The 487,641-nt window shown below is 42.3% G+C and overlaps 10 protein-coding genes, 3 long non-coding RNA genes and 2 other non-coding genes across 21 annotated transcripts; 8 read left to right on the top strand and 7 right to left on the bottom strand.

Annotated features, from left to right (window-relative positions):
* Nucleotides 1-5,689: 5,689 nt before the first annotated feature.
* IMPDH2 (inosine monophosphate dehydrogenase 2) lies at nt 5,690-29,255 on the top strand. Of its 4 annotated transcripts, XR_004537347.1 has the most exons (16): nt 5,690-5,876; nt 9,265-9,313; nt 9,608-9,709; nt 10,902-10,976; nt 14,110-14,316; nt 15,151-15,238; nt 16,077-16,276; nt 16,472-16,562; nt 17,240-17,335; nt 21,463-21,534; nt 23,409-23,552; nt 25,043-25,187; nt 26,066-26,209; nt 27,541-27,624; nt 28,635-28,968; nt 29,031-29,249. XR_004537347.1 is itself a non-coding variant. In XM_033926094.1 (15 exons), the coding sequence occupies exons 1-15, from the start codon at nt 5,779-5,781 to the stop codon at nt 28,654-28,656; spliced, it is 1,617 nt and encodes a 538-aa protein (XP_033781985.1). In that variant the 5' UTR covers nt 5,690-5,778; the 3' UTR covers nt 28,657-29,255. The 4 variants fall into 4 exon arrangements, 3 of the variants coding, with proteins under 3 accessions (XP_033781985.1, XP_033781986.1, XP_033781987.1); XM_033926094.1 differs by having other exon boundaries at nt 28,635-29,255; XM_033926095.1 differs by having other exon boundaries at nt 27,541-27,640; nt 28,635-29,255.
* NDUFAF3 (NADH:ubiquinone oxidoreductase complex assembly factor 3) lies at nt 28,969-43,008 on the bottom strand. Its single transcript, XM_033926097.1, has 6 exons — nt 42,855-43,008; nt 39,970-40,061; nt 37,161-37,353; nt 32,788-32,854; nt 31,637-31,737; nt 28,969-29,908 (listed from the first exon to the last, which is right to left on the bottom strand). Exons 2-6 carry the CDS (start codon nt 40,050-40,052, stop codon nt 29,813-29,815), a joined length of 540 nt encoding a protein of 179 aa, XP_033781988.1. The 5' UTR covers nt 40,053-40,061; nt 42,855-43,008; the 3' UTR covers nt 28,969-29,812.
* Nucleotides 43,009-48,687: 5,679 nt separating this feature from the next.
* LOC117351328 lies at nt 48,688-73,906 on the top strand. Its single transcript, XR_004537386.1, has 4 exons — nt 48,688-48,744; nt 54,267-54,482; nt 65,385-65,440; nt 72,337-73,906. It is a non-coding gene; the product is annotated as an uncharacterized LOC117351328 (long non-coding RNA).
* A 3,960-nt stretch (nt 73,907-77,866) lies between these two features.
* On the top strand, nt 77,867-96,964 carry DALRD3 (DALR anticodon binding domain containing 3). Its single transcript, XM_033926087.1, has 13 exons — nt 77,867-78,174; nt 81,471-81,769; nt 88,778-89,070; nt 90,031-90,089; nt 90,455-90,571; nt 91,783-91,853; nt 92,282-92,340; nt 92,667-92,749; nt 93,102-93,225; nt 94,074-94,132; nt 94,609-94,722; nt 96,137-96,205; nt 96,615-96,964. The coding sequence occupies exons 1-13, from the start codon at nt 77,989-77,991 to the stop codon at nt 96,732-96,734; spliced, it is 1,653 nt and encodes a 550-aa protein (XP_033781978.1). The 5' UTR covers nt 77,867-77,988; the 3' UTR covers nt 96,735-96,964.
* Nucleotides 96,965-97,116: 152 nt separating this feature from the next.
* On the bottom strand, nt 97,117-108,684 carry WDR6 (WD repeat domain 6). The gene is made up of 8 exons (XM_033926086.1): nt 108,328-108,684; nt 105,893-106,006; nt 103,226-104,716; nt 102,283-103,141; nt 101,346-101,447; nt 101,090-101,206; nt 99,884-100,002; nt 97,117-98,848 (listed from the first exon to the last, which is right to left on the bottom strand). The coding sequence occupies exons 1-8, from the start codon at nt 108,404-108,406 to the stop codon at nt 98,379-98,381; spliced, it is 3,351 nt and encodes a 1,116-aa protein (XP_033781977.1). The 5' UTR covers nt 108,407-108,684; the 3' UTR covers nt 97,117-98,378.
* Nucleotides 108,685-114,172: 5,488 nt separating this feature from the next.
* Nucleotides 114,173-144,590, bottom strand: P4HTM (prolyl 4-hydroxylase, transmembrane). Its single transcript, XM_033926596.1, has 10 exons — nt 144,120-144,590; nt 143,101-143,182; nt 133,374-133,564; nt 131,635-131,731; nt 128,571-128,733; nt 124,106-124,291; nt 123,224-123,314; nt 122,640-122,763; nt 116,995-117,256; nt 114,173-115,927 (listed from the first exon to the last, which is right to left on the bottom strand). The coding sequence occupies exons 1-9, from the start codon at nt 144,519-144,521 to the stop codon at nt 117,039-117,041; spliced, it is 1,554 nt and encodes a 517-aa protein (XP_033782487.1). The 5' UTR covers nt 144,522-144,590; the 3' UTR covers nt 114,173-115,927; nt 116,995-117,038.
* A 3,599-nt stretch (nt 144,591-148,189) lies between these two features.
* ARIH2 (ariadne RBR E3 ubiquitin protein ligase 2) lies at nt 148,190-176,379 on the bottom strand. Its single transcript, XM_033925989.1, has 15 exons — nt 176,234-176,379; nt 172,219-172,560; nt 171,389-171,456; nt 167,530-167,596; nt 164,699-164,846; nt 162,327-162,448; nt 161,396-161,505; nt 160,115-160,232; nt 159,171-159,221; nt 159,067-159,088; nt 157,870-158,021; nt 155,154-155,297; nt 152,836-152,904; nt 152,055-152,138; nt 148,190-150,349 (listed from the first exon to the last, which is right to left on the bottom strand). The coding sequence occupies exons 2-15, from the start codon at nt 172,465-172,467 to the stop codon at nt 150,278-150,280; spliced, it is 1,476 nt and encodes a 491-aa protein (XP_033781880.1). The 5' UTR covers nt 172,468-172,560; nt 176,234-176,379; the 3' UTR covers nt 148,190-150,277.
* A 135-nt stretch (nt 176,380-176,514) lies between these two features.
* On the top strand, nt 176,515-194,625 carry SLC25A20 (solute carrier family 25 member 20). Its single transcript, XM_033925992.1, has 9 exons — nt 176,515-176,769; nt 179,550-179,642; nt 182,193-182,320; nt 184,767-184,857; nt 185,336-185,453; nt 186,118-186,190; nt 187,098-187,207; nt 191,911-192,035; nt 193,527-194,625. The coding sequence occupies exons 1-9, from the start codon at nt 176,665-176,667 to the stop codon at nt 193,587-193,589; spliced, it is 906 nt and encodes a 301-aa protein (XP_033781883.1). The 5' UTR covers nt 176,515-176,664; the 3' UTR covers nt 193,590-194,625.
* A 6,963-nt stretch (nt 194,626-201,588) lies between these two features.
* LOC117351141 lies at nt 201,589-229,540 on the bottom strand. The gene is made up of 2 exons (XR_004537341.1): nt 229,408-229,540; nt 201,589-201,898 (listed from the first exon to the last, which is right to left on the bottom strand). It is a non-coding gene; the product is annotated as an uncharacterized LOC117351141 (long non-coding RNA).
* Nucleotides 229,541-229,928: 388 nt separating this feature from the next.
* Nucleotides 229,929-294,454, top strand: PRKAR2A (protein kinase cAMP-dependent type II regulatory subunit alpha). Its single transcript, XM_033925991.1, has 11 exons — nt 229,929-230,237; nt 251,839-251,874; nt 255,738-255,790; nt 262,417-262,500; nt 275,972-276,078; nt 279,828-279,981; nt 280,456-280,557; nt 283,270-283,344; nt 284,302-284,367; nt 284,753-284,891; nt 286,239-294,454. The coding sequence occupies exons 1-11, from the start codon at nt 229,961-229,963 to the stop codon at nt 286,370-286,372; spliced, it is 1,227 nt and encodes a 408-aa protein (XP_033781882.1). The 5' UTR covers nt 229,929-229,960; the 3' UTR covers nt 286,373-294,454.
* A 10,555-nt stretch (nt 294,455-305,009) lies between these two features.
* LOC117351052 lies at nt 305,010-371,955 on the bottom strand. 2 transcript variants are annotated; one of them, XR_004537315.1, is made up of 5 exons: nt 371,899-371,955; nt 357,549-357,764; nt 317,830-317,936; nt 306,611-306,735; nt 305,010-305,306 (listed from the first exon to the last, which is right to left on the bottom strand). It is a non-coding gene; the product is annotated as an uncharacterized LOC117351052 (long non-coding RNA). The 2 variants fall into 2 exon arrangements; XR_004537316.1 differs by having other exon boundaries at nt 357,562-357,764.
* A 2,523-nt stretch (nt 371,956-374,478) lies between these two features.
* IP6K2 (inositol hexakisphosphate kinase 2) lies at nt 374,479-394,224 on the top strand. Of its 2 annotated transcripts, none has more exons than XM_033926231.1 (6): nt 374,479-374,610; nt 384,560-384,864; nt 386,864-387,086; nt 388,228-388,400; nt 391,086-391,261; nt 393,435-394,224. In XM_033926231.1, exons 2-6 carry the CDS (start codon nt 384,663-384,665, stop codon nt 393,930-393,932), a joined length of 1,272 nt encoding a protein of 423 aa, XP_033782122.1. In that variant the 5' UTR covers nt 374,479-374,610; nt 384,560-384,662; the 3' UTR covers nt 393,933-394,224. The 2 variants fall into 2 exon arrangements, with proteins under 2 accessions (XP_033782122.1, XP_033782123.1); XM_033926232.1 differs by lacking the exon at nt 374,479-374,610 and adding an exon at nt 379,474-379,605.
* Nucleotides 394,225-424,173: 29,949 nt separating this feature from the next.
* Nucleotides 424,174-424,246, bottom strand: TRNAF-GAA. Its single transcript has one exon. It is a non-coding gene; the product is annotated as a tRNA-Phe (tRNA).
* Nucleotides 424,247-424,601: 355 nt separating this feature from the next.
* TRNAN-GUU lies at nt 424,602-424,675 on the top strand. Its single transcript has one exon. It is a non-coding gene; the product is annotated as a tRNA-Asn (tRNA).
* Nucleotides 424,676-434,086: 9,411 nt separating this feature from the next.
* NCKIPSD (NCK interacting protein with SH3 domain) lies at nt 434,087-486,974 on the top strand. Of its 2 annotated transcripts, none has more exons than XM_033926408.1 (13): nt 434,087-434,455; nt 442,649-442,761; nt 445,191-445,386; nt 447,237-447,324; nt 448,994-449,592; nt 456,822-456,992; nt 458,613-458,699; nt 461,779-461,917; nt 469,719-469,799; nt 471,411-471,539; nt 473,981-474,073; nt 484,238-484,410; nt 485,460-486,974. In XM_033926408.1, exons 1-13 carry the CDS (start codon nt 434,285-434,287, stop codon nt 485,661-485,663), a joined length of 2,244 nt encoding a protein of 747 aa, XP_033782299.1. In that variant the 5' UTR covers nt 434,087-434,284; the 3' UTR covers nt 485,664-486,974. The 2 variants fall into 2 exon arrangements, with proteins under 2 accessions (XP_033782299.1, XP_033782300.1); XM_033926409.1 differs by having other exon boundaries at nt 434,436-434,455; nt 442,649-442,774.
* Nucleotides 486,975-487,641: the final 667 nt, after the last annotated feature.

Below are 487,641 nucleotides of genomic sequence, written 5' to 3'. Positions count from 1 at the left end.
TATGGGTCAAGGAACTGCTGTTCCTGTTTGGAGAGGAACAAACAGACTTTAGCCTGCTGAAGATTTGTGGCGCTCAGGATTCAGGGCCCTCAGCATTTGCTCGCTTCCTTGACTTGGTCAGGAGCTTGAGCATAGGCTGTTAGGCATCAATAGCGTCCTTTGGGGCACTCATGGTGCCAGTTAACGGTTTGGCCGTCACCTCCTTTCGGCGTTTGTTGCAGGCGGGGGGGGGAGGGGCTCAGTCTTTAAGGTCCGACTGGCAGTCTGAAGACCTTGATGTTAGCTGGCCAGCGGCTTGAGGCAGAAAATCCCTCCAGATCCAGCTACTCTTTCATGAAGCTGGAGCAAGCAGCAGCACTTTTTTTCCAGCACATGGGCTGTGACAGCCTATTTTAAAATATAGGGGGCAAGGTCTGAATAACTATGTTTTAACTGTTTCTGCAGCTAAGGCCTTGTTCCACCCCCCTTTTCTAAAATCATGTTTTTGGCCAACCTTGAAGTGTTTTTAAGCTGTTTGGGGGGAGGGGGGGTTAGCATTAGAATGCTGCCGTAGCAACCATCTTGATGTCCCAATTTTTTTTTCTAAGTTCTCAAAACACTTCGTTTATCTCAAAATTGGTAGGGATGGAGTCCTCAGGCCCTAAAACCCCTATTTAATGCTTTATTTGCACTGGATGGATGGCTGTAGAGAACCCTTGGCACCACATGGGATAGAGGGTTGGGAGCTTCGGAATTAGCCCTCCACAGGAGTCTACAGTTGGAGAAAGGTAGATGGTTCTGTTAGGCAGAATGAATCCTGGGACAACATCTCTGTGCACCTTAAGGACATAGATGCTTCACAGCCCAAGAAAAGGTGTTTGCTCCACCCTAATGACTCAAGCTAAATGGTCAGTTCCATAGCCAAGATTTTACTGACAATCAGACTGTTGCATTATGAAGAGTCTGTGTATATGATTAGAAGGAAGGAATGGTTGAGTTCCATAAATGTTCAGGCTATTTCTTCTTTAACTTTTATTTTTTTTACATTCATTCTTTCTCTCAGAAGCATGTTAATGTTTTCACTACATTACTGTTCAGTGATCATTTTTAAAATTAATCTGAGCAGATCAGACACTTGTGTCGGAAAATTCCCCATACCCTTCTTTCTCCTGTCTTCTTCGGTAGGGCTGTCACTGGCTTTGATATGAACTGAAGGAGGTAGCAGAGACTGGGGAGGAGGAGGAGGAGAAGACGTTGAAAAGCTGCAATTAACATCTGCAGAATGCTCATGCGCAGGCATGGACAACCCTACAGTTCAGCATACAATCCCTATCTACTGGAAAAGATATTATCAAGGTAAAAACCTAATCTCTTTATAATGCCAGTGATGGTCGGCTGAGCCTTTCTTTGCTTTAACAAGTTAAATGCTTTTGTGGCAAGGATCATATGTAGTTCATAACTGGAAAGTTATTTAAATGCTTACCTTATCTCCCTCATCATGGCTCCTTCAAGGCTGAAAAATTACTGGTCTCAATTATGTTTTTAAAGCATGTTGCAGTCTGAACTACTTGGGTCAAACCCATCTGTTGCACAGAAAATTCAGCAAGCACCAGACTTCTTTCTAATCTGCTGATTTGGACTAAAATATGGATAATGTAGTTTGTGTTTTATCTTCTTTTAAAGGAAAAGATGGGGTAATCTGTAAGAGCTTGCAAAATAAGAGCTAGGCTGTGGAAGCTGGATGCACCAGTGGTCTTAAGGTAGAAATCTGCTGGAAGTTCTCAACTTATGTCCAACTGGGGTTGTTTGTATAAAAGTTCCCCACCTTACTTTCTTATTTAATATTTACACGAATCCTTCCAAAAGGTCCATCTGCTGGATTGCAGCATAATCTTGATGCATTTTATCAATTAGCCTATCCTGCAGGGAGAAATACAGGCCAAGGAGAAGTACAGCCTAATATTACGATACCATAATCATTGATATAGTTGCTTACAATAATTTGAGGAAGTCATAGATTGGTAATCATGGTAAAAACATTCAAATACCCTGAAGTGTTACTGGTGTGATTTATTCAACAGCAAAGTAGTTATTTATGGTTGCCATGTTAAGATCCTCCTGAAAAGGTTTAAAGGTGAGGGCATGTCTGAAGTATAGAGAGGACTAAAAAGGAGCATTTCCATTAGAACACCAATGAAAAGGAAGAAATAGTTCAAGCAAGCAAGAGATGACCTTTCCAGCAGCATGACTTGTAGAAATTGCCAGAAGACATGGAACAAGTCAACTGTTGATCCCATTCTGTCTATAAAGAGTGTTGTCACGTGACTGGATTAGAAGAGTAGCTGCTCAGGGTGCAAAGCCCCTTGGGGCAGACAAATGAGTGAAATGCCAGTATGGGCAAGGCGGTGGTTGAAACGCTAAAAGCATCATACTACTATCATATTTTATTTATTTAAAAATGTATAGCCCACACTATCTAAAATACAGTCTGGAAAATTCACATTCAAATTGATACCATGAGATAGAATTAAATTTTCATTTGTGCTGCTAAAAACTTGGCATTGAATTAATTTTCTAATAACCAGGCCATACACGGTAAAGTTATCAGCAGGTTTCACTATTCAAGTCCTACTACCCTTATTTTTAAAATATATTTATTGAACTAAATAATTCTGACTAATAAGAGCTCGGTTCCCTTCATCAAGACAATGAAAACATCATTTTGCCTTAATATAAGGGAGCAAAGCCTCTTGAAGGTTAAATATATTTGTCACTATCTTTTAAAGTCACTACAGATATGTATAAGTTGGAACAGCAGGATTGCAGTACCCTCAGAAGCCTGGTTTTCTACTACCAGCACCATTTTAAGATCTTTAAAACTAAGGTGGTCTCCAAAAATGGACTTTGTGGCAAGAATGTCTCTGTACAGCTGCATTTAAAAACACTTTTTGATATAGCCTTCAATCCATAACCCTACTCCCCACTGGCCATTAAACTAGGCAGCAGATTAACTGTTCTACTTAACTGTATCCATGACATCCTGTTTGTCTTGTCTGCTTAGATTGTAAGTTCTTTTGAGCAGGGACTGTCATCTTTGTGACTCTGTGCAGTGCTGTGTATGCCTGGTAGCGCTAGTAATTAGTAATTATAATATTTCCATGTCTATAAATGCTTATTTCAGGTGCCATATACTAAAAAGGGACATGGGAATGGAGAGTGTGGCATAGTGATTAAAGCTACAGCCTCAGAACCCTGAGGTTGTGGGTTCATCCCACGCTGCTCTTTGTGACCTTGGGCAAGTCACTTAGTACCTGAATAAATTCATGTAAACTATTCTGAGCTCTCCTGAGAGAATGATATAGAAAATAGAATAAATAAATAAAGTTGTTCCTCCTGGTATATAGAGGACAACTGAAACCATTTTTTTTTTCTATTTTGGTTTGGGTATAACAGCCTTTGCCCAAATTTTGTCACTTGATTTCTATGGTAACTGTGCTTCTCCCCCCCCCCAACAAAAAAAATAAATAAAAGGAAAGAGGGTGGAATTTGATGCTACAATCAAAGCAGTTTACATATACTGTATATAGGTAGTTATTTTTGTGTGGTTCTGTTTCATTTTTTTCTTAAAAGGTCTATCTATTTTGCACATGTGATGTAGATTTCTGCTAGCATGTAGTTTCCATGTGGTATTCTGCTAGTGTGGAGGTTGGCAATGTATGTCACACATGCCACAAGAAGTTATTTGGCACTTATGGATGTTGTCTAAGCAAGCAAGGTCATTGGTAGTGTACTTCCAGCTTCCGACCCCCTGAGCATTCTTAATTCATGAGCTAAGGGCAAGAGTCTCAAAACTTTAACACCATCGCTAAACTGTTGTCCAGCAGTTTAGCATGTACGCATTTTGGCTGCGGATTATCAAAATGGATTATCTCTGTCTTTAGCAAGGTTTATAGCAGTCTCCGACAATGGCATGCAAATGTGCTCTCTAACATTAAAAGGAGCGCTCCGTTGGATTCTTAAAAAAGTACTGAGGCATTTTCGAAGCGTGGCATTGGCTTTTGGCGAGCGAGCACTTGTGTTTTGACTGTGACTAAAGAAAAAAAAAGTGTATCTAATGGAGGGGAGTAAAATCACACTTCTTTTGAGTTTTTGGGAGAGAAAGGCATGTTTTATGCGCACTTGTTAAAAGCCAACGTTTCTTCTTGAGCGCTTGTATGCTACTCTTGTGTGTTTCTGGCTGTGGATCTTGATAAATTTTACATTAAAAACAAATTACAAGATTTACCTGAATTATAGTAGTTTTTTGGAGAGAAAGGCATGTTTTATGCACGATTGATAAGTCTCTCCTGCTGCCAGGGGGGAAGTGTAGAGTTTTTTTTAATACGGAGGTTTCTCTGCGCATGCACCCATCAGCGATGGGCACATGCGAATGAATGTAGGAAATCTTTGCTGCTGTCCACCGATCTTAATTGCATGTGTGATTATTTATTTATTTTTTTAAGAATGTCTCGGGTTTCTAGATTCGGTATTAAAACGGCTGCATTAGCAGACTATCATTTTTTAATGTGGGTTTTTGAGAATCCTAGCTTAAGTGCAGGGAATGCTGGCATTAGCAGTTAGAAGACCTGCTGACTTCCCTGCTGCCAGGGCTTAGGCATCCTTCTCGCCAAGGTATTAGTTTTAAAGTGGCAGTGGGAGGTGATAGAGGAAATTGTGTGCTGCTATGTATTGCCACCATGTAGTTCAATCTGGAAAAAGTGGCATGCATGGTATAGGTATAATAGGTTGCTGACCTTTGTGCTAGTGTTTAGTTTTTGTGTTTGGGATTGTAGCACTCTTGACATATTTTGGGTTTTTTTGCAGGAAAGCATATTGGTATCCTAGGGTGCTTTCTTTGTTGCTTGACTTGGGCCAATGGAATATATACATTACACCCACAGGCCATGTTGCAGTGTGTCCTCCACCAGAATTTGAAATGTATGTGTACAATGTTGATAATACAAATTGATTTACAGAAATGGCCAAAATCATGAAGAGTAGTATTTGGAAAAAAAAAATCCGTAGTAAATCCTCTGCAATTTTATGCCTGTTGCCAAACTGGTCTGGTCCTTTTGGGTGAGAGGCATATGTTCCATTTTAATAAATTTTGCTTGCCTATAGTGGTAGTAATCTCTGCTCCCTTTTGGTTTATGTGCTGGTGCCCTGGACCTTCGTGTTGTTTTCTAAATAGGCCTGGAATGTGTTTGTCTTTTGTAGGGTTTGATTACGTTTGTGATATAATCAGGATTTACAGGTGCCAATTGTTTCTTCTACGAAATATGCTTATTGGCCTAAGGACGAAAAATGGCTAATTAATTTTTTTTTAATGTATAATTTTATAGCTAACCGGCTGCTTGCTTTCATTAATGTTTTGTTGTGCCATATTGCAAAAGAAAAAAAAAATCAGCCCCTTCCTGCTCTTATAAATAAAAATTCTCTATTTAGAAACAGCAAAATGACACATTCGCTCCACGCCCCGCCCTCTTTTCTACTTCCTCTTCCGAGGCGAGGACGTCAAGTCAAAGGAGGAGGAGGCGTGCCAATTGTGGGGAGGGGCGATGCCTCTGTCACACTACCGCTCCCCCCCCCATATGCTTGTGACTTGGTATCTCTCGTGACGTAGAGGGCGGGACGAACGAAGGCAGGCTTTAAATATCAGGAGCGCGCGGCGCTTCATTCTCTGGTCTTTTGGGCGGCACGTGGGGGGTGGGGGGAAGGGAGAGGCGTTCGCGGCCTCCCTCAGCGCTGCCCCGGGCGGCAATGGCGGACTACCTGATCAGCGGCGGGACCAGCTACACCCCCGACGACGGCCTGGCGGCCCAGCAGCTCTTCAACGGCGGCGACGGCCTGACCTATAAGTGAGTGAACGCGGCCTTTGGCGCCTCCTGCTTGGCCGGGCCGCTGACCTTGTCACGGGGAGGGGCTCGGTCCAAAGTGCAACCCACCTGCTAAGCACCAACATCTGCCTTATCATTCTCTCTCTAATTTCCCCACTTGAGCGTCTTATTGTCCAGTTTATAAGCTCTCTTGAGCAGGGACTCTGTCTCCTTTGTTTGGATTATACAGCACTAGCGCTATAGAAATGATTAGTAGTAGGAGCATGGAATCTTGGCTACTTCTTGCAGATTCCAAATAATATCAACATTCCGGAATCGCAAAGAACAGTAACATTCCGGAATCCTGACTCTCGCCACCTCAGGCTCCGCCTCGGGCGGTATTCAAATCCAGACCCAAAGCCCACTTCTTTGAAGCCGCTTTCAATTCCAAACGCCAACCCACCTGCTAAGCACCAATATCTGTCTTTATCATGCCCTCCGTACACGCCTCCCTCAATATTCGCGGGGGTTAGGGGCAGAGCCGGCCCGCGAATATTGAAAATTCACGGATAACTTTTGGGCCGCCTCTGACCCACCCCCGCCTTCCTCCCCGGCATCCCGGACCTTACTTGGTGGTCTAGCGGTCTTTCGGGGCAGGAGCAATCTTCCTACGCTCCTGCCCCGTGCAGATCGCTTATCCAAAATGGCTGCCATGATATCCCGTCGTCGTCTCGAAGATCGCTTCTGCCCCCAAAGACCACGAGGAGGGAGGTGGGGGTGATTTTGGTTTTAGGAAATCGCGAATAATCGAAATCGCGAGTCCTAAAACCGCGAATGGGGGGGGGGGAGTGTAATTCCTCCACTTGAGCACTGTGCATTGATGCACCTTCTTGTCAAGTTTGTCTGTCTTGACTAGATTATAAGCTCTTTTGAGCAGGGACGGTCTCTTCTGTGTTATGATGTACAGCACTGCATATGTCTAGTAGGGGAAGGGGTAAAACGCGGACCTGACGGATCTCGCGGATCTAAACCCGTACGGCCTTAAAAATCTGAGGTCCGTGTCCCTGCCGCTTGTACTTTCTGTCGCTGACAGATCTTGATTGAGATTTGAGCGCTGACGGATCCGTCTCAGCATAGGGAGGGAAAAGTGTTAGGATCCGTCAGCGCTAAAAATCTCTTCAAGGTCTGTCAGAGCCAGAGACTAGTGCTGGAGCGGCAGAGCAGAAGCCAAGAGAGTGGGGAAAAGAAGTCTCCAAACTCCAGCACTAGTCTCTATCTCTGACAGACCTCGAAGAGATTTTTAGCGCTGACGGATCCTAACAGTTTTCCCTCCCTATGCTGAGAAGGATCCGTCAGCGCTCAAATCTCAATCAATATCTGTCAGCGACAGAAAGTACAAGCGGCAGGGACACGGACCGACACGGACCTCAGATTTTTAAGGCCGTACGGGTTTAGATTCGCGAGGTCCGTCAGGTCCGTGAGGTCCGCGTTTTACCCCTTCCCGTCTAGTAGTGCTATAGAAATGATTAGTAGTAGCATTGTCTCATCCCCTATCACAATTAATATGGGGTGGTGGGGGGGCCTTTCCCTACTCTCACTCTCAGTCCCTATCACAGTATGCACTTTTGCATGGTCTGTAGGTCCCTGCTCACCATAGTCTCTATCACAATTTATACAGGATGGGGTTCTCTCCCACTTACCATCTTACACCATTTCAACCCCTATTACCACATGCACCATTTACACAGCGTGCACGTCTTTCTCTGCCCACTGTCTTGTGTTTGTATTTCTCGTGTCAGTTTCTCTCATGTGTCCAAGCCATTGCTGGACTTCTGTAGTGGTAGTAATAGTAATTGTTTTACGTGTGTCGATTTTAAGCAATATGCTGGTGACATTCAGTTTGCATTTAACATTTTGCCAACTCATGCTGAGATGTTCAGACTTCATGAATGTCTTTCTAGATAAGATCTGCAATTGGCTGTATGATGATCGTCTTAAACCATTTTGCTTTTGAGTCATGTTATTCATGATTTTCCAACTCTGGTTACATTTAAGGATGTGACGATTTCACTTGTAACAACACCTATGTGGCGTAAATGTGCATGAGGCAAGTCTTTCTTTTGAAAGGAAGCTCTGGAATGAGAGGGGATAGGATGAAGTTAAGAGGTGATAGGCTCAGGATTAATCTAAGGAAATACGTTTTTACAAAAAGGGTGATGCGTGGAACAGTCTCCCAGAAGAGGCAGTGGAGACAAAGACTGTGTCTGAATTCAAGAAAATGTGGGATCTTTTAAGAGAGGAAGTGATAATGGTTACTGCGAATGGGCAGACTGAATGGGCTATTTGGCCTTTATCTGCCATCATGGTTCTATTAATGATTACATGGGTAGTATGTGGTAGTTATCCAGAAGCTGAAGGACAGGATACAGCTTCTTTCCCAGGACAGCTGCTGTTGCCTAGTGAATTCTTGAGTCATGACAGAGGGGTTGCAGCATTTTCAGGAGAAAAGTGCTTCGAAGTTTCCTGTGTAAGTTGAGTTATTTTTAAAGCTGTCCTCTATCAAAACAAATGCATGTGACCTGAGGCATGGAGATATCATAGTGATCAAAATGTCACTCATAATATCTGAGCTAAAGGCATTATATGTAGAAGCAGATGGAGCCGTCTGTCACTTTCTATGCACAGAAGCATCCCAGTATAACCACAATATTGTAAGTCACTAGCAGTCTAAGATTTTACCAAAACTACTTAGTGATAGACTACTTTATTATTTTGATTCTGGACAGCCCGTTTTGGCTGAGAATAAATTTTAAATAAACAATATTATAGCTAATCAAGTTCCAAAATCATATTAGGAACAATAATTTATTTAAGTTTCAATAGTGTTTCACAGTTTAGTCTCTGCTATAAGGAAATGCTGAAACATTGAAGTCCTGATAAATGGTCTGATTTGAAATCCCTGAGGCAGTGGAGACTAAACCACGAAGCACTGGCCAATGTTGCTATTTTCTAAAGGTCTATCCCAAAGCTAAAAAAAATTAAATTCTAAGAATTACACATTAAATAAGATTAAACTATAAATAAAACTGAATTAGGACTGTAAAGTAGGCTTTTTATTGCCAATTGATTTGAATGAGAAATTAACAAAATAAATTGTGGTGTTTGTGGAAATTGAGGGTTTTTTTTCCTCCAGAAACCTTAAATGAAATTATTGCTACATATGATTTTGGAGGTTGATTATCCATAAGAGTATTAGACCTCCATTCCTGCTTGTTGTTGGTTGTAATTTTAAAATAAATACACCTTTAAACCATTTCCAGTATCTTTTAGCATTTAAATAATTTCTAGGTACATTGGGTGAGAGGCTCACACTGCCTTGCATGCTAGAGATTCTCCCAATTCAGTAGGGTTTTTTCCTCTCTCTTTCTAGTGACTTCCTAATTCTGCCAGGATACATTGATTTCACTGCAGATGAAGTGGTGAGTTCAGAAGGCTTTTTCATGTTTTCTTGAACAAGTACGTTAGGAAGCCCATTTTGCTTTTAATCCATAGTCAGCCAAGCTAAGGCTGTCCCTAGTTACTGCTGTTATATTCTGACTGCCCCTTCAGCTGAGCATAGAAGTGAATTTGTGGTATGGTGATTATAATGAAATTAAGGGTGGTTCTACCAGTCAACATGCTCTAAGTTTGATCTGTGCATAAGAGGCTTTTTTGTTTTGAGCTAAAATTATAGGTCTGATTCTTGATATATGCAAGCTTCTCTCTTCTTTAAGGACCTGACTTCAGCATTAACCAAGAAGATCACCTTGAAGACCCCATTGGTTTCTACCCCAATGGACACAGTTTCAGAAGCCAATATGGCCATTGCAATGGCGGTAGGTGTTCAAAGAAGGCTTCCTGTAGAGAGAACACAGAAGCTTTGTATAAAACATGTTTGGTATTAGAATTAGAGAGTTGCACAGGGACAGAAATTTCACTCATCCCCAAGGGAATCTAGCCCAACCCCACTCCTATATACTCTAAGATCCATTCCATCCCCAGCAATTGCCACAATTAATCTCCTCCATCTCACCTGTACCCTCAGGAATTATTTAATTGCTCACAGCTCTGTTTCCTCCCAACCCTTACAGTCTCCTGTGGTTTTTTGGATGGTATTTACTATTCAACCAATGAATGTTCCAAGTCTCAGTCTGGTGTTCCAGTTGCCTCTCTGTGCATACCAAGCCTCATTCTGGAGTTGCCAGAGATTTTGACTACATTCCCATGGGAATTCCATGGCAGCAACTTTCATCCCTGTGGGAATCCTGCAATTCCCTTTCCCGTGCTGCTCTCTAATTGGAATGCAGTGAACTGAAATATAAAACTAAATTGCTTTTCTTTCTTTTAAGTGGGAAAAACTAAGACACAGTGGCCTTAGATTGTGGCCATGCCTGTCCTTTCTCAAACTAGGGAAAATTACTAGCTTTAATTCTGTATCCCTCATTCTGTGAAGCTTATGCGCTTAGTTGCATGTCTTGGCCTGTATGAGCACCATGGGGAAGGATAATTTCACACACTTTAGCATAATAAAAGCCTTGTGGAGAGCTACACAGGAAGCTGGTGATGCGAGTGTTTTCCTGAAAAATAACCTTTGGAATATGGACAGTTTGGTGTTATGTCTCTAACATTGGAGCCCTTTTACTAAAGCTTAGCATGCTCCAATTGCTAAGAAGCCCATTTATACCTATGAGATTAGTGAGCACTAATTCTGTTAGCATGCACTAAGCATCAGTAAAAAGGCCCCATTGTTACTTCCAGTGATTGGCACTACAGCCTCAGCCCTGGGGTTGTGGGTTCAAACCCCGTGCTGCTCCTTGTGACCCTGGGCAAGTCACTCAGTCCTCCATAGCCCCAGGTATGTTAGATAGATTGTGAGCAGGGAAAATGCTTGAGTATCTGATTGTGAAACCACTTAGATAACCTTGATCGGCGGTCTATAAAACACCTAAAAATTTGAAACTTTGCAACTGAGACTGTAAAAGTCAAAAACTTAGGAAGCTCTAGTCATCTGTGCTCTTCTTTTGTTAGCTTACCGGAGGGATTGGATTCATTCATCATAACTGTACCCCAGAATTCCAAGCAAATGAAGTACGGAAAGTGAAGGTAAAACTGAACTGGAGATTGAAAATAGTTGGAGAAATGAAAAGGCAAATAATGCAGATAGAATTGCCGTAGCTTCTGGAAGCTGTTCTTCCAGGAAAGCCCTACGTATTGATTAGAAAATGAATTGCTGGCATTCGATGGTGACAGCAGACTGGCAAGCACAGCTAAAAGAAAATTTGTCCGTGCCAAATGTAGAAAACAGTGCACTTTTTGGGGATGGAAAATTTAACCTAGGGAATAAAGGGAGAAAAGCTATAATTGTTGGAACACGTGGATAGTTTAAAAGATATATTTCAATTTATGAGCAGCATACTTGCACAGGAAATTGGCGTATGGTTAATTTTGAAGCCAACAATCAGATAAATAAGATGAATTTGGTTTTAGGACTCCTTGATGGAAAAAGCAATTTTTACTTATTTAGAAACCTTATTTGCAACTTCCAGCACCACGGGCTTGCAGCTTGATACTTACTGCATAAACGCTGGCTTTTACAAAGCCACGGTAGAGGTTTCTACTGTGGGCTGGCGAGGTAAATGCTCCAGCACGCATAGAATTTGTATGCACATCCGAGCATTTACCTCGTCAGTCCATAGTAGAAATCTCTACCATGGCTTTGTAAAAAGGGGCCTATAGTTGTTGATTTTGTTTTATTTACTTTTATATCTGTTTATATAAATAGTATAATCTCTTTGGTCCTTAAAGGAGTAAGTGAAGGAAGGGAGGGTAGAGAGCTGGGATTTGGGGGGGGTATAAGAAAGTGGACTTTTTACTGGATTTTCAGCTCTGATTTTGTATTGTAGAAAGGGATGAGTTGGAGAAGGATGAGTGGGAGGGTGGAGAATTTATAATATTGTATAAAATTAGAGTGTTTTATGTAAGCATCCCCCAAATGTAACTTCCTAGAAAATCCCAGCTATCTTTTACTATTTCCCGCTTAGAACTGTAAACATCCCCTGAATTGTAACTTCCTGGATATGTCCAGCTGTCTTATACTGTAATCCGCTTAGAACTGCAAGGTAAAGGCGGAATATAAGTCACTAATGTAATGTGTTTTAGTTCAATTTATACTTTATTCTCGATAAAACTGTTTAAAATTTCATTTTTAGAAAAACCTCATTCTCTAATTTAAGATAACTCTTGCTAACGTTGCCTTGTTTTGTTGAGTAAAATAAGGGGGAAATCACCAAAAGACGGATTTCTGCTCATCTTTAGAGTCCTCTGGCTATTTCATAGCAAGTGTGGTTGCTATTTCAGGCTCCCATTAGGCAAACTCTAAATTGGCATGCAGAGGTAGCTTATAAATAGTTCTGTTTGATGGCATTTGACCTGCAAACTTTGCTCATGCTATCTCGGTTCTCCATGGTAGAGCCATTAACAGTGGTGACTTGGTAATATGACCTTGAGTCTGTGCAGTAAGGAGATACTGTATCAAGACCTAAGACAGCTTCTTGCTTTAAGGTGATAACTTGATATGCCTTAAAATTTCTGAAACAAAGCCTGTATCAGGAAATTATATTTTCCAGATAAAATTAGTATTTCTTTTTCAGTATTTCATCCTACAAAATAAACGATGCTCTAAATATTCAATCTAAAGCAGCCCAGTTTTCTAGATAGATATATTTATATATAGACTAGGAATAAAAATAATGGTTTCACCTATAACGTATAGACCTAGCCCCACATTTTAAAATTCAAAACTCAAAAAAATAGAACAAGAGAAATAAAACATAAGAATCAGCCATTACATCTAAAAGTTTCTCAATTCTCCCAACATTGGTGGATTTTCTTCTCCTAAATTACTCCCCACTTTTACAAAACCGCGAAAGCAGTTTTTAGCACTGGCTGGCGCGCTGAATGCTCTGTGCTGTTCCCGACACTCATAGAGTTCCAATAAGTGTCGAGAGCAGATCAGAGCATTCAGTGCGCAGTCCGTAGTTTTGTAAAGGGGGAGGGGGGGTTAGTTCATAAACTGACTTTTTATACATTGAAACTGAGAACATATTATTCACAAAATTTCATATATAATCTGTCATTTAATTTCAGAACCAGGAAAAGGTTTGACCCTAGGAGGTACAGGCCTGGAGTAACTCCCCCCCCCGCCCTCCACATACACACACACACTCACACCTAGTAATGTCAGTTGTAGAAGAGTGAATTCATTCATTGAAATCAAAGCTCAATTCCCAGAAAACTTACATTTTTCTATTGTTGCTGTTGGGACTTCTCCCACGTGGTCTTGGGTTTTTATTACTTCTTCTTTGCTGTCTTTCTTGGGAGGGGTGGGGGGGATTGTAGCTTTTGTTGTAATACCTGCTGTTGTCTGTGTTCAATAAAAAAATTGTTTTCAATTAAAAAATCTTAACCTATTTAGGAAGGTTTTTTTTGTTGGTTGTTTTTTTTTTTTTTTTTTGGGGGGGGTGATTATATTAAGTTGGTAAGACTGCTTTTTGTGAACTGTGCTTTATTGTAATTCGCTGTGTATGTACAGTTTTCTTTGTTACCTGCATCGATCTGCAGGGGTTTTGCAGGATAGAAATAAAATGTTATGTTATATTGAAGAATGGGGGCCCTTCAGGGTTACTTTTCATCCACCAATCCACTGTTTTTTGGCAGATTAGAAAATCACATAAGGAATATTAAAAACGGATTAAAATCTAAAGAATTTAGAATTGGGGGGGGGGGGGGGGAGATGGAGAGCATTATGTCTTCTGGCCCTTTACAGATTGCATGCTGGCCACCATAGGGCTACTGGGCACGATGGACCACTGGTCTGACCCAGCAGCAGCAATTCTAATGTTCTTATAGCATCTATCCCAAAAGAAAGCTGATGGAAATTTAGGCTGGGGGCAGGATGCTATAGCAGTGCAGTGATACCCAAAGCTCTGGTTATTCCTAAAGGGTCCAGACGGGACCAGATATAAACCAATTTATAATATGCTTTACTATCAAATATTTTGGTTTTCTTGCCCTTTTTAATGGAAGTTTTTGTTGCATTGTTTAAATGCCTTTTCTAATAAGATGTGACCCCTTCAGAATTTCTAAGTCATGAGACAAACTTACTTCAGCTTGGACATTTTATCTTTTAAGTGGCAATTTTATACTTTTCTGTTCATTTCTTTCTCTTGAACGTTAGAAATACGAACAAGGGTTTATTACAGACCCAGTGGTACTGAGTCCATTCGACCGGGTGCGAGATGTGTTTGAAGCCAAAGCTCGTCATGGATTCTGTGGCATTCCCATCACAGACAAAGGGAAAATGGGAAGCAAACTTGTGGGAATTATTTCATCCAGGGACATAGACTTCCTGAAACCAGAGGAGCATGACTGCCCCCTCGGTGAGGTTAGTTTCTACTAGTATTCATACTGAGGAAACTCATAACTAACTTGGGGAGGATTGGTGTGGGAGAGGAAAAAGGAGGTGATAGTGCATCCTTGTAAGTCTCCGAGATCTCATTTAGCTTACAATATATAATTCTGGAGACTACAACTTCAACGAGATATAAACAGGATGAAATCAGTCCAGAGGGCAGCTACTGAAATGGTCAGTGGTCCTCGTTATAAAGTGTATGGGAGAGACATAAAGATATCTATATGTAAACTTTGGTTGAAAAGCAAGAGAGTGGAGATATGATAAAGACATTTAAATACTTTTGTGGCATAAATGCACAGAAGATACGAGTCTTTCAATAGAAAGGAAGCGCTGGAATGAAGAGGCATAGGATGATGGTGAAAGGGGATAGAGTTAGGAAGGAAATGCTTCTTATGGAAATGGTAGTAGATAGCATGGAGCAGCCTCCTAGCAGAGGACTGTATCTTAATTCAAGAAAGTCAAAGTATAGGACAATTCAAAGGATTTCTAGGGAAGAGGAAGGATTATAGAACTTAGTAGTTGGTATGGATGGGCAAACTGGCTAAACCAGGGGTAGGTAATTCCAATCCTCAAGAGCCACAGGCAGGTCAGGGTTTCAGGATTTCCACAATAAATATGCATGAGATAGATTTGCATTTCAAGGAGGCAGTGCATGCAAATCCATCTCATACATATTCATTGTGGATATTCTGAAAGCCTGACCTGCCTGTGGCTCTCGAGGACCGGAATTGCCTACCCCCGGGCTAGACCATATGGTCGTTTTCTAGGTTTGTATGAAATTAATTCTTTGCTCACTTTTGTTAGATTATGACAAAACGAGAGGATCTGGTTGTCGCTCCAGCTGGAGTAACGTTGAAAGAGGCAAATGAAATTTTGCAAAGAAGCAAAAAAGGTTTGTGTGATGAACATTAAAAGATGATTCTTTTGCAAAGACATAGGATTCTGTACTGAAGCTATTGTCCTCTAGTCGTGAACTTTGCAGAAGGATGTCGCTCATATCTTTCAACTCTTCTCCTTCAGAGAAGAATGGCTCCCTCTTCAGTTTTCCCTTCTGCAAACAAATTGAGAAGGTGTGTTCTGCTTAAGAACATAAGAACATAAGCAGTGCCTCCGCTGGGTCAGACCACAGGTCCATCTTGCCCAGCAGTCTGCTCCCGCGGCGGCCCGAACAGGTCACGGCCTGTCTGAGACACCAGTAGGGGCCCCCTTGCCACCTTGGTTTCCCATTGAGTTTTATCTTCCCATTATTTTCAGGGATTTTTGTCCGTTGGTTTCTTTTTTTTTTTTCTATGTGGCTTTGGTGCCCAGAGGTCCCCTTTTGTGGGTTACTCTGCCAGGGAAAGGACACAGACCCTTGACAGCTGGCTGCTGCTCTCAGGCCAATTTCTTGCAGTACCTGTGGAACCTGCCTGTTTTGGGATCCATTGAAAGCTCTGGGTTTGTTTCCCTAGGTTCTTACCTGCCAATTTATCAGAGGCTTGAGCACAGGCTGAGGAGCCCCTATGTAACAACCGTTTGGGTATCAGGGAGCCGTATGCATATCATCTCCCCCTGATACACTGCATGGATTTTTGGGGAATGGAGCAGGACTGGAAATTCCTTTCCGTGCATTTATTATCACAAGGATCACCTGCATCCTTGGATGATTTAGGATCCCTATCCGGGGCTGGAGGTACCGACACTGTCTCGTGAATGGCTTCTTTGCTGATATTCTTTGTCTGGGTTTTCAGGCAAGCTTCCCATTGTGAATGAGGACGACGAGCTGGTAGCGATCATTGCTCGGACAGATCTCAAGAAGAACCGAGACTACCCGCTGGCATCCAAAGACCGTAAGAAGCAGCTGCTGTGTGGAGCTGCTATCGGAACCCATGAGGATGACAAATACCGCCTTGATCTGCTGGTCCAGGCAGGCGTCGATGCAGTTGTGCTTGTGAGTTTCTGTGGCTTTAATGAAAATTAGACTTAAACACCTGATAGTGTGCTCTTTCTTTAAAAAGAAAAAAGGTATTTTGCCTAATAGTCTTTCCATTTTCCAAGTACATATTCTCCATCAGATTTAGCTCAACCTAATTCTATAAATGAAACCTACAACTGTGTTTTTTGTTTCTTCAATGTTTTCTTCTAGGATTCATCTCAAGGGAATTCCATTTTCCAGATCAACATGATTAAATACATCAAGGAGAAATATCCTGACCTACAGGTCATTGGTGGCAATGGTAAAAACATTCAGGAAAAGGTCTCCCCTCCAGTTCCTCTGTCCTCTGAAACAGCAGCTTCTCTGGCCCTTCTAGCGCTTGATTCATTGTGTGCAAATAGCAGGAAGAAACTCTTGACGCTCGGGTCCATTAATACACAGTCTTTGGTGTCTAACTATAGTCACATGTTCCACAGAGGTCTCTTCTGTGGAGACCTAAATCTTGCAAATAAAGGCTTTATATGTGTTCAGGGTTAGTTTTAGGAGCTATAACATCCCAGGGAATTAAGACATGCAAGATTTCTTTTCACTGGACTCCACCTGATACTGTCTTTACACTGTTTTCAAAAGTTTAATCTGTGGTGGAAATGGTATCATTTGATGTTACTGTGCAAAATTAAATATTCCCCCCCTTCAGGATGTTTGTAGTTTAGAATCTCTGGGAGAAAGGGAGCGATCAGGACAGATACTGAACATCCAGTAGGCTTTAGTAAGATACTAAGGCAGAAGAGATTTTTCACAGAGGTAGACATCTGAGAGACACTTCTACCAAACCTGGTGGGAACCAACACTCATTCTTTAAAAGGGGCAGGAGGGGAGGTGTTTGGTTCTGGAAGGGAGATGGGCAGACTGGGTAGGCAAGTGTGTTTTCAGCTCTAGTTTTTCATGCAGCTGTTTTTGTTCCTTTTTGTATTGCAGTGGTAACAGCTGCTCAGGCAAAGAACCTGATTGATGCAGGTGTTGATGCCTTACGGGTTGGGATGGGCAGTGGCTCTATCTGTATCACACAAGAAGGTAAAAAGAATGTTTCAAAGCTTTCAGCCTTTTGACGTTCTGATTCAGGGAACTGCGGTTATGTTTCACAAATAACGGAGCACAGGGAATCTTTGTCAGAAGTCTGGCCCCTTAGGTTCTCAGGTCTGGAACTGGTTCATATCTGTTGGAGCTAAACTGTTTAATTTATTAACATTTGTATCCCATCCATCTAGCAAAAAGCTAAACAGTTACATATATAATACATAGATAGTAATTCAACATAATTGTATTATACTGTATAAAACAGGTTTACAAGCATAAATGAAATGTCATCTTGTATACCCTAAAATATGAAAGAAAACTGTCTGTTTTGCACTTAATATATTTGTATAATTTACAACTTGTTCACCTTTATTTCTGAATTTAGAAGTGTAGAGAAGTTTAAAATCTGAAACAGAAGAGATGAAAATTGTGCAAAATTCCTGCTCACGTATTCTTGGTTTATGTTTGGATTCAATAAGTGAAGAACCCAAGTTATTACTAAAGGTAGTGTTAGAATAAAGAAATTACATCTGAACCTAGTGTAAAGAGCCTCTGTTGCCTATATATCTCTGACACCTAATTCTTGGAATGAGTTCTACAATCCTCTTGAGTCTGGAAAGACTTGTCTTATCATCCTCAGTTAACTTTTTCTAATGAGGCTTTTGATCTGGCATCAGTTGCAGGCTATTACATGTTATAAACATGATGGCAGGTAAAGGCCAAATGGTCCATTCAGTCTGCCCATCTGCAGCATCCACTATCTCCTCCTCTCCCTAAGACATCCTATGTGCTTGTTCCTCGCTTTCTTGAATTCAGTCTGTCTCCACCACCTCTACTGGGAGATTATTCCACACATCTACCACCATTTCTATAAAAAATGTATTTCCTTATATTACTCCGGAGCCTATCATCTCTTAACTTCACCCTATGCCCTCTCATTCCAGAGCTTCCTTTCCAATGAGACTCCCCTTGTGTGCATTTATGCCATATAGGTATTTAAACCTCTATCATATTTCCCCTCTCCCACCTTTCCTCCAAAGTATACATATTGAGATCTTCAAGTCTGTTCCCATACACCGTATGACAAAGACCACTGACCATTTTAGTAGCCTTCCTCTGGACTGACTCCATCCTATTTATATCTTTTTCAAGGTGCAGTCTCCAGAATTGTACACAATATGCTAAATAAGGTCTCACCAAAGTCTTATATAGGGGCACCAATACCTCCTTTTTCCTACTGGCTATTCCTCTCCCTTTGCATCCTAGAATCCTAGCTTTCACTGTTGCCTTTTCAACCTGTTTGGCCACCTTAAGATCATCACATACAATCACACCCAAGTCCCGCTCCTCTTTCGTGCATAACACTTCGCCCCCTAAACTGTACAGTTCCCGCAGGGTTTTACAGCCCAAATGCATGACCTTGCATTTCTTAATATAAAATCTTAGCTGCCAAATTTCAGACCATTCTTCAAGCTTTGTTAGGTCCTTCCTCATGATAATCAGGGGTGTCTACTCTATTGCAGATTTTAGTATCGTCCACAAAGAGACAAATCTTAGCAATGTCGCTTACAAAAGTGTTAAAAAATAAAAAAAAAACCCAGGCCCAAGAACAGAACCTTGAGGCACACCACTGGTAACATCCTTTTCCTAAGAACGATCTCTGTTGACCACTACCTTCTGTCGCCTTCCACTCAACCAATTCCTGCCCCATCCCGAGAGCACTTAGTTTATTTATTAGACACATCTGTGGAACACTGTCAAAGGATTTGCTAAAATCTAAACACAGCACATCCCTCTATCCAATTCTCTGGTTACCCAGTCAAAGAAATTGATCAGTTATAAACCAGTCATCCCTTTACCATGAGAATAGATTGCTTTAGGGCCCCTTTTCACCATGCTTTTAACAGCTAAGTGCAAAGGCTGCGTAGTAACTGGTAGAGGTTTGTCCAGCATGTCATCTTCAGTGCGATAACTGCAAGGTTCTTTACCGCATGTGTTTGCAATTAGAATGAATGCACTTATTATCTGCTCTTGAGGAGGCAGTTCAGTACATTTGTGCTAGCTGCTTGTAACAGTGCATAATAGGTGTCCATGCCCATTTTCCACTCAACCCACCCAATTCTTGCTCCTTAACATGCATTGTCATGCCAGTGCAGGAAATTACCATGCATGTGCACTAAGAATTAACATGTGCAACGTACATTTGTAAAAGGGCTCCTTTTGCCACTTCAGAATCGTCATTAACTGTGCAAATGCAAGCCAGCTGTCAGATCTCTGTTGGCAGGATTAGACAAGGTTGGAGTCTATTTAATATATTTTTTTGATTTTGCAGAGGTGCCAAGTTGTCAGGTTCTAGGAGGGAGATTTTGGGCCAGCCCTGGACTTCTAAACAACTCTGTCCTGATGCATTGTGGGAACAGCAGCACTGATTTCAATGGGTAGAATCAGGGGCTACTAATAGCACACCACATTGGGATGTAAGTTCAATACCAAGACTGGTCTAAGTGTCTCCTTCCTGGAACTGAGGAACTTGGCAACTCTTGTGTTGGAAGGTTTTAAACGCTTTGACAGTGCTGTGTATAGTAGTTCTGAGCTTCAGTTCCTGGTTGTCAGAATGTCTATGGTGAGGTATGCTTGCAAACAAACAAAAAAACTCACGGGTATAAAAGCACACAAGAAACAGTGGGAACGGGCAAAGAACACTCCAGGTAGGATCACTGATGTAAAAGAGTCTTGTTTATTCCAATAAAGGGACATATATAACTGCTGACCCGACACAGCATAATTTTTAGTGCTCGACTTCTTGTTGGATTGACCCAGCCTTGTACTAACAAAGGACTTGTCAACTGTGGATTACAACATCATAGTGACCCCTGATGCAGGTGTTTTGATTCGCTGAAACAGTGCTGTGTCAGGTCAGCAGTTATATATGTCCTTTTATTGGCATAAACAAGACTCTTTTACATCAGTGATCCTACGTGGAGTGTTCTTTGTCCGTTCCCACTGTTTCTTGTGAGGTATGCTTGCATACATTTAGTACAAAAACCAAGATTATGTGCATGTTGTAGTTGCTCTGGAAACTTGAGAACTGGACTAGCGCGTTTCGCCTTCATATTCTAAACTGTGCCAGATTTATATCTGAAGCTCCTGTAAACAAGAGCGGGAAATCCCCCTTTCTCTTAGCTTTGATGTTGGGCAACAGTAGCAGCAAGTTGAAAGAGGAATTTATGTGCCTGAAGAATAGAGACAAGGATGACTTCAATACATGTAACCCGACATGGCCCATGTTTCGGCATGAAGCCTGCGTCATGGATCTATGAATTAAACTGTCCCTCCATGCTTCAGGGAGTTGGAAGGTAGCAAAGTCTCATAGAGTTGATTATACACTTTCAATTGATTGTCACAAAATCTCCCTCATCAAAAGCGACAGTTAAGTCAGACTCCTGACGCAGGTTTCACACCAAAACATGGGTCATGTCAGGTCACATGTATTAGCCATGCTAGTTCTTATTCTTCAGGCTGTTTTGGGGGGTTCTTTTGCATTGTTTTCGGCCTTCACACTCTTGACAGGCCTGAAGTGCACCAGGTGGGGTGACAAAGGTCTGTTGGAGCACAAAGACAGGCAGGTCCCATGCTCAGGTTTTACTTTCAACTTGGATGCTACTGCTGCTGGGGAAGCCATAGTAAGGTTAAGGCAAGGCCTGGATGGGAGGCATAGTGGCAATACTTAACCTGTACCTGAATCCAGGCCATATTACAAGGTATGCAGTAATTGGAGAGAATTAAACCTTTTTCTAGCCAGTGTGACTGGGAGGTCCTTTGACTTTTTTTTTTTTTTTTGCATGTGTAGATTATGTGGGGAAAAAATGCAAGCTCTTCATAAACAAATTTATGCCCTGCAGAAGTCCATATTTTCTAATATACCCTTAGTAAATATCATTGACAGAGCCACATGTAGTTTAATAATAGAATAAATTGTATACATGGCGGCAAATAACCTTACACTGGGATCTTTCCAGATGAGGACAAGAGATCCTTCAGGCTTGCACTGCCCCCTCTTGTAACTCCTGTGTTTACTCTTACTTTTTGTGTTCATTTTTTTTTTTTTTTTTTTTACTGTTTAGCTGCTCCACAGGTCCCTCCAGACCTAAAGTCCCACAGCCCCAAATGCCCTTCTGCAGTCACGGGCACTTATAGTAAGTCACTGGCCTTGTTCCCACCTATGCTCTGTGCCTGGGAGTCGCATCCTGATTGACTCATTGGCCCTTGTGCTTGATTTGATAATTCAGTAGTTGTAGATTGCAGTTGGGGTTTTGTGGCTTTGGATACTGGTTTGATGTGAATTTAAAAAAAATCATTTTTTTTCCCACGGCTTTTGTAAAATTTCAAAAGCAGGTTTCTGAATTGTGCAGATTAAAATTAAACTGAGTAAAATGCTCAGGAAACTAATTTTGTACTATGAAAGATACTTGTAAAATAGTATTGCCAATTTAAAAAAATAAATGTAATATTCTAAATATTTATTTTCTAAAACAAAATTCTGTTACGACAGGTAAACGGATGTCTTGAAATTTTCCCTTAATGTCCACCATCTCCATTCCAAAACAAAATAATATATATTTATAAGAAAAGATGTATTTTGAACCCTGCTTTTGGGCATGTGTATCAGTATTAATGCCTTTGCATCAATCACTGAGAGTATAACCAGACTGATGCATTAATAAGCAAATTCCCAGCCTACCTGATGCCAAGTTCCGCTCATAAAGGGCTGGTCTCCATCTTTACGAGCTGGTAGTGATGATCTAATCCATTTAGACCAAGTTAATAGTTTGCATTAAGTTCACTTACAGTGTTTTAAACAAATGTGCTTTATTTAGAATGTGAATCCCTGCTGTGAAGAGTAACTTGTGATATTGGTGGTCCTAACTATGTCAAAACTGTTCCTAAAAGTGAGACCATCTGTTTAATACCAAGGGGCACTCATGTCATTGTAATCCTCCTAGTCCTAACTAAACAGTTTAAAATCCCAAATATACCCCCCTCCCCTTTTATTAAGCTGTGCTAGAGGTTTATAGTACAGGTCGGTGAGCTGAGCGTCAGAGCATTTACCACGCCGGCCTACACTAAAAACCTCTAGTGCAGTTTTGATAAAAGGGGGGGTAGGGAGGGGGTTAATGAATATAAGCATTGTGGTTTCAGTCTGATATGGCATTTTGCAGAGGGCTAATGGAAATTGAATCTGGGTTGAACAGCTGTTAAGTCTTCAGGTCTTAGACTGGCCTCCAGTAGGACAGTTTTAGGAAGTATTGCAAAATTGTTTGGACCATCCTGCATTAAGTATGATTTTTGCATTTTCTTTTACTAATCCTGCATGTTTACACATCTAATGCCCATTGAATGGAAGGAGGGTGGGACACAAAAGACAAGTTACTTAAGGACTGAGTGCAGTTCTCAGAAAGAAAGTACACAGATAAAATCTGGGCCTGAAAATTGTCCTTCCACTCTGCAAGGAAAATTCCTTGGTGTCTAAAGTCCTAGTTATTGTACGTGCGCCACAAAGGGGCAGTGGGAGGAGGGGATCACATGTGTGTTACTATGTGGGCTTAGTTTGCAGGTACTGAGGTAGCCACAGCACAGGCCCAGCTGCTGGTTCCCTCTGAAAATGTGTTTGCAGGCCTGTGAATACCAAGTATTCATGGACCTGCCACCTCAACAGGCTCTTTGATTATTGCGTTCTAAAAATGACTCTTAAGTGCTGAGTTCAGGTACTCTTAACATCTGATCCCTTGAATAATTTTCTTTTTGGCTAATGAAAATATAATAAATGCATCTCACCTAATGGAATTGTGTACCCAAAAAGTTTTCAAAACCACACAAGATGGTGTTTTTCTATTCATGTTTATTCCAGCAAATGCACAGATTAGGATTTCTGTCTGAATGAAGAATCATTTGATCTCTGATCTTTTAAGGAAACATGAATTTGCTGCTTCCTTTGTAAGCAGCTGAAAGAAGAGCTTGTTCTAAGTGTTGTCACTGTTCCTCTTTTTTTTATTTTTTCCTGTGAATTTAGTGTTGGCATGTGGCAGACCCCAGGCCACAGCCGTGTACAAAGTCTCAGAATATGCCCGAAGGTTTGGTGTCCCTGTGATAGCAGATGGCGGGATTCAGTCCGTGGGACACATCGCAAAGGCTCTTGCCCTCGGTGCTTCAACAGGTGAGGAGGAAAGTGACTGACTGGAACAGCAATTCTCAAGCCAGTCTTCGTTTGAGTTTTAAGGAATATTTGCACTGAATGAGCATGAGATGTTTGCATACAAGGGATATGGTATATGCAAATATCTCATGCATATTCACTGTTAATATTCTAAAGGTCCGAAGTTGATACCGGGGACTAGATTTACTATCTACACCTGGTTCTACAGTTTTGGGGGATCTGGGCTACTCCCACTCGGATGGGGATATTTTGGCTATTAGATTTCCTTGGATGGTTACTTAGAAATAGAATAACGACTGTTACTTAGGAGTGGTTGTTTGTTTTTTTGGGGGGGTTCTTGGTTTCTTTGTTTTAGGGGGTTTCTGTTATTCTTCTGTCACGGGGTCATGGTGTATTTTTGAATACTACCTGTTACTTTTATATGGTTGGGTTGGGGCGGACCATGCTCTCCTTGTATCACTGTGTACCCTATTGATATTAAATAAACAGTTACGAAAAAAAAAAATTCTAAAGGCCCGACGGCAGGGTGCATTCAGGAGCCTGGGTTGAGAACCACTAGCCTAAACATCTGAGAAGCTTTGTTTGATAATGGTAAATCTTTGGCAGCTTATGTGACGCCAGTGTACAATTTGCCATAGAATATACAGAGTAGAGTAAAATATCTAGTGCAAAAATTCAATCACCAATTCAAAAAGCAAAGCTTACACTTTTATTTTACTTAATCCTGAAACCTTGTACCAGAGAAGCCATCGCCAGTGTTAAAAATTCAGGTCATAGGATCTCTTAGAACACACCGTTATTTCAAATCCCAATCCTGAGATTAAACTTCGAATCATGTGTCCTTTCTGTTCAATAATCCGTTTCAATGACCCTTCTACAAATGTATTGAAAAAGTTTTAACTATGAATCCCTTGGTGATAAATGTCGGTATTGTGTATAACTAAGCATAAGAAGCAACACTTACCTTCAACATCTCAATGAGATTCCAGTGCTGGTCAGATTTCTGAGGATCCCAACACTCACATAGTTGCATTTAAGGCGTTTCGATTGAAACGATCTTCTTTGGGGGAAACTCCAATGTAGTTGCTTTGCATGCTTTGATTTAATGCTTTAGGTTTTTAGTTTTATATTGTATAGATTATGAGATTTTTCTGTACACAGTTCCCAGATTGGCTAAAAGCAGGCTTTCCTTCCTGATGCAATCAAAAGGCCAACTATGGTAGCGAAGTCTTCACTTAAGACTTCACTATCTTAAGTGAAGCCTGACTGACTGAGGGAGAAGCTACTTCCCCGCCCCCCAAAGCATGGGAATGTCTGAGCAAGAAGGCGTAGCTCTGTCTACCACTGGCAGTCTGTTGCTTATTTAATACATGTCACAGTATACTAACTGGAAATTTTACTCTGTGTTCTGATCACTTTCCTCTGTCCAAGTAATTAACCGTTCTGCTGCAGTGCCTACCTATGTGATTTTGTGTTTTGCTGGTATCTAGTTATGATGGGATCCCTACTAGCTGCTACCAGCGAGGCTCCAGGGGAGTATTTCTTCTCTGATGGAATCCGGCTGAAGAAGTATCGAGGAATGGGATCCTTAGATGCCATGGATAAGAATTTGGGCAGTCAGAACAGATACTTCAGGTTGGCAATGATCTGCCTTTGATTACTTTTCCTTTCTCCTGTGTATAATTAAAAGAAAGTCCAGGGAAAATCTCATACTAGCCGTGATAGACATTTCAGTCCTGTTTATTTTGCTTCCGCGTGGGAAAAGTCAGACTGAACTCTCCCTTCGATCTGTCCCACACCCCTTTAAGGTTATTTCCATATAGTATCTGCCACTTTCTGGGTAAGTTACACCCGCATGCACCCCATATTCCATCCTCCTTTCAAGCAGGAATGGCCTCTTATTTGGCATTTCTACCTTTTAAGGTATTTGAATCTCTTGGGAATACAGCCTCCTCTTGTCTAACCAGAGAAGCAGCTTCAGGACAGGTGCCAAGATTTCTACTGAAGTCACCAGCTTTTACATGCGGTTTATAGAAAGTTATACCTGGTCTTGTACATAAAACACAAAAATGATGGCATTATAATGTTATCTACAATATACTTTATTAATATCCCACTTATAGCCTAAGTGGTGTACATTCAGGTACTCTATCTGTCCTGGTGGGCTCACAATCTGGGTCCATGAGGGATTGAGTGACTTGCTCAGGGTCACAAGGAGCAGCATGGGATTTGAACCCACAACCTCAGGGTGCTAAGGCTATGGTTCTAACCACTATGCCACACACTCCCCTCTATTGATATCAACGATGGACCTAATATACTTAAACTTTGTGGGGGACAACTGGAGAAGAAACATGTTCCCTTCTTGTTAACACAAATTTCATTAACTGTGTTTACGGCTCAGTTATGAATGTTTTAAAACCATTACGTAGGTTTCTGCTGAGAGAGGAATCATGACTAACCAACAGTAATTTGAATTTTTTTCTTTCCTGTCTAACCTCCTTCCTTCATAGTGAAACAGATAAGATCAAGGTGGCCCAGGGTGTGTCAGGTGCTGTGCAAGATAAAGGCTCTATCCACAAGTTTATTCCATACTTAATTGCTGGGATTCAGCATTCCTGCCAGGATATCGGTGCCAAGAGCCTCACACAGGTCAGGTAAGAAAATGTGTCGGCACTAATAATCATTGGCTTTGAGACCTGCTGGATCCAGAGTAAATCTACCATTTTGATGGTCTGTGGATTCCAAGCCAGCGTATGGGGCAGTGCCAGTCTAACAGTGATAAACTTTGTTGTATGAGGCATTCTATTTATAGTCCTTAAGTAAAACTACAGGATGGAGAATCTTGGTTATTTATTTATTTTAGTATTTATATACCACTTATAGCCTAAGCAGTTTAAATTCAGGTACTCAAACATTTTTTCCTATCTATCCTGGGGGGATTAACTGACTTGCTCAGGATCACAAGGAGCAGCGTGGGTTTGAATCCACAACCTCAGGGTGCTGAGGCTGTAGCTCTAACCACCATGCCACACACTCCTACATTTATGAAGGTATTTCAAATAGGGGGACAAATCATTTGGGAGAAAAGCAGGATATCATGTAGTAGGAGTGTCTCGACAAATGTCTGTTCTGTGATGCAAAGCTTTTTAATACATTGAACAAAAATAAGTGTATATCGGGCACATGATAACAAAAGGGGGAGAGTTATCCGCCTTCATGTGGAGTTTAACTTACCAACTCTTGGGCTCTGTGCACATGTATATGAAATAGCCATGTCTTGCTGGGCGCTGAAGTCTGAAAACTTTCTGCAAATGCAGATACAGAATGGTCAGTTCAAATTTATTCAAAATGAAAGAGAATATGCATGTATTAAAATTAATTGTCAGAGAAATCTGCAAAGCAAGGGACTAGCCCACTGACTCATGTAGGAAATGCGATGTTGCTTCCCTGGAGGAAAATCACTTGTTCTACTCCCGAGTCAGGTTTTCTGCCCCTGTGGCTAGCTGGATTGTTGCACAGACCCTGGGGGAGGGGGTATACATGTCAGGATCCTTGCTCAAGGGTCATACCTGCTGGTTACATTCAGAATTCCTGACGGCAGGGTTACAAAATGAGCCTGATAAGCCCACAACAAAAGACACTCGCTGCAGTGATTGGAATAAAGTTGGGGTGACGGGGGTGAATAAAAATCAACCATATCATTTTTGGACCAGGAAGTTTCCTCCTGCTTCTTTATTTTCAGCTCAGACAGAATCTGAGCAGGATCCTGGTGCTATGCTATCTAGAATTTTTTCCTTTTTTTTGGGGGGGGAGGGGGATATAGAGAGACAAAGTTTTGTGGTTATGGATTTATTAAGAACTGCTATCCTACTGTTGCTAACTAGCAGATCATAGCAGTGTACAGTATAATAATTTATAACAAAAGCAAGAAAAAGAACTAGTATTTGTTGAAAAACCCATTAACTGCTTTGTTTCTTGATCTCAGAGCCATGATGTACTCAGGAGAGCTAAAGTTTGAGAAGAGGACAATGTCTGCCCAGGTGGAAGGAGGCGTGCATGGACTCCACTCGTATGTTCTTCTGCCTGTAATCTTATTCTTATATACTATTAATAGAAACATCTGCTGTTTAATACAGTGGAAGAACATAGCTTCTTGTTTTAACGAGATTGCAATGATAGTATTGGATTATAGACAGTATGGACCAGTATGGGGTAGATTCTCAAAACTAAAATCTGCCTATAACCTGCTCGTTAAACCTGTTCCAGCCGATTTAGCATGCATGTATTTTAGCAGCAGATTATCAAAATGGCTTAGTGCGGTCTTTTCCGAGTTTTCTAGCAGTCTCTGCTACTACCATGCAAATGTAGTACAACGAAGTCATTAAAATGATTACTCCGAGCGATTATCTAACCTCGTTGTGCCACATTTGCATCCAGAATTTGAGCTATCGTCTTTCTAATCAGTGTCTGAGTGTTGATTGGCTCAGGCACTGACAGGAAAGTAAGGTTTGACAGCTCAGACCCCCCCCCCCCACGCAAATTAAAATAATAAAGAAACAGACCAAAAAAAACAAATTGAAGATTGGCAGGAGATGCCCCCGCTCTCCTGCCATGTCACACCTCCCCCCCCCACACAAATAAAACAACCCCAAATTGAAGTTTGGCAGGAGAGATGTCCACTCTCTCCTGCCACATTGCTGACATTAATAACCCCCCCCCCCCAGCAGTGGGAGAGATGCCCACTTTCTTCTGCTGCCATGTAAACCTTTGTGCCTCTGATGACCCCTGCGATGGGCACATGCAAATTTAGCGAATCTTTGCTACTCTCTGTCAACCTCAGTTTTTTAGAGAATGACTTTTTTTTTTTTTTTAAAATCGCTACTATAATGGCTGCAATAGTGGCCCATTAGTTTTTAATGCAAATTTTTGAGAATCTAGCCCTAAGTCCATATGTGCTATTGGTGTAAAGTAGATCAGATCCAATAATACTGTGTAGAAGGAGCATGAAAAATTATTTCCTTGAATTGTAATAATTTGGGGTATTTAATGAATGGGTTTTTTTTCCCCTTGCTCCTTTAGATTTGAAAAGAGACTGTTCTGAACAAAGGTGAAATGTGGACTACAGAACCCAGTTCCAGACCTGCTCTTGCCACCGGCACCAGTGCTTGGCGGCTTTATTTCAGCTGGCTCATATCTTGGAACCATTGTACTGTTTTCGTCATGAAATCACTAAGACTTCCACTGCAGTGGTGGTGAACAGAAATGGATATTATAAGCATATGTCCAAATAAAGATTTCCAAGAAACAAAGGAAGTTTGGTGTGGTGAAACAAGGAGCATTGTTTTAGTTAACCCTGGATCTGACAGAGCAAGGTGGAAATGACTGCCGGTGTCTGGGAGGACAGTTTCTTCGGGTCAAGAATCTATCGCTAGTAGCAGTTTTAACTGACTAATAGCAGAAATGACTTGGGGTTAGGTCAAGAATCTATCGCTAGTAGCAGTTTTAACTGACTAATAGCAGAAATGACTTGGGGTTAGATCAAGAAGGCACACCACTGCCTTGTTTTTCTGGGTTCCGACTGTTCTATCCCTGTCCTATTGGAAAGTGGAGTTCTTTTTACTTTCTGGTATGGAGTTGTAAACTAAGTTTTTCTTTTGATAGGCAATATAACAAGTATTTAAACAAAAGAATATACCACAAGGCTCGTTTCTGTCCTCCTGGTTAAAGCTTACTGTTCAGTAGCATTTTCTTCGGAAGAGCTGGAAATAGTGATGAATCCAGTTATCATTGGCTTCTCTCCACTCCTCTGGTGTGTCCCTACAGTGTAGCGAGAGCTGTTGTTAGTGTGTGTTTCTCAGTTGTTCCAATACTCCCCAAAGGGCGCAGGAACAGTGCAATCTGCTTAAATCATATCTTCTGTCATTTTGCTAAAAGATTTCTCTGAATGAGAGCTGATTGTAGCTTGGGCCTGTTACTCCAAAAGGAATAGCTAGAGAGTGGTGGTGTTTTTTTTTTAAACACTGAAAATATTTGGAGAATGGAGGAAGCTTTATTGGTGATACTAAAGTCAAACACCTTTTTTGTTTAACCACATGCATTCCTGCATACAGTTCATCAAATGTGCAAAAGGTTCTCTATAGTCCTCTGTTGCAGTTATGACAATTCAGGCTTAACTTCTGAATCGCAGCCTGCATTTCTTGCAGTCCGGCCTGCAAATGGTTCCAGGTTCCCTTTGGCAGGAATCTGTGCATTAATGATTAAACGATAGATTTTTCAACACCAGTCGGGATTAGGGCAGCTGCTGTGATCCGGTGCTCGCTGGTCAAGAAGTTGAAGGTTGCACAGGCATTGGGCTGTTAAACAAAAGGGTACACATGAACTATAAAGCTTAGATCAGTTACAATTTAAGCTTACCCCCCTACCCTTTCAGTCCCACATGGCAATCTAGAATGTATTATGTAGCTAAAGACTGGTTGCTGGGTTCAATGGATCTTTGGTCAGACCCATCATAACATATGTTAGGTGCCACCTTTATACAATCAGCAAGACTCCCCTGATGTGGATGGAAAGGAATTGTGAATGCTGCCTTTGTGCCAGCTCCAGACTAGAGAGTTGCACAGGGACAGAAATCAAATCCGTCCCCGCCTCTTCTATAAACTTCAGAAGTAGTTATTTCATTTAATTATGCTACTGAATTAAAGGCTCTGGTAGAGACCCATTTACAAATAAGCAAAGACACTTTATTACTTTGGAAATATTAATTGGGAAGAATACATACTTTGGAAATATTAATTGGGAAGAATACATACTTTGTAAACGGGTTTCTACCAGAGCCTCTAATGTAAATATAAAATATAAATGCTGTCAGCTGAGGACTTCCTTTGCAGTTGGCCAGGGGTCCCTTTTGCCAGGCAGCAGTAGCGTCCCTGAGTCACAGATGCTGGCACCTCAGTGGCTCACGGATGTTGCCAGCGCTTGGTGGAGGGGAGTTCTGGCTGTCTCTAGAGGAGGTCCTCTGCTGGTGGTGCTTGGGGATCCCCACCAGTCACAGCAAGGGTCAGCAAGTACTTCAACACTGAAGAAATAAAGCCAGAAATGCATTTCCTTTTCTTTTGAACACAATACAAAGCATCTGCTATACACATTTCCCAAAGCTAACATATTTTAGTCAATAAATTCCATTTATTACTTTTGTCATCTGGAGACTTATTTTTCCATAAAGTTGGTCCCAGTTTCTTTTTCCACTTTCCCGTCTTCTATTGCTGTCCATTGGTTCGGTCTCCATGGTCCAGCATTTCTCCTTCTATCACCCCACTCCAGCACCATGCCACATATCTCCCTCCACCACTATGTCCAACATTCCTCCCATCCCACTGTTCCCTTTCCACCACCACATTTCTCCCTCTCATCCTTCTCTTCCCTATCATCTGTACCTTATTCCATTCCTATGACCAAAAATTCACCCAGACTCATGAAGGGCATTTGTGTCCCTTCCTAGCCACTGTTCAGATTAATCTTAGGAAGATGTGCTCCCTTCCTTTCCTTAATCCTCTATTAAAAATAATCTATGATGAAACACAACCAAGCAAATTTCACTGCCCCTCTTCCAAGAATAGCAACCTTAGTCTCTTTCTTTTCCTGCCTGCAGCACGCCACACGACCCAGAAGGCTTTGCATCAGTCACGTGCAGGGTCGTGTGGCGTGCTGCAGGCAGGAAAAGAAGATGAATCTCTTGGCTTGAGCTGCCTCCAACACCGCAGGATCCCTGTGACCCAAGGGAGCGTCCCCTGTTCCCGTACAACTCTCTACTCCAGACTCAGCCACCACTAATGAGTAAGCCTGACTTGCACAGCAAAATACATTCTGTCCACGGAAATCGCTTTGGGGGAAAAAAAGTGCTGCGTCTTAAACTAGGTTTCCTGCATATGATCTTCCCATTCCATATTACTGCATACAATAGTCAGCCTGACTAGTTTCCCTATACATAAAGAGATCAGTCACAGATTCTGTATGAGTTGATATTAGAGAAGCTGCTTGATTCTGGAAGGTATTAAACAGTCTTGTGTTAATCTCAATCTTACCGTGTCCTGTACTTCCACTGCTATCCCCTTCTGTCTCATAAACATCAGCAGGTTAGGGTCAAGTCTTTGAACTTTCTCCCCTGTTCCCAGAACCAGGATTTCTACAGATAGAAAGAAAGAATTTATGTAAGTGATAAAACTGCTATAGTATAAAAACAGGTGCTGGTAGCTTTAAAAAGCAGCAGACATATTAGCTAGACATGAAAATAGCATATCATCCTAGCTAGGCTGAGCTGTGCTCTGCTGGTATCTGGCATTAATATTATGCATTGTCTGCAAGAAAATGCACTTTAATAAAATTGTTTGGGATTTTTTTCACTACAGCAGGGGTGTCAAATGTCGGTCCTTGAGGGCCGCAATCCAGTTGGGTTTTCAACATTTTCCCAATGGATATGCATGAGATCTATTAGAATACAATGAAAGCAGTGCATGCAAATAGATCTCATGCATATTCATTGGGGAAATCCTGAAACCCAACTGGATTGCGGCCCTCGAGGACCGACATTTGACACCCCTGCACTAAGAATAATATAACAAAGATCTTACATACTACTTATGGGGTTTGTGCGTTGTATATTTGCAAAATGACATAAGTCTGAGCTGTTTTAAGTTTGCTTAGCTTCTCCATGTTCTCATTCATTACACCGGCTCGGCAGAATCTTTGCAAATTATGCACAAGAACCCCTTAATCTTATTCCAAATGATTCTGGATTTTCTTTTCCAATAGAACCAGTCCTGGACTGCATTTCTGAAGATCCTAGATAAATACTTGAGTACCTGAATGTGAACCACTATAAGTGGTGTATAAATAGATATTACACTAATGGGTTTTATGTGACTCATACCAATAGTTCCTAGTGTTTCCCTGTTAACCTGAGACACTACAGCAAGCCTCTGGTGAGAGATTTTTTTTTTTTTTGGAGGGGGGGGTGTGGAGAAAGCCCACATCATCCCCCTTAACTTATTCATAAAGCAGGAAAACTTATTTTCTCAAACCCTTAGAATGGTCTTGCATTCGACTGGAAAAGGTCTCCATAGCTAAAACTCAAGACTGAAACTCAAATCTACATGGTCTAATTCCCAAGCATATCCTAGCCAAAGTGGGCCACAGGGAGTTCATCACAGGCTACTAGGAGTCTTTTTGTACACACCGATTTTAGGCTCTAGCATATAATACAATGCCAGACTTTCCTGAGTGATATCTTTGTAAGAGCCAACCTGTAAACAAAACAAAACTAAAATTAGTAAAGAGGTTAACAATGGCACAAATATTAAATCTCTTAAGACAGCATGGTGATAAGCCCTAAAAGTATAGAGAGGGATAATCCTCATGCCATATGCAAAACTTGCATTTTTGTTGCCAATTTTCCAAATCCTTAATATTGACATTTGCTCTTATATCGTGCTGGGTGTCTAAAGATGGGTCAATCTCATGTCTAAAGATGGGTATCAACCTCATGTCAGCCTGCAACTCCATTTGCCCAGATTTAGGAATTTAAGTTAAGGTACATATTTCTAAAAATTGGCACTAGGCACCTTCACACTTTTCTGCTCATACTTAGAAACCTCCATCAAGGGGCTTAGCATCCCTGGTCAAAGGCTTTGATTTAGGCACATAACTCTCTAAGGTAGGTACTTAGGCCTGGATTCTATACAGGATACCTACAGAAGGTGCTGCTAGGCATCATAATTATGGCTGCCTTAGTTTGGGATCTATGCAGAACTTTTTTTTTTATTGGCTTAATCAGTGTGGTAATTGATCATGCTGTTTTCAGCCAATCAAAAACCAAAACAAACAATGCTGAACTCTCAGGAAGCCTAGTGACACCTAAGTGAAGGCAACCTCCCACACCCAAGGACACCTATCTGAAAAAGTAGGCATGGTTAGGGGCAGAGATTAGGTGTGGTTGAGTTAGATGTCTTCAGGCATCCGATGTAAGTGATGGTAAATTATGCCAGTGAAACTCTAGCTTAATGGAATGGTGCCTACCTTAAGGAGACTTAGTGATGCCTAAGTCTGCTTAGGCACGATTCTATAAATGGGGCCTAGTGGTTAGATTGACAACCACACCGAGTGGCTTATAGAATTAGGCCCTTATTCCTTTTGAAAATTAACTCATCTGAATTTTTGATGGTAAGAGAGGCAGCAGGATGCAGTGAGAACGATGAGTCTTCAGAGAACATACAGTATTTGCCTTTCTTGTAAGGGATACAGTTCAAACTACAAGATTAAATTTAGTCTTGGTCTTGGGATAACTGCCAATGCTGACAAACTGGCTGGTAATTTAGTGATACAGGCTACCTATGGAGACTGAGCTGAAACCAGCTGGACTAAAATTAGGTTTCAGAATCAAAGCTATCCACAAATATATCATGTCAAACCACTCAAGGCTTTCCTCTAGTGAAGCTTGTAAGGTTACCTTCTGTTCTTGAAAGTTAGAACTGTAAATGCTATACCTGTCTGTCTTTAAATCCTAGAGCTTGGTAAATCTGGGGAGGGAAGGGAAGGAAACATCCTCCATCTTCCATACACCTTAAGCTGTTGAGGGTTTCTTGAGGGCCAGAATAGGGAAAATCAAAGACAAAATGTTTTTGGTTTGGTTACAATGATTAAGGGTTGTTGTTTTTTTTCTTTCTTGTCAGATAATATCTTAACAAAGTGAGAGAGCGCTCTCCCAAAGGGCTGATAGCTCATGCAAAGAAGAGACTTTCATGCCTATGAATTTTATTATTTTGACCCAGTCATTTCTTCCAGCTCAGTTGGAATTAGAAACATGATGGAAGATAAAGGCCAAATGGCCCATCCAGTCTGCCCATCCGCAGTAACCACTATCTCTCTCTCTCCAAGAGATCCCACACCTTCTTGCATTCAGACACAGTCTGTCGCCACCATGTCTTCCGGGAGACTGTTCCATGCATCTACCACCCTTTCTGTAAAAAGTATTTCCTTAGATTACTCCTGAGCCTCTCACCTCTTAACTTTATCCTATGCCCTCATTCCAGAGCTTCCTTTCACTTGAAAGAGACTCAACTCATTCGCATTTATGCCACGCATGTATTTAAACATCTCAAGAACAAATATGTAGTAACAATTTAATTCCAAAATATATCCAAAGAATGTTACTCACCAGCAGTGGGTTTGCACACTAAAGATCTACATTTAACAGAAAAGGGTGGAGAAAAAGTCTCAAGGTAAGTATTTCACACAGCAATTGTAATTGATTTTAAGCTGCCATTAATTTTCTTTTTGGCAAAAAAATTCCAACCCCCCAAAATGTATTGATCTAACAGGGATAATCATCCATCACTGTGCATACAATATAGGGAAAATTTTCACTTAGACGTATGGTAATGTTCCATCTGCACTGCTTTCACAGTCTTCTCTCTCTATCGGTGTACAATGCTGTTGCCGTTGCAAACACTACATTTTTAAAAAACCAAGTGAAAGTGCTACATCAAACTCCAACAAGGCCTTGTTTCACAGGTATTCGGCTTCTTCAGGGATTCTCACATGCTACTCATTCCCTTGTATCGCCATGCACTACAGACCAAAACACTCAGCTAGTTCAAAAAGGCATGTAACAATCCATTTCCGGTTCTTCAAGTCCAGCAGCTGAGGTCATCCTTTCAGCTGTCAATCAATAGAAAGCACACCATTCAATTCCACTGAATGGTGTGCTTTCCATTTGCAGTCCAAATGCATGACCTTGCATTTCTTAGCACTAAGTTTTAGCTGCCAAATTCCAGACCATTCTTCAAGCTTCGCTAGGTCTTTCTTCACATTATTCACACTATCCAGAGTGTCTACTCAGATTTTGGTATCATCCGCAAAGAGACAAATCTTACCCAACAGCCCTTCAGCAATATTACATAAGAACATAAGAAATGCCTCCGCTGGGTCAGACCCGAGGTCCATCGCGCCCAGCAGTCCGCTCACGCGGCGGCCCAACAGGTTCAGGACCTGTGCAGTAAATTTCTATCTATACCCCTCTATCCCCTTTTCCAGCAGGAATTTGTCCAAACCTTTCTTAAACCCCAGTACTGTACTCTGCCCTATAACTTCCTCTGGAATTGTATTCCAGATGTCCACCACCCGTTGTGTAAAGAAGAATTTCCTAGCATTAGTTTTGAATTTGCCTCCTTTCAACTTTTCCGAATGCCCTCTTGTTTTTGTTTTTTGTTTTTTTTTTTTATTGCTGATAAAAATGTTAAAAGAACAAGCTCAAAAACAGAACCTTGAGGCACCCTACTGGTAACATCCCTTTCCTCAGAGCAATCTCCATTAACCACTACCCTCTGCCGCCTTCCACTCAACCAGTTCCTGACCCAGCCCATCACTTTGGGACCCATCCTGAGGGCACTCAGTTTATTTATTAGACGTCTGTGTGGAACACTGTCAAAGGCTTTGCTAAAATCTAAATACACCACATCTAGCGCACATCCTCTATCCAATTCTCTGGTCACCCAGTCAAAGAAATTGATCAGATTTGTCTGACAAGACTTACCCCTAGTGAATCTATGTTGCCTCTGGTCCTGTAATTCACCAGATTCCAGAAACTTCACCATTCTCTATTTTAAAAGTGTTTCCATTAATTTGCTTACCACAGAAGTCAGACTTTTACTGGCCTGTAATTCCCTACTTCTTCCTTACTTCCACTTTTGTGTAGAGGGACTTCATCCATCCTCCAGTCCTACGGTACCACTCCCGCCTCTAGAGAAGCATTGGAAAAGTCAGTCAATGGAACCACCAGAACTTCCCTAAATTTCTTCAGCACCCTCGGATGTACACCATCTGGCCCCATCGCTTTGTCTACCTTTAATTTAGCTAGCTCCTCATGAACACAACCCTCTGAAAATCGATCAGGGTTTACCAGTCCACCATCCCTATTTGCATTTGTCTTCAGCGGTCCTGCTCCTGGATCTTCAGCCGTGAACACAGAGCAGAAATATTTGTTAAGCGATTCAGCCATTTCTTTATCAGATTCTATATATTCCTCCCCTTCACTTTTGAACTTCTTCCTATCACTGGGCTGAGAACTGGTGCTGCAGGCTTTCATTAACAACTACATGAGGTTCTTCCCTCAGTTTACTCTCCACTCCTAATTCACAGTCACTGCAGTGACTTTCTCACCATGTGAACGCCGCCTTGGCAGAATCATTAGGGACTGGTCCCTTGGCATGGCAGCACTTGCCAGTCCACTCAATTTCTTTTCATTCTAGACTTTTGCATTAATATAATTATGGGATTTTTTATAACCCAGTTGAGGGTTGGATTGTATTTTTTGAGTGCACATTATTAAATTGCAGACCACATATAATATGGATTTAGTTATTGTGTGGTCAAATATCTTGGACTCTGACACATGGGTTTGATGGGGTCTACAATATGTTAGTTAGCCTCCCTCCTAAGTAGGTTAACATGCAGTCTCTTGGGTAGGTTAACTCATGCCCAAGGATCAATAACATCCTCAATTTTTGTATATGAACACAAGTAACCACTTTTCTGCTCATTCTACCAACTCACATTCCACTGCAGGATGGTTCGTGGGATTATAGCACAGGGCCCAATAACTCTGTTCCCATTAATGGTGAAGCCCTGGTTAGTGTAGCCATCAATAAAGATCATGCCAGGCAAGTCCTTGTCCAACAGGTTGACTGTTGTCTTCTGGTATAACTCATCATCAGAAGGAGTGAGGCGATGACTCCGCTGCTGTTGCCTATGGAAGGAGAAAGATCTAAATCCCAGCAATTGTAAGGGGCATAACATGGTAATATATATTAAAATCAACTTAGCTACCTCAGCCAGCTTCCTTTTTTTTTGGTGTGATACCATTTTGGCTACATGATTAAGCATGGGAATTTATACACGCAAACACCAACTCCCCTCCTGCCCCCGGCTCTCCATGCGTGTCCCATATCTTCTCCGTTCTGATCTTCACTGCCTCCATGCGTCTACCACCCTTTCTGTAAATAAGTATTTTCTTACATTACTCCTGAGCCTAACACCTCTTAACTTCATCCTATGCTCTCTCCTTCCAGAGTTTTCCTTCATTTGAAAAAGATTCACCGCCTGTACATTTACACCACAGAGATATTTAAATGTCTATCATATCCCATTACATTATCATTTATATACCGCATAACCTAGTTTAGTTCCATGCGGTTCACAATTGAAGAATCTGAGACAATCTCAGGAACTACAAAAAAACAAATTAATGTCATAGTTATGTATTACAGAAAGAAATTTATCGAATAAGTAGGTTTTCAAAAGTTTCCTGAAATGTTTGTATGATATAGCATTAGCTATTAGCCGATTAAATTCCTTGTCTCTGATTGCAGCCTGGTACCAGACTAGTCTATTGAACATTTTTTTGTATCAACATTCCTTTACAGAAGGAAACGTAAAATAAGATAAAAAGTGTTGGGACCTTTTTGGTATTACCAATTCAAAATGATCCTTCAAGATTGGCTGGCCCGGAATCTTCTCTCTGAAGTCAGGTTTGACATTAGGGGGAAGGCTTGTGGGCCAGCTGCAGTTGCAGTGGTGGGGAATGGATGGATGGATGGAGCGTGTCGGGTGGCAGCAGGGGGAGGGGGCAGGGAGAGATCCCAGGTGGCTGCCAGCCCGCATTGCCCAGGTTGAGAAACACTGCTCCAGAGTATACATATTCATGTCTCTTAAATCTATCCACATACGATTTATGACAAAGACCACTTACCAATTTTGTAGCAGCCCTCTGGACCGGCTCCATCCTCTTTGTATCTTTTTGAGGGTGAGGTCTCCAAAATTGCACACAGTATTCCAAATGGGGCTTTGCCAGAGACTTATACAACAAATCACACTATAGATGTAATAATAGAATTAATACTTCTGGAACCCAAGTGCTGGAAGCCCCATTGGTTGGTTGAAGGTCATCTAGCCTCATCTTTAAGATTTTCAGTATTGAAGGCTCCTGCCCTCCCACGTGGAGGCAATCTTGGTGCACGATTACTGGTCAACGAACAAAGTTAGATTTTCAGATTAGGAACTCTATTTCCTGGAGGGTTGAACAGTGAAATTGAGTGGCGTGCCTTTCTGTAAATGCTGACCCAATCTTAGATTTTTTTTTTTCCTTTTTTTCATTCATTCATTTTTTCAATTATTATTTTTTTAATCTTGTGATTTACACTTTTTGATTTATTTCTGGTAAGGTGGGAAAGTTTGATAGCAGCAGTGTCAAGATGCTGGAAACTGGTTAGATGTCTTTTTTACAGCTCTACCAGTTTTTTAGGTTAAGGGAGCCCTCTAGTGGAAAACGGCCTGCATGTGAATAGCTGTTACATTCTGATATGCTTTTTTACGTGCTCCACACGTCCCTGACGCCCCTGCGTCCTGACACCAACTGTTCTGCTATCTTTAAAATCAGTAGCATTGCCGGTTTTTCGCCCTTGGAGAAATCAGTGGAGGAGGCTTGTATATATGAATGAAACTTGAATTTTTGGTGGGTACCCTCTGGTTTGCCGGGAATTAGTAATTAAGGAAATTTTTTTACACTGAATGACTGTTTTGAATAATAATTGAAGTATTTTATTTATGCTTTCAGAGACACCACCACTTTTTGAGAGTTTTGCTGAGTGCTCCATTTGGTTCCCTGATGCAGGATCAAAACGGGCCCCTTCGGAACCTTTGATCAAGCTAAGCGTTTGCTTGTGACAGTTCAAAGTATAAGAACTTTTTCTACGCTAGTTTGCAGCAATGAATGTTGTTTCTTACTGGAATCTACAATATGCAAGGATTGGGTGGTGAGGCAATTTTCTCTTGGGGCTGCGGCTCCATATTGCTGCCTTTGTGCCTCTGAGCATATTTTTGAATTCAAAGTGTGTGTTCCAGAAGTATTAATTCTATTATTACATCTGTTGAGTGATTTTTTTTTTTTTACTTCTGTATGTTTCCCTTCAATCACTCTTCTTAGTAGAGTACCAGTTTTTTGGTTTTCCCCATATATAGAGACTTAGATAACGGCATTATCACCTTCCTTTTCCCACTGGCCATTCTTCTCCTTATGCAACCAAGCATCCTCCTGGCTTTGACTGTCAACATTTCTACCTGTTTTGCCACCTTGAGATCATCGGACACAACTCATTAACCCCCTCTTCTATTAAACTGTGCTAGCAGTTTTTAGTGCAGAGAGCTGCACTGAATGGCCCGCGCTGCTCCCAATGCTCATAGGAACTCTATAAGTGCATTTTGACTATAGCGGTATAGAAAAATAAAGTTATTATTATTCTTATTAAAAATGCACAGCTGCCTGTTTTGCAAAGACAGGCGTTTGTCTTCAGTTTAAGGAGCTCACCAGTTCAGGATTCTAACAGCAGCTCCTCCTAACGTCCAGCGATGCGCAGTTCTCCCAAGTGAACGGAGCCACAGAACAGTCATACTGACCACCTGCTTACACATCAAAAGAAGTGCAAGGCATGAAATTCTAAGAACTTGCCTTACTAATGAAACAAGTACTTAATACAATTTATGTACTGCAGGGTTTCCTAACCCCTGGCCCCCACAGCCAGTCAGATTCAAATGCATTGATATTTTGAAAACCTATCTCCAATGCCTGTAGATTTCTCTCAGCCATACATATTGTAGGATTGTCAATACATATGGCCTCTCAGTCTGTTCTACTACTCATAGAACAGGCATTAGGACGGATGCAACCGAGGCAAATTCCTTGTCCCTTCCCCCCCCCCCAAGCCTGCCAACCACCAAAGTTGATGCACCTTTCCAGAACGCTTAGGGACCCCTTCCCAATTTCTGCCCTCAATCTAGCACATCAAACTTTGGCCCTAACTGCTTAACCCATGATATTAGCTTGTCTAGTGGGAAAAGGCTGAAAGGACTGAGGTGCATCAAAGGTCCATAAAAGGGTTTAATATAACAGCTTCTTGTGGAGCAACCAAAGTGGTTTACATATATTCAATGCAGGTATTTTCTCTGTCCCTAGTGGGCTCACAATCTAAGTCTTTTTTGTCCCCAAGGCAATGGAGGGTTAAGTGACTTGCCCAGGGTCACAAGTTGTATGGATGCCTAATCAGATTCAAAATATCTCAACTGAAGATGCCCCTCTAGGCATAATGTGCATTTTTAAAATTTGGTGCCTGTTTTATAGAATAGTTTACCTTTCCAGTTCCAGTTAAGAAGAGTCTATAATACATTTTAAAAGACATCTAAAGACCCATTATTTTCAGCTGGCTTTTTAAAATTGATAGGACTGGAATTCATAGTTTCAATTGATAATATACATTTGGATTATATAGATGTATTATAAAGTATGCATGAGTTATTTTATGTTATATAGATGTGTAAGTGATTTTCTTTTCTTCCTAATTTAATAGAGTTCTTTTCATTGGTTTATTATGTTAAGTTTAAACATTTTTATTTATGATATATAAAAGTATACAATATAAAATGCAGCCATCCATACAATATAAAAGCAACAACCCCCCCCCACCCCCGAGTTCTAACCGACAAATTAACTCTTAGGTCACAGCCATCCCCTAATCCCAACTACAAGTTAAGAGTGCGGTCACATCTTTATCAGGGCTCTGATGATCAGTAATGCAAAACCCTCCTTTATTCCCATCCCGTTGAACACCCCAAATGTAGAACAATCAGGGCAAGATGAAAGATAATCTCAAACAATACAATATTCTGTAGGCAGCCCAGAACACAGTGGCTTAGTACAGGTACATGCTCTTATGCCCTGGTCTGCTAGAACATGCTCTCCCACTCTGGCCTTCCAAAGCTTAGGGTGAACATGTCACAAAGAATCTGATGTGAACTCTGCTGGCAGAAAGGTGGCCATTGGTCTGGAATCTGTGAGGGCTAGGGTAAGTGCTGCAGTGCAAAAGGGGATGAGGCACCAGCCCCTCCCCCCCCCCCCAAACAGGAAAATGCCTAGAGCCAGGGAGAGCAAAGCAAGGAAATGATCCAAGCCTGTGATCAATGGGAAGTCAAAAGTTGAAGATAAGTTAAATCTACAAAGAAAAGGAAGTGTCACCTGTAGAGGAGAGTAAGTGGGAATCAATAAAGGGGTGGGTGAGTCAAACCTGGTTGGAATGGCAACTGGCTAGGGAAAAGTGCATTCGACCTTGCTTTGGAGCAGAGGGAAATAGAAGTCTGGGAAAAGCGAAAATAAAAACCAAAACAGGTTAAGAAGATTTAGGGAGTAGAGTAGGACAAGAGGAATTAAATTCCCTGCCCCCAAATATAAAGTAGCAAATTATGCTTATGCAGGAGGAGAAAAATTAAGAAGTACAGAGAAAATTTATTTTTAAAAATTGGGGAAATAGAGTGTGGGCTGAGGGAAAAGAGGTATAAATGGCTTGGATGGAGGAAGGAAGGAAGAGAGAGAATAAATGATGCTGACAGCTGAGAGGGGAAGGAGAATGGCTGGACACTAGCTTTTGATTTGTCCACATTCCCTGCCCTTGACATTTAGATACAGGCTGGTCATCACTATCATATGCTACCAGATGCACTTTGTTTTTCTTTCTTTGCTGGGTAAGGGGAAATTTGTTGTGAGAGTTATGAGTTGGTTCCTATGAGTGGGGCTGCCAAACACAATTTTTTTTTTTTTTTTATTACTCCTCTCTGGTCATAAAAGAAGGAATTTGCTCAATACTGGGGGTGCTCAGAGCTGGTTCATATATGGAGGTCAGATGCCTCCCAATCGCACGGTCTCATGGGGGAGAAGGAAGACAGCCAGGGCTGGCTCAATCTATGGACTAGGGTGCCAAAATTCCAGGCTGATATCTCTTCCTTCACTTCTGCGAGCGGGGAGGGAGAAATGGCAGATTAGAATTCAGGATTCTGGCACCCTTTATCATTAGCATTTTTTTTTTGGGGGGGGGGAAACAGAGGGATCCTGGGGGTGAGATGGTGGACAGCTTCTGGATCCTTGGGAGGGTGAGATTGGGGGAGCTATTGGATCCTGGGGGGGATGACAGGGGGGTGAGATGGAAGGAGCTACTGGATCCTGGGTGGAGGAGAGGCACAGATGCAAGTTTGTACCTGCTAAATTTAATGGCAAACTTTCAAAAATATATAGTGTAATGAGGTTAATCCAAGTTCATGTCAAAAATATATTGACCTCATTTCTATATTTAGAAAGTCAGAAAGCTTATATCCCCAAACTTATCTTTAAGCTTTCTGACTTTCTCACCCTCACTGTCTGTTACCCACCGTTTGTCCAGGGCAGAGGCTGCCGCTCAGGCACTGCAAAGGAGCATGGACGCGACAGCGCTTTGACTCGTATTATTGTTGCCGAATCCTCTCCCCTGCGCCCACTTACACGTGCCGCCGGCTCTTCCGCCTTCTCCTCCGAGAGACGACTAAGAGCGGCTCCTGCTGCAGCCCAGCAGTGCTCGGTCGGGCGCCTACCACCGCCCCCCGCCGGCCGGAGGTGCGAACTGCATCAGCCTGGACTCCTGGAGCCCTGGCTGGAAAGAGGGGGGGACGCCCAAGCTGACTCTCTTTTCTTGCTGGGCAGGAGCCAGCCACCCCCAATATCGAACAAGAGGTCATTGCACTTAGCACCCCCAAAGCTGGCTCCTCTTGGTCAAAACTCCATCAATTGATTGGCCCATAAGGTGCCAAACTGTCCACAGTAGATGGAAGCGGTGCCACAGTGCCTATGTTATTTTGTCCCACCTTTTCTTTAAGAATTTAATGGAAAAGTCACCTTTCTCGTAAGAGCCAGCTTTTCAAAATGATTGGGGGTGCTAAACCCAATGGAAATTACCTCTCCTGTAACAAAAACATTCATTTATTTGGGGGTTTTAAGCCCATCCTTCCAAGGGAACTTATATTAGGTTACAAAACAGGTACTCAAACATTTTCCCTATCTGTCCTGGCACTATCTAATGTACCTGCGGCAGTAGGTGACTAACCCAGGGTCACAAGGAGCAGTGTGGGGTTTGGATCCACAACCTCAGGGTGCTGAGGCTGTAACTCTAACCACTACACCACACTCTCTCCAGTAATTGCCAGTGTAGAATATTATTTATTTGGTTCCTTTTATATCCCATCCTCCCCAACAAGCTCAGATCTATCTCTTCCGCTCTTCCACAATGAATATGCATGAAAGAAATTTGCATATAATGGAGGAAATGTATGCAAATTAAGTTTATAAATGCAAAGCAGTGGGAGGTACCCTGGGACACATGTTTTGGTACTGTACCCCTGTTTTAGTCTTTTGGACTCAAGCCTTAGAATTTGGCCATCGACAGTGGAAGCAAAGAACTGAGACACACCCAACAGTACTGTTTGGATGCATCCTATTCCAAGATGCTTAACAGAATTTTTGGAAAGAGTCATTTTAATGGCAAAACAACAAATCAATACTACTTTTGTGGGTTAGTGATGAGTTGTCATCATTATCATTCTGGTGAACACAAATGATAACATTTATGTATTATGGAAAGACAAGGAATTCATGACATGATTTCAGAGAAAGGAGAGCGCTTCTGACAAATTTGGGGACCCTTCTGGACCACCCTCATGCCTACTACTCAAAGTAGGATTTTGAATTTTCCTTGGTTGTATTGTATGCTATTCTGTTGTCTAACATAGTACTCACATATGAAGGATGTAGGGGTTTGGAAAGGGGATGCTGGAGGGAGGGGTATGGGAAGGGATGGGGGTTGTTATTTTTTCCTTGTAGTTTTGGATCGCTTCTCTGGTCTCTGTTCGTTTTAACGCTCCTTAAGTGGAGATTTTATTCATGGAACATGTTTTAGTTTTATGACATGCTCTAGTGCAGGAAGCTTGTGATTTGGAAGTTATTGTTCATGTTGGTTTGAAATTTAATAAAAATTATTGAAACATAATTTGTATTCTGTTAGGAAATATTGTTTTAAAAAGCATGGTTTTAAGTAAATTTTAATGTGCCTACTGCACTGGAAATTTCCCTGATTAAATTTCATTGACAATTGAAACCATAAACCAACTTTGAGAGGCGCGTGGAATGATGCTGAATGAATTTCCAAGTGGCATCGATCAATGTAAGACCCAGAGAAGAGCTGTCATATTCTTACCAAAGGATCTCACCGGCTTTGCTCCACTGTTTGAGATGCACATTGTTTTCTAAAAATAATCTGATAAGGGGTTTCCTGGAGATTCTGCCAGCAAAACATCATTGAGAAGACATATTGCCGCTGTAATTAATCCCAGTGCTATGTCGCATTTCCATATAAAATAAATGGTCTGTGTGATTTATGGAAAGCACCAGATCACCTGGGAAATTTTGGGACTTTTTCCGTCTGTGAAAGACTTAAACTGTACCACTGCAGATAGTGACTTACATAGCTCTCTGCATTCTGTATCGTGTCCCTAGATTGTAATCTGGTTAAGGCAGTATTCTCCTTTTTCAGTGCAAAGGATGTTTCTTGGCCTATCTTCTATGCCAGCCTGTGAGTTAAGATTAAATATTCCAGGTAAACTATTTGTTCCTTTACCTGTTTATCATTGATGCGGCATCTCTAAATACCAGGAAGCACTGAATATATTTTGAACTATAATAAGTTGCAAAAAGCACACAAAAATGTGATTCTGGAACACCGTCCATTTGTCAGCTGGGAATGTAGAGGGGGAAAGATACTAGAGATCTGTGCAAATTTGGTGAAGAGGGATGGGGTTGAGCTGTGTCACAGTAACAGTAAGTACCAGTATAAACAGAATCTGGGAGGAGAGAGCATGCACAATAATATCATGGTCTGTCTCCTTCTGGAGATGCCCTAGGGAAGCAGCCAGGTTGCCATAATGCTAGTTGAGGAGGGGGCTCTACTCTTTCTTTGGTGTAAAGTGACCTGGAAGAAGGAGGAGAGGGTAAGTGGCAATAAGACCAGAACATTTGGATGAACACCTGTGGCCTCAAACAACGCTACTCAACAGAGCAAGACAGTCAGCGTTAATCCTCTCAGATTTCATGCCTTGGCTTCCCAGCCTTCTTTCTTGTACCCCAGGCCCAGCCCTAGTAACCAAACAGCAAATTATAGGGTAACTGAGATGTGACAAGATTTTTTTTCATTATTTCTGCCAGTTGGTGTAATTTAAGAGCAGTTAGGTGGTTGATTTTCCTTCAGACCTTGATAGGATCATTTATTTTCCAAAAGCCCTGGAGTGTAATTAAGAATTGTTTGAAAACCCCATTTCAGGTTTCCCCTAGGAGTTGCAGTCTAGAAGAGTCTCTCAAGCTAAGGTGAGGCTTAGCTGTAAATATATAAGGATGAATACCTGGCTGCCCAACCCCACTGGAGACACGAGTATGTAATGACCATGATCAAAGCCGAGGGGGGGGGAGATAAAATCCTCCTGTTAAAAGAATCCTTTATGTTTTGAATCTAGACTTTTCTCTACATAGAGAAGCCCAGAATAACATTAACACACGGCCATGTGTCTGCTTCACACTCCTTCACCTATGATATAGCTGTTGGGAGAGGTTGAATTGGGCCATGTTTTACTCTTCTTATGCAGTGATTTGAAGGCCTAATTACTTAACAGATTAGCAGGGTTTAAAGAAGGTTTGGAAACTTTCCTAAAAGAGAAGTCCATAGGCCATTATTGAGATGGCTTGGGGAAATCCACTGCTTATTCCTAGGATAAGCAGCATAGAATCTGTTTTACTACTTGGGATCTAGCTAGGTATTTGGGACCTGGGTTGGCCACAGGATACTGGGCTTGATGGACCTTTGGTCTGTCCCAGTATGGCAATTCTTATGCTCTTATGTCATGTGTCTAATCAGGAAAGGAGGAAACATTATATCCCCTTTTACAAAGCTGAGCTAGTGGCTGCCACGTGGCAATGACCCCGAAACCCTTTAAATCCCTATGGGCTTTGGGTTAGTTACTGCAGCAGCCAGCGCTAAATGGCTTCATAAAAGAGACTCTATGTTAGGGGTCAGATGGTCAGCAGGGAGCTCATGAGCTGAAAGAGAAGCAAACAAGATATGACCTCCTTGATGGGTTTTGTTAACATTAAATGAACTGCATAAATGACATTTTAAGGACAATTATGTGGCTGTAGATGTAGTTCAAATAAATATTACTTTATTTCTACATATTTCAACTGTGATTTGATATAGGTAAGATTCACTTGAATCAGTTTCTGATGACAGCTTTAGATTCAGCATGCAAAACTGAATTTGGTCACTAATAGTTTGTAACGTTTGAAAAAAATAAAAATTGTATTTATTGTTAGTATTTATAGTCTAAGTGGTGTACATTCAGGTACTCAAGCATTTTTTTTCTGTCTGTCCAGGTGGGCTCCCACTCTATCTAATGTACCTGGGGCAATGGGGGGGATTAAGTGAGTTGCCCAGGGATTTGAATCCACAACCTCAGGGTGCTAAGGCTGTAGCTCTCTAACCAATGTGCCACACAAGCCTGCATGAGAAGTCCCAGCATGCTAGGACCAGAAAGGAAGCAGCTGCACTGTTGTAGTTTCACTGGTGGGGCTCAGCATCTCTGCCAGCACACCTGCATGGGGGCAAGGAATGTGTTGCCTCCCCAGTCCACTCCTGCCCCCCCCCAAAAAAACTGTAGTGCTGGCTAGGCTACTGCCTGGCCCACCCCTATCCTAATTGGTGTTTCTCAACTTGGTCCTGGTTTTCAGGATATCCACATTGAATTTGCATACACTTGATTTGCATACCCTGCCTCCATCATATGCAAATTTATTTAATGCATATTCATTGTGGATATCTTGAAAACCTGACTGGCAAGGGGACTGCGTTGAGAAGAAACACTGGGTTAGGATATGCTGGTTAGCTGTGATATCCAGTGGCATTAATCAGTTACATGCAGCTAAATCATGTGCTGGGTCACTCAGCTGGGTTTACCGGGCAAGAGCCTCTCCTGCCCGGTTAAACCTTTTTGAATACCGGGTGGCATCATTTTAGTGTGCAATTAGCTTGGCACAGAAAGGCAAGGGGATTTGCACAGGGGGAGGCACATGGCAAGGCCTTGGCACACCCAACATTTACATATGGAAATCACTTGATACTGGAAAGAGCTGAAGTGCTGTATTTAGGCCTCCTTTTGGCATGGCGTAAGTGGGTCACCTGCGTGGCTGCAAATGCTGACCTAGGCAAGTATTCTCTTAACGGAATTTGGGTGTCCAGGTGCCATTATAAAATTAGTGCTTACTGCGCTGCATGTTGGTGCTTAACTTATGACGCCTTTTATGGAATTGCTCTTCTTATTTATTAAATCAATTTTCTAGCCCGTTCTCCCAAAAGAGCCCAGAACAGGTTACAATTTTACATACAAATTCACACATGGCAGATATACAGAAGGACTGAGCACGTGTAGGGGGATGAGAACAATAGCAAGGCGAAGATAAGGCAATATAACCTAACCTTAGAACCTAACGGATGTAGCGGTATATAAGAAATAAATTACATTACATTACATTACATATAAGTATTGCAGCTAGAGAGACAATACATTATTGTGTGCATGTGTGTTTCAGCCTCATTACATTTGAGAAGCATGACATAGGAGGAGGTGTGTGTGTCTGTCTCTATGAGCCTAACTGCATGCAGGATGAACTGTTTGAGAAGCAGAGCACAAGAAGTGTGTGTGTGCGTGTGTGGCTATGGGAGGAGAGGAGAGATGTTGCTCTTTGCCTAGGCTGATGTGGCACTCTCTGACTGCTGAACCCTGTCTTAGCACCTGGTACTGCTCAAAGAAATGGGAAGAGGGACCTAGAGGGGCAGAGCAGCCATCTGAACTGCCCTGTGTTCAACACAAGACGTTTTCTTAATGCAATAGCTCTACCTCAAGCCACCCAGAACCACTGCCCAGCTCGGGCACTGAGGAAAAGCTTAAACAAAAGATTGGAAGGTCCAGACTTGCACAGCTGGCATCATATCAAAAGTGAAAATGCCTGCAAATGCACAGAAAGAGGAAGTTGGTAAATGAGATGGGTTTGATCGGCCTCTGATTGGAAGGCTGGGTTTTTTTATGTTGGGAGGGGAGGAGAGGGAGGGAGGTATTTGTGTGCCTGTGTGTTGCAGGAGAAGAGAAGATTTTGGAGCTCCCAGGACAGGTAGAGCAGAGAAGAGGAATGTTGGTGAGTTACGACCCCCTTCGTCTCCTTTTGATTAAAGTGGGGCCATAGTAAGTGATGTCTCAAAAGGTCAGTTCAGCTGTGAGAGAGACCGAGGAGGCATTATGCCTGTGCATGAGTTGGGAACACTTTTAGATTAATAGCTGGACAAATCTAGATATCAAGGGCTATGGGAAGATCCTAGAATTGCATTTGGGGGAATAATTAAAGTAAGTCTTAGAGAACTTTTCAGGGCGTTGAAATTTTGAAACCTATAAGTTTGCAAACTTAAGTGTTAATGATTTTTGAAGAAAGTTTGGCTTGAGTGCAAAATTAATGCAGATTGTAATAGTCCTGGATTTAGGGAACATAGGGAAATGCTTGGGATATCAGATTTTGAAGACACCAAAGCAGAGCCTAATCCCACTTGATATATATAGTGCAATGTGAATGTGCCACTTCAAAGGGGCACCACGGCCTTCCTCTGTTCTTTGGAGTCTCCAACCCCTTTCCTGGATCTCCTCTGGGATCTGCTGTCTGCTCTCACTGTGGCTGCCAAAACCTTAAATCCAGCTCTAAACTACAGTAACTTTTAGACCTGGTGCCCAGTGGTGGAACTGGTAGCTGGTACCCAAGAGCTTCACGCTGAATTGCCCTAGGCACAGGAGGAAATCCTGCATCTACCAGGACACAGGATCTTCCATTTAGAGTCTTGGAACAAAAGCTTCTATAGGGTACACCTGTTACTGGCATATGAAAACAGAAAAAGAGAAGAGAGAAGCAGTATCTTCAGACAGATATTATATACCCAGACTGATTGAAAAGTAACGAGACTGGGTTTTTAAAAAATCCAGAATCAGATGACTCCACACGATCGGAACAGTTTTCTTTTTTCAAAGCAGCATCCTTCACATTCAATCCATTTTTTTTTTTTTTTTCCAGTATTACAAAAACTATTCAAAGACGTGCCGTAGACTCTTTGGCAACAGTGCTGGTCTTTGACCAGAGGGCCGCCGCGTGGGCAGACTGCTGGGCATGATGGACCACTGGTCTGACCCAGCAGCGGCAATTTTTATGTTCTTATGTTCTTATAATTTTTAGCGCAGCAGCAGTGATGGTTTTCACGTCATCCTCTGAAGCGAACTTTTTCCATGCAGTTCCGTATGCCTGCCTTAACATTTTCAAGAGTTTCATTGCCACTTTTTCCACGTTGAACACAAAATTCAATCACACACCTCTGGCGTACTCTCATAGACGCGTCTTCCTGCCATGACAAAATGTACTACTACAATTTATCATAAGCAATGCTGTACATTTAACATTCAATAGACGTACAAAGTTCTTCCTCTCACTGTGACCCAAAAATAAAGACTACGGCAGTACAACTGCAGGTTCAGAAACATCAATGTATGAGCTTCACAAGAACCGGCACAGTGTTGCCATGTCCACTTCTTGGAAAGAAAACCAGAGGCAGTCTTATTACATGTGTGTGTAGCAGATTCAGGAATGATGCATGGTCGGGCATGCTGTACCTTAGAGCAGTGGTTTCCAACCCTATCCTGGAGGACCACCAGCCAGTCAGGTTTTTGGGATAGCCCTAATGAATATGCATGAGAGAGATTTGCATATAATGGAGATGACAGGCATGCAAATCTTCCCAATGCATATTCATTGGGGCTATCCTGAAAATCTGACTGGCTGGTGGTCCTCCGGGACAGGGTTGGGAATCTCTGCCTTAGAGGGAACACTTTTAGGGACAGTTGGCCCTTCTGTCAGCTGGGAGCAGAGGTAAGCAGCAAGAATCTTAAAATCTACAAGTTCTGAGTTACATACAAATCCGACTTAAGAACAGCTTTAAAAACATATCTCGTTCTTAACCCAGGTACTGCCTGTATAGAAATAATCAAGCCATTGTGACATCACTGATGAGGTTGGCTCATAGGCATTGGTGGAATGAGGCATTATGACATCAGCTCTGGAATGTTGTTTCTCTTTGGGTTTCTGCCATGCTCTTGTGACCTGGGTTAGACACTGTTGGAAACAGGACACTGGACTTGAGGGACCTTCAGTCTGTCCCAGTATGGCAACTCTTATGTTCTTATGTGAGTCATGTACAGCCAGTCCTCGAGTTACAGACGCCTGACTTAAGTACAACTTGTACTTAAGAACGCAGTTGTGACTGCATTTGATTTCACTGAGCAGTATTTCCAGTGGCCTAGACTCCTACACTTCTCCTGTAGCAGATTCAGGAATGACGCTTGGCCACATTAAGAACAATGTGTGGTTGTGCATGTTGTACCTTAGAGGGAGCACACTGGTAGGGACAGTTGGCCCTTTTGTCAGCTGGGAGCAGAGGTAAGCAGCAAGAATCTTAAAATCTACAAGTTCTAAGTTACATACAAATCCAACTTAAGAACAGCTTTAAAAACGTAACTCATTCTTAACCCGGGGACTGCCTGTACATATATTGCAAGGCATTTTTCCAATTGGAACTGTGAGAAAACGAGACTGTTGGCGCATAAGTGATTGCATAACATCCATGGTACTCTATGTGGTTGCAGTGAGGAAGCATATGTGACTGGGAGTCCTGCGACCAGTTAGAGCAGGAAGACAGAGGGTGAACCTAGTGCAGGCTGTCTGTTAGGCAGAGAGAAGGGGGCTGAGGATCGTTATCTGATATGCACGTCGAGAAGAGGAAATGATAGGCCAGAGCTGGCAGCTGTGGGATTCGGTGCCCATAGATCAGTGTAGGGGGTGGTTGAAGCAGCACATATACTGTATTATACACAGCGTGGGTCTTGATGGGTGGTGAGGCAGGGATAATTAACCATACTGTTTTAGCTCAAAGACCGTGCTCCAACACGTTCTTTCTGTGTTTTTTCACTTGTTTGTCTGTCTTTGTAAGCTTCAAGAAGCAAGGACTGTCTAGTCTAGTGTCTGAAAGTGCTGTGTACACCTGGACATGCCCTAGAAATGATTGTGAAAATAAGAAATTAATGGCTCATGGGGAGAATGAAGAAAGTAGGAGCTCCTACAGATAGAGTTATCATATGGCCCAGAAAAAGGAAGATGGATTGAGATATCCGGCTTTTATTTCCATTGCTTTCAATACATGTCCTTACTGTCTTGAACTGAAAAGGTATGACGGAATAAAGCTATTATTATCTGTCCTCCTTGCTTCCATTGCTTTTAGTAGAAGTAAAGCCTGGATGTCTTAATCCGTCCTCCTTTTTCTGGAGCCATATGGTAACCCTATAATCCCACTTATTTTCATATTTCTCCTTTTTTTAGCTCTCTCTTTCCCTGTTGTTCTTCTTTGACCATCTACTAAAAGAAAAACTGCTCCAAATCTTATAAAGGCACCAAATCTCCATAGAAATGCATGAACCTCAACCCCCCCCCTCCTTTATTTATTTATTTATTCATTCATTCAATGTACTAGACCAGGGGTAGGGAACTCCGGTCCTCGAGAGCCGTATTCCAGTCGGGTTTTCAGGATTTCCCCAATGAATAGGCATTGAAAGCAGTGCATGCAAATAGATCTTATGCCTATTCATTGGGGAAATCCTTAAAACCCGACTGAAATTCGGCTCTTGAGGACCGAAGTTCCCTACCCCTGTACTATACTGTTCTCCCAGGAGAGCTCAGAACAGTTTACATGCATTTATTCAGATGCTCAAGCCACCTGCCGAGCAATGTGAGCTAAATGCCAAACCACCCGTAAGAATAGAATGGGCGGCTCGGCATTTAACTCACAGCTTGAGAAAAAGGGAGAAAGTAAGTCCAATAAGAAAGTATCACCTTATCTCCTTTATGTTATGTTTTGTTTAATTTCAATATATTACTTTTAAAAGTGAAGTAACATGGCTATCGCTCTCTATGTGGCCCTAATGTACGAACTCCAACTGATCCAAAACACTGCTATCAGGCTGATATTCGGCTTACAGAAACACGACCATGGGGTCCTTTTACTAAGGCACGCTAAACTATAATAGATGCGTTAGTGTGCGCTAAAAACAGCTAGGGTGCCTTGGTAAAAGGACCCCCATGTCTCTGGCTACCTATAAAGGCCTGAGGCTTAAGGGCTGTAGTGCGATTTTAAGTTGGATCTCTTAATTGGGTTTTTATTTAGTTAAATGAAGAGAGTATCATTGGGTAGAGAGTACTATTGGGTGGGGAAGGGTGGGTGTGGAGAGGGACGGTAAAGGTTCAAACACATATAGATAAAGTGGGGGTTTATTGAAATTGGAATTTGTCTTTTATTATGTATATTATATTATAAAAGTCGATGCATTATTGATGCGCTTTGATGTTCTATTTGTTGTATTCGATGATGTTTGCATCAATAAAAATTGTTTGAATCTAATCAGTCATGCATGGGACACCAACGCACCGGGGGACATACTCCATTTGCTCTCCTCTTTCTTCACCTCAAGCGGGATAAACAACACCCATTAAATGCTCATCCAGGGAGTGAAGTACAAGCAAACATTCAGTGCTCTCTTTCATCTCTATTGCCATGCAAACCTGGAACTCTGTTCCAACACCCATAAGACCTGAACTAAACTACTTCACCTTCAGAAGAAACCCCCCCCCTCCCCGAAAACCTACCTATTTGACAAAGTCCTTTCTAATTAAACACCATGTGCTCACTCCAACAATGATGCTATTCTCCCAGTGCATTTCATTCACTTCCTCCTACTGCAACGTAACCCTCCCTCTCTATCCATTGTATAACCTTCTTCATCTGTGTATTGTAAATTTTCTCCTAATCACAGAAAAATTGTCCCAAGGGCTAGAGCAGGAAAAATGATCAGAAAAACAAACAAACTCTCCTCTCCTCCAGAGACGTCAAAATCACTGTCACGAAACACATTTAAAAACAGTGGCAAAAAAAAGGCCTCAGTGAACATAGGGCTCTGCTTAATTCAAGCTAATGCCAAACAGTCAAGCGAACGCACACCAATCATGGGCCAAAAATACTGCACTCATCAATTATATGTAAACGGTGATTTCAATTAACTTCAGGAAAAACTGTATCAGTTGCATCAGAGTTTCCTAACAAATCCCATAGGTAGAAATATTTACACAAAAAAAGCAAAGACACTCAGGGTTCCTTTTACGAAGGTGTGCTGCGCGAAAACGGCTAAAAGAGGGGGTTAAACATGCAAATGAAATGAAACGCACAGTAAGAGTGTCCGCCACTGTTTTTGAACGTGTTTAGTGGCAGTGATTTTTTTATTTTATTTTTAATTATCAAGTTTCAAATACAATTCACACGAGAAAACCTTGTTACATGAAACACAGAAAAAGAAATCATTTTAAAGAAACAAATAAAATAGTGACAGTGATTCTGACGTTTCTGGAGGAGAGGAGACTATTTTTTTCTGATATTGTAAATTTTCCCCATGCTGTTTCATGGGCCTCATCCTGTAAATCGCCTTGAACCTGTGCTGGAAAAGAGCGATTAAGAAATTTTGATTAGATTTTACTAGAAATTATCAAGTTAATAATTTGGGGGTTTTGGGGTTTTGTTTTTTTTGCAGGTGCAGCAGTTTATTATTTACACACAGTGGCACCGAGGTAAAAAAAAAAAAAAAAGCTGATCCTTCTATATCAATAGGAGAAAAGAACAAGCTTCTGTTGTCTTAAGTAATTCATTCATCCTGGGGAAGGAGAGACATATGGTGTTTTTCCTACAGGCTGGCATGCATTCATTCTCCAGATGGGAAATTTGAGACACCTATGGGACAATAGCACAGGTAAGGAGCCTGACTTGCTAGAGCTTCTTGGACACAGGATATATATACACACACACACACACATATATATATATAAAATATATACATATATATATGTATATATTTTTTTGTTATAAAAATGGTAGAGATTTGTGTTCACCCACCTCCACCATATCAGATAGTGACTTTATGAACCTAAAGTTATATGGGGATCTTTCAGTCTGTTTCTGTCAATAATCCAGATGGTAGTAATTGAAAACGTTTGATCGACATCCTGTATTTTGCAAAATCTGAGGCAACATGCATGGCAAAAATATGAACATAACACAATAAGACAGGAGCGCATAAAACCCAGAAGAGCAAAATAGTAGAGATGACAGTCACAGGACCCTGTCTTCCCTTCCAACACCTGGGCTCCAGATGTTAGGCTTGTTTAATTTTGCTATTTTTATCCCTGTTTTTATTTTTAGGATTTTTCTTTGGGGGGGTTCTTTGATATTGAAGTTTTCCCTTCTGTTGTGTCTTTTACTAGAGTTACCAGATTTTCCGTTTGGAAAATCCAGACCCCCCAAGACCCACCCCAATCCCTGCCCCGTCACGCCCCAATAAGACAAAAAGTATCCACTGTGGATTGTGATCGGGGCAATATGGAGCGCAATTGTCGGGGCGCAATTGATGGGTCACCTGATGGGCCATTTGGCCTTTATCTGCCATCACGTGCTAGCACTTACTGCAGCTCAGTAAAACAGCCTCAGAATACCCTAAGGCACTATGACTCAGTGCACCGATGCAACCCTCAATGATCCACATGGAACCAGAAGAAAAATACACAGGCAGGAAAATGATTTGCAGGAATTGCCCTCCTATGAAAACTTTACTTTTTCAGTTTATAGTGAATAAACTGTAAGGACGTTTTAGTACACTTTAGCACAGACGATCAGCTTATTTTGGTTTTGCACACAAACACAATTCTGACCTACTGCTGATTTTTTTTTTTTTTTAACTAAGTCCTCAGTGCACCTCATCCCTTTGTTAACCTCCAGTGTTGAAGTAATGAGATGCACAGGGCAAGGCAGTACGCAGGCACTAACAGTTTAACACAGATTTTCAGTGTACTCTTGGGACATCAACCCGATGGGCAGATTTATTTAACAATTTGCTTGACCGCCATCAGAAACAAGAAGCCCATCACAGCAGCTTAGAATTCAAATTAAAAAGCACCATTGCTGAAGAAGTCACGGGTGTGCTTGAGGACATGCCCTGGAACCATTCATTCTCTGACTGTGCCCCCGGCTGTTTTCACATCTGAGGCAGAGAAACTGGTTTCCTGCTCCCACACACTCAAATGCACAGGATGAAATGACTTTTGGCATCTGCCTGCTTACCTTTCACAGAGCATTTTACTTCCAGATCTTGCTGATGTTCCTATAGTTAAAAAGAAGGTTGTATACACCTTGCCCTCCTATGGACATCATTATACTAAGCTGGACAGAGGAGAGGGGACTTGATATACCACCTTTCTGCAGTTAATGTCAAAGCAGTTTACAGCTGGTACTGGCCTCTCTTCCTCTCCTATTTCTCATCCCCTCTCTCTGCTGGCTTTTAAACATGCTTATCTTGTTTCCTCAAAATCCAACCCATTTTCATGAGAACATACAGTATACATCCATTTGCACTGATTAGGCTAAAACACAACCCCCCAAAAAGATTATTTCATTGGACTAACTTCATACATTTTATGACAAGCTATTGAAGGCGAGAACCTACTTCTTCGTCAGCAAAAAATGTCAGTATCCAAATATATAAGTAGAATCATGATGGCAGATTAGGCCAAATAGCCCATCCACTATGTCATCTCCCTAAGAGATCCCATGTGCTTGTCCCACACTTTCTTGAATTCAGACAGTCTTTGTCTCCGCCACTTCCACTAGGAGGCCATTCCATGCATCTACCACCCTTTCCGTAAAATGTATTGGCTTAGATTACTCCTGAACCTACAACCTTTTAACTTCATCCTATGTCCTCTCATTCCAGAGATTTCCTTCAATTGAAATAGACTCACCTCCTTTACATTAATGCCACGGAGGTATTTAAATGCCTCTTTTGTAGCCCATCCCTTTTGTTTTTCTTCCAGAGAACATGTATTGAGGTCTATAAGTTTGTCCCCATGTAATTTATAACGGAAGTCACTGACCAGTTTTGTAGCTGCCCTCTTGACCAACTCCATCCTGTTTATATCTTTATGAATTGCAACCTAGAAACAGTGGCGCAGTCAGAAGTGGGGGCAGGTGTGCCGGTGCCTCTCCGTCCCCTGCATTCCTCTTGAAACGTTCACCGGCACCAGCAGAGTCACAGTGAATCCTTCTATATTTTATTCCTTTCATGGATGAAAAGGATATCAAACGGTTAGTGTTGCGTTGTTCATCAAATCTGGGGAATCTATCGGGGGATTCTCCATGTAGGATCTTGAATGTTAACTGCATAAGGTGAACCACATAAAGATAGGACTGTGCCTTATGTGGTTACTTTTTGCAGTTATGTGCTGAAAAACTCACATAACCACATAAGTGCTGACTCCGCCCCCAGACCATCCACACAATAGCCTGTTTTGGCATATTCGGTGGCCCTGTCTCGTTAAGTGCCGCTTAATGAGCCCAGTTAGCCCGACACAATTGATTTAAACAGCCAGGAGCCTCTCCTTGTTTTATTTAATGTTTGCACTGGGGTGTTTTATTGGAGGTTATCAAATAAAACCATAATCACACTCCCCACTTAGGATCCAAGGGTGTGGATCATTGTGGCAAAGTGAGGGGGCAGGAGAATGACTTGTTCAAGTCAGGATTTTCAGAGGTTTTTATTTAATTGGCAAATAATTTAATATTTAATTTGTGCTGTTGTATTAATGAAAGCAGCTACTTGCCAAAAGGGAAGGTTCTTTCCAGCTGTGGCTTCATAGCACTTCTGCTGTGGTTTCCTTTTTCTTACAGAAAAGACATTCTGTTTAAAAGTAGAGCAATCTGATTTCGAAAAGAGCGTGATACGTAAAAATGGCTAAAACTGATCTCTTGCTGACAGCTAATGCCGACACTAAAAACCCACCAGTCCTAAATCTGTTAATTGCTGATCACTTTATATGCCCTTAAATATAAGCTGGAGTGCTGCTTTAATGAAATGTTTTTGTCCTACAGCACTTCATGTAGCTCAAGCCTCTTCTCTTGTGTTTCTGCATCTGCTTCTCTGCAGCCCAGGAATGAGCGCAGGGAGACCAGAAATGCTTCAAGCCACCTTATCTCCAATGCTCTTGGTTAAAACTACAGCCTCAGTATCCTGAGGTTGTGGGTTCAAACCTACGCTGCTCCTTGTAACCCTGGGCAAGTCACTTAATCCCCCCACTGCCCCAGGTACATTAGATAGATTGTGAGCCCATCAGGAAATGCTTGAGAACCTGAATAAATTAATGTAAACTGTTCTGAGAACTCTGGGGAGAACAGTATAGAAAATTGAACAAATAAATAAATGTGGGCCACAAAAACAGGATGTTTCATCTATTCCAACCATACTGGTCTCATCTTCAAATATATTTTAAAGAGCTCAGCCTTTTCTCTGCTTGATTTGTTTTAATACAATTAAGACTTCTAACTTGTAACTAATAAACACCAATAACAGATCCCCTATGTAAAAAAAACCCCCAAAAACCAATAATAATGATTCAAATAGGTGTTTATTGGATAAATACTGCAAAACCCCCAGTTCTCATCCTTCCTTGGTTTATCTTGCATCCTCCACTCAGGTTTTCTGCCCTTTCTGCACTGATGATTGTTAAGTGACTCAAAGATGCATATTTGATTCCACCAGACAAGACAAGTAAAATCTGGTACCCCTAATTTATACCATCTAATTTGGAGGCAGTTAGGCCCTGATTCTATAAATGACGCTTACAAGGAATGCGGCGCATAGTGGCTGTCAATCTTCAGTTAGACGCCATTTCTAGAACTGCGCCTAGTGGCGCTTAAATTGTACTTAGGTAGGTGTCAAAATCTTAGGCGTACCCTACTTATACCAGGGTTTTCTTGGCCTAAATACCGGCGCCTAAATCCTTAAGCGCCTGCATGGAAAACACGCCCAAGAGCTGCCCTGCCTAACTAGTAATTCATTTTAGTTTATGTTAATTATTGAGCCAATTAACCCCTCTTTTTATCAAGTCACGCTGTCAAGCAATGCAAAATAAATGCCAAGCTGCCCTTGCTAATCCTATGGGCAGCTCGTCATTTAGCTCATGGTGCTGGGAAGCACAGCTTGATAAAAGGAGGGAGGGGGGGGAGGTAAGCTTGTTATAAGCACCGATTAAGCTTTTAAATTAACACCACCCCCCTTTTTACAAAACCGTAAGAGCATCGGAAGCAGCGCAGAGCATTCAGCACGCCAGCCTGCGCTAAAAGACAGTTCAGCAATTTTGTAAAAGGAGGGGTATGTTAGGTACCTAAATCGATGTCTAACTTTAGGGGTCTTTTATAGGATCTGGGCCTAAGAGCTCCTGTGTTATCCATGTACTAGTCAATTAGCATGTGGCAATGTAGATACCATAGGCAGCGAAACACTGTTTGGTTTGGGGGTGGGCCCAGGAGCTCCGCCCCAACCCCAGCGGAATCCTGCGGAATGGCCCGTCACCAGCTCCCGACTCCACCTCCAACCTCCTCCCAGAATTGTACTTTATATCTTTGGGGCAGGCGCCACACAGCATCTATGAGCAGGCCTGTCCCCAGAAGTAGAATGAAGGGTTCCGGGGCAGGCCTGCTCGTTGATGCTGCCTCAAAGATATAAAGTACAACATTGGGAAACAGGTGAGGGGGTGGGGGAGTAGGCATTAACCGTTGACCGCCAATTTTTGGGGAGGCCAAGGCCCACGTGGCCTCCCCCGTGCCGACATCTATGGTAGATACACTAATTGGTTTCTGCAGGAATGTCCACTCTTTATACCTGATATGTTCCCTAAAAATTTCCATAAAGTATTTACTGCATGGACATTTTTAAATTAACATTTAAGGCTTTAGCACATCCCACATTAAGCAGTTTTTGTGCTGTGTAAAGCTTGCGTTAGTGCCTAATGCGCCTCCCAATTAGCTAGAAAATAAACACTTAAATGTAGAATTTATAAAGACGTAAGAACAGAAGGCCTTAGATATAATTCAGTGGCGTCACCATAATGAAAAGACAAAAGGGAAATGAAAAAGACCATCCCAAACCAATGCAGTGGGTCTAAGGCATAGATCATATTTAGAAAGAGAAAGCTCCACCCTTTGAATTATGCTGAGGTGGATGCACTTCTGTATTTCAGAGAGAGAACAGTGATCTCTTCTGTCCATGTTGAAAGCATTAGCATTCGTTCCACCTTCAAAGAGAAGTGCACTGGCCAGGAATTAAAAACCGTCAGGAGCTCTTATTTACAGTGCCATCATGTGTACAGAACACCCTGTTCCAAATAAGCAGGATCTAAAACCAGCTAGACCACACAGGCTAAAGGCCAAGGAGGTTCTGAGCTATGAGATGAGGATGGGCCCTTCCTGGCTGTTTGAAAATGAAGGCTGGTACAATAAGGGTGGGGGGGGAAGGGGGAGGGGAGTAACAACTAGCCACACATTACATCACAACTAGTGCCAAAACAGGAGAATTATACCTTCTATAAAAAAATAAATCCCATTTATGTTCGTTATTTGTTTGTTTATTATTTTATTTGGCGATAGTGTACACCTTTTTGAGTAATAACTCAAGGTGAAATTACATTCAAGTACACTAGGTATTTTTCTGATCCCAGAGGGCTTATAAATCTAAGGCAGTGGAGGGTTAAATGATATAAAGAGTGCTGGAGTGATTTAACACATGTACAAAGAGAGGAATCCAACACAGCTTCAGTAGACGTCAAAAAGAAAACCTAAGAAAAATACTGCAGAAGCGATGGACTAGATGCCAAGTCTTTATTTCAATCAATGAATGTTCAAGTTTATATCAAGTTTATTAGGATTTTTATATACCGCCTATCAAGGTTATCTAAGCGGTTTTTACAATCAGGTACTCAAGCATTTTCCCTATCTGTCCCGGTGGGCTCACAATCTATCTAACATACCTGGGGCTATGGAGGATTAAGTGACTTGCCCAGGGTCACAAGGAGCAGTGCGGGGTTTGAACCCACAACCCCAGGGTGCTGAGGCTGTAGATCCAACCACTGCGCCACACACTCCACACGCCACACACTCCACACGCCACACTGTTGTTTCAATGTGGGCCACCTTTGTGATAAAGGAACAAGGGCCCAACACGGTCCATGTTTTGATTAACACATCTTCCTCAGGGGTCTGAAGAAATCCTTTATGGGCCACAAAACGTTTTACTATGAGATTCGGATTTATAGTACATTATTTTGACCCATTAAGAATAGCCTTCCTGGGTCAGACCAATGATCCATCAAGCCCAGTAGCCCATTCTCATGGTGGCCAATCCAGGTCCCTAGTACCTGTCCAAAACCCAAAGAGTAGCAACATTCCAGAATCCCAAAGAATAACAAAAGATTCCGGAACCCCAAAGAGTAGCAACATTCCGTGCTAATGATCCAGGGCAAGCAGTGGCTTCTCCATGTCTTTCTCAATAACAAACTATGGATTTTTCCTCCAAGAAGTTGTCCAAACCTTTCTTAAAGCCAGCTACGCTATCCGCTCTTACTACAATCTCTGGCAATGTGTTTCAGAGCTTAACTATTCTCTGAGTAAAAAAAAATTTCCTCCTAAGGATTTTTTCAGACCCCTGAGGAAGATGTGTTAATCAAAACATGGACCATGTCAGGTCCTTGTTCCTTTATCACAAAGATGAACCACATAAAAACAACATTCATTGATTTAAATAAAGACTTGGTTTCTAGTATATCGCTTCTGGATCCTCTCTACAGATTGAGCTTTCTGCCAAGGTTCTGAGAGTCCTCCTCGACTCCTCTCTCTCTCTTTTAAGGATCAAATTAACTCTGTGGTCAAGAAATGTTTCTTTAACCTGCGTTTGTTGAGGAAGGTTAGACATTTCTTTCATCATCGACATTTTTCCATATTAATTCAGTCAATTATATTATCTCGCCTCGATTATTGTAATGTTATCTACCTCAGTACTACAAACACTTGTGATTCAAAATACTGCTGTAAAATTGATCTTTGGGAAACGTAAATTTGATCACATGACTCCGTTGCTCCAGAGTCTCCATTGGCTCCCAGTTTATTTTAGAGTTCAATTTAAATGTGCTTGCGTTGTCTTTAAAATCCTATATGATATCTTCACTCCTCTCCTTCTTTTATCTTGGAATGCTTACAGATTCTCCTTTGCAAGAGGTAATCAACAATTTAAATTATCTCTTCCTTCCAAGAAAGGGATTAAAGGAGTCAAGATCTTTAGTCAATCTTTGTTTTTCTCAACTTTGGAATGATCTTCCATTTCTTTTAAGGAATCCTGGCTCATTTCAATTTTTTTGTAAATCTTTAAAAACCACTTTATTTGCTAAACACTTTGAAAATTAATTTCCCGAAACTTAGTTTTATTCTTTATGTTTTTTATTTGTTAAGTTAATTATTGTAAACCGAGTCGAGCTTTCTTAGAATGATGACTTGGTATATAAAGCCAAGCCTTAGATTAGATTATTTTTTGGTGACTTAACACATATCATTCTAAGGACTCCTTTTACTAAGCTGCGGTAAGTTCCAAATGTGCACATGCAAAACACGTGCTAAATAATTTTTGTAAATTTTGGGGGGAAGGGCATGTCTGGGGGCAGAGAGTAGGCATGACAGTACAAATCACAGCTATATTTCCGCGCACTAACTGATTAGCTTGGGATTGGCATGTGCGTTCTTACCGCTTACAAAATAGATGATGGTAAGGGTTCATGCACTCACTTTTGGTATTGGCTATGTGCTAATGCTAACATTAGCACATGGCTTTTAATTTGGAAAATCAACCATTCTCTGGCAGGGTGTAAAAAGGGGGGCTGTGAAATATGCTTTGACCAGAAAGTCCTTTTTTTTTCGGTAGCAGACCCAATATTATGGAATGGAATTTCGGGAGTAATACGTTTATGTAAAAGTGTTTTACATTTTTCGGAAACTGCTCAAAACATACTTTTTTGTTCAGAAATTTAAGTAACATCAGTAATTTCTTTTTAGGATAAGAGTTTGTTTTGATTCAGTTCTGCAATAGAGTAATTGTGTGGGAAGATATAAGGGTTTCACCTTATCTGATGTTGATGTTTACCCATTCTTTTTATTAATGTTTTTATTGTAAGCCGCTTAGGATTTAAGCAGATTATAAATAGTATAAATAAATAAAATAAAAGATTGGGAAGCACTGTTCTAAAATATCCTATCTGTTTGACAAAAACTTTTCTTATGAGTTATTTTTCGCTTTTTTGTTTTCCCTGTAGAGGAAATAGATTTTTTTTGTTTAAATTCTTTATTCATTTTTAATCTTTCATCAAGTGTACAAATAATAAAACATTTGATATTAAATACATCACTTGAATTTCTTTCTAATATAACATCAAATATATACATTTATTCCCTTCCCACCCCCCCTTTCCTTTAACATTTAATCAAAAATATACAATATAAATATTCTTTTTCTTTTGATTAAACCCACAATAAACTATAAACCACCCTCCTCCCCCATTTGCAAATATACTTTCACTGGAAATGGTGTCTATTCATTACAATAAGTTGTCAATGGCCCCCAGATCTTTAATAGAGCTCTTGGTAGCCTTCGTCTGGCTTGCCTTCTTGTCTAGAACCTTTTGGGGGTGTAGTCCCCCCAAACCAGACCCAATATTCCAGATGAGATTTCTCCAACAACCTTTGCAATTACCTTCTTTTATTTATTGGGGTCTCTCCCTAGACATCCTTCAAATTCTCGTCATTGCTTTGGTGTGTTCATAAAGGAGAGATTTAAACTAACCAACGTAACCAAATCAAATACAGTACAAATAACCCTCTGTGTGTTCAATAGTTAAGGGGCTCATTTTCAAAAAAGAAAAACATCCCCCCAAAATGGCACAAAGTAGGAGATGAACATTTTCTTTCTCCAAAACATCCAAATTAAAATTTTCATAACCCATTTTTAAGATGGTTTTTATGCAGTTTGTCTGCAGTACATCTAAATCTCTAGGGGGTATGTTAGAAGTGTGTTTTGGTGGGACTTGGGTGGACTTATGATTTAGACATTTTTCTGCGGTAATAAAGCTTCAAGTTAGTCATGGTTTATGTCTGTCTCTTATATGTTCTTATATGCCCATTTCTATTAATGTAAATCTCTTAGAAATTTTTTATAAGTGTTTTAATCAAATTTTAAATAAAACTTGAAACTTGATTGTAGAAAGCGTTCAGGCCACAAAAGAGGATGTTTTAGGCTGGGCCTGTTTCAATAACAACTAAGTGTCAAAAAGGTGTCCAAACTGACCAGATGATTACTGGAGGGATAAAATCATTACCCTCCCCTCTTAATCCCCCAGTGGTGATAACCTCTGTCCCCCCTAAAAGGTGAAAGTGACAGTACAGCTGCAGATATACTGGCCATTCCTCTTAGAGCAACAAGCAGGTCCCCGGAGTAGCTTTCAATCCTTAAATCTACTCTTCTTCCCTCCAACCCAGCCCACTGATTAACCGTTCCCCTTAACTGTATCCATGACATCCTCTTTGTCTGTCTTGCCTGTTTAGATTGTAAGCTCTTTCGAGCAGGGACTATTTCTTCTCAGTGCTGTGTGCGTCTGGTAGCGTTATAGAAATAATTAAAAGTAGTAGTCTAGTGGTCAATGGAGTGGCCTGTAGAGAAGGTGAGCCAGGCCCATAACCCACTCTAACTGGTACACTTGTGGTAGAAAGCTTAAACTAAACTAAACCTTAAGTTTATATACCGCATCCTCTCCATAAAGACAGAGCTCGGCACGATTTACAGGAACTTTAATATAAGGAAGGAAAAACATAATACGAATTAGTGATTGTTAAGAGGGTAGCGAGATTTACAATTTTGAGAATAGCCAAGTTTTCAGATGCTTTCGGAATAATTGGAAGGAGCCCAGATTCCGCAGCAGGGCAAGAAGGTTATTCCAAAGTTCAGTGGTTTTGAAGAAAAGAGATTTCCCTAATTTTCCTGCATAGATGACGCCTTTTAACAAGGGGTAAGATAGTTTAAGTTTTTGGGTGGATCTGGTAGTGTCAGGTCTCAAAAACCATCAAATACCTACTGTATATACATATCGGTGACACCTGTAGGCATAAGGGCTATTGTTGTGGTGTCCAGTTTGTTTATTTATTCCTGCCTTATCCAGGGCGAGTTACACAATTACATACAAATTAAGGCATCACATTTAACGTACAAATCTCATTGACATGAACACACTATAAAACAAATTGTACACTTACATACCAAATATAAAATTACATGAAACATACAGGTTGCTTTGACGATGAACATCATTATAACCAAGAAAACTGGCCAACCCTAAAACACATCATCTCAGTTGCTTATATTTGTATGTTTTTTTTGTTCCTAGGACATTTTTTTTTATTCAAAAATAGTACCAAACGATAGATGCACTGAGCATAAAAATGTCCAGAAAACAGTGATTTTCTAAACCAAAAAAAAAAACCTTTCCCAGGTTCGAAATCACTATGTTCACCACTTGGTTTTTGGACGTTTTCAGCAAAAATTGGACTTAAGACGTCATATTGAAAATGCCCCTCCACATCTAATTGAGCCTAGCTTTCTCTTAAACGGAGAGATCTCTGGTGAATTAATTCCTCAGGTGAGGAGCGGGGCAGTGACTAATTTTGGATTAAATGTTTGTCTTTGTTCATCACCCCTCACCAGTGTTGAATTTCTTGGTTCTCTGGCTCTTTTGTCTAGTGTTTTAAAACCGCTCCATCAGTCCCTGCTGGAAAGTGCCCAGACTGAGCAGCAAGGTCTGTACAAAAGTTAAATTATCTGCTGTTTCTTTAAAAATGTACAGGTGATTGCTTTGTTCTCTAACTTTGTATTGTTCTGTGTGGGTTAAAATGGTTCATTCGTTCCTTGGCTCCAACAGGTGTTTCTACAGGTTTAACTGCACTGAATCCTGCTGGGAGATCTGCCAGACTGGCAAGCTTGTATGCTATTCTCTTATCCCTTCCCCCCTCTGGAAACGGCAGTATTCCAACTTCAGGTTTCAGAATACAGATTAGAGCAGAATTAGCCCAGGCTTCATCAATTCTCCCTATAGTCAGTCTAGTTGGGAGTGGCTGAGACATGGCCATCTGTGTGGGGCTTACCTTCCCCACTATTCCCCTTACAGAGAGGAGTGTCTGTTAAGATTCCCTTTAGACTACATCCTTGAACTATCCTTTGGCAGAAGCTCTGGCTTGTACTTTCTACAGCCGGGATGCATGCACCATCTAGCAGAAGACGTTGGATTTCATGCGGTTGGTGAAAATCTCTACAACCGGCACCAAGAGTGGTAAGCTTTATGCCTTTACGAAGAATGTATTCCGTACGCCATGAACAGTTTGCTTATGGCGCTTGAGAAGAAGATAGGATTTGATATATCACCTTTCTGGGGTTGCAGTAAAAACAGGTATCTCACCTGGGGCAACGGAGGGTTAAGGAGCTGCAGTGGGAATGTAACTTAGTTCCTCTGGTTCTAACCGGTGACCCGTCAAATGCGCACACGACAATTGCGTGCACGAGAAATGTGCACACTTAATGGATACTATTTTGTTTTTTTGAGGGTTACAAAATAACCCTCTTTTTGAGGGGGGGGGGGTGTAGGGACCCTCCCCACTACACTTAAAAGATTCACTTCATATCTAGTGTTGGGGGCCTAAGGAGTCTGAGCAAATCAGGGCTTTCCAGATATCCACTTATGGCAGATTAAGTCACAGGCCGCAATTGACGGGGCGTCATTGTCGTGTGCGCAATTGTCCAACGCAGATTTGTCAGTGTGCCGTTCTAACCATTAGGGTTACTCCTCCTCAGGAGCAGACATTTGAGGATATGATACCTCGCTGCCAACTCTGTTATGCATTGCGATACTCTTATGAGGGTAGTGTGAGGGGAAACTTAATGGTCAACGTGGATGTGCTTGTGCAGAACATGGAAGACGTTAGCTTTCAAAGCTGTCAATTCGGGACTTTCTGAATATTAGAATCCACTTGTGAATATAATATCTGCTTGTTTTGGTGAGCACATCTGACTTTCACTGTTAGTGATCAGTGAGCATGTGATACAAGAGCTGGAATCTAATTGCAGTATTTATCCTGAACAATTCACTTTCAGCAGTACAGACAAGTATTCCTCAAATCTACCCTACGTACTAGGAGTATGTTCTCTACGTACCTGTTTGGATAATTTGGGGATTTGTATGTTGATTTTTCCAAATCCTAGCTCAAGATGAGTTACATTTGGGATCAAAGGTTAAACTCTTTGCCTGAGTTAACTTATTTCAGCTGGATCTGAATCAGTAGAGAAGTAACTTGCCTAGAGTTACCATATGGATCCAGAAAAAAGAGGACATGTTGAGACATCTGGGTTTTACTTCCATTGAACCAATGGAAGTAACTCCCGGATGTTTCAATCTTTCCTCCTTTTTCTAGAGCTATATGGTAACCCTAGACTTGCCCACAGCCACAGAGCCCTGGTTTTGAACCCTGGCTCCCCAGTTCTTAGCCTATTGTTGTAAAAACTAAATTACTCAGCTGCTTGTAAGGGAAAGGAGCCAGAGGTAAGTTCAGAGGCTTTCCACAATTTCTTATCACCTCCTTTCTCAAATCTGGAAGAACTCGCGGCCTATATTTTATAGGGGCCTGTTTTTTCTCCCACCGTCCTCTATGCCTACCATTTGTATGTATGGAACAGCAGCACTGTTTTTGGTTGGGGATTCACAAGGAGCCTATATATTGTGGAATCAGGGCTAATTACTCCTTTTTTCCTTCAGCTCTTTTGTTAATTTGTCAGCGAAACAGCCTTCAGAATGCAGGATGCATTTCCAGGTGACGACTGTGGTGCAAATTCCAGGTCTCTCTTTAGGTCTGAATAACAGGTCCCAGCCTGCACAAAGCACCCACCACGACACAGAACAGCACAAGAGCAGACAACGGAATCCCAAAAGCAGCTGTTTTCAGAATATCACAGCTGCTGTTGGATTCTGTTACCTGTTCTCCTGCACAGACACCCACTTTCTCCGCTCCAGGTCAGGACAGGCTGCGAACGAGGTAAGGACTCGCGCCGATCGTTGAGAATACATAGCCAGGAATTATCATCCTCCACCCCTACCCCAACTCTGCTGCTGCAGACAAGACAATTCAGCCTTCACTTACAAAAAGGGATCCAACATTCAAGAGATGATCTGGATCCTTGTGGCTATACACCAAGACTATTAATTTATCTGCCTTATCAACTGCATTTCTGATATTATCCATTGTACTATAACATTAATTTGTTACCCCCCTGCTTAATTTTCTTGCTAAATTATCATGTCTCTTGGACAGGTGTTCTCAACCCAGTCTTCGGGACACACCTAGCCAGTCAAGTTTTCTAGTTACCTACAATGAATATGCATGAGATAGATTTGCATAGAATGGAGGTAATGCATACAGATGTGTCTTATGTTTACTAATTATGAATATCTTGAAAACCTGACTGGCTATTTGTGTCCCACAGACTGGGTCGAGAACCCCTTCTCTAGGACATATGTCACACCTGCATCCAAATCACTTTTCCCAGGGGTTACCTGAATCTCACCAGACCTCTGTAATTACACTAAAGCTCTTTTCTGCACTATAATCATATCATTCAGTAGCCTGTATCACACCTCAAATGCACTCCTTTCACCTGTGCCTAAATCTATTCACTCACCTGCTCTGGAATCGGATTTCTAAGCTATTCTGAATTTCACGTGAAATGTTTTCCAATAATCCAGCATTGGGTACAGAGAATTTGAAAAGCAAAAAAGGTTGTCAGATTTTAGAGTAATCATTATGCGTTGCTTTAAAGTATATGTGTATATATGTTTGAATATCTGAATGAATCTGTGTAAATCGTTCTGAGTTCCCCTGGGAAAACGGCATAGAAAACTGAATAAATATGTATGTGTGTGCGTGTGTGTATGTGTGCATATACAGTCATGTGAAAAAATTAGGACACCCCATGAAATATTCAGTTCTTTCTTAAGAGATGTTCACATATCGATGTTAAATCTTTTTTTTTTTTTTTTATTTATCTCTGGAAAAGAAAGTGATGTAATTGCAGGTAAACAACAACATTTTTCTTGATTTACTCATGAAACAAAAGATATAGATAAGAACTCGCATATTAGTAATGTTATAAAGTTTTCATTCTTCAGGCTTCGACAAATCCGCTCTGTATCACAGTTCCTTAATGCCAATTCTCTAAACATCCTCATTCATTCACTTGTCATTTCAAAGATAGATTACTGTAATGCCCTGTTCAAAGGTATAGCACAAAAGGAAATAAAACGCTTACAGATAATACAAAATACATCCATTAAACTTATCTATAAAGCAAAAAAATTTGATCACGTAACGCCGCTCCTTAAGGAAGCCCATTGGCTTCCGGTGGATCATCGAATAATATATAAACTCAGTTTGCTCACCTTTAAATCACTTCTTTATAAAACTCCAGCTTTCATTCACAAACTGCTAATCCCTTATACAGCTAATAGAACTTTAAGATCTGCCCAACAGCATCTTCTAACGATTCCATCGCTAAAAATAATAAATACGTGTCGTCAGTTTATTTTTTCAGTCACTGCACCCCAGACTTGGAATTCTCTACCGAGCTTTCTAAGGGAAGAAACTAATTTAGGAAAATTTAAATGTAATCTAAAAACATTCCTGTTTAATGACGCATTCATAAACTAATTATGCTCCTAAGTGTCTTTTTGATAATCATGAGAATCTCATAAAGTTATTCTTTCGAGTCTCATTTCCAATTTTTACTCTCCTATTAAATTTTATCTTTTATAATTATTATCATTATCCCTCCCTTATGTGCCTTCCCTTTATGTATATTCTACCTTATTTAAAATGTAACTTCATCCCCATATTTTCCTTTTGTCTCCAGTTTCGTTAAATTTGTTTTTTATCCTTGTTAGTACTATCTTCTATGATTTTGTTTTTACATTGTAATTTTATCATATTGTACATCGCTTCGAATTTAGATGAAGCGATTAATCAAAAACATATTAAACTTGAAACTTGAAAAAATGAATTCCCGCGGGGATGGGGAAAAATTTGTCCCAGTGTCATTCTCTAGCTCGGAGGGATTTCCAAAACCCAGTTTGTCTGGGTTTTGGAAGGCCCCGAGGTCAAGACCACATCTAGAGGACCTCTGCACATGCGTGGACCTTGGTGTGATGGCATCACATGCATGCACATATCATTGTGCCAATGTTCGCGCATGAGTGGAGGTCCTCCAGAGTTCAGGGAAGGAGACATGAGGTTCATGTGGAGGGGAGGCTGGGGGTGGAATGGGGCAGAGCCTGGTGTCCTCATTTTTTAAAGAGGAAATCTTGGAACTCTGCTCTCAAAAGATTTTATGCTTACACATGCTACTAATTTTGTAAACTGCCTTGAACTGCTTGCTCAGACTGGGTATTAAACATTAAAAATTAATACTATTATTGATTCAGCAACACTTCAAGGATAAATTTTAAAAGCTCACTTTATTTTGGATTGTCAAAAGTAGCAAATTCCATAAAAGACACCTGAGTAACACACTTAAGAGATTGTTTGCGGTTATTATATCAAGGGGGCAATTTGATATTCAACTTCAGGATCTGAAGAGCATTTCAGCTGTTTGAGGCTCGCAATGGAGGATCTCAGGGGCTGTATGTGGTCCTGGGGCCCCACGTTGGAGACCACTGCTCTAAGGCAATGGGATGAAGCTCAGTGTCACATGTGAAAGATTATGGTTTGGAAAGAGAAAAGGTAGCTCCGACGCTCATAGGAATTCTATGAGCGTCAAAACTTTTCAAATGCAGCCTGCGATAAAAAAACACCCTGACGCAGCTTGATAAAAAGGGGGGGGGGGAGGGAGGGAGGTTAAATGAAACAAAAGACGACCAGTTAGTGATAATTATCAAAAACACCGAACCAAGACAGACAGTGGATACACTCATGAAGACCACATAGGCAGAAAGGAAAAGAATAGTCTTGAGCTTTTTCTTGAAAGATCCAAAGCTGGACAATGTACGGAGAGTTGAAAGCATAGCGTTCCAAAGTTTAGGTCCCATGACAATGAAGAGAGATCTTCTATAAGTTTCTAGCTAGGGGGAAGCACCCTGGTAGGCTATTCCTATGGGCACCCGTTGATGAATTGTCCCTTACATTGCATTTTAGGATGTGAGGTAGGTCTCAGCAGAGTTCTGATTGGACAGTTGCATTTTGTAGTAAATCAGTGGAATGACATATTTATGAGAGGTGATCCATGGTGCAAAGAGGAGAACCTATGGTCAACAGGCTTAGGAGCTCTGTTGGAATTTGGTTGATAGGGTCTGGCTATGATACAAGAAGGAAAAGCGAGGTCTATTCCAAAAATTAATTGTGTTTCCTGCACTTATAGAGAACCATATAAAATAAAGTACTTACTCTAGGTTTGCTTTAAAGGGCTTTAGTTCAAGAAGCAAGGCAATGGGAGACATATTCTTGGACTTTCTCCCTCATTGGGGGGAGGGAAAATAAATTGGATGTGTTTGCAGTGAACCTTAGCTAGCGTTCTTATTTTGTAATGCTGAGATAAAGTGCCCCGCTCCTGTGTCTGATCGGGAGATTTGAAAACCTGCAGGATGCTTCTCTTTGTATCTTTTAGTCTCGTAATTCCTGTTGTACCTTGGATGTGTTCGCTTTCTGTGCTATGATTTAAAAGGACAGTGCCAATTTCTGCATTGCTGGCCAAGAAAGGAATGAAGCTTGTTGGAGAGAACCTGCCCTGGAATGACACGATCACTCCCGTTGAGCAGGAAGCAAGGACGCCATCGGGAATATCGTGTCTGTCCAAAGCTCTCTCGTCACCTCTCACAGGGGTACAGCCAGCAGAGACGCCAGATCTGGGCCGGTGACGCAAAGGAGGATGTGGACATAACAAGCAACAAGACCTTCTCACCACTTGTTTTCTTGTGACAGTTGTGTGAAAGATTAACCATTTTCCCCCATATGCCACTATGTTCTTTCCATTCCTGGATAAAAGTAAACACATGTCCAAATTCAGAACTCGTTTGAAGTGAAGCTAGTTATTTCTCAGTGATGACAACAGAACTGCCAAGCTACCCTGTTCCAGGCTGGAGACTTTTTTGGCCGGTCCTAGTTTGAACTTACATACCAAAGTAGTGTGATATTTGAAAGTAGAGAATGACACAGGGACAAATTTGTCCCCATCCCTGCAGGAACTCAATTTCACTGTCCTGTCCCATTCCTGTAAGCTCTGCCTTGAACACTTATGATTTTAAAAGTGTTTGAGGCTTGTGCAGATGAGGATGGAGCTTGCAGGAATGGGGCAGGGACAGGAAAATGAGTTCCCGCGGGGACGGAGAAAAAGTTGTCCCCGTGTCATTCTCTAATTGAAATGCCTGATTTTGCCAATGAAATAAGTCTCATAATGTGATTAGGATTGTCCCAAAAAGTTCAGCCTGGAACGGGGTAACTTGGCATCTCTGTGACAACCAAATAGGATTGTTTTCTATTGAGTAGAGGAAGAGGAAGGAGCTGCTTAGCTCAAGCAATTTCCAAAGTCAAAACCTCTTTCCAAGGGAGATTAATATTCTGTTTCTTTTTCCTCTCTCCATGCTTGTTCCTGGGCTGCCCTCAAGTTGGAAGATGGCCTAAGGGATACAGAGGACCCGCCTTCCACTGCAGACAGTCAGTAGTTGGTCTGGCGTGAGCATTCAATCTCAGATCACCTCTTGCCTGTGCGCAGTGTGCTGAGTGCTTCCTGACTGAATTTCCTAAGGGCAGTCGAGAGAAGCCAGCCCGCTGTTGTTGCAAACGGAGCACTTGATGGTAGCGATGACAGATATCAATTCTGAATGCAACTCCCAGTACAGAAATGCATTAAACGGAAATGTTTCAATTTTTATTTAAAATTTGATTCAATTGCTTATCAAGATTTCTAAGCGATGTACAGTATTAAAAAGGGGGACACAATAATATATATGAACAGACTTACATAATTAACAAAACTAGCCTAACAAAGATACTTAGGGAAAAGGGGGAGAACTACAGTGATTAAAGGACAGCAGAACATGTAAGGTGCAAACAAACAGGAGGGATACAAGTAAAGCCAAAAATAAGACTGAGAGTAGGAATTTATCAGATTACTGGAGTGGGAGAGTACAATGTTGCAATGGCCAAAACTCAGATTTCAAAAGCATCTTTATAGAGAACTTTTTAGGGAGCCTTTAAATCTATCTAGTACTGTTTCCTCCCTAATGTAGATAGGTAAGGAGTTCCAAAGTTGGGGGGGCTGCGCCTAAAAAAAAATATTGGTACGCCGTGTATTGAAAATCCTCAAAGATGGAATGGATAGAAGGTGTTGTTCCTTTGGAGGTGGACCAGGAAAGGTCCTCTCAGCTATGAAGACTCTATAGGGCCCTACTAAACCACACTAAGCACTTAGGCCCAAATTCTGTATCTGGCGCCTAATGCAGAAAAGAAGGGTCTGAATTTAGCGATATTATAGAGAATGAAACGACAAGTTTTGGCAGTCTGTTGGATATGTGAAGAGAAGGAGAGAGACAAGTCAAAGATTACCCCAAGGCTGCGAACCGACGAGACAGGGTGGATGAGGGCTTTGTTCACAGAAATAGAGAATGGGGAGAGAGATGGGTTTAGGTGGAAAGATAAGGAGCTCACTTAACCTGCAGCTTACCATGTTCTAACCACTACTCCAGAATCATGTATAGAGGATTTGGGATATTTTTACAATTAATGTAATAAACTATGCGTTAAGTGCTTTTTATATTAGGGGGGTGTCGGGCCAGCAATTGGCATGGAAGATGCTTTGTAATTAGTGCTCTAATTGGCACTTTTGCAGTTAATGTGGGACTTTTACCATCACTTAAATTGGAAGTGCTAAGTGCTTCTGTGCTAACTCCAAGCGCAGTACCGTGTGCTGTCTGCAAATTTATTACAGCTCCTATAAGGGCAAATGCCGGGAAAATGGTCTTTAAAATTTGCAACTATCGCACAGTAAAGTCTCGCATTAAGCAGCAGCAACTGCAAATTTTACCATGGCTTAATAAAAGGGCCTCTATATCTGATAGTAGCTGAGTGAGAAAGAGGACACCCCTTGCCCTTCTAAGTCATAAACGAAAAATGAACATTACTTACTTTGTTGATTCTACTGGAAAATGTGGCAAATGCAAGTTTAAATAAAATAAAATAAAAGACTATATCTGGTGTGTTCCCAGGATGCCTTACTTGAGTAAAAATGGTGGAAATAATCTCTAACATACCTTGGCATAGGAGTGAGATACATCTGTCATGCTATATACAAAATTATCTTATTTAGAGATATTACCTCAAGTAAAACAACACAAAGCAATCCACCTAGTGGGTTATGATGATGATGACAGAATTAGAGGAAGGGAGAAGAAATTGATTTCAATGAGCTTAGGTAAGTACTGGATAGGTTTGATTTGATGTAGTACTTTTATTACTATTTTTATATTAAATTAATTTGTTTTAAACTGTATGTACATCATCCTGTCTACATTCTACAATTTATATAGGTGGTCTGTAAATAATTAAATCAGAGTAACTTGCCCAATATCACTTGAAATATGACAGAATGGCATAAACTAGTGTTTCTCAACCTTTTCAAGCCAAGTACCCGCTAAGCCTAACAAATACCAACCGAGTACCCCCTGCCCAAGCTCCACCCCTTACCTGCCCAAACTCCGCCTCTGACTCCACCCCCATAATAATAATACTAATTGTAATGCAATTTCTTCCATCCATTTTTCATATACACACAATATAATCTTATTAATACACAATGGTAATCACAAAATTAAAAAAACACAAAGCACACTATACGCAGAGAAAATGTTAATTATTTATATTCGGGTGGTTTTCAAAGAAGTCAAGACAAATGACTTTAAAATATGCAATGCCACCTCAGTAACAACTATAGAAAAATAGACAAATATAATGCAAAATATAGACAGCAGATATAAATTCTCAAAACTGACACATTTTGATCACTAAATTGAAAATAAGATCATTTTTCCTACCTTTGTTGTCTGGTGATTTCATGAGTCTCTGGTTGCACTTTCTTCTGACTGTGCATCCTTTCTTTCTGCACTCAGGCCAGCTAATCGGACCTTCTCTCCATCGTCAGGATTGACATCGGGGGAAGGCTTGTGCGCCTGGCCCTTCCCTTCCTGTAGTTGCGGCACCAGCAGGGCTGTAATTAAATATAGCGGTCAGATGAGCGGCAAGCGGCCAACGGTCAGCCTGCGTACCCCCACGCGTTTAGAAACCCTGGCATAAACTGTCGAAGCAATCCCGGGGGGTGGGGGGGGGGGGAGACAAGCTGCACCACAATCCTTTCAAATGGATCTCCCATATTTTGGGGAACCTTTCCAAAATTATTATTTGGGAACTCTTAATTTGGAATGTATGCCACTGACCATAGATTTAAATTTAATCATAGAGAGAAAAATGAAGACAGATAAAGACCATATGGCCTATCCAGTTTGCCCATCTATGTTATCTACTCTTCCTTTCACTCCCTTAGAGTTCCAACGTACTTGTACCAAGCTTTCCTGAATTTAGATATACTTTTTGTCTCCACCACCTCCATAGGCATCGGAACAGAGGAGGCCATATGGGCCACGGCCTCCCCAAACATTGAAAGTCAGAAGAGTCAGTTATGGCTCTACTCCCCCACCCACCTCCTCCTGACCACTTCAGGTGGTCTCCATGCAACGTTGCCACATAATAATGACTTCTGTGCATCACATGGGATACAGAGGGAGGAGCCCAAGGCATCTGAGTCAATCAGGGCCTTAGGCCCCTCCCCATGCATCTCATGAGATACAGCAGGAGGTGCCCAAGGCGTCTGAGTCAATCAGGGCCTTAGGCCCCTCTCCATGCATCACATGGGACACAGAGGGAGTCTGAGCCAATCACATGATGCACCAAGGAGGTGCATGAAGGTGGAGGGATCATGCTTCTCACGTCCAACAGAAAAGGTATAGGGAGGCTTTCTGGGAGAGCATCCAGTGGCAGGAGGGAGGGGCATCCATGCAAGTGTATAATCTGCTACCGTTCAATTAAATATGTTTTCCTGCCATTTTTTCTTGCGCAGGGAGTGGGTAAGGTCAGCATGGCAGGAGGAAGTGGGCGGGGGGTGGGGGAGGGAGGGAGCGGCTCCAAGTGCTGGTTCATCGGGGAGGGCCATCATTGGCAGAGGGCGGGTGCTTTTTTTTCCTAATGGTACAGATATTGTGCATGTATAACATGCACAGCATCTGTGCCCATTAAAACAAAAGATTAAGACATGTAAGCAACTGGTCTTGACCAGTCGCTTTTTTGGATCGCTAAAAGCGATCGCTTTTTTTAGTGCATCGGCAAGCCATATTAGAGCATCAATCGCTCTACTAGTTTACATGGCATTTCAATATTAATGAGCTTATTTGCAAGGTCAGATCAAGGAATGAGCAATTGTGCAGAAAACCATGCAGTGAGCCATTTTCTGCATCGGTTTGGCAAATGCTGTTAAAACACGCTTAGTGACGCGCACTGGCTTTAGTGCATCTGGCACCAACTTCCTAAATTCTGAGCATTATTTTGCCACTGTAGCTGAAAAGAGTGTTATCTTATTTCGTTAACTGCCAATCTGCAGAAACAAAATTCTCTGTTCTGACATTGTTTCAGATCATCGATTGAACCACATCCACCACATTCTCTTCTTGTTTGGGCTGAGAACTTTTCAGCACCCCCCTCGTAAAAACCTACAATCAATGCCCAACTCAACACCCTCCCTAGGTTTCTCACCAATTATGCCAGAATTCTGCTTTGTTATCTCCTGGTATGGTAAATTATATCAAACAATACACCATAAGATACTACTTTATATACCGCCTAAATCTAAGTGGCTTAAAAAAAACCCATGCATATTATAAAACTTGCCCAACACTGCCTAAGGGCCATTTCTTATTGTCAAAGGACCCCTTAAGTGACAGGCCCAAAGGGCGGTGAGCAGGGGCTTGGGGAAAGTTTAAATTGAGGAAGTCCTACAATGAGACCTCACTACAGCAGCTCAGCCATCCTTAGGGTTTAGAACCGAACCTTTCAATCTAATCCACAGAGAGAGAGAGAGAGAGAAATCTTCGACAATGAATCTAACATAGAAAACAAGGTGCCCCGCTCAAATTCAGATGCAATTATACCCTACTTCTTTCACCAATCAAATCCCCGCCCACTTTAATAATGGCCCCCACACACTCAGCCCACTTTAAAAATGCCCCCCCCCACACACTCAGCCCACTTTAAAAAATGGCCTCCCACACACTCAGCCCACTTTAAAAATGCCCCCCCCACACACACACTCAGCCCACTTTAAAAATGGTCCCCCACACACTCAGCCCACTTTAAAAATGCCCCCCCACACACACACTCAGCCCCACTTTAAAAATGGCCCCCACACACTCAGCCCACTTTAAAAATGGCCCCCACATACTCAGCCCACTTTAAAAATGGCCTCCCATATACTCAGCCCACTTAAAAAATGCCCCCCCACACACACACACATTCAGCCCACTTTAAAAATGGCCCCCACACACTCAGCCCACTTTAAAAATGCCCCCCCCCCACACACACACACACACTCAGCCCACTTTAAAAATGGCCCCCACACACTCAGCCCACTTTAAAAATGCCCCCCCCACACACACACTCAGCCCACTTTAAAAATGGTCCCCCACACACTCAGCCCACTTTAAAAATGCCCCCCCACACACACACTCAGCCCCACTTTAAAAATGGCCCCCACACACTCAGCCCACTTTAAAAATGGCCCCCACATACTCAGCCCACTTTAAAAATGGCCTCCCATATACTCAGCCCACTTTAAAAATGCCCCCCCACACACATACTCAGCCCCACTTTAAAAATGGCCCCCACACACTCAGCCCACTTTAAAAATGGCCCCCACACACTCAGCCCACTTTAAAAATGCCCCCCCCCCCACACACACACTCAGCCCACTTTAAAAATGGCCCCCACACACTCAGCCCACTTTAAAAATGGCCCCCACACACTCAGCCCACTTTAAAAATGGCCACCGTAGTACCGAATCCACCCCCGCCCCCTCCCGCTTTAAAAATGGCCACCGCCTCGTACGTCGTATCCGCTTCCCGCCAACCTCGGAAGAGCAGCCGTTGCTGGCCCTGGGCGCGAGCGCCGCGCGGTTCCCGCTTCGTTCTCTCGCGCCCTGGTCGGGACTCGCGGCCTCCATGGAGACGGAAAGCGGCGCGGAAGGCCCCGCCGGTTGTTTCCGCTGGTCCGAGACCCTGCGGGTTCTCAACGCTCGGCTGCCCGCCGGCTCCGTCTGGTATAAGGAGAGCAGGAGCCGCAAACTGCGCAGCCGCGACTTCGTGGCCCCGCGCGACGCCTTGCAGGCTCTCTTCCCCCTGGGGCAGGTGCGCTCCGAACCTTTCGTTTCTTTGGCGGGGAAAGGGGCAGAATGGCAATGCATGCATGCTTAGGAGAGATAGGCCGATTTGCAAGAGCACCTGGGCCTAGGGGTTCTGCAATCCAGTCTGGTTTTTACCCAATGAATATGCATGAAATCTATTTGCATGCACTGCTTTCATTGTATGCTAATAGATCTCATGCATATTCATTGAAAACCCGACTGAATTGCGGCCCTCGAGGAGGGACTTTGTCACCCCTGTTTGGCTTCAGAGTCACTGAGCCTCAAGCCTGCTGGTGTAGAAGGCCTGAGGTTGAGAGAGGCACTAAAGGACAAGGGATGGTTTCCCTGAGCGGTGATGAATGTTGTCACTGTGTCATTGTGCACACTGCGGTGACGTTGCATTCAGGTGCGTAAGTGTTCGGTACCCAAATGGCTCCAACATTTATCAGCTAAGTTTCAGAAAAAGGACGCATTGAGATAGCCAGGTTTTACTTCCTGTTGCTTTCGATGAAAGGAAAACCCGCAGAGGGCATCATTTTGGAGATGCTGAAAACTGACTGGCAAGGGCCGACTTGGGAAATGCTGCCCTGAGGGACCAATTCTATAACTGGGTGCTTCCTTTTGGGCACCATGAGGGCAGGAGGTAGGATCTTATTCTGTAGCAAAACCTAGGTTTCGTCCTATAGTACTGGCATAACCAGCCAAACAGCTGGTGTAAGTGTGACGGGGTGCATGTAACTTAACAGTATTCTATAAGTTACACGTAAGTGGGAGCCCTGTGTGTATCGCCCATGTGCAGTGGTATAGTAAGGGTGGGGGGGGGGCAAGATGGACAGTCCGCCCCAGGTGCCATGTTGGGGGGCACCACAATCTCTCATACTCTCTGCTTCTTCCCATTTCTCTCCTCCATGTGCGCCTCCCTTCCATCTAGTTGAACGTGTTGTTTGCAGTGGTCAACAAAGTGCTTCTTACAACCCCATTGGCTCTGCTACTGGGGTGCCGCTCATAGAGGTGATGTCAGAGAGAGAGTCGACGGGGTTGTGAGGAGCACTTTGTTGACTGCCTTGAGCAACAACTTCAACAAGAGGGAAGGGGAGGGGTGTGTAGGGCATGTGGGATTGGGGAATTAGCGGGAAGGCGCGCAGTAGGTGGGATTGGGGAAGGGGTGGGGGGGGGGGAAGATGAGGACGGGAGAGGGGCGTCTCTCACCCTTGCTATGCCACTGCCCATGTGTACACATCTCCTTGCAAGTAAATGCTATGAAAGACGTGTCTACAGAATAACACTCAAGCAGTATACAAGTATCTGTGTGTCTAAATGCGCACTGCCACGCATATATGCTAAACATTTACTCATGTAATGGGCATTTAGTTGTTAGCACCCAGTTTACAGACTTGCCCTTATATGTCTAATCAGTAGTACCACAGATGCCAGAATAAATGGAAAAAAATCAGAAAGCTGTTACTAGACCAAAATCTCTTTCCAGGAACTCACCTAGCCTGGGTTAAAGGATTTTTTGGACAGGATTTGAGCTGCAAAGGCAACGTGTGCAGTGATTAGATTCTGGCGGATAAAGAAGCTGTCAGACCCTGACATATACTGGGTTGCCATTTTGACACATTATCTGTGCTCCAGTATTCAGAATCTGAATATTACGAGGAATATTTGTTCTCTGTTATGTAGGAGGGGGATTACTGGAGATTACAGTACTTTGGACTTTGCTTTTGGGAAAGGGCTCAGGGTGTTCATATGTAGAAATGTGTGAAGCAACACCTGGTGGAGACAGGATTAATTCATTTTAACAGAATTGTTTTTAAGCTGGTTATACGAGTATATGCAACAGAGCAGAGTTTAGGTTGCGGAGTCTAGTTAAGCTCTCCAAACTGGAGCAATTACTGTATAGCAGATTGTACAACTTGTGTTATAATTTGCTTATGATACCAGGATTATGATTCAAAAAGTGAGTCCTTTCATGTTTGCAGAATAGATTGTTTTGATTTAAAGTCCCACCTGGAAGCATTCTTATGGGCTTAGTTTCCAGGAATTAGAGAGCTGTAAAGTCTGTATTGGACAAATTTTGCATTTAAGTCTCCTATTATTTCCAAAACTAGAAAAAAAAATCAATTTATTCCTTCACCATTGGCTTTGTATCGTTAATGACATCCCTTTACTGTTTACATCAGAGCAAGGATTGTAGTAACTGCTTTCTGGTTACTGTGGATGGGCAGACTAGATGGGCCATTTGGCCTTTATCTGCCGTCATGTTTCTATGTTTCTACTTACCCTTCACATTTTTACTACGGCCCCAGCTTTCTAAATTGTTGGCGTCTCCAGTATGTTTAATGCTCAGGAGCTAATGCACGAGTTTCCAGCAAAATCAGTAGTCTCTGTCAACACAAGGACAATTTGTAATGAATACAGCTAGGTTCTAAAACTGCTGCAGAAGCTCAAGCAGTGGTGCTGGTAATTAATTGCACCAACTAGCCGCCTCCTTCTAGTGAAAAGACGAGAAAAATACAAATCGACCTATGAGGACCAGCACAAGTTGCAATGGGAGCTACACCAGCGAGAGGAGCAGTTAGCAACAGCTCTAGGTGACATGCAGGTTTACCTGTTTCAAGAGAAGGAACTTGTCCTATGCCTTTACTTTAAGAATGACAGGCTGGAACTTAGCTCGTAAATGTTGGAGCCATTTGAGTATCAAGAACTCAGAAAACTAGTACTTACGCACGTGAATGCAACAATAACTGCTGGAAATAATCCTGTGTCATTCTTTAGTGTCTTATCGCAACCTCAGTCATTCTTCAATGCAAGGCTTGAGAGTCAGTGGTTGTACCCATTCATACTCTGATTCTTCCCTCTCTCTTTAAAGAATGACGATGGGATGGTTTCCCACGGGAACAGTGACAAATTTTGCCACCTTGTCGTTCTCTACAATATGAGCAGACAAATCGCATAGCGTGTGATTGCCAGGGAGTATGCACAGGGGGAAGAGCATGGATAGGGCATAGGCATGTCAAACATGTGCATAGGTTACAGAATACTTGCATTTAGGCATGTAAATGGCATAAGTGGGCCTAAATATTAGTGCGTCAAAGCTGACTTAAGCTAGTTTACTCTGACAGATTCTGAGTGCCCAGATGCCATTATAGAATTCAATATCAGAATGCAGCATTTTGGGGGTCTAACGTTTAGCACCCTTTATAGAATTGTCCCCGTTACTGTTAGCCTGGTTTTAGAGTTTTATGGACCGGTTTACCTTAGTCTATAATTAACTCTTCCTGTCTTTTATTCCTTTAGGTTCCTGAAAACATAATAGATGGTGTGACTCACTTGCAAGCACCTGGTGTTCCTCCTATTCAAAGCTGCAAGCAGACAGAGACAGGCCTTATAGTTCAATTAGAAAGACCTGCAGTATTCCAGCAGGTCTTGACTCACATACCTTATTACATGAAATCTTCATCTTCATCCAGCGGGCAGAATGTCATTTTGAACTGCGTTCCTCTGCATGGCTGCAGAAGCCTAGAATCCCTACAGCTGAACCATCTGAGAACTGTGCTGGTAGCAGATCACCTGGCTGCCGTGCTTGGAGCAGAAGGGTCAGTGGTATGCTTATTAAAAGCTGCTTACAAAGTAGCATGAGTGCTTTACAGAAACATGTTTTTTCCAAGGCTAGTTTTCAGAGCTGGTTCAAGAGCTTGCGGCTTTCACACATGATCTTCTAGGGAAAGATGAGTGAAAATAGCTCATAGTAAACCTGTTTTTTTCTAAAGGATCAGAGGGAGTAGAAGCTGTTTCTTTTTCTTTTCCTCTTTTTCCTCATTCCTGATGTTAATAGACAAATGATCATTCACTTGCCATAATATCTGTGACATTTTCATGACAGAATGCTTCAGAGTTTTGCAACTGCCTTTTGCGCCCATAGTGCCTAGGTTTTCTCATCTATGTACTATCTCGGCCTGATCCTGCTTAGTTTCTGATAAGTTTGGCCTCTTCCAGGCCAGCGTTGCTTAATGGGAGCTTTAGTAAGAAGAGAAAAAAAAGAGATTAGATTCTTACCTTATATTTTCCAACAGATAGGGTTATTTGTTTGTGCTTGCGAATATACTGCAGAAGATGTCAACCACAGCTTTTCAACTACTACTCCTTCGCCACAGTCTCTGCTTCCTCCTTCAGTTCATACCAAAGCTGGAGATAGCCCTACAGAAGAAGACAGGAAAAGGAAAGATACGGGGAATTCCCCAAACCAGGTGCTAATCTGCTCAAATGAAGTTAAAACAATCAATAAAGAAATAGTAATATAGGTAAAATATTAACAAACATCTGAGAAGAACAATGAATTCAAGAAAATACAAGTTGAGCAGGAAATATAAACAGACTGAACATTTATGGAGCTCAGCTTCACCAGATCCTGATTCCATAGCCTGGAATGACAAGTGTGTGCCTTGAAGGAGGCCATGGCTGCAGCCTTAATCCCTAAGGCTAGAGCCTCAAACTGCCTCCTGAGGACCATATCCACTGTGCAGTCCTGTGCATCTTTTAAAACTACACCTCCTTTACTTGGTATTTGGTCACCTGGGCTACCAGGGAATATACCTTTGGCATAGCAAACATTTGTTGGAATTCCTGATCCATGGGTTACAGCTTAATCATGGTTTTAGCCACCTTCAGGGGTTTCCCAGGGCTCTGTGACTAGGATTTTTATGTTTGGATGCCATGGAAAAGACATAGGTTGAGCCCACACCCCGCTCAGAAGAGAACACTGGGAGGCTAGAGTTTGTGGAGGGTCTAACAGTTTTTGAAGGGACTCGATAATTATCTTGAACAATGCAGAGGACATAGAGTCAGCGAACGGAAGGATCATCTCCCTGGTCTCTGGCTGATATAGTCTCCTGGTCCTTGGTATGAGAGGCTGCTTCTCCCACCAAGGAAGCCTCACTTTGAGACAGTATAGAGATTATATCTGACCCCTCATCCCTGTCCAATGGACCATCAGAATCCAGTCTGGAGTAATCACCTTTCCTTGAGCTGTGAAGCATCTGCACCACTGTCCTGGGGCTCCAGGAGGTGTTTCTTCCCCCCCCTCCAATGGGACCCCTTGCCTTTCTCCAGCTCCAGAAGACTGCAGAGAGGCTAGGCTCGAAGCTCCTGCCCCTCCATCCCATGCCAGTGGCATGTGGCACAAGGATGCGTTTCAGGCACCCACCCAGCGCAAATAAGGGATGACACAGGTATTGGGGTCTAAGGACTCCATCCCTGTCAATTTTGAGGCAAAACAAGTTGGTTTGGAGAACGTAGAAAAGAAAATCCAAGATGGCTGCTATGACAGCATTTTGGCGCAAATGCTTTAGGGCTGACCAAAAAATTGAAAAAATAGGATTTTAGAGAAGAGGGACCAAGGAACTAACTGCAGAAACAGTCAAAAATCACTTTTCAAGACCCCATCCCCCCCCCCCCCGATTTTCCCCATGGGCTGTCCCAACCTGCACTTGCAGACCATGTACTGGGGAAATGGTGCTGCCATCTCCTTCAGCTTCTTTAAACTGTAGCTGAATCTGGAGTGGTTCTCTGCCTCACGCCGCTGTTCAGTTGAGATCTTCAGGCTACCAGTCGAGCTGATCCTCTTACCACCCCTTTCCCCCCCCCGAATGCAATTCATGACACAGAAAAGCGGGGGAGTCGAAGTTGCAGCAGCACCCTGAAGGACCGCTTTTGATGCCTAAAAGCCTGTGCTTAAGCTCCTGACCATGTCAAGGAAGCGAGCAAGTGCTGAGGGCCTAGAATCCTGAGCTCCACAAATCTTCAGCAGGCAGGCTGTACAAGTCCCCGAGAGATCTTCCAGACTTAAACATCTGCTCCTCTTCAAGCAGGCAAAGCAGTTCCTTTAAGCCACACAAACAAATCCGCGAACAAGCTGAAAAACACTGCAGACAATAAAGAAATAGAGCAGATCAGAGAGATGCCTTCATTCTCGCTTGCAAAAGGAAGAACTGAAGGGGGCCGGACTCCTCCCCCCAATCAGCCTGCTTGTTCTCTTTACCTCAGCCGCCGCAAAGCGGCGGCCCGCCGGACTCCTCCCCCCAATCAGCCTGCTTGTTCTCTTTACCTCAGCCGCCGCGAAGCGGCGGCCCGCCGGACTCCTCCCCCCAATCAGGTCAGCGCATGTCCTATTTAACAAGACCCTTTGCGGCGCACGCCTTGACTTTGCTCACTACTACCCACTTCACCTCCTGCCTGCACGAAGAACAACTTTAATTTTAATTGTATTTGGTTTACCTGTTTTATCTTTTTTAAGCTTTTACTTACTGTTTTAATTTGTTTTGTAGCCTGCTTGTTCTCTTTACCTCAGCCGCCGCAAAGCGGCGGCCCGCCGGACTCCTCCCCCCAATCAGGTCAGCGCATGTCCTATTTAACAAGACCCTTTGCGGCGCACGCCTTGACTTTGCTCACTACTACCCACTTCACCTCCTGCCTGCACGAAGAACAACTTTAATTTTAATTGTATTTGGTTTACCTGTTTTATCTTTTTTAAGCTTTTACTTACTGTTTTAATTTGTTTTGTAGCCTGCTTGTTCTCTTTACCTCAGCCGCCGCAAAGCGGCGGCCCGCCGGACTCCTCCCCCCAATCAGGTCAGCGCATGTCCTATTTAACAAGACCCTTTGCGGCGCACGCCTTGACTTTGCTCACTACTACCCACTTCACCTCCTGCCTGCACGAAGAACAACTTTAATTTTAATTGTATTTGGTTTACCTGTTTTATCTTTTTTAAGCTTTTACTTACTGTTTTAATTTGTTTTGTAGCCTGCTTGTTCTCTTTACCTCAGCCGCCGCGAAGCGGCGGCCCGCCGGACTCCTCCCCCCAATCAGGTCAGCGCATGTCCTATTTAACAAGACCCTTTGCGGCGCACGCCGAAGGAGCGCACAAAAGGAGCAGGACCTGCTCCTTTGTTCGCTCCTTCGGTCGCCTCCCGAGGGCGCCGCCAAAAATTTTCTTTCGAGTATCCCTTTCAGAAGGCCAACTTTCACTCTCACTCATATCACTCACATCGCTTTGATTTTTCTTTTCTTTTGTTTCTTATCTTCATTCGTTCTAAATTATCCCAGTTATAATAAAAAATTCTTAGATATGGATCCACAACAAATTCAAGTTCAACTAAATAATAGACCCATTCTCTATAAACCCCTCAGATCAATCCCTTCCTCACTCCTGCCTATTTCTACCTTCTCTCCTCGCTCTACTGACTTAACACCACAATCTACTCAATCGGCCCAATCATTCGCCCATACCAAGTCTCTTAACTTAAAATTAGGCTTAATTAATACAAGATCACTTAAAACTAAACATCACCTCATCAAAGATACCATTCTTCAACAAAATTTTCACATCCTTTGTATAACCGAAACATGGTTATCCGACGGAGACGAAGCCTATCTTTCCTTTTGCTGTCCCCCTAACTACGATTTTATTTGGAACCATCGCCATAAACGAAAAGGCGGTGGACTAGCCATTATCTTTCAAAAAAATCTAATTAAACTTCAGGACCAATCAATTATCAATTCCACTATCGAATACCTACATTTCAAAATAAATACAGTAAATAAAACTGACTTTCTTCTGCTATATATTCCCCCTCCAATGGATTACTCTAAATTATCATTGCTTCATAATCTACTCTTTGAATTTTGCTCAGCAGCTAACTGTCCAATTATACTGGGTGACTTTAATATTCATTTCGATAATCACAATAACCCACAAACCTTGGATACCATCAATTTATTCAAAGATTTAGACCTACAAACACTGATACACGAACCTACCCATCAAGCCAAACATACATTAGATATGATTTTAATCCCGGCTTCTCATTCTTTACCCCATTCTACTCCCAATATTCTTTCTATTCCTTGGTCTGATCACTGTTTAATCTCTTTAAACCTCTATCTCCCTCATCAAAAGATATTAAACCATTTCTCCCAAGCCAAAACAATCTCATACAGAGATTTCTCTCAATTAGAAAGTTCAGATATCTCACCTATATTTAGCCCTTCTATTATTATCCCTTCATTTGAATCTATCGACGACCAACTCCATTACTGGAACTCTCATCTAGAATCCATACTAAACACTAAAACACCTTTAATTACAAAAACAGTAGTCAACAGCACAAAAAAAAACCCGTGGTACTCTAAAAAGCTCTCTTTAATAAAAACTCAACTTCGTGCTGCAGAAAGAAAATGGCGCTCTGCTAAAACACCCATTAATTTACAAAAATTTAAGGACATTTCTCTTTATTATAAAAGTGAAATTTCACAAGCAAAAAAATTTTACTATAACAACAAAATCCAAAAGACCAAAAATTCTTCTGTTCTCTTTAATATTCTAAAATCAGTTAATCCGGAAAAAAAAAATAAAACCACATCAATGCAAAAATCGATACTAACATCACAAGAACTTGCAGACTATTTCTGCCAAAAGATATCAAAAATAAGACAAACTTTCTCGACCAACACATCTACCTCTTCTGTTTGTGAAAACTTAACCACAGATAACCTCATACCAACAGCCAAATGCTTAAATTTTTAGAACTCCAACTATAAACGACATCGAAAGACATCTTAAATCAATTAACTTAAAAAGCACTCCTACTGAACTTATTCCGCCGTTCTATTTAAAGAAATATTTTTCTTATTTTGGTCCATTTATTCTATCACTTATACAAAAAAGCCTTTCTTCTTCTACTGTTCCCACCACTTGGAAATCCTCTATTATTACACCAATCCTAAAAAACTTCAAATCCAGTCCAGATGACTCATCTAACTATCGCCCCATTTCAAACTTACCATTCCTAATGAAATTGACAGAAAAATTGGTTTTTGAACAGCTTTCGGAATTCATCGAATCCACTAATGCATTACACCCCAACCAAACAGGTTTCCGAAAATATCACAACACAGAATACTCTATGATTGGTCTAGTTACAAACATTCATTACTTTCTTGACCATCATAAATCCGTAGCACTTTTTTCTTTAGATCTATCCGCAGCCTTCGATACCATAGATCATGAAATTCTTCTTAATCGCCTGCAATCACTAGGGATTGATGGCCAAGTCTTACAGTGGTTAACATCCTTTCTTTCAAACCGAATCTCGAGAGTCAAATTTAATGAGTCCTATTCTGAAAACTTTTCTTTATCTTCCGGAGTTCCACAAGGATCAATATTATCCCCTCTACTATTTAACATTTTCTTATCCCCACTTATCACCATGTCACAGTCACTAGGATTCACAACATTTTCATACGCTGATGATATCCAACTATTGCACCCTCTCAATCCAGAAAACACCGAAGAAATAAAAACTATCTCTGATAAATTAGAAAAAATAAAAATCTGGTTAAATAATAACAAACTGGCTTTAAATACCCAAAAAACAAAAACTATGCTTTTCAACTGGAAAGGAGACATATTTCAAAAAACACCATTCATTCTTGATAACATTCCACTAGAATCAGTATCTAATTTGAAAATCCTCGGCGTAATAATAGATGTTGATTTATCTTTTCATGACCACATCAGCGCAATAGTTAAATCCTGTTTCTACAGATTACGTCTCTTACGCTCAATTTCTACTTTTCTGGAAGCTAAATCACTTAATATTTTAATTCACTCTCTTATTATTTCCAAACTGGACTATTGCAATGCTCTCTTTATTAACATAACTCAAAAAGAAAACAGACGTCTCCAAATCATCCAAAACACAGCAGTAAAATTAATATTCAATGCGAAGAAATTCGATCATGTCACCCCCTTACTCATTAAATCTCACTGGCTTCCTATAACCCACCGAATTACCTTTAAAATATTATTTTTGGTTTACAAAACATTATGCTTCAACGAACCCCAATTTATTGCAAAATTAATTATCCCATACAATTCTGCTCGTTCCTTAAGATCTTCTTCTTTAAATTTGCTTTCAGTCCCTTCATTAAGAATCATAGGCACCAGACGCAATGATATATTCTCTGTAAAAGCGCCCACACTGTGGAACTCCCTTCCAAATTTTATCAAAATCGAAAAAGACCTTGTTGCGTTTAAGAAAATTTTAAAAACATATTTATTTCAGGACGCATTTGATCTATAAAACATAGTCTTTTTAAGTTTTCCATTCTCTTCTATTCCATCTTAACCCATGTCTACCTAATGTGCTCTACCCTTGAATGTTTAAACCTTCATAAATAACAAAATTGTAACTTCTTCCCTTTTTTCCCACCCCTTCATGTTCGTCAATCTTTGTCGTTTTTTTTTAAGTGATTTTTATAAACTAAATGTATGTCTGTCTATTATTTGATTATTAGAAACTAAATGTATTACCACACCCTGATGGTTTTTAATTGTACATCGCTTAGGTACTGTGATAAGCGATTCATCAAATAAAGGTAAACTTGAAACTTGAAACTTGAACTTGAAACCGAGGAGGTGAAAAGGTGTGATTGACAACTTCTGCAGTATTCTTGTGAACACAGATGAATAACCCTGTGGTTATTGCACTGGAATAAAAGGATTAGCATTTTGTGTATTTGTAATGGAAAAAAATGTCTGTTTTAGAGCGAAAGTTCACCTTGTGCCTGCAGTACATGACGAAGAGATCAAGCACTTCCTGTGTCAGCTGAAGATTGATTGGCCAGCTCATGTCGCATCATCTATTACAGATACAGTTTTGTCACTTAAACAAGGCCTGTTGGAGTGCATTTATGCAGAGGACATTGAGGCAGAGATGGGACCCCAGCAGGACCAGAAGATGCTTAAGACAAATGCCTTTTGCAGAGTGCGGTTAAAAGAGTTTATGGAAAAACACCAGAACCTGGAGGGATATGATCCAAATCTGGATGCGTTTCCTGGTAAATATTCTCAGAATCCTGGACCAGATCAGCTGATGCTGGTGCCATTACAGGCAGGTTTGACTTGCACTAGTATTTAACTTTTAATAGTTTAGAAAGGATGGTGGATTTGTGGAACCGACTTCCAGAGTAGAGTGTTGTAGAAAAGCACAGGAGAAACACAGAGCCATTTCTAAGGAAGAGAAAGGGATTGTAGAGCTCATTTTCTGGTATGAATGATCATATAGTCTTTTTTTGCTGTCATTTTTTTTTCTGTTTCTAGTACTTGTATGCAGTCGTTACAAAGATGGTAATTTTTCAATTAAAAAACCCTGACATAATCTAAACATTACCTTTAACCAATAGAACAAAAGTAAAGAGTTTCTGTTTATTTTTCTGTGTAATGACTTATTTTCATTTAATCTACATGTACCACTGGGAGTGCCTGAAAGGAAGTAGTTTTGTGGAGTTGTTACCTGTTTCCGTTTGTTTGTTTTGATGCGGATCCGGATCTTGACCCTGGAAGCTTGCACGAAAACTACTTACATTGTGTCTGTCCTGAATATAACCTGTCTTCTCCCTGTACTCGTCACTTGGCAACTTGTGCAAGCTCTGGCTTTAATGATATATGAAAATACTTATACATATATATATATTTATTTAATCATTTAACTGAACATAACTCCTCTTTAAATAAATAAATAAAAAAAACAATAAGCCTATTATTGAAAAGCCTTGAATTAGGGAAGTGTCTGTTTTCAAATTCATATGGTGTCACAGAAAAAAAGTAGTTAATATTTCATATGCCAGTAGTTGGCAAACAGGATCTTTGGGGACCTGTTGGCCCACTGCCTCCCTTTTAAACATTGTTTTTCTGGTATGCAAAGTAGAGAGAATTTCTGAAGCCTGGGAAAGACACAGAATGTATTTACTTAAAGAGAGGGAACACAGAATGACAGTACTTCTGTTCTTTTTATAAAGTGCTCGAGGGAAACTTGAAGCATCTGGCAGAGTTACAGAGAGCAGTGGCAGAATGCACAGTAAGTACCCCAGTTATTTTAAGCAAAGGAAGGCAAAAAGTTGGATTCTTGTGGCAACATGGTTTTGTAAACAAGGGGAATGCCATCAACACAATTAAAGGAACTTTTGCAAGTCCAGTTAATAAGCAAAGCAATTTGTTGCATATTTAACTATCTTATTTTGCTGATAAAGTTGGTCCCAGTCACACTACTGGTCTGTTTTGAAAAAGTTACACTGGTCCTGTATCTTTTTTATTTAGTTCATGCCATTCCTGGGTGACTTACAAATCATGCTTCCCTGCAACACAGCCGGTTTTCAGCTCTGTAAGCAGCGGTTGAGGGGTAGGCAGACAGCTTTGACTAACCCTAACATTTAATATTTCCAGAGTGCCACAGAGAGTTGCAGAGTGATTCACGTGGTCACCTGTGAGGAAGAATTTCAGCAGCAGAAGATGGATCTGCTCTGGAGGATGGTAGATGGAGGATCACACACAGCATCACAGGTTCTGATAAACTAAATACAAAATTCCTATCTTGAACAAGTGATTCTGTAGAAAATACTGAAACAATAAGGCCCTACTTACGAAAGCTTAGTGTATGATAATGACATGGATCAGTGGTAATCAATGCCTCCAAATCATTGTAAATGCCTCCAGTACGTCCAAAGATGCCCCCAGTGTATTGTGAATGTACCCATGATGCTTTGCCCCTAATATATTGTGACTGCACCTCTATTTCCCTTACGTCACCCTTCAGTATAATGCGCAAGTACCCTGAATTCTGTGCCTCCAAAATATTGTGAATGTATTGCTGCAACCCGCTCTGGACTCCTGGGAAGGACAGGCCGTAAAGCTAATTCACTCAATTTGAATGTGCTTCTCAGGAGTTCTACATGCTTCCTTTATCTCTTGGGAGCTTTCAGTTCGTGTCATGTGTGACTTACACCTTTCTGTTTTATTATTTTTATCATTTCTATAGTGCTGCTAGACGTATGTAGTGCTTTACACATATCTTTACCACTCTTCATGGGCAACAAAACAATTAACAGGGAAAACGAAAAGAATGACAATAAGATCAGGAGGGATAGAAAAGATACGAAAGAGAAAAAAAGATGAAGCAGAGAAGAGGGTGGAAAAAGAAACGCTGTCAGGACAATAAGGGGATGGGATGGTCAGTGGATTATGCATCAAAGGTGACTAAAAGCAGGAATGTCTTCAGTTTAGAGAGAGTTCCAGAGGGATGGTGTTAAGATGAAACAATGCTGAAAGATCAGGTAGATTCAAGGTGAGTGAAAGATATAGGAGGAAAGTGAAGATGATGATCATCCAGTGACCGAAGAGTATGGGGGGTGGGATATGAGGTGAGAGAGGTAGAGGAGAGCCAGAGCAGAGTCATGAGCTAGGGAGAGGGAGAGGAGAAATGTGGTCAAAGTGACTTGTGTGACCGAACATCCTAACAACTATATTCTGAACAGATTGCAATCTTTGTAGAAGGAATTGAGAAAGGCCAACGTAGATATTGTTTAACGGCAGTGTAGTTGCGAGATTACTAGAGAGAGAGAGTACCAGTGTAGTTTGGGATGACTGATCCAGAAATGAACGAACTGTGGACAAAGAAGCAGGATTTCACTAAAGCATTCCCCTGAGGTTCAAATGTATTTCACAGCTAAGTTGTTCCCCTTTTATCCTCACTGTCTTTTGGCTTCTTATTTCAGAAGCACCTTGTCTGCGGGCCACTGAAGGTTCTGTCCGCTGCCTCCCCTGTCAGTGCTTCTCACTACTTCCAGTAAGTAAATAGACTGAGAAACAGCTCAGCCACCACTTTCCACAGTAAGCTTTGATACACAGTTTCCAAAGAACCTCAGGAGATCGTGACCTTTTCTTCTAATATTGTAAACCACTTTGATCTATGCACCAGCAGAGGTGGAATAGCAACACGTGGTTTGCATTTCCATGAAGGACTGGAGCAAAGACTTTTGATGGAAGAATTATAAAAGTTTGCTTCGCTTTATTTGTCAGATTCTTCTTATGATTCTGACAAGTCTTTGCATCAGTTTACTTCCTACTTGTGTTGCTAGAAAGATCTGAATGCTAAACACAGAATTTTTGCCTCATCTCTCCCGATTAGTATGTTAACCTGCTATGCAGTCCTGCATTCAGACCAAACAGACAACGTACACTGGATCAACTCGTATCTTTTTCTCTCTTTGGCAGGCTTCGCAGGACTCAGATGCGCAAAGCCTCTGTTATGAAATATGGAGACCTTGTTCAAGGTATATTTAAATTTCTTCTTTTTAAGTTCTTTCCTTTGTGCTCTTCTGTTCATTCTCGTGCTTCCAATGTTCTTTGGATCGCAGGGGGCAGCATCTGCTGATGAAACTCCTCCTAGAAGGCACATGGTTCCTGTGACTGCTTTTCCACTTACAGAGATACAATTGTTGTTACTCAGTTTTTAAACTGTTTATGGCATTCATCTGTGACACTTATGGTGAACAACTCATTGTAAAATAAATTTCAGCCTGAGTGAGTCTAATGGCCCTGCATAGATGGCCAATTCTTACATTTAGTAATATTGTATTATTGGTTCTTTTCCACACAGGCAGTTCTTGGGATGAGATCATTGGTATCTTAACAGCTGCTGCTATCAGGTTTGAGATGCTGGCCACAGCACACCGCAGTCGGGTGAGAATGTGCCATTTCTTTTCTGGTACTGTGTTTACAATAAGGGTATCCACTGTTTTCTCCTTCTAAATCCTCTCCTGGGGACACACCTAGCCAGGCATGGAAAAGCCATTTTATGCAAACATGTCATCCTGACAACCCAGCGGACTTGGGGGTGCTTCCAGGAGAGGGTTGAGAACCAACGATTCAGAAGATAGTATATGCACATCTCCAAAGTCCTGTATTGGATGGAAAGGATTTTCTGTAACTAGTAGGGCCGCCGTCCCTTTTGCATTGTTATACAGATGTCTGGTGCTCACTCCATGCAATCACTCTAACCTTTTAAAAGAACAATGCCTGTTTTTCAATTCAGATCATTATCAACATGGAGGATGCTACCATTTCCACTAAGGGCACGAAGGGCGGTGCCTTTATGATGTATAACTGTGCTCGTCTCGCCACACTGTTTGAAAGTTACCACAGTGCTGTCCACCAAGGTGAGACCTCGTCTTCCTCTAATAACTAGGGGCAAAGCAGTACCTGCAACAGTTGATATTGTTGGCTAGTTAACACTACAAGTAATTTAGGATTTAATGAACCATCACCTTTCTCCTGCTCTATTTGAACCTTTTTCTATTGAGGCTATGGTAGGGTGAACCTTTATTCACAATTACCTAGACATTTTCCATCATCTAGCACAGTTATCGTGGTGATGGCTCACTGGAACACAGCACAGATATGCCAGTCACTTTGCATGACAGCTGTGCTGCTTATCCCTCAGAGCTCCAAACGCATCCCCCATAGCATGCCCAGCCAGCCCAAAAGCTTTTAACAATTTGGTTTGGAAATAATAAACCTGAGCAGCTTTGTTGCTGGGTGTGCAGTATATAAGAAATAAATGAAATGAATCAACTCTTAGGGTTGTCGGCGACAAAGCTATCTAAGTAGTTTCAGTTTGACTCAAAACAGTTGGGTCGGCATTCAGCTGGCGATGGTGAGCCCAGTTAGCCATGTGGGTACAGGCAATGAATATTTCCGAGAACCGCTTCTAGGTCTTTTCCAGCACTGCTCACATTGTTCCAGGGAAGTCAGTGCTGATGGTCAGCTGCACAGCTTGATTAAGGGCCATTGAAAACTGGTAAATATCCAGCTGACCAGGCCTAATATATGACCATGGCTGTTTATATAAAACCAAAAGGTGAGCATAGACATGACTGGACGAATGCAAGAATGTACTAAATGCTTTAGCTGATTAAGTTCATACTGATCAATGCAACTTGCAGCCAAATTAAACATTTTGAAAATCCAAATCTACCCTCTATTAATGTTTGAATTTTAATTCTAGGTTTGTATCCAGCGTTTCCCCCTGTAAGTGAATTGAACTTCTCATCTTTACAAGAGGAGGTGAGAGTGTGGGAAGATTGGAGGTCACAAATAACATGATGAGACCTAAATATATCATCTTCTAAAGAGGGGCCTTCAAACTCAGTTCTTGAGTGTCTAAGATTTCCATGATGAATAGGCCTGAGATCTATTTGCATATACTGCTTCCATTGCTGCCCCCAAGGAACCCAGGGCTGTTCACTGGGTTCATAGAAACCAAGTCAGGTTGTCCTTGAAAGCTGGAGTAATAACTAAACTAAACAGCACAAGCCCAATCAACAAGAAGTTTTTTAACCAGTTCAGAGATCTGCTTTTAACAGTGTTATGGTTGGTCCTGGGATTTCCTATCTGATCTTTAAGGAGCCAAGAATCCCAGGCTTGGTGTTGTAAGGGTGGCAGGCTGATACAAATCACTGAAAGAAGACATGGGATGATATTAAAGGTTGTTGTCCGTAATGGGGTCAGAACTCTGTATGTTCTGTTTTTTCTCTTGGCAGGGCGAATGGCTTTTATTGTTCAACTACATCATTCCCTTCTCAGAGGTTCTTAGCCAATCAGCCCAGAGCGCAATGTCAGCTCCAGGGATTAGAGTTACAGTAAGCACCGAAGTGGTAAGAGCCTGTCGTCTTACTTTCATTATTTATTTATTTTAGTATTTATATACCATTGCTTTACATTCAGGTACTCAAACATTTTCCCTATCTGTCCCGGCAGGCTCACATTCTACCTAAGGTAATGGGGGGGGGATTAAGTGATTAGCCCAGGGTCACAAGGAGCAGCGTGGGTTTAAACCACTGCACCACACACATTTTAAAGATCACTTTTTTTCTTCCAGTCCCAAAGTTTGGTGACTGGTCTAATCAAAGCAGAAAAGAAGTACAATAATTTACAGAAAAGAGACAGTCATTTAAAGATAAAAACATTCATGAGGCAAGTCAAAGCAGTATACAAGCTAAAATCTGATTTATAATTTTTATTCGTTTTCAAATTTTACATAAAGTGTACAAAATATTAAAATACAATTGATAAATACACAATATCACTTTTATATCTAATACATCATATTTTAAATATATTTTTATCCCCTCTCCCTCCCCCCACCCTTCTAGTACTTTCCAATCATACATTACATATTGTATATCATATTATATAAAAATTATTTTCACTACTCTCCCCTTCATGTGTGTCACAAAGAAGATATTGAAAAGAAGAAGAGAAATCTTACTATTTATTCATTGCAATATTTTGTCATTGGCCCCCATATTTATATAAATTTAGTATATGTCCCTCTTTGTATTGCTAAATCAAGAAATGGAATGGAACAAGTGTGACGGGAAAGCTGCAAGCAACTAGAAGACACAGACAGACCAGAGCTTACATAACATAACACAAAAACTGTTGCTGAATGCTAGTGGTCACAATTAAATAATTCAAGTCTTTATCCCAGGACGCTGCCTGGTAAGGTAGTAAATGATATTTTTTGAATTTACATCCTTTAACGGATGGGAAGGAGAAAAAAGCATCTGAAGGTCTAGAACGTTTTACATTAACAAATGTAAATGAATCCACAAAACTTAAATTTCACACATGCCTCTGCCTCTACAGAAAAGGTTGAAACTTTTCAAACTGAAAATCAGTCAGATTGTGCATGCTTCGGAATGCGGCAATCTATAGAGATTTTTTGAGTACCAGCCACAGACAATATTGCAATAATCCAGTTGCTGAACCAGCAGACCCTTAGGCCAGTCGCCTAGATTCCCAGTGGTTCACTGAACACCATGCCAAAGTGAAGGCTTTATACAAAAGTGCATGCAAACTATTACAGAGGCAGAATGCCAGAAAGAAAAATGCATGAGATGGGCTAGGAAGAACTAATCTGTGATCACTGAGGGAACGTACAGGTACATAAGATATTATAAGGGACGAAAGGTAGCTGTCAAAATTGGGTCAATCACATTTAATAAGAGGAAAACTGCCAGCATGATAAAATGTTTGTAAGTAAGGACACAATCTCTTCTGTTTCAGATATGCAAATTCCTGGTCAATCTGAGCATGGATTTCAGCTCCTATTACAACCGAGTCCACATTCTTGGGGTAGGTCACAAGACGAGAGTCTACCATTCTCTTTCTCTATTAGACTATAACACGAAAGCATCGCATGATGAGATGTACATGGGAGTAATGGATGGAGAGAAATCAATCCCGGACATGGTTATATCACTAGAAATTAGAATTTTAGTTGGCTAGGTACTTGGGCCCTGGGTTGGCCACATTTGGAAACAGGATATTGGGCTTGATGGACCTTCAGTCTTTCCCAGTAAGGCAATTCTTATGTTCTTAGTAGCTCAGAAGCATCACTAGTTGATCATTTCTACCTATCCCCTGCCATCTTGCCTCATGTTTTCCTAGTGGTTTGAACTCCTTTCCCTATCCCTAATTATTGTAATAGATCTGATAACAGCTGTGTTCTCTCCGATTTGACTTATTTTCTTGCTTTGTACAGGAGTCCCTACCTCACCTGTTCAATCAGATGTTTGCTCGGCTACAGCTAATGAAGGCCTTGCAAGAGGTGTTTCATTGCGCGTTGGCTACACTCCATATCCCTCCAATCAACCAGATTTAAATCTTCCCAATATATGCTGCTATTCTCAGCTATTGCTCAAAGAAAATATCCGGAAATTCAAGAATATTCCATAAAACTTAAAAAAAATCTACAGTATGCCCAGCTGTCTTTCATACTATATCGCATGAGAACCTGTTCATAATGGCACATTGCCTGATTCATGTGTCTCTTCATTTTTAAATTTCATTCTAGTATGTGAGTTTTTGTTTATAAAAGATTCCGTTATCTTACAGCAGCTTCCGTGTTCTTACTTATCCAGAGTGCAATAAGAAATGCAGGTTGCTAAAGAAAAAGCCGCAGTAACCATCAGAAACGTTGTTGTCTACTGTAAACAAACAGAAGTGGCCCTGAGATTCAGGCTGTGGGAGGCAGCCTGGCTATGCCCCATGATGATCCTAGATATTCAGTGCCAGGGCTATATCTGGCCACCAGTATTGAATATCTGGGGCAAAGTTCACTGCCTCGCACTTAGCTGTCCAAGCCAAGATGGCAAAAGATAGGCCTGCTTGTTAGACAGGCCTATCTTGCCACAAGCCTTAGCCAGCCAACCCCTGAATATTGGTGTCAGGCTAGGTCACGCAACATAGCTTGGAGCTGGCTACTTTCTGCTGAATAGTGGCAGATAGCTTGTTAAGTGATACCTAGTCAGCTGGGAGCTATTCCCAGTTGGCTAAGTACTGCTGACTATCGGGGGGACATGTACAGGCAGTCTCTGTGATAAGAACATTCAACTTATACTTACAAACCAGGGTCCTGCTTCTCCTGTGCCAATGCACCCCCTCTTCCTCCCTTTCAAAACGTGACCCTCCCTCTGGTGTTTACCTCCTCTAGCTGGCTCCCTCCTCCCAGCTGCATTTCTCTTTGCAAAGCCACATCAGAGGGAAGCTTCTGGGTAAGCTGCAGGCCACGTGTAGGAACCACGGCTGGGAAGAGGGAGCCGGCCAGAGGAGGTAAACAAGGACAATGAGGGTTGCGTTGGACAGGAAGGGAGGAAGAGGGGGCACAAACTTCAAAGGATGGAAGAAAGGAGGGAGGAGAGCATGAACTTGGGACATAGGTTGGAACAATGGAGGGAGTGGGGGAAAGAGATGCTGAGATGGGGGAGGGAATAGAAAGGGAGAATTGTTGGGCACAGGGAGGAAGAGAGAAATATTGGACGTGGGAGAGGCATGAGGTACAAATGCATGGGGATGAGAGGGAGAAATGTTGGATGTGGAGACGGAACAGTGGGACGGATGAACAACAAAAAAGTGTAAATCTATTTCTACTTAAACGACAGTTTATTTTGAGGACTATGTCTTTAATGTTTTTATAGACTATACTTTACAGGATCCGAGTTACATTACAAATTCAACTTTATAACGATTTAAAAAAAAAAAAAAAAATGGAACTCATTCCTAACCCAGGGACCATCTAGTAAATGTCAAAATATAGAGCACTGCGTACATTAGTGATAAACAGTAGTAGTATTTAAGGGGACAGCATGAATTTCTGAGGTGAAGTGCTGGATTATTACTATTTATCTATTGTGGATAACAGCTTTCGGCACAGAGGCATTTTGTATTTCCTTTATTTGACCAAAATGTCCCTCTCTTCATCATGCTAATTTTGCTTGCACTTCTTTGGGCGACATTGAACCTTCAGTCACATTACACATTTGACAATCTGAAGCCCCTGACCACATATAACAGCATAATGAGCCAGCTCCCTATCCTCCCAGCAGTCTAATTCAGCTACATCGGCCACATGACAGAACTTGCTGCGCATGGAGTGAAGGCCACCATCACCCAGCTTCCACAGAGTCAGACGTTGGTCCACAGATGCCGATACCAGCAGTTCTGGGCGAAGAATCCGGAGTCCTGTGATGGGGGCTGCATGGGCAGACAACACGACAAATTTCTTGAGTAACCGGATACAAGAACCACAGTTCTGCCGATACTGCTCAGATGACGCAGGGTTGCCTGGTGTCATTTCGGTGGAGATGACACAGACATGAATGGAGTTGTCATCCCCTCCACTTGCCACGAGGTAATGGCCTTCTGACGTTTTTTCAACGTGGAGGCTGTTTATCCCAGACTGATGGGCCCGAACTATCAAAGCCGGGATGTCAAGATCTGTTCAAAATAATATCAAGTTCAGTTATTAGTTGAGGTGTTTTCTTCCTCGTGTTTCAGTGTCTTTAGTATTAAAAAGGGAGGGGGTGTTATTGAATGGGGGAAGTTAAAAGGTTATAAGAAAAAAACTCTTACAGATTTTGGGTTTTTTCACTTATTCTCGAGGGGAAAAAAGGATATTTATGGAATAGGGTAGGAGATGGAGAAAAAAAACCAACAACAACAAAAAAACCAAACCATACTCAGAAATTTGCTTTATGGGGGGAAACCCCCCAACCATGCTTCAGTAGCTCAGTGAGGCTTCAGAGTTTTAGAAGGCTGAGCCCACATGAAACTTGTAATGCCAAGCCAGCTTAGGCAGGCAATAGATGACCTTACTGAAATGACCAGGATGGAACTTAACTACAAACTGAAAACTCATATATTTGACATTTAATCACCTGTATCCTCTCCTTCCCCCTCCTCCCTCCTCCCCCCCCTCTTTAAGTTGCCGTGAGCCTACCTAGGTATAAGCGACACAGAAATAGAAGATTAGATTAGATTTTACACCACGCCAATCAGCAAGTGCTTCCCAGCCAGCTCCTCTAGACAGACACTTCTTATTGCATTTATTTCAGCCCCATCTAGGAACCAGTCTGTATTTTTTATTACAAATATTTAAAGATTTTGGGGCTATTTCTATATTTGTTACCTTTGACCCTTTAAATCAAACACAGAGACAGAAGCCAGCTTCCTCCTCACACACTCACATTCCACACATGATGTTGCTGCTGGTGCAAGAGAGAGCAGTGAGGTTTATGCAGTTTCTCTCTCCTGATGTCTCTCTCAATAACAGACTATGGCCTTTTCCTCCAGGAACTTGTCCAAACCTTTCTTAAAACCAGCTACGCTATCCGCTCTTACCACAACCTCTGGCAATGTGTTAAATAAATATAGAGCTACAGCTTGACATGGAACTTACAATTTTGTTAACAGCATAAGTAAAATGATCAAAATATAAACAGTGTCAGAAATATACAAAGATAGGTCTCTTACTTTGTGGTTGAACCTCTCCATCTAAGAGCTCCAAAGTGTTCTCAGCGAAGTCCACCGTGGGCGTGATATCCCAGAATGCAATGCTGCCATCCGTGGCTGCGCTACACAGAAACACTGTCCTAAAAACCAACATCAGAGCTTTACTTTCATTTCATACACCGATAGGGAAACAGGAATCACTGTTAATGCCCCCAAACTGTACATCCCTCAGTGCATCTGTAAATCCAAGGGTTAAATCAAGAATGCACCAGAAATCCCCTGAAATTCAAGTCAGTCACGTACGGGAGAACAGCCAGGGAGGAAAGGGGAGTGTTTAGGGGTAATTCTGTCAACTACACGCAACCGTGTATAAGCCAGTTACTAGCAAATGTTTATGGATATCACATATATATAAAGCTGGTTCTTTTTTGGGGGGGAGGGGGAGAAAGGGGAAGAAACCTGGGTGGAGTGTAATTGGGGAACACAATTAGATGCGTAATTTATAGAATACTTAAGTTACATTATCAGAACTCAAGTGCATTTGCACCAGCTCTGTGTCTGGTGTAAGTACTCACAGAAAGTACTCTGTTATGCTAATATCATATAAAGGAAAGTAGATGTCTACTTTCCTTCAGGGTGGATAAAAATCAATAAAAAATTGGATTTTTTAAAAAATAAAATGCTTTTTTGAGGAAAATCTATCTAAAGATAGCTTTTATTTAAGATACATTACAGTCCACATGTTATTCATCATGAAATAAGGATTTGTTTTTAATTATGTAGCAAGAGGCTGTATATTCATGCAATGTTTAACATTTTTGGTAAATGAATTCCATTAATGCATTCATAATGTCCCAGGCAATTTTTCTAGCTAGAAGCTATTACCACATTCGCTTGGTTTTGCATTTCTCAAAACAGTGAATTTGTGTCTGCAGAGATAACATGCTTCTTCTTCACAGCAAAAATGTTATTAAAAATATACAGAGTAGGGCTGAAGGAAGATTAAACATTTTAATCACATTGTGCAGTAGCAATTAATCGTGATTAATAGGTTAAATATTTTAAAATAAAATAAAACCTTAACACGGCTTGATAAAGGGGGGGGGGGGGTAATTTACACAAATGTATGTTTCCCAAGAAATGAGATATACTGCGCCTGTCACGTCAGAACAATACCTCTCTAATGTCTTACACTGAAGTTGACAGAAATTCTGTACAGAGTCTCACCTGCTCCCCGCAGCAGATCTATGCGTGAATGTTTCCACTTTTAGAACGCAGCGCTGGTGATGAAAAGACTCGGCAACGAGAAGCAGCTTTTGGGAGGGTTCCGACATTAGGAATAACCTGAAACATTGCAAACAGACTGCATGACATCATCCAAGTTCATTTTGATATGCGAGGAGCTAACGGATGACGCCTGGATATTTATCCAGACACAGCTCAGTAAAAGACCGTAATGTTGCCCTGTCTCTCCTATACCTACCTCACAAAGCCGTCACTGCAAGCTGCAGCCAGGAACAAGGAGGAAATGGGCCGTCTTGAATCCAGATCCAGTCTTTCATTCACCACCACAATGGACATGTACCTTGAAAAGCAGGTTTACAAAAGAATGTTTTAGATCTTTTTCCATCCTGTTCACCTTCCTCCACCTTTAAAGGTATCTACTTAGACCTTCTATCATAAACAAAGCCCAAATAATTCAAACTGCTACATTCAAACTGCTTTTCCACGCAAGGAGATTTAACCCGGTGTTGTCCCTTTCATATGTAGAATGGATCACGCAACACGCTCAGTGAGGAATCCACCCTGTGATGTTTCAAGGCAGAGGACAGGAGTGGTTTGCCATTGCCTTCTCCCGCCAAGTGTGTGGCTCCACTGTATTCCCATTCAAAATACAGGATTAAATTAACTTGTCTCTTCTTTGATATTTCTGGGCCATAGACTAAAGTCCACCTGGTATTGTCTAGGTTCCAACTTCTGAACTTGCCATCTAAGCTCACTCCAGACTATCCAACCATCCAGTTGTTTGCATTCTCTATACTGTTTAGGCATGAGCAATTAGGAAAATTACCCAGGAACAAAAATCATGTTACATAGTGGTTTCCCATGTTTTCTATTGTAAACTGCTTTGGTAATTACTGTTGAAAGGCAGATAAACAAATATTAATAAATTAAACTACATTTGCTGCCATGGACTGTCTTAAAGTTAATTGGTTTCTATCAGCCAGACAGAGGGCTGGCTAGTTTGTATTAACATTTTACTCCCCATTCCACTCATTTATTTTTCAAGAATGGCTTCCATTTCAGTGAAGTGTTATGATGTGCCTACGTCTAGATTTGGTTAAGAGAAGCCACATCCCAGTGGCACTTAACTGAAGCAACATAATTTCCATTATCTGCTCTTACATCTACAGCAATACCTGGTCTCCGGGTCCATCTTGATTATTTTGTGCTTGTTCTTCATATGATCCCAGTGTTCATCCAGCCTGTGAGAGGCCACATGGATCACCTGGCATCTGATACCATTGGTGTTGCACTCATGGCTGATCAGTAACCTGTAACACTCAATTTCTGCCCTGCCTCCAGCTGAAAAGAAAACCGTAGATATGGTCGCATTCTCCAGGTCGCTATTACAGAGTCTCAAAAATGCCAGGGCTCTTATGCTTGATATGTGATTACTAATGGTTGTTAGTGGGAACATTGTGTTTGACGATTCATTAAAAGCTACAATATTCACAGTTGTATCTTCACTTCCTGTAAGCAAAATATTTACAGGCTCATTAGTAGAAGTCTGTATTATCCCTACATGCCTTACAGAGGTGAGCTCTCGGCCATGCAGAGACTCTTTAAGGACAGATTGACTTTTGCAGGCAGAATTGTTTTGATAGATGAATATCTCTCCAGACTTGATGTAAGCAAAGACCTTGGTGGATAAAGAGTGGAGGTAGCTCCATGACCTGTGACCTCCGCCACAAGGAACACAGAGGAGCTTCTCATTCGTTCTTGTGCTCCAGAGCACAAAGTTTGTGGAATGGAAACCCATCACCAGCAAGTCATTATCGGATGTGAAGTAAAGTTTCTCAATCCAGTCCATCCCTTTGCAGGGTTTCTGCTTTCTCAGGATTTTCAGCTGACCGTCATCCACACTGATTTGGCAGTAGCAGCCATCTCTCCCAGTGCTGTATAACAGACCATCATGATGGCTCACTGATGTCACTCCTAGCTTTCCATGAATTCCAAACAGAACAGAGGTAGGACCTTCAGCTTGGAGCTTCTGCCCTGGAAAAGAAATATCTTAGACACATATGCTTGCAAATTCTAAATGGTGACACACAGAATTGTTTTCTGTAAAGGTTTCCCTACCTGGTGTCTGTATTGTAACACATGAATACAGCAGTAAGGATCCTCTGCGGTCACCAACCATAATCAGCTCTTTGGTGGGTAAAAACGCTACGCTGGTATGCCATCTCTGTTTGCACAGTGGTAAATAGTAGCGGCATTTTTGGGCAATACATTTGATCTGTCCCGAAGAGCAAAATATTTCCAACCAAACCATTAGTCCATCTGGGCCAGAAGAAAAGAGATTGCACAGATCCGAAGGCTGGTCCTCAGGCAACAACCAGCTCAGGTTATGTACTTTTCCCTCATGAAGTCTTAAGTCTTTGGCTTCTTCAGGGTGGCAAAGAGTAAATATTTTAATATATCCTTTTATATTGCCAATAGCACATATCACACAGTTATTATCTAATTTAAGCACTTTGAGCAAACTATAAGACTGGTAGTCTGTGTCCTCCAAAACAAATTTCAACTGTTTATGAGTCAAATCATAAGTATATAGGCCACCAATATCTGTCATGATTAGAAGACAACTTGTATTAACCAGCGTTACAGCTTTTGGTGTCCTTTGCCTACTGGCAGCATTGAAATCTAGCTGCAAAACACAAGATCCATCAGATCCATTGATCTTCCAGAGTCTGATACCAAAATCGGCCCCACCAGTGACCACCCAACCATTGGTCTCGTGCACAGCCATTGCTCTTACACTGCATCCTTTGTGACCTCTAAAATGATGCACAATATCGCCACTGTAGTTCCATACGATGCAGGCAGAATCTTCTCCAGTGCTAATGATACAGTCATTAAGCAACTTAACTGACCAAACTCGAGCCTGGTGACCATATAATACAAGAGAACATTGGACAGGATTTTCGGTCCCCTTCAGGTCACCAACACTCCACACACGAAGACTTCGGTCATCTGATGCAGATGCCAACATGCCTTTGCTTTCTAAATAGAAAATGCTAAAAATGACACCGCTGTGTCCACTGATCCGGCATCTGGGCCTTATCCTTCCCTCATCGCTGATCGGACCAACCATTTGCCAGATAACAAGTTGGTTAAAGACTGTCCCAGCAACCAAAGACAATTCATCCCAGTAGTCCCCAACAAAATGAGCAGAATACAAAATGCATTTTTCTTCACAGTGAACTTCTTTAAGTGTCCTTTGTGTCAAAAAGTCATAAAGTGCCACCGAGTTGTGGCCAAGAGCTAAAGCAATGTAAGAGGAAATCTCCAATCTATCCTTTAACCACTGTAGATCCCAAATCCAGTCATGCAGCTCTTGGAATGGGCACATTTCAATCAACTTCAATTTATCATCAAAGGTGATCAACTGCAGGATGACAAGGCCTTTACCTCCAAACACTGCCAAGACAGTCTCCTCATCTCCGGGACGGCGACAGCCACGCTGTTTAATGCCATGAATGTGATAATTTCTGAGTAGGTCCTGCGAGTGCCTCACTGTACACTTGCTTCCTTGTTTTAAAGTATGCACAGTAAGGTTTGGCCCTTCACCTAAAATGGGAAAAGTCAGTTACAACAAAACACTAAACAGAAATAGTGTACCACAATGAACTGCAAGGAAACTTTATAGTAGCACTAGTAGTTGAAAAGAACCATCAAAAAGGGTTTCCTGTGTATGCAAAGAAGCCTACTTGCCATTCCTCCCTTCTTTTGTCACTCCAGCTGTTTTCTGACCTGCATGGCCTGCTTTACAGTGGTTTTGTTTGTTCTTCAGTTCATATGAGCTATATTACCTCTAACTTCAAAAGTAGAAAATGACATGGAAATAAATTTGTCCCCGTCCCCACAGGAACTCAATTTCCCTATGCCGTTCCTGCGAGTTTTGTCGCTGTCCCTGCAAGCTCTGCCTTAACCACACAAGCCTCAAACACTTATGATTTTAAAGTGTTTGAGGCTTGCTCAGATGAGGACAGAGCTTAGGCATTGGTGGAATGAGGCATTATGACATCACAATCTGAGCTGTAGAATGTTGCTACTTAAGATTTGAAAGTGTTTGAGGCTTGTGCAGATGAGGACGGAGCTTAGGCATTGGTGGAATGAGGCATTATGACATCACAATCTCAGCTCTATAATGTTGCCACTTATGAATTTAAAGTGTTAAGAGACTTGGCCAAGTCTGGGTTATAAGAACACAAACCTGGACTCTGATTGTTTAACTTTTGTTATATCTGTTAGGTTTTGATGTTCTCCTTTTATTGGAAAATGTTATATCTGCTTGTATTGCTCTATGATTTGTTTCCTGAATAAACAGTTTTTAAAAAAAAAATGTTTGAGGCTTGTGCAGATGAGGACAAAGCTTGCAGGAATGGGGCAGGGACAAGAAAAGAACTTTCTGGGACGGAAAAATGAGTGCCCGTGGGGATGGGGAAAAATTTGTCCCTGTATCATTCTCTACTTCAAAGCACACTGGAGGGACATAATGCACAAGAAACTTTCTCTTGCTAGCTCATTTAAATGATGGACAGATGGTATACAGACACGGGGCCATTGAAATATGACATGAACAAACCAACAAATATACAAAACAACCAGCTAACAACACTGCAATCATTGTGTATTTACTCAAATTTGACATACTATTTTTCATGTAATACGAAAAATACAAAAACCTCATGTAACCCATATCAGATAAGATGAAGTAGCCTAGGCATGATTTTCCAGGTTTACCTGACAGAAGGTAGTCACCTACAAACTCTAAGGCGGTGATAGGTGCAAGTAAGAGCATCGAGTCCATTGACATGATTGTAAGAGTCTGTATCTCTCTCTTTCTTTTAAAGTCACCTAGTAAGAAAGAAATAAAAGCTGTAATCCAGGCTCTTTAGGCTTTTATTCTCCTAGTACTGTTAGCATTTCTAGAGCACTGAAAGGCATACACAGCATTGTTCAAGATGGTCCCTTCTCTGAAGAGCTTACAATCTAGTTTGGACAGACAGGACATATAGGGGTAGGAGCATTCCTTGCAAAGAGAAAGCTACAGTGTGATGCAGGTATGGAGATACAGAATGGTTCTCTCCTTTTTTTTTCCAACCTCTATGCAGAAGTAATCATGAGGAAGCTGGAATTAGATGATTCGAGTGTTGGGGTGAAAATAGGTAGAAGAACCATCAGTAATCTGAGATAGGCAGATGATACTATCCTGTTGGCAGAGAGTGAGAAGGACCTCAAGAAGTTGACCCTGAAGCTGAAAGAAGTGAGAAGATGCCGTCAATTTCTATGTTTCTATGGAACTTTACCTGAACATCAAGAAGACCAAAATCGTGACTATTGCCAACAAGAAAGTCCACATAAAGATCAACAATGAAGAAATAGAAGTGGTTGACAGCTTTGTTTTTCTTGGGTCCCTCATTGATCACAATGGTAGTTCGACAGCAGAGATCAAGTGTTGATTAGCACTAGGGCATGCAGCCATGATGAGCACAGACCAAATATGGAAGTGCAAGAATGTCTCAATCACCATCAGAGACTGCCATTGTGTTCTCAGTGGCGATATATGGCTGTGAGACATGGACACTCACGAAAGCAAATAGAAGAAAAATCAATGCCTTCAAGCTTTGGTTCTGGAGAAGACTTCTATGAATCCCATGGACAGCTAGGATCATCAACAAAGATGTTCTTGATCATATAAACTCAGAGTTGTCCCTGGAAGGTAAGACTACCAGACAGAAACGAACCTATTTTGGACACTAGAAAGGAGGTGCTACTTGGAATGGTCAGTGGTAAAAGGAAGCAGGGGAGACCAAAGGCCTGTTGGCTGGATACCATCAAGAATGACACAAGAATGAACATTAAGCAACTGAAAGAAGCTGTTGAAAACAGGGAAGCATGACAAAGACTGGCCAACAGAGTATCCAAGGGTTGGACATGGCTGAATGGATAGTAATAGTAGTAATTTTACAGTGTGTGGGAGTTAGGAGCCAAAAGTAGCCTCGAAAAAATGGGCTTTCAGCTTAGATTTGAAAACTTCTAGAGACAGAACCTGGCGTAATGACTCAGGCAGTCTGATCAAGGCATACGGTGCAGCAAGATAGAAGGAATGGAATCTGGAATTGGTAGTGGAGAGAGTACGGATAAGAGGGCCTTGCCGATGAACGAAATTCACTGGGAAAAGGGGGGGGGGGGCGGAGCGGAAGGAGCATAGGGGAAGATATTTAGGGGCTGCAGAGTGAATGCATTTGAAGATCAGTAAAAGGAGATTGAACTGTCGACGCTCCTACTCCCACTTCATACCGAGCCACTGGAATCGACTCCCCCCGCAGATTGAAGGAGTCCTGCAATAAAAACATACCTGTTCACACAATTTCCCCGCCCACGACCAGAAAATTGTAACCTGTTAACTGTATATTATTTTGGGGAGGACAGGAAATAAAAATAAATAAATAAATAAGGAAAGGGATGGGGAGCCAGTGAAGTGATTTGAGGAGAGGGGTGAGTATGGCAGCCCTCACAGACCATGTATCGTGCAGCAGAATTTGGCACGGCTTGGAAGGAAGATGCTGAACCCTTCAGCGCCTAATAGCAATAATTCTTGCTCAGGCTGTATCAATATTTTTTATCTGTCTCGATTATCTTGTTTGGAAGTTGTAATCTAGTTGACTCCTATTCACTTGCGTACTGCTCAAAAACCCAGAAACAGAACAGCTTCAATAGACAGCCTTTCTTAAGTGAACTACTTTATAGAAAAGTTAGCTATTCCCCCCCCCCCCCCCCATTTTACCATTTAAAGAAGCCGGTAGCTGTTTTATTTGCTTTAACTCTGTTGCTTCCGGGTCTTCAGAAGCAGCTCTGAAATGAGCCCGCGTTTTTGGTTTTTTTTTCGTACAGCTTGAGGTGCTGGACCACAGCAGCAAGAGGGTCGTTCAGTTTAGACTAATACATCAAATAACAAAAGAGAGAAGCCATCACGCCCACCTTCTTCCGGCCAGCTCGGAAGTAGCAGGAGGACGGGGTCCTGAACGGAAGGGAAATGCAACCCAAGCTGGTGCCTGAAGCCTTTGGCGTTTCTTTTGCGAAACGGAGTCACTTTGCTAACGAGGTTAAGGTTCATAAGCCATAGGAGTCAACATAGCTAGATTTAAAAAATAATAATAATAATAATAGCATACTTATAACTACATAAACGAGCTGGCATCGCGGGAGCCGACTTAGGGCTTTAGCGTGGAAGAGCAGCGCGCTGAGGCTCATTCATAATAGGGCAGAATTGTGCAAAGCGTGGAGGCTGATCTGATTCAGGGGCAGCATAAGCAGGAGGCAGTTTGTACTTTAGGTGGGTAGCATGTCCTCTCTTTCAGGTTACCACATCCAGGACGAAGACTGGCCACTCCTGGTTTTAAATTTACATCTCAGAGCAGTGTGCGAATTTGCACTCCTCGATTCCACTTATTGAAATCTGGGTTGCAGGTTCCATAATTCATTGATGAGCTTGTTAGAAATCCAGGCCTGGCTCCAAATCTCCCTTCTGGAACTGGGTAGCTTGCCAGGTGAGCTGACTGCGGCACTTTTCTGCTGCGGGTTCAGTGGTCTGCGGATGTCTTCCATTTATGGAGTTTGGGAATACTCCAAACTAACTTAGGATAGGGACACAAATAATCATCATTTACCTCAAAATGTGCCCTAACTAGAACATTCAAGGGTCTTATGGGACACTGCTAGGCCAAATGAAGCTTAACTGAGGCTTTTTCTGTGTCTTCATTTTTCAGACTGCTGGTATGTATATGTGTGATGTTTGGGTGCCTTTGCAGTGTCCCATAAGACCCTTGAGTGTTCTATTTAGGGTGCATTTTGAAGTTTGGGGATACTCCCCAGCTACACACTGCTGCTGGGTGGGCCTGCGGTGAAAGTGAATGGGTCTATGCCAGCCCGTGGCTACACCCTACTGAGTGACCTGGCAGAAAAAAATAGGGGGATCAGAGCCATCACTGCTCACAGGTCTATCTTCTCCCCATACCCAATACTTTGTTCTCCAGTGGACTTGTCAGCAAATACTACCCCCCCCCCCCCTTGGAGGGAAACTTGTGATTGGCATAAACACCCAGTTCTGTTTTAAATTCTTTGACTTTTGCTTTCCTAGCAATCATACTGCTAAGGAAAAGGAAGATCTTTGACTTGCCCAGAAATTGAATGCTGATCACTGCTGCCTGACTTAGAACCCCTTTCCTTTTTATGAAACATAGTGATTAACTGCTAATCTCATATAAAGAAAGGTTGGGATTTGATATACTCATATCATCTTTCAGTGTTTACATCAAAACAGTTTACATAATATTTAAAGATACAACTAGAGGTATGGGAGAAGGGAAGGGGGTGCACACACAGCAGGCAGTATCAGGGAAGGAGCCGGGGAAGGGGGGAGGCGTGCACAACAGGTGGGATCAGGGAAGAAACGGGAGGGGAACCACCACCACCCTAGGAACCTCTCACCCTTGCTATATCACTAAGTACCTGGAAGTATTCAAGATCAAGGGCCTTATCTATTTTTAATTAATTGCCATCAATACCTCTCCAGCTGTTATTGGTCCATCAATAAACCCCTACTCTTCTGTTAATATGGAGAGGGGATAATGCTGGTACTGATACCGAGTCTTTTTTTCCATTTCATTTTTTCATGCATATTTATTTTTATCGTTTTAGTCTTTATTAGGTGATGGTCTATTTTTCCATGTTCATCCAAGGTGAGGAATTTTGTTATGTAGATTCTCTCCACTTCAGAGGCAAGCCTTTCCAGAGGATATAGCTACCTACAGAATTCCACAAATTGTCTAATGCTGCCATCCCCACTTAATAATATCTCTTGTATTTTTAGCCCGTGGATTCGGTATTAATTTATAATCCCTCCCCTTTTCCTACCAGGAGGCTCCCTTCCTTAAAACAATTACTTTTTGTTACCATTGAAATTTAAAAAAAAGTCCTATATGTGGTATTTGGGGCATATATATTTGCCAAGGTGAGGTTCTGAGCATAGTCACTTTTAGGAAAATAACCAATCACCTCTACCTCTTTTAGAGCTTGATGCAGCATAAATCTAAAGTCCTTTGAAAGCTTCATCTCCCCTCTCTTCCTAATAATATGGAGGTCAAGAAAATGTTAGGAAAATCCTTGATCCTCTTTTTCAATGAGGTGTGCTCCTGGATAAAACAAGTATCTGTTTTCAATGTCTTTACCTCCGTAAATAACATGTTACGTAAGTCTTCTGTATCTAAAGAAAATTTTATTTGTATTAATGTACATTTTTGTAAACTTTGGTACCCTTACTTTAAATTGTACAGCGCTTAGAAGATTTTCTTCAACGTTTTTATCAAATTTTAAGTAAACTATTCTTTATGGGGAGGGAGCAAGCATCACAGAGCCTGACACTGCTACCCAGAATTTAAACATTCAGTATCAGGATCCAGTTAAATGCCACTGAATAACAATAGTTAGGCAAGGCGTTTTCCTGCCTCCTTAAACCATGTTGAATACTGAGACTTTGGAGTGACGAAGTAGCACAGTGGTTAGAATGTATATTTATTTACCTGTATGGATGGGGTTTGGTCTAACTCCACTGGTAACTAGAACCCAATTGACAAACACTGCTTTTAAAATCAGGTAGCCTCGTTTTAATTAATTTCTCTATAAATTTATCTGTAAAAAAATAAAAGATACGCATTCAACTCTTTTTGCATACCATTTCATATATTTTTGCTAGTTGAAAAATCAAGTTATATCATGGGGTAAGAAAACACTTTGAAACATACTAAATGAAATAAGAAATCAATTTTTTAAAGTTTTTATTGTTTGAACAAATGGTGTCATTTTTATCCATACTATAATAAATAAATAAATAAATATTAGAGTGCAAATGTTACAAAAAATGAAAAAGGTTGACATCTGTGAAGAACACATGCACCTACAATGTGAAACCATCTGTGAGGGTGACTCAGAAGCTTCTATAAGCTGGGTGCTCAGTTTTGCATGTAAAGGTTCACAATACCAACTTGTACACATATGTGTGAGCCTACAAGCGTAAATGCCAGCATGGCACCATTAAACTATTCTACAAATACCTGCTTCACTTACATAGTGCCTCATTTGCAAAGAGGGCCTACACAGGGATGGAGCATGGAGAAAAAATAGGGTGTGGGGGCTCCCGCTTATGTGCATAACTTAAAGAATACACTCCCCCCTCTATATTCGTGGGGGTTAGGGGAAAAGCCAGCCCGCAAATAACTTTAGGGCCGACTCTGACCCATCCCCACCGCCCGGACCTCTTCATACCTTACTTTTAAAGCCTGGTGGGTCCTACGCTCCTGCCCCATGCAGAGCTGCAATCAAAAATGGCTGCCGTGAGTTCTCTTGGTCTTGCAAGATTGCAGCAGGAACTCACGGCAGCCATTTTTTATCATGGCTTTGCAAAGGGAAGGAGTGTACGAAGATCGCTCCTGCCCCGCTTCACTGCTAAACCACCAGGCTTTAAAAGTAAAGTGTGGAGAGATACGAGAGGGAGGCAGGGTGGTTTAGAGACTCACGAATAACCAAAGTCACGAATCCTAAACCCACAAATATGGAGGGGAGAGTGTACTGTAAAGTACATGTGTCCCTACCTCACTTCAGTTGCTGGCTTCACAACTATTCTATAACGGAAAGGCCATGCCTACTTTCCTTTATAGATTAGGCTCCTCCCATAAGCCCTCTCTTCTCCTAGCTGGACACGCCCAGTTCTAGAACTGCCCCATTAATGCTCTTGTTGTTTGACAAAATAAATAGTGTGTTCTCTTATAAACAAAGTATTGCTGTGAATCTTAAAAACAAAACAAAACGTTATTACTATATATAGATGTTAAGGTCAAAAAAATGGAAGAAACTGATGCATTGAAGGGAAGGAGGTATGGAACATGGATTTCCATAAAAAAATATGATCTTACTTTTGCATATTTATGCAAACATGCAGTTAATTGAAATCTGTAATTGTATTCTGGTCTGCAAGCAGGGTAACATTTTTAATCTGAAAAACAGCATGGAATTTCTGTCATGCTCCCAAGAAGTCGATAATCAAAAAGGATTTGTCTGGGAGTTAAGTGGATACATTTTCACTTTAAAATTTCCTGTCCCAATGGCTGGTTATTCTTTGTCCAGGTAACTCCCTGTCTAGCTGTTAAAGATAACTGGTTAAAAGGAGATGGGATTGGAGGCAAGTCAGGACCACGGTTATCTTTTTACCAGACAGTGCTGTATGTTGATATCATCTGGTTAAAGATAGCCTACTAACTCTGCTCAGAACATCTGCTGTCCTAAAGTTAACTGGATAATATTTTAGTAAAAGCAGAATTAAACAGCTAATCTATAATAATAAAATGCTAAGCCATGTTCCCTGAGATCTGATCTGTCGGGATGTGGCCACAAGAGTGCGCATGCGCGCTTACCACGCATCGGGCTTGAACACTTGAAATTACCGGTCAAAATTCATTTTTAGCTCAAAGCCGCGGCGGGGATCGAGAGAGGAGCCGAGGCGTCGGCCTATCACCTCTTAACTTCATCCTATGCCCTCTCATTGCAGAGTTTCCTTTCAAATGAAAGAGACTTTGACTCATGCGCATTTACATTATGTAGGTATTTAAACATCTCTATCATATCTATGAGATCTTTAAGTCTGTCCCAATACACCTTATCACAAAGACCACACACCATTTTAGTAGCCATCCTCTGGCCAGACTCCATCCTGTTTATATCTTTTTGATATATGTTATATCTTATCTCCAGAATTGTACACAATATTCTAAATGAGGTCTCACCAGTCTTCTACAGGGGCATCAATACCTCCTTTTTCCTACTGGCCATACCTCTCCCTATGCAACCTAGCATCCTTCTAGCTTTTGCCGTCACCTTTTCAACCTGTTTGGCCACCTTAACATCATCACATACAATCGCACCCAAGTCCCGCTCTTCCGTTGTGCACATAAGTTCTTCACCCCTTTAATTGTACTGTTCCCTTGGGCTTTTGCAGCCAAAAATGTATGACCTTGCATTTCTTAGCACTAAATTTTAACTGCCAAATTTCAGACCATTCTTCAAGTTTCACTAGTCTTTCTTCATGTTATTCACAGGGGTGTCTACTCTATTGCAGATTTTGGTATCATCCTCAAAGAGGCAAATCTTACCCAACAGCCCTTCAGCAATATCACTTATAAAAATGTTAAAAAGAACAGGCCCATGAACCGAACCTCGAGGTACACTACTGGTAACATCCCTTTGCTCACAGCAATCTCCATTGATCACTACCCTCGGTTGCCTTCCACTCAACTAATTCCTGACCCAGCCTGTCACTTTGATGCCCATCTCAAGGACACTAATTTATTATTACATGCCTGTGTGGAACACTGTGAAAGGCTTTGCTAAAATCAAGCACATTCTCTCTATCCAATTCTCTGGTCACCCTGTCAAAGAAATTGATCAGATTTGTCTGACAAGACCTACCTCTCTAGTAAATCCATGTTGCCTCTGGTCCTGTAATCCTCTGGATTCCAAACACTTCACCATTTTCTATTTTAAAAGTGTTCCCATTACTTACCGGCCTGTAATTCCCTACTTCTTCCTTACTTCCACTTTTGTGGAGAGGGACCGCATCTGCCCTTCTCCAGTCCTCTGGTACCACGCCCGACTCTAGAGACTCATTCGAAAGGTCAGTTAGTGGAGCCACCAGAACTTCCCTAAGTTCCCTTCAGCATCCTCGGCCCCATTGCCCCATCTGGCCCCATCGCTTTACCTACCTTTAATTCAGCTAGCTTCTCACAAACTCTACCCTCTGAAAATTGATCAGAGTTTACCATTTCTCCATCCTTATTCACGTTTGTCTTTTGCAGTCTTGCTCCCAGCGCTTCAGCTGTGAACATAGAACAGAACTATTTGTTAAGCAATTCAGCCTTTATCAGCTTCTACATATTTCTCCCCTTCACCTTTGAGTCTCACAATGCCACTTTTGCACTTCTTCCTATCAGTGATATATCTAAAAAAAAATGTCTTGTCCTTTCATTTTACTGTGTCAGCAGTTTTTTCTTCCATTTGCATCTCTGCTTTCCTGACTACTCAACCAGCCTCTCTCAAAAAATATGAGAGAAGACAGGCCAGCTCCCCAGCAATATCAACTGCCCTCTCATTTGTGGATCACTGATTGATCTTATATTACATTACCAGACTCATAAATAAATTGAACAGAAGCTGATGAAAAATCATATGTCATTAGGAACAGGAGTTTTAAACTAATTATTGGACCAATTACTGGTCCAATCTTCACCAGTTTTAGTATTTTTGCATAGCATATGCTTCAGGATAAATGCAAAAAAAAGAAATGTCACAAATCACACCTAAATAAATACCACACAAATGACAAAGAAAAGGGAAAACGTTTAAACTCTGGTGTGACTTTTGTTTTCTCATCTACCTTGCATGGAGTTATATGTTTGTTCTGACTGACTCCTTATCAAGTTCAAACTCATTAATGGGGCACCGAGTAAGTTAAGAAAGAAGGCACCTGGATGTGCAGGGCCATGAAGCAAAGTAAAGGTCAGAGGAAATAGACCTATGTCTACAATGGCACAGAGCAAGAAGTCCTACAATCAGATCCCTTTTAATATGCAGTCTCTTATAGATCTTGTTAAAGGTCTGAATAGCAGAAAAAGACAATATGGCCTATCCAGTCTGCTATCACACCAAGGAAGTTATTTTGCAAGCATTACTCATGATTTCTACATGGAAATACCAGTAAGCACATGTGTATATTGCATACGTATCTAAAAATGATTTCAGAAAGCTGCTATTTATCAGCTCTGCTCTATGTCCAATTCAATTGCTTTATGCCTTTTTAAACTGAACTTAAAACCCCAATTGAAGTACCCCTTTGCTTGACTGATACCCAGTTCTCCAAATGGGCTAAGAGCTGCCTCATTAACGAGTCTAGATGCTCCACAGTCTGTTCGTCACCATCTGCTGCAGACTGAGCATTCTAAGGCTGCACAATTCCCTTAAGAGATGAATCGCACAGAAATTGTTTTACACCAAGCATGTGCGAGTTTGCCAATTACTGACATACTGTAAATCTGCTGTTTTCTTCAGACTTAGTGGGGAAAAGCCACAATGCTTTCTTAGCTGTGTACAGAAAAGCAGCATTTGGTTGTGCTATTGGTATCCACTGTTTATACAAATACAGTGGTCTTTGGCTTCACCCTTGTAAGAGTTTATAGAAGTAGAAAGAAGAAACACAAAAGCCATTCCGATTCATCGCAGGAAATGATGCAGATGTAGTAGACTGCCTACATTCAGCACACATCTTGGCAAATGCATGGAATAAGATCAGGAATGTGCAAAAAGTGTCTCTGATGGAAGATGTGCGAACACGGAGCACCTGTGAGATAGCGTGTCCAGTCTTCTGCAAAATCAATCGATCTGTATGAGCTATGGCTCTCTCATCAGACTCCCCTTAATGGTCTGGTAACAACCTCAAAGATGATCAGAGAACATAGTTTAAAAGCTCTTTTAACCATGAAATGTTTTTTTCCAGTGATTGCAATGCTTCCGTAATTTTAGCCAAAAATAAAAGACCAGTTGCAATATTTTTCTCTTCTAAGTTGTTTATCCCATCTTCACCTGCAGTTACTCCTGATTGTTTCCTCTTCTATTCAGACAATGCAGCATCCCTCTAGCAGAAGAAACTATGGGGAGGGAAACACTTCAGTGCTACGAGGAAGAAAAAAGAAATGCAATCAATTAAGGAAAACTGGTTTTTACTGAGTACTTTTAGTTAAATTCACCATTGCTGGTACACTGAGCTACCAACATCAAACCTCTCCTCCTAATGATGGAAAAAGAGCTGTTATGACTGGCCACTCGCAGTGGCAGTTTCATAATACCTAGCTTACAGGTTCATAGGGGTGGCCCTCATCACTGAATGTCCTTTCCCTGACACTTAGGCCCCACTACACAAAGCTCCAACATCATGATAAAAAAATACTGCGGCGGGAGTGATTTTTGTTTTCCAGGTGATGATCTGCATAAATAACGAAGTGGCGGTAAAAGGGGGAGGAACTGTGCCTGGCGCCTGCACAGAAAAGCACTCGCTAGGCACAGCTCCTCCCCACTCCATCCCTCCTGTCAAAAAGCAATTTTTCTTCTGCCACTGCTGCTTCTCCCTGCCGATTCAGCTGATTGTGGCAGGGAAATCCATGATCAGCTGAGCTGGCAGGATTCCTTTGTCACAATAAGATGAACTGGTAGGAAATGCAATCTCTTGGCTTAATGGCAGCTGTTGTATGGGAACAGGTTGTACTAACTACATGCTACTCCCATAATGCACTTGTGAAATCTTACAATAGGGGATAACATGATAGGTAAATATGTTTATGAAAACATTTCCTCAAAGTTAAAGTCCCTTACTATATATTTCCTACAATGGAAAAGATGAATAGAATGTCAACATTTGGATCCCTGATTTGTAGAAAAAAATGCTTACCTGTATTTGTATTAAATCTGTCTTTAGCATAACCCTATGACTTGGCAAAACCAAATAAACATACACAAGCCAGTTATGTCATGGTATTGTCCTTGATGTGTTTTTATCTATTAGTTGTAGCAAAGTGAGTGGCTGTGTCTCCAAATGTCAACTACTTACATCCTGGCCTGTCTGGTGAACTGACCACCTATATGAATGTGGATGTAAAAACCATAAGACAGCTTGAAAATAGAGATCATAGGAGGAGGAAAGGGCATTCCAGGAGCTTAAAGCTTAACAGTCTGAAGATACTCACGGTGTTGCTAACTCAATGCCTCCAAGAACAGCGGGTCTGTACTCCTATAAGTCCACATGCACTTCTTTGTATGATCTGTCTACAGTCCAGTCTGTCTGCGGCTCACTGTCATCTTCACCATAGCGAGCCATCACTTGCTGAAATTGGATCTGCCGCTGTTTAATGGGGTCTACATTGATCCAGTTGTTGGCGATCCATTTCACCCCTTTAGTGACCAGGCAGCCACCATGCAGCGAGTATTCATCAAGTTCTCCTACCCAACCTGCAACGGGAAAACAGCAAGGAGGCAATTTTATACATTTTCTGCTTGTAAAGCACGTCTCGCGTGTGGAAAATGTCTATTGCAAAACTGAGTAACATAGTAGATGACAGCAGATAAAGACCCGAAAGGTCCATCCAGTCTGCCCAACCTGATTCAATTTAAATTTTTTAATTTTTTTTCTTAGCTATTTCTGGGCAAGAATCCAAAGCTCTACCAAGTACTGTGCTTGGGTTCCAACTGCCGAAATCTCTATTAAAACCTACTCCAGCCCATCTACACCCTCCCAGCCATTGAAGCCCTCTCCAGCTTATTATTTTCACAACCCTCCCCTTCATGTGTGTCACAAAGAAGATATTGAAAAGAAGAAGAGAAATCCTATTATTTATTCATTGCAATATTTTGTCAATGGCCCCCATATTTTTATAAATTTAGTATATGTCCCTCTTTGTATTGCTATTGCTCTTTCCATTTTGAATATATGACATATTGTATTCCACCAAAATGTATAATTTAGGTTATTATAATTCTTCCAATTGTTGGTTATATGCTGAATGGCAACCCCTGTCATGACTAGTAAAAGCTTGTTATTTTCTGGTGAAATTTGACTTTTTTTTCTCATCATCATTCCAAATAACACTGTATCATATGATATTGCTACATGATTTTCCATCAATTTATTAATTTGTGGCCAAATTGCATTCCAAAAACTTTTAATGTAGGGACAATGATATAGTAAATGATCCAACGTCCCAGGTTCCAGATTACAGTGCCAGCATTTATTGGACTTAGAACTATCTAATTTTTGCAAACGTGTAGGGGTCCAAAAAGCTCTATGTAATAAAAAGAACCAAGTTTGTCTCATAGATGCTGACACTGTACATCTCATTCTCCAAGACCAAATTAGTGGCCATTGAGATGCAGTAATTTGATGCTTAATCTCAATGCTCCAAATGTCTCTTAGACCATTTTTTGGTTTTTTATTCAAATATCCAGATATTAATTTATACCACAATGCGGCTTGATGCCCTAGGAAGTCTGCTTGAAAACATAAGAACTCTAAACTATATTGATTATTCAATGTTTTCCATTCAGGGAACCCAACCTGAATGGCCTGCTTCAATTGCAACCATTTAAAACTTTGTGTTTTACTAAGACCAAATCTATGTTGCAATTGTGAAAATTCCAGCAGTTTACCTTCTGAAATAACATCATTTAGAGATCGAATGCCTGCAATAATCCAGTTCTTCCAAAGGATTTGAGCTCCGCCAATTTTGATCTTGGAGTTTATCCATAGAGACTGATTAGTTGACTTGTTTATTGGGATAGGTGTTAATTTACTAATAAACCTCAACGTTTTCCAAGTATCCATTAATATCTTATTTTCTCTGTATCTTCTAGGCATGTTAATACTTGGAAGATGAACTAAATTTAGGGGAAACATAAGGCGCCATTCCAAATACAACCAATCTGGTGCATTATCTATAAGTTCTGGGAGGATCCAATACATACCCTGACGTAGAATATAGGCTTGATGGTACCTATAAAAATTTGGAAAATTTACCCCTCCCTCCTTAATTGATTTTTGCAAAGTTACTAAAGCTATTCTAGGTATTTTACCAAGCCAAAGAAATTTCGTTAAAATGATATTAAGCTTTTTATAAAAGGACCCCTGAAAATAAATAGGTATCATACTCATTTGGTAACAAACTACAGGCAACATCATCATTTTAATAGTCTGAACTCTCCCCAACCAAGAAATATGTAAAGGGTTCCATTGCTCACACAACTCCGTAACTTTTTTTAATACAAATTTTTCATTCTCTTTTACGGTATCTTCAATTGTATTTTTAACTTGAATGCCAAGATATTTAAATCCTTCTTCCTTCCATATGAACGGAAAATCGTCAAATAGTCCTTTTACACAATGAACATTTAAAGGTATAATTTCCGACTTACTCCAGTTAATTTTATAACCTGAAAATTTACCAAACATATCAATTAATTCTAAAAGACATGATAAGGTAGACTCTGGATTTCTCAAATAAAGTAAAATATCATCCGCATATGCCGAAACTTTATATTCCATATCAGAGTATGGAATACCCTGTATCCCCCCTGCTTGCTGTATTGCTAATAATAAGGGTTCTAATACAACATCAAATAACAAAGGAGATAAAGGACAACCTTGTCTAACTCCCCTTTGCAATTTAAAACCTTCAGATATCATATTATTAATACTTAATCTTGCAATCGGGAAGCTATACAATGTTTTTACCATTTGTATAAATCCAGAACCTATACCAAACCATTCTAAAGCTTGATACATAAAATTCCATTCTATTCTATCAAACGCTTTTTCTGCATCCAATGAAACTGTAAAAGCCGGTTCATCCATTTTTTTTGATAAATTTAACATATGAAACAATAATCTAGAGTTATTAGAGGAGTGCCTTTTAGCAATAAAACCAGTCTGATGCGTGTCTATAATATGTGGGAGAGCTTTGGCTAATCTCAAAGCCAAAATTTTCACCAAAAGTTTGTTATCAACATTTATTAAAGATATAGGCCTGTAGTTTGAAACCAAAGTAGGATCTTTATTTGGCTTAGGCAAAACTATTACTACTGATTCAGCCATAGTACCTTTAATATCACCTTTTATAAGTTGTGTTTGATATAAATTTAGTAAATATGGGGAAAGGACATTTTGAAATGTTTTATAAAATTCTACTGTATAACCATCACCACCTGGAGCGGATCCAACTCTAAGAGATCTCAATGCTGTTTCTAATTCTTTTAATGATATAGGTTCATCTAAACTCCGTTTTATATGATCAGGAACCTTAGGTCCATTAATTAAATCTAAAAAAATTTTACCATCTTTTTGCCTCTCCAAATAAGGCTCGGAAGAATACAGGTCCTTATAAAATTTTAGAAATTGTTTTAAAATTATATCTGTTTGATTTGTTATTATACCATTATCATCTTTTATCCCATTAATATTAGTTTTTCTTTTTTTTGCTTTAAGATAATTCGCTAATAATCTTCCCGCCTTATTAGAATTTCCATAATACATTGTTTGCTTGGAAAACAAATCTCTTCTTATCATTTTTGAAGTTAATTCATTATATTTACCTTTTGCTTTCAAAAGAGCTTGCAAAACCTCATGTTCCCATTTACTTACCAATTTAGTTTCTAATATTTTAATTTCTTTTTCTAACTCTATATACTGTATTTTAATCTGTTTCCTAACAAAAGCTGAATATGATATAATATTACCTCTCATAGTTGCTTTAAATGCATCCCATACATTTTCAATAGATGTATCCTCCACTAAATTCATTTGGAAGAAATCATTAATTTGTGTTTTAAAATTTTCCAAAAATTTGTCATCCACAACCAATGCATTATCAAATCTCCAAAACCAACCAGGTCGTGCATGTGCAAGACCGGAGGGCTAGGACTTCGATAGGAAGGCAGGACTTAAATGGGAAACCAAGGTGGCAAGGGAGCCCCTTCTGATGATTCGGACAGGTCGTGACCTGTTTGGGCCGCCGCGGGAGCGGACTGCTGGGCAGGATGGACCTATGGTCTGACCCGGCAGAGGCACTGCTTATGTTCTTAGGTCTTCTATTCTCTAATTGATCTAATTGTAATTCTATCCATACTCCCGCATGATCCGAAATAATAATAGGATCTATGGAAGCTTTAATCACTTGTTGCACCTTATGTGATGAAATAAAAATATAATCTATTCTTGAAAATGATTTATGAACCTGTGAACAAAATGAAAATTCCTGATCATTAAAATGAAGAATACGCCTTATATCCTTCAAATCACATGATTGAGCCAAATTATCTAAACCTAAAGATTTTATGCTTTTACCTGGTTTCTTATCCAATAATGGATCCATTACAGCATTAAAATCTCCAGCCACCACTAAATTAGAAGCAGCCAGTGGTAACAACATACTCTGCAACTTTTTAAAAAATTCTGATTGATTCGAATTAGGGGCATATATATTAAACAACGTCAGGGTATTATTTCCCATACTTATATCAATATGTAATGTAATGTAATTTATTTCTTATATACCGCTACATCCGTTAGGTTCTAAGCGGTTTACAGAAAATATACATTAAGATTAAAAATAAGAAAGGTACTTAAAAAATTCCCTTACTGTCCCGAAGGCTCACAATCTAACTAAAATACCTGGAGGGTAATAAAGAAGTGAAAAGTAGAGATAGAAGAAAAAATAAAATAAACATTTTAACAAGACAGCATTGATCTAAATACTTTGGAAGGTAGAAGAGAGGAGAGAAAGGATATGTATCCATCTTCCATGTGGATCTGAATTTACTACCTTAAAATTGGCCATACACTTTTTATTTATAAGAACTGCTACCCCTGCTTTTTTACCTGCTGCTGGAGCAAAAAAAACATTCCTTCACCCACCCACCCTTTAATTTCTGTGATTCCTTTATATTCAGATGAGTCTCCTGCAAACAATAAACATCCGCGTTTTGCTTTTTTAAAAATGCTAATACCTTTTTACTTTTGATTACATGATTCAGGCCATTGACATTAATAGAAAATATCTTAAAAGACATTATATATTTTAAACTTCTCATCATAATCTTCTTCCTTCCTTCCTTCATATTTAAGATCTAAAAAATTTCTCTCAATGACACACATTTTTACCCCTGAAATATCCAACCCCTTATTGATCTTTTCCTTAATCATTCTAGTAATACCTTTAAAACCCATCTTTTTCCTACCCTTCCCCCCCAATATAATGACTGCTTAAGGACACACATTGGAACAGCAACCCCAACATCCCCCTCCCCCCAGGCAACCAATATTAATTAATATCCCCTTTATCATTTCTTAAGATAAACTCATTAATCTTCCACAATGTATCTTAGTATATCTCTCTTCTAAACATAAAATCTTTTTTTTTTTTTTTCAGTAGGCTTTTTAAAATCCATGATGGGTTTTGACTTTATTAGAATTTGGCATTATAGTTGTATTAGATATAGGTTTTGAAGAATTTGATCATTATTATTATTATTATTTCTTGTATGATTGTGTATTTTGGGGAAGTTTAAGATCAGGGTGTGTTTGTTCATCTGTGTTTGTGTGTTTTCTTTTGTTTCCTACATAGGTTTTTGTTTAAATAAATTAATGACCCTGGTGCTTTAGATAGATTGTGAGCCCACTGGGACAGATAGGAGAAATGCTTGAGTACCCGATGGTTAACCGCTTAGATAATTTTGATAGGCGGTATATAAATACCAAAAATAAAATTCAATAAATAAAGCTGCCTATTAGTACTAACTTTTTCTTTCCACACTAAAGTGGTAAGAACTCTGTAGGCAGAGATACCTTTTCCATTAGACAGGTAATTGTACCAGAAAACTGCTGTTCCAAGCCGTGGCTTCACTCTCAGATTGCCTTTATCACAGTGCTTCCGTGTGTCTCGCAGATCAACATCATTCTGGATCAGGGACTGAAAGGAACAAAGAAGAGCTCAAGAGACAAGGCTTTGAGATACCTCCTTCTCCTCTTTACTCCATCTTCCACTTTACCTGTTCAAAGGAATGGCTTCAGTCAAGGAGAGGGAAAAAAAAAGGTTTGAGGAGTTTCTTTTTATTTTTTTAATCATACCAAATCTAAAATCTGTCATAGATCATGGGTTTGTATAGCCCTTAGTCACTTGAGTTGCTGTATTTCAGAAGATCTAATGAGTAGAAAATATTCCATTAGGGCAGGTCATGCAAATAGCATTGTATTGACAGTCCCATCTTTTAAGTGGAAGCTGTTAACTCCTCCTTCAGTTGCTCTTTTAACTTCCTTTTTTGTCTTTTCTGCATAAATTGTCAGTTTAATTCCTTTCTCCACTGCACATCTTGGAGGTATTTACAGTTAAGCTAAACATTGTCTGAAACAAGGGCAGATTCACGCCTTACCATCTCATCATAGGTTCTGTTGTCAGCTATGGGAAAGGTCGTCTCTCCACCTCCAGTTACATTGTTTAGGTAAAACAGCACCGTTACATACCTACAAAACAACCAGGTACATACACTGAAAGCAGAACTATGGAAATTTCGCTACATGAAATTCAAAGTATAGCCAAAGCAAAGTAAAGTTCTTTGCTATGACCTTCTTGCTAGAGGCTGCAGTTGAGATTAAATAAAGGTGTGCAGAGTTTTCTGAAGGCCAGCCTGAAAAATGCCACCTCTCAAGGATATAGAAGCATACACCTCCAGCTCTAAGGGATAAAGTCTATAAGAGGCACCTACAATTAGGTGCCTATCTTCATTTTGAACAATTTTAGACTTTTCCCCCGAGTGCACCTGGTTTCAACTGTAAACTGCGGAGATTTTGCTTAATACCAGAAGAAAATAAGATAAGTGCTTGTTTTTTCTGTTGAAATATATTGACGATATGCTTTAATAGTGATTACGACTATTCTAAAGCTATACAACGGAGTTTTTTCTGTGAGACCAAGGATGTATTTCTCTGTGGCAACTAAGTACTTGCCATAGAAAGTTTCCCAGATATTTCTCTGAGAAACACTGAGGTCTTTTTCTCCATTATAAGAGGCAAGGCACATATAGTTTCTGTTATTAAGAAAATACAAGAATATCATCTTTGTGTGAATATAACTATTTAAGATATTCAGCTTGTATTGAAATATCTTTGTGATAAGTAATTTCCAACATTTTAACATATTATACTTTATTTCTAGTACTATATATTCAATATATAAATCCAACTAATACCAAAAGATATTTATGTTCAAATTCTAGTGTATTGAATTAATGTCTTCCACTTGAGCTATAACTCACCGACAAGATGTTTCAAAGGGAGCTGATTCATTGCTGATGAATTTGGTATGGCTGCAGGCGGTTTCAGGGAAGACTGGTCCACTGTCCGTGTGGGCATGATAGTGTCCTCCTTGGTCATATCTCACTACCTGCAGAGGTTCACTGTGTTCCACAATCTCAGGGGGCAAGCGAGTTAACCGAATCACCCTAACAAAAGTAAGGAACAAGTGGTGGACACTCTTAAAAACACCATCTGTGATAGCACAATGACAATAATTCTTTACAGAGATGTTGGCATTGTCATCTTGAGGTTGGAACTTTAGATCATTTATTGTTTTATTGTCCATTTATTAAAGCTTTTTGGCAGTCAATTTGGGATCAAATAAATTGTATGCTAGAAAATCATGTAGCATTGTCATATGACTCAATTTTATTTGGCATGTCTATGAGAGCTAAAAGTCAGTTATCCTCTAATAATAATAAACTTTTACATATTATCTAAAACATTATAAAAATATGAATATAAATATGATATATTGTACTTAAAGTATTCATGAAGGAAAATCAAGTGTGTGTTTATGAGATTGTATGTATTTTTCTGATACACTTGTGTAATATGAAAAAATGAATAAAGAAATTTAAACAAAAATAAACTTTTAATGATTTTAACAGGAGTTGCCATTCAACAAATAACATATAATTGGAAAGATTGTAAAAGATTAAATTATTGTTTTTGGTGGAACTCGGTGTGTCACATGTATAAAATGAAAAGAGCGCTAGCAGTTCAAAAAGGATATTTTAATAAATTTAAGGATGTGTGGGGGCCATTATTAAGTTATTATAATGATTAATCAGCATTTTTCCGTACTTACTATATATATTGTTTGAGGGTGGGGGTGGGTTTTTGAATTTCACAAATAAATTTTAGAACAAATGGTATATGTTATTATATTATATAGTATATATTGTGTGATTACAATTTTGGGGGTGGGTTGGGGTTAAATCATCTTCTTGAGAAATTGTAGAGTTTCAAGTGATGTTATATATTGATTGATGATTTTCTGTACACTTGTTGAAAAATCTAAAATGAATAAAGATTTATAAAAAAAAAAAATAATTCTTTCCAGTTTGTCTTTAGGGGATAACAAATAGATTCAGTTACACCCTCTATCATCACTTCCTGATGTACTTGGAAACAAAGAACTGGATACACTAATATTTGAATAGTTTTCATTTTTACCACTTTGAAGCCAGGGAAGGCATTATATAAATATACTTCAAGACAATGGAAAAGTCTGGACACAGACCTTATGAGATTTTAATTACATAGAAACATGATGGCAGATAAAGGCCAAATGGCCCACCCAGTCTGCCCATCTGCAGTAACTATTATCTCTTCCTCTCTCTCAGAGATCCACATGCCTATTCCACGCTTTCTTGAATTCAGACAGTCTCTGTCTCCACCACCTCTTCCAGGAGACTGTTCAATGCATTTACCACCATTTCTGTAAAAAAGTATTTCCTTACATTACTTCTGAGCCTATCACCTCTTAACTTCATCCTGTGCCCTCTCATTCCAGAGCTTCCTTTCACTTTAAAGAGACGCGACTCATGTGCATTTACGCCACGTAGGTATTTAAACGTCTCTAACTTAGTAAACACTAAAAGGTGCAGAAGCCCCAAATGAGAAAGGATGCCGCATTTGAGCTCCTCCACGAACCCTTGAGAAAGCCTTTTGGGCAAAACGGGTCCTGGATCTCTTCTATCAGAGAGCAGGGCGTTACATGCATTGAAAAATATGTCTCCCAATCACAATGGATGCTAATAGTTCTTGTGACTCCCTGGAAAGAGAACACTGCAAAGACAAGAAGTCTGATTACAAACTGACCAACATTTAGAATGAATAAAAATAAAGCTATGTTTCTTTGTTTATTTCCAGATCACAAGTAATCAAACCAGGGTGGTCCTTGTTAAAGACTTAAAACATTATTCAAACAATAAAGGAGTAAATTCTACAACAGCAATTAGTTGTAATTAATTAAAAATAAACACCAGGGAGGAAACTGTTTCCAGGTACCCAGCCTATTTTGTTTGTCAATAACTAAATTCACTTTAATTAATCTCTTATTACCCACTGTTCTCTCCAATTAGTCTCAATTGTGCAAAACAATTGTTTTCCAAAGCATCTTAATCCTTCTGGCAGTATACCCACAAATCTAAAGAGATGCGAGTGGTATCGTAGGTCTCTGTAAATACATTCCTTATAGCTCAAGCTGGCACTGATTTCAGATAGCTATTAAAGCCTGTCTTGAGTATTTTGTACCATATTCACATACAGTAACAGCTGAACCGTGCAAGAGCTCTCCCAAATCTGTGCATTTTTTTCACATATCTTGCTTTGATATTGGCATACAATTTAGGGTGAACAGATTCTTCTAGCATTCTTGAATACTTTGGGGTAGATGCTAAAGAAAACAATAAAATCTGAGGGTTGTAATGGAAAAAAATTGCCGTTACGCACATAACTTGACATACAGGTAGAGAAAAACACAGCAGTTACACATATAACCGACAGTATCCTAAATGGTTGCCATGCCCCTTACCTGCCCCTCCCACATCCTCCCACGTCTCTCGTATTTACGCACCACAGAACATAGGAACTAATATTAAAGAATAGCACCTAAAGTAAAATGACTTGCAGAACTCACTCCAATAATTGCTGAGTATTAATTTGTGCCTAAGTAAGCAATTAAGTTACACAACTGTCCACATTCTATAACCTGCATGCACAATTTTGTGGACTAAGGACCAAAATCTGTACATGTGCGTAGCCGATTTGCATGCACAACTTTTTTTTTCCAATTCTTTATTAAAACTTACAATAAGTGTCACAATAATTTTTTAACAAGTCAATCGGCACCGATAACTGGCAATTAACACCTATAATCGATGCTAATTGGCCCTAATTAGAAGTTAAGCGCACAACTTGGGCAGACTGGATGGACCATGCGAGTCTTTATCTGCCGTCATCTACTATGTTATTATGTAACTTTATAGGCACATTCTATAAAGCGGTGTGCCTCACTTGCAGTGCGTGAATCTCAAAAGGGGGCGCACAACTTAAGCACAGGTTTTTAGGCCTAGCTTTTCTTGGCCTAAAAGTTAGGCCGTGCATGGCTGCTCAGCATGGTTCTATATATAATGTGTGCCTTTCAAAGAATCGTGCCAAGCGCCATTCTGATTGGTGCCGATTAGGGAGTGTGTAGCGCAGTGGTCTGAGCTACACGCTGCTCCTTGTGACCCTGGGCAAGTCACTTAATCCCCCATTGCCCCAGGTGCATTAGGCAGAGTGTGAGTCCACCGGTACAGAGGGAAAACTGCTTGAGTAAACCACTTAGGCTATAAGTGGTATATAAATACTAAAAATAAATAATTATTTAGGCTCCATATAGAGAATTTGGGGACAAGTGCACAAATATGTTCACAAAATTACAGAATGAGGTGGTTAGTTCAAAAATGTGCTTTATGTGAAAAATAGCACAAAGTGTTTCCATGAAGCTTGCTCGGTGCAAAAGTTTATTTACCTTTTCCATTAATGAGCTACCGAGATACAAAAAAGCAAGCAAAGAAATGCATTAATGCCAAAAGCAGTGAAACTGAGAAGTCTTGCAGGCCTGTTTTCCCAAAAACGATCTTTCTGCACATCTGGAAGTGTAGTTGTTTTTCTCAGGAGCTGCTGAACGAAAAATCACTTTGCGTGATGGCTGCTACTTAAAGGACCCCCAATTCTGAGTAAGCTCCTTCACAGTAAGGGCACCCTCAATTATTTTAAAATGTTGGTGTCTATACATGGGAGTTGGGAGCGATCCCCACTTGCTCCTTCCCCAACAGTTCCCTCTTATCACAATTGTTGCTGCTATCTCCAAGCGGTTGTCTTCATGGGGTACAAACGAGGAGCGGGGCTTGGGTGTGATAGTATGTAATGATTTTAAGGTGGCCAAACTGATTGAAAAGATAATGGCAAAAGCTAGCTAGCTTTTATATCACCGGCCGTGGTGGTATTAGCTTCAATGCTGATAGAATTCCTATGAATGCTGGGAGTTAATACCGCCGTGGCCGGCAATAAAAACTTAACGTGGCTTCATTTTGCAAATATGGGTACTTAGCTGCAAACGTGAAGCCCATAGTTAACTGAATAAGCTTGTCTGGTTATCCCTGTCCAGTTATTCAGCCACACATATCTAGATAACAATGAGGCTGAGTGTTTAGATAAATCTGAGCAGAGAAAAATGTGCATATTGACTTGTCGGCTTAAATTTCGGTGGATCTTGCTTAACATGGCACAATCGGACTAAATGTCACACACTGCCTACCTGGCTCCTCTGCATGTTCATATAAACTTTGTCCACATAGAAATTCTGTGCAAAGTTACCTGGACAAAATATTTCTATGGTGCTGTCCCGCAGCTGGGGAAGGAACTAATTACCTTTGCCGTATGGATCTGAGCAGCTGATGTGCTCCCTCTCCTTGATAAAGCCATGTATGCTGGCTGTTGCGTACCAGGTCACTCATCTTCACATTTTCAGTCCCCATGTACTTGTGAAAGTTCCTGATGTTCAATCGCTTGAATTCTTCCAAACTCAAAACACCTATGAAAAGCCAGAAATAAGGAGGTTTTTGTTTTTTTTTAAAATAAATCTTTATTCATTTTTACATCTTACAACAAGTGTATCATTTAAACTTATACAATATCACTTGATTAACTTTCGTAAACAACTTAAATTATAATATTTAAACCCACCCTCCCATCCCTATTTCATATGTAATTTCATATATCATATAATATATTATATAATCTTTTTTATTAATCTAAACATGTAATATCAAATAAGAAATCCCTCCCCCCATCCCTCACTTTACAATTGTACCAATAAGGGAAAAATGACATAAGGAGTTTTGAGAAAAAACCCCAAAACATTTTGTTGGGGTTTTTTTTTTTAAATTCTTTATTCATTTTAAATCTTTCAACAAGTGTCCCAAAACATTTTGTAATAATAACTGAATTTTCTTTTTTTTTTAATCTTTATTGAATTTCCAAACTACAATTGTGCAAACAAGTAACATCTAGGAATAATATTACAAGAAAAGCACAATGAACTTACAAATAATAATATACAATTATTTTACCCCCCCCCTCCCAAATTACAAATATGCTAGACCAGTGGTAGGCAATTCCAGTCCTCGAAAGTCTGGTTTTCAGAATATCCACAGTGAATATTCATGAGATAGAATGGCATGCACATTCATTGTGGATATCCCGAAAACCTGACCTGCCTGTGGCTCTCGAGGGATCCGGAAGGTTCGCCCCCCACATTTCGCCCCCAGCAATTCGCCCCTCACATTTCGCCCCCCACATTTCGCCCCCAGACACATTTCGCCCCCACACATTTCGCCCCCGCACATTTCGCCCCCCGGATGTTTCGCCCCCACACATTTCGCCCCCGCACATTTCGCCCCTGAGTGTCAGACTATTCCTCTCGCAGGCGATTTCTTTGCCGACACGACGGCGCTCTCGATGAGGGAGAGGACGGTGGGGGCGGCCCGCCCGGAACTTGCGTGCGGGTCCGCCCGCCTTAGAGCGCTGCGCCTTCTTGCCGATCGGCTTTCTGCCCTCGGCGTTTTTTAAACTTGTTGCCGGCTCTCCCCGCGCGGAGCTGGTGCAGGAGGGGGGGTGCGGCTTGCAAGGAGTCGGGGCGTCGGCCGCGCCGGCTTTCAGGGCCGCCGACTCCCTCCTCCCTGGCCGCAGGTTGCTTTGCCGTTCGGGGTCGGCTAATCGTTGGGGGGGGCGGCACCTCTGCCCAGGCCGCGGGCCGCGTGTGAGCCAGCGGCTCGCGGCACCGAACAACTCTCTTCCTGGCAACTATATGAGCGGGGCGGGTCGCCCCACACGTGCGGGCTGGTCCGCCTGCCCGGGAGCGTCGGATCGGATTCCTGCCCTTAGCCGGTAGTCTTCCCTCCTCTCATACCGCGGGCCGCGTTGGAGCCAGCGGCCCGCGGCGCAAAAACGCACCGTACCGGCGCTCCCCTCCTCCCGGCCGGGCCGCTTGGGGGCTCCTTCTCCCCCTCCGGCACCAATGGCCGACCGCACCAGACCGGCGCTTCCTTCCTCCCAGGCCGCGAGCCGCGTTAGGGCCAGCAGCTCGCGGCGCAGAATGCGCGTGCCGGCGCTCCCCCTGTAGCGGCTGGCGGCGCCGACCGCAGCGGACCGGCGCTCCCCTACTGCCGGGCCGCGGGCCGCGTTGGGGTTGTCTGCTCGCGGTGGCGTTCGGGGTCGGCTGGTCGTTGGGGGGGGGCCGCGCCTCTGCGCGGGCCGCGTTTGGGCTGGCGGCTCGCGGCGCCGAGCGACTCTCTTCGCGCTGGGAGGCGGCGCCGGCGTTCGGGGGCGCATCAGCATACTCCCTGACTCCTTAAAAAAAAAAAACGCTACAAATTCAAAGTGCACAGCTGGCGGCCCTGCAGCTCCGGACTTCCCCACACCTGCTCTCTCCCCCCCCCCCCCCGATCACTATTATTTTAAATGTTATGGCAGCCACGGCGCTGTATCCATCGGAGGAGACTTCTAACCTCGGCCTGCCCCGGAACTCTTCCTGCAACAGCAACTTCATGGCCGAGGTTAGAAGTCTCCTCCGATGGATACAGCGCCGTGGCTGCCATAACATTTAAAATAATAGTGATCGGGGGGGGGGGGGGAGAGAGCAGGTGTGGGGAAGTCCGGAGCTGCAGGGCCGACATTAGAGGCAGTGAGAACAGCCAGCTGTGCACTTTGAATTTGTAGCCTGCCGTCGTGTCGGCAAAGAAATCGCCTGCGAGAGGAATAGTCTGACACTCAGGGGCGAAATGTGCGGGGGCGAAATGTGTGGGGGCGAAACATCCGGGGGGCGAAATGTGCGGGGGCGAAATGTGTGGGGGCGAAACATCCGGGGGGCGAAATGTGCGGGGGCGAAATGTGAGGGGCGAATTGCTGGGGGCGAAATGTGGGGGGCGAAACTTCCGTGAACCGGCTCTCGAGGACCGGAATTGCCTACTATGCAAATTCTGTGTTCAGCAATATCCTTCAATATTCATTACATCATCTTCAATCTATCCAGAATGTAGCCATTCGATTGATAACAGGAGCCCATTATACTGGTCAATTTACTCCTAATTTGTTTTCACATAAAGTTTAACATTTTGGAATTAGCACTCAAGGGTTTTTTTATGCAGACTTGTCACCTTTGGTCCCCTATATTCCCAACCTTTCCTTGCAATCTCAGGATCAAAATCATTTAAAAACACCACCTCTGTCTTGGGCAAGACCAGACTCTACAAGGCAATCAGCCTTTGTCATATTAGCTCCAATACTATGGAATGCGTTCTTTATTTATTTACAAGACGACGCTAATCTACTACAGTTCAAAAAGTGAATGAAGACATATTCCTTCCACATGGCCTTTCCAAACAATAGATGGGATTGAAGGATGCCACTGACTGACTTATTTTACATGTCTCACCATCTCCATCAGGGTCTGCCTTGACAGCAGCGTACATTTCCCTGATATTCTCTGGTGTCATCCATCTGCCATTTCCTAAGCGAGTATGTGTCAAAACCTGAAACAATCATCAAGATCTTGAAATCAGTGGCATTATACCTTGTTACTTTAGATACTCATTGCTTCCTCAGTATCATGATTAGTTACATGCATACCTATAATGGTGAATCATAGTAGGAAGACAAGACAATAAAGAACAGCTACTCCACAACATTTAGGGAGTAGGGAAACTGCCCATCCTGTATAAAGGTAAAAGTACACATGTTGCCTTATAATGTGCAAACTTTTATTGGTATTTCCACGAGTGATCCTGAAGTGAGGTTACACAGAGGGATCCAACCACATACACAGCTTTGCATTTTTAAAACTATGCTTATTGTTTTTGCCAAAAAAAGTAGCCACAGTAAAAAGCAGGTGTATAAATCTGCTGGTAAGTTTTCCTTATTTAAGTATTCAAGACAAAGTTAGACAAGCTCCTGCTGAACCAGAACGTACACAGGTAGGGCTAGTCTCAGTGAGGGCGCTGGTCTTTGACCAGAGGGCCGCCGTGTGAGCGGACTGCTGGGCACGATGGACCACTGGTCTGACCCAGCAGCGGCAATTCTTATGTTCTTATAAGTAAGCGTATACTTTCGTTTGGAGAATGAGTGAAAATCAAGGGTACCTGATAGGCAGATGCTAAGACTGATCCTGAGGACACTGAAGAAAAAAGCCCGAAAGGCCTAGATGACGAGAGCAGCAAGCCAAAACAGAGAGTCGCGAGGAAGAGGTGTCAGTCACTCAGCCGTGGACTTAGATTCAGGATACACTTTATTGATAGTAGCACTGTGTAGACTCGACACCGACAGTGTTTTGGCAATAATGATGTAAACCATAAAAATAAAACTATGAAAAATCACATAATACTATATACAATAAATCTTATCAAGAAAAAATAAAAAAGGAACATAAGAATTGCCGCTGCTGGATCAGCCCAGCAGTCAAAAATCAGTGGCATATTTGAGACTAGCCTTACTTGGGTATGTTCTGTTCCAGTAGGAACTTATCCAACCTTGTCTTGAATCCCTGGAGGGTGTTTTCCCCTATAACAGCCTCTGGAAGAACGTTCCAGATTTCTACCACTCTCTGGGTGAAGAACTTCCTTCTAACTTTAGCTAGTGTGGTTGGAATGCAAAAGTGTTAAAGTGAAGTTTGTGGCTCATTTGGACAGCTCCTCATTTGAATCATATTTTTCCGTTTCAATTGCAGTCAGTGTTCTTATCAGAAGTATTCCTTATCTTCCCACCAATAAGGTCAAATGACCCACAATGTCCCTTATTTAACACTTTTGCATTCCACCCACACATGCTTTTGGGACCTTTTGGTTTACCATCCACCACTCCTACAGTTTTTCCTTTTTTGATAAGATTTATTGTGTATATATATATCTTTCAGCCATTGATTTTATGTACATTTTCAAGTTTTATTCAGTATTATTATATTACGTGACTTTCCACGGCTTTATTTTTATGATTTAATAGACTTGATAAAGGCATTATTGGCGAAGCACTGTCAGTGTCGAGTCTACACAGTGCTACTGTCAATAAATTGTATCCTGAATCTAAGTCCACGGCTGAGCAATTGACATCTCTTCCTCAAGACTAATCCTGAGCCCTTTTTCAAGTATCTCTTTCACCTGATTGAATTCTTCAGCATCATACCTCCTTCAGCTGTAGCTGTCCATCTTGGTTATGATCCAGCAGATTAAAGATGTCCACCTGACTGATTTCAATTTTTTCCATGGCTTCCTCATATTCCTCAGTGGGAAGGATCTGGCTCTTCTGCAATCCTTTCAGCTGGGCCAGATGAATAAGTAGCTTACACTCCTCATCTGTCAAGAAATTGGGAATTTCTACAGACAAATAACACAAAAACAAAACATTAAAACAGTAAGAAAATGAAACTTTTTATAAATACAGCTTGGCAAAATCTGCATCATAGGTGGCTACCAGAAGTTATCCAATTCTTGGCAAATATTCAGTTTGGTGCCACATAACTGGCAAAAGCCTTTTTGCAGTTTTAACTTTATCTAGGACCTAACAGCAACATTAGCACATGGCCATTAATAGAAATGATTGAAAATCAGCCTTTTTCTTGCTGCAGGAAAAAGGGCCTAAGCATGCAGGAAAAATCCATTTAGGGGTGCACCAAGGCTATTACCACAGCTTAGTAAAAGGACTTCTTAATAACTAAGTCCAGCAATATGTATTTCAGGATTACTCAAAACCATAAATTCTATTGAAGGGGCAAAAAAAATAAAAATTGGCAGAACATTACCATAGTTGCACAATTCACATCTGCTATAACACTTCAACCTGGAGGTTGCAGGAGTTAAATGCTTCGGCTTATAGAACATATACCTTACACTACTGTAGTTAGTTACACATTTCCAAGGAAAGTCAAGCCACAGCAAAGCTAATCAAAACCTTTAGTAAGTCACATAAGATATTTCTTCCTTGGGTTGCTGATTTATTTATTGCATTTTAATTAAAACCAAAAAACATGTAAACCATTCAGGAGGTTCCTGAGCTGGAATTGTGCCCTGTGCAACACGCCCTCCCCCTCCACCCAGCCCACTGCACTGTGACCATAATAGGGGGGATAATGGACAGGGGGTCATTTCTGTGCCTCATTCTCTCTTGCATTTTAAAGTCACCTTCAGCAATCTTGATCGATGAGGATATATAAAATCGTAATGTATAAATCAATTGACCCCCTTTTATCAAATTGCGTAAGGTGTTTTTTTTTTTTTTTTTTTTATCGCTGGTCGCTGCTGTAAAAATTCTTATGAGCGTTGAAGCTTTTACTGCAGCAGCCAGCGATAAAAAAAACCCATAACGCAGTTTGATAAAAGGGAGCCACTATTTTTTGTTAAACCTTATTTTTGGACAACAGACACTAATTCATTTAAATAATTCAGCATATATAATATGAATGCAAAAATCCCTTTTAAAACCAGAAGAGCTACATTTCACAATAGAATCAAATTCTCTTGTTTATTAAGAATTAAAAATATGTTAAGAGGGTCTATATGTGTGGAAAATTAAAAGCTTGCAGATTAAGTTCTGCTACTCCAGTAAGGAAATGATATCCTTAAAACCTGCAAATGAAGTTTATTCTATTAGCAACTGCCTGGTAGGATGAGCCTATGAAGAGGTGATCCCTCCTCTGGACCTGTTCATGGGGTAACATGCTATCCAAATAGTCCTTAATTGAACTTGCTCAACTCAGGATTGCTTTTCACAGAAGGAAAAACGGGAGGAAAACATTTGAATTTATAAGATAATTACTAATCCCAGGGCAGGGAAGGGGACCGGACCCAAGGAATGGTATCCAACAGAGATCTAATCAAATGAAACAAAACCCAGCTAAGACGCTGTGGAGAAAGGAAACATTCAAACTATCCACCTCTGCTCTCATTATAACACCTGCTGGTCTTAGCCAGGCCCATTTGCAAACGCAAACTGTGGTATTGTTTTTACAGTTAAACAATCCAAAAGGGCAGTTTCTTAATGAGAAGAGATTTATGGACGTGCCTTCCACACTATAAAAATCATCTCAAAGCCAGAAAAACTCATTTCTGCTTTCAGCTGAGAAGGAACGTTAACTGCCATTTCAACAAAGTTCATATCTAAGGAATCCTGATACAAAATGATTTTGGTTTATTACAGACGATCCACCAGCCAGAGCCTGGTGTTTCTCTTGTTCTTCTGGCTGTTCTTTTTAGGCTCAAAGGGAATTTCGGTTGACTTCTCGATTAGCTCTTCCAGATGCATGCTCATCCCGAGAAGCATGGCTCTATGTTATGACATTGGATATTCAGAGATGAGAATTCCAAATCTGCTGGAGCATGAAACCATGGCCGAGGTGATCCAACAGTCCTCGAGCTGGCTTCCTCTCTTAGCCAGAGAGTGTCATCCTGATGCCAGAATCTTCCTCTGTTCACTTTTCACACCTATCTGTTTAGACAGGTACGTAACTTTTTTTAAAAAAAATTGCTGTTATTTTGGAAAGGAAGAATTTATTTTCCAGCATGCCAACTTTAATGCACAAGTCAACTGCATATCATTAATAGGACTTGCTAACATAAGACAATTACCCCATTATAGTACATCAGTCACCTTGATGATTTGAACCCTTGTGGTTCTTCTAGTAATAAAAGGGCATTTCCAAAACTTAAACCATAGACCTCATGTTAAGAAAGTCCCTTTTTCTTTGAAAGATGGGAGCTCTGGTAGCCTTCATTGCAAAATGAAAATAGAACTAGCAATCATGTTTACAACTCACTGGCATGAGTTTGAAACCTAAGACAGAATCTTCCCTGATGCACCAGGGCAATTAAGCAGCAGATACAAACTTAACCATGTACTAGATACAGACTTGAAAAAAAGTTACACACTATGGCCCCCTTTCATCAAGCGCGTAGAGTTTTTATTTTTGCCGGCCATTGCAGTAAAAGCTCCGATGCTCATAAAATTCCTATGAGCTTTTGTCGCAGCAGCTGGCGATAAAAACCCCTAATTTATTTATTTATTTTGATTTCTAGCCCGTTCTCCCAGAAGCTCAGAAAGAGTTACAAGTAGACATTCCCAATCGTTTGAAAACAGACTAGTCATGATAACAAATAGGTTACAGTAGACAATAACGGAGCTTATTCTAGAGACCAGACTGGTCATAACAAAGAGTACTTGGAGAAGTATATTGAGGAGGCAGTTTTTAATGGCCCGATTGGCAGAAGAGGAAGGTCTTTACTGCTCTGCGGAAGGTCATTAGTGAGTCTAGAATGTGAATTGATAAAAGGGGGCCTATGTTTGAAATGATTAAAATTCCACAGCACAGACCAAATACTTTAAGGAAATAATCTTTGTAGATTTTAGTGTTAATGGCTGGACATATAAAGTTGTTATCAGTTGGAGACTGGAAAGTCCCACAAATTTGTCCACCTTTTCCACATATCTGTCAAGTACTGTAGACATCCATTATTGATTCTGATCTACCAATGGCTTTAGCATTTGTATATTTCTAGATTTATGTCTGTTGTTCTATTTATTACTGGCAAGTTTCTACGATATAGTAGACGCCCAGTTATCCGGCACCTATGGGGATTGGTGGATGCCGGATGAGTGTAGTTTCTGGTTGCTTAAGAGTTATTTTTTAAAATAAGCATAATTATTGTTGCTGCTGTCCTCCCGCTCCAAACTCCCCCCCTCCCCGAGGCCACCATCGATGCTACCCAACACGCTAACCCACCCCCGAGGCCACCAGCGCTACTCTCCTAACTTCACGCTGCTGCCAACCTCCTCCCCCAACTGCCTGGTACTGTACTTACCACGTTCTGGCGCTGAAACAACCTGCTGCCAAAGTTCTAAGATGGGCCGTTGCTGGGCCTTGAGCATCTGTGCATGTTCAAGGCCTTCCACCTTCTCCAAGATTCTCAGAGAGGTTGGGAGCCAGAAGGCCTTGAGCATGTGCAGATGCTCAAGGCCCCTTAGCGGCCCAGCTTAGAACTTTAGCGGCAGGTTGTTTCAGTGGGGGGGGGGGGGAGGAGGTGGACAGCAGTGCAAAGGGAAGAAAACAGCATCGATGGCCTCAGGGGTAGGGGTGGGAGTGTTGGGTAGCAGCGCCAGTGGCCTCAGGAGAGGGGGTGAGTTTGGAGTGTTGGGTAGCAGTGACAGTGACCGGAGGGGTGGTGGAAAGATTATTTTTAAGGGTTGGTTGAGAGTGCTGGTTAGTTGAATGTCGGTTAACTGGGAGTCTACTGTGTAACTAAAGAGTTAAAATAGTGTGGGGATAGGAGAACCAATAACTCCACTCACTTATTCCAGCGGCTGCATTATAGCAATCCTTTTTTTGTGTGTGTCACTCATACATTCTCTCCTTTCAAGTTTTACTTTAAAAAAATGCTTTTCTTCCTGCTGGACATATTTATTTATAAATTAGTAGTCAAAAAGATGTTCTGGGGCAAATTCTGTCAAGACACATGGTACTTTTTCACCTGAGACTTTGTTCCAATTTTCAAAGCAAAAGTACTGTATATACTTGAATACATACACTTTTTGTACAACTCTCCCTGGCAGAAAAAATGAGCTCTGGTTTATATTTGAGCTAGAGCAAATTTTTTGCTTATCCTTCCCCTCCCATGGTGTCTAGCATTTCTCTCCTTACCTCCCTCTCCCAAGTTGGTTGAAACTGACACAAAAATCAACATGGCCGGCTGATACAGGGCCTTGAGCATCTGCGCATGCTCATGGCTCCCTTCCCCTCTGAAATTTCTTGCTCAGAGGGAGTGGACCACGATGTCATTGCTGTATCAGTTTAAATTATATGGAGAGTTGTTCTGTTCAGAAATCTGAATTAAATAGCCTCTCCTTACACTGCCTTTGCTGACACTTTCAGTAAGTCCTGTCTCTCCTGTTAGGTTTATCTACCCCTGCCGCAGTCTCTGCGAGGCAGTGAGAAACAGCTGTGCGCCAATAATGGCCTGCTATGGATACCCATGGCCAGAAATCCTGAACTGTAACAAATTCCCAGCTGATCACGGCATGTGCATCTCAGCCATCACAAACGAAACAAGCACAAGTCGCAGAAGTAAGCTATTTCTTTGACCTTGTATTGTGTGTTGGAGAAGGAAGAAGAGGCGTCCCATGTTTTTAATCCAAGTATCATTAAGAGGGTAATTCTATAAGGGAGCCACTTAAGACTTAGGCAGCAGAAACACATGTTAATATTCTAATACAGTACAGAAAAAGGGATCCAAATACACAAAACAGTAACACCCACAACAAAGTGTACACACCGACAGAACTGGGACAAATAATGCAAGTGGCAACTTAAATAGTGACCTCCTATAGAGTACCACAAAAATTACATACTATGATTCAATAAGGAATATTTTGCTGTAAGTTACACATGTTCTGGCTAATATCCTGGTGGAGGCATCCACAGCAGCTAGAGGGCTGGTATAAATTACTGCCCCTTGAATGTAAGCACATTTTCTGCCAGTTATGTTAGTCAGTGCCTACATTACTTTACAGAATTGGCTTGAAATAGACGCCTGCTCAATGTTGTAGATTTACCCTCTAAGTGGTAACTTCCCATGTAACAGCAACCTTGTAGAAAAGGCTCTTATGTCAACAAACCTATGGTTAGATGATTTTCCCATTAGGAGGTGAAAAGGCTATCTGGAATTAATAGGCAAAGCAAAGGTTTGCATTTAAAATTAATCTTTTGTGTAGGTAAATTTATCTCATTCATATTCATTGTAAATAGCCTGAAAATCTGCTTATTTTCAAGGGAAAAAGAGTAAGAAGTCATTCTGGCAGGGAAATCAATTCAGCATTAGCATCTGCAACATTCAGGGAGGCACAGCCTCCCCATACCTACTCCAAACTATGCCTTTGCTGCCACGGGGTCGCCTGGTTTACAATTACATAGAAATAGAGCAAAATGAAGGCAAGCTTTGATTCCATAAAGTCTTCCTAAAGTTAGGCTCTGAGATTGGCGCCTAAGTTAATCGATCAATAGGTTTAATCCAGTATGTCACAAACTTTTTAAGCTGCGACATACTAATCTCGGGGTTGTGGCTGGAGGCCATCCGGCAATGCCTGGATGTCAATGTGATGACATCACGCGCATGAGTGGATGTCCTCCAGCTGAGGCCCTGAGGGGGGGGGGAGGGGAGGGGGGGGGGATACACTAGTGTGCCATGGCAGTTTGTGATGCACTGGCTTAATCAGTGCCAATATTGGCACCCACCATTTCACAACTGGACTTAATTGAAAGTTAGGCGTCTAACTCAAAAAGCTGGATTCTATAAAAAGTAGGTGCCTAGCCCAAAGCGCCTCCACTAAAAGTGGACGTGGTTAGGGGGTGGATCATGGGCGTTAGGCGCTCTTTGTGAATTAGGTGCTGTTATGCTCCAATACTGGCGCCTCACTTTAGGCAAAGAAAACCCTGGCATAAATATGGTGCACTTAAATGTTAGGATGCTGAGTGTTGCCTAAACACACTTAGGTGACGCTAAGCACGATTCTATAATGGCCACCTAAATTCTATAGAATCGGTGCCAATATAGAATCAGGGCCATAAAGACTTTAAGACCTGCAACAATACATTTTAGTAGACCATTTAGAATGTAAAAAAAGCCTCAAATGACATAGCCTAGATAAGTAAAAATACCAACAGACAAATGATGCTAGTGAAACACTGTCTGTAGGCTTAGGAACAACCTGCCACGTTTAAAAATGTCTGATAAACATAGAACAAGATCAAACTGAAGACATGAAAAAGGAGGAACAGGATCATGACTAGTGATTTTAACTCTGCGTACCAGGTTTAATACAAAGATTTGCAGCAACGGCTGAATCATCACTATGCTGGTTTGAAGAAAGGTTTGGACAAGTTCCTGGAGGAAAAGTCCATAGTCTGTTATTGAGAATGACATGGGGGAAGCCACTGCTTGCCCTATATTGGTAGCATGGAATATTGCTACACTTTGGGTTTTGGCCAGGTACTAGTGACCTGGATTGGCCACTGTGAGAACAGGCTATTGGTCTTGATGGACCATTGGTCTGACCCAGAAGGCTATGTTTATGTTCTTATAATGCTGTTTGTTAGCGAGTGTGGGTGGTTTAAAGTTTGATCAAGTTACTTATGCTCATTTGGAGAAAGATCATGCAGATTCCAGGACAGTTTGCCGAAAACAACATGCAGGTGGGGTGCAAGCCTTTTGCCTGTACAATTATTATAACTGGGTTCTATGTTACAGCAGTACCCAGAGCAAGCTGCAGGGACTGTGAGTTAGAAGAAGCAAGTTCAACAAAGGAGATTCTGGACACCTTCTGCAATAATGATTTCAGTAAGTACAGGGCTACATGTCCACTAACACTAAATTTAAACTAAAGTGCAACATTTTCAAAAAGTTGATGATGTAATTATTGACTCTACAAATCTTTATCTAAGGCTAAAATGCTGAATTTCTTGTGAGCTGGATTTGGTAGCAATGCATGATACTAATAAACAAAAATATTTCTGATGGAGGGTACATGCCTCATTAAATAAGGTACAACTAAGTATGTAACATTTGCTTCTGGCAGCTGTGAAAATTAAGATCTCCAAGAAGAACATGAGCTCCAGCACAATCTTTGAATTTGACCTGGATTCTCAGGTGGAGGTGGTGAAGCACGGCCCCCTGCTCAAGGCTCAGATCCTCCCAAGGCTTCAGCAGTGGCTGGATCTGGATGCCACCTGTGTCCACAACATCATGCGAGGCACCCGTTCAGGATATTATGTCATTAGTGGGGCAGTACAGGCTGACAAGGTGGTGGCAAATAAAGCTTATGCCTGGCACAAGAAAAACAAGAACCTGCAGGTCGCTATTAGGAAATGGAAGCACCACAGGTGCCGAATATAAAGGTCTACAGAGTGAAGAATTGATTAAAATAAATCTCTCTCTCTAATATTCTACTAGCTGCATATTTCAAACTATTGATATCTTTTTTTCCTTAAGAAATTAAGGAATGCTTCATTACTCCTGCAGATCCATGTTTTTGCAATGTTCAGTATCAACTCTTATTGCTAGGCTGTAATACATGTACAAAAAAAAAAACTGCTGTCAAGTTTTGGACACAGGTATCATTTATTTTAAATGATGATTAATGGACTAATTTAAGTGATGGAAAATAGTGAAAAAACATGTTATCTATATATAAAAGCATAATTAGTTCAAAAGAACTTATTTATCTCAGCTTGCAAACAGGACTGACATAGCTACAGAGGAACAACAAGAAGTGTATTTTGCCCATGGGGTGTTTTTTCTTTGCATTGTTTGATACAGCGACACAGGAAACTGAGCAGCAGAACCTTATTGGTTTTCAGTTCTGTAAATGTACATTGTTTGTATAGTAAATGATCATTTGTTTTGTATGCTAGTCTCTGTGATTAATGCAAGTATTTTAGGACACCACCACAAAGGGGCCCTTTTACTAAATGCTCTGACCTTTACCATATCAGAAGAAGTTTCTGATTAGCTACAGCCCTGGAGAATGTAGAAATCCTCACGTCTCACAGCTCTGGCCACTGTCCAACTTTTAAATAGCTGTGCATAGACATACTAGTATATTAAACAAAAGTATTATTCTGAAATAATATTTTATTAATGGTAAAGTATTATCTCATATTTTCCTTTATAATGCACATTCTACCCTGAGCCTAACAAGAAGATAAAAAACTACAGTAGCTACTTAATGATATGAAATTTGAAACACTGATCCACCCCTGTTTGTTAGAACATGCAGTTAGGATAGCACTGATAAAGCACCAGTGCTACTACTGATAAAGCACCAGTGTTACTAGAGTGATACTTTGCAACTATGAAGCCAGGTTTTTGCTAGAATTATAGATAGTACTTAACCATGCAGAAGTTCTGTTTAGTCTGGCTATTGTTATGAGAAATGTCTTATCATGAATAATTATTTACAAGGCTGCAAGCATATTTTGGAGATGCTCATAGAGAGAGGAAGCAGAATGATATCATATTTACTAGAAGCTTCTCCTACTGCACAAACATACACATCCACTGTCGGTGACCATATTCTTCGATTAATATTTATACAAACATTCTGACATAAAATATTTTACTGAACTTATTCATAACAAAACTTTTGAACAAATACAATTTTTAGGTTCTCATTTCCTAGAACTGCTATAAGCAATTCCAAATGAACAATTGCCAAAAGTAATTTCTTATTTTTCTTATGAGCCACCACATTAGATTTAAACAGAAATACAGTTAATACCCAAAACTTAGAACTATGGCAATCATACAATTTTACCTCTTATTTTCTCCCCTTTGCCCTCTCCGATTCATGAACAGTTTTATTACTGTAAATACATTCTATCTTTAAACCAAACTAACAGAAAACTGGCTTGAAAGAGCCCAGCCGTTCAAAAGCAGCATTATTCACCATAGTGTTAAGCACCTTAAAGTTCAGCCTACAGGTCTTGTTTTGAGTAACGATTGGGATACATTCCATCTGATAATTCTGAATGCTACCATCACAGAATCCCCAGCTCTGACTAGTCCCAAGAAGCAGAAGCTAGGTCCATGAATTAAAATCTGTCAGTGTACAGTGCTGCCCTTAAGCCAGATTATGTCATTTTGGGTTGAGGATAAAAGTATCTATAACAATAAAAATGTGTATTACAGGAGGGAATCGCCAAACAACTCATATATAAGTAACAACTATATTGTCATTGCTCTCTAACCCAAAATAGAACAGAAAGCTTTCAATTTGAGCATTAATACATCAACAAGATCAGTGACATCCCTTTTTATTTGAAATGCTATAACTAGCTGTACTATTAACAGTGATGCCCTGGATCTCTTACCAAACAGGAGAGGTTTCAAGCTGAGAGTTTTCAAATAATGTATTTTGTTGGGAACAAGATCCACCTTCTGTTTGTGACCAACCTAGATGCATAAAGATGAAGACATTAATTACCACGATGTAGTATTTCATGAAACTTTACTCAATGCGTTAAAGAGCAGGAAAGGAGGCATAACATCACACCATTTAAACTGCTTTTTAAACAGGATCTCAACACAGGCAGGGAGCTTATTCCGCCTTGAACTGCGGTCACACAGTGCTATGTTTCCCGAAGTCATGCAGGTAGGGGAAGGGGGTAAAACACGGACCTCTAAAACCTCACATCCTTAAAAATCCAAGGTCCGTGCCACTTTTAGTCTCAACATAGGTTATGGCTCTGACAGACCTCTATGACAATTTAGGTCTGACGGATGCTAATGTATTTCCTCACTATGCTGAGACTAAAAGTGGCAAAACTTTTGCCCTGAGGTCTGTGCCACTTTTAGTCTCAGCATAGTGAGGGAATACATTAGCACCGGTCAGACCTAAATTGTCACAGAGGTCTGTCAGAGCTATGCTGAGACTAAAAGTGGCACAGACCTCGGATTTTTAAGGATGTGCAGTTCAGATCCATGAGGTCCGCGAGGTCAGGTGCACTACAGACATTTGCACACATTTTTTAAAAAAAAAAAACCCCCAAACCCCAGCTATTTGCCATCCAGTGTCATATAGCAGGGGCTCTCGGAATGGGCGCGGAGGGAGAGATCTGGAGAAAGGGACGATCGGGTTAATTAGCAAAAAGCCCACGGGCCCGAGATAAGCTGCAGTCATGAAATCTTGAAACCGGATCCGCCAGGTCCGTGTTTTACCCCTTCCCTGCAGGTAGCTTTTCATGTCCTGGAAGTGCTAAAGACTTACAGGGCTTGCACTGTAGCTGAGCAGGAGCGATCCATTGCGCATGCACCGGAGGCTGGATTTTTTTTTTTTTAAAGCTTATTCGAGATGAACGCTACTAATGACAAGAGGCGGCCCTGTCCTTGCCTTGATGCCTTCCAGGCGGCGCAGGTGCGCGAGGGGCGTCACCTCGACCAAGCGCGAGATCGGCTCCAGCGTCGAAGGTGCGGGGGTGGGCGAGCTCGGTGGGGGGGCGGCGACGTCCCCCGCGCGGGCGCCGCCGCCGCCGTCGCCGTGGTGATTGCTGTTGCTGTAGTAGACGTAAAGCAGCAGCGCGATGACATTGACGATGTACACGTGCACGAACACCATGACGACCACGAAGTAGGAGCGCGAGCAGACCGAGTTCTTGTGCAGGCCCAGGCGCTCCTTGGCGCCCATCACCAGCTCGGGCCCGTCCAGCGGCGAGTCCCCGCATCCCACACCCCGCCGCCGCTGCTCTTCAACTGCCTCATCCTCCGCCGCCGCCGCCTCCCGGGGGGTCCCCATGTCCCCGCCCGAAGGAAGAGCGCGGAGCCGCTGCCGCCGCCGTGTCCGACACGGCGAGGCAGGCGACGCAGAGGCGAGGCTGCGCCGTTGCCCTTGGAGACCGGCTGGAAGCGCGGCTCGCGAGAGTTGGGGGGCGTGGCCGGAGGACCAGGAGGCTGTTGCTAGGAAACGCTCAGGCAAGGCGCGCGCCTCCCGCTCCATCCTTCCGTGCGTGTCCGGTCCCTCCGTTCAGAGAGGGGTCTAGCTCCGTGAACCAGTTCTCTTTCCCTCCTCTCCTGGACCAGAAAGGAACATGCTTCACATTAACCTTTCCCTTCAAGGCTTGCCAGTTAGTCCTTCCCTAGTCTGAGACACTTTTAGCCCCTAACTGTATTCCCTTCCTGGCATCCTGTTTGGCTGGTAAGTTCTACAGAGCAGGGACTGTCTCCTTTGTGACTCTGAAAACAAAAACGCTGTGGAGAAGACGTGCAAGATGCAGGCTTTATTGAAGATACACTCATAAAAGCCACATCCTAAGATGGCTAGGACCCAACATGGTTCTTGTTTCGACGACCATGTCTTCCTAAGAGTCCTAAGTCAAAGAACGTGGAACAAAGGCTGAGAACAATCGCGCAGAGCTCTCGAACAGGATTCTTCTCAGCCTTTGATCCATGTTCTTTGACTTACGACTCTTAGGGACCCCTGAGGAAGACAGGGTCGTCGAAACACGGACCGTGTTGGGTCCATAGTTCCCATCTTATGCGTCCTAGACATTTTATTATGTGGATTTTATGACTGTGTCTTCAATAAAGCCTGCATCTTGGACATCTTTTCTACAGCATTCTTGTTTTTGGTTGCTCTTTGATTCTGGAGTATCAAGGGTCAATTTCTGCTTGTGGCCTTTGTGACTCTGTGCATCTGCTAGCACTCTCAAAATAATTAAAAGTGGGGGGCATAGTACCACTCTTTAGTAAAAGGCATTAGAGGTACACTTGAATAAATCTACGCCTAAATTTGCCTCTCTAAGTGGCAAAGTTGGTGCAGACAGATTTTGCCTGCATAAATTCAGCAAGGCTGGGGGGGGGGGGTGTAGAACAGGGGAAAATATTTTGGACTTTGAAGACAGCCTTTCCTCATAAGAACAGCAAGTAACATCATGAGCTATTTCGGGTGAGGAGGGAGAACGGAGACAGGAATGAAGCACAATTCTGAATAAAGCTATGACCAGAACACACATTGGATTTAGTTTTATTTCCAACTCTTCAGCTATATAAAAATTAAGATCAAGACTATTTTCTTGGATGAGTCAGACGATGGGGTTTATACAAAAAAAGACATTTCAGATTTTGTCTAGGACAGATTACCATAAAGTATGGACTACAGCTCATTACTTTGTTGCATTACTTCTTCCTAAACCTGTTCTAGGGATCCTAAAGCCAGTTATGGATTTCTGAAAACCTAAGAGACCCAGTACATGCAATCTTTAGGTCAGGCATACTCCATTGCGGCTGTGGAATCCCTTATGGGTTTAGATAGTCCTGTTATGACATGATATATCCAATAAGATTAATTTGAGCAATTTACTCATTTGCTCTCTTGATCTTATTCCTGGGTCTCCTCCTCTGCATCCTTTTTCTTATCCTATTCAAGTCAAGCTTCCCGTTAATAAATACTTTTCCTTTTTCACCAGTCTTCTCTCTTTAGTGGTTATGTTATATTTATATTTTGCAAACAAAGCATCTCATCTACATAGGATTCTAATGATTAGCAGATCAACACCACATTCCAAATAAGTTCAATTGTAACAGGTAAGAATAGCTTTGTAGGAAGAGTTTTCAATGACTTTAAATATTAGGTGTTCTTTGGAAATCAAAAGTTAGAAAGGGCTTAATTGATTTAATTAGTTTTAATGCTTTCTAACATGTCTTGCAGTATTGCAGCTTTATCCATAGTGCAGTAAGGCATGCCGAGGACCTAAATATTTTGTTTTTATGTGTTTATTTGGAATTAGCATACACCATTTCAGTAGTATTGCAAAGTAAGTTACATTCAGATACAGTAGGTATTTTCCTGTCCCTAGCGCGCTTACAGTCTAATTTTGTGCTTGAGGCAAAGGATGGGTTAAGTGACTTAGCCAAAGTCATAAAGAGCAGCAGTGGAATTTGAACCCTGGCTTTCCCTGTTCTCAGTCTGTTGCTCTAACCATTAAACTACTCTTTCACGAGTAGCTTTCCAAGCTGCCGTCTCAGTTGGAAACTGGGAATAATAGTATTTTAAAAGATACGTAAACTAAACTTAGTGGCTTATGATTATGCATCAACTTTTTTTAAGTCAATCATTCTGTAAACAAAGCAACCACTCAATAAAATAATCTATGTATCTATATAACTATTTTTAGCTCATTCTTTTCCAGTGATAGCTGAAGAAAAATTACTCGCAGGTGCAGCAGATATTTCTACTAGACAAGAAGTTTCTCATTTCCATAAGAACATAACACATACCATGGGTGGTCTTATCTAAAGATTCATTAAGCTAACATCCTATCCCTGACAGTGGGCAAGTACCCATTCCTTGCTGCACACACCCAGGGATCAGCTGTGGTTTTCCCCAAGTTTACCTGGCTTATAATTGTTTATGGACATTTCCATTATAAATCAACAAAATGAAAGATTACCATGCTTGCTTGGAAAAGAACTTAAGAGCTCTGAAAAAATGGAAGCCTCTTAATGTATACGATACAATTCAGATGGAGTGAAAACTCAACAGTGGCTCATCACCTTAATATGCCTCTTCCTTGCAAGATTATCTCAGTATAAAATTAAAACATATTCTATTATTAACACTCCATAATTTTAAGTAAATAGCTTTAAAAATGAATGACCAAAATTCTCAACTAGTATTCCCTTAATGTCAGTCAAACCTCTTAAAGTTCCTACTGAGGAAGAATAGGGAATAAGACCGTCATGAGAATGAAGGTGAAGACCCCTATGAGACCCCAAAAGTTATATTTTTAAGAGAGACATTGTGCTATCGAATTCTAGTTTCTGGACAATCATATCTCTCCCTGTCAGCAAGAAGCAATATGCTTATGTAAAAGGTTCATCTTTGCCCCAGTAACTGGCAAATATCTGCTGACAGTAGCAGCATTTCGGGACTTTCCAGAAGACAAACCAAAACAAAGTGCCATACCAAACGATATCAGAAATGCTGACAATCAACAATCAAGCTCAGGAAGGAAGGGAGGGGGGCCTACTCTCAGAAGTTATTGAACGTAGCATTAAGAATGCATTGTCAGGGAAAATAGAGAGGTGTGTCAGATTTTGACACTAGGTGACATCATGCTTCAATATGGCTCCGTGATAAGTATGTAGACCATACAATCAATAGAAATGATAAATGTGACAAACCAATAGAAAGGGAGTATGTAATCTGTAACTAGGTAGGGCTCTAGGCTACTGAACTAAATGTATATAAGTTGCATACCGGCTGACTTAACTTTAGGATGGATCCATAAACAGAAGCTGGCCACTCTGTTATCCATTGACTCAATGTGCTGTACTTTGTTGTTCCATGAAAGCTGTCTATTACTAATAAACCTATATTATATACAGCAATTGGGTTGTTGCGAGGTCAGTATTATGAAAAGGTTAGCAGCACCTTTTCAGTACTCCCCTGAAATTCATGGGGAGTACTGTATAATAATTATAAAAATATGGACCTATGAAGACTTTGGCAGCATGATTGAGCTTGAAAACTTGAAGCTCATGGTGGCCATCTGAAGATCCACAGTAGAAACTTTAAGAGGTTTGACTGACTTAGTAGAGAATTTTGGTCAGTCATTTTTTAAATCGTTTACTTAAAATTAACGGAGTATTAATAACTGAATATGGCACAGACAAGTTAATCATGAGATTTATAGCTTTTCAGAAGAACAGAAAAGCTGACGGGCTCAACACCCTGTTTTAATGGCACAATGTGGTGACAACAGTGAATTGAATCCATGGATTGAGATTATAAAATTAAAACATGGCACAAGAGAGAGATACACAAACCAAAATCTTCTTTCATGCTGAATATTTAAGTCAAAGTTTTACCAGAAAAAAAGTTCTCTAAAGCATACACAAATACTGTTCAGAAGTAAATATAGTGTTGGTCCAACAGAATAAAACAAAACAAAAGATGCTACTGTTGTATTTAAGCTTTTTATCTGTGCATTCAAGTGGGCAGCATACTTTACTGCAGATATTGTTGAAATTATTTATAGAAAACACTACACAGTCAAAATAACATCAATTAAATCATTTGCTTTTGTGATACATTTCCAGCACTGAAGGTAAAATTATACCACCTTTATTAATTGGTTACTATTATTCCAAGTTTTCTGCGGTGTTCAAGTTTAACATGGTTTGGCAATGGTATTCAGTAAAATAAAACAGGAGATCATATAAGGGGGAGGTAAAAAGAAGAAGCCTGGTTTGACAGATACACTACAATGTCAGCTGGTGAACAGAGTGGATCCTCGCTATTACAAACTAAAATCTAGTCCCCCAAATTAATTCTTACACATGGCATTATGCTACAATAAACCATTCCAGTATGCACCAATTTTGTTAACTCCCAGCACATCTGAAATTAGGTTTATACTCCAAGCAGAGAACAGGATTGTTTAGGGTTCCAACGTTACATTCAAATCTCAGGAAAAATGAATTATGAACAAAGATGAGATTAGCTTTAGCCTCAAAAGAGTGGTCTATCAGTTTGTTCTGCGCTCAGTTCAAGAAAACCTGGAAAAACCAAATGCCAGCTAAAGTATTACCAGTGCAATCTCCAGTACTGACCAGCGAGAAGAAGCATAGAACTGCTAAAGTCTCAGCACGGTTAAAAAATGCTCACATTTTTTGCATAAAATAATCTGCCATACCTGTCCTAGAGTTCAAGACACTGGGAATACCTCAGCAATACAGAGCCAGGTCAGTCAATCAATTGCATCAAATATGTAACCCAAAAATCAGCTACAATCACATTAGCTAACCAGGATGAAACAGGACAAGAAGGATATTCACAATGTCACCTTGAGTGTCCCTCCCCCTTCACATGTGCCAATGCTTCTGTTTCTGATGCAGAACATGAAGCTTTCATGCTAAAAGGAAAAGAGTTGCTGTACATATCAGGGATCAAAGAACAGGCCAAAACAGCAGTTGTTTACCTAGTGAAATCACAGATTACTGCTGCAAAGCACATTTATTCAAGACCCTGCATTAGGAGGATAAAAGGCATCACTTCAGCATATAAAAACTGCTTCAGAGATGAACAAGGTTTGACAACATGAATAAAAAAAAAAACACTCCAATGCCAATGTGTTGTTAAAAAGATTTTTCTTGTTATTCTAGTTTTGTTCTTTTTTTTCTTCTTTAATTGTACAATCTTTGAAAAGTACACAAGTTGTAATGATCTAATACGATTAACAGCCGTCTTTAAAGGAACAAAAAGCCCCAAGACTTACCTACCCACCCTCCCAACAGCAGCCATTAAAAACATAAAGGTGCCAATTAGAAACAGGGCTGCTACTATGGCAGAAAGAAAAGCTGAAAGATAAGAGAAAAACAGAAGTGGGCTAAATTGTTTCTGTGTCTTCTTTCTTGTGGCGACAAGGGGGGGTGAAAGTATGAGGAGAAGTGTCTTTTGCTTCCATTCTTCTACACCAAAGCGAGGTTTTTGCAGTACCAATGGGGTCTTGCCTTTTGCTCTTGCTCCAGAGATCTCCTCTCCTTTCCCCCTTATGTGTCATGAAAGTCCTTCAGCAGCGTTCGCCTCCGTTGCTCTGCAATGTGCATCTGATTTTCTAAGTCCTGGAAGAGGAAATGCTGTTAAGCCAATTATTTCAAGTTCCCTACCAAAAGGCTCTCCTTAGCCAAGGCCAAAAATTTAGCAGACTGCTTGCATGCCTATATACTACTCAAAGAATTGGCTTTCAACTCTTCAAGCAGTAGTGCGACCCATGCACATTCAAATGATGTCTGCTGCATCTTTCTGGGAGAAGTCTCTTCTTTAGAAACAAACAGTCTAATTCCTACATTTTCTCGTGCTTTCCATAAGTAGTTCATGAATTGAAAATGGAGGAACATTTATGGAAACTATCAACCCCCCCAAAATGGAGTCACGTCCACTTAAACTAATACAAACAGATAACACCATATCAGTGGAACCCAACCAACATAGGAACCAACCAAATCTAGTTCCTTTCAGATTATTAAGCGTTCAATTTCTTAATTATTTTTCAATTTATCCTATAAGGGGGAAAAAAGACCTCATACAAGGAAGCAGACTTGATGTATCTTCAATGGTACTTACTGCCTTACTATAATCACAGGTCAAAACCCTCCATTTCCATCCGTGTGAGTGAGCAAAATCAAACAAAAATCAATTATCTTTGTATGCAAAGAAGTAGCGCTTATCTTAAATCTTTATAAAGATTTAAGCAAAGATGATTGATTTTTGTTTGATTTTGCTCACTCACACAGATGGAAATGGGGGGTTTTGACCTGTGATTATAGTTAGGCAGTACCATTAAAGATACATCAGGTCTGCTTCCTTGTACGAGGTCTTTTTTTCCCCCCTTATAGGACAAATTGAAAAATAATTAAGGAATTGAACTTTTAATAATCTGAAAGGAACTAGATTGGTTGGGTTCCACTGATGTGGTGTTATCAGAACACTTATGGAAAAGGATATTTTAATAAATTTAAAGAAGTGTGGGAACCATTAATAAATTACTATAGTAAATAATAGTATTTATTCCCAATGAGTATATATATTTGTTGGGTGGGAGGGTGGGATTAATAATTTTTATGATAAATAAGAGGGATATGATTATATAAAATTGTGTTAGATAAATACAAATATATTTGAAGAGGGGTAATTCTTATTGTGAGTTGATTGTGGAAATTCAAGTGAAATTGTATTTTATGTTTTGACTTATTGTACACTTGTTTGGATAATTCAAAAAATGAATAAAGAAGTATTAAAAAAAAAAAAAGAACACTTATGGAAGACATGATGATAACCTCTGATGAAGAATACAAATATAAGATAAGGGGCAACAAAGGTGGTTTCTGTAATTGCTGGAATCACCTCACAAGTGCATATCAAGCATTCTTCAGAACATCATCTTTAGTACGATAAGTCTTATATGATATTGTCTTCTGTACTGAGAAATACCAAGAGTGAAGCTCTTCTTGTAAAGCATGTATAAACAGTTTGTATACCCAATCAATAACTACCCTACATGTACTTTTCTTCTCTGGTTCAGTATTTTGTATGCCGACGAGAGACAAAACTATTATGAAGGCCACTCATATAAACCAGAATGGGAGGAAACTGAACCTCGCAGCTAATGCAGGGGTTGTTGAAAGTGAAATGCGTCATGTTATCTGCAATGCTGTTAATAGTTTTCTCCACATTAGCTGTGGGGAAAGAAGCAAATGTCTCAACAGTTTACACAATGCTCGTTTCAAGACGTGTAGAACTGGAGAGTAAGTGGAGAGAATTGCTTACCCCTCGGTCATAGCTGTCTGCCCGCTCCACTTTCCATGAGAGGTTTTCGATTTCAGCTTCCAGCTGAGCTTGCTGGTACTCAAACTAGAAGTTATGAGTGGGGAAGAGGGAAAAACGAGAGAACACAAACATCATGCCACTGTGAAGTGCAGCATTTCGGGTCTAGAAGATCACAAGCTTTACAACTTCTGCACAGTTTGGCTTATCTATTCTCATCTTATTTCCGATGTACAACACAGAATACAGCTAATGAGATTATATTCATACATGGATAAAGAAAGTCAGAATCCCTTAAATACGTAACTTTGGATTTGTGTGACAATAGACTAAACATTTTCTTAAAAAATATGTTCAAACAAACATTAAATGACAATTTTATTTAAAATTCATTTTGTAAGTAATATTTTTCACGTTAATATTTGTTTCTCTGGAGACATGCAGGGGAAATGCAGGCACACTGACTGAGCCTGCATGCTGGTGCTCTCCCCTAGATATCATAGGTTTGTTGTTGCTTTTTTTTACTACTGAGCATGTGCGGGCACCATGCCTCTTGAGCTCCACCCCTTAGCTGTCAGTTATGGCACTAGCTTAGTTAACAATTTGTAATGAGGGAATGGAGGGTGGGCAAGTGTGGCTGCATTCCCCTGCTATCTACGGAGAACCCCTGTTACAGGGAAGCAACTTTGCTATCTGTGCTGTTAAGAGACAGCAACTCCCCTCTTTCGATCATTTTTTTTAGATACATCCTATGGAAGAAGAAAATAAGCCAAGCAAGTCTTACCAGCTTCTTCCTGGGACCAGACTCCATGTAGTATGCATAGGGATACGTGTACTGCAGAGTGTAACGACACTGCAATGAGAGAAGCAATCTAGAAAATAAGTTTTTCATGACCTCTGTGCTATATACATCACTGCTATGAACTCTTAATAGCCCAGCTGCCTAAGGGAAAGGCTAAGACCGAGACGGGCTTCAGGAAACGCTCACTGCTGCCTTTGTTAGTCAAAGAACTGAAGAATCAAAGCAGGCACTGGCCTCATAGTCAGTATGGATGACGTTCCCATTCCAACCCAGAGTAAACAGATAACAAAGCCAGAGGTGGCAGTCCCAGCTTGCTTACTTTCAGAACCCAGAGTGTAATGTTATTAGAGGGAAAGGCAGATGGACTTCACCTGTAAGTAATCGCATGCATACAGAAATCAGCAAAACATGTCTACATTTTATAAAATATTTAGAGGAACGCCAACACCATCCTTACTGTGTCCATTCTCTGCGCTTTCAACGTGCCTACCCGTAAAAACGTATACGAAGTAGCAATTTTATAAGCGCATATTGAGCGGGTAAAATATTTTTATGCCAGTAGCGTATCATATCTACTTTCAAAAAGTGAATTAGTTGGTTTCTCTCCTCTTATAGGTATTAAATTAAGCATACAGTATAAAGCGATGTCAATAGTTCATCAGGTTGGTGTATCATGTAGCCCCTGTATGTTTTCAAAACCTGTTAGAGGTGTGGAGGGGCATAATTGAAAGGGACGTCTAAGTCCGTTTACATCCATCTTGCAAGTCGTCCAAAGTTAAAAAGAGCCTAAGACACATTTTCAAAAGATACATCCAACTTTTTTTTACTTCGAAAATCGTCTAATTATACGTCCTGCCAACCTGATCGTCCAAGCCACTAAATCATCCATCTTTATACCACATTTCCGTCCAAGTCCAAAATGCCTAGAACAAGCCCTGTTGGACGTGGGAGGGGTCTGCAAAGTGAAGGACTGCACATCCAGACATGCCACCTAAATAGTGGAGTACCTAACAGGGCACTGCTGTGAACTTCACAAAAAGGGTGCCATGGCTTCTCTTCCCTACAGCTCCCTTATAGGTGACGGTGAGCCCCCAAACCACCTCCAGAATTCCTTAGGCCCACTTATCTACCACCCCAAAAGCCCTTATGGCTGCAGGAGCCACTTATATGCCAGTAAAAAAGGGTTTTGGGGTGTATAGGGGAGTGCAAATGTTTAAGTATCAATGCAGTGATTACAGGGGCTTATGGGCATGGGTCCCTAACCCACCCCCAAGACGACTTAAGCTGCCTCTGGACTGGACGACTAGGCTTTCCTATGCCAGGCGGCCAGGTGATGATGGTCTGGAGGCTGAAATTTAAAGTTGTGAATAAAATTTTTATGGGGATGGGGGTCTGTGTTATGTGTTTGCAGTGCTTATCTGGTGACTTTAGGTGGGTTTTTGTTTTACATGGTCTAAGTCACAACGTCCAAGGCACTGTTGTTAAACTTTCGGTTATACATGCTGTACGACTAAGTCTAAGCCGGCCCACGTCCCGCCCAACTCCCGCCCCCGACACGCCTCCCAAAACGCCCCATTTAGCTTTGGACGTTGAGCGGCAGTATGAAGGCCTAGGTCATTTAGAAATAAGTCCAAAACCCGTTTTTATTTTCGGCGCTTGGACATTTTTGAGAAATGTTCATCCAAGTGCCGACTTAGGCCAATTTTTGGACATTTTTCTCTTTCGATTATGAGCCCCATACTATCCAGGGAGGGCATTAAGATCTGACAGTGATATGAGGTTGTCAGTGGACAGAGACACAAATGTACTTCATGCTAAAATTAGAGACTCCGTGTTTTCAGGAGTGAAACTTTGGATCGCATTACCAGGTCAGTTATGCTTATGTGCAGGCCGGGTTAATTTTAAAAAAAAAAGTTTGAAGGCGCAGTTATTTGTTAGTGCATTTATGTGAGCAAGTGGGGAGCTGGACAGCAGTGCAAGTGTTAAGACTGTTTTTTATTGTATGTGTTTTGGAATGATTTTAATAATTTTATATGTTACTCTTCTCTTCTATATATAAGTTCATGTAAACCTTTTTTTTTTCTTCTCTTCCTATATTTTAAGTTCTTGTAAACCGTGCCGAGCTCCACATCTGTGGAGATGATGCGGTATATAAACTTAAGGTTTAGTTTAGTTTGTAAACCACCTAGGTTTTTAAGTGGTGTATAATTTTTAAAAATAAATATTATTAATAATAATAATAAATAAGTGTATGTAACTGATCAGGAAAGATCGAGACTACGTCTGTTGACTGTACGCACCTTAGCGAGCAGTTTTGCTGCATTTTGCAAGTATTGCCAGTCTATCCATGTCCCCAGGTTGTTCATCACCCTCTCCTGAATCTTTTCTTGAATTCGCTGATACGTCTGTGCTTCCAGCTGCAAACTTTTATTATGGTTCTCCCACTGCACGGAAAAACAAAAAAGCCCAGAGCAAACAGAAGTTAAGAAGCAAATGTTTGATGCTGTTTTTTTCCTACAATTTTTCTCCTCAAACAAATCTACACCAGTGAACATTCAGAGAAATAGTATCTGATCTTTCCTCTAAATATTGCTTAGGATTCCTTTAGGGTGAGAACTAGAGATCTTTCCTTGTTCATACATATACAACATCCATTTAGTGAGCTAGGGTGGGACAGAATAGACAGGCGAGAAACTGAAGGAGATCCTCCTCAAAACTATACACAGAGTTTCTTCAGATATCAGTATAAGAAAATTCTGACCCTACATGCTAAAGGTGTACAAAAAATCACCAATTGCTACAGGGTTAGCTTTATAATATTCTTTCTAGAGTTTTTTGGCACATTTACAGGGCTCTACAGTTTCCTAAATTAGGAAACAGATCCTATCTGAAAGTGGAGCCTATAAACTCACAGGCTGTATTCATTTTTTGGTCATTTATGCACTGGCCCAATCAAAAGGTATCACAGCCTTTAAAGTCTCCACATTTCTGTAAGAGCTCTGCACTGTATACAAGAGAGATGCAAATGCAAATAAGAAAAAAAGAAATTAAAAAAGATCTACAGACATCTATACAAAGGCTGAAACACTATTTAAGCTTATAAAGGAAACAAGTTTCCACACTGGATGGGTCCATTTTCTAATGCTTTCAATACACTTACTTCCTTACACAATGATAACACACAGGCTCTGGATCTAAGAAATATGGCATCAGAACAGCCTGCCTCTCCCTGACCTCTTTGAACTGTGTCTTTCTATATCACACAGCAGACTAACCAGACTCATCACAGGAAAGAAAGGCCCATTTCCAAAGCTAAAAGCCTACTTATATACCAAATGGCTGACCATATAATATATTTTACATAACAACATAAGAGTTGCTATACTGGGACAGACTGAAAGTCCATCAAGCCCAGTATCCAGTGGCCAACCCAGGTCGCAAGTACATGGCAAGATCCCAAAGAGTAAAACAGATTTTATATTGTTTATCCTAGGAATAAGCAATGGATTTCCCCAAGTCCATGGACTTTTCTTTTAGAAAGTTATCTAAATCTTTTTAAAACCCTGCTAAGCTGTTATACATCATGTTTAATCACATGCTGGGTGAAGAAATATTTTCTCTAGTTTGTTTTAATAGCTGCATTGCATGCCCCCTATTCCTAGTACTTTTGGAAAGAGAACAAGCGATTGACATCTACCTGTTCCGTTCCACTCAGTATCAGAGACTTCTATCATATCTCCCCCGAGCTGCCTCTTCTCCAGGCTGAAGAGCTCTAATCACTTTAGCCTTTCTGTATTGGGAAGTCGTCTCAACCCTTTCATCATTCTCGTCACCCTTTTCTGTATCTTTTCTAATTCTGCTATATCTTTTTTTTTTTTTTGAGATGAAGTGACCAGAATTCCACACAGTATTCGAGGTACTCTGTTATGAGCTTTTTTTTCACCTCGTTTAAAGGGATTTATCTTAAAGACCCCTTAGTGGCTTTGTTATAGCAGAAAGTCATGACAAACTCCTTTAGGTCTCTCTCGAAACCTCACTTCCTCTGAGTTTATTAAAGTGACAATCACAATAACACATCAGTGCAGCAAAAGAACACACTGTACTGTGTTAAAACAAACAAATTCACTGCCACTGCTGTTCCCAGCTTAGTAGTGGGTTGCATAAGAGCTTCTCCAGTTAATATCACAGATTGGTTTTAAATCCAGTCTGGCCGAGGCTACTCACTATTAAATTTCACTTGAAGACACAATCTAATCTTGGCCCTGGAAGGTAATGAGTCTAGATTAGACTCACTCAAACTTTTTCAGCTCCGGCACACTAAAAGGAGCAAATGTTTTTTGCAGCACATTATAATTGAAATGATAAAATTGCAAAATGAACAAAAAAATAATTTGAGAGTTTTTATTTAAAGTTCTTTAAGTTATGGATGGGCAATTGTAACAACGGTGAAACTAAAGCTGATAGAATAGAATTGCTAATCAATTTGATGGATGTGCTTGTTTTTTGAATGCAAAATAACAGAAAACGTGGCTTGATAGTCGACAAGCAAACAGTCATTTATTTCATCATCCACCATCTGAAGTCATTCTCCTTTTTTTTAATTTAATTTCTGTCAGAGCTGAAAATCCAAGTTCACAAAGATAAAAAGATCCAAACGTTAACAAAGCCTCGATTGCTTTGTTGCTCAAGTTAGGATAACTACTGCATAAAAAAATAAAACAAAAATTACTTGCCATTAGTTTTCAAGGACCAATCATGCCAAAGAATGATGCTTATCCGGGCGGTTGTATCCTTACACACACACACAGACGCTCATAACATTGACAGACTCTTGCATATGTGACGTGCAAGTCATCTATTCTAGTGTATACTTATGAAGGGAATTTTTAAAAATAAAGTCAAAGTCTGGAATCTCTCGTGGCAAAGCCGGATATCTTCGGGGCACAGTTTCAGAGACACTGGTCTAGATAATTTTCATAGCTAAGAGGGATGTAGCGACAAAACATTCTCTCCTACCCGCTCAAAGTAGAACAAATATTTCTTCAGAGCTTCCCTGGCTTGGGCCTGCTGACTCTGGTTTACAATGTCTGGATTCTCTTTGTATCGACTGCATTCGTAGTACTCGCTGCCGTGGGTCTTCCAGTCTCCCAGACACATCCAGCAGAAGTCTGTACAAAAACAGAGGGGAAGAGTAGAGTGAAGAGTGGCCATCAAAAGGAAAGATTTGGGCATTCAACACACATCTGCATTCTGATCAGGTAAGTTCAAATTTAATTAAAATTTCTTATACCGTCTAATCAAGCCTTCTAGGCGGTGTACAAAAATGCCAAGACTCTACACCAAATAATTTACAATATAAACAAGGACAAATCAGGGGAAATGACAAAGGAGGAAGAGCAGAGATGCAAATTAGGAAAGTCAGTCGATCGCATGTTTTGCTAAATTTAAGTGGCTCCTATTAATTCATAAAGTCAAACACATCACTTAGGTGTACAGAAGATCATAATACACCTTGCTAGTGACGTGCCTCTCTTTGGCCTTATTTTCCAATTCAGTTGAATGAAAAAGCTGTAATCTTGCATTATGCAAGTGGAGACATTGCAACCTTGATAGTATCTAACACTGGCAGAGTTGAAATATTCTCAGAGGATGCAGAATACTGAATTAGTGCTTCCTACCTGCAAAGGGACAAACCTATATATAAAATATTAAAGTCTCAGGCAGTGTGATAACAAGTGTTGTGCATGGCCGGGTGTTATGGCTCTGGTTTGATAACAAGTGTTGTGCATGGCCGGGTGTTATGGCTCTGGTTTGATTGCCGAGCCGGATGGCCTGTTTCTTAGTTCAGCAGTGTTTCCCAAGTCAATCCTTTTGCCTTTTTCAGGATATCTGCAAATAATATGCATGAAAGAGATTTGCATGCAACGAAGGCAATACATGCAAATCAATCTCATACATATTTATCGTTGAAATCCTGAAAAGCCGACTGGCAAGGGGGGTACGCCAGGACCGACTTGGGAAACACTGCTTCCAGCTTCCAGAGGGACGGGACTGGGAAAAATTTGTCCCTGTGTCATTCTCTAAAGATTCTGTGCTACAATCAAATGAATTCATTTTGGGAACGTACTACAAGAAGCCAAGAAAAACAGAACTAGATTCTGGCTCTGGAATATTTAAAAAAAAAAAAAAAAAAATCCCAGGTTATTGACTTACCGTGTTTGCATTTGGAGCATTGCTGTAAAAGAAAAATAGGAGAAATGAGTACTTTGAAAAGCTTAGGCCTACTGAAGAATTGAGCTATGCAGAAAGGCACTCACCATATGATTGCATCCTCCATTCTTCTCAATACAGATATTGCACTTGGGACACTAAGAAAAAAGGACCATTTATCAGTTACATCCACTTACTTACTATTTGCCTAATACCCATAAATCATGCAAAATTTTCTTATAAACATTCACCAAATGTATTTTAAATCAGTAGGTAGGAGGAGAAAAGTACAGTGGACAAATCAGTATGTGATCATTTAAGTAATGACACCAAAGAAAATGAGAAATTGGCACCCTGCTATGAAAAATGGCTGGCACACGGCACATTATACTACAGTGTTACTAGGGCTGCTTCAAAGCAGATCCGGGTCTAAGCCTACAGGGACAGGTCTAATTCACACCCCTAGAGGGCGCTCTGGGCAGGTTACAAATAATAAGGATGCCAAACTGGAGCATTATAAGCAGGGCTGAAACCCAGGGTGATAAGCAGCTACAGAGCCACTAGTATTCAAGTATCTGAGGTACTAAGGCTCGGATTCTCCAATGGGCGCTGATGTCGGTGGCTGCCGATTGCGTGCCAATCGGGGGATGGCACCATTTAGAGAATTGCACCTCTGGCAAAGATAGGTGCCAAAGCCTATCTTTGACGTGAATCACACATAACACCCCTTCTGGTGTTAGCCACACCTATAGTGGGGTTATGTGTCAGTCGGTATCTCTGGAGGTGCAATTTCGGCACAGTTTATTTAGATGCCAGTAGGTGCTTTGAATTTATACTTAAGTTATGTTTCAAATAGTGTTTCCTTCTTAACTCAGGTGCCGTTTATAGAATTTGCCCCTAACAGCATCCAGACCCTGGTCAGTAAGAATCCACTTCTGAATACTGCACTTCTTTTCAAATACTAAACTTAAAAGCAAAATGAAAACCCCCCTGTCCCAAACACACCCCAGATTCTCCCTTACATAAAAAAAGGAAACATGGAAGCGCTTACGTCTTTCGTGTGCGCACTGATATAGTTTGCAGTTTCCGAGTCATCTGCACACTTTGTGAGCCACTTCCGAATAGTGGCGCAGTCTGTTGGTGCATGGTACATCTGACGACATTTGAAACTTTATGGATACAACAAAGAGAATAACCATCATTCAGATGTCATTAAAACTGCAGCGTTTCTGACAATTAAAGGATCGAGTATAGCAGGTTCTGCAGCTCTGGGGTTAATTGGCACTAAAGCACTGTAAGCCTGAATTAATGCTTCGCCCTTTCACATTTACTTAATGCCTGCTAAAACCACTTTTAGAACATCTTAACTGCAAACCTCTCTCTAGTCCAAAGCCTTGCACGGAGGTGAAGGGGGGAATCAGTTTAGGTTCCTTAAAATTCCTCATTGCAAACATTTTAAACCCCAAAAAGGAAACTTAAAATCCTGAAATGTAATAACCAGACAAGACAATGGAGTTTTTATATTTGTTTTAAGATACTTCTAGCATCACCACCTTTTTAAAAAATAAAAGCAATCCTGCTTGGTTTTGAAATATATATCCAGGCATTAGGATTCTTGCAGGACTCCACCACCAGGAGATACCAATAGCACCCCACAGCCAAGCTAAAGAATTTAAAAATGATTAAATGAAGCAGAGTCCCAGGAACAAGCACCAGCTATCATCTCAAAGCATCCTAAAACCCTTCAGCTCTGTGTTTTATTCTCTTCTGTTTCTACTAGAGCCTGACCAAATTTTAGTCCTGTTTGGGCTGAAAATGTTGGCGTAGCTTTGGTTTATCTAAAGGTCGCAGCACTTATTTTGTCAGCAGAGACAGAAATGACTGGTGATCACTCCTGTCCCAACTATGCCACTAAGTAGGCCCTGGAGGAGGTGCAGCCAGGCCGTACTGCTTATTTGGGGTAACAGCAGACAATTTTGATTTTGGCTGAAGCCAAGTATTGAATTTTGGCCACTGATGCTGTTTCAGTCACTCTCTAGTCTCTGTCAGTATATAGTAACAGGTCTGGAATTGCATTTAGGTTTCAAATTATGCCAAGAGCAGTCTGGGAAGGACGCTAACAAGCACAAAATTATTTTAATAAAACAATTTAAAACTGCCAGAACATACCAACTATTTATACCAGTGCTAGGACAACATAAATGAGACAGGAGCTCGCTCCTTTCATGAGATGCATACTAGACAAGTATCCTGGAATCTGGCTGATGAGAAGGAAAAGAAGCCTTGGGTAGGTCCAGTACATCTGGCTACCTGATGCATTTCATATCCTTACCAGAACACTTCATTGCAGCGATTGCACTGAACTCGACGAGCTTTTGGCTCCTGTACCTGGATAACCATCGGACAGTCTGCACCAGGACACAGCTGGAGCTGATAGTGGCTCTGGGAACAGATGGGGGGTAGAAGGTCATTGGTGCAAGAGACAAGTGCAATAAGTTGTCATGTTTTGTTTTGGGGGTTTTTAAGGCAGAAAGCCAGCATTCCACAGAAATTTGTAATTAATTTTTGAAGCAATTTTCAAAACAAAATTTGTGGCTTTGCACCAGTTCTCAAAGGAAATGTCTGGGTGTACTTTACCCTTTGAAAGCTGTGTAGAGATAATGTAATTGCAAAGAGCAAATATTTGCTCTTCTCTTTTCTGCCGATAGGTTTTCCCTTTAAAAAAAGAGCCCATACAGTTTTGAAAATACAATACTATCTATAAGGCATCCCATGACCACCCGGCAGTAGAAAACATGCACAAGGTTTACCCTCATGTGTTCTTTTATCTGTGTACTGAATGGTCAATTTTCAGGCTATTTACCTGGATAAATGGCTTTTGAAAACTGCCCACCCTGTAAGGCACAGCTGAAGCCATATAACTATTTATCTGTTATTTCACCTTTCCCATAGGTTATTCACATTGTAGTACTTGTTAAAAGCAGACCGATGAAGGTTTAAAGGAACAAATATGGTCTGAAAATGTTTGCTTTTAAATTATATGGACTACTACTAATTGTGATTTACAATTTATTTATTTTTTACATCTCTGAAAAAGTAATTGAACTGATCAGAAACAGTTTAAGATTTTTAGTTTATTATAAAATTCACCGTGTTTCCAAGAACATAAAAGTAATTCTAGCACATGGTTAATGATAAAATCTGAATGCAGAAAGTATTAAAAATTACTACCATTCACAAAGAAAAATTGATAGTAAGAATACCTCAACATAGTCCCTGAAGAGGTAGCGCCTGTATTTGTCTTTCAGTTCCTCGCTAGGTAGCAAAGGGAAAACAAAATCCTCTGGTGTCCGAAGCAGGCAGTCCTGGGCCATGCAGGATACCCCTATACACACACACACACAGCAACACATGAAATCAGCATCAACAGAATGACCTTTGCCTGATCAGGTCACACATACCCATTTCTTTCTTCGACAAACATAGGGACTGATTTATCAGGTTTGTGTCTCGTAAGAAAAGAACAGAAGAAAATACATGCTAAATTCAGTCCGTCTCCAAACGCTTCAGGAGATGGCAATTGCCAATATCACTTTCTAAATGACCTTGTGGTCTATTTGGAAGAGAGTGGCTTTCTCTGTGCTTAATATCTCTCCTCACTTGTCTCCCCCCCCTCCCCCCCCGTGATCTCCACTCATCAGGCAAGCCCCTTTTATCTGTACCCTTCTCTTCCACTGCCAACTCTACTGAATGTCCGTGTCAATCTGTCCATTGTAACTTCCTGGGTAATTGACCCAACCTCTTGTAATGTAATCCAACCTTGAACTCAATAGGTTAAAGCGGAATAGAAAACCTGATTAACATAACATTGCCAGCTTCCTGTAGATTGTTCAGAATTTGGCTGCATAGCTTTGCTGGGTCTTTCTAAATATGACCACATTTATCCACACTTCATTAAATTACATTGGCTTCCAGTTGCTTTCTAGATTAAGTTTAAAGTCTTATTGGTTTATCTAAATCTGACTAATACCCCTTTATATACGATGTATAAGGGAGATGTCCTCTTCCTACAGAACACTCATATCTCTCTATTCTTATTTGTTATTAAATATTTCTTATAGGGGCTAGGTAACCTCAAGTGCTCACAGCCGTCTGTTTTTGGAACTTGTCCTATCAGAACAACCTCTTGTAAGCTATCATTAGTTACTTGTGCCCCTTATTTTTTTTAATTATTATATTTTTAAATTTTTAAACTTTAATTTTTATGAGTACGACGATATCATTTCTAGTAACATAGTAACATACATAGTAACATAGTAGATGACGGCAGATAAAGACCCGAATGGTCCATTCAGTCTGCCCAACCTGATTCAATTTAAATTTTTTTTAAAATTTTTTCTTCTTAGCTATTTCTGGGCAAGAATCCTAAGCTTTACCCCGTACTGTGCTTGGGTTCCAACTGCCGAAATCTCTGTTAAGACTTACTCCAGCCCATCTACACCCTCCCAGCCATTGAAGCCCTCCCCTGCCCAACCTCCACCAAACGGCCATACACAGACACAGACCGTGCAAGTCTGCACAGTAACTGGCCTAGTACTAATCACTATTAGAAGACACAAGTGGTTTTGGCACTTAGCTTTTTTTATCCAAACGCTATGTTGTGCTAAATCTGAACCATTTCTCTTTCACTTTACTTAGAAGGTATTTTACAACCCTATGCTCTTGTCAGATCATTAAGATTTGAAAGTTCAATAAGGGCTCTTTTTACAAAGCTGTGGTAGCTATTCTCCCATGGCAAATACACAAAACTCCATTTAATTCCTACAGGCTTTGATGAATTTGCCATAAGAGAATCGCTACCATGGCTTTGTAAAAAGGGGCCTTAAATATTGTTCCTGATTTTGTGGCAGTTTATATTTGAGGATACAAGGAAGAGCGCTTTTTTCATAGTGAATGGAGAGAGATACCAAAGCATGTGGGAGTGAGTGGAGAGAAAAGAGAAAAATGGAAGGGACAGAGAAAGAGGGCAGATGCTGGAAGGAATGGAGAGTGAAGAGAAGATGAGGAAAGCGGAAACCAGAAATGCCAAAAAGTAGAAAAAATAATTTTTTTTGTTGCTTTAAAATAAAGTAGTATTGTAGCTGTATTGCTAAACATTTATAAACAGAAAATGGAAATAAGGTAATCTTTTCATTGGACTAATTTTAATACATTTTTACTAACTTTTAGAGATCAAAATCTTCTTCCTCAGGCAGTGGCTTACCAAGTGGGGGAGTGTTATTAAAAATATTTTTTATATGGGGGTGTTAAAAAATGATTGACTCTGGGTATCACATACCCTAGGTACACCACTGCTTGTAGTTTCCTGCTCAGCAGATCTCTCCTACCCCAGATCCTAATGCATTTTCCAACTATTAACCTTGTAATCTCCCTTGGAATGCCCAGGCCAAGTCTTTTGTAAATCGCCTAGAACTGAAAGGTATTGGCGGGATAGAAGACACCAATGTAATGTAATGTACTAGTAAACACTAAGATGCCACAGAATACAGAATCAGAAGAATTGGCATGAAGGTCAGCCGCATTATACTGCCTGTGACTCGTTTCTTCATTACCCCACTGTCTGAACCAAACTCACCGACTCCAACTCCGTCCTTGACAAGTACTGTGCAATACTGCTCCCAGCAGCTACGGCAAAATTGGTGCTGACAAGCCAAAGACAGCAAATTGTCCTTTCTGACATACTGCATACAAACTGCGCAGTGATAGGAGGAATGTACCATTACCTGAGAGGGAAAAGGGGCACAAAAACTTGTTAGTCTCGAGACTGTCCCATTACTGGTTTCCATATCCAAATCCAAAATATCCTGTGCTACTTTTTATGCCGTCCCATTTAAAGTAGTTCTTTACACAGCAATTTTTTTTAAAAATTTATATTTATTGAAATTTTAATATAATTTCACAAGAGATCTCTTGTACAAGCAAATCAGAATTGAAACCAAGATACAAACTTAAAAATTTAAGCAAGAAAACAAATATTAAATCTTTCTCAGACCACATTATCACCTCAGAGGAAAAATATTAAGAGTGAGGAGCAACTCAATAAACAAATTGGCTTAACAGTATACGGTCCTCATATTTCCCAAATCATGACTATCACTTATTAAACTGTCCCGGTTGACATTTTCTTCAAATCCAGGAATCTAAGTTGTTCCAGGATAAAAAATGTATACTTGACACCTAAGAATTTAATTGAACACTTGCATGGGTATGCCAAAAGAAATGTTGCTCCAAGTGCTAAAGTTTCTGTCCTCATTGCTAAGAACAACTTTCTCCGTTCCTGTTACATCAGGGAAAATCCAAATTTTCTTTCCATGAAACAACATCTGGGAGTTACGAAAAAACAGTCTCATTACTGAGTTCAAATCTTGTTCAAAAACAAAGGAAACCAATAAAGTGGCTCTCTCTGTTTGCACGTCCACCGAGGATTCCAAAATCTCTGTAAGATTTAATGGCTCTATGGCTTCCAAGCCTTCACCTTCTATAGAGGCAATTGGTACTTTTTTTTTTGAGGTAAATAATATATATGATTAATTGGTGGTATATGCTCAGGAGAAAATTTTAACATCTATTAAATATTTCTTAAGCATTTCATGAGGAGAGACTCCAAGGGATTTTGGAAAATTCAAAAAGCGTAAATTTAACCTTCTATTGTAATTCTCTATTTGTTCAATTTTTCTATTTAAAAGAATTCTTTCTTTCAGAATCCCCCTGTTACATGCTGTAATTTGTCTGTTTTTCTTTAAGAATCTTAGTTTTTGTAGAAAACTCTTCTTTAGTATCTTTTAATGACTTCCCCAGATTGTCCACAGTACTTACAAGAGTTTTCAATTCCTGGGAAGATCCTTTAACCGTTAAGTTTAATCTCTCGAGAGCGTCCCATATGCTCTCAAGAGTCACCATGGCAGGTCTTCTAAGTCCAAGTTCAGCTGCATCAGCAACCCGGTCTCTCTGCTCTTGTTCCCTCTCAGCTACTGCCCCTTCAAACAGGGTCTCCCTTGACATTCCCTCCGTACAAGGGTCACTTGACAGTGCCGCAGGAGGAGCAGGATGCGGTGGTGGGACAGTCGCTGGAGGGGAGAGAGATATCTCCAACCCAAAATCACCGGTAGCTCTACCCGCTGACGAAAGCCCAGGACCTCCAGAACACGTCGGACCGCTGGCGGCTGCAGCATACGCCAGGATCGATCTTTGGTTCGGGGTGGAAGTCCTCGTTGGTAAGGGGTCCAAACTAGTTACACCTTTCCTCTTAGAATGAGGCATCTGGCAAAACGAGCCGAAAACTGCCCGAAGGAAAAACTGTAAGTCGTGGAGACGCGCTGTAAAGCAGCCAACTAAACCGCCGCCATCTTACTTCCCCAAGTTCAGCCTTTACACAGCAAATTTGAAAGATGACTTATACATTTCATGGAAGAGGAGAAAACACTGTATTTACACTATTTTATATCTATATCTACATGAGAGAGAGAGAAAGAAAAAGAAAGAGAGTTAAAGAAAGAGAGAGAGTTAGAGAAAGAAAGAGAGTTAGAGAAAGAAAAAGAAAAAGAAAGAAAGAAAGAAAGAAATAGTTAGAGACAGAAAGAGAAAGAAATAGAGAAAAAGAGAGAGTTAGAGAGAAAGAGAGAGTTAGAGAGAAAGAGAGAAAGAGTTAGAGAGAAAGAGAAAAGAAATAGAGAGTTAAAGAGAGAGAAAGAAATAGAGAAACAGAATGTTAGAGAAAGAAAGAGAGAGAAGGAGAGATAGACAGAAAGAGTAAGTGAGAGAGAAAGAGATTGAGTTGAATTTCTTTTTACTTTTCTTTAGGTATTGCCACTTTTTGCTGACCTCCTTCCCTGTACCTCGTTTTCTGCAATCCCAGCAGTGGCTCCCGCCCCAGAGGCAGATCCTATACAAACCCAAGATGTAGACATCCAGGCAACGTGGCACCAATGTTTTGACCCTCTACTTTATGCTAACTAAATAATGGAACATATGCAACACTGTTATAAAGACTGGTTCCTTTCTGTGAGTGTTCCCCTGTGAATGACTGAACTATACCTATGTGAATTAGGATTTTCTTCACTAACATTAAATGCAAAAAAAGGACTTCAATGCACTGAAGATGAACCGAGGGAATGCTTCTCTCATAAACATCCCAACATTGAAAAAGTTGCCAAAACACATCAAGCTCGTGTTTCATATAACCACACTTGATTAAAATGAGATCGTTAAAAACTTTCTGAAGTTTGTTCCTTTTATTCATAGCATAGTTCAGATTTTGTATTTTGAAGAATTCAGATGTGTTTTACAGTGTACCGCAAACCCAAAATGTTTGAGGCTTTGCAAGAGTCCACACCCTTATAATCACCACCAAAAGTAGTAGTAAACCTTTTTACGTTCTCACTAAGAAAGAGACAAAAGATTACTCACGTGTTTGGAGGAGGAGATCGGCTGGACTCTGGCTTCTACTAACAGCTGTGAAGAACTGGCCTTATGCCTAGAAGAAAAAGCATTCTTTACATTAAGGGGAAAGGGGTGGGGGAAGAGTTAGCAATGTGGGCTATAATTAACAGTTATTAGTAACTGCTGTAGCTCTCGCTGCCTAAAAATGCACAAGTCAGTAGTAAAATAACAAATCTTAACTGTAGCCCTTGTTGATAACTAAACCTCTACATTAGTATTTCATTTAAAAAAATAAAAAATGATTAAACGTGACTGTGCAATAATGTAAAAAGGGACCCAGGCAGTTACAGCGGTTCCTCCTTTGGAGGAAGATCACTTATACCTTAAGATTAAAAAAAATCCAAACCATAACAAAAAAAAAAAAATTCAGCTCATAATATCAAAATTAATTAGAAAAAGTAGCACTAAACAACCACGTCTTTGGTGCTTTGCAATAGCCTAAATAGCTTGTAAGACAGCTCTGGCCTGTAAGAACATAAGAAATACCTCTACTGGGTCAGACCTCAGGTCCATCGCGCCCAGCAGTCCGCTCACGCGGCGGCCCAACAGGTCCAGGACCTGTGCAGTAATCCTCTATCTCTACCCCTCTATCCCCTTTTCCAGCAGGAAATTGTCCAATCCTTTCTTGAACCCCAGTACCGTACTCTGCCCTATTACGCCCTCTGGAAGCGCATTCCAGGGGTCCACCACACGTTGGGTAAAGAAGAACTTCCTAGCATTCATTTTGAATCTGTCCCCTTTCAACTTTTCCGAATGTCCTCTTGTTCTTTCATTATTTGAAAGTTTGAAGAATCTGTCCCTCTCCACTCTCTCTATGCCCTTCATGATCTTGTAAGTCTTATCATATCCCCTCTAAGTCTTCTCTTCTCCAGGGAAAAGAGTCCCAGTTTTTCCAATCTCTCAGTGTATGAAAGGTTTTCCATCCCTTTTATCAGACGCGTCGCTCTCCTCTGAACCCTCTTGAGTATCGCCATATCCTTCTTAAGGTACAGCGACCAATACTGGACACAGAACTCCAGATGCGGACGCACCATCGCTTGATACACTTCTTTCGTTCTGGTTGTAATACCCTTTTTGATGATGTGGGGGGGGGAGTGTTATCAATCTGGGTTTATCTGGGTCTCCCAGACTCTAATCCTCGGGCAGCTGGCAGCAGCGAGGTGAGCCTGCTGCTGCCGGCCTGCCCCAGATGCCACCTCTCTGCAGCAACTTCCTGTTCCTGGAGAGGCGCAGCTTCCGGGGCAGGCCAGCAGCAGCAGGCTCACCTCGCTGCTGCCAGATGCCTGAAGACTAAACTACAGCGGTCAAGGAGTCAGGAACTAGAGAGATCATAAGGGTAAGCAACATCAGAGGTTGGAGGGAGGGTAGGCTGGAGAAACAGCATGGATGGAGGGAGGGAGAAAATATGGAGGGGAGAAGGAAGGAGGGCTGGAGAAGAGCATGGAGGGAGGGAGGGAGGGCAGACTGGAGTAAAGAGCATGGAGTCAGGGAGGGGAGAGAGAAACAGCAGGAGAGGAGGTTGGAAGGAGAAAGAGGAACACCCACAGAGAGAGAGAGAGAGAGAGAGAGAAAATGAAATACCCACAGGAGAGGGGGGTTGGAAGGAGAGACAGAGAGAGAGCGTGAGAGAAAAGCACCTTTGGGGGAGGAGGGTTGGAAGAAAGGAGAAAGAGACGCACTTAAAAGGGTACGGAGGATGGAAGGGGGGACAAGGAAATGAGTGGAGTGTGGTCGGGGTCATGCGTCCCTTTTTTCCCCCCTCTAATACAGTAGTAACCCTAACACTACCAAACTCCAAATAACCAGGCTTCCAACTACTATTTAAAAAAAAAATGAATTCTCAAATTCTATTTGGATTACCTTGTTAGGTTCAAACAATTTTTATTGATGCAAACAATAGTGCAAGCAAAACAATTGAACACAAAAGGTTCATAGTACAAACATTGATGCATCATATTCAACACAATATCAAGTATGTACAGGAGACAGCAACAAACTCTTCCCTAAAATCGACTCATGGCAAGCGAGGCCAGTCGGCAGAATGGCCCTCCGAGGCCCTGGACTCTGATGAGCCACGAAGAAGCCACTCCACCTCCCTCCCCCAACTCATCCCCAATACATAAATCTGTGACTAAGTGCTAGAACCATACGACCCCCCCTCCCATCCCCATGACCCCCCAACACCCCCATTGGTAATCTCCACCCCACCCCACCATAGCTCACCATTGCTCTCTCACCCCAGCAAGCTGAGCGCCCAGATCAGGACACCCATCGTAAAATCTCACTTCGTCCCTTTGGATGTAAAGACTGCAGATATGGCTCCCAGACATTCAAGAACACCATCTTCCGCTTCCTAGACCCTCAAGCATCCCTCGCCTCCCAGGTAGCCAACTGATGCAACTGGTTCCTCCAATGCCAAAACGCCAAAGGGTCCGGGACCGTTCAGTATTGAAGAATACATTTCTGGGCCAGCAAGCTCATCTTCCTACAGAGAGCCCAGTTCCCCCTATGCAAATGGCCATAAGCCTCTGGCAAATCCAATACAAAGTGGGCCGGGGTACTGCAATTGGTCCACCAGAGTATTCCACATTCTAACACCAGCAATACAGAAAGTCATCGCTCTAGTGTCTGCATAATTTTCCTGCACTATTGGAATGAATAGCTTTTGGTTTTCAGATCGTAAAGATCTATTAGGCTATTATAAAGTGTCGCAACCTGTCGAAAGTACCCTGGTGTTTGAAGGACCACTGAAACAACTGTATGTTGCACCCAAAATACAATTGGTAACCTATGTAATTGCTTCAGAATTGGCCTATTATGTGCCATCCTGTCAACTCCCATTACTAACCTAGCTGCGGCATTTTGTACCAATTGTAACGCTCTCCCTCTTGTTTTTGAAATTCCAAGGTAGGGAGCGTTACAATAGTCTAACCTAGACAGAACCATCCCCTGCACAACAGTCTGAAAATCAGAAGGCAAAAATCAACAATTTCAAACGATAAAGCATATGAAGCTGGTTAAAACATGCCTTAAATATGTTTTGACTGCTGCTTAGATTTGTAGGCAGGGAATAAGTTTCAAAATAAAATCTATTAGTCTGACCTACCACAGAAGCACAGTAAATGAGGGCAGATAAAAGACCTGCATGATCTATCAAGTCTGGCCAATAAAGGTAGTCAGAACCACACCTGCCACTCTGCATGGGTTATGACCGAACTCCGTCATGACCGAACATTGGCATCACAACCAAGACAGCTGGCAATTTATTATCATGCCTATCACATATAAGCAGTCCTATATGATTCTGCAATATCACATCACCATACAAATAGAGAAACATTAATACCCACAGTCATATCAGATTATATAAATTTCTTATAAAATATGCATACTTGAATCTGACCTGTCTTTTGCCATTTTTGGAACAGACTGTAGAAGTCTGGCCTGCAACAGTTTTACTTCCCAACTTTTGAAGTAGCTAAGAACCACTCCTGCATGTCAGAACACATCAACCATGGGATCATTTAAGATTTGTTTTGCACCAGGGCACTACATGTGGTTTTGAAAGAAAAAGCCACGAATCCTAGACAAGTCCATTGTGCCATCCTGTTCCAGCGTCAAAAGGACGAACAACAACAAAATATTTTCTGTACACCACTCAGTAAATTTTATCTCTAGGAAAGGCAAATGGCAAAACATTTCATAAATACAGTAGCAATAAGCACTAACCAAAGAGCTGTGTGCCGTTCACTTAGCCATATTACATAAAATCCATCAAATGTACAGGGAAGAGCACAGAAAAGGATAAAATAAACAGATTTCTTACCTTTCCAAAATGTCAGTCACTTGCCAGTGGAAGTGAACTAATACAAGCTTAGCTATAGAATGAGACACCTGAAATGACAAAGATCAAATAAAATGGATTTATCTGGCATTTATCTAAAGCCTTTTTCAGTTGTAGCTCAAGGCAAGTTATAGTCAGGTAGAGAAGGTAATTACCCTGTCCTTGGAGGGCTAACAATCTAAGCCTGTAGATAAGGCAATGAAGGGTTATCAGCTCCTTATACCTTGTTTAACTGTACAAAAAACTTGCTTTGAGTTTAGACATCCATCTGTTTATCCCAAAGGACTCTGTACCACCATCCTGTCCCCATCTAATATCTGCACCTGGCCCCTTGGCTATATGATAAAACTCTATTGAAGAAAAGAGTGTGGGAGTGTGTGGTATAGCAGTTAGAGCTACAGACTAGATAATGACATGATGGCTGTTACCCCCGCCAAAACGGTGGAGCGGTGAATGGCCTTGTCCCCGCAGTTAAGGGAGAGAACGCACGCGGTCACCTATCGCGCTCCTACCCTCCTTACTGCCACCGAGTCTAAACATCTCCCTACTTCCTCCCTGCCCCTTCTCTTCGTGGCCGTGATTTCTAAACTGCCTTCTTACAGCAGCTGCGTGTGGCTGCCATAAAGGTCATCTCTGATGCAACCGAAGTTGCATCAGAGACGACCTTTCCGGCAGCCATATGCAACTTCAATGCAAGGGAGAGGCAGAGTAACAGAGCAAATGGAAGACATTTAGCCAGCCGAGAGCAATAGTCTCACTCTAAAAGTGCTGTGGAATGATTAAATACACACAACTAGTCAGCCCTGGCTTACCTTTAACATGGAGGCCAAACTGGCCATGTGCTCATTCAATGCACTTTCCGACTCCTTGTAAGTTAAGCAAGTGAACTGATATTCCTCAGGATCAAAAGCATCGGCTCCTTGCTGCTCCACATCATTTGCAACTCCCACATAATAATCCTCTATGTCACCAGGATCCTCATCCTCTTCTTCCTCTTCACAATTAGGATCATAGTCCTCCTCATTGCTGTCTGAGCCCTGGCTGTTCATGTCCACAGACATTTTTTTGTCCCAATCAAACTGCAGACCAAAATTGTAAGAGACTTTCCAATGCAAAGTATTACTGTTTAGAGTTTAAGGGCCATTTCAGGTCATCTAAAAAAAAAAAAAAAAGAAAAGCAAATTTAAAAAGAAAAACACAGTTGTTAATATTTGTTTCATCCATAAAATTTCTATTTATCAATACACCCTCAATCAGTTGAGTCCTAATTTAGCATAAAGCTTGTTAGGGGGACGGGTTGTTTAGTAAATCAACTTCTCAGAAAAGAGCCTGATGCATCAGGATTGGAAATTATACTTGGGTTAACTCCTTAACAGTTAGAGCTTACCAAGTCAAAATGTACACTGCTTTATTTAAAATACACAGATACCAAGAACAGGAAGCAAGGGAAATATTCCAGTGACAAAGCTCTGAGCTAACAGACCTTTCCAACCAGTCTGGCTATAACACTTTGTATGTTAGTGTTCATTAAAAACACTATCTCTATGGAAATGCCAATATAAGAACTTGGTTCTACATTTATGAGTAGTAGAATTCTGAATGAACTTTTAAGTCATCTTAGTATGCTTAAAAAGTAAATACTTTAACTGAGGAGTTAAGTTCAATGAACCTATTTGGATGTCCCCCATTGAGAAACGTGTTTGTTGGAAGGATGCCCTTAGAAGACGTCGGTAGTGTACGGAGCCGTGATGGAGATCCAAGATCTTGACACCATGCTAAGCCCCAACTTTAGAGATTCTCCTCATAAGCCACAGAGTCTCAATCCATCAAAGCGGGTACAGGAAATCCCATATGTGGCTGAGATTCCTGTCCCGGAGGCTTCAGCATCAACACCAGTGGATGTGGACCCCCTTTGTGGTCAAGAAGATCCAGTGAAAACTCAGCAGATATTGTAATGTCCGAACAGGAGCAGAATCAGAATGGAGGTTTTCAGGAGAGAAAGCAAAGTAGTGAGCAACTTTCGAATGTGCATTTACAACCATTTTCTTTTTCTAAACCCTCTGAAGTAATTGATTCACTATGGAACTTAGTAGTAAATTTAGGCAAATCTTTAAGCCCTTAAATCCACTGTCTTGGAGGGAAGACTTATGGCTGCGCTAACGGCCCCGAAGCCCATAGAGATTTAAAGGGCTTCGGGGCTGTTGCCATGTGACTTTGTAAAAGAGGCCGTTAATAAACGAATAAACGAAGAATAATTGAAAGGTTTTAAAGTTGAGATAGGTTCCTCAAAGACTCAGACAGATGATAAAGAATTGAATGAGATTCATCAAATTCAAGAGGCTATTATTAAGGATAATATAAATTCTCGTAGAAAAATAGAAGTACAGTACTAGAAAAAAATTCTCGGAATAATAATTTACGATTTTTGAATTTCCCACAACTGTTTGCAGCGACACCTAGGAAAATGCTGAAAAGATACTTCTAGTAACATAGTAGATGACGGCAGATAAAGACCTGAATGGTCCATCCAGTCTGCCCAACCTGATTCAATTTAATTTTTTTTTTCCTTAGCTATTTCTGGGCAAGAATCCAAAGCTATGCCCGGTACTGTGCTTAGGTTCCAACTACTCCAGTTTTGTTGGTGCCAGAGGATTCAATTCCTCCTTTCAACAAGACCAGCAAATTCCTAACCAAAATCAAGAGGATGATCAGTTAGATGTTTCAACTATCTTGGAGACCTCTGATAAAGAGGCTACTAAAACCCTCTACTTTACTGGCGTCAATGATAAAATGTGGATAAAATGTGGATCTTGAAAAGGTTCTTTAAGAACAAGACGTAAGGAATTTTTAGGAGTTCAGGCAGCAGAAATGCTAAAGCAAAGTAGTTTACTGTATTAGAGATGGAAGAAATGGTCCCTTGAACAGCGTGGTTTGGTTCAAAACACGATTTCATATTGGAGGACTGTAGAAAAAATCATTAGGTATAAAATCTAAAAATGCCAGCTATAAACATGCTGAATAGCTTTAGAAAAGAAATAATTTATATCTGAAAGAAACTTTGGCAACTGACCACAACAGGTATTGCTAATTCAAATTCAACTTTACTCTTCTTATTGGTGAAAGAGGCACTCTTACTTGAATGTTTCCAACTCTGAATTAATTCAAACTTATATACAACTCTCCAGTCCTTAAGGTGAAGTGCCCAGTTGGACAGGAGAAAATCCCTTTTAGCGCCAAAAACTACCATAAACCCCTTGACCTGGGTCTCTGGCAGTTTTACTGGTGTCAGCAGGTCTGCATACTGTATGAACTTCCTTTGAACTCCCTATCTCCCCAGATGCAGCTAGTTCAAATCTTAAACCAACAGCTCTAGTTGCTAGGGCTGCTACAACCAAGGATGCAGAAAACCCCACAGCACTAATACTGAATTAAACTGACTAGGCATTGGAAATGCATGCACCATTAATTTAATACCTGTATTTCCATATGGCTACACATAAAAAGAATTAACAACTGCATTGTTTAAAATAAACTAAAACCCCCCACAACAGATCCAATATTGCTGAGCTGTTTAAAAGATGCACCACATTTTGTCTGATTGGTCCTTAAATTACATTATAGTCTATAAAAAAACAAGTTATTAAATAATTAGCCACCAAAGCAGCAGAGAAGATTAAGAGGGGACATGACTGAAACATTCACGGTACTGAAGGGAATAGACTCCAAGGTAGAGAAAATGAGAGGGCACTCTCTAAAGTTAAAAGGCGATAGATTCCGTACAAATGTAAGGAAGTTCTTCTTCACCCAGAGAGTGGTGGAAAACTGGAACGCTCTGCCGGAGTCTGTCATAGGGGAAAACACCCTCTAGGGATTCAAGACAAAGTTAAGACAAGTTCCTGCTGAGCCAGAACGTACGCAGGTAGGGCTAGTCTCAGTTAGGGCGCTGGTCTTTGACCAGAGGGCCACCACGTGAGCGGACTGCTGGGCACGATGGACCCCGGGTCTGACCCAGCAGCGGCAATTCTTATGTTCTTAAAACTAGACCGCCACCTCTCCAATCTGCTGTCTATGACGCCCAACTATAAAACATTCAAGAAAGAACGTAAAACTTTTCTACTCAAGAAATTTGTCAAATGATCTAACTAAACCCGATTGACCCTCCACAGACCCCGACGCATACCACACCATGTAATCTCCCTGGAAATGCCCAGGCCAACTCTTGTTGTAAACCACCTAGAACTGAAAGGTATTGGCGGGATAGAAGACACCAATGTCATGTAAATGTAAAAACTATTGGCCATTTATCTTTATCTGATAGAAAACAACAACAATTTTGCTAACAAAGTCTCTTTACTGGGATTATTAAAAAGGTATGGCCGTTGTTTTGCATTTTAAATGCACTTCACTGAAGACTGGGCACTATCTTCTGCACATCAGTACTCCAAATAAATAAAAAAGAAACGTGGGTAGTTCCAGTACAACGAAGACTAAAGAAGCTTTCAGTGAAAACAAAAATAGTCTTTGCAAAGGCAGCCTGGTTTCATCCACAGTAAAGAGTCACCGTAAGGCTCAAGCTCAACAACTTCTGGGTCAGACTAATCTAAGGCTCGAGATGAAGAATCGGGTTAAGGAGAAAACTCTGACCCTGGGGGGGGGGGGGGGGGAGGGGGAGAATTCCGCTTTCACTGCAGCCCAACGAGGCCCTCAGCTCAGCTCCTCCCACTCCGGGTCCAAAGCCCCGCAGGCTCAGGTCAGCAGAGAGGAGTAAACAAGGCCCCAGACCTCGGGCTCGCCCCGTGCCCTCACCCCCCCGCGCCCCCAACTCACTCGGCCCGGCCCCGCGCCCACACCGCGGCAGCTGCTCAGGGAGGAACAGGCGCGCTCGGAGCGAGAGCGGCAACAGGGGCGGCCCCGGGGCCGCCGGACTCCTTTCTCCAGAGAGCACGGCCCACACGCAGGGAGGCGTCACTTCCGGTACCCCCGCGCGCCGACGGGCGGCCGCCAATGGGCGACGCCGGCAGGGTCGCGCCGCGGAAGCAGGAAGCTCGGCGGGGCGGAAGTGAAGGGGGGGCGTCGGAAGTAGGTGAAAGGTCGGCGGAGGCAGAGGGGCGGAAGTAGGGGAAAGGTCGGCGGCGGGAAAGGGCTCGAGCCTGGCACGGTGCGCTGGCGGCGAGTAGGAAGGCAGGAAGGGGCAGCCTTGTGAGCAGAGCCGCGGGCGGCCGTTCCCCTCGAGTGCCTCGTCTGGACGAGCCGCGGACATGTCGGAGGAGTCGAAGCGCGTTAGCGTCACCAAGAACTTCTTCGCGGGCGGCGTCGGCGGCGTCTGCCTGGTCTTCGCCGGCCACCCCCTGGACACCATCAAGGTGAGGGAGGAGGGAGAGGTGGGAGCCCGCGGAAGACGAACTGGACCCTGAACACTGTTTAATTCTGTATCTCATCGATTATATTGCAGTTCTTTGATTGATTGCGTTTTATATTAGTCTAGAAAGCTGCTGTGATCCATTGCTGGGTACCTGGTATAACAAATCCTGGATGAAATAAAATGAATTGATAAAACAAGCCTATTGGTGTAATCGGTTTTAGTATGAATACACCATTAGCATAAATTAACCGAGATTTCGGCAGTTGGAACCCAAGCACAGTACCGGGTAAAGCTTTGGATTCTCGCCCAGAAATAGCTAAGAAGAAAAAAAAAAAAAAAATTAAATTGAATCAGGTTGGGCAGACTGGATGGACCATTCGGGTCTTTATCTGCCGTCATCTACTATGTTACTATGTTAAATTTTCATTTTGTTTAAAGAGATAATTCCAGATATTTCTTTATGGGGAGTGGTATCAATATGTGGGTTCCTGAGAGCCATATTTGGTCTCCCCCCCCCCCCCTCCCGGACAAAAGCATATCATTGACTTGTTAGGTACAGCTTGGAAGCTAAGATCAATAGATTGATAGGGGCCTAAGTGGTTTACATTCAGGTATTCGAGCATTTTCCCCCTCTGTCCTGGTAGGCTCACACTCTGTAATGTACCCAGGGCAATGAGAGATGAAATAACTTGCCCAGGTTCACAATTTGCAGCATGGGATTTGAACCCTGAATCTCAAGGTGCTGAGGTTGTGGTTCTTACCATTGTGGTACACATTATAGATATGTATTATTACTTTCTGAAACGCTGATGAAAGCAAAAGCTTCTGGCTTAATATGAAATTGATTAAATCATTGTGAACATAAAAATAGCCATGCTGGGTCAGACCAAAGGTTCATCTAGTCCAGTATCTTCTTTCCAACAGTGGCCAATCTAGGTCACATGAAATCCAAAGAGTACCAAGGTTCCATGCTACTAATCCCAGGGCAAGCAGTGGCTTCCCCCATATCTATCTCGGTAGCAGACTATGGACTTTCCTTCAGGAACTTGCCCAAACCTGTTTTTAAACTCATCTACGTTAACTGCTGCTACGAAATCCTCTGGCAATGAGTTACAGAGCTTAATAACTCTTCTTTAAGTGAAAACATATTTTCATGTACTGTAATTTCATTGAATGTCCCCCGGTCTTTATGCTTTTTGAAAGAGTGAAATTGATTGATATTTTCCTGTTCTTTGCTATTAAGGAATTTGTAGCTTTTCCTCATACGAGAGGAGTTCCATCCGCTTTATCATTTTGGTTGCTCTTCTTTGAACCTCTTCTAATTCTGCTATATCTTTTTTGAGATGCAACCAGAACAGAACAAGGTGAGATTGCATCATGGAGCGATACAGAGGCATTATAATCTTGGTCATATTTACTATCCCTTTCCTGTTTGCTTTTTTGGCCACCGCATATGGAGCGGAAAGTTTCATTTTATTATCTACGTTAACACTTAGATCTTTTTCTCAGGTGCTGACCCCTTCCTAGCGTGCCTCACTTTGCATTTGTCCACATTAAATTTTATCTGTCATTTGGATGCTCAGTTTTATAATTTCCTAAGCTCTTTCTGAATAGTTTTGTGCCATCTGCAAATTTAATCACCTAACTTGTCATTCCAATTTCCAGATTATTTATAAATGTTAGATAGCACTGGTCCCAGGAGGACAGATCCCTGAGGTACTCCACTAGTCACTATCTTCCATTGAGAAAAATGGCCGTTTAACCCTATCCTCTGTTTTCTGTCCAATAACCAATTCCTGATCCTGTCCTTTGAGTATTTAATTTTCTCATGGGGCCTAAACAGCCTCTTTCCAGAACCCTACAATCATAGGCCCTAAATCCAGACACTAGGGGCTCCTTTTACGAAGGTGCGCTAGCATTTTTAGCACACGCACTGGATTAGCGCACGCTAGCCAAAAAACTACCGCCTGCTCAAGAGGAGGCGGTGGTGGCTAGCGCACGCGGCATTTTAGCGCACACTATACCGTGTGTTAAGGCGCTAACGGGCCTTCTGAAAAGGAGCCCTAGGTATCTCAGTGGCTGTGAATGCTACACAGTATCCTAGGGAACTGGCAATCAAATCCATTATGGCACTTAACCACCTTGCTAGATGATTTAGGACATCATTTTAATACTGTCTGATACCTAGTGGTAGAAGGGACATGTGGGAAGACTAACATTACATATTTTCCCAACCTGTAAAATTTATACTGGAACATTGAATTATTTATGAGCACCTGCTGCAGGTTTGCTCTGGAAATAAAGATTACCAGATCTGTTAATGAATGGAAGTTCATTTGTTACCTTCAAAGCATTGATTTGATTTAATTAAGGCTGTCTGCAATGACATTCCCCAAAGGTCAGACATGAATGATATGATCTCCCATAGGCCTTTGCTGACATTGGTTAGGCTAACCGAAAATGCTGATTGCTAGCAATGCTAGGCTGACAGTATTGTATTCAGAGCTGCAACTCCTAATGAGCAAAATCTGGAAAATATTTAACTAGTGACAGACCCCTCATATTTGCAGGTCAGCTAGAGTTACAAAGGTGTACTATTGCTGTTAACTAGGTCCTATTACATAAAATGAGTGGTAAAATAGAGCATATTTAACATAAGTGGGTATCGCACAGTAATTCCAGTGCACACTATTTGCAAAAAGAATAGGCACAAACTGCCTTTTTATATATAATATACATCTTCTATCCTAACTGGTAATTTTTAAAACAAAATTCTTGCAGGTCCGAATCCAGACACAACCAAAGCCTTCTCCAGGAGAGCTTCCATTCTACTCAGGCACTTTTGACTGTTTCAAAAAGACACTTGCCAAAGAGGTACAGCTTTTAAGACTGATTTTTTTTTTTTAAGTTATTGTTTGTATGTATGAAAAATTGCAGTTAGACATTTCTCTTGCAGACATAAGGGCCCAGATTCTCTAAAAGTGCGTCCCGATTTTAGGCAGCTGTAGGCATCCCTACAGCTGTCTAATCAGCCAATCGGGATGCACGTTTTTAAAAAAAAAATGCTCCCCAGGCAGGCCGCCTATATTGAAGGCGAGGCCCGCAAGACACCTAGGCCCTGATTCTGTATAGGACGCCCGGGAGAGGCGTCCTATTCAGAATCGGCCTAAACTAAACCCCGATTCGGTAACCGGCGTCCATGTTACAGACGCGGGTTAGAGAATCGGGTTAGATTAGACACGGCCCGCTACACTTATCGCGGCAAGGGATCTCTCTGCCGCTATAAGTATAGCGGGCCGTGGCCCCTGACCGATCACTGGCAGGAGGGTGCCCAAACCCTCCTGCCCGAAGACGCACCCCCCCCCGACACTACCGACCGCCCCCCCCCCCCGACACTACCGACCGCCCCCCCCCCCCCGACAATATCGGTCGCTGGCAGGAGGGTGCCCAATCCCTCCTGCCCGAAGATGCACCCCCCCGGCGCTAACAACCCCCACTCCACCAAACCTGTTCTTACAGATGGGTCTTGCACGTCGAGCAAGCAGGCACGCCTCGTCGAAATGAGGCGGGCCCGCCCCTTCCCGGCCCATCCCACCGAAGCCTAAGGTCTGATTGGCCCAGGCTCTAGAAGCCTGGACCAATCAGGCCTTAGGAATAGCGGGTCCGCCCATCCCTACTAAGTCTAAGGTCCAGACCTTCGACGAGGCTTGCCTGCTTGCTCGATGTGCAAGACCCATCTGTAAGAACAGGTTTGGTGGAGTGGGAGTTGTTAGCGCCGGGGGGGGGGTGCGTCTTCGGGCAGGAGGGATTGGGCACCCTCCTGCCAGCGACCGATATTGTCGGGGGGGGGGGATCGGTAATGTCGGGGGGGGGGCGGTCGGTAGTGTCGAGGGGGGGGCGGTTGGTAGTGTCGGGGGGGGGGGTGCGTCTTCGGGCAGGAGGGATTGGGCACCCTCCTGCCAGCGACCGATATTGTCGGGGGGGGGGGGCGGTCGGTAGTGTCGGGGGGGCGGTCGGTAGTGTCGGGGGGGGGGGTGCGTCTTCGGGCAGGAGGGTTTGGGCACCCTCCTGCCAGTGATCGGTCAGGGGCCACGGCCCGCTATACTTATCGTGGCAGAGAGATCCCTTGCCGCGATAAGTATAGCGGCCGCGTTTACTTACAATGTAGACCAGCATTTTGCTGGCCTACATTTTTAAGCTTCTCATCTACTAGGGAGACGCGTAGGGCCGCCTAGGTTCAGCCTAAAGCCCGCCTAAGGCCCTTAGACGAGCTTAGGCATCTTGCGGGTCTCCCTAGGCTCCCGGAGGCGCCTTCAGGCCTGCCTGGGGAGCATTTTTTTAAAAAAAACGTGCATCCCGATTGGCTGATTAGACAGCTGTAGGACGCCTACAGCTGCTTAAAATCGGGACGCACTTTTAGAGAATCTGGGCCAAGTTGTCTTCGGTCTGTAATAGTGTTAAAATAGGTTTAAGATTTTAATCGGAGGTTTAAAACCAAAGCCACTGAAAAGAGGAGGTCTTCTGGACTTTAAATTAAAATAAGTTTCTTAAATGCGTTAAAAATAAACTTCTCTCTACTGCAAAAGACAAAGGGGGAAATTCTGTAAATGGTGCCCGTCATATGTCAATCACGCTTAGTTGCCTTTTTACAAAATCGCGCCTACTGGTGATAACGTAGGCCAGGGTTTGAAAGAACTGTTTAGACCGATTACAGTTTTAGAAAATGTTAAAAACTCTATGTGGAGGCCTTTCTTTAAGCTATGTCGTAGAGAGATACCTAATGAGAAATTTGAATTATGATCTTTGCTCTGTAATTACTGAAGATTGAGGATATGTAATTCTCTACATTATAATATCATTGTGATGTGTTGACAGTACCTTGAATGTTGCCTGTTGAACCATTGTGAATGTTTTATTCTGTTAACTGCTTAGTCATAGGCAGTCAAGAAATTTTACAAAGAAATAAATACTTACGTTGTAGGTACCTAAGTCCTTTAGAGAATTATGCCTAGCAGTGCCTAAATCCTTCTCTGCCCCTAAACATGCTTACTTTGGTGTTGGGCGCTGATAGGCATCTACCTACTTCTTGTAGAATCGCACCTAAGATAGGAGCCTATGGCCCAATTAATTTTTTTTTTCACTTATGAGCTATTATAGCTCATAATTGAATCCAATTTACTAATTAACCCTCCCTCCCCCTTTTAACAAAACCACAGCACAGTTTTTAGCACCAGCTGAGGCGGTAACAGTTTTAATGCTCATAAGAATCCTATGAGTGTTGCAGCTGTTACCAATGTGTCCAGCGCTAAAAACCGTGCTACAGTTTTGTAAAAGGGGAATTATAGAATTTGCCCCCAAATGTTTTTGAGAACATTTGTTTTTTCCAGTACATGGTAAATTAAGGAGTCTGCTTGTTTGTTTCAGGGCGTTAAAGGTTTGTACAAAGGCATGGCAGCACCTATCCTTGGAGTAACTCCCATGTATGCAATATGCTTCTTTGGATTTGGTTTAGGGGTAAAGCTTCAGCAGAAGACCCCCAATGAAAAATTGACGTAAGTTTGACTTCCTGCATTAGCCCTTGTAAGGATCATTTATTAACAGCATGCATTACCTGCTGTGCAGCTTGTAGAAATAAAATGAGCCCTTTGGTATTTAAGCGTATGACCCTCTTAGGGCTAGATTCTCAAAACTTTGTGTTAAAAAACAATGGGCCACTGTTGCAGCCAGTACTGTAGCAATTTCAAAAAAGTGAGTCATTCTCCAAAAACCGTGCATGCAAATGAGGTTGGTGGAGTGTAGCGAAGGTTTGCAAAATTTCCATGTACCCATCGCTGGTGATAACGATCAGCACATGTGCAGAATAAAACACACAACCCCCCCCCAAAAAAAAAAAAAAAAAATCATAGATGGGCAGGAGGGATGCCCACTCCCTCCTGCTGCCGATCTCAAGCAACCCCCCACCCGACACCTCCCCAACAACAGGAGAGATGCCCACTCCCTCCCACTGCCAAGCAATGCCCCCTCTGACACCCCCACTGGCAGCAGGAGAGATGCCCACTCCCGCCACCAATGTCAAGCAACCCCCCACCCAATATCCCCTCCGGCAGATGCTCCACAGTTGGGGCCTTAAACAGCCTGGGCCAATTGAAGCCTTATGCCCTTCCTAGCACATCCCAGCCTTAGGCCCCTTCCCAGCACATCCGTGCGATCTACTGGTCGATCGCGATCGACTTTTTCGGCACCCCTGGCTTATCCCATATTATCGGTGTATAATTTAGATTCTGCATGGAGAAATGTTTTCCAATATCATTGTGGTAAGGTTTTGCATCTAAGTTGGATAAGGTACAAAGTCTTTTCCATCTTAGTCTTTTCCACCAGCAAGATCCTAATCTGCTGTACTTTGGCAGGAAGTGAATTAACCTTCTCTTCTGTAAAAGGGTGAGAGCATGGCTATAGCAAGTGGCCTTTGCCATATGAAATTTGAGGATAGTTTACTGATCTTTTAGACTGGGGATATGATTATGATGTTGTGTTGGGTGGGGGTGGCCATATATTTTATCTGTTTTATATCGCCTCAGATATTTTTTTTGTAGAGGTGATTAATAAAATACAATGAATAATCCTAAAAAGATTAATAATAGTAGCTATTACCCCATGCCATCCAATTCCTTTTTAAATTTCTTCCCTCCTCCCCCTTTTCTTCAGCAACTGCTTGAATTCCTACAAGATGGGCATAAGTTAAGACCACCCATTATGTAGGTGGTAAGGGCTCGCATACTAATCCCACACTAATCAGCACATCCCCTTTACCTCATGCTAACTGATTAGAACAGAAATGCCCACTCTGCTCCCCCTGACATGCCCCTTTCCAGAAAAATTGCAAAATTTTTAGCACATGGTTTATGCATGCACATTCAGAACTTAGATGACCTATGGAAAGCCCTTTTAAGCTGTGGTAAGCATGGAAACGTCAATCGCTCCTCCTAAACTTACTTGCTCCACTTCATCACTGACGCTGAAACCGTGGATTGAAGACAAAGTTTTATTTTATTTTTCTTACCAGCTTATGATTTATCTTTAATCTTATCTATTGTTTTGCCTTTTGTCTTTGTTTTGTTCTATTTCTTTCATTTAAATTTCTCCAGAATTCTACTGTTCAACGGCTCCCCCTTCTGCTTCTATTCCTTTCTCTCCTCTCTTCTACCTTCCAAAGTATTTAGATCAATGCTGTCTTGTTAAAATGTTTATTTTATTTTTATTTTTCCTCTAACTCTACTTTTCACTTCTCTATTACCCTCCAGGTACTTTAGTTAGATTGTGAGCCTTCGGGACAGTAAGGGAATTTTTCAAGTACCTTTCTTATTTCTAATCTTAATGTATATTTTCTGTAAACCGCTTAGAACCTAACGGATGTAGCGGTATATAAGAAATAAATTACATTACATTACATTACATTACATGCGCTAGTGAAAGGGGATTCCTCTGTACGTTGTTTGATTCACTCCAAAATATTCCTAAAAAAATTGTAGTCATAATTTCCCTCTTTTACAAAGCTGTATTAGGCTTTTTTTCGCCGACTGTGGCGATATTAGCTCTGACGCTCATAGAATTCCTATCATTAAAAGTGGGAGTGTGTGGTGCAGTGGTTAGAGCTACAGCCTCGACACCCTGAGGTTGTGGGTTCGAATCCCACTGCTCCTTGTGACATTGGCAAGTCACTTAATCCCCATTGCCCCAGGTACATTAGATAGAGTGGGAGCCTGCCGGGACAGTTAGAGAAAAATGCTTGAGTGCCTGACTAATTTGTAATCCGCATAGAATTGTAGGATATTCGGAATAAAAATTACTTAAAGCTGTTTATGCTGTCCAGGCCACTGTAGAAAAATAATTTTCGATGTCACTCACAATATGATTCTGGAAAGTTTTCTAAGAGGGCTTGAAATGATTAGATGCTGTCAGTTCATCTAATCATTGGATTCCTCAAATATTTGTTTGCAGATATCCCCAGCTGTTTGCTGCAGGCATGTTATCGGGTGTTTGTACAACTGTGATCATGGCTCCAGGAGAGCGAATTAAGTGCCTTCTACAGGTGAAGTACCTTCCACTGCATATCTTTAAATGTTCAGTAAAACAGCATAAGTGGAAGTCTCTTTTTCCCCCTGTAAATTATAAGTCCTGAAAACCAATCCCAGTATTTGTGTGTTGGTAAAGAGACAGCTTAAGAGTCCAATTTTCCAACTTACGATGTTTTATCAAGATTTGTTATGCGGCGTGAATAAAGGATTAATGTATGTATGTATGCAAATAGTAAGTTATGAGAAGAGGCACAAGATACCAGCAGCAATGGATCCTACTGGACTTGTTATAGCTGATGGGCAGTAGCTGGAAGAGCATTCTAGTTTGTAACAGATCCCTGGACCTTGGCTGTGGAGAACAGCTCTGTGACACTTTGGGGAATAAATGTGCTCTTTCTATGACTACTGATCTGAAGGGAACCTCATGTGGGTGACAATTCATAGAGACATGGGAAAATGAAGGCAGAGATAAACCATCAACTCATTCTCCAGATCCAGGCTACCTCAGGCGAAACCAAATATTCTGGTCCAATTGACTGTGCAAAACAGTTGTATCGAGAGGCAGGCATTCGAGGCGTTTACAAAGGAACAGTGCTCACGCTCATGAGAGGTAATCACTGTCTAAGACTGAGAGTTAAGATAGCATTATGGGAACAGATTCTGTCCTGCTGTCCCCAGGTCTACCTTAAGTTTATAAACTTTTCTGCCAAGAATTTGTCCAAACCCTTTTTTTTGTTTTGTTTTAAACCCAGCTATACTATTGTTTTTTTTTTTTTTTTGGGGGGGGGGTTTACTCCATTCTCAGGAAATGAGCCCCAGAGATTAATTATGCACTGAGTGAAAAAAATATTCTTATTTGTTTGCTATTTACTGACTTTATAGCATGCACCCTAATTATTGTACTTTTTGAAAGATTTTAATTTAATAACTCCACTCGGGATTTTGTAGACATCTATCTGTCTCTAAGCTGAAGAGCCCCAGCCCCTTGAGCCTTTCCTCATATGAGAGCTGTTCCATCTCCTTACTCATTTATCTTTCCAATTCCACTATATCTTTGTGGTATGGTAGCTGGACTTGCACACAATATTGAAGGTGTCATGGAGCAATACATTTTATTTAATTCTCTATTCTTTTCCTAACATTCTGGGTTTTTTGTCTGCCACTGCCCAACTTACATTTCAAAATGAAGGCCATAGGAAAATGTATATTAGAGGGGAAAAGCCTCCTTTTTAAAGAAACTATTAATCTCAGATCTCAGTTGTTGTGGGTTTCAGATGTTCCAGCTACTGGGATGTACTTCATGACATATGATTGGCTGAAAACCACTCTCACGCCAGAAGGAAAGAGGTGACTAAGATTTGAGTATTACTGTGTATGTTGATAGGGTTTCACTAATGGACCTGTAGCTTGGTTAGAACTGGTGCTGTGTTCTGGCACTAAGGCCCAGTTTCTGTAGCCGGTGCCGTTGTTGCGGCCGCCTTAAAGCAGCTGCCAATCGCGTGACAATCATGCGCTGGCACTGGGTACAGAATCACGCCACTGGCAGGGGTTTTCCTAGCCTACATTTCCAGCTTCTACCTATGATGTGAAGCGTGCCTACAGAAGCACTTCAGGCTGCCTAATGCCATTTCTGGCGTTAGCCACACCCACAGTGGTGGTAGGCAGCCTAAAGTGCCTACAAAGGTGTGATTCTGGTGCTGATTTTTTAGGCACCAGTAAGTGCCTTAAAACTCAGTTAAAAATGTTGTTTCAATGGCATTTTTTTTTTTTACAGACTTTGGGCGCCTAAAAAAAAAAACAGTGCTATTTAGAGAATCCGGGCCACAATTATCTAGGTGTTTTCTTTCCATATTTTATATTTCCTCCTTTGCAGACATTGCAGGATTCCAGGTGGGCTGCAATGAGCCCTATATCTGGCTCCTATGGGATGCCAGCGATTGATGGCTGGGATTCCCTCCTCTTAAGGGTTGTCTTTTCAGTATTCCTAGCTCTAGAAGGCTTCTGTCTTCAGCAGAGCATTGTACAGCACTGCATGTGAGTCAGCAGATCAGCCCTTGTTTGGTTGATTTATTGATTTCTTTAGCCTGTCCTCCTGACAGCGCCCAGAACGAGTTACAGAATAACATTCATCAAAATTAAAATGCATAACAATAAATCAATACTTATTTATTGCCAGATTACCAATTTGTGTGTGGAGGCTGATTTGTTTTTCCTTTAGTACTGATCATGTATTTTCACATTTTTATCAACCCAGTCCCAGTGACCTTAGTGTTCCCCGAGTTCTCTTTGCTGGCGGTATGGCTGGAGTCTTTAACTGGGCTGTCGCAATTCCTCCTGATGTACTAAAATCCCGGTTTCAGACTGGTGAGTAGAGCAAAGATCGGCCATCATTTTTATATATACAAGTGGTGTTTCCACAAAGGCAAAAACATTGATTGAGAAGACTTCCAGCTTTTACCCCCTTACCAGAATAATGGGTACAGATACATACAAAAGGCAAATACTTAAGCTGTTTTATGGAAAAAAAAATGGTTAAAAAAAGGCTTTAGGGTAAATGAATGAAGAAAGTAGTTTTCTCTCATGGTACAGCGATTCTCCCACACTTCCTGTTTTTATCATTTTTGTAGTGCTACACAAAAGAGATGATCCCTGTTCTGTGGCCCTTACAATCTAGATAATACAATGAGACAAGACTCCAGAAAATTCAGTTCTAGAAAATGTGGTTAAAAGTTGTCAATTGTTGTCACTGGAGACCATTAGTACTAGGGTGGGGACCGGTTGGGGTAACCAGTTTGCTTATCAATTGACACATTATTGATCCACCTTAGATAGTTCCTCCATTACTCGGAGAGTGGGAATTAAACTTTGGGCCTTTTTTACATGCTGTGAAGAAGTGGAAGCCACAGTATCGGGGATTTATAACTCCTTATTTCAACTTCCCCCCCCCCAAGATATGTTACAAATTTGTATTTAAATTTAAAACATTGGAATTTTATTGACAGTATTTGATGTATTCCCGTGTTGATCAGTAGCTTACGGCTCCGAGAAAGCTATTATAGAATGCTGCAGTGGGCTTATTTTACTCCGAAACAGTTGTACGATAGTGGAGGTATGCATACAGCTATGTGCACTAAATGAGGGCAGGGAGATAATAATTTTGGGCGTGCTTTGTGGTTGTGTCCTATTCTGGACTCGGATAACAGACTATATTGCAGAGCTATTGAACGTAACTTTTAGGGATGCTGTGACTGAATTGGTGTTTGCCATACCGGGAGCATATGGGCCCTTGTCCAGAGGAGCCAAGACTCTTGTGTCATAAGAAGTGCTTAGTAGCAAAGAAATGTATCCTGCAGTATTGGGCTATGGAGGAGCCCCCTGACTTTTAGCACTGGCACAGTCAGTTGCACCAATTGGTTTGTTGGGAAGCAGAAAACAAAAGAATGCTTACCTGTTGGTTTGGCAACCTTATATACATCATTTATACCCCAAAGGTCGAACTTCACTGTTGAATGAGCTATTGTAGGATATCTGCATTTATAACACTAAATGTGTTGGGATATTGAGACAGTTCGGGGGATGGGGGGAATAGGTTTGGTATATTAGCTGGGCTGTTATTTTGTAACTGGAACAGCAGACACTGCAGTGGGGTTTTTTTTTGTTTTGTGTAATATTTGCCTAGTAGAATTGCTAAGAATGGCTATCCATGTATAGTAGGTATTTAGTAATAAGATGTGCATATTTATATCACTGCTGATAACTTGAGCTGTGTATTGGCATTTTTCTGCGTTTCATTTACAATAAAAATGGTTGGGGCCTATATATGAGAAATTATAATAAAGAGCATTTCATTTCATTTAGTCACTTTTCTATGTGCTCTGATCCCCCACTTTTTTTGTTTGCTTTTCGTGGGCTTTCTATATCATCTTTGCCTATTGAAACTAAAGTTGTCAATTGTCAGGAAAAGCAAAAGTGGCATTTTAAGCAGGGCTTGGGCATGGTACATCAGTTTAGGAAGGCTGTCTGAGGAATGTGGTGGAGAGTATGGAGTTTTAGAACTGGCAGTGGAGTAGAAGACTGAGCAGCTTGTCTGAATGAATGGTTATAAGGCAAGGGAGTTCAGGAGGACATGGGAAAGATAAGGAGAAGCGGACTATAGGTGAGCAGGAAGAAGATGAATAGTAGTATGGGGAGCCAAAGAAGTGACTTGAAGGGCTGAGGAAGAATAAGTTAAGCAGCTGAATCTTGAATAGACTGTCCCAATATATTTCATTATGCAATAAATAAACAGGTCCAGTTTAAAATATTAGGTAAAGTTCCTTAACACCTGAAAACATTGGATTTAATGCAATTCTCAGTGTACTGTGAGCATTGTGGTTGATTTTCCAGTCCTGCAGACTAAACTGAAAAATCGCTTCTCCCACTACAACAGAAGTGACATTAAACCACAGGTTTAATGGAGGAAATGTCTGCCATGAAAACTGATGTAGCTGCTTCAAAGGTGAATGCTTTCTTTGTTCCCAGTCAATCACTTCTGCGTCTCAAACTACCCTGCTGAGGTGGCTGTTCATTTCTCAGATGCCCATTTGATTTACATTTGATAGAAGTTCTTGTAAGTCGCATCTTCCCATAATGCCTTGAGTGAATGCTCCTGAGGTTCTAGGAATAGCAATAGGAAAAAAAAAAAAAAAATCAAGCCATAAAGAGAGCTGCACTTCAGTTTGATCAAGATTGGTTTTTTTGAAAGAATAAGTATGGATCATGTTTTTCTGTCCTTCATCCCCCCCCCCTATCCCGAACCTCAGGTATCATGAGAGTATTTAAGACTTTCACAGAACCATCAAGACATGGAGAGGGTATGGGCCTGTCAGGAATTGCTTTTACTTTCTAAGGATGTCAATGTTGGTGCAGAACCAAAGGAAACCAGGCATCTGAAAAATGGATAACCATTCCGGGCAGGAAAGCTTGGGGTTTGTCTCCCGCTTATGTGAAGAGAGGAAGTGGTGTGTTAGGTGTCACTGCCTTGTGTTTCAGTCCTAGTGACTTGATGAGTTACAGATCTAAAAAGAGATCAGTTTTGTACTAGTCTAGTAAGGTCCTCCAGTGTAATCCCAATGGTTGTTTTCAACATGTCCAGCCATCTGATTGCAGGCCGCCCTCTTCGCCTGGTTCCTTCGATCTTCCCAAACATAATGTCCTTCTCCAATGATCTTTTTCTTTTGATGGTGTGACAAAAATAAGACAATCATAACTTCATCATTTGGGCTTTGAGTGGCATAGTCGGTTTGATCTCTTCCAGAATTGATTTGCTAGTTCTCTGGCAGTCCACGGCACGCATAAAATCCTTCTCCAGCACCAAAGCTCAAATGAGTCAATCTTCTTTCTATCTTGTTTCCGTAGTGTCCAGCTTTTGCATCCATAATTGACCACTGGAATATGAGTATGTGGACAAGTCTGATGTTCGTTTGGAGTGTTATTTCCTTGCCTTTGAATACTTTGTCAAGAGCCTTCATTGAAGAGTGACTCAGTGCTATTCAGCGGAGTATTTCATCCCTACTAGTTTGGTTTGGAAGGAAGTGGTGTACATCAGAGTATTTTTCTTTAAGGGATTGCTAAACGACAAGCTCTGCATTTCTAAGTGGGTTGCTGCACAGAGAAACATAACATTTTATTTTTTTTTTATGGGTTTATTGTGTAAGGACAAAACAATATGTAAAATTCAGAAGTTGAATTGTTTTCCCTTTTTATGTTGCATAAAGAGTTGATGATGATTAAACAGTTAAGATTTCTATAAAGAATTAGTTGTCATCTAGCAGGAAGTGATAACACAGTATGGGAGAAAAGCTTTTATGCTTCTGTCCTGTTGCTGTTCTTTGTTGATGCCTGCTTTTACTGTGCATATTAATGTCACTGTTTCTAATGTCAGGCAACTAAAGTCTAACACACATCCCAAATGCTGGTCTTGAGGCCCCAAACCAGTTGGGTTTCAGGATAGCCATAATGCATATCATTTATTTATTTATTGGGATTTATTAACTGCCTTACAAAGAGATTCTCCCAAACTAATGTACAGCTTGACATAAAACTTAGTTTTATTAACTAGGGTTACCTGATTTGTACAAGATAAAAAGGACAGTGCCCCCCACCCCTACACAAAACTCATGTCTCTCCCCGAGTCTGGGCTGCATCTGGAAGGCCTCTTTTAGGAAATTATCATAACCTTTTTTAAACCCTGCTAAGCTAACTGATTTCACCACATTCTCTGGCAATGAATTCCAGAGTTTAATTACACGTTGTGTGAAGAAATATTTTCTCCAGTTTGTTTTAAATCTACTACTTAGTAGCCTCATCGCATGCCCCCTAGTCCTAGTAGTTTTGGAAGAAGTAAACAAGCAATTCACATCCACCTTCTCCACTCAGTATTTTATAGACCTCTATCATATCATCCCTGAGCCATCTCTTCTCCAAGCTGAAGAGCCCTAGCCGCTTCCTCATAGGGAAGTCATCCCATCCCTTTTATCATTTCTGTCACCCTTCTCTGTACCTTTTCTAATTCTGCTATATTTGTTTTTGGGATACAGCAACCAGAATTGCACACAGTATTCAAGGTGTGGCTGTACCATAGAGCAATACAAGGGCATTATAACATTTTCATCTTTGTTTTCCATTCCTTTTCTGATAATTCCCACTATTTATCCATCTCCATTGAGAATAGGACTAGTATATATGAAATTGAATTACAAGCCCACTGCCTAGTTCTCTACATGTTCATAAAGGATCTCCTGGAAACCTGACTGGTTTGTGGCCCTTAAGGACCAGAGTTGGAGACTTTTGATCTAACATAACAAATCAATTGCATGCCTCCCTATTCTAAGTCATTTGCATATTGCAGTTTATAACCAGAAGAAAAGTATATTCCAAACAGAGAATAATTTAGTAAGAAGTAAAATTGGATTGATAAAATAAACCTGTCTATGCATTTGCACATCTTAAGTTTCTTTTGTTTAGGCTGTGTGATTAAAATGCTTTGAAAGACCTTTCATGGCTGCCCCTTATATTCTTCCCATCAGCTCCTGCAGGAAAATATCCCAATGGGTTCAGAGATGTATTACGCGAATTAATTCGAGAGGAAGGAGTGGCATCCCTTTATAAGGGTTTCACCGCAGTTATGATCAGAGCTTTCCCAGCAAATGCAGTGAGTACAGTTGATGGTTCTTTTTTTGGTTTTTATTCAGGTTCAGGAGAGAGCTTAACCTTTGATACATCTATTTTGTTTTCAAAATCACTTTGAACTGCAGGCTTAGCCAGCTAGCCAGGCTGGTGCCTGTCCTGTTTTGGATACATGTGTAAGCTTACCTTTCTCCTAAATTCAGACTGCAGGTTCATGGTGTAGCATTTGAGATGATGTTGGAGTTACCGTCATATGGCAGTTCATAAAGTAAAATAAAACATGTTATCAGAGTTAATTTCATGTAGTGAGGGAGGAAAGAGTAAAGGCATAAAAAATTTAAAAAAATGAACTCCAAAGACTCGACAATTATAGACCCCAGCAACAACTGTGCTATTAAGGAGTACAGAGCACTATCATTGGTTCCTTCCTAAAAAAAAAAAAAATCAAACCCTGGCTTTTTCATCTTCCAGAGGACTGGTACAAGAAACTGGCCCGCTATCAATCTAACAGAGCTCTAAGATCATCTCAACATGACCGACTTGAAATCCCAGGCCTGGTATCAGGAAAAATAACTCCTCAAAAACTAACAAAACATACAGTTCTCCAAACCATTCTAAAAAACCCAAAAGTGAGAAAACTTAGCTGATGTGTCATGAAGAAGGAATTGCAAAAAAAAAAAATAATAATCAGTCCCCAGCGTATCCCCATTCTGAAGTTCTTCCGCTCTCATCACTATATCCTTGTATCTAAAATCTTCATCTCATAAGAGTTCTAAAAGAACCCACAAATCATTCCATACACACAAGGCTCATGACTCCCTAGCAAGACATTGAATTCTCACTGTTCCAGTCTTTCTCAACAAGGACCTCTTATTTCGTGGGAGATTATTCTCAGCTGAACCTGGCATCTAACCAGTTTTTTTGATTTCTTTTTTTTTTCTGTGTTGGTCTTCTTTTTTTTCTGGTTGAAGGAACCACTGATAAGTGTTCTGTACTCCTTAACAGCATAGTTGTTGCCAGTGTCTATACTTGCTGAGTCTTTGAGGTTCATTTATTAAATTTTTTTGGTGTATTTACTCTTTCCTCTCTCACTACATGAAATTAACTCTGATAGCACATGTTTTTTTGTATATATTAGTGTTTACTAAGAGAGTGTGTCCTTATAACAAGTCATTTCACAGTTATTACCTTTCACACAAGAGGTTGTTGACTTTGCATAGAAGTAAAATTCACCCTTCACATGACGAGAGAGAATAGCCTTGAAATAATAATTTTGATATGGGTGATGATTTCAATCCTTGAATGCCATAAAATTTAAATTTTCAGTATGTTCACTAAGAAAGTGTGTGTTTTGCATAGATGTAGTCCTAATAACTAAGTTCATTGACATAAATTTGGTTACCCTGAAAACCAGACCTCTTAAAGCCTTTAAGAACCATGGTTCAATAGCCCTATCGTTTGCATATTCCAGAAGCTTTTCTGCAGTTGTCTTTGAACATTGTATATCTGTTTTTAGGCCTGCTTCCTTGGTTATGAACTTGCCATGAAATTCCTTAACTGGCTTGCACCAAATCTATGAACTTCAAGAACCGGGTTTGAGGGTTTCGTGGATGGCAAAAAGTACCAAAATGAAGAAAAAAAAGAGGATGTTTATGACTAAAGGAGAAAAGCCCATGGGAATTCAGAGTGCTGTAATTAGTACTAACACAGTTTGCCTTATTGATGACTTTTGAATGGTAGTGAATAGGTACCATTCAGTCCTGAGCCATAGCTTAATGATTCTTAGCAATCTTATAAGTTTAAATAAAATCCAGGTTCTAAACAAAGTAAAATATATTTGACTGTTTTGGGTAACCTAGCAAAAATATTTATTTGGTGTCTTTTTAGTAAGTCAGTAAGAGAACCTTGACTTCATCTTTTGTATAACAGAGATCACTTAAGGAGTTTTATTTTCACCATACTTTACGTGTTACTAGATATCAAGCTGAATGTTCTGAGCTAGTTCTCAGGGTAATAACGAACATTAAAACTGTGGTAATTCATACCTCTTCATTCCAGGAGACTTCACAGCTCTTGGAACCCAAATTAATTGGGTAAATAGTATGCAGAAAAAGGTCATTTAATATAGTTACCTTTGCATGTAAATGGCCTCAAAGTACTGACCAGTATGAAAGTACACGCCGAGACCTGGTATGAACTTTGCTATAGAATCAAAGTTCACAGGTATGCATGTAAATAAAATATGCTAATCTATGCATGTACACGAATAATCTGGGTGTAGACATTTTACATCTCTTTGAGTACAGGTGTAAATGTCCATACCTGCAAGGTAGGTGTATTTTCTGTTGCTTACACTAGTCTTTTATAAAGACACAGTGGCGCCTTTTTAATAAAATTACCCTCTGTGGATTCTGTTTATACAGAGGATGTACAGAGCACTCAAATGCCTTGGAAGAGCCTGTTGACTGTGCTAGATAAAGATACATAGTTGGTTTGGAGAGGGGTTTTTATTTTAAAATTCATAAATCAGAATCTTTGAAAAATATGAGACAAGTCTGTGCTATTACGATTATCTTTTTCAGAATCTATTAAACTTTGCCTCTGTTTATTATGTGCATTTTGTGTTGTAGACATGGTTTATGCTGAAGATGCAAAGTTATTTCTTTTTTTACAGGGTTTCAAAGGTACACAACATGTATATTTGTGACTAAAAGTGTCCTATCAACAAGATTCAATTGAGAGGAATAAGCTCTAAATAGAGCTGTTTTAGATTATCTTTCTTTAGCCAATGACCGACTGATGAATTAGACAACAAAATTGATTTGTCCTTCCAGGAACTGAGATCATACAATTATTTAAATAGTTTACTTTTTCTTTCCTACAAGAAAATATTTTATACAATGATGAATTCCTACTGTGTCGAAATTGAAAAAAGAAAACCCACAAGGAACAGAGGAGAAACAAAAGAGAATTAAAATATCTGTGTAATGACAACTTTAGTAATGGTTGCTACGGAGGGGCTATCTGGTCTTTATCTATCGTGTTTCTATATATGTCAGTTTCCAAATTAAGGCCCCCTTTTTTTTCAAAGACACAGTAGCAATTCCCCTGCAGCAAATGCACCGAAGCCCATTCAGTTCCTATGGGCTTCCGTGCATTTGCTATGGGTGGATCGCTACTGCAGCTTTGAAAAATGAGCCCTAAATAACCAGTAGGTGGCGAAGAGACCTCTGATTAATTTCAGCTGATAATTTATGTAAAGTCATCAGCAAAAATTGCCATCATTGGTCTAAAAAACTTCACTGTACCAAAATTAGGAAAATATGAAAAGAATGATAACTTTCCAAGTGAAGATGCTTGTTAAACCGTGGGTTCACCAAGGTGACTGTGATGTGTTACCAAGATCTCCTAGTAGGAGATGTTAAGAGGAGCAACATGCCATAATCTGCTGTGTATAGATGCAGGTGTCTGTGACTGCATATGCATTATTGAAGTATGTGCATCAATTAAGATATTTTATCTGCATGAATACATTATGACTGTCTGGGGCTCTGACCCAATCATACTACTAGTAAAAGGACACTTGCATCCTATTGCATGTACTTTTAAACTTGGAACAATTTTCTAAACGGTCTATTGTTCATGTATTACCACATACATCCAAAAATGACTTTCTAAAATTATCCCCATAGCACTTCATGCATTGTTTCACAGTGTTTTATTAATGCTTTAAAGTAGGAATTTACTGATCTACACAATATATATTACATTGCCAACATTTGAGGACAGTTTCTTTTTGAGTGCTTCTATAAGAAACCTAATGTTCTTCACAACCTTTGTCATAGAACATGCCAAGAATGCATCACAGCTGGCTCAGTGTGCCAGCTGGGATTGGTTACAAGCGTGTTTGCACATATGGCAAACACAAAGGAAGGGCTCAGCTGTTCTCTTCCAACTGGGTGGGAATTAACTTCCTGCTTTTTTTTGCTGATACAATTGCAGCCGCTGTGGTCCACAGCCTAGTGTCTGGGTCCTCAGGGATATCCTTGGGAGCAGGGCCAGATGCACAGTCTGTAACTTCCTCCTGCGGTGGTAGCCATCTATTCTGTGGAGCAAGGACCGGCAGTGAGCTGTCTTTCTGGTACAAAGAGTTTGCTGAGACTCATCAAGCCTGATAACTACTATCCAATGCTGCTCATCCACATCGACACTAATGATACTGCCAGGTACCCTTGTGACCATATCAAAAATGACTTCATGGCTCTGGGAGAGAAGGTGAAGCAGTCAGGTGCTATCAAAGAAGGGAAGAAGTGTCTTTGGCAGCAGGCTAGCTAATCTATTGAAGAGGGCTTTGAATTAGAACCGATGGGGCAGGTGATCAAAGCCTCCAGAATTGTACACAATATTCTAAATGAGGTCTCACCAGAGTCTTATATAGAGGCATCAGTACCTCCCTCCATGCAACCTAGCATCCTTCTAGCTTTCGTCGTCACCTTTTCAACCTGTTTGGCCACTTTAAGATCATCACATACAATCACACCCAAGTCCCGCTCTTCCGTCATGCACATAAGTTCTTCTCCCCTTAAACTGTACTGTTCCCTCTAGATTTTGCAGCCCAAATGCATGACCTTGCATAGGGAAAGGTATGGCCAGTAGGAAAAAGGAGGTATTGATGCCCCTGTATAAGACTCTGGTGAGACCTCATTTAGAATATTGTGTACAATTCTGGAGGGCGCCTCTTCAAAAAGATATGAGTCGGTCCAGAGGAAGGCTACTAAAATGGTACATGGTCTTCGTCATAAGGCGTATGAGAACAGACTTAAAGATCTCAATGTGTATACTTTGGAGGAAAGGCGGGAGAGGTATGATAGAGATGTTTAAATACCTATATGGCGTAAATGTGCATGGGTTGAGTCTCTTTCAAGTGAAAGGAAGCTCTGGAATGAGAGGGCACAGGATGAAGTTAAGAGGTGATAAGCTCAGAAGTAATGTAAGGAAATACTTTTTTATAGAAATGGTGGTAAATGCATTGAACAGTCTCCCGGAAGAGGTGGTGGAGACAAAGACTGTCTGAATTCAAGAAAGCGTGGGATAGGCATGTGGGATCTCTTAGAGAGAAGAAGAGATAATAGTTACTGCAGATGGGCAGACTGGATGGGCCATTTGGGTTTTATCTGCCATCATGTTTCTAACGGAGGGAAACCAGGCCTCAAATCTCATTTCTGTTATTGCCATTCTTTTTCACTGTTGCCCACTGCCTCAGGTAACCACTTAGAATGTGTCTCTGTCCAGAAATATATCTGAATATTTAGCCAAAAGGATGCTTGGGTGCATAAGGAGTGGAATGGCCAGTAGGTAAAAGGAGGAGATAGTGCAATTGTATAAGTCTCGGGTAAAGTCTTGTTTAGAATACTTTGTGCAGAATTGGTCCAGAGGATGGTTACAAAACTGGTCAGTAGTCTGTCTTTGTGTAGTAGAGGGACACTCTTATAGACCTCAATATATATAATCTGGGAGAGAGGGGATATTTTAGAGACATTTAAATATATCCATGGCATTAAAGTACAGGTGAGCATAATATGAAGTTAAGAGGTTATAGGCTCAGGAGTAAACTAAGGAAATACTTTTTTACAGAAAGGGTGGTAGTGCAGTTAGATGAGACTGTCTGTTTAAATTCAAGACAGCATGGGCAGGCAGAGGAGATAGTAGATGCTGCAGATTGGCAAACAGGATGGATCATTTGGCCTTTATTTGCTGTCACATTTCTATATGTACATCGTTTTATTATAGAAATACGAGTTGTCCTGCTTTTGTTTTAGTGATTACTTGTACATTAGTTGTAGGGACTGGGGTGAAGGTTTGTTTCTGGTAAGACGGAGTTTTATTTTTGCTGAAGTTGTTCCAGTTCGCTAAGTGAGATTTTCATCTACTTTTTAAAATATATTTAAAGCACTCTTTCTCCACCCCTACCACTGCCAGAACTCTTGCTACTATTGGGAGAAAAATCACCTTCTTTGACGTCAGGGGTTATTGTCTATAGGGGGGAGGAGGTCCTAGCTTGTGACAGCAGAGGAAATGCCTGTAGTGGTGTCACAGTCCCTCCTCCCCTCCATACACATGGTTGGGAGGGGTAGCAGACAGGCTAAGATTGGCAGGGGATTTTGCTTGGCTTTACACTTCAGATCTGTGATATTCCAATATACTGTTAGGCTAATGAAAATCCCGTATAATTATTGCTATTAAAATACTGCTGCTTGCACTGGACTTCCTTGTGACCCTGAGCAAGTCACTTAATCCTCCGTTATCCCAGGTATAAAATAAGTAATACAAAAAGGCAGTATAAAGTCCCTTTCCCTCTAGTGCAGGGGTGTCCAAAGTCGGTCCTCGAGGGCCGCAATCCAGTCGGGTTTTCAGGATTTCCCCAATGAATATGCATGAGATCTATTAGCATACAATGAAAGCAGTGCATGCAAATAGACCTCATGTATATTCATTGGGGAAATCCTGAAAATCCGACTGGACTGCGGCCCTCGAGGACCGACATTGGACACCCCTGCTCTAGTGCTTTGAGATTGAAGGCTACAGCAACAGGTTTGTAGTCTCTATGGTTGTCTGTAGATGGCACTCTTAACTCAGTTGCATAAAATGTCTTCAGTTTCCTAAGTGGTATAAAAACTGCCAATGTGCCTTTGTTCAGCTTGGTGAATTTTAGAACTGAAATCCTTTATTCAGAAAGATGTACAATTTCTTTGGTTCTGATTTATTTTCCTTAGGTCAATCATAAGCCCAGATATTTATACTACATATTCAGATCAGCATTTCTCAGCTATGTACTGGAATGGGTTGGTTTTTCTAAACCAGTCACTGTCTTGCATGAAATAAGCATTTTTAAAATAAAATTATGTAGCTTTTGGTTTTTAAGGCAAATCTGACTCTGGCTTCATTACAGAAGCCAACTTTGGACTTCCTTTGCTGAGACTTGTAAAGATCTGCAACGTGACGTAATCAGGCTCGAGGAATGGGCATTGACAGGGACGATGAGGTTCAACGTGGATAAGTGTAAAGTGATGCATGTCGGTAACAAAAGTCTCATGCATGAATACAGGATGTCCGGGGCGGTACTTGGAGAGACCTCCCAGGAAAAGGACTTGGGAGTTCTGATTGATAAGTCAATGAAGCCATCTACATAATGTGTGGCGACGGTGAAAAGAATGCTAGGAATGATAAAGAATGTGAATAACAGAAGTCTTCTCACAATCTTGAGATCTAATAGCAACCTGTGTATAGCACCTTTTAATCTTAATTCTATGGCTTATCAAGTTCTAATTATTTTAGCTGGCACTTTGAAACAAGATAGCAGAGCTCTAAAACATTTTCTTATTGGGAGTTTGCACGACACAAAGCATATTACCACCTTTTCTCTTATCAAGAACACCCAGAAATGCTCCAAAGGAATCCATACTTATCTACCCTACATAGCAGATCTCGAGCCTAGTTCTGCTTTTACATCGGTGTTTCTCAAACTGTGTGCCATGGCACAGGGGTGTACCCCAAAGAGATTCTGGGTATGCCAAGAAAGATTCCAGAATTTTACTTTATTTTTAAAAATTCCCTTCATAAGTATACACAAGAAAAGATGACATGAATGTCATGTTCGTAAGAGTCTGTCAATGTTATGAGCATCTATGTGCATAAGGATACAACCGCCCAGACAAGCATCATTCTTTGATGTGATTAGTCCTTGTTTTTGTGCAGTGTTATCCTAACTTGAGCAACAAAGCAATCCAGGCTTTGTTACCGTTAGATCTTCAGCTCTGACCGACATTAAATCGAGAAAAAGAGAACGGCTGCAGATGGTGGATGATGAAATGACTGTTTGCTTGTTGACTATCGAGCTGCGTTTTGAGTTAATTTGCACTCAAAAACAAACACATCCATCGCATTGATTAGCAATTCTATTCTATCTACTTTAGTTTCACCATTGTTACAATTACTTTTCAAATTGTTCCTTTCTCTTTCTCTACGTCAAACAAATTGGCACTGCAAAGAATTCCATGAGCCGTGTTCCACATACTTTCACCACCTGTATTTAATAATAAAGTAAATTCCATGCAATCTTAACTTAAATTCCAGAGAATGTCACATATAAATTAACATTCTCTGAGCCACACTACCTTATAAGAGAGAATATTTATTTGAGACATTTGAAGGGCTAAGAAATAGTGTGACACCTCTTTGATACAGAGAGTCTATTTGAATTCCACCAATCTTAAACATCCTGTTCGAGGGAGAAGAAGCCCAGTTTCTCTAATCTTTCACTGTACAGCTGCTCCTCCAACCCCTTAACCATCTTAGTTGCTCTTTTCTGGGCCCTTTCGAGTAGTACCGTGTCTTTCTTCATGTATGGTGACCAGTGCTGGATGGAGTACCTCAGGTGAGGGTGCACCATGGCATGATAACCTTCTCCGATCTGTTCTTGATCCCCTTCTTTATCATCAAATTAACAGCTTTTTATGAAACCCATAATAAAAAGAATGCAATCATGGAAGAGGTGAGTTCCAAAATCTGTCAAGTATATTTTTGTCAAAAACAAGTTCGTATCACAAACAGAATACCTTTAAAGATAAACATAGGATATAGAAATTTACACTACAAAGGCACTTATTCATAAAGTATATGATAGTCAGTGAAAACAAATTCTTTATGTTGGCTAGAATTCCAGAAAATAAACCCTGGAGTGGAGGAGTAGCCTAGTGGTCAGAGCAGCTGCAGCTCCTTATGACTCTGGGCAAGACGCTTAACACAAAGATGAAAATGCTATAACGCCCTTGTATCACACTATGGTGTGGTCGCAGCTCAAATACTGTGTGCAATTCTGGACGCCATATCAAGAAAGATGTAGCGGAATTAGAAAAGGTATAGACAAAAATGAAAAAAGGGATGGGATAATTTCCCTATGAGGAAAGGCTAAAGCGGCTAGTGCTCTTCAGCTTGGAGAAGAGATGGCTCAAGGGTGATATGATAGAGGTCTATAAAATACTGAGTGGAGTGGAAAGGGGAGATGTGAATTGCTTGTTTACTCCTTCCCAAAATACTAGGACTAGGGGGTATGCAATGAAGTTACTAAGTAGTAGATTTAAAACAGACCAGAGAAAATATTTCTTCACACAATGTGTAATTATACTCTGGATTTTATTGCCAGAGAATGTGGTAAAATCAATTAGTTTAGCAGGGTTTAAAAAGGTTTGGATAATTTCCTAAAAGAGAAGTCCATAGGTCATTATTGAGATGGCTTGGGAAATCCACTACTTATTCCTAGGATTAGAAGCATAAAATCGGTTTTTACTACTTGAGATTTGATTAGGTACTTGGGACCTGGGTTGGCCACTGTTGGAAACAGGATGCTGGGCTTGATGGACCTTTGGTCTGGCCCAGTATGGCGATTCTTTTTTATTGCCCCAGGTACAAAATAAGTACCTGTCTAAAACCTGTAAATCACACAGAAAAAGCAGTCTATCAAATTCAAACTCCTTTACCTGCCCCCCCCCCCCCCCAGAGAACAGCTTTTCATACAAACAGGTTTTGGAATTCACATCTTTAGTTATGTGAGAGTGCCTGTGTAATTTATCTTAAATTGCATCATCAAAAAAGGCATCAAGCATTTAAAAAAAAAAAAAAAAAAAAAAAAGCCAATGAAATCTGATGCTTAATAGAATGAAATGTCAATAACTCCGGAACTTCATATCTTGTAATTTGCTCCCCTTACAGCTGGAACACAGCAGATTCCTCTATTTCATCAGCATTGTAAGACTTGACTGTTTCCAACTGATTTAGAATAATAATGTTTGTTCCCACATCACAGCTTTCAAGGGCAGGTGATATATAATTCTGAAAAACAAATAAAATATATATAAACAAATAAAAAATTATTATTGGATTAGTCAGAGTAATTGCCCTTAAACTTCTTCCCATCCACTATAAGAAAGACAAAACAAGCCTTATCTGGACTACGTTTATTATGAATACTTTATAAGAGATGCCCACGTCTGTCGGGCATAATAGAATTGACAGAGGCAGGTGGCACCTTATAGTCTAACCACAGATTGAGGAATGAGCTTTCAAGGACCAGAGTCCACTTCATCAGACAAAGCAGAGTTCAGGCCAGGGGTACATATTCAGAAAATACATGAGGGTGAAAGAGGGATACAAAGGAAGTATTGGAAAGCGCAGGGCAGAAAGGTAGAGAAGGCTACTGTGGTAGTTATCATTTTGCATATTCTTATAAGCTTAGAGACTAATCAGCATACTCTGTACTAAAGCTGAACTTGTACACTAATACCACTGAAATTATTTTAACAACCAATAGAATATAGAGCATTGGATTCTGCTCATGAACTTGTCCCATCTTTACTTACTGACATATTTTTTGATGGAAGGGGTAGATATGAATCACTTGTTAACTGAATCAAGCTCCTTTTAGTGGATGATCCAGTATACAAATCCAAGTTTTAGATTAGATTAGAATATTATCCCAGGACAAGCAGGCAGCATATTCTTTACGCATGGGTGACGTCACCGACGGAGCCCACGGTACGGACCTTTTTACTAGAAAGTTCTAGTTGGCCGCACCGCGCGTGCGCGAGTGCCTTCCCGCCCGACGGAGGAGTGCGTGGTCCCCAGTTTTTTCGTTTCCGCGGAGCGAAGAAGACGTGCATTTTCAACTCCGATTGAAATCCTCTTTTTGCCTTCCCGCTCGCGTTCTTTTTTCGTTTTATTTACCTTCGGGTTCTTTTTTATTTCATTTCCAAAAAAAAAAAAAAAAAAAAAAATATTTTCTTTTTGTTTCGTTTTTTGTCTTTGCCCCGGCGGGGCCTGTTGTCACGATCCAGGCCTCGGGGTTTGATTTTGCGGAGGCCGTGTTTCCATTCATGCCCCCGCAGCCCGGTTTTAAGAAGTGCCAGCGGTGTGCACGCCCGATCTCCCTCACTGACCCACACAGTGTTTACAGTGTTTGGGACCGGAGCATCGGGCGGACTCGTGCACCCGCTGTGCCACTCTTAAAAAGCGCACTTTGAAGAATCGCCAAATCCAGCAAAGTCTGCTGTTCGGCACCGGCCCGACTATGGACTCAACTTCTTCAACTGCGGCACCATCGAAGTCGGCACCGACCACCTCGACCCCGCCTGACATTACATCGGCGCCACCGGCGCCAGGTAAGCCGGCTAAGAAGCCTTCCACCCTTGAGCGCCCTCCCACCTCGGTGGCGACACCGGCTCTTTCGGCTCCACGCCGAACTAAAAAGCACTCCGCTCCGATATCGGTGAGTGCCTCGTCATCGGCCGCCTCATCGCCGGAGCGTAGAGCGGCACCCATGGAACCAAAGCAGAAAAAAGTGGTTCCGGTGCCACCCCTGGATGACCGCATTGCGGCCATCCTCCAGGATAAGTTGCAGGAACAACTCCAAAAGCAACTTAAACAGCTCTTGCCCTCTATCCTGGCACCGCTGCTTTCGGTACCAGACCGGCCCGAGCCCCACACCGTCCAACCGGTATCCACGCCATCGGTACCTATGGACCCCTCCATGCCCATTCTCTCGGCACCGCATATCCATGCCCATGCCGAGGCCGTCGCTCTGACGACATCCGATCCTCCTCGGGACCGAGCGGAACACCGGTCTTCCCGCGAACCTGACCGGCACCGTTCTTCCCGGGACCGAGACAGACACAGGTCTTCATCCCCCGGTACCGTCTCGGTACGCTCAGGCAAGTCTCGGTCTAAAGCTCATCATACCGAGCCTTCCACTCCAGTCTCTCGGCACGCACACACCGATGTCAGAGACCCGGACCTCTGGGAGGAATCTCCCCTCGGTACCGAGGAGGATGCGTCGTCGTCGGACGAAGAGCCCTCGGCCCCCGATACCACATCTAAACCTGAGCAATCTTCTTTTTCAAAATTCCTCAGGGAGTTATCGGGGGCCTTATCTTTGCCTCTGGAATCTGATTCCAAGAAGTCACAAGCTTTCTTGGAGGCATTGGATTTCGATCAACCTCCTAAGGAGTTCCTGAAGTTACCCGTGCATGACATCCTACGGGAAACTTTTTATAAAAATTGGGAAAATCCATTAACTGTCCCTGGGGCACCCCGTAAACTGGATAGCCTTTACAGGGTTATCCCAATCCCGGGATTTGATAAACCCCAGCTGCCCCATGAATCTCTCCTGGTTGAGTCCACTTTAAAAAAGACTCAAGGCTCCAGTGTATATGCCTCTACCCCTCCTGGCAGGGAGGGCAAAACTATGGACAAGTTTAGCAAGCGGCTCTACCAGAATGCCATGCTTGCCAACAGGGCAAACAATTACTCTTTCCACTTTTCATTCTACCTGAAACATCTGGTAATGCAACTCTCCGCCATGCAAAAGTACATGCCGGAGCACAAGGTTCCACTTTTCCAGCAGCACATCTCCAGCCTGCTTCAACTTAGAAAATTTATGGTGCGCTCCATCTATGACTCCTTTGAGCTCACCTCTCGTGCATCTGCCATCGCTGTGGCCATGCGCCGCCTGGCCTGGCTCAGGGTCTCTGATCTGGATGTCAACCATCAGGACCGACTAGCCAACGCCCCATGTATGGGAGACGAATTGTTCGGAGAGTCTCTGGATACCACCACACAAAAACTCTCCGCCCATGAGACCAGATGGGATACTCTCATTAAACCAAAGAAGAAGGCCCCTCCTGCTCGGCCTTACAAACCACAGTCTTCATACCAGCGCAGGTTCTCCGCTAGGCCACTTAACCCGCCTTCACAGCAACCTAGGCGGGCTCGCCAACAACACCACAACCAAGCTCGTGCACAGTCTAATCAACCTGCCAAGCCTCTTCCTCCTGCCAAACCTTCTCAGCCCTTTTGACTCCTCTCTCCAGGGCTTAGCCAGTCTTCCACCCTCATTGCCTCTCCCTCAACCAATCGGAGGCAGGCTCCACATTTTTCTCAGCCGTTGGGAGGTCATCACATCGGACCAGTGGGTCCTCAACATCATCCGCCACGGCTACTCTCTCAACTTCCAAACTCTTCCACCAGACAATCCTCCCGTAGAGTCTGCTTCTCTGTCAACTCAAACCCCCCTCCTTCTGAGGGAGGTCCAATCCCTCCTTCTCCTCAATGCCATCGAAGAAGTACCTCTGGAACAAAGGGGCCGGGGATTCTACTCCCGTTACTTTCTGGTTCCAAAAAAGACAGGAGACCTACGTCCCATTCTCGATCTCAGGGACCTCAACAAATGTCTTGTCAAGGAGAAGTTCAGAATGCTCTCCCTTGCCACGCTTTACCCTCATCTCTCTCAGAACGACTGGCTATGTTCCCTGGACCTCAAAGAGGCCTACACTCACATACCAATCAATCCAGCTTCACGTCGCTACCTAAGATTCCAGGTGCACCATCGCCATTATCAGTACAAAGTGCTACCTTTTGGCCTCGCTTCATCACCCAGGGTGTTCACCAAATGCCTCATTGTGGCGGCGGCCTTCCTCAGGTCTCACAACCTCCAGGTGTTTCCCTACTTGGACGATTGGTTGGTGAAAGCACCTACGTCTCCGCTTGTGCTACAAGCCACTCATCATACCATCTCTCTCCTCCACCTCCTGGGGTTCGAGATCAACTACCCCAAGTCGCATCTGCTTCCCACGCAGCGCCTTCAGTTCATTGGAGCAGTTCTCGACACCACACTGATGAGGGCGTTTCTCCCCTCCGACCGTCAGCGGAACCTGCTCCGCCTGTGTCGTCAGGTGCTCCTTCATCACTCCATTTCTGCCAGACAGATGATGGTCCTCCTGGGCCACATGGCCTCGATGGTGCATGTGCTTCCCCTGGCACGACTCCACCTCAGGACACCTCAATGGACTCTGGCCAACCAATGGTCGCAGACCTCGAATCTTCTTTCTCATCCCATCTCTGTGACATCGTCTCTTCAGCAATCTCTACAATGGTGGTTGAACTCCTCAAATCTTTCCAGGGGCCTTCTTTTTCATCTGCCCCCGCATTCCATGACCATCACCACGGATGCCTCCCCTTATGCATGGGGAGCTCACCTGGGAGACCTTCGCACCCAAGGTCTTTGGACCCCGCAGGAGCGTCTCCATCACATCAATTTCCTGGAACTACGAGCCATGTTCTATGCTCTCAAGGCCTTCCAGCACCTTCTTTGCCCTCAGGTTCTGCTTCTGTGCACGGACAACCAAGTTGCCATGTACTACATCAACAAACAAGGCGGCACCGGATCTCGCCTCCTTTGTCAGGAGGCTCTTCGCATTTGGACCTGGGCCACGGCCCGCAGTCTCTTCCTCAAGGCTGTCTACATCCAAGGCGAACAGAACTCCCTGGCCGACAATCTCAGCCGCATCCTTCAACCTCACGAGTGGACTTTGGATCCTCCCACGCTCCACTCCATCTTTGCTCGCTGGGGCACTCCGCAGATAGACCTATTTGCAGCTCCTCACAACCATCAGCTGCCCCAGTTCTGCTCCAGACTCTTCTCTCCTCATCGTCTGGCCCCGGATGCATTCCTTCTCGACTGGACGGATCGGTTCCTCTATGCCTTTCCTCCTCTGCCTCTGATGTTGCGGACTTTGTCCAAACTCCGCAGGGACGGAGCCACCATGATCCTCATAGCTCCACGGTGGCCTCGTCAACACTGGTTCTCCCTTCTACTTCAACTCAGCTCCAGGGAGCCCATTCCTCTACCTGTGTTTCCTACTCTACTTACACAGCAACATCAGTCTCTACTACATCCCAATCTGTCTTCCCTCCACCTGACAGCTTGGTTTCTCTCGGGCTGACCTCTTCAGGAAATCTGTCTCAGCCTGTCCGTCTCATTTTGGACGCCTCCAGGAAGCCGGCCACCCTCCAATGTTACCATCAGAAGTGGACCAGGTTTTCCTCTTGGTGCCTCCGTCATCACCACAATCCCACCTCCTTAGCGGTGGAAACTGTCCTGGACTACTTACTCTCCCTGTCCAACGCAGGCCTCAAGTCTACCTCAATCAGAGTCCATCTCAGTGCCATCACGGCATTCCATGAGCCTGTTCTAGGAAAACCTCTCACGGCTCACCCTCTGGTTTCCCGATTCATGAGGGGCCTCTTCAACGTCAAACCACCTCTGAAGCCTCCTCCGGTCGTCTGGGACCTGAATGTGGTTTTGTCTGCCCTCATGAAACCTCCCTTTGAGCCTCTTGCCACAACTTCGCTCAAATTTCTGACATGGAAGGTTCTTTTCCTCATTGCCATCACCTCTGCCAGGAGGGTTAGTGAGCTTCATGCACTGGTTGCCGATCCACCGTTCACTATTTTTCACCATGACAAGGTGGTTCTGCGCACCCATCCAAAGTTCCTTCCAAAGGTGGTCTCAGCCTTCCACCTCAACCAGTCCATTGTTTTGCCTGTGTTCTTCCCGAAGCCTCATTCACATCCCGGGGAACAGGCATTGCACACTCTTGACTGCAAGCGTGCCCTAGCTTACTATCTCGATCGTACAAGGGCTCACCGCTTGTCCCCTCAGCTCTTCCTGACCTTCGATCCGAATCGTTTGGGTCGACCGGTCTCTAAACGGACGCTATCCAACTGGCTTGCAGCTTGCATCGCGTTCTGTTACGCTCGGGCCGGTCTGTCACTAGACGGTGCTGTCACGGCCCACAGGGTAAGAGCTATGGCCGCTTCTGTTGCTTTCCTCCGTTCCACACCCATTGAGGAAATCTGCAAGGCGGCCACCTGGTCCTCAGTTCACACATTCACTACTCTCTACTGTCTGGATGCTTTCTCCAGACGGGATGGGCACTTCGGCCAATCTGTACTTCAGAATTTGTTTCCTAATGGCCAACCATCCCTCCTCCCTCTTTGTTAGCTTGGAGGTCACCCATGCGTAAAGAATATGCTGCCTGCTTGTCCTGGGATAAAGCACAGTTACTTACCGTAACAGGTGTTATCCAGGGACAGCAGGCAGATATTCTTACGACCCACCCACCTCCCCGGGTTGGCTTCTTAGCTGGCTTATACTAACTGGGGACCACGCACTCCTCCGTCGGGCGGGAAGGCACTCGCGCACGCGCGGTGCGGCCAACTAGAACTTTCTAGTAAAAAGGTCCGTACCGTGGGCTCCGTCGGTGACGTCACCCATGCGTAAAGAATATCTGCCTGCTGTCCCTGGATAACACCTGTTACGGTAAGTAACTGTGCTTTAGGACTAGGGGGCATGTGATTAAGCTACTAAGTAGTAGATTTAAAACAAACCTGATCAGCCATTTGCCCAATTAAGGGAAACCTGGAGAGTCATCTTTCGCAGGTAAGCTGCCACAACAACCATCACCTTGGTGAAGGTCTGGGGCGCTGTTGCCAGCCCAAATGGCAGAGCTGAGAATTGGTAATGCTGAAACCAAAAGAAATTGTGGTGGGCTAGAAAAATGGGAATGTGCAAATGCACCTCCATGAGATCCAGAGAAGCAAGTCTCCTGGGTCACTGCTGCAATGACTGAACACATGGCCTCCATTCAAAAGCGTGGAACCTTCAGCTGCAGATCCAGAAGAGGCCTTTAATCTTCTGAGCCTTTCTTTAGCACGAGAAAGTATATATAATATCTGCCTGAGCTCAAGTGCTTGGGCAGCACTGGCTCTATGGCTTGAATATCCAACAAGCACTGAATGGTGGCTTGAACCTTGAGCGCTTTGACCTGTAGGAGAGTCCATGAACCGATCTGGCAGAGGCCGGGCAAATTCCAGCTTGTAGCCAGACTGAATAATGTCTAAGACCCACTTGTTGGACATAATGCACATCCAGGCAAGAAGAAAGTTTGAGAGCCGGCCCCCAATCTGAAAAATGGCATTCCTCAGCCTGGTGTCATTGTATCTGTTTGGCAGAAGGCTTAAAATGGGAGGTGGAAGGCTGGGAACGCCTGTAGCCAATATACCTGTGAAAATATCTGCAACATGGCATTTGCATACGGTCAGGATTGCCATGAGCCACGAAAATTTGAATGACCAGAACCCCAGGAGGGTCTGAGTCTGCTATCAAGCAGAGTCTTAGGATGACGGTCCATCACAGAACCCATAAGGTCATCCAGACCTTTGCCAAATAATAACTGCCCCTGAAAAGCCTTGGAAGTGGAATCATCAGCCATAGAATCTGTCCCCGCCTCACTCTCCAGTGTGCGCAGTTGAGAGAGACAGGCGCATGAAAAAACCATCACCAAAGCAGCTTTAATGCTTAAAGCAGCTATGTCAAAGTTTCCTGAGGACCACATCCACATGGTGGTCCTGTATATCCTCTAACATTACACCACCCTCACTGGGGAAAGAAGTGCATTTAGTCACCTGTGCCACCAAAGAATCCACCCTGGACTGACACTCCTTTGCCAGGGGATACAAACGTGACATAGCTCTAGCAATTTTCAGAGCACCCTCCAGAGAGTCAAACTGCTCTAAGAGCAGAACGCTCATATCAGGGTGCCAGGGAAAGGTAGCAAACTGCAAGCACACATCACAAAGCCAGGAGGAAGAACTGGACGGAGTCAGCTAAGTGACCACATTGAACTCCTGCAAAGAGTCAGAAATTGTATATATACTAATGCAAGGAGCCTAAGAAACAAAATGGGGGAATTGGAATCCATGGCCAATGCAGAAGACATAGACATCATTGGAGTCTCTGAAACATGGTGGAATGAAGAAAATAAATGGGATACAGCACTGCCAGGGTACAAGCTCTATCGCCAGGACAGGTCAGGACAGAAAGGAGGTGGAATAGCCCTATACATAAAAGAAAGCATACAATCGACAAAAATGGACAAAGCAGAGACGACCAACAACCTGGAATCGCTATGGGTTAAAATACCTGGAAGGAAAGGGCCTGAAATAAAGATGGGTCTATACTATCGTCCACCCGGGCAAACCAGAGATATAGATGAAGAAATGGAAGACGAGATGAAGCGTGAATGCAAAAGTGGTAACACGGTTATTATGGGAGACTTCAACTATCCTGGGATAGATTGGAGTCTTGGAAGCTCAAAATGCGCTAGGGAGACAGAATTCCTAGAGGTTATACAGGATTGCTTCATGGAGCAGCTTGTAAGAGAACCGACGAGAGGAAATGCCACTCTGGATCTAATCCTAAATGGGTTAAAGGGACCTGCAAAGGAAGTGGAAATAGTAGGACCGTTGGGAAACAGCGATCATAATATGATCAAGTTCAAGGTCGAAGTAGGAATACCGAAAGGAAATAGAACCATTGTGAAAACTTTCAACTTCAAGAAAGGAAACTATGAAGCAATGAGGATAATGGTAAGGAAGAAACTTAGGAACACTTCCAAGAAATGGCAAACGGTAGAACATGCCTGGTCTTTTTTCAAAGACACAGTGAGCGAGGCGCAAAATCTGTATATCCCCAGATTCAGAAAGGGGTGCAAAAAGAGTCATACAAAAGACCCGGCATGGATAACTAAAATAGTTAAGGAAGCGATAGGCAATAAGAAATATTCATTCAGGAAATGGAAAAAGGACAAAACTGAGGACAACTGGAAAGAGCACAGGAAGTATCAAAAAGAATGTCACCGTGTGGTTCGAAAAGCCAAAAGAGAGTATGAAGAGAAGCTAGCCAGGGAAGCTCGAAATTTCAAACCTTTCTTTAGATATGTTAGAGGGAAGCAGCCAGCCAGGGAAGAGGTGGGACCGCTGGACGATGGAGACAGGAAGGGAGTGGTGAAGGAAGAGAAAGAAGTAGTAGAAAGACTTAACATGTTCTTTTCGTCTGTGTTTACAAATGAAGACACATCCAGCATACCGGAACCTGAGCAAATCTTCAAGGGAGATCAAGCAGAAAAATTAACATCCATGGAAGTGAGCCTGGAAGACGTACGCAGGCAGCTAGAAAAACTAAAAACTGACAAATCCCCGGGTCCGGACGGAATCCATCCAAGGGTTCTGAAGGAACTAAAGGAAGAGATAGCGGAACTACTGCAGCAAATTTGCAATCTATCCCTGAAAACAGGCGTGATCCCAGAGGACTGGAAGATAGCCACTGTTACGCCCATCTTTAAAAAGGGATCAAGAGGTGACCCGGGCAACTACAGACCGGAGTCTGACCTCAGTTCCAGGTAAAATGGTGGAAGCACTTATAAAAGACAACATTGATGAACATTTTGAAAGAAACAAACTTCTGACAACCAGTCAACATGGTTTCAGCAAGGGGAGATCGTGCCTAACTAACTTATTGCACTTCTTCGAAGGAATTAACAAACGGATGGACAGAGGTGACCCCATAGACATCATATATCTAGACTTCCAAAAAGCCTTTGACAAAGTACCCCACGAACGCCTACTTCGAAAACTGAAGAACCATGGGGTGGAAGGAGATGTACATAGATGGATCAGAAACTGGTTAGCGGGTAGGAAACAGAGGGTGGGAGTGAAGGGCCACTACTCGGACTGGAGGAGGGTCACGAGTGGTGTCCCGCAGGGCTCGGTGCTTGGGCCGTTGCTATTTAATATATTCATAAATGATCTGGAAACAGGGACGAGGTGTGAGATAATTAAATTTGCGGACGACACAAAACTATTTAGTGGAGCTCGGACTAAAGAGGACTGCGAAGAATTGCAAAGAGACTTGAACAAACTAGGGGAATGGGCGACGAGATGGCAGATGAAGTTCAACGTTGAGAAATGTAAAGTACTACATGTGGGTAACAGAAACCCAAGGTGCAGCTATACGATGGGAGGGATATTATTGAAGGAGACTACCCAAGAAAGGGACTTGGGGGTAATGGTGGACATGACAATGAAGCCGACGGCACAGTGCGCAGCGGCCGCTAAGAAGGCGAATAGAATGCTAGGCATAATCAAGAAGGGTATTACAACCAGAACAAAAGAAGTTATCCTGCCGTTGTATCGGGCGATGGTGCGTCCTCATCTGGAGTACTGCGTCCAATATTGGTCGCCGTACCTTAAGAAAGATATGGCGTTACTCGAGAGGGTTCAGAGAAGAGCGACACGTCTAATAAAAGGGATAGAAAACCTTTCATACGCTGAGAGATTAGAAAAACTGGGACTCTTTTCCCTGGAGAAGAGGAGACTTAGAGGGGATATGATAGAGACTTACAAGATCATGAAGGGCATAGAGAAAGTGGAGAGGGACAGATTCTTCAAACTTTCGAATAATAAAAGAACAAGAGGGCACTCGGAAAAGTTGAAAGGGGACAGATTCAAAACGAATGCTAGGAAGTTCTTCTTTACCCAACGTGTGGTGGACACCTGGAATGCGCTTCCAGAGGACGTAATAGGGCAGAGTACGGTACTGGGGTTCAAGAAAGGATTGGACAATTTCCTGTTGGAAAAGGGGATAGAGGGGTATAGATAGAGGATTACAGTTCAGGTCCTGGACCTGATGGGCCACCGCGTGTGCGGACTGCTGGGCACGATGGACCTCTGGTCTGACCCAGCGGAGGCACTGCTTATGTTCTTATGCTTATGTTCTTATGTTAAATAAGATCCGGCAAAAGCGCAGGACTGTGGGATAATTCCCAGGGTCCATTACCCCAGAGAGATCCAGGACACAGTCCCTGATCTCCTGCCCTAGGAAGCGCTGCACCTGCAAATAAGGGGTCAGCAAGCAAGTCATCTGCATCAGGATCCTCCTGATCAGCGTCAGGCAGCGCAGAATAGTAGCAGGTTGAATCGAGGACATGTGCAAAGGAGCAATGCCACTGAGAAATGCCGCAGAGGCGGATTGGGATTGAATGGGAGGGAGAACACTGATTCTGAGATTCAGACCACAAAAATGTCATAAATTGTCTCCTGAGTGTGTACCACAGTACTTCATTTTTAGATGTTTTAGGTACACATTGATGCCTAATGCACTTAGTAAAAGGACACCTTAAGGCCTTATTTATTAAGCATTTATCTATTGAGACTAAGCTTGTACTTGAACTATCAGTATATAAATAAATCAATCCTTTAGCAAACAGTCCCATTCTTGATTTAATAAAAGTTTGAAGGTTACAGGGCCATGATATGTTATACTGCTGTTGCTAACAGCTGTGATGCAAAAATATACAGTTTGAAGGCTGTTGAGCTGAATCCAGCTATGGTAGTACAGTACAAATGACTTCCAAATCAAAATGGAGACAAAAGAAGAAGGAATAGATCCTCACCGAATCTGCTGGGAAAAAGACCAGTGAAGATAAAATATCAAAATGGAAAAAAAGTCAAGAACAATGTATTATAAAAATTTATTGGTCAGAAAAAATTGCCTAGACTTTTTTTTTTTCATTTTTGGATATTTTTTCCTCACTGATTTGTTAACCAAAACAAAATATTAGATGGCTAAAGCACAGGTGGCAGCATCCTTTATTGGCCATTATATACTGTATTAAGAAAATTTTTAAAGGAATCTCCACATACAAAAATGAAACCCATTTCAGATTCTGTTAAGAATACTTTCAAATAATCTGGTCTATTGAAATCACATTAACTTAATAAAGGCCTGAAAGAAGCAATGCCTCCTACGCAATGCACCGTTGATATTTTCAGTGAGTAGGAGTGCATGTGGAGAATTGCAAAATAAGAGTGGGTACATGCCAACTGATTTCACTACTGAACACAGTAGCATATGTATGCGATACTATTGCAAATTGATATATGCTTGAATGGGAATATGTTGAGCAGAGAATGTTACACAACGTATTCTTGTTAAAAAAAAATATATATAGGCTTTTTATGTGGATTTTATGATTGGGTAAGGAAGAGAATCCAAAAGACCCTGCAATAGGGATACCCCAAACATCCAGCATGTTCAAATCACCTCTTAGTAAAACTTCCTCTTTTTTTAGATATATTCTGAATGTCTAATATTAAATCTCTGTCCGTGAAGGAAGCCTGTATATTACACCAATGTAGATATATTTACCAGTCCCTCTTTCCAAATTGATTCACAGTGCCTCTTCCTTGCCCTGCAGATCCAGCAATTGTGTGGCTTTAATATGATTTTTAACATATAATGCTGCTCCCCCCTCCTTTTCTTACTGTCAGTCCAGTTGTGGACTAGAGGAAAGTTTATTACCCTTTCTTTTCTGAACAGTTTATAGCCCAAATATAACTACATCCCAGTCATGATCGCCACTATATCCAACTCATCTTCTTCCATCACAGCTTCTAGATCCAGAATCTTGTTTCCCATACTTCGAGCATTAGTATATAGTGCTTTCCAGACATTGCCCCCTTTTCCCATCTGTGCAGAGGTATTCAGTGATTTACTTATGGGCTTTGATAACCCTGCCTCATCACGTCTAGTTTAAAGCCCCCTTCAGTAGATTAGCCAGCCTGCTAACAAAGACACTTCTGCCCTTCTTTGATAGATGCACACCATCCCTGCTCAGCAGCCCTTGGAAAATCATCCCATGGTTCAGGTAGCCAAAACGCTCTTGACATCATCCATGTAGACACACATTCATCTCCAGAATGCGAGCTTCTCTGCCCTGGCCTTTACCCTTGACAGAGAGGATGGACGAGAATACCCCCTGCGTACCCGTCTTCTTCACTTTCTCTCCCAGAGCCACAAAGTCGCTTTTGATACGTTCAAAGGGTATTTGTCAGTATCATTAGTGCCAATGTGGATGAGCATCGGATAATAGACATCAGGCTTGATGAGTCTCGGCAAGCTCTCCGTAACATCTTGGATTTTGGCACCAGGCAGACAGCATATCTCTCATATCATCATCTCTGGTATGCAGATGGATGCCTATAGTCTGCATATAAGTAAACATGTTCATCACACCTACACTTGCACATGCATATGTGTATTTACCTGCATTATTTTGTAATAGCCATTTTCCAAACGTAAAACATGTCCTACATGTGGAAAAGGTGATATGGTTTATGGTGATAAGGTTTTTCTATGCTGTTTTGTCTGGAGTGCAGGTCTGGGTGGTTTACAATCTAAGACTATATTAGAAAGAAACTCCATTATACTGATAGAAAAGACAACTATACATTCAGGAACACAGCAATCATTCCAAACTACAAAGAAATAAAATATCAAACGGTAGAGGCTGGGATTGGGGCCTGATCCACATCTGCAACCATAAAATTAAAGTCTTGACGACTTTGCATATCTCACTCAAACAGGGTGACTTTAAATCTGACAAGCTACTTTCTACAATCAATGGCATCAGCGTATTTGCAAACTAAACACTTCCAAGTCCCTGATTATATATGCAATTATTAAATAGAACAATGGAAGGCAAGATTAATGAAAACATGAATACAGAATGAATCACTATTGCAATTATGCATAAATTCATTTATATGCAAATAGATGCAAACTTGCTGTTGAAGGAATTACTTATTGCATACAGATGCAAAAGGAATGAATATATATTTTGGGCAATAGAACCACCTTTTGCAGCCTCTTCTCTAGAGCAGGGAGTGGGCAACCACAGCCTTTAAAGACCACAACCCAGTTGGGTTTTCAAGATTTCCAGAATGAATATGCGTAAGATCTATTTGCATACAATGGAAGCAGTAGATGCAAATCAATCTCATGTACTGTATATTCATTGTGGAAATCTTGAAAGCCCAACCAGATTGTGGCCCTTGAAGATTATGGTCGCCTAACCCTGCTATGGAGTATCATTGGAGAGCTTTCAGCATTAATTGAAGCTTCAAAGAATGTTTTGGCACTAGACAAACAAAAATAACACCAATAAAAATACATTTATAAAAAAAATCCCCATATTTGTAATCATTTTTGGACTTGAAAAACAGACTGGTCAGTTCCAGCCTCTCTTTCACTCCTTATGTTCCCTTTTGAAAGATGTCTGCTGTTCAAAAGCATCAGACTAGAAACTACAGACAAGAAAATTCATGGAAGGAGTCAAGCAGAGTAGAAAGAGCTACAGGCAGTTCTCACAGTATTTACAGATAAAGTTCTACATGACCCACTACCCAGGCAAGTGCAGCTGACAAAACCTTAAAAAAAAAAAAAAATCAAATCTATTTGCCCTCCTACTGGCTGCAGATGTAAAATTTCAGCAAGAAAAAAAGCACTGTTGCTGTAAATATCTGTTTAACCCAGGGCATACAGATTAGTAACAGCAAGTCTGAAACCCTTTTCTGCTTCAAACCACAATGGTCTCCTCTTCTAAAATAGGTACACTGATAACCAATCATTATGGCTTCATACATAGCTACTGTTCAGTTCTGCAACTTTCATATACATGCAAATTCAGTACATTCATAATTATCTAAAACTAATCTTTGCAAGTATGTCACATTTGGGCTGGGATTCTGTCTACAAACCAAGCAAGCTAAGTACACGATCTTGATAAATTAGAGTATATTTAGCAGTTTATTAATATGATGAATAAGGTATATATTTAACTAAGAAATCAAACTTACTAATTAAACATAAAAATTAAAAACAAAGGAAAAAAGAAATAAAGAAAAAATATTAGGCACTAGTAAGGATAAACAGAAAAATCAACGGGACTAATGAGTCCAGCCAGCTTGAATCTTACGACCCAGCCGGCCTTCTGAAGACCCTGAGGTGAAACACTAGCAATCTTCCATATCCCCTTTTATTGCACTTTGGTGATATTTATATTGTATGATTGTGGATTGAAAACAGTAACATCAATAGTAATTATTATTGTTTTTACCACACTCAAAAAGCACACCTGCTATACATATATTGCTCCCATTTACACTATGATCTTGTGACCACCAGGGCTGTGGAGTCGGTAGATAAATTTTCTGACTCCGACTCCTCAGTTTTTTGTACTTCAGACTCCGACACCAGGTACCCGAAATTTCCTCCGACTCCTCAACTCTGACTCAGACTCCACAGCACTGGTTAATTTTCAGATCGTTAAAATGGAATGTCAAGTTGAGAGAAATGAGCATTTTCGACACCACCTTCTTTTTGCTTTTAATCAAGGTTCTAAGGCCGCAGAAGCTGCTCGCAACATTTGTGCTGTGTATATAGTGGGTGCTATAGCTGAAAGAATCGTTCGTGATTGGTATGCCAAGTTCAAAAATGGAGTCGGTAGATAAATGTTCCGACTCCGACTCCTCAGTTTTTTGTACTTTTGACTCCGACTCCAGGTACCCAAAATTTCCTCCGACTCCTCGACTCCGACTCCACAGCCCTGGTGACCACTCTCTCAGGTTCAGAAAACTTCTCAAAGCATTTCTCTACCAAGAATCCAACCCTGAAATAACTGAAATGATAATGGTAATTGTAAAAGCCTATTTCTAAACTGTCTAAAGCAACTCCTGGGAAAAAGCAAAGAGCCAACAATGACCTATTTGTAACTATGACCTAACTGTATTAATAATTACTGATCTCCATTGAATGTCTGTATCAATCTGTCCATTATAACTTCCTGGGCAACTGACCCATTCTCTTGTAATCCAACCTTGAACTGAATAGGTAAAGATGGAATAGAAAACCTGGTTAATATAACACACAATTTAACCCTGAATTGGTGACTCTGCTCCATTATCTGAGGCAAACCACCTCAATAAATGAGCTAGCTTTCCAGTTTGAAAGCTGTAGCCTTATTTCTGTTGGTAGTGGTTTTATTGGCTATAGTTTTGATTGCTTTTTTACCACTAATAATTTTGTTATTGATAACATAACATGTTGCCATATAATTATTCCATTCCTTTCTGTGTGATCCCATTTTAACGTGCTCCTCTCCTAGTTTAGTCGTCATTTTCACTCCTTAGAAAAAACAACTGTGTTCTAAAGCTGACTTTTGAAAATAAGGGCAATGTCATACTCTTCACCACTACCTGTACTATATATGAAGTCCACGTCGGCCAGAATAAACCATGCATCTAATACAGAGGCCAGAATTACCCGCCTGCATTTTCTTTGCTACCTGCGCTGGGCCGTGATTCTGCCCTTTTTGCTCACGTCATTCTGTCGTTTGCCAATATCCGCCTCCTCACCCTTTCAGTCTTGAAACTGCTCTAATCCTTCCCCCGCTGCTCCACCAGAGGCATTCCTAACTCGCCTGCTGTCTGCTCATCTACGTCATCTTTGCTTCACAGCACCCTGTCGACCCTGCAACTTCCAGCCATTGTTCTGCAGGGGCTAAATAGAGCAGAGCAGAGGTGGTCAGCGCTTTCCATGGTTGTTCCTTTCAAAAGCAGCTGCTCCTATTTAATTTCGTCTGGAGCACCTGCATGTCCATGTGTCACCATGGTAACCCGACTCCGCGGGGAAGCTCAGTAATATGTTGCATAGCAACGTGATGCTGTAAAACTGGCGACTACTTTATTCTATGGAAATGAATGCGATTCAGAGAGTGAGGTTAAAAGCTCTTTCACAAACCGGTGAAATAGAGTCATTGATGGAGATGCTCGAAAATGTGAGGCACAGGATTACAGAAACAAGGGAGACAGCAAGGGATATTAATTAATATGATGTGTAGACATTTTATATGTCAGTATTCAAACAATATTTTTTCAGAAAAAAACTTAGAATAACCTATTATAGCAATTTATAGACCTCAGTGGTGTAACTGTGTGAAAATCAAATTTCGATACACACAAGTCGTCATCGGTCCAGAGGTTTTTTTTGCAAGTGCTTAAAGTGCAATCTTTATAAATATATTTAATGGATATAAGTACTCATCTTAATGTGCAAGAAACACGACTTGGGGTATATATTCCGACCTTAGTAAAGATTCCATTAGCCTACTTATTGCAGTATTCAAACAATACAAAACTTCACATTCATCTAACTCATATATGTTGCTTATATGGTATTTATTTTCTCCAATAAATCTTCTCATCAATTCTTTTGGAAATATTTAAAAAGCTTATTCCCAATTTATCATTTAGTTGGAGAATGACTTCAGTGGTTACTCTTGAACATATAATTGTTGGTTTCAAAACTATGTTGCTATTTTTTGGTGTGTTAAAAGTTTGTACTGCAGGTGAAAAATAACCATGCTGGGTCATTAGAGTGGGCAGACTTGTTGGGCCGTGGCCCTTTTCTGCCGTCATCTTCTATATTTCTATTTCATTCTAGTTCAGGTATTATGTAGCTAGCCTATCCTATACGTAGTATAGGCCTGACCTGCTACTGAAACTGACCACTCACTTTTGTCCAAAACTAAAAGTGCTGCCAAAACATAATCGCCTGGTTTCAACCAAAGCCGAAACAGAAAACTAAAGTTTGGTTGGTGAATCAATGAGGCACAGTGAAGATTGTCAGAGCTTGCAGTTGGCAACCCTCTGCTAAACCCACAGGAGATTATAAGCTTTCAGCCCAGGAAGTGCAAGCACAGCTGACAACTGGGAAAGCCATTTTAACAAGAATTTCTCAACTAGTCTGGCATATTTCGGTTCCCAAGTCAATGCAGATGTAATTAAATATCCTCCGAGATAGACATTTTGTGAGAAAGTGTGGAAACATTCACAATTACCAGTTTGCCTAAACTATGCACAAGTAAGAATACAAAATACCATTGAGATGTTTCTCATGTTGCATTTAGTTATAAAAGTGATTAAGGACAAGTATGATTATAATTAAATAGGGTAAAGGAGTCCATATATTAATCTTTAGTGCGGACATTATTACTAGCCTGATGCACAATCCAGAATTTAAAAAAGGCACATTGATGTTACTGAATGTGGGAACTATCCATATTGGCAGTGGCGTACCTAGGGGGGGCGGGCCGCCCCGGGTACCAGCCCTAAGGGGGTGTTCCCGGCCTTGCCGTTCAGTCCCCCGCCACCCCCGAAGGACCGCTCGCCCCACTGACCTTCCTGCACCACCTGTGAAGCAGCCCGCAGCAGGATCGCGAAGTCAGCGTCAGCATCCCTGCGCTGCTTCCTGCGCCGCGATCCCGCCCCTCCTCTGACGTCAGAGGAGGGGCGGGACCGTGGCGCAGGAAGCAGCGCAGGGATCGCTGACGCTGACTTCGCGATCCTGCTGCGGCTGCTTCATAGGTGGTGTGCGGGGAGGCCAGGGGGGCGAGCGGTCCTTCGGGGTGGGTCGGGGCATCAGGCCTTCAGGGTGGGGCGGGCGGGCAGGCAAGCAGGCTTTCAAGGGGGAGGGGGTGACAGGCAGGCCTTCAATGGGGGACAGGCCTTCGGGGGGGGGGGCAGACCTTCAAGGGGTGCAGGCCTTCAAGGGGGGCAGGCAGGCCTTCAGGGGGGTGCAGGCCTTCGGGGGGGGTGTAGGCCTTTGGGGGGGTGCAGACCTTCAAGGGGGTGCAGGCCTTCAAGGGGGGGGAACAGGCCTTCAAGGGGGGAAAGGCAGGCAGGCCTTCAAGGGGGGGACAGGCCTACAAGGGGGGGGGACAGGCCTACAAGGGGGGGGGACAGGCCTACAAGGGGGGGGACAGGCCTACAAGGGGGGGGGGACAGGCCTTCAAGGGGGGGACAGGCCTTCGGGGGGGTGCAGACCTTCAAGGGAGTGCAGGCCTTCGGGGGGGGGGGGGTGCAGTCCTTCAAGGGGGTGCAGGCCTTCAAGGGGGGGAAAGGCAGGCAGGCAGGCCTTCAAGGGGGGACAGGCCTACAAGGGGGGGAGAAGCTACAAGGGGGTGGTACAAGCCTTCAAGTGGGGGACAGGCCTTCGGGGGGGGTGCAGACCTTCAAGGGAGTGCAGGCCTTCGAGGGGGGTGGTGCAGGCCTTCAAGGGGGGACAGGCCTTCAAGGGGGGAAAGGCAGGCAGGCAGGCCTTCAAGGGGGGACAGGCCTACAAGGGGGGGGGAGAAGCTACAAGGGGGTGGTACAAGCCTTCAAGTGGGGGACAGGCCTTCGGGGGGGGGGTGCAGACCTTCAAGGGAGTGCAGGCCTTCGAGGGGGGTGGTGCAGGCCTTCAAGGGGGTGCAGGCCTTCAAGGGGGGACAGGCCTTCAAGGGGGGAAAGGCAGGCAGGCAGGCCTTCAAGGGGGGACAGGCCTACAAGGGGGGGGGGAGAAGCTACAAGGGGGTGGTACAAGCCTTCAAGTGGGGGACAGGCCTTCGGGGGGGGTGCAGACCTTCAAGGGAGGGCAGGCCTTCGAGGGGGGTGGTGCAGGCCTTCAAGGGGGTGCAGGCCTTCAAGGGGGGACAGGCCTTCAAGGGGGGAAAGGCAGGCAGGCAGGCCTTCAAGGGGGGACAGGCCTACAAGGGGGGGGGGGAGAGAAGCTACAAGGGGGTGGGACAGGCCTTCAAGTGGGGGACAGGCCTTCGGGGGGGTGCAGGCCTTCGGGGGGTGCAGACCTTCAAGGGGGGGACAGGCAGGCAGGCCTTCAAGGGGGGGACAGGCCTACAAGGGGAAGGGACAGGCCTTCAAGGGGGGTGCAGGCCTTCAAGGTGGGACAGGCAGACCTTTAAGGGGGGATAGGCCTTTGGGGGGGGACCATGATTTAGAAGTACACGGAGGGAAGGGGGTGTTCAAAGAGACATGCATATGCCAAACTTTGGGGGGGGGAAGAAATAATGGGTCTGAAAATAGAGGAGAGGGAGAGAGATGATGGACCATGGGATTTAGGGAGGGAAGGAACAGAAAGGGAGAGAAATTGGACACAAGGGATGGTGTGGAGGAGGGATAGAGATACTGGATAGGAGGGTAATTAGGAAAAGAAACGGAGAGATGGTGGACTCTGGGATGGTGGGGAAGGAGGGAGAGATGCCGGATGAAAGGGTATTTAAGAAAAGGTGGATCTGTGGAGGGAGATGAAAAAAAGGAAAGATACCAGACTTCCTGGGAAGGGAAGGGAAATGGAAAGGGAGGACAGAGTTGGCAGATGGATGGTTAGCATGCAGAAAGAAGGAGACCCTGGCAAGCAAGTTATCAGAAGAAAACCAGAGCCTTGGACCAACAAGATTTGAAATATAACCAGACAACAAAAGGTAGAAAAATTAATTTTATTTTCTGTTTTGTGATTATAACATGTCAGATTTGAAATGTGTATCCTGCCAGAGCTGGTGTTGGACTGCAAACGTGAGCTAGATTTAACAGAAAGAGGAAAAGTCCTTTTTGTTTCTTTATTTTATTTACACCACAGCGCCAGTGTGGTTAGGAGAAGCCAAAGGGGGTGAAAAAGCTATAAAACCCACCAGGAGTTTTGAAAAAAATCACCCAACTGGGCAGGAAAATCGAATTGAAAAACCAATTCAATAGGGCTGAATCGAATCAAAATTTTTTTTTCCTCTATCTGGCAGCATTAGTTTGCGCTACTGTCTTAGACTTTAGGACCTGGGATTGGGGAGAGATGGCATCCTCAGTACTTTATAATGCAAGTGAAACGAGGATTTGGTCAGACTTTTGAAGGGTCTGCAGAAAAAAAATATTGTATAGGCCGGGGACATGAGACAGCAGGAAATGGGAACTTTTCTTCCTTCTATTTTTGTGAATGGAAAGGCTGAGGATGTCAGAGAGGTCAGTTAAAATATGTGCTTTATAAGAAAATATAATAATGTGTTTTATAAAGTTTATAGCATAGCTGGCCTACCCAGTGAGGTGTTCCTAGTGGTGATGGTGGCAGCGTGTCAATGTGTTGAGAGGAAGAGGTGGTCTGGGAAATTCTGCTGAGCAAACTCCGGGCCCATTTCCACCCCCCAGTTAGTCCACTCCACTCAACTGATTCACACACTGAGTGGGTCTTTGGGTGTTGTTTTGGGATCTCTTCCAGTGGTTTATCTCCTTCTGGTCCAAGGAAGGAAACTTTGTTATCCTTAGCATTGACCTACAGAATATGTTTGTAACAGCGCTGCTTGTGTGGCATTAGGCTATGTAGTGATCGAAAGAAAAAAACAGACCTTTGCACATTTTTGCACTATATGGTGGGTGTATGAGGAGATTCACATTTCCTGCACAGCTAAGTCCATGTGAAGTTACCTTGTGCTGTATTTGACATCTAGCAAGGTCTCTGTTTGAAAGGAAAGATCTAAACTTAAAAATGAAGTGGCCAGAAGTTATGGTAAAAGCAGATAGTGTAGCTGGTTTTAAGAAAGATTTGGACAAATTCCTGGAGGAAAAGTCCATAATCTGTTATTAAGACATGGGGGAAGTGTCTGCTTGCCCTGGATCGGTAGCATGGAATGTTGCTACTCTTTGGGTTTTGACCAGGTATTAGTGTCCTGGATTGGCTACCATGAGAATGGGCTACTGGGCATGATGGACCATTGGTCTGACCCAGTTAGGCTATTCTTATGTTATGTTCTCATCTGTAGGGGCCTTTGTTTTCACTTCTTATTTTAATGTATTTTTTTTCTGGGAACTTATCAGTGTTTTTTATAATGGGAACAAAAATGGAAGAGAATTAATGTGTGTGGAATGGGGGGTAACTAATTTCTTCAGCTAAATAATTCAATCCACTTCAAACAGACATAGGAGAACTTGTGCACCATTCACACACCCTCCAACCAAAAACGTCAAAAGAAAAAAACTGTTCGACAACCTCCTAGCCATTCGAGCTGCAACACTCGACCCCCAACTCTACAACCAATTGATATCAACCACAGACTGCAAAACCTTCAAAAAGAAATAAAAACCCTTCTATTCAAAAAACACATAAAACCGAACTAACACAATCAGAACTGTCCCAAGCATCACCTGCAACTACTCCATATGTACTTCTAATGTCATGACAATTTAGACATAATTTATGTTATGTTATGTTTGGAATAATGGTTACATATATGAGGTTCAATAAAAGAAAATTTTCACTGCCTGTTTCTATTCTGACCATTTATTCCATTTCATGGTTATTGCAAAAAAAAAAAAAAAAAAAATTTTTTACATGGGGGGGGGGGGGTGTCAAAAAATGATGGGCCCCGGGTGCCACATACCCTAGGTACGCCACTGCATATTGGTATTTCCTTGAAGATTGTTTTTATGTTTATTTTATTATATGTTTATTTAACTATGTATTTGTTTTTACTATGTGTTCATTTTAAATGGTAGATAAATTTTTAAAATAAATATTCTCGGAATCTTTTCCAGAGAAAGGAAAATGATAAAACTAGAGGCCATGAATTGAGGTTGCAGGGTGGCAGACTTAGGAATAATGTTAGGAAATTCTTTTTCAAGGAGAGGGTGGTGGATGCCTGGAATGCCGGTGGTAAGAGATGAAAATGGTGACGGAATTCAAAAAAGCACGAGATGAACACAGAGGATCTCTAATTAGAAAATGAATGCTATAAACATACTGTAATGGGCGTGCTAGCATTTAGCACGCACTAAATCGGCTAGCGCACCTTAGTAAATGACCCCCAAAATGAATCGAATGCTGTAATAGTAACTGTAATTTCGCAATGAGAGGATGTGTACCAGCAGAACATTGGAGGTGACAGAAAGGACTTGAAGGTGTCTGTTTGTTTACACAGAAGTTAAAGATAAATTTGAAGACTCAGTACCATAAAAGAGAGAGAATAGCCAAATAAGATCTCACTGTTTCTATAAAAAATATGCCACAGTACCAAAACAAAATCATAGCGCAACCATATTAAAGATAAAAAGAGTGGTCTTATAATTACTTGCTTTTGGCGATTGTGAAAAACAGGATACATTAAAAGTTTGTGCATTTTATGAGATCCTTTTTTTTATTATAAAGATTTTACGCCATTGTAATCTGTATTTCCAGTCCACTCTGTTATGCTGCTATTATTACAACCAATTGCCAGTAACCACAGATGGAAGAAAACAAAAAATATTCACTAGCTCTCATCACCTATGAGCCATAAATGTGAAATGTCGCATTTTAATTTTCAAGTTATTTTCCAGGTCTAGAACTGCCACAGACAAGCACTATTCCTTAGGACTGAAAATCAAGACTATGACACTACAGAAGTAATATTGTAAATCACTCTTTTTTGCCTTTATTTAATCTTTTTAGTGAAGCAGGCATGATAGCACCCTAATGTCTGTGTAGGCTGTTGGAACTCATTCTGTGCAATATTGTGAACAAGCCATTAAGTGGAGACTGGGGCTTCAATTATAGGCAGCAAGGCCTGCCTCCACAATTGCACAGCAAAGAAAGTTAGGAATTACTGTAGGCTTCCAGCCTAGCTATTGTTTCCAACTGGAAATTTGCAGAAGTTTATAGCACTAATACAACATTATTGGTCTGACATTTAGTACCCTTTTGTCTAAGGCCCCCTTTTATTAAGCCATGTTAGGGTTTTTTATCGCAGGCCATAGCAGTAAAAGCTCTAATGCTCATAGAATTTCTATGTGTCTCAGAGCTTTTACCGCTGCGGCGGAGATTAAAAAAACTCTAACGCAGCTAAATAAAAGGGGGCCTAATCTTCAACTCTCTGCCTTCTCGCTCATCCATACCTTTGAAAGTCTCCATTTTTTAAATTTTGATTTGAGACATCCGACTCGGGCCGCCGCGGTTGACATCCAACTCGGGGGGAGGGGGGTGGAGGAAGAGAGAGAGCGGAGAGGCGGCGACGGCAAAGTTACTGTAAGGGAGACGCTGCGTCTTTCAACAGGGAGCAGGACAGAGCGTAAGCCGCGCATGCGCACTTTCTATGTGTCACTACAGCTCACGGAAAACCGGTGCACACATAGGAAGTGCGCATGCGCGGCCTTGCGTTTTATTATATTAGATATGGAAAACTGTATTAAAAACTGTACTCGGATGCACTGAGAGCTCAAATATGGAATGACCTACCAGCTGAAATTAGATCTACTGCACACATGATGCCTTATAATGTTGCTTTTAATTTCTAGTTTTTTTGTCCTTATTTATTCTTTGTAAAATTTTTGTAATTTTTTATAAACCGCTTTGAATTCAGTTGGAGATATAATGGTATATAAGGCGCCGTTAGCATTAGCATTTCTACCTAACCTAATCAAGTCCAGTGGATCAGTAAATTGGTTCATTATCCTTTACTTTTCTAACACACAAGATCATAACAATTTTTGATTTCTCATATTAGCAGTACTATCCCTCATCTTCTTGCTTTTGCCAAACTCAATACTATCTGCCAAAAATCATAGCACCATGAAAACAATTGAGGATTTCATGAGTTATTTTTATTTTGTACACACAAATGTTTATATGTAAACCCTGTGCTCAGATAAGCAGAAGCTAATTCGTACATTTCATTGCAGAAGCTGTATGCTGGAAGCTTGCCTTGCTTTTTTCAGGCTGAAAAAGAAACAGACATTGATTTAGGGCTGTTTGGATTATTGTAATGGGCTCAACTTGGTATCACCGGCATAGCCCTAAGACTCCTTTCAAATGGTATAAAATGTGCATTACATTTATTATTAAAGTACAAAATTCTGGGCTGTGGTTTGGTATGTTTATAATTGGTGTTAGTAAATCTGCCAGAATTTCGCCAATCTTGAAGTGTCAGCATTGGCTGCACATGCAATTGAATGAAGTTTAAAATTATCTTAAAGTACTGTATGAAAATTATTTATTTATTGGGATTTATTAATGACTTTTATGAAGAAAGTCATGGCACCTAAGGGGAAGTCATGTGAAAAGCTGAGCTTTAAAATCTGCAGGGTCTCATTAATTTAGCATTCCAGGCTGTGGGTTACTAGACTGGGGAGGAGGATGCTGTAAGTGTGTGACTGGGCCAAGATTATGGAATGCCTTCCTGGGGATTGTCTCTTACATGTTTAATGCATACATCTAGCAGCGCTATAGAAATGATTAGTAGTAGTAATGGAAATTCACATTTCAAAAACATTTGAAGACACACTTGTTTAGGAAAGCCTTTGGGGATGATGAAGGTGATTAGTGCGAAGGTTTGTATCAGTGGATAGGGAAGGGAAATTGGAAGCAATGAGGCAATTTATTTTTGAAATGTTACTCTTCCCGTCAGTGCTATGGGACAGGACAGGGGTGTTGTAAAAAGGAACAAGGATTTAAAAAGGTACTGGGGGTGTTTTTAAAAGGGCCAACTTGGAGAGGGTGTTAAAAATTTATATCTTCGCTATCGGACGGGACAGGGGTGTTTTAAAAAGGGATGGTGGTTAAAAAAGGATGTTTTAATTTTTGTTTCATTGTTCTGAATACTGGACGTTGCTCCCTGCTCTAGGAGGGGATGGGGGGTGGGACTTGTTTCTGTTTTGGGCTATGCCCTGTTTGTAATTTATTTTGGAAACCAATAAAAAATGTACCATAAAAAAGAGAGGGGGGATTAAAAAAGGTACTAGGGGACAGGTTACAGGACAGGGTAGTGCAGTGGGACAGGGTAGAGAGCCTGGCAAGGAGTGTAGGGTTGGATGTAAAGCCTGGCAGGGAGAATTTGGTTCAGAATGTTTTTTTTCTTGTTTTCCTCCTCTAAATTTAAGGTGCGTCTTATGGAGCGAAAAATATGGTAATTTGTTTTCTATCCCGTTCTCCCCAAAGAGCTCAGATCAGGTTACAATTTGCCATAGTTACAGTACAAGTTATTTCAATATAAGTTTTTATCCTAACTTGACACATACTAGGGTCTAATGCCAAAATATATAATATTCAGTTTACAGGTTAAATTTGCCATAGTTACAGTGCAAATGTATCAATACAAGTTTATATCCTAATGCGACACATACCAAGAATCTAGTACCAATATATATTTCTTTGTAATCCATCAGCTGTAGGCATGGGAGTTATAAGAATAACTTTACTGGGTCAGACCAATGGTCCATCTAGCCCAGTATCATGTCTTCATGGAGACCAATCCAAATCACAAGTACCTGCAAAATCCCAAATAGTAGCAGCATTCCATGCTACCAATCCAGGGCACGCAGTGGCTTCCACCATAAATAAATAAATTTCTCAATAACAAAATATAGACTTTTCCTCCAGGAACATGTCCAAACCTTTTTTTAAACCAGCTACATTAACCGCTTTAACCACATCCTCTGGCAATGCGTTCTCAGCTTAACTATTCTGAGTGAAAAAATATTTCCTCCTATTGGTTTTAAAAGTATTACTCTAACTTCATCGAGTGTCCCCTAGTCTTTGCAAATCTTGATGCAGTAAAAAAAAAAAAAAAAAATCAACCCACTTATACCCATTCTACACTACTCACAATTTTGTAGACTTCAATCATATCTCCCCTCAGCCGTCTCTTTTCCAAGCTGAAGAGCCCTAACCTCTTAAGTCTTTCCTCATATGAGAGGAGTTCCATCCCCTTTATCATCTCAGTCGGTCTTCTGAACAGTTTAGTGTCATCTACAAATTTAATCACCTCACTCGTAATTCCAATTTCTAGATCATTCATAAGTTACAGGTGAAGAAGTATGTTTTTGCTTTCCTAAAGTTGAGGAGAACTTCAAAGGATCTGATCAGTGGTACAAGTACTGGTACAAAATAGATACTTTTATATAATATTTAACTGTTTTGATTGTAAAAGTAATATATCAAATCCCACCCCATTTCCCTTATCAATGATGGGTTATTTTATTATTAACTTTGGTTATTAGTAACTAGGGGCTTCTTTTACTAAGATGCGCTAGCGTTTTTAAAGCACGCAGGATATTACCGCAGCTAGAACTAACGCCAGCTCAATGCTGGCGTTAAGGTCTAGCGCGCTATTCTGCGCGTTAATGCCCTAACGCACCTTAGTTAAAGGAGCCCTAAAAAGGGACCTTTGCTAAAATAGGGGGGGAGTTCCAACCTACACTGCTTCTTGTGACTCTGGGCAGGTCACCAGATTCTCTATTGCCCCAGGTACATTAGATCAGTGGTTCCCAACCCTGTCCTGGAGGACCTCCAGGCCAATCGGGTTTTCGGGCTATTCCTAATGAATATGCATGAGAAAGATTTGCATACAATGGAAATGACAGGCATGCAAATCCGCTCCATGCATATTCATTAGTGCTAGACTGAAAACCCGATTGCCCTGGTGGTCCTCCAGGACAGGGTTGGGAACCACTGGTATAGAAAACTGATTGATTGAATGAATAAATAAATAGCATGGGCTATTGTGGAAGATATTTATTTAATAATCTGGATTATTAATAAAACAACCTATGTCTCACTGCATAAAAAGAGACTTGTGCTATCAACCCAATTCTCACTGTATCAAATGGGACCTGAGGTAACAGAGCATAAGCTGCTGTCAACCCCAGTTATTATTACAGTAAGTAGCTCTCAGTATAAAAAGCAACCAGTGATTAAAATAACCCATGTTAACGGTAACCCATATTAATAACTTCACCCCCCTCCCCCCCGTGACAGAATAATAACGGGAACACAAAGTCAAACTCGGGACACAAAACAACTTTTAAGATCACCCTTATTTTTAGCATATCCATAAATTTCTAGTCAAGAACATTACAAGTATATACCGGTTTTTTGTTTTGTGATGCGACACTCGAGTCTTCTCGCAAGGCGGCACCACTGCTTGCAAAATAAGTGCTTGTAAGAAACCTCCTCCCATTAAATAGCTTTCCCTTTTTTTTACCTTCCGTTGGGTTATATACTACGGTATTTGGAAAACGAAAAGGAAAGGTCGTCTCGCGCAGCTCCAGAAACGAGCGTGCGGCGCCCCCCAAGGCATTAACCGCCGCTCTCCCTCATTCATCGCGCGAGCCGGAAGGCGCGCGGGCACCGCCTCCCCTTCCCCGCGCCAATGAGGAGAGGCCGCCGAAGGGAGGAGACAGCTGACGGCGGGTCGGCGCGCGCGTGCGTAGCTGTAGGGGCCTACGTGGAGCGGCCCTCGCGCACACTGACTGGCTGTGACGGGTCGCGAGCGTCGGGCCGCGGGGCAGGACGGTTTCTCTCGCGTTCGGGTAGCCGGTTCTCAGGGTTGGGGAGGGGGGAGAAGAAAGCTTTATTTTTTTTTATCATTACACCGTTTGGTTATACACGTATATTTTTAATCTCCCCCCCCCCCCTTTTTTAATTTTGTTTCGAGGTTTACGTCGTCCCCCCCCACTCCCGTCCGTTGGCGAGCGTGCATGTGTGACTGAGCGAGCGAGTGGGTCGCGCGGGATCCGGGACGGCGCGAGGGGACGATGAGCATCGAGATCCCGCCCGGGCTGACGGACTTGTTGCAGGGCTACACGGTGGAGGTGCTGCGCCAGCGACCCGCCGACCTGGTGGAGTTTGCCATTCAGTACTTCACGCGCCTCAAGGAGAGCCGGGATCGCGAGCGCGATGCCGCGGGGGGCGGCCTCCGGACTCTGGCCAAGGGGGTGAAGTTCGAGGCCGAGCCCATGCAGACGGAGTCGAACGGCGACGGCGAGGACAGGGACGACGACGGCGAGGAGGAGGAGGACTCCGACTTTGAACGTGAGGCTCGCTTTATTTGTTGGCAAAAGGGTGGCGGGCTGAGCTCTCGCCCCCCCCCCCCCCCGCTTTGGGGCGGGGCGGGCATCGGGGTTCTTTGCAATTGTGCCCTCGAAAGCGTGCAGCAAATAGAAAAAGGGAGAAAAAAAATGACCCCCCCCCAAAAAAAAAAAAATCTGAGAATGTTCGAAGATTGAAATAGCGTGCAAATATTGCAGGCAAGTTGGGGGGGGGGGGCGGAAATGCAATGTAGGTATCCTGCCAGGGAAGTTCACTAAAAGTGTGAAGGAGCTGGCTTTCTGTTCCTGTTTCTCGTCGAGAGGCCTTCGCTATGAGGCTGCCAAAGGCATGGAGGGGAGGCGGCTCCAAGTTAAGGGCCGCCTCGTTTAGAAGTTTCAGGCTGTTGAGAGCAACTATGTCAACTTAAGCAAAGCAAAACGGCAAACATAAATAAAGCACAGAAGTGTCTCTTTTCGATATCCAAGCTGTAAGAAAAGGATCCCATGTTTTCTCCCATGAGGACGTGTCTGGGCAGTGATTTGGAAGTCAAGCAAACAAGATTCCACCAGTTGTTATCAGCAATTTTGAGAAATATTGCTGTAACAATAATCGATACATTCAATAGGTGTGAATTCCATTTAGAAATGGATTGAGATTATCAAAGAAGTCCATATAATACGAAACAAAAGTGGTGCACCAATACTTTATAGCAGGGGTGGCCAACCGGCGGCCCTGTGAAGTATTTTGTGTGGCCCCAGTCGAGGGCGATGCACTGTTTTCCTCTGCTGCCTCTGGGTTTTTACCATCTTGCCGGCTCCCTCCTCTGTCTTACTGCAGCATTTGTGCGGCCCCAGAAACATTTTTTTCAGCCAATGTGGCCCAGGGAAGCCAAAAGGTTGGATACCCCTGCTTTATAGTATCCCAAACCTTATTCTGGTATTTACCCCCAGATTCTATATAGGACAGGTTGCTCAAATTTGCACACACATTGTAGAGAGTCATAAACTAGTCAATTAGATCATAACAATTTGAGTTAATTGATGCTAGTTAAACATAGAAACAGTGAAACATGACAGCAGATGAAGGCCAAACCACCTTTTGCGAGGGGATATCATACAGTACATGATTACTAGAGCCAGGCGTCTTTCTCAGGGTATTGTACACCTGGAAAAGCAGCTACGGAAAGCGAAATATCAGTACCTCTGCGACCCAACTACTCTTATTAAAGAAACTTATTTGGTCACCCAAGCGGCTTTAAATGCTATGATTCATGAACATACAAAAACCAACTTTTGCATAAAAAGTATAATTTTTACCAATTTGGAAATAAACCAGGGAGATTCCTTGCCAGGATTGCAAAATCTGGCAGGGTGCCGCATATATTCCGGCGCTTCAAGATGGTACAGGTACCCTCCAACATAAACCACAAGACACTGCCTCTCATTTTCAAGATTTTTTTCAATCCATGTATTTTGCACCTCGGTCACATTGGGGTTCTCAGCTCACGGATTACTTAGACTTGGGTTTGCCAAGTCTTACTGCTGCTCAGATGGCTAAACTTAACACCCCACTAATGACCAAAGAACTACAGCGAGCGGTTAAATTGTTGCATAACTCAATAGCCCCTGTCTGAATTTTATAAATTTTTATTTTTGTAAATGTGCGCACTGCTCTTATCTTATTTTGAACAAGCTATGGCTCAGGGTGGGTTTTCCGCAAATTCCAACACTGCATATATAACCTTGATCCTTAAGCTGGGGAAGGATCCACTGTACCAGAGTCTTATCCAGCCCATTTCTCTTCTCAATGTGGATTTAAAATTTTGTCTTGAGTATTGGCCGATAGATGCTCAGACCTTTTCACTGATTTAATTTGTCTAGAGAAGGTGGGGTTTATCAAGAGGCACCAATCTGTAGTCGGTGTGCGTAAGGTCTTGTCTGTAGCTCACTGTAAACATAAGTCCATTCCGGTGGTCTTGATAAGCCTGGACGCTGAAAAGGGATTTGATATGGTTCAATGGGATTATTTGTTCACAGTGTTGCAATATATGAGCATTTCTGGCTGTTTTTTTCCAGGCTGTTTAAACTTTATACCATGATCTAGTAGCTTCAGTCTTGGTGAATGGTTGGACTACCCCACTTTTCCTATACAGTGGAGAATTTGTTGGGGCTGTCCTCTTACCTCTGCTTTTATTTTGCTATACTTAGAACCCTTATTATCCCAGGACAAGCAGGCATGATATTCTCACATGTGGGTGACGTCATCTACGGAGCCCCAGCGCGGACAGCTTTTCAAGCAAACTTGCTAGAAGTTTCAAGTTTGCACACTGCACCACGCATGTGCTAGCCTTCTTGCCACTAGAGGGCGCATCCCCACCTCGTGGTCCTCAGTTCTTTTTCATCCGCGGAGCCAGAAGCCCTGTGGAGAAATTGTGCTAAAATTGCCTTCTGTCGCCGCGGCTGTGTGGGGTTTTTCGCACGGTCGCTGCGTTTTTTCGTCTCTTTTTGCTTTGTTTCTTTCTTTTTCAAAAAAAAAAAAAAAAAAAATACTTCGTATTCGTTACTACCGGGGGCTCCCGGTAGCCGTGGCCGAGGAACCTCGCTTGTTCCCGGCTCGCTTGTGGGCCCATGTCCCGGCCCGTAACGGGCTTTAAAAAGTGCGGGCGCTGTGAAAGACTCCTTTCTATTACTGACCCGCACAGGTGCTGTTTGCGGTGTTTGGGGCCCCAACACCCGACGGCATCCTGCGATAAGTGTGCCACCTTTCAGAAGCGGGCACTTAAACGCCGAAAGGCCCGCATGGCGGAACTTTTCTCTGTGGAGTCCCCGCCGGGGAAGGCCTCGAGTTCGGCCTCGGCTTCGGCCCCGGCCTTGACCTCGGCCTCGACATCGGCCTCGGCCTCAGCTTCGGGACCGTCGGCGTCGCCTCGGGCCTCGGTGCCTTCGAAGCAGCTGCCCTCTTCCAAGGCCTCGGGTAAGTCTCCGCTTCCCTCCTCAGCTCCATCTAAGAAGCCATCCTCGGGCTCGTCGGCGGGTGGGTCCGCCTCAGTGAAGCCCAAGTTGCCATCGTCCGCTGCCCCGAGGGAATACTCGAGACCGAGGTCGCCCTCTGAGGAGCAGCGGCAGGTCTTGCCGCAGGGGATGTCAATCCCCGTGTTCCAGGAATTGCTCCGGGCGTTGATCGCCTCGGAGCTCACCGGGGCCATTGACCAGCTGCACCAGGCTTCGGCCTCGGCAGCTTCGGCCTCGGAGGCTTCGGCCCCGGTGGCCCCGCAGTTGGCGACCTCGGTCTCGGGTACCGGGGCCTTGGCTCCCGAGGCGCCCACGGCCTCGACCTCGGTGGTTCCCTCGGACCCGGCTTCGCGAGATCCGCCGGAGCGTAGTGTGCGGCCGAAGGACAAGGGGCGCCGAGTACGAAGACTTTCGTCCTCGTCCTCGGGGTCCTCGAGGGGTTCGTCTCCCTCGGGCAGGTCTCGAGCGAGGCGCAAGCCGAGGAAGGCTAAGAGGTCTCGGACCTCGCCTCGGCGGCGTGGTCGCTCGTCACCGGCCAGGGGCGGGGCCTTGCAAGTTCGGGATTTGCGGGTTGATAACCCCATTTTGTTCCGGTCTCCGGCCAGGGAGAGCTCTCGGGCTTCCTCGCCCGGGCCGAAGGGGCGGACCTCGGTGCCTCGGACCCCGGGGGGATCCCCGAGGGGTTCCTCCAGGCGCACCCGGTCTCCGACTCCGTCGAGGTCGCAGGACTGTGCCTCTTTGGGGTCGGGGTCGGGTAGGGAGCCCAGATACTCCAACCAGGCCTCTCCCTTCGGCTCTGCCGGGAAGTCTCGGTCTCCCTCTCCTCCTGCTAAACCCTCGTCCTTTACGAGGTTTGTGCAGGATATGGCTGCGGCTTTGGGTGTTGACTTGTCGGAAGGGTCCACTTACACCAAGGAGTTTTTGGAGGAGCAGGATCTCCCTGCCCCCCCCAGGGAGTCGCCGCGCCTTCCAATTAACAAGGTCCTCTGTCAGACCTTTCTGAGGAATCTTGAGGCTCCATTGACGGTCGCTGTGGTCCCCGCCAAAATGGAGTCTAAGTATCGCACCCTTCCCATCAAAGGGTTTGAGAAGGGCCAACTTTCCCACACTTCGCTTCTGGTGGAATCGGCGGTCAAAAAATCTCAGCCTTCCCGGGTCTCGGCGACGGTCCCGCCTAGTAGGGAGGGCCGGACCCTTGACAAATTTGGGCGCCGTCTCTATGCGAACTCTCTGATGGCGACCAGGGTCCTGAACTACGCCTTCTCGTACTCTTCCTTCCTCCGTACGATGGTGAGGGACCTCCCCTCCTTTCGGGAGGTGATGCCTGAGTCGCATAGGGACCGGTTCGCCACCTTTAGTTCCAACCTGACCCAGCTGCGCCTCTATTTATTCCACGCGGTTTATGATGCATTTGAACTCGCCTCGAGGGTCTCCGCCTGTGCAGTGGCCATGCGCCGGCTGGCGTGGCTCCGTACCCTCGAAATGGAGGCCAATTTGCAGGAACGCCTGGCTAATTTGCCTTGCGTTGGCGTGGAATTGTTTGATGACACTTTGGATGCGGCGACGGAGCGACTTTCCAAACAGGAACGCTCTTTGGCCTCTCTGGTGAAGCCGAAGCCTAAGGCGCCTGCTCAGCGCCCCTTCAGGCAGCCTCCGAGGAGATACCCTCAGAAGTCCACACCGGCCTTCTCCAGACCGCCCCCTCGAAGACAGCCCCAGCAGGGTAGAGGCGGCCCCTCTAAACCTGCCGCGCAGGGGGCCGCCAAGGCCGCGCCGTCCTTTTGACGGGATAGGCGGTTGGGGGCGGGCCCCCACCGCAATATCGAGCCACCCCCTCCCCATCGGGGGTCGGCTGACGGCCTTTGCCGGGGCCTGGTCGGTGATCACGTCGGACGCCTGGGTGCTCGGGATAATCTCAGACGGCTATTTGCTGAACTTCTCCTGTCCGCCTCCGGACTTGCCCCCCGGGGCTTGCCCTCCCAATCGGAACCAGCTGCCCCTTCTCCTGGAGGAGGCCAGGGCCTTGTTGAGCCTCAGGGCGGTCGAGGTGGTGCCTCGCGATCAGATGGGCCTGGGATTTTACTCCCGTTACTTTTTGGTCCCAAAAAAGACCGGGGACTTACGCCCCATTTTGGACCTCCGGAAGCTCAACAAGTTCCTGGTCCGAGAGAAGTTCCGTATGTTATCGCTCCCGGTTCTCTATCCTCTTTTGGAGGAGGGGGATTGGATGTGCTCCCTGGACTTGAAGGAAGCTTACACCCATGTTCCGGTGCATCCCGCTTGCCGCAGGTTTTTGCGGTTTCAGGTCGGGGATTTGCACCTGCAGTATCGGGTTCTTCCCTTCGGGCTGGCATCCTCCCCTCGGGTATTCACCAAGTGTATGGTGGTGGTGGCGGCGGCCCTGCGCTCGCGGGGTCTACAGGTCTTTCCCTATCTGGACGATTGGCTGATCAAAGCCCCGTCCAGGGAGGGGGTTATCTTAGCGACCCGACAGACTATCAGTCTTTTACAGGGCCTGGGGTTCGAAGTGAACTTCCCCAAATCTCAATTGCGTCCGGCGCAGTCTCTCCAGTTCATTGGAGCCGTGCTGGACACGGTCCGCCTTCGCGCTTTTCTCCCCCCGCCCCGGCGGGAGACTCTGCTTCGGTGGAGTCGGCATTGTCGAGGGCAGTCGCAGGTGTCGGCCCAGCACATGATGGTTTTGCTGGGTCACATGGCGTCGACGGTTCACGTCACGCCGTTCGCTCGCTTACACCTGAGAATCGCGCAATGGACTCTGTCGTCGCAGTGGCGCCAGGATCGCGATCCGGTGTCTTCCCGGATATCAGTAACTCCTTGTTTACGTCGATCGCTCCGTTGGTGGACCGACTCTTCCAATTTGTCAGGGGGTTTGCTGTTTCGCGTTCCTCCTCACACCAAGGTCTTGACGACGGACTCTTCCGAGTACGCGTGGGGAGCGCACCTGGACGGTCTGAGGACGCAGGCTCTGTGGTCGGCCGAGGACCGTCGGTGCCACATCAATGTGCTGGAACTTCGCGCCATTTTTCTGGCGGCGCGAGCTTTTGTCCACCTGCTGCACGACCAGGTAGTACTCGTGCGGACGGACAATCAGGTAGCGATGTACTATGTCAACAAGCAGGGGGGTACGGGCTCTTGGCCTCTATGCCAGGAGGCTCTCCGTCTTTGGGACTGGGCAATTTCCCAGAATATCTTTCTGCGGGCGGTCTACATTCAGGGAGAGCAGAACCAGCTTGCAGACAAACTCAGTCGTCTTCTCCAGCCGCACGAATGGTCTCTGAACTCCCGAGTACTTCGCGAGGTTTTCAACCGCTGGGGAACTCCTCAAGTGGATCTGTTTGCCTCTCCGGAGACTCGCAAGTTACCCCTCTATTGCTCTCGGATCTACTCTCCGGATCGTCTCGAAGCGGATGCCTTCCTCCTCGAATGGGAGGGGAGGTTCCTTTATGCGTTTCCACCGTTCCCTCTGATTTTGAGAACGCTGGTTCATCTCAGATCGGCCGGAGCCTCCATGATCCTCATTGCACCTCGGTGGCCAAGGCAGCCCTGGTTCTCCCTACTTCTTCAACTCAGTACCAGGGAACCTCTACTTCTACCGGTGTTTCCCTCTCTGCTGTCTCAGAGTCGGGGTTCGCTGTTGCATCCCAATCTTCAGTCTTTACATCTGACTGCTTGGTTTCTCTCCCTCTGACTTCGGTTCCGGTGTCTCGGGCCGTGAGGGACGTTTTGGAGGCCTCGCGTAAGGTCTCGACTCGGCTTTGCTATACTCAGAAATGGACCAGGTTTTCTTCCTGGTGTTCTTTGAATAGTCTGCAACCAGATTCGGTGCCTGTGGCTTCGCTTCTGGAATATCTTTTGCATTTGTCTGAGTCTGGCCTGAAAACGACTTCCATTCGGGTGCATCTCAGTGCCATTGCAGCATTCCATCGGCATCTTGAGGGTCGTTCTCTCTCTCTTCATCCTCTGGTGACACGTTTCATGAAGGGGCTAGTGAATATCCATCCTCCTCTGAAACCTCCTCCGGTGGTGTGGGATCTTAATGTGGTCTTGGCTCAGCTTATGAAGCCTCCCTTTGAACCCATCGACAAATCGCATCTTAAGTTTCTTACTTGGAAAGTAGTCTTTTTGATTGCACTCACATCTGCTCGTCGAATCAGTGAGTTACAGTCCTTGGTTGCGGACCCTCCTTTCACGGTCTTTCATCATGATAAGGTGGTTCTCCGCACCCATCCCAAATTTTTACCTAAAGTTGTGTCTGATTTCCACCTCAATCAGTCTATTGTCCTTCCGGTGTTTTTTCCGAAGCCCCATTCTCATCCTGGTGAGGCGGCGCTTCATACCCTTGATTGTAAGAGGGCGTTGGCCTTTTATCTCCAACGCTCCAAGTCTTATCGGAAGGTTCCTCAATTATTTTTGTCCTTTGATCCTAATCGTTTGGGACACCCGGTTTCGAAGCGCACCTTGTCCAACTGGTTAGCTGCTTGCATTTCTTTTTGCTACGCTCAGGCTGGTCTCCCGCTTGCGGGTCGCGTTACGGGTCATAAAGTCCGGGCGATGGCAGCTTCTGTGGCTTTCCTCCGATCTACACCTATGGAGGACATTTGTAAAGCTGCCACTTGGTCTTCGGTTCATACGTTCACCTCTCACTACTGTCTGGATACTTTGTCCAGAAGCGACGGCCGGTTTGGCCAGTCGGTGTTACGTAACCTGTTTTCATAATTTGCCATCCTCCCACCTGCCCTTTTTTGGTTGGCTTGGAGGTCACCCACATGTGAGAATATCATGCCTGCTTGTCCTGGGATAAAGCACAGTTACTTACCGTAACAGGTGTTATCCAGGGACAGCAGGCATATATTCTCACAACCCGCCCACCTCCCCGGGGATGGCTTTATTTGCTATGTTATGGAACTGAGGACCACGAGGTGGGGATGCGCCCTCTAGTGGCAAGAAGGCTAGCACATGCGTGGTGCAGTGTGCAAACTTGAAACTTCTAGCAAGTTTGCTTGAAAAGCTGTCCGCGCTGGGGCTCCGTAGATGACGTCACCCACATGTGAGAATATATGCCTGCTGTCCCTGGATAACACCTGTTACGGTAAGTAACTGTGCTTTTTGCACCATACAGAAGGATAGTGATGTGCAAGGTGTAGCATTGGGAGGACAGCAGTCTTGGCTTTCGCTGATGACATATTGTTAACCTTATCTAACGTACAGCCTTCCTTAACAGCTCTCTTGGGACTTGTCGACGAGTTTGGGTTTTATTCGGGATTTCAGTTTAACAATCATAAATCCATAGTCCTCCCATTAGAACCAGCATGGCAAAGAGATTTTCCTTTGGTGTGGGCAGAGGGAGCAATAAAATACTTAGGTCACAAAGCACACAGACACCCATCTCAATTATATTCCCTTAACATTGCTTCCCGTCTATGCTATATGTAACAGAAACTATCTGTGTGGAGGGCTTATCCTCTCTCTCTCCTGGGTAAACTCTCATTATACAACATATACTGGCTGTATCTCTTTCAAATGTTACCTTTAGCACTTATACCTCAAACCCATAAACGCCTAGTACGGGTTTTAAACAAGTTCTTATGGAATGGTAAGAAACCTAGATTGGCGTACAAGGTAGTTGTTTCCCACTAGGGATGAAGGAGGGTTAGGGCTTTTATATATTCAATTATTTGCTGTGGTGTGTCATCTCCTTCATATTAATGACTGCTTCAGAGATCTCTCTACATTTTTCTTTAGCTCGGCAGAGACAACCTTACTATATCCATACCACTTCAATGCTTTATTTCACGCTTCTCAGAAACACTTTCTTTCTCTTCTACAAGCTTATCCTATCTACTCCACCATGCCATTGCATGGCAGTGGATTTGCTCTTTATTAAAGGCTCGATCTACTTCTTCGTTGTTAATAAGGGGCAACCTTGATTTTGAACCGGGAAGGACATTTTGTGTGTTTCAGTATTGGAAGGTTCGAGGTATTAGTTATCTCTTTCATGTACTCACTGAGGATGGAGCCCTCAAGTCTTTCTCAGTTTTACAGATGGAATTCCTTTTATCAGCACAGGACTTACTGTATATACTTGAATAAAAAGCGATCTGAATATAAGTTGAGGTACCCTTTTTTCCCAAAAAAAGAAGGAAAAAAGGTTTACTTGAATATAAGCCGGGGAGGGGGGTGTTTAATATTCATGTGCCCTGCCCTGCCAGGCTTTTTATTCTGCCCCCCTCTCTGCCCTGTCCCCTGTCCCCCCTCTCTCCCAAAGTCCTGCAGGCTTGCACTGAGCCTGCCATATGACCTGGTGTTCCAGTGGTAGGCTGGGACAGGAAGGATCCCTCCTGTCCTGGCTGACTGACAATTTTTTTACCTCCCTCCCGCCTCTCCCTGCATACCTTTTTTGAATCTCTGATGGTCCAGCGGTGTACTGGGCAGGAGTGAGCTTTCTGTACTCCTGCCCCATGCTGAGCCCATTCCTGATTGGCTGCCTGAGATCTTGTGGCCCAGCGGTGTACTGGGCACGAGCGAGCTTTCTGCGCTACTTCCCCGATGGGGAAGTATCTCAGACTCTTAGTGGGGAAGTACAACTATCAGAATTGTTCTTCTATTTGGCCTCACTTCAGCACCCAGGGTTTTCACCAAATATTTAGCAGCAGTCACTGCGTCCTTATGCAGGCTGAGTATACATGTGTTTCCCTTCATGGATGATGTGCTGGCCCAAGAGCACATCAAGGGAGGGTGCTCAAGCATCAGTGCAGAGAACTATCTGGATAGGTTTCATAATCAACTACCCAAAATCCCATCTCTAACCCTTCCACCAACTTGAGTACGTAGGAGCCCTGCTAGATATAGTTAAAGCTCAAGCTTTCCTTCCCCAGGATCAAGAAACCACTCTTATTGCCATTGCTGGCCAGGTTTAGAGCAGCCAGTTCATATAAAACGCTGAGATTACTTGGCCAATTTGATCCTGGGACACCCATTCCAAATTCTGTCACCATGGGCTTCACACTTGGAGAATCTGGTTCACCCAAGTTATAACCCTTCATATCAATTTCCTAAAGTCACAGGTAATTTGGAATGCTCTAAAGCAGGGTTGTCCAATGTTGGTCCTCAAGGGCCACAATCCATTTGGATTTTCAGAATTTCCCCAATGAATTTGCATGAGATACATTTGTTTGCACTGCTTCCATTGTATGCAAATAGATCTCATGCATATTCATTGGGGAAATCCTGAAAACCCGACTGGAATGCGGCCCTTGAGGAGGGATTTGGACACCCCTGCTCTAGACCAACTCCTTCCTATTTATATCAGTGATATATAATATATTCAAATTTAAATAAAAATAATTTTAAAAGTACAGAAATGAAGAACATGTCAAAGTAAGAAGCAATCATTTTCAAATGGCATATTAAATAAGAGAACTAATCAGCACATAGCAATTAGCATAAGGTATGCTTCAATCTAGTATGTATGTTTTTTTTTTAGATTTGAAATTCATCTTAGCAGCTGAATTGGAATTCTTGGCCTCAGAAAATGATTATGAAAAGCTAGTTATTTTTATTGTTGCTGTAAAGGAGACAAGAACATTTAGAAGTCCTTGTCACAATTTACACATGCATCTTGAATATATGTAGAAAACTGGTATTTAAAAATGTAAATATTCACTGTGCATGGGTGGCAAGGGGTGTGTGGTTTGGGCAGGACTTGGGTGGGATCAAGATGTACCGTATGTTTCCTATTTCAGAAGGGGAATGCTCATTTATGTGTCCATCTTAGCACATAAAGGTTTTATAAATGTACTTGTTTGGGGAATCCTTTCATTGGAGGGATAAAGAAGATAAGTCTCCTTAAGCCCCCATTGCCCCCTCTCCCTCTCAAATTGACAGGGCAAAAAAAATTGGCGTCTCTTCATTTAAGAACTTTTAATTATTCTTGTGTGTGTTGATGCTAACTGCAAGATAGAATTGCTTGTGGTGGTTTTCCTTTTGCCAGATATAAAATGGTTGTTTGCTGCATGTAGCTGGTATATGCAAAAGATGCCTTTATAAATTTTTGGGCACATTCTGACCTGGGTCAGTTACAGCCTCTTTTACAAAGCTGCGCGGCAACAGCCCCGAAGCCCTTTAAATCTCTGGGCTTCAGGGCCGTTAGTGCGGCTTTGTAAAAGAGGCCGCTAGTCTGATGAACTTTTCATTAACTTGCATGAGAACTTAAAAACTGACTCTAGATGAGAAAATTATATAGGGTTTTCTTTATATCTATACCTATATCAGCTTGTTTTAGAATATATTAATGCGAATGGAGGACAATTTTGCAAAGGCTTAATTAAGCAAATACTGATTTACCTAGTTTTGACTTGCCTGATAATTGTGAACCCCATTGTATTGTTCTGTGAACACCATTCCATTAATAAGGGACATTTTATTCTAAATAATGAGATTTACTGTGATATGCAATATTTCAAATAAATATGAAATTTGAAATGTGGACATTCCTAGGGGCATGAAAGAAATTTTAAATCTGCATGTTAATATTCTCCATCCTTCTCTACCTGCAGATAAGAGGTGTAAAGCCTACAAGTTTTCACTGCATGCATTTTTCTTGAAAATTGTCTTCCAGTTCAACTACATCCATGTTGGCGCCGTTGCCTTTATTGCATTGCCTCATAAGGGGCATTTTTATTTGAGCTTGTGGTATCCTTCTGCTTTTGTTTAGACTTCAGCTTCATTGGGTTGTTGCACCTTGAGCCATTCATTTTCATCTATGTAGGAAGGAGGAGATTCCACTTCGGTCTTGGATCAGGGTCTATATACTTGAGAACTTGATTCACAATCACCTTAACTATGGTCAGTAGTTGCCATTGTTAAGTTCAAGTTCTTGATATATTGTTTATATAATTAAAAATCTAACCAATTTACAATGTTCAGTTAAAAACAGGGGAGGATGAGTAAATAGCAAGGCTCTCTTCATTTCATCTTGAGGCCCTCCCTGTTGGTAAACAGAAGGCACATCTGAGACTTGAACTCAGATTTTGTTCTAGAAATGGGGCTATAATGAAAGACATAAGCTTTTTTTATTAATCAAACTTTGCAATAAAATATATTAGGGTAAAAGAATAAATTTTAAAAGACCTGATAAGTTAAGATTTTAAATTACTGGTTTACTTAATAATTTTTTTCTGTTGTGAGCATTATATTTTTAAGGAGAGAATTATCCACTAACTGCAAATATTGATATATAGAGCATTGGTTCACAGTCATGTTCTCAGCTAGTCAGTTGGGTTGTTTAAGATATCAACAATGATTAAGAATGAGAGAGGAAGTGCAAGCAAATCTCTATTGTATGCATGTCTATCTCAAGCATATCCATGGTGGATATCCTGAAAACTGGACTGGCTGGGGGAGTCCAAAGGACTGGGTTGAAAACCCCTAATACAGAGGAACAAGTATAATTGTATGTGCTCTTCCGGAATCTGTTATAGGCGAAAACACACTTCAGGGTTTCAAAACAAACAAAGTTGGACAAATTCCTGCTAAAATGGAATGTATGCAGGTGAGGCTGAACTCATTTATGTTATAACATTTTATTGAAGGAATCAAACAAATATACAACAATATGATACAAAAAGACATTCTTTACAATCAAATTCACAATAAAACATTTGCATAAACATTTTATCTTTCCTCTGGTATCCTCTGGTGTAGGCAAGATCACCGCAGCGCAGTGAGAAAGCTCCCGGTGCCAACAAGCCCTGTTTCGCGGTCAAGCTGCATCAGGGGAATTTCTTTACATAACAAGCTCCTGCTTCAAAGATCTCATTATGTAAAGAAATTCCCCTAATGCAGCTTGACCGCGAAACAGGGACTGTCGGGAATACTACGATCACTTCCAGTGCAAAGTTATGTTGAAAGAAAGTAGCACCGGGAGCTTTCTCACTGCGCTGCGGTGATCTTGCCTACACCAGAGGATGCCTAAGATAAGTGCAGGTTTTTGATTCTATTTAAACTATTTTGAAGACTTTGAAAATTTTGAAATTTATGAATTATATTTATTAAATTTAAATGGAGTTTTTCTCTGACCGCGGATGCTTTACCTATGACAAATTTGCATTTGCCATAGTAGTTTCCGGAGTTTGTTCTCTGGAAACACTGAGGTCTTTTCTCCGTAATTTTTGTCACCCGCTCTATCCAAGTCTCTGGGAAGGAGCTATAATTTTAGAATATCTGTTGGTGGCTATACTTTATTTTTTTATATTCTGCTTGTATTTGAGTGTTTTTTGTCTGTTACTATAACCATACCACCCATCCCTAATCATATACATGAGAAATATTTTTATTTCACAGTAAAAAGTAGTCAGAAGGTCCTTCATTCACATTGTAAATCATTGAGAACCAGGCTACAAGCCTGAGAAGACCCGAATAAACACATCTTTTTTTAAAGAACAATTAAATCACATTTTGTTAAATACAGTTGCTGTGAGTGAACCTCGGTATCATTCACCATATGAGGGTGAGACTTTCCAAACTGCATCTATTTTAATGTTACACAGTGATAGTGGAAACTATTATTTAAGGTTTGAAATCACTGCAGAACCATATTTGGAGTTACATTCCTGCAGTGGCAGCTCCCAATTTTCCAACTGTCATAGAATCATTAGAATCGGAAGCAGCTTGCTAAAATTGCAGAAGATGGAGGGCTGGATTTTAAAACGTGCATATTTTTATAAGTGATTATGGGGTTCTTTTATTGTAATCTATTTTCTATACAAATATTAATTTCTATTCTGCAAATTACCATTGTGATCTAATGCAGATTACAAAAGATTTAAATTAGAACATTTCTAGGAAATACAGTAGAGCTCTCTCTTAAGTATACTTATTACAAATATGATACATATTGCAAAAGATTAATCAAAACAGTAATGGGAATTATCCCCAAAAATGCATCCTATCAAAAGTAATGAACTATTAAAACAATTTCCTAGATTAAGAAAGTTTTCAACTTACAGTATTTCTAGAAACCCTATAATTTAGTTTCCAGTTTTGAAGTAGATAGTAAAGAATTGTCACCTGATAAAATGTTTTCGCTAGCTGCTTTTTGTTTCTTTAAGGTCTTTATGTTAGGGTAGTGTGGCTTTCAATTTTCTGAAAACTGAGACAATCTTAACAGGTTGTGGATGATTAATTAGATGACATAAATGTAATGGAGCATGTCCTTGCAAGATCTTAGACATGCAGTTTTGAACCCTGTTCTCCATCTGCAGCCAGTAATGTAATGTAATGTAATTTATTTCTTATATACCGCTACATCCGTTAGGTTCTAAGCGGTTTGAAGAAATATACATTAAGATTATAAATGAGAAGTAAGAAGGTACTTAAAAATTCCCTTACTGTCCCGAAGGCTCACAATCTAACTAAAGTACCTGGAAATTAATAAAGAAGAGAAAATAAAGATGGTTGAAAAAAGAAAAATTCTATGTGAATTTATAGGATGGAAATTAAACTGACAGTGAAGAACTGTATGAAAAATACATATGGAATGCAGTTAGAGAGGGTAGGTTACAATCTATTTATGGTATGTGTTTAATTGGACGGTGTTAAGGTGGGTAATTTGGGGGAAGGTTATCTGAAGGTAGGTGAATCTTCTGGAGGTAAAAGAGGAGGGGTTAAGATATTTGGATGAATTTTTTGAAAAGCAGGGTTTTGATTTCTTTCCAGTGAAGTCTTCTTACCTACAGTGGTAAAACTCTTACCATGTTTATTATGTCAGTTTAGCTGCTGTATTTTTATATATTTTTATGAACAGATCAAATGTAACATTAAAAAAAAGTGAAAATGTAATCCATAAACACAATTTTGTAAGTTTAATGTATATCATGTCCTTGGCTTTGGAAAGTAGAGGCGCTTCCAATTCGAGTGAAGTAACTATAAAGCTAAGTAAAACTTGATTGATGAATAATTTAAGATAAAAATATAAAAAATATATAATATAAACAATACATAAATTACTGATCCTATGGCTTTGAAAAGTGGCATTTGTCTGCCACTGGCCTTGATCCTATGCAGTCAGTAGTAGAAATTGCAGTCTAGATTACTTGAAATAAGAGCAAAGAACCTAGAAACCCCTGAAACAGCAGCTGTTTTCTTCATGGAAGCAGAGCAGAGGGCCTTTCCTTTGTCAGCCAAGAATATAATTAAGACCAGATAAGAGTGCTTTATTTGCAGCAATTGGGGATCCTTTGGTGCATTTCACCAGTTGGTAGTTTAACTGTGTCCTTTCATTGAACCAGGCACTATAGTATTTTCTTTTTGCTATTTTTTGCTAGATAGGATTGGCTTTTTACATTTTCACTCCTATTGAGCTTATTTCTTCATTGATTCTTAATATCTTGTTCAGTGAACATATAGTAAGCTTATCCCAGGACAAGCAGGCAGCATATTCTTAACGTATGGGTGATGTCACCGACGGAGCCCCGGTACGGACCTTTTTAACTAGAAAGTTCTAGTTGGCCGCACCGCGCATGCGCGAGTGCCTTCCCGCCCGACGGAGGAGTGCGTGGTCTCCAGTTTCTTCGTTTCCGCAGAGCGAAGAAGACGCATGTGCTTTCAACGGCCGTTGAAAACTCTTTTTGCCTTCCCGCTCGCGATTTTTGATCCCTTTTTGATCTCTTTTTTCTTTCGACTTTAATTTCTCTACAAAAAAAAAACCTCGTGTTTTTTCCTTTTGTTTTTTCCAGCCAGCCCCGGCGGGGCCTTTTGTAATCATACAAGCCTCCGGGTTTGATTTCGCGGAGGCCGTGTTTCCCTTCATGCCCCCCCCAACCGGGCTTCAAGAAGTGCCAGCGGTGTGCACGCCCGATCTCTCTAACTGACCCACACAATTGGTGCCTTCAGTGTTTGGGTCCAGAGCATCGGGCTGACACCTGCACCCGCTGTGCTACTCTTAAGAAACGCACTCATTTTCATTCTTTCTCTTTTTTTTTTTTGTCATTTGTCAGCTAGTTCTTTTTTATATCTTTGCTGAATATTGGTTGCAAATTACCATGATGTTATCTGTTATCCCAGAACAAGCAGGCAGCATATTCTCAACATGTAGGTGACGTCGCCAACGGAGCCCTGCAGCGGACAGCCTCGCAAGCAGACTTGCTTGAAGATCTTTTAAGAGCTTATGAGTGCTGCACTGCGCATGCGCGAGTGCCCTCCTGCCCGAGTTAGGCTGCGCGCCTCCTGTGAGGTACCTCAGTTCAACATTTTCTGCAGAGCAGAGAAGTCCCATATACTTCAGCTCTGCAGTTTCTTCGTTGCCTTCTCGCAACGTGGCTTTGTGATTTTCTTGAAGTCGCTGTGCCGGTGCTTCTTGTAAGTTTTACTTGTAATAAAACCAAAACTTTTCCTCCGTATTGGGCTTAGGCCCTGCCGTCGAACCTCGTTCATTCGCCGGTTTCTATTTTTTCTATGTCCCGGCCTCTTACCGGTTTTAAAAAGTGTAGCAAGTGCAGCTGGGTCATTTCAGTCACCAACCCTCATCGTTGGTGTATTGTCTGCCTGGGACCAGAACATTGTTCTGACACTTGTCCACACTGTGCTACCCTTCAACCTCAAGCCCTTCGCAGACGCTGTGCTAAAATTCTTCAACTGTTTGGCACTATGGAACAGTCTGCGGATAAGGCCTTGGCCTTGGGGCTGGCCTCGACTTCCAATTCGCTGATTTGAATCAATTCACTTTGGTGAATCGATTTGTTTAAAAAAAAATTGGGTTCGCCGATTCGTTGACCAACCCTCCTCCCCATGCCTTCAGGTCTCCTAAAGCAGGAGCGGCAGCGCTGTCTCTTGCTGGCCGTCTGCTGCCACTCCTGATTGGAGGGGAGGGTCAGTCAGGAAGTGCTGCTAGGCCTTTGTAGCGTCCTCCGGCTTCCCCCCTGGCCTCCCGGTCTTACTTTCAGCTAATTAGGGCAGCCTGAAGAGGATCGCCAGTGCTGTAGCGATCCTAACAGGCTGCTGTCATCCTTCGTCCGCAGCATGTTCCCTCTGCCGCGATCCCACTCCTGGCCTCTACTGAGGAGATTTGCAGAGCAGCATAGAAACAGTAAGGCTTTTTGGGGGGAGGGGGTCAATCTATTTTCAGAGGTGTACACTCCTAGCTTTAGTAACCCTTCAAACTGGAAATCTCTTAATTTGGGTTGGCTGTCTTACCAAAAAAAAATATATATATGTTTATCCTTTCAAATAGTAATACTTTCAAGAGTTGCTCAATTCTGATCTGAAGGAAAAAAATAATAGTATTACCATTCGTAATGGTATTCTAATGAACAGAATGAAGTTGTATATAAATTATTTGCTGAATCTTTAAGTGTTCTAAAATTAAATCAGTATGTGCATAATTTCCATCCAGAGATAGTTTTGCCAAGCAACCAAAAATAACTTTACACCCACAACATCGTGAGTAATTATTAAGGTAAGCTAATGCTACTGTATTCTAACATAACATTTTATTGTACATTTTAAGTTAAAACATATAAATACTGTATGCCGTACATTTCATTTGTACCTTCCTTTGCATCCAGCTGCACAATCTTGTGTGATTGGATTGTATCCCCTTCCTACCAGTAGATAATTATAGAAACTGACTTTTTCCAGTGGCATCACTGGTATAAGGTCTGGTGCTCCTTTTTCAGAGGAATCTAATTTGGTTGCTATGTCCACCCTATAAAACTTTGTGAAAGTAAGGAGGGAGGACCATGTGGCTGTTCAGCAAATTTCTTCAGGGGAAACTACTCTAGCCTTTACTCAAGAGGATAACAACATAAAATCAATTTCTGGACTGCATAACCAAAGAAGTTTCAAGTTTAATAAAAATTTGTATACCGCCTATCAGTCTTCTAAGTGGTTTTTTGTTTGATCAAAGTCTGTGTAGGACTCTTCAGTTTTCCAGCATTCTTGCTGATGTTGGTTGTGTGTTTTTTGTTTGTTTTTTTGCATTTACATATTGCCACACCACTTCATTTGAGAGTCTGGTTGACCATTTTTTCTGTATTTGGATTCAAATCACTGTCTTTATGAAAGTATATGCGATAGAAATGGAGGTTTTTTGACCTATGATTAGGGTGTGCTTGTTTGACTACTTCAGGTTTACTTGAATTGAACATAGCACTGAGGACTTTTTATCCACTTTTTCTTTATACCTGAAAGAGAATTGAATCCTTACAAAAGAGAGTATTAGTTATACACACATGTAAACATCCATACAAATACAGATCATGTACACAACACACACGTGCCCATATAGACAAACACATCCTGACATAGCCCAAACATACATAAACCAAATAAAGATATACACTCAAAGTGGGTAAACATACAAAACAGTCACACATAACACAAGACCAGGGGGGGCCGAATCCAGTCGGGTTTTCAGGATTTCCCCAATGAATATGCATTGAATGCAGTGCATGCACATAGATCTCATGCATATTCATTGGGGAAATCCTGAAAACCCGACTGGATTCGGCCCTCAAGAAGGGACTTTGGGGACCCCTGCGCAAGACAGATACAAATTCAGATTGGATGCAAATGTTCTCATGTGTACACAAGTAGAGGGGTTGGAAGGAGTTCCCCCATATCACTTATACATGCTTTTCTCATTTTAATTTTGAATGCTGTAGAGCTGTTGCATCAAACATTAAACGCAACTGAGTTCACTTGCTTTAATTATTTATTGAATTGATTACTATAACCCTCCCAAAGTGTTAAAATATAAACATCCTTTATAAATACAATAAAACCTAACAAAGCTAATTTAGATAACACCTTACCCAAGCAAAAGCTAGGCTAAATAACAAAGCTTTTCTTGTTTCACAAAATGCAGCACTCCAAAGGTTGGGTATACAATATATGAAAACACTCTTTCTAGTTGAAGCCAACTTTATTTTGGACCAGTAATCTATAATAAAATTATTGGGAAGAGTTTAGCATTCTAGCAGGAATGCAATTGACCAATATGTAAGCTGAAAATTTAAGCCCCTAAAAGCTAACCAGAGGAATTTAAAACTATAGCATCTAAATGAGTAATACAGGTTAAAAAACTGAAGAATCTAATTGCTGTGAAGAAAATTATATGACTCTTAAGTTAGTATACAAGAGTGTATGTCTAAATTAAGGGTCCTTTTTACTAAGGCACGCTAACCGATTTATTGCACCTTAGTAAAAGGACTCCCTTAGTCTTACTGTCTGAACAACTTCATTGAACTAATGGTTATGGTGTACACACATTACATGAAGGTCAGACTTGAACTTTTAGCTGCATTCCTTAAACATTTTGCATTGTTTTGTCTGGCCTGCACTCACAAACACTAGTGGTAAATATGGTTTATAGTGAGTTAGCTATGCCCTTCATAAGTCTGTTCTAGTGTGAAGGATATATCGGGGAAAATATTTGAAAGTGTTTGTTTTGACTTGGCACTTTGGAGGTGTTCCAGCTGCATAGCCTTCACAACCCAGAGCACTGAAGGCTTTTTTAGATTAGGTCTTGCAAAGAATGTCTCATTTAGTATATACTAAATTATGCCACTAAATGGATTTGCTAAGAGTAACCACACTATAAAATAACACACTTTGGGTTTTCTGGGAATAAGAAAGCTATATTAAAAATACTCGGCTTCCTTATCCAGCTAGATCAATTCAGATTGATGGATTTTTCTCTCCCTGTCAGAAGATGGAGGCAGAGACTGATACAATTGATTCTTAGGTGAAAGTTTGTTAGAAGAAACTTTTATGGCAACAAAGAAAAGAAGTAATAGGTTGATGCAAGATAGTATAGAATTCAAATGACATAAAGAAGGGCAAACAGAAATGGAAATTAATTTTTTCATCATTGTTTTGAGTTTTGCCCCATCGTGATTGATTGTCCCTCATGTCATTCTCTAACTACAAAGTTTCTCCCTGTCCGTCCCTGTGGACTGTGTGTCCGTTCCCACCCCATCTCTGCAGGCTTTGTCCCCATCTGCACAAGCCTCAAACATTATAATTTTATATTTAACTATTTTTATTAAAGTATAAAAAAATTTAATCTGTACAATTGTTTATAAAAACAAAAACAATAATAACAATGAGCAACTACTATTCCCGCTACTATCCTCTACCCTTCCAATCCCAATACTGTCCGACCTCAAGGAACCTGTTAAAATGTCCAGGGGGACAAAACACAACCCACTTTGCCCTAGTGGGGAAGAAATATCAAGTTTTCAAGTTTATTAAAAGATTTGTTTGAACCGCTTATTCAGGTTTCTAAGTGGTTTACAATATAAAATTACATAAAAACACATAAAAACAAGGGATATTAAATAACATCAAAGTCTGACTTAAAACTCTGTTAAAAAGTACGGACCTACATTCAAACACTAGGGTAGTGAGGAAGAACTGTCCAATTCATTAATAACCCTCAAATGAGGCATTATTCCATAAAGGTTGCTCGGAAAACTAACATCCATTTTCATTCTTTTGGAGAGGTGCTTTTCCACAGATGTGTCACTTTCTAGGAATGTGTATTGTAGAGGACCCTGAGTTGTTGATGGACTTGAGCCTTCCATTTTAATATAACCTCAAAAATTCAGTTGCCTGTGTTTTTACATCATCTGGAAAGATAATTAGGATTGTCTCTCAGACCGTGTAGAAGAGAGCCAACATTGTATAGTGAATGAACTGAAAAATAAATGGCAATTAAGTGTTGGAAATGCTTCTTAATGCAAGCAACCGTGGATGAATCTGTTGCAGTAACAGTAAGATGCTTGAGCAACAGCATGTGATGATGGTAGGAGTCTGATCAGCAGGCAAAACTCTAGTTGCCACATCAAGGGCAGACAAGACACTAAATTTAAATCCAAAAGCAGTTTCTGCAGTTTATCACTTTTGTGTTCAGTTGCCAGTTGTCTAAGATATGTTTTTACATATTGATACTAGCATTTTTCAAGCAAAAATTTTAGAGAGTAACACAGGGACAGTTTGCCCCTGTTGTATCCCCATGGGCTCTGTCTCTATCTCTGACCTTGTGGTTACCCGTATGTCTCCATCCCTATGCCATTCTCTAATTGTAGCTACATGTGGTTATAATGGAACAGCTGGGATTTGAGCTGCTATTAAAGGTAAGATGAACCAACAGTAATAGAAATGATTTGCTTAACACTAAAGTGCTGTTAACATTTCTTTTCTCTTACTGGCAGGTGATATCCCTCCATTTGTGCAGAGCTTATCAGGAGCCACTTTTATCCTTTTGGTCAAAGAAAATATTGTTCTGAAAACCATCATAAAGAAATTGGAGGAAAAAGATTGCCAAATATTTCCTTCCTTGATACTTTTGTGATTAATGTGCTTTGCTCCTTGACTCTTGAAAGCTAATCGTACATGTAATGTTGTAAATGATAGCAGATAAATCTAGTCTGCTCAGTAAGGTGGCTTAGAGTTATGTGAAAAGATATTTTCCCACAACTTGGTGATTGAACTTTATTTTTGTATATTCAAGTGGAGCATATCTACTACTTTATGTTTATATTATATAAACTAAATATATTTTTTTTTTACAGCACCAGTTATCAACAGATTAAATAGAAGAGTTTCAGGTACTTCTTAAATTTTACTTTTTAAACATAACATTTACATATTATGCATTAATCCTTTTTGCAGAGTAATTTTCTCCTCTGGGAGTTGCCAGCCACATGCAAAAGTGGGATGTACTGAGGACATCTTGCAGTTTCTACCACATGAGGTAGACATATCCCATCAGAGTCCCACAAGGTCTGTCTGGCCTACATACTCGAACCAAAGATAAAAACAACAGATTGTTCTGAAAGATGATTTTTATTCGCTCTTCACAATAAAAATACAAATAAAAGTCTGAATTAATAATACACGTATGAAACATGGTCCATGTTTCGGCGAAACCGCCTTCCTCAGGGGTCCGGATGATGTAGGGTATAAAGATAAAAATATGAACAAACAATGTATGTGTCTTTGAGCATAAAACCTGAAAATGGCTTGAAACAAGCAGAGTGGCGCGTACATTGTTTGTTCATATTTTTATCTTTGTACCCTACATCATCCGGACCCCTGAGGAAGGTGGTTTTGCCGAAACATGTACCGTGTTTCATACGTGTATTATTAATTCAGACTTTTATTTGTATTTATATTGTGAAGAGCGAATAAAAATCATCTTTCAGAACATCCACATCCACAGTCTGTTGTTTTTAATCTTTGGATTGTTTTTACTGTGGATCATTGGGTCTCCCTTCTTGTTTTTTTGTGCTACATACTCAAAGCACATTAGACAGATTGTGTGCCCACCAGGACAGATAGAGCAAATGCTTGAAGTGCCTGTACATAAATTGTTTTGAGTGTGGTTACATAACTACAAAAAGGCGGTATACAAGTCCCAATCCCTTTCCCATACTTGTAGGCCCATGGAAAACTAAGAGGCTAATCTTGCTCTTTCTGTCACCTTTCGCAATTACAAAATAGTCTGACCACAGTAATCCATGCCATGATAACATCACCACTGGGCTACTGTAATGCTCTGTACATTAGTCAAGCCAAAAAGTTTGCACATGCTCCTACTAATTCAGAGTGATGAGAGAGCTTCAAGCAGAGTGACCAAATCACACCTTTCTACAAAAACTATGCTGTTTACCATTATTTTATAGGGTCGAATGTGAATATAAATCTGTACGAATAAGCAGTATCACAACAAATTTTTGTTGAGGTATATATTAGTTTTATATGGGATTGGGATTGAATATACTTCTTAACTTAATTAGTTGACTAAGCAATATAACAATTAAGTCAAAGGACATCGTTTTTTTGAGGAGGTTTTTCTGATTAGTGATAGGACACTAAAATTCCCATGGAGAGTTACATAGATAATCCATGTGGGTTCCTATTGAAGTCTTTTCCTCCTTGAATGTTCATATTAGTTTTTATTTTGGATTCTATTGTTGTGGGACTTTACTTATATTTAGTTGAAGAATTTCTTAGGGTAAAGTCAGCCTTTAGGTATAGTGATAAAATGTGTAGTGGGCTTGTGTTTGTTTTGAATTTTTGGTTGTATATTAACTTCTGTTTTGTTTTCCGGATGTGATATTTTTTTGTCTCATTAACCTGCATCATGAATTATTGGAGAAAGGATAATAACTTTCAGTTTCTTTCTCTAAAACCCATCTGCTACCTTTTAGAGAATCGAACCAAATGCATTCACTAGGTCTCTAAGTCTGTTAAAGGAACGGGGAGTTGTAGTGAATTGCTAAAAATTGGCATTTTCCTTGAAGTACAGCATGATTTTGAGTTCTAGAACTCCAGGTTTGGGAATCATGTCATCCATGAATGTGAATTCATTAAGTTTCAAGTTTTATTAAGGTTTGTTGTACATGCAATGTCAGATACTTCAATGCGTAAAACATTTTAAAAATAGGGGACAAAACAAAACAGTTTTATACAATTAAATACAAAGTATCTACGTACAAATAAATAACTGGTACAGAAGGTGAGGGGGATGAACTATAATCTTTAAAGAAAGAGAAGAAACCATTTAGAGAAAAAAGCATCTGGTGGGTAATACAAAAAAAAAGATATAAAAGCAAAAAGAAGCATAGAAAAGAAGGAAGAGAAGTTTGCGACCTATGCATAGGTCTAATTAAGATAAGTTTGTAGAACAAATACAAGCTATTGCTGTATAAGCCTACAAATTGTTAGCATACAATAATTTCTTTTGTATTTTTTGAGCATTTTCTCAAAAACTTTGAAGTTGGTTGCCCTACGTTAGCCATATGTTTAAGAAAAATAAGCTTGAACCTTTGAATTCTGTCGGGATAGTCTACTGCAGAATTTCCTGGTTCAGACAGTTTCTTTTGCTAATTTCATATTTGTGACGTCGTAGAGCACATTGCTAGGGTACCTCTGCGTAGGCAACATTTCACATCTTGGCACTTCCAGTGCTGCCTTTCTACTAATAGTTTGGAAGTATTCAGTACAGCAGCCCACTTAAAATATGGCAGAATCTCAGTCATCAACTAAACAAATTAGAATTCTGAAAGATAGTTTGGATTGATACTATAAGTGTGTATTTAACGAGATGTGTTCCATTTATCAAAGGACAAAATATTTCATTATGGTGTTTGGGCTTTACCTTCTTACTTAGAAGAAACTCTTAAATAGGGCATAGTTGTACTCTTTAGAAAAAAATGTCTCTCTCTGAATGGTGTTGTAGAGCTCTCATTACCTCTTGCTTAGACTAGTGCAATGTACTTCTCTCAGATCTCCCACACATCTGTCTCTCTCCCCTTCAATCCTTTCAAAATGCTACTGCACAACTCATATTCTGTGAGAGCCACCACGCTCATATTACTCCTCTCTTCAAGTCACTTCACTGGCTCCCCTTCCACTTCCGAATACAGTTCAAACTCCTCTTGCTGATTTACAAGTGCATTCACTCTGTAGCCCCTCAATATCTCTCCTCACTTATCTCCCCCTATGCTCCTTCCCTTAAAAACTCCATTCATTGGATAAGTTGCTCTTATCTGCGCCCTTCTCCTCCACCGCAAACTCAAGACTCCTTCCCTTCTTTCTTGCCACTCTGTATGCCTGAAACAAGCTGCCAGAGTTTCTCTAGTAGTATTCAAATCCAAGCTAAAAGCCCACTGTTTTGAAGCTACTTGAAGCTACTTTCAACTCTTAACTCACAATCACTGTCAGATACCTATACCCATTGTATTATTCCTTCTGACAGAAACTCAATAACCTGACATGTCCTGGTGTCCAAATTAAATTATAAGCTCTGCTGAGCAGGGACCATTTATTGAATGTTAAATGTACAGCACTGCATACACCTTTCAGTGCTATGGAAATGATAAATAGTAGTCTAGGTGTTAGTAACCTATTACTGGAATATTTAAGAGCAGCCTATCCTGGGTTGAGAGGGGTAGGGTTCATGTTAAACACAAAGATGGTCACAAGCAAATGAAGGAACTAGTGGTATTTAATGACATTGTTGTTTTGCAAGTGTGCAGTGTCTTGGTGACATGTGGAATTAAACCAGTCATCCATTCAATCTCAGCAGTGAGACTGAATGCTGTTGCCATATTCACAAAATTAATCCACTTCTGTTTCCTATAATTAAGTTGTCTGTCAAAGTGAGATTGAGTGGAAAACTTGCACTGTAAGGATATCTATGTAAACTGTATATTAGCGTTAGACCCCTAGGATAAAAACTTGCATCGTGAACTTGTACTGAAATTATAGCAAATCCAACGCAAATTGTAACCTGTTAACTGTATATTATGTATGTTTAATGTGTAACCCGTTCTGAGTTCTTTGGGGACAATGGGAGAGAAAATGAATTAAAAATATATAAATTGATTGGTCAAATCTGAACATGTGACTTTAAGTTAGTTTAAATCTTTATAATTTTTTAGTTGCTGTTTTTACTTCTCTTTAGTTTGTGCTGAAGCCTTTAACCCAGATGAAGAGGAGGACGAGACAGAACCAAGGGTAAGAATGAAACCCAAGATCCATGCCATAAATTTAAATTAGTTGTGAACCAACAAAGCTGTTGGTAAAGAGAATACACTTCTCCCTCAGCATTCACGGTGTTTAGCTTGCTGGCTCCTCCCCCCAAATTACATCAGCTTGCATAGAGAAATCACTGATTCCAAGTGTTTACAGAGAAAATCGCTGATTCCCAGCACTTTGTTCACCGTGTTTTGCCTCTCCTTCAGAAACAGGCCAGGTCTCCCACCATGTTATTCGTGGTTTCATCATATTCACGATGGTTTTTAATAGAAAATAGCAAATAACATATAAAAAAGTTATTCACGGTTTTTCAGTATTTGCAGTTCTGTTTATCCCCTATCACAGAGAATACGAAGGGAGAAGTGTACTGTCTTAAGTTACACTTTTAAACATTCATTTTCTTTATATGCCATAAATATCTATTTCTCAGACAAATGTGCTACAAATAAGAGGAAGAGAGAAATGTCTTTGTATAAAAGTGTTATTGTTGAAAGCAGAATTATTGAAAATCTGTTTTTTAAAATAGTAATATTGAAATAGAAATGTGGTTTAAAACAGTTAACTATGAGCTGAGATACTGAACTACTGAGTCAGTATATCAGTACTTGTTCTTGCTCTTCTTTCTTTTTCATACCCACAGTTCTGAATGATTTTGACATGTTATATATTTGATGATCACAGGCGGGACAAGAAAGGAACGTTTCAATTAGGAGGGGGTCTCGTCTCTCTCCACCAGCTCCAGGGGAGGACAACTTGTCATTCTGCCTGGTGGAGGGGGCTACGATGACTTCGGGGCTTGGATGTTCTTCGATATGGTTACAACTTGGCATTCTCCTCTCCAGTCATCAATATTTGTTGGAGTTCCTGTGTTCAGGAGCAACCACAGTGGCATTGGTGGCAGTTCCTGTGCTTCGGGATAAATGGAGCCCGGAGAGGTATAACATTTCGTTTGTGATGCCAAACATCTGGGGATCGGTCAGGCCGCTTCTGGATTTCAACAGGGTACATCAGATTCTCAATGAGGTCTAAGTCTGCGGCGTATGCCAGGGTCTGGAGAGTAATTGATTCATGGTGTGGCTAGCAGGGCATTTCCTCTTTTCAGGCATCTCTCTCACATTCTCTCCTTCTTACTGGATGTGCCTGCAAGTTGGGGAAGGTGCACTCTGATACAGACAAGGCTGGGGAAAGTGTGGCTCTCGACTGCAAGCAATTACACGGCTCACAGGGCCCGAAGAGATGGCCGGTGACCCATAGCTGGAATACCTCTACTCACCAAACTTCTTGAAACACTGGTATATATGAAACTCATAGCCTATCTAGACAAATTCTCCTGTCTATACCCCTCTTAGAATGGTATCTGCCCCCAGCTTAGCACAGAACTACTGCTACTCACTCTAACCACCAAAATCAAACAGATGCTCAGCAAGGGGCATCAAGCAATCCTCCTCCAGTTTGACATATCAGCTGCATTTGACTATGTCGATCATGAACTCCTACTGAGCAAACTCAACAAGTTGGGTTTGACTGAAATTGTACTCAACTGGTTCAAGGAATTCCTGACAAACAGAGAATACTGTATATAGAAACATGGTACCTTCTCCCGAAGCTGGAAAGCAGTCTGTGGAGTACCTCAGGGATCTCCACTTTTACCGGTGCTCTTCAACAGTTTTATGAGCACCTTGGGCAACCTCACCTTCAGCGATGGCGAATGTCTACTATCTTATACAGATGACATAATCTTAATCCCGCTTTACACTGATATTAATGAGGCCTCCCATAAAGTTTTCAAAGGCATCAAAAAAACTACTCTTGGGCACTCTTCAACAAACTAAAACTAAACACCAAAACCAAGATTCTTTGGTTCCACAGTTGCACACAATCAGCACAAATGGGCCTAACCCTACCCTCTGGTGTGACACTAACCGTGGAGAAGACCTCCAAGAAACTTGGAATCCTGCTTGACTCCATGCTTTCCTACAAGTAACCAACCTCTCGAAAAAAAACTTTCTACAGCTTAAAGCAATTGAGACTGATCAAACCTTACTTATATAGCAGCCAATTTGCAATTCTGGTTCAAATGCTAGCCTTAGCAGAACTCGGCTATTTCAAGTCCCTCTATGTGAGCAATAACCTCTTCCCAAATGTACAAACTCCAGTTGATTCAGAACACTGCAATTAGGCTGATATTTGGCTTAAAGTATGACCATGTGTCTGCATACTACCGCACACTACACTGGCTGCCTATAAAAACCCAAATCATAAAAACTCCTGCACCATGCACTAAGCACCAACTCGCCTCAGCAGATAATCCAACTGTTCTCCAGTTCCATCTTCACCTCAACCAGGATCAACACCACCCACCAGCTGATCATCCCCTCATCCAAGGGAGTGAAGTACAAGCAAAATTTAACACCTTTTTCACGTATGTCACATCAAGAACCTGGAATGCTCTTCCTATGATCAGTTCTGTTCTTATGAACTACTATATCTTCAGGAAAAGACTGAAAACACACTCGTTTAATAAATTATTTTCAACTTCACGATCCCACCCTCTCACCATGACAATGTAGCAGTCATCCTCAAAATGTTACATCTACTTCCTCACTTGTAACAGTGTTGAGGCTCATTCCCTTATTGTAACAGTGTAACCTTCCTTTACAATGTGATGTACCTTTTCCCCTTGATTCTGCAAGTCTTCTTATCTTGTAAATTGCCTTGAACCTGTTCTGGATATGTGATTAATAAATCCTAATTGGATTAGCTTTATCTTTCTGATGTATCCTGGAAAGCAACTCTATGGCATTGAGAGTCTCCAAGAAGGGTTTCATCATGTGGCTATATATGCTACTGAGTTTTGGTCAAATTATGATCTTAATGTTTCCCCTGATTCTTCTTTAGACTTTTATTCTCATTGGGATTCTCTGTGTTAGTATTGGATTTTCTTGCCCCTAAGAGAGTGTGTAGTTTTTGAAGTAACTCAAATCTAGTACAATCTAGAATTTTTTGGAAAAAAGTGAGTGATTCGCCATTTGGAACGACTTTGACATAAATCTGGCAGGGTGGAGCCTGACAGGGGAGGGAAAGGAGCTGGGTTTAGTGCCTAGCAGGGAGGGGGCTGGGTGCAGAGCCTGACGGGGGATGGAAGGAAGGGGGTTGGGTGCAGAGCCTGACAGGGCAGGACACTTAAATATTAAGCTGCCCGACTTATATTCAGGTCAACCATTTTTTCTCCTTTTTGGGGGGAAATGGGGAGTCTCGACTTATATTCGAGTATATATGCTACTTGTGTTCTATTTCCATCTGCTGATCAATGGACATTACTATCCCACTTGTTCTGGAATAGTGTGAAGGACTAATGGAAAGAAAATGATCAGGAAAGACCTAATGTCTCCATATTGTAAATCCACTGATCATTGTCTCTCAAAATTGTTACAATTTAATTTATTCAAATGGACTTTATTACATTTTGTAATGGTCCTGGCAGTTTATAAGTCCCCTTCGCAGGTATTTAAGTTGGTCTATTCACAGTAGATTTTCATTTTCTCTTAAGCAGAAGATGCTGCTGTTCTATTTATGAACTTCATCTTTATTTAAATATGCAAGCTATTTTTATGTTCTATTTATCATCAAACAAAGCTGAGGAAGAAGTAAATTTTTAGTTTGAGCAAAGATGCTGAATGGAATTATTCATTGACCTGATGCCACAGGAGATTAGCATTGATTTTCTGCTGTCTAACATATTAACTGGAGTCTGGCACACCACTATTATGCATACTTTTTTTACATATATTCAAAGCTAAACATATAATATAGGATTAAGGTCACTGCATGTGAAGACTCTTAAGATCTGTATATCCTGCAAAAATATACCTATATTCTAAAATACATAGAAATGGAATTCCAGTACTTTAAAGTAAATAATTGATGGTGGAAAAGACTATTTTCTATGTACTTGGTGAGCATTTCAAGTTTCCATGAAATGAATAATTCATGCACTATTTAAAAATAGAAAGTTTTACCTTTCAGTCAGTCATTGTTATGGAAATTATTTCATGCAGCAGACTTTGTAGGCTGTATCTGTCAAGAACTGAGTAAATTATATTGTGAGAGTAACCTATTGCAAACAGAATGTGATTTCAAAGATAGTGCATCTTGTTTTTTGGGGAAAAAAGTGTTATGGGCAATTTGGAATACTCTAAAGCAGTGTGTTGCAAACTTTCCGGTCAGTGGCACACTAAATCTACTGCCCCACCCTGAAGTTGACATGATGACATCATGTGCATGCGTGACATCATCGCATGCACGGAGGCCCATCTAGCTGCGACACTGCCTATGGAGGGATCCAGGAGGTGCGGGGAGAGGAGGAGAGTCTTCTGTGCCAGCTGACGTCCTATAGGACATGCCTCTCGCCACGAGAGGCACGTCCTGCAGGCAGGCATCCGGTGTGGGCGACTCTCCTCGACAGTGTGTCGAGGCACATTGGTGTGCCGTAGCTCGCAGTTTGCAATACACTGCTCTAAAGAGTTTCAGGGATCAGCTTCTGAACCAAATTGGTCTCATTTCATACGGACAACCAGATTGTAGGGGGTTTGGAGATCCTACCCCTTCTGTCAGGAAGTAATTGGGATGTGGCAGTGGGTCACCAATCATGGCATGGTGCTCTGAGCCACATACTCAGTAGGGAAAGATAGCAGTCTTGTGAACAGGCTGAGCAGGGCAATGCAACCACATAGGTGAGGACTCAGTATGAGAGTTGCTCATGAGATCTTCCAGAAGTGTGACGTCCCATTTGTGGATCTTTGCCATTCATCTCAACAGTACTGCTCCAGACTCAGGTCACATGACAGTCTGGATGCCTTCTTCATAGATTTGGGGGAGGTCTTCTGCATGTGTATCCTCCCATACCGCCAAAGTCTTCCTGTATGTTGAAACTCAAGCAGGACTGGGGACCCATGATCTTAATTGTGCCTTACTGGCCATAGCAGATATGGTTCCCTCTTTTCTGGAGTTGTTCTCCAAAGAACTGTGGGGCCAGAACTGCTTTCAGACCCTTCTTATGTAGAACGAGGAATTTCTTCTGCATTCCAGCCTCCAGTCCATGGCCCTCCAGTCCATAGCCTGGCTGTTGAAAGCTTAGAATTTCTGTGTCTGCAGCTTCCTGAGGGTGTCCCTAGGATCCTGATGGCTTCCAGGAAAAACTCCAACAAGAGTTGTTTACTTTTAAATGGAGGAGTTTTTCTATTTGATATGAGGGCAAGGCCTTAAATGCTCTGCTTGGTGCTGTGTGGCTTCCGGAATGGCTGCGGCAAGTCTCGTGAGAATCCACGGGAGCCGTTCAGGAAGCTGTTCAGCGCTGCACAGCAATGCCAAAGCGTGCTTCTGCTCAGTACAGCTGAAGTCAGAACTCAGCAGCGACCGGTGTAGCCGCAGGGCAGGAGCGCGGAAACCTTGTTCCAATCTCTGGACCACCAGGGATTCCAGGCACGCAGCAGAGAGGACGTACAATGGACAGGGCAGGGAAGGGGGACAAGGTGGAGAGCCTGGCAGGGGAGGGAGGGAAGGGGGCTGTGTGCATTGCCTGGTAGGGAAGGGGCTGGGTGCAGAGCCTGACAGGGGAGGGAGGGAAGGAGACTGGGTGCAGTGCCTGGCAGGGCAAGGCACTTGAATATTAAGCTGCCCAACTTATGTTCGAATCAACCATTTTTACTCCTTTTTGGGGGGGAAAATGGGGGTCTCTACTTATATTCGAGTATATATGGTTCTTAAATAAAAATAAATTTACATTTCTCTCAAAGTAGATTAGTTTGTGGCTGAGGCAATAAAGGATAATGTGATATCCAAAATCACAAGGGATGTCAGTGGAACTCTTCTATATATGCCAGTCCTTTCTACATGGATATGATACTGTGTTGGAACTTCATTTTTATTTCCCTGTTTTTTATAGAATAGAGGTAGTCCTGGAAGTTAGAGTAAAACTCAATCTGACCATATTTCATCCCAATTTTATAAGCTAACATGTATTTTATTCCATTTTTCCAATGTAAGAGTTATTAGAAAGTATACTTAAGAGATCAAGAATATTTGATGACAAAATAACTCTCCAAAAATTTAATGAAGTGGAACCTAATTTGTCATGAGGGGAAAAGCTGGTGAAAAGACACAGCATTTGAAAATGGGTCAGATTGAAATGGGAGTTCCAGAGAAATAAGCTTCTCCCCCCCCCCCCCCACCCCCAAATGGCTTGGTGCATTTTTATGGGAGAAGTATTTCTAGCTTCTGCAACATAGAAAGTGATCCAGTGAAAGTTAAGGAATCAGTCCTTTCAAACTCCCTTCTGTATTCTCCTGATCTCTGACAGTGGCACCCTACAGCTTAATGTACAGACTATCATTTGAAATCTGACAGACATCTAATGTCTGAGATACAGTTATTAGATTTATTCTTTCCAAATCCTCCTCGCTTCTCTACATACAGAGGAAATAATTCCGTGAGCCATGCTCCTTGTGCTTTCCCTGTTTGTATATTTTGTTTGATTTTTATAGATTATGATGCATAGCAATGTAGTACAGAGGTTCTGATTATATCATATAATATCTTCTATCCAGGTGGTTCATCCAAAAACAGATGAGCAACGATGCAGACTTCAGGATGCCTGTAAAGATATTCTTCTCTTCAAAAACCTTGATCAGGTAATCTTGTTTTTATAAGGCCTACTGAAATGTTTTGTAGTATTGACTTCGGCTTTGAAATTGTATAGCTTAAATAGTCTGCATGAATCACCCTAACTTTAAAGCAATGGTGCTGATGCTTGTGGTAATAAGTCTGCTGTAGAATAGAAAAAAATAGGTTCTAGAAAAGAAATTGTAAAGATCCATTTATTGTTACACTATATCTTAATACATCAAAGATTTATAGCTGAATAAATTGGTTTTGTTACATTTATTTATTTAAGTATTTATATGCCACTTATACACTAAGTGGTTTACATTCAGGTACTGAAGCATTTTGTCCCTGTCTGTCTGTCTTGGTGGGCTCACAATCTATCTAATGTACCTGGAGCAATGGGGGAGATTAAATGACATGCCCAGGGTCACAGGGAGAAACGTGAGATTTGAACCTGCAACCTCAGGGTGCTGAGGCTGTAGCTCTAACCACTGTGCCACACACTCTCCTACATCTCTTGTCAATCTGGAATTTCCTTAGCAACGGCAGCAGATGAATCCAGAGACAAGTGAGATAGCACATATCTACCAGCAGGTGGAGGTAGAAAACTGATTTGCAGGTGTATATCTTGGATGGAACCCCTCCTGGCCAATTAGTATGTTCTATCTCCAGTAGGTTGAATGGCTGCTATTCTTCTGGTCCCTGGCTTCAGTTCCTGGAAACGAAAGGCTAGTTGTTCCTGTTGCTTCGGCTTCAGTAGAGCTTAAGGGTGTTGGCCAGACAGAGCCGACTTTTTTTTTATTTGAAATAATCTCCAAATATCAAAACATGTATGAAGTGTTAATACAAATTTCCGATTGCTCAAATTAATTATCAATTGTTCACAAAGACTATTCCATCTTGTGGTGTTTTGGATAAACCAACAAACAATCCAGCAGAATTTCTACTTTTTACTCATTAAATGCAATTTTTAGATGCCTTCCTGTCCTCCTTTGAGGTACACAACACACATTCATAGCCTCTGATATGAATATGGCATATAAAATGCTTAGTAGGGTTTAAAAGAGGTTTGGATAAATTCTTAAATAGAAAGTCCATAGGCCATTATTGAGGTGACTTGGGGAAATCCATTACTTATTCTTAGAATAAGCAACATAAAATCTGTTTTAATACTTGAGTTCTAGCTAGGTGCTTGGGACCTGTGTTGGCCACTATTGGAAACAGGATATTGGGCTTCATGGACCTTCAGTCTGTCCTAGTATGGTGATTCTTATGTTAAACTTGATCCTGACCCATCTTTGTATTTTTGGAATAAAACCATAAAGTCTGTCCAGCACCAGCCCTACTCACAATTGCTGTAATTGCTTAAGAGCACTAGCAGTAAATCTGAGAGATTTATTAGAAAAATTTATATTCCACCAATCCTGAGGTACTAGGTAGGTTTCAAGAAATATTGACAGTTAAGATATTGCAGATACATCTTAATATGCAAACATTAAAATGCAAGAACACACATGCAGATTAATCAAAATTCTAACTTTATCTAATAATTTCTTGAAAATACTAAAATGAATTTATAAACAAGTTAGATTTAAGACCCTTACAAAATTGTATTAACTCTTCCCATCTCAAATTTGAAGAAGTAGTACATTCTATAACTTGGAACCAGCTCTGAACAGAGGATTCTTGAGCCACATTAACTGAAAGCTTATCTAACAGTCTTGTTCCAGAGATAGTAACATTCTAGATGCACAATAGTGAACAGTGGGTACATGGTGCAGGAAAGACAGGCCACTCAGTGCCTTCAGTACTGAGGCAGTGTTTTAAATTTAGCCTTCCAGCTGATCTGTAGCCAGTGTGGATCTGACAACACAGAAGAAATATGTTCTTGAATTTTGCCATCTGTCATCAGGCAGTAACCAAATTCTGTTCTAGTCTGTACTAGTTGCCTTTACTGAGGAAGATGGAAAACCCTGGTAAATGGAATTACAATAATCAGTCAGAGAAGACGGTAAAAGCTGAAAAATGTGTGAAAATCAGTAACTGATAAATTAGACTTAAGCTAATATAGAGATGGTAATTTTATAAAATACCTTCTTTATCACCTATATAGCTTAGAAGTCCAGATCTACGGCAATTACTGTGACTGACTTCTCCCTGATGATACTAGATAGATAAACTCATTGAACCTGTAGCCTATAATATTAGCAGACTGGACTGTGTATTCCTTAAGTAAAATCCTTTAATACATAAAAACATTCTCTCTCTCTCTCGGGATTTTGTCTTCTACAAAGTTCACACACTACCAGCACATTCCAGAGGTAGTAATTACCAGGAGTGTGGAAGATACTCTATAGAAGATAATACTGTACTCCAAACTTAGTCAACTAAGCTGTATTTAGACTAGCAGATTCAAAGGTTTAAATCCAGATGGGTAACAATGCTTTCTCTGGCCACATGCAGTTAAAAAATGAAGTCTGCTTCCTTTACAGACAGGAGAGAGGGGGGCTCCGGCCCACTGAGCAGTGCACACTGGAACTTGAATTTTAAAAAAAATACATTCTGCTTATATTGAAATATGTAAACAATCTGCTTCCATGAAGGTGAGGTCAGAACATTTCCTGTCTGGTATCTGTAGATATCACTATTCCTACTCAAACTAAATAATAGCACATAGTCTATTCAAAGTCCATAAGTAACTGGAGCTTAAATTTTGATGACTTCAAGCTTGTCTTGACATCTCTGACGTATGGATAGATTCTCTCTGGCAGTCTTGCAGGAGCTGACATGAGAGATTGACAACACAGACAAAGAACACAAAAAGAGTGTGGTCTCTCGAGTGGACAACAGTCCATGATGTCGTCCTCATCATGTTTCTTCATGATGTAAAAATATCACTTTGGTGACTGGTCGGATGAAAGTCTTCACTGTTCCTTGATTCACTGTTTAATTTCTAGCTTGTAAACTTTCAGCCCAAAGGCCAGCTGTTACATTGAGCTTAGCTGTCCTTCATCAGTACAAGATCCCTTCTTGTAGGTTCGACCAGTTGTCGTCCTGTATGCAATTGTCTGCGCGTGATTGTCTCGCGCGGTTTCGTCTACGTATCGTAGGAAATGCTGCCTTTACTTCTAGATATTAGAAGTGATTTTGTGACGTCTGAGATTGGCCTCTGCCAATATTGCTTTGCTCTTTTTAGCAATTTTCAAGTTTCAAGTTTATTATTGATTTGATATACCACCTTATCATTTATTTCAAGGTGGTTGTACAATTTAAAATAGGGTAAAAACAAGTAATACAATTAACATAACTTAACAAAAGATAAAGTACACGACTGGACAAACAGGTACAAATGGAAAGAGGGGAAGAACTACAGTGGTTAAAGGAAAGTGTGGTACACAAGGAAAACCAAAAGGATGGGGTTAAAAATGAGGATTTCAAGCCATCATTTATGTAAAAGTCCTTTTCATTGAAGCATCTTTGGTGTCTGTGCCATATTTTCTCTCCTTGGGATATCCTTCTAAGCCCATATGTTGCCACTGCAGGAGATGGGCTATTGCCAGAGACATGAACTTTCATTCTGTATTCTACAATCTCCTGATTAAAGTCAAGATTGCATTATTGCAGGAATCTCAAGTAGCTTCTGTAATCTGGATGCACTAAAAAGCAGTAGAACATTTGCTGTATGTCTGCTGCTTTTGTTGTTGTTATTATTATTATTATTTATTTATTTATGATTTTCAAATTACATATCAAGTATAAACTTGTACAGAAAGTTAAAAATAAAACAAGTAATTGAAATAGCCAGATAACAACCAAAATAGGAAAAAGTTAACATAGGTAAAGTAAAATATAATTCACAATATAGAAAATCTTTGCTTAAATTCAGCTCAAGTCCTCAAATGGGGATCCAAGGTGTACAATTAGCGAGTATACTAAGGAGAAGCCTAAGCAAAAAAAATAAGACAAAGGGCTAATTAACTGAATATGGATATCCAATATTCTAAACGGCACTCATATTTTCCCCTCTTCTGGGTGAGATATTGACAAGAAAGTTGGCAGTTGGCAGGGTTCAAAGAAACATATTTTCTTTAGCACTCTCCAGACCAGTAGAGGTTAACTTTACGAATGGGTATATATCTAATCATGACCAGCAGGTGGAGACTGAAAACAAAACTTTGGGACAGTATATCCTAGCCCCTCCTCTCTATTTCCCTCAGTCTTCTTTCAGTCTCCAGCAGGTGTTGAGTGATCTGTACCCATCTCCCTTGGTAGGGCTGTTGGAATTTGTTTAGGGGGTTTATTGTCCCTGTTTTTAGCCGGACGGAGCTTGGGCGGACTCTGTTTGGGGGTTCGTCCGACCTCGGGGGTGTCAAACCCGGCGGGTCACGAGCGGGGTCCCTCCCCCCACTTCCTCCACCTCCCCACATTTTTTTAGAGGAGCCTCAGCAGTAAGCCTTGCCCCCTAAATCAAGCAAGGCATATTGCTTTGAGAGCCTGTGGAGTCTGTTCTGTAAAAAAAAAAAAAAAAATAATCCTGAGGTAGTGCTGGTCTGGAGGGTTGTATCCCTTTAAGAAAACTGTATTTTACTGTATTTTTCAACTAACCGGCACTTTTTTGCAGCTAGGTCGCGTATGGAGCAATGAGCACTTCTAAAGGGAAAAAGTGCTCATTGTGCTCCAGACGCGAGGCACTCGCGGCCGGCCTGTGCAAGCGGTGTTCAGGCCGGTGCGGTGGAGGAGCTCTGTCGGCAGCGGCTGCAGGCGCCCAGAGCTCCCCGCCGATGGTGCCTCGCGAGTCGGCAGGGAACGGTGGGGAAGCCCGGTCTTCTCCGTCCGCCCACGGAGGGATTCCCCAAACCGCCGACGGTCGGGTTTTAGAGGATTCCCTCTCAGCTGATTTTTTGACAGCTGATGCCGGCTTGCCTGCTTTAGCGGCTGAGACTATTCAGGTCTCTCAGCCGCTTCAGGCTATGGAGGGAGCTTTTTTGGCGGGAAAACCGCCATCTTCTCTGTCTGGCCCCTCCATTTTGTCTTCCACCTCAGGTGACCTTCCCCCTGTTTTGACTATGCAGGGGCAAGGTTCTGCTGGGTCCCCTGCTGTGGCAGGGAGTCCCTTGGGACCCTCGGGGGGTTTTTTCTCCTGACTTTTTCTTTTCTTTATGCAGAGCCTATTTTCAGGCGGCTGGGGGTCCCGGTTGCGCCCAGGGGGTTTCGGGGGGTGGGTTTTCCTCCGCGCTCCCTGCGGCTTTGCCTCTTTCGTCTGGCGTGACGTCCCCTCCGCCGCCTCCCTTGTCCAAGCATCCGCGGGTGTCGTGGGACGAGAATTTGTGGTCGGAGGAACGGGTCGGTCTGGAGGAGGACCTGGACCCTTCTGAGGAGTTCCAGGACTCTCTGGAGGGGACGGAAGCTGGCGGCGGGTTGTCGGATTTCCCGTTCTCCAGTGACGAGGCGTCCGTGGTGCGCCTTTTTCAGAAAGATGAGCTGCCTGACCTTATTCAACAGGTTTCTTCGGTTTTGCGTTTTGAGGACGCGCCGCCGGAGACTCCGCGTGTGGGGGACCCCCTGTTACGGGGGATCCGTTCCGTTTCCCGCTCTTTTCCTATGCATCAGGATATTCGGGATATTATTCTGGAGCAGTGGAAAACGCCGGAGACGCCGTTTCGGCTGGCGCGCAGCATGGCGCGCCTGTATCCCATTCCTGAAGGGGATCGGGCTACGTTAGCTTCGCCAGTCGTGGATGCGGTGGTCTCGGCAATTTCCAAGCGGCATACCGTGCCTGTTGAGGGCGGTTCTGCCTTGCGGGACTCTGAGGAGCGCAAATTGGAGAGCATCCTTAAGCAAAATTTTCAGGTCTCTGCCTTTGGGGTCCAGGCGGCTATTTGTGGGGGACTGGTCGCTCGCGCCGTGTTTCGGTGGGCGGAGCGGGTCTTGGATCGAGAGTCTGACGACTGGTCTCTGGTGGATCAGGAGGTAGCGAAGATTGAGATGGCGGCCTCATTCCTCTCAGATGCTCTATATGACTTGGTCCGGATCTCGGCTAAGTCTATGGCTTTTGGCGTGGCCGCAAGGCGTGTGTTGTGGCTGCGCGCTTGGGCGGCGGATGCTGCGTCCAAAGCTAAGCTTACTAAATTTCCCTTTCGGGGGTCGTTTTTGTTTGGAGAGGACTTGGATAAGTTGATTCAGACTCTGTCGGACTCGAAAGTTCCCCGTCTGCCGGAGGACCGTGCCCGCCCGGCGTCTCGGGGTGGTGCGGCCCGGGGGCGTTTGCGGGACTTTCGCAAGTATCGCCCTGGGCGTGGGGCTGCTTCTTTCCAGTCTCCGGGATTTTCCCGGGGTCGGTTCTTCCAGCGCATGCAGCCCTTTCGGGGGGCCCGTCGGGGGGCAGGGAATCCCTCCGCCGGTTCCCCCGCTTCCCGTCCTGCACAATGACGCCTTGCCGGCGCCCCCTTTGGTTCCGGTGGGGGCCCGGCTGCGCGAATTTTTCCCCAAATGGGCCGAGATCACGTCCGATCAGTGGGTCCTGGAGGTGGTGCGGGACGGTTATGCCCTGGAGTTCGCCCGCTCTCTGCCGGATTTTTTCCTCGCTTCTCCATGTCAGACTCCGGGGAAGACGCAGGCTTTTCGCCAGACCCTTCAGCGCTTGCTAGATCTCAGGGCAGTTGTTCCGGTGCCCCCTCCGGAGTGGGGCACGGGCAGGTACTCCATTTACTTTGTGGTGCCCAAGAAGGAGGGGACCTTTCGGCCCATCCTCGATTTGAAAGGGGTCAACAGGGCTCTCAAGATTCCCTCTTTCCGTATGGAAACTCTGCGGTCGGTCATTCTGGCGGTTCAGCCGGGGGAGTTTCTCACTTCTCTCGATCTGACGGAGGCCTACTTGCATGTTCCCATTCGGGCCTCTCATCAGCGTTTCCTGCGCTTTGCGATCTTGGGTCGGCACTTTCAGTTCTGTGCGCTTCCCTTTGGGCTGGCCACGGCTCCTCGGACGTTCACCAAGGTGATGGTGGTCGTCGCGGCAGCCTTGCGGTCGGAGGGCATCCTGGTACACCCCTACCTGGACGACTGGTTAATTCGGGCAAAGTCGTTGCAGGAAAGCTCCCGGGTTACTGCTCGGGTGGTGGAGTTTCTCCGGTCGCTGGGCTGGGTGGTCAACCTTTCCAAGAGTCGGTTGGTCCCGGCTCAGCGTCTGGAGTACCTAGGGGTGCTGTTCGACACCTCCTTGGGGAAGGTCTTCCTCCCAGAGGGCCGGGTGAGCAAATTGCAATCTCAGATTCGCCTGCTTTTGGCGTCCCGGTGTCCTCGGGCGAGAGATTTCCTCCAGGTCTTGGGGTCGATGGCGGCGTCCCTGGACGTGGTGAGGTGGGCGCGGGCCCACATGCGTCCTCTCCAGTATGCTCTGCTCCGGAGGTGGTCTCCCCAGAGGCACGGGATGGATGTTCCGGTTCCCCTGCGAGGCTTGGCGCGCTGCAGTCTGCGTTGGTGGCTCCAGACCCCTCACCTTGTTCAGGGGGTGGGTCTGGATCTCCCGCAGTGGACGGTGCTCCTGACGGATGCGAGTCTCCTGGGTTGGGGGGCTCAGTGTTTGGGTCACTCAGCTCAGGGCACCTGGTCCGCGGAGGAGGCCGCCTGGTCAATCAACGTGTTGGAGACCAGAGCGGTCCGTCTGGCGCTGTTGGCTTTCCACTCCCTGTTGCTGGGCAAGTCGGTCAGAGTGCTGTCAGACAATGCCACGGCGGTGGCTTATGTCAATCGTCAGGGGGGCACCAAGAGCACTCAGGTGGCGCAGGAGGCGGCTCTGCTCATGGTTTGGGCGGAATCCCATCTGCTGGACCTCTCGGCCTCTTATATAGCCGGAGTAGAAAATGTTCAGGCAGACTTCCTCAGTCGTCACTTCCTAGATCCAGGAGAGTGGTGTCTCGGCGCCGAGGCGTTTCAGTTGATAGTGCAGGCTTGGGGGCAGCCCCTGATGGACCTGATGGCCACGGGTGGCAACGCCAAAGTGCCCCGCTTCTTCAGTCGTCGCAGGGACGGTCTGGCCGAGGGTCTGGATGCTCTGGTCCAGCAGTGGCCAACGGAGGGGCTGTTGTATGTGTTCCCTCCTTGGCCGCTGGTGGGCAGAGTGCTTCTTCGCATTGTTCACCATCCGGGTTTGGTGGTGCTGGTGGCGCCGGATTAGCCTCGCCGTCCTTGGTATGCGGATCTGGTGAGGCACCTGGTAGCGGATCCTCTTCCTCTGCCTCTCTCGGACGACCTTCTGATGCAGGGTCCCATTCCCATGTTCGACCCGTCTCCCTTCTGTCTTACGGCGTGGCTCTTGAAAGGGGTCGCCTTAGCAAGAAGGGATATTCAGACAAGGTGATCTCTACACTGTTGGGGTCCCGGAGGCTTTCTACCTTCCGGGCTTATGTGCGGGTTTGGCGTCTCTTTGAGGAATGGTGTCGGGCGCGGGGAGTGACCTCTTTTCGCGCTTCTCTGCCTAACATTCTGGAGTTCTTGCAGGATGGCCTGGATAGAGGCCTGGCTTGGTCTTCTCTCCGGGTTCATCTTGCGGCCCTGTCGGCCTTTCGAGGGTTGGTGTCAGGTCAGCGTTTATCGGCTCTTCCTGATGTGATTCGGTTTTTGCGGGCGGCCAAGTTGCTTAGGCCTCCTCTACGGCCCTCGGTTCCCTCTTGGGATCTTAATCTGGTTCTCTCTGTTTTGGTGCGTCCGCCTTTCGAGCCCTTGGACGACTGTTCTTTGAAGGACCTTACTTTGAAGGCGGTCTTTTTGGTGGCCATTACTTCTGCTAGGCGTGTTTCTGAGCTGCAGGCTTTCTCTTGTAGGGCTCCCTTCTTGGAGTTTTCTAGGGAGCGGGTCGTCTTGCGGCCTGTTCCTTCCTTTCTGCCGAAGGTTGTTTCTCCTTTTCATGTCAATCAATCGGTGGTTCTCCCGGTCTTGGGTGGTCGGGAGGGCTCTTCTGAGCAACGGCAGCTGCGCAAGTTGGATGTCGGTCGGGTCCTTCGCTCTTATGTGCAGCGGACCCAGGACTTCCGGAAGTCCGATCATCTCTTTGTCCTCCTGGCGGGTCCTCGTCGGGGAGCAGGCGCTTCTAAGGCTACTATTGCGCGCTGGATCAAGGAGACGATTGCTTCCGCTTATCTTCTGAAACAGCAGCCTGTTCCGGAGTTTCTCAAGGCTCATTCCACTCGGGGTCAGGCGGCTTCTTGGGCTGAGTCGTCGCTCGTGCCTCCAGTGGATATTTGTAAGGCTGCGGTTTGGTCCTCCTTGCATTCCTTTGTTCGTCATTATCGGGTTGATGTGCAGGCGCGTCGGGACGCGGTGTTCGGTGAGCGTGTACTGGTATCGGCCCTTCGGGGGTCCCGCCCGTGAAAGGGACTGCTTTGGTACGTCCCATTCGTAAAGTTAACCTCTACTGGTCTGGAGAGTGCTAAAGAAGGAGAAATTAGGTTCTTACCTGCTAATTTACTTTCTTTTAGCTTCTCCAGACCAGTAGAGGTCCCCACCCTGTCTGTTGTTGTTGTTGTTGTTGGGGCTGTTGCGCGGGCAGTTTTTGGTTTTTGCTGCGGGTTCTAGTATTTTTCTAGGGCCGGGGAGAATTGAAGAACAGCGGCTGTGGCTCGGCTGGCTTAGCTGGCGAGCTGTGGGGACATTCTTCCTTCGGGAATTTCTCCTCTGCATTTTCCAACAGCATTTTGGGTATGTTATTTGTTACTCCTTTCGGAGTATTGTTTTTTCTCTCTGTTGTTTTCCAGTTCTTGGTTCTGCTTGGCTATTCGGCAGACTGAGGGAAATAGAGAGGAGGGGCTAGGATATACTGTCCCAAAGTTTTGTTTTCAGTCTCCACCTGCTGGTCATGATTAGATATATACCCATTCGTAAAGTTAACCTCTACTGGTCTGGAGAAGCTAAAAGAAAGTAAATTAGCAGGTAAGAACCTAATTTCTCCTTATCATACGATAATGTATCACACATTTACAAGGGTGATGAAGAAAGAATGTCGCCCCCAGGGCAATAACACCGGGTTTTAAAAGCAAAAATTCTCATCTACGCTTTTGTGTATCTCGTGCTAAGTCTGGAAGCATTAAGATTTTAAACCTAAGAGATTTTTTGTTTATTTTTAAAGAAAAGCCTAAGCAACGTGTTTTTATCTGGTGCAAGGGCTACAGTAAGAAGAAGCTTAGCTGCTATTGCTCCTTGCCTTTTAGAAAGTTCCAACAGTGTTGACATGATAATAAGTGGTTGCCGATTAGTTTGTGACCTCTCCTGCTGAGAGGCAGGAAAAGGCGCACAGAGTCCAGGCTACTGTTCAGTGCTTGCTGGATATTCGAGCAATAAAGCTGGTGCCAAGCAATCTTTTTTTGTTGGACTTGGGCAGAAACTGTTTACTTTATCGTACCAAAGAAAGGGTCAGAAGATTAGAGACCTATTCTGGATCTGAAACATGTGAATGCAGCTCTCAAGATTCCTCGGTTCCGGATTTGAGACTGAAGTCAGTCATTAGGGGGGAGTTTCTGGCCTCCCTGGATCTTACGGAGGCGTATCTGCACATTCCCATTTTTCCAGCTCACCACAAATTCCCATGGTTTCATGTGCTGGATCAGCATTATCAGTTTTCGGCTCTGCTCTTTGGCCTGGCAACAGCACCCCGGATGTTCACCAAAGTGATGGTGGTAGCAGCTCATCTGAGGAAGATGGGTTTGCAAGTTCACCCTTATTTGGACAACTGGTTGATCAGAGCGCCCTCGTCGAAGATGGGCGTTCTACGGTGGAAAGGATGCTCTGGGTGTTGGAATCTTTGGGCTGGATTGTTAGCTTCAGGAAGAGCCATCTGATGCCCACGCAGTCCCTAGAATACCAAGGAATTCTGTTCGATATGGCAGCAGGCCGCGTTTACCTGCCCGAGATTCGCAGATAAATGCTGTGTGTGTAGTATTTTCATCCTTTAGGGGGGGAAAGAGGTTACCTTGGTTTATATTTGGGTCAGCTTATATACAGTAGTACAAGTAGCTATAGATAGCAGAAATCTGAAAGCAAACCCGCAGTTGAACTGCAGAAAACAATTCTACTGTATGTAAGTCTCTTAATAAAAGATCCTAACATTAGGGTCATTGGCAAATATCTTAACAAAAAACTGAATGCTTTATAAATAAGAAAATTCTGCATTGGATTTTGACCAAGTGTGGTAATTGCAAACCGTTCATATCTACTTGGGTTTGCAGCTGCATTTACTAAATTGGCAGAGAGCCTAGAATCTATCAACTGATTTTCTTGAATGATGATTGTTTAAGCTATAGTAGACTACTTAGCTATTGCAGTATGGCACACTAAACTTATAATCTCATAAGCTTTCATGTTCTTATAAATATATACAACATGTAGTCCACAAATTTGTTCTAATATAAGTTTCACATAAATTAGAGCTTACTTTCTATATAGAAATTAAATAGCAGCTGCATTATTGAATGAAAAAGTCATTCTGTCATTGTATCAGCCAGATTACTGGTATGACTTCTGCTGATGATGCTTATGGCATAATTATATTGCCATGTCCTCTTTCAATAATTTAAAACATAAGTATTAATCTCTGTAAATTTTTAACTTAATGCACAGATTTTGTATTTTATTTGTAAGTCTCTGATTCTGTGGAATAAAATTTCAGTTTTTTTCAGTAATTAATTATTGTTTCTATATAATACAAGGGCGTTTCAAAAAGTAACAGCAAATTGACACTATTTCATGAAACATAACACCCATGGCATTTCTTAGAGGAAGTTTGACACTGCCCAATAGATGGCATGGTGTGCTTAATCGGTTGGGTGCCATATACAAAATGGCTGTGCCCTTAACTGTTTTTATAGTAGAGGAGCAACAAGTAGTCACCAGGGTGTGAAACCTCGTGAAATTCATGGAATGCTGCAACAGTATGGAGATGCCTGCATTGGCAAGAGAAGAGTATGAATGGGTATATTAATTTAAAAATGGGCAAACATCAATCTCTCTTGAGGAACACACCGGTCATACCAGCATGGCCATCACTGATGAAACGGTGGATCATGCTGATGATGACATTCATGAAAACGGGCGCATTTCTTTAGAAGTTCTGGCCAGGAATTGGATGTCAGTACTGGAACTGCACATACCATTGTTGCTGAGGTTTTCAAGTGTCACAAGTTGTGTGCATGGTGGGTGCCTATGATGCTGACTGATGAGCACAAGATGATTCATGTGCAGACTTCCACAGCCTTTTTGGCACAATATGATGGAGAACGCTTCCTAGCACATATCATTACAGGGATGAAACCTGGGTGCATCACTATGAGCCTGAAAGCAAAAGGCAGTCTTCATAATGGCGTAACATGTTATCTCCAGTCAAGAAGAAGTTCAAGTCTCAACCTTCTGCTGGGAAGGTCCTGTTTACTCTCTACTGGGAAATGAATGGACTAGTTTTGGAGCACTATCAGGAAAAGAGTGAAACTGACTAGTGACTGATACAGTTCAGTGTTGAAGGAGCAGCTGAAGCCAAAAATATGGAGCCATTGCAGAGGACTTTTCTCTAAAAACATTGCCCTCCTTCATAACGCGTGCCCTCATATGGCCACTGCAATTCTTGACACCATTCAGAGATTGAGATTTCAAATATTACACCATTCTCCATACAGCCCACCGTTTTGATATATAGCCTTCAAACCATAACCTTACTGCTCTCTGCCCACCAGTCCAGCCAGCAGATTAACTATTCATGACATCCTGTTTGCCTGTCTTGTCTGTTTAGATTGTAAGCTCTTTCGAGAAGGGATTGTCGTCGTCTTTGTGATTCTACGCAGTGCTGTGTATGTCTGGTAGCATTATAGAAATAATATTAGTGGATGCAGTAATAGCCCTGGTCTTGCTCCTGCTGATTTATCATGTTTGAACCCTTGAAGGCGCTTTGAGAAGACAAAGATTTGGAAGTGATGACAAGGTCAAAGAAGCAGTGCATTCCTGGCTGAAGGCACAACCAAAAACATTTTTTTCCATTGGAATAAAGAAGTTGGTGCAACGGTGTGAGAAGTGTGTTGAAAAGGAGGGTGATTATGTAGAAAAATGACATATAATTTGTATTTCTAATTAAATTATATATCTCAAAATATTCAGTTTGCTGTTACTTTTTGAAATGTCCTTGTAAATGGTTATGAAATTGCAAAGAAAGCTGACCCAGGCCTGTCCAGTTTTAGGCACCCAATTTACATGAAATTTCAGCCAAATTTCAGCCCTTAGTTTTGGATGAATTTTTCTTAAAGCACCTAAATAGTCATCTATTTATATGCTTACCTATGAGTTCCTAAGGCCTCCTTTTACAAAGCCATGGAAAAGGTTTCTACTGTAGACTGGTGAGGTAAATGCTCCAACATTCATAGGAATTCTGTCGGCATTGGAGCATTTACCTTGCCGGATCATCTTTTTACAATGTTAAATTGTGTGTTTTTACCATGTTAAATTGTACTCTCTTAAATTCTTCAGGAGCAGCTCTCTCAGGTTCTGGATGCCATGTTTGAGCACAGAGTAAAACCTGAGGAACACGTCATTGACCAGGGAGATGATGGAGATAATTTCTATGTTATTGAAAGGTGAGAGGTGACCATATCCTCCCTTTTTTTTTCCTTTAAATCAAAGTTTCTTCTATTCCTTTGGCCTTCTAACTTAATCAGAGCCAAATTGTGATCTAGTACCATGAACTTTCATTTTGGTTTTTTTCCTTAAAACTTTAAATCTTTATTGAAATGAGCTTTTGTAATTTGTCCTAACTTTTTGTATGGTCATTGTAACAGTGGTCCTCAATCAGAAGCCATTATGGACCCTGAATCTGGCCATTAGGTATCATCATTGCATGATGACTGTGACTCTTCACTCCCTCTCCCCACAGCCACTAGGAGTTGTGAAAGTTGTTTGTGCTGTACCTTCAGCCAACCTAACTGTCCCTAGTTTTGTCAGCCGGAAGCCTGAAGTCATAATGCCATTATACAGAACCATGGTGAGGCCTCATTTGGAATACTGTGTGCAATTCTGGAGGCCACACTACCGAAAAGATGTGCTGAGAGTAGAGTCGGTGCAACGGATGGCCACCAGGATGGTCTCGGGGCTCAAGGATCTATCGTACAAGGAAAGGCTGAAAAATATGCAGCTGTACTCACTCGAAGAACGTAAGGAGAGAGGAGACATGATCGAGACGTTTAAGTATATTATCGGCCGTATCGAGATGGAAGAAGAGATTCTCTTTCTCAAAGGACCCTCAGCCACAAGAGGGCATCCGCTCAAACTCAGGGGCGGGAAATTTCATGGCGACACCAGGAAATATTTCTTCACCGAGAGAGTGGTTGATCCTTGGAACGAGCTCCCGGTGCAGGTGATCGAGGCAAACAGCGTGCAAGAATTTAAGAGCAAATGGGATGCCCATGTGGGATCTCTTAGAGGGTTAAGCCAAGGGAACCTGTCACCAGGAGTGGGATCCCTAGGATAGTAGACTTGGGGGTGGGTCAGTAGAGTGGGCAGACCTGATGGGCTATGGCCCTTATCTGCCGTCATCTTCTATGTTTCTATCATGATATTTCTTCCCTGGTTTTCAATTCTATCCTTGGCCAAGCCTACTACATGCCCCTCTGACTCTATTTTCACCCCTCTTCTTGATCCCATCTCACATACTGTTATCCCTGCTATCCGTCATATCCTTAACCTATCCATTTCCATTGCAACTATTCCTGGTAACCTTCAAACATGTAGTGGTTAAGCCAATTCTCAAAAATTCATTTCTGGACCCTACCTTCTCCTCCAACTATCGATCTAAATCGGCTCCAAGACCAGCTGCTTACTCTTACAAGAGATGATACCCTGCAACAACCTTTTCTTCCAAACCACCATCACAGAAGAGGCAAAAAAATACCCCAGCAACCTCAAAAATCCTAGTCAGCCCCTCAAAAACCAGCTGTCTTTTCAACGTGTTTTTAGGGAGCATAGCCAGCATATCACCTTCCCAGCCCCTTCCTCAGCCTATCGGAGATCAACTGCAGTTATATCATCGACATTTTGCTTTCATCACAATGGGCGCTTGGGTCCTCAAAGTCATCAAGGAGGGTTACTCACTCATTTCGAAACATTACCTCCAAATCACCCTCCAAGAGAGTCCTTTTTCACATCATAACAGACGTCCCTTTTTCAGGAAATTGAAATTTTTCTTCAACTAAATGTTGTAGAAATAGTCCCTCCTTAGAAGAATCAAGGGTTCTACTCCAGGTATTTTCTAATTCCAAAGAAGACAGGAGGTCTTGACCAATTCTCGACATCTGAAACTTGAACAAATATTTAGTTAAAGAAAAGTTTCACATGCTATCCCTAGGGACTCTATACCTTCTTCTAGAATGAAATGAATGGCTATGCTCTCTATATCTCAAAGAGGCTTACACACATATATCCATTCATCCTGCTCACAGAAAGTTCCTGCAGTTTCATGTAGCACATAAACACTTTCAGTACAAAGTTCTGCCATTCAGCCTGGCATCTTCTCCAAGAGTGTTCACCAAGTGCCTAGTGGTCGCAGCAGCAACTCTGCAAACTCACGGATTTCAAGTATTTCCATATCTGGATGATTGACTAATAAAAGCTGCCTCACCTCAAGAAGAACTTTCCACAACACAGTTGACAATAACATTTTTTTCAACAGCTAGAGTTCAAAGTCAATTTTCCAAAGTCCCAACTTCAACCCTCTCAAAAACTGCAATTCATGGGAGCCCTACTCGACACTGTTCATCTATGGGCTTTCCTTCCTCAACGAAGACAAGACACTTTGCTTCACCTTTGTGAGAGTTTCTCTTCTACAAACCATTTTAGCCAGACAGATGTCGCGGCTCTTGAGGGCATATGGCATCCACAGTCCATGTTATCCCCTTTGCAAGGCTCCATCTCAGACCAGCTCACTGGACCCTAGCCTCTCAATGGTCTCAAGTTCTCAATCCCTTTTTTCAAAAGATTAGTCACCTCATCTCTTCGTCAGTCTCTTCACTGGTGGATAGAGCCAATTGAGTTGTAAGCAGAATGACGGAGAAAAGTAATAGTTTGCCTGAAACTGTATCTTAAGTCTCAAGAGTGAGCTGTCGAAGCAGAGATAGTGAAGTTGAAGAATCTGGAGAGTTTTATGAGCAGAATGCCAGAGAGAAATATGCTTTCAGTTGCATCTTAAAATGTCAAAAATGAACTTTCAGCGTGACGATAGGGTAAGGAATTCCAGAGAGTGGGAGCCATGACAGAAAACGAGGAGTTCCTGTGAACATCGAGGAATAATTGTCGAAATGAGGGAACAACTAATAACTGTTGTTGGGATGATCGAAGAGGTTTTGCGTAGAGTTTTGAACCAAGAGGCATAAGAAGGAAGGAAGACCACTCAATGATATTTGATGAGAAAGTATATTGTACTTGAAAGGGATGTGATGTGAGATGGGAAGAATATGCTCAGCTTAGTGTAACATGCTTCTGCTGGCATGTTTGGCGCTCTATTTGAATGTTCATAGTTCTTATGTTTCTTTGAGCAGAACAGACTTACTAATTTTGGTAGAGCTTTTGCTTGGGGACCAACTGTAAGTGGCAGTAGAGCTCTCAGTGAAGTAGGAGGGATACAGAAAAAATCTGGAGTGGATTCCTTCTGCAAAGGCTCGCAGCCATGAGAAGATTACCCGCTTGTCCAGAATGACACACCTATCTATTGGAAAAGATATTAGCAAGGTAAGAACCTAATGTCATCTGAAATATGTTTACAAATTATATATAGTTAAGCTCTGGATTGGAACTCGTTGCTGGATGATGTGGTAGCAGTAGTTAGCGTGCCTCGGTTTTAAAAATCCATAAACTGCTATTAAGGTGTACATGAGAAATGCCATTACTTATCGATGAGGTCGTTAGCATGGAATCTTGCTACTCTTTGGGATTCTGCCAGGTATTTGTGAAATGGATTGGTCACTGATGGTAGCAGGGTACTGGGCTAGATGCACTGTTGGCATGACCCAGTCTGGTTACTCTTATGTTCTTGCAAGATATAGCTTCAGCCTAACATTTATTAGTGGTATGTCATTGAAAAACCTTCAAAAAATACCATTGGCAGAGGGGGCTGTCTTCCTAAGTCAAAAAGGTTGATAACTCTGTCAATCTCGCCATCCTATTTTAATCATTATAGATTCTATTGATAATGCAACTATTATTGACTATGATGTATCAGAATAGCTTAATTGGGTGATTCATCAGCCTTGCAAGCAAAAGGTCAGAAGAATATTTAGCACTACTGATTTTTTAAAAGTCATTTGGTCTAACAACTATGTATGTTTAATCTTTACAGAGGACAGTATGATATTTATGTAACTAGAGATAATCAGTCCCTCTGTGTTGGCCGTTATGATAATCGTGGAAGTTTTGGAGAACTAGCTTTGATGTACAACACTCCAAGAGCTGCTACTATTGTTGCTGTAACAGAAGGAGCCCTTTGGGGACTGGTAAGTAGAAAGTGAACTCGTATCTTGGTAGATACCCCAAAATGTATAAAGCCAGTAGGAAGTTAAAGAAGTTTTATTTCAGGTCTGGTTCTGAATGGAATTCACTCTGATTTATATTGTGATTTGTGCTAAAAGAAATCATATAGGTGTGTACAAATGCAGTCCTCTAGAGCTGCAAGCAAGTTTATTTTTCAGGATTCTGAAATAAAATAGTCACCAGATGTACTAACATAAGAAGTTGCCTCTGCTGGGTCAGACCAGGGCGCCCAACAGTCCGCTCCCACGTATACCTAACAGAGGCCCAGATTTAATTCTTTTTTTAAATCTTAAGTATTCAAAGTTAACAAAAGTGCAAAACAATATATATACATACATATATTAATAATCATAAGCACTTATAATCAATCAATTAATTTAATTCTGAAACCTCATCAAAGCAAAAGATAATCTTATTTTCTTTTTTTTTTTCCCCAGGATCGAGTGACATTCAGGAGAATTATATTGAAAAACAATGCAAGGAAAAGAAAGATGTACGAGTTATTTATAGAGTCTGTACCCATCCTTAAGTCTTTGGATGTAAGGACATGTATTAATTTACATATACACTCTATCAATGCTATTGTGATTTTGCAGATAGGGGATTTTTTTAGCTCCTTAAATTTCATGAATACACAGTTAATGAGCAAAATTATATTTCACATGACCACTGGATTTTCTTTTGATATAAATTTTAGAATTCTTTGTACCTTTATGGAGATAGTATTTATCTAGGTTAAAACATTTACAGATAGTGAGAATGTGTTCTGTTTTTGTCAGATAGGTAATGGTCTTAAAAGCATTTTATGCAACCACACCAGAAAAATATGCTGTGTCATGAGCCAGGTTTACCAAATGTGTGTAGCATCAATGCTTCCAAACTGTTTTACTTTAGCCTATCAGAGTTCAGAAAGTATCACTCTTTAAGTCTCCTTAAATTCCTATTTAACTGATTTTCCAGTGCAATAGGTGAGACTTTCTAGACCATGAATGAAAACAGTGCATGCAAATAGATTTCATGTATGTTCATTGGGGAAATCCTGAAAACCCGACTGGATTGTGGCCCTCGAGGAGGGACTTTGACACCCCTGTTCTAGACAGATGGGTTGTGAAACCCATGGCTGCATGCCATCTGCAGAAGGAATCCACTCTGGATTTTTTCTCTATGCCTCTGGTGTACTTCACTGGGCTCCTTAGTTCCACCTAGTTTTTCCCTTCTGCATGCGTGCCAGCAGGAGTGTGTTTGTTTTGCTCTCCCCATTTTATTATTTTATTCAGTGTTTTTTGTCCCATTTTGGGGGTTTCTTGTGCTCAGAGTGTTTATTCAGCTCTGCCTGCACTGACTTCGGTCTGCAGCTGACAGACCAGTCCCTGGTGGTAACAGTCAGTCAGCCTGCATTTACTTTACAGGAGCTCAGGGCAATCCCCATCTTCGGGGAAAACTTCTCAAACTTCAAGGCTTCATGATCCCTATAGCACCTTGTTGGCCACATTGGGTTTGGTTCCCACTCCTAGAGCTCGCATCCAAGAAATCGTGCAAGCTGCGTCAGTTTCCAGCATAATTGACGCAGAATGAGGGATCCCTCCTTCACCTGAACTCCTGCTTGTTAGCATTAATAGCACTGTTTCTTTCACCGAGCAAGTAAATACTTTCTGCTTCTTGGTTGCAATATCTGCTGTCATTGACACATCTAGAAAACATTCCACTCGGTTCTGTTACTGCTTCAAGTGGACTAGGTTTTCTTCCTGGTGTGTATTGCATTCTTTGGAACTAGTCACATGTTTACTTCCTTCCACACTGGACTACCTTCTCTCCAACTTTAGTCTAAAATCCAATTCAATTCAAGTGTATTTCAGTGTTATCAACACGTTTCATACTATTCCATACAAAACCACCTATCAAGCCACCCTGTTGCTTGGGATCTTAATATGGTACTAAATCCTCTTATGAGGTCTCCATTTGAGCTGTTTACAGCTTGCACTCTCAAACTTCTCACTTGGTAAGTCATTTTCCTCATTGCCCTTACATCTGTACACCATGTGAGTGAACTTCACGCTCTTGTCACATTCTCCCTATACAAGATTCTACCACGACAGAGTAGTATTTTGCACTCATCCAGAATTCGTACCCAAGGTCATCTCGAAATTTCACCACAACCAATTCATAGTTCTCCCCGTTTCTTTCCAAAGCCACATTTGCATCCTGGAGAGGCAGCACTGCATACCTTGGACAACAAACATGCTCTGGCATACTACCTAGAATGCACTAAATCTCATAGAGGATCATCTGAGTTCTTTTGTGGCTTTTGATGCTAACAGACTTGGAGTACCTGTTTCCAAGAGAACCGTTTCCACTTGCTAGCGGACTGTGTCTCCTGCAACAGGACCATGTAAGAGTCCATAATGTCCAAGCTATGGCTGCTTCAGTAGTTCATTTCTTCTCTAGATCCATTGAGAACATTTGCAAAGCGGCCACTTGGTCCTCAATCCAAACCTTTACTTCTCACTACTGTTTGGGAACAAAACTCCAGAAGAGACTGTCTGTTTGGACAAGCAGTTCAACAGAATCTTTTTACTTCCTGGGCAAGTCACTTAACACTCCATTGGCCCAGATTAGTTAAATTGTGAGCCCACCAGAACAGATAGGGAGAAATACTTGAGTACCTGAATGTAAACCGCTTAGGCTGTAAGCAGTATAGAAATGCTAAAAATAAATACATTCCCGAGTGCCAGCTTTCTGTCCAACTCACTTGGGTTTCGCCAATTGGATAATAGAGTTTATGTATCCATTATCCTCATCCAGAGCCACAATCCTGGCAGCTTGGGAGTCCCACATGTGAGAATATAATGCTTGCTTGTCCTCGGAGAAAGCCACTTAAAGCATGTGTTCTCCAAGGTCATCAGGCATATCGTGAGCCCACCGGGACTGATGGGGAAAATGCTTGAGTACCTAATTGTAAACCGCTTGGGTAACTTTGGTAGGCAGTATATAAAATACCCAAAATAAATAAAATAAGAATTCTCACAACTTGTCAACCTCTCCGTTGACTTCTTAGCTTACAGGAACATCAGTTCAGTAAAAAAAAAGTGAAGAAGTCACCTAGGGGAGGTGGACAGGTTGTGAGAACATATAGGCCTGCTGACCCCAGAACACCTACAGGTAAAATATCTTTGCTTTATATGTGTAAACAGTGCCTAAGACTTCCACATCATCCATAGTGTTTATAATTGATTTCTATTTTTGTGGTTCAGAATTCAGAAAGAATGAAAATTGTTGATGTGATAGGTGAGAAGTTCTACCAAGATGGAGAGCGGATTATTGCTCAGGTAAGCAAGCACTGCTGTATTTGCATACATCTAGATAATCTTCACAGTGATAGTAATCTTGGGAGTTTAATAATAAATATACAGTAAATGCTAACATTATATATGGCTTCACTTGATGCAATAAGGCTGATATCTCACATGTCACTATTCCCAGAAAGATAAGTGTCAAGTTGAGTACAGAGGTCTTAATAATTGAGTGAATAAGTGAATAATAAGTGAGTGAAGGAGAAGGGGATTAAATGGTACTTCTCATATTCTCACATATTCAGTTTAGTCACTGTGTCACAATACTGTTTACAGCAGTGGTTTTCAAGCCAGTCTGGGTTCCAGGATACCTACAATTAGTATGGATGGAGAGAGATGCATGCAATACTTCAGTTGTATATAAGCATATTTCATATTCAATGTGAATCTTCAGACTGGACTTAATTTTATTTATTCTACTTAATGCCTAAGCAGATTACAATAAAACGTACATAACTTATCACATCACTAAAATACCAATGCATCACAAACAGTACAGAGCTATCAGCTGCCACACTTTTTTTAAAAAGAAAAACCAGATTTACAGCTTATAAAATCTATTTCAAGGGACATCGGTCTGTAATTTATCTGTAGCTCAACTCTGCTTGTTGCTTATAGTCTTGCCTTGTTGACTACTGCACAGTCTGCATACTTGCTTCATGTATGACACTACTTACCGTCTGTCTTCCTTTCCTATTCAATAATGTATTTCTTCCAATTAACTCCTTGTTTCCAAAGTCAGTCTATATTGTGTGATTATTCGTTTTGAACTGTATTGTAATGACTATTGTTTGTATATCCCTCCATTTTATGATTTTATTACTGTAAGCCACTTATAAAACTTGAAACGTGAAGCCTAGAAAAGAGATTAAGCACTGAAGTCATATGAGCCTCTTGTAATATCATAGAAAAAATGTTTTCTTTTCCCCACAGGGAGATAAAGCCGACTGCTTTTTTATTGTAGAGTCTGGAGAAGTAAAAATCATGATGAAAAGTAAGGTAGGGAGCATTTGAAGAGAACTCTGATCTCTGTAATTGTTATGGAGTGGATCTTAATTGTTGTCAGTAGGAAAATCCCAAGAGTGCATCTATCCCAACAGTTTAATCCTTTCCAAAAGAATATAACTAGTTATTTAATAATTTTTGCTGTGAAGCAGCTCCAAACCTTTTGGTAGTGGAAACCATTGCCTTACATTCTTTTTATATTGTATCTTCAGTTGAGCATTGGTACTGAGCGAGAATGTGGTAGATTGGGAGTACAAGTAGGATGATGTATTAAAAAATGGTTTGTCTAACATTAATGTGGACATTAGTTTTGACAGATTCTCAATTTTGACGTTCTATAGTTTGAGAACATAATGCCTGATGTTCCATTTCCTCTTAGACAAAGACAGGTCAAGAGAGTAATCTGGAAGTGGAGATTGCCCGGTGTAACCGGGGACATTATTTTGGGGAACTCGCACTAGTTACCAATAAACCCAGGGCAGCCTCTGCATATGCTGTTGGAGATGTTAAGTGCTTAGGTAAGTGCTCTTCAAAATCTGGTGTTCTGTTTCTCTAATTAAGAAATTGTGAAAAAGAATCTCTCGAATACTATGTTGTCTACTCGTTTTTATTTCTAAGTGTTCTGCAGTTCCAGCCAGCAGGTTCTTAAATTACTTTACAAGTTAGAATTAGTTTTTATATCCCTCTGTTTGCCAGTGAAGGTTCAAAGCAGATGACAGCTAGAAGAGGCTAGATCAATAATCTAGAATCATAACAAATATATACAGTAGAATCCCAGTTAACTGGTACTCAACCAGCTGTCCAAAAAAAAAAAAAAAAGTGTCCTCCCTGCAGCCCCTGAAGCAACAGTGGCAACTGGTCCTGACCCGACAGCCCCCCGCCCTCCTTCTCTCCAACCCACAAAGTGGCAGCTGGATAGCAGAGGCAATGCTATAAACAGCCCGCTTGCAGCTAACCCCTGTAGGGCCTCTTCTCTGCCATGTCACTTCTGACACAGCAGAGGAAAGGCCCTGCCACAGCAGGCCGCAAGCAGCCTGTTTATAGCACTGCCTGTGCTGACCGGCTGCAGGTAAGAAATAGCAGCTCAACTGAGTGAGGAGGGGAGGAAGGGACATGGATGCTAGACCTGCAGAGTGAAGGGGAGGGGAGATGGTTGGATGCTGGACCTATAAGGGGGTGAGGAGAGAAAGTGACCCAGACCAGAAAGGAGGATGGGAAGGGAGGAACAGATGCTGGGAGCGACTCAGACCAGAAAGGTATGGTATGGAGTATAGTAGTATTACAGTAGTTAGGCCTATTATAAATAAGCAACCAGAAATACATTTATCCAGCATCTACCAATCTCCATGGGTGCCATATAGTTGAGACTCTACTGTTTGTCATTCATTGAGATTACTCCTAACATGATCATAAAATCTAGCAGAAAACTCTAGAATGTTTTCTGCAGTCACCAGAGTGCCAGCCCTACTGGAAACTAGCATTTGATTTCTGCTTTTATGTTTAAATCTATTTTATTCATTTTCACATCAAAGATCACAAAGAACACTTTGATACATGTAACTAAATACATTCAAGAAATTATTATCAAATCATAAATTCCAGTACAATGATTATAGTCCACATTAAAGGAGAGTGAAACCATACACAATCAAGGGTAGTTGAATTAAAGAAAACTAAATTCGGTCATATTTACATATGCCACAAATGTACAGGGTTCTTTGGTTAATTACAGATTTCTGCTTTTATTATTTAGTGTAATCAATTTCCCAACTCTTGTCACATGCTCAAAGAAAAAGTGAAGGAGGTGCTTTGCACTGTTTTCTTGCTTTGATTTCCTCAGTTTGTTTTCTTTTCTTTTCCTGCAGTTATGGACGTACAAGCCTTTGAGAGGTTGCTTGGACCCTGTATGGACATTATGAAGAGGAATATCACACATTATGAAGAACAACTGGTAGCATTGTTTGGTTCCAGCATGGACCTGAATGATCCAGGCAATTAGGCACAATATACCTCTGTGCCTTTGCTGTTCAAGACACAAGAACGCCTCCTATCAGCAACACAATCCAAAAGGGAAAGATGGACACTATGGAGCAGTCAGTGCTGCTGCTGTCTTGGGCATTTGACAAAAACACATTTAACAGAAAAATCTCAGCATCTTAGGCTGGATAGATGTTTGTTCTATACCTCCACTTTGCTGCTGAGATCCTATTATTGCACCTAATAGCCTTTAAAAATGTTTCAGCTTTTCTTTACATCTTCAGTTCAGAATGGCATGTTTCTCCCAACAGTGTAAGTGCCTGCTACAAAGCCCAAAGTTTAAAAATGGACCCTTCTTAATAGTATTTAATGGGTAATAAAAGATCTTTTCAACCTGCAGAAATGTTTTCTGGGATAGACTGTTCTTAATGATGAGAAAAAAATCCTGCAGGAGAAAACTTAGCAATTCCATCTCACTCTGGTGCTGAGGCAGCTTTTTACTGGCAGAATGTCAGACTCTGCATTTAGTTGTGGGGATTTTTCCCCTTTTCAAGTTGAAAATTTCAGTTTGCTAATTAACATTATGCTGAAACATTTATGCTGTCTGATAAAATCTGCCATTTAGAAAGCCAATGAAAAGCAGTTTTTAGAAATTTAACATACAGTTTGGTTCAGTGCAAGGCTGTTTGAGAAGGGGATATTTGTGTAGAGAAACCTAAATTTTGAAGTATTTTGTGACTGCTCCCATACAAGCGCAGGTCCAGTTGACCAAATTCTGGTCCAGAACAGGTGATTTAGAAATATTTGTCACAGCCATATTTCTTGGGGGAAAATAGTGGTTTTTATATTTTCTTTCTACATTTTTTAAATTAATATTATTCTAAGAAATACATATGTCCCTCCTATTGTTATCTATTGGTAAACCCCATGTAAGAAAATATTTTAAGAAATTATTTATATACTCTCAAGTAGTTTCCCTCATTCCTATTCTTTATTTATTTTTTTTCCAAATGTCATGTAATTTATCTTAAATATTTTGAAATTCTGCACCATGTTGAGTTTTCTGTAATTTCTATGATCAGGCAAACAGGTGGCTTTGAGTATTTGGTAAGCATCGCCTGTAAGGAGAGACCTCTAGTCTAGTTTTATAAAACTGCTTTATTCGGTGACCAGTGCCACTGTCTTTCCAAAATGTTCATATATTAAAAACAGAGAATATTATAGAAGTATAAGAGAGATTATACCATGAAGATTAAAGAATTCCTACATAAAAGGGCATTGATGTTATAGGAATTAATTTTGTTCAGAGCTGTTTGCCAGAAGCATTGTACTTGTAAATGCAAAAGTGGTTTAAGAAATGCAATTGTATGCAGCAGAATCCAAAACGGGTTTCATTTGGGATGTGAGTTTCGTTCAGCAGTAAATGTTCCTTATGAAATTTCTGCTTCCAAAAGAAAAGATACCCTCTGCAGATTCTATGTATGTCAATCTTCAATTAGGTACCATTCGGAGACTTGCATTGATTTGTAAGGAATTGGTTCCCTTAAACATGGCATGCCCCATTGTTAAAGCTGAACTTGACCTCTAGGTACAGTTTGACAGGCCTGGCAGTATATTTCAGTATTACATTGTATATGTTCAGCATGAATTTGAAATACAGTCAGCATCCAGAATTTCTTATTCTTCCAAGGTTTTTTGCCAAAGACCTTTTATTAGCCTTGTCGCTCTCCTTTTGTTTTAATCCAAGAAATGTAATACAAATAATCTAACATCACAGTGACAAGTGCACTTCACTGCCAAGTGGGAGTATTGAACTAGGGGGTGGAGGTGATATTTGGGCTTCCAGGCCTCATGGTGTTGTGATAATCTTCCAGGAAAAGAAAGCAAGTATCTCCATGGTCTGATGCGCCAGTCCATGCTGTGCCAATGATGTATTAATGTAGAACAGAGAATGCTGGGTACAACTGATTGTGATGTTTAATGTCAGTACCAAGTTTCCATGTCCTGTGTCATACCATACCAGTAAAGTGGCTATTTGAGTCATTTTCTCATGCACCCTCCACCCCTTTCAAAATATTGGTTTCTGTGATTCTACATTGTCTGCTCTATTGAGTAAAACTGACCATGAAGGAGTTTGTGATTAAAAGAGATTAGCATGAAGACCTCGTAAAGACTGTAAATTGTATGACAAGGAAATGGTGTTAGTGTTTAATACGAGCACTCAGCAGCAAAGTGGACAAGAGACAGTATTCTTGAGTTTAATAGAAACCTGTCTTGATTTTGACTAAGGCCTCCTTTTACGAAACTGCGATAGCAGTTTCTAGCGTGGGGAGCCACGCTGAATGGCCCGCGCTGCTTCCAAAGCTCATCGAGTTCCTATGAGCGTCGGGAGCAGCACAGGCTATTCAGCACGGCCCCCCACGCTAGAAACTGCTATCGCAGTTTCATAAAAGAGGGGGTAAGTTTCCAAGTTTATTTAAAATTTGTTGTTCCGTTTATTCAAGCTTCTAAGCGGAGTAGTTGTTGTAAATCGGTGAGAGGAGCTTTTAATAGTCAGTAGAATCCTGACTTCTGGTATTTGTCTTGTGGTACAACTCAGTTCTCACAATGTACAATAAAAACTCCAAGAAAAACAAGAATGCCATCTCTCTAAAATAAGAGTGCACTTCTGCACAAGCGGGAGGAACCCCTTTGAATGTTAATTTTAATTCTTCTGCCCTTTGTTTCTAGCTCATTAGTGGAGCATGTTTTCATCTCTTGACATATATTTGTACACCAGTCTGGTCAAAATACAAGTACATTAGTTGATCCACTCTAGTTACTTTGTTCAATTTATCCATATTAATATTAGAATGTTTAAAATCAGTTCAAATATATGTTTTATTTGTGGAGGCCTTCCAATAAGCATTTCTACATGCTACAGGGCTATATTAAAAAATGCAAATGAGATAGTGACCTAGAAAAATTATTTGTAAACAGATTATATCAGCATTTCTTGGACTAAAGATGCACTGCTGCTTTTTTCCAATATTTGTTTAAAAAAAATCAAACAAACCAGATTGTGCTTCTAGTGCAATGTGTAGTAGTCCTGAACACTAGAGTAATGCATCTGAACCCGCAGGTTGCTTGCAGAATATCACTCTTCTTTTAACATTGCCTCCTTCCCAGTAGGCTTGCTTCTGCCCCCTCAGTTTTTTTGTCTGCAAGAAAGTTGCTCAGATGTGTTTCTGATCTGCTCTGTGGTTTTAATATTTCTGAGTTTTTTCCTGTCGTTTTAAGTTGGAGACTTGGTGCCCAGAGATTTCCTGTTAGGACCCCTGCCTAGGAGAAGATGCAGGCTCAAGTGGCGAAAGTCTGCTACTAGCAGGATCAGCCCTCGGGGCCATCTGTCTAGCCAGCATTGTAATATTTTTTAAGTTCAGGGGCCATCCCTGATTTATCAGGAGCTTGAGTGCAGGCTGTTTGGCTCCATCCCAGCTGTATGGTGCTCACCTCCATCGCAGTAAGAGTTTTCAGGGGTTGAGGCTCTATCTGATATCAGTCTGACTGACAGTCTGAAGACCAAGTTTGTAGAGTGAACTGATGAGATTGAATTCTTCATTTGTTCCAGCTGCACTTCTGAGCTGAGGCAGGCAGGCACCACATGGCACAGTGCTATTATACCTATGGGAAAATGGGGGGGGGGGGGGGCTCTATGTAAAAGTGAAATTTAAGAGTTTCTGCAGCCAGAGCTAGGGTCTCCCTCCTCCAAACCCCTTACACACACACTCACTAGTGGAGCCTCTATCTGCCTCATTACTTCTCAATTTTGCTTAAAATCAATAGGGATAGATCCCCTCAGACTTTTCAACTCCTGTATCATGCCAGGTTTGTGCTGGATGGTTGGCTGAGGAGTGTCTGTTCTGAGGGCCTTGCAGGGCCTTGCAAGAACCTTGAGCTCACACTCTTCCAAATCTTCGAGGGCGGGGGATCAGCAGGAGGCTCAGTTCCAGGGAAAAAGGCTCTTTCTAGAGCCCGCTGAATGAGATTGGCAAAGCACAGATGTGTGAATGCTGCGGAGCCCAGGAGGATCTTCAGGGAGTCCCTGCTGGGGTCATCAAGACCCTTTGTGCAAGGCTTCACCATAGATTTTGTGAGCCTAATGTGGAATGCTTATTTAAACTGTCAGAGTCCCCAGCATCTTCTGAAGGTGCAACTGAGGTGGCAGCACTGGGGATTAGTTCTTGATCCGTGCCACAAGCAAACGACCTAGAGCTGCACCAGGATGTCCATTCTAACATTGGGAGGATGGAACGTCTGTTTCCAGGCCCTTTTATCATTCCAGGATGCAGTTTCCCTGGCAGAGTTTAGTTCTCTGCGTGAGACCAGTGGACAAGAATCTGGGGACCCTGGGCCAGGGGGAAGACCACACGATGCAGTGACTATTCAAGGCATCAGCGCTACCAGGTATAATAGCTAACTTGCTGCATGAATTGCAGCTGGAATTTCCACCAGCCTCCACGTCACAGTGCTCAATTATGAGCGACTCAGTGACTCGGACCACATTCTTTCAATTGCATCCTGACAATCAAGAAGCTAGTCACTGACCACTGGGAGTCTCCAGAGAGGTCTCTGTGAGTGGCCAAGACTATAGGCAAGCTTTACCCCATGACTGGATTTTCAACGACTGTTCAGGTGAAGATGGATTCGCTGGTAGCACAGGTCACCAAGTGGACTTCCCTGCCCAGGCTGGCATTGCAGGTCCTGGAGAAGTCACTGAAAGGCAAGGCAGTAAGGGTATTCTTAGACAATGCAATAGGGGTGGCATATGTCAATAGACAAGAAGGCACCCAGAAGTGCTTCGTTATATCTAGAGGCTCTGCTCCTCTTTCGGTGAGCAAAACTCAGCTGCACACAGTGCAGGAGTGGAGAAAGTTTAATTTGACTATTGGCAGATGCTCATTCCAGGGGAGTAGTTACTCTCCCCTCAAGCTTTCAACACTTGTTCAGCGCTGGGGGCACCCACTGATGGATCTCATGGCACAAAAGTAGATTGCTTTTACAGCCAAAGATACGAGCCCAGGTTGGGATGCATTGGCCCAGCCATGGCTGGAGAAGGGGCTCTTGTATGTTTCCCCTGTGACTCATGCTAGGTTGCAAGTCATCTGGGTCTGGTTGTCCTAGTGGTGCACCATTGGCCCCCCCCCCCCCAGACTTTGGTATGCGAGCAGAGAGACTAAGGCCTCAAATTGAAGATTCATACGGGTCTCCTTACACAGGGTCCAGTCTCCTTAGAGAATCCAGACATTTTGGACATGGCTCTTGTGTGGACGGCCCTAGTAAGAAAAGAGGGGTACTTGGAGGTGGTCATTTCCACTCTGCTTAGAGCCAAGAAGCCCTTAATGGTGGTGGCCTTTGCCAAGGCTTGGAAGTGATGTGCTAAGATCAATGTGGAGCCCTAACAAGCCCTGAACTTGGTAGTCCTGGAATTTTTCCAAGAGAGACTTGAGAAGGGCCTGTTTGTCGGATAGCTGAAAGTTTAGATAGCAGACCTTTCATGCTTCCAAGCTCGGGGAGAGAGTGCTTCTCTGGCCTCTTGCACAAATGTGGCAAGATTCTTTTATGGGGCTCTTTCCAGTGTGTCTACCATTCTCATCCTGGAACCTTAATACTGTTTTGCAAGGTCTCGGCAGGGCTCCATATGAGCCCTCACAGGAGGTTTCCCTCTTAAATGGTGTTCTTGGTGGTGATTATGTTGGCAAGATGAATCTCGGTTTCAAGCTCTCTCTTCAGAGAGCTTTTTCTTAAGATTACAGAAGCAGAGTTTTTCTTGTGCACAGTTTTGTTCTACTGAAAGTAATCTCTGCCTTCTATGTCACAGGAAGTCTGTTTCTTGCCTTTTGGCCTACGGGGTCGTATTTGCTAGACTTCACGAGAGTGCTTCTTCGCTACCTCAAAGATACCAATGAGTTTCAAGTTCCTGATCATCTGTTCTGACAAGTCATGCTAAGAAAGGCAGGTCTGTGTCCAAGGCCTCAATTTGCAGATGTATTGAAATAGCAATTTTTCTGTGTATGTGGACTGTGGTAAGCAGCTGCTGATTGCTTTGAAGGCCCATTCTACTAGAGGGGTGGCTACCGCATAGACAGAGGTTCATGTGGACTCCCTCCATGAAGATTTATGGAGCAGTGACATAGTCTACTCTTCAAATCTTTACCAGGTTCTATAGAGTAGATGTGGCAGCCAGGGAGGATGCCACGTTGGCAGGCCCAGTAGTCCTGCCCTAGATTCAGGGGACTGCTTTGGCCTATCCCTAGCATTCAGGACAACTGGACACATTGCACTAGAGAGAATGATTAGGTTCTTACCTTGATAATCTTTCTTGTTGATGTCTAGTAGTCCTGAAGCCCCGTGCCCTGTGAGGGAGCTACACTTATCTTTGGTCTCAATTTTAGTCTGTGACTGAAGAATTTCTGTGTGTCAGCTAAGCTGGAAAAAAAAGACTGAGTTTCTTCTTAGCAGGATATGCGAGTAGCTGCAAGCTTCATAAATGTTAGTACCAGTTGCATGCAGTTTTGTATAATTGTGATAATGTTATACTTGTTACAGAGCAGAACAGAAGTGCTGGGGAGGTCTCTCTATTGCCCTACTTCCTTTGATGTCTTCCATTACAGTTGTTGATTACTTTTGTACAAACTGAGGGGGCAGGAGCAAACCTACTGGGAAGGAGGCAGAGTTGAAAGATGAGTGATACCATTCTACAAGAAACTTGTGAGTTTAGATGAATAACCCTAGTGTTCAGGACTACTAGATACATCTACAAGAAAGAAGATTATCAAGGTAAGAACCTAATCTTTCTTTAAAGATGCTACCTCAAGGCTTGAAAGTGCTTCGCACTTATTGATAAGAATTCCATTTATTACTTGTGAAAATTCATCCATTTCCCTTAATTCTGATAAATTTTATCACTGGCCATTTTGAAGGGGGTAATTTTGCAAACCACTTGCAGTGCTTCAGCAGTAAAATGTTACAACGCATATGACCTCATATCTGAATTGTAGATCAGAGCAGATACAAATTGTTGTATAAGAAATGTAGCTAATTATTATAGGCTTGCCCTTCCCATAGGAAATGGTAAATTAACCACCTAGAACTTCAGTTAAATTCTAGGGATTGATCAGTTATTGATATTTGTAAGAATAGCTGTGTGAGCTTGGGGATTGGATCACTCAGTATGTTCCTAGTATCCCCCGTGTAAGTTTTATCTATTGTGATACGTTTGGTTTAGTGGCCAATATTCTTGGTTGCAACTGTTTGTGATATAGAAGAATTTATAGGACATGGTTACACTTATGCATAGCAGCAAATATCTGCTAAGATTGGAGATAATGTACCAATCTGAACACCAGAGATAAAATACAAGATTAAAAAAAAACATTTGTGGCCAAGGTTATTAACTTTCAAGCCTTTTAATATGACTATTTGTATTTTCCCCTGCTCCCTTCTTTATCGCACATCTGGGAGAAAACTGTTGATGCATCTTTAAAGCTAGTGAAAAAAGAGAGAGCAGATTCACTTGTTGCTTTTGTGGCTTCACTGACTTGTGCATTCTGCTTCTAGAGTTTTTCTGGCCCCCTCCCTTCTTTTAATGGTAATAGCAGGCACAAACTGTTCTCCGTGTTTATAAATCATGTTGCCAGGTATCTGTCAGCAATGCATGTCTGCTCTGCCGATGAGTAGGATTTGAGTACCTTAACTAACATCGACAGCCAATGTTCTATTGCGTATTACATCATCAGAAGCCTGTAAATGGAAAGTGCTGTTATAAAGCATTTCTGTTGCAATTTAAGGTGGGGCGATGGGGGGCTTTCATCATTGAAAACACAGAAACTCTTTAGAGGATACTTGAACAAAATGTAGTATTTTTAGAAAACAATTGCAGTTTGTACATTATACCATCAAAACCAATTGTGTTAATTCTCCAATGTCTGTTTTTCTATTTCTAAGCAGTGTTTTTAAATCAGCATTATGTAACACTAACTGAATGCATTTCTGATGACCCACCAGGTACAAAAGCTTTCTAAAAGTGTTGGTGAAATAAAATTCCTAGTTGGAGTTCAATTTGTCCAAAGAGGCATTTGTGTATTTATTATTTCAGTGCATGAAATTGTTTGAACGAGAGCCATAGGCGGAACAAAAAGCGATTGTTCAACTAATTAAGTATACTAATTGGGCTCACATTTAAATTGAATCATTAAGAAAAAGTGCTTCATTTAAACTTAAAGCATGTTTACCAAAATAAATTGTGTGGGAAATATTTTTTTAAATGATTTAATTTATAATGTAGTAAAAGAACAGTATCACTATTTAGGACCATCATTAAGCAAATGGGAGCGAAGACAGGGTTGCTTATTATGTGCAAAAAAAAAAAAAAAAGGTATTTCTTTTAATAATTATTATTCCTCATAAGCTGTTAAAGAGCATTTAAGAGCCTATGTTACACATTTTCTCTGCCGGTGGGACAATGCCCCATCGTTTCTTTTACTTTCCATATAAAGTATTCCCAAACAGTCCGATCAGTGCAGACATTTTTGGGTGTTCTCCATATACCTAATGTTCTCCCTATCGTCTCTTGGCTAATTTAGGTGAGCGCCTGGCTGTCTTCCTTGAATGATGTGCTTCCCCCCTAGTTAGTGTCTCACCTTTAAAATGCTCAAGTGCTAGCTCTGCGAGAAGATCCCCAAGGAGGCGACAGTGATGTGTTTTTAGTGCGGGCCAGCGAGGTAAGTGCTCCGTGCTCACATGAATTCTATGAGCGCTGGAGCATTTACTGTGCTGGTCCATGTTAAAAACCTATAACGCAGCTTGATAAAAGGTGCCCAAAGTGACATCTATCACAAATGAAGGTCCAGAAAATACAACGTATGCCAAAACAGGAGTAAATATCGAAAACCTAAAAGAACAAATCCTATGATGAACAGGAGATGCTAAAATGTGATGTGTAAATAGCAAGAAAAGCCATGTGGTTATATAGTGAGTGCAAGTCAATACATTAAACCAGTGTTCTTCAATCTTTTTACACCCGTGGACCGGCAGAAATAAAATAATTATTTTGTGGACCGGCAAACTACTAAGACTGAAATTTTAAAGAAACATTTCCGCCCCTTCTCTACAAGCTCGATCCCCACAAACCATCTGATCCCATCTGCACAAGCTGCAGTTATGATTTTATATTGAACGTATTTTATTAAAGTATAAAAAGAAACAATATTCTGTACAATTGTCATTTTATAAATACAAATATACAGAGCAAAGACCAACAAAACCCTTGTCTCCTCTCCCCTTCACATATATCCTCTCTACTATCAAAAAAACTGAACAAGCCAAGTTATTACAGAATGCTACACAGAAATATGGTAACAGTATACTGAAGTCACGACAGGAATAGTGTTAGGGGAGTGCCCCCCTGGTCAGAGAGAGCCCTAAGCCAGCTGGAAGCTAAAGAAGCAATGCCTGGGCTTTGCAGTCCTCAGTTATGTCTCTAGCAGGATATATATTTCAAATCTGATATATTCTAATGACAAAATAGAAATAAAATTATTTTTTTCTACCTTTTGTTGTCTCTGGTTTCTGCTTTAATCTTTTCACTCTTTTCCTTCCAGTGTCTGCCCTGCTTCTTCAATCCAGCATCTGCCCATTCCAGCCACTGTCTGCCCTCTCCCCCTTCCATATGTATCTGACTTTTTTCTATGCCCCTCTCCATCCAGCCTGTGCCTCCTCTCTCCTTTTTACATCATTCATTACAGCTTCACTGCTTTCTTCATTTTTCTTTCTCCTACACCAGATCTAGCATTGTTGTCCCTCTGCTGACCCTTCTCATCATCAATCTCTCTACTTTCAAATGCCTATCTCTCCCCTTCCCCTCCTAATCTCCCTTCCAGCTGTTTCCTTCCTTTTTTCCTTCTCCTTTCTCTCCTCCCCCTGTCCAGCAGTAACTCTTCCCTTTCCCTCCTCCCCTCCCAGCAGCATCTCTCCTTCCCTTCAGGACCAGTAGCAGCTGTCCCTTTTTTTCCCCTTGCCCAGCAGCTTCCCAGACTCCTTTCCCTCCTCCCCTCCCAGTAGCATCTCTCCTCCTTCCCTCCAGGTCCAGTAGCAGCTGTACCTTTTTTTCCCCTTGCCCAGAAGCTTTCTCCCCTCCCAGCAGGTCTCCTTACTTGCCAGTGCAGTGATTCCCGAAGGCAGCCTCGGGTACGTTGTTGGGTCTCACCACACCGCCTCTAAGGAAAGAGGAACTTGCATCATCAGAGGCGGCTGCGACTCAGCAAAAGCCCCAAGGCTGCCTTCGTGAATCGCTGCGCTAGTAAGGAGAGCTGCCGAGAGGAGAGAAAGCCACTGACGGAGGCTCCCCATGATCTTTCTGGCCCAGCGCAGACCAGCTGGAAATATCTCATTGGATCTGTGTGGATCAGCAGCAAATTGAAGTTCATCAATCTCGCCGGCCCTGTGCAGACCAGCAGAAATTTCCTGCGGACTGGTGGTTGAAGAATAGTGCATTAAACACCCACATATACATAACAAAATATAAAGAATTCAGCTTGTGGTTAAATCATGGGCAAGAAAGTAAAAAATTAAAATAAGCTGATACTGCTGGAAGAAAATGTTCTGTATAACATATAGGAAATAGTAATATCAGCATCTGGTGGGAATGGGAATAGGCTTTTAAGTCAAAGATCCAGTATTTCAATTATAGTGGCGCCATCTGGTGGAAACGGTAAAAATAGACTGTGAATAGGTGGCAAAAAGTGAAAAATCCACTATTTCAATTACAATGGCGCCATCTGGTGGAAACGGTAAAAATAGACAATGTGAATAGGTGGCAAAAAGTAAAAAATCCACTATTTCAAATACAATGGCGCCATCTGGTGGAAATGGTAAAAATAGACAAGGAATGTGAATGGGCTTTTAAGTCAAAGATCCAGTATTTCAATTATAGTGGCGCCATCTGCTGGAAACGGTAAAAAAAAGACTGAATGGACTGGCTCCCCGCGCTAAAAACTGTGATAGCAGTTTGGATAGAATAGTTTATCACATGGACAAATTCTGATGTAAACAACTTGCTAGGCATTGCAATCGGATGAATGATGTATATTGACAGACAGAGCAGCAACCGCAGGCTCGTTGGCCAGTGGCGCTTCCCCCCTAGTCAGTGTCTCACCTTTAAAACGCTTCGCTCTCAGCCGGTCATGCCGCACCCGCCTGATCCTGGACAGGCAGCGGCGCTCGAGAAGATCCCCGGTGATGTGTAAGCGGTGCAGAGGTTTTTAGTGCTCCGCTGCTCACATGAATTCGATGAGCGCTGGAGCATTTCCTGTGCTGGCCCGCGCTAAAATCCTGTAAAAGGTGCCCAAAAGAAGGTCAAGGAGTAAATATCGAAAAGAACAAAAAAACACCCCCAAATACATAACAAAATAAACCTGTAGATAAATCGTGGGCGAGAAAATGAACATACAATTTAAAGAAGCTGAAACTGATGGGGAAAATCTATGTATAATAGTAATATCGCCAAAAGCCAGTGAATGTGAATAGGCTTTTAAGTCAAAGAAACCCTTTTTCATATACAATGGCGCCCTCTGGTGGAAACGCACTAAAAACCTCTACACCGCTTACACATCACCGGGGATCTTCTTGAAGAACTAGAGCTCGAGCGCCGCTGCCTTGATTTGCCCCCGCTCGTCCAGGATCAGGCGGGGCATGCGCAGCAGGGAGGCGGCGTGCGGGTGGTTGAGCGCGTGCGGCATGACCGGCTGGAAGAGGCCGAGAGCGAAGCGTTTTAAAGGTGAGACACTGACTAGGGGGGAAGCGCCTCATTCGAGGAAGACAGCCGGGCGCTCAGCCACCTTCACACACTGGCCAACGAGCCTGCGGTTGCAAACATGATCCACATACTAATAAAGGTTTCAATATACATCATTCGTCCGATTGCAATGCCTAGCAAGTTGTTTACATCAGAATTTGTCCATGTGATAAACTATTCTATCCAAACTGCTATCAGTCTTTTTTTTTTTTTTTTGCCGTTTCCACCAGATGGCGCCACTATAATTGAAATACTGGATCTTTGACTTAAAAGCCTATTCATTTTTACTGCCTTTTTTTACCGTTTCCACCAGATGCCGATATTACTACATTATTATTATACATAGATTTTCCCCATCAGTTTCAGCTTATTTAAATTGTATGTTTATTTTCTAGCTCACCATTTATCTACAGGTTGATTTTTATTTTATTTTCCTATGTATTTGTGGGTGTTTTTTGTATTGACTTGCACTCACTATATAGCCACATCGCATTTCACCTTCTATTCATCATATGGTTTGTACTTTTCGATGCTTTCTCCACTTGACTTATTTGCATATTTTGGCATACTTTGTGTTGTCTGGATCTTCTCTTGTGATATATGATGACTTACCCCTTCTACAAAACTGCCATAGCAGTTTTTAGCACAGGGAGCTGCGCTGAATGGTCCCCGCTGCTCCCCACGCTAATAGAAGAGGGCCAAGTCTTTTCTCTGCATGTCCCTAGGGGCTTTGGTGCATTTCTCGCGGGGGACTCCCTACTGCAGCTTTCAAAGGGAAGCCCTTGGGGATTTTTGAATGTCTTCGGGCATGCGCCGTTCCTTTTTCTCGCTCACTTCTTTTGGTTCTCATTTAGAGCAAGAACCAGAAGGCCTTGAGCATGTACAAATGGTCAAGGCCCAGCCCATCCAGGAGGGAGGATCTTCGGGCACCGGCATGTCCTGTGCAGCGCAGGCCATTTAGCGTGGCTCTCTGCGCTAAAAACTGCTAGTGCGGTTTGATAGAAGAGGCCCCGAGTCATTGAGATTTGTGTGTGTGATAGAGGAAATATAAATTCCACTTGATAAAAGCAAGGACTGCATAGCTCACATCGATAACTCAGCTTTTTTGATATGAAAAGTGGAAGTCTTGAAGTTCCATCTCAGGTTTTTTGGTACAGCTCTCATTCCTCCTCTGTCTGACAGCAGTGACTCTGGGCAACGGCCAGGGATGGATTTCCGATGGCTGATCTGTGCCTAGAGGTGTCTTTTGCCATGACTTTAAAGAGGGAGCTGCATCTGCTTTCTCCTGCGCAGGCTTTAACCTGAACTATGGTTAATTGGAGGGGGTTCCCCACCCCCTTTATTTGGTTTTAGAATTTTAATTTGTGAACCCCTTTGATTTCTATTACAAATAAGTTCAGAATAAACAACAACTCTGAACCGTACAGAACTCCAGAGTCTCACAGAGTCCACTAGCTCCAGAAACTGATGAAAAGCTCTAATAGGAGGGAGAGCTCATATCATGCTGGGAGGAATAAAGATTAGAGCAGGAAGAGAAGGCAGTCAAAAATCAGCTTAGGGGCAAGTGAGATGTGAATGGAGCCTCCCCCGCCCCCAAAACAGAGCTCTATTAATGGACCTCGCTCTTGCCCTGCAACATCACCAGTGCCAAGACCCTCTCTCACACACAGTTCTTCCAAAAGCATCTCCTCCTTTTCTAGTATACTTGCTCTGCCAATGCGCCTCCTTTCTGCTCTGCTGTTCCAGTTCTGAGACCCTCACACAGACAAAGAGTCCTCTGCCAATGCATCTCACTCCTTCCCTGGTACAAAGACCTTCATACGCAGAGCTCTGCCAATGTATCTCATTCCTGCCCTGCAGCACCCTCTCTACTGCCTTCAGCTACCTATTTCATTCATTCTCTACATGTATCATTTCATTTGTCATACTTGTGTATCACATTCTTACAACTTCTAGATATGTGATGGTTGCATGAGACTCTGCTGAAAATCTGCTTTCCAGCTATCTGTATTGTGTTCATTCTGTTATGACTATCAGGGGGACACTTGCATAGGGCTCTGAAGATCTGCTCTTCAGCTGTCTGTGCTGTATACAAACTGTGTGCATCTTATTAGAAAATTATCAGGAGGAAATTGAATACCAAGGAACATTGGTTTTTGAGCAGGACCTGAATTTAATTATGAAGGCCTTTTTTTGATTTCCCCATAGTCTTTTTATGAGACAAAAAATTAGAATTTTCCCAGATGTTACTAAAATAATACAGGACCGCAGAAAGTTGTTTCTAGTTATGAGGGAAGAAGCTGTAAAAATGGGAGCAAATTTCTTGTTATCCTATCCATGTAAATGTCAGATAAAATATGTGTTTGTTTAGCCAGAGCAGCTTCGAATCTTTTTGGATGCAAAAATATTAATGCAATAGTATTAGAGCTGTAAAGAAAAGAAGGCTGGTTTATACCACGTTTTTACTTGTGCGATGTCTTCTTCTGTGGGCCCTGCCACCTGCCTCGCGGGCCCCAGGCTAAGCACCATCTGGTGACCCCCGCTCAGGGCCGGGTGAGCCGCAGGCTGAGTCCCCGCAAGATCGCCACCTGCACGGCCCACGAGCTGGAGAACCACAGCATGTACTGCGTGCAGTGCAAGATGCCCGTTTGCTACCAGTGCCTGGAGTTGGGCAAACATTCCAGGGGCCATGTGGAAGCTGCACAAGGTGAGTGCACGTAATTAGTGCTGGAGAGGTGCGGCAGCAACCAACACAATCCGTGCATTGGCACTCCACACTAGTGCTGCCTGATTCAGGAAAAAAAAAATTCGATTCGATTCAGCCTATTGAATTGATTTTTAGATTCGATTTTCCTGCCCAAGTGAATGTTTTTTTCAAATATCCTGGTGGGTTTATTTTATAGCCTCTTCACCCACTTTGCCCTCTCTTACCCACACTGGCGCTGTGGTGTAAACAAAAAAAGACTTTTCCTCTCTCTCTTAAATCCTAGCTCACGTTCGTGGTTTAACACCTCAAAATAGAAAATAACATTTTTTTTCTACCTTTTGTTGTCTGATCATTATTCAGATCTTATCGGTCCCAGGCTCTGGTTGTCTTCTGAGAACTTGCTTGCAAGAGTCTCCTTCTTTCTTCTTTCTCGTGCTAACCATCCATCTTCTAGCTCTGTCCTCCTCTTCCGTTTCCCTTCCCTCCCCCGGAGGTCTGGTAACTTTCCTTTTTTTCGTCTCCATCCACAGATCCACCTTTTCTGAATTACCCTTTCATCCTTCATCTCTCTCTCCCACCACCCCAGGGTCCACCATCTCTCCCTTTCTCTTCCCAACTACCCTCCTATCCAGTATCTCTATCCCTCTCCTCCACACCATCCCTTGTGTCCAACTTGTCTTCCTTTCTGTTCCTTCCCTCCCTAAATCCCATTGTCCACCATCTCTCTCCCTCTCCTGTTTTTAGATCCTTATTTCTTCTATCCTTCCCCCCCATCTCCCCTCTCCATGATCTCCCCCAAGTCTATCTCCCCCCTCCACCAAGTTCATTTCTCCCATCTATCTTCTCCCCATCTCTCCTCCAGTCCACCAACTCCCCATCTCCCCTCTCCCTCCATCTACCTTTTTTATTATGGCACTCCTAAGCCCCCACCACCACCACACCCCTGCACCTTTCCCAAAAAGAGCCCAGCAGGAGGGAAGTACCTGGTCTGCCGGTGGCGGTAGCGATCCACTCTTGCCACTACTCCTTGCGTCTTCTCTCCACTGCGGCCTGCCCTCAGTGAAAACTTTCTGTTTCCGCTTGGGCGGCTGAATGGAGAGAAGATGCCCAGGGTAGTGAATTGCATTCGCTACCGCCGCTTTTGCCTGGCCAGGGAGGAGAGGATAGGGCCTTGCTACTGGGAAGGAAAGAGCCTTGCTGCCGCCGATCTGCACCAGCGATCCGTTCAGGATTTCCCTCTGCCACCGGAGTCCTTGCTTTGATGTAATTTCCGGTTTTGCAAAACCAGAAGTTACATCGGAAGCAAGGACTCTGGTGACAGAGAGAAAGCCCGAACGGGTCTCTGGTGCAGATCGGGGCAGCAAGGCTCTCTCCTCTCCTCCCTGGCCAGGCAAAAGCGGCGGTAGCAAGGGGGCCAACAAATCGGTAAGTCCAATTTTCTTCAATAGCAAGACCGATTAGAATCGCAAATCGGGCAGCACTACTCCACACGGGTGGGCCACCTCGAGGGATGGCAGGATGGGCAAGCTGCAAGCATAGAGAGGCTAAATAAATAGCCCCCACTGAAAAGATAATTGGGCTACCCTGGTTGATTTTGCGGGCACGGTGGGAGTGGAGAGCAGTGCTGCACGCTGCAAGCTTCCCTGAGTACTTATCAGCTTGTGGGGGTTGTGTGTTCTCACTGCTTTTCCTTTCCCAGAGTGCATTGCCAAAATCCAGGCTTTCTTTTCTGCAGTGCAAAGGATTTTCTGCAGAAAGGGGAATTAGCAGAGGAGTTGTGGACGTGCTGGGCAGTTTGGCTACTGAGGGGAAAGGCAATACCTAAAATGTAAACAAGCTTAAACTAATCTGACCTTTCAGAAGGAAGCAGGATAACAGGAGGGGCCTAGTTACTAAAAATTGTATCCCATTTGGTGCCTATGGCAATGGAAAAATATGAGTTCGTAGTAAGTAGGGCTCTCGTTTTAGATTTTTATTTTATTGGCCTTTTCCTTCCAAATATATTCAGGTGCACTGTTAATCTCTGTGCAAGTGGACTTAGGAATCAAGTTGGAATTAGGTCTGGATGCATTCTAGCTGGATAGAAATCTAAATTACTCGAACTTGATGTTTGAAAGGTTTAAATTTAGGGAACTTAGTTTGCTAGTTGAACTATCAATAGGATTAGTTTTACTTTAACACAATTTTACAGGGTTCAAACAAAAATAACTTTTCTATCCAGAACCATTTGTGCTGTGTATTGTGTTTTCTTTCTTCCTATGTTGTCATCCCAAATTGATAGGGGAGAGTGAGGGATGACTTCAGCAGGTTAACAATTGTATAAGGTGGTGGGAAATGCACTTTACTCTTCATTTCATAACTTTTAGAAACAGAATTTTAGAAGGGACATTTCAGAATAATGGACAGGTAGAATTTTGCAAATGAAAATAATATGCATTGAAAAACAAGTACTGGATGGAGTATTATGTACATCTGATACAGGTAAATGGAACTGCATGGAATTGCTGTGAAGAATATACAATTGATCGGTTTTCATAAATAACCATTAGGATCATTTTGTGAGTCTGTTTCCTCTCGTATGCTTTTCAGCTTTGCTAGTGCCCCATGTCCCTTCATTTGCAACTACGATGTGCTGCTGAAAAGTTTTCAGCCCATCCAAGAAGAGCAGTGTTCTTCCTAGCGCCTTTTAACCGGGCACTTCCCCCTCAGCGTCCTCCGGATTCCCCCCAAGTCTAACCTATAAAACGCTACCCCCTCAACGTCTTACGGATTCCCCCTTAGTCTCATTGTCTCACCTTTAAAACTAATTGGCAGCCTGCAGAGCGAACCTAGCAGGCTGCCATCAGCCTCCGCAGCACATTTCCTTTGCAGCGGTCCCGCCACTGGGTTTTGGCCAGGTATCGTGACCTGGATTGTCCACCATGAGAATGGGCTACTGGGCTTGATAGACCTTTGGTCTGACCCAGTAAGGCTATTCTTATGTTCTTAATGTGCTTCGGAGGCCAACGGCAGCCTACTAGGTTTGCTCTGAAGGCTGCCTTAATTAGCTTTAAAGATTGGTTCTTGATAAGCGGCGGTCACAGTGTGGAAGATGACCTCTCTCGCTGGGTGTGGGAAGCAGCTGAGGTAAGGCCCTGCCTGTCGCGAGGGCCCCAGCAGAATTGGGATTGCCATAGAGACTCTGGATCTGGGAGGAAGAGAGACTGAAAAAGACCTTGAGAAGTGACGAGAAAGCAGACTTGAACCAAAAGGGAGGGGAAAGACAGGGCAGATGCTGGCCTAGAGGGGGTAGATAGGGGAAACACCCTGAACTGAGGAGAGAGAGATGCCAGGCCCTGGAGAGGGTGAAGACAGAGTGAGAGAGACAGAAAGACCCGGATCAAAGGTGGGAGGACTCAAAATGTTAGAAGATAGAGAGAGGGAGAAACCTGAAACGAAGAGGCAGAAGAGAGGGGGGCAGATGTTGGACTTAGGGGTGTATAGAGGGAAGAGAGAGACTGCAGAGAGGTGGAAAGATTCTGGACCAGGGAGGGAGGAAGGAAGAAAGAAAGAGAGAGAGGTAGAGAAAGGAGAACAAATGCTAGACATGGGGGGGGTGGTTTGTAAGCAAAAGAAAGACAGAGAGAGATAGGCCTGGACCAAAGGGGAAAGACAGGAGACAGATGCTGGACTATGGGAGGTGCAGACAGAAGAGACAGAGGGAGAGAAACCCTGAGGAAGAACAGAGAAATGCAAGATCATAATAGAGGAAGGAGAGAGAGGGAGACATGTTGCCAATAGGTATGGAGGAGAGAGGAAGAAAAGTTGGACTCATGGAGGGACAGAGAGAGATGTTGGTTGGGGGAAGGGAATGAGGTCTGGAGGAGAAGAAACATGCAGGAGGCAGAAAGAAAGAAATATTGGCTGCACAACCAGAGTCTTATGAAATCACCAGACAACAAAGGTAGGAAAAATGATTTTATTTTCAGTTTAGTGATTGAAATGTGTCAGGTTTGAGAATTTACGTTCAAACGATTTTTATTAAAGTCAAGAAGCAAGAACAATACAAACACTTCCAAAGTTTTCATATAGAACAACGATTCCCCCCCCCCCCCCCTTCCCTACCAGGGTAATTCGTTATATAGCAGAACAGAAGCTAACAAATAAAAACTAGCATCAAGAATTCAAAAGCCGACTCTTCGCCAAAGGAGTCATAGTGATCCAAAATGGCTCCCACGCCTGTTGAAAGAAGCGCCCCTGAGGGGAGAAGATCTCTACAATGTCTCTGTGTTCCCACATCAGAAAAGAAATCACTTGAGTCCTCCACAAGGAGAAATCTGGAGCTTCTGCACCAACCACTTCAGAAGAATGCACTTTAACGCAATCGCCAATGTCCATTTAAGAAAGGTAGAAGTACCCCTCTGCCAAGGATGGTAACTAGGAAGAATACCAAAAAGTAGTAAAGGAGAACGATGTAAGTTTAGAGAATTTATAATCTGCTGTTTATTCTTCTATAGTTGTTATTGAGGTGACATTGCATATTTTAAAGACATGTGCCTTGACCTCTTTGAAAAATAAAACAAATATAAATGATAATTAACATTTTCTCTGCATACAGTGTGCTTTGTGTTTTTGTAGTTACCATTATGAATTAATAAGATTATATTGTGTGTACATTAAAAATGAATGGTAGAAATTGCATTGCAAGTACTATTATAATGGGGGCTTGGGCTGGAGTACTTGGTTGGTATTTGTTAGACTTAGGGGTACTTGGCTTGAAGAAGTTGAGAAACACTGGTCTAGGTGACTATGGAGTTCACTCAATAAGGGCCCCTTTTACAAAGCTATAGTAGCAATTCTCCCATGGCAAATGCACCAAAGTCCATTCAATTCTATGGGCTTCAATGCATTTGCTGTGGCAGAATTGCTATAAAGGAGCCCTAAGGCAGGCATTAGATTCAACTTGAGTTTGAAGTTGGTTGAATACCACTCAAGTACAGTAGTTTTGAAAGAAATGGAAGGTTTGATACTGGCCGGTAGTTATTTGGAATAAGAGGATCTGCATTACTTTTTTTCAAGGGTGGCTTAAATGCTACTGGAACACTGCCTAAGTGTCAAACCTTAAAGCAGGGGTGTCCAATGTCGGTCCTCGAGGGCGGCAATCCAGTCGGGTTTTCAGGATTTCCCCAATGAATATGCATGAGATCTATTTGCATGCACTGCTTTCAATGCATATTCATTGGGGAAATCCTGAAAACCCGACTGGACTGCGGCCCTCGAGGACCGACATTGGACACCCCTGCCTTAAAGGAAATCATATAGAGCATTGGAAAATAATAATAATTAATTAATTCAAATAGTGCACATTTAATTTTCCCCGCCACCAAATTTCCCCGTCTCACCCCACCCGGCTACTTTTTCATGCCACCCGGCTGGAAAAAATTTCTGGGGAGAACACTGTATACCCATTATCTAAATCAACTACCTAAAGTATCCTGTGCAGTCCAAGCGTTCTTTGCTTTGGGCCTTAAATATACATAAATCCTGCTTGTGGAAGGTCATTTTATAATAGGATGCATCTGGGCAAAAAGGTGCCTCTTTTGGCCCTATTATATAAAAACACATAGGCCTAGATTCTATAAACAGCACTAACTTAAGTAAAAAAATGCTTGGTTTAAGTGGGTGAGTAGGGACCTACTTGTCATTATAAAATACTAGCATAAGAGAGGAATCGCACCTACCTTGCAGTTGTAAGATTGCAGGTATAAGAATTTGTGTAGGTTAGTTAGCATTTTTAAAATCCACATGTGTACTTGAAAACTTCACCCATGCTCTCTACCTGAACTCCACTCCTGCAATCGCCATCCTGTCAGGGTGCATAATTTTATGCCAGTCAATAAAGGCATTTACATGCATAGGTGACTACAGACATGCAAAAAATGACTAAAATTGCTTCCTAAGTGTTTCTGAGCAGTTACAGTCTACTCTATTACATGGTGGGCTAAAACAAGTGGTTCTCAATCCAGTTCTCAGGGCACACTCAGCAAGTCAGGTTCTCACAAGAATATGCATGATTCTTTTATATAAAAATCTATGCATATCCTGAAAAACTGACTAGCTGGGTGTGCCCCAAGGACTGGGTTGAGAGCCATTGAGATATATGGAAAGGGAGGTACAATTTTGGTTGGTTTTGGATTTTGTCCTGATACTTCAAAAATCAGCATTACCCTGCTAGATCAGTCCGGATAAGTGGATTATATCTCTTGATCAGCAAAGACAGAGGCAGAGAGAGAACAATACTGAGGATATGCTCTTTTGTTTCCACCCTGAATGTATACTATATTTTTCTTTATGACTTCCTCTAGGCTTGCTCTGTTTGTTGGTTTTTAGTCTTTTCACTATATTAATTGTTTGGTTACTTCAGCTTTCATCCTGTTCATTTAGGGGAACAGATCTACCTACCGATCACATCCAAAAATGAAATGCACTGCATGGCAAATCAAATTGTAGGATGTTGATTGTTCAACCATCCCACAAAATAATCCAGCTGTGACCTGTTGCCTGTCCAAATGATGAAAATTTCATCAATATACCTTAACCAACAGTGCAGCTGTTGACTGAAAGAAGTTGCTATCCAATTGTCTTCAAAACTGGACATAAAAAGATTGGCCACCGATGGTGCCATTGTGGTAGCCATTGCGACCCCCGAGGCATATTTGTAGTACTTATCTCCAAAGCGAGAGAAATTTTCACACATCACAATGGTTGCCAACTGAATCAAAATGGCTGACGGAATTCTTGCAGGTTGCTCTCTTAAGTCGAGGTACTTCTTCAGGACCTCCACTGCCTCACCAAGGGGTCTAACTGTATATGAAGGCTGAACATTGAGTGTTACTAACCATACATTGTGATCTGTTAGACCCACAGAGTGGAGTTTACATTTAAAAAAATCTGTAGAGTCCCTTACATAGGAAAAGGTGTTGCTCACAAAAGGTTGCAGAAAATGGTCAACTAAGATTGACAGTTACTTCCATTATTGGTTTTTATGTGAACCGAGTTGAGTTCCTTTTGGGGAGATGACACTGTATATAAATCCAAGAATTAGATTAGTACAAGTAAATGGATATTGGGAAGGAGGTGTAACCATGGAAAAGACCCTTTTCAAAGTGATGTTTACAAGTAGAAAATGCTTATTTTATTAATTTTGACTATTTGAAATGTTTTCTCTCTTTGGAACTACTAAAAGTTTTTGTGTTAAATATTTGTAATTTAAGCCACCCTCAGAAAAAAAAGCATTCCTGAGGCCAAGCTTTTCAGGGCAGGAGTTGAGGTGCATATATATTTTTTTTGTGGGGGTTGAATTTTGCTGGAAAAAGCAGATGAAATCAAGCATCAAATCCACAGTAAGTTTTAAAGAAAATGTACTTGTATAAGATAAGTTTTACTTTGTTTTTATAAGAATATTTTTGACCTTATCTAGTTAGTCCTTGAAAACTGTACGAATTGCAGTTATGGATATAGGCCATAAGGTGGCAACATTTGTACAGTTAATGATCTACTGGACTTTATTTAATACTAGTCTTTAAGCCCGTTATATTAACGGGTGCTAGAATAGATGTGTCTGTCTGTCTTTCTTTGTCTCTCTCTCTCATTGGCCGCTGTCTTTCTTTCTGTCTCTCTCTCTCTCTCTCTCTTTGGCCGCTGTCTGTCTTTCTTTCTGTGTCTCTCCTTGACCATTGTCTGTGTGTCTTTCTGTCTCTGTCTCCTTGGCTGCTGTCTGCCTGTCTTTCTGTCTCTCCCTCTCTCCTTGGCCGCTGTCTTTCTGTGTGTCTCCCTCTGTCGCTCTCTGTGTGTGTCTGTCTTTCTGTCTCTTTCTCCCTCTCTCCTTGGTCGCTGTCTGTCTGTCTCTCTCCTGGCCGCTGTCTGTGTCTTTCTGTCTCTTTCTCGTTGGCAGCTGTGTGTCTGTCTGTCTTTCTGTCTCTTTCTTTCTCTCTCTCTCTCCTTGGCCGCTCTCTGTGTATGTTTCTGTCTCTTTCTCTCTCTTTCTCCTTGGCTGCTGTTTATGTGTCTGTCTCTTTCTCTCTCTCATTGGCTGGTGTGTGTCTGTCTTTCTGTCTCTTTCTCTCTCTCTCTCTCTCCTTGGTCGCTGTCTGTGTATGTTTCTGCCTCTTTCTCACTCTTTCTCCTTGGCCACTGTTTATGTGCCTTTCTGTCTCTTTCTCTCTCTCTCATTGGCCGTTGTCTGTGTGTCTGTCTGTCTTTCTATCTCTTTCTCTCCTTGGCTGCTGTCTGTGTATGTTTCTGTCTTTTTCTCTCTCTTTCTCCTTGGTCGCTGTTTATGTGCCTTTCTGTCTCTTTCTCTCATTGGCCGCTGTGTGACTGTCTGTCTTTCTGTTTCTTTCTCTCTTGTTGGCCGCTGTCTGTCTCTCTATCTTCTTGGCCTCTGTCATTGTGTCTGTCTGTCTTTCTATCTCTTTCTCTCCTTGGCTGCTGTCTGTGTATGTTTCTGTCTTTTTCTCTCTCTTTCTCCTTGGCCGCTGTTTATGTGCCTTTCTATCTCTTTCTCTCTCTCATTGGCCGCTGTGTGTCTGTCTTTCTGTCTCTCTCTCTCTCTCTCTCTCTTTCCTTGGCCGCTGCCTGTGTGTCTTTCTGTCTCTCTCTCTCTCTTTGGCCGCTGTCTGTCTTTCTATCTCTTTCTCTCTCTCCTTGGCTGCTGTCTTGTCTGTCTCTTTCCTTCCCTCTCTCCCGTTCCCTGCCTGCACCCCGCTCCCCTTCCTTTGACCGCCCCCCCAGCCCATCCCACCCCCTCTGCGGCAGCACCACCAGCCTCCAACAAATCCTCATCCTCGACCCGGAAATTCACCCAGAGGGGAGAGTGGAGGCAGAGGAGAAGGCTGTGCGACCACGGAGTGGCAGTAGTTGTGGCCTTCCCTCCCCTAGCTCCGTAGCTCGGTCGCCGCCACCGCCGCCTCCTTCTCTCCCCGATGTCGGCTCCCAATGTGCGCACCACAGAGCGACGGACGCACGGAGCCACAAAAATTGAAGTGCGCATGTGCGCTAAGGGTATTATTATCTTAGATAATAATATGGGCTCCTGTGAGGAGTTTATTAGACAGAAGAGTTTAGCTCCATCAGCTATTGTTTTTCCAAAAGCTGTCACTCTGACAAAGTCCAATGCAAGGACACTGAAAATGTAGAACTGTCAGCAAACCAGCTGCTGAAGATTAATAAGTAAGGCAAATTCTACATGCTTTCCAGACTTCTGCTGGGTCAAACAATGTTGCATTTAGTTCAGGGTACATTTTATATTAAACAGGGCTTAATCTGAGATGTACACATTAAAAAAAACAAGTCAATATTTGTTTGTATTACTGCAATCTACTCCTAACTGGTATCCCGCAGTGTCACCTCTCTCCCCTTGCAATCTGTGCAAAACTCTGCTGCACGACTCATCTTCTACAAACCCCTCTCCTTAAGCCACTTCACGGGCTCCCTATCTGCCATCACACACAGTTCAAGATCTTATTGCTGGCCTACAAGTGTGTTCATTCTGCTGCCCCTCAAAATCTCTCCTCGCTTCTCTCTCCTTATCCACATCCCAGAGAACTCTGTTCCTCAGATAAGTCACTCTTAGCGTTACCCTTCTCCTCCACTGCCAATTCCAGACTTTATTCCTTTCATCTAGCTGCCCCCTCTGCCTGGAACAATTTTGAGAGACACTGGATTAGAGGAACTATCTAAAATACATGACATTTCATGCTTAAGACATAGAAAAAAAACAGAAAAATGATGGCAGATAAGGGCCATAGCCCATCAAGTCTGCCCACTCTGCTGACCCACCCCCTTAGTCTATTCTCCTAGAGATCCCGCTCCTAATGACCCATCTCCTTAACTCTACCCTCTTAGGGATCCCACATGGTTACCCCATTTACTCTTAAAATATTGCACGCTGTTGGCCTCGATCACCTTCACCGGCAGCTCGTTCCAATGGTCAACCACTCTTTCGGTGAAGAAATATTTCCTGGTGTCGCCATGAAATTTCCCTCCCCTGAGTTTGAGCGGATGCCCTCTTGTGGCTGAGGGTCCCTTGAGAAAGAAAATATCTTCCTCCACCTCGATATGTCCGGTGATATATTTAAACGTCTCAATCATGTCTCTCCTCTCCCTACATGCAGGTATATTAAGTATTGACACAGAAACATATGCATTATTTACTGCAGGTCTCGTATTTTCAGTGTGCAATGATGCACACTTTGGCAGATGAACACTTTTCAGAGCTTTTGATCACACACACACATACCCTAAACAAAAAAGCATTCCACTGCCTATGATTGTAACTATTGTTAAACTGTTAACACAATGTAAGTTTGTCTTGTTATAAGATGCAGGCTAAGTTTATTAAAAGAAACAATGTATATGTTGCGGTTAGTGTCACTACCTTTATACAAACAACATATATTTGTTTTAATAAACTTAGCCTGCATCTTATACTCTTGTCTGGAGTTTCTCTTTGTTTGTTGTGACTGGTTTTTTTTAACTGCAGACCAGTTGGATTGTTTTTTTTTTTGTTTTAGTTTGTTTTGTTATACCTGTTGTAAACCATCTTTGGTGCATCCATCCCATCATGATAATATTCCCCAATAAAGAAATAATATTATTTTGCTTGTTTTTGTATTTATTTATTTTTTGTTGTTGTTGTTGGAATCTTCTAATTTCAGCTTGGGCCTTTGTACGCAGTTGAACCACCATGAGAATCAGGTATGGATTGGAAGAACTACACCCAATTTAGAATTCAAGTTACTTATTAAGCAAAGTATACAACCGCATCTTCCTAGCCCCAGAGACAGACACCATTTCAACTGCTGTGAAATTTTGCTTCAGCTTTTGAGGCCAGAAGAAGGGATCGCTTGGAGAGTAACAGCTGGTTTTGGTTTTGATGCAATCTTTCACACAGTGATTGGATTTTGCAAAATATTTGTTTTCAGACCACTAAAGTAGGTTACTAGCAGCCTGCCTTTGCTTAAAGGGGAATCAAGGTCTGTGTTCTTGGCAAGAGGTGTGGAGTTACCTCCCATGTCTTACCATATAATCTTCCTAGAGTGGAGTCATAATGTCTTCTATGAACTATGTAAATAAAATTTATTTTATTTTATTTTTTTTATTAGTATTTTCCATATCAATGACATAAAGAAAATAAGAAATCTTTAATAGCAGTCCTAGATTGTTATACAAAGAAATCAAATGAAATCAAGCCCACATTAAAGGGGGAAATGTCCAAGAGCACCAAGTATCAAAACATAAAGCAAACTTTAACCTTATGCAGTTATGTGTGCAGGTTATAGAATACTGGTATTTACATGTCTAATTGCCTAGGTTCTTCATCTTGGGAGGGAAGGGAGAAGGGAATGGAGGAAGGGGGGAAGGGGAGGGAGGGAGAGGGGGTGATAATGGGGGATTATGGTTTGTTATATAGAATGTTTGGAGGAATGATAGTATTTATGATTTTTTTTTTATATATTATATGGATTGGAATTTTAAATTTGTGAAATTATTTGTAAGGAATATCTTTATGTATAATATGAATGTATTTTATTTTGTTCCTTCAATAAAAATGTTTGAACATAATTGCCTAGGTTCAAGCATTTGCACCACTTTTTCAGTTTGAATAAATGCTTGCTTCTAAAGTTAGGTGCAGACATATGGACTTCATTAATATTCTGCAATATCAGTTGTGCGTACAACTGCTGTTACAGAATTCACAGTTAGGGTGATCTATAGTAAATATCTCATATATAATTTTTATTATTTATGTTTTTATTGTAACTGGCACAGAACTGGTGGATGTTGCAGGTAATAAATTTTTTAAATAAAGAATGATTGCCAGTATTCAGTTTCTCAAATTAGCATCGTCCCACTTTGAGGATCATAAAGCTTTGTTTTCATATTACGCACAGTGATTGCGCGTTAAGATAGATGAACTCCTTTATCTATTTCAACTCGCAATCATTGTGCGCAATATGAAAACAAAGCTTTATGATCCTCAAAGTGGGACGATGCTAATTTGAGAGTGATATTATTTGGTTTCAATTCAAGAAACAGCTAAAAACCCAATTGTTTGTCACCTCATTCTTATGACTTGGCAGTTCTTTGGAAAAGAAACGATAGTTCCCCCCTGTTGATATTAAGGTTTTAGTTTGTCATAATTATTATGTTCACGTGAACTGTTTAGTTCTTAAGTGGTATAGAAAAATTTTAAATAAATAAATAAATAATTTGCCTTTGTAAATCCAAACTCGGGGCAAATTACAAATGAGGTACCATAGGCTTGTGAGCAGAGACAAGGTTTGAACCCTGGCTTCCCTGATTCTCATCCTCCTGAACACTATTCTGTTTCCAATACATATATATTTCTTATGAATAACTTGAAAACAATCTGAGACTGGCTTGGGAAGCTCTAACCTAGTTATTCATGAACCACTCTAAAAGGAGATTTACCTTGTAAATCGTGATCCAACAGCTTTGGTCTTAGAACATCATAAATGATAGTAGCTAAAGATCAACGTGACCTGTTCAGTTTACCCAGCAAGATGGTTATGATTGGAGCTGCTGTTCTTAGAATTGCAGATGCCAATTTATCATTTAAACGGAAGCTTTTAGTGCTTTTTTTTTTCCATCCTCTTGTAGGGCAATTATCTCCAAATAAGTTTGTTTTGTACATAACTTGATAGTAATGAATCTCATTCTAAAGCCAGGGTACATGGAGTATGATTGATTGATTGATTTTTTTGCTGTGATTCTTTGTATTTATCCAATGTGTTTTTGACTTCCATTATTGGGGTTTTCTCTACCACCTCCTCTGGAAGCGTATTCTAGGAATCAACTACTCTGTTGCTTCAGAGTCTGCTATTCTGGAACTTCATGTATTTATTTAAAAAAATTATAACTTGTGCAATCTACCATTCTTGGTGGGGAACAATTGTACATATACATAATAACACACAAAACACAAATCACTAAACAGCCATAAGGACCGACTTCATATCATGTACCCTACATAAGAACACAGGAATAGCCATACTGGGTCAAACCAATGGTCCATCTAGCCCAATATCCCATCTCCTCGATGGCCAATCCAGGTCACAAGCGCTCAGCAAAACCCCAAATAGCAGCAACATTCCATGCTACCAATCCAGGGCAAGCAATGGCATTCTCTCAATAGCAGACTATGGACTTTTCCTCCAGGAACTTGACCAAACCTTTTTTAAAATCAGCTAGTCAAGCACTCTAACCACATCCTCTGGCAATATATTCCAGTGCCTAACTATTCTCTGAGTGAAACATATATTTCCTCCTATTGGGTTTAAAAGTATTTCCCTGTAACTTCATTGGGTATCCCCTCGTCTTTGTAATTTTTGGAGTAAAAAGTCGATCCACTTGTACCCGTTCTATACCACTCAGGATTTTGTAGACTTCAGTCCTTTCTCCCCTCAGACGTCTCTTTTCCAACCTTTTTAGTCTTTCCTCATACGAGAGGAGTTCCATCCCCTTTATCATCTTGATCGCTCTTCTTTGAACCTTTTCTAATGCTGCTATATCTTTTTTGCGATACGGTAAGCAGAACTGAACGCAGTACTCAAGGTGAGGTCACACCATGGAGCAATACAGAGGAATTATATCATTCTTAGTCTTATCATCCCTTTTCTAATAATTCCTGGCACACGAATGAAATGCTTTAGAGGAGATTACTAGTGGTTCCTCGGTACTCTTAATTTTCTTTTCCTGGCTGAGAAACCTCAAACTGTTTCTTGCTCTTATTGTTATCTTTCTGTTTTTTTGTTTTTTTTTAAATCTGTGTCATGCGGAGCAGTTGTTGGAACTGTCCTTGGGTGACGGTTTCTAAGAAAGCTGGTGTCAAAGGTCAGAAGCTCCAGCAGGAGTAGATGAACTTCGTGACATTGCTGCTTTTTTTTTTTTTTTTTTCTTTCTGTAGGCTTGCTCTACAGTTGTGATTTGGAGCTCCAAAACACCGCCATTCGCCTCATCTATGGCCTGAAGAAATGGGAACACATCTCCCCATACTACAACCAACTTCACTGGCTGCAATTCGAATCCAGAGTTCTTTTCAAATTCGCATGCATATGCTACAAATCGATAAATGGTCTTTCGCCAAGATACATCACTCCCCACTTAAATCTTCACTGCACCAACAAGAAATCCCGCAGAATTCAGCTGTTCGCATACCCTTCGCCAAAGCTTTGTCAACTCAAAAGATTCCTTGATAAAACCCTCGCCTTCCAAGCAGCCAAGATGAACCCATGGCTAGCCCAAATGATACTCGAGGCCCCCACCTACCTCGACTTCAGAAAATCACTCAAAACCCACCTTTTCAGCAAACAAAACCCTTAACTGACCCTTCAGATAATCTCAAGGCCCCCTACCCGACTCTTCTCCTTCACGATAGCTCCTATCTCCCCCTGCTTCTCCTTCCCACTTCCTTCAAGTCTGACCAAATCTGTTGTAAATCCGATTAATTTGTTGTAATTCTGCCCTCTTCATCTACGAAGTTGGCTAAACTTGTTGCAAATTTCCCTTTTCATCTGCCAAGTTTTGGCTACAGTTGTTGTAAATCCTATAAATTTGTTGTAAATCTACAAGTCTATGCGGATCCTAATCTAATTTAATGTAAACCGCCTAGAACTCGCTGGGTATGGCGGTATATAAGAATAAAATTATTATTATTATTATTATTATTATTATTTGCATGGTAAGCATAAATTTTAATCTCAGAACCTGGAGCAAGCCAGGCTTGAAGAATTATCAGTAGACTGATTTAAAGAGAGCTTTTTTCTAAGCAGTGCACAAGACAAGGGAGAAAAGTCATGTTGTTGTTACCAATAAAAGCCGCTAAACTCTGCACTAGAGAAAGACACGGGGACAAATTTGTCCCCATCCCTGCAGGAACTCAATTTCCCCATCCCGTCCCCACGAGTTTTGTCACTGTGCCTGTGCATAAGCCTCGAACACTTATGATTTTAAAGTTCAGCAAAGTGCCGGGCTTTGAAACCCTGTCCGGGTAACCCTAAGTATATCAAATACATGATTCCTCCCTCCTTTTTCCAAGCAGTCCCTAGTCCCCCAAAATTCTAGTGGCTATCTGTTGGCTCTCCTGCACTTTTCTCTGGCACGATGCATGTACTTAATAGAGCACACGGTCTCCTAGCACATCTTAATTTCTAGATCAAGTTGGCAGAAGATCAGAGGAACTAAGACAGCGAAAGAAGCTTGCGCACCCCACTGTGATGTTACTACCCAATTGGCAGACAAGACTCTGCTTCCTGAAGCTTTGTTTATGGCCTGCTCTGAGAGCTGGATATTGGCATTGGGAGTTAGGCAAAGAGGCAGCACTTCAACGTTTGCACGTGTGCAATTATGACTTCTAGGGGCCAGCATTTGAAGCATGTGTTTATCTTCCCCTCCTTCCAATTTTGCGTATAAGTGCATGTGCATTTTAAAGTATGAATATTTTTACACATATAAAGTCTATTGGATATTAGAGAGAGTATTTGTTTATTCAATTTTCTATACTGTTCTCCTAGAGGAGCTCAGAATGGTTTACATGAATTTATTCAGGTACTCGAAGCATATTTCCCTGTCTGTCCTGGTGGGCTCACAATCTTTCTAATATACCTGGGGCAATGGGGGGATTAAGTGACTTGCCCAGGGTCACAGGGATTGAACCCACAACCTCAGGGTGCTGAGGCTGTAGCTTTAACCATTGCACCAGTCTAGAAATCAAAATGTGGTAAAAGTGAGCCAAGTCTAGGACAATCAAGCCATTGTGACATCACTGATGAGGTTGGCTTTTATTTATTTATTTATTTTATTAATATTTGTTACAATAACAAAAACCAGGAAAAGCAAAAAAGAAACAATTTTTTTTTTTTTAAACCTTAAAATTCAAATTAAGACTTATGCCAAGACAAGAGCCGCTTAGCACAGAAAGTAAAAACTATATAGGAAACAAAATACACTCATCCTTAACCTTCTTCAACAATTACATTAGTATCTGAAACTTTCAGTGAAACCTTATCAATCAAGAAATTCTGCAATTGTGTCGGATCTACAAAAACAAATTTATCGGCTTTATAATTTACAACACATTTGCAAGGGAATTAAAAAGAAAAGTAGCTCCCACAGCTATAACTTTAGGTTTTCTCCTATGTTGTGTCTGTCTTGACACATCAGGGTAAATCATTAGCTGTTGTTCGCAAAACAAGGCTTGTTTGTTCACAAAATACAATTTAAGTATAAGTTGTTTTTCAATTTCAGTTTTAAATGTTACCAACAAGGTTGTTCCTTTAGTAATCACATCTTTAGAAGATTCTAGAAACTGGGAACTATTTAAACTATCTGGAGCCATAATCTTATCCAATTCTCCTTCTTCACCAGTTTCTTTACAACTCCTGGGGATGTAATATAAGTTATCAGGAGTAAATAATTCCACCTGATTATATTGTAAGACATCCCTCAGGAGTTCCAAAGGTGCCAAATAATGTGATATAGGAAAATTCAGAAACCTAAGATTTTTTGCTCTAGCCAAATTCTCCATCTTTTCCAATTGATTATGTAAGGATAAGTTATCTTTGATATTAAAGAAAGCAGTTTTTTGTAAAACCTCCACAGAATTATCTACTTTTTCTGATCTAACTGTAAGTGAAGATAACTGATTTTGTTGTTCATTTACTTTAACTCTTATATCGGATGAAAATTGACAGATGATTGGTAACCGTGTTCTGTAATGAGGACTATCCTATTTACAACCAACCAGACATCATTAAGAGAAATTACTTTGTCATTAGGTATAGAGTCTTGACTTGACTCTATCACCATACGGACAGGGGTCAAAGTTTTCATTCCCTGAGAAGATATATTTGTTTGTTTGTTGTATGTCCGTACTCACATTTGGTAAAGATATTTGTACTGGAGGTGAAGCTGTCTCCTCTTCGAGAGCAGGAACAGAACTCCCAGTTGAATTAATTGCTGGTTGAAGAGGCGGGGATGGTTCGCCTGAGGAGAGAGATGCAGTAAGAGAAGATGGAACTGTCCTGTTCCCTAACGTTGATGATGTTAAAAGCTGGAAATGGCGATCTATTGGCCCTAATAAAGGCAAAGATGCCCTAGAGGAGCAGAGGGCAGGAGAGTAATTCCCTAACGATATGGGGAAAAGAAAGGCTCTTATTGGTGGAATGAGGCATTATGACATCATAGTATCAGCTCTGGTTACCAGAAACGTTTCACACTATTAATTTATTCAGTTTTCTATACTATTCTCCCAGGGGAGCACAGAAAGGTTTACATTAATTTATTCAGGTACTCAAGCACTTTTCTCCTGTCTATCCTGCTGGGCTCGCAAGCTATCTGGGGCAATGGAGGGATTAAAGGGCAAATTCTATAAGAAGCGCCCAAAAGGTAGGCACCAAGTTAGGCACCATTCAGCATGATTCAAGTAAAATTGAGTGCTGTTTAGTAAATCGCACTGAGTGGTACCTATTTGGGCACCTATTTTGGAAGCGCCCAATATATAGGCCAGCTCTAGGCACAACTAAAAGTTAGATGCCCATGCTAGTGTTTAAGCATGCTTAAGAGCAGCGATTCTATAACAAGGCGCCACGCCTAACATACATAATGCCTATTTTAAGGCCGCCTAGATTTTTAGAGGCGCCTTGTTACAGAATTGCTCTTTCTTGATAGGCGCCTAAGTTTCAATTAGTGTTGATTAAAAAGCTTAATTGAGCTTGTTATTCAATTTAGATAGATAATAATAATAATAACTTTATTTTTGTATACCGCCATACCCAGGGAGTTCTAGGCGGTTCACATCAATTAAACAGAGTTACAAGCGGTTCAATACCAATTGATCAAAGTTGCGGACAACGAAGTAGATAAGGTTGGAAGAAGTAGGGAAGAATAGGTCAAGGGGGGGGTGAGGTTTTGGTTAGTTAAGAAGGGGCATTAAGGGTCCTGGCCGTGGAAGAGGTGGGTTTTCAGTAATTTTCTAAAGCCGAGGTAGTTGGTGCCTACCATTAGGTGCTGGTTACAGAATTTGGGCCTAAGTGATTTGCCCAGGGTCAAATGTTGATAATAGCACTCAAAATGGGGATCTTAAATGCTAGACCAAAGCAAAAGACGAGAGCTATGGAAACGATGATCTTGAGGCAAAAGTGGTGCAGATCAATGAATAGATCCAAAAGTCTTCTTAATGAAAAGTAATTAGAATTTCCTCGACCAAACTTAGTGGCTGGCTCAACGGAGCCATCCAATTCGCTAATCTAAGCTTCCTCAGGAGGGGTTTCCCAGCATAAGCCATATGATTTACTGAGGGGTACACATAGTAGCTGGTCCCAGTGCAACCAGCTGAGCCAGCAAATAAGTTTCCCATTTTGAATGCTGCTGTTCAACAAGATATAGAGCAGGGGTGTCAAAGTCCCTCCTCGAGGGCCGGAATCCAGTCGGGTTTTCTGGATTTCCCCAATGAATATGCATTGAAAGCAGTGCATGCAAATAGATCTCATGCAGATTCATTGGGGAAATCCTGAAAACCCGACTGGATTCTGGCCCTCGAGGACCGACTTTGACACCTGTGATATAGAGTGTATTGTTTAAAAACAATATTTGAATATTAGTTTAGTGTATTATCATTTCTAGCCCGTCTTTATCCAAGGCGGGTTACAAAATGTACATACACAGTAAAACAATTAAAATACATAGGAAACAATTAACAAAGCTATCGCACTACTTGACGGTACAGAGTCCATAGCTTCCTATCGACTGATTAAGTTGTTACATCACATGAAGTGACATATTTCACGATGCAAAGCGTAGTTTTTTTTAAACATTTGCTTAAATTCCTGCAGATCTTTCAACTGTCGTAAATACACAGGTAATCGATTCCACTCCATAGGCCCTACACAAGAGAACACACTTTTCCTCGTATGCTCATAGTGGAGGCTTTTGCCTGTGTGGAAGATCTTAATTGTCTCGTTGGGACATACAATGCCAGACAATCACATCAATAAGAGAAGCTCACACTCAAATTTTGTTTCCCCACTAGCTAAAGGATGTAAATTTAAAAAACACCATCAACATCTTCTCTCACATCAAGCGGCACTATGGGGCAAAGATCTGGAACAATTGCTCACGCCTACTTCTTATGGGGAATTTAGGAAACACCTAAAAACATATCTGTTCCTGAAGTATTTAGGCAACTAACCTGTACAATCCTACTCCACAATAACTGATCTCTAGCGCTGTTAATAACTAGCTTCTAACTTTGTTAATTCTACTTAATTTGTAACATCTTTTAACCATTGTAAACCGCATAGAACTTCACGGCCCTGCGGTATATAAACTGTTATTATTATTATTATAAATACCTGGGCGCCATTTGATCAAAGCTCAAATAAACCATCAGAAATAGTTTATCTTTTACTCTAAACTCCATAGTCAGCCAGTACATCGCAATAAAGGGCTCCTTTTACTAAACTGCGGTAGCGTTTTTAACGGGCGCTGAAGATTAGCGCTGCTAACCCCCGCGCTACACAGAAAATACTAACGCCCGCTCTATGGAGGCATTAGCGTCTGGCATGCGCAGCCTTGTAGCGTGCACTAAAACCGCCAGCGCAGCTTAGTAAAAGGAGCTTATAATGTCTTGTAACATGCTCAAATTTTCCAATCCCACACATTTCCCTGTTGTGTTTATTTTATTGTTGTTTTAAAAGTATTTCCCTTTGACTTTTATCTTTCATAAACCGCTTTGATTTGACTTTTTGTTGTTAATAATGGCGGTATATCAAATAAAATAACTGTAGCAGTGTTATTGAATTTTGAGCCACCTGCAAGGCACGCATACATGTTAAAACATTAAAATGTTTGTGTTAACATTCCAACGTAAATATTGAACAAGTGGTAAGAAAGAGATTTTTTTGACCAGTGATTGAAAGTTTGTATGGTATGCCTAGCTCTTTTAGGGGGTCTTTTCCTCGCCAATAGATCTCGAGGACTGGACTTGGGCAGCCCTGCTGTAAAGGATATCACTTGCCTCCACCAACCACCACCAACAGCACTCCATGCAATACCACTCTTAATAGTGTAAACTCAATTGACCCCATTTTTTTTCTGCTCTGCATTAGGATTTTCTTTCCTGGTAAACAGACGTCTTGCTCGCATTTCTTTTCCACATGTGTGGGATTCTAGCTGAGATGCTTTACATAGGAGTTGGCCAGCTTCAGCATGGTTTGGCAAAAACCCACTTGTAAACAACATTCCTTTACGGAGCATCCATCTCCTTTCTGAGAAAATCAAGTTGACTTTGGATTCTGTGAAAGTTTCTTGCTGTGAATCAGCACATTTGTGCCCTGTGTCATTATTTACATCTCAGCTTCAATAGCTATGGTTAAGTGGTTGTTTTGTTATATGCTATTTTATTGTAAGAGGCTTTTTGTTGTTGTTGATGGTATAGTGCACTGCTTCAGTCGTTCCCTCTTGGGATGTGTAGACCAATGTATTTACCATGAACTCAATTTTCAAGGGCAGATGGAAAAAAGCTGATAATGTGGATTGGGTCCTCTTAAATTCTTGCTTCTGTGACATTTTATTCTGATATGATTCCCTATGTGCCTACAACTAAGCATTTCATAGAAACTTAGAAGATGACGGCAGAAATGGGCCATGGCCCAACAAGTCTGCCCACTCTACTAACCCACCCCCTAATTTCTTCCTTGAAGCGATCCCACATGCCTATCCCATTTTCTCTTACAATCCAGCACGCTGCTGGCCTCAATTACCTGAATTGGAAGACTATTCCAATTGTCGACCACCCTTTCGGTGAAGAAATACTTCCTGGTGTCACTATGGAATCTCCCACCCATGAGTTTCAACAGATGTCCTCTTGTTGCCGAAGATCCTTTAAGAAAGAAGATATCCTCTTCTACCTCAATACGGCCCGTGACATATTTGAACATCTCGATCATGTCACCTCTCCCTCTACGTTTCTCGAATGAGTACAGTTGCAATTTATCCAGCCGTTCCTCATACGGGAGGTCCTTGAGTCTGTATTCAGAGATTTAAATTAACCGCTAGCTGTGCTCTGATTTAATATGAAATATTAAACAGAGACTTTAAATGCTAAACTATGTTCTAAACTGTCTTTGACAAATAATTTTGTTCTATTTCAAGGGGCAGAGAAGGGCGAAGCAGCTTCTTGAACTGCTATTTTCCATTCGTTTAATGAGTTGATTTCCTCATAATTCATTTTGAAGGGAAAATAGTCTTCTCAGGGATTGTCAGTATACTAGTTTAGAAACTTCCTCAGAAAAGTCACATCCAGTAACTCCTTTAGACATCTTGTGGCATGTAAGACATTTTAGCCTCAACAAAGGTGTGTGGGCACAGACTGTATTTAGTGCCAAGGGGGGAGGGGGTAGCTTACCCCACTCTCTGATCCTGTGTTTGGGTGCCAAAATCTTAAATCTGATCCTTGTCATGCCTCAGGGAGCTTTGCTCTTTATATACTGAAAGAAACATCCCATGTGAAATGTTTTTGAAGAACATTGTTTAGCCTGGACTTTGATTTTTGCTTGAATTCATTTTTCCCTGGAACTAGTTCATTTAAAGTCTGTCAGACCAGTACCAAGAGACCCATGCAAACAGGAAATCTGGCAGGCAGAGTCGACAGAGAGGGGAGACAGATTCCTGAGTAAGCTGCTTTTTGTGAGGAGGTTGATCCTTAGCCAAAAACATTGGGAATTTCTTGGGGAAATGATACTAGATAAGTGGCAGCTAAGTACACTTTTCCCTTTAAAAAAAAAAAAAAAAAAATTATTTATGTAATTTTCATTTTACAATGACAGATCAGTCAACAAAAATTATACAATGTAGTCAGAAATCAAATTTCTAAGAACCATTTTGTTCTTCCAATGTATAGTAATCAAGGAAAATAAATCCCTACATCGTAACTATTAGTCCACAATCTTGGGCAAAGGAGCTAAAAGAAAGGCCGAACTGGTAATAATTTTGAGGAAAATAAAGGAGATTGAAGCAGTTCTGGAAATATTCCTAGAACATAATGAAGTCAATTCTCATGGGGTACTTGTTACCCCTTGTGCTTTACCAGCAATAAATGTAGATAACTGTTGAGGCTATTTAAAAAAACAACAACCATATCTTATCTCAGAATGAATAATTGCACTACATGAGGCCTTAATAACAAAAATTGCTTTCTTCTCTTTTGGGTTAACCTAGATCCATTCTTATTTTATGTTTCATAAACAGAGTATCTCTATGCTTAAAAAAAACAATTTAAGTAACCATTCTCTGTCAGAATCAATAGCAAATTGCACTGGAACTGGTGCCTCAGTATCTGATCTCTAGGAAATTAGTTAAGTCCGAACTGTCTGCAGACAACATCTGCTGGTTAGGACTCTTTCTTTTTCTTCTCAGACAAATAGTAAGGTGGATATGAGGCCGCTGGAAGCTTCAAAACCTCTGATACATATCTTCTAAACATATCCTGAGCATTAACTAAAAAATGCTTTAGGGAAATTTATAATCCTGAGATTACACCTTCTATCAGCATTCTCCAACGTCTCCTGTTTTAAATTTAAACTCCCACTGTCTTTCACCAATGAATTGAGCCTGGTCTCATAATCTGAAGATCTATTTTCCAAAGTTGAAAGTCTGTTTTTAATATCTACATTTTCTGAGAACCAGTGTACAGTGGGAGGAGAGGGTTTGTATCTGATTGTCCAAGGAAAGTTGCAGAGTAGAAATAGCTTTCCAAATAGTCTCAAAATTAAAGACCTTCGGTCTTTGCAGTGGGGTAATTTCCATTCCGGCATCCTCTACGGAAATCTGAGTACCTGATGGAAAATCTTTCACAAGTTCCATTCCATGTTGTTGCCTCAATTCCTCAGCCGACAATTCAGCTGACTCACTCTGTTCCAACACAGCTGCGGGCTCTTCTCTGGCCCCGCAGCGCAGGTGCATGGGTGGAACACCTTGCTCCGGTACGGCTTCCAAAATAGCCCCTGTCGATCGAGGTTGTGTTGGAAGGCTCCGCTCCCCCGCGGACATGGTGAGGCCTTCAAGGGAGGACGTGCACGTCCTGCCAAAGCTCCCTCTGGTTTCTGCGCATCAGAACTGCGCTTAATAAAGGCGTACGCTATTATTTGGTGCCTTGCCCCTAGCAGTGTTACTGAAAAATGACCGCTAGGGATTCAAAGGTGTCATTTTGAAACTAGACATCAATAGACCTACAGCATCCAGGGAGTTTTCTTGCTCCTCCACTAGGCAGCAAGGACACTACTCCCTCCCAAGGGGAGTGATGGAGACATCTTAATCCCACCACTGAACCCTCTATCAACAGGCCTGAGGGGACTGCAGTGGGGGTGAGGCAGGGAGGGCAGCAGCAAAGGGGGCATCTCCCTAGACATTCCATAGCAAAGGACTTCAGGGAAATGTCTTTCTTTCTTTTTCAACTCCCTCTGTATCCATCCAGGTTGAATGGACTGCTGCAAGATACTCACACATTTCATTCCACCTCCCATCATGTATCTGGCAGACAGCAGGAAACACATTTATTCTGACATTTCCGCCTGTGTTTTCTTGATGTTATTTTTAGTATATATGTTTAAGATATAAATATTGATAAGAAAATATAAAAGGAGAGGTTTGTGTAACCGTTTGGGACATGGTGGAGCGGAGTGATATCTTTTCTAATAGCTCAGTACTGAGTCAGACCTTTTATAAACAAAATTCTGTTCCAACACAATATTCAATTCCACTTCCGTTCTCTACCCTATCATCCTGTCGCTGAATCAAGCTGCTTAATTGACAGTTATTGTTCAAGTCACTAGATGATACCCAGCTGTGCATGCAATGTCCTTAAAATACTAGAATGATACCGTTGGTATTCCCAGGAATGAAGGTCGTAAGGATGAAGAATACACCCCCAATATATTCAGGGCCAGGTGTATGCAGAAAAAAATCAAATCTGTTTATAATTTAAAGTGTTAAATGACTATGTGGTCCAGGAAATTTCGAGAAAAGTAATGACATGAGATGTGAAACCAGAAAGAAATGACTACAGCATACATACACAATTGACAGGATACCTACTTATTTCTAATTCCAATTGAATATGTATGGTGTAGTCATTGTTTGATTATTGATTTTTTAAACAGGAAAAAACCCCATAAGTGGCAAGCCTGAGAAAAGGTATAAAGAGAGTTTACATGTTTATCTTGCGATCTATCTTTTCATATGGTACATGGGCTTTTGAGACCTCAAAGCTCCCTTCATAGGATCCTCATGTAATATGGCAAGCTTCGCCTAATCCTGATATCATCTGCCAACCCTCCTAGACTTCAGCAAGTAGAATTCGGTCAAATTCTGGATCGCCATGCCTCTGGAATTACCAGTCATAGAAGCATAGAGTATGACGGCAGAAAAGGGCCGACGGGCCAACAAGTCTGCCCACTCAAGAACCCTTCTTCCCTGGAGTATCTATCGTTTGAGCATAACTCTGTAGTACTCCCACCTGTTTGTCCCATCGACTCTTGAAGTCGAGCACGCTACTGGCCTCGACCACCTGGCATGGAAGATCATTCCATCGATCAATCACCCGTTCGGTGAAGAAGTATTTCCTGGTGTCACCATTGAATCTTCCTCCCTTAAGTTTTAGTGGATGCCCTCTTGTCGCCTTGGGACCCTTTAGAAAAAAGATTTCCTCCTCCACTTTGATGTGACCCATGATGTATTTGAATGCTTCTATCATGTCCCCCCTTTCTCTGCGCTCCTCGAGAGAATATAAGCACAGTCTGATCAGGCGTTCTTCATATGGGATGTCTTTAAATCCTGAGACCATCCTAGTGGCCATTCTCTATATCGACTCCATTCTCTTCACATCCTTTTGATAATGTGGCCTCCAAAATTGGACACAGTACTCCAGGTGATGCAACCCAGCATTTGTCTGGCCTTTGCAGAAGCTTTCTCCACCTGATTAGCAGCTTTCATATCTTCCCGGATGAGAACTCTAGATTTGTATAATTTGAGCAGAAAATTAGCTTGGCTTTGCCTGCGCCATACAACTCCTAAATGTCCCCCATGCCTCCACGATGCAATATATATGAGGCCTTTCTTAGCAAGATATTACTGTTTGGATTGAAAATTCCTTATGGTATTCATAGGTTCAGTATAAGGTGCTATGTGTTTTGATTAGAAATATTGCAGGTGTATGCTTTTGTTTATAGAGGTACTTTGGGTACCTTTTACCATGATATTTGAGTAGGGTGTGTTGTGGTTTGTTAGTGAATCCTTTCCAAGATACAGTATTTAGATTGAACGGTTGGCCTTGCGTAGCTGAGAAACTGTTGCCATGGAAAAGCCACCTATATTAACTATGATAGAACAGAATTGATTCAGGGGAGGTGTGGAACTATATAAAAAAGCACCTGGATCACACGTGTTTGTACTCGGTAATCTAAAACCCGCTTCTCTTAAGTCTAGGGACCTTGACAGAGATTAGCTTTACCTAAGACACTCTTTCCCAAATCATAGCAGCTGAACTGAGTGCCCTGATCCTGAGGAGTTAAATGTATTCTGACATAACAGGAAGCCAGACAGTAACTGTCTGGAAAACTGGATTTAGAAACTCAGGTTCTGCCGAAAAATCTCTCTGACCCAATGTGCAGATTTAGGAATATGTGTGGATTAATGTTTTTTAGGTGTATAATGGATGCATTATATACATGTTTACAAACTCACCTATCCCCTGTGGGCTGCATGCATGAGTACACTATACCAGTGTATATTTACTAATTGCAAAACTAACATGTTTGTTTTTAAGGCCTCCCGAAGAGGGAGTGGAGAATATGAAAAAGGATCTGCAAAAGTTAGAGGAATGGTCTAATGCCTGGCAACTAAAATTCAATGCAAAGAAATGCAGAGTAATGCATTTGGGGATTAATAATCGTAAGGAACCGTATATGCTGGGAGGAGAGAAGCTGATATGCACGGACGGGGAGAGGGACCTTGGGGTGATAGTGTCCGAAGATCTAAAGGCGAAAAAACAGTGTGACAAGGCAGTGGCTGCTGCCAGAAGGATGCTGGTCTGTATAAAGAGAGGCGTAGTCAGTAGAAGGAAGAAGGTGTTGATGCCCCTGTACAGGTCATTGGTGAGGCCCCACTTGGAGTATTGTGTTCAGTTTTGGAGACCGTATCTGGTGAAAGACGTAAGAAGACTTGAGGCGGTCCAGAGGAGGGCGACGAAAATGATAGGAGGCTTGCGCCAGAAGACGTATGAGGAGAGACTGGAAGCCCTGAATATGTATACCCTAGAGGAAAGGAGAGACAGGGGAGATATGATTCAGACGTTCAAATACTTAAAGGGTATTAACGTAGAACAAAATCTTTTCCAGAGAAAGGAAAATGGTAAAACCAGAGAACATAATTTGAGGTTGAAGGGTGGTAGATTCAGGGGCAATGTTAGGAAATTCTACTTTACGGAGAGGGTGGTGGATGCCTGGAATGCGCTCCTGAGAGAGGTGGTGGAGAGTAAAACTGTGACTGAGTTCAAAGTAGCGTGGGATGAACACAGAAGATTTAGAATCAGAAAATAATATTAAATATTGAACTAAGGCCAGTTACTGGGCAAACTTGCACGGTCTGTGTCTGTGTATGGCCGTTTGGTGGAGGATGGGCAGGGGAGGGCTTCAATGGCTGGGAGAGTGTAGATGGGCTGGAGTAAGTCTTAACAGAGATTTCGGCAGGTGGAACCCAAGCATAGTACCGGGTAAAGCTTTGGATTCTCGCCCAGAAATAGCTAAGAAGAAAAAAAAAAAATTTTTTAAATTGAATCAGGTTGGGCAGACTGGATGGACCATTCGGGTCTTTATCTGCCGTCATCTACTATGTTACTATGTTATATTTTCTTTTTCTATTATTTATTTTCATAGTTTGGATTGGATTTATTGCCCTCGATATGCTGCTATGACAAATGTACGAGGGCAGATCAAAAATGTAAAGGCAATCGTTAAATTACATGATAACCGGAACCAAGCTAGTGTAATGCAACACACGTACTCATACATTGCCTGTTGGAGAGTTCATCCATGCACAGTTCAGCGCTTGGCCTTTAGTCATGTGACAGCCACGAGGTCAGAAACATGGATGCTCCATTGCAAGGTTGCACCATCGAAGAACAATGTGCAGTAGAGTGCTTTCTTTGGGAAACCTGGGAAAATTCACCATCGAATATTGACTCAGTAAGGACATAGTACCATGAATCAATGAAAGGTTTATGAGTGGCTAAAAAGGTTTAAAGCAGGAAGAACAGGTGTAATTGATGAAGGTCGTTCTGGTCACCCATCAACATCGTGCACACAAAAGTACATCGACAGGGCGGATGCTTTGATTAGGGAAGACTGACTGATAGCAGTGTCTCAGTTGGTTGCAAATTTGGATATCGGCTATAGATCTGCATTTGCCATAATGCACGATCATTACTACATGAGGTTGTATCCCTGTAGAGAGTTTATGGAATAAGGTAGATGTTCATTTATCACAAACTCAATTGGATTTGAATCCGCCTGAAGAAAACTTTCAAATTTGGGCAGTGACACTAGCAAAGGTTGGGATGATATCGCTCCTTTCCAAACTAACCCCCTCTTTTACTAAGGCGTGTTAACTGATTTAGTGCACGACGCGTCCATAGAATATAATGAACGCGTTAGCATTCAGCGTGTCTTAGTAAAAGACCCCTTAAGACAGTTAGGGAGAAGAAAGAAGCATGGTCTACTCCTAAGTTAAATATACTCAAACGTAAAGTTAGACAGCTGGAAAGACATTGGTCTGAGGAGGCAGAGAAAGTAATCTTTCTCTTCTGTAGCCAGTATGAGTGAGGATTTCAAATCAGTTTCTTCACTTTACTGTGAGCATAAATTACCGTACTTGCAATGTTTTTTAGGGTTCCATTAAAAGCATGAGTACAAATTAAGGCAAACTCAGAGGGAGATGTGCTGAACTGTCGAACTTACCTGGAACATGAACTGAGCACTCAGGGTTTTTACCAGACCAGGCAGGTGAGAGAAACTTGGGGGGAGGGGGTTAATTGTTGGTTGTACTCCAGGACACATTTTGTTTTGAATTTTCAGACAAACATGAATGCAAAATAAATTCTGTTTGTTTTTGAAAGCTTACCTGTTGTGTGCCATTCTGACTGCTGTAAGCTAGGTAAGCCCACCGATACAGGGACTTCCTCCTACTTAGGGAAGCACGCCAGGGCTATATCAGTGATGTGTGCCGGTCCCTGCCATAGCCTAAGGGACGGCCACGCTACAGTATACAGATATGGTGGGACACCAGTGTGTGGATAAATATTGGTATTGCTAAAATTATACGCAAAGACTTGTATTCTAGTACAGTAACATTCCAACAACTCAAAACATATGATATAACACATATATGTCCTTTCCACTTTTGGGACACAGAGCATAAAAGTCTGCTGGCACTGGTCTTGCTCTCCAACTGTATGAGTTACTGTTGAAGCCCCACTGCAGCCCAACCAGATCTGTCTAGTCGTAATTGGAGCAAAGAGCAGAGAAGTGTGAACATGCAATTTTGGGTGCTGAATTGTGCACAAGACACAGCTGCTACTAGCACAGATTTCTGTGTATAAGTGTGCACTCTCCCGTGTTGGCGAAATAAAGCAAAAGCAGAGGGAACAATCTTCACAGGTGAGATAGTGGTAGCAACAATGGAGATGACCAGAGACCAACGTGCCAGCCAGAAGGTTTCCTCAAGCCCTTTGATTAGTAACAAGAGACTTGAAGGGGACAAACATTAAAGTCCTTTTAATGTTTGTTTTCTTAGGGGCTGATTCACGAACCATGCGTCCCAATTATAGGTGACTGTAGGCATCTTAATCAGGAGCCTCCCCCCCACCACTATAAACCAAACCCTTGGCTCATCTAGAATGTGACTGGCTAAACTGAGCCACCTTGTGAAAAACTGCTACATTTAATCACTCAATATTGTAGACGTTCAGTGTAGAGCAGGGGTCTCAAAGTCCCTCCTTGAGGGCCGCAATCCAGTCGGGTTTTCAGGATTTCCCCAGTGAATATGCATGAGATCTATGCGCATGCACTGCTTTCAATGCATATTCATTGGGGATATCCTGAAAACCCGACTGGATTGCGGCCCTCAAGGAGGGACTTTGAGACCCCTGGTCTAGAGGGCTGAATTCTTATTTGCCTAGTTCCCTGTGAAAACGGACCCATAAGTTACCAGGATATGACTATCCCTGTACCATTATATGCAGGATTCATGGCACTTTGCTAATTTTAGTTCATAGGTTGTCATCTTTTCCCCTTTCCCAATATCATTGCAGGTCATTATATTTTCTTATAATTTGTTTATTAAACACGCTGTTATATAAGCCGTGATGTAGTTGGTAATACACTGGTTACCTCTACATAGCTTCAGGGGACTCTGAAACTAGGTCGTATGAAGGCAGATTTTACATTGTACATGGAGATGGGAATTCATATGTCCATATTGGGACATGGAGAACTTCCATAGTATTTTACAAGAAGCTCTTCCAAACCTAGACTCTCTTGAAAAACAGGTGCAGGACTAGGGTATTTGTTTATCATGTTCAATGGGAGCAGCAATATTTTTTAAAAATGCATGCGAGGTAAAAAAAACAACAAAAAAACCCCACATGTACAAAACCCCCTTTACATATGTGTGGAAGCAGCTTTTTAAAATGGCTGCTCCTGGGATCACTGGCATTGGATAGCTGACTTGAAGTTTGGTAGCTCACACTTAGCCGGCAAAACTGATTTTTCATCAGCTGACCAGCTAAGACTAATGGTCAAAGATAGAGCTACCTAGGATGAAGATTTATCTGGCTGCGTGCTTAGCCAGCCAGCTGATGAAAATTTGTGGTGATCAGTTATGTCTTGTGACATAGTCAATCACCGGGCTAGCGAGCCAGATATTCAGAGATATTCAGAGATATTCAGAGATAAGAAGTTGCCTCCGCTGAGGCAGACCATAGGTCCATCCCGCCGCGGGTGCGGACCGCTGAGCAGGATGGACCTATGGTCTGCCTCAGCAGAGGCAACTTCTTATCTCATGCTGAATATTGACGGATAACCGGCCAAATGGAACTTAGCTGGCCAGGATCCATTTCTGGCTGGCTAAGTCTCACTGAATATGGAGCACTGATAGCCTGAGCCGGCAGGACCAGAATCTATTTACAGTAGGCATTTATTCAATTTTTTTTAGCCTGTCCTCCCAAAAGAGCCATGCTAGGTATAATCAAGAAGGGTATTACTACCAGGACAAAAGAAGTTATCCTGCCGTTGTATCGGGCAATAGTGCGTCCGCATCTGGAGTACTGCGTCCAGTATTGGTCGCCGTACCTTAAGAAGGACATGGCGTTACTAGAGAGGGTTCAGAGGAGAGCGACACATCTGATAAAAAGTATGGAAAACCTTTCATATGCTGAGAGATTGGAGAAACTGGGACTCTTTTCCCTGGAGAAGAGGAGACTTAGAGAGGATATGATGGAGACTTACAAGATCATGAAGGGCATAGAGAGAGTGGAGAGGGACAGATTCTTCAAACTTTCGAAAAATAAAAGAACAAGAGGGCATTCGGAAAAGTTGAAAGGGGACAGATTCAAAATGAATGCTAGGAAGTTCTTCTTTACCCAACGTGTGGTGGACACCTGGAATGCGCTTCCAGAGGGCATAATAGGGCAGAGTACGGTACTGGGGTTCAAGAAAGGATTGGACAATTTCCTGCTGGAAAAGGGGATAGAGGGGTATAGATAGAGGATTACTGCACAGATCCTGGACCTGTTGGGCCGCCGCATGAGCGGACTGCTGGGCACGATGGACCTCAGATCTGACCCAGCGGAGGCATTGCTTATGTTCTTATTTTACAAATTTACATACATAATATAAGTTAGCAATACGATAGTTGGAGTAAAAACTACAAATAAGGATAACACATATAATAACATATAGGCACAGTATGAGTTAGCGATAAGACAGGTGGAGTAAGATAGGTCAATTTTAACTGTAGAGGCACAGACTTTTTACCATAGTAGAACAACTTCTATACTCAGTGTGAGAAATCTGTTGGCCTAGTCTTATTTCAGTAATGAGTCAGTTGTAACTATTCTTGATAAGTATCGGGGAGGGTTCCCGAGATAGCATATAGATCTAGTCAAAGTTGATTTAGGGTTAGGAGTTATCCCTGTGGGTGCTAATTAAATAAAGAGATGGGGTTTTACTGCTTTCCTGAAGTTTAATATTCCTGCCAGTGATCTGATGGCTGGCGGGATTTCATTCCATAGTCTGGGTAAGAAGCGAGAGTAAACGCGTTTGCGGGCGGTTTCTAATAAATAATAAAGATCTGAGTAAAACACTAAATAGTGTCACTCTTAAATTCTCCCAGAAAGAACGAGATGTAGAGGCATTTAGCTGTATCAAAGCAATTATATCCGTTGCATCTGATCTGAAGGGTCATCATAAAATGGTTTGCATTAGTCCAATAAAAAAGGTATTACCTTACTTCCTTTGGTTTTGGTTTATTTCCATATATTACCTATCAAAGAAAACAATGGCTTGGCCAGAGGAGGCTAGGATTTCATTTCTAATTACTCAAGAGCGGCTGCTCTCAGGAATCTTGGTGACCATCACTTGCAGAGGTCCCCTGGTGTAAACCCAGTGACCTGACCTTTTGAAAGAACCCTGCAAGTAAATCAGTGCCAGCCTGTCAACTTAAGGACCCCTAGCCTGAAAGCATTTTTACCTGATAACACAATGTCAACAGTAAGCTTCCGCACTCTTTAACCCGGCCTGACTGCAAACATTGTGCCTGGTGTCAAGGGAGTAAATGCTTGCACAACGCATCAACTCGCCAACCTCTTCTCCTGACTAGCAGTGCCACGTCATCTATTTCTGAGCCTCGAGTTTTTGATAAATCAAATTCTACGCTCCCCTCCAACCTGTCCAGAATTTGGACTCGTATTCCGGGAGAGCCGCTTTACTCATGCTACTCTGCTGCTAAAGTCCCTCGCCATCCATATGGCTCCTGAAAAAGGAGGATGGATTGAGACATCCAGGTTTCCCATTGCTTTCAATGGAAGTAGAACCCGGATGTCTCAATCTGTCTTTTTTTCTAGAGACATATGGGAACCCTAAATAAGGGGAAAGAGTGGACAGTGTTGCTTGGCTGGGGGGAGAGGGAAGGTGGCAATGCTACTTACTGTCTCACCTATTTCTTGGCACAAGTGCATTAAAAGCAGTGGCTGTTTCATGTTGCTTTAGCGCCAGCTCTCAGCTCGATGTATTCACCTTATGGTTTATCTGGGGAACATTCTTGCTATCTGAAATGTATCACTTGCTGAGCATCCAGATGCTGAATGTTGTGACTGCTTAAAAAACCCCTAAGCCGATCAGCCGCCCAAGATGATAAACTCACAGATTCCTACTGTTTATCACTTATACAGCAATGAAAGGCGTATGCAGCACTGTACATTTAATAGAGGGTCCCTACTCAGAAGAGCTTACAATCTAACTTGGACAGATGGACAAGACATACGGGCAATAGCAGTTAAGCTTCCCTCACATATACACAGAGGCAGCAGCAAATGGAAACTTCATAGCTCAGCAGGGTTTAAAAAAGGTTTGGACATGTTCCTGGAGGAAAAGTCCATAGGCTTCTGTTGAGACAGACACGGGTGAAGCCACTGCTTGTCCTGGGATTGTTGCTATTTGGGTTTTTGCCAGGATACTAGGCTAAATGGACCATTGGTCTGACCCAGTATGGCTATTCTTATGTAAGTACAATTGCAACCCTGTCTTCTGTGGTTCTCAGCCCAGTGCTGTACTCATGAGGTCATTTTCAGTTAATCCACCTCAGTTCTGTTCCTGGAATCATGTTGCTGGAGGTGAAGGATAAATCCCTGGGAAAATGAAACTGATGATAAGTTGGAATTCATAGAAATCTTTATCAACAGAGTGGTTGAAGAAGTTGGGGTGTAGGGGTTGAACTCCAACACTATCCCTCTCTTTTACAGACTGGAGCGGTACATGCTCCGAGGCCCATAGGAACTAGCATTTTCCACTCGCCACTCGGCTGTGCAGCTTTGTAAAGAGCAGCCTATTTTTTGTTGCATGTACTTGGTCTTAAGTGTCTGGAAAATCAGGAATTTAATATGTTTTCCTCTCTCAATTCTCAGACTGGTAAGGAATGAGGAATAAATACTGAAGCAACGTGTATGTGAAGGACTTTTGGGATAACGTCAGAAATCTGATAAAGCAAAAAAAATGTCATCGTGCTAAATAATTAATCTTGTAGTGATGATAGCTTAGATTTAACATATATTAGAGATAGGAAAAGAATTGAAGGACAGAGAGAGGCATGGGGCTGTTTAAACATGTCTGAGTTTGCCTAAAAAGAAAAGAAAATGAATGGCTGAGGGACTATGGGCACGTATCAATTTAAGAGGGAGTGTTTGTGTAGAGCATGTGAATATGTTATCCATATGTGGCATGGAATAAGCTGGTTAGATAGGTGTGTGGGTACAATTATGATTGTATTGTTGGCAAACGGGTAACTCCAGTAGGAGCGGATGGAATAAATACTTTTCTGCTGCCACTGTCTCCTTTCAAGGCTGTTAATTCCCCACAAGGACTAGTAGTGAGACACCAACTCCTTAATATTTAATATAAAACATGGAAATGACATGAACTAGAAGGGAAGAGGGGAAGTACGGACTATGTGTAAAGAAACTGAAAGTTTTGAGTGTTACAGGCTGAACAAGGAAAATCTACTGCTGCAAAGAAAGAGTAAAGTTTACAGTAATAACCAGAAGGCCAGAGAAAAGTGAGGTTACTTACATTTAACAGAGGTTCTTCCTAGACAGCAGGATAGATAAGTCAATCAGTGTGCTGACTACAGCTTTACTGGAAAGTCCTTACCATAGATTTCCTCAGGTTTTGTACTGAAAAAGATGGACTCCTCTGAATGGCCAAGCCCAGTTGAGTTATATTGACAATTGTATGGGGCTCCTATTCAGTTAACCCTTAGTTCTGTAATCTTAGTGTTATCAGCCAGACTCTGTAGTACTAGGGGATACCAGGTGCTGTAAGCTGCAGGGTCCCACGTTGGGCCACATCAACATAGTGGAGCCACACACCGCATGGGAGAAGGCAATGACAAGCCACTCCTGTAATAATAATAATAACTTTATTCTTCTATACCGCCACAGCCGTAAGACTTCTTGGCGGTTCACATTGAAGAAGGCTGGACAATCAACGATTGCAAGAAGTGTATGGAAAACCTTTCATACACTGAAAGATTGGAGAGGCTGGGGCTCTTCTCCCTGGAAAAGCGGAGACTCAGAGGAGACATGATAGAGACCTACAAGATCATGAAGGGCATAGAGAAAGTAGAAAGTGATAGATTCTTCAAATTTTCAAAACATATAAGAACAAGAGGGCATTCGGAAAAATTGGAAGGGGATAGATTCAAAACAAATGCTAGGAAGTTTTTCTTTACTCAGCGTGTGGTGGACACCTGGAATGCGCTTCCAGAGGACGTAATAGGACAGAGTACGGTACTGGGGTTCAAGAAAGGATTGGACAATTTCCTGCTGAAGAAAGGGATAGAGGGGTATAGATAGGGGGCTACTGCGCAGGTCCTGGACCTGTTGGGCCGCCGCGTGAGCGGACTGCTGGGCACGATGGACCTCGGGTCTGACTCAGTGGAGGCATTGGTTATGTTCTTATGTGAGGGTACAACTTATTACATAGGAAAAAGATAAAAGGACAGCATATTACATCGAGGTTGGGGGCGGGAAAGTGGTGAGGAATTTGTCAAATAATACGGTTTTAATTGCTTTCCGGAATGCGCCGTAGGTCAGTCTGGCTTCGCCAATGTACTCTGCCTTGAAATATCACAGGGAGGATTCCTCACTCTGCATGCAGCCATGGGTTGGTGGCTGACTTGGAGACATCCGCATACGGTCAGCTCGCACGTTTCAATTTTGTCGCACCAAGGATAATGCTTGTTCAGCAAGTCAATAGTAGGTGTTGCTTGTTTGGCTAATCTTGTGCGGATGGCATCGAACGATCCCTGACGCAGGCGGACAAGCCAAAACACAGACCGTATTGGATCTGTTAATAAATAGATTTTTGATTGCTCGGAACTTGAAGGCCCCTTGTGCTTCCCATTTGGTCAGTACTTCGACTCCCTCTCCATTTTGATTGGCAGGACAACATCGCCGCCAAACCTTTAGTAGACACTCAATTGGAACAAAAAATTGTGCTGATTAAATGAAAGCTTAAATATCTTCCTTATTATCTGAGAAGGGACAACTTCAGAGCCATTCTTTATCTCTTCCATGAAATAATTTTCTACTTCATTCCCCCTATCCTTTAACCAGACTGTTATTACCTCTGCCATAACAAAATCTTCTTTTTTTTTTTTTTTTTATAACAACTAGCCCTGAAAATAAGTTATAATAATACCCTGGAAAAATAAGCGGAGAGAGGGGGGGGGAGGGGGAACCTAGCATTAGCTCATAAGAGAACATGTCAGCACTTCAATAATAGGTTTCCTGAATTAAACCTGGCAAACTGGATGCTTTCAAGGGCACCTACTTATCACACTGGTGCTGTCCTGTAATTCTGGGTGACCCTTCTGCATTTCAGCTTTAAAAATTGTGTCTTGTTGATTGAAGTTTTCAGGGCCTTCAATAAGGACTGTGGTTGCTTTCCATATGATTGTGTGGGTTTGTTAATGATTAACTTGGGAGAAGTATTCTAGTCCTGATTCACAAGCCACAGTGCTGCACCGAGGCCTAGTTAAACAGAGAAGGTGGTGCATCCAGGCCTGAAACTGGGAAGGGAACTGGGCTGTGGCTACTTGTGGTGTCCCTGTTGATTAGCCAGTAACTTTGAGAAATTGACTTAAAATGAGATGCTCCCTCCTCGGGCTGGTGGGGGCTTCTAAGAGCCTGAGCACTACCATCATGGGGAGAAGGAAGAGAAGAAAGGGGGGAACGAGCCCAGTTCAAGCGATGGGAAGGAGACCTTTGTGAATCTAAGCTGCAGTAACCACTAATGCATTCTTACCACAGGTACAAAGCCACTACTGTGAGGTGCGCTCGGGTATTCTGTGGTAATTTTGGTAGGGTTACCATGTGGCTCCAGAAAAAGGAGGATGGATTGAGACATCCAGGTTTTATTCCCATTGAAAGCAATGGAAGTAAGTAGGACACAGACATCTGGTTGAAAGCAATGGAAGTAAAACCCGGATGTCTCAATCTGTCCTCCTTTTTCTGGAGCCCTATGGCAACCCTAAATTTTGGCATTTTAATTTTTAGCGCCGGAAGCAAATAGTAGGTGTGTTTTGCATTAATCAGTTAGCATAGCTACCATGCCGCAGGCTAAGCTATTAGCACACAGTTAGTGTAGATGGATTCAAAAGAGATTTGGTGAAGTTCCTGGAGGAAAAGTCCACAGTCTTCTATTGAGACAGATATGGGGAAAGACACTGCTTGCCCTGAATCAACAGCATGGATGCAGTGGCATAGCGAGGGTAGGAGTGACCCCCACCCTCTTCTCTGCCCCCTACCATGTGTGCTTTCCCTTCCCGGTACCTCCTTAATTCACTGGTGTGAGCAGCATCTCCAAGCTGCTGCCCGCACTGGCCTCAGCTCTCCCTCTGACATCACTTCCTGGTTGTGAGACCAGGCAGTGACTTCAGAGGGAGAGCCACAGCTGGTGCGAGCAACAACTTGGAGATGCTGCTTGCACTGTCAAAGAGTGGAAGAGGTATGGGAAGGGGGGAGGAGAAGGCAGAGAGGTGCTGGTGCTCCCACCAAGATGGCGCTTGGAGCGGTCCGCCCCTGCCCCCTTTTCTACACCACTGCATGGATGTTACTACTGTTTGGGTTTCTGTCAGGTACTGTGGGTTGGCTGCTATTGGAATCAGGAAACTGGGCTAGATGGCCATTGGGCTGATCCAGTATAGCTATTCTTATGTGAGCCATGTATAGGACAATCAAGTCACTGTGACATCACTGCTGAGGTTGGCTCTTAGGCATTGGTGGAATGAGGTATTATGACATCACAATACCAGCTCGGGAATGTTGCTACTCTTTGGGTTTCTGTCTGGTACTTGTAACCTGGATTGGCTGCTATTGGAATCAGGAAACTGGGTAGATGAACCATTGGTCTGACCCAGAATGGCTGTTCATATGGTTAGCGTGTTGCCCTTACTGCTTATAAAATAGGTGTTGGTAAGTGCTCATGCACTAATGGAAAAATTAGCATGTGGCCATTATTGACCGGTGCTGGGGATAGCACAGGTTAGTGGCATAGTAAGGAGGGGGCGGTCCACCCCAGGCGTGGTCCTGGTAGGGGCACTAGCACCTGTCCTCCTCTCTGTCTCCCACGATCCTTCCAGACTCCCCCAGCTGCATGCATGCAACCCTTCCCTCCCCTCGTACCTCTTTAATTTTCCCTGCGTAAGCAGCATTATGAATTTGCTGCCCGTGTCGGTGTCACCTCTCTCTCTCTCTGATGTCACTTCTGGGCCCCGGGCCTAGAAAGTGATGTCAGTGGGTTAGCCGACATGATGCGTGCGGGCAGCAAGTTTGGGGTGTTGCTCCTGCCTGGAAAATGAAAAAGGTATGGGGAAGGAGCAGGGGGCGAAGAGGGCATCACCGCCCCAGCTGTCACTCAACCTCGCTATGCCACTGGCGCAGGTCACTTTTTGCACTGCTTAGTAAGGCTGTTACTTTCATTAAAAGTTTTAGCCTTAGAAAAAGAATAGAATTTTGACTGCCCATAAAGTAGGGATTTTGCCTGTACAGCCATTCCAAATTCAGGAATCCCAGGAACCAATTCATTTCCTGCAGTACCCATTGTTGTTTTTTTTTAGCTTTCCTTCTTAGAAACTAGCTGGTAAGCCTTACAAGTTTGTTTCTGTAATAATAAGAATAACAGTTTATATACCGCAAGACCGTGAAGTTCTATGCGGTTTACAATGATTAAAAGGTATTACAGATTGAGTGGAATAAACATAGTTCAGAATTAGTGAATAAAAGTTCTAAAGATCATTTGTTGAGGACTAAGATTGTATAGGTCAGTTACCTAAGTACTTCAGGAACAGATGGGTTTTTAGGCGTTTCCTGAATTCCCTATAAGTAGTAGGCACGAGCAGTTCCAGGTCTTTACCCCTTAATGCTGCTTGATGTGAGAAAAGATGTTGGTGATGACTTTTCAATTTACAACCTTTAACCGGCGGAGAGACAAAGTTCGGGTGTGAGCTTCTCCTATGTCGGTTGATTGCAAAAGAGAAAAGGTCTGTTATATATTTAGGGGCTGAGCCATAAAGTACCTTGAAGCAAAAACAACCCAACTTGAATTTCACCCGTGCCTCCATCGGCAGCCAGTGTAGAAGTCGATAGGAAGTCCACAAAGTAGCCTAACCGCTGCATTTTGATTGTACCAGGATTCTAAATGATGGGACATCAAAATAAGTTTTAATGGACCGAAGCTTCCAGAGGGTACCTGGTCTTTCATGGTCAGACTCTGGTCCAGTGTTACTCCCAATACCTTCATAGTGGGTTGAATGGGATAACTAAGGTTATTGAGGCACACTGATGCTTTAGTATTAAGTGGGTGTGGCGATGCTATGAAAAATGTTGTTTTCTCTGAGTTTAGCTTCAGTTTGAATTCATTCATCCATTGCTCCATCCGATTTAGAACTTCTGTTGCTTTGGGGGTGACTTCTGAGACAGAGGTAGTAAATGGTTTAATTGTTTCAGTATGAATTTATTTAAGTTGCTGATTTTGATTTATGGATTAATTTTTTCAGAATCTCTGTCTTTCCAGTTTTAGCTCCACCAGACTACAACATTTTACATTTCATATTTCTGTGAAAGCTGCCCTAAGTGGACAGTGTTTCTCAACTCAGCCCTTCTCAGTCAGGGTTTCAGGATCTCCACAATGACTATGCACGAAAGAAATGTGCCTATAATGGAGGCAGTGATGCATAGTCATTGTGGAGATCCCGAAAACCTGACTGGCAAGAGGGTACTCCAGGGCAGAGTTGAGAAACACTGGATTAAACCAGATTAATAAACAAAGCAACCTACAAAAATGTTTGCTATCAACTTTGAATTAGAGGGGAAAACCACGTCTCAACCTTTAGACCCCCCCCCCCCCATGAAGCCAGATAAAATAAAAACATAAGTTGTAGTTCCAGGGTATAATAATTAACCTCTGTCTGTCATATCTGCTTTGGTAAGCAGTAGAGGCTGAGTAAAGAGAATCCGTGGAATACATGCACAGAAGTGAAGGAGGAAGAATGTGTGGTTACACCTTGTTATTCCCAAAGCTGTTTTTTCAAATAAGAGAAATGCTTGTGATTGCGAAGCCTCTTTCTTTAAGTGTGAGTGTCCTAGATTGATTGCCTCTTTTCCTTTTTCATCGTTTGGGCTGGTTCTTTTTTTTTTTTTAAATTGAATAACATCAACAAAAACAACGAACAGAATGGAAAATAAAGCCACGTGTCTTAAAGGCGTTTCCCGGAATGTGTCAACACGATTTATTCTTAGGTTTGTAAAAGACCAGTGTGGAGCAGGTGCTTTTCCTCAATCTGTGGATAAATCCGTGCGGTTGCTGGCTTAATTCACTTGAATGCAAAGAAACAGAGCTTGCTAAACAACAACTCGAGTAACTGAATACAAGTGAATCAGAAAAGCATTCCCACGAGAGAGTGGAGGGAAAAGTAGGGATGAAATATTATATATGCTGTTCAGTGGCGTACCTAGGGTATGTGGCACCCGGGGCCCATCATTTTTTGACACCCCCCCCTATGTAAAAAAATATTTTTTGTAATGACCATGAAACAGAATAAATGGTCAGAATAGAAACAGGCAGTGAAAATATTCTTATATTCCAAACATAACATAACATAAATTATGTCTGAATTGTCATGACATTAGAAGTACATATGGAGTAGTTGCAGGTGATGCTTGGGACAATTCTGATTGTGTTAGTTCGGTTTTATGTGTTTTTTGAATAGAAGGGTTTTTATTTCTTTTTGAAGGTTTTGCAGTCTGTGGTCGAAGTCAATTGGTTGTAGAGTTGGGGGTCGAGTGTTGCAGCTCGAATGGCTAGGAGGTTGTCGAAATGTTTTTTTCTTTTGACGTTTTTGGTTGGAGGGTGTGTGAATGGTGCGTGAGTTCTCCTATGTCTGGTTGAGGTGGATTGAATTATTTAGCTGAAGAAATTAGTTACCCCCCATCCCACACACATTAATTCTCTTCCATTTTTGTTCCCATTATAAAAAACACTGATAAGTTCCCAGAAAAAAAATACATTAAAATAAGAAGTGAAAACAAAGGCCCCTACAGATGAGAACATAACATAAGAATAGCCTAACTGGGTCAGACCAATGGTCCATCATGCCCAGTAGCCCATTCTCATGGTAGCCAATCCAGGACACTAATACCTGGTCAAAACCCAAAGAGTAGCAACATTCCATGCTACCGATCCAGGGCAAGCAGACACTTCCCCCATGTCTTAATAACAGATTATGGACTTTTCCTCCAGGAATTTGTCCAAATCTTTCTTAAAACCAGCTACACTATCTGCTTTTACCATAACTTCTGGCCACTTCATTTTTAAGTTTAGATCTTTCCTTTCAAACAGAGACCTTGCTAGATGTCAAATACAGCACAAGGTAACTTCACATGGACTTAGCTGTGCAGGAAATGTGAATCTCCTCATACACCCACCATATAGTGCAAAAATGTGCAAAGGTCTGGTTTTTTCTTTCGATCACTACATAGCCTAATGCCACACAAGCAGCGCTGTTACAAACATATTCTGTAGGTCAATGGTAAGGATAACAAAGTTTCCTTCCTTGGACCAGAAGGAGATAAACCACTGGAAGAGATCCCAAAACAACACCCAAAGACCCACTCAGTGTGTGAACCAGTTGAGTGGAGTGGACTAACTGGGGGGTGGAAATGGGCCCGGAGTTTGCTCAGCAGAATTTCCCAGACCACCTCTTCCTCTCAACACATTGACACGCTGCCACAATCACCACTAGGAACACCTCACTGGGTAGGCCAGCTATGCTATAAACTTTATAAAACACATTATTATATTTTCTTATAAAGCACATATTTTAACTGAACTCTCTGACATCCTCAGCCTTTCCATTCACAAAAATAGAAGGAAGAAAAGTTCCCATTTCCTGCTGTCTAATGTCCCCGGCCTATACAATATTTTTTTTCTGCAGACCCTTCAAAAGTCTGACCAAATCCTCGTTTCACTTACATTATAAAGTACTGAGGATGCCATCTCTCCCTAATCCCAGGTCCTAAAGTCTAAGACAGTAGCGCAAACTAATGCTGCCAGATACAGGAAAAAAAAATTTTGATTCTATTCAACCCTATTGAATTGGTTTTTCAATTCGATTTTCCTGCCCAGTTGGGTGATTTTTTTCAAAACTCCTGGTGGGTTTTATAGCTTTTTCACCCCCTTTGGATTCTCCTAACCACACTGGCGCTGTGGTGTAAATAAAATAAAGAAACAAAAAGGACTTTTCCTCTCTCTGTTAAATCCTAGCTCACGTTTGCAGTCCAACACCAGCTCTGGCAGGATACACATTCAAATCTGACATATTATAATCAAAAAACAGAAAATAAAATTAATTTTTCTACCTTTTGTTGTCTGGTTATATTTCAAATCTTGTTGGTCCAAGGCTCTGGTTTTCTTCTGATAACTTGCTTGCCAGGGTCTCCTTCTTTCTGCATGCTAACCATCCATCTGCCAACTCTGTCCTCCCTTTCCATTTCCCTTCCCTTCCCAGGAAGTCTGGTATCTTTCCTTTTTTTCATCTCCCTCCACAGATCCACCTTTTCTTAAATACCCTTTCATCCGGCATCTCTCCCTCCTTCCCCACCATCCCAGAGTCCACCATCTCTCCCTTTCTTTTCCTAATTACCCTCCTATCCAGTATCTCTATCCCTCCTCCACACCATCCCTTGTGTCCAATTTCTCTCCCTTCTGTTCCTTCCCTCCCTAAATCCCATGGTCCATCATCTCTCTCCCTCTCCTCTATTTTCAGACCCATTATTTCTTCCCCCCCCAAAGTTTGGCATATGCACATCTCTTTGAACACCCCCTTCCCTCCGTGTACTTCTAAATCATGGTCCCCCCCAAAGGCCTGTCCCCCCTTAAAGGCCTGCACCCCCCTTGAAGGCCTGTCCCATCCCCTTGTAGGCCTGTCCCCCCCTTGAAGGCCTGCCTGCCTGTCCCCCCCTTGAAGGTCTGCACCCCCCGAAGGCCTGCACCCCCCGAAGGCCTGTCCCCCACTTGAAGGCCTGTCCCACCCCCTTGTAGCTTCTCCCCCCCTTGTAGGCCTGTCCCCCCTTGAAGGCCTGCCTGCCTGCCTTTCCCCCCTTGAAGGCCTGTCCCCCCTTGAAGGCCTGCACCCCCCCCTCGAAGGCCTGCACTCCCTTGAAGGTCTGCACCCCCCCCGAAGGCCTGTCTCCCACTTGAAGGCCTGTCCCCCCCTTGAAGGCCTGCCTGCCTGCCTTTCCCCCCCTTGAAGGCCTGCACCCCCTTGAAGGCCTGCACCCCCCCCGAAGGCCTGCACTCCCTTGAAGGTCTGCACCCCCCCCGAAGGCCTGTCCCCCCCTTGTAGGCCTTTCCCCCCCTTGAAGGCCTGTCTCCCCCTTGAAGGCCTGCACCCCCCCTTGAAGGCCTGTCCCACCACCTTGTAGGCCTGTCCCCCCCTTGTAGGCCTGTCCCCCCCTTGAAGGCCTGCCTGCCTTTCCCCCCTTGAAGGCCTGCACCCCCTTGAAGGTCTGCACCCCCCCAAAGGCCTACACCCCCCCGAAGGCCTGCACCCCCCCTGAAGGCCTGCCTGCCCCCCCTTGAAGGCCTGCACCCCTTGAAGGTCTGCACCCCCCCCGAAGGCCTGTCCCCCTTGAAGGCCTGTCTGCCTGCCTGTCACCCCCTCCCCCTTGAAAGCCTGCCTGCCTGCCTGCCCGCCCGCCCCACCCTGAAGGCCTGATGCCCCGACCCACCCCGAAGGACCGCTCGCCCCCCTGGCATTCCCGCACCACCTATGAAGCAGCCGCAGCAGGATCGCGAAGTCAGCGTCAGCGATCCCTGCGCTGCTTCCTGCGCCACGGTCCCGCCCCTCCTCTGACATCAGAGGAGGGGCGGGATCGCGGCGCAGGAAGCAGCGCAGGGATCGCTGACGCTGACTTCGCGATCCTGCTGCGGGCTGCTTCACAGGTGGTGCAGGAAGGTCAGTGGGGCGAGCGGTCCTTCGGGGGTGGCGGGGGACTGAACGGCAAGGCCGGGAACACCCCCTTAGGGCTGGCACCCGGGGTGCACCGCCCCCGCCTTGGTACGCCACTGATGCTGTTTTCAAAAAGCCAGCACACTTCAATGAGTCCAGTAATGATGTGCTATTAAGAAGAAGAGACCGCATGGAGTTTCTTTGCAGTGTGATGAGGTAGTGGACTGGGGTTCAATACTTGTGCCTACACCTGATGTGTCATACCACGAGAGGCAGTAGCCACTTGGATTATAGGTGCAGTGACTCGGTGGCCTAGCGAGGGGGAGAGGTGGTGCTCCTCCCCCGCCTCTTCTCCACCCCACCCCCATCCGTTCCTTCCCTGCCCCTCCTGCTGCGTGCGCCTCTTCCCTTCCCCAGATCTCTTTAACATTTGCAACGCGAGCAGCAACCGTCGCCTCTTCCTCTGATGTCACTAGGGAGATGTGTACGGTCGCCCAGGCCCGCCTAAGGCTACTTCCGGGCCAAACCACGCCCACGCCTAGCCTTAGGTGAGCTTAGGCGGGCTTGGGCATCTCCCTAGGCTCCTGGAGGCGCCTCCAATGTAGGCAGCCTGCCTCGGGAGGTTTTTGTTTTGTTTTTTTAAACGTGCATCCCGATTGGCTGGTTAGTCAGTGGTAGGACGCCTACCACCACCTACAATCGGGACGCCATTTCTAGAATTTGCCCCTAAATGTACATTGCTTTATATGCCTTTCAGTGTTATAGAAATGATAAATAGTAGCAATTAAGACTTTCTATAGTCCATATTATTGGGAAAAAATATCAAGAAAATTAAGAAGAAAGAGCATAGTTAATAACAAAGAAAAACACCTATCTGCCATACCCAATGAGCTCATTCATCCCCTCCCACCCCAAACACATTTCCGGATGTAGCAAGAAAGGACACGACAGTCCCATTTCTCCTGCTTCACATTGTGTCCTGTCCTCTCGACATTCCCCAGTCTAAACATTCTGTAACCCTGAATGTCAAACATTCCCCATTCAGAGATGAGTAAAGGTGAATCATAGTGCTGGTAATTTTTCTTCAGTATGGTAAACATTCCTAGTTTCCCTTCTCTAATCTATTCATTGGGATTTATTAAGTGCTTTTATTAAAAGATTCATAAGAATTGCCATACTGGGACAGACTGAAATTCCATTAAGCCAAGTATCCTGTTTCCAGTGGCTGACCCAGGTCCCAAATACCTAGCTAGATCCCAACTAGTAAAACAGATTTTATGCTGCTTATCCTAGGAATAAACAGTAGATTTCCTCAGGCCATCTCAAGAATGACCTCTGGACATCTCTTTTAGGAAATTAGCCAAGCCTTTTTTAAACCTCGCTAAGCTAACTGATTTCATCACATTCTCCGGCAACGAATTCCAGAGTTTAATGACATGTTATGTGAAGAAATATTTTCTCCAGTTTGTTTTAAATCTACTACTTAGTAGCTTCATGGCATGTCCCCTAGTCCTAGTATTTTTGGAAAGAGTGAACGAGCGATTCACATTTGCCCTTTCCACTCCACTCGGTATTTTACAGACCTCTGTCATAGCTCCCCTGAGCCATCTTTTCTCCAAGCTGAAGAACCCTAGCTGCTTTAGCCTTTCCTCACAGGGAAGTCGTCCCATCCCTTTTAATCATTTTCATTGCCCTTCTCTGTAGCTTTTCTAATTCCGCTATATCTTGTTTTGAGATACAGCGACCAGAACTGCACACAGTATTCTCTCAAGGTGATGGGCAACGTTTGACGTAAAAAAGTCACATTGTGCTAACATTGTTACATAGTAAAATGACCAAATGTAAGGTAAACCTGGTGGTGAACAGCCTGCTTGTTCTTTCTTTACCTTTTCTCTGCTCGGCTGTTTCTGCCTTAAGAAAAGATAACAAGCAACTCGCCAAACACCACACTCTAAGGACTGATTGCACAAATTATTTTTCCATCTATGCAACACACAGGAAGGTGTTTGGCCTGTCTAGTCCCGAGTGGTTTCACAAAACCTTTGCAGAACATTAGAATAACTTGGCTGATCTTGCATGGAATTATTCTTTGCATGCAACCATATATAAATTATGTTTTAAAACCAGATAAAGGTCCTTTTTTAAAAATAAAGATCATTTTTTAAAGTCTGTCTAAATTCTACAGGATTTGTACAGTTGCACAGAAAATGCGAATTCTGAATTGTAACCCCTTTACCCAAGCTCATGTAAACTGCTCTGAATTGATTCCCCAGTCATTAGTAGCGATAGAGAAGTTTTCAATAAACAGTGTGCTGGAGAACAGTTCCGAAAAATCAGTATGAAAATCTCAGGAAAGGCAGACAAGTTGACTTATATTGAAAACCATATCCTTGTATATAGAGGGCACCAAACAAGGGCAAAGAAGAGATGTTGACAGTGTAAAGAAAAGTTAATGCACTTACAAGAGGTTAAAACATCAATCCCAGGTATCAACATCCAGAAGATACTAGAGAGAACTGACCCTATCACACCCACTAACTTTATTACTAAACTGTACAAAACTATGTCACTGCACGTGGCATGGCATGAGGCTTTGGGTGCATTCCTGACCCGTCTTGATATACAGCCAAATGTCTCTTCTTACCCTGTCAGGCTTCTTTTCTCTGATTAGTCCAGACTCAGGGCGACTGCCAATTACAAATGAAATTAAAGCTGGCCTTGAGTACTGAGAGAAACCATAAAGAAATCATGCTACCATGAATGTGCACAGAAGAGAAACGTGTAAGACGAATCGCTTAAAATGGGCTTGCAGCGATTAAAACGGTTGGGTGGTTGCTGGGTGGGTTCCTGATCACTGCAATAAACATTTGTTCTGCTGCTTAAAATGATCAGGCTTGCTGCCCAGTGTCATAGCAAGGATAAGAGGTGCCCAGGGTGGTGGTACCCCCATACACCCTCCTCTCCGCCCAGTGGCATAGTAAGGGGGGAGCTAGAGGGGCAGTCCGCCTCGGGCGCCAAGTTGGTGGAGGGTGCCAACAATTGTCCTCCTCTCCGCTCCCTGCCTCTTCCCATTCCTCCCCTCCACACAAGTGCCCCCTTTCCCTTCCCTTCTACCTCTAGTGGAAGTTTATTGCTGTAGTCAACAATGTGCTCTTCGCGACCCCATCGGCTCTCCTGCTGATGTCACTTCCAGGTACCGCGCATTGTAAGTGCCATCAGAGGGATAACCGACGGGGTCGCAAGGAACATGTTGTTGACCGCCCCGAGCATCTTCGACTAGAGGTACGGGGGAAGGGAAGGGGGGACACAGGATCAGGGAAGGAGCGGGGGGAGGGGGGCGCGTGTGGCATGCGGGATTGGGGAAAAAGCGGAAGAGCAGAGATGAGGGCGGGGAAGGGTCACCTCCACCCCGGTCGCCTCTCACCCTCGCTACACCACTGTCTCTGCCCCCCCCCCCACACCTTTCACACCAACCCCCCACCCACGCCCTTCTCTCCAACCCCCCGCTCCTTCCACAGCACACTCATGCCTTCCCTTCCCACCTCCGTACCTCTTAAAATCTTCACCAGTACAAGCGTGAGCCGCTTCTCCAGCCTGTTGCTTGTGCTGGCTTTCCCTCTGACATCACTTCCTGGCTCTGCGACCCAGAAGTGATTTCAGAGGGAGCCAGGCCGGCATGAGCAGCAGGCTAGAAGTAGTTGCTCGTGCTGGTGAGGATTTTAAATAGGTCCTGGGGGGGCAGGAAAGGGAGGGCACGACCATGGCATGGGGGGTGGAAAGGTGCCGGCACCCCCACCAAGTCAGCGCCTGGGGTGGTCTACTCCCCCACCCCCTTACTATGTCACTGCTGCCACCTAATATTCAAAGGGAATTATCTGGAAAGCAATGCTGTGCAACCATGATTAATTTATATGCCGTGGTATTTAAAGCAAACTTGGGCCCACGTGGAGCCTAGCATTGTAGACGCCGCTCGGCACAGTTGTTAATCAACCACTAGCCGTCGTTTATAGAATCACGCCTAGCAGAGCCTAAGTGGAGTTGGGCATCTCTAGGCATCCTAGACATACAGATGCCACTCCATTAGGCCAGCTTTTCACTCGCCTAATTCAACCATACCTATTCTCAGCCCATACTGTTTGAGATAGTCATCGTTAGGCTCGACTTAGATGGCACTAGCTGTCCAATGAGTTCAGACCTGTAATCCAACGTTTTCATAGACAAGGAAGAGTTTTAATTTGTGTTGAGCCTAAATTATGCACGAGTGCAAAACAGGGCAGCCACATGAACAGATGAACATGTGTGTGTTTGTGGGTTGCAGTTAGCCCATCCATAAATATTTTTGTGCTAGGCCTGCTTCAAGTGTACAAACACCTTTAGGTAATATTTTCCATTGTTAAATCCAACAGCAGGGAACGTGATAAACAAGAAGCAATAAACATCCAAACTGCATGACATAACCTGAAGTGAAGCACAAATATCTCTCCGTAGAAAAAGACACACCTGAAAATGATCAATTGGCCTAAAGGACTGAAATGTTACACAAGCGCTGTATTGGATTGGGTGTGTCAATAACTGTTATTGCAAGACAAATTAATATGCAAAACAAGACACAAACAGTAAATAATCACAAAAGGTAATTAACCACAGTGATATGCTGTGTGTGTATATATCTACTATAATAAAATGCTAAGCGCACATGCGCACTCTTACTTGTGTGATCCGTGATCCCTGATCCGTGATCAGTAGGTCCGTGGCCGGCAGGAGTGCGCATGCGAGCATACAACAGTCCCTGCGGTCTTGCCGGCTTCCTTACAGATCACACCCGGCGTGGCTCTCCCCTCAATCACTATAAGGAAGTTCGTCGTCGGCACACCCAAACCCCCATTGACCCTCCCATCCGAGCCTCCCACCACAAGACGACCAAAAACCTCCCAACTCCAGCAGCATCCGCAGCACTGTAAACAAGCTGCTTCGCGGCCTTCTACTGCCCTGATTTCCTCTGCCGCGTCCGAGATACTAAGTACACAGGACCAAAGCAATGGGGGCACTAGGGACATGGGAAAGAGACACTGGGGGCACTAAGGATGTAGGAAAGGGTACTAATGGCATGGGAAGGAGAAACAGGGGGGCACTAAGGACATAGGAAAGGGCACCTAGCACCCGTTAATGTAACGGCTAAAACACTAGTACATACATACATACATACAGGTTGCCCACAAAAACACTCCTTGAGTTTAAATGGTTACAAAATCAAAACTTATTGGAGCATGTTTGTAAATAAGATGACAGCAAATACAAGTCCCAAAATCTTACACAATCGCTTGCACTTTCACCCTTATAAGCTACAATTGGTGCAGAAGTTACAACCTTCAGAAAGTGCAAAACGACAAAATGACCAGGTGTTCCTCAAGTGGCCCCGAGATCACCGGACATTACTGTTTGTGGCTTTTTTCTTCAGGGGTACGTACTAGAGAATGACACGGTGACAAAATTCATCACCGTTCCCATCCCCGCGGATAACTGCGGTAAACCATCTTCATGTCATTCTTTAAGGAAAGAGGGAAGAATCAGAATATGAATGGCCACAACCACTGACCCTCAAGCTTTGCTTTGAAGAATGCTGGTGTAGAAGGACTGAGGTTGAAATAGACACTAGAAAATGACATGGGATTATTTCCCGCGGTTATCCGCGGGGACGGGGACGGTGATGAATTTTGTCACCGTGTCATTCTCTAGTACGTACCTCCACTACCCGCAACTATGGATGATCTGCAGGAATGCATCACTGAAGCTATAAATGCGATCATGCCAAATATGCTTTGGAGAGTCTGGTCCGAGCTCGATTATCGCATCGATGTTTGTCGAGTAACAGGTGGGGCGCACATCGAGTGTATGTAATCAACAGATGAGTTGATGAAACTCTACCCTCAAAGGTGGAAGAATATTCCAGTAAATTTTGGTTTGGTAACCATTTAAAATCAAGGAGTGTTTTGTGGGCACCCTGTATATTGAATAAATGTGATTGATTTGAGAACTACAAAGTAGAAATAATAGATTATTTTTAAAAACACCTCATAAGAGGCCACGCCTACAGCTTTATATTTAGCTATGTTTAATCGATGGGGATCTTTGGCATCCACAGTCAGCAGGCAAGATTTAATCTCCTCATTATTCAGTGCCCAGTAGGACTCCTTCCTCCTCCTCTCTCACAGAGGCTTTGAAGGAAGGTTAGAAGGTGATTGCAAAGAAAATCATGATTTGAAATATTTCTCCTTCCTGCTGTTCCTTATCACTAAGAAATCTCAGGTCACTCATTTTAATCTGCCCTGGTTATTCACTCGGCTAGCTTCAAAAGCCTCTATCTCCCTACCCTGTAGGGAATTCTACCTCATTTGCCAGTTCCATGTTTTCAGTGGCGTAGTAAGGGTGAGAGGAGCCTGGGGTGGTGGCACTCCTCCCCTGCCCCCCTCCCTCCACACGGTCAAGTTCAAGTTTCAAGTTTCATTAAAATTTGATAAACCGCCCATCAAGTTTCTGAGCGGTATTCATATAATTATGACTTTGGGTGACCGACAAAAACAAACCAACGTACGGAAATGAATGATAATGGGGGAAAGAAATACAAGTCAGATAGTAAAGGAAGCCACAATAGGGGGTCCTGTCTGTGAGCAGAGATTGAGGAAGAAGGTTATAGGTTGAAAGCTTCTTTAAATAAAAATGTTTTTAATTTGCCTTTGAAATGTTCTGAAACGGTCTCTTCCTGTAGTTCCGAGGGCCTTGTGTTCCCAAAATGTAGGAGCTGTAACAGAGAAAATTGTTGTTCTTGTTACGCTAAGAAGTTGAATTGAAGGTGTTCAGAGTATAAGGGATGAGAACACTGTTCAGGAATTCTGGGATGTTCGAGTAACGTGTTTTGAACATCAGGAGTAAGATTTTATATGTTATTCTGTGGGTTATAGGGAGCCAGTGTGCCTTTATAAAGGAGAGGTGTCATTTTTTGTGTTTTCAATTAGCGTCAGGAATGTTACAGAGATACGGGAGAAGGGAAATGGCGTGCAAGCATGGCAGTGGGGGGGGGGGCAAGGAAGGGGTGGGAGCAGAGAGGAGGACGGGTGCCTTCCTCCTCACCAAGGCAGCCCCCTGCCACTGGGTCCTTCCTCAAGATGGAGTAGTTACAGCAACTAGCTCCTAGGCACCATTGAGCAAGGGTATCAATCAGCTGCCAGGGGCCGTTTATAGAATCACATTCTTAGGTGCCGGTAGGCATTAAAATCTTAGGCATGCTACCATTTAGGTCAGGGTTTTCTTGGCCTAAATGAGTGTGCCAACATCTAAGTCAAACCACATTGAAAATCCACCTCAAATCTGCACTGAACCCCGCCCCCTCCTAATCACGCTTATTTGCCGGTAGGCACCTACTGGCTTTTTAAAAAAATGTTTTTTAAAATTGTTTTTTTAATGGAGTTTTCAATTACCAGTGCTAAGTAAGCCAATTAAAAAATTAAGTTAGGCGTACCGATCTAGGTGGCTAACTTTAGGCATTTTTTATAGAATAAGAACATAAGAATTGCCATACTGGAACAGATCAAAGGTCCAACAGTGGCCATCCCAGGTCCCAAATACCTGGCAGAAACTGAAATAGCAGCAATATTCCAGAGCTGAGATTGTGATGTCATAATGCCACATTCCAACAATGCCTAAGAGCCAACCTCATCAGTGATGTCACAATGGCTTGATTGTCCTCTTCTTGGCTCATTGCTGTACTGGGACAGACCAAAGATCCACCAAGCCCAGTATCCTGTTTCGAACAGTGACCAACCCAGATCCCAAGTCCCTGCCAGAAACCCAAAGAGTAGCAACATTCCAGAGCTGCTATTGTGATGCCATAATGCCTCATTCCACCAATGCCTAAGAGCCAACCTCAGCACTGATTGTCCTTTACTTAGATCACATGAAAACATAAAAATAGCCGTATTGGGATAGACTGAAGTTCCATCAAGTCCAGTATCCTGTCTCCAACAGTGACCAACCCAGGTCACAAGTAATGGCAAGATTCCAAGTAATAAAATAGATTCTATGCTGCTTATCCTAGGAATAAGCAGTAGATTTCCCCAAGCCATCTCAATAATCTGGCAGTTAATGTCTTAGAAGGTTTGCATGTACTCTAATGTTTAGAGCAGTAGCCTGAGAACAAGGGAGCCGGCCATTTAACTCTCCATTGCCCCAGGTACAAAATACATGTAAGCCATTTTGATTGTAACCACAGGAAGGTGGTATATCAAAACTCATCTCCTTTCCATTTTCCAATGGCAAAATCACAGATATTATAAGCATTTAAAGTTTTTGAGAAATTGTTGTCAAGTAGAAGCATGAACTGCTGCTTAACTCTGCGTAATGATGCCTTCTAAATTGCCACCACGGGCTTTGTGGCAATCACTCCGGTGGCTGCCTAGCTATGAATCTTATGAGCTTGTGTAGATCATTTGCTAGTTTTGAAGAGAACCCAACACATTATGTAGAAACCAACATGGTTAGATTAGGGAGCCCTCGCTGAGGTGATTCATGGGGGTGAATTCTCATTGAAAGCACCCCATAATTAGAGGGTTTGTTGAGGTTGTGATAGGCGCCATGTGTAGTTAAAATATGAAAGAATATTAGGTGAGCCGTTGAGAAGTTGCAGTAATTGAAGTTGGATGCAGGTATTTTCATGTAATAAACCAAAAAGTGAATCCCACCGGGCAATTTTCTGGTGCCTCAGAGACATTTTCTTTCTCTCACAGAGGGCCTGAAGTTTGTTTACAATGTACATAAATATTTTATCCACAGAAATACTCTCCCCAAATACTTCTTATTCAGGCTCAGGAAGTTATTAGTTTGATCTAGGATTCTCCGAGAAAAGGAAGATGAGAAGTTGCTAATCTCTTTAAGCTTCTTTTAAAATGTATTTTTGTTAGGCTTATGAAGGTCAATTAGTTTCCTGGATGGGGTAAACCTGAAAAACCATTTACGCCATTCAGAACCAAGGTGAATCATTGCCTTTTGGGGTTGGGATTTTAGGGGCCTGAAATTCGTCCAGCAACAATCGGCGTTTTGCTGACCGCTGCTGGGCCAGGTCTGGGCAACAGCATTGAATTTCTGGGTTTCTGGAGCAGGCTAATGCATAGCCGGTTAAATGTGGTATTCAGTACTTAACTAGCTAAGAGTTACCGCATAAATCCCCTCCTTTACATAAGAACATAAGAAATGCCTCTGCTGGGTCAGACCCGAGGTCCTTCGTGCTCAGCAGTCCGCTCACGCGGTGGCCCAACAGGTCCAGGACCTATGTAGTAATCTTCTATCTATACCCCTCTATCCCCTTTTCCAGTAGGAATTTGTCCAATCCTTTCTTGAACCCCAGTACCGTACTCTGCTCTATTACGTCCTCTGGAAGCGCATTCCAGGGGTCCACCACACGTTGGGTAAAGAAGAACTTCCTAGTATTCGTTTTGAATCTGTCTCCTATCAACTTTTCCGAGTGCCCTCTTGTTCTCGCATTTTTAGTGACGGCTGCTGTGGTAACAGCTCTGATGCTCATAGAATTCCTACAGCACCGCTGCGGCTGGCGTTAAAAATGCTAGCGCGGCTTTGTGAAGGAGGGGGAAAGATAGAGCTATGTTTTATGCGGTCCTATTTATACAGTTATCCTGGCCAGTAAAGTGCTGATTCCATTCCTGGAATGTTCCCAAAATAGCCGGTTTTCAGTTCAGCGCTAACCAAACATTTTCAGTAGCGCTAACAAGAAGCCTCCAAGAAGCGATTTTATAGAGAATGTGGTGAAAGCAGTTAGCTTAGCAGGGATTTTAAAAGGAAAGCCCATAAGCCATTATTAAGATGGACATGGGGGAAATCCACTACTTATTCCTAGGATAAGCAGCATAGAGTCTTAAGCACTTGTGAGCCAGATTGGCCGCTGTTGGAAACAGGATACTGGGCTTGATGGACCTTGATGGTCTATCCCAGTCTGGCAATTCTTATGCACTGTGATAGCCCCTTGTCCCCCACAAAATATTGGCTAAGAGAAGCTCAGATCTTTTTTTTTTAGGATTAAATATGTAATATCCTTTGAACTAATTTCCCTACATCTGTGGCTGAGAACATTCTCATTCGAAGCTTGATTGTGTGTTTCCCAATCTGTATTCAACTTTTTTCCCTATTTTTCTTTTAACTTGTTCCTAGTTCTGCTTTCTTAGATAGAGTTCTTAAAGAGTTGTTTCTCCTTACGGGGATGCCTTGGATGTTCTGCTCCAGCTGGATTAAGTAGCACCTCTTCTCCATTGCCTCTTTCTGATCCCCTAGGCTGGGTATTTATACTAGTCCTTGTTCCTCCCCCCTCAAGGATGTATCTAATGTAGGGGTTCTCAATCCACTCTTCAGGACACATCCAGCCAGTCAGGTTTACACGATGAATATGCACTGCCTCCATTGTATGCAAATCTATCTCATGCATATGCATTCTGGTTATCCTGAAAACTTGACTGACTAGATGTATCCTGGGGGCTGGGTTGAGAACCCTGCCCTGATCCAATGGGATCTGCTCCATTCAGCCCAAAGAAAAGGGGATCATATTTTTTTTTCTCTGTTCAAAGAACTTTGTAAATATGAATGGTGATGCAAAGATGTTTACAAGAAATTTGGTTATAAGAATTTTTTTTCCCTATGGAACTGTTTTAATATTTGTTTTTAATATCTAGGTTTAGAGGAACTTGTTTTGGTGTTCAATGGTGATAAAGTTGCATCACGAGTATAACCTTTTTGTGCCTTATTTTACCTTTCTTTTTTTTTTGGAGGGGGGGTTTTGATTACAATACATGAGCTTTTTTCTGGTTAATTCTAAAATCTTTTAAGCATCGTCTCTGGACTCACTGGATTGGATGTGCAAAACAAACTCATTTTGAGACATTATCTGTGGTATGTGAGAGATGGAGAGGAGACTATTGATTTTGATTGGATCTTTCTTTTTCACTCATTGGATTATGGTCCTCTTATGAGCTCATTTTGAGGGGCACAGCAGAAGCTTCTTTGCCTTTTGTTTATTGTCTTTACAAAAGAGATTATGAACAATCCTCTCAGCCCTGTCTATTTTGGTTTCTTCTTTTCCTAAAGATGTAATTGAAGACAAAAATGGCAGTGTTGTCATTTCACTCAAGCTTTGACTATCGCTGTATCCCATACTTAAGCTACAACCCTCAGGAATTAACACGGTGCCCTTATTACTAGGTTGCAAGTGGCAGGAGTCGGGGCCCTAGTGATGTCATTATGAGTGTAGCAAGTACGTGCACCACCATTGACTGTACGATGGAGCTACTCACGTACACTCAGGAACAGGAAATGTGTGCCAGGCCTTGTCTTTCTTCAGCAGGCTTTAGTGGATCACAGTCCGCTATGCTATGAGCGTTGGAGCAGTTACCGCCACTGCCAGCACGAAAACCCACGTTACGTGTTGGTAAAGGAGGGAGGGGTTGGATTTTTGTTTTTATTTCTTTATATTACCTTGGAAAGTAGATTAACACAGCCGCCACACTATTTCACTAAATAAATAAAACAAATATTTGTGCAATGTCTGGTTAAAAGGGGTAACCAGCCACTTTACAGTCTGCTCATGCCTGGCTGGTTGAGCAGGCGTATGATCTAGAGGTGCCTGCTTTGCGCTGCTCATTCACCTCCCCTACGGTTCACTGATTTCCTTTTTGAACTGCTTGAGTCAGTTCAAAGAGAAGATCCGTGAACTGTGTGGGACGGAGATAAGCAGCAGAAGCAGTTAAAGCAGGTGCAGAGAATACAGACTACCAGAGCTTTAAAGGAAGGAACGGGGGGGGGGGGGGAGATGAAATATGAAAGACGCACAAACTCCAGTAGGTGTGGGAAGAGAAAGAAGATGTGTTGTGCCTGATGGTGGTAGTTAATGGAGAAGGGTGGAGGAAAGAGGAGTTCTGCCTGATAGGAAAGCAGGAGGGAAATGGGCGAGGTGTGCCTGAGTGAGAGATGAGGTGGTTGATTTTGCAAGATGGAAGAGAAACGGAGAGCCCTGATGAGGAAAATGGGGAAATGGTGTGTCTGATGGAGAAGGAAGGGACGAGGTGAGATGCCTGTTAGTCTAGGGCAGGGTCTCCAAACATTTCGCCACAAAGGCCGCATTGGGTACTTCAGCACTTTTCAGCGGCCGGAGTAAAAAAAGAAAAGACAAATAACTCTAGATATATGAGTTTTATTATAAACTATTTACAGAGTATGTGAGATTAAATTATCGTATATTAATAATGACGAACACTACCAGCAAATTTTCATATTTTCACTGCACCACTGCAGATATTCTTATGGACAATTAACCGTAATGACTAGTAACGAACTTCCAGATTCAATTTAAAGATTAGTCACAGCGCCAGGGCTACCTACAATGCCACGAATTGACACAGTCAATCGAGGCCAAACAAGTACAAAGAAATACCACGAAGTATACAATTAGTATTAAATAAAGTTGTGAATAATATTAACATAATATGGAATATCAATATATTTTGAACACAATTTTAATTAATGCATTTGAACTCTATCAACACCCCGTGGTTTTTTTAAAAAATGGATTCTCAATGGAAAATTAGTTCAATTGGAACATTTCTGCACAATTCTTCCGCGGGCCAGATAAAACAATATCGGACCATAGTTTGGAGACCCCCTGGTCTAGGGCAATCATATGGGAGAGGAGGTTGCCCAGTGAAAAAGAAGGGAGAGATAGGGGGTGGAACATGGAGTTTGCTGGTCTCCTGTGTGAGAGCAGTGGAAAAGAGAAGCAGATGGGGAAGGCTGGGGGAAAAATGGGCCCATGAGAAACATGGAGGAAAGAATATGCCTTAGGATGTATAACATGATCATAATGCCAGGCACGGTAAAGGAGATGGATGGCTATGTTTTGAAGTGATTGAAGTAGGGGGTAAACCAGCATAAATGACATTACAGAAGTTGAGTCGTGAAATGAAGAGTTTGAAGTCATCATGATTGAAGAGGTGACAGACGGTACGCATAGAAATGGAAGTCCATCCTCCTTTTTCTGAAGCCATATGGTAACCCTAGCCAGGGGACTTAAGAACAGGTTGACGAAGAGAGGAGAAAGAGTTGAGCCTTGAGATACACCACAGTGCAGTCTTTGTCTTTTAGAAGTTGAGTCAGGAGTCACAACCTGAAACTGACACCGAGAGAGAAAAGGTATGAACCCTTTAAGAACAGTACCTGAGTCAAATACCTGTGCGCATGGACAGAAAACCATCTGTACTTCCTGGAAAATGCTGTATTGATTGAGCTTTTTGCCTGCCAGTTCATCCACCTCTTATCTGTTTGGTTCCATATCTGTGGCCACCCGTGGTGCTACATGGAACAGACAAAAGATTCCTTGTCCAAACAAGGTCTGCTCTTTGTGTTTTGGTGCAACTGAGGTCATATTCTTAACTGCAGAAAGAGAAAGTATAAAACAGATGATGACTGCTCTCAACAATACAGGATGGCACACATAAATCCATGCAATTCAGAAAGGATACAGCCCACTGCAATATTACTACCGGGCATTGATTAAGCTGCGAAGCTCCAGTCTGTTCTAGAATACTAACAATCATAACTGTTCTTCACCTTCGCTTCCCATTTACCCTGACATTTTTAGGGGTACTTGTACTTCAAGGGAAACAATAGTGAGGGTGAAAGCTAAAAACATATGGGGAAGACTCCATTGCATATTGGAAGTGTCTGTGGCGTTTCCACCGTGAAGTCAGAAATCAGGAAACTAATTGTTTTGCTCTCAGTCAGGCAGGAGCTTTTCACAGACATCCTGGTTAATATTTCATGTACTTAACTCCTTATTTACACAAAGCACATAATGGAGGGGTGGCAACTTGCTCAATAAAAGTAGATTTCCCTGCCGTAAGGAAAGGGATTCCTCAAAAAACAAAGAGTAGATGTTGGATGCAGTTTCCTATATTCACATGAACAATGTTGGCTGACAGTGAGACTCAGTGTAATCACTGCCATGAAATCATAAGATCATAAGAGTTGCCATACTGGGACAGGCCAAAGGTCCTTCAAGTCCAGTATCCTCTTTCCAACAGTGGCCAATTCAGGTCCCAAACACCCAAAGAGTAGCAATATTCCAGAGCTGAGATTGTGATGTCATAATGCCTCATTCCACCAATGCCTAAGAGCCCAGTGATGTCACAATGGCTTGATTGTCCTGTACTTGGCTCACATAAGAACATAAGAGCTGCCATACTAGGACAGACCAAAGGCCCATCAAGTCCAGTATCCTGTTTCCAACTGTGGCCAATTCAGGCCCCAAATACAGAAACCCAAAGAGTGGAAACATTCCAGAGCTGAGATTGTGATGTCATAATGCCTCATTCCACAAATGCCTAAGAGCCAACCTCTTCAGTGATGTCACAATGGCTTGATTGTCCTGTACTTGGCTCACATAAGAACATAAGAGCTGCCATACTGCCATCAGGTCCAGTATCCTGTTTCCAACAGTGGCCAGCTCAGATCACAAGTAGCTGGCAAGCTGTAACAAGATAATCTACAAATCAGCCCTCATTAGGGTTACCAGACATTCTGATTTCCCTGACATGTCCTCCTTTTGAGGATATGTCCGGAGGTCCGGATGGCTTTTCAAAACCCGACACTTTCTCCGAGTTTTGAAAAGCTTCCCAACAAAATTGTGTCAGGAAGGGGCCATCCGTGCATGCACAGATGCAACGTGGTGACATCACGTGCACATGTGTGTGATGTCATTGTGTCACGTCTGCGCATGTGCAGATGCTGTCTGGGGGCGGGGCTGGGGGCAGAACTGGGTGGTCCTGGGGGTGTGGCCATAGGGCCAGATTTTACTTTGGGAAAATGTGGTAACCCTAGCCCTCACTGATGCCTAGTGGTGTGGTAAGGGGGGGGATGGTCAGCCCTGGGTGCTGGTACCTTTCTTCCTCTCTGCCCCTTCCCTGCTCCTTCCCTTGTACAGATTTGCGGTGTGAGCAGCAACCCCAACCTGCTGATTGTGCCAGTGTTAGCTCTTTGTCTGAGGTCACTTTCTGGACCTGTGTCTAGGAAGGGGTGTGTGTATGGCAGGAAAGGGTGGAGATGGGGAAGGAGCAGACGGGGGAGGGGGGTGGAGAAGAGGGAAGGGGAGGGGCACTACCACCACCCTTGCTGTACCACTGCTGATGCCTCATTCTCCTTCATTCAGTTTTCTAAACTGTTCTCCCACGGAGGCTCAGAACAGTTTACATGAATTTATTCAGGCACTGAAGCATTTTTTCCGTCTGTCCCGATGGGCTCACAATCTATCTAATGTACCTGGGGCAGTGGGGGAATAAGTGACTTGCCCAGGGTCACAAGGAGCAGCGTGGGTTTGAACCCACAACCTCAGGGGACTGAGACTGTAGCTTTAACTACTGTGTTGCACTCTCCCTTTCCATGCACTCTGATCCAGTGACCTCTTTCATTAAATAATCCCAGGAGGATAGGTACAGTGTCTGTACAGTGCAGGGATCCTTAGAACTCTTCTCAGTAACAAAGTTCAAGCAGTTTCCAATTACTTTTTTGAAATCAGAGATTGAGATCAGTGGAGCTGAAGTGCATGCTCCCACTTTTCATTTATAGTCAATTATTCTAATTAGAATAATAAGAGACTTTCATTACAGTAACCTGCGCTACCATGGAATCTACCTTGGCCTGAACAAACTGCTGGCGACACTCCTGTGCTATCAGATACAGTTGAGCCATTATCCTGGTTACTTTAAGGGATTCTTCGGAGAATCCCAATGCCCCTTGACCAATACATTGTTATCAGAATGCCACAGAAATGAAAAGACTGGGCTCTCACTAGAGCAGGGAACAGAAGGGACCTTCTGGGAGTCCAAGTTTAACTTCTGTAGAGAATCAGTAATAAGATCCAACAGAACAGAGGGTTTAAACAGATGGAGGATTGTGGGATTATCCCCTTGATTTAGGACCACCACTGGGTCTAACGCACACATACCTGTCTGCGACCCTGCTTATCCTGACAGGGAGGGCACGTCGTGAGACATTAAGGACATGGTAAAAGACCCTTCATCCTCTTCAAGACTGCTTTTAACTCCTAACTCCTCTCACCTTGGGTTCTGCTTCCCCAATCCTATATGTCATGTCTGGCTGTTCAAGTTAGACTGTGATCCCGTCTATTAAATGTCAAAATGTACAGCACTGCGTACACCTTTCAGCGCTATATAAGTGGTAGTAGTAATTAGATTCATTGCTTGCTGAGAAGCAAAACTAGATGTATCACACATACCATACTCGTAATCTTTAGGCTTTTTATATTAATCTAATATTCCTAGTACCATAACAAGTTTTAATTAATTAAACCTCAGTAATATTAAGATGCAGACAACAGTCCAGCAACGAGAGGGGTGCTATCCAGTCTTTTGCATTCTGTCACATGTATGATTATCTCCCATTTGACGAGAGGTTATATGTGTGTGTTTGATGGAGAGAGATCCTAGCTCTCAGATAACGAGTCCGTTCTCTTGAGGCTAAAGTAGCAGACTTGGAGGAGCTGAAGGAAGCAGAGAGGGAACAGAGGACATTGTAGAGAACTCCCACCTCCAATTTGGCTGCCCTGGAGGAGAGAGGCCTTCTTAAAGGAAAGCATCACCCTGGTGACGTAGGAAGTAATCCTGTAGCCTAGACCTGCTCACCCTCGCACTGAGAATGTATCTCCAGGGGCTTCTGTTCAGGAGGGAAGGAGGAGGACAGCTGTTGTAGCTGGTGACTTGATTAGGCATGTAGATAGCTGGTGGATATGAGGATTGCATGGTCACTTGCCTTCCTGGTCTGAAGGTGGCAGACCTCATACATCACCTAGATAGGATTTTAGATAGGATGAACTTCACCTTAACCGGGATGGAACCAGGCTGCTGATGCTAACATTTAAAAAGGAGATAGAGAAGCTTTTAAACTTAGGTGGGGAGGGGGAAGCCAACAGTCACCCAGAGCACATAGTTTGGTGTGGAACATCCATGAAGGATACTATTGAAACAGGATATTTAGGGAATCCCAATAATGAAGAAAGCCAGGAGTATTTAAGGGGAGAGCAGAATAAAGGATGCAAATTATCCCTGCCAACTTCTAAGCAGCCTGTCAATGAGGGAAAATCCACAATTTGAAGTGTCTGTACACAAATTCCAGAAGCCTGAAAAATAAGATAGGAGAATTAGAGCCAATAGAACACCCTTCAAAAAATGGAAAAAGGATCTGAATGAAGAAAATAAGATGCAACATAAGCACTGGCAAGTTAGATGTAAAGCATTATTTTGCCACTGCTGCTGCTTATTTAGAGAAGCAGCAGCAACAGCCAGGATGGCGGTGGGAGAATGCTGCTCCTGGTGCGCGGCAGTCCTAAAATGCTGCACAGGTTCTTCAAACGAGGTGCACAGCTGCGCAGTCTAGAGGGAACAATGCTTGCAAACCAATGCAAAAAATTGTATTCTTACTGTGCAGTCCGGTTCAGCACAGCCCATATGGCCTAGTGGTTGGGGACCCTTGATTTAATGAGATTTTAAAAATGTTTGGACAAGTTCCTGGAGGAATACTTCATAGTCTGCTATTGAGACAGTCATGGGGAGCTGCTGTTTACTCTGGGATTGGTAGCATGGAATTTACTACTATTTGGGACTCTATCAGGTACTTGTGACCTGGATTGGCCACTGTGAAAACAGGATACTGGGCTAGATGGACCATTGGTCTGACTCAATAGTGGTAAGAGCAGATAGCGTAGCTGGTTTTTAAGAAAGGTTTGGACAATTTCCAGGAGGAAAAGTCCATAGTTTATTATTGAGAATGACATGGGGGAAGCCACTGCTTGTTCTGTATTGGTAGCATGGAATGTTGCTACTCTTTGGATTTTTGCCAGGTACCTGGATTGACCACCGTGAGGACAGGCTACTGGGCTTGATGGACCATTGGTTTGACTCATTAAGGCTATTCTTATGCCTTATTCATCTCCATGACCAGTCAGGGCAAGGGTAGTTAGAGCCACATATCTCTGAGAACCTTTAGCCTTGCCTCCCCCGTCAATTAACTTTTAGGCCCCTAACCTGAAGCCCTTCACACACCCCAGATTTAGATAATTAAATGCAATAATCGTGATCATCATATAACCTGCTGTAAAAATGAATATACTGATGTTTCTTTGAGTTTGTGAGGTCGTAAGGGCTTATTGTTTTGCTATGACTCCAGATGTTTTTTACTGCTCTTACCTAAGAAACTGCTGCCCTAGGCATCTAGCTAGGCTTTCCTAATGGTTTAAAAAAGGTTTGATAATTTCCTAAAAGAGAAGCCCATAGGTCATAGGATAAGCAGCATAAAATTTGATTTGCTACTTGGGATCTAGCTAGGTACTTGGGACCTGGATTGGCTATTGTTAGAAACGGGATACTAGGCTTGATGGACCTTCAGTCTGTCCCAATACAGCAATTCTTATGTTCTTAAACCCTGTCCATGAAAGTAAAATGACATTGAATAATGATGCAACATCTGACTTTTCACCGTGTCCACCCTGTTCTGCACTTTTACTTATGTGTGACAGCATGCTTTTCCAAGGACTTTCAGAACTTATGTGCATATAAAGAATAACAGATTATGCAATTCTATTCCAGTTTAAGTCTGTTTCCTATTGCTTTTTTTATAAAGCTGCAATTAATTCCCCTTGACAGCCCACTGGGTGCTGTATGTGGCCTTTCTGTCATTATTTATTTAATAAGCATCAGGCAATAAAGGAAAAGTTGACCATGTCAATATGTACAGTACAAAATACTATACTAATCTGATTTAATGCGACTGTAAGATGGAGAGTCAAGAGAAATGCTTTTATTACATCTTTGGATGAATAAACTTAATGGATTCTCTTAATGGGGGTATTGACAACCTAGTTTATATTTCATTTTTAATTATTTGGAAATTAGATTTTTAGGGAAATAATTACTAAAATGGTTTCTGATGTCACCGTCTTATTTTTCTTTTTAACCTGCTGGTTGGAGTCATGTAGGTAGGACATTTATATAACAAGAGGTCATGTGTGTGTTTGATGGAAAGAGATCCTAGCTCTCAGATAATGAGTCCGTTCTCTTGAGGCTAGAGTAGCAGTCTCGGAGGAGCTGAAGGAAGCAGAGAGGGAGCAGAGGAGCAGGGTCACTCAATTTCCTCACATGTTTTGTCACTACCCCTGTCCCTCAAACACTAAAATATAAACATATTTCTAGACTACATAACCAGAAAGTTCAATATGGTTCACAAAAGATTAATATAAAAAAAACATAATAAATACTAATGACCTATAAACTTAATAAAAAGATGAGTTTTAATTGCCTCCTGAAATGAAGATAGCAATGAGACGTCGATATCAAATGCCTAAAATCCTTATCATGTTTGGCTGCCTGGAAGGAAAGTAAACGCTCATATTTTTAAAATTTACAACCACTGGCTAGCAGAAATACGAAAAAAAGCACAAGTTTTTCTGAGATTCCTCTGGGTAGTGAAAACAAATGAATCTATCAAGTACAGAGGTACAGATGGGGCAAGGTCAGAGCTTGCAGGAATGGGGCAGGGACAGGAAAAGAACTCGCCAGAACGGGAAAAATTTGTCCCCGTGTCATTCTCAACTTGTGACCTGGGTTGGCCACTGTTGGAAACAGGATTCTGGGCTTGATGGACCTGTGGTTTGTCCCAGGAGGGCAACTGTTATGTTCTTATGAGGCGCAAATTGCTTCTTTGTGTTCAATCCCCTCGTACTGCAGAGAAAGAAGGGTTTTGGAACCTTTCAAATCAAGTAAGTCACTGTGACTGACAGTGTAAAGAAGAGCACAGGATTAGCCACACACTTTCTTTTGCTGATACCTAATTATGTTATTAGTGTGAAAGGGCTGCAGCTATGGAAGTTCACAAAAAAAAAGTATTAAAAAGCCTGAGGTCACATGGGAACACTAAAGTCAGTGTTCTCCAATGGCAGCATGAAATGCACCCCTCTGTCCATGTGCGGAGAAAGTCTTGCTAAGGGCATCCCTGCTGCCTTATGTTAAGATATAACAGAAGGAAGCTACTGAAATGTTTTGCCACTTTGTATTAGTATCATGTGTGTTCATGTGCTGCACTGAGTTTATTACCATTCGCAACTGGTGATCTAACAGATGTGGCAGCTGCCTGCCAGCAGTTTGAGTTCTCTCACTTTTCCCTTGGAGGCATCAGCTATTTCCAGTGCTTTTATTTTTCTAGGAAAAAAAAGGTGCTAGGGTGCGTGCAGAGCCAACATTAGACAGTGCAGTGACCAGGGTTTTCAGTATATGCAGCCATGTGGTCCAGAATGGCTCTACCTGGAAGGTGCCTGCTTCTGACTCAAGGAAGGCTGCACAAAGCTCCATCACCGCGTTAAAAAATACCATGGAGGGAGCCATTTTTTTTTTTTAACTGGCGATGCTCGCACAATAGCATGCAAATTATATGCATGCTATTCCTATGGAGCATCGTCAATAAAGGGGGAGGAACTGTATCTGGCGCCTGCTCAGGAGAGCAATCGCTTGTCACAGCTCCTCCCTGCAGCTGCCGTACTCTCCCTCTGCCCTTTGCCCTCACCCTCTGTCCAGCGCTCAGGCATTGACAGCAAAGTAAGGCTCCGACAGCTCAGACCCTGTCTTTAAAGTTTGCACAGGAAACAATGTTTCTCTGCTGTGCATTACACGGATTGCTCATTAGAATACTAATGAGCTCCTTGTAATGCATTAGCTGATAGGATGATTGGTAGCATGGAGAACTCCTTTGTGCATTGGGAGGAGGGATTTCCTGCCAGTAACACTGCTTTAACAAATCTTACTGGCACAGAAAACCTTTTGTGCATTGGGCATGGGTGTCGGAACGGGGTTGGCCACAGGGCCCATGCCGCCACCCTCCCCCTACATTGGTGGTCGGTCAGAAAAGATGGCTCTCCTGCCTCCCCCCACGACTGCTCTCAATTTAAATTATGAGGCAGCAGCAACGAGTGAATCTGCTGTTGTCGGCGTGCCCTGGAAGTCTTCATTCTACAGTGGCCAGTTGCTGCAGAATGAAGACTTCCAGGGAAGGCCGACGGCTGCAGGCTCACTCATTGCCGCTTGACAAAGATTTAAAATGAGATCGGCTGGGGAGAAGGTAGGTGGGGAAGGCGGGAACCAGAGAGGTCTAGGGCGAAGCTTTTGCCCCCTCCCCAAACAAAAAGCTTTCCGTTGCCTATGGCTTCGGAGCCTAGGAGGCATAATTTCAAAGCTGGCAGGTGAACCAATGGGAAAAAAGACAAAGTGGGATATTTTGAGTGAGAAATGTAATGGGGTAGAGCAGAGACCTTTGAAAGACAAGGAAAAAAAAAGTGGAGAATGGGATGTAGAAACTTTGGATAGGACAGCCTGAATAGCATCTGCTGGTGCCCAATCTAAGCACATCAGAATCGTAGCTGAAAATAGCAGGTATTTTTTTTATCAGAGGATTGAGTAGCTGGCACAGTGACCTTGGGAAAGGCTAGGTTTCCACTGACCTCTTGAAAGACTTATGCAGATTTCTTTCTACATTCTTGTTGGCAGGAGAAAATACAACCTGCTGTTAGAATCGCATAAGTTCTGTAAGCAGGAATTTGGATGTGCTATAGCTGGTCCTGGACTATTTTTGGAGCCCATAAATGATAGGGCAGGCCAGAGAAGTCCTACCTGACATGCAATTAGTGGGTTTCAGAACTATGATGGCAAAGCCTCTGTTGTAATAGAGCTATTAAGGTGTACCGAGATCAGTTTAAAGGTACTGAAGGATTTAAAGCCCTGTCCACTGACGCCAGTGGAACCATTATGGTGAAAGCCACTGTATTGCTACATACAATTGTCTGGTGGTGCTACTGGGGCCTTCCCCGCTAATGGTTTTTTAAAAAAAATGTACTGTATATTGTCCCAACACAATATTGCATGATGTGCCTTTCCATTTCTCTGGATATCCAAAGGATCTTTTCCTGCTCACTATACTCCACAGTGAAAGAAACCGGGAATGAGGGCCGATTCAAAGGATGGTTGTGTGTCATCCCCCCTCATAATCTAGTAGCTCCCCCTCTATCTCAAATCTACCTCCCCACTGCTAGTGCTAAAGAGCATCAAAATCCTGCACCCAGTCTGGATTGTTCATCCAGACCCACGCGCGGAGTCCATCTGTTTAACCATCCAACACTAAAGACCTGCCGTTACAAAAGATACCTGAACAGAACACGCGCTCTCCAAGCAGGTCAACTGAACGATTGGCTGGGTAATATTATCACGCACTCCTCATCCTACCTAAGTTTCAGAAAATTAGTGAAAACAAACTTGTTTAATCGATTTGTAACCTAAGACCTCTTAAGCCTTATCTCTTCCACACTAACCGAATTGTTTCCCATTTTCTCTTATGCCTTACCTGCTTCCCACCCACCTGTATATTGATTGACTTTACATTGTACCTATATTCGCTGATTGTCCAGCTCTTCTTTATTGTAAACCGCCTCGAACTACTACGGCTTTGGCGGTATATAAGAATAAAATTATTATTATCTCTCCCTCCCTGCCTTTAGAGAGGAGGGAAGAGAAAGGGAGAGAAGCCAGACTGGGATTTTGATGCTCTTTATCTCTGGCTCCTTGGGCCACTGCCTTACTTGGCCAATAAGCTGAGCCTACCCTACTGGTAATGCAACTTGAAAACTGGAAGGCTGAATGAAAATTCATCGGTGGGATATTTCTTTCAGTAGCGGTTTATGGTAACACAGAAGGCAATTTCCAAGGGTCATTTACTGAGGGCTGGAACTAAGGTAGAGCATTTAAGGTACCAACCCATGGTCTCTGGAGTGGGGTGGCGAAATGGTGCATTGCTTTGGGGTACCTGAATACCCATTTCTGGTGGTGTAAATACCAATTGAACGAACATGAGGAGAAAGGTCCTACGAAAGTAGATCAGGAGGCAAAGGTTACTGTGCAGTCAGCCTTCACTGTTGGATTCTCCAAGTCCATCCGTTGTGCGCTTGTGGACAGGTGCAGCGAATGTTGTATTTTACAGAGGAATATCTACTCTGCCAACTAAAAGGTGGATTAATACGAGTGTTGGACAAAGTTAATGAGGAGGCTGCTGCTTGGCTTCAAGGATTTCCATTTGCTCAGTAAATAATAAATAAAGCTGAGCAACTGGATACTTTTACAGGGTGTGATACCAGTTATTGTGCTGAAATATAAAATATTCAAAGATGGCTTAGTAGCACTGCTGTGCGTTGGCCTGAGAAGGACCTGGATTTGATTTCCAGGCCAGTTGGGCTGGCTGGGGGTACTGCCGAGGCAAGTTCATAGCCCTGAGGGAGGGGAGATGGTCTCAGTCATTTCACAATGGCAGATATAATGACTGCACTTAGGGCCCAAAATTGCAGGATTCCAGAAGGGGCATTGGTGCATGACCCCCTGATCAAGAACTGTGGCTGCAGTGACCGGATAAAGCAAGCTGAGAATCTATATAATAAGAGGAAGAATAGCTGCAAATGAAGGTTTATGAGGCACAGGTTTCAACTAAGGGGGGAAGTTATCACCATGCAATAAAAACTGGGTTTTTACTATATCTTAATGTACCCCTGCTAACACTAAGGTTGCTCAGTATCGAAGGTTATGGACTTTTGTGATAATAATTATGCTGTTTATGAACTGTTTCACATGTAACATTATTATACTGTCCTAGGAGCACTGGGCTGCAAAGCCATGGCTCAGTGTTCCAGGGCTGTATCCTAAAGTTTGGCACAGTTCCATCGAGCTGCCCCTTGAGTTCCCCAATCACAAACCCCTCTCCAGAGTGCCCCCCATAGCTGAGGCTCCCGTCTAAGTCAAGACCCCTTACTTCAAGGCCCCCTCTAAGAGGAATACACCCAGGCTTAAAACCTCACCATCTAGTAGCTCCCTCCAGAAGATCTCTCCTAAGTCACATCCCCTCACCCAGAAATACACCGTCCCAAATTGAAGCTCCTCCAGCCACTGGGCCTACCTTGTTGTTTCACTGGGATCTGGTGGGGACTGGGCAGGAAAGATCCCCAGTTGTTCCTGCCTTTGCTGGCATTAGGTTCAAAATGGTGCCGGTACTCCTAGTGGTAGTCTCGCAGTGCTACTGCTAAAGAACATGTTTCCATATAAGGACAGCTTTGTGGCCCAGATCTCCTGGGATGTAGCTGTGTTGCAGAATTTACTAATTAATGGTGTTTAGCATACCATTGCTTGCTTTGCATCTCAAGCCTATGTAACCCATGATAACCACAACTTCAACTAGAGGTATGAGGAAAGGGGGGCATGCGCGTGGAGGGGAGGAATGGGATGAGGTGGAGGAGCGGAGATGAGGAGGGGTACAGGTGCCCTCACCAACATGTTGCTCGTGGCAGACCGCCCCCCTCGTCCCTCCTCCCATCTCACTACGCCACTGCTCCTAACCATGCGTACTCTCTGGTAAGCGCCTTGGAGTAGATGTCTATGTTGAAGTGGTAGGCGTCTACCGAGTTTGGCGCCTACTGGCTAAATTAATTTTTTAAAATGATTTAAAAATTGCTTTTTAATGGTGTTTTTCAATTAAGGGCACCAATTACCAGTTAGCTAATTAAGAAAATTAATCCCCCCTTTTACAAAACCGTGAAAGCAGTTTTTAGCGAGGCCCGGAGCGCTGAATGCTCTGCGCTGCTCCCAACGCTCATAGAAACTCTATGAGCATCGGAGCAGCGTAGAGAATTCAGCATGCGGAACGGTGCTAAAAAACGCTTTCACGGTTTTGTAAAAGGGGGAGCACGTTACTTGCCTAGATCGTTTGAATGCGCCAATCTAGGCATCTAACTTCAGGGCGTCATTCATAGAATCTGGGCCTTGGTGAGTAGAAATTCTCACCTACTCTGCAATGAATATTCCTGAGCCGTGCTTGACTATAGCAGAGACAGTGCATGCAAATAAGGTGCCTTATCTTTATGATACTACAATGCCTATATTGTTGAACTGATTATAAATGGTGAACCTCTGATACCGAAAGCTGTAAAGGGGTTATACTTAGAGTAAGACCTATTCCACAGCCTGATAAAATATAAGGACTTTGTGGAACAGCTCTTACCACACCTGCTGCATAATTATTTGCTTGTCCTTGAAACAGGCAGATACAGTTGCAAATTATAGGTTGAGTTTAAAAGCCTTTAATGCTTTAAATTAGCAAGAGAAGAAGAAATGATTTTTGGATGATGTGATGGTGCCTGGAAAATGGTATTCAATTGTCTGATGCAGAAAAAAAGAACACGTTTAAGAATCTGTAATTGTGGTATTTACTGAGGCAATTTTGGTTGAAAGAGAAAGCCTGACTCACTTGCTAATAACAAATAACATTCTCTACTCATTCATTATTAATTGCACAAAATGTCTGCTGAGCCCTTATCCAGGTGAAGCTGCTGACTCATAGGTTACGTGAGCCTACTTGTACCTTTGGTCAGTCCTGCCGTAAACCAATGATAAGATCAAAACATCAAGAGAGAAACTCTAGAAGCTGCACCTCACTAGAGTTCCACTTGCCGAAAGTTATGCAATCTGCACACACAGGCCACTATGTTCTTACCATACAGTATGGGGCTCATAATCAAAAGTTTAAAATGTCCAAAAACCAGCCTAAGCCTGCACTTGGATGTCTAAATAGCAGAAATGTCCAAGTGCCGATAATCAAAAACAACTTCTGGATGTCCAGCAGCACTTCTAAGCTGCTGTGTGTCCAGAGAGCAAAGGGGCGTGTTGGGAGGTGTGTTTAGGGCGGGAATCAGGCGGGCTTCAATCTGAATGTACCCCAGCCATAATCAAAACTTTTCTAGAGGGAATTTAGACGCCGGCAGTTAGACTTGTTTGAGTTGCGTCTAAGTTCCACAAAGGTGCCCAAACTGACAAGACCACTGGAGGATTTAAGGCATGACATCCCTTACTCCCCCAGTGGTCACAACACCCTCCCACCACCCAAAGAGAGAACCCCTTTCCCCCAAACCCGTAGGCTTCCCATCAGCTGATCGCGGCAGAGGAACTCCCATCAGCTGAGCTGGTTTTGGGGATTCCTAGTGGCTCAGCTGATGGGGATTCCCCCTGCCAGGATCAGCTGAGCCGCGGAGCTCTGACATCCCCGATATCCCCCACATCCCCCTCACATCTCGACATCTCCTTGATATTCCGTACCTCCCCCTCACATCCCGACATCCCTTCTCACAACCTGACATCCTCCTGATATCCCGTACCTCCCACGACATCTCCGCCCCCCTATCCCCCCAACATTCCTGGGCCCTCCTCCCATATCCCCAGAACCCCCGCTATCTTTGGAAGAGCAAACATTAAGAGGTAAGCTCACGGCCTCCTGCCTACAGGGCTGCATGCTGCAATGATGGGGCTTCCCCCCCAAAGCATTTTGGGATGTATTGGGAGGGGCCGAAGGCCCTGATTGGCTCAAAATGGCGATGTTTTAGCTAATCAGGGCCTTAGGCCCCTCCCACTTCATCTGCAGATGTATTGGGAGGGGACAAAGGCTCTGATTGGCTCAAAATGGGCAACAAATGTAGATGTCCTAAGGACCAAAAACTTATACCTTGCTCATGTTCAAAAATAAAAGATAGATGTTTGGCAACTTTAAAAATGGGTATTTTTCCTGCTGGGTTTGTGGACATTTTGCACAAAATGTTCAACCTCAGACTTGGGTACGTTTTTTATTATGCTGCTCCACTTATTTATTTAACACATTTATATACCGCCTAAATCTAGGCGGTTTCAAGTATCAAAACATTCATAAAATCCCATAAAATCCACAAATATAGACAATTTTCATCATAGACACCAACAACATTCACTATCTGTGTGTGGCAATATGCCCAGAACCACATGGGAATCATTCCTACATCTTACATATAGGCATCAACCAACTGTTGCGTCTTCAGTAGTTTCTTGAAGTTAACATATTCTGTGCACAATCTCAGATGTCCAGATTGTTCCACAAACGTACACCAGCGATACAAAACATTTTCGTTTTTGAAGTCACGTATCGCACTCCCTTTGTTTTATTTCTATTTATTACCTTAAAGCAGGGCTCAAATCACATAAGGGGTCGAAATCTAAAACACAGGCTAAATCGCAGGCCAAATTTTTTTTATTAAGCTACTTACCCCCCCTCCTTTATTAACGCATAGTGTGGGCCCCAGCGCTGGCAGCAGCAGCAACTGCTCTGAGGCTCACAGGACTTCTATGAGCGTCGGATTAATCACCGCCACTGCCAGCACCAAAACTCACGCTACGCGACAACAAAAGGGGGGGGGGGGGTTAGTCTTAGGAGAATAGGGATACCACCTCTCCAACCCTACACCAGCTATGTGTTATATATAAAATAAATAAAAAAGACTTTTCATCTCTCTTTTAGGTACTAGTTCATGCTTGCTGTCTAACACCAGCTCTGACAGAATACACATTTCAAATCTGACATATTGTAATCACAAAATAGAAAATAACTTTATTTTTTCTACCTTTTGTTGTCTGGTCATTTTGCTTTTGGTCTCGGTTTCTCCTTCTGATTTTGTCTATCTTCTAATTCTCTTTCCAGTGTCTGCTGTCCATTTTTTTTTCTCCTTTTCTTTCTTGCTCCAGTCCCTGTCTCCAACATATTGATTTTTCCCTTTCAACTTTTCTCCTTTTTTCTTTTCTGCCTCTTTCCACTCAAATCTCGCCCTCTTTCTCATCCTTCTCCTTCTTTTTAAATTTTCAGCTACCTATCAATTTTCCATCTTCTCTTATTCTGTAGCCCTCCCATTTCTCTTCTCACTCCTTTCCCAGCCTCCTATTTCCTTCTATCTCTCCTCCTCTCTCCTTTTGGTCCAGCATTTTCCTCCCTCTCTTTTCTGTTGTTCTTCTTCCCTCCCCCCCTTCCATCTCCAGATCCAACTTCTTTCCCTTTCTCTGCTCAACTGCCCCATCCCATCTCTCCCCCTGGCTGCCTGTCTCCCTCCTCCCAGGTCCACCATTTCTCCCTTTCTTTTCCCAACAGTTCTCCCTTCAAGTATCTTTTTCCCTCTTCCTCCACACCACCCCAGGTCTAACCTCTCTCCCTTCATATCTCTCTCTTACTATGTGTGTGGTAACCGGCTTTGCATGATTTAACAGTTTGTATGCACTAATTCACACATTCACCCCCAGATTCTGTATATGGCACCTTACATTGTACGAGCAAATTGGTGCACATGGCTGATTTGCTTATACAGCTTGTTTAATGAGTTTAATTGGAATCAATAATTAGTAATTAACAATTCATAATTGACACTAATTATAAGTTATGCACAGAACTTGATAGGTGTATTCTATAAGGTGCTGTGCATCAGTTCTAGTGTTTGAATCTGAAAAGGAGTTGTGGCCAGGGAAGGAGCATGGGCAGATCATGGCTGTTCCTAGAATTTCTGCACACTGTTATAGAATACGACTGATGTGTGCACAAGTTAGGTACAGGTCGGGCGTCCGGACGGTTTTTCATAACCGGTTAAATGCTAATTGTGACCAGGGTACTGTGTGCTAATAAACATTTTAACAAGGGACCTACAAAACACCCCAATTAGTTGCTAAATTAAATTTTTCTTACCACATGTTAATTATTGTACTGCTGTTCTGTAACTACAGGGGAAATTCTAAAACTGACACCTGTTAATTGAAGAAACAACAAAAAATGTTAGAAACGACAAAAAAAATGACAAGGTTAAAGTGCCTACCAGTGCCTAAATATAAGGTGCCAGAATTGCGCCTATATAGGTGCTTTAGAACCCCAAAGTAGGCAAGGCCAATGCCAGACATGGTGTTAGGCAGCCTAAAGCATGTATATAGTCACACAAAGATAGGCACTGGAAATGTCGGCTCAGAAAACTCTGGCATAAATTTCTGGTGCCTATCTTTTCCGTAGGCATGATTCTGAAACCGGCGCTGATGCCTGATTAACATGCGATCGACGGCCACTGATATAAGCGCTGCATATATGTTGCATAAGAGAGAAATTCCATAAGCTAGACTCTTAACATATATTTCAGCACGAGACCAGGAAGTGATGTCAAGAGGGAGAGCCGAGGCCGGCACGGACAGCAAGCTGGAGATGCTGTTTGTGCTAGCAAAGAGCTCGTGGTACGGTGGTGGGAAGTGAAGGAGCCCAGGTTGCTTAAGCCCCTCTTTTACTAAGCTACGGTAGAGGTATCTACTGTGGCCCGGAGTGCTGAATGCTCCGTCGCTCATAGGAATTCTAGTTCTTGAAGCAGTTTCCTAAATCTGGTCTTTCATCCAACTCTCCACCTCCCATCTCCCTCTTCCAGACCTGTCACCCTCTCTTTCTTCCAGCCCTCATTTTCCTCTTCTCTACATCTCTTCTCCTCCTCTCTGCATCTCCCAGTCCAGGGGCAGTAGATGTTTTTGTTTGGAATAGAGTACGACATGGGGACAAATTGACCCCATCCCCGCCCCGTACGTGAGCTCTGTCCCATTCCCGCAACATTTGTCCTTTAAGGGTAAGTTAGATGTACATCTCCTTATGAGTGGCATGATGCATTTACGAGAAGCTTAGAGCGATATGGGGACCAAAACTATGCCAGGATACACCTGGCGGGACCTCCGCGTGTGCGGATCGCCGGACTTGATGGTCCTAGGGTCTGTTCCAGGGATGGCGCTTCTTATGTTCTTAAGTTATCTGCACAAGCCTCAGTTAAGGCAGAATGGGGCAGGGACAGAACTTGTGGGGACGGGGCCAGACAACCTTATCCCCAAACTCTAATTACTGATGCTGTGTGGAGCACACTTATCCTGTTTCACTGCCTAGGTCCCAGTTCTCCATCTTCCCTCCTCAATGCAACCTCTAGGCCTCCCCTCAGCCCTCCATCTTCCCAGCTCTCTTTCCTCCTCTCCATCTTTTCATTTCCAGCCATCTTCTGCCCTACCCCAAGTGCCCCTGCAACTATAGCCGAGGGAGAACAGTGTGGGCATCCCAGAGGGGAAAGGGCGGCCTACACCCTCCTCCGCGCCTCGCTTCCCCCGGCTGGTCCCCTAGCAACAGAGCCGTCTCCCGCCCAATCAGCGGGCGCGTTCCGTCACTAGCCAATAGGAGAGCCGGCACGAAAGCGAGGCCGCGGAGAGTCGGCGCTGTGGTCCGCCATTTTGGCTTCCGAGAGACAAAAGAGACGAAGCGGCGCAGGAGCGCGGAGCACCTCCGGCAGGTAACGGGCGTTTTGCTCCTCCCTTAAGCTCCCGTTAGCGGTTCGCTCCGTCGTGCGCGCTCTGCTCACGACCGTTGGGCACGCGGAGCGCCCCGCAAACGGTTTGGGGGGGAAAAAAAACAAACAACCCCGTTACGCCGAGCCGTGGGAAGGAAACGTCCTCTGGCCACTTCCCCCCCCCCCCGGCCTGCTTTCATTTCTCCCCCCTTTGTGCTAATGAGAAAAAGAACAGAAACAAAACGGGACCGTTCGCTTGACTTTGATCTGGTCCTTTTGCAAACAGGGCGGGGTAACCTTTTGTTGAACCCTAAGAAGGTGCTTTGCTCCCCCCCCCCCACCATGGTAGCATAAATCCATCTCTAGAGTCCACAAAAGGGGCTCCAGGTGACTTAACTAGTGTAGAGGACTATTGATTTTGTGGCTCCCGCTGCTGACTGTAAGACAATGAACAGGTGGACTGCGATGCCCCCCCCCTAACCCCTAGTTTAGGGTTACCATATGGCTCCAGGAAAAGGAGGACGGATTGAGACATCCGGGTTTTACTTTCTACTGAAAACAATGGCAGGAAGGAGAGGACAGATAAAGAGACATCTGGGGCTTTATTGAAAGCACTGGGAGTAAAACCCGGATGTCTCAATCCGTCCGCCTTTGTCTGGAGCCATATGGTAACCCTACGGGCCTGGCTCCTCTTTCTGACCAAAACCAAACATCTGTCTTGGGAGCTGCTGAATTAGTGCATCTGAGAAGGGCCCTAGGCATTGCCTGGGCCTTAATCCTGCTCTAGTTGCAAGTTTCACCCTTGAGTCTCGCGCAAGTGAAGGTCAAGAAAAGATGATCTATTGGGCCAATTTAAATATGTTTCTTTGACTGGCTTCCCCCTCCCACCTCCTCTTCCTCCTAATATTTGAGTCCAGTGTCTGTAGATCTGATGGGGGGGGGGGCTGACAGTAGATCTAGAAACCTCTTAATCTGGAGGTGCGAAGCTCACTCTGCCACTTGATCTCTGCAGCCGTGCATAACCACTGACCTTTAATCTGTTCCTTAATCATGTGTATTCAGCTGTGCATTTACCTGGCATTGATTGGTGGATTCCACATAGGCCAAATGTAATCAGGTATTAAATAAGGAAGACAAAGCCTTGTTTGTTTTTCTCTTTCTTATTGTTTCATTTCCCCCTTCCTCTCCACACACTTTCATTGGTTTATTTTCAAGAACCTCGAGTGGAAACCTGAATTGCCTTGGTTAATATCAGGTTGCCTTTTAAGCACATAATCGCTGCACAGAGATTAAAGACAGAGATTAAGGAAGGGCAAAGTTGTCATTTTAATCCTTCTGTGTTTTCAGTTTATCACTTGCTGGCATCCGTTACTGTAAATGTCTGAAAGGATGCAACAGCAATAGTTTTGAGTATCTGGAAAATTAGTAGGACCACCTTTTCTCATGCAACTTGTGAACGTTTTAATAATTTGTTTAGTACAGAAAAATATATTTATGTATGTATAAACTTGTTTGCTCATGATGTCATAAACCAGTGTGGTAGGCTAGATTTCTGTGATGTAACATTTTTAAAAATTAAGTTAAAGTATAGAAATACAGTTTTTTGTTGGTGGATGTTGGATATGAGGATGGCTCATGTAACTGTAGTGGGGTGTAAAGGTTACATTAGGTAAGATTAAAACTATTCTCTTAAAAATATTAAGATCTAATTCAGTGTGCCGTGTTTCTTTAACATTTGAAAAAGGAGTGTTTATAAATGGAGGATTTTGTGGACATTGAAATTTTTGTTGCCTATTTATTTTTTTGTCTGTTATCAATTTCCTTTATTCCAATAGCACAGTGTTTACAAGTGGAAGCAAGGAAATACAGTAGACTGTAACTGTGAGGCCACACCACTGCCTCATAATGTGCTGCTGAGGTCATAACAAAACATGAGATACCACCTTCACAAGATGAACATCTGACAATAGAAGAACAAAAATGACCAATGATGCTAAAAATGCTTTTTTTTCTATTAAATAATACTGCTTTATTCTTCAAATAAAGGACTCAATATGAATGTGTTTTGGCCCTGTGGCCTGCATCAGGAGTCTTGATAAAGCTATTGTATATCCACACTCCAACTATTACTGTTACCTTAAATCTTGGAATGTGGTTATAGATGTATGTATACCAATCATCTACTGAAGCTGGAAGACAATTAGAGCTCCAGCCTCAGCACCCTGAGGAAGTGGGTTCAAATCCCAGGCTGCTCCTTGTGACCTTAAGCAAGTCACTTAATTCTCCACTGTCCCAGGTACATTAGATAGTCTGTGAGCTTGAGTACCTGATTTGTAACCCATTCTGAGCTGCTTTGGGAGGATGGGCTAAAAAAAAAAAAATTGAATAAATAAATTTGATGATTGTTATACATACATCTATGGCCACATTCCAAAACTGAAGGTACCAGTAATAGCTGGAGCGCTGATATACAGTAGCTTTATCAAGAAGAGACTCTTGATGCAGGCCACAGGAACAAAACACATTCATGTGGAGTCCTTTATTTGAAGAATAAAGCAGTATTAGTTAATAGAAAAAAATAAGCATTTTTAGCATCATTGGTCACCTTTATTCTTCCATTGTCTACTGAGGTCATAAAACATTTTCCCTTTAATTCTCCTAACGACATATGAAAATTTATAGACATTTAGCTTTGTTTTTGTTCTGTAATTTTACTTGGTTTTATTCAGATGAAAATGTGAATTAACCAGGATACTCCATTTTTGAAGACTTTAAAAAAAAGAATATCAAGTACAATGTCGGTATGTAAAAAATAATGTGTTTAAAATAAAGATAATGAAGGGAATAGACTTAGTAGATAAAGACAGGTTGTTCACCCTCTTCAAGGTAGAGAGAAACGAGAGGACACTCTAAAGTTGACAGGGGATAGATTCCGTACAAACGTAAGGAAGTTCTTCACCCAGAGTGGTAGAAAACTGGAACACTCTTCCGGAGGCTGCTATAGGGGAAAACACCCCCCAGGGATTCAAGACAAAGTTAGACTTATAAGATCATGAAGGGTATAGAGAGAGTAGAGAAGGACAGATTCTTCAAACTTTCGAAAAATAAAAGAACAAGAGGACACTTGGAAAAGTTGAAAGGGGACAGATTTAAAACGAATGCTAGGAAGTTCTTCTTTACCCAACGAGTGGTGGACACCTGGAATGCGCTTCCAGAGGGCGTAATAGGGCAGAGTACAGTACAGGGGTTTAAGAAAGGATTGGACAATTTCCTGCTGGAAAAGGGGATAGAGGGGTATAAATAGAGGATTACTGCACAGGTCCTGGACCTGTTGGGCCGCCGCGTGAGCGGACTGCTGGGCATGATGGACCTCAGGTCTGACCCAGCAGAGGCATTGCTTATGTTCTTATGTTCCTGCTGAACCAGAATGTACGCAGGTGAGGCTGGACTCATTTAGAGTACTGGTCTTTGACCTAAGGGCCACCGCGTGAGTGGACTGCTGGGCACGATGGGCAATTCTTATGTTCTAACTATATAATGGTTAAATAATGTACTGAATGTGTGCTTTGTGATTAATTTTTGAAATATCAGTTATTTCATTCATTATATGGCACAATTTCAAATTTGCCAAGCAAAAATAACATTTTAGTTTCAAGTTTATTTCTTATTTGATATACTACTGCCCATTGATACAGCAATCTGAGAGGTTCACAATCTAGTCAGGCACTCTTAAGTATTTTCCCTCTCTGTCCTGGCAGGCTTGCAATCTAACTATGTATCCTTTTTCAGTTTAGCTACATCTTCCCATTATAGCGTACATGATGTAATTGCACATTTATTCCATATTATCTGCACTTTTCAAGGTGCTGCAGTTATACACGTTAGTTCTAAGATTTTAGAATGTTTCATTGCATATGTTTTAAGATTTTTGTGGTTGGTACAAATATAGGAATGGCAGTGTCATCCTTTCATGTTTGTGTAAACAAGAGTTTTTGTTTTTTACATAAAGAGTAGCATTTCCTTATTATTCATGCCAATGTGTGTTCTCAAACCCCCTGAGACTTTGTGCTAACTTCTGCTACTGCCTTCATGCTTTAAATAGGCGGTGGTAGAAGGAAGTGGATGAGGAAGTGGGTGGGAGGTCTTCTGTTTTGATTTCAACATCTGGGGGGTCACATGAATTTTTAAATTAAAATGGGATCATACCAGATAAAGTAAGTGAAAGGTATTATCAACTATTGTCCCAGCACAGCATGCACATTTGACAGAATTCTTTACTTTCATTTAACATAGGAGAACAAGCAAATGAAAACAATAAAAAATGCTTGCCTTGCAGGTGAAAAGAGTTGTTAAATGTTAAGGAAAAAAAATTCACTGGCTGGACAATGTTATCCGACAGCTGTTTTTAGTCGCTGATGCTTAATTGCTGACAGCAAGTGCCTTTGGTAACTAGGCAACCCAGTTGTATCAGCACCTGTTTTTCTGAAGATACAAAAATTTTCCATTGCTGTATCATGCAAAGATTGCAGAGCAAATATGCACTGCCAAGATTCTTCCATTTATAACAAATTTTTGTCACTCAAGGTTAATGTTATTTTAAAGTCATAGCATGTTGCACTGGGTTGAAAAAAAAATATGAATCACCTTATATGTCGCATAATTCTGTAGTGATGCCATAGAATTGTCATCTGTGATGTAATAACAGTGCAGAACAGTGTGTATTCTGGCTGATGTGGCAGCCATAACTCGAATTCCAGTACTGTTTGTTAGTCCCATGTTAATACTGTAGCATAGGTATTTGAATTCAGTTTTCCATGTTTTTAAATTTTTAGTATTCATATCTAAGACTAGAAAATTTCCCAGAATCCAGGTTCCTCAGGTGTCTAAAGTGTAGCTCCTGATACCTACTGGACTGGAGAGGAGCAAGTGATGCTGGCTGGGGAGATGCTGCTCCGGTAGGGTTGCGTCTGCGCTGAGTAAAGTGACGAGACTAGGAAGGTAAAGCAAAAAAATAACAATAAAAAGGGTATTTAACTAAGGTGCCAGGGAAATAGTCACTGTTCCAACATATTGCACTACTATGAACACATTGGCATTATTAACAAAATTACCAGTTCCATATGATTATGGCATTTTTTCTATCCTGGATTACTACCAGGAAACAGACATGCACTGCTAAGTTAGGATTACGTTTTGTCGACACTAAAGAATGCGTTTAAAATCTCATCCTAGATCTAACATAAGGAAGGATTCAGGTGGGTGGAAAAATGACTCTTCTCTGTCCTGGGTATAACTAGACCAATTGTCTCAAACTTGCGGCCCGGGGGGCCACATGGAGCCCGCCAGGTCCTACTTTCCTACTTTGAGGCCCTCGGTATGTTTATCATAATCACAAAAGTAAAATAAAACAGTTTGTTGATCATATATCTCTAGCTATAAATGACAATATTATTATTAAGACTTAGCCAAACTATAACGAGTTTTACCTCTTGCAAAATTGTCATTTCTTTAATAAGACATTAACTCTTTTTTTCTGAGGCCCTCCAAGTACCTACAAATCCAAAAAGGGGTCCTTTTAGGAATGCCCATGATCTGCCTATGCTCCTCCCTTGGCCATGCCCCCTTATCAGATTCATACACTAGAACTAAAGTGCACCGTTTGTAGAAGTTATATGTGCACTGGCTGTGTGTACAGATTTGCATGCACAGTTTATGATGTTATATGTAGAATTTGGGGGATCATTTAAAACTTGAATGCTACTGCTTTATGGCAGTGGTGTACTTTTATCATCGAGCACTCTGCTGTATGTTCTTGTCAATATCGATTGTAGAATAAACGTAATGCTTTTGAAGTCTTATCGTAGAAGCATTTCTCACTTCTATGTAAGAACATAAGAATTGCCACACTGGGGCAGACCGAAGGTCCATCAAGCCCAGTATCTTGATTCCAAATGTGAATTTGAGTTATCTAATTCTGACCATGGAGCGATACACATCCCTTTTTAATAATTCCTATCATCTTGTTTGCTTTTTTGGCCACCGCTTCATATTGGGTGGAAGGTTTCAGCGTATTGTCTACAATGACACCCAGATGTTTTTCTTGGGCAATGACCCCCAAAGTAGACCATAGCATCTAGTAACTATGATGTGGGTTATTCTTCCCAATGTGCATCATTTTGCATTTGTCCCCATTAAATTTCATCTGCCATTTGGACGCCCAGTCTTCCAATTTCCTAAGGTCTGCCTGTAATTTTTAACAATCTGTATGTGTTTTAACAACTTTGAAATAGTTCTTTATAAAATGTATGTACTGCTATGCCTGCCAATTATATAAAATAGGAGATAAATACTCAGCCATGATGTATTACAATAATTTTTTTTAGGTTGCAATAGTCTCTCTCTCTTTTTTTTTTTTTTTTTTTTTTCTTTTTACAGGAACTTTCCCCCTCTTATTTCAGTGTTTCCTTTAGTAGAACTGTGTTTGAATTTTATTTTATATTTATCATAGAGCAAGTATGCAAACCTCTTGGTTTGAGGACACATTGTTCTCTCTCCTCTCTTAGCCACTAGAAATCTATTCAAATGTGAGAGTTGGAGGAGGGGAAGGATTCCCTGAAGATTTGAAGCAGGGCTCTTTTAATTGGCATTGAATCGGGCTGCTGGCGCTAAGTTTTTATAAAGGAGATAGAACAGCTTTTAAGCTAGAATGGGGGGGATGAGAACTGACAGTCACTCAGGAGCACGTGCTTTGGAGTGAAGTGTCTGGGAGACTCCATCATCCGACAAGTTGAGAGCCACATAGCAGGAGGAAGACAGGATCGACTGGTAACCTGCCTACCAGGAGCCACGGTGGAGGATATAGTGAGTCGCATCGACAGGATCATCAACAGTGTGGAAGGAGGAGATGTAGCGGTGGTGATCCATGTTGGGACAAAAGACGTGAGCAACAGGAACTACAGCAGGGAAACACTGAAAGACCAGTTCCGGATGCTAGGAAGGAAGCTGAAGATCAGAATGCCAATGGTAGTGTTTTCGGAGATATTGCCAGTACCCAGGGCCGACGGGAAGAGGCAGACGGAACTGCAAACAATGAACGCATGGATGAGATGCTGGTGTGAGTAAGAAGGATTCCACTTTGCGCAACTGAATGGCGTTCTGGGGGAAGAGCAAGCTATACATGAAGGATGGACTCCACCTCAGCAGAGATGGAACAAAGCTACTTGCAAGCAACATCAAGTGAGAAATTGAGAAGTTTTTAAACTAAGAAGGGGAAAGCCGACAGTCGACCAAGAGTCGATGGTTCGGGAAATGTTACACCCAGAAGATACCATGCAAAAAGATTGCAGGGAAGACTCACTGTCATAGGCAAGATAGAAATCCCGATGGATCGAAAGGGACAAAAGTAAGGGAGACAAAAGGAGGAAGAAAGTAACAGGCCGCAAACTTAAGTGTATGTACACAAACGCAAGGAGCCTACAGAATAAAATGGGGGAATTGGAAGCTATAGCACAAAAAGATAATCTAGACATCATCGGAAACATGGTGGAACGAGGACTGGGACACTGTACTACCGGGATACAAGCTGTACAGCAGAGACAGAGTATGACAAAAAGGTGGGGGTATTGCCCTATACATAAACGAGGGAATTGAGTCTACCAGAGAGAGAACACACTGGAAACGAACAATAAGGGAGAGCCTCTATGGGCCAAAGTACCGGGAACAAATGGAACGAATACGCAGATCGGCATCTACTACCGACCCCCCAGGGCAGTCCGAAGAGATTGATGAAGAAATGACAGACGAGATTAAACACGGATGCAAGGGAGGCAACACAGTTATCATGGGTGACTTCAATTATTCGGGGATAGATTGGAACCTAGGCAACTCCAGCTGCAGTAGAGAGACCAAGTTCCTGGATGCGGTAGGTGATTGCTTCTTGGAACAACTTGTCATGGAAAATATGAGAGGAAATGCAATTCTAGACTTAATTCTAAATGGACTACGAGGACCGGCACAAGGTATAGAAGTAGAAGGGACGCTGGGAAACAGTGATCACAACATGATCCACTTCAACCTAGTCACAGGAGCAAAAAATCGATCCAGAACGACTGCCACACCACTGAACTTCCAAAAAGGGAACAAATAAGGGATGAGAATCATGATGAGGAAGAAGATTAGGAAGAGGATAAGCGCTGTAAACACTCTAGAGCAAGCATGGACCCTTTTTAAGGACACAGTCACAGAAGCGCAAAATTTATATATACCGCGTATCAACAAGAGTTCCAAGAGGAAGAAGAACAAGTAACCGGCGGAGAGAAGGCCCCAGCGGGGAAAGCTGCAAAGCAACCTGTTAAGAGCTGCTGCCATTTTGCAGGCTTTGGAGTTGGAGGTATGTCAGGCTCACGGTGGGAGGGTCGGTGGGGTTCCGCTGCACAGAGGGATGGGAAGGAGGGATAGAAAGACGCTTCAGAGGGAAGGCCCATTCAGAACGCTGCCACTTTTTTTGAGGCCTCGGAGCCGCTGCACAAGTAGATGGTTGGGAGGCGAGGAAAGATGCTGCACTGGGGGGGGGGGAAGAAAGGAAAGAGGAAGAATTTTGGTAGGGGAGAGGTGATGGGCAAATCAGGCCGCATTAGTGTCATGGATGGAGTCAGGGAGTGTTGGGGTGGCTTTGGCAGTCTATCTTAACTAGGGCTTATATTAGGACCGTCTTTAAAAAATCATGCTAGGGAAACACCATAGTTTTGCTTAACTACAAGCAGCAAGAGTGTCCTCTTCTGGGGAAAATAGTATGCAACAGGGCTAGCAGTTATTCTGCAGGCTAAAAATATGTAAGAGATGATAAAGAAATGTCCTGATTATGTTGCCTTGGTTTTCTTAGTAAAGAAGCTCATTTGCGCACAAGTCTTGCCATTAGATTCCCTTTTTTGTTTTCCCTACTAGAATATTGAGTTAAACTTAACTTTTTTAAATGGCCTTAATTTCAGAATAGGCTTATGGAGGTTACTGTTGAATTTAAGTTTGATTTTTGCTTTTGAAGATCAGAGGTTTTCATCTTTAACAGTAGGTACAATTTTCTATAATTTTGAACCTCTTTTGGTTAATTTAGTCTCATGATTATAACCATAGAACTCTGGCAAATAAGCTTTATGCGTTAAAAGTGAAATTATTTCCAATCCCTACTATAATTGTGGTTTGTGGAAGGCAGTAGCAGTGTAATTACTCAAATTAGAAAAGTCTTGAAAATAATTTTAACATTGCCCAAATTTATATGGCATCATGAATGATATGTTCTTTCTCAGTTCAGGCGAAAACCATTGGCACATCGTTGCATCTTTTGAGCTGTATGTATCACATAAACATGCCTAGCTGCAAAATTATGCCATATAAGTCGAGAAAAACTCCTGGGTTCATTTGATTAACACTAGATCTTCTGTATGTCTGTTTGATGCTTTGTATGTTCATAGTCATTGATATCAAAAGGAATCTATTTGGTTGAGAACAGGCCAAAATAAGATTTGGCCTTTTTTAATTTTTGCATTCATATTATCATGGAAAGGAGTGTTTTGAAAGTCAAATTTCAGCTCCCTTTTATCGTTGATTTTTTAAATTGAAAAAAGTGCTCTGAGAAATGGCAAAACAAAAACAGCTGAGAACAGCAGTGTTTCCCTTTTGTGTCAGCAAGTCTGCCTTTGCATTTCTGCCAAGTGCAGCAGAGGATTGGCTAAAATTTTAGTGGGAGGAGAAAACGAGATTGTTTTTCTCCTCTTGCATGACATCACTCTATTTGCCTTGGTGCACAAAGCTCCCCAGGCTCATTTGAGTTTCTGCTGGCAAAGAGGAGTGACTTGGGTTTTGTTCCTCGCTGACTGTAAGGAAGAAACTGTTGACTCTGTTGGATGAAAAAGACTGGACACAGTTACTTAGTGGAGAATTTTGTTTATTTTAACAGAATCACAGAACTGGACTAAGCCGCTTTTAAGAAATAGTTTGAAAAGTGCTGCCTTTGTGCTGTTTTTACTACTGCTATTCGCTCAATCTAATGTGCTACAAGGATGAGCCCAGCCTTCGGAGCCATGGAAGTGGAACACTATGCAAAGGGAGTTCTGCTCGAACCTTTCCTCCATCAAGTTGGGGGCCATTCCTGTGTCCTTCGTTTTAACGACAAGACTATCTGTAAACCTCTTATCCAAAGGGAGCACCAGTTCTATGAAACTCTTCCCACAGAAATACGTAGATTTACGCCTCAGTATAAAGGTAAGATTTTAAACGTGTGTCTTGTGGATGTTCCAAAAAAAGCCCTCTTCATTGTTGAAGAGATTTTAGGATTTTTCTTTTATCATATCTGTTGATGTTATCAGGGGCAGGCTCTGATGCGAGGGGTGAGATGTTGGCCAGTGGGTCTCTGAGCTGACAATAACAGCTTTAGAGTAGCACAGCTCTGCTGACGATAACCCTTGTATCTCGCATGGGTCTAAATGGGTAAGTGATTTCCATTGAGACCGATGTTTGACATATTATTATTGTTCTCGGTCATATGGATTACAATCATATGTTTTCCTTTTTTTTTTCTCTCTCTTGTGTTCTCTGTACTTTTAAACCTTTTTTCAGTTATTTGGATAAGGTTACTTGATTTCAGGTTGCATAAACGTTTTTGGCTGTGTTTTGTTTAAACTTGATTGAACTCAACTGTTTTTTAACCACCATAAATGAGCGCACAAGAGAGCAACCAAGAATGTTTGCAGTTTGTTTCAGCCTTTAAGGAAATGAAACTTCGTGGAAATTAGCTAGGCAAAGATGAAATAATCACCATGAAGCTGAGTCAGATGGTATGTAGGTGTTGAAATTTAAGCTCTATGAACACTGCAGTATTCTTAGCTTTTCTTAGGATAGTTTGAAGGTACTTAACTTATAAAATGTTTTAATGTTTTCTCTTTTTTTAAAATTTTAAAAGGTAACCTTTTTCTAATGAAAAAGTCACCATTTTTAAAGTTATGGTTCGCAAACTGTAATAGTTTATGTAATAGCATGCATTTAGTGTGTCTTTTCATAGGGGGGTGGGGGGAGGCCTGATTTGGTCTCTTGTTTTTTTTCCAGGAGAAAGCCAAGGAGCTTTTTGCTAGGTGGCTGCCCCTCCCTTTTTTCACATAGGCCATTCTTTCGCACTTGACAACAGTGCTTGTGTTCTCCCTTCCCAGCTACTGTATGTCCCATTGCTGCCTGTATATCGCCTAGAACTCTCCCATCTGGCCCCGTGATGAGAGCAGCAAGAACTGTGCACACTGTTGTAAGGAAAAATAAGAGGCAGAGTTAAAGGACTGTAAAGAAAACCACTCTGTCAGTTTGTACCAACATGTCATCGACAACAGCTGAACCAGTCATATAAATCAGTATTGGGAGAAATACTCTACCTCAGAGACTTTTACAAAATCCAAAGCTTTGCACTAGAGACTGTTGTCATGAACAGAAACTATAAATAAAAAGGTTCACCATGTTTTTATGTATCATATTCTGATTTTCTTTTGTATTTCGTTCACAGTACTGCCTAATTAATATCAGTAATTTTTGTTTCTTATTAAACACAAAGAATAAAAAAAAGAAACATACAAAACAACCCTTCAAAAAATAAAACAGACTTGCAAATAAACGTGGTGATTCAAAGGGGAGGCCTTTCAACTAGTATTTGTTGTATTGTGCTGTTCTGTTTGGCTCTTCTATCTTCTCCTTTACATTTTGAAAGCTATTAACAACCTGCCACCAGATTTGGGTGAGAAGTGAATGCTTTTGGCTTTGCTGTAGTGCAAAACTTAAAAGCGTTTTTGGTGTTTTTGTGCAGGATAACTTTTCTCTGCAAAATGTAAATAGGAAATGTGTTACATCACTTTCAGGGCTAGATGAGTTCATCAAAAATAAAAAGATGAATAAACATTTTGAATTGAAAATGTCTCCTGTTATTATTTGGTCCTTTTTTGCCCACATGTATTAGAGGGAGAAGACTCTCTGGTCTCAATATTGCTTGTGTCTTGATGACGGAATTGTCTTTGTCAGATGTGTGTCTGTCCAGGTGTTTTGGTATTTGTTAGGTTGACAGATGAGTTTTGGCCTGTGGCAGGATAAAAACTAAGGACTGGGTAAGAGCAAAATAATAAAATAATTATGTTGTTGAAGAGTAATATTGTTGCACAAAGCATGTACATGTGCCATCACTGTAATCTCTAATTGGTTTCTCTTCCCCTCCCCTTTCTTGCTATCCCAGGTGTTGTGTCGGTGAGCTTTGAGGAAGATGAAGATGGAAACTTGTGTTTAATAGCATATCCATTAAATGGGGACCAGTCCAACTTGGAAAACGTAGATAATTCTGACTGTGAACCTAAAAATAAAGTGTCACGATGGACTAATAAGAAAACTGTTTTACTAGAAAATGACAACATTACCAAAGATCGGGTTAGACAGCACAGGAAAGAAGAGAAAATAAAAAGGTAGGTTGGTAATATTCATGAAGTTCTTGCAAAATTATTAAGATGTTCAAATTGATTCTATAGATAAAGGTTGTTCTAGAGAATCACTAAATATGGAATCAGTGTAAGGGATGGGCCATTGTTTAAAACGAATATCATTCACAGTTAAGTATGCATATTATGTTTAAGAAAAGTGCACTATGGGGGGAATTCAGTAAATGGTGCTGGAAAAGAATATTGCTTAGTGCTGGTTCTTGCACCCACTCTGGGCATCAGACTTGCGCTTACTGAAACCTGGCGTAAATCCTGGCATGCAAGTTGGGAGCAGAGGCTCATTCTGTCAGTATGGGCAACTTTTTGGAATGCCCATGAATCACCCATGCCCTCTTTTGGATTGCATGCTATGGGATTTAAATGCACAGCATTATAGTATATTGCACAGCCAGATGCACACATGCAAATTTTAATTGGTGGCAATTAATGTCAGTAATTATAACATCCAGTTATTTGATGGCTGATGGCTCGGTAGTCAATTAGGTTACTTGTGCATCTTTGGGTACCATGTATAGAATCTAGGGTTATGAAGGTGTAGTGCGCTCTCTTAACAATGTTTGTTAGCCAATGATAAAAAAACCCATCATTTTTGGGGTACCTATCCCTAGTCGGTAAATTTCTACAGCAGTGGGTGCTTGGTATAGAACACAGCCAAAGTTAGTGATAAGCAAAATTACACATAAGAGAATGACATTAATTTCACTTTTAATCCAAGGATCGAGTGGAGGAGGAGAGAGGGAGCAGCAGGATACTCTTCCTCTCCTCTGACTATCGCTCTCCTTTCACATTGTGCGTAAATTACCATGGGGGCACAAGAGAACGCATGTTGTCTTGAAGTAGAAAAGCAGCATGTTTATTAATAGACTGATTGCTTAGCCTCTGTCTTTGTTGGTATAATTTCTTTACTACATACAAAAAAGTACAGTTAACACGCTCTTATTTTTCACTGGTTGCAGAGAACAAAGTTTAATGCCCACAGTGTCTAGCACTTAGTTTATTATTTTTTTTGCATGGAATAAATATCCCAAAATGTTAAAACACTTTGCTGTCAAGTTTGCAGTGACATTTTTGGTGGTATTGAACTTTGTTTCTATTTCTTGTTTTCCAGCCATAAATTAGATGATGAATTTGAGTGGCTGAAGAAATCTGAAGTCTTATATTATAGCTTAGAGAAAAAAGGACACATTAGTTCACAGTTTAAGCATAATCCTTGGAGTATGAAGTGTCATCAGCAACAGTTACAGCGCATGAAGGAAAATGCAAAACACCGAAACCAATACAGTATCCTTTTACAGAAAGTAAAGAATCTGATGGATATTATTTTCTATCTCCATTTCCTGATAACCAGTTGTTATCAGGGGGTCCTTTTACTAAGATGTACTAACTGATTTAGCACACTTTAACAATTAGCGTGCACTAAATGCTAAGACACTCATAGGAATATAATGGGCTTCTTGGCATTTAACATATGCCTTATTAAAAGGACCTCTAGGTCTTCAGCAGTTTACTGTTAATTCTTCTGACAAGATCTGTGATTGATTTATGTTGTAACGTGAGAGTGTCTGATGCAGGGACAAAATGATCCCATATTGCAGATAACAAGAAATGGATTTGTGGGTTAATATGAAGTGATTCATGATTGGGATAGCAAAAATGACAATTCAAACAATAGGGCCAGGACGGAGCTTCCTATTTTATGGCATTTCCATCGGGGTAGACTTGTTTTAATAGTGGCCTCTTTTCTGGAGATGGTATGGACAGTGCAATATCTGCTACACAAAGAATCATTGCATGTTTTAATTCAGTTAGTTTACAGAAACTGAAATTGGAAAGTGATCATTGATTTTAAAAGACATTTCCATGGGCAAAATAATGTTTCTTAGCAGCAGCAAATGAATCCAAAAGAGTGGCTTGTGTGCATCTACCAGCAGGCAGAGGTTGAGAGTATCAAGTTGTATACGATGGTATGCTTTCTAGTCATTCAGTATTCTCTATTTCCTGCTCCTGGTTTTATCTGCTGAGTAGAGTGGCCTGCAATTGGTAGCTGGGTCTAGCTCCACTAGTCTCTCCTAGGCTCCTGTTTTGGCTATGCTAACTCAGTGAGTGAGGGGTTTAGGTTTTCTGGGTGCTTATCAAAGTACAGCTGTTGGTGCCAGTTCCTTACCCATCCCTTGTAGCCCCTGCACTCCTATTGCTTCCTTATGTTAAAAAAAAAAAAATAGAATGAGTGAACTAACAAAACCCAGAGGGAGTGCAGTGGTCAAGAGGCATTCACTAGCAAAAGAGCAGCCAGATTAGTACTTTGACACTAATCAGTGCGTATGTTGCCTTGCTGTACTCTTCCATTTGTTAAGGCTTCCTTCCCGTGTCCTCTCGGTTAATCCTTAATGGGTTTGTTTTGGGGGCTTTTCATTTTGTCCTGCCCATGTGGCAACTGTTAAAAATACAAAAAAACAACAATTTCTGGGTTTCAGTTCTTCTCTGTACCCTCGGGGAGAGCAGCGTCCCCCCTCTCCCATGGTGTAGCCAGCGGCCGCCGTTTGAAGTTGAATGGCAATGTGGGGTTTTGGTTGGATGAGACTTGGCATCTGCCAACCAAAGGGACCTTCGTGCTGTGTGCTTCCTGGCGGTAAAGCCTTAATGAGGCTCTCTTTCTCTCTGGGTCTCATTTGTGGTTTCCCTTTTTAACGATCAGGCCCAGGAGTGGAGGAAATTTTTGTTGGCATCTCTAGCTGTCTGACTTTGCAGCATCAGCTTTGCTTTAGGGCACTGCTATGTCTTCTCACCAGCTTCTTGGCGAGCGAGCTCCAGGCCCAGAGTTAAAAGGAAAAAAACAAACAAACCTGATGTGTGCAATTTATAGCCATGTTGGAGAGCCTTTCAGCAGCATAGCGAAGCCGTGTGGCATTATTGGACATGGTTCCTGTGATCTTATGCTTCTGCAGAACTGCATCCTTCCTTGGGAGAGTGTGACATGATCTGGGGATCTTGTGTTTGTTTGGGACCTGCCCCGCTCTTCTGGGATGCAACATCTTTCTTAGGTATTAGAGTATAACCATGGTGAATGCATGCTTCTACAGAATCTGTCTGCTCATGCATGTTACTGTGGTCATATAACTTCTGGCTTGCTTCACTTGGGTTCAGTGAATTTCACAGCTTGCTGTACCGAGAGCACATGGCAAGCCTCTCTATTGGGTATTTCTTTTCCAGTATCCTTTCTCATTTCCCAAGTCTCCCAGAAAGGCATTTGGGATTCCTTCTGACCTTTTGGTCTGTGGGTTCCTTCCCTGTTAGGTAATGTGGGATGCCCTTCCTTGCATACAATGTTTTTACTTGTACTTGGAAGGTATTTGTGTTTTTCCTATTTAAACAAAGGAGATTTGTATGCATGAATCAAAATTTTTTCATAGATAAGTTCATTAGTTGGAGCAGTAGAACTGTAAGTCACTTGATGATCCATGTGTAAATGTCTCCTATAAACTGGTGCAGTAAAATTGGCCGAAGAAAATGGCCTGCCTATTTAACAGCATACTGGGCTAGCGGCTGCCAGCTGGCTCTAGATTTTCTAAAATGTCTGGACCTGCAATCATGCTTTCCTTAGGGGAATAAAACAACAGTGGGTTTAAAACCAAGCTTGGATTAAGCTATCCTGAAAAATTGGCAGACCTTGTTTAGAGGCAATCTCTTTCCGATCTCTGTCCTGGAAGTGCATCTAACCAGCCAGGATTAAAACCAGTGAATATGTATGAGATTATAGTACATTAGAGAGTAAGGTTTTTATTTTGTACATTTTTACTGTTCTTGGACAGGTGTACCCTAAGCTTTTTGTAAAATGGTGTAAGCTGAGTTTTTTTAGTCTAAAGATTGGGCTAGGAGAAATTCTTATTACTGCAGAAACTTGGCTTTGCTCTTGTTTTGTTTGAGTGATAAGCCGCTATTATAAGGCTTTTTTCTTTAACAAGTAAGAATTTATTCTGTTGGAAAATTTAACAAGCCGCTATGAGGTGCCATGTGTGTTAGATTTAAAGATGGGGACCCGGCAACATGGAGACGATGCATCAGAGGAGAAGAAGGCCAATCAGATCCGAAAGTGTCAGCAAAGCACGTCGGCAATTATTGGGGTCAGAGTGTGTGGCATGCAGGTAAGTATCCTGTGGGAAAGTAAAATGATAAAGCTGTACTTTTATGCTTTTTATTTTTTTTAACTTGCCCTTATGAATAATTGTTTTTTTAATAGAAAGCCATAGAAGTCTGTGCATGGGGAATATTAACAAGAATGTTGTATCTTTATACAATGTAACCCTTGCACTATAAGGACACCTCTAAGGGCAACATGTGCGCCCATGAGCTTTCATAAAGCAGGCACACAACCAGCCCCAGTAGTGCAAAAATTTGTGTATATGTGTATGTATTTTTTTAGAAAGTGGATGTATAGCATATTGCTGCCCCTGCTAAACTACACTCCTGAGAAAGCTTAGTGCCTAGTGCCTGGATGGTAAATATATTTATACACATGTATTTTATAGAAAGCACATGTACATGGTATTGCTGCCCCTGTTAAATTACACTCTTCAGAATGCCTATGCATAGTGCATATGTAAATAAACACCGTCTCGTTGGCAAACATATTTATATACAGGTATTTGATCACATAGTCATTTGAGAGATTTTTCACATGGAAAATGTTTCATAAAAGTATCTCCCCCCCCTCCCCACCATGTGTCTAAAGTATATCTATATACATTTAAGTATTTTCAGCAGCTACCGTAGTTGTAAAACAACTCTGATGTATTTTATTTAAACTTAATTAATGTACAAGGGGTTTCCCTTATTTTATCTCAAAGAAAGTTGAACCTATCCTACGTAATTTTGGATCCATCTTAATTCTCTGGTAAAAAAATATAGTTTTTTTAGTCTCCATATGTTGAGGAAAGTGAGATCCTGTCTCCACCAACGACATTTTGCTGTCCCTGTACAATCAATCATTCTTTTGAGGTTGGATTATTGTAATTCGGTCTATTTAAGTCTAACTAAGAAAAGTCTTCAAAGACTTTAGCAGATCCAGAATACTTCGGCTAGGTTGATCTTTGCAAAAAGCAAATTTGATCATGTTTACCCGCTTTTGTTAAAACTTCATTGGCTCCCAGTAATTTCTTGGGTTTACTTTAAATGGCCTGCCTAACATTTAAGATCTTGCATGGCACTCTTCCGTCTTTAATTCTTCTATCTTGGAATTCTGCAAGACCTGATATTACCAGATCTATCCAAAAGTTTAAATTATCTTTCCCCCGTTAAAAGGTGTTACACATATTGGAAAATTAGGGAAATCTCTTTACTTTAAAAATTATTGAGCTTTGGAACAATTTTCCTGTCCAGCTGCATAATTTGGGCTCTTTCCAATTATTTCAAAAACATCTGAAAACCTGGCTCTTTTCTAAAATGTTAACTTTGCTACTCTCCATGCAATCACTAATACTTATTATATTTTCCTTTCTTTAAATTTTTTGTAAACTATGTCGAGCTCTATCTTTACAGAGAAGATGCGGTACATAAGCTTAAGCTTTAGTTTAGTTTTAGTTTTAGTTTAGTTTAGATAGATTTGAGATGACTAAATAGCACTAGATGTTAGAAGATGAATGTAATTAAACTCAAATTCATTTCCGGAGAATATGGTGAAATCAGCTTAGCGGGATTTAAAAAAAGCTTGGTTAAGTTCCTAAAAGAGAAGTCCATTATTGAGATGGCTTGAAGAAATCCACTGCTTCTTACTAGGATAAGCAGCATAAAATCTGTTTTACTACTGGGGACCTGGGTTGGCCACTGTTGGAAACAAGATACTGGACTTGATGGACCTTTGGTCTTTCCCAGTATGGCAGTTCTTATGTTCTTAATGTGACACTGTATGCAGATGAGCTAAATTTTCTGATGCTTGCAGTGCAGAAGAGCCCTGAAGGTCTCACGTTCTTCCCTTGGTTGTGACTGTTTATGCTGGTTATACATACTGTTGGATCATTTTGCTGTGTAGTATATACAGTCAGGACAGTTTAAATGGCTAGTGTCAAATACCAACAGGCACATGCTATGGTTGGTGATGATGGGTATAGGGAGGCTGGTAGTCCCATTTATTCTTCAGATGACAGTGGAAAAGCCCACGTATAAAATCTCTCCTTAATTCTCTCTGAGAAATCTTAGCAATGCTGGACTTATTTTCCCCTGTTTGTTTTTATCCATCTTCTGTTTATTATGTTGTTGGTAGTGCTAGAGTGTTCCGTAGTTGCTGTCATGCTAAATCTTCCTTTTGTGTTCTCCTTCCAGGTTTACCAAACTGGCACTGGCCAGTTAATGTTTATGAATAAATATCATGGGCGAAAGCTTTCGGTTCAAGGTTTTAAAGAAGCACTTTACCAGTTTTTTCATAATGGGAAATACCTGCGCCGGGAGCTCTTTGATGCAGTTGTAAAGAAACTGACTGAATTAAAAACTGTTTTAGAAAAACAGGAATCTTACCGTTTCTATTCCAGTTCACTGCTCATAATTTATGATGGGAAGGAGCTGCCAGAAGTGGCCGTGGATTCAGACTCTGAATATTTAGAGGACCTTTCAGAGGAGTCTTCGGATGAGTCAGCAGGAGCATATGCATACAAACCTGCTACTAGTACTGTTGATGTCCGAATGATAGACTTTGCACATACAACCTGCAAATTTTATGGTGAAGATAGCATTGTTCATGAAGGCCAAGACATGGGCTACCTTTTTGGGCTTCAGAATTTACTAGCTATTATTAAAGAAATAAGAGACGAAAGCAGTGAATAAAGTTGTTTGAATGCAAACTGAATTTGTACAAAGCACTATCGTGACTGTATTCCGAATTATTAACCACTTTCTGGTGGTAGGAATCTTTGCAGCATTTGATGGGATGGACCCATCAGGCATCGAATTATTCAGAAGAGGGCATTCACATACAGTGGTGCTGGATGTAGCACTGACAAATCCCGAGTTCCTTATTTATTTCAAATCTTTCTTAAACATTCCATGTTTGATCCAAATACCTCTGTTCTTCCTGTGTGTATATGTTCAAATAAAATTCTTTTTTGTTCATTGTAAATGATGTGACATTTATTTTATGGACTCAAAGAATTTTCTTAGATCTTGACTTGTTATGTGCTTTGGAAATGCTAAAATATTACAGTAGCGATGTATTCCATTATTGCAGCTGTTGGGTGCTCTTTTTTTAAATAAGAATTTCCATACTAGGGCAGGCCAAAAGTCCATCTAGTCCAGCATCCTGTTTCCAGCAGTGGCCAAACCCGGTCACAAGTGCCTGGTAGGATAAAAAAAAAAATAGATGGCTTCCATTTTTCTTATTCCCAGGTTGACCATAATAACAGTTTATAGATTTATCCAAAACTTTTTTAAAACTCTGCTACACTAACTGCTTTTATTACAATCTCTGGCAGTAAGTTCCACAGTTTAATCATTGTAAGCGTCACAGGGGCCAAACCCAGGACCTCTTATCCCATTACACCTCTCACTGCCCAAGATTCAGTTCACACATGTCAGACACGCCTAACACACATATCGCACACGTCCAACATCTGGGCCCCGAAATTAGCCAATACCTTTTCTCACTGAAAATATTTCCAGAAGCACAACATATCTCACATCCGAAGGAAGGAAAATGTAATATATGGAAAATACACAAGGAGGCAAAATCTTATTATCCCAATATATATCTGCAGTATAATTACCAGTTACAGAAAAAAAAAGTGAAAGTTACTTGCACAAGTAATAACAGTTCTCTAAAATAAAGCTCTGATGACTCCTTGATTCACAGCTTGCTGTACCACACATTAGCAAAAGAGAGAATGAGAGAGAGTAATAAGATACGTCTTGAAGGCAGAGTAGAGTCTGAAGGAATGTCTTTAAGGACCGGCAAAAGCTGCAGCCTGTATTTGTGTACTAAGAGGAAACCTTTCCTAATCAGCTGCACTAAGAAGCGCAAGCAAGGTTATTACACATGCAATAAAAGGGAAATTATAAAGAATAATAAGAACAGTTAGAACAGACCAAAAACAGATCAGTATATAAAGTAGAAATAAGGATAGGAAGAAAAGATCTCCTTTAGTGTCTCAGGCCCAGAGACATACACGGGTACAAAGAGATTAGGACCTTAACAGTGAGCATGAGAGAGAGAGAAAGTTCAGGGCTAAAGAACAATTAGGTGAAGGTAGATGCATTGCCTAAAGACAGTTCTGTGAGGTATAACATGATGTCAGAAAGCACACACATGCAGAAAGAAAAGAGAGAGAAAGGTATGCCCAGATTCACCCAACCTCAACTTCCTTTGGCCACCGGTTGTCAGGTGTTTCGGGCATTCCTTCGTAAAGGGCAACTTTCCCTTTCCCCCCCGGAATTCTGAGTCAGGGAAAGTTTTATTCAGGAGCTTTGGCTTTGCATGGCTTCTCTTGTTTCTGCCCCTCCCCCAACCTTGGCTTAGGATACTAGTGGGCTTCCTAAGACAGGGAGTATAAGTTGTTTTATATCTTAACATAGGAGATGGCTTGAGCACTGGGGATTTTCATCAGCGTGTGCAAAGTCTACCACAATGTTCAGCATTTAAAGACTTGTTTCATGCATGATTTAAGGCATACAGGATAACAAATATGTTTGCCTGACGTGTCAGAGGAAAGGCCCTGCTGGGGCTGGCTGCGAGCAGCCTCTTTTCAGCACTGCCTCTGCTGATTGGCTGCCGCTGCTGCTTCGGTAAGAGGGGGTCCAGGAAGCCAGACCTGCATGGAGGGTGGAGGGGGACCAGAAGAGTGTATGTGTGGAGGGTCCAGCAAGGTGCAGGGGAGAGAAGATGAATGGATGCTGAACTCAAGGGGGGAGGGGAGAGAAAATGACCTAGAACATAACGACCTACAAGTGGGATTGGGGGGATGACAGAATGATGTGGGAAGGGAGACACTATTTTTACAGTAACTTTCAAGCAACCAGAAATTACAGTGTCCGGCATCCACCAATCCCCATGGGTGCCAGATAACTTGAGAGTTTACTGTATCATTCTGCTGCATCTTTGCTTAAGTGTCTAAATCAAAGCTGTTTATGTCGTACCGTGTCCATTTGTAATTATATATTTTGTACACAGTTGCACATAGCAGTTTTGGTGGGAAGGCAGATGGTTTATATAATGAAAGAATATAAAATGTTCTGCCAAATGTGTGTGTGGTGGGGGGAAGTTGGGAGGAGAAGGAAGGGTGCAGAGGGCAGATGTTGCCAAATTCTCCATTGCTGGTGTGTTTCAGTGGCCACCATTACAATGACCTCTTAAGAAAAGCAGAGTCTGGAAGGACACAAAGGCATTTCACTGCAAAGTTAAGATGAGGTCTCGTGTGCCAGTTCCTACCCAGCCTGTTAATGAATGCAGAGAGAACATGCTGAAATCATTTCTCTGGAATCTCTTGTGACTCTTAGAAACAGTTTATCATCAGAAGATGAGAGCAAATAAACATTTATGCAGAAGGCAGCTGAGGCCTGGGGGGCTCAGGAGATACCTGCCTGGCTGTTGGCTGCTTGTTGTCATAATCTTATCGACACCCTCCGGCTATTTCATGATGCCATGGTGGGAAGAAGGGGAGGGCTGCTGTGATTTCAGTCACACAGAGGGGGGAACTCTGCTTTCTGTGTGCTATTAAGGGCTGGGAATAGTGAAACAGGCTGGAGGCTGACACACTTTCAGTGTATAGAGATGATGAGAAAGACCTATGAGTGCAGATCGGGAAATTGACATTACATTACAGATGGACTTATATTCTACAAAATCCTGAGTGGTGTAGAATTGGGTACAAGTGGATCAATTTTTTTACAAGGACTAGGGGACACTCGATGAAGTTACAGGGAAATAGTTTTAAAACCAATAGGAGGAAATGTTTTTTCACTCGGAGAATAGTTAAGCGGTTTTACATAAGGTTAAAAATAATCCGGTAAACAACCAACAAGAAGATAGGACAAAAAAATATACAACATAGAGTAACAGTCGTACAGGACTAACTTGACAGACTGGCACGAAAGAAACAAGGTAGGAACTTCAATAGTTTCAATAGGAAAGAATGAAAAAGGAGAAAATCAAAATGGGCGAGGGGACAGAGAGAGTCAGCCAAAGGCTGGGACAATAATGGGCTAAAACATCCTTAAAAGGACGGTCAAACATCGAAGTCATCAGGAACAAAAATCCAGATCCTTGGCCCTGCCCCCAAGCCTGCTCCATTCTGCCCCCCTCAATGCAGGAACTTTCGCTTTCGGTTCCTATGTACTTTTGAGCAGCAGCCTTCACAAATTTTACGGTGTCTGTCCTAAGGACAGTTGTTTTAATCAGGGTCTCTGCGTTGATGTACCCAAACGTTTCGGACCCCTGACGAAGGAGTTTTCCAAAACACGAGCCGTTTTGGGTCCTGTGTACTCACACAAGAGGACCATTTGAAAAGCTACATTGCATCTTTAGTAAACATAAGAGTTTTAAACTTTGTACACCAGTTCTGCAGTATTTTTCTTTTGTTTTGTATTTGACTTTTTTTTTTTTTACTGCAGATTGGTTGGATTGTTTTTTCGATGTTACTGTTTCATTTACATCCTTGGGACGTGGGAGTCATAATACCAAAAAAAAAAGTCTGTTCAAGCTTTAGGCTTGTTATGAGAGGGCAATCCCTCTCCAGATACAGAGTTCAACTTCAAAGTCTGGCTGTAATTACAGATCTTGCCCTATGCACAGCTTATTGCCTGGGTGAAAAAGCATAATCTAGTGAGAATTATAATTTAGCGGCGACAGCAACTTAAGGTCGCCAGAGGACTGATGCTGCCACCTCCCAAACGAGTATGAAAGCTTGGACCTTTGTTATCGATGTGCATAAAAGCTCACTTACAGAGCTGCACCTCTTAAGTTTTGCAGGTAGTTTTTCTGAAAAAGGCTGCTGCGTATTTTTATAAATCCCAAGCTACGCTTTCGGGAGCTTCTCCCTCCTTCCCCTCCGATATGCAGGCATCTTAGCTATATGTGCATAATCACGCGTGTGCTTATAATCAGAAATTTTCACATATAATAATAATAACAGTTTATATACTGCAGGACCGTGAAGTTCTATGCGGTTTACAATGATTAAAAGAGGGTACAGATTGAGTGGAATAAACAAAGCTCAGAGTTATGCCACTTCTGTGCATAAACTTCACAGAAATACTGGAAAAAGCTGCTCACTAAAATACCAGCAAGAGTGGTATGGCAATGAAGTATAAAATGGATTTCAGGGGCAACTCGTGACAAAATGCACTATAGGTAAAGAGCTGCACTGTGCAGACCAGGGGTGGGGAATGATGGCCACAATCCAGTCGGGGTTTCAGGATTTCCCCAACAATATGCATGAGATCTGTTTGCATGCACTGCCTCCATTGTATGCAAATAGATCTCATGTATATTCATTGGGGAAATCCTGAAACCCCGACTGGATTGCAGCCCTCGTTCCCCACCTCTGGGACAGACCCAAGTACACTGTGCCCAGTAGCTGAAGAATGCTTTTCAGTGCTTCGTGCCAAGGCCAATAATCCGAGCGCAATAAACCAAAAGTACATGCACTGTGAACTATGCAATCTGCAAATTGCTCTGATGACAAAGCTCTGAACTTCTACCTGAGGCTCTGTTAACCTCAAGATTTTTGTAAACGGGTACAATCTTGAGATTTAATGGTGTGATAGCATCAGTTTGTTCAAAGTGCATTTCTCAAACTCATATAGTGAAACAGCAAAGTTGCACCAAATTTGCCCCCCATTTACAAAACCGCAATAGCGTTTTGTAGCGCAGGCTGGCACGCTGAATGCGCTGTTATGCTCCCAACACAGAGCATTCAGCACGCTGCCCTGCGCTAAAAACCGCTTTCGTGGTTTTGTAAAAGGGAGTGGGGCTAGCAAGCTGAATACGGGAAATACTTCTCCCTGACAGATGAAATGACATCAATTTATGAATAGAATTATTGTGGTCTAAGGAAGATAAGCATATTTTTCCTTTTAATTTTGTATTTTCTTTTTAAGATGTTTCTTTCTGTATTTCTGAAGCGAACTATGTTTAAATGACAATAAAATATAAATTTAATATATATATATATATATATATATATATATATAGACTATCCTAAGGGGCTCACAAACTTTTTTCTCAGCATTATACATGTCATGAAGAGTTCTTATACCCTTATTAGTCCTGGAGAAAAGTGGAATCTTTGTAGGTTAGAAGACAAATAAGAGTTCCCCCTAAGTAGATTGACATGAAGTAGAGTTGCATATAGTATATGTAAATATATCTTATGAATATTCATAGCAAATATCCTGCAATCCAGACTGTGTAAGAGGTATTCCAGGACCAGCTTGAGGACGCTAAGAGAGTTATAGAGGGAGGCCCAGGTAAAAGGAAGAGAAACTCAATTTACTTGAAATAATAGAGGTATTGGCCTAATTGCTGGTCCCACGATCTCATTATTGCTAAACAGTTCCAGCCACCAACTTCTTCAAATCTAAAAAAAGCTCTTAACTGCTTCGGTAAATAGAATACATATTTCACTCCAAAATATTTAATCATACACTTGCATGGATAGGCCAAAAGAAATGAAGCGCCTAAAATCATTGTTTCAGTTCTCATTGCCAAAAATCATTTCCTTCGCTCCTGTGTTTGTCTAGTCACATCCGGAAACATCCAAATCCTTTTCCCATAGAATAGAACTTGAGAATTACAAAAGTATAATCTAAATATAGCATTAACATCTTGTTCAAAGACAAATAATACTAATAGCGTAGCTCCTTCAGATGTTTCAGATAAAGTGATTTCAAGCAAATCTAACATTAAGGGCTATTTTCCACTCATTTGTTCAGTCCCTGGATTAGCTCCTATTTCTTTTCTTTTCTTTTTTCAGGTAAATAGTATATTTGATTCACTGGCAGAAAATTTTCAGGGGAAAATCTCAATTAAGTACATTTAAAATAACTCCAAAGGAGTTATTCCCAAAGATTTCAGAAAATTTCAATCTATGATTATAATTTTCTAATTGCTCAATTTTTCTATTAAGTAAATTTTTATCTTTTACAATCCCAGATGTTAAATCTTGAAGGCTTTCCATGCTATCCTTAACTTGCTTCAATTCAGAGAAAAACTCTTCTTTTGTGCCGTCCAATTTTTTTACCTAGAGCATCCACAGTACTCACTAATACTAAGACTTGGCGACTTGTCGTGTTCAACTTCAAGAGAGCTTTTCAAATGCTCTCCAGCGTCACCACCGCCAGTCTCACCAGTTGGGAGCAAACTTCCACTCTAACTTCCAACTCTCCCTGCTCCCTCGAACTGCTCGCAACAACAGCCTCTCAAATTGGGGTTCCCCCTGCGAGAGACACCTCACAGGGCTCCCCTAGCTGAGCCACGGCCATGATTGACCCAGATACTTGCCCCTCCCATAGGAAGGGCCTTAGAAAACTGAGCCAATCGGAGTCTTAGTTCTCCTTCCTGGTGCATCCTGCAGTGGCGGGGGATTGAGGGGGCCCAGCTGCAGGAGGGAGTGAGCATTCCTCCTGCCGATTTCGGGGGTGGGGGGTGAGTGTTTGGCAGGAGGGGGTGGGCATTCCCTCTGCCAATCTTGGGGGTGGGTGTCAGAGGTTCTCTGCCGCAGCTGGCTCAGCTGACTGCTGCAGGGATATTTTTCCCCGATCAGTTGGCTGGCAGGACTCCCTGAAGCTGTGATTTCGAGGAGTCTGGCCACCTTAGCTGATGGGGGGGGGGGGGGGAAGGTTACCTCGGTTTATATTCGGATCAGTTTATATTCAAGAATATACAGTAGTTCATGGGAAGTAGCTCTGTGTTTGCTGACGTAGCATGGGTGAGAGGCGTCCAGGGTGGCAGTGCCCTTTCCCTGCCCTCTTCTCCACACACCCCCATCCACATGCTCCTTCCCCGCCCCCTGTACCTCTGTAACGTTCCTGGTGTGAGCAGCAACCCCCTAACTGCTGTCGTGCTAGCGTCGGCTCTTCCACTGATGATACTTCCTAGGTTTGGGTCCAGGAAGTGATGTCGGAGGAAGAGCTGACGCTGGCACGACGGCAGGTTGGAGTGGCTGTTCATGCCAAGAACGTTACAGAGGTACGGGAGAAGGGAAGCAGCATGCACACACACAAGGCAGTGGGGGAGTGGAGCGTGGGATAGGTGTCTGTGCCCTCACTAAGACGGCGCCGGGGTGGACCGCCCCCCTTCCCCCGCTCCCTTCTTACTATACCAGTGTCTGTGTTAATTGGGTCTACCCCTTGGAACGACCCATTCTTCCACTTCAGAAAAACACATGAACAAGTTAATGTTTTGGTATGAACTATTAAAAGTGACTGAAAGTCTCTAAATAGTCAAGGCCCTCGGCCCGTGCTGGTCATGGACGCCAGATGCCTTGGTCAAGTGTGACACACAACTGTTGTAAAGGCAGAGTCACAGCAGGGCTGTTCTTTTGAAAGGTTTGCAGGTTTACTTTGGAAGGTGTTTCTTCTTCCTTATTTCTTTTGGCCTGAGGGTGTATTTTAAATAGCTGGCTTCAGGTAAACAAGCCAATTATGGTATTTCATCATACTTTTCTCCTTTAACAAAAACAAAATATTTCTTCCTTTACTAAGGTAATAAACAGAACTAAAGAAAAAGAAAAAAAAGATGGATATCTTTTTTATTGGACTAACGTAATACATTTTCTGACTAGCTTTCAAAGGCTTTATTCATGACCTGATGAAGAACGTTCTAGCCTTTGAGAGCTAGTCAGAAAATGTATTACGTTAGTCCAATAAAAAAGATATCCATCTTCTTTTCTTCTTCTATTTATCCCTCTAGTAAATCTGTCTTCCATATGCCTCATGCTATAGACATGATATGTGGGTGGATGGTACGCACCCTCTAATCTGACGTTGTTAGGGAGGTACCTGGTTCATTAATACCATGCTAATTATTGAGTTCTTTCTGTCTTATCACAGTGCCATCTCTTGTGAGTCATAATGCTCCTTGGGGAATCCCCCCTATAGTCCCACTTATTTCTCATTCCTGTAAAAAGAGTTTGATGTCAGCCATGTCACTGATTAAAGGGACAGGCATGTAGGATCTCTTAGAGAGGGAGAGGAGGAGATAGTGGATGCTGCAAATAGGCTATCTGGCTTTTATCTGCCATCATGTTTCTGTAACCATAAACTCTATGACATCACAATGCAAGTGATAAGAACCTTAGCTTATAACGATAATGCTCTATGACCTCACAATGCAGGTGTAAAGAGCCTTAGCCAATACGGAAAGGAGGAGATAGTGGATGCTGTGGATGGGCAGACTGGATGGGCCGTTTTGCCTTTATCAAGTTTCTAGTTCTTACCTAAAATCCATAGGATGTAGTATTCATGGTGTATCTATGGTGGACAAATCTGATAACCCTAAGAATCACTCAACACTCCACTCTCATGTTTTTCCACAGTGTAACCTTAAGTGCTCAGAACCATTATGGTAGAGAAACCACAACCGGGGACAGGCCCCTAAATGCGCCTCTATTGGACAATCGCAGCACTTAAAGGTACTTTCTCTTTCTAATAGTGCAGTCCTCTAACCTCTACTGCTCAAAATGTTCTTAATTGTTCATGCATTTATCTGAAAAAGCTTTTTAGAAGACTTGCGGGTTCTGACGCATTTCGCCAGACCAGTTTCCTCCAAGAACCCACTTTTCCATGTGGCAATTGATGCCACATTTTTGATGCATGTGTACAGTATATACAATGGCTGTGCCCTTTGCACATGCCAGCAAATTCACAAGCATTTGCTGTCCATCTTATATGTATTTTACAGAAGGCTCTGTATTTGGCAAAGCCTTTTGTAAAATACCAAGGCAATTTTGAACTTACTAACCTGGACATTTCAATTCCTATCTTGATGTTCTGTGGAAAATGGGACTTTTCACATTAATAACAGAAAGGCAGACCAGGAGTAAAGGGGTATGTTCTTCTGTTTTCTTGCAAAAGGATTGTGAGTAGTTGTGATTTAGTTCTCAGTAAGGGAAGGTTTTGGGCTGTAATCAGAGCATGCATGCCAAGTCTTGTTTTAACTATCTGTTATATTCAGGGTAGGCAGTGCCACCCTTCCTTGGAAATTTTGACGCTGGATACTAGGAATCAGAGATTACCTCCCATTAGGTGCTATGTGCCTTAAGCAAATTATAACGCATTATTTTCAAAACTTTAACGTTGGTGTTCAAAGTCATTTACCATGGGATTCCTCGGTATCTGTCACAAAGCATGGCAATCTATCGACTGCTCAGAACCTTACGTTCCGAGGGTGCAGACTTCTCAAAAATGCACTATGAGAGCACAAGAACCTCTGCTATTTCCGTGGAACAAATTAACTGGACCACTGAGGGCTTTATCTGATATTCAGAGGTTTAAAAAAAAAAAATACTGAAAACTACACTATTTCTGGAAGCTTTTCAATAAATGATATGTTGTTTAATGCTGGTTTCAAGAGGAATGATTCTGAGAGGATTTATGAAATCTTGGTTTTAAGATGTAATTATTCATTTGTATTTTAAAATATGTCTATAAGTCGTGTTTATTTGACTTTATGTATGTTACTTTTTTTAAAGCCGCTTAAGAATAGGCGGTTGACAAATGTTTTTAAAATAAATTAATTTCATTTCTATGCACAATGTTTCTATGGGGCCTCTTCTTTTCTCGATGCTCTAATTTCATCCCACGGTTTCCAGTATCACCTCTATGCTGATCACTCACAAACCTACTTCTCCACGCCTGAAATTTCTACGGGAATCCAGGCCCGAATCTCGGGCTGCCTCTCTGATGTTGCTACCTGGATGTCTTACCACCATCTAAAATTAAACATGGCCAAGACTGAATTCCTTCTTTATCTTTCCTCCTAAACCTGCCTCTCCCCTTCCCCTGTTCTCTATAGCGGTGGATAACATCCTCATCCTCCCTTTCTCGTCAGCTCGTAACCTGGGGTCATCTTTGACTCTTCGCTCTCCTTCTCCTCTCATATCCAATAGACTGCCAAAACTTGTCATTGCTTTCTCTATAATATTGCTAAAATCCGTCCTTTCCTTTCTGAGCACGCTGTCAAAACCCTCATGCACGCCTTTGTCACCTCTTGTCTGGATTACTGCAATGTGCTTCTCACCGGTCTACCATTATATCATATCTCTCCACTTTTGCACACCTCATATTCCGCCAGGGTTATTATACCCACATTACAACTCTCCTCAGGTCGCTTCACTGACTCCCGGTCCTTCTCCGCATATGATTTAAACTCCTCTTACTGACGTCCTGCAGCTCATCAGTATCTCTCCTCTCTTGTTATCTCGTATACTCCCCTCCAGGAACTTCACTCGTCAGACAAGTCCCTCCTCTCTGTACCCTTCTCCTCTACTGCCAACTCCCATCTCCATCCCTTCTACCATGCTGCACTGCATGCTTGGAACAGCCTGCCTGGCTCTCTACGTCAGGCTCCGCCAGACTAAAAACCCACTTATTTCAAGCTGCGTATAAACACTGAATCAACCAACATACCTGTCTGTCATTCCCTTAATGGTCCCCTACCACCTTTTAGCCCCCTCTGTGTGTCTATCATAATAGATTGTAAGCTCTTCTGAGCAGGGACCATCTCTTGCATGTACAATGTACAGCACTGCGTGTGCCTGGTAGTGCTATACAAATAGTAACATAGCAAATGATGGCAGAAAAAGACCTGAACAGTCCATCCAATCTGCCCATTAGTTATTCCCATTAAAAATACATGATTAAATTAACTTGGGCTATAGACTATAAAGTCCGCCTGGTATTGTCCTAGGTTCCAAATGCTGAAGTTGCCATCCAAGCTCACTCCAGCCTATCCAACCATCCTGTTTGCAGGATATCTGCCATAAAGTCTGGCCAGTAACATCCTCATGGTCCAAGTTAGTGGAGTTCTCATTGATGCCCTCCCCAGCCCATCCTACACCAAATCACCACATATGGGACACAGACCGTGCAAGTCTGTCCAGTACCGGCCTTAACTCTTTAATTTACATTCTTCATTTTCTAATTAGAGATCAACTATGTTTATCCCACGCTTTTTTGAATTCCATCACCGTTTTACTCTCCACCACACCCTCGGGAGGGCATTCCAGGCATCTACCACCCTCTACGTGAAAAAGAATTTCCTAACATTGCTCCTGAGTCTTCCTCCCTGCAACCTCAAATTTTGCCCTCTAGTTTTACCATTTTCTCTTCTCTGGAAAAGATTTGGTTCTATATTAATACCTGTCCCTCCTCTCCTCCAGAGTATACATATTTAGGTCTTCCAGTCTCTTCTCATACTTCTTACCATTTTTGTTGCCTTCTTCTGGGCCGCTTCATCTTTTTATATTCTTCACCAGATACGGCCTCCAAAACTGAACACAATACTCCAAGTGTGGCCTCACCAATGACCTATACAGGGGCATCAACGCCTCCTTCCTGCTGGTTATTCCTTTTTCTATAGAGCCTAGCATCCTTCTGGCTACAGCCACTGCCTTATCACACTATTTAGATGCCTTTAGATCCTCAGACACAATCACCCCAAGGTCCCTCTCTCCGTCAGTGCTTATCAGCCTATCACCTCCCAGTACATATGGTTTCCTCGGATTACTACCCCCCAAATGCATCACTCTGCACTTCTTCGCATTGAATTTTAGTTGCCAGACCTTAGACCATTCTAACTTTTGCAGATCCTTTTTTCATGTTTTCCACTCCCTCCAGGGCGTCCACTCTTACAAATAATAAATTGTTGCAGTTATGTATTTGTTGGCAGTATGCTCAGAGGTTACTTCATCTTCAGAAAAGTTCTTTACCACCGTTGGCTCGGAATTTTTATGTGACCCCCCAAATCGCTTTTCCTTTTGTGGTACATTCTTGAAGAATAGGCTTTCTGTTCCCTTCTGCCACCTCTTTCTTTTCCTCTCGCCTTCTTCCGGTTTCTCTCTTGCTATACGAATCAACCCAGTTAGTGAATATCAGTGACGGTTCTGTGACTAAGCACTGAAAGGTCCCCCCTGACAAACAGCATTATCCATCCACATGGCGCGAACCCAGAGGCATCACAGCCCTGCGCTGGCAGGCAGCCCTCAGAAGTAGTGACGCAGGATGTGTTTTTGTCTACCGTGAGGGGGTTCAGCTAGCAAACAGTGAAACCTCCGAGCCAAAGCAAATAGCAGGCGATCTCCCACGGTCACCCTAGCTACATCTGTAATATCGCAAGTTGCCTTATCACCTTTGGGAAGTGGGTCAGTGGACAGGGTGTTCTGCCTTAACAGTGGTTGGGTGAAAGTCAAATGCTTAAAGGCAAACCAAGTGCTAGGACTAGCACTGGATTAACCATTAAGCAAAACTAACATGTGCTTAGGGCACCTGAGTGAAGGGGGGGAGGGGCACCACAGAGGTTCCCCCCCCCTCATACTCTTAACCCTTTCATTGCCATCTACCACATCTTTTATCCAACATGTATTTCATTGGTTTTCTAATCCTTATGAAAATATATGATGTTTTGTTTCATACAATAATTATATTTTATTGTATGGAATATAATTACTATATTTCTCAGCACTTTTTGAGTGTCTTTTCAGTCAAGCAATGGAATTGCTGGACTGCGCTTAGGGCATCAGTTGGACGTAATCTGGCTCTGGCTGGACCAAGGAACAGGAAGTGCTTTTGGGGGGAAAAATAACTGTGAGGAAACAGCAAGTGACTGTGCTATGTCGCGACTGAACTTCTTGAGGTGGAAGCACACTGGGGCGTTCCCCCCTTGCTCATTCAGAGCAGAGAGCTGCATGAGAATGGGGATTGTGGAAATCCCACCGGTATGGAAGAAGTTGTCACGGGATTCCCACAGGGGTGGAAGAAATTGCAATGGGATTCCTGGGGGAGTGTAGTTAAAATCTCTGGTGACTGGGAGAGGTATTTGGGACATCAAAACGAGGCTTGCAATGCCCAGAGAGAGTGAGAGCATCATACTGGGGCTTGGAGCACTCATTGTTTGAATAGTGAATACTATCTCAAAACCTACAGGAGGCTGTTGGGTTTGGGAGGAAAAAGAGGGCTGCGAGCAAGTAAATAATAGTGTTGACTTCTGCAGGCACAGGTGGGGATGGAGGAGAATAATTGTGCGGATGGGTGGAGATAGAATGGATCTTAGGGGCTATGGGTGAGTAGTGGTTACATTCCATTGAGGATGGGAAGGGATGGGTGAAATTTCTGTCCTGTGCAACTCTACTTCAGAGCTCAGGGAGAGATAGGAGCTCAGTTTATACCTCCTGAGCCAGCTGGCTGGTTAAGTGTTGATTGTTTTGAAGCAGTAGACCTGGACAACTGCCACTTTATGACAGTGCCTTTCTTTCCTGTTTTCAGCCCTTAGGGTCATGTGGGAAGTGGGAATAAAGGAGGTTTATCAATGCCCCAATTGTTGTTAAATGGTGTTTATGCCTTTTTCCTGGTAACTCCAACGGCATGAAATCTCCTGCCTTTGCTAATCTGAAACTCGTCTTCCTTGGAGGTGTCTCGGGTCATACTTTACATCCCCCAAAATAACCAGCCCTTCAGATGCACACATTTTTGGAGGCTCATGTACCGTTCTGAAGTATACAAATGTTCTAAAGAGTCTCGGTAACAATAATTTATTTTGATTTATTTGAGTTCAATATTTTGGGTTGAGAGGGTTCATGCAAATGTTCACTTTGTTCAGGAAACAGAGGACAAAGGTATGCCACTTGACAGCTGATTGTAGAGGCGATAAGGAAAATGTCTGACATATCCCATATTGACGGATGTCACTATTAAATGAAAATAACTTGAGAAAACTTGAAAATTCAGGTTTTATTGCAGTGTCCCGCAAACTTTCTCAAGCCGCGGTACACTAAACATAGTGGCCATGGCTCGAGGCATCCGGAAGTGTATGGACGTCACCGTGATGATATCATGTGCATCATCACGTCAACATTCGCACAACTCTCCACTTCCCTTCGGCGCCACTCAAACTCTTCCCCTCATCGGACCACCTTCCTCCCTTCCCCTCACCTTTGCTGGTGTTCTTTATAGTTTTCTCTTTCTGAGGCATCCGGACTCGGCAACGTTCTCACCAAGTCCCACACAACTGCCCTAAAGCTTCTTCTCTGACGCACTTCCTGTTTCCACCTGGGCGGCTTGCGTCAGAGGAGAAGCTTTGGGGCAGTCACACAGGACTTTGGTGAGAACATTGCCGTGGCGGCAAAAAGTTGATGCGTCAAAAGTTGAAGAATCAAAACAAAGACGACCGTGCTGCCATCAGTGGCCGTTGGATTCGCCAATAGCTCAAGGGGGCAGTGGCTGGTCCTCAATGCCCCCTCAATATGACATGGGCGCAAAATGCCTCCCCCCCCTTAGACTTCTCAGCGCCCACCGGTGGGTGGTAGTGCCCCTGTTGGGAATCACTGCTCTACACACTCGACCTCCACCACCCACATCGTCGGCATTAAAAAAACTTTCATTCAAGTGATAATTGCTAAATTCTTTTCACAAAAATGTTGTCCTTGAACAATTGAGGATCATTGAAAAAGATTTTACTCCTATACTCACAACAGCCATTTCTCACCCTACTGGTGCATAAGAGCAAACAATCCAAGCCAACGTTTCACAGCACACCAGCCGCTTCCTCGGGGCATACAGAACTTCTTCTTTTGATGCCGATGACGTGGGTGGTGGAGGTCGAGCCTGTATAGGCTCCTCAATAACCTGAGGCTTTTTCTTTCATTCAAGAGTGATTTCTTCAGTAGTTTAGCGGAGAGTTGACTTTTTGTGGATCGATTTATTACCTCCACTCCTCCATTTTTTTGGGGATTGTGCAGTTATTAGATGTGACACAGGAACCCTGTGAAATAATAACATTGAAACCTCTTGCTCTAATGAGAAGTTATATAACATTGACCTGGCATTGATAGCTCATTAATGCTCTGATTTCCTACGGGAGGTGATGAAAGAGCTGACTCTCGCTCACATATCCACTTGTCAAGTTGCTCAACCTGTTGCAGAAACTGTTTGGGGATACAAACAAGAACTGAGGTACTCAACTGCAGCATTGCATAATCTCGTATAGCTACGCTCCAGGAGAGCTTGTTTAATATGTGTCCATGAGCAAAGACTAATTAAAAGGCCAGGCTAGGTTAGTACTTTATATCGCCTAGGGGGATACGTTCTTGGCTTCGGTTTCCAGTTCAGGGGCTGGTGATATTGATAGAGTGGCAGTCACAGACCCCATGAAAGAAGGCTTCCAACCCACCAAACCTTTGGTGCTTAAGCAGCAGCATGGAGTAGGACCATGACCCAATCAATATTTTCCCAAACACGGCATCAGCAACTAAAGAGCTTGAGAGTCCTCTGACTGCATTGCTGCCAGTGGGAGGAGGTGCTTCAATATTGTGTTTTCAATGGCTACACAGACATTCCTTGGTAGGGGTTACCATTTTTAGTGCCGCAGAAATCCGGACACATAGCCTTTATGGTCCAAGTAGAGTAATTATATTAAGAACATAAGAATAGCCTTACTGGGTCAAACCAATGGTCCATCAAGCCCAGTAGCCCATCCTCAAGGTGGCCAGTCCAGGTCTCTAGTACCTGGCCAAAACCCAAGGAGTAGCAACATTCCAGAATCCCAAAGAGTAACAACAGATTCTAGAACCCCAAAGAGTATCAAGATTCCAGGCACAATCTGAAGATTCTGGAACCCCAAAGAGTAACAACTTTCTGTGCTACCAATCCAGGGCAAGCAGTGGCTTCCCCCATGTCTTTCTTAATAACAAACTATGGACTTTTCCTCCAGGAAATTGTCCAAACCTTTCTTTTTTGTTTGTCTGTTTAAGAATTACTATAGATCATCTTTGAATTGGCAGGATTAATCATACAAAGGCAGTAAACAATCTTTTTGATACAATTCCCTTTAAACTGGGGAATTGTAATGTTAAAGTATTCTGAACATTATACGGTAATAGTGTCCAATCAATAGCCTGCAAATTAAATTTTTCATATACAGCTTAACTTAAACATAACTCTAGCCTCGATTGGCAACCAGTGTAAAGCTATATATGGAGGTATAATTCCCTCTGATTTAAACCTCACAGTGTCATAATATCATGAATGCCTGTGCACCGCCTATGAGATTTTAATGTGTGCATTTTGCCAGCTGTTCATCAGCAAAGAATCTCTTTTGCTGGTGAAGCTTCGAGATCCCTGCCAGTCATGGAAATTTTTCACCCTGTTCATAGTTGGGAAAGTGGAGGGGCCTGGGTCCATTCAGGCACACCCGTGGCTAAACCCCTGCTATGGAGATTTGGTTTTCTAAACTTGATGTCTGAAATAGAGAATGGCAGAGGGACACATTTTTCCCTGTCCCTGCAGCAACTCAGTCTCCCTGTCCCATCCCCCTGAGTTTGGTCGCTGTCCCATTCCTGTAAGCTCTGCTTTAACCACACAAGCCTCGAACACTTATGATTTTAAAGTGGTTGAGGCTTGTCGAGATGAGGATGGAGCTTGCAAAAATGGGACAGGGAAAGAACTTGCAGGGATGGGGGCGGGAAAATGAGTTCCCGTGAGGATGGGGAGAAATTTGTCCCCGTGTCATTCTGTAGTCTTAAGTATTTCCAGACTGGCTTCAAGGTATGTATTTCAAAACTGGCCTCAGAAACATTGCACAAGGATACCAAAATGACTGCCCATAAATATTAGACAATTTCAGAATACTAGGATTTGAAAATAGCTTTCCAAGTTAAAAAGAACTCCAAACACTAGCTTTAAAGCCTTCAATATAGGTGATAGATGACCATCACTGGAAAAAATGTCCTGTTGGTTTCCTCAGCCATCCCGTCACACTATTATAGAGTCAATTGCACGTATGACCTTAAAACATGTGATTAGTTTCTTCCCAAAAAAATATTCCAGGAATCAAAAGGAATATTTATTTTTAGCAGCTAATATACAGAATCTGAACTCTTCAAATCTAAAATGTGTTGTTCCCTGTTTCTCTGGCACAGAATCATTTCCGCCAAGTAATGCCAACGATGTTTGGGAATTAACATCCTCAAACAACCAGGCAACTCAAAACAAGCCTGAAAACTAATGGGAACCATGTCAGAGCATTAATGAGCTGATTCCCCAACAAAACAGTTGCAGATCTGTATTAAGAGAAGGTAATAAGACACAGGGGACCTGGGTTAGGAAAGAATCCGTGAAATGCCCTGTTTATCTAATCTAATCTTTGAATTTTTATACCGATTCATCGCAACAGGAGAGCTTGACTCGGTTAACAAAATATTGATACAATTATACAGGAGATTAGAGCAGAAACTATGGGCTCCTTTTACGAAGGTGCGTTAGGGCCTTAACGTGTGGAATAAAATGTGCGATAGAATGCCCTGCACGCTAGCCACTACCGCCTCCTCTTGAGCAGGCGGTAGTTTTTCGGCTAATGCACGCTATAGCACGCGCTAAAAACGCTAGTGCATCTTAGTAAAAGGTGCCCTATGTCTTTTAGGCCAGAATTTTATCTTTTATGATTGATTATTTGAAAAAGAAGGATCATTAGTAAATTTCTGAAATAAATATGTCTTCAGTATTTTACAAAAAGTGGGTAGATGAGAGAGAACTCTAATTATAGAAGGAAAGTCATTCCAGACTTTTACGGATAAAAAAGAAAATAATTGACAAAAGCTGCCAACCGTCTATCTTTTATTTCTGAAAATGAGTTAGATATAAATTTTGGTCCTTAGGACGTGTACCGCGAAAAACGAATAAAAGCAAGTTTTGTAGACATTTGTGGCAAAGGAATCCCCATCGGCTGAGCCGGTTTCAGGGATTCCTGGTGGCTCAGCGGATGGGGAGTCCCCCTGCCTGGATCAGCTGAGCCGCGGCGCCCTACACCAATCTCCCTGACATCCACCTGTCATCCCGGACCTCCCCCCAACATTCCCTGACATCTCTACTCCCTCCCCCACATCCCTCCACGATATTTGTCATTTGCTCATTTCTGATCCGAAGAAGAAGAGTTACCTTTAAAAGTAGGCAAACATGGCTACCATACCATTTACCCCAGAAAAAGGAAAAGAGGGGGGTCCAGACAGTGATGTAACAAGGGTAGGAGGTACTTGGGGCAGTGGTACTCCCTGCCCCCTTCTCTGCCCTTGCTCCTTCCTCACCCTCCACCACACCCATGCCTTCCCTTTCCCCATTCCTTTTTAACTCTTCGTTGGAGCGCGTAGCATCTCCAGCCTGCTGCCCGTACTGGCCTTGGCTCTCCTTCTGACATCACTTCCTGGTCCCACGACCAGGAAGTGACATCAGAGGGAGATCTGAGGCCAGTGCAAGCAGCGGATTGGAGATGCTGCTCACACTCGTGAAGAGCCAAAGAGGGACAAGGGGAGGTGGAGAGGAGTAGAGGTGTCGGCACCCTACCAAGACGGAGCCACTGGGTCCGGAGACGGGAAAAAGGGCAGCAGTGGTCTCAGCCAGCACCATTCCCAGAAGTGAAATATGGGGCAAGATGTTTATACCAAGAGCTTTCTGCACTGGATTTGGTTACCTTAGGCATTTGATCCAACATAGTACACTGAAGGACCTCGTTGCCCTTAGACGCTCCCTGCCAGTCTTTGCCCTGTATAATTTGCACGTTTGCAGCAGCCACCAGGAAGGGAGCGATGCATACAACAAATTGGAATTCGCGTCACAGGACTGAAATGAACTCATAAAAATGTGTGGGCACTATAGGGTCACGGGAATACACTGCTAGAAATGTTTTCTACGTTTGCTTCTCTGAGGTCTGAGGAGTCTGTATCACATAAAATATGCAAATGACACGAGAAAGGGTGCCAAGAGGGAATAAAGTGCCTCCTTTATCCCACCTCCTGGGTTAATAATATCTTTAAACTTTGTTTTTTGATTGCAGAATTCTTAATTAGTCAGACAATGACACACCACACCACGCCTTCGTACAGAACTCTAACCTCTTGTACTAAAAAGAAGGAAGAGGACATTTTTGAGAGCTTCCCGCGGAGCAGTGACTCACATCTACCCTGTCACTTTGCTGTACTTTAAGCCCATATACTGGGGCTTAACACATGCCAAAACTTTTTACTGTGTTCAAGAATGATATCAAGATAGCATGAACTGACGTCGGTACAGAATCGTAAAATTAAGCTGCATAAAAGAAAAATAAGGTTCCAAGAAAGAATTTTGTTTTCTTAGTAGTAAACATCTGTAAGTCAAGTCCCATATTTCATCTTACAGAAGAGATGTTTCTTCAACATTTTCTTAAAACTACTCAAACTTGTTTGCTGTCGTAAATATCCTGGAAGCTTATTCTACTTCTGAGGACCTGCACACAAAAACATGCTAGCTCTGGATGCAGCGAGCTGCAGCTGTTTCACTGTCAGAATATGTAGGTTTTTGAGCCCAAAGTAAATGACATTTTTTTCTCTGCCCCCACCACCTACCCACTCCCTGTCCCCTCTCTGATCTCATCAAATGCAAAGTAATTATAATAATATAGATGCCATCAGCTTAAGTTCAAGTCCTAGCAACATCATGAATTACAGATCTAAAAAGAAATCGGTTTTATGCTAGGTGAAAGGTCCTCCAGCATCATCCAGCCATCTGATTGCAGGTCGCTCTCTTCGCCTGGTTCCTTCGATCTTCCCTAACATGATGTCCTTCTCCAGTGATATCTCTCTCTTTTGATGATGTCACCAAAATAAGACAGTCGTAACTTCTTTATCATTTGGGCTTCAAGTGGTATAGCCGGTTTCATCTCTTCCAGAATCGATTTGTTAGTTCTTCTGGTGGTTCACAGCACGCCTAAAATCCTTCTCCACCGCCAAAGCTCAAATGAGTCAATCTTCTTTCTGTCTTGTTTCCGTAGTGTCCAGCTTTCGCATCCGTAATTGACCACTGAGAAAATCTCATAGCGTGGTGCATGGTAGCCTATTTCTGTACATTATCCATGCATTAGGGGCTTAACACCCTTTAGTAAAAAATCCCCTGAACTGGTTATGTCTTGCTGGCTGTCAAGCTAAATTCATCCAAAAATCTGTGCAGGAAATCCATGATCACTTACTGAAACATACAAAAATTCTGAAAATGGAGAAGCAAAAATTACACATTTGAATTCTTAAATAACATTATTAAATCTGAAGTATTCAATGTAATCCAGCAATCAGCTTTCCAGACAGTCATAGCTGATGAAAATACAGATCATTCTCTTTCCAAAACATGGGCTTATATATTAAATTTAGGAAAGCTGGTGAGTGTACACATACCGCTGTGTTTGCAGGAATCAGTAGGTTAGTACATTGTGACGGGACTGCAATAGTTTCAGTGATTAAACAGATTGATTGTGGTAATGATTTTTATATGAACAGAATGGTGATGTTACATCAGTTGGTGCCCCAGTGATACTTGGAACGCATAACAGTGGAGCTGTACTTTTGCGTCAATCTATTCCCCTAGCATACTATGAAGATTTAGTCACTGAAGATCTCCAGAAACAGATTCCATTTATGAGGGATATTGAAATCCTTACATGCAACATTGACACAATTTGCCGCAGATCGAGTGTGATGAGAGAGGTGACGTTTGATGAGATTGCCAAGGGGTCAGAATGTGAAGCTGTTTCATTTAAACCTTCGAATAAGGTCAGGTGACTATCTAGGAATTTCACTGTAAGTGCTTTACTCAGAAACTATAACGTATTGGTAGAAGATTACAGGGAACAAGTTGAGCAGAGAGCGTAGCTGGTTTTAAAAGAAAGATTTGGACAAATTCCTGGAGGAAAAGTCCATAGTCTGTTATTGAGAAAGACACAGGGGAAGCCACTGCTTGCCCTGGATTGGTAGCACGGAATGTTGCTACTCTTTGGGTTTTGGCCAGGTACTAGGGACCTGGATTGGCCACCGTGAGAACGGGCTACTGGGCTTTATGGACCATTGGTCTGACCCAGTCAGGCTATTCTTATGTTCTAAATGACCCAGTGCATAAAAAAAATGCAGCCTTGACTAACTGAACAAAGCCGAATTATTATGTAACATAGATTATCAGCATTGGCTATCCTTAATAATGTTCTAAGTGATAATGGAAAACAATTCAAAAGTGTTCCTTGTTTACAGTAGAATCATTTTATTTTAAGGATTTACAAAAAGGTACTCAAGCATTTATCCCTATCTATCCTGGTGGGCTTACTCTCTCTATCTAATGTACCTGAGGCAATGACTGGCTCAGGATCACAAGGAGCAGTGTGGGATTTGCACCCACAACCTCAAGGTGCTGAGGCTGTAGCTCCAACCATGCACCACATCTTTCATTTTGTATAAACAAAAACCAGGTCGCTAAAGTCACTGTATCTTGGAGAAAAGGTTAATTTCAGGGAAGCTGTACTAGGATTGCTTTAGATGTGCATCCTTTATACTGGAGCAATATGTAGCCCTCTTTTCAGCGACAGGTATGCAAACAAATCAATTTACCATATATTACTGGGTTGCTGAACTTCATGATCTTCTCAGGACCAGGGCCTAAGACGAGGAGCAGTGATGTAGAACATGCAAGTTGGAATCTCTGCCGTAACGGTTAGCATCCAGTTGTGCTCTTGAGTCAGATTTGATTCCTCAAGATCTACGTAACAGGCCTGCCAAGTCTCCCTCCCACTTTTGCAGGTCTTCTCCCGCCCTCCTGCCGATGGACCAGGATCTCCTGCTGCGTTGCCTCCCTGTGCAGTGACAGCAGGAATGGTCTTCGAAAAAAGGTCATTTCCTGCTGCTGCTAATACCGAGGCATCAGGAAATGACCTTGTATGAAGGCCTTTCCTGCAGCCATGGCACAGGGAGGCAACTCTTTTTGCCTCTGTCCGTCAACTGGCTGTGCCAGGGGCACAGTGATGGTCTGCTCTGGTTGGAGCAGAGTGACAGGCAAGGAAGGGTGGGCTGGGGGCTAACCCTGAATCTCTTGCTGAGTGGGTCTGCCACCTTAGCGATGTTGTATGTATTCTAACTGCTTCAATAATATATATCAGTGTAAGAAAACTCAACTGTACTTCTGGGTGGTATAGTTAAGTCTTGCAATAAATGCCATATGCAGTGGAGGTATCTGATTTGCTTGCTATTAACAAAGGCTATTAGTGGCCAAGATGAGCACCAGGTTAAAGGAAGTTTATTTATTTAAGTTTGGCTCATGTTTTTTTCCAGTTGTAGCTCTAGGCCAATTACATCCAGTTAATAGCCAATGTTAACATACTTTCATGGATTCCCATAGTGACTCATCACAGATTATAAAGTGCTTCTCTAACAAGGAGAAAGGAGGCACTAGTGTGGCAACCAATGTGATGACCTTTTCATGTGCAGGAGTAAAACTGTGGAATTCCTTTGTGGGACAAATTCGGAAATGCAGTGAGAGGGGGGCGTTTAGAAAGTTACCTTTGAGTATTTGATTTTCTTCGTCTGCTGATTTCCTGAAAGAATTGAATCCTTCGGCTTTTATTTTCATTTGTAATTGAAAGTTGTCTTAATTTGTTTTACATTTTATGTATGTAACAGTTTTATAGACCGTTTTGGTATAAAAACGGTATAGAAATTTTTAAAATAAAAAATAGTCTGGTTTCAGCTTTCAAGCATCTCTCCTGATGCATTCTGCTCCTTGTAGGGTTGATTTTGAATGAAAGAAGAATTGTAAATGGAGGACAGTTGAGAGTCTGGCAGTAAGAGAAGCCTGCTTAAACTCACAGAGCCATCGCCTTAATCAAGGGAATAATACCTTATGTCTTTCCTCAGTGGTAGGTAGACCCGAGTTCTGTTTGTCCAGTGAACCTTCTGACCAGGGGCGGCTCAAGGAATTCTGCTGCCTGAGGCGAGGGATGAGCTGGGGCCCCCCAGGAGCATCCAAAATGGGGGTGGGGAAGGGTGGGGTTACCAGATTTTACTTCCGTAGGCAAGAAGTTTCTGTAATAGAGAAAGCTTTTAATGCATATTTAATCTCAGAGAACATGGTGACAAAAGCTGGAAGCCTGAAAAAACCAAACCTCAAAATGAAGGAGCATTTTGTTTAATTGACCTATTGGGGTTTGTAAGGACATGTTCATGTGTGTTGTGTTCACAATGGGCCTCTTTGCCTTCTCCCACCCTTGGATCTTGAAGAGCTGAATTTTCCTTGCCAGCTACAGTTCCCTGAACCCACGCAGTCTCTTGGTCTCTGAATTTCTAGGAATTACATCTGTTTTACACTAGAGGGGCCAGGCATTCTTCACTTACAGTTTAAAAGCCTCTTTTGTGATTGATTCCAGGGATCTGGGGAATAGCAGTACTCTGGCAGCCGACCCAAAGAAAACAGTTCTCATTCTTCCTTCCAAGGGGAATATAAGCACCGTTCAATCCCAAATTGACCTCTTTCCACTATTGTGCTAATTGTCAACACTGTCTTTGTTTGATGTTCTCAGAGGCACACCAACCCACTTCTATAGAAAAAAAGGCCATCCCAAAGTTTAATGTTTTTCACAAAACTGATGACGTACTTGGCAAGCAGAATTCTTTTTTATTTTTTTCAGTCACTGACTGACATCTACAAAATTCTGTGTGGAGTAGAACGGGTACAAGTGGATCAATTTTTCACTCCGTCATAAATGACAAAGACTAGGGGACACTCGATGAAGTTACAGGGAAATAGTTTTAAAACCAATGGGAGGGCATTTTTTTTCACTCAGAGAATAGTTAAGCTCTGGAACGCGTTGCCAGAGGATGTGGTAAGAGCGGTTAATGTAGCTGGTTTTTAGAAAGGTTTGGACAAGTTCCTGGAGGAAAAGTCCACAGTCTGTCATTGAGAAAGACCTGGGGGAAGCCTCTGCTTGCCCTGGATCGGTGAGACATTTGACACGCAGCTCCTGATCGGGGTAGCCTGAATTTAGTACATGAAGAGGCAGTCGGAGAATACCGCGAATTAGTGAGTGCGCGATTTGCGAACCGCGAATTCACGGGGGAACACTGTAGTGCTTGGGTGAAACATGCCCAGCAAATGTGATAATTGTGGGAGTGTGTGGCACAGTCGTTAGAGCTACAGCCTCAGCACCTTGAGGTTGTGGGTTCAAATCCTGCACTGCTCCTTGTGACCTTGTGGGCAAGTCACTTAATCCCCATTGCCCCAGGTACGTTAGATAGAGTGGGAGCCCGCTGGGACAGTTAGGGAAAAATGCTTGAGTATCTGAATAATTTGTAATCTGCATAGAATTGTAGAATATATATATATAAAAAGTTATACACCTCTGTTGGCTGGCGTGCTTCAGATTGTGAGAAATACGCAGCAGTCCTGTGCCTATGGACCACAGTTCCTCTTGTCTAAAACATGATCATACCAGAGAAATCCAGCTAGTGAGAGCCGCAGTTTACTCTCTAGCCTGCCAGGAACAGGAGGGAAAATCATGCCAGAGGCCTGTTGCCTGGAACAAGGAGTTCAAGTTAATCTCAAACTGTGAACTGTGCTTTATTTTGGCATCAACTGACTAGGAAATGACTGTACGGATTGTGGTAAATGTCGTGTTTTTGCTGAGAGCAATTTATTTGGCCAAAAGAGTCCTGGGCTTTCCACTTTAGATGCAAAAGATAAATAGGAGCAGGAAGTTGAAAGGTGCATAGAAGGGGAAAATTGTCCTTCTTTTTACAAAACTACGAAAGCACTCTTTAGCACAGACCGGTGCGCTGAATGCTTATAGAGCAGTGCAAGAGCATTCAGCCCGCTGGCCTGCGCTAGAAACCACTTGTGTGGTTTTGCAAAAGGGGTGGGTGGGTTAATGAACTAGGAGCCTAAGAAAATACCAGAACAGGACTCACCACAGGGAGGCATGTCTGGCATACTGCCTTGGGCAGCAGCTCATACCCCACCGAAACACTACCACACCATACCATACATTTTTCTTTTATACTGTAATTTTACGCTAGGATTCAGTGCAGTTTGGAACAAGATTAAGAACAAGACTTGAACATTGAAGGAGGACAGGAGGTAGGCTCCTGAGATTTCGTTCTAGGTCCAAGGAGACGAGGTGGGCCTTAAGTTTCTTTCTGAAGATGTGATATTGGCATGGTTGTTGTAGGTCAGGGGTGTCAAAGTCCCTCCTCGAGGGCCGCAATCCAGTTGGGTTTTCAGGATTTCCCCAATAAATATGCATGAGATCTATTAGGATACAATGAAAGCAGTGCATGCAAATAGATCTCATACATATTCATTGGGGAAATCCTGAAAACCCAACTGGATTGCGGCCCTCAAGGAGGGACTTTGACACCCCTGTTGTAAGTGAAGAGGGAGTACTCTCCATAATTTCCTTTGGGGTGAAAGGCCATAATTTCCCTTGGGATGGAAGATCTCTTCTTAAGTTGTGTTGTACCATACTGATATATGTAGGAAGGGAAAGGAACTTGAGACTTGGTATAACATGTTACCACTCATACTATTTGATTCAATAGCTCACCTTTCAGAGGTGGCTTACGCCATGTAACGCGTACTATCTATCTATCTATTCAAGAACCTATATCGATAAATATTGTCATACTTGGTAGTTATGGAATGTGAGATATAATTACTGAGCATCAAGGTTGTTGGGAATTCTGATCAGTTTAGCCATAAAAATTATTCTCACTCATTGTAAGGATTTCACTATGGTTGAGTACAATGTCTGGTGAAATACAGTCTGTCTTACAGCCAAATTCGAGAGAGTCGGGGCTGCGAAAACTAATAGTTTAACAACATTTCAAAAAATTTGGGAACCACTTCTATAGTTTTATGCCCTATTAAAACTCAGAGGTCGGAAGACCACATATATATAAATATTCTTCAAGCTGACTTTATGTACATCCATGCTGCTTTTTGTTGTTGCTTTTGGTAATTAGGTCAATGTATAATTGTACTTTCCATAAATTTGTTATTGGGCAATGTTTTCTGGATGATACCATTTATTATGGAACTCTTATCTTGGATTATTGTATAAGATTTGTAATTTACCTGAACTATTCTCCCAACTGGCCAAAATATATTGAAGTGCCATCCCTACTGATACATCAAATAACCAAGCCTCATACTTATTCAAAATATTAAGAAGGACCACAGAATGCAAAATAACAATAAAGCAATAAATTTTTTATGTGTGACCACCATTTAGCAGTTGTTTCCGTCAACTCCCTTGTTTGATCCGCAAAGGATTTTCTTCTGATTTTTTTTTCTGCATGTCTTTCCCTTATTCCAGAAGTCCCTTATTCTAATACACAAAGTCTGATTAAATCTCTGGCTAGGTCATATACTTGCAGTCACATGATCAATTAACAACATGACCAAGCGTAAGTAGGTTAGTGATGGAGTCTAGTTAGGCTAATCAAATTTGCCCATAATAATTCATTTCAGTTCCTGAATTCTTATATTTTCTTGACTGTGTTATTCATGTGACTGTAATCAGAATCCATAACATGAACGGGAATTCACAGGAGCTCATGCTCTCCAAAATAAAAGATCACTTTCTTCTGATAGTGTGATGAAGTTTCGACTGTCTTATTTTGGTCACACCATCAAAAGAGAGAGAGAGAGAGAGATCACTGGAGAAGGACATCATGTTTGGGAAGATCGAAGGAACCAGGCGAAGAGGGCGACCTGCTTACATTGGAGAACTGGTCCTCAACATGGCAGCTGGGCTTCAACGCCAAGAAATGTAAGGTCATGCACCTCGGTAGCAGGAATCCATGCAAAACCTACACCTTAAATGGAGAAACGTTGACCAGGACGATAGTTGAGCGAGACTTGGGAGTGATCATCAGTGCAGACATGAAGGTTGCAAATCAGGTGGAAAAAGCATCATCCAAGGCAAGACAAATGATGGGATGTATCAATAGAAGTTTCGTAAGCAGGAAACCTGAGGTCATATTGCCACTGTACAGAACCATGGTAAGACCTCACCTGGAGTACTGTGTGCAGTTCTGGAGGCCACATTACCGCAAAGATGTGCTTAGAGTCGAGTCGGTTCAGCGGATGGCCACTAGGAATATTTCGGGGCTCAAGGGTCTCTCGTATGAGGAGAGACTGAATAAACTGCAGCTCTACACTCTGGAGGAACGCAGGGAGAGGGGAGACATGATTGAAACGTTTAAATACATCACTGGTCGTGTCGAGGTAGAAGATGACATCTTTCTACTCAGGGGACCCTCGGCCACAAGAGGGCATCCGCTCAAACTCAGAGGAGGGAAATTTAGGGGTGACATTAGGAAGTATTTCTTCACGGAAAGAGTGATAGGGCACTGGAATAAGCTTCCGGAGCAGGTGGCCAAGGCCAACAGCGTGCTTGACTTTAAGAATAAATGGGACATCTACGTGGGATCCCTACAGAGGCCTAGCAAGACACTCAGACTTGATAGGGCGGGTCAGTAGAGTGGGCAGACTTGGTGGGCTATAGCCCTTTTCTGCCGTCACCTTTCTATGTTTCTATGTTGAAAATAACCATGGGGATGACGCTGGAGAACCTTTCTGGACGAGCACAAAACCGATTTCTTTTTAGATCCACAATTCATCAAGTCGCTAACAACATAGTTGAGTAAAATATACATAATACAAATCAAACACCACCACAAAATTATACCAAAGCATTACCCCTCCCTGGACACAGTCAACAAGTTTGCTCAATACTGGGGGTGCCACAACTTGCTTCTATGACTGACAACCAGCTGTGAACTCAAAGTATACTGTGTCTCTTAGTTCTCTGCTAGTAGGAATGATAAGGGTGTGAACACACATGGAAGACCTTCACTAATAAAAATATTCTATATGTACTGCATTCTGCATTTTATGTGTTGTACAGGCCTTGATTGACATCTTGGCTATTGTTGCAACTATCACTTTGTCATCATCTGTAGTCTGCATTTAAGATTTTGTGACTGTACTAAAAATTCAATAAAGTTTTCTGTCTTGAATCTGAAGCTATGCATTGGCAGTCCTACAGCCCTTCTTCCAGTTGATTGCAAAGGGCTGGTAATTCTTTGACCTAACAATGAACATCTTACTTCATCTCCTTCTATAGTTCCATACCTTAATTTTCTTCTCTGTGGTGCTCACCTAATGCCAGATTCTCTGATTCCTTTTAAGAACATAAACATAAGAATTGCCATACTGGGACAGACTGAAGGTCCATCAAGCTCGGTATCCTGTTTCCAACTGGCCAATCCAGGTCCCAAGTACCTGGCAGAAACCCAAAGAGTAGCAACATTCCAGAGCTGAGATTGTGATGTCAGAATGCCTCATTCCACCAATGCCTAAGAGCCAACCTCACAAGTGATATCACAATGGCTCGATTGTCCTATACTTGGCTCACATAAGAATGACCACATTGGGATAGACCTAAGGTCCATCAAGCCCAGTATCCTGTTTCCATCAGTGGCCAACCCACGTCCCAAGTACCCAAGTAGGATTTTATGCTGCTTATCCTAGGAATAAGCAGTGGATTTCCCTTTTATTTTAGTCTTACCAGGAATCAAGTTGATTTGCAAAATATATGATCCTGGGAAAAATAGGGTAAAAGAAAGAGATACATTCAAGGTGGAAGGAGAAAGGGACAGGTGAAAAAGCTGGATGAGGTTTACAACAGCACATGGCCAGGAGAGACACTGAAGGGATAAGAGGGAGGAGAGAGAGACAATGGGAGAGAAACAATCAAAATATGAAGAAAAAATGATGAGCACAGGGAAAAAGGAAGGAGGGACACCAGTGGGTCTATTCTGCATTACATAGCTAAACATTCCAGGGAAAGCTAAAAAGACAAAGAACAGGGAATGTTAATCAAATAATCAGAGAAAGACACAAAATGCTGATTATACTGTATTACCTGAGCTAGTTGCTATGCAACCACCATAATTTAGGAATTAACTAAATATGCTCAGAACAATGTCCTCTTGTAACCCTACCATGAATAAATTACGTTTAATTGTAATTAATCCCAGTTGGATTTATCAGATTTAAATGTTGATGTCAGTGTTGCAAAGGGCACTGCATTAGCACTGCAAAATGTGAAAGAAATTGGTTTCGGAGTCAGCAGGTAAAGGATTTTCTGGTATTTGGAGAAAGAGAGGAATAAGGAGAGCTTTGTTTTATTCTTCTCTGGTTTCTTGTTTTGCTTTTGTTTTCTGAAAAAGTCTGCAGATATGCATTGTTGCAGCAATGTCAATTTAAGAATAAAATGAACAAGAGATAAAGGACCTCATCCCCCCTCATTTGCTTTAATCCTATCTGAATCTAATGCTTCATACTAATAGAGTCACTAGAAAACCAATAGAAATTATGTATATAAGTTATAGCATTTATTTAAGATCTTTGCTGTTATGGTATAATTTCTTTGGCCCTTCTCACACTGGGAAATTTCATCATTCCCAGTTCAGGGTCTGTTTCAGCTGAACAAGATGCCATAATAACTTTAAAGGCACCACCATGGCTTGAAGGAGGCATTGCCAGGGAGACCCCCCCCCCCACACACACACACACACACTACCGTCATTCATTGGTGCTGCCATTGCAGTTTGCATGAGGTGGGGATGCCTCACAACTCTGATCCAGTCTCATGCCCCCATAACACGTCCCCATGCCCCAAGGGGCAATCCAGCAGGGGGGTGGGGGGCTGCCATTGCAAGCCAGCCCTGGCCTTGTTTCAGATTCAGAACGGTCCAAAGATCTTACAGTATAAACATGCCAATTTTTAATTGCAAAATAAATTACATCTGCCAGAAATATAAAATAACAGAAATTTGACCTAATAAGCCAAGTGAGAGAGCAGAGTCTCTTCTTTTTTGGACACTGGATCTGGTTTCCTAGTAAAGCACCCAGACGTTAAAACTAAATGAAATTAAACAAGACCACAACTACAGTAGAACTGAAAACTATGCCTCACAGGAAGGTTAAAGCAAATGTGAAAAACCACACAAAAGGGCAACCGCCTTGCCGAAACCCGGGATCGAACCAGGGACCTTTAGATCTTCAGTCTAACGCTCTCCCAACTGAGCTATTTCGGCAGCTGAGTGCAGTTTTAGCAGTTCCTCCTCTTCCCTTATTGCTTATCTTCCCGGCCTTTCTTTACTTCATGTTTTCGAGTTGCGGGCTGACGTCACAGCTCGACGTTCCATTTCTCTAGTGCTCTGCTGCGTCGCTACCTCCCTGGACAGGGGCCGGTGGGTTGGTTCGATGGAGTCGTGGGCGCCCCTTTCTCTCTCTCTCCTTATCCGTTCCCCCTCCTTAACCGTTCTAGTCCAACTCCTGCTGTGTTCCTTTTAGCTTGAAATTTTAAAAAAGAAACAGACGTTGCAAAACCAGGAGGAGGTGGACTAGAGACCCTGAAAAAGGATTGAGGAAAAGCAGTACGACAGGTCGGTCTCTGTGGCGCAATCGGTTAGCGCGTTCGGCTGTTAACCGAAAGGTTGGTGGTTCGAGCCCACCCAGGGACGCACAGTGCTTTTTGATTCAGTTCCCTGAATGTGCATGATCAATCCAAATCTGCTACCATTACTGGGATTTATTACATTTATAATATTATATTAGCAGGGGGGGAGCAAACGAAGAAAAATTAAAGGTATTCTGAAGAAAGGAAATATTGTGCACCCTTTTTATGTTGACAGTATGAAACCTTTGTGACACAATATTGAAATACTGAAAATATGGAGGAAATTACCATTTAGGAAGCCACTTCCTTCACAGGAAAGACAACTTTGCTCTTCTGCTTGTCAGTTTGATACAGATGTGTGTGTGTGTGTGTTTGCATTTGTAGTGCAGGGATTTCCCACCCCTATATTACAGTATATGCACACACAAAGGTGAGATATATCTGCATACAGTTTACACACAAGGATACAGTATTATGTCGAACTTCATCATCTTAGAGAGTTGAAGAATCAGAGTAGGGATTGGGTTAGGAAATGTGGTTTTAGTTAATAAAAAAAAAAAAAAAAGATTTATTAGAACAGAACTGGAAAGACAGAATATGGCAAATGGATCATTATTTCTGAAGGCAGGATTGATCTTTTCTGCAGGAGTGATATCCAGTGGATGCTTTAAGTGACTGCACTACTAATACTAAGAGACAAAGAAATGTTCCCAGAGTTGATATCAACAAAGAAAAAAACAACAACACAAAATCCAAATCAGGTTCCAGCAGAGAGATATTATCTCTGAATCTGCTCTTATAGCACTTCCCTCAAACCAGCTGCTTTCTGTAATAATTAGGCGACGGGACAAAAGCGCGCCAGACTTCGGCGCGCGGACATTGCAACACCGAATCAACCAATTAGACGACGGCACAAAAGTGCGCGAGACTTCGGCGCGCCGACATTGCAGCGTCGAATCGAACCAATTAGGTGACGGGACAAAAGCGCGCGAGACTTCAGCGCCGCACACATTGCAGCGTCGAATCGAACCAATTAGGTGACGGGGCAAAAGCGCGTGAGACTTCAGCGCCGCACACATTGCAGCGTCGAATCGAACCAATTAGGTGACGGGGCAAAAGCGCGTGAGACTTCAACGCCGCACACATTGCAGCGCCGAATCGAACCAATTAGGTGACGGGACAAAAGCGCGGGAGACTTCAGCAGCCGACATTGCAGCGCTCCACCTAAAAAGTTACCTTTAAAGAGCTCCGACGCGGGGTGTGAGTGGGGAATCCCCCCCCCTTTACTTCATACTCTTCACGCTGCCGTTGGGGGTGTGTGGAAGGTGCAACCCCCCCCCCCCCCCCACATTATAGAGAAAACTTAACTGTTTCCTAAAAAATTGGGAGAAAGTTGTTTACTCTCTAATGGAGGGTTCCACCCCCCCCCCCCAACGACAGCACGATGAGTATGAAGTAAACTGGGGGGGGCACTCACACCCCATGTCGGAGCTCATTAAAATTAACTTTTTAGGCAGCGCTGTGGTCTTGCGCCAATTTGTCTGCTCTGCAATGTTGGTGCACCGAAGTCCTGCGCATGAATGACTATGAAAACTTATCTCTGGAGGAATAGATAATTATACTCTGTGATGATGATCTATGGCAATTTCAATAATCACAGCTCTTATAGCAAATAAATAATTTATTTATTTGCTATAAGAGCTGTGATTATTGAAATTGCCATGAATGACTATGAACCATATTTGACACCTGGGGGCCAATCATTTTTTAACACCCCTCTCCTCTATATTAAACACATTTTTAGTAATAATCCACAAGTCACACAAGGGTGAACACACCTAGGAAAAGGCAGCATCTTAAACACTGCAGTGAGCACTCAAACATCAATACATAGGGTTACCAGATTTGACTTTAGTACAATCCGGACTCCTAGACCCGCCCCTCTGGCCCACCCAGTTCTACCCATCCCCATCCCGTTATGCCCTATTCCTGCCCTAACCCTGCCTCCCCCCCCCCCCTGCACACACACATACTGCAAGACACAATTTTGAGGAAGCTTTTCAAAACCCGGACAAAGTCCTTGAAAAGGAGGACATGTCCTAGGAAATCCGGATGTCTGGTAACCCTGTCAATACACCCTTTGTAAAACTAAACAAGCCAAATTAATACACATCTATCCATCTCCTAGTCTGGCATTGCTCCCTCTCCTTCCTCCCTCCTCCTTCAACTGCAATCCTAAACATTACCTCGCTTGCCGGGAGCAACAGCAAGCACAAGGCTGCTATCAGCCAGCCCTGGCCCGGGTCTTCCCTCTGCCATGTCCCCCCTGCAATTTCCTATCGGTGAGATGCAGTAGAGGAAAGACCCAGGACTGGCCCAAAAGCAACTTGCTCTGCACGAGTAGCACACTTATTTTGCACTCTTTTTTTCAGATTATGGCAGCACTACTGTTTTGCCTACAGGATATATTTTATTTATTTAAAGTATGTATTATCCTTCTAAAACCTAGACGGCTTATAATACAACCATTCATAATAACTTAAAAAACTTCTGAGGAAGGCCAGCACTGCCAAAACACAGAATGTATTGAGTCTTTTTTTTCCATTGCACATTTATAACAGAGCACAGTTGTTTTTATGACTTTTTATTTTTAATTACAGTTTAATGTGCATACATTTTCTTGCATTTCTGCACATTTTTTTAGATTATTCTTTCCTGTTATCATCCAGGTGCAGTCTCCTTTTTTCTGCTGGGTTTCTTTTATTACACCTTTTGTGCTGTGGTTTTGTGTTCTCCCTTCTTTTTGTTGTTTGTAAACTAATAAACCGCAGTAATGTAGAAATATTAGGAATAACAAGAGTAGGATCCGTGGGCCTTTCTATCCTGCTGCTTTACGAATGAAGGCAATTCTGTAGCTTTTAACAGGATAGATGAAATGCCAGAGATTCAAAGAACTCATTTGTAACTGTCCTAATGAAAGTAATTAAGTTTACGAAGCCAAATGATGTGTAGAAGGCAACAGTTTTATAAATGAAATTGTCACGCTTATGGCAAAATGAGTGAGAGGCTCTGGGTGTTGCTGAGAAATGGACCTGAAGATCATTATTTTTTATTTTTGGCCTTTACATGTTATTTAAAGCGAACACTGCAAGGTTTTCCTTTTTCCTTCCTTAACAGACTTGTGGGGTTTACTAAGAGACATAACCCTTGGCTTTTCTCTGAAGCTGGCTCCTGGAAACTGTGCTCTTCTGGGGATTTCTGCTCAGTCGTAACAAACATATCCTCCCTTGAGGAGAAGCAGAAGCTGACTTTAAAAACAATTCTCAGAAGGAAACACCACTCCCAGAAAAAAAGAGAAATCATGATAGTCGAAAAGGATCTGCTACACATCCTACAGTTTCCAGATTCACTTTGTTGCTTTTGTTTCTATGCTTATTAGCCATCTTATCAGAATATATAGAAATAAAACAAAAAAGGGATTGCGATTTGCATGCTGCCTTTTTGTAGTCTTACAACCAAACTCAAAGCAGTTTACATGCATTTTCCCTATCTATGCCAGTGTACCTGGGGCAGTGGAGGATTAACCCCTCCTTTTACAAAACCGTAGCACAGTTTTTAGCATCAGCTAAGGCGGTAACAGAGCATCAGAGCTGTTACCGCTGCGGCTGGCACTATAAACCTTGCTAGGGTTTTGTAAAAGTGAGGGGGGGAGGTAACTGACTTGCCCAGGGTCACAAGGAGCAGTGTGGGGTTTGAACTCATAACTTCAGGGTGCTGTAGTTCTAACCACTACATCACACTCGTAGATAGATAAATAAATAAATAAATAAATGTAGTCTGGTTTAAAAAATTCCCGGAGAGAATATCCATAAATTGTTATTAAGGTAGACCTGGGGGAAGCCACTGCTTATCCTTGAGGTTCAGTAGAATAGAATCTTGCTTCTGTTAGGGAATCTACCAGGTACTTGTGACCTGGACTGGTGGTCACTTTTAGGAACAGGATACTGGGCTAGATGGACTCTTGATCCGATGCAGTAGGGCAGTGGTCTCAAACTCAAACCCTTAGTGGGGCCACATTTTGGATTTGTAGGTACTTGGAGGTCACAGAAAAAATAGTTAATGTCTTATTAAAGAAATGACAACTGGCTGGGAGCAGCTTACTGGACCGGAGTGGAGTTGTGGGGTGTCCCGTGCTGACCCCGGAGTGAACGGCGGCGGCTTTTCCTTTCCTCCTGGCTGGCTGGCGGTGCATGCAGGCACTAGCAGAGACGGACCCCTGACGTCACCGGGTCCGTCTCCGATATTACTTAAAGCAGCCGCTGCTGTGACTGTGCTGGGAGCAGCTTACTGGACCGGAGTGGAGTTGTGGGGTGTCCCGTGCTGACCCCGGAGTGAACGGCGGCGGCTTTTCCTTTCCTCCTGGCTGGCTGGCGGTGCATGCAGGCACTAGCAGAGACGGACCCCTGACGTCACCGGGTCCGTCTCCGATATTACTTAAAGCAGCCGCTGCTGTGGTTGCGGCCGCAGGGCGTGGCCGAAGGAGCCACGTGGAGACCGGGAGCCGGTAGTGGGAAATTCATATGGATTATTTAGATCCGGATCAGATCCTGCTCCCTATTATTGGATCCAAGAAGTATATATTCCTTAACTGCTGCAGTGAGGACGGCGTTGAAGTTTTTCTCTTTTCTTCTTTTTTTTAATAATGCCAAAAAGACGAGGAAGGAACGCCGGAGGAGCCTCCCGGCGACCCTTAACTCCAGTGGTTACTATTGATGATTTTCTCCGACGCCTACAACGGGAACAAGAAGGGTCGGGTGCTAGCTCATTGGGGATACCCCCGGAGAGTAGTACGGTGGGCTCCCCTGAGCATGAAGTCACTCTTAGCCCCGACGTTAGGACGCCACCCCTCCAACCCACGCCGCAAGCTACTAGCTCTCCACGGGACCAGAATCCACCTGAGGAGGTGGCTAGTTCTTTGTCCACAGAGGCTAGTATGGAGGGCTCGCTGAATATGACAACGGGACTTGCGACCGGGACAACAACAGAGGTTGGAGGAATACAAGACCACACTGAGGTAAAGCTAATTTCTGAACATTTAGATACTACACCATTACAACTTTTTTCACCTACAAAACCTCCTACAGTCACACTCGAAGCATTATGGGACTTGGTAGTGAATTTGGGGAATTCCTTAAATCCTCAAATAAAAAGTTTGGATAAAGAATTAAAAGAACAAAAGGAAGAAATAAAAGTTTTAAAGCAGGATATGTTACAATTTAAAACTGAGACACAAAATACAAATAAGGAGTTAATCTTACTGAAACAAAATCAAGATATGTTGGTTAAAGATAATATATTACTCAGGAAGAAGTTGGAAGTGCAGGAGAATAATGGTCGTATAAATAATTTGAGATTTATAAATTTTCCAAGAATCCTGTCAACTTCTCCTAGAGAAATGGTGAAAAGATATTTTATGGAAATTTTGGAAATTCCTGAAAACTCCTTACCTCCTCTTACAAGAGTGTATTACCTACCTGCTAAGCCCATATCCAAAGAAGAAGGGAAAATTGAGGAACCCCGGGAGAGGTCAATGGACATTTCGGCAATACTGGAACAATCAGATAGGGAACTGGCTGTTCCAGCTACTCTCTTGTTGTCTGTCGCTTTGGCTCCAGACAAAGATTGGATATTAAAACTTTTCTTCAAAAACAGATCCAAAGACTTCCTGGGGCAGCATATTCAGATTTTTCCTGATGTCTCTAGAGAGACTCAGAAAAGAAGGAAAGAATTTTTAATTCTTAAGCCTGGAGTGACTCAAATAGGGGGTATTTTCTTTTTGAGATATCCATGTAAATGTGTAGTTAGATATTTATCATTTAAGTATATATTTACAGAGCCATCTCAGCTGATTAGCTTTATCTCAGTGAAACGTCTAGAAAAAGGAATAATAACAACATAATGTCTATTTAAGGTTAATTCCCTGCACTTTAGTCAGAAAAGGATTTTTTTTTCTTATTTAACTAATTTGAATTATATTTGTTCTACTCTTAATTATGGATCTAATAATATTGAGGACTAGTGTGAGATCAGCTAGATTAGAAGCTCCTTGTAGTAATATTAATTTTGGAATGTTAATTTAATATGTTGTGTGATCTCACTTTACTGTACAAGATGTATATGCTTGGAAATTTTGTAAAAAATTCTATAAATAAATAATTTAAAAAAAAAATAAAGAAATGACAACTTTGCATGAGGAACTTCCTCCCCGACGTTAGAATTGACTTCGGGTGGCGAGAAATGGTCGGCTCTGAGCTGGGGAAGATAAGCAGGGAGAGCTAAGACCTCAGTGCTGGCCTGTTCCCCGATTGGGGGAGGGCAGTGAGACGGGAAGGGAAGCAGAGGATAGATCGCGGGCCGCAAAATAGTCCCTGGGGGCCCGCATCTCTTATGTTCTTAATGGCACTTCAGTATATGCGTGCCACTTATCCTCTTACAAAGTCAAAATGGTCAGTAAAATCCCCTGCATGACATATAATCTGCCACAGGATTTAGCAGGATATCTCACAGCAAGGAAAGCTAAATACAGTACATACCAAGCTCTCAAAAGATTCTATCAAGTGCATAGGTTTTTTTTCTGTAAAGAAATGAGTGAAGTCTGAATCAATAAATCAGTTTTAGTGTACATTTCTTCTGTGCTTTTCCAGAACACCAAATTAGCCTTAAAGGTCACCTCATTAATAAACAAGTCAACATGAAGGTGGTCTCATGCAAATAAGTTATTTTATTTGGACATTGATTAAGTTGTGTAATAGTACCAGAAGAGTAATCATACTTTTTTTTCAAACAATAATTATTAACGTAGCTTTCATAGTGTTCCATATATGCAGAACATGACCAATAAATCATGAGCTTGTGAGACCACATAGGTCCCTACATCAGATGACAGAGATTCTTAATGCTCTCTTCCATTTTAGAATTGATAATCAAGTACCCTAGTTTGATAGACAGTGGAGGAGGAACCTAATTGTTAGTGCATCAGAGTGAGATCCTGGAGAACTGGGTTCAATTCCCACTTCAACTCTCTGTGATCCATTGCCCCATGTAAAAGATAAGGAAGTACCTTGTTCATAATTAGGGGCATAACCAAAACTCTTGGATGTCCAAAAACCAGTATAAGTCAGCACTTGGATGTTCTGTCCTGGACATCTAACAGGACTTAGCTGCTGTGCATTCAGAATGTTTTGCAGGCTATAATCAAACCTTTCCTAAGACGTCCCAGACAGAACTTAGACATTTTCGGTTAGATATGTTTTAGAAGTGTCTAAGTGCAAAAAAAGTACCCAAATTGATCAGATGACCACTGGAGAGTCTAAGTACTGATCCCGTTCCACTCCACAAAAGCCAGCACTTGGAATGCTGTAGAACAGCAGCATTTGGAATGGAAAAGCCTACTAGAGTAGCACACAGGTATCTTAAGTAGCATGGTGAGAGGGCTAGTGAACCATAGAGAGAAGGACCCAGGCCCATAAGCCACCCTAATCACTACATTTAGGGTGGAAAGTATTAGCCCAACAAGATCTTACTATACTGCCATGTAGATGCCACCTACAGCCATAAGGGGTATTGGGGTGGTAGACAGGTGGGAATAGTAGGTTTTGGAGGGCTCACCATACACTAGAAAGGGGTTATGGTGCGATGTACTTCTTGCGTCCTTTATGTGAAGTTCACAGCAGTGTCCTCTAAGGCAGTATTCTTCAACCTTTTTACACCTATGGACCGGCAGAAATAAAAGAATTATTTTGTGGACCGACATCGGTCCGCAGATCGGCGGTTGAAGAACACTGGGCTAAGTCATGGGCCAGACCCTGCCCATCTCTACCCAATCTCCACCCCAGACCCTGCCCCCATAGTCCTAACTGTAACACTATTTTTTCCATTCATTTTTCATATATACACACAATATAATCTTATTAACAAATCATCAATCGCACCGCGGACCGGCAGTTAAAGAACACAGTTTTGGGCCTGATGCATATGCTGGCCCTGTGGACTGGCAGGAAATTTCTGTGGACCAGCACTGGTTGAAGAACACTGCTCTAAGGTGCCCACTGCTCTGTTGGTGTGTTTGTGTGGCCAGTCCATTACAAGATTGGTTCATCCTATGTCCAAACTGGACAGTTTTTTGGTCGAAAATGGGGTATAACTTTGGATGTTTTGGTGGTCCAAGTAGACGATTTTCAAAAAAATATATATTTTTGGATGTCTAGTGGTCCCACTTTTGAAAATGGCCATTATTGTGCTTCCGATTTTGAGCATTTTACTGTAAACGTCCAAATCAGACTTAGACATTCTTTTCTAAAATGGCCCTTCACATGTACAAACCGTGTATGGGGAGTGTGTGGTGCAAGGGTCAGACTAGAGCTACAGCCTCAGCACCCCAAGGCTGTGGGTTCAAATCCCTCACTGCTCCTTGTGACCCTGGGCAAGTCACCTAATCCCCTCATTGCCCCTGGTACACTAGATAGAGTTTGAGCCCACTGGGACAGAAAGGGAAATATGATAAAGTACCTGAATGTAAACCACTTAGAACACTGGCTCCCAACCCTGTACTGGAGGGCCAGTCAGGTTTTTGGGATAGCCCTAATGAATATACTTGGGGCAGTTTTGTATGCTTGCCATCTCCATTATATGCAAATCTCTCTCATGTCTCAGTGCGTCCTCCTTTTTCTGGAACATCACTAGAAGTCCTAAATATCCTGCACTCTTATTCAGTATTATATGGCTATATGTAGACTACCAAACACAAGGTAGGAAATTTTTGTATGGACCTTCAGGCTGCAGTTGGGTTCTGAATCCTTCCCACTGCTGACCACTTCATCAGTCTACTTTTTATTGAAAAGATCTAGCTATCATATTTCTTTATGTATCTTCATTTGTATATATCTTCATTTATTAATTCTTCATAATGGTGCAATCACTCATAAAAATCCATTTGAATCATAAACAACATCTAGAGCTAAGTGATTCAAATTGATTCAAATGGATTTTTATGAGTGATTGCACCATTATGAAGATATATACAAATGAAGATACGTATACATAAAGAAGAAAGAAATATGATAGCTAGATCTTTTCAATAAAAAGTGGACTGATGAAGTGGTCAGCAGTGGGAAGGATTCAGAACCCAACTGCAGCCTGAAGGTCCATACAAAAAATTGCTACCTTGTGTTTGGTAGTCTACATATAGCTATATAATATTGAATAAGAGTGCAGGATATTTAGGACTTCTAGTGATGTCATAGGTGATTGAGTACTAATTAAGTGGCGTAGTAATACAGCAGTCTCCTTTTTCTGGAGCCATATGGTAACCCTAGGGGGGAGGGCGGGAAAAAGAGAGATGCCGACTGTTTGGTATTTGACACCAAATAAATACGCCGGCCTTCCTTGAAGCTGCCGCCAGGGGCCGCTCTTCACCCAGCTTTGCAGTCGGGAGCGGGAAGAGCCGCCCTTCTTTCTGACGCACTGGCCGGCGCGGTGACGTAGAGCGCACGCCGTCGGAAGGGGGCGGGGGAAGCAGGTTCCGCATCGCTTTCCTCTCGGCGTAGTGCGCGAACCGGCCCCCCCTCCCACCCGTCTGCTTTCCGGGTTCTGTCCACGTCCCGCCGCTCCTCCCATGTACCGGTCGCTGTACTCCTTCCGCTCCCCGGAGCCGCACTCGCTGCAGTTCGGCGCCGGCGAGAGCTTCCTGATCCTGGAGCGCAGTAACCAGCACTGGTGGCTGGCGAGCCGCTGCAGCAGCGGGGAAACGGGCTACGTGCCGGCCTCGTACATCGAGAGGATCCAGGTGAGCCGTCGCGAGCCGGCGCCCCTCGCTCGACCAATCGGCTCCTCCCGCTGCAGCCCTTGCGTCGCGCGACGGGCGAGCGTTTCATTTAAATGTCCGTCGGGGGGAGGGGGGGGGGAAGACTCGCGCTCTTGCTTTTCTTTTGCACATGGCAACCAGAGCCAAGATTCCCCTGCACGCGGTGGGTACATTGTTGCCGGGCCAATCGGGAGCCCGCTGCCATCTCGTGCCAGGACCCGGTGGCTGCAAGAGCAGGCTTTGTTTCCATGCCAACACAGCAGGACGCACAGTAAGCCGCGCTGTCAACGCTGCGCGCGAGACAGCGCGTGCCAAACTGTATTTACGGTATCGACGCTGCGGCCAGCCGAGCGTGGGCGACGTTGAGGGATTATTACATGAGTTGATTTTGCTTTGCATCGAGTTCCCCCGAAGAGTGAGCAACTAACCGATGCGAGCTAATGCCAATTAAATAAATATATGTCTCACTATAGTGATGCGTTCAAGAGCAAGAAGTGTGAGGTTCAGTAGAGCAGTGGTTCCCAACCCTGTCCTGGGGGACCCCCAGCCCTAATAAATATGCATGAGAGAGATTTGCATATAATGGAAGTGACAGGTATGCAAATCTCTCTCATGCATATTCATTAGGGATATCTTGAAAACCCAACTGGCTGGGGGTTCCCCAGGAAAGGGTTGGGAACCACTGATCTGTCCCCATCCCCACCCCACCAGTTATGTGGCCTCTCTTCTCTCATCGCTTCCTTCATTGCATGTGCCACTCTTACCTGTGCCCTTTTCCTTCATCAGCCACTCCATTCCTTCCATTTTGCTGCATTGAACACCTGGAATAGGCTTCCTGAGTCAGTACATGATTCTGCGTCTCTGGCCCTATTCAAATCTAGGCTAAAAGCCTGAATTTTTGAGGCTGATTTGAACGTTTAACCTGTTATTCTCCAAAACAGAGCAAAAGGCATCAAAGAGTTACATTTTTTTATGGGAATGATTAAAACATGGGTACTGAAAGAACAGATTATAAACTATAAATGTTTTTGAATAGTGTGTGTCAATTAATGTTATAGAAATGATCAGTAGTGAGTAGACTGGAATTTGGTGTTTTGGAAATGTATTTATGAACGTCCTTTAACGTGCTGAGAGAAAGCTTGCTTGTTGGAGCAGTCTAGTAAATTTCTTGCAAATAACCCATATAAGCAGCTGACAAAAACTGAGGCTTAGAAAGTAACACGTGACTTGACAGCAAGAAGATGCAGCCGATAATGAAAAGCAGCAAAACGGAGCCCACATTCCTGTGTTTGATGAAACCGAATGCTTTCACTTCATGGACTGATTCTGTCAATGTCACAAACCTCAGGAGGGACAGTTTGAATCAAGTCCAGAGATTAAATTGCAGCCTCGGTGTTCGACTCGGAAGAAAGGGGGAAGGGACTGTTGTTTCTCTGGAAGCCTAACAAAATCAGTACTTGTGGCTTTGCATTATAACTTTTCCCCTTTGGCATGGAAGTAAGGATGAGAATTGCAAAAGGGCTAGCGTGATTTCTAAAAGCAGTGCCAGTGGTAATGGTGGTGGGGGGGGGAGACATGAAATTTAAAACTTAAAATTGATTGTAGTTACGTTCTACCAAGTTACATAACCCCCACATTTTTCTAGGTTAGGTTATAACACAAAGTCCTACTTAGTTCTGGATATCCTACAGAATATAAATACATTTTGTTGGTGTGAAATATATACTGTATATCACTTGCTCCAGCTACATAAAAAAGTTCATAGTATGTAGCAATGTACAAGACTTACCCACCCTCTTATGAAGCCGCATTAGGCTTTTTTATTGCCGGCTGCGGTGGTAAAAGCTCCAACGCTCATAGAATTCCTATGAGCGTCTGAGCGAATACCGCTGTGGCTGGCAATAAAAAAGGCAACCACAAAGGAGACGGTCACCTCTGCACAAATACCAGCAAAATCCAAAGGAAAAGAGCAGAGCATTCCTGGTCTTCAAAACCCTCTTTGTCAATCATAAAAACATAGAGCAAATCATGGATTTGTTTGTTTTTTCGGCTAAGGCATCTGCATCAGGAGTCCCCAAATGCTAAATGACAAATCAGCAATGAGATCTACTTTCAATCCCACATACGTATGAGGTTATTTTTTTTAGCTCTATATCGTATTATCTATTGAGAGCTCATGGCGGTGCATAGCAAGTCAAATATGCAAATGAAATGGAAAATCCAGCAACAGTGATGTGTGCAAACACATAAGCTTGTATAGAAGGTGTGTTGGATGCCAGCAGGGATTCAAGGAGCATGCTCTCAAAGGGGCTTTACTCATTCTGTAGTCTTTGGAAAGCCTGGTTAAAAACATAAGAGTTGCTGCTGCTGGTTCAGACCAGTGGTCCATCATGCCCAGCAGTCCACTCACGCGGCAGCCCTTAGGTCAAAGACCAGTTCCCTAACTGAGACTAGCCTTACCTGCAGATGTTCCGGTTCAGCAGGAACTTGTCTAACTTTGTCTTGAATCCCTGGGGGGTGTTTTTCCCTATAACAGCCTCTAGAAGAGCATTCCAGTATTCTACCACTCTCTGGTGAAGAACTTCCTTACGTTTGTACGGAATCTATCCCCTTTCAACTTTAGACAGTGCCCTCTCGTTCTCTCTGCCTTGGAGAGGGTGAACAACCTGCCTCTATCTACTAAGTCAATTCCCTTCAATATCTTGAACTTTTTGATCATGTCCCCTCTTTTCAGGGGAGAAGAGGCCCAGTTTCTCTAGCCTCTCGTTGTACGGCAACTCCCCCAGCCCCTTAACCATTTTTGTCGCTCTTCTCTGGACCCTTTCGTAAGTGCTTGCTGTTGTGACTTATGAGTTTCTCATTAGTCTGATTCCATATTGATAGTACTTTCTCTTTGTCATTTTGTTTAGCACCTGTTCAGAATTGGAAAAGGGGATTCACAGCAGATGTAGTGTGTTTTGTATACTGCTAGAAAATCCATTAATCCTACTCTTCCTCTATATACCTGTCACTTTTTTCCCTGCTGTGATGCTGCACTCGCATTTGCTGGAAAGATTTTGTGTGTGCATCCTTATGTTGCTTTCTGTGAAGTGAGGTACTTGAAGCACTCTTAAGCATTCAAAGGCCTCTTACGGTTTATATGGTTATGATTTGAATGGATTGTGGTGGATGATTGATGCTCCAGCAGCTGCCTCTAGTTCTCAAACTCTTCCTCTTAGCTGCAGTATTTCATAACGCGACCGTCCATATCCTCACTAAACCAGAGTCGAGTGTCATCTTAGTCCAAGGTGTACACACGATGAAAACTGCCATTAAAAAAGTCAGTCCAGGTATGATTGCTTATCCAAGTAGCTTTCTATTTCAAGATGGATTTTATGAAACAAGGATGCTAGGGTGCATAGAAGTGGTATGGCCAGTAGGAAAAAGGAGATATTGATGCCCCTGTATAAGACTGGTGAGACTTCATTTAGAATATTCTGGAGATTGCACCTTCAAAAAGATATAAAAAGGATGGAGTCTGGCTACTAAAATAGTGCGTGGTCTTCACCATAAGGCATATGAGGATAGACTTAAAGATCTCAATCTGTATACTTTGGAGGAAACGCGGGAGAGTGAAGATATGATAGAGTCATTTAAATACCTACATGGCACAAATGCGCATGAGCCGAGTCGCTTTCATTTGAAAGGAAACTGAAATGAGAGGGCTTAGGATGAAGTTAAGAGGTGATAGGCTCCGGAGTAATCTAAGGAAATACTTTTTTTACAGGAAGGGTGGTAGATGCGTGCAACAGTCTCCCTCCTGGTAGAGGTGGTAGAGACAGAGATTGTCTGAATTCAAGAAAGCCTAGGATCTCTCAGAGAGAGGAAGAGATAATGGTTATTTCAGATGAGCAGAATGGATGAGCCATTTGGCCTTTATCTGCCATCATGTTTCTAAGTTTGAAGCTCTTAGGGAATATTAAGGATTCCCACATTCAGATGTTCTGCTTTTGCCAAGATAAAGGAGAAAATAGTGGCACTCATCAGTGAGAGGTAAAAGCACCATTTACCATGCCTGGTTTGTAATCATTTGAGCTCCTGCTCCGGTGTCTAGATTACATAGTGTTTTCAATCACACTTTCAGAGAATGAAACCTGTATTTTTTTTAGACTTACACACATTGTCTGTATTAGATGCACTCATGATTTTATCTAGTCTGTAATCTCTTCCTCGTGCCCCAGAAAAACAAGGACAGTCGTGTAATATTGAAACAGAAAGGAAGAGGGACTCCCTGGACAGCAGGCAGCTGGCTTTGCTAACCTCATGGTTTCTTGTCTTTTGCAGGGCAAAATGTGGCAATTGCCGCCTCCAAGTCCTCTCTGCCTCTTATCCACTTGCATTATTGCATTATTGATTTCTTGTATGTCTTCTTTCCCGTATCTGTTTTACTGTTTCTGCTGAGCTTTATTGCAGTGAGAATGAAGACTTAAACTTCATTTCAGTGGAATGGCTTTTTTTACGTTCTTTCCATTGGGACTGAATATTTTTACAGTGACAATAAGTTGCATTGACCCATGTAAGGAAAAAGAATGTCAGTTGATTGAGAAACTTTGTGGCGTGGGGGAGTTCCAATCCTCTGAGACATGATGAGAGCACAACACTTATGAGAAATGGGACCATAGGAAGGAGAAAGTGCAATTATTATTGTCCCAGGAGCTCACTTTCCAATACTTTTATAGGTAGGATGGAGGTTGTGTTGATTATTTTTTTGATGCATTTATTGCAAAATTTCAAAACAAATGGGTGATTTTATGGTATCATTTGAGTGTGACAGAAGGATGCCCTTATTTGTTAGGATTAGTGGTTCCTTGAGAGAATAAAGATAGGATCCTGACACCCCACTGGGAGTTTATTCATTGACACCTTAAGCCATTCCTTGTGATCACTTCTCATATGCTGTGCAGATACTTTCTTGGGATGCACCAGGGAGGGGGCCTACGGGCCTGATTGGCCCAGTCGCTTAAGGCCCCTTCTATAGGAAAGACCTTAGGCACCTGGGCCAACCGGAATCTTAGGCCCATTTCCCAGTGCATTCTGGGAGTGGCCTAAGATTCCAATTAGGCCACCCCCCATAGGAGGGGCCTAGGGGATCTGACCAATTGTGGGTGGGGGCAGAGGTGAACTTTCAGGGGGTGGGGGTTGTCAGCAGGAGGAACTGGGCATCCTTTTTGCCACGATCAGTGGGGGGAGTTCAGGGGTGCCGGGCAGGAGGGACTAGGCATCCCTCCTACTGCGATTGTTCGAGGGGGGTTCCGGCAGAAAGGATTGTGCATCCCTCCTGTTGGTAGTCTTTGCAGGGGGTGGGGACGAGTTGCCCTTGCCATGATTAGCTCAGCAGCAAACTGATTTTCTAACTGGTGCCTGTAACATGGACATCGGTTAGAGAATCGGGTTCTTAGGCGGGCTTAGGTGCAATTTTCTATAGGATGCCCGTGACTGGTTCTCAAAAGCCGCTTAGGTAAGGATGGTAGCACTTTATTTGTTGTGTTTATATTTCTGACTTTCCCTAGTTTTTACTAGTATTACCCCCGTGATATCAGAAGGAATTATATTTAGGATGGCAAAGAACCCAGTATGGAAAAAGAAAGCCTCTAGGACCGGAAGCTTTGAGGCGTGCACGTAGCCCTTTTCTGCCATTATTGTACTGCCACTCTGCTGCTTGCCACTGCAGCTTTCCTTGCTTTCTTCACGTGGTACGCCTACATTATTTTTAACGGGACAAGTTAATTTTAATATGGCACCAAACACGTTGACACTAGAAGCTCCAATTTAGAGTCTTTCTTTTTTAGCTACCAGCTGTCATCTAAATATAATAGCAGAGATTTTCAGTGTAATATTAGAAAGGAAGAGCCGATAATATTTTATGAGGCATGCTGTAGTGAAAGGAGCAAGCGGTTTTAAGTTTCCACGTCCTGTTTAATATTGTTACTGTTTGAGAAACTCTATAGGAGAGAGTGTGGTTTTCTGACTGTAGTAGAAATATTTGGTTTATTTCTAGTGAGGAGGGGAATTGCTTCTGTTTTATAAGTGTGCTAACCAAGGTGATTTGTTGAAATTAAACTTTAATCCCCCCCCCCCATTTTGCAAAAGTGTAGCGTGGTTTTTAGTGCCGGCTGCGGCAGTAACAGCTCTGACGCTCATAGGAATTAATAAATGGGGGGTTATTTTTTATTCCTGTTCTCAGTTCACCATGCCAAAACTCCTTTCTTCCTTATGAATTTCTTCTGTGACTGTCATGCCATAAAAATATCGTTGGAGTGTCTGAAAACATCGATCTAATTCAGTCACCTCAAATAAATAAAACACCTTCTAGGAAAAACTCCGCCGTGTTCCTGCCATCGCATCTGAAGACTGTGCAGAAGTTGAAAAAGCCTCCACCAGCCTCTCGGACGGTTCATTTCAGCAACACTGATAGCCTTCTCTGAACACCATGTGGGCACTTGTACCTCTGCAACCAAAGGACAGGACTGGCTTAGATCCAGCAAGAATTAAGTGGGGATTTTAAAATGAAATTTACAAACGGGCATAAAGCAGATGCAAAGTTATGTACACGAGGAATTTCCAGTGGGGAAGTGTCCCTTTCTGAAAATTTGTGTGCAGGCTTATGATATAAGGTACCCTTTGGTCCTGAAACAATACCATTAAAAAAAAAAAATCTTTTATTATATTAGGGTTAGGTGTTTCTTGTGCACATTTAGTCGTGTCAGAGAAAAGAGGGGGTTTTTATCTAAAATCATTTGCTTCCATTTAGTGCTATGAAGTCTAATGCTTGTTATCATACTTAACCTACAATCCGTATGAACCTTGGGCGGGGGGGGGAGGGGGGAGAAGAAGTGCCACTTATCTTTGATCACTACTTGTCTACTATCTCTCTAGTCAGGGTCTCCATTGAGCTCTGTCAAGGTTGCTTGAGAATACAGTATCAGCCTTTACATACACAATTAATATAACAAACCGACATACATATAAAGTCCATAAAACAATTCTCATCTTATAGAGACATCAAGGTCCATATTTCATCTTGCAAAATAAGCGCCATTTCAATAATTTCTTAAAAGTGCATAAGTCCTTCTGGTGTGTAATATAAATTGGAAGTTTATGCCATTCCGTAGGACTTAAGCACAAAAAACCTCCCACCCCGCTGGTTCTTATTGCTTCCAAGTGCAGCTCTTTTCGGATACAAATAATTAAGCCACAATGTCCAGCAGAGCGTAATGCTGGAGGAGGTACATAAGATGAAACACAATCTACCAAATATTTTGGTGCCAGTTGATTCATACTCAAATAGATTTAACGATAATTTATACTGCACTCTATACCCCATCTTCATGCAATAAAGGACAACATAGTTAGATGAAACATGATCACGTTTTGTTATCCCAAACAAAGCACGTATAATCAAGTTCTGAGAAACTTGCAATACATCCATAGTGGAAGATGAAATGCCCCCAAATACTAAATTACAGTAATCAAGACCAGACAGCACTACCATTTGAAGAACTTACTTATAATCATTGCCAGAAAGCAATCGCAGTTTAAAATAGAACTTAAAAAAAAAAAATCATTGCCTGAATATATGCCTTGAATGATAACTGCGAATCCAAACTACACCTAAATATCGTACCTCTGTAGAGAGAGTCATAACTGTGTCTTAACACCTTTACTGAAATTTGCATGTTGGAAACCAAATCTTTTGTCAAATGAATGAGTTTTGTTTCAGGGATTTACAGCCAAAAAGGAAGTGGAACTGTGGAGCCCTGTATATAGTATATATTTCACTAATCAGTATGTTTCTAGGTGGGTAGAAAAAATGAAAAAAAAATCCATAAGTTAAAATGGACATAACTGCATAACTTGTAACCCGTTCTGAGCTCTCTAGGGGGGGGGGGGGGGATATATAGAAATGATATCAGGAGAATGATATCAGCCTGTAATTTATGGAACTGGGATTTTGATGACACACAAACCATTGTCGGTTTTAGAACGGAAAAGCTTTTGAAACACAAAATTGCACAAATCTTAATAAATAAAAATAAATGCATATCTATCTATCTATTATTCCTGCTTAGAAACTATTATTAAACTACTCTGGTTTTGTTTGGTGTATATTAAAAGTCTTCTTTTTGTGTTCTGTAGGTACAAGAGCAAGATGTAGTCCTCCAGTCCATTGACAGAGCCATCGAGGCTATTCACAACGCAGCCATGACAAACGGAGGCAAATACAACCTGGAGCAGAGGGATGTCCTGCAGTAAGTGGAGCAGGTAGACACCTAAGTAAAGGGAGAAACGCTGGAATACGTCCACAACCCTTCTGTGCGTGAGGGTCGTTTTAAATAACAAGTGGACACACTGGTCAGAAAGCATCACTTTCCAACACCTAGGCAAAGTTGGGAAGAGGGGTAGGGAACCTGAGCTATGATATGGGGGTCCCACATTAGGAATAGGAAACAAGGATGAAAATGTTATAATTCCCCTTGTGTTGTTCTGCGGTATGGCTGCACCTCGAATACTGTGCGCAGTTCTGGTCACCTTATCTCAAAAAAGATATAGCGGAATTAGAAAAGGTACAGAGAAGGTTGAAGAAGATGATAAAAAGGATGGGATGACTTCCCTGTGAGGAAAGGCTAAAGCGGCTAGGGCTCTTCAGCTTGAAGAAGAGACGGCTCAGGGGTGATATGATAGAGGTCTATAAAATACTGAGTGGAATGGAAAGGGTAGATCTGAATCGCTTGTTTACTCTTTCCAAAAATACTAGCACTAGGGGATGTGCGATGAAGCTACTAAGTAGTAGATTTAAAAACAAACCGGAGAAAATATTTCTTTACATAACATGTAATTAAACTCTGGAATTCATTGCCATAGAATGTGGTGAAATCAGTTAGCTTAGCGAGGTTTAAAAAAGGCTTGGCTAATTTCCTAAAAGAGAAGTCCATAAGCCATTATTGAGATGGCTTGGGGAAATCCACTGCTTATTCCTAGGATAAGCAGCATAAAATCTGTTTTACTACTTGGGATCTAGCTACTGGTAGGTACTTGGGACCTGGGTTGGCCACTGTTGGAAACAGGATACTGGGCTTGATGGACCTTTGGTCCGTCCCAGTATGACAATTCTTATGTGAGCCAAGTCTAGGACAATCGAGCCATTGTGACATCACTGCTGAGGTTGGCTCTTAGGCATTGGTGGAATGAGGTGTTATGACATCACAATCTCAGCTCTGGAATGTTTCTTTGGGTTTCTGCCAGGTACTTGGGACCTGGGTTGGCCACTGTTGGAATCAGGATACTGGGCTTGATGGACCTTTGGTCTGTCCCAGTATGACAATTCTTATGTTCTTATATGCCTTAGGGGTTGGATTAACTGTTGACCTTGTAGGAATTGTAGAGGAATACTTCTAAACTACCAAAAACCAAACAAATGCTCTTGAATCCCCCCCCCTGTCTATTACCCTCTCAACCATCATCCTTAAGCAGGGAGTGATGGGCGAGTGTAAGATATACACTTCTCCCTCTGTATCCGTGGTTTCCGTATCTGTGGATTTGTTTATTCGTGATTTTTGGAAAGCTGACTCCGCCTCCCAAAATTACATCATCATTAAAATTATTTTTCCTTTTACTGTCCCGATAAAAAAGTATATCGCTTACCATTCACTCTGAAAATCACTTATACTATGTTTTCTCCCACAAATTCACTGCTTCCATGCTTCCCAGTGTGCAATGAGAAAAACGCATGCCTGCCCAGAAATCGCTGCTTGCTTACCTGCCCAGAAATCACTGGTTCCCTGCCCAGAAATCGCTGCTTCTCTGCCCAGAAATTGCTGCTTGCTTGCCTGCCCAGAAATCGCTGTAGAAGTTTATTCACGGTTCCAATAATAAAAACGGAAGGCTTTTTCTAAAAACCGTGAATAACATTTAAAAAGTTATTCGCGGTTTTTCTATATTCACGCCTATGGTCTGCCCGCATACAGAGGGAGAAGTGTATGGAGGAAGGACAAACGCCAAAAAATAGTGTTCACATTGGCTATATACAGCAATAATAATAATAACTTTATTTTTCTATTCCGCCATAGTCAAACTGACTTCTAGGCGGTTCACAGAGAAAGAAGGCTGGACAATCAGCGAATTACAAAATGCAAGAAGAATGAAGTTACATCATGAATTGGAGAAGCATGGGGAAAGAATACATGAGAGAAGAAATATGTTACATAATACAATGGGGTTATAGACAAAATGGAACTGGCATTTCCAAAAATACACATTTATTTGTCATCATGTATATTCAGCATTAAAAACGGTAATACATATGCTTTAAAGACCATTTTTCTTTTTCCTTGCTGCCCTCTGACATTTCACAGGGTGAAGCAGAGGAGTAAATTCTAGAGGGTGTTGGTTCAAAGTATGCCATTAGGAAATTCAGGTCATTAAATTATAAAAAGGATGGTGGTGTAGGGAGGGGTGTGAAGAACAGGAATCTTTTGAGTGGTTCAGATCATCTTAATCAAAAAAAAACCCAACAAAAAACTTGCTTTACATTTAGAAGGCCATTAAACCAAAAAATATTGTCTGGTTTGGAGATGAAAATCTTGTGCTTTACGCTTGCAGCATTTTGATTTTGTGATATTTAAACTTACAGCCATGTTGTAGAGCCCTCTGTTTATGAATATGGTATCTTATCTGCCAGGAAATTAATCCATCATCGAAAGGAGACGTTATCTCGCCAAAGCCACTCTCCCACCAGTCACAGGATGACTTTGTCCTCCAGCGATCATCACGTGGATATAGCACGACAACCAAATGGCGTGTGCCGGACTGGTTATGAGCGTCACTATAGCCTGCCAAACCCAGACTTTCACGAGGAAGGCGAAACCCCTTATCAGGTATGTTCTGTCCTTGTGCCTAGTTTATCATTTCCCTATTTTGTGATGACTTTCTTGATTTGATTATCTACTCTTGATGTGCAGTTTTTGATTGTGGTGGGCAGGTCTTAAATAGAAGAAAAAGATTGAAACCGACCCTCTATTCTGATCAGGATTTCCTTAATTCCTGCCTGCGTATTTCTCATCGTGGGCTCCACATCTGCCATACACCTTCTCTGGTCTTGCCAAACAATGGATTTGTATTTATGACAGACCAGGATGAGATAAATTCCTTCCTGTGTATTTTTAATGGAAGATGACTAGTTAAGCTGTTCAATAGATTTTGGATTGTTTAAGCAAGCTGTAGAGTTGGAAACGAGTCTCCTTTTATATAGGATTGAGAATGCAGCAATAGCAAATTATTTCTTTTCCGTATTCATTAGCACCTGAAATCAGGGTGATCTACAACAAGCTGTAATTAAGTGCACCGAACCCAAGAGGTTTAGATGCAGAACAGGCCCAATAAGTTTCAAGTTTATTAACCGGAAGTTGCGTCAGAGGAGAAGCTTCCGTCCACACACACACACACATGACTGCAGGCAGGCAGGCTTCGCCGGCTTCAGTAAGTTTCTTTACTAAAGCGCCACGAAGGTAAGGGGGAGGCAGGGAGATAGATTTGGCTGTAGGGAGGTGGCCGTGCGCGATCGGTAACCGCGCGCCTTCCCTCCCTTAGCTGCAGGGACAAGGCCATTCACTGCTCCATGGGGCAGTGGATGGCCTTGTCCCTGTGCCCGCTGTGAGCACTTTCCCCCCCACCATTTTGGCAGGTTACCTGCGGCTACCTGCAGCTAGCCGTGGGTAATTGCCACCATGTCATTCTCTAGTATGTCGCTCCTTGTAAACCGTTTTGGAAAAAAACTGATATAGAAATTTTGAAAATAAATTAATTCAAAGGCATCTTTAAATAGAAAGCTTTTCTCGGAGCTTAATATTGAACTCTTTCTAACCAGCCTTGATTTTCTTTATTTTTTCATGTTCTTGCCGTTTGTCCTGGTACCCCAGGGCCTTGTGGGAGAGGGAGAATGGTGAATGGTGTGATTGGTGGAGTGCCTGTTTGTGTGCTTGATTTTTTTTTTTTTTTTTTTGGTGGGGGGGGGGAGTTTCTAAGAAGGAGGCGGGCTGGGGGGCCCGGTTCCTGGAGAGTCGGAAGGCATAAGAGTACAGCTTTCCGACGTTGGCTTTGGTCCTCTTGTTTTTGCATTGGGGAGGGGTTGTGATAGGAGTTAAAAAGGGAATTGGTAGGGTGGCCTGGGAGGTGAAATGGAAAATTGTTACTATTGTTGGACTGTTTTTGGCTGCTGTTTATTGTTCTCTACTGTTTAACAATAAAAACATGTTTTACACTAAATAGAAAGCTTTTTAGTGCTCCTTTGAATTTATCAAGATTTTTTTTTCTTGTGGCGTGTATTAATTACCTTTAGGGAGGGCACAAATAGTTAACAGTAGAAAACATAACTGCTGTTATGTGCACATTATAGAATAAGGGAGATCTAGTCCTAATTTAGGTGCGAGGATACAGACCAGGTTTAGTTGGTGTGAATGTAGGTGCTAAGCCCAACTCAGAGAGCAGTTTATAGGAGAGCACTCTGCTCATTTTTTTTGGAGCTCAAATTTGGGCATCCTTTACTGAATTTATTCCACGATCTTCTAAAACTTTTTTTTTTTTTTTTTTTAACTTTGATTTTCAAAGATAATCTGGCTAATATTTGTGAGAAATTCCAGAAGTGTGATTAGGAAATGCAGTTTGATTGCGGAGGCAGGATTGTTGCCTATGTTGTGAGAACTGAGTGCCATTAAATGTTGCTTTTTAGGTTCCCCCACAGCCTCGCCGTGCTGCTCCTGTGATACCCCCACCGCCAGAGAAGCGCAGGAACGCGCTAATGATGGCACCCGTGAGAAGTAAGAGACAGCTTTGTTTTTTCTAGTGAAGGAAAGTGACATTGAGGTGCGGTGAAGGAGGGAGGGTGGCACCCATCTTCTCATGCAAATTTGCAGTACATGTTAACATTGTTTTGTAAGATTTAAGTGTTATATGGTCAGAGCACTTCATTCATTGATGGAGCACCATTATAACATTTTTTGTTAGAATGGGGTTTTCCCTCTTGTTTTACCTGATCTTTATGGAGTCTAGGAGGATGGCACGTAAAGGGTTCCAGATAACGTCTCTGTTAAGAACAGGTATATACAATTAGGAATTGAAATAAAATCTCTTGATTGGGCCTTTTGCAGGAGTCTTACTCATGATGCTTCAATCTGAAACTTGTAGGCATAAACATAGAATGGGAGGAAAGATTTGGTGGAAAGTGTGTACATAAGTGTGCAATATGATACCGTATATAAGAAACACACACTATTAAAAACAAAGATCTAATAGATGCTGGCATTGTCATATTGAAGTTGGGACATTAGACCATCTTTTATTCTTTTGTCCATTTATCTTATCATTCTGGAAATCAATTTGGCCCCAAATTAATAGAATGTTAGAAAATCCGGTAGCCTTGACATATGATACTATATTATTTGGAACAACCATGAGAGCAAAAAGCCAAATTTCATCAAGTAATAACAAACTTTTATTTATTTTAACTGGAATAGCAATACAACAAATTACATTCAATTGGAAACAACATGATAGATTGAATTATATGTTCTGGTGGAATTCAGTATGCCATATATACAAAATGGAACTCGCTATTGCAACACATAAAGGATATATGAATAAATTTCAAAAAATATGGGGACCATTAACAGATTTTTGTAAAGAATGATAAATTTTCCCATGAATAAAATTTGAAAAAGTCTGGAGACCATTAACAAATTTCTATAATGAATGATTAACTTTTCCCATGATAAGAAAATTAAATAGAGGGGAATGGGGAGGGATTTTATTTATGATTATTACATACTATATTATTATTTGAATAAATTCACAATAAAGTTGATTTTATGTATTATTGATTGGGAGGGAAAGATGGGTAGGGATTATTATATTCAATAACAATTATATAAATTAAAATTTTTTTTTTTTACATAATATTATAACTTTATATAATATTAATTTTCTAAAGAAATGTTAAATTTGATGTTAATATATGAGTTAATCAAGTGTGTATATTCAAGCTTCTAATGAGATTATTTGGAACACTTGTTGTAACATAAGAAAATGAATAAAGATTTATAAACAGAAAAAACAGAAAAACAAAAGACTCTCTTCTCACGCTACCTTTTAACTTTTCACATGCTCTCAAGGTGATTCCTCTGTGTAGAACAGCCTTTTTCTTATTTAAGTGGGTACTGATAAGAGCATGCTATAAAACGAAATTAAACTGTATTTACAGTGAACTGATTGGCGGGCATTGCTGATTGCCTGAAGCATGGTAATCTGTGCCACATTTACCGTGGGTTACTATGCATTTTTTAAAAATTGAATTGGGTCGATCAGAAATAATACAGTAGGGCTGGCAGCAGTTGATGCAAATAGTAAAGGTAGCACAGGTTACTCTGCTTTAGTGAATCAACCATTTTTGTGTTTTTCATCTCCTTTTCATGTTTTTCCTCCCTCTCTCAGATTGTGTGGAGATTAGCTCCAGACCGGTTTCCAATGCATCTTCTACAAGCACTGCTTCCCTGGAAACATTATATACTGCTTCCACAGACTCTTATCACCCGACGGCAACTTCTAGCCCTAGCAACACCCCTCCCCCTGTCCCCAGCAGAAGTGTGCACACAATTGTATCGCACAGCCTGGATGGAAGCATTTTGGCTCCTGGGACTGTGACATCCTGTGCAGTCAAGTCCTCCATGACCAGTAAGGCTGCCCCTCTGCCCTCAGAGGCTCAGAACTTTAATCATAGTGAGGAAAAAGCTTCACAGATAAAGAGAACAGCTCCGCAGCCTCCTCGTAGCCTGAAAGCATTTCATGCGGTCAACTATGATGGAACAAAGGGGGCTGACTTTGAAATATCAACACTGGAATCCAGCCATCCAATAGTAACCATACCAGTAAGCATAGGTGCTGAGTTAATTGAGCTGGTCCGTAAAAACACTAACCTCAGCTATGAGCTCTCTCGGGTGGCAATAGGAGTGGTGATCGGTCATATTCAGAACTCTGTTCCAGCAATTGCTTCCGTCATGGAACAAATTCTGGTTTCCTTGATAGAGAACAAGGTAAAGAAATTAATGTTAACGTGACATGCCCTATTTGTTTGTTTTCTATCATAGGTTATGATATTACACGTTTAAACTTCAGGTGAGCCAAATGAAGCATACCATACACAGGCAATTTGCTTCATGATCTGATAAATATGATGGAGGCTGCAAAAGTAGTGCTGTTTTGTCCGTACTTTGCCACAAGGCAGGGTTTCTCCAGCTGCTTCCAGAGCACCCTGTAGCCAGTCTGGATTTCAGAATCTCCAGTGAATATCTGAGATAGATTTGCATGCACTGCGTTCGTTGAATGCAAATCTGACTTTTGCATATTCGTGGTGGGTATCTTGAAATCCAATCCAACTTGCTGGGCTTTTAGACCTGGGATTAGATTTATCATCTCTTTGCAGAGTCACTTAAGCTAGTACAGTTGTGGTGTGGCAGGGGTTAACAAAGTTGATCAGTAAGCATTTGGGGGGTCAATAGTCAAAGTGACTTAACCAGGAGAGGCTCCTGCCCAGTTAAATCGTCAGTGGAGGGCTATCAGCCGATATTCAACAGCACTTAACCAGATAGAATCATAGAAACATGACAACAGATAAAGGTCAAAAGGCTCATCCAGCCTGTCCATCCACAGCAACCACTATCTTTTCCAGTGGTCTCAAACTCGCGGTCCGCCAGGTACTATTTTGAGGCTCTCGGTATGTTTATCATAATCACAGAAATAAAATAAAACAGTTTCTTGATCATCTGTCTCTTTAGCTAGAAATGACAATATTATGATTAAGACTTAACCAAAAAGAAAGATTTAGCAACTATAAAGAGTTTTTACCTCATGCAAAATGGTCATTTCTTTAATAAGACATTAACTCTTTTTTTCCGAGGCCCTCCAAGTACCTCCAAATCCAAAATGTGGCCCTGCAAAGGGTTGGAGTTGGAGACCACTGCTTTAGGCCAAGGCTCTTAACACCTGCATTGTGAGAACATAGAGCTTTATGGTTAGAGAAACATGATGGCATCCGGTCTATCTATCCACAGTATCCACTCCCTAAGTTTTCTGAATATCAGCACTAACCGCCTAAGCAGAAAGGCCCTAATTCTACCTACTACTGATCTACCTAACTGATGTACATGCCCGACTTAATTTTCTAAGTGGTTCAGTTGGCGCTGTTATTTAAACGGCACCATTAAAAAAAAATTATAAATAGAGAGTGGTAGAAAACTGGAACGCTCTTCCGGAGGCTATTATAGGGGAAAACATCTTCCAGGGATTCAAGACAAAGACAAGTTCCTGCTGAACCAGAATGTACGCAGGTAAGGCTAGTCTCAGTTAGGGCCCTGGTCTTTGACCTAAGGGCTGCCGCGTGAGCGGACCGCTGGGCACGATGAACCACTGGTCTGACCTAGCAGTAGCAATTCTTATGTTCTTAAAAAAATAATTTTCGGGTAAGCGCCTAACTTGGTAGGCGCAATGTAGACATCTACCCGAAAAATAGACACAAGTGGCGTGTAAATGCGAGTGCCTAGGTACGGGCTTGCTCTTGCCATGGGGGCACTACATCCAGGCAAGCGAATTGCTCTTAAATGTAGGTGAGTTTTTGACTGAAAACCTGGATTCCTGAATTTGGCGAAAAATTGTGTTTGGTTTACGAATGAGATTTTGTGATAATTGCCCTCCTTATAATTAATTCTAAGATAGTGTGGTCTAGTTGTACATAAAACCCATTGCTCAGTTCCACTCATTTTCACTGAGCTTTTGGGGTCAGCGAGACATATTTAGATGTTACTTGAAAATGCAGAGATTACCTCCCTTTTATTCTGTTTAAAATAAAAATCCAAAACCCGTGCACTGTAAAAGAGCCACATGCAGTTTTTGAGCCTCAGGCTAAGAGCCAGTAATGTGTTTTGTGGATGATCTTAATTTATCTAACTGCTTGTCTGTAAATCACACAGTTGGTAGTTGGGAACATCCAGGGAACAGGCCACTTTCTGAGCTTTCAGTTAATTATGTTTTATTGCCTTTCTTTTACTTACTAGACAGCTGAAAAAAGTTCTTCTGCAATAAGCTCGATCTTAGTTGTAACAAATTCACTTCTGCATTAAGTGCTGAGCCTTTTTTAGGAAATTGACCCCATGTTGACTAATTTGACAGCACAGCCGAGTTGTTTGCAATACTGTATTTATTCGTCTGCATCATTTTCAGCGAATGGAAGGTGAAAAATATTCCACAAAACAAAAAATTTACACTCGTGTATGTGTTAACTGGTGACAGGTCAAAAACGCGCAAGACAATCGCGCGCAGACAAAATCGCGCAGACAAATAAGCGCTAAGACAATTCAGCGCACCGACAACTCAGCGCAAGACAATTGAGCGCAAGACAATTGAGCGCAGCGACAACTCAGCGCAAGACAACTGAGCGCAAGACAACTGAGCGCGCCACTAGAGGCCGCTTGACCATCGGAGGACACGCGCACGTACAGCACGTGAACACGTCATCACGTCGATGTGTGTTCAGTATGATTACCTTGACTCTTTGCGTTTTCAACATAAATAACTCACTCCTAATAACGAAGGAAAAAAAGCCTCGGGTGACCCTAGCGTTTCACCATAACAACTATATAGCTCACATAAATTGTATTCCAAATTGACCATCATAGGCATAAAAAACACCTTCATTAGTAATCTATTGGTATAATGGTTGGCGGATCTTAACGCTATCTGTTTTCTTACACTATTTGTGATAGTTTTGTTTTCATTTATGGGCATTATATGTATTGTACCATTAAGAACATAAGAATAAGCCTTACTGGGCCAGACCAATGGTCCATCAAGCCTAGTAGTCCAAACTAAACTAAAGCTTAACTTTATATACCGGGTTGTCAACCTAAGGAAGCTCGACTCGGTTTACAACAATTAGATAAAAACTAAAGAAAGTAATAGCAAAAGTTTTCAAAGAGATTAGTTTTCAAAATGTTTGGCAAAAAAAAGTTTTTAGAAGTTTGCGGAAAGATTGGAAAGAACTGGGGCTCCTCAGAATTAAGGGGAGTTCATTCCATGGTTGAGAAAGTTTAAAAGCCAGAGATTGGCTGAAGATCTTAAGTCCTTTAATTCCTTTTCTAGAAGGAAGGTAGAGTTTGAATTGTTGGCTGCCTCTTGCAAAGGAAAATCTGTAAGCATTCCATAATAAGGGAACGAGGGGAATAAAAATGCCATATAAAATTTTGAAAGAGATGCAGGCACATTTGAATTGAATTCTAAGATAAACCGGGAGCCAATGAAGACTCGGGAGCAAAGGGGTCACATGGTCAAATTTACTTTTTCCAAAGATCAGCTTTGCAGCAGTATTCTGGATTAATTGTAATCTTTGGCGACAGATCTTTGTTGAGATAATATGATTGATTGGACCAAGACAAAGAAATGTCGATGATGGAAAAGATATCTAACCTTCCTCAACCCAAGGAGTAGAAACATTCAACGCTACCGTTCTAGAGCAACATGGAACCGGTTTAGCAAGCACATTAAAGGAAGGTTTTAATTTTGAGAATCTGCCCCTTAGTCTGTGATGCAAATTTTTGACTAACGTTAGGCTCAGATGTCCAGCAGACGAGAAAGGGGAGTGAAAAGGGAGTGTGGGTAACAGTATTTTAAAAACCAGACAGCTCTTCTCTTCTGGTAACAGCCTCTGCATGTCTGCTCAAAGAAACTGACCAGGACTTCATTCTTGCCTCCCAGAGTCTGTTTTGTACACTTGATTGGATTATCCTGTAAATTATCTCCAGCGGAAAATGTATAATTATAATTTGTCCAGTATGCTAGTGAACTTTGCTCATAAATGAGCATGTATGTTAAAGGCTTCCCGGGAGAATTAGTAAATTAAATTAAGTATCTCCGCTAGAACAGCATTAAAGTGGGTTGTGGTCCTAGGGTCTCTTTATGCATTAACTGCTAATTACTGCAGACTTCTTCCCTCTAATGTAGGAGGACTCTGTAGGGCTGACTGGTCTGTCTCTGTTTAAACCTAAGATAAATGCTGCCCTAAGGATACTGCAGTTTATTATGTCAGCTCCTTACTAAGACCTGTGATGGTAGATAAGGGCAACTTGGCCCTCTGGTTCAACCAACACCACATCCAGCTCGTATCCAGTTGTACACGAAAATCCTAATTGGTGGCAATTAATGTCAATAATTGTTAGCACCCGCCTTCTGATGATATCACCCAGCCGAATGGCCGCTTGAGTTTTGAGCTCCCACCAACCTGCCAATAATTTGTAATAATTATCACCTCCGATAAGCTCTATCTGAGTGATACGCTCAGTCCGATAGTGAGCCAAATAAGGAAGATTCTAATGGTAAGCAAAAAATTGCGGCAAGAACTTCAGGTGTTTGCTTACTGAGCGTCAACTGCCTCTGGGCCCAAGATGGAAACTGTGTTGGAGGAGAGAGAAAATTGCATCCTTGCAGTGCCATCAGCATCAGGAGGAGACTGTGAATGCCTCCTCAAAAAGAGAGCGTTCCAGCTAGTAGAGATGAGTATAGGGTCTTTGACCTGTAAAGTGTTAGTTGCATCATCTCTGTCTATCTACTCATCCCTTTTGACTGAGGTATAATGCCATATGCAGACCGCTCAAGACCTTGTCAGAACAATAGCCACTTTGAAAGCAGAATTGAGAGCCGATATGGGAGGCCTCCATAAGAAAATAGATGACGTGGCTCAAAGGTTTAATGATTTTGAAGAAAAAGTTATTACCCTTGATCAAGTATTGTGCAAGGGCGAAAACCAAATGTGAGGACCTCCTGCTTAAAATAGAAGATGGAGAAAATCAGGCACAGAGGAGTAATCCACATGCATGTGGGGGTACCTGAGAGCGCTCGGGAATTGGATGCCGCTGCTCTCATGCAGGATATATACCAATGCTTTTTATTGGCAGCAGAGCCAGGGCAACTTCACCAACTATTGAATTTGAGAGAGTGCATTGTGCTCTTGGGCTGAAGGTTCCAGAATGAGCAGGGGGTCGGCAATTCTGGTTCTCGAGAGCCACAGGCAGGTCAGGTTTTCAGGATATCCACAATAAATATGCTTGGAGTGGCGTTAAGCACCTTAACGCGCCTACATAGGCACGATTCATGGCATAGATAGGTACAGGAAACGTCAGCTTGGAAAACCCTGGCCTACATTTCTGGCACCTATCTTTCACACAAGCAATCGGTGGCCGCTGCCGACATCTGCGCCCTATAGATAATCCAGACATTTGTTCTTTTTTTGTATTCCTCTGTGGTTTGTTCGTTGAATCCTTCTTTGGTCAGTTGAAAGACAAGGACCATTTTGGATATCTGCTTAATTATCACCTTGGGTCTTTTATAGCCCTCAATTGTTGCTTTGATGACCTTGAGATGTACAGAATATTTGGAAAAGCTTTGTGACCATTCGCCTACTCTTCCCTTGAATTTAGTGCTGGCAGATGTAATTGCATAAGAACATAAAATTTGCTGCTGATGGTTCAGACCAGTGGTCCTTCGTGCCCAGCAGTCCGCTCACGTGGTGGCCCTTAGGTCAAAGTCCAGTGTCCTATTTGAGTCTAGCCTTACCTGCGTATGTTCTGGTTCAGCAGGAACTTATCTAACCTTTTCTTGAATCCCTGAAGGGTGCTTTCCCCTATAACAGCCTCTGAAAGAGCGTTCCAGATTTCTACCACTCTTTGGGTGAAGAAGAACTTCCTTACGTTTGTACGGAATCTATTCCCTTTTAAGTTTAGCGAGTGCAACGAACAGTATTCCGTTTTTCCATTTACCCAGCATGACAAAGATGGTGTAATTAGCAGCTGCAAATTACAAGAATTTGTAGCTGTACTGCAATTATCTAGTTAAAGGGTCCTAATTAGTGCACACCTCAATTCTTGCTAAAGCAACATATGACAGTGTCTGTAATTACAGTATGAGCAGTTTGACTGCGGAAGATCAAGTTGCATATCTGTTAATTTTATTTCATTTGTTAGTGTGATAACGCTACAGTACTTGAAAGATTTCTGTCCCTACCATGTTTAGAGGGTGTTACATACAAGGAAAGGAAGAAAAAAAACCCAAAAACCTCTGCACCAAATATCAAGAAAAGCATAAAAACACTTGACACTTAATTTACACTTTTCCCAACTTTAATTCTTACATGTGGATCGGGGAGGAGGGTTTGGATTTCTATTAATAATATATATGAATGATAAGATATTATATTCATGTGGTATATTTTTTGTTGTATATGGAAGTGGGAGGGGGTGGGGGTTATATCTTTTTGTTGTATGATATGGTAGATTTTCAAGTGATATTGTATTCTAATTGTTTGATATTTACTGTACGCTTGTGAATTATAAAATGAATAAAGAATTTAAAAAAAAAAAAAGAAAAGCATAAAAACAGCAGAGATGACCAGGTAATAAGGTTGGCAAATCAATTAATAAAATCCAACTCGTGTGCAAGTAAATCAATATTGAAACAAGGACCCAACACAGGCTGTGTTTCAGCTAAACCACCTACTTGTAGATCTTGATGTGTCCCATTAAATTGATGAGTCATAAAAATGTGTAAAACTTAAACAAACATGAATGGAGGAAAGGTGGGAGAGGGGAGATATGATAGACGTTTAAATACCTATGTGAGTTGAGTCTTTCATTTGAAAGGAAGCTCTGGAATAAGAGAGCATAAGATGAAGTTAAGAGGTGATAGGCTCTGGAGTAATCTAAGGAAATACTTTTTTACAGAAAGGGTGGTAGATGCGTGGAACAGTCTCCTGGAACAGGTAGGTGACTGAGACAAAGACTGTGTCTGAATTCAAGAAAGTGTGGGATCTCTTAGAAAGAGGAAGAGATGATGATTACTGCGGATGGTCATGATGGCCAACAATTAACGGGTGGTTTTAGGGCCTATAATTGGAGGGTAGAGAGGAGCCCTGGTGAATGGCCCCTGACGGAGGACTGTGGTTGCACTGACTAGACTAAGGTAGTTTGGGAAGAGAGAAAAAAATGAATAAAATCCCTGGGTAGTTTTTGACAATAAATAACCAGCTCTGGTTCTGAATGAGCAGAAGGAAACTTAGCAGGTCAGGAAAAAGTGATCTAATTCTTCAAACCACCATGGACATTGCAATTTGAAAACCAGGATTGTGGAATGGAAGGCATTTTTATGGTGTACCGTACACTTCATAAAAAAACAAGAGAAGAGGAAATGGAATCACCTCCAAATTGTTTTTATTCTGTAACAGGGTTTGACGTCTGGCCTGCCATCTGGTCAGATATGTCACGATGAACAGCGCCTGGAGGTGATCTTCACAGATCTTACAAGGCATAAAGATGACGCTCAGCAGCGCAGCTGGGCGCTGTATGAGGACGAGAATGTGATTTCCTGTTACCTGGAGGAACTGCTCCTCATTCTGGTATGCTCTTCTTTTATGCAGTTTGTTATGGGTTAATGAGAGTAATGACCTTCACTCCTAAGCCAGTCTCTGAAGTTTACTGCTAACACTTACGGTAGTACTGTGACGAGGAAAGCTTCCTGCTGGAGTTTGCAAGTTGTTTAATATCAGAATAACCACTTGGCACTGTTATCTGTTATCAATACTGTTCCTATGTTTTTCTCCTTTACCATTCTGTCTAGTTTTCTTTTATCAGTGTTCCAGGTGACCTTAACCTGTTCATTTTCCATAATTGGGGTCACGATCTCAATGTGTTTCTGGTAAAGCAGTGTTGTATTGCTTATAAATTTTCCCGTGGATACTTGCATGGTTGTCTCTGTAGACTTCAAAATTAATTTTTAAGCCTCTGTCATCATCTCTGAAAGGCCAGAGTTTAATTGCCATCATTGATCATGAATTATGAATATAAAGGTAAAAAGTATGACATGATCATAAGCTGGATCCAGTTCTTGGACTGAACAAGAATGTTCTGGAAATCCATATCATAATTTGTGTTCTCTTTAGTCTTCCTATTTATCAATCTTAAACTTCACTAGCTTTATTTTTTGACTTATATACTTGCATCCAGGTACAGTAGGTATTTTTTCTGTCCTTGGAGGGCTAAGTGACCTCCCCAAGACAATAAGGCGCTGTTGTGCGATTTGTGTTTCCTTGTCACATATTCTTCAGCACTTTTAAGTCCAGCTGAGGATCAAAGCCAGGTCTTTCTCTTGGTAGCACAGATGATTTAAACACAGGACAGCTGAGACTGCCTAGGTCTTTCTATATGGTGAGATTTATAAAGCTTTATAGTCAGACTGCACTCGGAGAAGTATCTGCTGTTATTTGAGGAACTGAACGTGTCTTTTTGTTGCTGGCTTTATTTTCTAATTCAAGGTCTTGGTAATCACTATGCCGTTTTGATATTTCAGGTATAGAGGTTTGATATGAAAAGCCACATGAACCTGGCAATTTTCACTGAGTGCAGAAAGAACATTGTAAACCATTTTTAAATAGATTGAAATATGTATTAGTACATTTATTGTAGGATGTAGTGGGTTATACATTTTTTATTTATTTATTTAAAAAATTTATATACTGCATACAACTATGCGGTTTCCATATCGCATACATAAAATCTTGTTTCTCTACGATTATCGCATATAACATGGACATGTCTAAACAACATAAAAATAAATATTTTAAGTCTTTGAAGTATTGTTTTTAGCTATGTTTTATTGTACCCCACACAGAACTGTATGATGTAGTGGACCATACTTGTTGTAAGAATTCAAAAATGAATAAATTAAAAATTAAAAAATAAAATAAAAGATAAATAAATTGTACGACTAGCCTAATGGACCACTCACACTTAACAGGACTTGAAAAGTTTGCTTGGTTTTCATGGCATTACCCCAAACTACTTGGTAGGAAGCTACTGGAGCAAAAGAACATTTGAATTGGATGGAGGGATAAATGTTCTATTCCGAGTAGCAAAAACAGCATCGTGCCATGGATCCGCTTACCGTTTGCTTTTGGCAAATAAAAATCATTTTTCAGTGATGTTCAATCTCATTTTTTTTTTCTTTTCTTTTATTTCAGACAGATGCAGACCCAGAAGTCAGTAAGAAGATGTGCAAGAAGAATGAGTTTGAATCGGTCCATTCCCTTGTGACATATTTTCAAATGGTGCGAAGTTGTATTTTCTTTTTGGATATGATGATGAGAATTTGTGGATATGGTAAAAGAAGTATGAATGGTCATGTCCTCCGATCTCTTGATGTCTTATTAAGCACATCTTAGGAAACACAGCACTTTGTTCTGTCATACACATACATTATAAGAATATAAGAATAGTCTTACTGGGTCAGACCAGTAGCCCGGTGGCCAATCCAGGTCACTAGAACCTAGCAAAAACCCAAAGAGTAGCAACATTCCAGAATCCCAAAGAGTAACAAGATTCCAGGCAGAATCTCGAAGAATAGCAAGATTCTGGAACCCCAAATAGTAGCAACATTCTGTGCTACTGATCCAGGGTAAGCAGTGGCTTCCCCCATGTCTGTTTCAATAACAGACTAAGGACTTTTTCTCCAGGAAATTGTCCAAACCCTTCTTAAAACCAGCTACGCTATCCGCTCCTACCACACCCTCTGACAACATGTTCCAGAGCTTTACTTTTCTCTGAGTAAAAAAAATATTTCCTCCTATAGGACCCCTAAGGAAAGGGCCGTGTTGGGTCTGCAAGTAGCAAAGGTTCCACCTGGGTTGCAGATTTGAATTCCAGGTGCTGCCATCCTGGTCCATTCGTGTGGTCATGCCTCTGCCCTGGTCCAATAAATTACCTATGCCCAAATTACTCGTCTCCTCTAGTCATTTCATTGTCTCCCTATCTGTTTCCAGATATAGTTCAAACTCTTCTTACTGACCTACAAGTGTATTTGCTCCGCATTCCTCAATATCTCTTCTCGCTCCCTCCCCCCCGGCCACTCATTGGATAAGTCTCTTTTATCTGTATCCTTCTCTACGGCTATCTGCAGACTCCAGACCTTCTACCTTTACAGCACTGTATGCCTGGAACAAACCGCCTGACTTGATACTTTAGGCTCCACCTTAGGCATTATTGAAATCCAGACCCAAAGCCCACTTCTTTGAAGCCGCTTTCAATTCCAAATTCCAACCCACCTGCTAAGCACCAATATCTGTCTTATCATTCCCTCTCTAATTTCCCCACCTGAGCACTGTGCATTGATGCACCTTCTTGTCCAGTTTGTCTGTCTTGACTAGACTATAAGCTCCCTTAAGCAGGGACCGTCTCTTCTATGTTTTGATGTCCAGTGCTGCGTATGTCTAGTAGCGCTATAGAAATGATTAGTACTAGGAGTACACACTGTAAAAGAGCAGCACTGGGGACATCTGGAAGAAGGAGAGAGTGCCAAGGTGACCTTGAAATATGAACAGTAAGAGACACAGAGAGCTCTCATTTCAGGTTAACTCCAGGGGTCCCTTATCCCATGGTTTGGCAACTCTGCCTCATTGCTTTGCCTGCTCCTTGACTTCCCTGTCAGAGGCCATGGCAGTCCTGTACAGATTCGGGCTGACTGGTGGGCAGTTCTGTAGACTGTAGTAGGTACTAACATGTTGGTGCCGGCCTGGGGTGGAGGGGCTCAGCTCTTCAATAGGTGGCAGTATTTCTCCACCCTTACCCAGGCTGCAGCTTAGTACATGCAGGAAGCACAGTTGCTTTTTACTTCTCTGTAGCTAGAAATAGAAATTGGGACTCATCAGTCCTCTTTACTCCCATTTATTTCTGTCCTGCGGAAATTTCCTTTTTGATTTATCCTCTAGATGGCTTGCATCAGTTTACTTTCAGGCCTTGCAGCCAGTCACCAAATTAATGAGTTTTATGTGATTATGTGCATGCTGATTAATTATGCACGCAAATAATTGTAGAATTCCTCAGGGTCTATCTATGATCTATGTATGCATGTGGCTTAGGAAGTAAGACAGTACATTATGGGATAATGGCAGTGCTTAAGTTGCTTTTGAAGTCACCGTATAAGGCCCAGTGGTAACAGGGCAGAACACACGGCTCAGTCCTTCAGAAGATTCAGGTGATTGAGGCCAGCAGTGTGCCGGATTTTAAAAGGAAATGGGATACACACGTGGGTTCTCTAAGGAGGTAAAATCAAGGGGGGTAGGTCAATAGAGTGGGCAGACTTGTTGGGCTATGGCCCTTTTCTGCCGTCATTTTCTATGTTTCTAAGAAGAATTTCCAGACGTCACAGAAGTGGTGGTGTGTTGGTTTTTTTTAGCTAAAGAAGGTGATGGATAAGGACTATAAAAGCGGTATATCAAGATTTTAAATAAACTTGAAACTTGACCCTGGTGAGGTTCTAATCTTGACTCCAGGGTGTCACTGTGACTGCTCTGATTAAGAGGAGAGGTGGCCTACAAATGTAGGAAGTTCTCGATGCTTCTAATTCAGGGGTGTCCAAGTCCCTCCTCGAGGGCCACAATCCAGTCGGGTTTTCAGGATTTCCCTAATGAATATGCATGAGCTCTATTTGCATGCACTGCTTTCATTGTGTGCTAATAGATCTCATGCCTAGTCGTCGGGGAAATCCTGATAACCCGACTGGATTACAGCCCTCGAGGAGGGACTTGGACACCCCTGTTCTAATCAATTGAACGGCCTAGCTGTTGCAGCTTGGGCTGACCACTGGAAGAAAACGAGTTTAGTAATGGGTCAGCCAAAGACAGGCTATTCAAACAGAACCCAAGAATAATTCAAAGCAGGGTGATGTTGCTAGAACTACAGAAGGAAAGATATACACCAGACTTCACCTGACCATTTCATATCTGCTGTTCTCTTGTTGTACTATATAGTGATAAAAATACATAAATATGCAGAATTGTTTACTACTTAAAAACACATTAACATAACCCTACTTATAACCTCTCCAAACACTACTTGTCCCGCCCCCATCTATCTCATCCTCTGACCCTTTTGTGTGTGTGTATATATGTATGCTAAGTATAAATGTTTGGTGTCCTGGATTGTAAAGAACTTCTCTTTCCTCTGCAAATCAAATGAGATGAAAGTGCTTCCATGTGTTCTTTATGCTTATCACACTCCAGATGACCGATCTGTTCTTACTTTGCAGCAACTATCGCATGTGTGGACCCGTCCATTGCTCTCAGGCTGTCACTGACCAAGCGCTTTGTCTCTGGCAGATGCCACTAATCTGAAGTGTTTTCTTGTTGGTAGGAACACCGGGTGCCCCTACGCCTTCTTCTACTCAAGTGCTTTGGCGCGATGTGTAATTTGGATGCTGCCATCATCTCGGCATTGGTTAACTCTGTTCTTCCCATGGAGCTGGCACGAGACATGCAGACGCACACACAAGGTGAGTTGTGTCAGCACCATTAGTGATTCCAAATTAACTTACGAGAGCAGACTATTTTTGGAGATAATTTTTGCAGTTTTTTGGCAAAGGTTATTTTATCATTTTATATACACCCTAGACCAGTAGTCTCAAACTCAAAACCTTTTCAGAGCCACATTTGGGATTTGTAGGTACTTGGAGGGCCTCAGAAAAAATAGTTGATGTCTTATTAAAGAAATGACAATTTTGCGTGAGGTAAAACTCTTTATAGTTTATGAATCTTTCCTTTTGGCTGTCATTTATAGCTAGAGACATATGATCAAGAAACTGTTTTATTTTACTTTTGTGATTATGATAAACATGCCGAGGGCCTCAAAATAGTACCTGGCGGGCCGCATGTGCCGAGTTAGAGACCACTGCCCTAGACCCTGTATAACATGGCTCAATAAAGCGCCAGACGGTTTATATCAAGGTAAAGGATTGAACCCATCTTAAGAGTTGCAATACTGGTTCAGATTGAAGGTCCACCAAGCCCAGTATCCTGTTTCCAATAGTGGCCAATCCGTCATTAAAGAGGAATTAATTATCCTAGCTAGCCAATTACATTTATTAGCCAAGATGGACATAAGCCCATTTGGTGTGAAGTAGGCTTAGATAATCTACTGGTAGACCAGATTTTAACTACTAACTGAAAGCTATTCCGTAAAGGAATATTTCTTCACAAAAAGGGTAGTAGATTCATGTAGCAGCCTTCAGAATGAAAAGGTGGTGAAAATCTTGAGAAGGCCTGGGAGAATTGCAGAGGATCCCTTGACTGGGACAAGATAAAGACAAATTAAGTAAGGAGGGCAGGATCTACAGTATTGGAACAGAAAGGAAGAAAAGAGTCTTATTTTCAGTCATATCTTGTGTTTTTGTAACACCAAAATCCAGTTGCTTGTTCAATATGCCGTGCACAGTTTCTGCTGTTTGACAGGAGAGCAGTCTCCTGCTTGACCTAAGGACCTGTGAAACATGCCTGAAGCTTTGGAGGCAGCTGCTGAAATTTTTCCTTTGTTACAGACGTGCTTTCATAGCAAGTGCAAACGGAGCAAGAAAAAGCCGTTAAACAAAACCTCATGCAGACCGTGAAAAGTCCTAGAGCCTCCTACTGGTGACCTCATTCAGCTGTCAATCTGGAGAAACTGTCTGACTTTCAAAAAGATTACTCCTTTCTTTTTTTATTTTCAAATGCTATTTTATTAACTCTGGGTAGGCAGAGAATTGAGTTCTGCTCCACCAGCCAAGGGAACCTTTTGTTGGGGAGGGAAGATAAATACTATTTAACAAACACAGATTTACAGAACACGAAGTCAGTCTTTTCTGTGCCAAATGCTACTTGTTTTTCTGCTCTACATGAGTAAAAAGGATACGAGAACATTTATAAACATGCTGATTGTTGTCTAAATGAACACTTTCATTTCATGTAAAATTGTAATAGGTTTGCAGCGTGCAGTAAAATGTAAAGGAAAACCAAGCCTGCTCTGTACGTGCAGCGGAAGGCCAAGGAAGCCAGCGTGTAGAATGTGTTTTCAATTTGCAGTGTGTCAGCAGGTTCAGACCTCTGAATGTAAGGTGGTAATGGGTGACTGATTAAGGTGCGAGGGAATTGCAGCTTATTTTCCCTCTTGCATCTCATGCGTGTCCTTTCACATCAGTAGAGGACCTCACGGATAGTTTAAACCAGACTTTGGGGTCCTCTTTGTTCTAGCTCTTTGGGCAGTTCAATTTGTGCTGTGATGCTAAAAAGGAAGAAAAGTCTTCAGCTGGATCCTGAGCAGGGTTTTACACTCGGTTACCTTAATCCTTCCTTCTTGACAAGCCGCAGAAAAATCTTCCTGTTAACACACACCACAGTTGAGCCCATGTGAGACTGCAGGGAAGTAAGACTTGAAACCCTTGTTAAGAGGAAGAACGAGTTGGTTAGCAAGATGTGAGTGCTAAGGAAGGGAGGAACGGCATGACTGCACGGAGGAACCTATCCAAAGTTTAATGGCATGATTTTGAATGATCGTTTCATACTTTCTCTCTGTATCCTATAAAAACAAAGGGCTAGATTCACTGAGTAAACCGATCATGTCCCGATCGGTTTGCGACCCAATTTCCCTCCGACCTGATTCACTAACCTGTGTCCCTACCATCCTTCGATCCGCGCATGCAAATGAGGGGGAACGGCATTCAAATGATGGCAGGCAGCAATTCACTAATCAAAACCCTGCAACACCGACTGGGCTGGCTGATCACAAACAAGCGACTGCTGAGGACCAGTCGCTCGGGTCCTTTCCGACTGCCCTGCCTTCTGTCACCCTGCTCTCTGCCCTGGTTTTTTGTTCTCTGCCCCAAACTCCTGCTTTTAGCCCCAAACTCTTGCAGCCCGACTCTCCCTCCTGCCCCGACTCTCCCACCTGCTCCGAACTCCTGCTTTTAGCCCCAAACTCTTGCAGCCCGACTCTCCCGCCTGCCCTGAACTCCTGCTTTTAGCCCCAAACTCTTGCAGCCTGACTCTCCCACCTGCTCCGAACTCCTGCTTTTAGCCCCAAACTCTTGCAGCCTGACTCTCCCTCCTGCCCCGACTCTCCCACCTGCTCCGAACTCCTGCTTTTAGCCCCAAACTCTTGCAGCCCGACTCTCCCGCCTGCCCTGAACTCCTGCTTTTAGCCCCAAACTCTTGCAGCCTGACTCTCCCACCTGCCCTGACTCTCCCACCCTTCCCTGCAGTGCAAGCCCGTGGTTTTAACCTGCGGGCTTAAAGCGGGTTAAAACCACAGGCTCCAAAAAAGTAAAAAACAGTAAAAAAAAATTCTCTGTTGGGCTTGGAGGGTCAGCGCATGCGCAGACCATCTACAGATGGTCTACGCATGCGTTGGGATTGCCATAGAGCATTCCTGGCAAGCATTTGGGGGCATGATTCCAATCGCTTTCATTTGCATGAGGGTGATTTGTGAATCAGCCCCCCCCCGGACACGGATCGGATCCGATCTGTGCCTTTAGCCCAAAGTAACAGCATTCCTCACGTCATTAACAAATTAGCTTGCTACTGAAAATTCCTGCCCATGAGAAATTCTCGCTGCTACCAGGTTTGAAGTTTCCAAACACAAAAAAAGGTAGCAAGTCTTAAGATCCACCTTCTCTTCCCCTTCCTATGCTCTATTTTGCATAATTGTTTGCACTTAGGCTGCTGCCATTTTTTTTTTTTTCTGCATCTGACTCAATTATTTTTCATATGAATGTTGTATGCGTTTCCTCTGTTTAAGGTCTGTGTGTGGGGTTTTATTTCTTTTTTAATCGCTATGTCTAGATAACTTGTGGCTCTGCTAAATGAATAATTATTTAAATAATAATAGCGTGTAGCTGAATCCCTGCTTGTTCATATTGGCAGCAGCTCAGCCCTGATAACTGACAGGCATTTTGATACAACTCTTTATTATAATGAAGAACCCTCGAGCACTGAATCCCGATAACTGTGCTCCTATTTCTGGGAGCCCTATGGCAACAATTTCAAATTCAAGATAGCGGTCAAGGTCGAGCTTGGGATGGAAAAAAAAAAGAGAGCAATTTCATGGAATATTTCAGATTGTAGAATAAATTAATGTATAAGCTTTGCGTTATAGATTAAAACATGGTTCGCAGCTCCTTAAAGAGCAAGATCATCAACTGAAATAGTGCTTTTTGAGTAATTGTAATGTTGGGGAGCTTTAAATCCTGTGACTACTCTTTAATTTATTGATTTGTTTTGTATGAATTTCATACATTTGACTTCTGTGTAGACATCATAAAAATAGATTGTTTGGCATCAATAAAGCAACGGCAAAAAAAATTGACTTGTTAAACACAAAGGCTCGACTTTTAGCACTGAGGTTATTCATTTAATTGCTGAATGATTTCTTCAGGAGCATTATTGGTTCAGAAAGATAAAAGAAGTGATAGAAATAACCAAACCTTCGCCACAGCCTCATTGGAGACAAAGGTCTCCACGTAAGCAAAGCTTAACAACCATTCATACAACTTAGCACCCAAAAAAATCAGCCCTGAGAACCCACAACTTTTCCCACCGTCAAGAATTTAAATTGAATAGACAGATACCAATTAATTTTTGCTGCCTTCAAGAGTTTAAATTTGATTGGACAGATATCAACCAATCAGGATTGAGAATCACTACATTTTTTTTTAAAAAATTCTTTATTCATTTTCAATCTTGCATCAAGTGTACAAACAATAAAACAATACAATTAAACACATCACTTGACAATCTTTCTAATTTATCTTACAATACATAAAATTATTACCCTCCCCTCATTCCTCTATTATTTTCCCAATATGAATAATGTAAAATATACCTCCCCCCCCCCAAACATTAGACGGTATAAATTTCAATAGAAAATGGTGTTTACTCATTACAATAAGAATTTAATGGCTCCCAAATTTTATTCAATTTCTTATAGTTCCCTTGTTGTATAGCTATTGTTCTTTCCATTTTATATATGTGACATAATGAGTTCCACCAGAAATTATAATTGAGTCTGCTGTAATTTTTCCAATTACTTGTGATGTGCTGAATAGCGACTCCTGTCATTATCAATAAACCACTACATTGAAAATATTAATATTTCCTTTAATGCAGCTTTCGTGGATCTGAATGGGGTTTAATGTATCTAATGTGCCCAGAATGCCTTAAGGTCCTTCAGTAAACAGGCCCCTTAATACCCCCTGTTGTATACTTAAGGGCCCCTTTTGTTTTCTGATTTGTATATAGCCATATTTCAAAGTGGAGTTACAGCTTGGCCAACTAAAATCTTGCCTCAAATTGCCACTCCTGCCCTTGGACAAGGTTGCCACAATATGTCATGAGAAATGATGAGAAATGTGTAAGCTTGAGAGCAAAAGCTATTCCTAATCCATTAAATTGTCATAAAGTACAAAGAAAACCATCCATGAAGTGATGTTAACCTTTTGAAGTTGAAGCAAAGTTGGTATTTTTCACTTTGTCAGATAGATAAATGTTTTCCCTTGGCTCAATAATTATATAACTGACTAAAGGTACCATAAGACCTTTCAGAGAAGAGAATTTAAATATTTCTCCATTTCTCAGTGTCAAACTTTTGTCAGGGAGCAAGAGTTATGAAGAAAAAAGGACATTTTGTGTTACCGCTACCGAACCTGACTACTTAGCTAAGAATATGAATGGAAACGCTTCTTAAAGCTATTTTTTCCCTCTTAAGCAATATGTAGCATAAAGGACACACCAGATAGTTATTTTGAGGTAGTGATGCTGATGTGCTTCTTGAAGTGCGTTTCTGTAACTTTGGTCCCTGTAACCTTGTGTCATGTCTGGCCAAGTAAAGTAGGAACTTTCTACATAAAATGAGAATTTACCTAGTGGTTCTCAACCAGTTCCTGGGACCCACCTAGGAAGTAGTTCCCCCTCAGGATACCCACAGCAATATGTATGAAATAAATTTCTATGTACTAGGCAAATCTAATCTCATTGTGGGTATCCTGAAAACCTTACTTGCTAGATTTGCTTACCGTGGAGGTAGTACATGAAAATTTGTTTCATGCATATTCTGACAACCTTACTTGCTAGGTAGGTCCTAGGACTGGGTTGAGAAAAGCTGCATTAGGTAAATTCTCATTTCACATAGGAATTCCTACTGGCTGGGTGTGTCCCAGGACAGGGTTGAGAACCCCTGCTATAATGTAAAAATGACATGAAATAACTTTTTCCCTGTTTTTAGGGAAAAAGTGAAGTTTTCAGTAAAATGTGGGGGGTTACAACCCCCCAAGCCCCCCACAATGCAATGCGATCTGTATAAAGTAAAGTGTGGGGGGGGTTCCCCCCCACGCCCCCTTCAGAGCCCGTTATTTTCTTCAGCGCGCACCTCCGCGCTGTGCTCAGTTGCCCCCGCGCGCCTTTGTCTTCCGCGGTTTTGACCTGACACCGAAATATTGACTGCGCTGAGTTCTGCCAGAGAGCAGACTCTTGAGTCTCACTTAATGACCCCGGTACCGATTGACTCCTGGAATTTCACCTTTCACCTGTGATGATGTTGACTACCAACATAAGAATAGCCAGACTGGGTCAGACCAATGGTCCTTTCTAGCCCAGTAGCCCATCTTCACAGTGGCCAATCCAGGTCCACAGGTACCTGGCAAAAACCCAAATAGGTAGCAACGTTCCACGCTACCGATCTAGGGCAAGCGGAGGATTCCCTATGTTTGTCTCAATAGCTATGTTAACCGCTCTTGCCACACCTGGCAATGTCTTCCAGAGCTTAACTGTTCTCTGAGTGAAAAAAATATTTCCCTATAACTTCATTGAGCGTCCCCTAGTCCTCTAATTTTGTAGCGTGCCTGAATTCAGTGTCTAGCATATACTTTTTGCGTTATATACAATTTCAATTGCCCCAAAATCTTGGAGAGCGAGTAAGTTTGCAATCACAATTCAGTCAAAAATCCTTACTCGGATATAATTGCAGGATTATTTTAACTTGCCAGAGCACACCATTATCACCCTAATACTCAGCAGTGACACTATTCCAAAACCTCAAACCTACACACATTCAAAAGGCCTCAGTTCAGCTTCATATGGCTGACCCTTAAACTCTCCTGTTTTATTTTTTAGACTTCAAATTGTGTTTTTTTTTTCCTTGTATCTACAGGCTGCTGAGAAGACAACAGGGATAACTTGTGTGCTTTATTCTGCCTTCCTCTTGAGCACTCCTTACTTTCTTTCAGCGTTATTGAAACCTCTCTATTGGGCTTCCCTAAATATCCTGTTTCAAGGATACTCCACACCGAACTGTCGTCTCCCCCCCCCCATCAGCCCCTCCATACTAATCCTTGTCTTCCATTACAAAAGTTGTTTTGCTCTATTTTCCCTCTAACCTAGCCAACTATTACCGAGTGAAAGAGGAGGAGAAGAGCAAGAAGAAATGCTGGCTTTTAACATCCTGACTGCAATTCAGGATCCAGATTTGATGTCTGCTGTTCATCTGTCCTCATTATCCATCTGTTGACTTGATTGCAGGCTCCACTGAGTTGTATATGCTTCGCTGATCAGATTTGTGTCTGAAGCGTGATGTACTCCAAGTAGCACTGTACATTTTTAATAACAGTGGCGATGTTCTAACATTATTATTATATGGGCTTAGTTTTTAATATGTCTTCATTTTCTGTATATGTTAGGTTCGTATGGTTGTCTGAGAAAGGAAACTTGGGGGGACTATATTTGAACAGTTGCACCAGTCTTAAATTGCTCGATTTGTGTTTCTCCCTGTATGTTTCCATAAACACAAAGCAATCAGAAGCTCTGGCCTTCTTTTGTTAAATATAGCCAATGCTCGTTTGCCATCTTTTGTTAAAGTTAAATATTAAAAAAAATCTATATCTATATCTTTTCCTTATCAAGCAGTCATAGCTTGGTGTGCATTCCCAATTGAATTAAGAACCATTCCATCTTACCTATTTGTTTTAAAAGTCCTTTCTGTAATTTGCTCCATGTTCATATTTTTCTGTTAATCTGCTTTGAATCTAGTATTAGGGAGCTGACAGAATACATTTCTCACTATCACTGTCCCCTCCACTCCCATCCTTTTCTTCCAAAAAAGGGCCAGATGTTAAGAGAGAAATGGAGTTTATTGGTGGTGGTTCAAGGGAATGAGTTAGGATTTATGACTCTCTTAGTATTCATAGAAACATGGAACATGCTGCAGAAAAGCTATACGGTCTCTGCAGCCTGCCCGTTTGCTGTGTTCTGTCCTAATGAGAAACGATTGTTTTACAGAACATCAGAAGATGTGTTACTCTGCATTGGTGCTGGCAATGATATTCTCAATGGGAGAGCCACTTCCATATCATCATTATGGTAAGATTTGCATTCTTTTTTTGACGGTGCTTGGTTTTCTGGTTTAATAAGTGGCTAAGGAAATTTGTCCTTTCTCTGTCTCTGTGGACAAGTGGGAACCTTTGAAAGCTTCACTTTCTGTAGTCTCTGGTATCCTGTGAGCATCTGTGATCAGTGTTCGATTGCTTGTCGGTGGAATATAGCTGTGATTTATGGATAAAATTCATCTTAGATTGTAGACAAGAAAAACCCTCTGGGAAAGCCGATATTTTTCTCTACCTGTAATGCTTTTTGAGGAAAAATCAGGTCTTAGATATGTATAAGAAATTTCAGTAAGTATTTCAGATCAATTTCTTTCAGAGTAAGTTTTGTAGAGAGGAATAGGGATCAAAATAATCACCTGTATACAGATGAATGGGTTGTTTGGAAGTCCTGACTAGTGTATCTTATTGGTTCTCTGGCACTGTAATGGAGAAAATGAAATACACAGCATAGTGTCACACAGCAGGAGCGAGCTCAAAATGATATAGCACAGAGTCCCTGAAAGTTATAACACTACCAGGTGCTGCACTGCTGTGCCTTTCCACTTCTGAGGGTTGGGGTTCAGAAAGACCTTACATATTGAACGTGTTCACAGATTTACAAGACAGAGTTGGCAGTTCCCAGGTGAGTCATTAGAAATGAATTTGTAGAAACAAGATTTTCTTTTTTAAAAAGTATGTGTATTTGCATATGTAGATGGGAGCTTAACATAAGAATAGCCTTACCGGGTCAGACCAATGATCCATCAAGCCCTGTTCTCACGGTGGCCCTAGTACCTGGCTAAAACCCAAAGAGTAGTGACATTCCAAAATCCCAAAGAGTAACAAAAGATTCTGGAACCCCAAAAAGTATCAAGATTCTAGGCAGAATCTCAAAAGAATAGCAAGACTCTGGAATCCCTGATAGTAGCAATATTTTGTGCTACCGATCCAGGTAAATGAAATTCAAAATTGTCCTGCTGGTACTTAAGTCATGAGCTCCCATAAGAATATTAAGTGCTATTATTTACACGGCTTTGTGCTTGTTCTGCCTCTGTTCTAGTTGTAGGTTTGTCAGAATTAGGACCCTGGGTTGAGCCTTGGTTTCAGAATGGATAGATGCCCTATGGGGCATTAAAGCTGTGTCTTGATTTTAAACAGTGTTGCCAGTCGTAACCTGTCGTGGGCATCTGTGGATCAGCCGCATGCACGTCTGCTAAACATATCCACTTTCAATACAAATAAATCCCTAGATACTTCCTGCCACACTAGGAAAACTACAACAGAAGTCAAAGGTTATTAAAAATACCGATTTTTTGTTTCTTTCTGCTGGTGATAACACTTCTCTGATGGGGGCTGACGCAAAAATCAACCTGTAAAGTTTCTGGTTGGCTAAAAATATTTTAAAATCAGCTGAGCATCAGCATTGAATCTAGTTCTCTGGTGCTGAACCTGGTTGACCTGACTGTCAGGCACAATGTCCCTGGACCAAAGTGATCCATGTTGCCCAGATGCAAGGTTGGTGGGTGGGACGAATGGGGATTTGATTTGAGATTTCATTTGTGGCCGTTATCTTAGTCAACCCCCCCCCCCTTTCTTTTTCTCTTCCTAGAACATCTGAACTGCCAGTTTGTTCAGTTCCTGCTAGATGTGATTGAAGACGGGCTGCCGTCCGATAGTACAGAGCAGCTTCCTGACCTCTTTGTCAATGTGCTTCTGGCTTTTAATCTCCACTTACCAGGTACTGAATTTTCACCGCTGGAATTTTTGTAATGGGGCATCTTTTGCTAGCAGCATAAGCTGTGAATATGCTACGTCCAGGGGCAGTATCTATCACAATGAATAATGTAGGTAGTCTTGTGATGATGCAGGCAGAAGGATTTTGTTTTTTTCAGTCTTGATCCCAGGCCACATAACACTTGGCACAGTAGTTCACTCCGTTTTTGCATGGATTTTACAGCACTGCATATTGCTACCTGATGTAATAAAGGTTTTAGTGTGCAAAATGTTAAGCAGAGAAATATTTGCAAATGAGCTGAATGCAGTCTTACTCTCAATATCACGCACTATTAACTCAGAGGCAACAAAATACAATACAGTGTGCCAGAAAATGGGAATGCTTGCTGTCTGCGTTGGAAGAATATTCTGAACATGGATCAAGAACCGTTGTAGAAAACGTTGAAATTGCTGTGTAGATAAAGTGACACTTACCCGAGTGCTTAATCCTCGGTGATTTTTCTGCTGATTAGCTGTCACTGGGTCATGATATGTCTTAGGCATTGGTTCTCATAAGCTGCCACTTTAATTTGAGTTTTTTTTCCCTCCATCTTATTGTTTGAACAGTGCTTGTATCCAGCAAGTTTTTGGCAACATGCTTATGAGAGATTTGTATATAATGGAGGTTGTGTATGGAAATATATCTCATGCATATTCATTGTGGCTATCCTGCAAACCTGACTGGTTTGGTGCATCCCAAATACTGGGTTCATGGGCAAAGATTTGAAGTAAATTTACTGGGAATTTTTTTTTTTTTAATTCATTTTTACATATTACAACAAGTGTAACAGAAAAAGACATATGATCTTATAAATACACACTTGATTTTCCTTAATATAACATTTCAAATACAACATATCATTCTATAATCATTGTGTAGTGTAATTTTTAGGGTTAGTTTTTACAAAGTGGGGCTATTAGCTTATTATATACAGTACTATAGAAAGCTTTTTTTTTCTGTGTTTAAAATATAATCATTTTTATTTAGATATTTTTATAGAATTTTTTTAATTTAGATTTTTAAATTGTGGCCACTGTTATATATAGAATTCTGGCTGGAAACTTTGAAGGATGAAGCATATTCCAAAGTATAAATTAAGTCATACTGGTATTTAATTTAGTCTAGATCCCCAGCAGTAATTCTTTCATTTCCCTAAACAATTGTCTTCAACTGACAGAAGTTATCTAAGCAAGTCAAAGCACCGATTTTAGCTGATTCATTCCTGAAGGGTCACGTCATCCTGTACATTTCCTCCAGCAAACAGGACTTTTCTTTGCCTTGATGACTTCACTCCTGTTTTAGTACTCTGTCAGGGAGAGTGAGCATATGTCACTAGAGAGACATTCAAGGGCATTGAAAGAGCAGCTAGTTCAGATCTGAATCCAGGGATCTTCTGACCTGTCACTACGCTTATCGCTTGGGTACTGAAAGTAGCCTTCATTTAAGGAGCTGGTCTCTCTTCCCCATCTTTCCGCTCTCACTCTTGAAATCTGCTTCTGTGGAAACATTCGTCTCTGATTGAGGGCACAGTGAAACTTCCTGAAATTCTCTTTGTGGTTGGATGGCGGAGGAAAAGGAGAGGGGACTTGCTTACTGTACTCTCTGATATGAGTTTACTGTCTTAGTGGAAAAGTAGAATTAGAAATTTGCCAGCCCAAGGTGACCTTTCTGCTGGATAGTTTAATTTTTAAAGTAAAATGAAGATGCAATGCCGATATTTCATTTTAGTAATCTTGATGGCTGGTGACTCCCTGGTGTGTTGAAAGCAATCATATTAACCCTTCCTCATTCAAACCACCTTTAGCAGCTGTGCGACTCCACAGGAAGCGCTGGTAGTGTCGCACAGGGGAGCAAGAATGTGACATAGCGAGGGTGAAAAGCGCCTGGGGTGGTGGTGCCTCCCCCCCCCCACCTCCACACGCTCTTTCCCTGCACCGTTTCCCTTCCCCCGAACCTCTTTAACGTCCCTGGCGCAAGCAGCCACCCCCTCTGATGTCACTTCCTAGGCACGGGTCCAGGAAGCGATGTCAGAAGAAGAGCCGACAGTGGCACAACCACAGCTTAGGGGGTTGCTGCTTATGCCAGGATTATTACACAGGTACGGAGGAAGGGAAGGGGCAGGAGGGGGGAAGGGTGCCTGCGCCCTCACCAAGAGGGCACCTGGAGCAGATCCCCTCCCCCTTTTACTGTGCCACTGCCCAGCTGCCATCAGTAACGCTGGGAATGGTAGCAATCGGAGCAGTCCGCTTTAGAGTTGGCTCTCTGCATTTTGCATTTCCAGTTGGCCTTCTTCCAGTGCCGACAAGTGCATAGTCTTCCTAAGCTCTGTCTTACATAGCTGTTTGTTTACTTAATTCATCAAAATTAGTCAGCTGAAAACATAACTTTCCCTGTTTTTCTTTCAGTTCCTGAAAACAGTGTCGTCATGTCAGCCTTAAGCAAGCATTCCAATGTCAAGCTCTTTACAGAGAAGTTGGTGCTTTTGCTGAACAGAGGGGGTGAGTAGGGCTTCTGTCTGCTCCATTCTGTTCCCAACAATGCTGCTAGAAACGGAGCAGGAGAGTACTCTGGGCAATGCCTCGTAAGCGTTTTGGGAGATGATCTGATTTTTCTTAGAGGTACTGCTAATGTTTATCATAGTACTTGCATTGTGTGAAAAAGAGCCTTTTGGGTTCAGTTTATTTGGTATGCCACAAATATAAACAGGGTAAAATCTAAGCGGTTTACAAAATGAAATAGAGGGAGGGAATATATTGTGACAGGGAGAGAAACCCTGCAGTGCTCTAAAACTATCCCTAAACCTAGAAGTAGGCAGGTTAGGAAAACTGCCCTGCAGAATTTATCCCCAGTGAAAGGCAACCTAAAAGGGGCCCGATTATACTTGCCTAGTTCTAATGTAGGGAATGCTAAAAGCAAAGAACTACAAGGACCAGCATGCACCTGGCAGGTGATAGCAAACCCCTCAAAGGGATTAGCGCCTGCAATCAGCTCGGCTGGGGACAGGGTTAATGAGCAGAGAAGTTATCCAGGTTCATTCTAGGCCAAAGCAGGCAGCGACAGCCACAAGCTTACAGGATACCTGAATCCTTGGAGAGAAGCAGACCTGTGCCAGCCAGGATTCAGAGGACAGAAACTTCTAATCATTCTTCTGAAGGTAATAATGAATCTGATACAGAAATGCCAGAAGAAATGCTTACAAATGATGCTGAAATGGAACCTGAGGAGTTTGGGGAAAGGAAAAATGCTGTTTCTGATATGGTGGTGTTGCCTCACAAAACTAAGAATACCAGAAGAGTTAAGAATCACTGTTTTTTTCTAAATTTGCATAATCACAGGAGAACTGTGGAGAACCTGTCCAAGTAGTGCAAGCGGGTTGCAGGTTCCAGGTCTTGAAATTGAAAAGTTATTTTTGTGTTTTCTCTTGAACTTTAGCAGTGAATAAAGCATGGTGGGCTAAAAGGCTGTTTAGCCACCAATGAGAGGTTTTTTTTGTATGTTTTGAAATTACACTACAATATAAAAGACCAGAAAATAAAGTCATCTTAAAATTCACACTAAACACCTGTACTGGACCTTTTATTTTAATGCAGACACCCCTCCATGCCTCATTCAACCGCTCGGCTGAGGCTTGGATGACCCATGTCAGGGCTCGGGCTACTCCAGTCCAGGTCTTACCCGGTCACAATATTCATAACTCAAAAGTGAAGATGATACAGGACACAGAATAGAAGGTGATCAGAAAAGGGTAGGTTACAGTATGAGCAAGGGAAAACAGGGACAGGAGAATAACAAGGGGGGAGGGGAGCGTAAGAACAGTCTTAATTAGAAATTGAGTCACAAAGGGGAAGGCACAAGTATCAAGGTATACATATGTTTTTAACCAAGGACAATTGGAATCATCTCTCCATCTAACGTCTACCGGTACAGCGTTTGAAACTGCCTCTTTCTGGGAATGAAACATGGCTGCTGCATGTCACCCCCTTGAGGTTCAAATTCTGTTCCGTGTTTCATAGGTCCCCACTTATGAGTCATATGGGCTCTTGAATCCCATTTTGCTTCTATTCTGTTCCTCTTCCCCCCATTAGTCATTTGCTTATTCCTAAAATAAACAGCCTAAAATCTGTTTTACTCCTTGGACTTTGCCAGGTTGACCACTGTTGGAAACAGGATACTGGGCTTGATTGACCTTCAGATTGTCCCAGTATGGTAATTCTTATGTGAGCTGAGTATAGGACAGTCAAGCCATTGTGACATCACTGATGAGGTTGGCTCTTAGGCACTAGTGGAATGAGGCGTTATGACATCACAATCTCAGCTCTGGAATGCTGCTGCTATTTGAGTTTCTGCCTGGTACTTGTAACCACTGTTGGAAACAGGAACCTGGGCTTGATGGACCTTCGGTCTGTCCCTGTATAGCACCCCTTATGCTCTTATAGTATTTGCTGTAATGCTGTTTGTTCTGAACTAGCATAATTTTCCTTTGTTTTGTCTCTTCTTTTCCTTTGTAAACTGCGCCGATGTTTACTGGATTATGAGCGGTCTATAAAATAAATTGAGGCGGATTTAACAGAGCTGTACATGGGATGGCAGAGGATGCTTGATCAGGAATGAAGCCATAGAAACTTTTCTATGTCATGGATCTGTGCATGAATTCTGGTGCTCAGGATTAATTTCTGTATCGGAGGTGCATCCTGATGCATTAGCTCCGCTGCATGTGAGCTCAATTCAAGAATAACAAGACTGGCAATTCTAAGAATCGGTGGCACCGTGGGAATCTGGTTTTGGGAAATTGGCCGACGTGATCTGTAATTTGTAACACAGTGGAAATGGTGCAGCATTCTAGTGGAGAAAATTGGAGGCTTTGTAGGTTATAATAGGACCAGCAAACGAGACGGTTTAGTGTATGTCCAGGGATAAGGGTGCCCTTGAAAGATCATGCACCATGACATCTTTTTCATTTACTCAGTGAAAGGTATTAAAATCTACACATATTTGTAGTTTTTAGTGAACCTTATATAGTGAATATATATTTATTTTAACTTTTAAAACGCACAAAAATTGGTGGCCAGTCTTATTTTGCACCTTCTCCCTTGGGTTGCCCAATATAAGAGTAAGATATTAAATTTAACCATGTCATCTCCTAAGAGAAACTGATTTGGGAATCCTTCTGATACAGGTAGTAGGTCGCTTACCTACTGCGCCTGTGACTTGAGTTTGAATCTCATACTAGGATTTCTGTCAGGTAGCTCTGGCTAACTCAACCTCCCTTCCACCTTCAGTCAATAAATGAGTACCTAACCAGAGGAGGGAAGGCAAATACTCTGTCATCATGCAAGTTGTTTACAACTTGGTACTTTGCATATAGGACAAGACCACTGTGTCTTGTGAGGTTTAGTGTACCAAGAACAATACTGCCAGCTAAGAAAGAGTTCTTAGGACAGCTATTGGAAGTATAGCTCTCTAGAAAGTTTTAATAAATTGCCTTGGATTTCAAGACCCATCTCCATACCCCTTGGGGCTGCGGGCACCACTGGTTAAGAACCTCTTCTGAATCCTGTGGTGTTGGCAATTACACAAAGTATCTCCTCTTTTTTTTTTTTTTTTTCTTTCTATTTGGTATTGACTTTCACCGGTATGAGCTATGGTAACCCACTGTGTCCAATTTTTTTGTATTTTGGAAAATGTGGAATAAAAGTATGTAATTTAAATTAAATTTACCTCTTTCCAATACTAGGCCCAACCGTCATTCTCAACCATCAACATAGTACTACTGTAATTTTGTGACACATCAACCGCAAAGGGTTTTAATTGCTAACTGTGACGTATATAGGTGTCAGTAGTCACTAGTGATCATGCGGTTTAGAAAGGGGGGGTGCAAGGAAGGTGTTTGAACCCCAAAAGATCAAGAACCCCTGGGATACAATGACTAGTCATTCTTCACAGAGAAATCAAATATGAAAGTGCTTGGAACTGTTTAAGAGGCTTTTCTGAACTTCAGTCTGTGTGGCAGTGGACCAAACTACAAGAACAGGGACTTTCTTTTGGGATAGTCTTAGAGATGTACTTTTTGGAGATATCATTTGTATGATAAGTTTTTAGCCAGTTCGTTTACAGAAGTTAGATAGCTCTAGATCTAATAGATGCTGGCATTGTAATTTAGAAGCTGGGACTTTAGATCATTTAATTTTTTTTCTGTCCCTATATAAATGCCTTTTGGAAGTTAATCTGGTCCCATATTAATTCATTGTTAGAAAATCATGTTGCCCTTTCCTATGATACTATTTTATTTGGTACATCTATGAGATTTAAGAGTCCAATTTCTGCAAATAATAATAAACTTTTATTAATATTGACGGGAGTTGCCATTCAACATATTACTGGAAATTGGAAGGATTATACTAAGCTTAATTATACCTTTTGGTGGAATTCAGTCTGTCATATTTACAAAATGGAGAGAGTGCTTGCTGTACAGCAAGGAAATTATAATAATTTTAAAAAGATTTGGGGGCCATTGATTACATATTCTAATGATCAGACACCTTAACCACCCCTTTCTTTAGCACTCTCCAGACCAGTAGAGGTTAACTTTACGAATGGGTATATATCTAATCATGACCAGCAGGTGGAGACTGAAAACAAAACTTTGGGACAGTATATACTATCCTCCCTTCTCTATTTCCCTCAGTCTTCTTTCAGTCTCCAGCAGGTGTTGAGTGATCTGTACCCATCTCTCTTGGTAGGGCTGTTGGAATTTGTTTAGGGGTTTATTGTCCCTGTTTTTGGCCGGACGGAGCTTGGTCGGGCCCTGTTTGGGGGTCCGTCCGACCTCGGGGGTGTCAAACCCGGCGGGTCACGAGCGGGGTCCCTCCCCCCACTTCCTCCACCTCCCCACATTTTTTTAGAGGAGCCTCAGCAGTAAGCCTTGCCCCCTAAGTCAAGCAAGGCATATTGCTTCGAGAGCCTGTGGAGTCTGTTCTGTAAAAAAAAAAAAAAAAAAAATCCTGAGGTAGTGCTGGTCTGAAGGGTTGTTTCCCTTTAAGAAAACTGTATTTTGCTGTATTTTTTCATGTAACCAGCACTTTTTTATAGCTAGGTCGCGTCTGGAGCAATTGTGCCCTTCTCCGGGGGAGTAGGCCACAATTTTAGTCCAGCCGCGAGGCACTCGCGGCCGGCCTGAACTCGGCGGTTTGGGTCGGTGAGGTGGTGGAGCTCCGTCGGCAGCGGCTGCAGGCGCCCAGAGCTCCCCGCCGATGGTGCCTCGCGAGTCGGCTTGGAGCAGTGGGGAAGCCCGGTCTTCCACAACCGCCCACGGAGGGATTCCCCGAAGGATTCCCTCTCAGCTGATTTTTTGACAGCTGATGCCGACTTGCCTGTCTTAGCGGCTGGGACTGTTCAGTCTTCTCAGCCGCTACAGGCCATGGAGGGAGCGTTTTTGGCGGGAACTTCGCCATTTTCTTTGTCTGGCCCCTCCATTTTGTCTGCAACCTCAGGTGACCTTCCCCCTGTATGGCGAACACAGGGGCAGGTTTCAGCATGGACCCCTGCTGGGGCAGGGAGTCCCTGGGGACCCCCAGGGGTTTTTTGCCCCCAATTTATTTTCTTTCTTTGTGCGGACTTTTGGGGGTCCCACGTGCGCCTGGGGGGTTTCGGGGGGGGGTTTCCCTCCGCGCCCCCTATGGCTTTGCCTCCCTCTTTTCGTTTGGCGTCCCCTCTTCCTCCTCCCTCATCCAAGCGCCCGCGGGGGGGCTTGGATTGCGAATTGGTGGGCGGAGGAGCGTGTTGGCCTGGTTGAGGACCTGGCTGCTTTGGCGGGCTTCCAGGATCCTCTAGAGGGGACGCCTGTTGGCAGCGGGGCGGCGGGTTTCCCGTCTTCCAGAGCAGATGCGTCCGTGGTGCGCTTTTTTATTCAGAGGGATGAGCTTTTAGACCTGTGTAGCAGGTCTCCTTGGTGCTGCATTTTTGCAGTGGCGCCGCCGGAGACCCCGCGTATGGGGGCCCCTCTGCTTCAGGGGGTCTGTCCTGGTTCCCGCTCTTTTCCTGTGCGTCAGGATTTGCGGGATTTTGTGTTGGCGCAGTGGCCTATGGGCGCAGTTTCGTTTGGTGTGCGCCTTGGCTCTTGGGTATCCCGTCCCGGAGGGAGGTAGGGCTACCTTAATTTCGCCAATGGGGAACGCGGTGGTCTCGGCACTTCCTAAGCGGCATACCGTGCCTGTTATGGACGGTTCTGCTCTTAGGGTCTCGGAGGCGCGTGCGTTAGAGACTCTTCTTAAGTATGATTTTGATGTCTCTGCCTTTGGGGTCCAGGCGGCTGTTTGTGGGGAGCTAGTCGCTCGCGCCGTGTTTCGGTGGGCTGAGCGTGTCCTGGATCGGGAGTCTGATGACTGGTCTCTAGTGGATCAGGAGGTAGCGAAGATTGCGATGGCTGCCTCGTTCCTCTCAGATGCTCTTTATGACTTGGTGCGGATTTCGGCTAAGTCTATGGCATGGCCGCGCGGCGTATTTTGTGGCTGCGCGCTTGGGCGGCGGATTCTGCGTCCAAAGCTAAGTTTACTAAAGTTCCCTTTAGGGGGTCTTTTTGTTTGGAGAGGAATTAGATGAGTTGATTCAGACTCTGACGGACTCGAAGGTGCCCCGTCTGCCTGAGGACCGTGCCCGCCCTGCGTCTAGGTGTGGGGCTGCCCGGGGGCGTTTGCGGGAATTTCGCAAGTATCGCCCGGGGCGTGGGGCTGCTTCTTTCCCGGCTCAGGGTTTTTTCCCGGGGTCGGTTCTTCCAGCGCATGCAGCCCTTTCGGGGGGCCCGTCGGGGGGCAGGGAATCCCTCCGCCGGTTCCCCCGCTTCCCGTCCTGCGCAATGACTCCTTGCCGGCGCCCCCTTTGGTTCCGGTGGGGGGCCCGGCTGCGCAAATTTTTCCCCAAATGGGCCGAGATCGCGTCCGATCAGTGGGTCCTTGAGGTGGTGCGGGACGGTTACACTCTGGAGTTTACCCGCTCTCTGCCGGACCTTTTCCTCGCTTCTCCATGTCAGACTCCATGGAAGACGCAGGTTTTTCGTCAGACCCTTCAGCGTTTGCTAGATCTCGAGGCAGTGGTGCCGGTGTCCCCTACGGAGTGGGGCACCGGCAGGTACTCCATTTACTTTGTGGTGGCCATAAAGGAGGGGACCTTTCGGCCCATCCTGGATTTGAAAGGGGTCAACAGAGCTCTCAAGATTCCGTCTTTCCGCATGGAAACGCTGCGGTCGGTCATTCTGGCGGTTCAGCCGGGGGAGTTTCTTACGTCTCTTCCTTCGCTTTGCGATCTTGGGGCGGCACTTTCAGTTCTGTGCGCTTCCCTTTGGTCTGGCCACGGCTCCTCGGACGTTCACCACGGTAATGGTGGTCGTCGCGGCAGCCTTGCGGTCGGTGGGCATCCTGGTTCACCCCTACCTGGACGACTGGTTGATTCGGGCAAAGTCGTTGCAGGAGAGCTCCCGGGTTACGGCTCGGGTGGTGGAGTTTCTCCGGTCGCTGGGCTGGGTGGTCAACCTTTCCAAGAGTCGGTTGGTCCCGGCTCAGCGTCTGGAGTGCCTTGGGGTTATGTTCGACATCTCCTTGGGGAAGGTCTTCCTTCCAGAGGCCCGGGTGAGCAAATTGCAATCTCAGATTCGCCTGCTTTTGGCGTCCCGGGGTCCTCGGGCGCGAGATTTCCTCCAAGTCCTGGGGTCAATGGCGGCGTCCCTGGACGTGGTGAGGTGGGCGCGGGCCCACATGCGTCCTCTTCAGTATGCTCTGCTCCGGAGGTGGTCTCCCCGGAGGCAAGATTTGGATGTTCCGGTTCCCCTGCGAGGCTTGGCGCGCTGCAGTCTGCGCTGGTGGCTCCGGACCCCTCACCTGGTTCAGGGGGTGGGTTTGGATCTCCCGCAGTGGACGGTGCTCCTTACGGATGCGAGTCTCCTCGGTTGGGGGGCTCAGTTTATGGGCCACTCAGCTCGGGGCACCTGGTCCGCGGAGGAGGCCTCCTGGTCGATCAACGAGTTGGAGACCAGAGCGGTCAGGCTGGCGCTGTTAGCTTTCCACTCCCTTTTGCTGGGCAAGTCGGTCAGAGTCCTGTCGGACAATGCCACGGCGGTGGCTTATGTCAATCGTCAGGGGGGCACCAAGAGCACTCCTGTGGCGCAGGAGGCGGCTCGGCTCATGGTTTGGGCGGAGTCCCATCTTCTGGACCTCTCGGCTTCTCATATAGCCGGGGTAGAAAATGTTCAGGCAGACTTCCTCAGTCGTCACTTCCTGGATCCAGGAGAGTGGTTTCTCGGCGCCGGAGCGTTTCGGTTGATAGTGCAAGATTGGGGGCAGCCCCTGATGGACCTGATGGCCACGAGTGGCAACGCCAAAGTGCCCCGCTTCTTCAGTCGTCGCAGGGAAGGGCTGGCCGAGGGTCTGGATGCTCTGGTCCAGCCGTGGCCAACGGAGGGGCTGTTGTATGTGTTCCCTCCTTAGCCGCTGGTGGGCAGAGTGCTTCTTCGCATTGTTCACCATCCGGGTTTGGTGGTGCTGGTGGCTCCGGATTGGCCTCGACGTCCGTGGTATGCGGATCTGGTGAGGCACCTGGTGGCGGTTCCTCTTCCTCTGCCTCTCTCGGACGACCTTCTGATGCAGGGTCCCATTCCCTTGTTCGACCCGTCTCTCTTCTGTCTTACGGCGTGGCTCTTGAAAGGGGTCGCCTTAGCAAGAAGGGATATTCAGACAAGGTGATCGCTACACTGTTGGGGTCCCGGAGGCTTTCTACCTCTCGGGCTTATGTGCGGGTTTGGCGTCTCTTTGAGGAATGGTGTCGGGCGCGGGGAGTGACCTCTTTTCGCGCTTCTCTGCCTAACATTCTAGAGTTCTTGCAGGATGGCCTGGATAGAGGCCTGGCTTGGTCTTCTCTCCGGGTTCATCTTGCGGCCCTGTCGACCTTTCGAGGGTTGGTGTCAGGTCAGCGTTTATCGGCTCTTCCTGATGTGATTCGGTTTCTGCGGGCGGCCAAGTTGCTTAGGCCTCCCCTACGGCCCTCGGTTCCCTCTTGGGATCTTAATCTGGTTCTCTCTGTTTTGGTGCGCCCGCCTTTCGAGCCCTTGGACGACTGTTCTTTGAAGGACCTTACTTTGAAGGCGGTCTTTTTGGTGGCCATTACTTCTGCTAGGAGTATTTCTGAGCTGCAGGCTTCCTTCTTGGAGTTGTCTAGGGAGCGGGTCGTCTTGCGGCCTGTTCCTTCCTTTCTGCCGAAGGTTGTTTCTCCTTTTCATGTCAATCAATCGGTGGTTCTCCCGGTCTTGGGTGGTCGGGAGGGCTCTTCTGAGCAACGGCAGCTGCGCAAGTTGGATGTCGGTCGGGTCCTTCGCTCTGATGTGCAGCGGACCCAGGAATTCCGGAAGTCCGATCATCTCTTTGTCCTCCTGGCTGGTCCTCGTCGGGGAGCTGGCGCTTCTAAGGCTACTATTGCGCGCTGGATCAAGGAGACGATTGCTTCCGCTTATCTTCTGAAACAGCAGCCTGTTCCGGAGTTTCTCAAGGCTCGTTCCACTCGGGGTCAGGCGGCTTCTTGGGCTGAGTCGTCGCTCGTGCCTCCGGTGGATATTTGTAAGGCTGCGGTTTGGTCCTCCTTGTATTCTTTTGTTAGACATTATCGGGTAGATGTTCAGGCGCGTCGGGACGCGGGTGTTCGGTGAGCGTGTTGTGGTATCGGGCCTTCGGGGGTCCCGCCCGTGAGAGGGACTGCTTTGGTACGTCCCATTCGTAAAGTTAACCTCTACTGGTCTGGAGAGTGCTAAAGAAGGAGAAATTAGGTTCTTACCTGCTAATTTACTTTCTTTTAGCTTCTCCAGACCAGTAGAGGTCCCCACCCTGTCTGTTGTTGTTGTTGTTGTTGGGGCTGTTTTCGCGGGCAGTTTTTGTTTTTTGCTGCGGGTTCTAGTATTTTTCTAGGGCCGGGGAGAATTAAAGAACAGCGGCTGTGGCTCGGCTGGCTTAGCTGGCGAGCTGTGGGGACATTTTCCTTCGGGTATTTCTCCTCTGCATTTTCCAACAGCATTTGGGTATGTTATTTGTTACTCCTGTTCGGAGTATTGTTTTCTTCCTGTTTTCCAGTTCTTGGTTCTGCTTGGCTATTCGGCAGACTGAGGGAAATAGAGAAGGGAGGATAGTATATACTGTCCCAAAGTTTTGTTTTCAGTCTCCACCTGCTGGTCATGATTAGATATATACCCATTCGTAAAGTTAACCTCTACTGGTCTGGAGAAGCTAAAAGAAAGTAAATTAGCAGGTAAGAACCTAATTTCTCCTTATTTATTATATATGTTTATAAGTAGGGTGGGATTGGATATATGATATTTGCTTAACTGGTTTATTATTAATGGGTGGGATGGGTGGGGAGGGTTTCTTTTATGCTTTGATGATCATAAGTAAGAATGTCAAGTGATCTGTAAAATTTATTTTTGATTGATTATTATACACTTGTTGTAAGATATGAAAACGAATAAAGATTTTTGAAAAAAAAAAAAAGTTTTTAGCCATGACTTTATACTATGTATTATCTGGCTGTATACTGCCTAGATTTGTCAGGATAGGAAGTTTAGAAATGTAATGAATGTACAATACATATTAAAAAAAATGTTCTCCCTTTTATTTCTTTATGCCATTGCTCAGATGATCCAGTCTGTATCTTCGCACATCAACCTCAGCCACCGCATTCTGTCCTGAAGTTCCTTCAGGATGTGTTTTCCAGCAGCGACACTGCCAGCATCTTCTACCACTCAGACATGATGGTGATGATCGATATCACTGTGCGACAGATTGCGGATCTCTCTCCAGGAGACAAGGTGCCAACTCTAAAGTTGCATTCAGAACAATGGTGTAGCCACTGGAGAAAGTGTGTGTGGGCTCCTCCCAAAATGGCTGGCAGGGATCCCCAAGCTCCGCCAGCAGAGTAGATCCTTCCTGTGGTTGGACACTTACAAACTCTAGCAGGGGGCAACAGTTTCCGTGGGCCGCTGTTACACTGCACCATTCTCCTCCTCCTCCACTCATGCTTTGCGTTTACTTATGCACCAAAACAGAGCATGTACAGGAAGAGGGTTGGGGGGTGGGGGGTTGGCCCATGCAAAGTGCAGCCAACTGCCAGTATTGGGAAGTTTCCAGCTAGTGAAAGGACCTTTTCTGTCGGCAGGGTTTGAGTATCCCTGCCAGTTCAGGTATTTAAATCTTGAGTAAGGGGTTTGGGGAGAAGGGCATGCAGAGCAGGGTGAGAGGGGGAGCATAGAGAGCAGAGACCTGGGGTGGGGCAAAATATTGTCCCCTTCACCCTGCCCCATTTTGGCCTCAGGGCCCCTCCCCCTCCCCAAAAATTGAAGGTCTGGGACAACCTGCAATAATACATTCTTCTTGTGGGTTTTAACTTTTTACTGAACCACTCCTTTTTCGCTTTTAGGATGCATGTGTTATGCAATTAAAATACAAGATACAACCAGGAGAAACTGCCTTCACAAGAGTGAGAGGCACGAAAACAACAACAAAGGAGACCAGATGGTGCTCAATCCATTTATTAATAAACCAGACTCGACACGATCGTGTTTCGGCCTCAAAAGGCCTGCCTCAGCAGTCTTGATTAATTGATAAAACCATAGGTGTATGAATCCATATGTCCAAATTTTACTATAAGATCTCTTTTAAACACTGGCAAATACCTCCCGACCAATCGTGACGCGGTGGGTGGTCCTATGTACACGATTATGTCGAGTCTGGTTTATTAATAAATGGATTGAGCGCCATCTGGTCTCCTTTGTTGCTGTTTTCATGCAATTAAAATACAACTTAAGTCTATTGTCATTTTTTTTTCTTACCTTCTATGCCCATAAACCCTTTCCCACAGCTGCGGATGGAATACTTATCTCTCATGCACTCAATTATCCGCTCGACAGACTACCTGCAGCATCAGCACCGCCACACAGACCTACAGGGAACTCTGAAGCGTATCCTGGCAGAAGAGGAGGGTGGGCCGCAGTGCCAGATGGACAAAATGATCATCCAGGAAATTTACAAGGAGTTCCCAGAAATGTCTTCTGGAACTGGTTAATGAGCAAAGGAAGACGATTAGGCATTTGGAGACTGTGAAGAGGCTGGAACGAAGACACCTCATCGAACCACAGTTTGTTCCATCAAAGTTTACATTTCTTTTGGCAGTGTCCTGGGGTTTCTCCCAGTGGTATTTTATGTCAGCCTGTTACCTGCTTAAGATTAGTTGGTAGCGGTGTAGGATTCATGGTATATTTATTAACTAAAGAGATTTTTATAAAGGAAATCTGTGAGGGGACAATGCTTGTATCCCCTGATTATCTTGAGTCAGAGTCCTAGCGGGACTTCTGATATATAAATAACCAGACAGCTGAAAACAGATGTTGACGATGTGAAAAATAACACTTCCGCGCCCCCCCTCCCCCCCACACTTTTGTGTTTCGTTATTAAACTAACTAGTGATTTTTTTTTTTGTTTTATAAAGCTCCAAAAGCTTTTTCTTTGCATTTGAGCAGCCGTTCATGCGCAGTTTCTGCATCGCGGGTCGTATGCAGTATTTGTGTAGAAAAGAGAGTAGCTAAGCTAGAAAAGTTTAACCCTTTAACAAAAATGTTCTATGAAAACTGTTACCTACCATACTTCTTATCTTGATTTCGTATGTAAAAGTAGCTAAAGGCTTTGGCTATTCTCGTCAATAGGTTTTAGCTATGGATTTAAGGCCTTTTTTTTTTCCTACCACTCATTTGGGTGCATTTGAAGCACTCAGCTTTTGCAATTCCGTTAAATTATATCTGTATTTGTGCCACAACGTGCATGAGTGGCAAATCCTTTGTTTATGTACATGCTGCCCGTGGTGCAGAAAGAATTATACAAACCTGTGTGCACCAGCCTCCATCATTTTAGGAGTGAGGAATTGTATTTTGTGACTGGGAGAAGGAAGCCGAGCAACATAAGAGACATTAGCCAAGTCTTTTTGTTACATAATTTTCTCTAATTTTGTGATTTAGTTGAGCTAGAGAGGCTTTCAATTGGCTGTGTTTGAGGTAGAAAGCATCTGTTTTAACAAATACAGTACTCGTATGAATGCATATATGCTTCTTGATATATGCAAAATGATGACTCGTATTGCAAAATAAGTTTCATCCACACCTAATGAAATGAAAGTTACATAACTAACAAGGGGAAGATATCGCAGAACCAAGAAAGAACTGTGATTATTAACAACTCAGTATCTAATATACATTGTGCTGTTTGTAAACCACATCCTTCATTGGATCAGACATTGTATTATATCAAAATTTTGCTTACACAGTGATCTTTGTATAGCAGCTTCTGTCACATGTGAGTCGTGAGAATAAACACACGAGATGCACTGTTTGTAGTTTACTGTAGGGGTCACCCTTGGGCTGCTATAAGCTGTTCCCTCTGCTCTTTTTCTCTTTAATTTAAAATAACATATTTCTAGAACTGAAAGAAAGCCAACGAGGCCATTGAGCCACTTGATAACAACCAGGAGACGCCGATCAGCAGAGCTTTTGCTGTGACTTTTACACCCATGACCAACGTGAGAATAAATAGTGTCTCATATCTGAAGCAGACCTGCTTTGCAAGGTGAACCTCTTTTAACAAAGGGAATGCTACACAGCTATTCTACAGATGTCTCAAATAAGAGCTTGCTGTCAAGTGAAGGGTATAAATTGAAGAACCAGAGCCGGAACTGATCAGACTTGCATGATCAGTGTACGTACCATATATGACTATGATTGGGATGGGCTGGGGAGGGCTTCGATGGGAACTACAATACTTTGGGATAGTTTAGAAAGGCCGGCAACTTCTGTAGTTGGAACCTAATGACAGTGCCAGGCAGACTTCTACGGCAGAAATATCAAAGGAAAAATAGATTGTTGGGCAGACTAGATGGACCACACGGGTCTTTATGCTGTCATTTACTGTGTTACTATGTAACTTAGAATATCCCTTTGTGACCTAGAAATGAACATTTGGCTGCCGTGAGCTCCCGTAGTCTCTTGAGACTACGA

The sequence above is a fragment of the Geotrypetes seraphini genome, chromosome 17, assembly GCF_902459505.1.
Source record: "Geotrypetes seraphini chromosome 17, aGeoSer1.1, whole genome shotgun sequence".
Taxonomy (NCBI): Eukaryota; Metazoa; Chordata; class Amphibia; order Gymnophiona; family Dermophiidae; genus Geotrypetes; species Geotrypetes seraphini.
The sequence above is the reverse complement of the archived record's forward strand: the minus strand, read 5'-3'. Positions and strand labels throughout refer to the sequence as shown.

Coding starts and splice junctions, on each gene's coding strand:
- IMPDH2 (XM_033926094.1), top strand. CDS start 5,779: ATGGCGGACTACCTGATCAGCGGCGGGACCAGCTACACCCCCGACGAC. Junction 9,314..9,607: donor ATTTCACTGCAGATGAAGTG/GTGAGTTCAGAA, acceptor CTCTTCTTTAAG/GACCTGACTTCAGCATTAAC. Junction 23,553..25,042: donor TGCCCTCGGTGCTTCAACAG/GTGAGGAGGAAA, acceptor GCTGGTATCTAG/TTATGATGGGATCCCTACTA.
- NDUFAF3 (XM_033926097.1), bottom strand. CDS start 40,052: ATGACTGTTCTGTGGCTCCGTTCACTTGGGAGAACTGCGCATCGCTGG. Junction 37,354..39,969: donor GCTGTTAGAATCCTGAACTG/GTGAGCTCCTTA, acceptor CTCCTTCCATAG/GCAACAGCAGCGGAGTCATC. Junction 31,738..32,787: donor TATGCTAGAGCCTAAAATCG/GTGTGTACAAAA, acceptor TTCTATCTGTAG/AAATCCTGGTTCTGGGAACA.
- DALRD3 (XM_033926087.1), top strand. CDS start 77,989: ATGGAGACGGAAAGCGGCGCGGAAGGCCCCGCCGGTTGTTTCCGCTGG. Junction 90,090..90,454: donor GAGCAGTGGCAGAATGCACA/GTAAGTACCCCA, acceptor TAATATTTCCAG/AGTGCCACAGAGAGTTGCAG. Junction 96,206..96,614: donor ACCGAGTCCACATTCTTGGG/GTAGGTCACAAG, acceptor TGCTTTGTACAG/GAGTCCCTACCTCACCTGTT.
- WDR6 (XM_033926086.1), bottom strand. CDS start 108,406: ATGAGCCTCAGCGCGCTGCTCTTCCACGCTAAAGCCCTAAGTCGGCTC. Junction 103,142..103,225: donor TGTTACAATACAGACACCAG/GTAGGGAAACCT, acceptor TTTCTTTTCCAG/GGCAGAAGCTCCAAGCTGAA. Junction 100,003..101,089: donor AGATCTGCTGCGGGGAGCAG/GTGAGACTCTGT, acceptor GTTGGTTTTTAG/GACAGTGTTTCTGTGTAGCG.
- P4HTM (XM_033926596.1), bottom strand. CDS start 144,521: ATGGGGACCCCCCGGGAGGCGGCGGCGGCGGAGGATGAGGCAGTTGAA. Junction 124,292..128,570: donor CTCAGATCCATACGGCAAAG/GTAATTAGTTCC, acceptor TACTTTTGTTAG/GGTGATTCGGTTAACTCGCT. Junction 117,257..122,639: donor TTACCTGTCTAATGGAAAAG/GTATCTCTGCCT, acceptor TTCCCGTTGCAG/GTTGGGTAGGAGAACTTGAT.
- ARIH2 (XM_033925989.1), bottom strand. CDS start 172,467: ATGTCTGTGGACATGAACAGCCAGGGCTCAGACAGCAATGAGGAGGAC. Junction 167,597..171,388: donor GTGACTGACATTTTGGAAAG/GTAAGAAATCTG, acceptor TTTTTCTTCTAG/GCATAAGGCCAGTTCTTCAC. Junction 162,449..164,698: donor CAAGGACGGAGTTGGAGTCG/GTGAGTTTGGTT, acceptor GTGTGTGTATAG/GGGTATCCTGCATGGCCCAG.
- SLC25A20 (XM_033925992.1), top strand. CDS start 176,665: ATGTCGGAGGAGTCGAAGCGCGTTAGCGTCACCAAGAACTTCTTCGCG. Junction 179,643..182,192: donor AAAAGACACTTGCCAAAGAG/GTACAGCTTTTA, acceptor TGTTTGTTTCAG/GGCGTTAAAGGTTTGTACAA. Junction 187,208..191,910: donor AAAATCCCGGTTTCAGACTG/GTGAGTAGAGCA, acceptor TCTTCCCATCAG/CTCCTGCAGGAAAATATCCC.
- PRKAR2A (XM_033925991.1), top strand. CDS start 229,961: ATGAGCATCGAGATCCCGCCCGGGCTGACGGACTTGTTGCAGGGCTAC. Junction 230,238..251,838: donor GGAGGACTCCGACTTTGAAC/GTGAGGCTCGCT, acceptor TTTTTTTTACAG/CACCAGTTATCAACAGATTA. Junction 255,791..262,416: donor AGGACGAGACAGAACCAAGG/GTAAGAATGAAA, acceptor TCTTCTATCCAG/GTGGTTCATCCAAAAACAGA.
- IP6K2 (XM_033926231.1), top strand. CDS start 384,663: ATGAGCCCAGCCTTCGGAGCCATGGAAGTGGAACACTATGCAAAGGGA. Junction 387,087..388,227: donor AAAGAAGAGAAAATAAAAAG/GTAGGTTGGTAA, acceptor CTTGTTTTCCAG/CCATAAATTAGATGATGAAT. Junction 391,262..393,434: donor TCAGAGTGTGTGGCATGCAG/GTAAGTATCCTG, acceptor TTCTCCTTCCAG/GTTTACCAAACTGGCACTGG.
- NCKIPSD (XM_033926408.1), top strand. CDS start 434,285: ATGTACCGGTCGCTGTACTCCTTCCGCTCCCCGGAGCCGCACTCGCTG. Junction 442,762..445,190: donor GAGCAGAGGGATGTCCTGCA/GTAAGTGGAGCA, acceptor CTTATCTGCCAG/GAAATTAATCCATCATCGAA. Junction 484,411..485,459: donor ATCTCTCTCCAGGAGACAAG/GTGCCAACTCTA, acceptor CCTTTCCCACAG/CTGCGGATGGAATACTTATC.